General features: G+C 41.1%; 1 protein-coding gene and 2 non-coding genes across 9 annotated transcripts; 2 read left to right on the top strand and 1 right to left on the bottom strand.

Annotated features, from left to right (window-relative positions):
* The first annotated feature begins 24,099 nt into the window (after nt 1–24,099).
* TRNAY-GUA (transfer RNA tyrosine (anticodon GUA)) lies at nt 24,100–24,171 on the top strand. The gene has a single exon. It is a non-coding gene; the product is annotated as a tRNA-Tyr (tRNA).
* A 99,887-nt stretch (nt 24,172–124,058) lies between these two features.
* LOC138446509 (uncharacterized) lies at nt 124,059–536,889 on the bottom strand. 7 transcript variants are annotated; one of them, XM_069601427.1, is made up of 11 exons: nt 529,230–529,386; nt 513,553–513,673; nt 478,640–478,695; nt 459,126–459,265; nt 347,436–347,553; nt 303,155–303,259; nt 288,072–288,231; nt 281,440–281,503; nt 281,111–281,146; nt 242,017–242,072; nt 240,328–241,445 (listed from the first exon to the last, which is right to left on the bottom strand). In XM_069601427.1, exons 2-6 carry the CDS (start codon nt 513,636–513,638, stop codon nt 303,234–303,236), a joined length of 426 nt encoding a protein of 141 aa, XP_069457528.1. In that variant the 5' UTR covers nt 513,639–513,673; nt 529,230–529,386; the 3' UTR covers nt 240,328–241,445; nt 242,017–242,072; nt 281,111–281,146; nt 281,440–281,503; nt 288,072–288,231; nt 303,155–303,233. The 7 variants fall into 7 exon arrangements, with proteins under 7 accessions (XP_069457526.1, XP_069457528.1, XP_069457525.1 ...); XM_069601424.1 differs by lacking the exons at nt 240,328–241,445; nt 242,017–242,072; nt 529,230–529,386 and adding exons at nt 252,837–253,333; nt 536,703–536,773 and having other exon boundaries at nt 288,072–288,236; nt 347,425–347,553; XM_069601425.1 differs by lacking the exons at nt 240,328–241,445; nt 242,017–242,072; nt 513,553–513,673; nt 529,230–529,386 and adding exons at nt 124,059–125,973; nt 536,703–536,889 and having other exon boundaries at nt 347,425–347,553.
* A 24,833-nt stretch (nt 536,890–561,722) lies between these two features.
* Nucleotides 561,723–561,795, top strand: TRNAR-UCU (transfer RNA arginine (anticodon UCU)). The gene has a single exon. It is a non-coding gene; the product is annotated as a tRNA-Arg (tRNA).
* Nucleotides 561,796–576,716: the final 14,921 nt, after the last annotated feature.

Here is a 576,716-nt window from a genome sequence, read left to right as displayed (position 1 = left end):
TGGCACTATTAGCCAGCAGAACTTGGTATATTCTAAGCGCACAGGTGAGGTGGGTGTTTTAAGGGATGGGGCAAAAGAAGGACGGAGCAGAGAAAACTCTGTGCAACCAGGGGTTCATATGCAGCGGAACTTGTGAAGCTCTTCAGAACGCGGAAGAGTACACCGAGTGCCTCCCAACTTCCTAGGTAGGGAGATGAGAACATTTCCTTTATCGAGGTAGAAATACGAGGGCATTTGGTTTATGTCTAATAAGCTGAAACTTTGGTTCACAATCTGGCTATAGATTAGAATCAGCTGTGGTACTTTAAAGACTTTTGATGCTCTGACTCCATCCAGGAGATTCTGCTTTATTCGTCCTAGGGCGAGGCCTGGGCATCATCAGCGTCTTTTAAAAGCTTCTCAGATGATGCAAATGTGCAGACGTGGTTGAACCACTAATCTAAAACAAGGCATGCTGTTAAGATCTTGCCTTTGTATTTCCCCATGAGGAAAGGAAAGGATGGCCATTTTCTGTGTGTGTGTGTGTGTGTGTGTGTGTGTGTGTGTGTGTGTGATGGGTAACCAGGTGATTAAACAGCAGTGATGCACACACAAGTGGAAACCATTCTACATGATTTGTGGGTGACGCTTTCCACACTCAAGCGAGTGACACTTTCATCTGCTCCACAGCTGTATCTGCACTGGAAGTCTCATCTGCCATCCTCCGAGGCCTTTACATAAGTTACTGTGCATAGCTTGGTTAAACAATGTCTGGCAGGTGCTAAGAGCGCAGGAAGTGTTAGCTATGGCTGTCACTGAAACTATTTTGTTAGGTCAACTAATCAAATTAAGTTGAAATTAATGAAAAGGAGTCAGAGACATTTAACAGAGTGTAATCATCTTTACTTTAGGTGGTTCAACCTCAGTTTTCAAGTTGTGTATGTCATTGTAAACACCTTTTTGTGTTGGTTTTTTTTTAAGGCAGTACAGTAAGGGGGTCACATCATAGAGATCACTAAACCCATGAAAGATGAATTACAAAAAGGAAAGTCCATCCTCCTGTTGTGGAAATGGGTACCTGAGGTATGGAATACCATTTCCGGTGATGGTATCACATCTGGGTTTAAAAATGACTGTGCTGTCAAACTTGGGGGGGGGTGGGCAGAGAGACAGTATGTTTGGGAAAATTGCTGAAAACCCAAGAGATTTCTAGTGACGGCACACTCACTAGTGACGGCACACTCACTGACAGCCGAGATACACGTGACGCATTTGAATCAAACTGCCTCATGAAGTGTCAGCTGCTGCTGCTAAGTTGCTTTAGTCGAGTCCAGCTCTTTGCGATTCCATGGATTGTAGCCCACCAGGCTCCTCTGTCCATGGGATTCTCTTGGCAAGAATACTGGAGTGGGTTGCCATTTACTCCTCCAGGGGACCTTCCTGACCCAGGTGTTAGGGGAAGCACACTGATTGAAACCTTCCACCCTGGCCAGGCACCATAGTAACTATTTGCATAAGTTGTTCTACGACAGGAGGTCCTGGTAAGGAACACGGAACTAATAAGCCTCCACCAACCAGACGAGCTCGGGAAAGGTCAAAAGGAGACACCACCTGTCTGACCACCTCCCAGAATCCTCTCTGGCATCCATCTTGGCTGAACAAGTCGTGCACCACCAGGAAGGACTCTGAGTCAGGATGATTGGCTAAAGACAACCCGGAAACTAATCCCATCACCATTAAACCAGAGACTGCAAGCCATGTGACAGAGCAGTTCTCCTGGGTTCCTTTACCCTACTGCTCTCCACCGGGGCGCCCTTTCCCAATAAAATCTCTCGCTTTGTCAGCACATGTGTCTCCTCAGACAATCCATTTCCGAGTGTTAGACAAGAGCCCAGTTTCGGGCCCTGGAAGGGGTCCCCCTTCCGGCAACACAGGGATTGAACTCAAGTCTCCTCTGGCTCCTGCATCAAAGGCAAATTCTTTACCACTGAGCCGCCAGGGAAGCCATGAAATGCCAGAGTAGAGCAGTATTTCCAGATTAGAGTGAATGTTATTTTCTCTTTCAGTTCAGTTCAGTCGCTCAGTTGTGTCCGGCTCTTCGTGACCCCACGAATCACAGCACGCCAGGCCTCCCTGTCCATCACCAACTCCCGGAGTACACTCAGACTCACGTCCATCAAGTCCATGATGCCGTCCAGCCATCTCATCCTCTGTCGTCCCCTTCTCCTCCTGCCCCCAATCCCTCCCAGCATCAGGGTCTTTTCCAATGAGTCAAGTCTTCGCATGAGGTGGCCAAAGTACTGGAGTTTCAGCTTTAGCATCATTCCTTCCAAAGAAATCCCAGGGCTGAGCTCCTTCAGAATGGACTGGTTGGATCTCCTTGCAGTCCAAGGGACTCTCAAGAGTCTTCTCCAACACCACAGTTCAAAAGATCAATTCTTCGGTGCTCAGCCTTCTTCACAGTCCAACTCTCACATCCATACAGGACCACAGGAAAAACCATAGCCTTGACTAGACAGACCTTAGTCGGCAAAGTAATGTCTCTGCTTTTGAATATGCTCTCTAGGTTGGTCATAACTTTTCTTCCAAGGAGTAAGCGTCTTTTAATTTCATGGCTGCAGTCTTTAGTTTTATGCAATTCATATACATATATGGAAATTAATAAATTAAATATTGTAAGTAGATTTTTAAGTATTTCACTTAGATGCCTAAAAGTTTACATGTTCAAGTTGGCAGACATTTTTCCCCTTAATTTGGGAAAATGGCCATTGGCTTTGTAATTGGAAGTAAGTTGTGTTTAGATATGCAGACAATTAGGGAAAGGGCAGCCTGCAATGCCGGAGCCCCAGCTTCGATCCCTGGGTCAGGAAGATCTGAGAAGGAAATGGCAACCTGCTGTAGTGTTCTTGCCTGGGAAATCCCATGGACAGAGGAGCCTGGTGGGCTACAGTCCACAGGCTCGCAAAGAGTCGGACATGACTTAGTGACTGAACCAGAAACATGTGAGGAAAGCCCAAGTAGGTAGATGAGGCAAGCACAAATAACCTCCCCTTCTTCTATTTATGATTCTCAGCAATTATCACTGCACTATTTTAGGATAAGAAAGTGCTCAGAAGCTGCTGAATTGTGAACTTGCCCAGGCTTGTTCTTGGGCTAGTGAGGTTTTTAGAGGAAAGTGGAGGTATTGCAGTTGCCATAGCGACCCAAACAATACAGGCTCTGATGTGTCCAACACCTCCCCGGGGGCCGGGGAGGAAAATGCTATCATGGTAGAGGGAGATTTTCCACTTTTACTGTTTTTAAGTACAATATTATTGTTTTATTTAATTCGTAAATTGACCCATCTCCAATTCCAGCTACCTACTGCCTCAGACACACACACCCCTCTTCATTGCTCCATCCCATCAATCTAATTTTCCTCAAAGATGATTAAAAGAATATTTGGTTGAGGATGCAGCTATTACATGAACCGGATGCCCTGTCTGCATCCTGGTTTGTGGCCATAAGCGTGTAAAATGCTTCTCCAGCCTGCTTGCAACAGAAACACAGAACTTCCAGATGCCTCCTTCACTTTCAGAGAGTATCTTAAGTGCAACTAAATACGTTCCAGGATGCAGACCCCTCAGCCAGATCTGGAGGAGGCATGGTCCTCCAGTCTGCTTATCCTATATTTTCCTGTTACCCGTTCAGACAAACTCCTAAAGCTCAAGGAGAAATTCTGAAGCGCATTCAAACATGTTTAACCAAATCAAGCCCTCTCAGCTTTCCAAATTATAGATGAAAGGCCTGTCCTCCTCTTCTCATTTTAAATACTCTTCCTCCTACAGCTCCTCCCCCAGTTCTTCTGTTAGGGGAAGCACGCTGACTGAGACCCCCCGCCCTGGCCAGGCACCATAATAACCATTTGCATGAGTTGTTTTAGGACGGGGTGTCCTAGTGAGGAACGTGGAACTAATCAGCCACCACCAACCAGAAGTGTTTGAGAAAGGTCAAAAGGAGACACGTGTCTGACCACCTCCCAGAATCCTTCTCTCTGGCATCCATCTTGGCTGAACAAGGCGTGTACCACCAAGGACTCTTGCATCAGAATGATTGGCTAAGGACAACCTGAAAACTAATCCCATCACCATAAAACCCAAGACTGCAAGCTATGTGGCAGAGCAGTTCTCCTGGGTTCCCTTACCCTACTGCTCTCCACCCAGGAACTCCTTTCCCAATAAAATCTCCTGTTTTGTTAGCACACGTGTCTCCTCGGACAATTCATTTCTGAGTGTTGGGCAAAAGCCCACTGTCAGGCCCTAGAAGGGGTCCCCCTTCCTGCAACACTTCTATTAGTAGTAAGGAGAGGAAAGAGTGCAGAAGGAGTCCCTTTCAGTCTTGATAGAACGTGGAGATGAACAGATGTCATGATTTTTACATTTTAGTCATAGCACTTATAAGAAATACATGACATTTGTGAAAAAAATTAAGTAACAGATGTTTATGCATTCGTGAATGTACTAAACAGTGACAAAGTTATTAGCAAATGAATCTGAGAAAACAAACATTTTTCCATTTTGTAATCTCTGGGGCAGGCAAAGGAAGAAGTGGAAGGTTGATGCAATTGATTCTGAGTATGCGCTTATGTTATCCTTTCCCAAAGAGCATTCCATGGAGATTTAGTCCTGTTTAGCCTCCTTAAAACACACACACACACACACACACACACACACACACACACACACACACACAACCTAGGGATTTTCTTAGAAAATACTTTTGGAGAATGTTGCAGGCTTTACGTCCTTCTTGGAGATCTACCACGCACATCAACTTATAAAAACCTCTGAAAAGTTCTGTGGTAAGAAAACCTATTAAACTTTGTTTAACCCCGTGTTTACATTCTAGATTCTAGAACTCATTTGAGCATAGAAACCTCTTTTGCACACAACTCCTGTTAACATCCCACAGGACCAATATTTCCTAGAATATACCTAGGGAACTGCAATTTTAGTCTATTACATTTCTCATTTCTCTTTAAAATAACTAGTTTCTTATCTGTAATTGGAAAAAGATGCATTTTCCTGCTTTTTTTTTCTCCCAAAGCCCAGGCTAATGTGATTCCTTTCCAATCCAAGGACTGGCTTCCGCCCGTCTCCTGAGAAGGGTGCCTTTTTGTGGCCAGATCTACTTAAAGGTTGCTGATATGGCCCTGCCATGGGCTTTCCAGATGGCGCTAGTGGTAAAGAACCCTCCTGCCAATGCAGGAGATGTAAAAGACACATTGGGAAGATCCCCTGAAGGAGGGCCTGGCAACCCACTCCTGGGTTCTTGCCTGGAGAATCCCATGGACAGAGGAGCCTGGTGGGCTACAGTCCACGGGGTCACAAAGAGCTGGACATGACTGAGAGTTAGCATGATGCATGGCCCTGCCAGGTACCAACAGGTGCAGCCTCAGGTACACTTTGAAGGCCCACTTTTAAAGCGGGTCCCAGGCCATATATGCGTGCCTCTCACATGGGAGCTTGTTAGAAATGCAGAATTTCAGGCTCCACAACAGACCTACAGAAAGAGAAGCTTCATTTTAACAAGATTCCCAAGTGATTTACTAGCACCTTAAAGTTTAAAGAGCTTGGTGCAAAGCACACTGCAGTGAGCAAAGCTCAGAGGGCTTGAAGCTGGGAGAAGAGCCCTGGTTCTGGAAGAAAGTGGACCAGAGCCAGCTTTGACACTAAGTTCATTAACTGGACCCCAAAGTAGAGGATCACTCTACACATTTTCAGGGTGGGGTTGCTGTAGGGGTGAAACTGGAGAAAAGTCAAGGGAATCACTTCAAATGTTTTCAGATAAGTGAAAGGAGAATTGGCTGAGGAAATTGAGGCCAGCAGACACAGGAGTCCTGGGGGTGCTGGTAGCCCAAGCCTCACAAGCGAGTCTGGCAAGAACATCTCAACAGCTCTTCATGGTGTGGAACCCAAGAACAGTCAGGCATTAGTGTCCCACTTCTTCCAGGTGAACAACTCAGTGGAAAAGAAAATACTGACTCATGCAGATATGAATTCAGTCCTCATCCCAGATTGCCTCCAAACTGACTCAGTATCTAGGCGAAGCTTTTGTTGGGGCTTTCCAGGTGGTGCTAGCGGTAAAGAATCTGCCTGAAATGCAGGCAGACGTAAGAGATGTGGACCCCTGGGTCAGGAAGATCCCCTGGAGGAGGGCTCAGTGACCCACTCCAATATTCTTGTCTGGAGAACCCCATGGACAGAGGAGCCTGGCGGCCTGCCATCCATGGGGTTGCAAAGGGTCCAACACAACGGAAATAGCTGAGCACAACAGAGAGAGTTAGGAAACAAGTTCAAGGTCACAGCCTTCTCTAGGAACTGCTGCCTAGACTCACAGGTACTCAGCCCACCCCCATGGCACACCACCCCTGCCTGGAGAAATAAAAGGCCCAGTCAGAAGACTCTTGGAACGATGACATCCACACATGAAAGGGCCTCACATGTGATCCATGAAGCTAACCACAGATGGGAAAACCTGAAGCTTTAAGAAAGCCTCTTGACCTATTTTTTCACACATTTTGGATTTGGGCAAAAACTTTTGTGATTCAAAAATGCAATTTTTACCCTTAATTTAAACCCTTGTGTATTTTCAAGGGAAATTTAAGTAAAAAAACATGTCTTTCTAACGCAAGCCTTTGCTGTATACAAAGAGGGAGGAGGAGGCTGGCTGATTCCCAGATAGATTCGGGAAAAGCTGTTGGAGAGGTGATTGTCTTTGGATGAGAAGGTGGTGGGGGTGTGAGGAGAGTAGGACAGGGGATGGGAACCTTGCCCAGGGGAATGGTAAAAGGAGGCAAATAAAAAGAGGGCTGAGCTGGGGAAGGTGAGCTGGGCTGGGACCTCACAAGTTTAAAATACCTATAGCTGATTCATGTTGATGTATGGCAGAAGCCAACACAATATTGTAAAGCAATTATCTTTCAGCTTTTTAGAAAAGCACCTCAGAAGCCAGCGTGGCCATGTCACCTAAGCGCAGGTCAGAGGACAGGGGTGAGGAGCGTGCCGGCCATCAGGCTGCTTGCTGACTGAGGTTTTTGGTTCCCTCTCCTGTAAGACCATGGGATCACACAGTGTTGATCTTTCTGTCTTCCATGTGATGTCTTTACTTGCTGTTTCTTCTTCTTCCCTTCATATTTGTCTTAAACCCACTGTGATGAGGCTTCTTTCCCCACCAGTGCACTAAACCTGCTCCTTCCTAGTGTTGCTTTGCATGGATTGGCTCACGTCTCATTTCCTTTGCAGATACTTGGTGCTCAAATCAGCCCTGCTGATTTGTCCATCAGCTCTCCATCTTTCAAAAATTTGCTGCAATTCCTTGTCTGCTCTTGTCTCTTCTTTCATCCTCTTTGTGATTTTATATTGCTTTTATTCCTTTCATTTCATTTTAGTGACATCTTGGCAATAACATAAATAACATGTATACAGTAAATAAATAACATAATTTTGTCTGTCCATATGAGTTACAAATATTAGTATTTTCCCAGTTTATAACTTGCATTTTGCTTTCTCCTGTGGTGGTCTTTAACGGTCTGTATAGTCAAAGCTATGTTTTTTTTCCAGTAGTCATGTATGGATGTAACAGTTGGACCATGAAGAAGGCTGAATGCTGAAGAATTGATGCTTTCAAATTGTGGTGCTGGAGAAGATTCTTGAGAGTCCTTTGGACAGCAATGAGATCAAACCCATCAATCCTAAAGGAAATCAACCCTGAATATTCATTGGAAGGACTGATACTGAAGCTGAAGAGTCAATACTTTGGCCACATGATGTGAAGAACTGACTCATTGAAAAAGCCCCTGATGCTGGGAAAGATAGAAGGCCAGAGGAGAAGGGGACGACAGAGGATGAGATGGTTGGATGGCATCACTGACACAATGGACATGAGTTTGAGCAAGCTCCAGGAGATAGTGAATGACAGGGAAGGCTGGCATGCAGCGGTTCATGACATTGCAAAGAGTTGAACATGATTTAGTGACTGAACAACATGGTGATCTTTAATACACAAAAGTGCAAATTTTATATACAGCCAATCTATGAAGTTTTGCTTTCAAAGTTCCTGCCTTTGGTATTATGTTACTTAGAAAAGGCCTCCCTATTCTGGTTCATACACTTGTTTGCTCTTCCCCTCGCCCCAGCTTCCCCCGACCTTTTTAGGGAGTTACTTTCCATAATTTTAAAAAACTCCTCCTGTCAAATCAAGGTGTCACTAGATAGGACTGCGACCAGCTCGTCTCCTTCTTTGTCAACAAATGAGTGTGGGAATGGTCCTATATGACTAAAGGTGAATACGTCTAGGGCAGATATGGAAATAAAATTTATTTTAAACAACAAAACTTTCTAACAATCCAGGATGATCTGGTGCCATACCCGCGAGAATGACGGCGTGTACCTCCACACAGCTGGCCCGCGGCCCTGCAGAGGCGCTGTCACACTCATCATCACAGTCGGTTCCCACAGTCCTGAGACGTCAGTGCCTGGAGACAGAGCGCGGGACCTGACTCACTCCAAGGATCTTTCCAGGCTAATTTTTTCCTGATTTCATCAAGTTTGCCAAAGTCCCATTTTTAATGACCTTACCAAGTCTGGCTGACTTACAAAGAAGGAAAGGAAGAAAGTAGAACAGAAAACACACAAAAAGATGTTTGAGGCTAATGCTTCGAATCGTGTCTACTGCACAAAGTGAGAATGAGAATTTAATTTTCTGGTCTGCTTGTTCTAGCATGCTTCTCTAGGTTTGTCATCAACTCTGAGGGGACACAGAGAATATAAAAGATACTCTAATTCAAGTGACTGTGTTCAATTCATTCCATTCTCCTTATAAAACTGTCTGCTGTAAAATCCTGTCTAATGTGGAAGAGTTTTAACTTGCTAAATAAACCACATATTAATTCCCATTAATACTGAACCATGGTAGCATGTTTGCCTGATCCCTGATTCAAAGCTGAGAGGACTTTACCTAGATTTGCACACTTAACAGAGATCTTAAAAGTTGTTCTCTGTTCAAGCTAGGACCCAAATAATCACCCACACATATCAGCTGCTATGTTATTCTCTAAACTTGTCCACACAGAAATCTCTTTTATCTAGTAATGTACCTTTAAAGTTACCCCATTAAGAAAGAGTATCTGAATTTTTGTTGATTGAAACCTTACTGAAAATCCCTATAGTTCAAAGCTGGAGAAGACTTTCCACTTCTGCCAACTGCAAATTTACTCAAGAGGTCAAGACTTTGGCTATATGCAGGTAAATTTCCACTATCGGAAATGTCATCTGTTGTAATAAATCCCTTAAATCACCAAAAATAAAACATAAAGCTGGCTAGTGTCCGGACAGTCTGGTTTATCACATAGGGACTTTCCAAGAGAAATGATTCATTCTAATAGATAACATTATAACTTGGTCCCCTACAGTAAGAAAGATGAGGGTCTTCCACACTGGAAGTGATATTTCAGAAGCTTTTCCATTAATTCATTATTATAAGAGTCAAAGTAAAAGTCACCAGCTGGTTGCTGATGTCTATTATTTCTGCAGTTTGTTGACAAGGGGGATGGGTCTGAGCATTCCCAAGTATATATGCTCATTCCTAGTTCCTTTCACTAAATTCTTTAATGGGAAGAGCTTACAGTGAGGCAGTAAAAAGTTCTCTTAATTTTGCCCACATTTTTGCCCCTCATTCTTCTCCTTCCTATCCAGCCAGGGAAGCTTCACTCAGGTGTGCAGGGATTCTTACTCCCGGTCACACTCACGGTAAGTTCTTGAGTTATTTTCCAATCAAAATCATAAACGGGAAAAATTTAAAATAACTTTTTAATTTTCTAATTGAAGGAGAATTGCTTTACAGAATTTTGTGGTTTTCTGTCATACATCAACAAGAATCAACCATAGGTATACCCATGTCCCCTCCCTCCAGGACCTCCCTCCCATTTCCTTCCCCATCCTGCCTTTCAGGCCGTCACAGAGCCCCTGTTTGAGTCATATATGGGAAATTTTATACACCAATTAAGTTATTAAGTTTCTTTGCTGAAATTATAGCAACCCTAGTGGGAACATGCATTATCTCATACTGGTCAGTAGCACTTTTATGAATAAAACAGAGGAAAATATTCTTACATAGTGAATGGAGGGTGAAAGATGAAGCCTTTCAAATAAAGCATCATAGAGAACAAATGTATGGACACCAAGGGGGGAATGTGGGGGTTTAAACTGGGAGATTGGGACTTGACATATAGACACTGCTATGTATAAGACAGAGAACTCATGAGGACCTACTGTGTAGCACAGGGGACTCTACTCAATGTTCTGTGGTGACCTAAACGAGAAGGAAATCCAAAAAGAGGGGCTATATGTATACACACAGCTGATTCACCTTGCTGCACAGGGGAAACTAACGCAACATTGTAAAGCAACTATGCAAAGTGAAAGTGCTGGTTGCTGAGTGGTGTCCAACTCTTTGCGACCCCATGGACTGTAGCCCTCCAGGCTCCCCTGTCCATGGAAATCTCCAGGCAAGAATACTGGAGTGGGTTGCCATTCCCTTCTCCAGGGGGCCTTCCTGGAGGAAGGCCAGAAATTAAACCCAGAAATTAATCTTCTGCACTGTAGGTGGATTCTTTACCGTCTGAGCTATATAAATTAAATATAAATTTTAAAAAAAATCAAGTATCCATTTGGGAATAGAGAAAGCAGCAGAAGCAATGCTTGGTGTCAAACAGAATCACTGATTCAAAGAACAATCTTGTAAAAAATATGTCCCAGATCCTAAATGTCCTTGGTTGTAAATGCAGGCTTTGTTTCATTGGCATCTCACTAGTTAGTAGATTATCTTCTTCAGTGAAAAGCCTCCTCATTCTCTTCTCCACCAGTCTGGAGAGACTGGACTATACATTCAATCCTTTGCCAGACTTAGAGCCTTCATCTTTGAGCTTGTTGTTTTGTCTCTATTTTCTTCTTTCAGTTCGCATGGCCCTCAGATGATTCCACTGTCCCAAAGCCTTTCCTTGGAAAGTGCCTCTGTATTAAATTTTTGACTGAATTTATTTACTAATTATTTATTCTCATGGGACAGTTCAAGTTGACCATTTTTCCTCACTGAGATAAAATGAATGTTGTCTTTCAATTAGGACTTTTTTTTTTTAGGCTAAAATATACGCTACACTTAAATTGGGCTTCACCGGTGGTACAGGGGTAAAGAATCTGCCTGCGAATGCAGGAGATGCAAGAGCTGCAGGTTGGATCCCTGGGTTGGGAGGATCCCCTGGAGAAGGGAATGGCAACTCACTCCAGTATTCTTGCCTGGGAAACCCCGTGGGCAGAGGCGCCTGGTGGGCCAGAGTCCCTGGGGTCACAAAGAGTCAGACACTACTGAAAGACTGCAAGAATGCTTGCGCACTTAAACTGGTGCTTCTCAAACTTTCATGTTCCAGACTTGTGGACATGGCATGGGGGCAAGGGTGGGATGAACTGAGAGAGGGGCACTGACATATACAGCCAGCCAGCGGGAGGCTGCTGGAGAGCACAGGGAGCTCAGCTCGGGGCTCCGTGACCACCAAGAAGGGAGGATGGGAGGCGTAGGGGGAGGGAGGTTCAAGGGGAAGGGCACACACGTACACATATAGTTGATCACGTTGCAGTACAGCAGAAACTAACAGAGCATTGTAAAGCAATTAACTCTAATTAAAAAAATAAAGAAATAAAAATAAAGAATTGTTCATGTTTATAGAAATCACCTGGGGATCTTGTGAAACTAGAGTGTTTGATTTGGAAGGTCCTGGGAGAGGGTCTGGGAGTCTGCATTGAGAATGAGCTCCCTAATTTTGCTGTCTGGGGACCACACTCTGAGCATCTAGATTCTAAATGGTCCCATAGTCCCCACAACAGCATCAATAACTCCTTAACATCACTGGCAATTTCTCTATGGGATAATTTTTCTAAGTTTTGTTTTCATTTTGCCTGCTTCCTAAGCGTCATTCTGGGTGCTTAATTTATAACAGAATAGTGGAATTGACGCAGCTACATTAAAACAAAAAGGGAGACATAGTGTCTGCCTGCTTTGGGCATTCCTGTTAGCAGGAGTCTTCATGTTTAACAGCTACACTATCAGATTCTCGGTTTTGGCATTAGGGCTAGGTGTTACAGCTTCCCATAAAGCATTCTGCTTTATGGACTCACTGCTCCTCATCATAAAATGAGGAGTATTAATAAATTAAAAAAGAAAGGTCCATAGTCTAATGAGATTTCAAGCTATTTGTTATTCAATGAGCTTAATACCATGAAGATTAGAATAACTCCAATTTGCAAAATGCACTTAATAGTCTGGGAACATCAGCAACTGCAAAGCAGGTTACATGATATAATGAGTGCAGTTGCCTTTTTCCAGATCTATTTGTTTCCTTGCCCTCTCTGGTCTATTTCTGGCTCCACTCACCTTTTCCACTGGTTTACCAGATGATTCATCAGCTTTCTGGCATTCCTACTTAGCATCTGTGTCCAACATCCTAGCAAAATCCAATAAAGTTTCTAATATCCAGTATCCCGTTAGCTATGTCCTTGTGTATAGCTAATTTACCAGAGGTTACTGGTCATAAGGATGACCTCAAGAGAAAGGGCATTACCACTTTCTGAACATCTACTATGTGCCAAGTTCTGTGCTGATTGTATTTAGTCCTGAAGCATCACAGAGCCAAAAAAGTCCTTTACAGAAAGATTAGATTATACCCCATTTGTTATCAAGAATAAACATATCTCCTTTCTTAAGTTTCTCAAATTATTGTTAAATTTTATTTGTTTCAATGCATGATGTATACATATGGTATTGATTCAAAAGATATAAAGAAGGAATAGAGTGAAAAATAAGTCTCTCTCTTCCCCACCACTGAAGTCTCTACCTGAAGGCAACTACTGTTACCAGTTTCTTATGTGTCCTTCCAGAAACAGTCCATTAAGCATAGACTGTTATACAATGGATTATTAATAGTCCATTTAGTAATCTTAGATTTCCTTAAAAAGGTATTACCTATTATGGCATATAAAGTTGCTTGGTCAGTCGTGTCCGACTCTTTGCGACCCCATGGACTATAGCCCACCAGGCTCCTCCATCCATGGGATTCTCCAGGCAAGAATACTGGAGTGGGTTGCCATTTCCTTCTCCAGCTTCAATTACTAATAACACCTTAATATATAGAGAGATTAAAATTTAGAAATGTGTTTTCATGGTATTATGACATTTGATTCTGCTTGAAATACCATGAGATGGGCAGTCAAACATTCCTGTTAACCAGTTCACACACAAAGAAACTGAAGCTCACAGAGGTGAAATGATCTGCCCATGTGTATATAGTTTGTTATTCAATGAGCTTAATACCTAATAGCCTAATGCTTGTTCCATTACACCACAGAAAAAGTAGCCAAAGGGTCACAGATCAAAAAATAGCCTTCTTGACTAATTAAAATACTCTGTCAGTTCTCAGAGACTTTATTGTGTTTAGTATAGTAACAACAAGGTATTATTTCACATAAATAATATATCACATAAAAACTCAGTATTTTGGCTTTGCAATTGAAATCAATTAAGTATAACCAAAGATTTTAATTCAACAAGGGTCTGAGTTCCTATTAATGGAGATATGTGGTTCTTCCCTTGAGACGGCTTTTGGTAATCAGACCTTAAAGGTTGCTAGAGAAGGGCTGGGTAATTTATGTAACTGTTTGTTAAACAAGAGCAAGCAGAAGGCAATGTTATTCTTTGCTGCAACTGACTGATGAAATTGTTTTCCCTTTTGGGGATCCTAAGGCAGATCCATAACTTTTATGTGACTATCAGGTATTAACAAATACTTTTGTGTTTTTAGATGCTGAAATTTAAGTCCAGTCTGAATAAGCTTTAATTGCTTATTCAGTTCGAAGTGTCCTCCCTCCTCCAGCTCAGCCCTGCCTTAGGAGACCACTGTGGATGAAGGGGGCATGGGCAGGCACACCTCTCCCCCGTCCTTGCTTTCCCACTCCTCTTGATTCTTTTGCTGCTTTTGGATCCTCCAGTATTGTAACCAAGAACTTCCAGATGTACAAGCTGGGTTTAGAAAAGGCACAGGAACCAGAGATCAAATTGCCAACATCCACTGGATCATAGAAAAAGCAAGAGAATTCCAGGAAAACATCTACTTCTGCTTCATTGACTATACTAAAGCCTTTGACTATGTGGATCACAACAAACTGTGGGAAATTCTTAAAGAGATGGGAATCCCAGACCACCTTACCTGTCTCCTGAGAAATCTGTATGCAGGTCAAGATGCAACAGTTAGAACTGGAAATGGAAAAATAGACTGGTTCCAAACTGGAAAAGGAGTAAGTTAAGGCTGTATATTGTCACCCTGCTTATTTAACTTATATGCAGAGTACATCATGAGAAACGCTGGGCTAGAAGAAGCACAAGCTGGAATCAAGATTGCCGGGAGAAATATCAATAGCCTCAGATATGCAGATGACACCACCCTTATGGCAGAAAGTGAAAAGAACCTCTTGATGAAGGTGAAAGAGGAGAGTGAAAAAGCTGGCTTAAACCTCAACATTCAGAAAACGAAGATCATGGCATCTGGTCCCATCACTTCATGGCAAATAGATGGGAAACAATGGAAACAGTAACGGACTTTATTTTCTTGGGCTCCAAAATCACTGCAGATGGTGACTGCAGCCATGAAATTAAAAGACGCTTGCTCCTTGGACAAAAAGTTATGACAAACCTAAGGAAATGGCAACCCACTCCAGTGTTCTTGCCTGAAGAATCCTGGGGACGGGGGAGCCTGGTGGGCTGCCCGTCTATGGGGTCGCACAGAGTCGGACATGACTGAAGTGACTTAGCAGTAGCAGTAGCAGATAGCATATTAAAAAGCAGAGACATTACTTTGCTGACAAAGGTCACCTTATCAAAGCTATGGTTTTTCCAGCAGTCATGTATGGATGTGAGAGTTCAACCATAAAGAAGGCTGAATGCTTTAGAACTGAGGTTTTCAAACCGTGGTGTTAGAGAAGACTCTTCAGAGTCCCTTGAACTGCAAGAAGATCAAACCAGTCAATCCTAAAGGAAATCAATCCTGAATATTCATTGGCAGGACTGATGCTAAAATGGAAGCTCCAATACTTTGGCCACTTGATGAGAAGAGCTGACTCATTAAAAAAAGACTCTGATGCTTAGAAAGATTGAGGGCAGGAGGAGAAGGGGACAACAGAAGATAAGATGGTTGGATGGCATCACTGACATGAATTTAAACAAGCTCCAGGAGATGGTAAAGGACAGGGAAGCCTGGCATGCTGCAGTCCATTGGGGTTGCAAAGAGTTAGACACGACTGAGTGACTGAACAACGAGCATTGGAATAACAGTGGGAAGGAAAGGCAAGGTTTTCATTTGAGGGAGTTTTCTGGATGTGGCTTTATCTGAAGGCTGACGCTTTCTCTAATAAGGCACCTTTAGCATTCCTCAGAAACACCTCCACTGGGCACTGGGGAACTCTCAGCATGGTTTCCTAGTACACGTGTCTTCTCTGGGTTTCCCAGGTGGCTCTAGTTAGTAAAGAACCTGCCTGCCAGTGCAAGAGACAAAAGAGACACTGTTTTGATCCCTGGGTTGGGAAGATTCCCTGAAGGAGGGCATGGCAACCCGCTCTAGTATTCTTTTCTAGAGAATCCCATGGACAGAGGAGCCAGATGTGTTACAGTACATGGGGTCACAAAGAGTTGGACACGACTGAGTGACTTAGCAGGCACACACATGTGTCCTCTCCAACTGGCTACTGTTACTTCTTAGCCCCTGGCTTCCTGTAATTCACCTCTAACTTCATTCTGCTTGGTACCTGTGGCTCCTGATGGTTCTCTTGGGGAATGCTCCAATTTAAGGTTACCAAGTCCAGATCTCTTCCCTGGAGGCTTCACAGGGAACAAGCCATATCATCAGCAGAAATGCAACAGCGGAAGTACAATTGATCCCATCAATTGGTCCCTTTCTCACTCAGCTGCCACAAGCTGCTCTGTTTAGCTTCTGAGCCTCTGATTTTTTCAGGTTCCACTCTCTGTGTCATAGGCGGAATAATATCCTCCCGAAAGATGTCCAAACCCTAATCCCCAAAACCTGTGAATAGTTTACACTATGTGGCAATGGGGATTCTGCAGATGTGATTAAGGTTATGAATTTTAAGATGAGATTATCCTGGATTATCAGAGGGGCTCAGTATTATTACATGAGCTCTTAAAAGCAGAGAACATTTCCTGGCCGAAGTCAGAGAGATACAGCACCATGAGGAGGATTCCATGTGTTCTGGCTGGCTCTGTGATATAGGGGCCCTTGTGCAAGAACCAGAAAGCGGCCCTGGGAGCCAAGGGCAGTCCCCAGCTGACAACCAGCAAGGAAACAGCGACCTAAGTCCAGCAGCCGAATGGAACTAAATTTGGCCAACAATCTGAATGAGCCTGGACACAGATTCTCCCCTAGAGCCTCCTGAAGAGAAGACAGTGCAGCAAACACCTTGATTTCAGCCTGTGCATGCTTGCGTGCATGTTAAGTTGCTTCAGTTGTGTCTGACTCTATGAGACCCCATGGACTGCAGCCCACCAGGCTCCTCTGTCCATGGGGATTCTCTAGGCAAGAATACTGGTATAGGTTGCTATGCCCTCCTCCAGGGGACTTTACTGACCCCAGGGATTGAATCCACATCTCTTATGTCTCCTGAATTGGCAGGGTTCTTTACCCCAGCACCACCTGGGAAGCCCTGATTTTAGCCTAGTAAGGCACAGAGCAGACAATTCAGCCGAGTCCCTACAGAACTGTGAGACAATAAATGTGTATGTGTGTTAGTCACTCAGCAGTGTCTGACTCTTTGTGACCCCATGAACTGTAGCCCGCCAGGCCCCTCTGTCCATGAGATTCTCCAGGCAAGAATACTAGAGTGGGTTGCCATTTCCTCTTCCAGGGGATTTTTCTGACCCAGGGATTGAACCCAGGTCTCCTGTATTGCAGGCAGATTCTTTACCATCTGAGCCACTAGGGATTCTATTGTGTTGTGTTTAGCTGTTAAATTTGTAATAATTTGTTATAGCAGCCATGGGAAATAAATGCACCCTATGTAGATCCATTCTTCAAGTTTCTGAAGTCCCCTCTCACTTGCTTAAGAGGAAAACACCAGGAAAATAGAGGAAACATTTCAGCAACCTAAAATTTGTCTCTGATGAAATCCATGCTTTCCACATTAATTCATAGGCCTCTCCTTAAATATACATACTTGAGGTTACGGGAAAGGCTAAGTGTTCCTGGACCCATTTTCAGTCACCCCTGGACAAGTTAAGTCTCTTCAGAACAGATGGGTATTTAACAATATTCATTCTTAGCTCTAGGGGCTCAGCTAACACTGAGGCAACAGGAAAGTTTTGTTTTAACATCCTGTTACATGGACATATCAGGTGAGTTGCCTTCCTCCTCAGGACATCCTGTTACATGGACATATCAGGAGAGTTGCCTTCCTCCTCAGGTTCAGTGGTCTTGAAACATGTTGGATAGACTGGGGTTGCTCTGATAAAGAAGAATAACAGGAGAGGGAGATGAAATCCCAGAGAGGTCACTGTCAAGATGGGATGAGTGACAAGAAAAAAAGAACCAGTGTTGCCCAACATGTGAGTTAGTGTGGAGGAAACAGGGCTTCTGGCCCTAGGCTTGGGGATTGGTGAAACCCTAAGCAGATGCAGCGGTCAGAGGAGACAGGGGAGGGCTTGGTGATTCTGGATGAGGGGCGGCTCCCAGGTAAGCATCATTTCTATGTCTTCCTACAGGAGTCTCTGCCAGAATGGAATGAACTGGGGCTATGTAACTGAGTGCTGTAGTGCTAAGTCACCTCAGGCCCGTCCAACTCTTTGTGACCCCACGGACTGTAGCCCACCAGGCTCCTCTGTCTGTGAGATTCTCCAGGCAAGAATACTGAAGTGGGTTGCCATTCTCTTCTCCAGAGGATCGTCCCAAACCAGGGACTGGACCTGAATCCGTTACTTGTCCTGCACTGGCAGGCAGGTTCTTCACCACTAGTACTGCCTGTAGCTTGAGTTAGTGCAACAGTTGACCCTCTCTTTCCTCCCTGACTTTTGTGACTGCACAGCTGGAATGTCCAGCAGAACATGGGGAGAAGGGAAGCGGGGGACAGAGTGGCAGTTCTCTGGCAGAACCCATGGTCTGCTTGGGTAGGACCCTGCTGTCCAGAACTAAAGGCCGTGTGCTGAGAACAAGCTGAGTTGTTTCACATCTGCCGATTGATGCGTATCTGAGGAGGAGGAAAACAATCTCATAGTTTCTGTCCCACTCTACTGCCCTTAAAAATCATTTTGGAGCCCTGATTTCGCAGACTCTAACAATCTAGTCAAGCGTCCTCTGTTTGGCCAACTGATACCTGTTCATTGAATGTGCTAGGCTCTGGCCTCAGCTCTGGAAGTTGACTATGTTTGCAATGCCGCTGCTGTTTAGGAACTGGGAGATCATGGATAGACTCCTCTTCCTGCCAAGAACTCGCTTATTCTACATAGAGTGAAGGTCAACTGTAGGGTAGAATCCTATTTCCTTTCCATACTCATTTCAGGAAGAAAAAGATGAATATAAAGTATAAGAAAAAAGGTTAATATGTAGAAAAGTGGTCCCTGTGGATTGTTTCAGCTCAAACACCTCAAAGTAAGGCCATGCTGGGCATATTTTATGTTTCTCATTTAATTATCTATAACGGACAGCCAAGAGATGCTTATGATCCATAACCTCAGCACCTAATGCCATTCTTGACATATAGTGTACTGCCTAGTAAATATTTGTTGAATCAATGAATATGGAAAAATGCAAACCAAGCATATGAAATATTACACTACATTTCCTTCGGCTTCACCTCCACACCAATGAGTGAGGGAGGTCACTGGAAGAGTGTTAGGGGCCATCATGAGTTTCGTGTTTCAACAGCCAGGGCCAAATTCTTAAGGCCAGATGGGACGAGATGAGATGGGAAAACCGCTTCTTATTACCGCTTTGTTGGCCTTGATTGCCTCAGTATTGTTCTCCAACTGCTTTGTCTCTGTGGATCTGACTCCTTATTACCTCCAATTGGAACACCCCACAAATCACTCTGCCTTCCTTATCCTCTCTCACCTCCAAGTAATCTTGTCATCTTGCTCCAGTTAGAGCTGCTTCCATTAAGAAGATCATGGCAAATTCTCTCCCTACCCCTGTTTGTCCTTCAGGAAAATTATCCCGTGGATAAGTGGATGTTACAGACACTTTTCAGAACATATTTCATCTGAATTTTTTCTGTCTTCCCACATTCTTCTAAGCCAGTTACCTTTGCATTGGAGTGGAATTAAATTCAAGGAGATAGAGGTTCTGAGTTTCCTCCTTTGACCAGATGGAAATCGTTACATTAGAATGCTGATGACTGCAAAACCTTGGACATATTGTTTTCACAATTAGGAAATGGCAAACACAAAGCGCTCCAGCCCAGAGCCAGCATGCAAGTTCAGCTTCCATTTGCTGCTATAAATTTTGTTCTCGTTGCTGCCAGTGAACACCAACTGTTCAAGAGAAATAGTAAATCCAAATGTGCCTTTGGATGAGAGTAAAAAAAAAAAATAGATGCTGCATAAATGCTGATGCAAAAGGATTTTTTTTTTTAACACACTAAACCAGGGAAGGGAAAGAAATGGGGAGAGAAAGTTGAAATGAAAGTGCTAAAAAAGCTCTTGAGGAAATGTTGATTCCACACATGGTTTTAACTTCAAGGAGAAAATAAATGCGGAATGAGCATATTAACCTTTGGGTGGGCATATCAACCTTTGAGCACTATAGGTATACCACGGACGGCATACACAAGTTGTGTAAATCAAGGGAAAGAAAAATCCCACAGTTTACTCAAGGCTGAACCGGCACACGTCCCCTTTGTCACTTGCTAATTATCAATCTAAAAGCCAAAGCCAGAAGCAAGTGCAGTCTGTTATGCAAGAACTTCAGTGAGTTCCTAGTGCACAGATTTACTTTAAGGCTAATTGACAGATGTCTGTACTCAGGCCTCCCTCCAGTTTAACTTAATGTGCAACTGAATTATGACTCAAAGAGATAGTTTCAGAAATTTGATTTTCTGAATTTTAACTTTGGATTACCTAAATTTATGACGAGTTTCTCTTCTCCTTTGCCCCATCATTTTTCTGTGATGCTGAAGGAAATATATGAACTTTGGAGTTAGCTGACTTTAGACCCTGATACTAGGTCTGATCCTTACATACCCTGACCCTGCTTTCTCAGGTGCAAAACAGTGCTCACACCCACTGGGTCGCTGTGAAGATTAAATGAGATACTACATGTTAAATGCCTGGCACAAGCCTTGACCATAAAAGATCCTTAAAAATGACACCAGTTCCATACCCCAGATTAGACTTTGCAAACAAACAATTTGAAAAACAGAGCATTAAAACAAATTCCGTAGCATAATGAGGCTCCAGGCCAAGAACCAAGCAGTAAAGATGTTCCAAACCAGAACATTTCAGCATCAGAGAATGGCTAGAAGGGCTTATCTTCATGGCTAAAACAAGCAGTTTAATGTAAAACAGTCTTTCTTTTTTTTTAATTCTTCATTTTCTTATGGAAGGAAAAGCATTTCCAAATAATGGTTAAAATCCGTCCTTTGTAGATCTGAAAATGTGGACAAGTTTCATACTGAGGTCAAGATCTACTGAAAGTGTTAGATGGCTATATGAGGACCAGACACAGCTGTCAAAAATAAAGTGGACGATTGTATCTTGAATGCCTTCATGTGAGGCCAAAGCTAAGTGAGCATTTGATTTATTTTTGTCATTGAATTAATTTATGCATCTTGTTTAACTGGCCAAACTATTTTTGCTTAAATGTTCACATATTTCAGTGTTGTATTGATATAGTTACTGCTTTCAAGAGTGAAGAAAATACCAATAGCGGCAAATACATGTGTTCAGAGGAAGAGAAACTGTTCATTTCCAAACCTCAGATTTATAGCAATTTTTATATACATAGGAAAGTGTTGGTTTCTCCTTATGGCTACTTCTGAACATGTGTAAATTATCAGAGTCTGTGTGCATTTATTTCCATTAAAAAAAATAATACCATCAGAGACACAGCTAAGCCAAGTTGAGTCTTGCTGGTTAGGTTTGAGGAAACATAGGCCAACTCAGGGCAAGGCAAGCTCATGAGATAGGAAGTATAAAATAGTAATAAATAGCTTTGGAAACATTTTCCTTTGGAAGAGACATCCCAATAACATCCTGCATTAATAGATGAGAAGAGACACACATGTGTGCTATGAACGACACAGTAAGTAAAACCAAAAGGCTCACTCTGAGGGTCAAATTCAACTTTGGTTGCAACTTTAATGAAGGAAACAGTGGTTTTGATTCAGAAAAGCCCAGGGTTGGAAGGGAGATATTAAGCCTAACATCTCATCCATCTGATGCCTGGATCTCCTTTACTCTGTTCTGGCAGAAAGATTATCCAACTGATACTGGAAATGAGCAGCTTGCTCCGTTAGAGTTGGCTCTTCTATCGTTGAATTAAAGTCCCTTTTCTATCTTTGAATAAGAAAATGTTTTCTTCTTTTGGATCAAGGCCTGTTTCTATGAAATTTCCACTCATTCTTCCTATTTCTGTCACTCAGGGTCACACCCAAGCAGAATCCCACTTGCAGGGGCAAATATTACAAACATTCCATTATAAACATTAAGGCAAGGGTCACAGATTAGCCCACAGAGTAATTTTAAATAATTAGAAATCAGCTTTTGATATTTAAAACTTGGAAAATTACCTATAAAAATCCATGTTCTTCACTCCTTTGAAACTTTGGGAGCTCCGGAGGCAGTGAGCACACATTCCCAATTGGTAATAATGGACTGAATTGAGTGGCTTGTGCAGTGCTGCTTTTAGACAGGGGATGTGCTGGCCTGTTCCCTACAGGCTTCCTCACTCCCTACTGTCTTGCACTGAGCCTGCTTTCCTCATTTTATGATGCTTGCCTGGCCCCTGAGACCAGTCAAGTTTGTAGTTCCTACTCTGAACTCTATAACCAGGGTCCCTCACCTCCCAGATACAATGCCTGATGATCTGAGGTGAAGCTGATGAAATAACAGAAATAAAGTGCAAATTTAATGTAATGCACTTGAATCTTCCCATAGTCATCCCCCCCAAAGCCCGACATATGGAAATATTGTCTTCCATGAAACTGGTCCATGGTGACTATTAGGTTGGGGACCACTGCCTTATAAACCTTCTTGGCTTCAAAAGATTTATCCTCAGTTCTCTCTTTTGTCCCTTTGCAGGAAGAACTTTAAGCATGCTTGAAACATAAGCCTGCTGAGTGTTGCCACATGGAAAGTTGACATTTGATTTGTCCAGCCTCACAATCAGCCCTCAGTAATGAGCCGGTAACGTAGCTAGAAACCTTCAAACCATGTAGGTAAGGTAAGAATGGGAGGTGGAGGGAAGAGATTCTTAAAAAGGCTGAGAGAGTGTGGAGTATAGCCTGTCATGCCGGCTGGAGCCCTAACTCTAGGCAGTTGTTCTTTTCCGCTGTGATTCCTCGTGAGAACTCAGGCACTTTGGACACCAGCACATACAATCAAGAGCACGCTGCCTGGTTTTCTGTTTTGTTCAACTGCCTCTATGCTGTTCTGTCAACAGCATCACAATCCTCCGTGTTCTGGAAAGGGGAATAGTGCTTCGTTTTGAATCCCAGCGCCTCCAAGGGAAAGTGACTTAACATGTCTGAGTTTCGGTTTCTCCATCTGGAAAATAAGGCTAGTAATAGGCTGATGCTACTTATAGAAGTATTGTGAGAAATGCTGGAGACAAAGTGCATACCGCGCATATACGGAAGTCCCGGGGTCACAGTAATCAGTCAGTAAATGTTGGCTATTAATTGCTCTTCAGATATTCCTCCAGGTTGTGGCAGACTGCTCCCATAGCTCCACAACCTCTCCCAGGTGTGTGCATGCTGTATCAGCTTCGAGTAATTGCTAGCATTTGTGATTCTTGCCTGAAGGTTTTCTCTGACACTCATTTTTTTCTGTCCCTATGCACCCATGGCAAGCTGGCAGTGCTAGGGAGTTAACAGCCCTTCTCTCTCCCAATAATAGATGGGAGTTGGTGGACCAACACCCCAGCTTCCTCATCCTTCAGAAGGAATAAACCTCAGCAGTGGGTCCTGTGTGGTCTATCAGAGTTCCTTCAGTGGATTTAGCTCCAGTTGCTCTAGTTATTATAACTTGTTTGACGATGTTGGCAGCCTTGCTGTGCCTATCTCATCTCTCTACTTCCTTACCAATACTTCCTGGCATCAACTCCATACTAAACTACTTGTGTTCAGAAACTTATTTCAGCATCTGCTTCTGGGGGAACACGAGCTTAGGTCATTGGTATGAGCAGGGGTCCCAAGGAACAGGTCATGAGGCTGGATTCTGGAACCACCTCACTTAAATGGATCCCAGCACTGGTGGAAAATGGTGTGCTGATAAGCCTCAGTATACAGTAGCATTAAGGATACATTTGGATGGGCTACAGATGGAAGGAGGGTTCCCTGGTGGCTCAGGTGGTAAAGAATCCGCCTACCCATGCAGGGGACGTGAGTTGGTTCCCTGGGTGAGGAAGATCCCCTGGAGAAGGAAATGGCAACCCAGTCCAGTACTCTTGCCTGGAGAATCCCATGGACAGAGGAGCCTGGCGGGCTGTAGTCCATGGGATCGCAAAGAGTCAGACACGACTTAGCAACTGAACAACAACAGATGGACAGTGATGACCCTCATGTACAGTAGCAGTCGTGATGGATCTGAATGGGTTAGAGATGGACTGGCTTGTGTAACATCACAGGCATTTGAAAGATATTCAAGCACTTACCGAGTGTCCGATTTACATAGTACTCCTATGATGAGTCCAATGGACTCATTTCCCAGGGAAAGAAGTATAACATCTGGGACATGTCATGGTATCAGCTGGTTCTGTATCACAATATCACTTCAATACAGCCAGTCTGATAGGAATTGGAATGCCTTTTTTAAAGGGCTTCCCTGGTGGCTTAGACGGTAAAGCGTCTGCCTGTAATGCGGGAGGCCCAGGTTCGATCCCTGGGTTGGAAAGATCCCCTGGAGAAGGAAATAACAATCCACTCCAGTATTCTTGCCTGGGAAATCCCATGGATGGAGAAGCCTGGTAGGCTACAGTCCATGTAATTGCAAAGAGTTGGACACGATTGAGCAACTTCACTTTCACTTTCTTTACACTTTTTAAGGGTGCAACTCAGGTAACAGCCTGAGGATGGTGCCTGTAGGATGTGAGTACGCTGTTTGAAATGTAGTATGTAGTGTGAGTCAACAGGAAGAGTCTGTGGGGCTGGGAACCAAGAGGTAGAAGTAGGGCATGGCTCCTGATACTACCCTTCTTTGATCCACTTGGGGAATTTTGCTTTATGACCCACAATGTTAGGGTCCATTGGGTGACAGCTTCTGGTTTCCAGTGGGACTTGGCAAGTTTTCTGCCAGGATGCAGTATTTTGGGGGGCATTATGTTAACCCTGGGTTTCCCTGATGGCTCAAGTGGTAAAGAATCCGCCTGCAGTGCAGGAGACACAGAAGACACGGTTTCAATCCCTGGGTCGGGAGGATTCCCTGGAGGGGCCCTAAAATGATGGCTGTCATTTGTATTCTGAGTTCCTCATGCCAGTAGAGAGTAGCAGGCAAAGAAAGAAGCTACCTTGTTATCATAATGAGATAGGCCTCTTACTATTCCATGAAGGCACAAGGGAGGCATGCTTGGATCTTAGCGGGATTTACTGGTGAATGGGCAAACGCAGAAAGCTTGTGCTGGTTGTTTTGGAATAAGATTCGGATTGTCTCTTTGCGTCCTTGAGGTGAGGTAATTCAAGGGTCTCAGGCTCTACAGACGTGAACGTCTTGGATCATGACTATCAATTATGATCTAAGGACCAGCTGTTGCATAGGGGCTACAGCTTAGCTCACTAACCCCTCTGTTGTAATTATCTTCCCTTTTGCTTTTATCTTTTTGATGCTCTGCACAGCTTGTGGGGTCTTAGTTTCCCAACCAGAGATTGAATCCGGGCTTTATTCCAAGTGTTTTATGTGTAGTACCTGATTGAGTACTTACAACTGCCTCACAATATAGTATTACTGCTGTCCCTCCTGTGCAAAGGAGGGAAGTGAGGCACAGAGAGCCTTAGATTACTTGGCATCCCAGTGATCTCACTCCAGGTCCTGTGACTCTCTTCTTCTCTATTATTTACTTCTTTTTTTTTAATATTGTATTTTTAATGTTTATTATTATTTTAATGATCATATATGAGCATTTTTTTACTTTTGCCATTTTATAAGTAATTCATGCTGTTTTAAATCAAAATGTATGAATGTTCTTCTGATTTTCTTTTCTTTTTTTTTTTTAGTTTTTTATTGTTTTGATTTTAAAATCTTTAATTCTTACATGTGTTCCCAAACATGAACCCCCCTCCCACCTCCCTCCCCATAACATCTCTGTGGGTCATCCCCATGCACCAGCCCCAAGCATGCTGTATCCTGCGTCAGACATAGCCTGGCTAACAACAACCTTAATTGGAGAAGGATTGATTTTAATTGCTTAATATTGCAATGTATTATATTCTTCTCTGTGTGTCATGTGTGTGTGTGGTCTGTGTATTTCTTAGGGAAATTCTTATAAGCAAAAGACTTCAGTTTGGTCTGGAGCTGGCTTGCTCTAGTAGGGCACACAACCAGATATCAGGAGGCTGAATGAATGGCACCACTTGCTACTTCCTGGCTTTATCACTTCGAGAAAAGCCAGCTTTGAGGGTTTATTTACTCATTTGTGAAAGGAGTCAGTTGGCCAGTCACCTTTGGCTTTCTTTCTCCTTTTCTTTCTTCCCTGGACAGTATATGGTTCTGTGATTTCCAAACCTTTCAAAAGGTCCTCAGAAAACAACCATTATAAATCTTGACCTTCCTTTACAGTGAAATAAACCTTGACCTTCCTTTACAGTAAGGAGGCATTCAGGATTGATAGAAACAGTGGTTTTACCTTCCAAAGGGACTGAAGTTTTAGAAGGAAAGGCCCTCCACCAACCCACAAACACAGACACCTAGTACTATTGCCAGTATCTGCCATAAAGCCAGGTCTCAACTGAGGGTAAATTCTTGGTCGTTAAGCGGGGCCTGAGTGTCTAGACTAGACCCCTGATCTCTCTCCATGGATGTCTGGGAGGGATCATGGTTTCCTCCGGGCTGCTCTTGTGTGGTGAGTTGGCAATCACGTGTGCGTGCATGCTCAGTCACTTCAGTCGTGTCTGACTCTTTGAAACCCTATGGACTGTAGGCCTTCAGGCTCCTCTGGCCATGGGGATTCTCCAGGCAAGAATGCTGGAGTGGGTTGCCATGCCCTCCTCCAGGAGATCTTCCCAACCCAGGGATCAAACCCACATCTCTTACGTCTCCTGCATTGGAAGGTGGGTTCTTTACCACCAGTGCCACCTGGGAAGCCCGATAATCATACTGAGTGGCTTTTAAGCAATGAGAAAAATTTGTTTTGATAATTTCTGAAAGTTAACCACTCCTTTCTTTAGTATTTGACTTGTTTTGACCAAAAGTTCCCCAAAGGCAGCCTTCTAAGCTGCCATTGACCTCTGAGGGGACAACCAGAGAGACAGCCTGTGTGTGCAGACGCAGGCAGTCTATTCATTCTGATGTCGATCATATAATCATCCCCCTGATAATCAATTCTCCTATCAATTCAGAGATTCTGACTCCAGGTGGGGGGGCTTGGCACACTCAGCCTGAGGCCAATCAACTCAGAGAAACTGCTTCCTGAAAATATCCTTTTTCATAGGAAACAGGAGAAGGTTAGACCTGGTCACTCAAAGAATAAGTCATTGCTACCCTTACTGATGTATAGAGTGGCAGTGGAGGCATCCTCAGCACTTAACATCTACAAATTAAAAAAAAAATCATCAAAAAATCAATTGCTGTTTCTAGAAGTCTTCAAACAGTGCCTTATATGTTCTCACAAGCCTGAAGACGACACTAACTGTATACCTTCTGCTATTTCCTTCCAGCAGTCCTTGCTCATAACCATAACCTGTATAGCTTCAGATGCGGTGAAACTGTTGGCTGTGTTGATGGGACCATCTAGAATATACTAACGTTCATTCTGGGCTACTCTCTCCGAGAGCCCAAATCCACTGGTCCTCAGGGAGCCAGAGGAATGCTGGTTCCCTGGAGGGTGGGAGAAGTACCTCTCTGCCCAGCACTGCCCTTGATCACAAGGACCCCACAGTAAGACCAGGGAGCCCGAGGATCTCCAAGCCGCTCATGAGGAAACCTCAGCCACTTTTCAGCCTCAACTGTCCTCTCAGCAATCATCAACTGAATATAAGGGATCCGGGGGAAATAGGTAACTTGCTCTTTCCATTCACTCAGTTTCTCCTTCCCATCGTAGAAAATAAAAAACAAGAATAATCTCCTTCTTCCTGCAGTCAAAACAGGCCTCAATGCCGTGAACTTACGCAAATAGATACGGAATGGTGAAATCCATCCTGGTCTTGGTTCAGCCACCCCACCCCCAAATCCCAGAAAATTGGAAGAGAGTGGATTTTCAGAGACTTCCTAGTTCAGGTAAAACCCAGAGAGGAAAGACACTTCTGTCTACCATCACACAGGTCTTACTCCCAAACATAATATTGTCATAACAACTCAGTGCTGGATTTTAAAAAGCTAGTTTATCAGCCCGCTATCCCAACTGAAATCTTTTTGGTTCATGAACACATCTCTTTGCACCTGGTTCTGTCTCATTAGGACTTCACATTTTTTTTAGACAGCAGAAGACATAAGGGCTCCAAGATTCTTAAAGGGTCAAATGCTTCCTTCCTCTCAGGAGGTCAGCTAACATGTAGGGTTCAGTTGTTTGACTGGACTCAATGAAAACTAAACAAATGTTTAGCACATCCATGAGGACGTATATTGTCACCTTGCTTATTTAACTTATATGCAGAGTACATCATGAGAAACGCTGGGCTGGAGGAAGCACAAGCTGGAATCAAGATTGCCGGGAGAAATATCAATCACCTCAGATATGCAGATGGCACCACCCTTATGGCAGAAAGTGAAGAGGAACTAAAAAGCCTCTTGATGAAAGTGAAAGAGAGTGAAAAAGTTGGCTTAAAGCTCAACATTCAGAAAACGAAGATCATGGCATCTGGTCCCATCACATCATGGGAAATAGATGGGGAAACAGTGGAAACAGTGTCAGACTTTATTTTTCTGGGCTCCAAAATCACTGCAGATGGTGACTGCAGCCATGAAATTAAAAGACGCTTACTCCTTGGAAGAAAAGTTATGACCAACCTTGATAGCATGTTGACAGAGATATTACTTTGCCGACTAAGGTCCGTCTAGTCAAGGCTATGGTTTTTCCAGTGGTCATGTATGGATGTGAGAGTTGGACTGTGAAGAAAGCTGAGTGCCGAAGAATTGATGCTTTTGAACTGTGGTGTTGGAGAAGACTCTTGAGAGTCCCTTGGACTGCAAGGAGATCCAACCAGTCCATTCTGAAGGAGATCAGCCCTGGGATTTCTTTGGAAGGAATGATGCTAAAGCTGAAACTCCAGTACTTTGGCCACCTCATGCGAAGAGTTGACTCATTGGAAAAGACTCTGATGCTGGGAGGGATTGGGGGCAGGAGGAGAAGGGGACGACAGAGGATGAGATGGCTGGATGACATCACTGACTGGATGGACGTGAGTCTGAGTGAACTCCGGGAGATGGTGATGGACAGGGAGGCCTGGTGTGCTGTGATTCATGGGGTCGCAAAGAGTCGGACATGACCAAGCGACTGAACTGAACTGAACTAAATGGATGAGGACCAAGTAAATGTATTGAAATTCACTCAGCTTAATCTACAAATGCCTTTTAAAAAATAACATGAGGTTATTTTGTTTCTTAGTATGAAAGAAATGTATATTCATCAGAAGAGACTTAGAAAATGTAGAAAAAAAAAATTCACAAATCCATTACCAAGAGGAAATAATCGTTAGCATTTGGGCATATTGACCCTTCCAGTTTCTCTCTCCATACATTTCAAAAGAGGGATCTAAGTTCAATGCTTGAAACAGGGCACTCAAAGCTGGTGTACTGGGACAACCCTGAGGGATGGGATGGGGAGGGAGGTGGCAGGGGGATTCAGGATGGGTGACACATGTACACCCATGGCTGATTCGTGTCAATGTGTGGCAAAAACCACCACAACATTGTAAAGTAATTAGCCTCCAATTAAAATAAATAAATAGATTAAAAAAAATAATATGGGGATTTAAAAAAAGAGGGATCATGCCATATTCTTTTGTTATCTGACTTAAAAAAAAAAACCTTACTACATGGATATATTTCCAGAACATTAAATATTCTTTCATAGATGGATAATATTCCATTGCATGGATGTAGCAAGGCTTATTTAATATTTCCATGCTCAGTCCTTCCACTGCCAGAAGTCTTGGTGGGCATTAGGTTATTTCCAACTTCTTTGAATTTTGTGGTTGATAATTCTCTTTGAGGAAAATCATTTATGATTTTTTCCTTAGGATAAAATCTTAGAAATGATGGTGGGTCAAGCAGTACTAAAATGTATAAAGCTTTTGGCCCCAAATGTCTCTTCTGACAATAGTCTTAACTGAAAAGACTAATAAGAGATGAGCCATTTGGCCTGGCCTCTCTTGGTGGTCAGATCCAAGGCTTTAACCACACACCTATTGATTTATGATGTAAAACATTCTGTATTTTGCTTTCCTAGCTCCCTCTTTTTTTTTTTTTTATTGGAGAATAGTTGCTTTACAATGTTGTGCTAGTTTCTGCTGTACAGCAAAGTGAATCTTATATATCTATATCCATATATATCTATATATATCTAATCTATCTATCTATCTATCTATCTATCTATCTATCTATCTATCTATCTCCTTTTTGGATTTCCTTCCCATTTAGGTCATCGTGGAGCACTGAGTTCCTTGTGCTACACAGTAGGTTCTCATCAGCTAACTCATACATAGTAAAGAGTATATGTCAATCCCAGTCTCCCAATTCATCCCCCCTTTCCTTCTGCATTTGGTGTCCACGTTTGCTCTCTCTGTCTGTGTCTCTACTTCTGCTTTGCAAATAGGTTCCTCTGTACTATTCTTCTAGATTCCACATATATGCATTGGTATACAATATCTGTTTTTCTCTTTCTGACTTAATTCACTGCATATGAGTCTCCAGATCCATCCATGTCGTTGCAAATGAAACAATTTTGTTCCTTTTTATGGCTGAGTAATATTCCATTGTATATATGTGCCATACCTTTTTTATCCCTCCCTGTTGATGGGCATTTAGGTTGCTTCCATGTCCTGGCTACTGTCAATAGTGCTGCAGTGAACACTGGGGTGCATGTGTCTTTTGGAATTATGGTATATGATCCAGGAGTGGGATTGATGAGTCATATGGTAGTTTTGGGCTTCCCAGGTGGCACTAGTGGTAAAGAACCTGCCTGCCAATTCAAACCATAGAGTCACAAAAATTCAGACATGACTGAGTGACCGAACTGAACTGAAGAGACACAGGGTTGATCCCTGAGTCGGGAAGATCCCCTGGAGGAGGGTATGGCAATCCACTCCAGCATTCTTGCCTGGAGAATCCCATGGACAGAGGAGCTTGGCAGCCCGTGGGATTACACAAAGTCAGACACGACTGAAGCAGCTGAGCGCACACTCACACATGGTAGTTTTATTTCCAGTTTTTTAGGGAGCCTCCATGCCGTTCTCCCAGTGGCTGCGTCAATCTACATTCCCACCAGAGTGTTAAGACAGCTCCCTCTCTTCAAGCCCTCTCCAGCATTTATTGTTTGTAGATTTTTTGATTATGGCCATTCTGAGCTTGGTGAGGTGATACCTCATTGTAGTTTTGATTTTGCATTTCTCTCCCTCGTCTTTTAAGTCAGATTTCATGTGTGTGTGGTGTAATTTACATACAGCAAAACTCACTCTGTTTTTGATGTAGTTTTATGAATTCTGAAAAATACATACAGTTATACAAGCACCACCACAATCAAGACACAGAACATTTCATCGCCCAAAAAGTTCTCTCTTGGACCTTTGTGTTCACTCCTTTCACCTTACCCCTAGCTCCTGGCAACCACGCCTCTGTCCCCATAGTTTTTCTTTTTCCAGCATGTTAAGTGGAATTACAGAGAAGGTAGCTTTGCAATTCTAACCTTTTTTCACTTGGCATAATGCACTCGAATATCCATGTTCTCTATCACTAGTTCTTTTCTTTCTATTCCATTGTACCTAAGTTTCAGAGTTTGTTTATATATTCACCAGGTGGTGGTTATTTGGATTGTTTCTAGTTTGGGGAGATCATGAAAAAAAGTTGATATAAACATTCACATACAGCTTTTGGTGTGGGCATGTATTTTTATTTCTCTTGGGTTGAACACCCAAATGCTCCGGCCCATAAGTGACATTTAACCGTACAAGGCACTATTAAGCAGTTTTTCAAAGAGGCTGCACCATTTCGTATGAGTGTTCCAGTTGCTCCATATTCTCATCAGTTCTCAGTCTTGGCTTTTAAGTCTTCGTGGTCAAACAGAAGTGTGTTAGAACCTTATTGCAGTTTTAACATTTCATTTCCCTACTGAATAATAATGTTGAGTATCTTTTCATTCATTCCTTTGCCATCTTTTTTAACGTCTTTGGAGAAATGCCCAAATCTTTTCTCATTTTTCGCTGGGTTGTTTCTTATTATTGTTTGTCAGAATTTTCAATATATTCTGGATACAAGTCTTTTATAATAAATTGACTTTGCAAATATTTCCCCCCAGTCTTTGTCTTGCTTATTCATTTTCTTTTCTTAACAGTGTCTTTCAAGGGGCAGGAGTTTTTAATTTTGACAAAGTGCTGCTTACTTTGTTTCTTTCATAATTCATCATTCTATGTCATAACTGAGAAATCTTTCCCTTATCTTTGGTTACAAAGACATTGTTCCTCTAGAACTTTCATATTGTCAGGTTTTATATGTGGGTATATGTTTCATTTTGAATTGACTTTTGCATTTATAATTTTTGAAAGGTATGGGTCATGGAACATAACTTTACACATGGATGTCCAAATTGCAGCACAATCTGTTGAAAAGCTATCTGTACTGAATTCCTTGGTTCTTTTGTTTTTGAAGATTATGAACAGAGTTGCATGTATTTGTATATCTGCTAAGGATTTTATTTTATCCCATTGGTTTACATATTATCCTTTCATTGATACACACACTTGATTATGTAGGTTTATGTAAGTCTTGAATTCAATTTTGTTGTTTTTTTTTTTCAAAATTGTTTTCATGGAAGTGTTCTTTGCTTTCCTTTATAAAATCTTAGCATTATCTTGGGGATTTCTATAAAAACACCTTGCTGGGTTTTTAATGAGATTACACTGAATCTACAGATCAGTTTGAAAAGTGCTGACATTTTAAGAATGTTGAATCTTTCTGGCCATCTTTGATGCCAAATCATTTCTTCTACCTTGAACTATGAGACCAGCCTCCCAAATTATACTTTTCTTGTAAAATTTGGCCTCATGATTGGATCTCCACTGGATATTAGCTATTGGACGACTGTTCACAGTGACTCTAACTCTACAGGGCATAGAACTACCTGCTATAGTATATTGAAATTGTGGATCCAAGTTTTTACCCCTTTGATCAAGTTGTCCCAGTCATTCTAGTAAAGAGCAGCCTAGATTATCTGAGAGCAAACTGACCCCTAGATAAGTGAACATGCACACCTGAGATCAGAATAACCAACTGTCTAGTCAACCACTCCAAATGTAGGAGCTATAAATTCTTATTTTTTGTCATTGAAATTTTGTTTTTGTTTATTACACAGCATCATTGTGGCAGCAGACAGTTGACACATCTGAATAATGTACAGACTCATTAAACTCTTTACAAACAGCATCACACAATAACTTACCAGGGTTGGGACATTAATCAAATGTAGCTAGTTTCATGGGTTAATCATGAAACTTGCCTTTTCACCTTCATTCACATTACCAAGTATTAAACAACCAAAAAAAATTATCACAAGAGAAACCCTGATAAGTCCTGATCACCACTTCCAATCCCCGAGTCAGGTAAAACTATGAGACTATGGAGAATTCACTTTGTCTTTATTTTTAATTATAAGGAGTTTATTATTGTTTTAACCTTTTTAGTAAATGAGCAACCTGACTATGATGTGGAGGTGAATCTAGAGGAACCAGTCAGAAGAAAGATAAGCATCCAAAAATGATTAATCAACTCTTTTTTTTTTTAATCAAAGTTTGCTGAACTGTGTGTTTTACTTTTAATAGTTATTCTTTGAGGTAGGAATGCCATGGCATAGAGATAAGAGCCGTAACATTTAAGACATGTTTATGAAGTTAAAACCACTAACTTGGCTGCAGTTGAAATGCATTCAGCTTCTTCCCACTGTGCTCGGAGTCTTCCCAAAGGTTGGGCTGGCAGGGTTTCCTGCTACTGCTGCCTCTTCCCCAGCTGGCACTGTGGGCTGTGAGACAAATGTAGGCATTTAACCTACATTAAAGTGCATTCAGAAGTACTAGAATTTGTGTTTATCAGGGCTTTGACATCAAACACATTTCTAATCAGTGGGGTGTGTTTAGATCAGAGGCACTTGACAACAGAATGACCTTGTGCAGCTTAAATTCCAGGGTCTTTTGGTAGTGCCAAAGAGAAGACAGACACCCCACGGTCGTGCTGCTGTCAACGGCAATATCCTTGTAAGGGGGGGCCACCAGGGCTCTAGGAAAGAACCTTGCCTCAACCTATCCACTCTTGGGAAAGCTCAAGGTGGGCTAGGATACTTGAGACTTGGGCCCCTAGAAGCTGTCTCCTTTGATTTATTTTTTGTTCATTTACCCCTACTTGGTATCCTTGATGGCTTTGTTATTCACCTAAAAATTGTGTCGCCACTTTATAAATGAAATAGACTTTGAGAAAGTCAAATTTGTTTTAAATTAAGTTCTTTGGGGAAAAATAGGAAGCACTAGTTTCTGAAGCCAGTCTGGGCTATGCTTGTAATTCAAAGGAGGTAGGCAAAATGTCAGAGCTTGGGAAGTATTCTTAAAAGTAGGACATGTCTAGGTTGATAATATCTACTAGTGTGTTTACATGGAATGGATAAATCAAAGCACATTCAGTAAAAATGATAGGAAACAGATGGTGCAATGGAGTCATATACACTTGGGTTCAAATCTCTTCTTTACCCTCAATCAGCTGAGGAATGGAGTCTCAGTTTCCTCAAGTCCAAAATGGAGATAGAAAAATGGTACTAATAACCTTATTTGCAGGGCAGGAATAGAGATGCAGACATAGACAGCAGACTTGTGGAGGTGGTGAGTGGGGAAGAAAGGGGGGGACAAACCGAGAGCGCGGCATTGACACACATACACTATCGTGTGTAAGAGATGACACAGCGGCAAAGAATCCGCCTGCCAATGCAAGGAGACGCAAGAATCACGGGTTTGATTTCTGGGTGGGGAGGATCCCCTGGAGAAGGAAATGGCAACCCACTCCAGCATTCTTGCTTGGAAATTCCATGGACAGAGGAGCCCAGTGGGCTACAGTCCACAGGGTCACAAAGCGTCAGACATGACTGAGTGGCTGAGCACATACACAGTGAAAACTGGAATAGCTAACAGGATCCTACTGTGCAGCTTGGTGCTCTGTGATGACCCAAAGGACTGGGGCCCGCAGCTGGGTGGGAGGGAGGCTCAAGAGCAGAGGATATCTGTATGCATATAGCTGATTCACGTTGTTGTACAGCAGAAACTAACACAACATTATAAAGCAGTTATCCTCCAATTAAAACATAAAAAATAAACTAATTAATTAAAAAAGGAAATGGGGAATAAAAGAACTTGTTTCAAAGGGTTGTAATAAATTTTAAAAGTAATAGAATAAAGAGAGTGGTTGCTGCTAGCTGCAATTGGGTAAGTGCTCAAAAAACTCAGTAAATGGTATTAACAGTTAGTACTGTTAGTATTTTGCCATTATTTCTAGTGAAAATGATTATCGTGTAATATTATATCAAAAATAACCAGACAACAAATTTAGATCTGCTGTCTAATTGATACTATGCTAAAAATAATAGGAGAAATGTTGGAAATACACCAAAATGTTATTGTATAAATTAGGATAGTGGGATGATCGGTGTTTTCTTTTCCTATTTTGTAATTTTTCTGCTATATCTTTATATTACATATGATTAAAAATACTTAAAAATAAAAAGGATTATTTCACTGATGTACAATATTACTTACATATTATTCTTATAAGTATGAGCTTCCCTGGTGGCTCAGATAATAAACAACCTGCCTGCAATGCTGGATACCTGGGTTCAATCCCTGGATTGGGAAGATCCCCTGGAGAAGGGAATGGCAACCCACTCCAGTATTCTTGCTTGGAGGATCCCATGAACCGAGGAGCCTGCTGGGCTACAGTCCATGGGGTCACAGAGTTGGACACAACTGAGTGACTAACACACACACACATGAAACAGTTTAACCTGACTTCAATCATGAAGAAACAAGTAGACAAAATAGGACAGTGGGATATTCTGGAAGACAAACTCCTTGAACTCTTCAGAAAAATATATGTCATTAAAAAAAAAAAAAAGGCAGGACAAATGAGAAACAAAATGTGTGAATCTTGACTGGATCCTGGATCCAATATGAAAATCAATTTGGGAAAAAATGGGAAGTTTAAATAAGGCTTGCATCAATTCAGTTCAGTTCAGTTCAGTCACTCAGTCATGTCCAACTCTTTGCAACCCCATGATTCACAGCACGCCAGTCCTCCCTGTCCATCACCAACTCCCGGAGTTTACCCAAACTCATGCCCATCAAGTCGGTGATGCCATCCAGCCATCTCATCCTCTGTCATTCTCTTCTCCTCCTGCCCCCAATCCCTCCCAGCATCAGAGTCTTTTCCAATGAGTCAACTCTTCGCATGAGGTGGCCAAAGTATTGGAGTTTCAGCTTTAGCATCATTCCTTCCAAAGAAATCCCAGGGCTGATCTCCTTCAGAATGGACTGGTTGGATCTCCTTGCAGTCCAAGGGACTCTCAAGAGTCTTCTCCAATACCACAGTTCAAAAGCATCAACTCTTCGGCGCTCAGCCTTCTTCACAGTCCAACTCTCACATCCATACATGACCACTGGAAAAACCATAGCCTTGACTAGACGGACCTTTGTTGGCAAAGTAATGTCTTTGCTTTTCAATATGCTATCTAGGTTGGTCATAACTTTTCTTCCAAGGAGTAAGCGTCTTTTAATTTCATGGCTGCAGTCACCATCTGCAGTGATTTCGGAGCCCCCCAAAATAAAGTCTGACACTGTTTCCACTGTTTCCCCATCTATTTCCCATGAAGTGATGGGACCAGATGCCATGATCTTTGTTTTTCTGAATGTTGAGCTTTAAGCCAACTTTTTCACTCCCCTCTTTCAGTTTCATCAAAGAATAGCAAGAAGAGATAAGAAAGCCTTCCTCAGCGATCAATGCAAAGAAATAGAGGTGGTCTGGTATTCCCATCTCTTTCAGAATTTTCCACAGTTTATTGTGATCCACACAGTCAAAGGCTTTGGCATAGTCAGTAAAGAAGAAATAGATGTTTTTCTGAAACTCTCTTGCTTTTTCCATGTTCCAGCAGATGTTGGCAATTTGATCTCTGGTTCCTCTGCCTTTTCTAAAACCAGCTTGAACATCTGGAAGCTCACGGTTCACATATTGCTGAAGCCTGGCTTGGAGAATTCTGAGCATTACTTTACTAGTGTGTGAGAGGAGTGCAATTGTGCGATAGTTTGCGCATTCTTTGGCATTGCCTTTCTTTGGGATTGGAATGAAAACTGACCTTTTCCATAGTAAATTATATATGCTAATGTTTCTTGACTGTAATAAAGAAACTGTCTTTATGTTGTAGAATACAATTATTCCTAGGAAAGCCATGCAGAAGTGTTTATGAGTGATGTTATAATATTGTATTTGCATATCTATGAATCTTTCTATGACAGAAATAAAGCAAATACAGAATAAGTAAATTATAATACTAGTATTTCAAAGCTGCAAGAAAACATGGGGTCTAATCTCAATTATATATAAAGAAATCAATAAGTTAAAGGTTGGGATGAACAAGATGCAACCCACAGACAGAACAAAATAGCCTAAATATCATTAACCAAGTTATATATTTTTCCAAATATTAGCTTTAGAAAGTTCTACTGCCTGAAGTCTCCTGTCATTGACAGAAATAGGATGAGGTTTCTAGACATTATATTATTATTGTATTAATAATATTAACTATGGCCTAAAACTTTGTAAGTGATTTTATATCTGTTAAGTGCTTTGGGTCTCATAAGAAGTCAATTGGAAATGACCGTGTAGTCTTATGACATACTTTCACTGATTTATTTTACAGAGATTTATTTCCTACTTCTACAAGTAATTCCCAGAGCACCAAAACAATGTCATTCAAATATATATGTATCTAGACTTATATATTTTATTCCCTGGTTGCCTGAAATGCTTAGCACTGAGTTCTAATTTTGGACACTTCTCTCTGTTGCTTATTTGTTCTTTCTTTTAAAAGAAATTTTATTGACATAAAATTAATTTATATCCTGTTAATTTCTGCCATGAAGCAAAATGATTCAGCTATACATATGTATTCTTTTTCATATTCTTCTCTATTATGGTTTATCTCAGGGTATTGAATATAGTTCCCTGTGCTGTACAGTAGAACCTCGTTTTCACTATGGCTTCTTTGACTGAGCAGGTAACACAAAAGATGCTAAGATGAGGTCCAGCTCTAAGAAATGTGCAGTCTCTTGGGAGACCAACCTGTAGCTGAGCAATTAGGATGACTTGTTATGATGGAGATTAGCATAGAGTGCAAGAGAGGAATCGAGGAGTGGTGTCTAATCCCAGGGTAGGGACTGGAAAGGGACAGAGGGCTTCCCTGGTGGCTCAGATAGTAAAGAATCTACCTGCAATGCACCCGGGTTCAATCCCTGAACTGGAAAGATTCCCTGGAGAAGGAAATGGCAACCCATTCCAGTATTCTCTCCTGGGAAATCCCATAGATAGAGGAGACTGGCGGGCTATAGTCCATGGGGTCGCAAAGAGTTGGACACAACTGAGCGACTAACACTTCCACTTCCAAGGGGACAAAGAACTGCAGTCTGAGGGCATGACCTCTTCCCTCGAGCTGAATGGACTCCTGAAAAAAATGGTTGCCATTCCTGACTCAGGAAACACGGGTGGAGAAGCGCCCTTCCCTGATTACCTTGGTGTCCCAGTGAGGTGACCGTGTGTACAGGCAGCCACCAGACTTGGAGTCCCCTAGATTTTCCTGTCAGCTCCCAAGGTCATTTGTGCAGACAGGATGGGAGTGCCAATATACGTATTCCTAAGTAGTAATTAATGTCTTAGAACGACCAACAAGGACAGGAAATTTCTTGAGCTACAAGAATGAGAAGAGAAGGATTGGAAAGACTTCCTCCCCACCCCTCACTCCCAACAGCTGATATAGGGTGAAAAATTAGAATGAAACCGCTGAAATATCCTTCCAGTTATCCCCCACCTCATAGCATTCCACAGGAGGAATGGCTAAAGAATTTCAAAGGATCAATGTGGGCATTCCAAACAATTCAATGATTTTATCATTTCAGAGCAAAGTGCCCGTTTTGAATATGCTTATTATGAATTGTTTATAGAGCATTTCCAGCAATTATCCTTCAGTGGGCTTTCAGCTCTATGGCCTGAGTACATTGTAAACACTCCAGCATGTTTCTAACGTTGGTATCTGTATACTCCAGACTTCAAAGAACTGAACATTGCTGACCCGGGGCTGCTCTGTTCAGTTTCTTTATAAGATGCAAAATCATTCTAAGCCCACCCAGACTGAAAGAGCCATTTGGCAGAATTCTGATGTTTGAACCTTGTGAACAAAAATAGTGATATATAGGGACAAGTATCCATTTACCATAGGAATTCATAATAAGAATGAAAGTCACAATGATTGCTTACAACCTACATTTGTTTACAAATTTTACAATTCTCCAAAACCAACTGGTATCACCTACAGATGCTGACATATACTGTTTCCAGTGGATGACAAGAGCAGACACCAAAAAGCCTGTCCTGTACATGTGTCTAGGAAATGAAAACACACCATCGGATTTGCCAGGCAACCCAAAAGACGGTTTTGCAACCCAAAAGAGGGCTTACCCTTCCCACTCTGGCCTGCACGCCAATGGTGTCTCCCATCCGAGGAAGGACCTGGTGCAGAATGGACTTAGGGAGGATTTGGAGTAAAGCAAAATTCATTAAACATGTGCCCTTGCCAGTGGAACTGCAAAATGCAGACAGGAAGAGTCTGTGACAAATCTCTGGAATAGATGACAAAACCTTGAGTCGCTCTTTGTAAAATCATTTTGGTAAATAACAAAATCTGGGAGGGAAGTGGGTCAGTTAGGCAAACGATTTAAAATCATTTTGAAGATAGGGCTGGTGAGTAAGATGAACATAAACATGGCAGAGGGCATATTCTAGGCCAGAAATGGAATGTACTGGGAGGTATGTGTGTGTATGCATGAGAGAAAGAGAATGGAACTGTGAAAGCATGCCAAAATGGAAAGTGAGCCCCCTACACAACCCTATAATCCTATCTTGACTCTAAATTCAATGCTGAAAAAAGGAGTGCTAAAGATACTTGGAGTAATAGTGGTATCAGAAAAAAGATCTTAAATCTTCAAAGAGATAACTCAGAAGAATTACAGGCAGTGCTAGTTAGATGTGCAGGTTCTGGGCTATTTGTTTAAATAATGAATCTTCATGTGTCTATTATAGATCTGTGGGAATAAACAAAGACTACCCAAAGGGGAACACACTGGCTATTTATTCAGCTTTTTACAGAGGGAGCCAGCCCTCATCACTAGCCTTTGGCGGAGATTCATAGGCAGGCAGAGGAGTTGGAAAGCTTTAGTGAAAAAAAGAGAAGGTTTCAGGTATGCTGATTGGAGGTTGCTGGGGAACCTGGAGGTGGGCTTACTAGAAGCAGAGCATATTACTGGATGCGTTTGGGGAGCATGTTAGATTTTCTCTGAGTGGTTGTTATTTGTAAATGGATGACAAAAAATAGGGAAGCTGACGGTCATTGGTCAGGTTCTTCATTTTGAGCCAACTGTTGCAGAGCTGGTGGGTCAGAGTTCTTCTGGGCATGTATGGGTTGCACGGTCCATGTGCATGTTCCCTTGGGCTGAGGCAGATCTCCAAAATCGGTTTGGGGGGCCTGGAGATGTCTGTTTTCCTTAAATTCTTCCATTATTCACCCATTTATGCTTGAAGCAGTGGGTATCACCTTAAAAGCCTTTGGAAGATACACCATAGTCTAGGGAATTTCAACAGCTAGTCCTTCCACTCTGTTCACCTTATGCTTGACCTCATAGCTGCCTGTTCTGGGCTAATCCTCTTGATTGCCCTGTCAAAGTCTCCTGACTCGGAGCCTTGATTCTGACAGTGGAAGGTCAGAGGAAACATGGGGTAGATTCTTTCACCCCCATCTCCCATCTCTAACCAGGCTCAGACTAGCCCTCCAGAGCCTCACCCACTGGATTTCCCAACCCATCCGTCCAGGAGGAACATCAGATAGGGATGTTTCATAAAGCGAAATGAAACCCCTAAGGCTATCCAGACTGTTACTAAGATACAGTACATGAGTGAAAAATCAACTTTTAAAATATGAAGTCCATGGAGATAAAAACTGGGAGCCCACTTGCAAAAAGCAAGAGGAGGAAATGAACTGGAGTCTGGGGGACCCTTCAGGACTACCACAGAACTGCCTTTTGGCTGTGACCATCAGAAACAGCGATTCCACCCTTGGTCTGTTTTCTCTAATGCCAGCAAACTCAAATCATAGAGCAATTGTAACTGTTTTTAAGTCACATGTAAACTTCCTAATCAAAAGCCAGTCTGCCAAACCCAGGAGGGGGGATTCCCAAGGCTGGGATGAGAAAAAGGAATGTGGTTCTTGAGGCTTCTCTGTCTGGGGCCCCAGTGGTCCTTCTCTCCACTCAGCTCTCGGATGTTACACTGCTTCCCTGTCATACTGGTTTTTTAAAATGGTTATCACTTACAAGCAAGTCCCCATGCTGTCTAGGGCCCAGCTACTCTCAAGACTTGTTGACATCCCATTCCCCATGATAAACTCTCCCACGGAGGATGGAAAGGTAATTTTGCTTTTCCTTTCAAAAGGAATAAACAGAACAAAGGAGAAGAGGAAAAAGAAGACAGGACTGAGAGAGCCCCCTTTGCAGAGTGCTTAGTCATCAGAATGCCTCCGGCCAGATGACTCCATTAAAGGCCCCAAATTTCTAGTATTCTTGGGAGTCATTTTACAACTGAATTCTGTCTTCTCCTTCTTTGCAGAAAACTAGTCCCTGGATGGTTTTATAACTGATGGCAATGTTAATCCATGCTCTAGTTTCTCCCAGTGACAGTTTACAGAGAAAATGGATCTACACGGGGCTTGTGAAGGTCTCTCCTCACCAGAGGCTTCTGCGGAGCCCAGCCTGTGGATCTGCCATCTGAGCAAAGTGACAAGGAACAAAGGCGACTAGGAGAGACCACTGACATTAACTGCTTCTTTAAAAAAAAAAAAAAAAAGTAGAATCTGAATCAAATTGTCTAGGAGTGAAAGGAGAAGTAGAAGTGAAAGCAGGACAAGCTGGGGAAATGAAGTTCTGTATAAAGCTGTTTTCACTGGGGCTTCCTAGGTAGCGCTAATGGTAAAGAATCTGCACGCCAATGCAGGAGACATAAGAGATTCGGGTTTGAGCCCTGTGTCGGGAAGATCCCCCGGAGTGGGCATGGCAACCCACTCGGGTATTCTTGCCCAGAGAATCCCATAGATAGAGGAGCCTGGCGGGCTACAGTCCATGGGGGTTGCAAAGAGCTGGACATGACTGAAGTGACTTAGCCCGCATGCATAACGTCGTTTTCATTAGTGAATATAACTCACGGGTAAGCTCCACTTGAAGGTCCAGGATTGCAGGCTGCTGCACACAGCAGCATAGAGCTCTCTGGACAGTGATGCTGTGTGTTGCAGGCCTGGTCCTGAATGAGCGCTGAGGCCCTGGGTTTGGGGTCTGCGGGTGCAGTGGGGTGGGGTAGGGTGGGGTGGGGAGGCTCATGCAGGAGCACACGCCTCCTTCTGGCACTGCTCTTGTCCCCTGAGGCTCCTGACTCAGCAAAGGAACGGGATAAAATAATTGCGTTTTAAAAATTTATCGATCTATATCACTAGTAAAAACTCTGTGGGTTAATAGATTTCTTTAGCTCTGCTCAGCTATCCACTTCCCAGGCATTTCTCACCTCCTAGTTTTACCATCCACTGATGAGTCATACTGGAATCAGTTGTTTCAATGGGGGCTGTAAAATGGTGATTCTTTAAAAAGGGTGATTCTATCATTCCTCCATCTAAATGGTAATCTATAAAAAATGTCTTGTCCTTTCTAAAAAATTATTTTTAACATGTGTTTCCTTTGTGACTCTCAGGTCATCTTGGGCTATTTATTTTTTTTTTACCATTTGCTATGAGATAGTAAAATAAAATTTTGAATGTTCTACACATTCAAGTCAATGTTTCTACCTACCCCTATCTCTTCACATCTTTTTTTTTTTTAATCTAAGGCACAGTGCTTTCATGGTGTTATAATTTAATACTCATTCATCAAATGCATATTTATTTAGTATTTACTATGTGTGTTGAAATGCAGCAGTGAGCAGATAAAAAGCCTGACCTCATAAGCTATATTCAGGAGGAGAAAAGCAGGTAACAAAAAATGAGTAAAATATATGTATGTTGAGCTGTGATAAGGGCTATGGAGAAAAATAAAGTAGGGAAGGAGAAAAGAAGCCAGGGAAGGAGGAGAGTTTGAAATTGTGAATAGAATCGATAGGATCTCTGAGAAGAAGATATTTGAGTAAGACCCTAAGGGTTAAGGACCCAACCCATGCCAGCATTTGAGGATGAGCACTCCAGGCAGGAGAAGCAGCATATACAAAGGCCCTGCGGCCAGCACGGGCCTAGCCTGTGTAAGCAATATTGAGAAGGCCAGGATGGCTAGGCGGGAGCTTGATAGGGAAGGAGATCAGAGAGGACGAAGGAGCAGAAGACACTGCGGGATCTTTCTTGTGGGACACCGTCAGGGGTCTAGGTTTCACTTGGAGTGATATGGGCAGCCTTTGGAGGATTCTGAGTAGATGAGTGACATCATGTGACTTAGCTGTCGAATATCCCAAGACTCAAAGAGAAGCCTGTTTCTACCCTCTTCTTAAGCAAGAAAGAATCAAGACTCATGGAGGTTGATGAGTGATGTGCTCCTGGTCACCTAATAAGGAGTAAAACCATGATTCAATCTGGACTTTCACGATCAGTTTATAAAATAAAGCAGAGCAACAGACTTCATTATTAAAGAGCAAACTGGGATTGGGGAGGGTGTTATCTGTGCTGAGGGGATGGCACAGCTTCCCAGCCTGCGGGCCTCTGAAGACTTATTCTGCATTCTCCTCTGTTTGGCAACAAACGCTAAGATGCTTAGCATCAAGGCAAAGCTCTGCTATTAATCTCACCTTTTCTCACTGAGGCTTCTCATGTTTCCAAAACATGACATTTCTAAAATCGTGAGGGCAATAAACCTAAGGCCATAGAACATGTCTCTTAAGAAGACAGTTTCATGAGCTGTAAAAAGTAATCATGGTTTGTCAAGTCAGCAAATCTCTCCCCTTAGACCTTCCAACCGCCACTAATGCCTTTTTTGGAGAGAGCATGCTTTTGTTCTTTTCCTTCTCAAAGCCGTTGATGGCAGAGAACTATTTCTTTACCAGAGGATCCTGCATGTCAGCCCTGATCACTTGGGGTGAAAGGAGAATTTTTCTCAACAATTTCTTCTTGGCCTCTCATTTGAGAAATGGGAAGCTATTGACCAAAGAATTGTTACAGCAGTTGGAAGATGGTAAATTCCATAGAATAATCCAAGGATAGTCCAGTTTTTCCAATAATCAAATGACAATCTTGGTTAAAGAAATTTTTTTTTTTTTGCAATTTTTTTTTTTTTGCATTGCACTATTTGAGAAGAATCAGCTTGCCGGCATAATTAATACAAAGACAATCATGTTCCTTTGCTCTCTTTTTAAAAGAATAATTACATAATGACATATGTGTGTGTCAGTTGCTTCAGTTTTAACCAACTCTTTGCCACCACATGGACTGTAGCCTATCAAGGTTGTCCATCCTTGGAATTCTCCAGGCGAGAATACTGGAGTGGGCTGCCATTCCCTTCTCCAGGGGATATATAAGCAATGCCATATTTAACAGTGTACTGAAAACTTAAGCATACTTTTTGTACTCAAATTATATAAATCTGAATGTAATTTGTATCCATTATTGAATCTTCAGTGCTGAGTGTTTTGGCTGGAGCAAGAATCCTTTATAAGCAGGGGAAGGGTCATGTTGTGTCATTTATGTATATAATAAGAGAATGTGGATCCCAGCTGCCTGGTTTGCCAAAATACCCATTTGGATGAGGGGCATGACCACATGGCTCATGCCAGCATAGCCTGTTCCATACTCAGAGCCAAGATTATGAATTGTGCTCACACAAGATCTTGTTGGAGGCTCATAATGAGCTCAGGGAGTGGCCATGATACTTTCTTTCTTACAAGTAGGGAAACAGGCTCAGAGAAGTAACTGCCTTCTCTGAGGATGCTTAGCAGATACGAGGTAGACTTGGGATTCCAGCCCAGGGCTTCCAAGTCTAAAGCCCAAGGACTTTGGATATCATGCAGTGTCGGTGTGGCATTGCTACAGCTCTGATCTAAAAAGCAAACTCCCACCATCCCCTATGATCCTTTTCATGATCTTATGGTTGTTGATGATGACCAAGCACCAGCTGTGGATTCAGTAGCCTGCCCAAATACTTCACATGCCTGGAATGGTGTCCAGGGCTAACCCCCTGAAGAGACTAGTGAATTGAAAGTATCGGTTGGAGTCTGTTTCAGGGACTGTAAGAGGTTTCAGTCTTAATGACTTAACCGTTCATTCAGTGATAAAGGTTTTCTATCAAGCTGCTTCTGTGCAGCAGAGCTTTAACCATTTTCTTGAAGTATTCGAGGAGGTAAAAAGGGTTCAGTGATCAAAAGAGTTTGTTTTACATTCCCTATTATATTCTAATCTTGAAAATTCACAATGTACCTGGCAATACTCTGGAAATTCCACAGTAATAAACAAAATTTTCATTTTGTTTAGCACACAATTTCCTCACCATCTTTGAGCATAGTTTTGTTTGACTATAATCTCTGTTAATATTTCAGAAAAATCTAGTTTCATGGAATATGTTTTAGATATTCTTCCAGAGTTCCCCCACTAAAATACAGCAACTTTAGAGAAGAGGTTTTTTTTCTTATTTACTGCTGAGTGCTAAACTTCTAGAATAGTACCTGCCATATAGAAAATGATCATTAAATATCATTTGAGTAAATTTATAGATCCTTTTTCTTAATTTTAGCTTTAGTCTCCTAATGTTCTAAATAAACTCACTATATGAAAATATTTCATAATTAATCATGTAATGTCAACTGAACAAAGACCACACTGATGAAAACATTTGTGCCAAATGAAATCTCTAAAAATGTCTATATGAAATGAAATAAAATGTCTAATTTTTTTTCTATATTGCTTATAATATTAAAATCATTAGTAGCTCAGTCGTGTCTGACTCTTTTGCAACCCCATGGACTGTAGCCTGCCAGGCTCCTCTGTCCATGGAATTCTCCAGGCAACAATACTGGCGTTGGTTGCCATTTCCTTCTCCAGGGGATCTTCCTGACCTGGGGATCAAACCAGGGCTTCCCACGTTGCAGGCAGATTTACTGTCTGAGCCACCAAAACGTAATGGCCATAGTATACTAGCTATAGATCAAGTTAAAATACTAAGCTAAGTATTTTTCACATGGTAAGTTGACAAGACACCAATATTTTTGGAAGAAAAGTAAAAACTTTTATCATTCTGATACCCAGAACACAGACGCCAAGTATCTTTATATTGAAAACAGCTGTTTGACTGGATATTTTTCACACATCTTCCAAATACTGGGTGCAGGGAGGACTCTGTCACTGCAGACCTTTCAGGGAAAGGAAAACGGTAATAAGTTTCCCCTTCCTTGGATGCGTGTTGTGAGAATTCAAACTGTTTTCAGAGAAAATAGCTTAGACTACACAGTACCAAAATCTGGTTGATTCAACCTCATAAGCAAGGGGTATTTTTAAAAGTCAGTGATATTTTAGAATTTTAGAGTAAACGCAGACCTCAGACATTATTCAGCTCAATGCTTTCATTTGATGAATGAATAAAGAGACTCGACGTAATTGAGTGACTTTTCCCGACTTATGTAGCTTGAATGAATGGTGCTGGGAGTTACTACCTTCTGTAGTAGGTTCTAAGACGTTTTTCTCCACAATACTGCAGTCTTTCTTACTGAGGCCTTTCTGAAAACTGTCATGCAGATTAGCCCCCAGGTATTAAGAAGGTGCTTGAGATGAGAAATTAAAAAATGAGAGAATCCTAAAGACTATGTAATGTCACTCTCTTATTTCCCAGATGAAAAACTGCAGAGATCAAGTATGGACAGCTGGAATAATTACCCAGTGAATTTAGGATTCTTTAGAGCAGCACTTTCTAAAAGAACTTTTTTGCAGTGACGGAAATGTCTAAAATGGTAGCTTGAAATATGGCTTGTGCAACTCAAAACTGAGTTTTCAATTTTAATTTTAATATAAGTACAGATGGCTAGTGGGTGCCATGTTGGACAGCACAGCTTTAGAAGGCTAGTCTAGATAAACTAAGTTCATGGGGCTTGTTGAATCATCCTCTGCTAGGATTTGGTCACACTTGAACTACCAAAATATACCACTTGCTACACATTGTGTTGTATACATTCTATAAATACCAGGAGTTCAACATGAGAAATTGAAAAGAAAAAGCACCTCCATTTTTGATTACACAAGTAACACTAGATCCAACAGAAAAGTTATCACAAACAGCCCTGTTGCTTTGTATAAACCTATCTTTCCTGTAATCCTGGTAAGGAAGTTAAAACGTGAGACTGTATACTTGCTATCTATAACACTCCTGTGTCTTTTTATTTTTGAACTGTTCAGATAATTTCTAAAATGAATACACATTATTTACTACTAAGGATAACCTCTAAATAATTTGTGAAGGCCAATCTCTTAACTGCTTTCTTGTGAAGACATGCACTAATTACATCATTAAGAAAATAGGCCAGGGAGTTTTGCTTTCTTCTGCCATGTATTGTCTCAGAAGCTAACTGAAACACATCTCAGCTTGCCCACCAGCTAGCTGTGTCTTGCATCCGATTAGTTTCAGTCAGTTATCAGAAAAAGAGGAGCATTGTTGAACAAAGAGCTGTGTACAATATTTAGATTTACAAATTAATACAGTATAAAGGTCTCCTCAGAAGCATTCATGCTTCTGTCTGAAAGACTGGCTCCTTCAAATGATACCATTGATTACCAACATCAGACAGAGGGCCACAAAGAAGTCAGGCAGCGGACACTCAGAAAACCAATTCAAAGAGGGGGTGGTGCTAACTCCATGGCCTGTTACTGCGTAATGGGCTCAAAAGGCTAACGCTCTGTCTCCTCATACGCTTTACCAGACAATTAGGCTTTCTTGTCCTGTTGAAGTCTGGCCTCGAAGACTTGTTTTTCGACATCTGTCTTCCAAGAGAAAACAAAAAAGTTTTAACCAGATGAAATTGGCCTACGTGAGTATTTCCCCAGTTTTGGAGTAGCTGAATCCTCTCTTTGAAAAATAGCCTTTGTGCCTGCAGAAGCCAAGTCCTTCACTTGCCGCATTGATAGCAAGAGAAAGTCAGTACAGATGGAACCTGGCATTTCAAGATTTGTCCTGTTGTCCAATGTTGTCTAAGACTCTCTGCTTCGAGAAGGCCACAAGCTTAGAATCAGAAGGGAAGCTGCAGACTTTATCTCTAGAGAATTTGCAGTGAAAACTGTCTGGGTAGAACTCTGACCACAAAGAAGATGAGGAGACCAGATGAGTCCCCTGGGCCCCGTGAGCACAGAAAAATGTTTATGGACATTTTTTCTTTTTTTTTTTTGGATATACATGAAAGACGCCAAAGCAAATTGTAACAAAGCTTTTAAAAGTTGAGACACTGTTTGATGTGACTCATTCATTCAAGGAAAAGGGAAAATCTTACCATAAGGAATTATAAAAAAAAAAATCTTTGTCACATTAATTTTGATTCAAATCAGAAACCTAATGTTAAGATAAATATTTTGTGTTTGTGTGTGTCAGCTATATTTTAAATCAGTAGATGAATATGAATATCCGAAAACTGACATGTTAAATCTTTCAGTTCAAATCTCCAGGTATTCCAACAGAGTATTATTTTCCCTAATGAAGCAAAGGAGAAGATACATACTGACTTGTGAATACAGATAATTACTTCTAAGGATCAGGCAGAAAATAGCATCTTGGTTCAATGTAATGCCACATGGTATACAACAACAAGCTGCTTTGAAATGTAATTACTTTTATAGAAATATAATCCTTTCACATTTTGTTTTGTTGACAAATATACAAGGCAGCTGCCAGAGGCGTGTCGATGGAACACTTCTCTCAGAAGCATATGCTTCACTTCAGCCAAAAAAAAAGAAAAAAATTTGATCAATGTGTATGTGTGTATCATGAAACACTTAATCAGAAAGATGTACAGATCTTTCTTTTCCATAATCATGAGACCTGAGATTTTCTCGAGGGAAATGTTCCAACATGAGAAAGAAAATACATAGTTCAAAAAGCCCATGTTTTCAATTTGCTGCCACATGGTTTAAATTATCTATGTATTTATTAAGGGCGCTAAATAGGCAGCTTAATTTAGGGAGAAGGGTCATTCAAGTTGAGAAAAATCATGTTTAATCCCTTAGCTCACTACAGGTTGATTATGTTTTTTAATGCATACAGTCTCAGCTAACAAAATTCCCCATGATAAGAAGGTCCCCTGTCTGCTTCTAAATTTGTCGGCTGCCAATAACAATGGAAACTCGTTAAGCTCCTGGCTCAAGGCCCAGCCTCTCTGGGTATCTTTCAGAATTAGGGATTTGTCAGTTACTTTCTCTTTATGTTGCCAATGTGCTTGCCTTCAATTTTGGGGTTGCCCTCTCTGCTCCTAGCATACCATGTGTTTGTTACATTACTATAGAGTGGAAACAAAAGGACCAGGGCATCACAGTTCCTTTCCTTGTGGGATAAGTCTGCTTTGCAGGAGGAAAGATGTGGTTAGATGTCAGGGGCTGAAAAGGTGAACACTACTGGATATTTGATGACCTTACAGAGTCCTAATATTTTTAGGCACCACAATGGAATAATTATGGTTTTCAGAAAGCATCCTTATGTTTTAGAAATACGACATGAAACATTTTAGATGAAATTACATAATGTCTGTAATTTGTTTCCAAATTACGTGCCAATGTGGGATGAGAAAGGAGATGGGGATACAGATGAAATAAGACTGGCCATGAGTTGATAATTGTTGAAAGTGGTTGATGGGTACATAGAAGTTCATTAGATTATTATGTTATTTTGTATGCATAGTTGATACTCTCCATAGTACAAACTAAAACAAAACAGCAGAAAAGAAAAAAGTGAAGGAAAAAAAAAAAAAGATCCTCAAATAAGCCCCTTTCTGGACTCTCAACACATCTTAAAAAAACAAGGTGAGAATCAAAGAAGGCTTGAAAACCTGACTTTCCACCTTTGTTTAGCATTCATGAAATGGTATTTTGCTGCTCTGTGCTTTGCCCTAAGTGTTCCATGATTCAGTGTTTTGCACTGTATGATTCTCTCTCTTCTATCAGATATTGCTGGGGAGGATCTAAAGGCTGAGAAAGTCTTCTCTAAAAGGCTTGGAGCATGGCTGGGGTTTATCAGTCTCACTCCTTGGATCTCTGACCTCCACATCCTATATTCACAGTGCTGAAACGCCCTGGGTCTTTTCACCTTGGCCCTCAAACACAGCACAGACTCTCTGTGTGGATCTGGCTCCCGATGCACACGGCCAGCCTTCAAGCTCCACCTATTTTTATTTTCAAGCCGTGAGGCCAGACAATGGCAGGAAACGTTTCTCCCACTGACCCCACAGCTGCCTTCCTTCCTCCCCAGCTTGTTTGCTGTAGCTTTGGTTGTTGTATTCCTCCCCATGTGCTAAAAGCAGCCCCTTTCTCACTTCCTGAGACTCTGGGCTACGTCCTTCTCTGCCTTGAGTGGTTATTTTGACCACCAAGGCATGGTCCCCATTTAGCTTAAGCAGTGTCAGACCTGGGTGACAGCCCCAGGCAGGGGTCTTGGAACCCATTCCAAAGGCAAGAGGCACTCTACCTTCCTTAGGGCAGCTCCTGCAAGCCTCATCTTGGGGAATTATCCCTCCTCTTAGGGGATATTGTGGACTTCAGAGTCTGACATCAAAAGTTCCTACAAAGTGTTCTGCACCCCGGTGCAACACCCTCCTCCTTGGTTTTGCCTGTGGCACCTCTTCCCAGGTGGTGCTAGTGATAAAGAACCTGCTTGCCAATACAGGAGACATAAGGGATGTGGGTTCAGTCCTGTGGTCGGGAAGATCCCCTGGAGGAGGGTATGGCAAACTACTCCAGTATGCTTGCCTGGGAAATCCCATGGACACAGGAGCCAGGTGGGCTACAGTCCATAGGGTCCCACAGAGTCAGACACAACTGAAGTGACTTAGCAAGCATGCACCTCTACCCAACCATCTCCAACAGAGGTTCCTGAGGAAAAATGAAGAGAAATATAAGAACAAATCATTACGAAGGATCAACAGATGAAACAGTAGATCAAGCCTGAGCAGAGGAAATCACTCATGTCCTGTACCAGAATCTCCTGTGCTCAAGCACTTCTTACATTTGACATCACATTTCACTTTGTTGTACTAAGAGGTTGAATATGAAAAAACTGGTCTGGGAATAATGAGTCTTGACTTAGCCCTAAACAGCCACTAGCCAGCACCCTGCCAGCTACCTGACTTTGGATGTGCTTTATTTCATTCATTTATCCAACAACAAGCACCTACTATGAGCCAACCAGAGCTTCCCTGGTGGCTCAGTTAGTAAAGAATCTGCCTACAATGCAGGAGACCTGGGTATGATTCCTGGGTTGGGGAGATCCGTGGAGGAGGGCATGGCCATCCACTTTTCATGGAGAGAGGAGCCTGGTGGGTCGCAGAGAGTCGGACACCACTGAGCGACTAAGCACAGTACATGAGCCAGCTAAGGACTAGGCACTACAGAACAACACAGACAGGTAAGAAATGAGCTCTGTTTTTAAGAAGTCCATGGGAAATCAGACCCATAAATAAAATATTATAAGACACACAGGAGTAGATGTACAGAGTGCAAGGGTGGAAGGCTTCCCTGGTGGCTCAGACAGTAAAGAATCTGCTTCCAATGGAGGAGACCCAGGTTTGATCCCTGAGTCAGGAAGATCCCCTGGAAAAGGGAATGGCTACCCACTCCAGTATTCTTGCCTGGAGAAGTCCATAGACAGAGGAGCCTGGTGCGGGCTACAGTCCATGGGGTCACAAAGAGTCGACATGACTGAGCGAACAAGGGTGTAGGGTCCAGGGGTCTCCAAGAAGGGAATGGTCTCCTTTACCTGGATCGTAGAGGGGAGGATGATCAGCAAGGACTTCCTGCACTTCAGTCTTCCTGTTATCATAAGAAAGCGAGACTAGAGTATCTTTAATCATTCTAAAACTGCAAGTATCTCTGAATTTATGTAACTGGGGGAACGAGGTGCAGAAGCATTGGTGACTTGCCCACAGTCCTACAAAGCGTTTGTGGCAAGGCCAAGGATAGGACAGGAGTTTTAAGACTGCTGGCTCGGTGCTCCTTCTCCTAGGCACTAAGTCTCAGTGCTAAGAGTTGCCTTGCAACGTTAATTAATTCAAATACGTCTGCTTATTTCATCCAAAACAAGACTTGAAAAATTACCAGTGGTTCTCAGCTTGAACCTAATTTTGAATGAAGGGAAAGAACTGTTCTGCAAACTCTCCATTTTCCTTGTAACACATGACAAGCACTGGGGCTCTTTGCAGAGGTCCCTTATGGTAAAAACAAAACAAAACGTAGTGCTCATTCCAATAAACTTGCAGTCAACCCTAACCCAGAAGCAAAATCCCATGCAGAGAATATAACCCCTTGTTCCTCACAAATCTAAAAGAGAGAGAGATTTGTGAGTAGAGCTTTCAGCTGTGCGAATAGACCATTGTTCATGGGGCTTCCCGTTGAAAATTTTGCTTTAGAACTTGTTTTTTTTTTTTTCCACTGACACCCTAAATTTTTTCCTTGTGTACCTATCAATAGCAGAAAGGAGGTTCAAACGCAGAAAGGAAATGCAGAGAATGAGAGGGAGAGAGTGGCAAAGTCAGGGAGAGGGGAAGAGAGAGAGACAGGAAAAATGCACTGTGGAGTTCAAATGAACCTGGAGCTAATGACGTCTGCACTTTGCCAACTCCAGTATGTTCATACTCTATAAAAATGCCACATTTAGGAGCGTAATGAACCTTGATTCCTTGTCAGATTAGCAAAGCTTTCGCTATCTGACTCTCACGTTTCCAATGCTTACATCTTGAAGGCTCAAAGTTGAGCAAGACCGGGGTCATAGACGAAAGGACCTAGTACACAAACCCTTCTGGATTGCTCACCTTCTGGGTTCCCAGACCCCAGGTGAAAGTGCGGCTGACTGCTAACTGTGTTTCCAAATCTCTTCTCCCACTTTTAGCTGAGCACTTGGCTATCCAGGCAACGACTTCATTTTCTATCCTTTCTTGCAGCTACATGAAACCAGTGACTGGGTCTGTACGAATAGGATCCGATCTGAAACAGTGTACGCCATGTTTGGATCTTGCCTTTAAGATAATTAGGTGGGCACTCCCCCAGATTACTTCCTCCTACTCATTGTCTGCAAAACAATGAGAATGGAGTAGTCCCTTTGAATCCAGAAATGGAAGCCATGGGCTAAGAATGTCAGTCTCCTCACTGGTCCTGAATCATTCTTGTCTGAGCAATAGAGTGAGAGAGAAATAAATTTCCATCTTATTTACACCACAGTACGGTGGGGTCTCTTTTGTTATAGCACCTTACCTCTTCCCTAAGGAGCCCACTGTTTGAGATCAGGGACCAGCCTATAGATCTATCTGTGCTTTCTCAGGGACATAGTTCCACTTAGGCATTGAGAGTGGGCAAAGCAGAACTGAGCCAGTTTCAGAGAAGTTACCACATGAAGTATTCATTTTTAGATATCTGCCTAAGGAAATTCCGAAATCAGAAAAAAACCAACATGGTGTGTATTCTTTATGAAACTAAGAACTGAACTTGATCAACCTGAACAACAATAGGGCGGAAATGAATTAAGATATAGGCCATCTACCTAATATTTTATCTTATTCTAGAAAGGACATAAAGTATAACCAGTGAGAAGGGACATGTTTCTGTAGAATGTGCTTGTGTATGTATATGTGTGTGTGTGGTGGTGGGGGGCTGCAGTTCTGTGTGTTGGGGTGTGTGTGTGTGTATAGGGTCAGACTCTGCATTTTTGTCAAGCTCTCCATTATGTTGATATACAAGCAGGTTTGAGAACCACTATTTTAGAGCCACACTTCTATTCTAAAGGCAAGGGAAATGAGGCTTCTATAGAACCCACATTCATCTTCTTAGTCCAAGACTGAATATCAGATGTACGCAAGGAAGGCTCACTGAATGAAAAAAAAAGATGCATGCCAGTTCTCAGGACTTCTGAACCTTCCCTAACCACTAATGTTGATCTTGCAAAATTCCAAAAATGTTGCTCAAAATTACCTGAGGTCTAAACCAGTGGTTTTCAATATATCCCAGAATCGTGTATAGGACTTATTTTTTAAATGCATGCACCTCCAGAGGGTCCTTTTGGGTAGGTTTAGAGTGGGAAGCAGGAATCTGCATTTTTATCAGCACTCTGGGCAATTCTCTTCCAGGAACATCTTTCGAGAAACACTGCATCCAATCATGGGCACAAGATAATTCGGCATCATTAGTTTGAAAGGAGTTCTGCTGCTGCTGCTGCTGCTAAGTCGCTTCAGTCATGTCCAACTCTGTGCGACCCCATAGACGGCAGCCCACCAGGCTCCCCCATCCCTGGGATTCTCCAGGCAAGAACACTGGAGTGGGTTGCCATTTCCTTCTCCAATGCATGAAAGTGAGAAGTGAAAGTGAAGTCGCTCAGTCATGTCCGACTCTTAGCGATCCCACGGACTGCAGCCTACCAGGCTCCTCCATCCATGGGATTTTCCAGGCAAGAGTACTGGAGTGGGGTGCCATTGCCTTCTCTGTGAAAGGAGTTCTACTATCAATCAAAATGGATCACTGACATGGATAGATGTGATCATGTTATTCATTAAAATTTTGTCCAAAACTGAACCAAGAGTAAAGAGTCTTCGAAACCTCCTCAACTGATATTATGGCTGGTTTCCAATGGATGTTTGTGCTTCTATTACTTACCATATAGACTCTGTCATTATGGCTGTCAAGGCAGAAGACATCAATAGAAAATATAAGTCAAATCAGGTAGCTCTAGCCAGACATTCTAGTGAAAGGGGAAAATTAAAAAATAATTGGTTTTTCAAGGTAAATTTATTCCTGTACCTATCCCCCAAACAGGATGAAGATAGGAAAACATTGATGCAATGGTGGTATAAGATTATGCTGCATCAAACATGACTCATGCTGGATCAAAAGTGAAAACAGGAAGGACACAGGAATAAAAATAAACCTTTGAAATAAAGTAAATTCATAATAAGAGTCAGTGTTCTTAGTAATAAGGAAATCAAATGTTTAGCTGTAACACTGTCACTCCGTTCTGGTTTTCTTATATGTGTCTGCTTGAAAATCTTTATAAACTAAGAAAAAGAGGCTTTTTCTTTCTTGCTGTCTGCTGGCATGGAAAATATAGGTGTTTTTTCCCCATATAACAGGAAAATTAGCTACTGACTCTGACTCCAGGTCTTATCTGACATTAGTTTCACAAACCACAGGTGAAGTCAGCAAGGACTGGGGGTGTCAGCACTCCACAGACAGTGCCATCCCTGGCCCCGAGGGGCCTTCACTGTGATTAGTCTGCAGGGGTAACGAGAAGGTGTACCACCACCCAAATCCTGTGGCAGGGCCAAAGGCCCACAAGGAGCACAGCCCCGTCCAGACATGTATGTCGTGTCATTGTATTTCTCAAGATTGCTGGAGATCCCTTTCAGAGTATTAGGAAACTTCTCCCCAGGGGTCAGAGCTACCACGAGTGATATTTCCAAGAGACACTCATAGTTTTCAATTTCTGCTGAATCTATCTTGCATTTTATGTAGTAGGCGGTCCTGCCTCACAGCTGGACTGAACCCTTCCAGGATTCTTGGAAAAGAATACTCCTCAACCAACATTGCTGGGATTGGTGCCATGATCTATAATACAGAAGGAGAAAGCGGTTTCTTTTCACTGTCTCCTCTGGTGGGTACCCGGCTTGCCTATCACCTCGCCTCCCAGCTCCACCATCCCCATAGGACACCCATGGGCCTGTCCATCAAACCATACAGTGGGCAGTCTGGAGGGGGCTGGGCCCTGCCACTTCCCCTTCTTCCCTCTCACAACGCTGAGCCCCATCCTCCTTCCCTGCTGCTGCTGCTAAGTCGCTTCAGTTGTGTCCGACTCTGGCTCCCCCGTCCCTGGGATTCTCCAGGCAAGAACACTGGAGTGGGTTGCCATTTCCTTCTCCAATGCATGAAAGTGAAAAGTGAAAGGGAAGTCGCTCAGCTGTGTCCGACTCTTCGCGACCCCATGGACTGCAGCCTACCAGGCTCCTCTGTCCATGGGATTTTCCAGGCAAGAGTACTGGAGTGGGATGCCACTGCCTTCTCCATCCTCCTTCCCTACACAACACAAAAATCAAAGGAAGGGAACGAAAGCAGGTGACGCACCCAAGGCGGATGTGATGAGCTCGCGTTCTGGAGTCACAGGGCCCTGGATTCCAGCCCCAGGGATTGGAACTGCCAGTCCCTTGATTGCCACTCCCTGAGCAGCTTATATTAACTCCCTGAGCATCAGTTTCCTCACCAACACTGAGATTAAAGCAAGGCAATGCCCTCAAGGCATTCAGTAAGGTTCTAGCAAGCTCTCAACTGCTGAACTCTCAGGAAAAGGGAGGTAACAGTAACAGTCGCGGGACTAGCTGTCAAGATGGATGTGGATAAACTGTGTTATTGTGTCATCTCTCAGGCTTTCTGCAAAGGCAAGAGCATGGAAAATTCTTATTCCCTGGGGCTGTATATCAAACCAGTGCTTGGTAAGCAGAATTCTAGATACTTATAGACCCGATAGGCCTACAGAATAGATCCCTGGCTTTGTTGTAGCACCTCATTCTCTTTCAGACTCTTCCACTGCAATGACGGTTCTCTGCAGAATGATGGATTATTTGTGTTTTTGTTTGTTTTTAAATTTATTTATTTTTAATTGAAGGATAATCGCTTTACAATATTGCTTTGGTTTCTTCCATACATCAACACCATTATTCGGTTTTTAACATTGTCTATGTAGTCACTCGTTAAAGGGGGCAAAGACCAGCCGGCAGTCCTGGACTTTCCTGCAAGGCCCCACGAGGCTCTCTGTCCCCTGGCCATCTAAGGAGTCACCAGTGACGTCAGCCGGAGAGCTGCCACCGCTCACAACCCCAGGCTGCTGAAATGAAAAGTGTCTCCACTTTCTTCTCCTTGGCTGCAGCTGGAAAATTTGGAGTCTCTGGGGGTGGGGAGTGTAGGGGAAGGACACAGTGGAGAATGGGAGTCAGTGGAAGGTGGGGGCCGTGGCACCAGCAACTCATGTCTCTTTGACTTGCCACAGACACTGCGGGCATTGTTTGAAATCACATAGCAATTGTCCTACGCGGCCCTCCTTCTTACTAGCTGCTCAGCCACTTTGCCACATTAATCATTCAAACTGACCTGAGTAAATAATACCACATGTGGTCGTGATGACAGTCGTCTTCATAATGTATTCGTCTCAAGGTGCTCATGGGTTTTGCCAAAACAGTGTCAGTGAATGTCTTTAGAAAGCTGCCAGCAGAATAGCCAGCTGTCTTTATGAGGAGCCGTGTGACATCTTGGAGACTTATTTTGGGAGAGGCTGAGAGCTGGTGAGATGGGTGAGCTGTACTCTCAGCCTCGTAATGACATCGGGCTCTGATAAGGCACAGATAACATTTGTAACACCTGGAGTCCCCAAACTGTATGCATTTCACACACATACACACATGCTGCCCCGATCCCAACTGTTTCTTGTCACTAGGATTTTTGTATAATTTATCAAGAAATCTTTGCTGACACTAGACGTGATCTTTGGAACAAGCATATCCTGCTTTCTCATCTTCCTTCCCTCTTCAGATATTGAGCACACGGTTTGTGTCTAGCTTTGTGCTAGATGCGAGAGATTCCACAAAGGAAGGCACAGTCCTGGCCCTTAGGAAGTAGAGGTCAGTAGGGTCTGCAGGAATGATACACAGGGAAAGCAGAGCCACCCAGTGAAGCAAGCACATTAGGTTCAAATCCCAGACAAACATTATGTACAAATAGTTGAAAACATTTAGCTGTCTTTATGGCACAGGGTCATAGTGGCCACTGAAATAAGGAGTCTCAAAAGGCGTAGGTTGTAGCAAGCAGGGGGAAGTGTGGCTGGGATCAAAAAGTGCTGGCTATCAGACACAACGAAGGCACAGTGCCAGTGGCCAGTGGGTCTGGGACCCTACGCAGAAGACAAAGGCAGCTCAGGGTTGGGCAAACACATGGATCAAAATAAGAACATCCCACAGAAATCAACAGGTTTGATACATTTAAGGTCAAAATAATCCTACCCAGCTGAATCCTCGGGAATTTGGTCAGGGCAAAGTTCAGGAAAGAAAGAAAGTGAAAGTGAAGTCACTCAGTCGTGTCCGACTCTTTGCGACCCCATGGACTGTAGCCTACCAGGCTCCCCTGTCCCTGGGATTTTCCAAGCAAGAATACTGGAGTGGGTTGCCATTTCCTTCTCCAGAGTTTAGGAAAGTGTTCCTAAATCTTGACTAACAGAATCACCTGGAAAGATTTTCCATTTTTTAACATTTTATAACATTTTCATACCTCAGATCTGCTGAATCAGTATCACATCAGAGGCCTTGGGAATCTATTTTTTAAAAGCCATAAATTTACCTTGAGGCCACATTGCAGTGTGACCACGCTGACTCTCCTGAGACATCAAGCTAACCTGTGAGGTGACTGGGGGAGGAGTGAGCTGCAGCCCAGCCAAGCTTCAGCCCAGGCATGCCTACTGTCAGAAGAGAAAAGCTTCTGAGGCATTAACACTCTGGTGAGAATCCTGTCTGCTCCCGCAAGAGTAATATGAGAAAGAGAGAGACCTGCCCTCTGCAGTGGTGGACATTCAGGCACTGAGTCATATAGGCAAAGGGGATAGTGTAGGTTTCAAAGCACAGGTGTTAGTCGCCTAGTCGTGGCTGACTCTTTGCGACCCCATGTAGCCCGTCAGGCTCCTCTGTCCATGGAATTCTCCAGGCAAAAATACTGGAGTAGGTAGCCATTCTCTTCTCCAGAGGATCTTCCTGATCCAGGAATCGAACCCAGATCTCCTGCATTGCAGGAGGATTCTTTTCCATCTGAACCATCAGGGAAGCCCACCATAGGTTTAAGGACACTCCAAGTTGGAAGAGGCCATCTAGGTTATGCCCCCCAGTGGAAAGTCCACTCAACAACAAACCTGCCCCATAACCACTCAGTCTTTGCTTGAACACTTCCAGAGACAGGAGGCTCACTACCTACAGAGGAAGCTTGTTCCATTGTGTTACAGTTCTTGCTGATTCAGAGGAAAACAGGAAGAACTCATCAAACATTTTGCAATTTCTCCTGGCTCTTCCTGCTGGTAGTTTGAAGAACATACCTAATTTCTCTTCAAGTATTTGAAACCTCCTATTGCTGCTGCTGCTGCTGCTGCTGCTGCTAAGTCGCTTTTGTCGTGTCCGACTCTGTGTGACCCCATAGACGGCAGCCCACCAGGCTCCCCCGTCCCTGGGATTCTCCAGGCAAGAACACTGAAGTGGGTTGCCATTTCCTTCTCCAATGCATGAAAGTGAAAAGTGAAAACGAAGTGGCTGAGTCATGTCCAACTCTCAGCGACCCCAGGGACTGCAGCCCACCAGGCTCCTCCATCCATGGGATTTTCCAGGCAAGAGTACTGGAGTGGGGTGCCATTGCCTTCTCCAAATCTCCTATTGGATGCCCCAAACCTTTTTTCTCAAGCCAAACTCCCAGACTTTCCACCACTCCTTTTATAACAGGTTTTGAGATCTTTCTGGAGCTTTCTAGATGCCATGACGTTCTAAAACCAGCTCATTCTCTCCATAGGCCCTCACTTTCTCCAGCTCCTACCAAACCAACACATGCACAGGGCCTCTCTTGCCCATACCCAGCCCTTGATGGCAAAGACCAGGACGTCTCCCAGGGTAACCTGGGCAACGCCTCTCAGGTGGTGGGGAAACTGCGGTCCCATCCCCCCTCCTCAGCCTTGCCCAGATCCTTTGGGGGAGGGGCCCGAGTTCTTGGTGCCTCCTGCCGTCAGTCATGATTACAGCACATGCGTGGCACAAACCTCTCTTTCTCCCCAGAAGGGCTGTGAGCCTTTTCTTACCAGAGTGCTGAAGGGATCAGACTCTGTCTCTCAGTCCAGGATTGTGGTCGTTCAGAAAAGAAAAAGGAGCCTAATAAATATATCTAACGACTGCTTTCCCACCCTGGCTCTGCAGTGAGCATTAGGGCTGGGAATCCTCCACCAGCAGCACTCTGAGTCTGTATGCCGCCCACTCCCCGGTGCCCCTCAGTCGTGCACGCAAGGCAGAGCTGCAGGACAGGGCTTGGCTTCAGAGCTGGAACAGGGCGGTGACTGGCAGTGACATGAGAATGAGCAAAGGCATTGTCATGAGCCACAGCCCAGGTTCCTGACACTGGCTTTCTGAAAACAAGCAGCTGGACCCATCTCTCTCTTGTCACTTTCCTCACTCCCTGACCCCCAAGCAGCATGAGACCTATTTGAACACAGAATCTGAGGGGGCTCAGACTTAACAGCATGCCTTTTGCACATTGCATAAGGAATCTGTATCACCCCAGGGGCAGGGACACCGATCGGCTATTCACACAGATCACCACTTCGAGGGGAAGAGCATTCCAAGAAAGAGAACAAGCAAGTGCAAAGGCTGCAGAGCAGGAGAATTAATCGTTTGTTTAAGGAACGATGCCGAGGCCAGGAGAGAGTGAACGAAGAGTACTGTGATGAAGCAGAGAGAAAACAAAGAGCTGCGATATGAGGATCTCCTGCACCATCACGAGGACTTTGGCTGCCGTCTGGGTAAAGCGGGAGCCACTGGAGAGTTTAAGCAAGGGGTGACACCCTCTGACTTATATTTAATGAGCTTCCTCTGGCTGCCACCTTGAGATGGGGGCAGAAGCAAGAAGGCTTCTGAAATGATCCATGGAGAAACAATGGCAGCCTGGACTGGAGTGGCAGTGGGAAGTGGTGGAGAGCACTGGGGTCCTGGGAGAGCAGATGGCAAAGCCCTCTGAATGTGGAATGATGGCTTTGCTGACAGAGTGAATGTGGAGGGTGTCAGAGGAGGGAAGGGGGACTCAGAGGTTTGGCCCTGAGCAAATGGGAGGGAGAGTTGCCGTGGACCAAGTGTGAGAGGGCTGAGGGCAAGAGGAGCAGGCCTGCAGGGTGGGAAGTCAGGCACTTGGCACAGTCCAGCTGGTTCTGGCTCCGTCACGGACGGACCCCAAGTGGAGGACACACTCTGCCCTCCCTGAGCCTGAGTCTCTTCTCTGCCTCCTTCCCGGCTAAATCTCCTCCACGTTCATATCCCTCGGGCCAGCTGGTGATGCTGGGGATTCTAAAAGCGCTGAAATCAAGACCCTGCTCTATCCTTGATGTGCTACTTCACAAGGCAAGAAATTGGGCCAAGCGAACATTTTAGCAATGTTTTCAATTAAAAGAATGGAAAAGCTTCTGTTTGTTTAAGATTTCACAATGAGGCCCTGTTTCATAAGTCTAAAAACTCAATACAAGGACTCTGTTTTTTCCTGTCAGCCACCAGCTGGGCATGGATGACCGCGCCTCTCACTTGGATTGCCTTTATAGTTACTGAGCATCTTCACACTGCTTTCATCTAACATTATTTGAGTTTCAACCAAATATCTAATTTATGGTTGAGGAAACTGAGGCTTGCAGAATTCAGGCCACTCAAAGAAAGTCACCCAGTCAGAATTTTAATTCAAATATTCAGACTCCAAATGTAATTTCTCATATTCTATTGTACATACTATCCTTTTATTCCATATGTCCTGAGTTCGGTTAGATTTGTGAAGTAGCAGTAAGACTTTTAAGATGGAACTTTATACAATTCCTCGTGTGGAGGGGCACCTTTGCTTATATCAGCTGTACCCTCAAAGCCTCAGGTTTTCTGTGACTCCAGCCAGAAACTGTGATTCACCTGTTTCAAAGGAACGTGGATTGATTCCCATGAATAAAAGAGAGATTAAAAATGTAACCTAAATAATCTCCTTCGTAAGGAGCCTCTGTGCTATATCTTAAAAAGACTCACCAACATTGTGATGAAGAATCATGCCTGGTCATTACAAGTATTGAGTAGAGTTCCTTGTGCTATTCAATAGGTTCTTATTAGTTGTCTATTTTATGCATAGCAGTTTGTATGTGTCAATCCCAGTCTCCCAATTAATCCCTCCTCCCTTTCAGCTATATGGGGAAATAATCTTTAAAAGGGTGGATATACGTATACATATGACATATGTATGACATTACTTTGCTGACAAAGGTCTGTCTATGGATTTTCAAAGCTATGAAAAGCTTTCCAGTAGTCATGTATAGATGTGAGAGTTGGACTATAAAGAAAGCTGAGTGCCAAAGAATTGATGCTTTTGAACTGTGGTATTGGAGAAGACTCTTGAGAGTCCCTTGGACTGCAAGGAGATCCAACCAGACTATCCTAAAGGAAATAAGTCCTGAATATTCATTGGAAGGACTGATGCTAAAGCTGAAAGTCCAATACTTTGGCCACTTCATGCAAAGACCTGACTCACTGGAAAAGACCCTGACGCTGGGAAAGATTGAAGGTGGGAGGAGAAGGGGACGACAGAGGATGAGATGGTTGGGTGGCAACACTGACTCAATGGACATGAGTTTGGGTAAACTCGGCACTGGTGATGGTCAGGGAGGCCTGGCATGCTGCAGTTCATGGGGTCGCAAAGAGTCGGACATGACTGAGCGACTGAACTGATACGTATATGTATAACAAATTCACATTGCTGTACAGCAGAAGCTAACCAACATTGTAGATCAACTATACTCCAATCAAAATTAGTCCAATTATACTCCAATAAAAAAAGAGAATCATGGCTGGGAGCCCTTCTCCCCAAAACCCTCCTGCCCTCTCCTAGACCTCTCTTCCATTTCCATGCGACCAAAGCGGAACAAATCCCCCCTTCTCTTCTTCTTTTCCGGATTCTCTTCTGTTCTCCACATAGTGGTGGGATGGGGGAATAATGTCCTCTTATGAAAAATGGGTGTTCAGTGGAGAATAACAAAGTTGGCCAAGTCCAACAAGGAAAGGAGGCTCCCACTTTTGTCCCCTCCTGATTGGGTAAGATGCCCTCACCACAAATTGCCTGGTTCACTTTCTTTGTCTTTTCCAGAGATCTTGAACTCACATCTTTTGGGCAAACCCTAGATAGCCTTGGGATGCATCCTGAGTGTTGGTGACATGGGAGAGGCAGGCTGTGAGCCCTCTGCCCGTGGTGTGATTGTGCCCAGGCCCCACCAGGCAGTTTTTGTAAAGGCACTTTTACTCAAAACGTACTACGAATGTTTAAAAAACAATGAGGGTTAGAAATAACAAAAGGCAGATGTTGGCTTGTTTTGTGTGAAACAGAATTAGAAAAATAAGATGCTCATGGGCCCTGCAAGTGTAATTTAAGACAGAAATACCAAAGGTTGGCTTCCAGCCCTGTTGGTACCTGAGATACCCCCTGGACTTGGATCAGAAGCCATGCGATGCAAAACACTGCACCAGTCAACCCATTTGGGGGCACGGGAGGGAGCAAACTAATACTTCTCCAGATTTATTCCATGGTAGTCACATCTGCAGGAATGGTGGGACACAGGGCTCATTTTGAAGATGAAATCAACTTAACAACTGTTTTTTTTCTGTTGTCTTATGGACAAATTATACCTGTGGGGAAAGTTCCAGGCTTCCCCTTTCCCCTTAGCAGTCTCCTCCTGGGCAGGGTAATATAGCAGAAAACACTGGACATGGGGTCAGAACCTGGCCCTGCTCCCTCCTTGCTAGCTGTTGATACTGGAGAAGCATCTTGGCAACATCTGTGGGGAATGGGGAGATTGGGAAACTGATCACTAAAAACTCATTTCATTTCCACCAACTCCATACTTCTCACTTCTTCCCAGGTCACTTCATCTGCTTTTATTTATTTTGCTAAGGTTTTCTTTCTTCTCCATGAGAAGGATAGACAAAAGAAAATGGGAGAAAACCTTGTAACTGTTCAGTTTTGAATTGTCGCACGTCAAGCACTCAGATTTCTCAGGACACTTTTGTAAAAAGCAATTTAGCAAACTTCCTTGGGATTCAACATGGTGTTTTCTACTCATTGAGATAAAGAAAAAATCTTTCTTGACCTGACCTCTTGCACATTGATAGATACATATAATTTAGTAGGACTGCATTGGAAAATTGTATGAATCGGTATCAAATTACATCTTCTCTTGGTTACCTAGGATGTGGAGCTAATCTCAATATTAATTTCCCTCAATATTCTGGAATCTGTAGCATTATATTCAGTCCCTCTAAGCAACTGACACTTTCAGGCTCTGCCTCCCTTCGTCAATGATGGTTAGTCCTAGGAAAGAGCTACTTTTCGCCTTTAAAATTGGAAACAAACTGCAGTTGGCAAGAGCACCGGGGCAGGTGGGCATAGTTCCCTTTACTTCATCTTCACCCCAAGGGAAAATGGGAAAATTCATGAGACAAGTTATGTTATTTATTTGCTTAAGAACTTCCCTTCTGCCATTCCCTCCATATGGTTTACGTTTTCCCTCTGAATTGGTGCTTTCACAGTACAAAACGGCCTTTGTTGAGAGGCAGTAACAGGTGTGTTGTGAGAGAGGGAGCGAGTGGGAGAATGGGAGAAAATGTGCATCTGCGTGTGAGAACACGGAGGGCTGAGTGTGAGTTTTGTGCGCGCAGGTGTCCACGCAGTCTAAGGCTTGGAGACCCAGTGTGCTCAGGGAATTCCTTCGGAGAACAGAGTCACGTAATATTTAAGAGCTCTTGGCTGAGATATCCATGCACCATCTGTGAACACATCCCGTCCAGAGAGATGCTGCAAAACCACCTTGGATTCTTAAGACAGACGAAGCAAATGCATTTCAGCAAAAGTTCTGATCAAACTAGCTCAGCGATACTCACCCTGTCTCGCTCTCCTCCCTAAACAGCATCTTAGACAACACGTGGGCTTCAGGCCAGACAGACTGGATTAGCGTTTCAGCCAGGTATTCCTCGCTGTGGGGATGTTGGGGGATTTACTAAACTTTGCCAAGTTCCTTTTTCTTTTTTTAAACCCATAAATATTGGATCACAATGCCCAAAGTCCTGGTGTGGCTGAGGGAAGTCAGTGCCCGGGCATGGCGGTCACTCAGTAAATGTCGGTTCTTTTCCCATAAACGCAATTCTCAACTCAGATTGAGCAGAGATGGGAAAAATGCTTCCCATATGTTCAGGTAGGTCACTGCCAAGGTCCAACTGCCTTCTAATTTGCCAACCAAGTTTTGACCTCTTGTCCTTTGGCATGATAAAGATGCTTGAGATGTTGCAGCTGCACGTTTCTGCTTTAAGCTCGTCTTCTCCACAGAACACTGAAATGACTGTGCACTGCCTTTAAGACACAAAAGCTCACTCCTGCTCTGCTTTCAGCAGACCCTGACCTCCAAGCTGTTTTCCTGGGGATGGTGTTGGAGCTGTGGCCAGCCTCTCAGGTCTATCCGGACTGACTCCCATCATGTCCAGTGGCACATGGATGGACTGCTGCCCAGGGGATGCTCCATGGCAGCGGGACCTCACATGACAGACACAGCTTTGGGGGAAAGACAAAACCATGACCCTTTGTTTCATCAGCCTGATAGAGCAAGCAGCTCAGTTAGACCGGTTGAGAAGGAAGACCTGCTCCCTGCTTTTCACTAGACACCACAGTGTTGCGGAAAGAGAATGGACTTAGGAGCCAGAGGAAACTTCAAATCCCACAACTGCCACTATGACGCAAAACCAAAACAAAACAACACAAAACACCGATTAACTCCCCAGTTTCTGTTTCCAGTTTTCTACATGGTGATCTCCAGCACATCAAGTCGTTTTTCCCGAATCCATCCGGAAGTCACCTTAGGCCATGACTGGCACAAAGTAAATCATCAATGAATATCAAATGTCCTTTACAAAGCTTTCAAGCCCACATGACAGAGACCTGTTCTACACACATATTTGAACAGTTTGTTACTTGGACTTTCGGCAGTGATTAGCCAGCTCCAAAGGAGTAACCAGTCTGTGCTGACAATTAGGGGAGCGAAGATGTTGAGGTAGAAGCAAGTTTTCTCTCTGCTCCAAGAAATAATTATCAGCCATCATTTCCTACTTTTGAAGGCAGACCAGCATGCTGGACAGGCTTCTAAGATGTGTCCATGTTGGATATCGCAAATCAATTCCCTCTGCACAGTTTACCCACATCTGGGCACGACTTCCAGCAGTTTAGTGCTTGCAAGGCTAGCTACTCGTTTCCCCAGGTCCCTTACAGTTAGCACTTCACATGTGATGTAGCTTGCAGGACGAGGTGTACCACATCTTAGATTTTATGTCACGCTATATGGTATCTTAGTCTTGACTTCCTGAAAACTGACTCCTGTGCAAAGAACGGGCTTCCCTGGTGGCCCAGGTGGTAAAGAATCTGCCTGAAATGTGGGAGACCTGGGTTCAACCCCTGGGTTTGGGAAGATGCCCTGGAAGAGGGCATGGCAACCCGTTCCAGTATTCTTGCCTGGAGAATCCCCACGGACAGAGGAGCCTGGCAGGCTACAGTCCATGAGGTTGCAAAGAGTCAGACATGACTGAGTGACTAAGCACACAGGCAAAGATCTGTATACAGAGATTTATTAGGGACTGTCTTTGGGAACAACACCTAGAAGGAGAAGAGGGAAGCAGGAATGGACTGAGCTTAGAGAAACTGAACTGTTATGTAGTTGCAAAGGAGACTTCAATCAACCCCACGAGTGCGCCACACTGGGAAGGCCATTCAGAGATGTCCTTTGAGGTGGAAGAGACTAGTATGCTGTATCCTGCATCTATCTTAAAACATGTTCATTTATTTGGTTGCATCTGGTCTCAGCTGTGGCACTCGGAATCTTCATTGCAATATGCGGGATCTTTTGTTGTGGCACATACGACTCTCCTGTTGTGGTGTAGGGGCCCAGTTGCTCCACGGCATGTGGGATCTTAGTTCCCCGACCAGGGATCAAACCCAAGTATCCTGCATTGCAAGGCAGAGTCTTAACTGCTGGCACACCAGGGAAGTCTATATCCTGCATCTATTAGTCAATGGACACAGGCTGCCCTTTCCCCCTCCCCCCAGCCCAGGGACCAGGCATACCTGGGGCAAGGCGGCTCCTAATGGTCAGGAGTGATTCTCAAAGATGGGCAGAGTCATCAGCAGGCAACTGTCTGGGCTGCTGGGAGAAGGAGCGCCCAGGTCCTGAAGGGGAAATGCGTTCAGCCCAGCGCAGACCCCTAGTGTTCACTGCTGAGTGCCCACTGCGCTGCTCAGACCGACTTGCTCATCCCACATCTGCCTCATCCGCAAACAGCTCCTCTGGGATTTTGGCTGGCGTCAGTTTCAGGGAAAACTTAAGAAACAGCTCGATCTAATGAACTACAGTTTTCATGGCTGCAGCTGGTTTTAAGGTCACAACAGATGCTCACGGTCCTCTTCTCTACTGCTCCTTCTAAATTCCCTTTTCTCCTAGCGATCACGTCTGCTGCTCTAGAAGCTTCACTGGTATGGTGACCTAATCCCACCCCCGTGAAGGTCTGAGTCCCTGGTCAGCATATTCTTTTCAGCCTGTGACTACTGCACTCGTCATCAAAATTGCACAGGGTCAAACAAAACCATGCCAACTCCAGTCAATCATCAGGATGCCAGAGCTGCAGTGTGTTGCATTTCTGTGTGTGTAACAGCTGCCTATCTTCTCCTGGTGATCAAGGCCAATTGTTCCTACCTGCATGATGACGCCTCTCCTTGAAATGCTGGTCTTTGGGCACAATGAGCCATAGCGCCTAAAGGTGAAGGGATAGAAAGCACAGATTCCCCCAAGTGGGTCACTGGGAGTGTGAAAATTTGGGCTACTTGTATTTCTACCACTTAGTTCCTAGGCACATGCATTCTGCCTATCGGGGGCACAGCCCTGTATAATGTTAGTTGGTTCTGAGTATATTCTGTCCTCATCTGAGACAGCATCTCACCCGTGGATGAAGTTTGGCCTTTTCCCTTTTCTGTCAGCTGGCAGTAGGGGACTTACCATGTGGCCCTGTGTGTGCTCCAAGAGACACCACAGCAAGAGGGGTGGATGGCACACGGACCGGGTCACTCACTTGTGCAACTAACCTGTGCCAGCCCCAGGTACCCCACTTCTATCTCACGATAGATTACTGTTGGGCCACCAACCATATAACTTGGTGGATCTGATAGATGGACAGGTCTGCTCGGATGGCCACTTCACTCCCATGGTGAGGGCTGAGTCATTTTTCAAATGGAATATAATTTTATGCTGCAGATATCAAGTGTCTTGCTAGGTGTCTGTGTTGTGATTCCCCGTAAGGATGAATTTGCCATCAACTCCACAGGGCATCTGTTTCTCCACCACAGATGTCTCTGTTGGGGTGCCCTGGTATCGCCAAGGGGGGTGGGCTGCTTGTCCAGAAGCCTGGGCCTGCTGCACATCCCTCTACTGTTCTGCCCTTCCTGCTCCTTCTCTACCTGTCCCAGCAAGAAGGGGATACTTATCACCTGATGCACAGACTGGAAAAATATTCCCAAATGCGGAATTTGCTGCACTCAGAACCCAAAGAGGTCTATCACACTTGGGTATCCTTCTTAGTGAGGGGAAGTACAAGATATAATTGGAATCGATGCCCTGGCATGCCCAGACCCTAAAAACTGTGCTGATATGGGGCCTCTGAACTTCAAAAGGTTACCTCCTATCCCCTGAAGCTCACAGACGAACCAAAACTCCCAAGGCATTTCTGTTGGCATTTATCTCTGTCACTGGCCCCAAGATGTGATGTTATTTTTTAATTTACACACTTGGCGGGAAGAGGGAGACAGTTTCAAAGGCTTCCATTTGTCATTCCCCACGGGTAGCTCTAAACTCCAGGCCAAGAAACCAGTGTGGAAGATTTGCCACTGCTATGTATGTCCATGCCCACTAGTTCTCAAAATATTTGAGTAATTTCCTTTCCCTAGTGGATAGTCACCCAAACATGTGGCTATAGATCTCTTTGGGGAGGCGCTGGGAGAATCACTACCGTATACAAGTACCATGGTGCTCTGGGATCCTTTGTACTGATGACCCAGCTTCTCCCAGTCAGTGGATTCCAGATACGAGAATCAGCTCAGTCTAGGAACTACTTATTGGGGGTTGCTGCTCTTTGTCTCCTAACCATCCCTTTTTTTAAAAAAATTTCTTTTGATCGATAAGATTGAGAAATACCCTCTTGGGCTGCATAACTCTCTTGTCCCAGGAGTGCCATATTCTATTCATCATCCCCATGGCTCTCTAGGAGTCAGGCTCTCTGGCTGCCTCTCAGACCTTGTTTTTCATTGTGCAATAATTGTACAATAATTGTACCCAGTTATTGTAATGAACAATATTTTAATACGTTTGATGGGAAGAAGAAGCTATATTGAGATACAAAAGCAACAGAGACCTCTGCTGATTCTATAAGATGCTCTGTATGGCTCTTCAGAGTTGTCCCTAATTGAAGTGAGGAAGCTGGGTCTTTGCAGCCCTGCAGCAACCATTCAATGGCGTGGAAAGCATTCCTCCAGCTAGGCATGGTTTTTGTGGCCAAGGGAAATTCTTCGTGGTGAGTTGCAGCCAACACTCCTGGCGTCTCCAGGACTATGCTTCAGGACCGCACCTTAGAGCTTAAAGGTGTTTGAGTGGTACTGTAGTATTCTCTACCCTAGGGAGAGAGGTAGATGACAAAGCATCCATTTTGCTTGTGTGGACCATGGTGACAGCTGTTTGATTCTGGAGCCAGGAGTTATAGTAGCAGTTTGCTGACTCTTTAGCTTTTGATCATGTCAGAGGTGGCAGCTCCCTTGACTTTCTAGTTCTGCAACGTTGTTTTGAGACATATCCTGGAAATTGGGACCAAAGTCTATTTCTTTAGCCCTCACACTGAGTATGTGAACTTTCAGCACCTCTAAATAAATTTCTTCCTGCTTAAACTAGTTCGAGTAGACTGTATGTTCTAAACTAAGAACCCTGAACAAAGTTGGTATTTGATAGCCAGCATCCGTTCTGGTTAGATGGTGCCATGATGTATTGGTCATTGTATAAACTGAAAATTACATAAAACTTCACCAGTAGAGTCAGGTTTCTAGATTAAAGGCAAAGTAGCTAACATATGCTGTATGCTGAACTTCCCAAGACCTACAGCTCTCTGTGGCTGTTGACTGACATAAGGTCAGTGCTCAGTTGCAGACAGTGTGCGCTTATATTACTTCGCTAGCTTGGCTTGCAAGAAAGGGACATGAAGAGACGACTTGGGGGAAAAGCCTCTATGTTGAGGTTTTACGGAATTGTGGTATAATAAGTGATGACTCGCAGTAGCTACAGGTGCTCAGGGTCTGGGTGCTTTAGGGAACAAGGACAGTTGGCTAGCATCACTCAGTATGCAGTCTGAACTTGAAAGTCTTGGCTATCTCATACCTTGGCATTTACTCTTTTCCAAAAGGGGTTTTTGTTGGATTGGTATACCTCCATCCCAACAGCAACTGGTATTATTGGAGAAAATTTCTCACCAAGCCTTTGTAAAGGCAGCTGGCTTCTCACATGCCTAGTACACATAGGTTTGCTCCTGGTTTCTCTATTGATTTCTGATTCAGCCCGCTAGAGACAGGGTAGCGAGTTATTTATAGAAAAAACGGAATGCTACTTCACTTTAAAATGTAGCAACTCTTTGAGGGGCTGGTAAGTGGGGTTTTGTTCAGCTGGATTGCAGCCATTCCAGTGCTGAATCCTCCCAGAATAGAACGTATGAGAGTCTGAGCCCCGTGTCACATCAAGGGGAGCTGCTGCTTTCCTTTCCTTCTCTAGAGCCCTTTGTATAAATCCGTCTCTTTTCTGATAGCCTTAGATAAACTTAGTGTAAAGTGCTTTGTGCTTCCACGATTGCTCAGCAGTAAAGAATCTGCCTGCAATGCAGGAGACTTGCAGGAGACATGGGTTTGATCCCTGGGTTGGGAAGATCCCCTGTAGTAGGAAATAGCAACCCACTCCAGTATTCTTGCCTAGAACATCCCATAGATAAGAGGAACCTGGTGGGCTACAGTCCATTGGGTGGCAAAGAGCTGGACATGACCGAGAGACTAAAAACAACAAAAATGTGTTTATAGAGAGGCAGATTTATAAACATGCACACACTTGAAGGTATAGCCTGCAGAGTTCTGTATACATACCTACTGAAGCACAAGAGGATAAAACGCATCCATTTTCTCAAATAATAAAAGCTCATATAACATTTGTAACAGTGTTTTCCAAATGTACCCAAGGGTGAGTTTGAAAAGTTACCTTGGTTTTTTGTTAGACTTTCAAGTGCTCAGATCCATTGAATCAGAGTTGCTAGGAGCAAGTCCTGAAAAGCTGTGCATTCAATAAGTGCCCAAGGTGATTCTTATCCAAAAAGACTTAGGAAACCAATACCTTCACTATAGCCACTTCTCTCGCCAGTCCTATAAATGGCCTGAAGTTGTCATCACCCACAGGGGTCACAGATGGACCCCTTGCATGGGTGAACCAACTGGATATGCAGAAAGCAATTGTCAAACAGATCTTGATATTCAAAACAACCAAGGGAACTAATATCAATGTGGTCTTTCTTTTAAAAAAAAAAAAAAGTGATGAGATAACCCTAGGCAAAAAGACCAAAGGCAAGTGTGCTGAAATCTGACCACTTTATGAAATAATATACCGAACAGAATTAATCTATTATGTTGTCCTTTCATCCAGGATTCTTAGAAATCTGTTTTTTTTCCCCCCCAATAAGAAATAATCCTATAGAACATGCACTAAATTCTGGGCTGTGTTCATTGTTGTAAACTCAGACAGAAGTGTAGCTGGGCAGCAATGAGGACTATATTACACAATTACTTAAATATGAGTCTTCAGCAAAAACGAAATGACTTGAGGCTTTTCAATGAACACAGCTTTAAGCTCAGTAAATAATGGCTTGCATCAAATTTGTTTATTACCATGGGTAATTTGTTCTTAACTTAGACATATTTTATACTTGAAGTAACGTTTCACTAGAACTCCATAAAGCAACTGTGTAATTGACAATAAATATGTCACTACTGGTAAGTAATTAATTCATATGAAGTTAGTTAAAACCATGCGAGCACCTCCTAGAGTATAGAAAAAGAATGCATAACTAACTAAAGTAGTTATAGTCGAATAACAGACGGTATAAAGAAGTCAACAGTGAAACAAATGAACAGGAGGACACAGTGTGTGCTTGTGTGCATGCGTGTGTGTGTGTGCAATCATGCTTATCAAGCACTTGTAACACACCTGATATTATGCCTGACCTTTCTCTCAGAACTTTTCAGGGAACTATTGAATTCAGTTATTGTAGATGAGGAAACTGAAGATCTGAAATTTTAAGTCGTTTGTCGTATGATATACTGCTAACTAGCAATGGAAACGAGGTACTGTTAATTAGCGATGAAAATGAGTGCAGAAAGCAATTGTAGGTGTACAGCCGTGCTTTTCCTACCTCTGTTTAGTGTAGCGTTACTCAAGCATGAGTTTCGGGATTAGATATACCTTGTCTGGGGCTGCCCCAGTGGCTCAGCAGTGAAGAATCTGCCTGCAGTGCAGGAGACGCAGGAGATGCGGGTTCAATCCCTGGGTCAGGAAGATCCCAGGGAGGAAGGCACGGCAACCCACTCCTTGGGTTGCTTGGAGAATCCCATGGACAGAGGAGCCTGGCAGGTTATAGTCCACAGGGTCACAAAGAGTTGGACGACCGACCACACACATACATTCTTCGTGTCCTGGATGAGCGACTCTCTAGGTATATGATCTTGATAAGATGACCTGGTATCTCTTAGCCTTACAAACAATAGCATCTACTACATAGAACTATTGTGAGGATTAAATGGGAAAACACGTGGGTAAAGATAGTATCATGCCTGGCACATATCAAGCTCTAAGCAAAATTAGTTAATTATATGATATCTCCAGGAAAATCAGCACAGAGTAAATAATTACTCAACAGAGTAAGAACTGAACACTATTTTCATTTACAGTGAGAAAGATATTTTCTATATACTATTCAGCTATTTATGGACTGAATTTAATCAAAACTGATTGAACACAGAATTCAGGTTTCTGAGGCAGTCTTATTTTCATGAAATTTGCCTTTTGAAAAGTATGTTTCATTTAATTCAACTCAATAACCATTATTTAAGCACCTGTGTCAGTTCCTTTCTTCAGTGACCTCACAGTCACTGTGACTGGCTATAAGATGGTACTAGGACAGACGAGCAAGAAATGGGAGGTTTATTGAAGGAGAAAAAGTGGAACTTCAGACTGACAGAATATCTCAGAAGACCTAGTCCTACCTTTAAAACAGCAAACAGCTCCTCGTGAGCCTTACAAACTGATGGAAGAGACAGATAAAAGGGGGGTTGTTATATGAACCTGCCTGCCAATGCAGGAGACACAAGAGACACAAGTTGAATCCTGGGGTCGGGAAGAGCCCCTGGGGGAGGAAATGGCAGCCCACTCCAGTATTCTTGCCTGGAAAACCTCACGGACAGAGGAGTCTAGTGGGCTACAGTCCATGGGGTCCCAAAGAGTCAGATATTACTGAGCGCACGCACAGCAGCACTCTCTCAGGTCGGGGATGTAATCTGTTTAACTCGCTGTATGATGAACACCTTACGTGTGCTATTTGATTATGACAGCATGTCTGCATAACAAGTATATGAAGAGGTTAACACTTAAGATACAAAGGGTAAATAAAGGCATGGTGATAAATGCAAGAGGCTGAATGTAAGAGAGAATGCTGTGGCCTGGCACATCAGAAATGGCTCCATCAGGCTGGTTGGTATATGGGCTTGGGGCCAGTAGGTAGGCCACACAGCTTTGAAGGAATCAATTCGCAAAGAATGTTGCATGCACTTAATGCTCCGTGTCTGCGGTTTCTTACTGCAGCTGCCCATCAGAATCATCTGGGAAGTTTTTCAAAATGACTGATGGAGTACTGCATCCCCAAACAACTATCTAGCCTGTTTAGGTCCCACCCTTTTATTGAGAAAACACAAAACTGAACAAAATGTATTTTAAAAATGTGTGTGAACATCTGAAACTACCACGAGGGTAAGAATTTGGAAGGCCAAGATCCAGATGAGAAGGAAATCCAGGAGTCATGATCAGACATTTGGGGCAATTTTTTTCCCTCAAGAGGACTGACTGCCAGTTTTAAAATCAGTGCCTGAGAGATTGAAAAGTTAGGGGGTTTCCAGTAGTTTCACAGGGATGGGGATTGGGGGTGGTGAAAATTGGAGTTTGAAGCCCACCAAGATGGAGTATACCGGGTATATACCCTTGGATTTCATTTGGGACCCTCAAAATTGACACACTAAGAATAAGGATGGCCTAGAAATAAATCAGACCTCATAAGAACTGGAGCTTCAATTTGATCATCTCATTCCTTAATTGGATAATGGTGAGCTTATCCTAGCCTGCTGCTGCTAAGTCGCTTCGGTCATGTCCGACTCTGTGTGGCCCCAGAGACCGCAGCCCACCAGGCTCCCCCGTCCCTGCAGTTCTCCAGGCAAGAACACTGGGGTGGGTTGCCATATCCTTCTCCAATGCATGAAAGTGAAAAGTGAAAGTGAAGTCACTCAGTCGTGTCCGACTCTTAGCAACCCCATGGACTGCAGCCTACCAGGCTCCTCCATCCACGGGATTTTTCAGGCAAGAGTATTGGAGTGGGGTGCCATTGCCTTCTCCGTATCCTAGCCTAGTTGTCTCTTAAAAACAAAAGGAAACTCTCTCGGGTCAAAATAACATTAGAATATAATCCAGGAACTTATGCCTACAGTGCCCCACACAAAATGTCCAACATGCGATCAAAAGTAACAAGACTTCCAAAAAATGAAAATCTGGACTGCACACGATGAAAAAAACCAGCCACTATAAACAGATTCACAAAAAAAATAGCTATTATAAAGTCCATGTTTGGAATAGAGATAGACTTTTAATAACCATAGTTAACATTTTTGAGGAATTAAATAAGAGGGAGAATTTCAGCCAGAATGGAAATTGTTACAACTATGAAAATGAAATAAATAAAAAACAACAACTGCAATTAAGATATCAATTAATAGACTTAACAGAAGAGTCAAAACACAAATAATGAAAAATAGGAGAAAATATCTATCTGGGCATGTAGAGAAACAGAAGTAGACAGAATAGATAAAAGAACCTAATACAAGGTTCAGTTCAGTTCAGTTCAGTCGCTCAGTCGTGTCCGACTCTTTGTGACCCCATGAATCGCAGCACGCCAGGCCTCCCTGTCCATCACCAACTATCGGAGTTCACTCAGATTCATGTCCATCGAGTCAGTGATGCCATCCAGCCATCTCATCCTCTGTCGTCGCCTTCTCCTCCTGCCCCCAATCCCTCCCAGCATCAAAGTCTTTTCCAATACAAGGTTAACAAGTCTAAAGTTCAAGTAACTTGAACCCCAGAAGTAGAAAAGAAAAAGTCTTGGAAGAAGTGATATTTGAGGAGATAATGGTTATGAATTTTTTTCTTAAATGATCAAAGACACCAAGCCATTAATACATGAAGTTCAGCTAACCCCAGAAAGGATAAACACACAAACAAATCATACAGAAGCACATAATAATAAAACTTCTGAAAATCGAAGACAAAAGAAACAAACTCTTAAAGAGGTATGGAAAAAAATGAGCTATTACCTTCAAAGGCTCAATAATAAGACTGCTGACTTTTCACAATGTAAAGATTATAAGCCAAAACCCAGCAGAACATCTTCAAAGTTCTTAAAAGAGCAGTTTATAAATTATATATTTTGTGAAAATATTCTTCAAAAATTAAAGGATTATATTGAGTTGGCCAAAAAGTTAGTTCAGATATCTCCATGACATCACATGGAAAAACTCAAGCAAACTCTTTTGGTTAACCCAATACTTGTAAGAACCTTGTAATACATTATGTCAGATCAATGCTCCAGTGACAATGAGATGCCACTATGAACGTACTGCTGCTGCTGCTGCTAAGTCGCTTCAGTCGTGTTGGACTCTGCGACCCCATAGATGGCAGCCCACCAGGCTTCCCCGTCCCTGGGATTCTCCAGGCAAGAACACTGGAGTGGGTTGCCATTTCCTTCTCCAATGCATGAAAATGAAAAGTAAAAGCGAAGCCGCTTAGTCGTGTCCGACTCTTAGCGACCCCATGGACTGCAGCCTATCAGGCTTCTCCATCCATGGGATTTTTCCAGGCAAGAGTACTGGAGTGGGTTGTCATTGCCTTTTCCAATGAACATACTAGAACATCTAAAATTTAAAAGCTGACCAAAATGAATGTTAGCAAGGATGAAGAGTAACTAGAACTTTTATATATTTCTTGTCAGGATGCAAAAAAATTGCTACTTTAAAACAATTTGACAATTTCTTATTAAGTATAACATACTTCTTATGTGAACCAACAATCTCACTCCTAGGTTTGTACCCAAGACAAACAAAAACTAATATTCACATAAAAATCTGTATGTTATTATTCATAATGGCTTTATTCATAATCACCTCAAACTGAAAAAAGCTCAAATGTCAATCAACAGGTGAATGGATAAACAAAGGGTGGTGTATCCATTCATACAGGCGAATATTACTTAGTAATGAAAAGGAACTACTGATACAACACAGACTGATCTCAGATGCATTATGTTCAGTGAAAGAGACTAAACTCAAAGACTACAATCTACATTAAGAAACAGACAATACTATAGGAGCAGAAATCTTATCAGTCACTGCCAGGGTCTTGCAGTGGCATAAAGGGCTACGAACATAGTAGGCAGGTAATGGTCAAGCTGTCCAAATAAAAACTCTGATTTGTAGCATTTGCCAGTTACTCTAGTGGAAATATTCCCACTATTGCCAACTTTAACCTCCCAAAGTGATGACAAAGTGATGAACGTGGAGTTAGGAAGAGATGCAAAAGAACACAGTATTATATGGTATTTCCACCACACAGATAAAGCAGATATAAACAACTTCACAGTCACAGATAATAGTACAATGTAAAATAACTAGGAATCAACAAGTTTTTAGGCTTCCCTGGTAGCTCAGACAATAAAGAATCTACCTGCAATGCAGGAGACCAGGGTTTGATCTCTGGGTCGGGAAGATCCCCTGGAGAAGGGAATGGCAAGCCACTCTGGTATTCTTGCCTGGAGAATTCCATGGACAGAGTGGCCTGGCCGGCTACAGTCTATGGGGTCACAAAGAGTCGGACACGACTGAGCGACTACACACACACGAGCTTTTAGTACTTACTACCTTTTAAAAGGTATAATTGTATCAATTATAAGTATACGTAATTTTAAATAATAGCTGTTTTTAACTACTGGCTTCAAAAATTCCTTAAAGTTTAACAGTCTTCTGGCTTTAACACATCACTAGGCACAAGGGAAATGTCTGAGGTGACAGAAGTATTCTGTACCTTGATTTTGGTGGTGATGTACAACTGTAGGCATCTGTCAAAACCTACAGACCTATATACTTAAACACTTTCATTTTATTGTGTATAAATTATAGCTCAAAAAACCTAGTCACAAAATCTGCATATCTCCTTTGACTCATCAGTATCAGTTCTGGATATCTATCCCTAGTTATATTCCAACATGTCCACCACTGATTTTAATAACAAAAATTGGAATTAGCCTGAAATTTACAGTTGGATAATGAATAACAGTGTCATATATCCAACAAGATATTTCATATTTCAAGAGATATTGCATGAGAATTTCCTTAGTGGCTAGAAAATGTGAGGCGTAAAAAAGTAGTTGCTTCTGGAAAGTGGCTGAGGGATAGGAGTTAGCCGAAACTTACCTATGTGCACACCTTGTTGTAAAATTTTCTGTGTGCATATACTCCTTTTTCAAAAGATAAAGGGACCCTGAGTTGGTTTAATCAAAATGAAATTCAGATATTTTCAAACAAACAAACAACAGACTAGATAATTTACAACCAACACACCTTTGCTAATACTTAAATGCCTTCAAATACAGTCTCAAGCTTTTCTCCCCACTGTGTGGATGGAGAAGTGGAGGCCCAGAGACTGAAAAACTTTCTCAAAGGCACACAACAATAGAAAATGCACACTTTCGCTTTGCTACACTTTTTTTTGGCAAGTTCAGGGAGGGCCTGGGATTCCTCTGCAGAGCAGGGGGTATACCTGAAGTCGAGGTAAGCTAGCACTTCCCTGAGAGGGAGCATGTAAACAAGAAAGGCAAAGAATCAAGGATAGAACCCTGGAGATGTTGATACTTAGGAGGAGAAAGAGGAGGCTGACAACACAGAGGAGAAATGATCAGAAAGAGACCATATAACTTAATGTGATCTATAGCAAAAAATTGGGCTTTTGCTTAAAAATGTGGGCTATTGCTTAAAATTATTTCAAAGAAGGCAGCAGAGGATGAGATGGTTAGATGGCATCACCAACTCAATGGACATGAACTTGAGCAAACTCTGGGAGGTAATGGAGGACAGGAGAGCCTGGAGTGCTGCAGTCCGTGGGGTCACAAAGAGTCAGATGCAACTTAGCAATTGAACAACAGTTGCTTAAAATGTTGGAAGGAAACACATTTGTGAGAGAAAAGTCACTTCATTCTCTGTTTCTTGAACTATATTCTTCAGACCTTGCCTTGATTTTTAAAGACTAAACATGTTTACCATGCCAGTGGGCACATGCCTGTTGGAGTGTGTTGACCAAATACCATGCCTAGGATTCTGGCTTCTCTGTGCCCTTCTATTCAACAGTTAGACTGTCCTGTCCTCTTCTTGTCTTTCAGCCAGCAGAACAATTCCCCGTTGTGTGGGGTCTTAATTTCCTCGGACACTTTAGACTAGAGTTGTGAAGAAATGGGTTTAAACCATTGCTGCTTCTTTTCTCTGTTCAGTGGTGGGAAAGAAATAAAAGTGATAGGACCTCCTTGACCCCCAAATAAAATGAGACCAGTAATATGGTGTGCGGAAGGAAGCTGGAGCACGGAAATCAGGAACAGGTGGGCCTAACGCGGTACAGTTACACGTGTTCTTTCAGAAGAACAAATCAGAACCGTTCAAGAGAAGGCCGCAGCTACACACAAACTCCTAAACCTCTGGACTTGCCAGCTGGAGAAACAGATTGCGCTGGGAGAACTTAGGAGTCACTGGAGAGTGTTTAGTTCTCCAAGTGAGTAGCAGAACTGTGCTAATGAGGTCTTTAACACCTGTGCTCCAACCAGCCGCTGAGTCTAAGCAGAACCAGGTGGGACAGCCAACAGCTTAGCGGTGGCCAAGGGGAGCTCAGAAGCCGAAAAAACCCACTCTTCTTGGCTGGTAGGGTGCACATTCCTGGCTGGTAGGATGCCCAGGACATGTATTGTCCTTTTTTATGCTTTGTTTTTTTCTCTTTTCCACATATACGTCAAATGAGGAAAAGAATGTTACTTTGTAAAACAAAAGATGGCTTTCAATTTATCTTTCCCAGTTAACGCATTCCCTGGTCGCTTGATTTTGTTTTGAGCATGTAGCAGTTCAGGCACTATGGATGCAGCTCTGATTCCGTCACTTGCCACCTCCAGGACGTCTTCATACAGACAGCGGCAGGTGGCTAGCGCAGAGGAGATGGGATGGGGAAGGAGAAAATGTCCTTCCGGGATGTCCCTCTTTGGCAGGCTTTGTTGTTTTCTGTGTGTTTTCTGGGCTCTGTGAGCTTGAAGAAGGCTCCTTCTAAGCACCCTACACCCTTCCCTCTCCTCCCCGGCAAACACTCCCTGTCTGTTCTTGCCTCTCTTCCCCACTCAGGTTTTGACAGAACAAATAGTGATGAATGGGAAAGTGAGACACAAAACATAACCATGAATCTGGGTAAGCAGCTGAAAACTAGAAAAGGCAAGACCTCAGATTAACTGGTTAGGAAAATCGAACTTAGAACCAAAGCAAGTGTGAGGCTGACGGCCTTGGATCTAAACCTCACATTCTGCACGGTGTGGTGTCCTACAGAGAGGGGGGCAGGAGCCGTGCCAGTCCCTATGCCGCAGACCTGGGGGCTAATGAGCCACCTGGGCACAGGTGGAACGGCAGGAGGGTGGACATTTGCGGGCCATGCCCTCTGCAAATGTGGTCTGATCAGTTTCACACTCTGACCAATCAGATCAGTGACTCTGTAACGGCCAGTGTCAAGAGGTCACCAAGTGGGTATAGCCTGAGTGCCTTTTCATGGGCTTTGGCTGGTGGGCAGGGGGTGAAGAATGAGGAAAGCGATTTTCTTGCCTTCTTTTCTCCTTTCCCAATAAAGACTGGAATCCATTTAGAGTCCCCTATCACTGGATTGACTCATTGGAAAAGACTCTGATGCTGGGAGGGATTGGGGGCAGGAGGAGAAGGGACGACCGAGGATGAGATGGCTGGATGGCATCACTGACTCCATGGACACGAGTTTGAGTGAACTCCAGGAGTTGGTGATGGACAGGGAGGCCCGGCGTGCTGCAATTCATGGGGTCGCAAAGAGACGGACACGACTGAGCGAATGAACTGAACTGAACTGAACTGATCACTGGATTCTTTAGCCCAGTTGGTTAAATTTTTTCTCAAGTCAAATCCTCATTTTAATTAAAAACTATAAATGATGCAGATCTTTATGAAACTTCTGCACTCCTTTCAGCTCCAAATCTACTGAAACCTGCTGTACACTGTGTTCTATCTGCGACTTCTCAACAAAATAGGAAAGGTATCTCACGGTATGATTACATTTGGTAAGAGCTGTGCATGGTGAGGAAGACAAATGCTTATGGTTAAAATTATTTGCTTTTTTTTTTTTTTTTTGCTTTTTCTAACGAGTATAACAGGTTACAATTCTTTGGGTTATTAGAAGTTTAATCAAGATTCCCAGATGTTATGGTAAATTAATAACTTATGATTAAGTTTCTCTTGGCAATTAATGTCAGCTTTTAAATCAGTGTTTGTTACGTTTCATGTCACATTTACATTAAGTAATGAAATATTTGTTTATTGCACAATGTTCTTATGAATGCTCACAAGCACCCTCATTGACTATAAATCATTGCTCTGGAAAATATTTCTTCTCGTGAGAATACTGAGATATACGTGTTCACGGTGTAAGTCTGCAATGCCTGTCTGGCCCAATGTTCATACATTGTGTACACTAGAAAAGCAGGTGGTGCGGCGGGCACAGCATTGCACGCACTCTGAGCAGAGGTGGTTTTCACCCTCAAACGAATTGGACTGATGAACTCACAGGAAACACTGATTAGTTGGAACTGGGGGAATTTTTTTTCTAGTTATTCCTGGGATTTGTTCCATGAAAGTATTTTTTGGAATTGGCAGAAAAACCAATTCGTACAAAAATAAATGTCCTTTCTTTAACTGAAAGAACTAGGAAACGTCTTAATGTCTAATGTTTAAAAAGCATAAGAAAGCAAGAAGGTGTTCTGTTTCTTCCACACTGAACTAAGTAATTTCAGCTGTGGTTTGAGATGGGCCACCAAGGCGATTATGATATTGAGATAATTTAAATAACAGCAAACCTTCTGCTGAGGACAAAGTGAACCTGCGGTGTTTAGATGATCTTTGTGATGGATATACTGCTTGAGACTTTAAAAATCTACCATCTTGCCCCCAATACACGATCTTTTCCCTAACCTTGAAGAAAGTAACACATCAAAGTAGAGGGTCCCTCAGTGAATGAGTGACAGAACTCAGTCTGGTGCGGGGCTCTTCACTCTTGGGCAAAGGCTCTGCTGCACTAAGCCAGTGGTTTACAAAATCTTTGGGGCCACAGAAATCTGTCTTCAATGCTATCTCATCAGGAAGCCTAATATTTAAAACAGAGTGGAGCTGGTGGATAATTCCAAGCCAGTTTCAGTGCCTCCATCAATTTTCAAAGTTCTTGCCAGGTTGCAAGAATTTCTAAGACAACTGATATTTCCCTACTTCATCTCCAAGAAATGGAATTCAAAGGACTTCTGAAAGCATCCTCATTTAAAGGTTTCATCACTACTGATGGACAGAACCATCGCCAGGCAGGTAAATACCACATACACTTCAGCAGACCCTGAACATGGGAAGCTCACATTGATGCTAGTAAATGGTAACAACTTCCATGCAGCTTGTATTACCTTCTACCTGGACATGTCCATCCATTTCTCTAAGTACTGGCCTTGCATTCTGGACCACGCAGAAAAATATCAAAAGGGAAGCCTAGCTGAATCCCTCAAGATTCCCATCTCCTGATAAGTTAACACACCCTTTCTCAGACTCAAGAAAGGAAGAAATCCAGTATATATGAGCAGCTACTGAGGGCAAGGCATTTTTACCCAGATGACTTTCGTATCTCACTTGACCTTGTGAGACATGTAGTTTTGTTCTCACTTTACAAAGGAGGAAATCAAGACTCAGAGCAGCTTCACAAACTGCTCAGACAACTCTGCTGATAGTTGGGATTTAGATCTGGGTGAATCAAATTCCAAAGCCCATGTTCCTCCCACCATCCCATCTCTGAGTCTCTCATTGCTGATACCTCTGATAAAATCCAGAAACAATACGCTGCTGGGCACAGGTTTTGTATTACTAGGTACCCTTTTTATTATAAAAGCCAGATCTCCTCAGTGAGCAGACCACATGCATTTTGAAAGAGAAGAGATTCCTCGGTCTAATTCCCTCCTTCCAAAATGAAAACACTGCAAACCATTGCAATCTATATTTATGATACATGTTATAATATTTATCAACTTGAGGAACACTGAAGGGCATCACTAACAATCAAAGCTTTCTAAAACATCTCTTTCTATTCTATTACAGGATGGTCTGTATTCATAAGATCTATGGGTTTTTAGCTCAAATTTTGTTTGCTTAGAAGAAACAGTTACTCAGGTTGATAACACAACTGCCATTCATGTACAGAGTGATTCTTTGACAGAAAAGGAATACACATTTTTAAATACACTCATTGACTTTGCTATTCTTGAGTTTTCATGGCTATGGATGATTCTTTGCAAACATACTAGAGCTGTAATTTCTGAATGCACCAATGATGAATATCCCCTTACTGAATAACTCTTCCTGGAAGAGTTCCTAGAATTATATATCATTCAGTATTACAATATCAAGTACAGTTGCCCATACAAAAAGAGATACAATCATCTTTTTTCATTACCTGTAATTCTTTTGATCCACTTTTTTCTCTGCTCCCTCCTCTGTAAGTAATCTTAAGAGACAGGAAATCTGGGCTATTTTTTAGAGAATAATCACTTTTCCCCTCCAAGTTTTAATTTGCACTTGGCATTAAGTGACAATAGAGGATTGGTATCAAATAATAAGCCTGGAGAATGACTATACATGCACACACACAGAAGTTTGAATTTTAAAACAGATAATTTCCTCTTTTTCTGAAAGCAGAGTTTCTTTAGTTGGAAGAAAAAAATCTGAATTTGCTCCACTCAAAATTTTCTCCTCCTGTCTTAGCTCCAGCTACTGTAACAAATTACCCCATGCTTTAAACAATAAATATTTATTTCTTACTGTTCTGGAGGCTGGGAAGTCTGAAAACAAGGTGCTAGCAGATTCCATGTCTGGTGAGAGTGCTCTTCTTGGTTTGTGCATATCTTTCTCCTTGCTGTATCTGCTAGAGAGAAGGGGAGGACTCTGGTCTCTTCTTCATAGGACATTAATCCCATCATGGGGGCTTGACCCTTATGACCTCATCTTACCCGAATTACTCCCAAAGGCCCTACCTCCAAGGCTCATCATACTGTAGGGGGAGTGTGTGTGTGTGTTAAAGCTTCAACATATGAACTGGGGAGAGCAAACATTCCATCCATAGCATTTCCCTCTCCCTTTCCATGTTTCACCTCATGTCCACACTGGACTCTGCAAAGCCAAATACAGAAGCCCCCATCTGCCCCACTGACGCATCTTTCTTGAGGACACCCCCTGTATAACAAGGTAATTTCCCCTTTTCTGTTTGTTCTAAGCACATAGCTTTGATGAACCAAACCAGCTACCCTCACACCGCACACACAGGCTCCAGAATAGTTCTCCTTCAAGACAATTGAATTCTGTATGTCCTCCAGTGGCCAGGGGAGGGGAGAGAAGAAAACTTGTAATAACAACAGATTTTTCATTTTTGAAAGGCCCCTTTTTGTTGCTAAAATATTTTATTTTCCCTGTAAAGAAAAAAATAGTCCAGTGAACATTTTCACTAAATTGGAAAATAATTTTCAACATTACAAATGAATTTGTGTTCATTTAACTTAGGACCAATAAATTAAGGATTATGTTTCTGAAGCAAACTTTGGGTTTTTTTTTTTAACTTTGGGTTTTAAAAGCTTGTAAAAGCCTAATTATTTGGGGATGCCAATGCAGAGACGTGGGTTTGATCCCTGGGTCAGGAAGATCCCCTGGAGGAGGAAATGGCAATCTGCTCCACTATTTTTGCCTGGAAAATTCCATGGACAGAGGAGCCTGGAGGGCTACAGTCCATGGGGTCACCAAGAATTGGACACAACTGAGCGCAGCACAACACACACAAGACAAGTTGCAACTCTACAGCCAGAGACTGCTAATTCGAATGTCCTGTGATGTTTCAGAAAAGGGCTGTGCTTTGCAGACCATCAGCAACAGAAAAAGTAAAAAACAAAACAAAAACAACCGGCTAGATCAGAATGACAAGCATCCAGCTGCATGAGGGTCGCTTAAAGCAACAGGGTCTGACTCAAAGTATAGGAGGGTGTTTCCAGGTCCTACCTGAATCTTCCCCTCTTTGTAGCTCCAGCCCTTAAGCAAGTCTGCCAGGCCTGGAGCTATCCAGAGGGAAGGCTGTCCCTGCCTGCTTGGACCCTGGACACTCAGAGGACAGACAACCCCTTCGAGGCCTCCAATCTGTATAGTGGCAGATTACACAGCAGATCTCAGCAGATCTCAAGCAAACTGTTACTAACAATAGTTAGAAGATACCAAATTTTGAGATGATAAACATAAAAACAGTAAGCCTTCATCCCAAGTTACCCCTCCCAAAACACTTTGGTCCACTTGCACTCTAAGACACTCCTGAGCAGAGGAGAAAGTGGTGGGGCTTCAGCAGAGCTTCAGCAGACCTGCAGAGCTGCGCTTCACTTCTGGTCTGTTTTATCGATGCAGCAGCCTGCAGTCTGCACCCATGGGAGTAAGTCATTCCCCATCACAGGTGGTAGCAGAAGAAAAGATGCAACAGGTGATAAGACGCCCAGATGTCTGCCCTCTCTCCACACAGTGACTTTGCAATGCTGAGGTTTCTGCTATGAGGCCACAAATACTTGTGTGGTAAGAAGCAGCTAAAACCCAAGGAAAGTTTACCCCCTAACTCCTACCACTTAATTACCCTAGAGAATTTTAGTGGAAATGTAATCAGATTAAGCTGAGGTTCTAAAGGAAATTATAGGTGGCCATGTTGCCAACTGGGAATTTACACACCAGTTTGGAGTGGCCTTTTGGATCTGTCCCTGAGCTATTTTTCTACTGAATACTCTCGTTATAGGAACAGCTCACCTTATCTGAAGAAGAAATGATAGTATATTATTGTCCTGACAGAGAATAGCTACTTAGAGTTTCTTATAGCCACTCTTCTTATAAAGCAAGTACTGCCTTAACTTTTCTATTTGTTTATTGATTTGGAATTTCATGCATTTCATTGGCTTAAAGCAGAGCATCTCCATATTGTAAACCAACCCATGAAATCTACAGTTTATTGCACATTTTGTAAGAAGTGAAAATTTTCATGCCCTTTACTCAATGAGATGAACATGTCTTCATTTGAGATAAACACTGAATCTAAGGCAAAAATGAGACTGAAGACGATGGACCTGGACATTTAGCCTGATCTTTGTTTTGTTGTAGAGGAGTGGCTGGGGGCGGGGGGAAGGTCTCACTGGTGCTGACTCAGAGAGCTTTGACACTTTCAGTGGTATAACTGCAGTTCATGTGGAAATCCATTTGCAGGTAGAATCCTGCTTCACTCCACAAAGACGGCATTCTCTGCCCCCAAAAGCAGCTTCCCCTCTGGTGGTCATGGAAGCCTCTACAAACACACGTTGCTGACCAGAGTTTCATCCTGCAGGGTGAAGCTAGCCCCACTTACAGCTGCTGAGCCCTGGGACCTGCTCCACGGGCAGGAAGATTGATCACGAGGTAAGATCACGGGTGAGTCAGGAGACAAGGAAATTCAGAAACCAAAGTCAGGAGTGATTGTGCACAGAAGAGGAAGCCAGCTGCACCTGGCAGTCTGCTACCAAATCAGAAAGGGCTGTAATGGAAAACGGATGCGTTTACAGAAAATCCGTCTCCCGTCCTCCCCTGGCCAGAGCCGCTGCCCTCTTCACAGGGAGTCAGCGTATTAAGTTTGGCAGCTCTCGTAGAGCTTGCCATGCCAGGGAGGTTATTAAAACTGAACTGAAATGGTTTCATAACTCGGACTGGAAACAAGAGTGAGGAAACTGCTAACACCAAAGTGACAGACCAGAACGAAATGGAGCTAGATTCGTAGGCTCTCTGGCTCATGTTTCAGGAGGTTCCACGTGTTAAAATAGGCTGAGAAGTTAGCTAAATAAAACAAAGTGCCAAGCGAGACATTTAACACCCTTGAGAGGGGGCTTACCAATGAGAGAATTCCGTGATTCGCCATGTTGACCAAACTGTACTGATGGGAGTCTGAAGACAAGAATAATTATAACCACATCCCCTAAAATATCTGTCACATGTGAGGGACTTCTCCCTTGCCCAGTGCTCCTCACTGATTCGAAGGATCTCAAAGATATTTTCTGGTTCTCAAGGATAGAGAGTACCAGAGATTGAAAGAGCAGATGACTGATGTGTTTTACCGCCACATATTATAGTCATTAAGAGTGTAGGCCAACAACTTCTTGGAAGGACATACTAATTTCAGAATTTTACAATTTAAAACACTTGCTAAAATTGTGGAGGGTCTGATGTTAGCAGAGTAGTAGTTCAGGAGAGCCATCAGTGGGCTATACTTATTTTTCCAGGTGGTCTTATGTGTGTCCAAATAAAAGTTATTTCTGCAAAAATATCAGCTATCATCTCTGGGAGGACCTAAGTTGAGGAGCAGCAAACAGCTTTCATGTTTGAAGCCAAAAAATGTTTTCAGGCCCATTGAAAAGGGTAGTCACAGGCTTTATCCATGAGAATATATGGAAAGGTCAACTCATGCCAGCGCAATTCAGAGGAGTGAAAAGCCTGGGTCTATAATATCAGTGCCCGTGACCAAAAATGGTGGAAAGAGTTTTAATGAAGAAGATAGGGAATGTCAGAACAAATGGTTAAAATCTAATTTTCCTTGTGGCTTTTAGGACATTTCCATGACTATTTTTGTTCATTTCAAAAATAGGCATTTCTTATATTGACATCCTTTTCCACGAGCTTTTATTTGCCTCTCATTCAATAGCAAATCTTGGTGGATTTGCAAACCTTCAAAATATATCCAGATTAAAATATTTATCAGCACAACAACCCTATGGTGGTCAAGTACGATCATATCTCACCTGGAATATTGGGGAAGTCCCTTATCAGGTCTCGCCTTACCCACCCTGTCCTCCCTGTGGTCATTTCTTAATGCAGCATCCAGAGTGATTCACAGACATAGAGGAGCTCTGTTCAAAAACTCACCAGTGGGAGAGGATTTGGGGAAGATGGTAGAGTAGGGATCACCAAAACTCTGTTTCCCCGTCTAGACAACAATTGCACTGGAAGAACTTGTCTGATGTAACTACTTTGTAACCCTGGAGTCTATTTAAGTCTTTCAACTTCCATGGGAAGGCTTGAACAGTAAATTGTGGTTAATTCTGATCAGCTTCAGTTCATGCTACAGTACCATCCTCCCTCGCCCCCAACTGTATGGCAGACAGCTGTGCATGGGTTTCTGGAGCAGCTTGCACACAGCTTGTAGGAGCCAGGGTGGGCAAAATGCATCCTGTCTGCCAAATATCAAGCATCTGTTCTCTAACTGCTGCTTCTGATCACAGAGATGCAAAGAGGAGAGATCCGTTGTTGCTATATCTCCACCCCATGGTTGCAAGCCCTCTTCCCCTTTGGCTAAAGTAACTTGTAGAGGATTTAAAGGACTGGAACACATCCCCCCTCATTATTCTCCTTTGTTAACTTTTGGAAATCAAACATTAAGGCTAGGATATTCAAAAACAATATCATATATGGGGAAAATTAGAAAGTAACTATATATAATGAGGGAACAGCATAGGCTCAGAAAAGACCTGAGATGATCTTAAGTTTATACCAGGATGATTCTTGGCATAAAGCCAGACTACAACAGTTGAAAAAAACAAACAAACAAAAAAAACCCAGAAACCATAGCAAACCCCAGTAAACCCAGGAGAAAGGAGACAATATAGTTTCCAGAGTTCCAACATTATTTTATTCAAATGTCTATTTTTCAACAAAAACTCAAAAAGCAAACAAAAACAAGAAAGTATGACCCATTCAAGAGAAAGAAATAAGTCAAGACAAACTGTCCTTGAAACCGACAGCAGTTGTGCTAGACAAAGCCTTTGAATCACTCATCTTAAAGATGTTCAAAGGTTGAAAGGGAGATGTAGAGAAAGTCAAGAAAAGGATATGTGAAAAATGAAATATTGGTAATGAGGCAGAAAACCTAAAAATAAACCAAAAAGAAAATTGGGACTGTAAGGTATAATTCCTGAAACAAAACCTTCATTAGAGGGATTCAAAGGCAGATTTAATCAGTCAGAAGAAAGAAAAGGGTGAAGTTGAAGACAGGACAAGCAAGGACAAGAAAACTGTTGAGTCTGAAGAGTAGAAAGAAAAGGGAGTGAAAAAACAGTGAACAGAGCCCAGAGGATCTGTGGAATGCTATCATGTGGACCTAAATATGCACTATGGGAGTCCCAGAAGGAGAAGAGAGAGGGTAAAGTGCAGAGAGAATATCTGAAAAAAGAATAGCTTAAAAACTTCCCAAATTTAATTAAAGACATGAATTTAAACACTAAAGGAATTTAATGAACTTCAGGTAAGATGAACTCAAAGAAACCCACAGAGATATATTATAATCAAATAAAGAGAATTTTGAAGGCAGCAAGAGAGAAGCAACTCATCACATGAAGTGATTATCTCAGTAAGACAATCAGTAGGTTTCTCATCAGAAACTTTGGAAGAAGGCAGTAGGCTGATACATTAAAAATATCAAAGCAAAAAAGCTCTCAACCAAGAATCCTATATCCAGCAAAACTGCCCTTCAAGAGCAGAGGAACTGACATATTCCCAGATAAATAAAAGCTGAGAAAGTTCATTATCAGTAGACCTGCCCTGAAGGAAATGCTCAAGGGAGTCCTGCAGGGTTAAACAAAAGGACATTAGAAAGACTAGAAACTGTATGAAGAAATAAATGTCTCAATAATGCAAATAACTGTAAACACATGAGTAATTATAAAAGCTGATATTACTGTAACCACTGTAACAATGGTGTCTGCATGTGTGTGCTAAGTCCATTTGGCGCTTTCTACATGATTCAAGAGACTTGGATTTTTTAAAAAAATTATTAGTCTAAAACTAGACTATCGAACATTGATTTGTAACCTTACATTTTGTTCTCTACATAATTTTAGACATTCATTCATTTAAAAGATTTATTAAATTATGTTTTGTGCACACACATATAAAGATGTAATCTTGTGACACCAACAACTGAAAGGAGTGGGGACACAGTTGTAAAGGAGTAGGGGTTTTGCATGTTAAAAATTATTAAACTATTAAACTATTACTGTGTTAAAAAACTATTGTTGAAGTTAAGCTGGTATACATTCAAATTGGAGTGTTATAACTTTAGGATGTTAAATGTATTTCCCAAACTGAACAGAAAATAGCTGTGTATATACAGAAAAGGAAGAAAGGAATTATTTCACTATAAAAAAAATCAAGTAAACACAAAAGAAGACAGTAATGCAGAAAATGAGGGGGAAAAGCTAGAAGGCAAGTAGCAAATGACAGAAGTGAGGCTTTCCTTATCAGTAATTAATTTACATGGAAATAGATTAAACACTTCAGTTAGAAAATAGAGATTGGCAGAATGGATAAAAACATATGATCCAACTATGTTCTGTCTGCAGGAGACTCAGCTTAAATACAAAGATGCAAATTACACTGAAAGTGAGAGGACAGAAAAATACATTCCATGCAAATAGTAACCAAAAGAGAGCAGGGGTGGCTATACTAATGTCAGAAAAAATAGACCTTAACTGAAAAAGTTTTCAAGAAACAAAAAAATGACATTTTTATATTAATAAAAGTTTCAATACAACAAGAAGTGACAATTACGAACGCTTCTGCATCTAATACCACTCCAGTCCTCTTGCCTGGAAAATCCCACGGATGGAGGAGCCTGGTGGGCTGCAGTCCATGGGGTCACGAAGAGTCGGACACAACTGAGCGACTTCACTTTCACTTTTCACTTTCATGCATTGGAGAAGGAAATGGCAACCCACTGCAGTGTTCTTGCCTGGAGAATCCCAGGGACGGGGGAGCCTGGTGGGCTGCTGTCTATAGGGTCACACAGAGTCAGACACGACTGAAGCGACTTAGCAGCAGCAGCAGCATGCATCTAATAACAGATTAGCAAAATATATGAAGTGAAAACTGAAAGAATGAAAGGAGAAATATCACTACAATAATAGTTGAAGACTTACATACCCTACTTTCAACACTGGATAGAAAAACTAGACAGACAATAGTTATCTTAACACAATAAACCAACTAGATCTAACAAGCATACACAGAATACTCTATCCAATAACAACAGCATACCCTTTCTTCTCGACACGGGACATTTTCCAGGACAGACCATAGGTTAGGCCACACATTAAGTCTCAATAGGTTTAAAAAGACAAATATGTGAACTTTCCAGGTGTACTTCTTCTGTTGTTCATTTCAAACTTCATCCCATTGCGGTCAAAGAAGATACTTTATATATCTGTCTTAGGGTTAAGGTAGAACCTTTGGCCAACCCAATACTTAGGAATTGACTTAACCAAGGACGTGAAAGACTCACATAACAAACTACAAAACATTTCTGAAAAAAATTAAAGACATAAATAATTGGAGACATATTCTATGTTTATGGATTGAAAGACAGTATTATTAAGATGTCAATACTACCTAAAATCTGTTTCTGAAGGAGATCAACCCTGGGATTTCTTTGGAAGGAATGATGCTAAAGCTGAAGCTCCAGTACTTTGGACACCTCACAAGAAGAGTTGAGTCATTGGAAAAGACTCTGATGCTGGGAGAGATTGGGGGCAGGAGGAGAAGGGGACGACCGAGGATGAGATGGCTGGATGGCATCATGGACTCGATGGACGTGAGTCTGAGTGAACTCCGGGAGATGGTGATGGACAGGGAGGCCTGGCGTGCTGCAATTCATGGGGTCACAAAGAGTCGGACACGACTGAGAGACTGAACTGAACTGAACTGAACTGACTACCCAAAGTCAGCTACAGATTCAGTGAAATCCCTATCAAAATCCCAATGACATTTTTGCAGAAATTGAAAAACCCATCCTAACATACATATGGAATCTCAATAGCCAAAATAAACTTGAGAAAGAAGAACAAAGCTGGAGAACTCACACTTCCTCTTTCCAAAACTTACTGCAAAGCTCAAGTAATCAAAACAATGTGGTATTGGCATAAAGACAGATGCAAACACCAATTAAACAGAATAGAGAGCTCTCACATGTATCATCAAATGATTTCTGATAAGGCTGCCAAGACTATTCAATGAGGAAAGGACAGTCTTTTCAACAAAAGGCACTGGGAAAACTGGATATCCACATACCAGAAAATGAAGCTGGATCCTTATCCAACACCAATATACAAAAAATTACTCAAAGTTGATCAAAGACTTAAGTGGAAATACTAAACTATAAAACTCTTAGAAGAAAACATATAGCAAAACTTAAAGACATTGAGCTTGGAAATGATGTCTTAGACATGACACCAAAAGCAAGATGACAAAAGAAAAAGCGGACTTCATGAATATTAAAAAATATTGTGCATCAAAAGACACTATTAGAAACTTTCCTGGTGGTCCAGTGGTTAAGAATCTGTCTTGCAATGCAAGAGACATGGATTCGATCCCTGGTTGGTGAACTAAGACGCCACACGCTTTCAGAGAGCACATGCCACTAGAGACCCAGTGCAGCCCAATGAAGAGCCTGCGTGCCACAACTAAGATCCGATGCAGCCAAGCATATATTTTAGAAAGACACTATTAACAGAGTAAAAAGGCAACCCACAGAATGAGAGAAAACACTTGCAAATCATATATCTGATAAGGGACTAATATCCAGAATATAGAGAAAACCGTAAAACTGAACAATAACAAAAATTTCAAGAATAGGAAAAGATAAAGACTTGAATAGATAGAGACTCTTTGAAGAAAAAAGATATACAAATGACCAATAAGAGTATGACTAGATTCTCAGCATCAGCAATGCTTAGGGAAATGCAAACCTAAAGTACAGTGAGATACCACCTCACATTCATTATGGCGGTGTCTATCAAAAACAGAAGAGGACAAATGCTGGTGAGAATATGGAGAGTTTGCAGCCCTTTGCACTGTCGGTGGTACAGGCACTATGGAAAACAATATGGCTATTCCTCAAAAATTAAAAATAGAATTACCATATGTTGCAGCAATTCTTCTTCTGGGTATATGCCCAAAATAATCAAGAGTAGAGTCTGTACCCCCATGTACACCCATATTCATAGCAGCATTAGTCACAATAGTGGAAGCAACTCTAGAGTCCATAGACAGATGAATAGATATCTGATATATGCATACAATGGAATATTGCTTAAAGAGGTAGGAAGTTCTGACACATGCTACCATATGAATGAACCTTAAGGATATTGTGCTACATGAAATAAGCCAGTCACAGAAAGACAAATACTGTATGTTTCCACTTATAGGAGATATTTAGACTGCTGCTGCTGCTGCTGCTGCTGCTGCTGCTAAGTCGCTTCAGTCATGTCCGACTCTGTGCGACCCCATAGGCGGCAGCCCACCAGGCTCCCCCGTCTCTGGGATTCTCCAAGCAAGAACACTGGAGTGGGTTGCCATTTCCTTCTCCAATGCATGAAAGTGAAAAGCGAAAGTGAAGTTGCTCAGTCGTGCCCGACTCTTAGCGACCCCATGGACTGCAGCCTACCAGGCTCCCCCGTCCATGGGATTTTCCAGGCAAGAGTACTGGAGTGGGGTGCCATTGCCTTCTTCGATACTTAGACTAGTCAAAGTCATAGAAACAGAAAGTACAGTGGTGGTGTCAGGGGTCCGAGGGGGGAGGAGAATGAGGAGTCAGTGTTTAGTGGGTACAGAGTTTCAGTTTTACAATATGAAAAGAGTTACAGAGATGGATTGTGGTTATAGTTGCACAATATGATGAATGTATTTAATACCGCTGAACCGTACGTTTAAAATTTGTTAAGATGGTAGATGTTAAATGACATGTATTTTACCACAATAAAAATTACTTTTAGAAGCATCTCTGTTGACTAACACTTCACTCAGGGTAGAAGTCATCAAGACCCCACATCAGTGAGTCTCATCTCACATGGGTATCTAAGTCATCTGCTGCTGCTGCTGCTGCTGCTGCTACTGCTGCTGCTGCTGCTGCTGCTGCTAAGTCACTTCAATTGTGCCCAACTCTGTGCAACCCCATAGACGGCAGCCCACCAGGCTCCCCCATCCCTGGGATTCTCCAGGCAAGAGTACTGGAGTGGGGTGCCATTGCCTTCTCCATCTAAGTCATCTAAGGAACTTTAAATTCTACGCATGCCTGTGCTACGTCTAGCAGTTACGTTTGAATTGGTCCAGGGTAGGATCCAGGCAGAACCTGGTTCCTGTCCAATCTCATTTCCAACTACTTTTCCTCTCACTGCAGGTGCGCTAGCCTCTAAACACTTCCTCCTCCAGCCTCACATGTCTCTCACATGCCTTTCCTCCTGTGTCACTCCTCCTTGAGCTGACACTAAGTGAGTATCTGTTAAATGAGTAAATTATTCTAATTCATGCAACATAGTAAGTAAGGCGTGACTGATTTTGGATGTCTGTCCCACTGATATATATATACTCTCCCTTGGGCATTTAAAAATTTTCAGGCTTTTTTAGAAACGGATCCACTGCCTAAATTCAGAGAATTGGAATGAATACTGCCCTGTCCTCACCATTTTTAGAGTTGAAGAGGCCCTGCTAGGCTATTTCTACTCAGTGCATTGTTTTAGAAACAGTGATGAGAGGAAAGAGCAACCTCATGACAGCTGACCACAGCGAGGGATTTTCTTTAGGGTCTCATTCATACCGATTTTCCACTGTATCCCATAAGATGTCCGTGAATGATAAATATAGAAAAGTTTTCATTAAAATGTTTATTGGAGTATAATTGATTTAACACATTGTGTTAGAAAAGTTTTAAATCACAGACCTTAGGAACACGCATCCTGATTCCCATAGCCTGGAGAACCCTCAGCAGCTACATTCTCCAATGGCAAGGGCTCCCTGGACTGAGAAGCATTGTATTACCTACCTCCCTAATTGAACCTGAAAGTACGGAAGACCCAAAGGGCCAGTTACTTAATTAAGATCACACAGTTAAATCCTGGAATTAAAACTGGAATTTGGCCCCCAGCCTTTGGGTGCAAGGCTTTCCCTGTGAGCCTATTCTCTGTCCACAAGCACACGCAAAGTCCTTATCCCATTAAACACTCCACACCACCTCACAATTTCTGATTTCACATTACTGCATGAAATCAACAGCAAGGAGGGTGACACTAAGGAAATTACCTATAAGCTTTTCAAGCAAATATCCATTTTCTGATGATGTGTTGGAATCTCTGTAGAAACATTCATCGAGAAATCAAGTTATCTATTAATAAAATACTCAGTAGGGTGATAGTCATGAAGTAGGGCTTGTCAACAAACAGCGGACACACTGAAGGCACAGTTCTGACCTTCAATGGGAGAATGAGTGAATAAATTGTGGCACTATTTGAATCAAGGACTCTTTTGCTGAGTTTAAATCAGTGAAGAAGTACTTGATTGATTTCAGAAGACAGCTGTCCATAGCTCATGTTAAGGGAGAAAAGCAACTGGAGTCATGTCCATAGTATACCACCTTTAATCAAATAACAAATCTTTTAATCAAATCCTCTGTGTATACTTACATGAGTGTGGAAAAAGTTGTGGGGATATACACGGCAACTGTTAACACTGGTTTTCAAAGGCATATGGAAATGAAGGAAACCCAGGGAAGGTTATTCACTTTCTCTTAAGGCAAGGTCTAGGCCCCTTTCTCCTCAAGCAAGTTATTCTATTTTGAGTTCCAAAAAGTTGGGTGAAAATCATCCATCGGTGAAAAACCAAAGCATTTTAGCTGCTTCTTTTGAAGAAGGATAGTAATTTCATTAGGTGGACAGAGATGCAAAGAAAAAGTCAAGAAGGTATTAATCGTCATGAATGAACAGATCTAAATCCCCACCTGCTGATGGAGTCAGCTCCCACTGAGAGAAATTGGTGGGGGGGAGGGGGACAGAAAAACACATAGCCAATGGGGAGTTAACAAGACTCTATCCAGAAAGAAAAGTAATTCAGGTAAGATCACATGAGAACCCTAACTACAATTTAGAGATGGCAGTGCAATAGTGCATCCAAATTTAAGGACTGGATGAGATGATTTTGAGTGGAAGCTTTCTGGCAAGGCCCACAAACATCCACAGATAACAGTGACTTGAAAAAATCTCAAAGAAACAGGTCTGACAATTACTACGAATAAACAGTGGAGGAGAAACACTGTCTTATCTTCTGAAGGGATGTGTCAAAGCTGCCTTCAGGTTTTCTCAGAAAGAAAATGTATAAAAATTATAATACTGACGTTAAGATTCTTTCATTCTTTCACAAAAATTATTAAACACTGACTAATGGCCAGCCAGTATTCCATGTGCAGTGATACAGTCGTGACTTAGACAAAACTCCTGGCTTCAAAGAGTGACCATTCTAGTTCATGATACTGATAATAAGCAAACAAATAACATGACAGGTTAACAAAAAAAGAGATGCTATGGAGCACAAAGGCAGGCTAAAGGAATAGTAGTGGATAGGTCCCACTTTAAACAAAATGGCCAGGAAGGATCCTCTGACGAACTTAGAGCAGAGGCATGAATAAACTGAGAAAATAAGTCATGTGGAGTTTTAGGGAATAGTGTTGAGGGCAAAGGAAACAGGAAGCACAAAGGCCTGGAGAGGACCAGATTGGTGTGTGAGGAGTAGCAAGCAGGCTCCTGTGGCTGCAGAAGACTAAGCAAGGTGCAGCGTCATAGGAGATTAGGAGTGGCCTCTAGGCCAGGGGAAGGAATTTAGACCTATTTTGAATGTGGTGGGAAGCCACAGGGCGGCTTCGACGAAACAGTAACGAATGTGAGTTACAGTTTTAAAAGATCGTTCTGGTTGTAATATGAAGGACAAATTGTAGAGGAATATAAAGGAGCTGGCAGATTGGTGGGAAAGCTTTTGCTTTGGTTCATAGTGGCTTTAATTAAAGTGGTGAGAGACTGCTCTACTTCTTCCCAGAGCTTTGCATGCTAACAGGTGATAGAAAAGGTTTTGCTACTTTTTTTCTGGAACAGGCAGTGTCTGCTCATTTTATACTTGCTTAACTAAGAGGGCTTCACCCAGAGACTCCATGAAGAACAAAGCAGATTGAACTCAAAGTGATTTTTTCTTACTTTTTCTAGATTGGAAAGCAGCTGGCAACTTCACTGTTGAAGCATTTTCTTTACTTGGTTTTCAAAATCACTGCAAACGGTGACTGCAACCATGAAATTAAAAGACATTGGCTCCTTGGAAGAAAAGCTATGACAAACCTAGACAGCATATTAAAAAGAAGAGACATCACTTTGCCGATAAAGGTCCAGACTGCCAAAGCTATAGTTTTTCTGATAGTCATGTATGGATGTGAGAGTTGGACCATAAGGAAGGTTGAACGATGAAGAACTGATGCTTTCAGACTGTGGTGCTGGAGAAGATTCTTCAGAGTCCCTTGGATAAATTTTCTGAGCACGAGTCAAGATGGAAACTCCTAGATGAGGGAGAGAAAGGAAAGTGCTAAAGGGGAATTTTCTGCAACTCTAGAAAGTAAGCGAGGCTAAGTGCGTAAAAAGTTGAATGGAAGTGATGAAGATACAGCAAGGAGATCAAGTCAGTCAATCCTAAAGGAAATCGATTCTGGATATTCACTGGAAGGACTGATGCTAAAGCTGAAGCTCCAATACTTTGGCCACCTGATGCAAAGAACTGACTCATTGGAAAGACCCCGATCCTCAGAAAGATTGAGAGCAGGAGGAAAAAGGGGTGACAGAGGATAAGATGGTTAGATAGCATCACCAACTCAATGCGCATGAGTTCGAGCAAGCTCCAGGAGATAGTGTGAAGGACAGGGAAGCCTGACATGCTGCAGTCGCAGAGTCAGACCTGACTTGGTGACTGAACAACAAAAACACAGACTCACGCAGTGCCCCATCACACTCACACAGTGCTCCGTCACACTCACACAGTGCCCCATCACACTCACGCAGTGCCCCATCACACTCACGCAGTGCTCCATCACACTCACGCAGTGCCCCATCACACTCACGCAGTGCCCCATCACACTCACGCAGTGCTCTGTCACACACCCTAGAGCCAGACCAGTGCACAGTTGGCAAAGGAAACCCAGGAAGAGGACAGCAGGAGGCAGAGAGAGGGGCTGGGTCCCCCTCAGCCCCAGGCTGTAAAACTGCAAGACTTCTGTGCAGTCTTAATTCTTAGAGAATTGACATTTCATTTTATTAAGAGGTTATGGTACAGCTTACATATCTTTTTTCAGAAATGAGAGAAGAGCATTAATTTTACTCCTTATTCTTGCCTTGTTTTCTCCAAATACACCTGTATAGTTAGTGAACTGCAAAATAATCACATAGACCCAAGGGAATTGAAGTCCTAAAGGAATAATTCAGAAAATAATTATATTTGCACTGTAATTTTTCCAAATTCTTCTTAGTTCCAATTTTGCCAATATATCTAAAGTCGGACTGTTTTAATTAGGCAATATGATCCATTGTAGGTGATTGATCTAGGAAGTGGATTGTGAATCTGTCTTTTTTTAAGTAGCACATTTATTGTATTACACCTGCCAGGTTAAAAGTTCAGAGGGGTAACCTTACAACAGAGGGACCTCTGAGCTGGGAGTGTGGGTCATAAACCCAGTCTTACAACTGGGAAAAGTACTTTAAACTCTTTTCCACTTGCTCATCTATAAATTAGAATAACAACCTGTCCTACCTACTCCACAGAGTTGGATAAATTTTCTGAGCACGAGTCAAGATGGAAACTCCTAGATGAGGGAGAGAAAGAAAAGTGCTACAGGGGAATTTTCTGCAACTCCAGAAAATGAGCGAGGCTAAGTGCGTAAAAAGTTGAATGGAAGTGATGAAGATACTGGAACTACTGCTGGAGAAGCAGGAGGCCCAATGGGCAGGACAACAAGACACTTGCTTTTTAAGACAGAATATGCTTCTTTTTGGTCCTAACTGGCTGTTCAACTTCATCAGAATAAAAAACAAGAAGTCTCAAACCCTTAGAAACTCCAAATGTTCATAAACTCTCTCCCATGTGGTCCTACATCCCTTCCAGAGGTTGTCACGGGTATCTGTTTGGGACGATCTTTTTAGAATATCCCTAGGCAGTTACAACAGTATGTGTATGTATAACTAAATTAAGCATCTTAAACTTTACTGCAGGAATATAGATGTTGTAAGTAAATTGTTTTAATAATCTAAAACCACACTAAGATTTCTGGGATATCTTAGATCTTTTGAAACAATTTTAACTCTGAATTTTGGTTATTTCCATGGCAACTGACTCCTGTATGCTTGCCCGGAGAATTCTATGGACAGAGGAGCTTGGCAGGCTATAGTCCATGGGGTTGTAAACAGTCAGACACAACTGAGCGACTAACACTTTCACCTTCCATCATTTTAATTATAAGAACATATTGAGTGCATATTCATGACCATCAACATTTTAATTATAATTTTCCTCAAGTTGATTATTTTCTCTAAATTGAATTCTATTACCTATTTTTAATATATGATAAATTGTCTATACAATGCAGTTTCATTTTCATATTTTGCATTTATGTTAGAAAGTTATTGGGATGAGAGTTAATTACTTTCCTTTTGCCTTTTCACCTTTTCAAGGTTTTGTTCATTGATTACTTTTTGATCTATTGTATTTTGTATTTTGTGAATTTTGTTCTGTATCTTTTTTGTGTGTGTGTGTGACTTTTTTTTTTTAATTTGACAGGCTACTTGGGTGATAATGAATTAGTAATGCAAAATGGAATGATTATAACAACATGGTTTCTAGATATCACTACAATACCAATGCCAACTTGCCACATATATACTTGCCCATAGTCAAACTTTTTCTTTTTTTTTTTTTCAGGGGGAAAACAGAATTTATTTTATTTTATTTTTTTTTAGCTTTTATTTTATTTTATTTATTTATTTATTTATTTTTTAAATTTTAAAATCTTTAATTCTTACATGCGTTCCCAAATATGAACGCCCCTCCCACCTACCTCCCCATAACATCTCTCTGGGTCATCCCCATGCACCAGCCCCAAGCATGCTGCATCCTGCATCAGACATAGACTGGCGATTCAATTCTTACATGATAGTATACGTTAGAATGTCATTCTCCCAAATCATCCCACCCTCTCCCTCTCCCTCTGAGTCCAAAAGTCCGTTATACACATCTGTGTCTCTTTCCCTGTCTTACATACAGGGTCGTCATTGCCATCTTCCTAAATTCCATATATATGTGTTAGTATACTGTATTGGTGTTTTTCTTTCTGGCTTACTTCACTCTGTATAATCGGCTCCAGTTTCATCCATCTCATCAGAACTGATTCAAATGAATTCTTTTGAACGGCTGAGTAATACTCCATTGTGTATATGTACCACAGCTTTCTTATCCATTCATCTGCTGATGGACATCTAGGTTGTTTCCATGTCCTGGCTATTATAAACAGTGCTGCGATGAACATTGGGGTACATGTGTCTCTTTCAATTCTGGTTTCCTCGGTGTGTATGCCCAGAAGTGGGATTGCTGGGTCATAAGGTAGTTCTATTTGCAATTTTTTAAGGAATCTCCACACTGTTCTCCATAGTGGCTGGACTAGTTTGCATTCCCACCAACAGTGTAGGAGGGTTCCCTTTTTATAAAATCCAACTTTCCTGTGTCAAGCTTTGCATACCCAAAATTTACCAAGATTTTACTTTTCCTATCCATATTTGGCAACAAAAAATTTCATGTCATGCAATTTTGGCCTTTGTCAATGCTGTTCTCTATTGATTCTTTTCATCAGCAATGTTTGTTATGAATGGAATGATTACTGTTTCCATTTCATTTTCAGATCATCCATAAGATAAGTGTGAGCAATTCCCTCTCCCTCGAGTTTCAGAATGGCTCAGTTGCTTAAATTATTCTGTTGTATAGCTCATCCTATCTTTCTTATTTTTCCTCTCCTTGCATACCACTGTGGGCCACAGAGCAAGCAATGAAGTTAAAAAGACATCTGAAATGCCCTGAGCTCCAAGCCAGGCTTTAGCAATACGTGAACCGTGAACTTCCTGATGTTCAAGCTGGTTTTAGAAAAGGCAGAGGAACCAGAGATCAAATTGCCAACATCCTCTGGATCATCGGGAAAAAAAAGAGTTCCAGAAAAACATCTATTTCTGCTCTATTGACTATGCCAAAGCCTTTGACTGTGTGGATCACAAGAAACTGTGGAAAATTCTGAAAGAGATGGGAATACCAGACCACCTGATCTGCCTCTTGAGAAACCTCTATGCAGGTCAGGAAGCAACAGTTAGAACTGGACATGGAACAACAGACTGGTTCCAAATAGGAAAAGGAGTACGTCAAGGCTGTATATTGTCATCCTGCTTATTTAACTTCTATGCAGAGTACATCATGAGAAACACTGGACTGGAAGAAGCACAAGCTGGAATCAAGACTGCCGGGAGAAATACCAATAACCTCAGATATGCAGATGACACCACCCTTATGGCAGAAAGTGAAGAGGAACTAAAAAGCCTCTGATGAAAGTGAAAGAGGAGAGTGAAAAAGTTGGCTTAAACCTCAGCATTCAGGAGATGAAGATCATGGCATCTGGTCCCATCACTTCATGGGAAATAGATGGGGAAACAGTGGAAACAGTGTCAGACTTTATTTTGGGGGGCTCCAAAATCACTGCAGATGGTGATTGCAGCCATGAAATTAAAAGACGCTTACTCCTTGGAAGAAAAGTTATGACCAACCTGGATAGCATATTCAAAAGCAGAGATATTACTTTGTCAACAAAGATCCATCTAGTCAAGGCTATGGTTTTTCCAGTGGTCATGTATGGATGTGAGAGTTGGACTGTGAAGAAAGCTGAGTGCTGAAGAATTGATGCTTTTGAACTGTGGTGTTGGAGAAGACTGTTGAGAGTCCCTTGGACTGCAAGGAGATCCAACCAGTCCATTCTAAAGGAGATCATCCCTGGGATTTCTTTGGAAGGAATAATGCTCAAGCTGAAACTCCAGTACTTTGGCACCTCATGTGAAGCGTTGACTCATTGGAAAAGACCCTGATGCTGGGAAAGATTGGGGGCCGGAGGAGAAGGGGATGACAGAGGATGAGATGGCTGGATGGCATCACTGACTCGATGGACATGAGTTTGGGTGGACTCTGGGAGTTGGTGATGGAGAGGGAGGCCTGGTGTGCTGTGATTCATGGGGTCGCAAAGAGTTGGACATGACTGAGTGATGTGACTGAACTGAACTGAACTGAACTGAGCTGCTACAAGAAGAAGCAACAATGACCTGAATGCATGCATAGAAGGAAATAACTGGGCATCTCTACATGCTAGCTGGTTGGTATATGAGGCTACAGTGAATCCAGAACCGTCCTATCTACGGCCATCTCCCCTGGCAGCACTAACGTGACAATGAAGTTTAGGCTGAAGTCTGGGACCAACTTATCCATCAGACACAGCAGTCTCTGTGCTAAGGCCGCAATACTTTAAGGACCTAGTAGAATGCTTTAAATTCTTTTACAATCCGATGGGAAAAATAAACTTTTAGGTTGAAGAAAAGGTTGATATATAGTACTGATATATTCTTCTTTATACCAATGCAGTGATAAAATATAACTTTTTTTCACTTTATTTATTATTTTTTTTAACTTTATTTTACTTTACAATACTGTATTGGTTTTGCCATACATCAACATGAATCCACCACGGGTGTACATGTGTTCCCAATCCTGAATCCCCCTCCTACCTCCCTCCCCATACCATCTCTCTGGGTCATCCCAGTGCATCAGCCCCAAGCATCCTGTATCCTGCATCGAACCTAGACTGGCGATTAGTTTCTTATATGATATTATACATGTTTCAATGCCATAAAATATAACTCTTCAAAATAAATTTAAAACATACTTTAAAAATATAATTTAAATTTAGTGGAGGGGAGAAAGAAATCTGCAAAAGTGAAAGTTCCTAGAGCCCATGAAGTCAAAATGTTGGCCTCTTGGCCTGTGTGCAGGCATGCTAAGTCGCTTCAGTTGTGTCTGACTCTTTGTGACCCTATGGACTGTAACCCTCCAGGCTCCTCTGTCCATGGGATTCTCCAGGCAAGAATGCTGGAGTGGGTTGCCATGCCCTCCTCCAGGGGATCTTCCAGAGATTGAACCTTAGTCTCTGATGTCTCCTGAATTGGGAGGGAGGTTCTTTACCACTAGGGCCAACTGGGAAGCCTGGCCTCTTGGCATAAGGGCATCAAATTGATACAGCAGCACACACCACCCACCTAAAGAGTATAAGAGGACTCGGGAACAAACATTTCATAACATGATAAAAACAAAGCTTGCCACTACTGCTGCTGTTGCTAAGTCGCTTCAGTCGTGTCCAACTCTGCACGACCCCAGAGATGGCAGCCCACCAGGCTCCTCCGTCCCTCGGATTCTCCAGGCAAGAACACTGGAGTGGGTTGTCATTTCCTTCTCCAAAGCATGAGAGCGAAAAGTGAAAGTGAAGTCGCTCAGTCCTGTCCGACTCTTCACGATCCCATGGACTGCAGCCCACCAGGCTTCTCCATCCATGGGATTCTCCAGGCAAGAGTACTGGAGTGGGGTGCCATTGCCTTCCAGTATTTTCTCATTTTCAAGGGAAGAAAGCTCAAGTACCAGACTGGTTTAAGGTCAGATCCCTGGTTCTCCTGGCTCTGGTTGTCCCTACCACAGCTGGTCACTATATCCCATGTGTCTGGATCTAGCTTTGAACAGAGAAGCCCTAGAAGACCCATGTCTGACCAGCTGGGTCATGCTCAGAGACACCATGGTTTACAGGGATCTATCACTAGGTAGATCCTCTGGGTTCCCTGACTTCACCTTTGTATCTCAGCACCTGACACACGGACTCAGTCAATACTGAGAGACTCGCCTTCACTGCTCTAGCAGGAGGGGAAGCTGTACACACAGTTAACAGTTGTACCTGGGGCTTCTTTGGAGGTCCAGTGGTTAGGACTTCACACTGCCAATGCAGAGGCAATCCCTGGTCAGGAAAGGAGATCCCACATGCTGTGCTGTGTGGTCAAGATAAAAAAATTATTATAAAAATAAAAATGATTGTATCTATTGTTTCAGAAGAAGAATTTTCTCTGATCAAATTCTGGTAAGAATAAAAATGTGAGAGAACAAGATGGCGGAGGAGTAGGTGGACATGGAGTCTCTCTCTCTCCACGGATATATCAGGAACACACCTTCAGACACAGAAGTGCATGCAGAACACCAGCTGAGAGCGGACAGGAGTCCCTGACCAGTGTAAAGAATATACAGACACACGCAAAACTCGGTAGGATGAAGGAACTAGAGGGAGAAACAGGAGTGTTAGTAGGACTGGGCCTGCCCTCAGCAGGTGGGGGAACTGAAGCAGGGGTCTGATCCCCACATCAGGGCAACTGTCTGAGTCAGAGGAGAAACAATTAAGGCTGAGAGTGAAACCACTGATCTGTGGCAGCCTAAATGGAATGAGACTCAGACAGTCCTTGCTGCAGCCATACCTACCCCAGACAGGGCCGTAGATCCCCTGGAAGGCGCAGCGGCTGGGAGCTGGAGTTTAGGGATTGTGGAGCAATCCCAGGGCAAGGGCTGATGCTGACTGCAGAGAGACGGATTGAGGGGATGTGAGGGAAGAGAGTGTGGTGGGAAATGCCTGTGGAGGAAAGCCAGGCAGCCATGGAAGCAGGGCGATACTGCTGAGTCCCGTGAAGGAGGTGCAGCCATCACCATAGCCTCTCTCCTGTCACAGGCCAGATTCCGCAGCTAAAGAACAGAAAGGCTGGCCCATCAAACACCGGACTCACTGAACTAGAGTAGGACCCCACCCAGGGTGCCCCTTTCAGTGCCTGTCGCTCAGATCTGTAGAGTAGGCCTTCATCCAGGGTGCCCCTTTAAGTGAGTGATGTGCCAAAGTACAGAGTAGGACCCCACCCAGGGTGCCTCTTTAAGTGCCTGACGTGCCAAACAACAGAGAAGGACCCCAGGCAAGGGAGCCCTCTAAGTGCCTGAATGGGTGGAGCTATGGAGAAAGACTGGCCAAAGAGGCCTTCTGATTGCCAGCTACAAGAGGCTTGAAAAAAGACTCCGATAGGGCCATAACTCCTGCGACAGAGGCAGTCCGTGTCCCTGCACACTTGGCGCCGCCAGGGTCCCCCAAAGTAAAGCAGCTGCGCTACCTTCACGCTCAGCTCTTATGGAGGCAGAGCTGCCACAGGCAAAAAAATTCTTGTGACTTTGCTCACAGGGTCGCTTCAGTAGTGTCTGACTCTGCGACCCTGTGGACTGTGACCTGCCAGACTTCTCTGTCAGGGAGGGGTTTCTCCAGGCAAGAATACTGAAGTGCGTCGGCCAATACTGGTTGCCATACCCTTCTAGAGCACAATATTTCCTGCTGCCCTGGCTGCCAACGCCCCTGAGTACCTGGTGCTGCCAGAACCCCTGTGACCCATGCACCACCTCCACACGTGGCCCTCACAGGGGCAAACCCAAGTCCTCCAGGGCAGCCTCAGGAGCAAACCCCAGTGGACGACCCATATGCAGAGGTGGAAATAAAACCACAATTAAAACCCAGGGGGCAGTGTGGCTAAGGAAGAAGGCCCAAAACCTTCCCACCAGCTGTACAAGCTGCAGATTAAATCCACACGATCAACTAGGCAGAATCTGTGTCTATGGAATATATAAAAAGTCACTGAGAGCTCCCACAAAAGAAAACACACTAGTTCTAATAGCTGTGGGCATTGGAGGCAAGAACACAAAGGAGTAGGACCTGGGTAGGAAGAATCCATATTGTGAAAATGACTATCCTACCAAATGCAATCTACAGATTCAATGTGATCCTTATCAAATTACCAAAGGCATTTTTCACAGAACTAGAGCAAAAAATTTCACAACTCATATAGAAACACAAAAGATCCAGAATAGCCAAAGCAGTCCTGAGAAAGAAGAACGAAGCTGGAGGAGTCAACCTTCCTGACTTCAGATTATACTACAAAATTACAGTCATCAAGACAGTATGGTGCTGGCACAAAAACAGAAATATAGACCAATGGAACAAGATAGAAAGCCCAGAAATAAACCCATGCACCTATAGATACCTTATTTTTTACAAAAGAGGCAAGAATATACAGCGGGGGCAAAGAGAGCCCCTTCAATAAAAGGTGCTGGGAAAACTGGACAGCTAGGTGTAAAAGAATGAAATTAGAACACTTCCTAATACCACACACAAAGATAACTCAAAATGGATTAAAGACCTAAATGTAAGACCAGAAACTATAAAACTCTTAGAGGAAAACATAGGAAGAACACTTGATGACATAAATCAAAGCAAGATCTTCTAAGATCCAGCTCCTAGAGTAATGGAAATAAAAACAAACAAAGTAAACCAGTGGGACCTGATTAAACTTAAAAGTTTTTGCACAGCAAAGGAAACTATAAGCAAGGTGAAAAGACAGCCCTCAGAATGGGAGAAAATAATAGCAAATGAAACAACTGACAAAGGATTAATTTCCAAAATATACAAGTAGCTCATACAACTAAATGCCAGAAAAACAAACAACCCAAACAAAAAGGGGAAAAAGACCTAAACAGACATTTCTCCAAAGAAGACATACAGATGGCTAACAAACACATGAAAAGATGGTCAACATTGCTCATTATTAGAGAAATGCAAATGAAAACACAATGAAATATCACCTCACACCAGTCAGAATGGCCATCATTAAAAGTCTACAAACAATAGATGCTGAAAAGGGTGTGGAGAAAAGGGAATGCTCTTGCCCTGTTTATGGGAATGTAAACTGATACTGCCACTATGGAAGACAGTATGGAGATTCCTTAGAAAACTAGGAATAAAACCACCATATGACCCAGCAATCCCACTCCTGGCATACACCCTGAGGCAACCAAAATTGAAAAAGACACATGTATCCCATTGTTCATTGCAGCACTATTTACAACAGCTAGAACATGAAAGCAACCTAGATGTCCATCGACAGATGACTGGATAAAGAAGTTGTGGTACATATACACAATGGAATATTACTCAGCCATAAAAAAGAACTCATTTGAGTCAGTTCTAATGAGGTGGATGAACCTAGAACCTATTATACAGAGTGAAGTGAGTCAGAAAGAGAAATATAAATATCATATTCCAATGCACATGTATGGAATTTAGAAAAATGGTACTGAAGAATTTATTTACAGGACAGCAGTGGAGAAACAGACATAGAGAACAGACTTATGGACATGGGGAGAGGGGAGGAGAGGGTGAGATGCATGGAAAGAGGAACATGGAAACTTACATTACCATATGTAAATTAGACAGCCAACAGGAATTTGCTGTATGGCTCGGAAAACTCAAACAGGGGCTCTGTATCAGCCTTGAGGGGTGGGATGGGGAGGGAGGTTCAAAAGGGAGGGGGTATATGTGTACCTATGGCTGATTCATGTTGAGGTTTGACAGAAAACAAATTCTGTAAAGCAATTATCCTTCAGTAAAAAAAGAAAAAGAAAAAAATATGATTTCTTCAAAGGAAATATAAGGTACTTTCCTCTCATTATTTTTCTGTTGTTGGTTCATACCTTCCCTTCCCATCCCCTTTCCTCTCTGGCACTTCTTCTTCTCCCCTTCCATGAAGTCAGGCATCTGGAAACAATTTTTAGGGGCATCAGAGCCCAGTGGGAATATGCTCTTTGCCTTCTGGGGTAGGTTATTCCCATTTCTTATAATTTCTCTCCTAAACCAAAGGATCCGAGTTTGACAATTTCTGCCCATATCTTGCAGCAACAACAGTTCCATTATTCTGCCTCCCTCTCTTTGTTCTTTTCTTTTAAAGGGCACAAGCTCTGAGTTCCCACCAATTGCAGCCCTGCTGGGACCCTCTGAAGCAATGGCCAAAAGCAGTCCCTATACAGTTAACTTTGCCAGCATACTCTCATTCTTTCCATGACAATGTCATTAAAGACATTCCAACTGCTTAAGACTCCCCTGATCTTCTAAATAATTTTATAACATAGATGTCACCTCAAAGTTATTCACCACTAGTCTTTGACTACATCATGACATGGCAATTTGACCTTTTCTTCCCCTAGTTGGAACCAGGAGCTTTGTTTTGTTCAATAAATAAATATATAGCTTCCCTTATAGGCAAGCAATAGGGAGACAGGGTGAGAGGGGGTTATACTGTCATTATGGAAATGTTTGCTTTTGAATCAAGATCAAATGGCTAATTTGGATGTACTATGGATTTGCAACCTGATACTGAGCTACCTACAGAAGTGCTTTGGAGTTTATATATCTGCACTTCTCAACAGAGGATGTGGTTAAACAACACTTCCAAAATAAGACAAAGGGTGCTTTACAGTAAGAACGCGGAGGAATTGAAACCCTTGCCTGCAGTCAGTCATAATGAAAAATGGGGCAGCAGGTTTAGAAAATAATATGGAAGGTCCTCAAAAAAAAATTTTTTAAACCCTAAAACTACTAGGTGATCTAGCAATCCCACTTATGGATATTTATCAAAAAGAACTGAAATCAGGACACAGGAGTATTAGGACTCCTGTGTTCACTACAGCACTGTTCACAATAACCAGGATGTGGAAACATCCTAATTGCCAGCCAACAGATGAATTTGGTATTTATATACAATGGTATATTACTCAGCCTTAAAAAAAAAAGAAGGAAATCCTGCCAGATATGACAACATGGATGAACCTTCAAGACATAAAATACATGAAATAAACCAGTCACAGAAGGATAAATATGGCGTGATTCTACTTATATAAGGTATCTGAAACAGACAAACTCAGGGAGTCAAAGAATGGAATGGTGGTTGCCAGGGGCTGAGGAGAGGAGGAAATGAGGAGCTACCATGAGGCTCACAAGCGAGAAGCATTCAGTTAAGCAAGATAAACAGGTTCCAGAGACCTACTCTAAAACATCATATCCTGATCAACATGCTGGAGAGAGTTTGGAGAAAAGGGAACCCTCTTGCCCTGTTGATGGGAATGTAAATTGATACAGCCACTACGGAGAACAATATGGAAGCTCCTTAAAAAACTAAAAATAGAACTACCATGTGACCCCAGCAATCCCACTAGTGGGCGTGTACCCTGATAAAACCATAATTCAAAAAGACATATGTACCTCAATGTTCATTGCAGCACTATTTACAGTAGCCAGGACATGGAAATAACCTAAGTGTCCATTGACAGATGAATGGATAAAGATGTGATACATATATAAATGGAATATTGGCTTGGGACTTCCTGGCATTCCAGCGGTTGAGACTCTGAGCTTCCACTGCAGATGAAGTGAAAGTTGTTCAGTCATGTCTAACTCTTTGCGACCCCACAGATTATATGGTCCATGGAATTCTCCAGGCCAGAATACTGGACTGGTTATCTCCAGGAGATCTTCCCAACCCAGGGATCGAACCCAGGTCTCCTGCATTTCAGGAAGATTCTTTACTAACTAAGCCACAAGGGAAGCCCAAGAATACTGGAGAGGGTAGCCTATCCCTTCTCCAGCGGATCTTCCTGCCCCAGGAATCAAACCAGGGTCTCCTGCCTTGCAGGCGGATTCTTTACCAACTGAGCTATGAGGGAAGCCCATAGCTTCAGTGAAATCACTGAATTAACTCTCAACTCTTCAAATCAAAACATTAAAATCAAAGTGTGTTTAACCACGTGACATTTCAGCAATATGGTTACTCATGCTGACTCAGCCACAAAAAGGAACAAAATTGGGTCATTTGTAGAGATGTGGATGGATCTAGAATCTGTCGTACAGAGTGAAGTAAGTCAGAAAGAGAAAAACAAATACCCTATATTAATGCACGTATGTGGAACCTAGAAAAATAGTACAGATGAACCTAGTCCCAGAGCAGGAATAGAGCACAGACGTGTGGACGCAAGGTGGGAAGGCGAGAGCAGGCTGAGTTGGGAGATTGGGTTTGACATATACAAACTCGCACGTATAAAGATAGGTCGTGGGAACCTGCAGTGTAGTACAGGAGCACAGCTTGGTGCTCTCTGATGACCTAGATGGTGGCATGGTGGGGTGGGATGGGAGGGAGGTCCAAGAGGGAGGAGATATATGTATACATAGAGCTGATTCACTTTGTTGTACAGTAGAAACTAACACAACTTCATAAAGCAATTATACTCCAAAATTTTTAAAAAATGGCGTAGTCATAGCAGCTTATAATGGAAAGAACAAACTGAAACCACTTTCCCTCAGAAGTAGCTGTGTAAGAGAAGGCACTCCAGATTTTATGGACTTCTGCTGCAGCCCATTCGGTACAATTACTATCCCCTTGTGACAAGACAGTGTTTTAATGTGTCAACAGCTATGGTCTATTTCGAGTATTCCCTGTTAACCCATGGCCCTGCCCCATTTAGCCAGATAGATATGGATAATCTATTGCCCACAAAGGTCACAGCTGATTGTAGAGAACAGAAATTAAATGTTAATTCTTAGCTTTTAGCCTCAAAATCTGAGGTCCAGATGTGAGACAAGAGTTGAAAGATTACATGAGCAGAAAGAGCCAGTTTTCTGCCCACTGGATACTAGATACAGTTTCCTTGGGTGTGGGGGAGAACAGAGAATAAAGGGAAAGCAATACTAAGGGAGTTTAATAAGGGATATTTCATGCAGTTCATCTTCTCCTGAGGTCGAAATCTACGAGCAGAACATTGGAACTGCTGGCCAATTGGAGGACAGGAGAGTGGAGGACATCTTGCCTTGTTTCTGGAGTGAATCCCAGAAGAGCAGTAGGAGTGCAGAGCTCCTCCTCCCCTAGAAGAGGAGTAGGGGGACAGAGCAGCGCTAGATTAGGCTGGGCAGTTCAGTGGGCCTGGGCAGTGGGTGCTCAGACAGCTTCAGTGGTGAAGAAGAGCATCCAAGGGTGCTGGGCTCGGTGAGAGGCAGGGGACCTGAAGGAGCAAGTGAGATGCAGAATGATCTGATTGGACTTTGGCCAGAGACCAGATGAGGGAATAGAGCTCTTACGTATGCATATCTGCCAATGTCTGGACACCAATATGGCTAAGCATACAGTAGGAGATTTCCCATGGATAGAAGGCAAACAAGACTAGACACTTCACCTGTCCTCTCCCAATGCCCCGATGTGTTAAGGCACCCAGACTTGGAATACAATTCCACTAAGAAGGAGGAAAAGAAGTCAACAAGTCTACCATGAATTGACTTGGAAAATCCTTAAGTGAAACACAGAAGCATAAAATGACTGAGATTAAACTTCATCTTTCAGGCAAAGTAAAAGCTTGGGGCTAAATTTCCTTTGAAAATAATTATTGTCTTGTGAGACATTCTTTACCAGGAATGTATGCATCCTCTAGGAAAATGGGATGTTCTTCCTTGGAGAAAGAGAGATTGCAGAAAAAATAGATATAGAAGCATTACTGTAGCTCAAACAAAAGATGCAGAAAAACATTCAGTTCTCAAAATTCAGTTCATGGACTGAAATGACTATCAATAGAGAGGTAAGAAGTAATAAACTGTTTTCGTGCAGCTCTGAAATTGTTTAATTAATATTCACCCTTAAAAATATTTTTTGAGGTAGTAGAGAATTAAAGAAATTCAATTCTAGACTAAAATTTTCCTTGTTCAAATCCTGGCTCATCTCCTTTAACTTTATGACATTAAAAACTTAATCTCATCAATAATCTCTCTCTTTTTTATTCTGAAAAAATTTTTAAATCTGCAAGAATAGATGCAATAGTAGAGGATCCCCATGTACCTCATTTAACTTCAACAATTATTAACTTAGCCAATCTTATTTCATTTATGTTGTAATCCATCCCTCTACCCCATAGCATATTATTTTGAAGCATAGCCTGGAAAACATATCATTTTATTTGAAAATTTCAGTATATATCTTTAAAACATAAAGATATCTTTTAAAACAAATAAAACCAGGCTACTATTATCACATTTAAAATTTTTAAATAATTCTTCAACATCATGAACTACATAATCACTTTTTAAATTTATAATTACCTCAAAATTTAAATTTTTTGTAGTTTATTGTTTGGAATCATTTTCCAGATAATGTCCTTACACTGCAATTGATTATATATCTCTTAAGTCTCTTTTCATTTTCACATTCTGCTTTCATCTTTTTTTTCCCATGCAATTTCTGACTGAAGAAAACTGGACACTTGTCCTGTAGAATTTCCCACAGCTTGCATTGTGTTGACTGAATTCTTGGATGTTGTTTAACGTGGCCCTGTGTCCTCTGGGTTTCCTGTAATTAGATCTAGAAGGATTCTTCATGGGTGGTGTTAGTGCTTCCAACAGGTTACATATAATATTTGTTTGTCTCTCTTTTGGTGAAATTAGAAGCTGTTTATGCACAAAGCCTAAGTTCATTAGGGGTTGCAAATTAGTAATATTCTAATTTTTATCTTCTTCATGTATTAGCAAAGAGTCTGGGACAAAGAAGCTGCTTGTTAAAAGCTACCTGCTTTTATAGGCAATTCAACATCAACTCAGAGAAATATCCATATACTAGGGGTAAGCCATGTTAAATAAACAAAATGGGAGCAGAAATATATTACTTAGGATTCATTATACAATGGCTATACACTTCACTGTGTTTGTGCAATTTATTTTTTTCAAATTCAAACCATCAGAACTGTCCAACCTTTCAACAAAAGAAAGCTATGCAGTTGGATGTGAGAACTGTTTCTCAAAACGTCTTGAAATGTTTGGGTTTGGCTCTTGAGAAGCCTTTGTTTACTCTGAGCTTCCTGCCCTGTTGCATATTTGTGTTGTGGCAAGAGGAAGAAATTTCATACAAAAATTGAAAATGAGTGGGATCTTTGGGATCCCATTGAATGGGATCTCCAAGATTCCTTAGAAAATGATGTGCTCTCTTCTAGAATTCACTAAAGAGTGGGTTACGGAAGAGAGCTACATTAGTCCTCTCAAAGTAGGTATTCATCTGAGTCATCTCGTGTTGACGCCTCGAGTGAGCCTCCATGTTTGTGATGTACATAAAGGAGAAACAGATCAAAGAAATTTTGTTCTGTGAACCATTGCAAACAACTACAAAGGAACTGATGAGTTCAGTCTTGTCAGTGCCTGCCTTTTGAACGCACAAGTTAATGCTTGGCATATGTGAATCTATTTGTACTCATGGTATCCCTGATACCTGAACAAAAATATCAAGAGCTGCTGCCTTTGTAAAGAAAGTAGACCTCCGCCATTATCACACATAATACTGCCTGAGGGTGATTTCACTACAAAGAATGTCCCCCCAAATATTGAAGGCTGGTTTGAACATTGCGGTGAACAAATTTTATCGGAGACTATGCTCCAATCTTCTCCCTGACTCCAGGTTTTGACAAAGGAATTGGGACCAAGAACAGTGTACAGAAATGTGGTGACTTTTCAAGGACCATGTGCTTACTTGATTTTTTCCCGTCAATCAGATATTATTTTCTTACCATTTATTTACATATAAACACAGATGAAAGGAAATCAATATAAAAACTGAATAGTATGTGCACTGATGCTGGGAAAGATTGAGGGCAGGAGGAGAAAGGGACGACAGAGGATGAGATGGGTGGAGGCATCACCAATTCAAGGGACATGACCTTGGGCAAACTCCAGGAGATGGTGAGGGGTAGAAAAGCCCAGAGAGCTACAGACCACGGGGTTGCAGTCGGACACAACTTGGCAAGTGAACAACAACAAAAGTGTGTGCATATGCCGAGATATAAGAAGAGGGTAATTATTCAATACTAGGTGAAGGTCCCTGGAAGAGATAATCTGGACAATGTCTCCAAGTCACAGTTGGCTTTAGCTCTGCCAGCAAGGCACCCAGTCCCTTCCAGAGAAGTGAGGAGGCAAAGTGTTGAGTGAGTCAGGAAAGCACAGACTCATGACAGTTTATTCATCCAACAGGCTGTCGTGTGGGTCAAGTGCTAGATATCCAGCAAGAAAATGGGAGGGGGCTATCTGTAGTTTCCAAGCTCCTGAGGTTTCCAAGAGCAGAAACACAGCCTAGAGGTGAAAAGGACAAACAGATACAGGAAAGAAGAGGAGGACAGACATTTTATCAGTGCACAGCCAAGGCAGGCCAAGTACAGAAAAGAACCCAGGAGTTCTGACCCCCAGTTCCAAAGTTAGTACAATGGCAGGGCCACCTTGCTGATGACAGCCTCACCTTGCCTGCTTCCTAAGTCAGGCTGCTCCAATTGGCTATTGGCAGGGTTTTAATACCTAAGGAAATAAGCCTGCTTGTTTGAAACTGAGGCAATAATTCAAGTAAAGAATTTTAAAATAGTTTATTCTCTTATAATACATGGTAAGTGCAATTAAATTCTAAATAAATTTAACACACCTAAATAAGAATTGTGGCTTCCCTGGTGCCTCAGATGGTAAAGAATCTGCTTGCAATGTGGGAGATCCAGGTTCAATCCCTGGGTCAGGAAGATCCCCTGGAGAAGGGCATGGCTACCCACTCCAGTATTCTGGCCTGGAGAATTCCAAGGATAGAGGAGCCTGGTGGGCTACAGTCCATGGGGTTCCAAAGAGTCGGACACAACTGGGTGACTAACACAAATAAGAAATTAGGATGAACACAGTAGAGCAATTGTTCATGCATATTAGGAAATTTCTAGTTTAGAAAAAGGACATTGATGAGATTAATTTTATTCTTGCCTTTTTTTTTTTTTTTTGGGGCAGGAAGGAAGAGAAGCTTAGTAAATGAAATAGTAAGCCCAGCAAGCGACATACAACTCACTGACATGAGATGAGTGATGCCTTTTCCATGGGAGAGTCTGCTCTTTCTGTTTGGCTTTTAAATTTCTGGATAGGAAAGTTTATTGGCGGAAGGGAAAGATATACCCAAATGAATGCAGAGTTATAGAGAATAGCAAGGAGAGATAAGAAGGCCTTCTTAAATGAATGATGCAAAGAAATAGATGAAAATAATATAATGGGAAAGACTAGAGATCTCTTCAAGGGAACATTTCATGCAAGGATGTGCATGATAAAGGACAGAAACAGGACCTAAGAGAGGCAGAAGAGATTAAGAAGAAGTGGCAAGAATACAAAAAAAAAAAAAAAACCTATACAAGAAACGTGTTAATGCCATGGATAATCACAACAGTGTGGTCACTCACCTAAAACATCCAGACATCCTGGAGTGTGAAGTCAAGTCGGCCTTAGGAAGCATCACTACAAACAAAGCTAGTGGAGGTGATGGAATTCCAGCTGAGCTCTTTAAAATCCTAAAAGATGATGCTGTCAAAGTGCTGCACTCACTGTGTCAGCAAACTTGGAAAACTCAGCAGTGGCCACAGAACTGGAAAAGGTCAGTGTTCATTCGAATCCCAAAGAAGGGCAATGCCAAAGAATGTAAAACCTACCATACAGTTGTGCTCATTTCACATGCTTGCAAGTTTATCCTTCAGGCTTCAACAGTTCATGAATTGAGAACTTCCAGATATACAAGCTGGATTTAGAAAAGGCAGAGGAACCAGAGATAAAATTGCCAACATTCGTTGCATCATGGAAAAAGCAAGGGAATTAAAAAAAAAAAATCTGCTTCACTGACTATGCTAATACATTTGACTGTGTGGATCACAACAAACTGTGGAAAATTCTTACAGAGATGGGAATACATCCCATTTCACTTGTGTCCTGAGAAACTTGTGGATCAAGAAGCAATAGTTAGAACTGGACATGGAACAATGGACTGGTTCAAAATTAGTAAAGGAGTACAGCAAGGCTGTATAATGTCACTCTGCTTATTTAATTTCTATGTAGAGTATTTCATGCAAAATGCTGGGCTGGATGAATCATAATCTGGAATCAAGACTGCTGGGAGATATATCAACAACCTCAGATGTGCAGATAATACCACTCAAATGGTGAAAGTGAAGAGGACCTAAAGTGTCTTTTGATGAGGGTAAAAGAAGAGAGTGAAAACAGCTGGCTTGAAATTAAACATTAAAAAAACTAAGACCACGGCATCTGGTCCCATCACTTCATGGCAAATAGAAGGGGGAAAAGTGGAAGTAGTGACAGATTTTACTTTATTGGCGTCCAAAATCACTGTAGACAGTTACTGCAGCCATGAAATTAAAAGACACTTGGAAGGAAAGCTATGACAAACCTAGACAGCATATTAAAAAGCAAAGACATCACTTTGGCAACAAAGGTCCATATAGTCAACTATATGACTATATGTTTTTTTTCCAGTAGTCATGTACAGATGTGAGTGTTGGACCACAAAGAAGGCTAATCACTGAAGAATTGATGCTTTTGAATTGTGGTACCAGAGAAGACTCTTGGGAGCCCCTTGGACATCAAGGAGATCAAACCAGTCAATCCTAAAGGAAATCAACCCTGAATATTCATTGGGAGGACTGATGCTGAAGCTCCAGCTCCAGCTCCAATACTCTGGCCACTTGATGCAAAGAGACAACTTACTGGAAAAGACCCAATGCTGGGAAACATTAAAGGCAATAGGAGAAGGCGGTGACAGAGGATGAGATGGTCAGATAGTATCACCAACTCAACGGACATGAGTTTGAGCAAATTCCTGGGAGATAGTGGAGGACAGAGGAGTCTAGCATGCTGCATCCATGGGGTTGCAAAGAGTTGGACACAACTTAGTGACTGAACAACAACAGAGTTATTGTCTATTTTTGTCATTAATTTATATTTTTTTCATTAAACTAGGAGAATATATTCCATTCAACACATTTGCAACTTGTGGGATTTATTGAGGATTCCTTTATCATAGTTTTTTTTAATGTTGTAGAGTTAAAAAGAAAATGCATTTTTCATTTTGGTGACACAATTAGAAAAACAGATTGTGTCTACTGTTTACATCTATCTTATTAATTATGCTGTTCAAGCCCAGTTTATTCTCACTTTTTTCCCCTTCTCTCATGGGATGAGAAAATAAATGCTCCTCTATCAGCAAGTTCTTCTTTAGTTTTCTTTATATTTCCAGTATCATTTGTTTTATGAATTTTGCAGCTTTGATATTTGATACCTAAAGATTCAGGAAAATTAGAGCTTCCTCATATATCATATCCTTTTTCATTGTAAGATGTCCTTCTTTATCTTTAATAATTTTGCATAATTCACCCTGAACTAACACAGTATTAGGAACTCTGCTTCTTCTGCCGCATTTCCCTGGCATGATTTTAGCAGCTTCTATCTGAGAATAGCATATATTTGGACTGTGCTTTGTAATCTGATTTTAGAATTTTTTCTTTCAATAGGTTTATACTTGATGTGAGAGGAATGTTAGGTTCCATCATCCTTCACTGCATTTTTCCTTTGCAATGTTGCACACACACAAATTAAAGACATGAACATATATATTTTTTCCTACATGGTCCTTGGTTTCTTTATTGTGTGTGCATTTTCATTCTGATCATTCTAAAGGTTTATAGTCTGTTCTAAGATCTTTTAGTTGCTACTTTTATAAGTTTACATATTATTATCATATTTTAAAATTCTTAAATAGAACCTGATGAATCACTGCTACAAAAGATGACACATGGCACTTTCCTGGTGGACCAGTGGCTAAGATTCTGGGCTTACACACAGGACCTAGGTTCAATCCCTAGTCAGGGAACTATATGTCACAATTAAGAATTTCACATGCTGCAATTAAGACCTGCTGCAGCCAAATAAATAATTTTTTTTAAAAGATGATGAGACAATTACTACACTTATATCGATTCCATCTTGCCTATCCTACATTGCCCAATTTTGGTTTATTATAATATTTTCATCATTAACATTGCTGGCTGTTACCTTTGTACTTTTATATAATACACTGACACCTCTGTCACTTGGTTTATCATTTTACATGGTAAGTTTTGAGACTGCTATAAAAGATGCGGAAATGATGCTTACACTGCTTTTCCCTCTCTCATTCTTGGTTTCACAATTACTAGTGCTTTACTGCTATTATTATTCTTTCTACATTATACTATATTCTGTAATCATAATTCCTACAGTTGCTTAAACTTATGCCTTTTTCCCCCTAATCTTTTATTTTATTGAGGTATGGCTGACTTACAATGTCATGTTAGTTTCAGGTATATAGCACAGTCATTCAGTTTTACATATATATATATATTCTTTTTTAGATTATCTTCCTTAATAAATCATTATAAAACATTGAGAATAGTTCCCTGCGCTACACAGTAGGCCCTTGTTGGTTATCTATTTTATATATAATAGTGTATGTGTTCATCTCAGCCTCCTAATTTATCCAATCTGCCACTTTCCTGTTTGGTAACCATAAGTTTGTTTTTATGTCTGTGAGTCTATTTCTATTTTGTAAATAAGTTCACTTGTACCTCTTTTTTTTAGATTCCACATATGAATGATATCGTACGGTATTTGGTATTTGTTTTTGTCTGATTTACTTCACTTAGTGTGATAATATCTAGGTCTGTCCACGTTGCTGCAACTGGCATTATCTCATTCTTTTCATGGCTGACTAATATTCCATTGCATCTATACTACATCTTCTTTACCCATTCATCTGTCAGTGAACATTAGGGTTGCTTATGTCTTAGATTTAGCGTTTTCTCTCCTTACCACCATAGCTATTCCTTTCATCTCTTGATTGACATCTTCAAGTAATTTTTTTTTAAATAAAGGATACAAAAGTTCTTTTTTCCTGGCCCTTTCGCATGCTTGGAAATATGAAACAATTTGACTAGGTAAAAAATGTCTTGGGTCACACATTTTCTGAGAACTTGGCAACATTTTTTCATCACCTTCTAGCAGTTAATATTGCTAAGAAAAATTCTATAACCAAAGTTATATTTTCCCTCTTATTTCTGTTTGATGTTTTTTTAAGGCCTAGATTCTTTCCTTTATCTTTGAAGTCCAGGAGCCTTGCTAAGCCATGTTTCAGTGTTGATTTTGCTGATCCTTCTTTTTTCTTATTTCCTGGAACAGCTGAGCCTATTTCAAACTATGGATTTAGGCCTTACTTATTTAAGGAAATATTTACTCTGTTATATCTGAATATTTTTTCTGTTTCCTTTATTAGAGACAAGATTTGTAGGAAAGTTGAAATTCTTTTTCCTGCTTCCCATATCCATAATTTTCTCAATAATCATTTCAAATATTTAAATATTCTTTCTCATTTATTTTCTTTTATTATTTTTTCCAAATCTACTCTTTATTTCTTTCTAAGGCCTTACAGTTTCTCTTTTTAAAAATCACTTCTGTAATTTAACTATTTCTTAACTTGAGCCAGTATAGCTCTTCTTTGAATTATTATTCAGAAAAGCCATATTTAAACATTTTTAATGGAAAAATGTTCCTCTACAATTTGTATCTACAATTGGTCTAAGTTTCTGGAATGTTAACCTGCCTTTTGCCAAATCCCTCTCATCTATTTATTGATTTTTCTCAGTGTATTCGTATCATGGACCATACAAACTTCTTTGCATTAATACTCATATTTCTATGAGATTTCACATTAATTTATATGGACTATTCTTATAGAGGTGAACTATATTCTAAAATATGATAAGGCAGAGAGTACAGAGAAGTGAGCTAGGTCAGTCATCCACTTGGATTTCTCTCTGCCTTGTAGCTTTGCCTCCCACCCAACAGGAAGAAGTAGGCTTGGCTAGCTTGATGGTCAACAGGGAGGCACTCAGCACTCATCTCCCGTCAGCTGCAATACCATCGCCCACTCTCCAATGCTGCCTTTTAGCAAAGATAGCATGTTTCTTCACTTCCTCTTTAAGCCCTGACGAGTCCTCTCATGTGACTTGGGGACACCTCCAAATTCACCTTCGTAGACACAGATCTCACCCTTCATGGAAACCAATGGTTTCTCTTCTTAGAATTCTTGGCCCACTTCAGGCAGGCTCTGTGTTACCTGAACTCTGAGAGTCCTGTCTTTCCTTTCAGCCTCTGCTCTAAACCAAACCCAAACCGACTGCGTTAATCAGGAGTTGGGCCGTTTTCAAGTTTCATGTATATTTTCCTTTCTAACTTTCAAGAACTATTTTAGTTGTGCTCAGTGGATTTCAAAAAGAAAAGTGGGACCAGACGCCTTGACTCTGCCATCCCACTGAACACCTTGATGTGGCCAGAGAATGGCTTTGGATCTGTTTCTTTGAAAATTAGATTTCACAAATAATATGATCTGATGAAAGATGATCTCATGGAAACATGGGTCATGGCTGAATGCAAATAGAGTTACAGACAATAAAGTTTGAAAATCTCCAATATGTTCAAACCAGTGCCATTTCCACATCTTACAACAGTATCAGAGGGCCCATCTGGTGGTATGACCTGGGGTTTTTATTATACTTCTTTATAGACCTCAAAACAAGGCATGTGACAAGAAAGAGCTCCTTATTGCTGAATATCACTGACCAAATAAATCACTTCTTGGAGAGTCAGTGAGTCACTAAGCTTTTTAAAGTTTACAATTGAATAACTGCTTATGCATCCTCAAGCATTTTCTACTGAGTTAGTTAAATTGTATTCTTTCTTTTCCTATATTATCTATGGTATTTTTATTGTGATAAAATACACATAGCCTTCACCAGTCTCACTCGTTTTGAATGTATAATCCAGTGGTATGAAGTACGTTCACATTATTGTGTAGTCACTGCCACTATTCATCTCCAGAACTTTCCATCATCCAGAAACGCAACTGAACCCATTAAACACCAACCTCCCCATTCTCCTCCCCTCAAACCCTGGTAACTATTTAATATAGTTTTTAATTGAAAGAACTAACCTTAACAATTGTTCCTCTTGCTATATTCTTGAAAATATAAGGGATGCACACTGTAATAAACATTAAGACTTGCTGTGTTAGGTAGAGGCAAGGCACTCAGCCTGGGGGCATGGTATCTACCGCTTCCTCTGTGTGGCTCACGCAGTCTCTCTGTAAGTATGCTCTAGAGAGGTTCTACTCTTTCTTTGAGTTTGCAAATTCTCTCTTTTTTTTTTTCAAATTGCAGCATAATTGCTTTGCAATGTTGTATTAGTTTCTGCTGTACTACAAAATGAATCAACTGTAAGTATACACATATCTCCTCCCTCTTGAGCCTTCCTCTGACTCCCCCATCCCACCTCTCTAGGTCATCACAGAGCACAGAGTTGAGCTCCCTGGGCTACACCGCAGCTTCCCACTAGCTAGCTATTTTACATGTGGTGGCGTATGTATGTCCCACCTTCTCCTTCCCTCCCTGCGTCCACACACCTATCCTCTACATCTGCATCTCTATTCCTACAAATAGGTTCATCAGTACCATTTTTTAGATTCCATATATATGCATTAATAGATGCTTTTCTCTTTCTGACTTACTTCACTCTGTGTGACAGACTCTACGTTCACCCATATCACTACAAATGACCCACGTTTGTTCCTTTTTATGGCTGAGTAGTATTCCATTGCATACATGTACCACGTCTTCTTTATCCATTCCTCTGTTGATGGACATTGCATTATGCTCAGTTCACAGATGAGAAAACAGAGGTAGCGCCAGATTAGGTCACTTGTCCAAAGCAACGACGTGTCTGGGACTGGAATCCAGCCACTAGGCTCACAAAGGCAGAGCCTACACAAAACAAGCCAAGAGGGTTTAACTGCTAAACACTGTGGTCCTGAATTTAGGTATTGTCTTGCCTTGGCCATTTTTCAGAAAATGTTCTCTTCAAGCTCACTCCCTCAACAACCAGTGACCAAATCCATGGGCCTCTCTAGGCTCTCTTCCTCTGTCTCTCTGACGCTTTTGAAACTCTTAAGCAAACCTTCTTTCTTCAGATTCTCTCCTCACTCAGCACCAGCAGAGTAAGTTGAGAAGCATCACTGCAGTAGAGAAACTTGAAACATGCAGGGGGCAATAGGGGAAAACTGCAGAGCCCTGAGCAAGGGAGCAAAAGGCTGAAAGTGGTCCCTTAGGAAGGCCAGCCTGTAGGGCCTTCACACCAGTGAGGCGGCTGGGTGAGATGAGGAGCTGCTCTAGGAAAGATCAGCGAGGCAGCTGTTACAGGGATCTGGACACGGTCATGACTGAACTCCAAGAAATGTTTATGCTCTAAAGGAGCTGATTCTCGAATGTACCATTAGAATACCCAGGATGTGATTTTAAAAAATCCTCATGAAACTCATTGCTCTTGTATTTCAGGGGAACGTGGAGGTCTATGGAGAACATGCTTTTTCTGATTACTCAATGTTCCTTTGTCTGGTTCCACAGAAAGATGCCTCTCAACTCTTGCTTGTCCTAAGCAATTTTATTGTGAGCTATCAACTCTGAGTCCCACAAATGTGCATGTGTCTTCTTTATAATGTCTGCTAGAAAACGCAAAAGGAAATGGGAGGCTCATGCAGCTTCACAGCAAGTGTTCTACATCCTCACCCAGTCTTGGCGCCATCTGTCTTTTCTACTTGTATTCACCCTTTTGCCATATTTTCTCACTTATTGTGGAATTAATTTGTTTCACTGTCCCATATGTATTTTTGAAAGATCTTCTCTCTAAGTGGTTTCTAGAATAGGGAAGGAGAGAAAGAACACGAGAAATGAAATTTAAAAGGAAAGAATGTAATCCAAGCAAGTCAACGCTAAGAAGACAAAGGAAATTTAAAAGGAACGAATGTAACCCGAGCAAGTCAACTCTAAGAAGACATTTCTGAGACAAGTGAGAAAACTGGAAAATAGATGGGTATTAGATTATTACAGTTGCTTCAGTTGTGTCTGACTCCTTGTGACCCTGTGGACTTTAGCCTGCAAGGCTCCTCCGTTCATGGGATTCTCCAGGCAGGAATACTGGAGTGGGTTGCCATGCCCTCCTCTAGGGGATCTTCCCAACCCAGGACTGGAACTTGTGTCTCCTTCACAGCAGGCAGGTTCTTTACCCACTGAACCACCTAGGAAGCCCTAGTAAGGGATTATTATTAATTTTCTTGGTGAGATATGGTATTGTGCTGCTGCTGCTGCTGCTAAGTCACTTCATTCATGTCCAACTCTGTGTGACCCCATAGATGGCAGCCCACCAGGCTCCCCCGTCCCTGGGACTCCCCAGGCAAGAACACTGGAGTGGGTTGCCATTTCCTTCTCCAGTGCATGAAAGTGAAAAGTGAAAGGGAAGTCGCTCAGTCGTATCCGACTCTTAGCAACCCCATGGACTGCAGCCTACCAGGCTCCTCCATCCTTGGGATTTTCCAGGCAAGAGTACTGGAGTGGGATGCCATTGCCTTCTCTGATGGTATTGTAGTTATCTTTTTAAAGTCCTTATCTGTAAGTAATTCATTATGAACTATTTATAAGTGGAATATATAAGCATCTAGGATTTGCTTTAAATTAATCCAGGAGGAAAAAAAAGAGTGGATGGGACTCAGGGCAGAAAAATATATAAACTTTTTTTTTTTTTTTAATGTGGGGGACTGTAATACAATGGCACTTCTTACAGCAATGTTTTTGAGAAAAGGCTGGGATATTCTTAGAGAGTCATGGTACACAGCTCGTTACCTGATTTGTGGGGAGGATTTTGCTAAACCTTTCACAGATGCATGAATGGTCTGTTCACATTGAAAGCAAATGTGTTTGATTCACGTGATGCTTACTGAAGTCAACAGAGGGCCCTAGATTTTAGATTTTAGTGAGAAAAACAGAAAGGAAAGGAATAGATATTCATTAAGCACTTGATTTATTCTAGGTCCCATGCTCAGGGTCTTCACGTGTCTTATCTTAGTTTTTTCCATCAGCCTGGTTGGAGAAGTATTCCCTCCCTCCTCTCCAGGTTTTCTCCTCTCCTCTCTCCTGAATGGATGTGTGGTAACTGGGTGGATCACTGAACTGGGAAATTTGTCATCCTGTCTGCAAGGGACAGGTGAGGAAATGATTACTGACTCCTGATTCTAACCTGTTGGAAGCCATCGCGGTTGGAAGTTAGGGAGCTCATTTTCCCTCAAACCCGAGAGAAAGGCAACACCGCACCTTGGGGCACAGAGAACACCACCTGAAACTGGGGCTGGCGCCTGAAGCTCATTCTCTCTGCCCCTCACCATAGCCTTAGAGGGAGACACGAACACTCCTCTGTACCTGCGAAAAAAGGCCCAAGACTTTCCTGAGGCACCGCAGCCAGTTAACAGTGCAGCCAGCACCTAAATAAAGCTCTGACGACACCAAACCTCCTTTCTTTTCAAGATGCAAAGGCTTCTGGAATGTTCATTCTCATCATCTGTAAACTGCGTTGAATAATAACTTCTTTGCCTACCTAATAGGAATGCAAAGAGTGTCAAGATAAAGCAGCATTTATTATCACTAAAATGACAAGCATAGGGATAAGTACAGTAATAGCTGTCTAATGCTTCATCTTTTCTCACAGCACTTCTACGTGTATCCTCTGTAAGGCAAGACAATGTTCTGGGGCCCACAAAAGGTATCCTACTGGTCACAGTCATTGGAATTCTTATACACCTTTATGTGGGGAGAGAAAATTCTCTCCTGGGCCTTTTAGGGAAGCAATATAATGTGAAGGTCAAGGGCACCAGCAGTGGAGTCAGATTCTGCCCTGACTGACTGGGTGAATTTGAATACCAGCTACTTAACCTCTCTCTGACAGACAAATATAGAGCCTCCCTAATGGGCTGGTTTGAGATTAAATGAGACACTGCATGTGGAGCCCATAGGAAGAACTCAGTAGGTGTTAGCAATAATTACGGGGACGCTCAATAGCACTGCTGGGTTTTCCGAGAGGTGAGACATTCATCTCCAGCCATTTCAGTTTACTCCTCCTTTCTGCTCTTCCCCAACTCCAGCTATAGCTCACAAGTCTTGTCTTCGTTCCTTTTCAATTTGGTGGCAATCACAAGCCAACAGATCATTTTTGAAAGCAATAACTTAGTGATTACCAAGTAAGAGTTTGCCACTTTCATATGTTAAGCAGATAGAATTGTTCACCTCCCCTATGTCCATTAAAAAGTGATGTATTTTTATATATTATTTTGCTGGACAGCAAAAATGCACATTTTCCTGTCTGACTCCATCAATCATTTTGTCGCTGAACTGATGAGATCCCCACTGGGAACTGAGTGGTGATTTACTCTGCACCAGTGTATCCAGCTCGGTCTCCAATATGTCTACTGAGGATACTCGTGTCTACTAATCTGGAAAGGGATTTTGGCTCAATTTTGAGAAATTATTATCTATGAGGGATTGAACTAATAGAAGAACAAACTGTGGGGGACTGAGACAAAAATTCCAGAAAGTAAAGCAAGATTCATGGATTAAATACGTAATAGGTCTTCAGTGCTGACTCTCATGAAGTGTGTCTCTTGATTGAGAATAGAGCACTGTTCCCTGCTTTTCTCTAGCGAGTGCATGGGAACAAGGTTGAATATTATCTAGAAATAGTTGTTTAAACATGTCAAAGCTTCAGTGAAATCTTAGAATGGGTCAAGTGATACAGCTGGCCCAGTGTCCTTTGTGGAAGAACTGAAGGGAGGCCAGTGACCTTAAGTAAGAAGATGGGAGATGTTGGTGGGCAGCAGTCATTCTCAGCAAATGAGCAAAGAGAAAAATTAAAAGGAGAGGTAAAGGAGCCAAGGGATTTTTATCATCAGGAATGCCAGTCATTGTTGCAATATAAATCCCCTCCAGTTCCCCAAACATTCAGGAAAGTCTTACATAATGTTCCTAAGTGGGTTTTTGTGTTTGGAGGAAATCATGGGAAAGGATGCTTTTTATACTGGAGCCAATGGCAAAGGCAGAGACTAAGCAACAACTATGGGACAGAACAGAAAACAAGATACAGTGAAGACTGGACGTAGGAGTTAAGTGTGATCATGCAGTGTACACCCTTTGGACACTTATGTAAACTTTGGTGTGGATGTTGGCGTCTTCACAAGGTTTGAAACAGGGATAATTTACCCTTCAGGAACACACATCTCCAGAAAACGTCAATGTTGTTTTTCAGTCGCTCAGTTGTGTGCAGCTCTTTGTGACCCCATGGACTGCAGCACACCAGGCTTCTCTGTCTTTCACTATCTCCCAGAGTTTACTCAGACTCATGTCCACTGGGTCGGTGATGCCATCCAACCATCTCATCTTCTGTTGCTCCCTTCTCCTCCTGCCTTCAGTTTTTCCCAGCATCAGGGTCTTTTCCAGTGAGTCAGCTCTTCGCATCAGGTGCAACGTCTATGTCGTAATACCTGAAATGGAAAAACACCTGCTCATTGAAAATTTCACTGAAGCTTTGACATTCCTTGTACAACAATTTCCAGATGATGTTCACCCTTTTCCTCCTCACTAGTGGCCACCTAAACCAGCTTGTGCTTTCCCACAATGGGGAAGAAAGTACCCATCCAATAGTAGTGGGAGTGCTGATAACGACTGGAGAGTGTTTTCGTAAATCATCAAATGACTTTAGCACTGTTGGTTTTTCCATAAGCCTTCTTAATCATAAATAAGAAAGCTGAGAGGCAAAGAAGAAAAAAAAATGTCAAATTTACTCTGAAAAGAAACAAAGACACTTCAATAAAAGGAAACAATGGGATTTCTAAAGTAACCTTAGAAACACACAGAGCTGCCATCAAAAGTCCTTGAAGAATTGTTCCAGTTGGATGTGAGTTCTGTGTGGGGAAAGGTCAAAAGGATAGTTTGTGTTAAAGCCTGCCCTAGACTGATTTTGACAGCTGCTGGCAATGCTCTACGGTCGGCTGGGAGTTAACTCAGTGGATCCCACCTGCTGCTGGGGTCCAGTTAGCAATGGAGGAGAAGGCAGGCAGGGATGCACCTCAAACACTGAAAGTGCAAAAAGACTCGGTCTCTAACCTGGACCCTCTTGGGCTGAGCACGAGATGTGGAGAGAACAAATGACTTTGTGCTGCCACAGGTAATGAATACGAAATTTCAGCCCTTGAAAATGGAAAAGTCTATACAATTTCCAAGCATTTTTAAAATTAGATTATTATAACTGGTTAAAGTTATTTTCCATATGGTAATCTTATTAGTTAAAAAAAATCTGGGAAGGTTGTCTTGGGTTTCCTTACACATTACATGGCTTATGTTTTATAGCTGTGAGGTCATAGCTGTGAAATATCCCCCTTTGACAACTTGACTATGATGTATGCTGTTATATTTCAGTAGCTCAGGGTGATTTTTCAGCTGGATGAAAAGTTCATTCCATTCCATCACTGCTGATATCATCTTCATTTCCATTTCACCCATGCAACGCAAAATGCCAGAGGTTTGGAGACACCATTTGGGACCAGTTGCAAAAGTAGAGATTGATAAGATGGTAAGAGAAATAAAGAACACAAGCACTCCATATAACCCAATGCTAATAATTAAAATGTCTTGCATTAGTTATGGTTGGCTCAACTCTTTGATAGGGTAAGATAAGAATCTCAGTTACAGGCAGAACTTGAAGGAGCTGCTGCTGCTATTTGAAATACAAAGGTTGGCTCATATCCTCCCTTCCTCATGCTTTTGCTGCAGCGTCTACGGTACCAGCACAGTTGGCCTCCAATCTTAATTTGCCAAGATATCCAGAGAGAATCACGGTGGAGCTTCCTGGCAAGCAGTGAACATTTTAGGAAATATATAAGAGAAGATGGCAGTTGGCAAATACCACTGGAAAATCTGTTCATATCTACGTGTCTAGTAAAATCTATGGTTTGAGGTAACCTCAAATTACTCTTTTGAACCAGAGAAAAAGAAATACATGCAGAGATAGTTATTGCGGCTTCATTTATAATAGTGAAAAAATGAAGACAGTCCCATGGGGGTTAGATTAAATAAATGGTTAAATACATTATGCTATAGTTATATAATAAAAGATTGCACAGCTATAAAATCCCTTAGAAGAATATCTATTGAAAAAAAGCAATGCTTGTCATATACTATATTTTGTAAGAAAGTTATTGTATTTCATGAAAGTCACTCAATCATGCCCAAATCTTTGTGATTCCATGGACTGTAGCCCTCCACGTTCCTCTGTCCATGGGATTCTCCAGGAAAGAATACTGGAATGGGTTGCCATGCTCTCCTCCAGGAGATCTTCCTGACCTAGGGATCAAACCTGGGTCTCTTGCATTGCAGGCAGATTCGTTACAGTCTGAGCCACTAAAAGTTGTTTACAAAACTACATACAATTAAAATCCAAATGTGAGATATACATATATCGATGAAGCTATACTAAAGACAATTTTTTTGTAATCATCCAAAAGCTTTACAACAAACACTTAAGAAAATGTAAAATGCTAAATGCATAATCTTTCCTTGTGATTTGATGAATTTTAAAATGTATATCAAGTCTGAACTTTCAAGTTTTAGAAAGCTGATCACAAAAGGTGGAAGTTTCCTTTAATAAAGATTAACAGAAAATCACCAGGAGAAGAGAAATATTAATCAACAGCCCTATTGGCCACACTATAACCAAAGAAGCACTCACTGTTAGTGTCATCGCCTGTCACATCAAACAGCATCTGGGTCTCTCTTTTAAATGGCAGGGGCTTTTGTTTGTTTCTCCCCTTCTTAGGACTCAGGGAATTAAACTGTTTAAGAAAGGCACACATTCTAGAGTACTTTCTATAAATATAAAACTCTAGCTCTAGCAGGAAGGAAATAGGCCTCCCTTGGCTTAAACCTCTTGAGAAACCTCTATGCAGGTCAGGAAGCAACAGTTAGAACTGGACATGGAACAACAGACTGGTTCCAACTAGGAAAAGGAGTACATCAAGGCTGTATATTGTCACCCTGCTTATTTAACGTCTATGCAGAGTACATCATGAGAAACACTGGGCTGAAGAAGCACAAGCTGGAATCAAGATTGCTGGGAGAAATATCAATAACCTCAGATGTGCATATGACACCATCCTTATGGCAGAAAGTGAAGAGGAACTAAAAAGCCTCTTGATGAAAGTGAAAGAGGAGAGTGAAAAAGTTGGCTTAAAGCTCAACATTCAGAAAACGAAGATCATGGCATCTGGTCCCATCACTTCATGGGAAATAGATGGGGAAACAGTGGAAACAGTGTCAGACTTTATTTTTCTGGGCTCCTAAATCACTGCACATGGTGACTGCAGCCATGAAATTAAAAGACGCTTACTCCTTGGAAGAAAAGCGATGACCAACCTAGACAGCATGTTCAAAAGCAGAGACATTACTATGCCAACAAAGGTCCATCTAGTCAAGGCTATGGTTTTTCCTGTGGTCATGTATGGATGTGAGAAGTTGAACTGTGAAGAAAGCTGAGTGCCGAAGAATTGATGCTTTTGAACTGTGGTGTTGGAGAAGACTGTTGAGAGTCCCTTGGACTGCAAGGAGATCCATCCAGTCCATTCTAAAGGAGATCAGCCCTGGGTGTTCTTTAGAAGAACTGATGCTAAGGCTGAAACTCCAGGACTTTGGCCACCTCATGCAAAGAGTTGACTCACTGGAAAAGACTCTGATGCTGGGAGGGATTGGGGGCAGGAGGAAGAGGGGACAACAGAGGATGAGATGGCTGGATGGCATCACTGACTGGATGGACGTGAGTCTGAGTGAACTCCGGGAGTTGGTGATGGACAGGGAGGCCTGGCATGCTGCGATTCATGGGGTCGCAAAGAGTCAGACACGACTGAGTGACTGAACTGAACTGGCTTAAACCTCTAATTGATTATCATGTGTTTCTTGGGAGGTTCTGATGTTCTGGGTGAAAACTTTCACAATGACGGCATACAACATTCCAGTTAAGTCAGGCAGCTCATTGACTTGAAGGGTAATTATCCAGCTTCTCCATCATCTCAGGTCTGGCTGCTGTTCATTCTGCCCCTTCAAGCTACTGGCAAATTTATTCCCATCCCACCACAGGATGGGAACCCAGTGAAAGAAACCCAGTGACTGTGATGCACCGCAGGCACTAAGGGTATGAATCAGTCTGTAGCAGTGAGCATAGACGCTCCCTATGGATTAGGTTAGAAAGTAGTCATGTCTGGATGTGAGAGCTGGACTCTAAAGAAAGCTGAGCACTGAAGAATTGATGCTTTTGAACTGTGGTGTTGGAGAAGACTCTTGAGAGTCCCTTGGACTACAAGATCAAACCAGTCCATCCTAAAGGAAATCAGTCCTGAATATTCATTGGAAGGACTGATGCTGAAGCTGAAATTCCAGTACTTTGGCTACCTGATGCAAAGAACTGACTCCTTAGAAAAAACCCTGATGCTGGGAAAGATTGAAGGCGGGAGGAGAAGGGGATAACAGAGGATGAGACAGTTGGATGGCATCACCGACTTGATGGACATGAGTTTGAGCAAGCTCCAGGAGTTGGTGATGGACAAGGAAGCCCAGCGTGCTGCAGTCCATGGGGTTGCAAAAAGTCAGACATGACTGAGCAACTGAACTGAGTGACTGAAGAAAGGGCTGGACTAAAGAACAACAGGTCCTTTCAAGAAGTCAATCAGGGGTGTTCTCAGACAGAGGAGAAGAATCCCAACAACACTGCCTTCACTTCTGGGGCTTATGCAGGTCCACATGTTCCTCTAATCCTGGAGTCAGGCCCTAGGTATAATTGATGTGAGACGCCCTAATAGATTTAACATTCTCTAACGGAGAGAACTGCTCCAGGCAAAAGGAATAGTTTGCTGACTAAGCACTGTGTGCTATGGTAAGGGGAGGACCAGAAAGAGTTTTGTTGTCCTCATGAGAAGGGCAACACAAATATAGTCTGATCTGCATTTCCATGGGGGCCCTTCCGGCTCTTCTGGATCCCCAGCTCCCAGGGCTGCCCTCTCCATCCCCCCGAGTCTGAACACCATGAAGTGTGGCCCATGCACCCGAGCTCTCTTCTTTATCTTCCTTCTTTAAAAGCTCCAAAGCAGCTTCCTCTGTAGTAGTCATGCTGGACGACAAATCTGGGGAACAGTCTGATGACTAAGAGGTATTTAAGAGCTTTTATTGGTGACAAAACAGAAACCCAAAGAGTTTGAACTACTAGCTGGATAGCTCATAATGGCCCAGATGAGACCCCGTGACTCTTATTACTTGTGTGGTACCTCTGTGGGTTCCCAGGTGGCTCAGCAGTAAAGAATCCGCCTGCCACGCAGGAAACACGGCAGATGCCAGTTCAGTTCCTGGGTCGGGAAGATCCTCTGGAGAAGGGCATGGCAACCCACTCCAGTATTCTTGCCTGGGAAATCCCATGGACAGAGGAGTCTGGTGAGCTACAGTCCCTGGGGTTGCAAAGAGTCGGACACAACTGAAGCGACTAAACCACCACCTCCACCTCTTCTGCCATATGGCCTTAACACAAAGAACTCAATGAAACCCAGAATTTTAGCCCGAAGGAATGAGTTATTTCCTAAGATAAATTCTCAGGCATTTAGGTTCCCACATGAAAAAGAGATTTTTGGATTAATGGACTTTCTGGGCTTTTATTACACCACCTAATCCTACCCTACCTATACTTAAGACTAAACTTGGCAAATAAGAATTTAGAATTTGCTTTTAGGCACAAAACCTGTGCAGAGTAAATTGAATGACTTATTAATAAAAGAGAGGGAGCATGCAGTGATGAAAGGGAGTGGAGCTAACAGTTCGGAGTCTTCTACTTTCTCCCAACTGTGTGCCTTTGGGCATGAAACCAAGGCAGACTGGCTTTGCTATGAAAGAAGGAGAGCTAATACCAATTTCCAGCACAGAATGTGAATTTTATCCAGTAACACCTTATTGTTCACACTCAATCAGATGTGAGCACCCAAGGGTGCAGGATTGGGGCCAGCTCTGCACCTGCACAGGCAGAAGTCTTGCAGCTCTTAGCACCCTTATTTTCACAGGGAGGCATCTTACGGTACCATCCTCATCCTCTGGGGTCTCCCCTCCCTGGCCTTTCATTCTTTGGATCTAGAAATTTCTGTCTTTGCCATATATGCAAGTAGCTCAGACTCCTGGTTGAAACCCTCTTCTATTAGACCTGAACATCTACAGATGGATACTGTAAACAGTCTGTGTCTGTTCTCCTGGGAGATGTTGGCTTTTACTGATTTTCCACAGACTCCTTTGGGGGCTTCCCTGGTAGCTCAGATGGTAAAAGAATTCACCTGCAATGCAGGAGACCGGGGTTCGATCCCTGAGTCAGAAAGATCCCCTGGAGAAGGGAATAGCAACTCACTCCAGTACCCTTGCCTGGAAAATTCCATGAATAGAGGAACCTGGCGGGCTACAGTCCATGGGGTTGCAAAGAGTTGGACACAACTGAGTGACTAAGCATGTATGCACACAGCCTCCCTTGGTTGGCTTCTGCCATTTTGGGTGGATACTATTTATGTACAATTTTATTCCTTCATAAAATACATTGCAGTAAGTTGCTAGTGCTTATTTTCTGATTTTAAAAGTAATACACAATAACTATAGGAAAGTTGGAAAACAGAGAAGAGAATGAAGAAAAATAATAATTTCCTATAATTGCATCTTCCAGAGAGTCTTTCCTTTCAGTCTATTTTTCTCTGGGTATAGCATACAATTAATTTTAGTTGGAATACACTTTTATACCCATGTTACCACACATGGATTCAGGGACATTCATTCACACAATGTTTTTGGTTACTTTAGACCAACATTTAAAGCTGCTGCCGTAATTTCCTGAATATATACAGAGAGGTGTAAAATCAAACCTTGGAAAACAGCATAGCCTCCCTGAATCTCAGGTTCTTCATCAAAAAAACAGAAGGTAAACAATGCTGATCTGTAAGATCCCAACATGATTCTTTTAAAAATAAAATATGAACTTGGAGGACTATCTTCCCTCCCTTGATTCTGCCACAAGAACCACAACCTCAAACACCAAGTTTCTACCAAATGCTTCCAAGAACAACAATTTGGGGCCTATTGTAAATATGGACCCATGTGACCTAAGAAACCAAAACTGGCATAATTTTGCTCTCAGCAAGTAAAGAATGAGTAGATCCAGACAAGCGAACCATGGTACTAAAGAAAGTAATTCATGTTAGATGTCATATATTGCATCTTTCTGGGGCACCAATTTCACTTTTTCATTTAAGGAAAATTGTTAGAGGGTAGCAGAGCTTAGGTTTCCTTTGAAGAAGGAATTTTCCTCTAGAAGGATGCACTTCCATATTGTCAGTGGTTTTTTGGTTTTTCTGTTTTCCTTACTTCAGTAATCCTTTTTCTGATGGTGTTGACTACCCTTGTTTCAGGTGGATTCCTGACTTTCTGCTCTCCTTATTTAGTATTTTATTATTTTTATTTAAACTATCTCCCACCCCAACCTTGCTTTATCTTTTTGTCTTATTTTAAAAGGGCTTCCCTGGTGGTTTAGATGGTAAAGAATCCGCCTGCAATGGGGGAGACCCAGGTTCAATCCCTGGGTTGGGAAGATCCCCCAGAGAAGGGAATGGCAACTCACTCCAGTATTCTTGCCTGGAGAATCCCATGGACAGAGGAGCCTGGCGGGCTACAGTCCATAGGGTCACAAAGAGTTGAACATGACTGAAGCGACTTAGCATACATGCACGCAGGGGAAGATTACTTGAAAGAAAATGATGGATAGATTCATCTCTGGGTCCCAAGACTGACACTGAATGAAGGAAGATCAGACGGGACCCAAATCTTTTCACCACGAGGAGCACTCTTTGATAAAAAACCATTTGCAAAAACCAACCAAACAAAAAATAAATAAAACAAGACACAGGCCTCATACTCTACACAAGACAGAACTTAAAATTGATCAAGTACCTAAATGTAAAATAAAAACCTTTTGTTTTTTAAATGAGAAGATATGCTCATAATACAAAACTTTTACATTTCTAAAATAAAACCGGAGCAAATCTGCATGGCCTTGGATTTGGTGTTGAGTTTTTGCATATAACACCAAAAACATGAATCATGAAATGAAACATGGATATGTTAGACTTATTGAATTTAAAATCTTTTGCTCTGTAAAAGACACTGTTAGGAAAATCAAAAGTTAAGCCATAGACTGATAAAGGACTTATATCCAAAATACCCAAAGAACTCTTAAAACTCAACAATAAGAAGACAAAATGCCCAATTTTAAAATGAGCCAAAGATCTGAAACAGATGCTTCACGAAAGCAGACAACAGAGAGTAAACAATGATATGAAAAGACCTAACATCATTTGTCTTTAGGTAACTGCAATTTAAAACAAGCTACCACTCACATCAGAATGACTAAAATCCAAACAACTGACCATACCAATTGTTGGTGAGAATACTGAGCCACAGAAACTTTCATTCATTACTGGGGGTAATGCAAAATGTTGTTAACTACTTCAGCAAACAGTTTGGCAGCTTCTCACAAAGGCGAACACAGTCTTACCATGTAACCTACCAATGTGCTCCTAAGTATTTACCCAATGAATTTGAAAGCTTACTTCACACAGAAAGCCTGCATACACACACAAAAATTAAAAGAAATCATGTATATTTCATGAGACAGGTAACAGATGAGCACTTTGGGAGCAAAAGAGGGTGAAAGTAAGATAGAGAAGTAGGAGGAGTCAGACTACAGGATCCAGCCCCAGGGAAAGAGCTCAGGGCCTCACCCAGGGCATGCGTGGCCAAGAGGAGAAAACAGGAAAAGCTCCCAGGGTGGCACCAGAAGGGCATGAAGGTGCCTGCTAAGGGGAGGAGGTGAGGAGAAAAAGAGTAGAGAATTAAAAAAAAAAAAAAGTCCCTCGCTTAGTCTTGTCAGACTCTTTGTGACCCCACAGACTGTAGCCCACTGGACTCCTCTGTCCATGGAAGTCTCCAGTCAAGGATACTGGAGTGGGTAGCCATTCCTTCTCCAGGGGATCTTCCTGACCGAGGGATCAAGCCCAGGTCTCCTGCACTGGCAGGCAGATTCTTTATCATCTGAGCAACGTCTCTCAAAATTCTTCCAGACTGACCTTGTTCTGTGAAATGACCTCTCTCCTTTAGAGCCAGTCTCTGTTATCAAAGGACCAGAAACACTGAGCTCTTTTAAGAAAAATGACCACAGTCACATTTTCTTGGAAACATAGTTTAGATTTGTTCCTTTCTGAGCCAGAATATTGTTTAAACGACAGGATGGGATGTACTTTCACCCCTTTCCTTATTCTATACATTTCTACCTCTTGGGAGCCAGATGCTAAATTGTTTCCAGCCAGTTAATAATGGTTGTGGTAGTGAAATTCCCAGGGGACCCAAAGAAGGAAAACTGCCTGCATTTCCAGGGCTCTGTTCCATGTGTTGGCTGCTGGGTGGATGTGGATTAGTCAAATAAAGGGAGGAAATAAGGCATGGAAGTCAATTAGTTCACTGTATAACCCAAGTGGGCAATCCCCCAGGTTACAACCTGTTCATCAGCATGCTTTGCGCTTTCCGCCATCATGCCTGTAAATGCTTGCAATTTGCAGTCACTTTTAGTTTAACTGCAAAGGTCAGACTGAGTCAAATGACAAGATGATTGCCTCAAGAGAGCATTCTGTGTAGTACCATTGATTATATTTCTGTTTATTCGGTCATTGAGGCTATCATCAAGCACCCTTCGAGGACCTGGTTGATGGGAAGTGACTGTGCTAGGTACTGCAGAAGGTACAAAGATGAGTTAGTCAAGAGTTTGGCCTCAAGGAAGCTCTCAGAATAAGGCTTAAGACAAAGAGAAATATTACATGATGTCCTTTATACGTGGAATCTAAAAAGAAATGATATAAATGAACTTACAAAACAGAAACAGACTCACAGACTTAGAGAATGAATGTATGGTTATCAAGGGTGAGGGATGGGGGAAAGGGATAGGGAGTTCGGGATGGACATGTACACACTGCTACATTTAAAACAGACAACAAGGACCTACTGTATAGCATGTGGAACTCCTGCTCAATGCTGCATGGCTGCTTGGATGGCAGGGGAGTTTGGAGGAGAATGGATTCTCTGAGCCCCTTTGCTTCCCCTGAAACCATCACAACAATGTTAACTGGCTGTGCATGCCTGTGTGCTAAGTCGCTTCAGTCGTGTCCGACTGTTTGCGACCCTATGGACTGTAGTCCCCACCAGGCTCCTCTATCCATGGGATTCTCTAGGCAAGAATACTTGAATGGGTTGCCATGCCCTCCTCCAGAGGATCCTCCCAAGCCAGGGTTCGAACCCACGTTTCTTACGTCTCCGGCATTGAGAGGCGGGCTCCTTACTACCTCTCCACCTGGGAAGCCCCATTAACCAGCTGTACACCATACAAAAGAAAAAGTTTCCAAAAAAAAAAAAAAAACAACAGATGAAACATGAATATGTATAAATGCAATAACCTAACATATTTCACTTTTAGGTTAGCTGAAAGTGAAAGTCGCTCAGTAGTGTCCAACTCTTTGCGACCCCATACTCTATCCAGTCCATGAAATTCTCCAGGCCACAATACCGGAGTGGGTAGCCTTTCCCTTCTCCAGGCGATCTTCCCAATCCAGGGATTGAACCCAGGTCTCCTGCATTGCAGGCGGATTCTTTATCAGCTGAACCAGAAGGGGGAGGAGGAGTATGTAGTAACAATACCTGTCATTTATTGATCCCTCCACCTTATGCCGTGCATTCTTGCTGATCATCCCAACCACCTTGCCAAGCATGTCACACACATTTCATAGAGAGGAAAGCTCAAACTCAGAGAAGTTACCTGGTTAGTAAGAGACAGAGCCAGGTTTTGAACTCTAAAGCATGTCTTAACACAGCAACACAGTGACTCTGAGCCATCTAGCTCCCATGAGAGGATCAGGTAAAGTTCAAGTGTCATGGGGGCCCAAAAGAGGGAGAGAGACTCCAGCTGGAGGAAGTAGGGAGACTTGTGTGTCTAGACTGCGCCTTGAAGGAATGAGGTCAAACCAGTCAATCCTAAAGGAAATCAACCCAGAATATTCACTGGAAGGAGTGAAGCTGAAGCTGAAGCTCCAATACTTCGGCCACCTGATGTGAAGAACGTACTCGTTGGAAAATACACTGATGCTAGGAAAGACTGAAGGCAGGAGAAGAAGGGGTCTACAGAGGATGAGATGGTTGGATGGCATCACTGACTCAGTGGACATGAGTTTGAGCACACTTCACGAGATGGTGAAGGACAGGAAAGCCTGACGTGCTGCAGTCCATGGGTTTAAAAAGAGGCAGACACGACTTAATGACTAAACAGTTCAGTTCAGTCATTAAGTCGTGTCTGCCTCTTTTCGACTAAACTGAACTGAACCGCAAGCGCGGTGGCGGTGGCGGCTGCGATGACGCAAAACCACGGCCGAGAGGAGCTACACCATGTCCAAGGTAAGGAGCAGCGGCTGTGCTTTGCTGGAGCAGCCGTGAAGAGATACCCCACATTCAAGGTAAGAGAAACCCAAGTAAGACAGGAGGTGTTGCGAGAGGGTATCAGAGGGCAGACAGACTGAAACGACAATCACAGACAACTAGCCAATCAGATCACACGGCCCACAGCCTTGTCTAACTCAATGAAACTAAGCCATGCCATGTGCGGCCACCCAAGACAGGAGGGTCATGGTGGAGAGGTCTGACAGAATGTGGTCCACTGGAGAAGGGAATGGCAAACCACTTCAGTATTCTTGCCTTTAGAACCCCATGAACAGTATGAAAAGGCAAAAAAGATAGGACACTGAAAGATGAACTCCCCAGGTCGGTAGGTGCCCAGTAAGCTACTGGAGATCAGTGGAGAAATAACTCCAGAAAGAATGAAGGGATGGAGCCAAAGCTAAAGCAACACCCAGTTGTGGATGGGACTGGTGATAGAGGCAAGGTTCGATGCTGTAAAGAGCAATACTGCATAGGAACCTGGAATGTTAGGTCCATGAATCAAGGCAAACTGGAAGTGGTCAAACAGGAGATGGCAAGAGTGAACATTGACATTCTAGGAATCAGCGAACTAAAATGGACTGGAATGGGTGAATTTAACTCAGATGACCATTATATCTACTACGGCAGACAGGTATCCCTTAGAAGAAATGGAGTAGCCATCATGGTCAACAAAAGAGTCTGAAATGCAGTACTTGGATGCAGTCTCAAAAACGACAGAATGATCTCTGTTCGTTTCCAAGGTAAACCATTCAATATCACGGTAATCCAAGTCTATGCCCCCAACCAATAACACTGAAGAAGCTGAAGTTGAACAGTTCTGTGAAGACCTACAAGACCTTCTAGAACTAACACCCCCAAAAGATGTCCTTTTCATTATAGGGGACTGGAATGCAAAAGTAGGAAGTCAAAAAACACCTGGAGTAACAGGCAAATTTGGCCTTGGAGTACAGAATGAAGCAGGGCAAAGGCTAATAGAGTTCTGCCAAGAGAACGCACTGGTCATAGCAAACACCCTCTTCCAACAACACAAGAGAAGACTCTACACATCGACATCACCAGATGGTTGACACCAAAATCAGATTGATTATATTCTTTGCAGCCAAAGATGGAGAAGCTCTATACAGTCAGCAAAAATAAGACCAGGAGTGGACTGTGGCTCAGATCATGAACTCCTTATTGCCAAAGTCAGACTGAAATTGAAGAAAGTGGGGAAAACCACTAGACCATTCAGGTATGACCTAAATCAAATCACTTATGACTATACAGTAGAAGTGAAAAATAGATTTAAGGGATTAGATCTGATAGAGTGCCTGGTGAACTATGGACGGAGGTTCATGACATTGTACAAGAGACAGGAATCAAGACCATCCCCAAGAAAAAGAAATGCAAAAAAGCAAAATGGCTGTCTGAGGAGGCCTTACAAATAGCTGTGAAAAGAAGGGAAGTGAAAAGCAAAGGAGAAAAGGAAAGATATACCCATTAGAATGCAGAATTCCAAAGAACAGCAAGGAGAGATAACAAAGCCTTCCTCAGCAATCAATGCAAAAAAATAGAGGAAAACAATAGAATGGGAAAGACTAGAGATCTCTTCAAGAAAATTAGAGATATCAAGGGAACATTTCATGGAAAGATTGGCTCAATAAAGGACAGAAATGGTAGGGACCTAACAGAAGCAGAAGATATTAAGAAGAGGAGGCAAGAATACACAGAACTGTACAAAAAAGATCTTCATGACCCAGATAATGACGATGGTGTGATCACGCACCTAGAGCCAGATATCCTAGAATGTGAAGTCAAGTGGGCCTTAGGAAGCATCACTACAAACAAAGCTAGTGGAGGTGATGGAATTTTAGTGGAGCTATCTCAAATCCTGGAAGATGATGCTGTGAAAGTGCTGCACTCAATATGCCAGCATATTTGGAAAACTCAGCAGTGGCCACAGGACTGGAAAAAGGTCATTTTTCATTCCAGTCTCTAAGAAAGGCAATGCCAAAGAATGCTCAAACTACCACACAATTGCACTCATCTCACACACTAGTAAAGTAATGCTCAAAATTCTCCAAGCCAGGCTTCAGCAATACTTGAACTGTGAACTTCCAGATGTTCAAGCTGGATTTAGAAAAGGCAGAGGAACCAGAAATCAAATTGCCAACATCTGCTGGATCATCAAAAAAGCAAGAGAGTTCCAGAAAGATATCTACTTCTGCTTTATTGACTATGCCAAAGCCTTTGACTGTTTGGATCACAATAAACTGTGGAAAATTCTGAAAGAGATGGGAATACCAGACCACCTGACCTGCCTCTTGAGAAACCTCTATGCAGGGCCAGAAGCAACAGTTAGAGCTGGACATGGAACAACAGACTGGTTCCAAATAGGAAAAGGAGTACATCAAGGCTGTATATTGTCACACTGCTTATTTAACTTCTATGCAGAGCACATCATGAGAAACGCTGGACTGGAAGAAACACAAGCTGGAATCAAGATTGCTGGGAGAAATATCAATAACCTCAGATATGCATATGACACCATCCTTATGGCAGAAAGTGAAGAGGAACTAAAAAGCCTCTTGATGAAAGTGAAAGAGGAGAGTGAAAAAGTTGGCTTAAAGCTCAACATTCAGAAAACGAAGATCATGGCATCTGGTCCCATCACTTCATGGGAAATAGATGGGGAAACAGTGGAAACAGTGTCAGACTTTATTTTGGGGGGCTCCGAAATCACTGCAGATGGTGACTGCAGCCATGAAATTAAAAGATGCTTACTCCTTGGATGGAAAGTTATGACCAACCTAGACAGCCTATTAAAAAGCAGAGACATTACTTTGCCAACAAAGGTCCATCTAGTCAAGGTTATGGTTTTTCCAGTGGTCATGTATGGATGTGAGAGTTGGACTATAAAGAAAGCGGAACGCAGAAGAATTGATGCTTTTGAACTGTGGTGTTGGAGAAGACTCTTGAGAGTTCTTTGGACTGCAAGGAGATCCAACCAGTCCATCCTAAAGGAGATCAGTCCTGGATGCTCATTGGAAGAGCTGATTTTGAAGCTGAAACTCCAATGGCCACCTGATGCAAAGAGCTGACTCATTTGAAAAGACCCTAATGCTGGGAAAGATTGGGGGCAGGAGGAGAAGGGGACGACAGAGGATGAAATGGTTGGATTGCATCACCGACTCAATGGACATGGGTTTGGGTGGACTCTGGGAGTTGGTGATGGACAGGGAGGCCTGGTGTGCTGCGGTTCATGGGGTCGCAAAGAGTCGGACACGACTGAGCGACTGAACTGAACTGAGGATAAGGGAGAGGGAAGGAGCAGGTGGGGCAGGAAGATCTGCTGGAGAGAAGGAAGCCTGGAGAAAAGAAATCCTTGGGAAAAGCCTAGGATCTGCCTGGGGAAGGAGGGGTTATCTTGGGTACCGGAGGTAGATTGATGAGGAAGCTACAGAGGCTAGAGGGGCAAGTGAGGTGAGCCTGGAATAGCAGACCAGGATTTGAGAATACTGAGGAATAAAAGCAATGAGAAGTCATTGATGATTTTTGAGAAGGGGAGTGACCCAGTTGAAGCCCAGTTTTAGGGGGTGGGGGCCATGCAAGAGGAGATGGGGAGAGCAGGACGAAGTCCCAGCCCCTTTGCAGGGCATGTAGGTCAGTGCTGTAGAGGGCAGGAAGGGGCCAGCTGCAAAGGCATTTACGGAACTAGAATCCACTGAAGTCAATCACCAAAGTGAGTGGCAACAGGAGGGGATACAAATCCAACGGTCCTCTGTGTCTGCATAACTGGGAAGATAACAGATACTAAATCGCCTCTACACTGCATCACTGACACTTTGCTGAAGTGTTGGTTCTCAGATCGTTTTGACATGTAGGCAATTTAAACGGGCCCAAATATGCTATTTAATCTCCATACTCTTGCTTCCTACAAAAAGAAAAAAAAATTTTTAATGTGGCTACTTTTATGAGACTTAATGAAAAGACACACAACTCTAAAAAGTTAATTCATGCCCAAAGCCAAAGTCTTGGACACTGACACTCCTTAAATAAAGTAGGCAGTGTGCCAGCTAGGGACCACCTGAGAATTCCAGGATGACTAGTGAGCCTACACCCCGCTGAAGAGCCCCCGTATTATTTACCCCAGGGAGTGGGGGTTAGTTACTCTTAACTCGAATCCATTTAATAACTGTGACTGGGCACCACCATGCACTTCATTCTGTGCTCAATGCTGAGGCGAGCCTTTCCTGACCAATTTTCTTTTCACCTTTTTCAGTTCCCAGCCTTCTCTCTGAAGCCTCCTCCTGCCCCACCTCCTTCCAACACATCTTTCAAATAGGACAGGGACTTCCCTGGTGGTCCAGTGCTTAAGAATCCGCCTTCCAATGTAGGAGGAGATGCAGGTTCGATCCCTGGCTGGGGAACTAACATTCCCACATGGTGCAGAGCAACTATGCCCGTGTGCCACAGCTACTGAAACTGAGAGCTCAACCACCGAGCCCTTGAGCCTCAATGAATGATCCTGTATGGTGCAACTGAAACCCACTGCAGCCAAATGAGCAAATAAATATTAAAACAAACAAAAAGAGGACAAGGTGCCGTCCCCCACTTTATTCCAGCCAAACGCATAATCTGGCGAACTCAGGCCTTCACCAGCCAATGGCTTCCAGATACTATTATCTCTCATCCACTTTCTTATGTGTATTTATGACACTGATCTTGGGAGCCCTGTGTTCCTATTTTATGTTTTCCTGGGCTTTCTATTGCCCGCACGAGCCACAGTGTCCACAGTAGAGCCAGGCAGGGCTACAAGTCTGGCAGAACCCCTCACTGGAGTTCAGTTTGTGCAGCCCTGTCCTTATTTAATCTGCAATCCAATTGGCTACTTAGCCTCCCCAAGCCCTTATCAACGTTTTAGATTTCAATGTGCCTTTTCTAGGCTGAATATCTGTGTTTTCAATTATGTCACCCTAGGTGAATTACCCTTCCATTGTTCAAGGTCAAACGTCCAGTTGTTATTTCCTGCCCACGCAGCTAGTCCCTTTCCCCTCCATCCCTTTGGGGCAGTTTCTCAATTGTCACTGGTGTTCCCAGATCCTATCTCTATCAGGTTTCATCTGTAAATTTAATTATGAAGCTATGCCCCGTTTGGCTTCTTTCATTCCATGGTACAAACGTTTATTATGCATCCATGCTCCACAAGGCACCCTGGGCTCCAAAGATATACTAGACATGCAGTTTTGCAGCTGTATGAAAATGAAATCCCTCAAAGGAACTAGGTGGGCCTGTGTTCATTCACACTGCTGAGTATCCTCATCTGATCAGTATACCCTCTGAAGATGTATTCAGATTTCTACCCACAGAAGACTATTCCTGTGAGCACAAGCATGTAAGAAATGGTTGTTCAAGTAGAAAGGGGAAACAGAAGCAGAAAGGCTAAGTCAGAACAGTTCTAGGAAACAGTCACTAACTCAACTCTTTCGAAAGAGTCCTGCCCTGCCTTCCTACCCCGGGTTCAATCAGGGTCCGAATGCACTTTCACCTTTTTAGGGGCAGATTCTGAGCTAGGCTCTGCCAAAGGCATAGCTTTGGCTCCCCTGCTCACACCTGGGGTCCCACTGCCTGAGTTCAGCTTTTCCCCTCTTTTCCCCACACATTGCCTGCCTTACCCCTTCTACAGAGGGGAGCATCCCCAAGTGTATCTTGGAGGGGACAAGGCACCTCTCTCTCTTGAAACATTCAGAGGCAGCATGCATGTCCAGCCACAGAGCTCACCTGTCACTTCCCCCAAACTACTAAAATGAAGCCTTTCCAGACCCTTCCAATTTGACCTTTCCATCAAATTCCAGACAAATTTGAAGGCCCTGGTAACCCTTTGCTTACAGTTTGTGTGTTAGTCGCTCAGTCGTGTCTGACTCTTTGCGACCCCATGGACTGTAGCCTGCTAGACTCCTCTGTCCGTGGGATTTTCCAGGCGAGAATACTGGAATGGGTTACCATTTCCTTCTCCAGGAGACCTTCCTGACCCAGGAATTAAACCCAGGTCTCCTGCATTATAGGCAAATTTTTTACCATCTGAGCCACCAGGGAAGCCCCTTGCTTATCACTTAATTCATGCAGGCTCTCTGCCTGTCCAGCTCTGTCTGCCTCGTGGGCAGAAAGTGGGAGCAGGACCTACTTGTATATTAGTTATCTTTGTGTCTTCTCCTTACCCAGCACATTCAAGTGTTTACTAAATGACTCCTCAAACAAACAAATATGAAAGAATATAAACGATCTTTTCAGACAAAGTTTTTGTCTCATTAACCAACAGCCTTTCACCGAGTCATTGGCTTTCAATTTGTTTTTAATGAGCAGATTTCAAATGAAGTCTTGTTTGGAAGACCCAGCTCCCCCGTATATGAAGTGGTAACGGTGGAGCTCTTCTTGTTCACATAAAATGGAGAACCCCACCCCCACGCCTGGGTGCCCTCACACCACCTATTTCCCCACCAAGCTAAAATTTTCTTTCCTCTTACCTCCACGTATATACGTTTATCACTTCTTTCAAGGCCAGGCCAAGTCTTTCTTCCCTCATGAGGACTTCTTTCTGATCATCATATCTGTGGTGGGTGTTGCTTGTTTCTGAACTCCTGGGAGCTCTATTGTCTGTCCCACTCTTTTGGCATGTATTTAGTTTGTACCAATGAACATTCACTGGGGCTTGCTCAAGGTCAAGGGAGGTGCTTTAAATACATTATCCCATTTGATCCTCAGGGCAATCCTGTGAGGGAGATGCTAAGATTATCCCCAGTTTACTGATGATCTAACATTCATTGGATCATAGCAAAAGCAAGAGAGTTCCAGAAAAATATCTACTTCTGCTTTATTGACTGTGCCAAGACCTTGGACTGTGTGGATCACAATAAACTGTGGAAAATTCCCAAAGACATGGGAATACTAGACCACCTGACCTGCCTACTGAGAAATCTGTATACAGGTCAAGAAGCAACAGTTAGAACCGGACATGGAACAACAGACTGGTTCCAAATCTGGAAAGGAGTATGTCAAGGCTGTTTATTGTAACCTTATTTATTTAACTTGTATGCAGAGTACATCATGAGAAATGCTGGACTGGATGAAGCACAAGCTGGAATCAAGACTGCCGGGAGAAATATCAATAACCTCAGATATGCAGATGACACCACCCTTATGGCAGAAAGTGAAGAACTAAAGAGCCTCTTGATGAAAGTGAAAGAGGAGAGTGAAAAAGTTGGCTTAAAACTCAACATTCAGAAAACGAAGATCATGGCATCTGGTCCCATCACTTCATGGAAAATAGATGGGGAAACAGTGTCAGACTTTATTTTGGGGGGCTTCAAAATCACTGCAGATGGTGATTGCAGCCATGAAATTAAAAGACGCTTGCTCCTTGAAAGAAAAGCTATGACCAACCTAGATAGCATATTAAAAAACAGAGACATTACTTTGCCAACAAAGGTCCATTTAGTCAAAGCTGTGATTTTTCCTGTAGTCATGTATGAATGTGAGAGTTGGACTATAAAGAAAGCTGAGTGCCAAGGAATTGATGCTTTTGAAGTGTGGTGTTGGAGAAGACTCTTGAGAGTTCCTTGGACTGCAAGGAGATCCAACCAGTCAATCCTAAAGGAAATCAGTACTGAATATTCATTGGAAGGAATGATGCTGAAGGTGAAACTCCAATACTTTGGCCACCTGATGCGAAGATCTGACTCACTTGAAAAGAGTTCCCTGGTGGCTCAGATGGTAAAGCATTTGCCTACAATGTGGGAGACCTGGGTTTGACCCCTAGGTCAGGAAGATCCCCTGGAGAAGGAAATGGCAACTCACACCAGTACTCTTGCCTGGAAAGTCCCACGGACAGAGGAGTGTGGTAGGCTACAGTCTATGTGGTTGCAAAGAGTCAGACACGACTGAGCAACTTCACTTTCTTTTTTTTTCTTTGATGCTGGGAAAGACTGAAGGCAGGAGGAGAAGGGGATGACAGGGGATGAGACGGTTGGATGGCACCACCGACTTACTGGACTTGAGTTTGAGCAAGCTCCGGGAGTTGGTGTTGGACAGGGAAGCCTGGTGTACTGCAGTACATGGGGTCACAAAGAGTTGGACACAACTGAGCTACTGAACTGAACTACTGATGAGGAAATAGGAGCTCAGAGAAGTTTAACAGTCTGCCAAGGTCACACAGCTATTCACTAGCAGAGCTAGGATTTAAACCATGAGCTACTTGATTCGCTGTTTACCGTTTTTATGTGCCATTACTTTCTCTCTCCAGCTAGATTGTAAGCTGAAGTCTATCTCTACTTCTTTCTCTCCCTGCCCCATCCTTAACATACTGTTTCGCCTGGAGGAAGAGTGTAATTAATAAATGTCCAGGGCTCCTTTGTTCCCCGCCGTACACTGCAGCGTTCTTTACCTCTTCCTCCTCTAACATCCGTCTGGGTAGAGGCCAGCTTCAGAACAGGCTATGGTCTTCATTCCTAAAGGGACCTTCTATTTCTGAAGACAGGTTTTCACTGCTGAAAATATTAGGCATGTCTTCCAAAGGCTGGAAGCTAAGCGAGAGTTTCACAGGAGGAGAAAAACAACAGTGATCTCCTCAAATGGAGTGGGGAGGCTCAAGGAAGGAAGTCAAAGGAACCCTTGAACAGCTCCAGGGAGAGGGGAAGGCGGAGAGGAAAGAGAGACTATTTAGATTTTTACCACTTGGGATGATATCCCCAATTTAACTTTTGGACTAAATCTTAAAAACAGCCACGTAGTAAATGCCCTGCTCTCCATGAACTCTAACCTCTCTGCCTGTTTGGATGTCACTGAGAAAGGCTACATTTTGTGCACGGCAGCCCCGAGGGGACGCCCAGTGGCCCAGGTGGGGTGATTGATTGGGGGAAGCCCCAGGGGCACTGCCTGCCCGCCCCCTCCCTGCACCTGCACCGTGAATAAACAGAGGCTTGCCTTCTGCAGGGGCCCCTTCCTGACCGCCCCCAGCCCTTCTCGGGCCTCACCCCTCGGGCCCTCTTACTTGAAAATTAACCACAGGCTTAAAGTGAAAGAGAAAATGATGACTACATGAGCCCAAAGCATACGCAAGTTGAACTACATGATGAGCAGAAAACAAAAGAGCCCTAATGAAATAGGCACCTCTGTAGACTAATATTAGGATCTATTCCCTTTTAATTTCAGTTTTATGTGCTTAAAACAGCATGTGTAACCATATCGGTGAAATGTCAAGTGGTTAACCACATTTTGATTTTAATGCTTTGATTTGAAGAGTTGAGAGTTAAATTCAATGATTTCACTGAAGCTACGGGCTTCCCTCATAGCTCAGCTGGTAAAGAATCTGCCTGCAATGCAGGAGACCCTAGTTCGATTCCTGGGTTGGGAAGATCTGCTGGAGAAGGGATAGGCTACCCACTCCAGTATTCTTGGGCTTCCCTTGTTGCTCAGCTGGTAAAGAATCCACCTGCTATGTGGGAGACCTGGGTTTGATCCCTGGGTTGGGAAGATACCCTGGAGAAGGGAAAGGCTACCCACTCCAGTATTCTGGCCAGGAGAATCCCATGGACCGTATAGTAAATGGGGTCACAAAGAATTGGACACAACTGAGTGACTTTCATTTTCATTTTCAGTGATTTCAATACATGTCTCAATTGTTTTGAAGTATTTGCTTCAAATAACCGTCTTTCCTTTGGAAGTGTGATTATAAACAGTCTTCAAAGCCTGATATATTTATTTAAAAAATGGATGACCAATCAAGTTTGCTTTCTAGTGATTTTGCAAAAAGCAAATGAGGACAAGAGCGACATTTTTGAAAACAAAACACACGCATACATGCACACGCACAAGCAGAATGTGCTTTGAGAAAGAGAGGCTAGGTGACAGATGACAGACATGGTTCGGGGACGTTCAGATAGCTGTGTTTTCTGACTGAGACAAGTAAATATTTGTTCTCAAAGATAAAAAGTATCTTATTAAGCACTGATGACAATTGCTATTGTTATAATTGACTCAAAAATTTTTAAAAGCAATTTGAGTGCTGAATTGAAAATGTTTAGTATTTTCTATCAGTTTCCTGATTCTCCTAAGATCTGAATCATTTGGTTAGCTGTTCACCCTATGTACTTTTCTCTTTTCCCTTCTCATAAAAAGATTATGCAAAATACAGAATAAAAGCACATAACTTGAAGGAAAGTTGTTTGTGGAGAGAAAGAATCGATAAATAAAGTAATATACAAATAAATAAACCCAATAGCAAAAGCCACCAGGAGGAAAGTCAAGAGACAAAACAATCCCGAAAAATACTGTGAATTGGCTTCCCTTGTGGCTCAGCTGGTAAAGAATCTGCCCACAATGCAGGAGACCTGGGTTTGATCCTTGGGTTGGGAAGATCCACTGGAGAAGAGAAAGGCTACCCACTCCAGTATTCTGGCCTGGAGAATTCCACGGACAGTATAGTCCATGGGGCCACAAACACAAACACACCACATGCATGTATCTATGTATGTATGTGTGTGTGTGTGTGTGTATGTGTGTGTGTATATATATATATATGTGTATATATATATATACAGTGTGTAAATGTGTGTGTGTATATATATACGTAATGGAATATTACTCAGCCAAAGAAAGGAATGAAATAATGCCATTTCCAGCAACATGGATGAACCTAGACATTATCATTCTAACTGAAGTAAGTCAGACAGAGAGAGACAAATATCATGATATTGCTCAAATGTGGAATCTAAAAAAATGATGCAAATGAACTTATTTACAAAACAGAAATAGACTCAGACATAGGAAACAAATTTATGGTTACCAAAGGGAAAGTGAGGGAGAGATAAATTAGGAGTTTGGGATTAAAATATATATTATACTATATGTAAAATAGATAGTCAACAAGGAGCTACTGTATAGGACAGAGAACTATACTCAATACCTTGTAATAACCTATAATGGAAGAGACTGTAAAAAATGGAATATATAAATATTTGTATTTGTGTATAACAATCACTTTGCTGTATACCTGAAGGCAACACAACATTGTAAATCAACTATATCCCAAAATTATTAAAATTTTTTAATTTGTGAAATTGTGAATTATATCAGAAAGGATTCATTTTCTTATATATAAAAAGCACCAACAACTCAATAAGAAAAATTCCAATAATCCAATGTAAAAAATTGAGCATAACAGATGGACAATTCATAGGAAAGGAACTAAATAGGGCTCTATGCATTTAGTATGAGATATTTACTGTTATTCAAATGAGAAAAAATGAAAAAGAATAATTCTATGTTGGGGAAGATGGGAAACTAGGCTAATGGGGGTAAAAGGTACACGACCTCTATGGAGGACAATTTAACCAAATCTGTCAAAACTGCACATGCATTTATTCTCTGACCCAGCAATCACGATTCTAAGAATTTCTCCTACATATATTATTTTACACATGTGAAATGACATACGAACAAAGTTATTTACTGTAACACTATAATAGCAAAAAGTATTTTAAAAATCTGAGTGGTGGGCAACAGGGGACTAGTTAAACGAATTATGGTACAGCTCCACAATTCTTTATCTGAAACCCTAGGGTTTGATGTGGTTTGCATGTCTGAATGTTTTGAAATTCAGAAAGTTAATACAGTGTGGGTACAGTGTGGGTATATATTATGTAACACTCTAGAGAGTTCTAAGGCAACACTCAGTAATCAAATCCATTAATATTTCTGTGGAGAAACTATGAATATTCATACAAAGTGGGAGAAATACAACTCATGTCAACTCAAGTTATGTTTCTCCACCAAATGAGTTTGCCACAATCTTAGGAAAACTTTTGGCTTCAGGCATTTTTTTTTTTAAGTTAGAAATTACAGATAGGAGATTGTAAGCATGCTAGCCATACAATGGAATACCATAACGTTGAAGATAAATGAAAACACAGTTTCTGCCTTCAATAATCTCTAAGATACACTAGGTCAAAAAAAAAATAACCCATGGTGTACAAAACGGAGGGACAGTGTAAAAAAATATACAGTAGTTCCCCCTTAGCTGTAGGGGATACCTTCCAAGACCCCCCAGCAGATGCTTGAAACTGCAGAATGCCAAATCCTATATATACTGTTTTTCTCTATGCATGCACACCTATGAAAACGTTTAATTTATAAATTGGGTACAGTAAGAGATTAACAATAACTAATAATAAAAATAGAACAATTATAACAATACAATGTAATAAAAGTTATATGAATGAGGTCACTATCTGTCTCAAAACATCTTATTGCACAAATTTAATGCCTTTTCCATCTAACTAAGCACTTGTCACACAGTGTGGCAACAGTTTTTGCAGTCTGAGGTGTGGCAGTTAAACTAGCATAAATTTCTTTTCCCTTCTTCACTGTTTCAGAAATAGATTTGATCTTAATATAGATCTAAGCAATCTCAGCATAAGAATTTTTTTTTTCTTAATCAGTCAAGAACTTTCACCTCTGCATTTAAAGGAAGCACTTTACAGTTTCTCTTTGGCATTTCCAAATTTCCAGCATCACTACTCCTGTGCTTTGGGGCTATTATTAAGTGAAATGATGGTTACTTGAACACAAGCATTGTAATACCACGACAGTTGATTTAATAACCTAGACAGTTACTAAGTGACTAATAGTCAGGATATGCTGGACAAAAGGATGATTCACATCCCAGGTGGGCCAGAGGGTAGGAGCAAGATTTCATCACACCACTCAGAACCGCATGCAATTTAGAACTTAAGAATTGTTCATTTCTGGAATTTTCCATTTAATATTTTCGGACCTCTGTTGACCCTGAGTAATTGAAACCACAGAAAGTGAAACCGCGGATAAGGGGGTCTATTGTATGCACTTGCTTATGTAAGCCAAAGATGGCTTTGAAAAGACTACATTCATTTCTGGAGAGAGAAACCAAGGGGAGTTAGAAACTATGAGTAGGAGACAGACTTCATCGAGTTTGTTTTGCATATCTTTCCTATGTAAATTATTACCAAATCAGAGCAATTAAAAAAGTTACATTTTAATTGCTAAATGTAATGTACACATAACATGGATTACCAATGCACATTATTACCAAAAGATAAAGACTTTATCCTTGTATGGAAATCCCTCAAGGTATACCAAGTACTAAGTACCAGGTACAGGTCAGGCACTAAGCTCAAATGGTAAAGAATCCACCTGCAATGCAGGACACCTGGGTTTGATCCCTGGGTTGGGGAAATCCCCTGGAGGAGGGCATGGCAACCCACTCCAGTATTCTTGCTTGGAGAATCCCCATGGACAGAGGAGCCTGGCAGGCTGCAGTCCATGGGGTTACAAAGAGTTGTACACGACTAGCGACTAAGCACAGCACAGCACACAGGGGCCAGGCACTAAGCTAGGTGCATTGCCCAGATTATAGCTGGTCCCGTGAGGTAGGCCTGAATATCCTCATTTTAGAGAGAAGGAAACTAAGTTTCAATTAGCACCATACAGCAGTAAGTGGAGAACTGGGACTCATAGCCAAAGTGGCCTAAGCCCGAGTCCTATGGCATAAAAGAACACTGGGAAATGAGAAAGAGGGCCATCTATTGAGAACACATGTGGAATTTATGACTAGACAATGATTCTTTTCTTCAGCACAATATTTGGGACGTTTGAAATCCTGCTCTGCTCTGACTCCTCTGGGCATTGTTAATGATAAGGCACCAATGAAGCCGCAGAGCGAGGGGTCTGTGCCCTGGGTATGGCTGGGGGAGGGCGACTTCTCCATCATAAAGAGCTAAAGCTCTGTGGGGTCCAGTGTGGACAAGTCTGACCACATGGACAAGTTGTCTGGTCAGAGAATGCACTGTTCTTTCTCCAGATTTTTCCTTAGCACTAGCTGGGGATGAAGGGGGCAGGAAGGTGCTATGTACTGAATGTTCTTGTCCCCTCAAATTCGGATATTGAAATACCAATGCCCAGCGTGATAGTATATGGAGATGGGGTCTTTGAGAGATGATTAGGTTTAGATGAGGTTATGAGAATGAACCACTCACAATGCGATTCATGCTGTTATGAGATGAGACATGAGCTTGTTTCCTCTCCTTGCTCTTCACCATGTGAGGTGAAACAAGAAGATGCCATCTATAAACCAGGTAGTGGGTCCTCATCCGGGTCTCCTGCATTGCAGGCAGACACTTTATCCTCTGAGCCACCAGGGAAGTAGGCTCATAATAAATACTATGTGAATGCACTCAGACAGACCTATCCAGGGTCACTGGAAGGAGTTTATATTTTCACTTTCTCTTATTTATTTACAGAGGAGTTTAGTTAATGCTAAGGTTCCCAGCATACTGCTTACCTATGATATTTCCTGACACTATAAAATGAATCAATTATTTCAAAGAGAGAAGGGTCTTCTTTGGCAGTGATTTATGGTCCTGAATCTGTGGGTAGCCTGAACACAAAAATATATGCATAAAAGAGTTAGCGCTCTGGACACTTGAAGACTTGAGAGTCTGTAGCATGGCTTGGAAGGCTGCTTCTGCAGAGAAGTTTCCGCAGGTATGCACACGTATGCTCAGTAACTTCCTTGCATGCCTGTGCAAACCTGCCTGCCTTCTGGGGACCTACCAGGACACGTGGGTTCCACTCCAGCTGAGTCTCGAGTCAACAGCACAGCCCGTGGCCGAACCACAGACCTCAAGACGCACAAACTCTGTGAAAGTCTCCACTCCTGCACTTGCTTAACCAGCAGCATATGTTTTTTTGGCTAAAAGGTGTTTAAATGAAATCATTTTTTCCATATTACTTTGAAAAGTTTATTTCATCAGCATGAAAATGTTTAATAATACTATTTGGGGGTTTTACAAAAAAAAGAAATCACCATTTTGAAAATGTGGCTTTTTGATTCACTTTTCGAGAAAAGAGGATAGTGATATTTAACCCTTTCTTTGAACGGTGGAAGTGACTTGGACTTTAGGTGAAAAATGCTTTGGGGATCAAACAGCCCCAATGTCTGTGCCAAACAGAGAAAGGAACTCTGGTTCCATACAGACTTGTACTGGTGTAAAGTGACATGTTTGGTTCCGTTTGAGTGATGACTGTAATAAAATAGAGCAGCCCAGCACTTCACCACCCCATCATCCCGTCAGCTTTGCAAGGGGACTCATGTGCCTGCCACCAGGAGAGTATGTGCCCATGATATCTCCCCACGGCTGGCAGATTCTGGAACTATCACAGCTCTTTCCCCAAAAAGCTACATTCCCTTCAGGTGGCAAATACTTGGATGGAAATGTTCTAGGAAGCCCTGGAAGGCTGGGCTGGGGAATTCAGCCCCTAACCTCGCCTTTTATTCAACAGAAAGCAACTCTCTCTGACAGTTTCCAGCCCGAGCAACAAAATCAGACCACTCCGAGCTGCTGTCCTGAACAGGCCTGCTCTTGACACATGTTGCAGCAGGCACAGGACAGGGAATATTAAAGGAGGCTTGCTCCTTATAGGTCTAGATATTTATACATGCCCTTCTTTATGGGATCTTCCCAACCCAGGGTTCAAACCCAGGTCTCCCACGTTGCAGGCAGATTCTTTACCATCTGAGCCACCAGGGGAGCCCACAGCAAGCACACAAACTGTTAATATGTGTCTACTCCTCCATCTTAATAAATATACCTAGAAGATCTAGTACACATTTGAATTCAGAGTCCCCAGGACACGGGTGCTTAGGGAAAGCTGGACCCTGTTAACCAGCTCCCAGCCTGTGACCCAGCCTACTGCCCTTTCCTGTCCTGGTTCTGCTCAACATCACAGAGAGCTGACAGCCCAGCCCTTGCCTCCAAGCTCTGCCCTCAGTGCCCACACAGCCCCCCACCACTGGCTCATCCTCAAGGCCAGGTAACAGATTGCGCACCGGCCCTGGAAGGATGCTTGGGCGGTTGTGCAGCCATCAGGGGTCCCGGATCCCAGTTCTCTAGGGGCTGCCTAGAAGATGGGGTGCAGGCTCTGAATAGACTTATGGGCCCCATGTCTGGAGTGCAGTTGTGGGCAGAGGAGAGCCCAGAGGAGCCCTCTCAAGAGCAGGGCCCAGGCCTCATCATCCCTGAAGAGCAGATAGATGGCAGATCAGGGTAACAGGCAGGAAAAATAAAGTACCAGGCCAGGACAGCTCAGTGCCTTGATGCAGGAACAACTTCTGATTCCATGAACTGGGGGGAGGTGGGGAGGCAGGGGGAAGGGGGCACCGAAGGGTCTGAGTGATGCTCCACTCCAGGGGTGTGGGTGAAAGAAGGGGAACACTTCACTCTCACAAGATAAATCAGGGTCAACGATTTGGGACTTGGCATGGGCTGAATGTTTTTTAATCTCTGGAGATATCCCCCGTCTTTCACAAGCATGATGTCAAAGCAAGGTCAGACATTAAAGTAACCACAAGGATCCTAAAAATATGTTCTTCATAGCTGCAGGACTTTGAAGAGCTTTTCTTTTTAAACGAAGGGGTAGGGGTGGGGGGTGGCATCTTAATCAAGCGATCTCTACAAGTCTTAATGGTTTTCAGATTTTCTCAAGATCTTTCTATAAAACCAAAGGGCAAAGATGAATTTTTAAAAATTTAAGCACATGTGGGAGAAAAACAGTGCAAGAATCCTGAGGTTTGGTTACAGAAAAAGAAAAAAAAATCAAGAACAGAGACGCAGAAAATCGAGCTGATGAGAGCAAATGAAGCACTGACTGAACCCGAGGCAGAAAAGGTGAGCTTGTGTGCGGCCTCTTGAGATTGTGCACTGCGAGGCAACCACTGTCTTTAGTCAACACTTTTGTTCCAAGAAATTCAAATTCTACCTCTAACAGCATCAAATTCTGCCTATTTCCCAACATCAAACTCTATCTGTGTTCTACACAGCAACTTGTGTTTCTTCACAACTCCTTCCCTTTGTGGAAGAATCACAAAAGACCTGTCCTTTTTCTTTTCTCTGTGCTCTTCATCTTCATATATTCAAAAGGGTCATAAGACTGTGGGGGACAGGTTACTCTGAAAATAAGCAACCTCCAGACTTGGATGTAGAGGTTAACACAGTATGAAAAGGAACTCAGTGGTCAAGAATTGAGGGAAGAAGGAAAAATTGCTTTTGTCACCAATAAGAAATTTTAGACTTCTGGAGGTTTAATAATACGTCATAAAGCAAGAGTGGAAGCCAGAAAGAGCTGCAGACCCCCAAGTACCCAATACTGCTCCGGGCACCAGGGTTCAAGCGCAACTCCATTACCATTATCCCTGCACAGAGCAGAACCCCGAAGCACAAGAAGACAACAATACACAGAGGAACTCTGAAGAGAGGCATGAAAATAATTATGGGTTGGAAGGCTTTACTCCAAAGGCTTAACTCTATATAACCTGGCCAAGAGATCACACTGCTAAAAGGAAATATGATAGTGGTGGATATGAAACAAGCATTCAAAGGGCATAAACAAAGGCTTAGGCTACTCCAAGGAAAATATAAATTCAGTGATGTGATGGAAAATAGAGGCTCACTTTGAGGGCAATTACTATATTGGGAAGATCTATTAATCTGCTGACAGTTTCTCAAAGAAAGTGATGGCAGTCTGCTAATTTGCCTCATTTGAAACCAGTCTATGAGGAGCTGGAAAATATATCTCAAGGAGCAGCACTATGTAGCAGGGAAGGGGTGGGTTGCCTTCATAAATCTTGTTCATTTTTCATCTTGATTATTTTTCTCTCCAGTTCATTCCCTTTCTCTTCTCCATTCTTTTGCCAAGCCCCCCTCAGATCCCACAAAATCCTCTTCTATGGAAAACTCTTTCTAGGATAAGGGAGGAAGGTGCCGACTGATGGCTTAGGTGTATGAGTGGGGACAACTGTTTTGCATCTCCCAGGGACTTATTAAGCCAATCAGAGGGGTTTTCATCCCAGGTTGCCCTTTACAGACCTGGCTTCCCTGCATCTTCACTGCCTGGTTCGTGTGTGCACGCTATGTCGCTTCAGTCATGCCTGACTCTTTGTGACCTCATGGACTGTAGCCCACCAGGTTCCCCTGTCCATGGGATTCTCCAGGCAAGAAAACTGGAGTGGGTTGCCATGCCCTCCTCCGGGGAATCTTCCTGACCCAAGGATAGAACCTGAGTCTTGTCTTTTAAGTTTCCTGCATTGCAAGGTGGGTTCTTTACCACTAGTGCTACCTGACTAAGCCCTAAAGATGCCAACTCTTAAAACCAGGAGTTCAGACCCCAGTTCAAAGGGTGGCGATGACCCAGGTGAGCTGAGAGACTTTTCCAGCTCCAGTAAGGAAACTAAGCAAGTCTCTTACCCCTTTCCAGCAGGAGGATGGCAATTTCCTTAATGCTTTTTCAAGGGCTTTCATTTCTATCCAAATAGCTTCTAGTGCTGCCAAGTGAAAGGAGAGGTGTCACTATGGTCCAAACTATAACTGAGCAGTATAGTCTTATGTGAATCCAACTGAAGGAGAATTTTGCTGGAAAGTCCCACTAGCAAGCCACTTTTTCCAGATGTTAGAAAACCTGAGGTCTATGTGAAGAAAAATTCTGCATTCTGGATCTTTTCTCTGCTATATCTGTGGAAGGAGGCAGATGAAATTCCCATAAGAAAATGTTTGCTCCAGCTCATCAACTCGTGCTGCTCTGGGCTCTAAGGATGTCCCCAACAGCCCTTGATTTAGTATTTTAGAAACACACTATTGTGTGAGAGGTGAAATTGTCCTGGGAAAAACAAGACTTGGACCCTGAGTTTTATTTACTGAAATAAAGATTGCAGAAATAGATAGGGATGGAGAAAAATGGTTTTGAAATATGTTACTCATTATAACCCTGTTCAGTTCAGTTCAGTTCAGTCACTCAGTCGTGTCCGACTCTTTGCGACCCCATGAATCGCAGCACGCCAGGCCTCCCTGTCCATCACCAACTCTCGAAGTTCACCCAAACTCATGTCCATCGAGTCGGTGATGCCATCCAGCCATCTCACCCTCTGTCGTCCCCTTCTCCTCTTGCCCCTAATCCCTCCCAGCATCAGAGTCTTTTCCAATGAGTCAACTCTTCGCATGAGGTGGCCAAAGTATTGGAGTTTCAGCTTTAGTATCAGTCCTTCCAAAGAACACCCAGGCCTGATCTCCTTTAGAATAGACTGGTTGGATCTCCTTGGAGTCCAAGGGAGTCTCAAGAGTCTTCTGCAACACCACAGTTCAAAAGCATCAATTCTTTGGTGCTCAGCTTTCTTCACAGTTCAACTCTCACATCCATACATGACCACTGGAAAAACCATAGCCTTGACTAGACAGACCTTTGTTGGCAAAGTAATGTCTCTGCTTTTTAATATGCTATCTAGGTTGGTCATCACTTTCCTTCCAAGGAGTAAGCGTCTTTTAATTTCATGGCTGCAATCACCATCTGCAGTGATTTTGGAGCCCCAAAAAATAAAGTCTGACACTGTTTCCACTCTTTCCCCATCTATTTGCCAGGAAGTGATGGGACCGGATGCCATGATCTTAGTTTTCTAAATGTTGAGCTTTAAGCCAACTTCTTCACTCTCCTCTTTCACTTTCATCAAGAGACTTTTTAGTTCCTCTTCACTTTCTGCCATAGGGGTGGTGTCATCTGCATATCTTAGGTTATTGATATTTCTCCCAGCAATCTTGATTCCAACTTGTGCTTCATCCAGCCCAGCGTTTCTCATGATGTACTCTGCATAGAAGTTAAATAAGCAGGGTGACAATATACAGCCTTGACGTACTCCTTTTCCTATTTGGAACCAGTCTGTTGTTCCATGTCCAGTTCTAACTGTTGCTTCCGGCCCTGCATAGAGGTTTCTCAAGAGGCAGGTCAGGTGGTCTAGTATTCCCATCTCTTTCAGAATTTTCCACAGTTTATTGTGATCCACACAGTCAAAGGCTTAGCCATAGTCAATAAAGCAGAAATAGATGTTTTTCTGGAACTCTCTTGCTTTTTCCATGATCCAGCGGATGTTGGCAATTTGATCTCTGGTTCCTTTGCCTTTTCTAAAACCAGCTTGAACATCAGGAAGTTCACGGTTCACGTATTACTGAAGTCTGGCTTGGAGAATTTTGAGCATTACTTTACTAGCGTGTGAGATGAGTGCAATAACCCTGTTGCCAGCACTTAAATAAAGTAAAGTGAAGTGAAGTCACACAGTTGTGTCCAACTCTTTGCGACCCCATGGACTGTAGCCTACCAGGCCCCTCCATCCATGGGATTTTCCAGGCAAGAATACTGGAATGCATTACCATTTCCATCTCCAGGAGATCTTCCTGACCCAGGGATTGAACATGGGTCTCCCGCACTGTAGACAGATATTTTATTGTCTGAGCCACCAGGGAAGTCACTTAAATAAAAGGGGGAGTTTAAAGAAGAAAATCCCTGCTCCGAGTCCCAGGGGAGCAATACTGTCTTCAGGATATCTGCTGATGCACCTAATGTAGACTCAAGTCAAAGCGAGTGTTCTGTGGCTTCACAGAAGTAGAAGCAATCCTTCAACTAAGGAACAGTCACACTATGTGCAAATAAAACCACATAGGCTGTGCTGACGTTTACTTATGAAGAATCTAGCTTAGTTTTTCCCACACTGAGAAAGCTCCTAATATAAATGAAGAAAACCCAAGGAATGAATTATGTGCTTGCCATCCCTCTGGAGTTCTGAAGTCTTCCAACAGATTGTGTGTGTGCATGCGTATGTCCAGCTCTTTGTGGTCCCATGGACTGTAGCCCGCCAGGCTCCTCTGTCCATGGGATTTCCCAGGCAAGAATACTGAAGTAGGTTGCCATTTCCCTCCCCAGGGGATCTTCTTGACCCAGGGATCAAACTCACATCTCTTGTGTCTCCTGCGTTGGCAGGCAGGTTCTTTACCAGCTGAGCCACAAGGGAAGCCCTCAGATAGATTAAGGGCACCCGGTTCTTTAGAAATAAACTAGCTTATGGATAATCTAGCTTCCTCTGTGGTATCTCTGAAGATTCAGGGGTAGGGAGCTTGGGTCTTGGTGCAACTTCCAGCTCTGATTTTCTGCTCCTGAATTCCCTCTCTCTTGTCTGTTTCTTACCCCTGAGGTGGGCTGGCCCTTTTCTGTACTACATACCCCTATACTGGACATCCTCCCCTTTCATCTCTTCCCAGAGGAACAGACTGTTACTGAAGGTTTGGGTTTATGAGGTCAGATGATGAGCAACTGCAACAAAAAATACTGTATAGAAAACAATTTAAAATTAGACATCCTGAAATCAAGATGTCAGCAACTGCAAGGCTGGAAGGGGTCTTAAAGACTATTTAGTCCAGTGGTCCTCAACTCTTAATAGAAGAGTTGAGTTGCCTTATTTTTAAACAAATGTTTTCTAACCTCTCATTTAATACTCTAAAATTAACTCCATAGATAACATAATTTACCTGCACATAATTTTAAAATAATTAATATCTTTCTATAATTATAAAGTAAAATTAAAAGAAAATAATTTATAGTTTTAGAAGACACACATTTTACTACATAAATGTTCAAGCATGACTACCTAGAAGACAAAATCAGATGACTACATGAGGAAAAAATGAGGTTTTGAAATTGGCAAAAACAGTGTGTAGATTACTGAGTGCCTTAGCACACTTCCTGGGATACGTCTATCTTTCAGCCATTGCCTTTGAGCTAACAACTCTGTTCACTAATAAATAAATGGGAACACTGCAAATGATTATTGTCCCTAGAAAGGTAAAATGTGTCTAGTAGGGTGCAACTGATTATTTCCCTTGGATACTGATCAGGTTTTACCTGTTTGTCTTTTTATAAATTTATCTCAGCATTCTATTATGGCTCAGACAGTAAAGAATCTGCCTGCAATGCAGAGGACCCAGGTTTGATCCCGGGGTCAGGAAGATTCCCTGGAGAAGGGGATGGCAACCCACTCCAGATTCTTGCCTGGAGAATTCCAAGGACAGAGGAGCTTGGCAGGCTACAGTCCATGGGGACTCAAAGAGTCAGACACGACTGAATGACTTTATTTTCAGCATTCTATTAATTGATATGTTAAATAAGAATCTTTGACACAGGCTGGGTTAATCAGGGTTCTCCAGAGAACAGAACTAATAGGATATATATATAAATATATATGAGAGATTTATTATAGGAATTGGCTCACGTGATCATGGAAACCAACAGTCCCTGGGTCTGAAGCTGGAGAAGTAAGAAGGCTGATGAACAGTTAAAGTTGGTAGTATAGTTCAGTCCAAGTCCAAAGATCTGAGAATGGAGGGGGTGTAGGGGGGTGAGGTGGGATGAGCAAAGTCCTAGTCTATGTCCATGTCCAAATGCCTGAGACTCAGAAGTCGTAATGTTCCAGAGTTCCCAGGGCAGGAGAAGTTGGGTGTCTCGATTCAAGCAGAGGAAGCATATTTGCCATTCCTCATATTCTATTTAGACTCGCAGTCATTGAACTGAATGATACCCTCCTGCACTGTGAGAGTGATCTTTTTCACTCAGTTCACGAGTTCAAATCTTGTGCTAATCTCCTCCCCAGACATCCTCAACAGACACATCCAGAAATAATGTTTTACCAATTATCTGGACATCCCTTACCCTAGCCAAGGTTAAATTAACCATCATCACACAGGCTCATTTTACAGCTGAATGAAAGTCACAGTTATGAGCACTTTCAAAAATTATTCTTCAATGACTACAAATATGGCAGTTGGAAAATCAGACTGGTTGATGAAGACTGAAATACAAGGTTAAATATTACCATTGGTGATGCCATTTTCCAAAATAGTGAACCTTACAAGTGCTGAATGAAACAGAGCACTCTCTTCCCTCAATAAGGACCACTCCTGAAAAAGTCTTATTTTCATTGAAACTATGAAGAAATATTTGTGTGTGTGTGTGTACAAATATTTTAGTTTAGGTTCTAAGTTTAGATAATTATATATATTTGAGTTAGATTTTGGTTGGGTAATTATTAACAGGGTTACCACCTACTTGACTATCTGAGCTATTAGGAAGCTGTGTGACCATGAGATCACTTTTCTGTGTGCAGGACTGTTCTGGGAATAACCAGGCCACCTAACCTCCCAGACCTCCACCATGAGCCACTAGTTCACCCCAATTACTGCAACAACCAAAAACACATCCAAAGTTCCAAAATTCATCATAGAGGGTACTGCTCCTGTTAAGAACTACTAATCTCGTCCAAATACACCTCTCTGGTTTTTAAATCTCTGCAGGATTCTAAGCACATGTTCAGTAAATATTTGCTGAATAAATAAAATCTGAATGAAGGAAAGTATGGAATTGTTGAATATTAAAGACTCTGGAGAGAAGTTAATTATGAATAAACAGATACCTTTTATAGAGATAGTTTCTTAAGGCATTCATGCACTTAAAATATTTTTTATGGATTCTTAGAATATTCACTTCTTTCTTGAATTAGCAGAAACTTTTCAAGTGAAACAGGGAATTGTTAATACTAAAGAGTTATAACTACATACTCAAACCTTGAGGGAACATTATTTATCCCTGATTTCTGCCTCTTTTTTTTTAATTTTAATTTTTACTTTATTTTACTTTACAATACTGTATTGGTTTTGCCATACATTGACAGGAATCCACCACGGGTGTACATGCGATCCCAAACATGAATCCCCTCCCACCTCCCTCCCCACAACATCCCTCTGGGTCATCCCCGTGCACAAGCCCCAAGCATGCTGTATTCTGCATCGGACATAGACTGGTGATTCGATTCTTACATGACAGTATGCATGTTTCAATGCCATTCTCCCAAATCATCCCACCCTCTCCCTCTCCCTCTGAGTCCAAAAGTCCGCTCTACACATCTGTGTCTTTTTTGCTGTCTTGCATACAGGGTCATCATTGCCATCTTTCTAAATTCCATATATATGTGTTAGTATACTGTACTGGTGTTTTTCTTTCTGGCTTACTTCACTCTGTATAATCGGCTCCAGTTTCATCCATCTCAACAGAACTGATTCAAATGTATTCTTTTTAACGGCTGAGTAATATTGGCATAGCCCTCCGTCATAACCTATATTGCAAACTTCCCTGACTTCAGCATTCACTCCTGCAAACAGCACTGAAAATCACCTGTCCCTCTTCTAATGATCCCACAAGAATTCCAGCTGCCTTCTGCACAATATTAAAACTCTTCTTACAGCCATCAGGACCTTCCATGAGTGAACTCTTCCCATACAAGCCCTGGCTTCTACTCTCTGCCCTATTCTGGCAACGCTGGCCACTCTTCTGCCTCTCTGCCTTCGTAACGTCTTGCTCCTTCCCACATTCAAATTACTGCTTTGAGAAACTCATCTCTATGAATTCTTCCTACATGAGACACAAAAGGTAACATATCTTATGATTTCATTTATATGAAACATAAAGAATAGGGAACTCCATGGAGGTAGAAAGCAGATTAACAATTGCTGGAGGCTGGCGAGAGGAAAAAAGAGTGACTGCTTAGCAGTTACAAGGTTTCTTTTGGGTGTCATAGAAATAATTTGGACCACCAGGGGCTAAAATACTGCACTGTCAATGCAGGGGGCCTGAGTTCGATCCCTGGTCAGGGAACTAGATCTCACATGTCTCAGCTAAAAATCCTGTGTTAATACCTGGCACAGCCAAATAAATAAATATCGAAAAAATAATAATTTGGAATTAGATATAGGTGATGGTCACACAACACGTGAAGGTACTAAATGCCACTGAATTGTACACCTTAATTATCAATTTTATGTTTATGTGAATTTAACGAAAATTTACAAAATCATAGATCCATATGAGATGCAATGATTTATCAATACAGATTTGGAATAATGGCTGGAGAAGAGTTATTTATGTACTTGTTTGTTGAATCAGCTTACACGGTATCCAAGTGCCGCCTCTTCCTGTTCAAAGCTCAGAAACTATCTTTTTAGGTTTTTTATTACCAATTATGCCTATGCTGCTAACTGCATGTATTCCAACATGAGATTAAAAAAAAATAGCTGTATTGCTGTTACTTACAAGACCATGGATCTTCAGAGCCTGTATGTACTGAAACATTACAGCTCTTGACCTTGCATTTATTTGATGCTGATTACATCATAGCCATGTGAATCCTGGTTTCTGATGACTTTTTTCCAAGGTTGTTCTTGGCTCATGAATGATGACCACAAATACAAGTCTTACCCAGAATAGGTAGGCTAATGTGGACAATACTTTGCTTTCTGGTTGTATTAAACTTACTGTTCAGAATTTTGTAGAATAAGCATAAAACCACCCATTTTTTAAACCATGTCTTCTGTATTTTTAAACTTGGAATCTCTGCATTCCTGCAATGTGACCTTTTTCAATGTTGGCTACATCCTGGTTTTCACACACTATCAATAGTGAGGATAAAAAGAGCCTGTGGGCAGTGTTAATCTCATTCACACAAGACATGTTTGCCTTCTCCCTGGGCACCTAAAGGCTAACCTGGGAGAGGATGCCGTCACTACATCAAGTGGACACTGGAAGAGAGGACCTTTATTGGTAGGGCCCCTTGTCACTGAGGAATGATAGTCTTGGAAGCCTTAAAAGAGAAAGGTTGCTTAGGTCTAAGAAGGGGCAGCTATGGGGCAAGTATGGCCCTCTCTGCTCTCTGTGAAGCAGTCTTCTCTGCTTTCCTTATGAAAGGAAGTATCTGCACACATCCACTTCTGTAGCTTAACAGTTTTCTTCCAGAGGAAGAAATGGCAACCCACTCCAGTATTCTTGCTGGGAAAATGCCATGGACAGAGGAGCCTGGTGGGCTACAGTTCATAGGGTTGCAAGCAACTGAGCAACTAAACACACACACCTGTCTCTTTAAATTGTAAATCCAAGCAAGTTCAAATTCTGAGTTTTTAGAAACACTATCTTGGGGTTCAACCAAATTTGAGTTTTGGTTTTCAAATGAATGCAAGTTTTTGCAAAAAAACAAAGTGGATATTTCCAAAGTGAGAGATGCTGGTGACTAAAGACCTGCTCCCTCCTCATCAAGACAACATTCACACTTGCCTACTGTCTTCCAAACTTAGAAAGAAACAGTAATTTTTTTTTTTTGAACACCTCTAGTGGGATGTGCTCTAAGGAGAACATGAAATGCAAAATATTCTATAACTATTTGTCATTATTTTTGATAGGAGTAGAGTCGATATTATAATTTAGAAACTCGTGTGCAAATCGGTAGCTTTTTAAATGTCTAACAGCAGAGTCCAGCTAAGGAAAAACGTTTTGGTTGAATACTGGAAAATGTGCTTAAAAGGTGACGTCTAGAATTATCACAATTGCTGTAAAACATTTAAATTGCCTAAGTAGGCACTGCTATTTGAGACATACTAGTGCAGACTGTAAAAGGCAAAGGTAAACAGAGTGTATGCATTCTTGTGCCCCCAGTATTTCCTTCTTTGTATTTCTTAATGGTATAGAGTAAGACTGAGCACAGACTGAGAGACACAGCCCCGATGACACAGCTAACACTGCCAAGCCTTGGTATAGGTAATCTAGTATTTCTAGCCATGGTCAGTAAGGACCTGATCAGCCACTTGCCTGACCATAGCTGGCTCACCTGACGCCGGCCTCCTAGAGCTCAACTTAGATGATCTATTCAGTTTACCCATTTTCCTAGATAAGTAAACTAAGGCTTAACAAGATATCTCTCCCAAACTCAGAGAACAGGAATCCTTAGATGAAACGGTGTCAAAACCGGAGCCAGGACCCGGGACTGGTCGCAGTGCCAGGCTCCTGCTTCCTTCCTCACTCCATAGCATCTGCCGTGGAGCACTTCACCGCCGTGCGGCGTGCACGCAGCCATAGCTGCGGAGCGCACAGCTTTCTGACTGGAAAACTGATGTTTCCAGTCAACCGCATTGAAACAGAAGTGAAAAACATCTTTCACGGCAACATTCTGCTGTCATCTCGGGTGTGGAAAAATGCTTCATCAGAGGCCATGCTGCTGCTGCTAAGTCGCTTCAGTCATGTCCAACTCTGTGCGACCCCATCGACGGCAGCCCACCAGGCTCCTCCGTCCCTGAGATTCTCCAGGCAAGAACACTGGAGTGGGTTGCCATTTCCTTCTCCAATGCATGAAAGTGAAAAGTGAAAGTGAAGTCGCTCAGTCGTGACCGACTCGTAGCGACTTCATGGACTGCAGCCCACCAGGCTCCTCTGTCCACGGGATTTTCCAGGCTAGAGGCCATAGGGGCTGACTAGTTCCCGCCCCACCCCCCGAACGCATAGCATCTCAGCACGAGGCTACACCATGAATATGCTTCCCGGAGGCTCTTCCTGCAGCCCTAAGCATCTTCCTCTCCCCGACATTGGCTGGGAGGAGTTAGAAACACTTTTCTAGAAAATACAGGGCTAGACTCAGAGGAGACGCGGAAGGCCACCCTCAACTGATATAACTAGGAGCAGTCCGTCAGTCTTCTGCCTTTCTTCTTATTGACTTACGGCTCTTTGAAATTTATTCTGGAAATTTCCTCTTAAATCAGGGGGCGGGGAAGCAGTTTGAGAGATTCCAAGAAAAATGTTCACTTATAGGTTTCACCCACATTCAGAACCAAGATGCTTGCTGACTGGAAATCAAGGCCATGGGAATGGCCTACACCTTGAACAGCAGGGAAGACTCCGTGTGCATGCGCGCTAAGTCGCTTCAGTCGTGTCCGACTCTTTTCGATACTATAGACTGTAGCCCACAGTCTGTCCATGGGATTCTCCAGGCAAGAATATTGGAGTGGGTTGCCAGGCCCTCCTCCAGGGGATCTTCCCAACCCAGGGATCGGACTTGCATCTCCTGTGGCTCCTGCATTAAGGCACATTCTTTACTGCTGATCCACCAGGGAAGCCCCAAAGACTCCATAGTCATGGCATTTAAGATATACCCAGTGACCATCATTCTTTGGTTTCTGTGACTCTGACAATCCTCCCCAATAGTGTTTTCATAAATCCTAATCATGAGGAAATATGAAGACTTGTTGACAAGTGAGAGAAGAGGAATCTCATTTTGACATGGGAATTCCCTTCCAAAAATATGAACCCAAGGCAGCTGAGTTGCTCTATGTTATAAAACAACTGCAAATAGATGCTATCAGCTGGAAATCCAGAATTTATTTTGGAAAAAATGTATCTTTAGCTTCAGCAGCTCATCTAGAGAATGTCTAGCCTTTGCAAGCTTCTGACCAATAAATCTGTGATAAATCAAACAATCTTAGCGTGTAAACAATAAGATTATAATTACAAAATGTAGTAGTCATTGTGAAGGAGCTATTCATTCACTCATTTATTCTATCAATACAGTTATTATTAAATTTCTACCATGTGCCAGATACAGGGATAGGAGCTGGAAATATGGTGGTGAAGACAATGGACACAGTCCTTTGTCTTGAGAGAGATTTTAAACAAATAATGACACAAGTAACTATAGAATTACAATTGTGCAAAGTCCAAGGAGCTATTTAAAAACTAAAAATAGAGTTACCATATGATTCAGCAATCCCACTCCTGGGCATATATCTGATGGAGATACACTCAGCCACTAAAAAGAATGGAATAATCCCATTTGTAGTAACATGGATGGACCTGGGGATTATCATACTAAGTGAAGTAAGTCAGACAGAGAGAGAAAAATATTATACGATATTGCTTATATGGGGAATCTAAAAAAATGATACAAATGAACTTATTTATGAAACAGACCTATAAGATTTAGAGAACAAATTTATGGTCATTGGGGGTAAAGGTGGTAGGGGAGGGATAGATGGATAGTTTCAGACTGACAGTTTGAGATTGACATTTACACACTGCTATATTTAAAATAAAATGCCTTTACATGAAAAAATAAGATAAAATAAAGTAAAAATAAGATCAGGGACTAACACTTTAGACAAGTTTAGGGAGGCCTTCTGGCAGGGGGAATAGATATTTATAGTTATTTAAGCTGAACCCTTGAAAGATAAGAAAGAGGTAGCTAGCTTCCCCTTAAATATCTGTTTATTTTTTAATTTTCTGAAAAGTCTTTGGCATTTATTTTAATGCTATTGTTCCTTTATCTCCACCAAAATAGTCACTCAATTAAAAAGGTCCAAGCTGGCAATTGGTTGAAGGTGGCAAAACTCTTTTTTTCAAGCTATACTATCATGACTCTAAATTATCTAGACTCTAATTCAATTTCCTAAATCTAAGCTAGTCCCCATTCCATGCTTATTATCATTAAGGAAACGAAATTGACCTCAGAACTCCAGCCACTACTGTTGACTCAAACAGGCTCATTAATCACACTAAGTCACTCAACTGTTTAGACACCTTTCCAGGCTACTTAGAGTAACATGTCCCCTATGTCTGTCAGTAATTTTTCAGCTTCACAGTGATTTCAGTGTTCTCCATGAGACACAGTGTGAGAAATAATTTACTCAAGTATGATTATTTTCTTTGGGTAGAGATCAACAAGAGCTAATAAAAGGCTATTTTAAAGTCAATGATGCAGGTCCCAAGGTCCAGAGATGGCTCCCTTTTGGGATATTTTTGCAGAAATTTCCATAATGCTCATCATAGATGGTTTCTCCTCCTTGCCTCTTGTTTATTACTTCTTTGAAGAGATAATGGCACTTTATTATTTCACCAACCATCTCAAATCTCCAAGTGCCTTGTTTCAATCAGTCAAGAAAAAACCAATTTTGCATACTCAAGTGACACTGACTATATCGAAGACATTTTTCTAGGCTAGTTTTGGGATCTCCTGTGAGTTTTCACATGTGTGTAGATTAGATCTTTATGTGGACTATCGGAGAAAGACTGAATTCATCACCAATGTTCACACGTTAGCTTCAAGTCTGAGAAATTCACAGCAAGCTTGCCCACTTCCTCCATGTAATGGGACTGCTTTGGTCCACTGAGAACACTTTCCCCATGCATGCGTCCCCAGCATTAATGCAGCAAAATTCACAGTCACACACAAACTCCCATTCTTCTGCACTTTTCTCAGGCTCATGGTCATGGCAATCCACCCTTCTGAGATTCAAGTCAGAGCCAGGGCAGGGACCAACAGTATAAGGCTCCCCAAATCCTCTAACCCAGTCCCTGAGGTAATAAAAGGAAACACGTCTTCTAACGGGCCAGCTCCAAGGGTCTCTAAGAATATAAAAAGCAAAGAGATCTCTCCATCCTTGCCCCAGGTTGTGAGTCTTTATCACCCTCCCAGTTGTGAAGTTCTAAAGCAGCCTCTTCCATTTTGGTGGTATTTAGTTTACTTTGTCCAGAATTTCAGAGGCGTCTCCTGCCTCTGTCCTCAGTCTGAAGAAGAGAAACTCGGCAGAAATAACAGGATTTATTTGTCCTCGGTTGACCTCCAAGGAAACTGGGACAGTGAGAGGCTAAGAAGGCAAGGTCTCTCAATAGAACACCAGTGGTCAAAGCTGGCTTTTGGTGGCATCTCTCCAAGCAGCTCAAATCAGTGTCAAACCACCAGCACATGCAGCCTTTCCAAGATGCTCTGAGTGTTTATTCAGCCACTAAGTGTTCTGCCCAAAGTGGACTCCACCCAATGGTGAGCTAAGGCAAATCAAACACTCATTCACACAGTGCGGAGTGACATGCCCACCCAGCACAGGCTCTGATGCCTGCAAAGCCTAGCTGCAGCTGGCTCCAAGCTCACAGGTGCCAGGCATCTGGCCAAGCAAGGCAGTAATCTCTGGGGCTAGGCAGGAGGAGATGTTTGCATAAGGCACCTCCTCACCCACCACCCCCTCCCGCCCCCGCCATCCTCAGAGCAACAGTGAAGGACACTGTGTGTTGTGGAAAGAGGATAGTGTTCAAGTCCCATTGAAAAAATTTTGGACCCCAATTCAGTCTCCTTCTATCTGTGCAACCTTGAGCACGTTCTTTAACAGAACTGGGACTCAGTTTACCCATCTGTAAAATGAACATAATGATAATATTATCTCAGAGGGTTATTGTGAGGATCACAGAAAAACCTGGTAGAGTCTGGCCATATAATAGGCATGTATGCTAAGTCGTGTCCAACTCTTTTGCGACTCCATGGGCTGTAGCCTGCTAGGCTCCTCTGTCCATGGAATTTTCCAGGCAAGAACATTGGATTGAGTTGCCATTTTCTCCTCCAGGGTATCTTCCCAACCCAGGGATCAAACCTGCGTCTCTTGCATCTCCCACATTGGCAGGAGGATTCTTTACCCCTGGTGCCACCTGGCAAGCCTATGTAGTAGGAGGTCAAATAATATGATAGTGAGAAGCAAAAAGCTTCCCCCAAACAGTGACAAGGTTTTGTTTGTACTGGAGCTGGTGTGGTAGGGATTCCTTGGTCTCAAATTTGATCTTGAGACCCTGGTGGGCTATACACACAGCCAGATGTATAGTGTTGTAGGAAGGCCAGCCTGGTGGACAGAAGCCCATCGGTCCCATCTCTCTTTGTAATCTGTTCTGTGGCCTTGAACTTCTCTGGGTCTCACTTAGTTATTTATAAAATGGGATTGTGTTGTTAATCTTTAAAGTTTGGGTTTTGGATTATTCCCTTGTCACTTACTAGTTTTGTAACTTTTATTTAGTTATTTTTTTCTTTAGTTATTTGGCTGTGCTGGGTCTTAGTTGTGGCACTCAGGATCTTTTAAGTTGCCGCGTGCAAACCCTTCATTGTGGCATGTGGGACCTAGTTCCCAGACCAGGGATTGAACACGGGACCCCTGCATTGGGAGTGTGGAGTCTTAGCCACTGGACCACCAAGGAAGTTCCAGTTATGTAACTTTTAGAAATAACTTCCCAAGAGCTTGTTTCTTCTCAAAGTGCCTGTGGCTGAGGGGCTCAGCACAGCCACATACAGCTACCTAGAATCTTAATTATTACCTCACGTAAAGGCAACACACAAGTCCTCACGAGAGATTTAGTCCAAAATCCACCATCTACAGGATATCCTCTCCTCTACATTTAAACTACAGTTATGATCACCACTATAGGCACCCAAGGGTGCGAGATCCTTAACCTTGAGCAAAGACTCCATTACAGTTGTAAATAGCACTTACTATGAAGTAAGCAGACTTCTTAGAAATATTTTCAATCCCAAGCACAAAAACAATTAAGAGTTTTCATAGTGACAGAGTTAATCAGAAAATCAAATGTTGGAACTTCGCCTTCTCTAGCCTTCCCAGTTGTCCAGAGCTTCAGCTGAGAAAACAGAAAGGGCTACCTTACCCTGTGCTCCTAGGAACTTTTCTATGCTCCCCCAAATGAGGAGTACAGCCTAGTAGTCTATTTTATAACTTCCACATTCACAATTCTCATGAAAAACCCCAAAAGGGCCCACGTATGGAGCCAATGGAAGAGCAAAGAAAACTCTTCCAAAAGCCAAGCATTTCTGCTACTGAAACTGCTGCTCCAATCTTGGTTTATACTTAAAAGTATATGGGAAATATTGAATAACATTATCTTTCCTACAGGACTGTGGTGTCTTCCTACACACTTTTCTGCCACAGAATTCAGCTAAAAACAATACATGATGTCATCTCAATAACTTGCTGATTAAAATCTCCCTTAAAAAAAATGACACCCATCACACCCAGGAGGCCACCTACTCAGTCAGTCTCCAAATTAATATTTATATTTCTATCTTTAGGCATCAGAGAGGCTGAGAAGTTTTTCTGCAGTGCTGGCATACTCACCTATATGAGTAGGCATCTCAGCCCGAAGAAAAAAGGCTAATCAAATGCATAAGCATGTTCATATGTGCTGTTTATGCATACATCTAGAAACATCTGGTCCTGCTTTTTCTGAGACATTCTTCTCGGGTGTTAGAATTTGTAGTTATTTTGATAGAGAATCATTGACATACAAACCTCCCTACACATCTTACACTAAAGGTTTCCATAGAACACCAGGATTAAGTATCTGTCTTTTGCAGGAAAAGAACATCATGTGTTTACTTTTCTCAATATCCTTTGATGGATGTTTCAACCAGCATCTGTAAAAATTCTCCCTGGTACTTCCTTATATCATAGAAAGTGTTATTAAAGCTACAAATGTTATTCCACTATGTATCTCTAATGCCTAGAACTAGTGGGCATTCAATAAACATTTTTTTGGATAAATAAGAATGCATGTCGATTATATTATAAAACAGAGAGAAAAGCACAGATGGGGAGCCATTAAGTCATAGATGGGGAAGAGATCGTGAACAGGGAGTGTATAATTTTTCTTTGAGTCATAAGAAAAGAATAAAGACAAGAAGGTAGTCATACATGGGAGTGAAGCAGATCTGCCAAGGAACAAAATGAAATGCTTCTTAATTGTTTGGGGAATACACACATACCACACAGTTGGCTGGTGAAAAGCCAAGTTCACAGTCAGGGTTTCCCTCATTCCAATATTTCTTCCTAACAGTGTGAGACTCACTGACTTACACAAATCTTCCCATGTTTGTGTCATTGCTGAGGACACAATGAGGACAGGAGGATTATGGGAGCTTATTTTCACATTGTGGTAAAACTTATCTGGACTCAAATGTTCTCTCCCCCATTTCCTTCTCATCTATCCTATCCAATGTCTATTCAATTCTTTCTCGATAGTCCTGACCATTTTTTTTTCCCTTCTGGTGCAGAGCTCTACAAGAAGTATGGAACACATGTACACCCATGGCGGATTCATGTCAATATAAGGCAAAACCAATACAATATTGTAAAGTAATTAGCCTCCAATTAAAATAGATAAATTTATATTAAAAAAAGAAGTATGAGCACTCAGAAACAAAAAGCTTTTAAGATGTGTTATTCTCTACCACCTTTTCCCACCTCCACACCTCCATAAGTTTGTGGTTTTTACAGGACCTGAAATAAAACTGTACGGTACACTGGAAGGAGAGCTGTATGTCTGGTGTTAGGGAGAAACCACAAAATGCTCAGAATTTCAGCATGATCCAAATTGAATCATATGTCCCAAATCATGTGCATTCCGCAGACTCTTGAATTGTAGCAGCCATGATCAAACAAGGTTCTTTGTTTACCATTCAGGTAACCAGAGCCTGAGAACAGCTTCTCAGATCATTAAAATATATACTGCAGATTTAACACTTTGTATATATTATATGTAATGTACATTATACACGTGTATACATTCAATACGCTCATTCAACAGCATTCGCCCAACACGTATTTATTGGCTGTTCTGTGCCATGTAGTGTGATAAGTGGCAGGAAAACCATGGTAAATAAAACAAAGGCCCAGCTCTCACAAAGCATATGTTCTATCAGTGGGGCATATTTAATAAATAAGTAAACACATAAAAAATACATCATATGCCATTTGGCAGTAAGTGTCAAGGCTTCCTAGGTGGCACTAGTGGTAAAGAATCTGCCTGCAGTGCAGGAGACCCAGGTTTGATTCCCGAGTCGGGAAGATCCCCTGGAGGAGGGCACGGCAACCCACTCCAATATTCTTGCCTGGGGAATCCCATGGATGAGGAGCCTGGGGGCTACAGTCCATAGGGTCACACAGAGTCAAACATGACTGAAGCAAGTTAGCATGCACACACATGCATGCCTCAGAGAACAGTTAAGAGGGATAAAGAGATAGTGATAACTGTTCTTTTAGGGAAGGAGGTCAGGGAAAGCCTCTATAATGAGGTAACCTTGAACTAGAGGCCTGAATGAATGAGGAATTGAGCTAACAGGTACATAGGGTGGGGGCAGAGGTGGGGGGCAGGGGAGAAAGTTCCAGACAAGAGATCAAGAAATGCACAGGCCATGAAATACCCACACTGCGAGCCAATGTGGGTATTTCAGAAATGACAGGCATGGAGAGTGTGAAGTGGCAGCTAGCAGCGAACTTGTGAGCACGTGGCCAATTTAGGGTAGGCATGCTTAGTCCATCTTTGGGTGGCTTTCATCACATACAAAAGCAAAGCTAATGTTTTGGACATTAATTAAGGACTACCAGCAAATGTTTAACAACTTTAAGAGAAACTCAGAAATTTAGACTTTTGCATGAGATCTAATGCTTTCATGATGGTTCAAATTTTTGAAATATTCTGTGAGCCAATATCAATTCATTCAGTTCAGTCACTCAGTCATGTCCAACTCTTTGAGACGCCATAGACTGCAGTACACCAGGCTTCCCTGCCTGTCACCAACACCCAGAGCTTACTCAAACTCACGTCCATTGAGTTGGTGATGCCATCCAACCATCTCATCCTCTGTCGTCCCCATCTCCTCCTGGCTTCAGTCATTCCCAGAATCAGGGTCTTTTCAAATGAGTTGGTTCTTCACATCAGGGGCCCAAAGTATTGGAGTTTCGGCTTAAGCATCAGTCCTTCCAATAAATATTCAGGACTGATCTCTTTTAGGACGGACTGGTTGGATCTCTTTGCAGTCCAAGGGACTCTCAAGAGCCTTCTCCAACATCACAGTTCAAAAGCATCAATTCTTTGGCACTCAGCTTTCTTTATAGTCCAACTCTCACACCCATACATGACCACTGGAAAAACCAAAGCTTTGACCAGATGGGCCTTTGTTGGCAAAGTAATGTCTCTGCTTTTTAATATGATGAGCCTATATATGTGTGCATGTACATGTATATATGCAAGACAAATCTAGTCTACAGACAATTTGTGAACTTTGCTTTAGATAAACAGAATTACTTGATGTGTTTAAATGTCAGGTCTTTGTACCCTACTTTTGGCCACCAAATTAAAAAAAAAAAAATAGTGGCGTCAAGTCCAAGCTAGAGCTCTATTTATCATTCTGTTTCTATCACCACATTTCACTCTTGTCACATTCTATTAGAGTTGTGTGGATCTCCATTTTCCTAACTTAAATTTAAAATTTCCTGAAGATGCTATCTTATTTGACTTACAGTTCTTAGTACCCAGAAGTTACATATTTTTCAAGTGCTACATAAATGTTTCTACAATGAAGTTACTAAGATAACAAATCTAAATGAATCTTCTGAATGAAGACAATTTGACTGAGATAACTGATAATGCTTATAGTTACAAATATAATAGTCACAAATAGAAAAATAAAGTCAGAAGAGGAAAAATATTTTAAACGCTTCAAAAATCAGTGTAGGAATATAAGAATTACATTGTAACAATCACAATTGAAATATCAAGAAGATGCACTACCGCTTGATAGAGTGTTAGAGTCATGAGCAAGCACTAGAGAATCCCTGAATTATCACTCAGTCGTAGCAAGAGGGACAATACCACAAGTGATCATGATATATTTATGATGCTTCCTCCACAGAATAGAACAGGGCATGTGTTGACCAATCCAAATTAAGAATGTTTTAAAATAAAGGGGCCTCCGTGGTGGTCCAATGGCTAAGACTTCACACTCTCAATGCAGGAGGTATGGCTCGATCCCTGGTCAGGAAATTAGCTCACATTCTGCAACTAAGAGTTTGCACGCTGCAACTAAAGATCCCACGTGTCACAACTAAGCTCCAGCACAGACAAATAAATAAACAACTTTAAAAAATAAATAACATAAAATAAAAGGTCTGTTCCTCTTAGATGTTCTCTCTTCCTATACGGGCTGGTGGAGCATTGTTTCCATTCAAGACTGAAGCACAGATGCGTATGGAAAGCTAATGCAGCCACCACAGTGCATTGCATTTGGCAGCTTCCTTTCATATATGTGATCTCATCGGAGTCTCTCAGTTACCCTTTAAGACCAGACAGATATTATTATTCCCATAAATACAGGAGAAAACAAGCTCAGAGAAACTATCTAGCTCATTGTTTCATTACTACCTCATGCCAGAGCCCATACTAGATACAGCTTGTTGTTCAGTTGCTCAGTCGTGTTTGACTCTTTGAGACACCATGGATTGTAGCCCACCAGGTTCCTCTGTCCGTGGGATTTTTCAGGCAAGAATACTGAAGTGAATTGCCATTTCCTCCCCCAGGGGATCTTCCTGACCCTGGGATCGAACCTGGGTCTCCAGCATTGCAGGCAAATTCTTTACCACGTAGCCATCAGAGAAGCACCAGATAGAGTTAGAACTTTCCAAATCCAGGGCCAGTGGTCTTTCTACTATATCATGTTTCTCTTTTTACATAAAGGTTAAGAAATAGACATCTCTTCTAATAAAAACTTTAAATTGAGCATGAGTCATTTTCCACCATTAAAACTCAGCCTCATATTCCCAAAATTTTCCATATTATTAGGGATTTTATAAGTTTGTGACACTCCTGACATCAATATTCTGAGTCAGATAAAATGAAATGCATTCTGATATTTCTCAGAGGAAGGAGAGTGTCTCACATGATTAGGAATTATATGATAAATTAGGAACTATATCCAAGGCATTGATTTAGTCTTTGCTATTTTAGATTTGGCTGGAAATAGAAGTAGAAAACTAAATGATTCTGGTCATCGTGTTAAACAAAAACATAAGCATCAAATCATGACTCTTTGTAATGAATGATGTGTACTTTTATGCCAAATGCAAAGCACAGTTTATCAAACTATTATAAATTCTAGCTACTATGTATGATAATGCATATAAGTGCAGGAAATAAAATTAAGGGCTAAAGAATAGAGTTAAAGCATCTGTTTTTTAATGAAAATTGCCCTATCACTGTAACATCTAAAAACCAACCATGTACCTAGCTTAAAAGTTTCAACTGAAAATATTCTTGACCCTACTAAACTGTAGAAAATTAGGGAGTCATAATGTAAAAGACTGAATATTGTTACCAAATTGTGAGATTATATATAGCACTATTTTAGTAAATATAAATGCAACCTCTATACATTGGTTTAAGAAAAATAAGACTTTAAACCATTAAATCTAGAAAATGGAGAATAACACAGAAGAAAAGCTATAAACAATGTGATGGCATTTTCAAAAATGCTATTGGAAAGAACATCATATTATTTACCCACATCAGCTTAACCAGAATTATGAGGTTAAGGCTATATATAATTTACCCCTAAGAAAAAGTAATCATATAGTGAAAATGATAGGTTTTTTGGTAGCAATTCAAAATAGGGTAATTGGTACCAAAAATTATATGGTAATTTTAAAATAAGAAAAACTTGTTGGAGTATAGGTAAAGAAGACAAAGGGTGTTTACTTGAATTTGCAGCCAGAAAATATGCTGTCTTGGCTAGCCTTAGAAATAGTTCCCTCCAAAATAACTAGAACATTGGAGAAGCTCTTTCATTCCTATAAGCCTCAGTTTCCATATTTGCAGCCTAAGAACAATAATATAAATCCTAATTATTTCATATGGATTATATGAGGAGAAAATGAGTTTAAAACTGAATTAATAGGCAAACATGATTGTTATTTTTGTTACTAACTTATGTATCATTAGCAGCATTTGCTAAGATAATGTGGCAGCCATTATGACATTCTTAATAAAATAAAAAAGAAAAATCAGTGTCTACTCCACTGAATATTTTTGGTTGCCATCCAGAATCCACTCGTCTCTTTCCCCATTCATGTAAATAGTCTGATTATTTCTCATCACTCTGACCACAATAATTAGCACAAAGATGACTTCATAACTTGAAATATAGATGAGCACAAACAATCAGAATTAATGATATATGATGAGATATTTACTGAGACTTCAGCATGGGGTCGCAAAGAGTTGGACACGACAGGGCAACTGAACTGAACTAAACTGAACAAAAAGAGAAGCAAAAACTGTTTTGAAACCTTAGTAATTAGAAATCACAAAACCCTTCCATTTCATCTTTGACTTAGCAGTCAAGTTATCAAACAAATGATTTAGAAAATAATTTAAGAAGTAATCTTAGAAATAAAAATAGATATAGCTAGAACTGAAAATAACAAGGAAATCAGTACAACTGGAAGATAAAAAAATCAATAAATTAATAACCATGGAAATTTGTTATTTGAAATCAATATAGAACATAAAATTCTGGCAAATTTTCTAAGAAAACAGAAGTAAACAAATAAATCTGAAGAAGAGATTATAAAAATACAGAAGAAATTCAACTATGGATTATCTTAATAAACACTTCAGAAAACAAGAAAATTTTATCAGTAGGACAAATGTGTTCAGAAGCCCTTTAAATATAGAATGCACAAAGGAATGAATTAATGGAAGCAAACCACTCTGTCACTATACATAAGATTTTATGTAAGTTGGAAGCGGGTCTAGAAGACTTCAAATGCAGAGCAATGCATGTAAGGAACGGTGTCTAGAAGATGAATTTGCTAAGAGAAGGAAATGGCAACCCACTCCAGTGCTCTTGCCTGGAGAATCCCAGGGAGAACCCCTGGTGGGCTGCTGTCGATGGGGTTGCACAGAGTCGGACATGACTGAAGTGACTTAGCAGCAGCAGCAGGGGCAGCATACTGAGAGAAAATAAAAATCAGAGCACACTCATGACAGTAGTTTTTTTCAATCCATCCATTCATCCCCAATTTGGGACAAGATATAAGCAGTAGACTTTTGCTTCTAAGGGTTCGGAAGAAATACAAGTGTTTAGGTCCAAAAAACAGGGAAGTCCCATGAGAGTCTGGTTTTATCTTGGAAGAAGAAGTACTTCACTTACCCAGAAGACATGCCACTGGCACAAGCTGCCCAATGGCTGAATAATTTACCTTTCCCTTATAGTAACTGAAAGTAGCTTCAATACACAATAGAATCCATATAAATATAAGAGGGAATCCGAAAGAAGTATAAACACAGACTCAACAAACACCGGGATAAAATATCTTAACAAAGAGAAGGGTTAACACTTGAGGGTACAGTTAACAGAAAAAGCAAATAAGAAACCTTTACAAAAAGCAATTAATATTCTCAAAGGAACAAGAGAAGATATCATATCTATGAAATAAGAAAAGGCCCTTATGTAAAAGAACAGAGGTCTTAAAGATGAAAAACATAATATTTGGAGCAAACTCAAGAGATTGGCTGAATAGCAGAAAAAATATTGATAAAGAACAAATTAGTAATCTTATAGGTTAAGCTAAGGAATTCTCCCAGAAACAAAAGTGTGATGGAAGTTACAAAATAAAATTTAGAGCATGGAGGGAAGATTCAAAGTTTCAACATTTGTCTAGTAAGAACTGATGAAATAGAATGGAGAAAAGGGGAAGGGGTAAAAAATCAAAATTAACTTAATAACAGAAGACAATTCACAGAGGAAAAGTAAAGTACATCTCTATTGTTATAGGCCCCATGGTACAATAAGTAACCATATTTTGATATAAGCCAAGTATAAGGGCATTTAAAAGAGGTACCAGAGAGACTATGCATTAGTGATAAAAATAAACTCTTTCAAGAGCAAAGTCTACTCAACACAAGCTTAAATTTAAAATTTAAAAACAGGTTTCAGTAGGAATGGACTGATATGCAAGGACCTTAACTGCTTACAAAAAAAAAAAAAAAGCCATCACTCTTTAGAGGAAGACAACAAAATTCAGAACAATCAATAAAATAGCATCACAATGAATATCCTTTAGTAAAAAGTGACTAGATACGCTAAGGGCAGGAAATGTAACAGGTATTTGAGGGGAAATCTGTCAACTGACACCAATCCTGAAATAACAAATGGTGGTGCTAAGGATGCTAAAGCAACTATTAAGACTATGAACAGATATTTAAAGGAAAACATGAACATAATGAGGAGAGACATGGAAGCTATTTAAATTAACTTAATGTAATGTCTTAGAGGTTAAAAAAATACAGTATTTGAAGTGAGAATTTTACTGAATGAGATAAACACCAGATGAGACATTACAAAAGAAAAAGTCAATCGACTTAAAAGCATTACAACAGAATTTATCCAAAATAAAACACTAAGAGATATGAGGTTGAAAATAAAATTACTGGAGCTTTAGTGGCCTCTGAAGTAATATCAAGTAGTCTGATATCTTGTAATTGTAGTCTCAGAAGAAATGAAAATAATAAAAGCTGAAATTTTTCCAAATTTCTCTAAAACTTTAAGCCCCTTGACTCAAAGAAACACAATAAATCCCAAGTAGAATACGTACACAGACACATACATAAGACACTCAAGGCATATAATGGTCAAATTGCTAAAAATCAGTGATAAAGAGAAGGGAGGGGGATATATATATATACCTATGGCTGATTCATGTTGAGGTTTGACAAAAAAGAGCAAAATTCTGTAAAGCAATTATCCTTCAATAAAAAAATAAATTAATTTTAAAAAAGAGAGAGAAAACATCTTAAATGCAAACAAAAAATAAAGATCTTATGCAGAGAAACAAAAATAACACACAAATTCTCATGAGAAACTATGCAAGTCAGAAGACAATGGAATTATGTTTTTAAAGAGATGGGGGAAAGATCTACAATTCCAATAATGCTACAAACAGTAAAAACTAGTCTTCAAAATGAAGGTGAAATAAAAACTTTTTGAAACAAAGTTGAGAATGGAAAATTATTAAGCCACAAAAAAGAAGAAAAACTTGCCATTTGTGACAGTATGGATAGGCCTTGAAGGCATTATGCTAAGTGAAATAAGTCAGAGGAAAATACTATATGATCTCACTTATGTGGAATCTGAAAAAAAAAACAAAACAGTAACAACAACAACAAAAAACACCAAAATCAAATTCACTGATACAGAAAACAGATTGGTAGTGCCATAGGCAAGGGATGGGAGGCGGGCGTAATGGGTGAAGGTAGCCACTCCAGTGTTCTTGGCTGGAGAATCCCAGGGACGGGGGAGCCTGGTGGGCTGCTGTCTATGGGGTCGCACAGAGTTAGACACGACTGAAGCGACGCAGCAGCAGCAGCAGCCAAAATATACAGACTTTCAATTATAAAATAAATTATGGAAGTGTAATATATAGCATGGTAACTATATTTAATTATATTCTATTGTACATTTGAAAATTGCAAAGAGTAAATCTTAGCATTTCTTATCACAAGAAAAATAATTTGTTATTATATGTAGTGATAGATGTTAACTAGATTTATTATGGTGATCATTATCCACCATATACAAATAGTGACTAATATTGCATACCTGAAACTAATATAATATTTTATATCAATTATATTTTAATTTTATAAAGTTAGTTCCTTGAAAGTATGAATTCGATGAGACCCTAGCTAATCATTATTGACCACAACAAAATGATTGAAGTCACAAAATGACCATATCAAGAATGAAAGCAAATGCATTACTACAGACCATACAGGCACTAAAAAACAAGGTAAGTGCACATTATGAATTACATCAGAACAATAAATTGGACAACTTTAATGAACTAAAGAAATTCCTTGCAAATTACAAATTGCCAAAACTGCCAGAATAAATAGAAAACCACAGTGAGATACCCACTACATACCCATGGGACTAACCAAAAAAAAAAAAAAAAAAGAAACCTGACAATACCAAATGTTAGAATATTTTGGAGGAACTGGAACTCTTGTATACCTCTGGTATGAAAATCATACAGTTGTTTAGAAAAAATCTTGGCAATTTCTTATAAATTATATAGACACTTATCACTTATCCAGTAACTCCGTTTCTATAGTATTTATACAATAGAAATGAAAACACAGGTGCACACAAATAATCATGCAACCTAAATTAATAATTATCCAAAACTGGAAAGAATACAAACATCCACCAGGTGAATAAATAAACAAACTATAATTTATACAGATAAAAGAATACTACCCATAAATAAAAGGAATAATCTATGATCCCATTAACAACATGGAAAAATCTTTTTAGAAAAATTTATCATTGGGTGAAAAAAAATCTGGACACAAAAGAGTACATACAGTATGAATGCATTTAAATGAAATTCTATAAAAGGCAAATATAATCTATAGTGACAGAAAGCAGATTAGTGGTTGCCTGGGTCAGGAGTGGAGGGACTGACTGGGAAGTGGCACTGGGGAACTTTGGGGCATGTCATGAATGTTCTCTACTTCAGTTATGGTGTGGTTTCACAGACATATAAGTTTGTCAAAACTCATCAAAATGAACGTTCAAAATGGGTACATTTTATGGTATATAAATTATGCCTCAATAAAGTTGATTTTGTAAAAGATTTTAAGATACCCTATTTCCCCTTTCAGAAACAGAATTAGAGCTAAACTGTTTGAGAGAATTGTTCATATCAGTTTTCTCTTATTTCCCTCCTTCTATTCCCTTCTATGTCTGCTCCAGTCGGGCTTTTACTTACACCACTCTAATTATATTGGCTTCCCTAGTAGCTCAGATGGTAACACGTCTGCCTGCAATGCAGGAGACCCGGTTCAGTCCCTGGGTTGGGAAGAGCCCCTGGAGAAGGAAATGGCAACCCACTGCAGTATTCTTGTCTGGAGAATTTCATGGACAGAGGCCTAACAGGTTACAGTTCATGGGGTTGCAAAGATTACTCTGGTCAGAATCATTAGTAACTTTCCCTTTGTTAAGCCCTTTTGAAAAACCAGTTCTTTCTTATATGACCCATCATTCCACATGACTGATCATTCCATCTTCTTGAGACATTTTATCTTCCAGAATATCACATTTCAAACTTCCCTGGTGACTCAGCGGTAAAGAATCCACCTGCCAATGCAGGAGAATGGGTACAGTCTATAGGGTTGTGAAGAGTCAGACACTACTGAAGCAAGTTAGCACACACACACAACATACTTGAAGAGAAAACCAAAATCTTCTAGCTTTAAGTCCATTCGATTGCAATCACATTGTCAGTTCACAGCAAGTTTCAATCAATGGGTTCTTATCCATCAGTGCATGTCTCTCAATGGACATCTGTTTTTCTTTTTTACCTAAACTTTACCACTGGTGAGTTAAAAAACTCAACTCTGGTAACTGGATTTATAACTATCAACCAGAAAATATCTCTACTGGTTAAATAAAATCTAAGAAAATGCAAGAGCAACATAAATTGATTAATAAGCATAATTAACCCAAGCTGGTATGAACCTTCCATGAACATAAATCTAAGTTCTGCAAACTATCTCGATGACTAATTTTACAGGAAAATGTGTTGTAGTCTCAGAACCTAAATACTCGTAGACTTTTCCTGAAATAATTTCCCTTTTGTACAAGACAGGCTCAGTTAAAAATAGCTACAAAAATGTTATTAAATGGCTTGACCAAATATTCTACTTAGATACCGTGAAAAGCCTAGTTCTTAAGATGTTTTCATTATTGAATAATTTTTTTAAAGAGTGTTAATGGTTTTGAAAATGTACCATGTAAAAAATAAGGACAGGCCCTTTCAACTCTTGATTACTAAATTTGAGACCCTGTGAAAATGGAACTCAATATGAGCCCTATTTAAAATGTCCATATTTATTGTGTATTTTATCCTGGGAACAAGGCCTAAGCCAGAGACATTTTGAACTCATCAAATATGTAAATTGTTTTTCAAACACTTTGGGGTTACCACAAAACCTAAATTGTTTTTAGCCAACCAAGCACTTTCTCCCTTCAGTTTCAAAAGCCAATTGTATTTTTTTTTATTCAAGAAAATCTAATTCAGATGTTACTGATTCACTTGCACTTAAATAATTAAAATGCTATTTTGCAAGAACTGATTGGTGTGCAAGAAAGCTCTTGAGTCTCTTGTCTAAACCTTTTTGAGTCTGTTTGCTGAAAAACAGGAAATCTTGCTTTGCCAAGAGTAAACCAACGGCAGTGGCACACTTGGGTTGAAAGTCTGATTGCAGCGCAAATCCAAAGCCATCGTTTGGAAATGGATGAATCATGCTGAAGCATCTCCTTCTGTCCTTTCCATCTCCCAAAGGCTTTGCTGAAAACCAGCTTCTGAGCCCAGGTAAATTTCTACCTCTAGATGCTGAGAACAGAGAAGCAAGACCCAGAGGCCTTTATCAGGAACACAGCTAGGAGTTCTGAGGCTTGTAATACTTCTTTTTAAAGCTTATCTTGCTCTAGTTGATTTCCAAATATCATCAGTAAAATAGTTTTTCAAGCTTGGATCTATTGAGCGATGAAAGTAAATGTGCATTTTCTCCAGGAAGCTATAGTTCTCCACCAAGATTTACTTTTTTTAATTTTTGTGTGTGTGTGTCGGGGGGTGGGGGGCGGGGTGGAAGTAGTGAGTTACTCCTATCAAAATCTTGATCAATGTAAGGATGCTGTAGATTATCTGGATGGAGTAAATAACTATTATACATATACAGTTTTGTTTGAGATCACTGTCTGATTGTATGAATTAGTTCTATTACTGTTTCAACCACTCCCTATTCATGAGTAAGGCACTGTTTACCTCCTGCTCTGTGTACCTTCTTTCAATCTGACACTTTCATTGTGAGGATTCACTGAAGTAGAACCCATGATGAGAACCTGGTACACTGGAAGCATTCCATAAATAGTAGGTAATATTACTTTGGAGACTTTCATACAACACATGAACACGCAACAGAATATAGCTGCCGCCACTTCTTAAAGTGGACCCATTAAAAATAGTCTGTATCGAGTTATTGCACCTAAGTGCAACATAATATAACCAGATCCTATCTGTTTCCTGAGCTGCATTAGCAGGTAATAAGAATGTCTCCCCTTGCCATTTTGGCTACGGAATTCAGAAGGTATCCTGTGGCCCTTAGCAAATTCTCACCTCCATCCAGACTCACAGCTGGTTTAAGGGAAATCCAAACCTACAGCTGCTGGCAATGAATATTCCTGGTGTTGATGTGAAAGGGGTGTCACAACACCTGTGCCATAATCCAGAATAATGTTGAGTATTCTGTTTTCAAGGAAAAAACAATCCTCCACTCCTGAAGGTCTCTTTCTGGCTCCTAGGTAATCTTGCCAGCCTCAAAGGAGTCTGAGGTTTCATCATTAGGATACTAAGAGAACACCATTGACCAAGGGCAACTGGACACAGACAAGAAGAAGCCATTTATTAGGATTCCATCAGTTGATGCAATTGAACAGACATGTGTTGAGTGCCTACTTTGTGCTCACTGGGCTCAGTGCCATTGCAGACAGAAAACAATGTAACCCAACTCAGTACCTGTCTTCAAGTTTAATGGACTTCAGGAAAGAGCAGATTAGAAAGAAATACAAACAACTAAGAATGTAGGAAATATATGTAAAAGATGACAAGACACATAAAACGGTCCAAGGTAGCATAAAAGAAAATGGAAGTATAGAGGAGATGACATTTTAAATGCATATAGAAATGATAAGATTTAAAGATAACTGTGAAGGATAATGGGGCTTCCCTGGTGGCTCAGCAACAAAGAATCACCTGCAGTGCAGTAGCTGCAGGAGAGTCAGGTTCGATCCCGAGGTCAGGAAGATCCCCTGGAGGGGGGCATGGCAACCCACTCCAGTGTTCTTGCCTGGAGAATCCCATGGACAGCGGAGCCTGGCGGGCTACAGTCCATAGGGTTGTAAACAGTTGGAACAACTGAAGCGACTTAGCGCACACACATGCACATGAAGGATAATACAATTAGTGACAAATTTGTCTGTTTCTTACATCAGTTTCTTTGTTAAGGGTTCAAGCAGTATTTTTGTCTTCTCATCTCTCAGATCCCAGAGCATAATAACACTGATTAATGTTGAAATAAGTGATGGAGTAATTAATAGAGTGCTTAAACTTAATTTATACTTGGAAGATGACAATAAAGGTTGAATCACTGAATGAGTCAGTAAGTACAACTTTCCAAATTAATTTTGGGGAGAAGATGACACCACCTACCTTCCTCATTTACTTGGTAGGAAAACTGAAGTCCAGAGAGCTGCCTGATGGGCCTGGCCCAGCTCACAGGGTTGGACAGCAAAGAGCTAAGTCTGGAACCCAAGTCTTCTGACTCAGGGATCTTTCCACTCATTCCAGGAGTTATCACTTTGTATTAATTGAATTCAAATGCATTTCTGCTAAGTAAAGGCTAATTCAAATTTTAATCGTTCTGTCTGGCAAAATAGAGCTTAACTGTATCAATCCCTTTATGCCCATGGTTGAAGGCAGGTTGGTTTCTCCACAACACCACGGCAAGAGCAATTACTCCTTATAGAAACCATATCTAGACAAAAGTCCTCCACAACCCACTGCGCATCCTGCTGGATCAGGCTTGACCTGAAGAGGCTGGCATTCAGCTTCAGGGCATTGAGGGCACCCCGTCCCTGCTCCACAGAGTCACAGCACAAGAGTGCAGGTTGGAGAGGTGGGGGAGCAGGGGCGAAGCTCAGGGTCACTGAAAGGTTGTTTCGCATTATTGCCTTTTGTTTCTTTCTTTCTTTCTTTCTTTTTTTTACAAGGGATATCCACATTTCAAAACAAAAGAATAAGACTTCTGGTAGATTTCCTCAAAGGCAACCACTGAGAGATTTGCCAAAGCCATTGCCCCAGGGGTTAGTTTAGATAAACAAGGGCACTGGGAAGCTGTGTAATCTAAACTTTTCCCTCTGGCCCATGCCAGCACTTTAGCTGCCAAGGAGTAGATGTGCTTTCTGCTTCCAAAAATAAAAAGTGATTATACTCTTGCTACCCAAGCCCACCCTTGGCCACTCCACGGACCATCACAAAGAGATGATGAGGGATGCACTTTGTGGTATTGTTTTTGGAAAGCTCTTGTTCAAAAAACTCTTGAGGATGTGCTGTCATGGGGGTTGCTGGCACCTCTGGGCAGGCAGTGGGCACCTACTGGAGCCCCTGGGAGTGACTCTTCTGCCAGGGACACATGGCTTCCATTAGCCAAGAGCTCACTGGTTTTCTGACCTGGAATTCTCTCTCATTGTTGTTTATATCTGATGCTTCTCTAGGCTGGACATGAAGGTAAGAAAGGAAAACTGGGTAACTTTTTTTTTTTAATTTACCATGTGTATTTTTCTTTTGTAAATTTGTCAGTTCAAGGCTTCATTTTTCTACCATTCTATACATTTTTTTTTTCACAGAAGTTCTTTACATCTTAAGGATACTGTTGTTATTCTGTAGTCACTAAGTCATGCTCAGCTCTTTTGTGACCCCATGGACTATAGCCTGCAGGCTCCTCTGTCCATGAGATTTCTCAGGCAAGAATACTGGAGTAGGTTGCCATTTCCTTCTGCAGGGGATCTTCCTGACCCAGGAATTGAATCCGAGTCTCCTGCATTGGCAGATGGATCCTTTATTGCTGAGCCATCAAGGAAGTCCCTTAAGGATATTACGTCTTCATCTTACATATATGTTGTAAATATTTTTCCCAGCTTGTAACTTGAAACCTTTGAGTTATATTTTACACAAAATGCATAGATCGTAAGTATATAAAAACCAGGTAAATATTAAATAGAAAGTATATCCTAGGTTACTATCATAGAGGACTTAGAAATTTCATCTTTCTTCTGAAATTATAGTATATATGACCAGATCTGAACCTCATTTCAGGCCATTCTTCACTCCTCACAGAAGTCTACAACCTCCTTCCCACTCAGAGTGACAAGATTGTCCCACTTTGCCTGGAACTTTACTGGTTTTAGAACTGGAAATCCTTCAAAGGCCCACATGTTAGTAATGTCCTCATACTAGTAATGAACATAGAATTGAATGGGAGAAACAGGAATATCAGGACACCTCTACTCCTGCAGACATCATTTAGAATTCACCAAGGAGGTAAGAATACCTTCTTCAAGACTGGAAGTTAAAGAATAAGTATAATATCGGGGGGGGGGGGGTCTTAATTAATAGTCTATTGTGAAAAAGTTTAAGAATCTTGCACTTGGTGTGACTCGAGCAATAAATACTTAAATACTTGATTCTTTCTGATCTCTCTTCATCATGACTTTAATGTTTCCAAAGTTAGTTGTGTTCCAGTGTAAGGATATCAGTGAAGTGCTACCTAGTCCAGCATCCATTATCCTGTGAAAAAATCAATTTCACTTGAAATCAATGCATTATGTTTTATGTAGGACCTTGCCTGAGGATTTACAACCATATTCCCTGTGAGGGCCAGTGCAAGAAACAAAACATTTAATAAATGTCTGTTGAATCAGTGAATGAATGAGTGAATAAATTAATGCACCAGCAAAATAATTTTTATGTGCTTAAGGAACATATATTTATGAGCTGCAGCTGCTGCTAAGTTGCTTCAGTCATGTCCAACTCTCTATGACCCCATAGACGGCAGCTCAACAGGTTTCCCCATCCCTGGGATTCTCCAGGCAAGAACACTGGAGTGGGTTGCCATTTCCTTCTTCAATGCATGAAAATGAAAAGTGAAAGTGAAATCGCTCAGTTGTGCCCAACTCTTAGCGACCCCATGGACTGCAGCCTACTAGGCTCCTCTGTCCATGGGGTTTTCCAGGCAAGAGTACTGGAGTGGGGTGCCATTGCCTTCTCTGATATTTATGAGAAGACATGAGGAAAAATATGGCATCATATGCAATATAGAGTTTACATATTTAATCAAAACACCCTTTTAAAAGGATATATTATAAATGCTGACAGCATATATTATAGTCCCCCAAATCATAAAAACTGAATTCAGCATATAAATTAATCTATCATTATAAGTAATTATACATACTGCCTTTAAAAATACTATTTGTCTTTCTAAAACATCAGGACTACCTTTATTGTTTTGACTCCTATAAAACTCCCGCTTATTGTGGAAAATTCAAGTAATACTTTAAAAAAAAGTAGAAAATAAAGTTACTTCCCACCCCTTGGTGGTAGCAATTATTAACAACTCTCACGTGCTCATTGATTTTTCTGTGCCTTTATGAACATATGTATATAAAAATATATATTTAATATGAATGTAATATACCATTATGTATATCTTTCCATGTCAAAACATAGATCTAACATGTCTTTATGGATGACTGCATGATGTTCCATTGTTAAAAAAGTGATTTTGACATATAGATTTCAGTAAGAATAAAAATTCTCAAAATTTGAAGCTCTAGGGAAAAATAATTAATAATAACTTTAGAAGATCATTTCTCAGCAAATGAGTTAAAAGTCCCATGACTTGATGATCAATAATATCATTCATTTCCAAAAGAAACAAAGCCCTAGTAAGGGTTGGGGGCAGTATCTGAAGAGCTAAGCTTGGCAATGCTCCAAAAATGTCTGTTGCTTCTAGAATACCAGGAAGGCCTATTGGTCACAATTCATTCCCCACAAGATACAAATGAGAGTGAGACCAGATGAGCCTCCATGCCATTCACCGGCCAGATGATACCAGGTACTCTGATGATTTCTACTTGCTAAGTTGCTGGCAAGAATCTACCTGGAAAGGAAGCAATTGCTTCAGATTCTATTCATCCTTCTCAATAGGTATTTATTTAGCTATACCCCAATGTATTTCTGGGCACTGGCACAGTAAATTGAATGAATCAGGTCTTTCTGTTTGAAATTCAATACAACCTGCTTTTTAGGGATCCAAAATGTTGCCATCAAGATTGACTCTATTAACTAGTGGTTATTAACTAGAGGGGAGGTAGGGAGGGGCAAAATAAAGGTGAGGGAGTAAGGGTCAAACTATAGATGTAAAAGGATGCATTGTACAACACGGTGAATACAGCCAGCATTTTGCAATAATTGTAAATGGAAAGTAACCTTTAAATTGCATAAAAGTAAAACAACTTTTAAAAATGATTAATTCTATTAATCATGAGTCAAAAACAGGAGTCTCCATGACGTTCATTGTAACATGTTCAACAACAATCAGAAACAAAAATGGAAAAAACTTATAAACTTTCAACAGTATGAAACTGATTAAGTAGCCATCATGTTCAGTTCAGTCGCTCAGTCGTGTCCGACTCTTTGCGACCCCATGAATTGCAGCACGCCAGGCCTCCCTGTCCATCATTAACTCCCGGAGTTCACTCAGACTCACATCCATCAAGTCAGTGATGCCATCCAGCCATCTCATCCTCTGTCGTCCCTGTCTCCTCCTGCCCCCAATCCCTCCCAGCATCAGAGTCTTTTCCAATAAGTCAGCTCTTCGCATGAGGTGGCCAAAGTACTGAAGTTTCAGCTTTAGCATCATTCCTTCCAAAGAAATCCCAGGGCTGATCTCCTTCAGAATGGGCTGGTTGGATCTCCTTGCAGTCCAAGGGACTCTCAAGAGTCTTCTCCAACACTGCAGTTCAAAAGCATCAATTCTTCGGCACTCAGCTTTCTTCACAGTCCAACTCTCACATCCATACATGACCACTGGAAAAACCATAGCCTTGACTAGATGGACCTTAGTCGGCAAAGTAATGTCTCTGCTTTTGAATATACTATCTAGGTTGGTCATAACTTTTCTTCCAAGGAGTAAGCATCTTTTAATTTCATGGCTGCAGTCACCATCTGCAGTGATTTTGGAGCCCTCAAAAATAAAGTCTGACACTGTTTCCACTGTTTCCCCATCTATTTCCCATGAAGTGATGGGACCAGATGCCATGATCTTCGTTTTCTGAATGTTGAGCTTTAAGCCAACTTTTTCACTCTCCTCTTTCACTTTCATCAAGAGGCTTTTTAGTTCCTCTTCACTTTCTGCCATAAGGGTGGTATCATCTGCATATCTGAGGTTATTGTTATTTCTAGTCAATTTAAAAAATTGTTATAGCCTAGTGCACGAGAATAGTTCAAGATATACCAATGAAAAGAAGCAATTTTTACAAAACTTCATTTTAGAAAAATATCATTTGAAAAAGGAGATATAGAGTAAAAAGCATACAGTATGAATACATTATTTAGAGAATATAGAGTAAAAATCATTAAAAATAATATTAAGATCCAAAGGTTAACAGATATTAACTTCTAGAATTATTTTTTATTCAAAATTTCACTTACTTTTCCTTAGCTTTCCTTTCTGAAATAAATACATATTATTTTTATAATAAGAAAAAACTTTTGAGGAAGAAAGTATTTCAAGAAAAAGCAATAATTAAACTCAGTATAGTTTCTCAAGTGTCAGAATGTAACCTCTTTCTTTAAAGGGATCAGACACTTATTGACAGTCATGATTCTCCCAAAACAGATTGGCGAGAGGCTCTGTTAGTTAAGAGAGGTATGTTAACAGACTGGCAAGTATATGATATGATTCTGACACCAGGTTTTCATATCATGATTTTCCAAAGAGGAAACAGAAGTTGAGAGAGAGTAAGAGACCTGCCCAAGATCATAGCACGAAGTCTGGGTTCAGACCCAGTTCTACTGGATTCCAGGCTCACCCTCCTTTCACTTGCATGTAATACAGGGGTTTCAGTACCGGGACTCTGGGACCAGACTGCCTGGGTTCAAAGCTCAGTGATGCCACTTACAAGACAAGTAACCTCAGGTGGGTTATTTTTAACCTCCACATGCTCCAGAATTTTGCATAAAGTGGTGACATATCTTGGGCTTCCCTAATAGCTCAGTTGGTAAAGAATCCGCCTGCAATGCAGGAAACTCCAGTTTGACTCCTGGGTTGGGAAGATCTGCTGGAAAAGGGATAGGTTACCCACTGCAGTATTCTTGGGCTTTTCTTGCGGCTCAGCTGATAAAGAATCCACCTGTGATGCAAGAGACCTGGGTTCAGTCCCTGGGTTGGGAAGATTCCCTGGAGAAGGGAAAGGCTACCCACTCCAGTATTCTGGCCTGGAGAAATTCATGGGGTCGCAAAGAGTTGGACACAACTGAGCAACTTTCACTTCGCTTGCAAGATATCTGAAGTGCTTAGAGCAATTCTTAACACAGAGCAAGTACTGCATAAATGTTAGCTAATACTGCATACACTACTATATACCTGATCTGTGCCTTAGGCAGTGTTCACTGGTGTAGAGGGTGGTCACCTGACCCTAGTGAGGTCAATAAGTACTCTACCTGGATTTGAGACAAAGAAGGTTGTGCCATTTGGGATTTTCTCATGGATTCTCATCTTCTTCAGATCTTAAGCACACATCTTAAAAGAGTTTGCATTGTCTGTGAACAGGCCATTGCTTGGCAAATCCATTGGGATCTATATACTAAAGGCCTCCCTACCACTGCAGATCTATGAAACTTGAGTCAGCTCTCTCCAAGGGTTTCAAACACATTTCCCAAGAAGACAAGTAGGAAACTGCCATAGATGCAGAAAGCCTATTCCATCAATTTATTTTCTTACATCCCTCATCTAATTCAGGGGAAGTCCCCAAAGCCCAGCCCCTGGATGATGGAAGCTGGCTCTCCTTTCAATCCAGAGACAAAATGGACATGAGCTTCAGGCCACTCAAGAAGGATATGAGCATCCCCAAGCCCCAGGTGTATCCCAGTGAAGCTTTTTCCCATGCCAGCTCCTCAGAACTCCATTTCCAGAACATGTTTATATTTGTTGTATGAAGAAAAAAATGCTCTGTAGCCAAATATATTGGGAAAATTCTGCATTAAACAAAATTGTAGACTTTCTCACGCTAATATGAAGTATGAGTATGAGTCTCTAAGAGGTGGATGTGATAAACAACATTTCCTTTCTATATACTCTGTATTCACATACTCAAAGACCAATATGTCATGGGACACATTTCAGGAAATGTCACTCTGGCTCTGTAACCACAGGTCCTTATTGAAGGGTAAAACTGACAAGTTCCTTGGCTGTGCAAGAGTCTAGGCATGGAGGATGGTCAATAAAAGAGAGAACAGGCAAATCCATAGTCAATAGGCCTGGAACAGAGATGAAAAACTGGACCAAAGGCAAAAATGAAGATGGTATCAAAGTCAGGGATTCTGTGTAGAAGTTGAGGAGACTATGGGAAGGTATTTTAATTTTATGTAGATGCTAAAACAAATGATCACAAACCTAGTGGTCATAAAATTTGAAAACATTTGCTTCTTGGAAGAAAAGCTATGACACATCTAGACAGCATATTTAAAAGCAGAGACATTACTTTGCCAACAAATGTCCGTCTAGTCAAAGCTATGGTTTTTCCAGTAGTTGTGTACAGATGTGAGAGTTGGACCAAAAAGAAGGCTGAGTGCAGCAGAATTGATGCTTTCTAAGTGTGGTGCTGGAGAAGACTATTGAGAGTCCCTTAGACAGCAAAGAGAACAAACCAGTCCATCCTAAAGGAAGTCAACCATGAATATTCACTGGAAGGACTCATGCTGAAGCTGAAGCTCCCATACTTTGGCCAACTGATGAGAAGAGTCAACTCATTGGAAAAGACTCTAATGAAGAGAAAGACTGAAGGCAGGAGGAGAAGGGGATGACAGAGGATGGGATGGTTGGATGGCATCACCAATTCAATGGACATGAGTTTGAGCAAGCTCCAGCAGTTGGTGATGGACAGGGAAGCTTGGTATGCTGCAGTCCACGGGGTCACAAAGAGTCAGACACGACTTAGCGACTGAACAACAAATGGCTTAAAGCAGCACAAAACATTTTCTCTGACAATCCTGGAGGTCAGAAGTCTAAAGGGAGTGTTAAGGGGCTAAAATCCAAGGGTGAGCAGCGCTGGTTCTTTCTGGAGGCTCTCTCCCTCCAGAGGCTGCTCCTTACCTGTCTACCTTCTAGGAACTGTCTTGGCTTCCAGCCCCATCACTCCAATTTTTGCTTCTCTTATCACACTGCCTTCTCCCTGCATTCCTCTTACACAAGACCCTTGGGATTATGCTTCACCACTTGAAATATCTAGAGTAATATTCCCATGTCAGTATTCTCAATCATATATGCAAAGTTCTTTTTGCCATGTAAGGTAATGGAGGGTAGAGGCCAGAGGTGGGAAGGCAGGTAGGGAATGAATTGGAAATCATGGTGAATCAAGATGGCTTGACCCCTTCACTTGTTGTTCAGTCTCTGAGTCGTGTCCAACTCTGTGAACCCATGGACTGCAGCACGTCAGACTCCTTTGTCCCTCACTATCTCTCAGAGTTTGCTCAAATTCATGTCCATTGAGTCGGTGATGCTATCTCACCATCTCATCCTCTGCTGCCCTCTTCTCCGCCTGGCCTCCATCCTTCCCGGCATCAGCGTCTTTTCCAATGAGTCAGCTCTTCACATCAGGTTGCCAAAGTATTGGAGCTTCAGTTTCAGCATCAGTCCTTCCAATGAATATTCAGGGTTGATTTCCTTTTGGACTCACTGGTTTGATCTCCATGCAATCCAAGGTACTCTCAAGAGTCTTCTCCAGCACCACAATTTAAAGCATCAATTCTTCAGTGTTCAGCCGTCTTTATGGTCCAACTCTCACATCTGTACCTGACAACTGGAAAGACCATAGCTTTGACTATACAGACCTTCATGAGCAACAGCCAGGATTTCTCTGTGCCGGTTCCACCAGCTAGCCATTCCCCTTCATAGCAGGATGGTTAACGCTACCCATAGGCACAATTCAGTGCAAAATGCAAGACAATCGCTCCCTGCCTTACTGGCGGGACCTAAAGCTTCACTGAAACTGCAGCAGACAGCGATATATCCCTTATAATTCGGAAATTAGAAACAAAATTACAAAATAGATGTGTGCAGAAAAGAGGAGAGTTAAATTTGGGGGTTTAAAAATCTGAGCAGGTTGCTGTTTGTCTTTGCACCAGTTGTTATACCTATGTTTATGCATAGGATTTTAGAGCAACCATTTCTTTCTGTTAAGGATCAACACTGAAGAAGAAAATACACATACAAGTACACACAAATTATAGAGTAGAACTTGAACCACTAGTGTATTATTTGAATGATACAAATAAGATTATCCAGAGTTATTTCATGTCACAGACAAATACTTGAAGGCACAGTGTACCCAAAGTCTGCTGATGCAAGAACTTTGTTGATGTCTTGCCAGAAAATCAAACACGCATGTAAAGTGTTAGTCATTCAGTTGTGTCCAGCTCCCTGTGACCCCATGGACTGTGTCCTACCAGGCTCCGCTGTCCATGGAATCTTCCAGACAAAAATACTGGAGTGGGTAGCCATTCCCTTCTCCAGGGCATCTTCCTAACCCAGGGATCAAACTCAAGTCTCCTGCATTGCAGGCAGATTCTTTACTATCTGAGCCACCAGGGAGGTCCAGGCACTTAACCCAGAGGTCATCTGACAGTCTGAGGCTGCCTTACCCTCTGCTATCCCGAATAATCTAGGCAGGACTAGTCAGTGTCTTGATTTGAGGAGTAATGATGAAAAGGCCTCCATTCTTACAAAGCTACATCTTTGCCCAGGAAGAAAAGGATGCTTCAAGTCTGGTTACAAAGATCTTCATATAAGACACATGGTGTGAAGATAAACATAAGCCACACTTACATGTAAGTAGCATTTTTTTCCCTTGAAATTATATTTAAAATCATTTAAAAATCCAATTCCTACAGTTAATATAAGTGCCAATGTGAGAAAAGCTAAGCTGTCAATTTTCACTTTGCCAATTTCCCAAGGAGAAACAAAGATTTTTCTCATGTGTGTGAGAATTCCCAAATTTAGTCAAGACTGGAATTTCACTGTTTTTATTTTTATAGCAGCAGTGTTTTGCCCATAGGGGGAAAAATAAAGAAACTGGGAAAACAGACAACTTGCCATTGACTGAGAGACAGCATTGGGAGTGAGGGGTGGAAATCATAACAAATTTTCAATATTCATCCTGAGGGATTTGGTCGGTTATTTGGTCAAAATCAGATGAAGATGTCAAATAATGCTGATACAGGGACCTTGAAAAATCACCTTTTGTTTTTGTGGAAAGAAGGAGAGAGGAAATTGAGGTGAAACTGCAAAATGTTCCTTTTTTCTTTCTTTCTTTTTTTTTTTTCACAAAACCAGCAAAAGAGAAGGTCCTCTTTAGCCGCCAGTGCAAATGTTTTTGCAAAGTTCAACTGCCAAGTGTCCTTTGATGCCTGCCAGGTTTTATAATTGAAAGATACCTTTTTAAATGAACTTGCTGGCTTTTTATTGGACAAGAGAAGCCTTCCCACAACTGGATGGTTCTCTTCCTTCCAGCGAGACCCAGCTTCTTCAAGGACTTCATTGAAGATCTGTGATGTTGGAAGGCTCATCACCATGGGAACAAAATACTCAGTGGCCCTATTCTAGGCCATGTAGATTGTTTAAGACTTCTCATCCTACAAAATCATATGATGCAATGCAAATCATAATCTCTGAGCAGTGTTGGACAATTGGTTCATACGTGAGAATCTTATTGGTCTGCTACTAAAACTAAATCTCATCTTCTTTTGAAAAACTTTGCAAAAAACCTAAACTGGGAGAATAACCAAATAGGTAGAGTGAAAGCAAACACTAACATCTGTGAGAAAACTATTATTTTTGTAGAGGGAAAGACCGCATAAAGACGCTGAAAGTGTGTTTTCATTGCACTCCATCAAGACATTTAATAAAACTGCCATTCCCAACACACTACTGGCTACTTTAGAATTGTTTTCCCAGTTACTCAGCAGGAAACTAACATCTGAACCCACCAATCTTTTGAGTTGCAAATTCAATTTTAAACTTTTTATTTAAAAGGCTTCAAGAATATCTATCTCTCCAGGCAGAGGGATGATAATAACATTAAGCTTTATGAATTATTACTTTCCAATCAAGGGTGACAGACTTGCTTATATGAACAGGGTGAGACTTTTCATAAGCAGTAGAGTTCCATCCAAGTTCTCCTGATACTATTTTGCCAAAGAAAGGAAAAGGATATTACATTTTAAAATAAAATTCCTCCAAATAAAATCCTACCAAAGCTTAATGTCTGAGAGTTCTTGTGGTGCCTTTATGTTGTAAATGCTGAGGTTTTATATTACTTATATAAGCTTTAGTCTCCAATAGAGCTGGCAAACAAAACCCAAGAATGCTGAAACAGCTGTAGTACTGTATCTGAGTCATTTGGACCAAAACAGCATGGGGACATGAAACAGAAGTGTTCTCTCAGTCCACGGCAACTCTTCATTTCAACTTCCAGACAAAGAAATAGCAATGGCTGCTAATCTCATGAAAACTCGGTGAGGCATACAAGTTGGATATTAAGGCTGATACTCGCTAATATTTTTAAAGGGTCACTTCAAAGGAAGACTCCAGGTTCTTAGGACTAAATCCAATTCCTTAGAGGCTTTGATTGTAGTATCATTACAAAGAGTGAATCTCGTAGATATCCAAACAGCCAATCCTAGTCAACAAGACATGTATTTTAAATAAGAGCGCCTAACAAGGATGACCACCAGGCTCTACATTAAACTATATTACTTCACACTCCCATCAATTCAGAGTCTTCAGGACTGGCTTGAAGCTCCCTCAGCAAATCCTAAGCAAATCAAGGATGTAAAGAACTATAATTTAAATAGCCTGAGATAAACTGTTTCTTAAAACCTTTTAAAAAATAATCTAGAAGTATTTCTTCCACTATAAATAACCGACACATTAATTATAAATAATGCTTTAAGAGTGACATGCTAATTATAAATAATGCTTGTCTGTAGGTCTTCCAAGACCCCCCTGGAGGCAATTGCTCTCTTTTCATACACGGTTTAAGTTACTCAGTGTCTGAGAAGGCAATAAACTCTTTAGCTTTAAATATAGTTTATTAAAAGCGTGTGCCTCACAAATTCAGGTTGCCTTGCCTCCATTAGTCTGAAATAATAAATTTTTATTGCAGTCCTTCAGTGTACATTGTTCCCGACCATTAACTCACTATGGAACCTTAGGCAAGTTACTTAACCTCTCTGAGCCTCAGTTTATTCCTCCGAGAAATAACAGCACCTATTTTAACAATGGTTAATGTATGTGAAGTACTTAGCAGACTGCATGAAACAAAGTAGGCACTCAGTACAGAACAGTTATTGTTTATACTAGCTGTAGTCTTGAAGAGACAGTGCAGGGGTTTGGTTGCCATTTTAAGGTATTAATTTATAACTTATCAGATTTGATCACCTTAAATCTATAATGATTAAGGTGAGCTTAACAAGAGCCCAAGAGGGAGTGTCAGCACCAGTTCAAGGGAGGAAGAAAAGCTAAGGATTCGATCCACAGGCGTGTGCGTGTGCTCAGTCCCTTCAGTCGTGTCCAACTCTTTGCAACCCTGTGGACTGTAGCCCTCCAGGCGCCTCTGTCCATGGGATTCTCCAGGCAAGAATTCTGGAGTGTGTTGCCATGCTCTTCTCCGGGGAATCTTCCCAACCCGGGATCAAACCCAAGTCTCCTACATTGTAGGCAGATTCTTTACAATCCTGAGTTTCCACAGGGAAACTACCCATTCAACGGGCATCATATCCCAATAATCCATCACATAGCTAGTAAGGCACCTTCCTTAAGGCCAAAGACTCTTGGCAAACAAGGACTGAGTATCAATGAGAAAAGTCACCTGAATGAGGAAATCCACACACAGACTCAGACTAATCACTCATATTAAATCACATTCCACTGTGCCCAGTCCGCCTCCTCCTTCTCTGTAGGCTAAGACTTCTGAAAGGGGTTAGAGTTTCTCCAAATATCCATATCCAGAGAATTTTAATTATTTGACACATCTAGAGGTACCCCGGGAAACCCCACTTGCAAGAAGACTCTCTTCATTGGACCTGATTCACAGATCACCTAGTGCAGCCTTTTCTTAAGGGATATTTGTCAAACACCTTCAGAGGCAAGTGAGGAACACTAGCTGCATCAATTTATATTCCCACCAGCAGTGTAGGAGGGCTCTAAAGGAACTATTTTTTATAACTGTATGAGAAAAGTTATATAACCTAGCTGAACAGACAAACTTCTAGGAAGACACAAATTATACAAGTTGACTCAGAAAGAAATAGAAAACATAAATAAACCTTTATAAGAAAAGAGACTGAACTAGTAATCAAAAACTCTCCACAAAAGAAAAGCTCAGGACCAGATGGCTTTAGTGATAAATGCTACCAAGTGTTTAAAGAACACTTAATGCCAATCCTTCATAAACTCTTCCCCAAAACAGAATGGAAGCATATATTTCCCAACTCATTCTACAAGATCTTGATACCTTGATACCAAAACCAAAGGCATCATAAGAAAACTACAGATCTATATGCCTTATGACTGGAATTTATCCCTGAAAATCAAGGTTGATTTAACACTCCAAAAGTAATTAATATCATGCACCATATTAGTAGAATAAAAGAACAAATACCCCAGAATCATCTCAATAGACACAGAAAAAGTATTTTACTAAAGCTAAATGACAAATGATAAAAATGTTGTCATGTGAGACACAACACACAAATAAAAAGGAGCTTCCTCAACTTAATAAATAGCGTCTAAGGAAAACCCACAGTTAAAACCATACTTAATGCTGAAAACCAGAAAGCTTTCCCACTAATATCAGGAATGCTGATAAGAAAATGCTAGAAAAGAATGCTATTTCTAGCCACTCCTACTCAACATTATATTAAATGTTCCAATCAGGACAATTACTGAAGAAAAAGAAATAAAAGATACCCAGATTAGAAAGGAAGAAGTAAGTCTATTTATATTTGCTGATGACATGATCTTGTAAACAGAAAATTCTAAGGAATCCAGAAATATCTATGAGTGCTAATAAACCAACTCATCAAACTTACAGGAAATAAGCTCAATTTAGAAAATTCAGTTGTGTTTCTATGCACTGGCAATGAACAATCAGAAAATGAGCTTAAGAAAATTTCCTTTACAAGAGTGTTAAAAAGAATAAAATACTTGGGAATAAATTTAACAAAAACATGTCAGACTTGTACAGTGAAAAATACAAAACATCACTGAAAGAAACTTTAAAAGATCTTAATAACTAGAAATAAGTGCTCATGGACTAGAAAACTTAAAACTATTTGGATAGAAATATTCACTCACTGGATTAATTTATAGATTTCACACCATCTCTACCAAAATTACAAATGTCTTTTCATAGAAAAATTGACAAGCTAATCCTAAAGTTCATATGGAAATTCAAGGGACTGAGAATAACTGAAACAACCTGAAAAGGAAGAACAAACGTGGAAGATAACACTTCCCAATTTTGAAAGCTACAGCACCATAGCATTAGGATTCATACAGATTAATGGAATAGGCTTGAGAGTATAAAAGTAAACCAATAAATGTACGATCAATGGACTTGTGACAAGAGTATCAAGACAATTCAATGGGGGAAACAATGGTCTTTTAAACAAATGATGCAAAACAACTGGCTATCCACATGCAAAATAATAAAATTAGACACTGCCTCGCTCTATATGCCAAAAAGAAATGTCAAAATTCTAAATGTAAAATCCTGAGCTACAAAGATCTTAGAATAATCAATAGCTAATATTATGCACAACACCAGAAACACAAGCAACCAAAGGAAAAAGTAGACAAATCGGACTTCACCGAAGCAAAAAATTTTTTTCATTTCAAAGAGCACATCAAGAAAGTAAAAAGTCAACCCATAATGTGAGAGAAAATATTTGCAAACCATGTATCTGATAAGGGTCTAATATCCAAAATATATAAAAACTATTATAACCCAACAGTAAAAAGACAAATTACTCAGTTAAAAACAGGAAGACAATTTTAAACACGTATCCAAAGAAGCTATACAAATAGACAGCAAGCACATGAAACAATGTTCAGCATCATTAGTTGTTAAGAGAAATACAAATCAAAACCACAATGAGATAATATTTCACATCCACTAGGATAGCTTTATGGAGAAGGCAATGGCACCCCACTCCAGTACTCTTGCCTGGAAAATCGCATGGACGGAGGAGCCTGGAAGGCTGCAGTCTATGGGATTGCTGAAGGTCAGACACGACTGAGCGGCTTCACTTTCACTTTTCCCTTTCACGCATTGGAGAAGGAAATGGCAACCCACTCCAGTGTTCTTGCCTGGAGAATCCCAGGGACGAGGGAGCCTGGTGGGCTACCGTCTATGGGGTCGCACAGAGTCAGACACGACTGAAGCGATATAGCAGCAGCAGCAGCAGCAGCAGGACAGCTTTAACTAGAAAGGCAGTATATACTCATTGGTGAAAATAAGGCGAGACTGGAACTGTCATTCAATGTTTGTAGGAATATCAAATGATATAGTCACCTTTAAAATGAGCTGGGCATTTCCTCAAAAAGTTAAATAAAGAGTTATATCTCATCAGCTCCACTTCTAACTATATACCCAAGAGAATCAAAAACATATCTCCACAAAAACCTTATATGTCATAGAAGCATTAATTATGATAGCTAAAAAGTGGAAATAATACAAATATCTATTAACTGATGGATAGATAAAATGTGGAGTATTCAAAGAATAGAATATTATTCAGTCATAAAAGGGATGAAGTTTTGATATATGCTGCAACATAGATGAACTTTGTAACCATTATGCTAAGTGAAAGATGCCAGACTCAAGATCACATATGGAATGATTCAATTTATATGACAAATCCAAAATAGGCAAATTCATGGACACTGAAAGTAGCATAGTAGTTACTAGGGACCGGGAAAGGGGAGTGACTGCTAATGAGTATGAGGTTTCTTTTAAAGGGATGAAAATGCTCTGGAGTTAGATATCTAAAAAAACACTGAACTGTACACTTTAAATGAATGATTTGTGTATGTGAATTATGTCCCAGATTTTTTTTTAAAGTCTAGACCTTGACAAATCATTCCAAATATTTAAATTAGTGGAGTTTGCTCCTGAGACTTGTAATAAGAAATAGAGGTGGCCATCAAGATCAAGAATAGAGCCTTTTAGAAGACGAGGAAAATGAGAAATAAGCAGGCCAAGCCTCCATGATTTTTAAGGTGAGCAGCAGGGGGAGCCCTTGATAACAAAGAAAATTACAAAAATAATATTTATGCTTCTGATCATAAAGTTAATACATTCTTTTTGAAGAAAATCTGAAGAAATACCAAATAAACTTAATTTCAAAACCAGTGATAATTCCACTATCTTGAAAACCACTATTAATATTTCATTTGTGTAAACCCTTCCAGTCTTTTTTCAGCATACCTATGCATGTACATGCATATAACCAAATTCACATTTTTTACAAAAGTAGAAGCATTTTGTACATGCAATTTTGCATTCTATTTTTCCACTTCATAATATCTTTTTACATTTTTTCCTAAGTCTTCAGTATTTTCGAGAACATGATTTTCAGTGCTTACAGATGTACTATAATTAATTGAACCTATTTTTTAGAATGTTTCCCTGATATAAATAACATTGTGATAATCACCCTTGAACCTAAATCTTTATATTTCTCAAAAAATATTTTCTAAGGACAGATTCCTAGAAGAGGAATTATTAGGTCAAATACTATTCACAGTTTTAAGTCTTTGAATGCATATTGCCACATTTACAATAAGAAAACTTGAAAATCTTTATACTTCCCCAGCACTATATATAATCCTTTTTCCTGAACTTTTCTCCAAATATGTAATTACCTGATTTGTTTGTTTAAAACAGTTGCCAACTTGAGAAACAACAACTAATCTTCCTTTAATTATTTTTAAATGAATAGTAAGCTTGAAATTTTTTCTGAGTTATTACCTAATTGTTTTCTGCTTGTCAGTTCAGTTAAGTCGCATCCAACTCTTTGCAATCCCATGGACAGCAGCACACCAGGCTTCCCTGTCGTTGACCAACTCTCGGAGCTTGCTCAAACTCATGTCCATTGAGTCAGTGATGTCATCCAACCATCTCATCCTCTGTCATCCCCTTCTCCTGCCTTCAACCTTTCCCAGAATCAGGATCTTTTCCAATGAGTCAGTTCTTCACATCAGGTGGCCAAAGTACTGGAGTTTCAGCTTCAGTATCAGTCCTTCCAATGAATATTCAGGACTGATTTCCTTTAGGATGGACTGGTTTGATCTTGTAGTCCAAGGGACTCTCAAGAGTCTTCTCCAACACCACAGTTCAAAAGCATCAATTCTTCAGCGCTCAACTTTCTTTGTAGTCCAACTCTCACATCCATACATGACTACTGTACACATATGTACAATTTTGCTTATACGAATTGCCTTTTTGTGAACATTGACATTTTTTTTGGTTTAGATTATTTATCTTCTAATTATTGATTTCTAGAGGCTTTTCATGTATTAATTATGTTTATACCTTTGTCTTATATTTTGCCATTTTTCAGGTTTTTCTTTGCTTTATGCTTTTTTTGTCATGAGTTTTGATGTATACAAGCTTTTAGTTTTATACCAAAAAAATTTGATCTTTTCATAAATTCTTCCTCTACCTTTTTGCTTAAAAAGTGCTTCTGTGAAGCAGGAATTGATGAATATTTACCATAATTTCCTTTATTCTTTTGTGTTTTTAAAAATTTATTTAATGTTTATGTATTTAATTCCTCCAGAACTTATTTAGGGATATGGTATGTGTCCCCCTGGCTAGGGCAGGGCATCATCTGATGGCAGCAACCCGTCTGGGGTTGGCAACAGCCAAGGGTGGGATGGGTCAGGAGAATATGGGTCAGCCCTTCCAGAGCAAAAAGGAAGGGAAGGTTGATTTTTAGCAGGATCGATGAGGAAAGTGGTTCTGAAATGTTTTTCACAGAAATAGAAACCAATGAAACAGATGCCGGCACTCTACTGCTTTAGAAAAAGAAAGCTGGACAACAGACAGGCAAGCAATTGGCAGCTACTGCCAACCTCGGAAACTTGTCATATTTAGTTTGTTCCCCTAAAGAGGTATATACCCACACCACCCAAGGATGCTTAAGCGGTAACACACAGATCTGCCAGTTGGGGCTCCAGTCATAGCAGCAAACACCGCCGCATCTCACAACAGCCACACAACTTGCAAAGCACAATCACACCACTCTCCCCAGGTCCCTGGCCAGCAAGCCATCCCAGCTGCTGGCAAGGATCAGACAAGCAGCTTCTAACCTAGCCTCCAGAACCCAGGAGAGATACAGCTTGATTTTACCATAAAGCCTTCCTAATGCTCCAAGGATTTGTCCCAGTGAGAGGAGAATGCTTTAGGAGAAGTAGAGCCAGTTTCTCCAGCCCAGGGTGTGTGCCCAGACCTGGGGAGCCAGCCCTACATCTAGGGTAATTGCTGCGGGTAATGGTGTGGTGCTGCACAGACTTCCTAACCAGCTGGAACTTTCTATTTGCCTGACCATGTTATTACTGGCTCCTGCTAGATTTCAGGGACATTAACCTGCCCGTACGTGTCTGCTGGACGGCTCCAGCTTACAGACTTCTTAGGAAAGGGGCTTTGTGAATTTTCCTTCTACAAGTCTTTTCTCTTTTGTTTTTTTTTCTCCGCAAATTCTTCTCTTTTTCTGCTAGTTGGAGCTGAGGAGTTCGGCTTTCTTACGAACGGTGCATGAACCAGCCAGTCATACCATCCGAGAATGTTGTAAGAGCCTGCTTCCAGGTTCCAGATTTGGATATGTGAAAACAGCCCAGACTCTTCTGAAATTCTGAGCTGACGTTCCAGGACCCAGCCTCCAATTAAGCTCTGCAAGTTGCCACAAATAAGTAGGCCAGCCACCTCATCTTCTCTGTGTTAGCCCAAAGGAGTGGAGGCAAAAGGAGGGGCACAGGGGACTTGCCCTCAATCAATGACATTGGGTCTTATTCTTTTTATTTTTTACAGTAAGGCAACACTTCTCTACAATCATGAGGGTAGACCTCAAAGCCTAGAATGTTTTCAGCACACTTCCCACCTCTGCATTGGTGGGTGCATGGTTGATGAGCTTGTTGCCCTGTCTGTGGACCCAGCCTGTAGATAAACATAACTAGTTCTAAATGTCCCCATTGACCACCATAAGATGTCTACCACGGCAAGTGGATTCAAGCACAAAATAGAACGTGAGCAGCATGTGGATGGTCTTCAGCTAGTTTGGGAAGCTGGTTGGCCTACTTCACAGAGCCTTGATATAGGAACTAGGAGAAGGTTTCATGAGATCTCGCGATGAAATTGCCACGCGACAGGAAGCTTGCTCTAAGAGGTTATTTCTACCACAGAAAGAACTGGGGATATGGTTGAAATACATTTTGGCTTAGACTCAGAAAGCCAGGTTTTATGCCTAGTCCTTCTTGATAAGTTTTGTGGCCATGGGTATCTGTGAGCAATAGCTTTCTGAAGGTCCTAACTGAATAATTACACCTTAAAGAACCATGAAATGTGTGAGAAATCGTTCTGTAAACTGGAAAAGTGCACCAATAAAAGAGGCTACTGTTTGTTGTTAGACCTATATTCGAGGTAGGAGAACCAAGGTTCAGAGAGTAAGAGTTGGAAATGGCCCAGACTGAGGTGCTGAGAGAATTACCCAGGACGCTATAGATCCTCCAAGGGTCTTCCTTCTGAATTGTGTGACTGCATCAGGCAGTCTATCAGCTCCCAGTAGTGATGAAATGGCCAATTCTACAATTTGTTGCTGTTTTTTATTGTTTAGTCACTCAGTTGTGTCTGATTCTTTGGCGACCCCATGGACTGTAGCCTGTCAGGCTCCTCTGTCCATGGAATTCTCCAGGCAAGAATCCTGGAGTGGGTTGCCATTTCCTCCTCCAGGGGATCTTCCTGACCCAGGGATTGAACCCACGTCTCCTGCACTGGCAGGTGGATTCTTTACTACTGAGCCACCAGGGAAGTACGTAATTCCACAATTAGCTGTGATAAAACCCAACCTACATTATTTGACAGAAGTCATTTCATTGCTTGCCCTTCAAACTGCCTGAGAGTGAAAGTATTAGTCTCTCAGTCATGTACAACTCTTTGCCACCCCATGGACTATAGCCCGTCAGGCTCCTCTGTCCATGGAATACTCCAGGCAAGAATACTAGAGTGAGTAGCCCTTCCCTTCTCCATGGAATCTTCCCCACCCGGGGACTGAACCTGGGTCCCTTGCATCGCAGGCAGATTCTTTACCATCTGGGCCACCAAAGAAGCCCCCATCAGTTGCCTGGCTAGTCCTCAGTTCACTGGAGAGAGAGTGTTAAGACCATGAACCATCCGACCAAGCTGCTGGGTGTGAGTTCATCTCTGCATCCCCCTAACTAGGTGGCTTTAAGCAAGTGACATGACCTGTCTTCAGTTTACTCATCTGTTGAATGGCAATAAACATACTACCTTCCTCAAACTGTCGTGAGAATAAAATAAATAAGAAATGTAACTTGAATAATATCTGGTACACAGAATGCTATTATTCTTTTCCAATAGGCCACTCTTTAAAAAAAAAAGTATGTTCTAAATTATGGGAAAAGATGGATTTTTTAGGCATAATGGAGAATGGAGTTTAAGAAATACACTCCCTCTTCCCCTACTCCAGCGTGAAGGGTCTGCCATGACAAGATAGGTTAGATGACATGGTTCAGTGGAACCACAATGGTGAGCACATGTATGTGGGTTCCTGGGAATGCAGAGTGATGATATCCTCTCTCTGGTGGAGCCCAAGATGGATGGAAACAAGTGTGGCTGAACCCAGGCTCCTCCATGGACTGCTCTGTGACCTTGCAGCAGGATCTCTTTGTAGCTTTACTTCCAAAACTTTGCAGCAGCAGAACAACAGTTCCTGCCCCACATGGTTATTGCTTAGAGCAGAGCAGACACACAATGAATTTCAGCTATCATTGCCAATATGATACCATTTGCCATTCCCCAACTTTGTGATTTGAAATTTTGAGAAACTGCATACATTTCATTTTTCAGGTTACAGTAGAAAAGAAAAAGTGTCAGATAAATGCAACCTAATGTCATATTTTCTTTTAAAGACAAGAAAAGGAAATGCCACATCATCACTATCTGTTTGTTCATACAGTGTGACAGTAGAATTGTCCATTCGTGTCATATTCTTTTGAAAATATATTTTTATAAATTAAAAAAATATTTATTTCACTGTGTCGTGTCTTAATTGTGTGTGGGCTCTCTAGTCGTGGCTCTCGGACTCCAGACTGAACGGACTCAGTAGTTGCTCTCCGGCATGTGGGATCTTAGTTCACTGACCAGGGATCCAACTGGAGTCCCCTGCATCGGAAGGTAGATTCTTAACCACTGGACTGCCGGGGAAGTCCTCATGTCCAACTTTCCATGAATTACAGCAAGTTGCTTGAGTTTCAAAATATTTCCATACATGAAAGCCCAATCCCCTTTGGACTTCACTCAATTTTCTTTAATAAACTGACCCAGTCGACGTGGGTGATGCCAGTCTTTGTTTTTAACATCACATATGAAAGACAAGGGGTTCCAAACCAATGTCTACTAATTCCAGTCACTCTGAAGTGTCACTTTCAGTTTTGCTATGGTTTGGCACACATATCTTCATGTTTGAAACTGCTCACCAGAATGTTTGAGCAAACTCATAAATAGTAAGAACTGAACACACCAAGTGATTTTCAATTTTTTTAAATATCTTCATGGGGCTGGTGACCTGAGTCAGGTCGGCTGTCAAGTCTGGGGTTTGGTAATAAAAGCCTTAAAGGGACTCAGTCAACTGACAGTGGTCACGGCATAAGACAGCAGGATTTTTCTCTTGCAGCCTCTTGTAGAGCACAAGCTCCATCCCCACCCCTGCAGACAGGGTGTTGGGTTTCTGACCTGTTGGGAGGGTCCCTGGAGGGTGCTAGAAAGCAGACGAGGCTGCCGGTCCTGCTGGGACCGGTAAAGTTAGCACAAGATTTAATAGCACTGGAACATACCCACCCATTTTATTTCTCCAGTCTGATAATCTAGGGTAATTAAGGGAAAGAGCAGAGATTTTGGTGGCTTTTAGCATTTTTTAAAGTTTCATCTGGGCAAACACACAAATGTGGATCAATGTTATCCAGACCTTACCACTGTTTGTTTTTCAGACTCCAAGATTAAACTAAAGACTGGCCGAGCTGAGCAGATATGTTTGCCTTTGTCTGAGAGAAGACAGAACTTGGAAAAAGAAGGGTGTTCAGAGAGACTGGGTTTCCTGGAGTATCCTCTAAGGGTAGCCAAACAACAGCAGACAGGATTCAACCCTGACGTGCTGAACAGTGCTATCTCCTTCATAATGAACGGCATGCTCATTTAAATGGGGCAAATTTGTAAATATTTTATATCTTATTAAGGAAACTATTCAAGCGTAGGAAATATGAGGGTTAAATGCCTTGCTTTCATAAACATACTACGATGAAGGAGATGATTTTAGATATTCTGTGGAAAAATGTAGGGGGAAAAAAGTGCTGAATTAGCCCATTCCGTTCCATTGAATTGTTCAGCAATTATGGTCATCCCCCGTGCCCTAGAAAATTAAAGTACAAGATGAAACCCCAATCTAAGCCTGTCGGCTGCTATGTGACTGCAATGTTACTAAATAAACGACACATCCCATTATCAGTTCAGCTCAGTTCAGTCTCTCAGTCGTGTCCAACTCTTTGCGACCCCATGAATCACAGCACACCAGCATCCCATTATAAAAGCATTTAAAACTTATCAAAAGAGGTTTGCTGAATGGGGACTATAATTTTAAAATCATTTGTTGCTAGACTGTACACTTAAATTTTAACCTGAAGCTAAATGTTGCAAAGTTAAATCAATTTTATTTGATCACACAGGGGAATTTACACTCTTTCATTTGGGGTGGATGGAACCCTTGACACAGTCTAGAATTTATTAAGACTCCTGTCCCATAGGAACAGTTAACTCTTTGATCCTAGCATTCTCTCTCCTCCTAGAAGAATTATCTAAATGTTACACATCCCTTTTTTTTTATTACCCCAAGCCCAGCAGTCACAGAGACAATTCCCCTTTCTATCCCCCACACCCCTTTTCTTTTCTCTCTTTCTCTGTCTTTCTCTCCTTCCCTGAAGTTTATAAAGCATTCCTTCAGCCTTGGTTTTCCTTTTCAACATTTAAAACTGTGGCTTCTACCTATAAAACTTCTCCTCTACCCTGAGCAGCCCCATTCCCCAGGGCTGTTATTGGCATGATCTATAAATTAACTGGAGTCACTTCGAGCCCTCAGTTAGCTTTTAATCAAACATCAGCAGCAGTGTTTACTCTTCTGTAATCTTTGGTTGTTACTTAATTTAATGCCCGTCAGCATTAAACAAAAAAAAAAAAAAAAAAAAACCATGTTCAGCAAATCCTCGGCGCACACTGTTTAGTTTCTTTCCTCTTCCCTTCCCCCACCTTGACCCAAATCAAGCTTCATTTAATCTGGTAAAGGCTTTCTAATAATTTTAATGCGCTAGTGCAGCGTGCTCTCTTAAGGAAATAAGAGTTTGCTCTCTATGGCAATCAACCCAGAGGCCTTTGCTTTCAGATCCCCATCCCACATCACATCAAAGAGGCTAAACTGTAAATTGTATAGTTTTTGTTTCTTGTTGCTTTGGCAGTTATTTGTGAGTGATGTAAGATGGGAAGCATCTTCAGACTCACATTTGGAAGATGCTGGTGTGGGCCCTTGAGAAAAACCCACTGGAAACTGACTTTGAAGGTCTGCCCGGTGGTGAGCTAAAAGCGAATATATCACATCATAATTCATACACAACTTTGTGTCTTTTGAACCTTCCTCCCCAGCTGCCACCACCTCTAAAATAAATAAATAGTGCCCTGGCCATTCTACGGTGTGCTGAAGTGGCTTTCCTCTCTCCTTTCATAATGTGAAATCCATCTATAGTCTTGCAGGAGAACTTCCCTAAGGCTGTCTAAAGACCGGAGGAAATACTGACTTCAGATGGAATAGGAAGGCTCAGCTTCAGCACACAAAGCACTTTATTAAGGGAAAAAGAATGTAGGGGGAAATTATGAGTGTACTCTTAAAAGATGCAAAAAGCAGCTCTCCTACCTTGCGCCTCCCGTTTCTGTGCACTCTGTCTAAGAGAATGTCCTCCTTAGTCTGGGGCTTTGATTAATAGCATCGCACTCAGAATGCCAGGTTTCAGTGCCAAGGAGACAAATGTCACCCTGAAAGTCTCAGGAGATGTTTCAGGAGATGTGACCGAAACAATGTGGACACCCAAGAAGGAGAAGGAACCCTGCGTCAGCGAGGTCTCATCTGTTCCATCCTTTCCCCCCAAAACTTGACCTCTTCAAATTTCACTGTCTCAGCTGTGCTTCTGCTCCCCATCGATTAGAAATCAGGATTCTCTTGTCTACACCACAAGGGAAAACCTACTGCTAAGAATCCCGACTATGGCAGGGTGTCCCTGCTATGTCTCACAGAAGAGCACTCCTTCAGAAGAGCAGTAAGGACGCAAAGGGCTAGAAGAAGAAGAAAAGGAGAGACACTGGTGACTGAGGTTTCATCCAACTGCTGCAAATAAATAAATGCCGAAAAACACATTTCTGCTCTCTCAGATAGGAAAGGAGTTTCCTGGACTGAATCCATGCAGAGTTCATGGTTGGATTTCTAGGAAAGCCTCAATAAGGGGCTGAATTATGTGCTATTAACTCAAACTGCAGCTGTCCTGAGGGTCAACAGCTCTGTCTGAGCTCAGGTTACAAGTGCACACTGGTAGCCTGTGCTTGGGGGCTGGTGTCACTGGGAGTCACCCTTGAGATGTGCAAAGCAGCCCAGGAGACACACGCATCCCTGTCACGAACCATCGGGTCCCTGGGCCTGCCCACCTATGGGGTGTCACCACCCAGGCTCCAAAGTGCAGCTGTTCCACTATGCAACTTTCCTGAATCATCTGGTGGAACGTGCTCAAAGCACAGGACTGCACTGACAAGGACTTTAAGGTTTAGGAACTCACTCCCAGATAACAGCTCTTCTCAGCAAGACGATGTGCCCAGGCCCCTCAGGTGCCCAGGCTGCCCCGGTGATAAACGGAGCTCTGCTGTAGACTCATTGCTCTCCTCATATTCTTATTCCTGATGCTGAGTGACCACCATCGGCACTTGAGGTTTGTGCTTCCCTTTTCAACTCCCTCTTCAATGTCCCTTACCTGCCCATCCTCACCCAGCTTGCTCACTTAACAGTGCCGAGTGGTCGGCTCATAAGAAGCCGCACATGCATTTCAAGCTCCTTAGAGGAGAGCACGTGACAAATAGAAAATGGAAAATGTTTTAGACATATATGACATTTCATTTGAGGTATCAGCCATAATGATCTATAATCAATAAATTCATTTGTTTTCCAATTTGTTATTGTGTGTGTGTGTGTGTGTGCGCGTGCGCAGGCACTGTGCTGTGTCCCACTCTTTCCCCAGCACATCCCTGCATGTTTTGTTCACCGTGTGATGTCCAGTTCTCTGGTCTTTTCCACTGGCAGCCTCCATCCACTAGGGCCTGCCTAGGACCCTGCACTGGTCAATGGGAAACCAAACAAATCAGAGGCACTTAAGTCGTTTCCACCAGTGCACAAAGGGAAAGCTTCAGCGTGTTCCCTGAAGGCCAGACATGTGAGTTAAAGCTGCAGAAGGAAGCTGACTTGTAAACCTTCCTTGACAATCAGGATTTACTGTTTATTCTGTCAACCCTGTTTATTCTTTCAACTCTGGTTTCGCAGCAGAACAGCTCATCACACTACACCCAGATTGTGGGGACACACAGAAAACATCCAAGAAGAACCAGAGAGAGCTCAATCCTGCTGATTCATTCACTAAGTCATTTGTTAGCAAGCTGGTTTGGGGTTTCTCTTTTCCACAATATTTCAACACTTAGGGAATTAAAATAGCCAGCTGTTCTCATCTTCAAACAACATATCCTGGATAATTGGGAATTTAAAGTAAGTTTCACTTTTAAAGCCTTCTTCCAAAATACATCTGACCAAAATAGTCAGTTAATGAAATAACTTGGAAACCTAGAGCGTGCAAGAGAGTCGTGAATGATGTTAAGTACAGAGTCACTCGGCACTTGGTAAACATGCACTGATGCAGACCTGGTTTCCTAAGATTTAAAATGTAGAACCAAACCACTCATACTTTCTCAAATATTATGGCGCTAGTGTGAATTTACAAGAGGCTGCTGCTGCTGCTAAGTCACTTCAGTTGTGTCTGACTCTGTGCGACCCCATAGACAGCAGCCCACCAGGCTCCCCCGTCCCTGGGATTCTCCAGGCAGGAACACTGGAGTGGGTTGTCATTTCCTTCTCCCATGCATGAAAGTGAAAAGTGAAAGTGAAGTTGCTCAGTCGTGTCTGACTCTTAGCGACCCAATGGACGGCAGCCTACCAGGCTCCTCCGCCCACGGGATCTTCCAGGCAAGAGTACTGGAGTGGGTTGCCATTGCCTTCTCCGTTACAAGAGGCTACAAACATCAAACCGGATATGGTGTAGCAGAGAGGCTGTGGAATCAGACAGACCTGAACTTAAATTGAATGCCACGCTTGCTGTGCAACCCAGAACAAATGACACATCCTCACTAGACCTCAGTGTTCTCACTTCTAAAATGGGAATAGTAAGAACCATCCTTCAACTCAGGGAATTTGGGGAGGATTAAGATTAGGAGATACACTGTAAAACTGTTTTTGGCTCAGAGCAAGCATTTCATAAATGAAAACTGCTGGACACTCTTGTCTTACAGAGAATGTTTTTGAAAATTGGAAATAATTTTAAAGCTTGGAAAACAATGAAGACCCTTCTGGGGAAATATATAACTCCTTTTTTTTTAATTTTAATATCTTTAATTCTTACATGCGTTCCCAAACATGAACCCCCCTCCCACCTCCCTCCCCATAACATCTCTTTGGGTCATCCCCATGCACCAGCCCCAAGCATGCTGTATCCTGCGTCAGACATAGACTGGCGATTCAATTCTTACATGATAGTATACATGTTAGAATGTCATTCTCCCAAATCATCCCACCCTCTCCCTCTCCCTCTGAGTCCAAAAGTCCGTTATACACATCTGTGTCTCTTTCCCTGTCTTGCATACAGGGTCGTCACTGCCATCTTCCTAAATTCCATATATATGTGTTAGTATACTGTATTGGTGTTTTTCTTTCTGGCTTACTTCACTCTGTATAATCGGCTCCAGTTTCATCCATCTCATCAGAACTGATTCAAATGAATTCTTTTTTACGGCTGAGTAATACTCCATTGTGTATATGTACCACAGCTTTCTTATCCATTCATCTGCTGATGGACATCTAGGTTGTTTCCATGTCCTGGCTAGTATAAACAGTGCTGCGATGAACATTGGGGTACATGTGTCTCTTTCAATTCTGGTTTCCTCGGTGTGTATGCCCAGCAGAGGGATTGCAAAGGAGGCAAGAATATACAATGGAGTAAAGACAATCACTTTAACAAGTGGTGCTGGGAAAACTGGTCAACCACTTGTAAAAGAATGAAACTAGATCACTTTCTAACACCGCACACAAAAATTAACTCAAAATGGATTAAAGATCTAAATGTAAGATCAGAAACTATAAAACTCCTAGAGGAGAACATAGGCAAAACACTCTCAGACATAAATCACAGCAGGATCCTCTATGATCCACCTCCCAGAATTCTGGAAATAAAAGCAAAAATAAACAAATGGGATCTAATTAAAATTAAAAGCTTCTGCACAACAAAGGAAAATATAAGCAAGGTGAAAAGACAGCCTTCTGAATGGGAGAAAATAATAGCAAATGAAGCAACTGACAAACAACTAATCTCAAAAATATACAAGCAACTTCTGCAGCTCAATTCCAGAAAAATAAACGACCCAATCAAAAAATGGGCCAAAGAACTAAATAGACATTTCTCCAAAGAAGACATACGGATGGCTAACAAACACATGAAAAGATGCTCAACATCACTCATTATTAGAGAAATGCAAATCAAAACCACAATGAGGTACCACTTCACACCAGTCAGAATGGCTGCGATCCAAAAATCTGCAAGCAATAAATGCTGCAGAGGGTGTGGAGAAAAGGGAACCCTCCTACACTGTTGGTGGGAATGCAAACTAGTACAGCCACTATGGAGAACAGTGTGGAGATTCCTTAAAAAATTGCAAATAGAAATATATAACTCCTAAATCAGATAATGGAACATCTTGGAAACCCAGACTACTCAGAGCATACTTAAGTGCCACGGACAGGGCTCATACCTAGCTGACACTCAATAAACATTTATTGACATCGATCACGGTTTCTTCAGGTTAAAAATAAAATGTCTGGAAGAATTACAGAATCGCTTGTGGTAATTTCTGAAATATTACGACATCAAAGTAAGAATTTAAAACACCACCACACACACAAAAAAGCTGGGTACCAGATTTGCTGAAAAGATTAGAAGAACCCAAAACTCAAGTATTGCTTGTAAAGCAGAGGTTCATAAAATTATAAAACCAGAATTAAGAAAGATTTCCTAGAAATGGACAGAGCCTCATCAACTTCAGTGGAGAAATTTCTCCATCTGTCATCTGTTGACTCCACAGGGTAAAGTCACTGTGCTGGGGAGGTGTCTGTGTATTCCCAGGGTGAGACCACCAGCTCTTCCATTTAAGTCAAGGGGCTACCAAACTAGAATGGAACACTGGTAGATTTTAAAATTGACAGTCAAATTCAAACAGATAATTTCACAGAGGAGAGCTCCCACACACCGACAGAGAAAACTGAGGAAGGCTAGATTTAAAGTTTTTCTTTTTATCAAGGTAGAGTTTGCACTGTGACAATGATTAAGCTGTAGGGGAGGCTTTTAAAAGACTTTACTCTGCACTTGTACTAACTAACTGAAATATATCATTTGCTTTTCTAATCTTTTAATTTTAGTCTAGAAAATACCATTTATCTTTAGTATTCTTTCTCCCATGGGGCAAAAGAAGAAACAAGATTTCAGAATTCAATAAGGCATTGATTAATTCATGCTGGCTTCTCTTCTAGGTACCGGATATTAAAAAGGAAGGCAACCAATATATTACCTCCATCCTTAAGAATAAGGATGATCTTTAGGGATACATATTTAAAATGGGCCAATTGCTCTTCAGTAAATGTCAAATAAACGGACCTCTGGAACACTTACAATTTCATGCTATGTGACTGTATGCTTCAATAACACACACACACACACAGGCATGCGTGCATGCACACCTACGTCGAAAGGAACAGGAATTGGCACAGGCTAACTGTGTCTCTGACCTACTTTCCACAGTTATCTGCTCTTTGTTTATGCAGAACAGAAACATAATGGCAAACCCTCTGCAAAAAGATTGTGGGGGGGGGGGGGGTTCATCTCCAAATTAAAGAGGTTTGGCTGCAGGTGGGTATGAAAATGCAGCATTTATAGAAACTTTCAGTTGGTAAAGAATCCGCCTGCAATGTGGGAGACCTGGGTTCAATCCCTGGGTTGGGGAGATCACCTGCAGAAGGGAAGAGCTACCCATTCCAGTATTCTGGCCTGGTATTCATCTACAAATTAGGGAGGTTTAGCTGCAGGTGGGTATGAGAATGCAGAGTTTATGGAAATTTCACCTTGTATTTATTATTAATATCTTTTTTGAAACCTATGAGCTTAGCCAGCCCAGCTACTCTGACTTGGGAAGCAATTTTTTTTTTTTGATTGGAGGCTAATTACTTTACAATATTGTAGTGGTTTTTGCCATACATTGACATGAATCAGCCATGGGTGTACATGTGTCCCCCACCCTGAAGCCCCCTCCCACCTCCCTCCCCATCCCATCCCTCAGGGTCATCCCAGTGCACCGGCCCTAAGCACCCTGCCTCACGCATCGAACCTGGACTGGCGATCTATTTCACATATGGTAAAATACACGTTTCAATGCTATTCTCTCAAATCATCCCACCCTAGCCTTCTACCACAAGAGTCCAAAAGTCTGTTCTTTACATCTGTGTCTCTTTTGCTGTCTTGCATATAGGGTCATCGTTTTTGGGAAACATATCTTGAGGCCTCTTTAGCTTTCTGACTCATGTTGCGTAATTGAGTTGGATGGACAAAAGCCTAGTAGTTATTTGCACAAGAGCAACATGTAGGTTTACTTTGTCCTTACATTAGATTAAAACACTTGAGCACTCAAAATGGGGCTCTGTAACAACCTAGAGGGGTAGGATGGGGTGGGAAGAGGGAGGGAAGTTCAAGAGGGAGGGGACATATGTATGCCTATGACTGATTCATGTCGACGTATGGCAGAAACCAACACAATATTGTAAAGCAATTATCTTTTAACTAAAAATAAAGAAATTTAAGAAACCACTTGGACAAATAGGCTAAATTTGTTGTTGCAATGCTGGTCAGTATTCTTTAAAAAGAAAAAAAAAGTCACTCTCTAATTATATTCAGGAGAAAGCCATTAGGGCTCCTCTATAACTTGGCAACAAAAACTTCACTAAAATGAAGAAATGTGGTCATTTACTCTGGCTTCTCTGGCAGGAAAAAAATTCAGTTTGTAAAAATTTTAAGTTACAAATAGTGCTCACATATAAATATAACATGAGCATGTTGTGAAGATTCATTTAATATCACTGATATTAAATCTGACATCACTGAGTTCAGCTGGGAATGAATGTTTGAATAAGACAGCTAGATCAGACAGAACACTGGTTAATGCCACACACAGCAATAATAGGGATCATCTTTTACGATCCTTTTATTTAAAATCAACCTGTAGAATCATCATTTCTACTGGATATAAGTCACTTGCATTAGTGCTGGACAAAATCTATGAATTAATATTTAATAGAATCTGAGCATTAATCAACAGCAAATAGTATTATCAAATAAGGTGCATCTCCTTAAAGAATCATATAGTCCTTAGATGGACCTATTAGAAAATGGTCCAGTATGATAGTGAAAGGACATGCAGCCATTCTTTTGCCTGATTTCAAGTTGAAACTTGGTCTTAATATTAGTAAGTGCTTTTTGGGGAAAGATGTTTCATACAGAAAGAAAATTGAGGCTCTGGGGCAGATTATTGCATAAATATTAACAGAACAGCATTGCCATTCAAACTATGTTGAATCCTAAGAAATACAGAATTGGAGGTAGAAGCAATCCAAGTGTTCACTGAGGTTTGAATGGATAAACAAAATTTGGTATATACACACAATGGAATACTGCTGCTTCTGCTGCTAAGTCGCTTCAGTCGTGTTCAACTCTGTGCAACCCCAGAGACGGCAGCCCACCAGGCTTCACCATCTCTGGGATTCTCCAGGCAAGAACAATGGAGTGGGTTGCCTTAAAAAGAAAGGAAATCCTGACACAAGCTATAACATGGATGAACCTGGAGAACATTATGCTTTGTAACATAAGCCAGTCACAAAAAGATAAATACTGTATGAGTCTACCTATATAAGCTGTCTAGAATAGTCAAATTCATAGAAACAGAAAATAGAATGGTTTCCAGGGACTGCAATAAGGGAGAATGGGGAGTTGCTATTTATTAGGTATAAAGGTTCAGTTTTGCAAGATGGAAAAGACCTTGAAATTGGTTACACAAACAATGGGAATAACGCTATTACACTGTACACTTAGAAACAGTTAAGATGGTAAATTCCATGTTATATATATATTTTTTTACCATAATGAAAAATAATAAAAATTCCAGAGTTGGTATCACCAATGCAGATTTATGTTATAAAGCAAAGGAATGACTTCCACCAGAGTGAGACCAAGATGCTGAGTGTAAAGCACCATCTGAAGGGCTAGGTCATGGCCATCTACAAGAGACACACACACAAAGGAACTGCAAAGATGCCAACCTAGCTATTGCGGATTTCAGCCCACATCATGGAAACAATCAGGCAATGTAGCAGAGCTGGCTGCCCAAACAGCCCAGCAACCCGTCACATGGTAATGCCAGCAGGAGCTCTGAATGCAGTACAAAGGTTATGTGTGTGTGTGTCCTCTGGCACTCGGTCCTGTTTGACTCTTTGCAACTCCATGGACTGTAGCCCACCAGGCTCCTCTGCCCATGGGATTTCCCAGGCAGCAGTACTGGAGTGGGTTGCCATTTCCTTCTCCAGGGGATCTTCCTGACCCAGGGATCAAACTCACATCTCCTCCACTGGCAGGTGCATTCTTTATCACCGAGCCATCTGGGAATCCCACACAATGGCCATAGGCCAGCGTAAAGTCCAACAGCTGCAATGGATTGTCTGTTCTTTTTTAAAAGAAAGATTTGTTCTTTATTTAAAATTTTACCTCTTTTTTTACATCATTCATAAAAATGTATTCAAAATGGGTCACAAACCTTAATTTATTCATAAAAATGTGTTCAAAAGGGGTCACAGACCTTAAATTAAGATGCAAAACTATGAAACTTCTGCAAGATAACATAAGAGAAAACCTAGGTGATCTTGGGTTTGGCAATAAGGTTTTTTGTTAGCATTTTCTTTTGTATTTTTAAATTTTCATATCTATTTTCAGGTTTATTGAAACATAATAGACATAAAATTGTTTATATTTAAGGTGCATAACTTGATATATTGATATGTATACATTGTGAAATGATCACCACAGCCTAGCTAATTAACATATCCATCACTTTACGTCACTAACATTTTGCTCTCTCTTTCTTTCTTTTGTGGTCAGAACACTTAAGTTCACCCATCACAGCAAATTTCAAGTAACAATATAGTATTTTTAAGCATTTTCATCATTCTGTACATTAGATTTCTGGAATTTACTCATCTTACATAACTGAAATTTTAACTGACTACTCAAAGAACTCTCCTTAGTCACCATCACTGTTAATTTTCCTTACCCCTATGTAACAGTTGAATGAGAAAACATTAACCTAATATTCATTAAACCTTGGGAACGTGTTTTCTGATTATCTCATTTGCATCTTTTCTTAATTGCCCTCAGACTTTCGTGTCAGGCTCTAGAAAAATTAAGCCTCTTGCAAAAAGTGCAAAGAAAACTCTTTGTGCTATCCAAGGGCAAAGCTCTCACTCTTGCCTGAAGTGACTTCATCATAACTGGTCTACACCCTCCGGCAGAATGTGAGAGCCCTTGCGTAAGAAGCTTTGCCACATATGTACAAGATATTTTTATTCCCTCATAAATTTGATTAATCTTCTCAACAGAGCAATCACATCTCTACTTTCTTTCTTTCTTTTTCCTAACCAATAGAAACTTTCTTTAATTTTTATGGTGACTTGACATGATGCCATGGAATGCTGATTAAGATGAAATATTAAACCCAATTGCATTTTAAAATCCACATCCTTTATGGAGTCAGAGGAAAACTACGTCTGTCTCCACTAGGCAGTGTCCTTCAAGGCCTTACATAATGCCCACAGTCAGAGTATTTTACCATCTGGTCACTAATTTTTCAGCATTATAAAAATGGAGAAACTTCATTCATTTGCAAAAACATTTAACTGAGCCTAACACTGAACTCTACACTAAAAACAAAAACTAGCAATGTCTAGAAACTCGTTCTGTCTCATTATACCTTCCATTGTTGAAATAAGCATTTCCTTGGAACAAACTGCTGTTGAAATTCAAATGCTCCTTAGAGCAAAAGAAATCATTCTCCGACACAGGAGCCCTCTCTTGGTATGATTTATTTCACAGCAAATTAATTCAGTGACGATTTTGGAGGTTGTAAACTGGGGTGTCCCTTTCAAAACCCAAACAAATCTCAGATACAAAAACATTGACAACAGGTAGAGAAAAGAGGCATGTAGCTCACTAAGGTTGGCTGTTTGCAGCCTTTTGTTTTGTTTTCCATGCTTTCCGTTTTCTTTTTCTTTTCATAAAGATTGGACTTTGTAGCAGCAGGTATAACCAAACTCAACCCACTCTAAAGTTCAAGTCTTTCCAGTTCATACCGTCTCCTTTCATAGAATGACTTCAGATGGTCAGCCAAGAAAACAAGTAAAGCAAGCTCAGAGAAATGTATAAAATGTTTAAATAGCTAACTAACAAGTTAACTATCAGAGGAATCATGTAGAATTAAACAGAAAAACTCATTTGAAGAGAGAAAAAAAACATTAACAGACTGACAGAAAGAAAGCAAGAGAAAAGAAAGGGAAGGCAGACGAGATGAGAGCCACGAGAGAGAAAGGAGGAGTCCTTCCAGGCAGACGCAGTCTGAAAATGTAGGTGCTATAAAATATTTATTCTTCCTAAGTGCTTTCTCCTCTTTCTCCTCTTCTGCTGGACTGTGCCAACTCACAGTGGCTTGTAAACTCTTCCATTTTTTAATGGTCTTTTAGGTGCAGATGCTCATCAACTCAAAGGTGAACTACAACTACTTCACAGAAAATAAACTGAGTATTTTTATGTAATCCTTGCTCCAAGGCAGCAAGGGAAGACAAAAGAATTCAGCGCACTACCACTTTTAAGGTTTCGATCCCAGCCAGACCTAAACCACATCTGAGTGTTCAGCTGCCTCAGCACCAGCCCCCTTTTCTCTTTTCTCCCCATCAGAGCATAGTCACTGACACCTCGAAGAGTCTCAAGTTGTTGGCACAGCTTGGCTGGCTCTCCAGCAGTCTCAACACTCACCAGCATTGCATCCAGTTTTACTTAACCCTTATTTTTGATCTTTGGGCACTGCAACTATGAAAAAAGGGGTTCAAAACCATGCAGTGTACTGGGGCATAAAACTGGCCTATATTCCTACAGAATACCTGGGGTGGCCGGGTGGGGGACCCTTTCAGGAATAAATGTTTATAGTAGCCCAAAGTGAAATTTAAATGTTTAAGCAGCCCAGCTGCCTGTGAAGCTGGTACTGGGGCCGGGGGAGGAAGTGGTGGTTTTTGTTTGAAGCCCGGCTACTACAAGCCCAGGAGTGGCCAAGTTCAAGGCGCAGAAGCTGCCTCTCAACCCATGCAGCCTCCTCCAGAGCGGCTGAGACAGATGGGGCTGTTCTCTTGCTTGTTTAGTGAATGCAAAAAAGAAGTAGAAGAAACAAGAAACAAAATGATGAATTGGAAATTTTAAGGCTCTGGATTCAAACATTTTTATGGCAACTAAATTGTAAAAAAGTAAAATAAAAATTTGCCCACAGGAACATAGGAGGAATCATGTTGAATACTGAGCAAGCCAAGGGGGTTGAAGGTGGATTTTTTAATTTTCTGATGTGATGAAAAGAAATTGAGTCCAAGAACTAAAAGAGAATAGATGACCAAGAGTGACAAGCTCTCCAACGGGTTTTTTCATTTTTCGTCTTCAGCAATGGACTACCTGTGGACTGAGAAAACACCTAGTAATGTACCTCCCCACTCTGCTAAGCAGCCTCTAGTCAAGTAGGTTTTGCCAAGCACTGTGGTCTATCCTACATATCAAAATAGACCTCCTCCTCCATCCTCTTTTTCAGCTGAAGACTGGCTTCCTATGTCACTAAGAAAACAAAAAAGGAACTTCCATAAATACCCACCTCTCTGCTTCCAGGTCATTACTTCCCTCCTGTTATTCTGTATGAATAATCCACACCCCCACGAAGCGGATTCCTCTCAACCCCACCCCACCCTCATCTACTACTCTGTTTATCTGTATCCTGTTACAATAAGACTATTTGAAAGAATTGCTTATATCAGTGCTGTTTAGTAGAAATGTAACAAGGCATATTTGTAATTTTGGCTTTTCCTGTAGCCACATGAAAAAAGTGAAGAAAAACAAATAACATTAATTTTAATAATGTATTTTATTTAATCCAACATGTCCAAAATAGTATCATCCCAACATGTAATTGTTTTCGAATGTTATTAAGATACTAGACTTTCTTTCACGGATTCTAATCTGATGTGCATATTACGCTTAGAGCACATTTCAATCCAGAGTAACCACATCACAGGTACGCCTATGCCTAGTGTCTTTAGTGAACAGTGCAGTTCTGCGCTGTTCTGGTTTCTCCTCCCACACTCTCTTGAACCCACTCCTTTCAGGCTTTTGCCTTCACCAGTCCACTGAACCTGCTCTTGTCAAAGTCTCCAGTAATCTCAATTCTGCCCTATTTAGAGGTCAATGCTCAGCCTGTATCCTGCCTGACCTGCCAGCAACCTCTAACCCAGTTGATCACTCTTTCCTGCTTGATAAACTTTCTTCGCTTAGCTTCCAGAATACCACCTAGACTTTCTCCTACCTCACTGGTTGCTGCCTTCAGCCTCTGTTTGTTTATTCCTATCTCTCTGCCCTCTAAATGGTGTCCCAGTGACAGGACTTAGTCTTTCATCCTCTTCACTGCTCTAAGTATCCTGATTCCTTGGTGACCTCATACATCTATTGGTTGACAAATTCCAGCCTGAATCTCTCTCCTGAGTCCTAGCACCTGAATCTCCACTTAGATCCACACATTTACACTTGGATGTCTCACAGACAAGCTTAACACGTTCAAAAACTGATCTCTTGATCTCTATCTCCCAAACATTCAATCTCCTGCTGTCTACCCCATTTTCAGTATACGAAAACTCCTTGTTCTGGTGATTCATGGCAAAAATCTTGGGTTCATCTTTGCTCATTTTTGTTAATACCCTATACCCAGTCCTTCAACAAATCCTCCTAAGTATACCATTAAAATATACCCTACCAGAAAAGACAAAAACACTAATTCTAAACAATACACACACCATAATGTTCATACTTACAGTAGCCAAGGCAAAAAAGCAGTCTCAATGTCCATCAGCAGACGAATGCCTAAAGAATATGTGGTGTGTGTGTATATATATATATATATACAATGTATATTGCTCAGCCATAAAAAAAGGATGAAATATTGCCATTTGCAGCAACATGGATGGACCTAGAGAATATCATACTAGGTGAAATAAGTCAGACAGAGAAGACAAATACGATATGATATCACTTATATGTGAAATCTTAAAAATAATACAAATGAACTTATTTACAAAACAGAAACGGACTCACAGACATAGAAAATAAATTTATGGTTACCAAAGGGGAAAAGAGGGGTGGGGGGATAAATTAGGATTATGGAATTAACAGATACAAAGCACTATATATAAAATAAACAAGAATCTACTGTATAGCCCAGGAAACTATATTTAATATTTTGTAATAACTTATAATGGAAAAGGGTCCCCAGGACCTCTGTGCATGCTGCTACAGTTGCCGGCTATACATGTCTCTCTATATGCCTCTCCCCAATCTTCGCCAACTCACCTAGTTCAGAAATTTTTGCACTTGGGGAAGACTTTTCAGAACCCCCAAATCATATAACTCTCTTTCATAGTAATTATCTCTGAAATATGCTTATTTTTGCAACAATTTTATGAATAGCTATGTCCTTCCACAAGACAATAAATTCTACTCGAAAAGAAAACAAAGATCCAGTATTATTCCCTGAAGCTCAGCCAGTTGTAGGCAAAGCACTGCATATCTTACTAATGAATAAATACACGGAGGAATTTACACTAGCATAGAAGCGCCCCTCATCCACCCAACTTCCTTAATCTTAGAGTCTCTATTTGTAAAGAAGACAAATCTTGGTTTTCCATGGAAGAAATGGTCATAGCTACATCACTGGTGTTCAGTTTCTAAAATAAACTAGATTATATGCTAAAGGAAGAAGCAAGGCTCGAGATGAAGTGCTGCCTTCTGCTCATCCTCTGACCATCTTGCTAATCTCCCAAAGCAGGGAACTCACCACAAGGCAAGGTAGTCATCTCCATCTCTATTATTTTTGGCATATTCGTTGAGTGACATTTCAATTACAGCCCTCTTGCCCCTGATTGCAGGGGTCATTTGAGCCTAAGAGAACTCACTCTTAATTCTGTCCAAAAAACAGAGTATCATATTCCAGTTCGGTGGTTGAGTGTACCAGATGAGTACACTTGGTCAAGACATTGCAGGGTTATGAACTCTATGGGGCCTATAAGCTTCCTGAAGAAAACTCTGACTTAAACTTTTGTGTAAGACGCCCATAGGAGTCTAGTATTTAGATCTGCTTTTGTGGGATGTTATTTGCAAGCTGCTTCTTCACCACCAGCAGAGAATTGACCATTCTGGGAAGAACTTTGATAGGAAAGACAGCTGCTTCTCACTTCCAAGTAGACTCCTTAGAACACCTTGGGTTGAGTTTGGGAATGCATGTAAGAATTAAAGATTTTAAAATTTAAAAAATAAAAAACTAAAAATTAAAAAAAAAAAGAATTTTAAAACATTAAATTTAATTGCCACAAACACGAACAATAACAGCCATAGTAAAAATAGCCACTCATTATGAGCCTTCTTCTAGATGTCTGGTACATCACATGATGTTCAAAGTAATACTATGAGAAAGGAAATACCTTTACCATTTTATGTATGAGAAGAATGAACCTTGAAAAGGTAATTTGCCCAAGGTTCCTCAGCTTATAGGTGAGAACGCAAGATTTCAAAAGCAAGATTTCAAACCAAGATTTGTCTGAATCAAAAACTCAATTTTTCTAGAGATGACTCTGTGAAGCTACCTGAAGTAATGCAGTGACTATAACTTCCAGAAGGTGCTGTATTTCTCCATAGTTGCCTCATCTACCTCCTGCATCCTTACTTTAGACCCTCAGGCCTTTCCCTCTTTAATCCCAAATCCATTGTCACTTGACTGCAGAAGGACAAAGGAAGCTCTCCTAGACAGATGATGATTTCCTGGGTTTCCTCCAGGACGAATTCCCTGAACTCCACCCTCATCCACACTGAGCTAAAAGGCCTTCTGTTGGGTTTCAAAGCACTTAGCATCTACTCCTATCATGATACAAACTAGGCTGTAATGTTTACTACCAGCTCATGGTTCTCTGCCACAGAGTTTCGGAATGGGATGAGCCAAGTTGTAATCATAATTGCAGTCACAATTGTAGTCATAATCGCAGTCACAATTGTAGTCATAATCTCAAGCTTTCAGGACTGTGTTTGGCATAAAGATGGTGCTCAAATATGTTTTTTTATTTAAATTGCATGAGAACACCTCCTTACTTCTCCCCAGATCTTTATGAATAACACCATACTTTTTAAAGTAAGAAATCACAAATTAAAGAATATGTAGAAAAAGGTCTGCAGGGATGCAGTTTCCTGCCTAAGACACGCTTAATGAGAACAGAGAATGTACACCTGATTCCACTCACCAGGCTAACAAGCATCAAGTAGCAAGCCACAGTGCAGGAGTGCTAGAAGAATGACATGAGTGTGGAAAGAGACTGAAGCATAGCGCAGAGGGAAAGACCGAAAGCTGAGCATGGACTCTGATAAAAAGCCTTCTGACAAACCATTCTCCACACCAAACACAAAGTATTGCTAGAGGAACTGTAAGTCTACAGTTCATTATGGGTAACCATAGCAACAGTAAAATCCCCTCAGCTCAATTCCTAACTAGATTGACTCAGTAATCCACATTAAACTCCAGCAGAAAAAAGTGTTATTTTTGTGCATAAAACACATACTTTAGTGTCCACTGTCTTATAGAAGGTGTCCAGCTTTCAACAAAGTATTACAAAGCATACAAAAATAAGAAAAAAGCAACTCATGGTTAAGAGTAAATCAGTAAAACCAGAATCAGATATGACTCACTTTGAATATAAAGACAAAGATAAGTTTAGAGTAACAAGATAGAAAAATATATGCTATACAACCAATAAAAAGAGAAGCTGGCATACCCATATTAATATAAAATGAAGTATACTTCGAAAGGAATATTACCAAGAAAAAAGAGGAAAATAATCAATCCCTTGATAAAAAGACAAATTTTCCAAGAAGGCATCATAATCCTAAATGTATGTTCACTTAACAACAGAGCTTCAAAATTCTTGAAGCAAAAATCAGTGGAACATACATGAAAAATAGAAAAATACACAATTTTAGGGATTTCAACATTTCTCTTTCTATAATTAATAGAACAAGTAGACTGAATTCACGATCATTGTTGTTGTTGTTTAGTTGCTATGTCATGTCCAACTTTTCTGTGACCCCATGGACTGTAGCCCACTAGGCTCCTCTGTCCATAGGAATTCCCAGGCAAGAATACTGGAGTGGGTTGCCATACCTGCTCCAGGTGATCTCCCAGTCCAGGGATCGAACCTCTGTCTCGTGCATTGGCAGCCGCATTCTTCGCCACTGAGCCACCAGGGAAGCCCTCATGATCATTACCGTCAACCAACTTGACCTAAGTGATATTTGTATAATATTGACCCACAACAAATGGCATATTTTTTGTAAGTGCACTTGAGATATTCACCGAGATAGATCATATTCTATACCATAAAATAAACTTTACCAATTAAAAAAAAATTCATACTAAGAATGGTCCCTGGTCATCCATACTGAACTAAATTAGAAATGAATAACACAAAGATATCTGAAAATCTCCAGTATTAGGAAATTAAGTCACTTATAAATAATGCACAAGTCAAAGAGGAAGTATCAAGATCAATTTTTAAATAATTTTGAACTGAATGAAAATTAAAAATCAGAGTATAAAAATTTGTGCTTAACAAAGCAGTGCTTAACCTTATATAAACATAGTCACAAAAATCCTGAACAAATACTAGCAAATTTAAGGTAGGATATATAAAGATGCATTTTAAAATACAGTACATCATGTCCAAGTAGGATTTATTCCAGAAATGCAAGGCTGGTTCAGTACTCAAATATCAATCAATACAATCCATCACATTATAAACTAGAGAAGAAAATAATATGATCATCTTAATGGTGAAACAAAGTGCGTTTTATACATTTCAACAGCCGTTTACCATAGAATCTCAGCACACTGGGAATGGAAGAGAACTTCCTTAGCCTGACAGAGGGAATCTACAAAAATACTACACATAACATACTTAACATTAAAAACTGAATATTTTTCTCATCATCAGGAACAAGGCAGGGATGTCCTCTCTCACTACTCATATTCAACATTACACTGTAAATCCTGGCTGATGCAATTACTTAACATTAAAAACTGAATATTTTTCTCAAATCATCAGGAACAAGGCAGGGATATCCTCTCTCAACTACTCATATTCAGCGTTGCACTGTAAATCCTGGCTGATGCAATAAGGAAAGAAAAAGAAAGGCATATGGTTTGGAAAGGAAGACGTGAAACTGTCTTTATTCACAGATCAAATTTCTAAGGAGATAGAATCTATACACACACACACAAACACACACACACACACACACAGAAAATGCTCCTAGAACTAATAAGTGAGTTTAGCAAGGTTGCAGGATAAAAAGTCACAATAAATATTAATTATATTTCTATAATCAAGCAAAATAGAAATATAATTGCTAGTGGAACCCTAAATATGTAAACAGTGTCATTTACAGCATCCTCAAAATGCTTAGTTATAAACTTAACAAAACACGTATGGAATATATATGCTATAAACTATAAAACACTGATAGGAAAAAAGCAAATTCTTAGATAAGTAGAGATATACCATGTTATAATTTGAAGACTCAATAGTGTTAAGATGTCAATTCTCCCAAAGTGATCTATAGATCCCATGTAAACTTGATCAGTGTTTCAATAGAAATTTTTTAATAAATATCAACTGAATAGCCAAAACAATTTTGGGATTAATAAAAGAACAAAGTTGGAGGAATCACACTGTCTATTCTCAAGATTTATTATAAAGCTTCTGTAAAAAGATCACATTCTATGTGTGGATAGGCATATAGATCAATGAAACAGAATAGAGTCCAGAAAAAATATATGCAAATATAGCCAACTGATATTTGACAAATGTATGGCAAAATGAACACAATATTGTAAAGTAATAAATAAATAAATAAATAAATTTTTAAAAAGATGATTCCAAGGATAAACAACAGCCTTTTTAACAAACTGCATTAGAATGTGTATATACAAAACAACCCTCAACTCATACGCAATATTTTTTGCCCTCTACGCAAAAAAATAACTCAAAATTTATCATAGACCTAATGTAAAACAAAAAACTAGGAAATTCCTAGAAGAAAACAGAATAAATCTACGTGGCCTTGGGCTAACCAATGAATTCTTCTATATAACATCAAAGGACAATCTATAAAAGAACATATTTATTGTATTGTGCTTTATCAAAATTAAAATTTTTTATTTTGCAAGAGATATCATAAGGAAATCAAAGGACAAGTCAAATATTGAGGGAAAATATTTACAATTAACATATCTGACAAATGACTGTATTTATAATACATAAATAACCTTCAATGCTTAACAACTAAAAAAAAATAACAACTCAGTTTAAAAGTCCCTTGGACTGCAAGGAGATCCAACCAGTCCATTCTGAAGGAGATCAGCCCTGGGATTTCTTTGGAAAGAATGATGCTAAAGCTGAAACTCCAGTACTTTGGACACCTCATGGGAAGACTTGACTCATTGGAAAAGACTCCGATGCTGGGAAGGATTGGGGGCAGGAGGAGAAGGGGATGACCGAGGACGAGATGGCTGGATAGCATCACTGACTCAATGGACATGAGTCTGAGTGAACTCCAGGAGTTGGTGATGGACAGGGAGGCCTGGAGTGCTGCGATTCATGGGGTTTGCAAAGAGTCGGACACGACTGAGTGACTGAACTGAACTGAAAAGATTTGAACAGATATTTCACCAAAATATAGATATTTCACCAAACAAATCTGTTTATATTTCACATGAACAGATGGCAAATAAGCACATAAAAATATTCTCAAGTTCATTAAACGTTAGAAAAATGCAAATTAGACCCCGCTGTGAGTTACCACTACTTAGTAACTACTTACTACAATGATTTAAATTAAAGAAACAAACTGGCAATGCCAAGAGTTGGTGAGGATGTAGAAAATAGGAACCCTCATACTTTGCTGGTGAGAACAAACTGTTACATCCTCTTTAGAAAACCATTTAGCCATTTATTGTCAAGTTAAGCCTATATTTATCGTATATGACCAAGCAATCTCACTCCCAGGATTCTACTTAACAGAAGTAAAAACCTATGTCTACACAGAAAGCATATATGCAAAATTTTATAGCTGCTTAATTCTTAATTACCAAAAACTGGAAACAGTACAAATGTCCCACAGGTGAATAAGCTATGGTACATCCATAAAAATGGGCTTCTCAGGTGGTTCGGTGGTAAAGAATCCATCTGCCTATGCAGGAGATGCAGAAGACGTGGGTTCGATTCCTGGGTTGGGAAGATCTCCTGCAGAAGGAAATGGCAACCCACTCCAATATTCTTGCCTGAAAAAATCCCATGGACAGAGGAGCCTGGTGGGCTACAGTCCATGGGGTCACAAAGAGTCAGACATGACTTACAGTCTCAGCACACACACACACACCCATACAATGGGATACTACTCAGAAACAAAAATGAATAATCCAGCGACACTTGAACAACACGGATGGATGTCAAATGAATTTTGCTAAGTGACAGAAGTCAGATCCAAAAGATCAGATACTGATGTTCAGGAAAATCACAACTTTAAGATGGAGAAATGTCAGTGGTTGCCAGGGATTGGAAGTATGTAGGTAAACTGACTACAGAAGACATTTCTTGACACAATGGAATACTCCATTGATTATGGTGATAGATACACAACTCAATGCTTTTGTCAAAACTGTTCACTACCAAGAGTGAATTTTATAGTATGAAAATTTTAAACTAAAACAAAAATAAGTGTTTCATTCCAAGAAGAAGACAGAATTAAAGAAAAACTGTCCATTCTCTGTAAACCTGGTCATCCTACAGAAGGAATCCTACCTTTTAGAAAAACCATTGTCCTACCAAGTCATCCTAGGCAACCAGGGCCTCAGGTAAAGTGCATTTGGCTCTGCACTTCACAAAGCATTTGGCGGGGGTGTGGGAGGGAAGTATATTCTAAAATAGAATTATCAAATCAGATATTTCCTAGTACCTCCCTTCATCATGTGCCACGGCCCCGATAACAGACCAGCACTGTAGAATGTTTCAGCAAATGTAACTCTTTTCCTCTTCAACAAACCGAGGGCTGGAAAGCCCATAAATGTGCTATTTCAGCTGTTTTAAGCAGCTTATCATGATTTTCTGAGAGCCTGGCCTCAAGACTCTGGATCCCTTCTTAATAACATTTAATGCTACCATTATGTAATTGAATCCATTTTGTCAGTGTAGTGGGAATATCATTAAACTGTAATTCATTTCACTGTCTTCTAGCTTTCAGACCCTCAAGTCCCAGAGTCCAAAACACCAGGAACTTGAAGCAAGGAGTGATCCTAATCCTTTCCCCTCCCACCCCCTCCTGGGGCAGGCTAAGTTTTTCCACACTGCACTGTTATCCATTCCATTATCACCAAGGCTATAAGATGCTTCAGGGTTGCAGAGAGATCTGCAGGCCTTGTGCTCGTCTGACAGTGCCTTCAGCTCCCTGACACTGAGTGACACCCCTTGATTTGCTGAGTCTCAATCTGGGCCCAGAGCACTTTTGGAAATACAATCATATCAGGAGATGGTACTTTTCACGTCAGTTGCCTCCTCGACATTAAGTACCTGGCACCTTGCCACCTAACGTGCAAGTAGCCACATTATTATTGAAACCACATGTTCATTAGCAAGGTTGGCACCAACTCAACCCCCACTGTCCGAAGTTAATGTTATATTCCATTATAGTCCAGACAAGGGGACAGTGTAGGATACAGTTTGGGCATGAGAACAAACAGTCTTGTTTGATGAAATCTGAGTCTTCAACTGTTAGAAATACGATCTGGTTTCTATCTCGACATATGTCTGCACTGATGTTTCAGAGAGGGACATGTTTTGAAAGAAAATATCATTCTTTCAGTGTTATCTTTGCAAAATTGTATTTAATTCTTTCCACCACTTGCAGGGACAACCAGAGTCCACTGGCTTCTTGCTGTGCTAATCAGTTCATCCCTGGAGATTCATGCAAAAGTGTTTCACTTAATATAAAGGAGTGACTCAGAACCATTGCTTTCAATTAAAAAAGCCTGAGAGAGTTCTGGGAACAGTGCTCCCTTCTTTTAGAAGTAGAGAGGAGGAGGGGTGCTGGGACAGGGCGGGAGGGAAGGAAAGAAAAGAGGAGAAAAAAACATATGCAGAAAAATGACTTGGGCACTCAGAATGAAATCATCATCAGTTCAATGCAGTATTTTCATAAAATTTAATTCAGATCCTACAAGTTCTTGGCCTTTTAGAATTTATTGATGTGCAAAATGTATTTACTCTTTTGCTCCATCTTGATAGAAAGACATGCTGGATTTTAGAGAACTTTTTATTACTATTGTTTATTCTCATGCGTGCATCTCACACATGATTTTCCTATATCTCTTATTAGAGAAGCAAACCCTTTTTTTTTGCACGTGTGCTCAATATTGCCACCAAAAGCATTTGCCCAAACCTATTAGTCACATCGCTTTACAAGAGAGTTTCTTTCAGTATTGCATGTATTCAAGTCCCTTCTTTACATATGGCAATCACAAAGCAGATTTTACAAATTTAGAAACCTATATTGTGAGATGTGGATTAAAATATTTTTATGTTTGCTGCTAAAATAATGGCATTGAAGTCCAGGGTTTTTCCCACAAGATGATCCATGAGGTCTCAAAATACTTTTTGGTATGACTAGGTCTATTATAATAAAATATTTTCCAGAAATCTGAGGATGATCTAACCTCATCAGTTTCCCCCCTAAGGAGCCATATTCCAACCAAGAGTAAACAGTACTCTTAGATCAGTGCAAAAGTATCAGTCAATAAACTATGCTGGTGAGCAGACCATCCTACCAGGTTTCATGATAAGTAATTATCTGGGCTTCCTGAAAAGATGGATGTGAGCCAGTGCTATATTGCCCCAAAGCAATGCAAGTATGGAGGCCCCAAGAAGCAAGAATACTACATCATGAGACAAAAAAAGACTTTGAAAGAACATGATTTTTTAAAATTATTAATCACATGGAAAAAATCATAATAAAAGTCAGAATATTTTATTCATATCTTCGACTATCTTCTACTTAATTACAGTGCATTGCTTCTTCTCTTTTGCATGTGTTGGATGGGCATAATCTTTATAGTGCTGCTGCTGCTGCTGCTGCTAAGTTGCTTCAGTCGTGTCTGACTCTGTGCAACCCCATAGGCGGCAGCCCACTAGTCTCCTCTGTCCCTGGGATTCTCCAGGCAAGAGTACTGGAGTGGGTTACCATTGCCTTCTCTGCTCTATAGTGCTAGAGTCCTTTAATAGTTTTCCTGAAGCTCTGGTCTACTTACTGTCCTAATTTAGACCAGACAGGAAAGATCCTGAATGTCCCCCCCAGTGTCCAGGACACAGGCACCACCTCCACACTGGGTCTTCCCAGGGTTCTAGCATTAAAAACCATCAGTACCAGTTTCAGGGATTCACTTCTGTTTTCAACTTCACATAAATTAAGCTTAAAACCAACTGAAGACAGGCAAACAGTCCCCTTTTTTTCTGTGTAAGCAAAGGGTTAACACTGACAAACAATGTTCTTAATGTGTTCATTTATGCCTGTGCTTACGTGTCTAGCTGGAACCACTCTGCCCAAGCTCATTTTCCATATGACCTTTTACAAGTAGCTAAGAAAGACATCCATTGTTTCCTTGCATTTAGTGGATTTAAAAATGTAGTCGTCACAACTGAAAAGGCAAATCAGAAAAGGAATGCCTAAAGCAAAGATACCACATTTCCCCCCAAGAAAAGCCATGTATCACATTGGACACAAGATACGGCACCCATATCTGCAAGATGTGTAGTAGACTGAATAGCTCTAAAATATAATTGTGTGCTTTCTTAAACTCCCAGTCAGGTCCTTACACTCTCTTCCTATACCGAGAAATGTTTCCTTTCAAGCAAAAATAGAGCTATGTGTATTTCACGTGGGCCTACCTGGCTGAGCTGGTATCAAAGAACATTTTTTTTTATTTATACGTATACAATATATACTATATTTTATGGATTTTTTTTTACATTGTGTTACATATGTAGAGAGAGAGGAGATATACATATCATCCCAGCTGATGGGCAGTAGGCTGTGATAAACAGGCAGGCTCTAACTTTGCACATAAATTTTATAGCTAGTCTCCAAAGACGACCTCAAACAGTCCCACTCACCCTGCTATGTACACGCTGCTCCTTCCATCGAGAGATGGAATATATTTCCTCCTCGCCTTGAATCTTGGCTGGTCCATGACTGCTTTGACCAATAGAATGTAGAAGAATGTTCTGAGACTTCTGAGCCCAGACATTAAAAAGGTCTGGCAGATTCTGCTTTTGTTGTTGTTGGTGGTGGTGGTCTCTTTGCTCTATTTTTATGGTCTATTCACAACTTAAAAGATAAGCATTTGCTGTTTGTTTTTTGGTTTGGGGTTTTGTTATTGTTTTTGTTTTTTCTGGATGAGTGGAAATTGAACATCAAATAGTTCTTATGCAATAATATTTGAATGAGCTAAGTAGAAACATCTAAATTAAATTAATGTAAAAATACAAATGATTTGTCAAATAAGAGGGAAAGAATTTGGCATAGTGTTTAGGACTCCAGCTATTTCATAAGTGTTTTAAAGAAGTTCTTCTATGCTTGGTTAACACTTTCTATACCTAAACTCTAACTTGTATTTTTTTAAAAAGGGACATTCCCTAATTTTTATACAACTACTTATCACACAAAATTTCAAACATAGAATAGTATTTTTAAATATCTCCAAGTATCTAATACTTAGTTTCTACAACTATTGATTCATCAACAATTTTGTTTAACCTGTACCCCCAAGCCACTTCCCTCTCCCCTGATTATTTAAGCACATTCAAGAAAACATCATTTCACCCATAAACATTTCTAAGGACTTTTATATAAAAGATAAAGATTATTTTTTAAAACAAAACTGCAGTACAATTATGATACCTTAAAAATGTTTAACAGCGACTTCTCTGTAGTTTCAAATATCTTAATGTTTAGAGGAGTTCTGTTTCGTTGTTTTTTTTTTTTAATTGAGATTCAAATAAATACCATATATTGTTATTGGTTGACATCTGTCTTCAATGTAGGCTTCTTCTCTCCTTTTTCCCCTTGACTTTTTTTTAGGAAATGGCAACCCAATCCAGTATTCTTGCCTGGAGAATCCCATGGATGGAAGAGCCTGGTGGGCTACAGTCTACGGGGTCTCAAAGAGTCGGACACGACTGAGCGACTTCACTCACTTTATTTTTTTTTTGGCGGGGGGTGGTGGGGGGAGGAGGGAGGTTGTTGTTGAGACTATCAGATTGCTTATCATACAGAGTTTTCCTTGATTCAGGTTTTGCTGACTACATCCCCATAGCCTCACTGAATACGTCCTGCTGTTCCTTCTGATCCTATAACTGTAATTAGATTTTAGATTTAAAGACAATTGGATTCAGGTTCAATTTTTTTTTAATTTTAATTTTTACTTTATTTGGCCAGAATATTGCACAGTGGTAAAGTAAAATTTCATCAGAAAGGACATATAATGTTTAATTGTCTCTCTTTTAATGAGATGAACCACTATCAACAATTATTGCCTAGGTTCATTTATTCATATGGATAGAATTTTTCCTGTAAGTCAGTAAATGATCCTGTTTTACTTACATTAATAATTTCCTAATTATTTTCCAAATTCTTTCTCTTCTAACAAAATTTTATTGCACATTGGAGTGTAATTGAGCAGAAACATCATGTTCTTTCTGAGTACAGAAGAGTGATGAATATTCATGTATATTTTGTTTTTCAAATTATTTTCCAGTTTAGGTTATTAAGAGTGTTGAGCAGAGTTCCCTGTGCTATACAGTAGGTCCTTGTTGGTTATCTAACTTAAATATAGCAGTGTGTACATGTCAGTCCCAAACTCCCAATCTATCCATCTCCTCCATCAAATTCTTTTTAATCCTGCTTATTTACATCATCAGAGCATTTAGCCATTATACATTATAATGTCTTCCTTATGATTATTCAGTTCAGTTCTGTTCAGTCGCTCAGTCATGTCCGACTCTTTGCGACCCCATGAATCGCAGCACGCCAGGCCTCCCTGTCCATCACCAACACCCGAAGTCCACTCAGACTCACGTCCATCGAGTCCGTGATGCCATCCAGCCATCTCATCATCTGTCATCCCCTTCTCCTCCTGCTCTCAATCCCTCCCAGCATCAGAGTCTTTTCCATTGAGCCAACTCTCCGAATGAGGTGGCCAAAGTATTGGAGTTTCAGCCTCAGCATCATTCCTTCCAAAGAACACCCAGGGCTGATCTCTTTTAGAATGGACTGGTTGGATCTCCTTGCAGTCCAAAGGACTCTCAACAGTCTTCTCCAACACCACAGTTCAAAAGCATCAATTCTTCAGCACTCAGCTTTCTTTATAGCCCAACTCTCACATCCATACATGACCACTGGAAAAGCCATAGCCTTGACTAGACGGAACTTTGTCAGCAAAGTAATGTCTCTGCTTTTGAATATGCTATCTAGGTTGGTCATAACTTTTCTTCCAAGGAGTAAGCATCTTTTAATTTCATGGCTGCAGTCACCATCCGCAATGATTTTGGAGCCCCAAAAAATAAAGTCTGACACTGTTTCCACTGTTTCCCCATCTATTTCCCATGAAGTGATGGGACCAGATGCCATGATCTTCGTTTTCTGAATGTTGAGCTTTAAGCCAAATTTTTTGCCTTCCTCTTTCACTTTCATCAAGAGGCTTTTTAGTTCCTCTTCACTTTCTGCCATAAGGGTGGTGTCATCTGCATATCTGAGGTTATTGATCTTTCTCCTGGCAATCTTGATTCCAGCTTGTGCTTCTTCCAGTCCAGCATTTCTCATGATGTACTCTGCGTATAAGTTAAATAAGCAGGGTGACAATATACAGCCTTGACATACTCCTTTTCCTATTTGGAACCAGTCTGTTGTTCCATGTCCAGTTCTAACTGTTGCTTCCTGACCTGCATAGAGGTTTCTCAAGAGGCAGGTCAGGTGGTCTGGTATTCCCATCTCTTTCAGAATTTTCCACAGTTTATTGTGATCCACACAGTCGAAGGTTTTGGCATAGTCAATAAAGCAGAAATAGATGTGTTTCTGAAACTCTCCTGCTTTTTCCATGATCCAACAGGTGTTGGCAATTTGATCTCTGGTTCCTCTGCCTTTTCTAAAACCAACTTGAACTTCTGGAAGTTCACGATTCACATATTGCTGAAGCCTGGCTTGGAGAATTTTGAGCATTACTTTACTAGCAGGTGAGATGAGTGCAATTGTGCGGTAGTTTGAGCATTCCTTGGCATTGCCTTTCTTTGGGATTGGAATGAAAACTGACCTTTTCCAGTCCTGTGGCCACTGCTGTTTTCCAAATTTGCTGGCATATTGAGGGCAGCACTTTCACAGCATCATCTTTCAGGATTTCAAATAGCTCAACTGGAATTCCATCACCTCCACTAGCTTTGTTCGTAGTGATGCTTTCTAAGGCCCACTTGACTTCACATTCCAGGATATCTGGCTCTAGGTGAGTGATCACACCATTGTCATTATCTGGGTCATGAAGCTCTTTTTTGTACAGTTCTTCTGTGTATTCTTGCCACCTCTTCTTAATATCTTCTGCTTCTGTTAGGTCCATACCATTTCTGTCCTTTATTGAGCCCACCTTTGCATGAAATGTTCCCTTGGTATCTCTAATTTTCTTGAAGAGATCTCTCGTCTTTCCCATTCTGTTGTTTTCCTCTATTTCTTTGCATTGATCGCTGAGGAAGGCTTTGTTATCTCTCCTTGCTATTCTTTGGAACTCTGATTATTATGTAATCTTAATTCTTCAGATAAATATATTTAATGCTCTCAATCAGTCTTTCAAATTATTCTAGTTACTTGAAGTTTATTTTTTGGGAAAGTCTTCATGAAGTCTCAATGAAACAATATTCTAAGAGCTTTTGCATAGTAATAAGTTCATCTATTATCTTTATAGTTAAATGTCAGTTTGGCAAACTATAGTATCTTTGGCTCATATTTCCATGTTTTTAATGATTTGATTTATTTATGGCTGTGCAAGTTCTTCGTGCTGTGTAGGCTCTTCTCTAGTTGCGCAAGCAGGGGCTGCTCTCCAGGGGCAGGGGAGAGGGGAGACTAGGCTTCTCGCCACAGCGGCTCCTCCTGTTGCAGAGCACGGGCTCTGGTGCCCATAGACCTCCGTAGCTGTGGCTCCTGGGCTCCAGGGCCCCGGCCCAGTGGCTGTGACGCACAGGCTTAGCTGCTCGGCCACGTGGGTCTTCCCAGACCAGGGGTGGAACTTGCGACCCCTGCTTTGGCAGCGGGGTGATTCTTTACCACTGAGCCGGCAGGAAAGCCCTCAGGCGTATTTTGGATTCTAGTTTTCCACGCTCCGGTCCGGTGAGAGAGGCCTGGGAGCTGGGAGGCCTCAGCCACAGTGCTGGCTCTGCCAGCAAAACCTCTAGCGAGCGCTTGCCCCTCCCTCAGTCGTGTCTGACTCTTTGTGATCAGGCGCACTATAGCCCGCGAGGCTCCTCTGTCCATGGGATCTCCCAGGCAAGACTATTGGAGTGGGTTGCCATTTCCTTCTCCATTCAATTGATTTTCTTAAATGTCTTGCAACAGAGTTTTGCTATTGGAAAGTCTTATACAATCTGATTTCCTTCCTCTTATCAGTGACTTCATCATTTTACCTGGATGACCTAAGAATTGTTTCATTTTCTTTAAAAGTCATAGTTTTAGTAGAATATAGTCAGTTTTCCCAGGTTTGTAGTAACACCTTTCGATGAGTGTTTTCAGGTCAGGAAGTTTTTCTTGAGTCATAATTTTGAGAACTTGTTCTTTTCCATTGCTCTGATTCTTTCTTTGGGGACTCATAAATATTTTGGATTTCCTTTGGCTATCATTACAGCTGCTATCTTCTTTTCAATCCTTTAATCTCTTCATTCATTTTTATATTTTTAAGTTTTTCATCTTTCCTTTATCTAGTTTTCTTAAGGCATTTATTTGTTCCTGAGTTTCTTCTATTGAACTTGATTTTTTAAATTTTGTTTTCAATTCTTTCCTAAGTTCTGTCATCCCTTCCTTCCAAATCTTATTTTTCTCCAATCACCTCATCTCTTGAGTTTTTTTAATTTAGATTTGTGTTTTTCTTTCCTATCTGTTAGTGTTTTCTCAACTTCTCTTGCCTATCTTGAGATATTAGGTTACAGTGTTTACCTGCTTTGGGGGCTTATTTTTCTGAAATGCCTGTAGAGACATTATTCTATCTTTTTTCTTATAATAACTGCATATAGGATTTTTCTATAATCCTTCTCTGTTCTTCATGTTTCAATGAAATGAGTGTTTTTTTTAAATACCTTTAGAGCAGAAATTAGGGCTTTAATTTACATTCTAGAGCAACCTCTTCTATTTTTTGTTCATGAAGGATTCCAAAATATAGCCCCATCCTCTCTGAGATCTTCTTCCACTGCTCCTCTCCCTCATTCTTACTGGAACCTTCTCTTTCCTTGCTCCTGTTGTCCCCATCCTGATCAATCTTTCCTTGCTCCTATTGTCCCCATCCTGATCAATTTAAGTTCTACTCCCAACAGTCTCTACTCAACGCAGGGCTTTATTCTGAAAGTGAGCTTACTTGGTTAGTTTCAACAGTTCACAGAGTCAGAGAGCCACAGCATCATCAGATCTTACCATGGCCTCCTTGTACTCACCCGTGAATCGGATCCTGTGATGCCCACTCCCAGAATCAGTTGTTCTTCTTCAAGCAGACCACTGAGCCTCCAGTGAGTATCACTGGGGATGTGGATCTCCCACTCTCAAGTCCATTATAAGTCTCAATCCTTCTCTCGGCTTCTTGCACAGTTTTGGTGATACCACACAAGTCTTTTTGCCATCAGGGTTTTGTCCCCAAATGCACATTTATTAGGGTTTGTGCTTTGTTCTTTTATTGTAGACTTCATCTTTGCCATTTGGGTTTTGCTACTCCACCCATGTTGATTAGAAGATTTAGGAAGAGTCTAAACTTACTGCCTCTCTTGCCATCCTCCCAGAATTTTTGTTTCTCTAATTTCTTATAGAACAGAGCTTGAAAATAGATCATTTTTCTTTCTTCTACACAGATCATATCTCATTGCTGTATCTATGGGGCATCTAAGGGATAATAAAAGCTTAGAAGATAGTAAAAATTTAAATAAAATATGCTTTGCACCAGTACCTATCAGGGCTGTCAGTTAATTTTCTGGGCATTTTTTAGTATTCTAACTACAGAGACATGCAATCTTGGGGGTTGGGGGGTGGCGGGGAGTTGTCAATGAATGCTAATGTAATTAAATTCTTTGTTTTCTATATGACCATTCTTTTTAATTGCTCTAGATTTTCTCTGACTCTGCCATCTTGCCATTTGTCAGAGAACTGTAACTTTTTCTAGTATACAATGTGATCTAGTCTATCCGATTATTGATAATAGTTTTCCATAAATAGATTTCCTAGACTTGTAGGATTAAATGAGTTAATACATGTAATGTACTTAGAACCCTTAATAGAAGTTATACCTGCACCTGGGAAAGTGAAAGTGAAAAGACGCTCAGTCATGTCTGACTCTGCAACCCCATGGACTTCTCCATGGAATTCTCCAAGCCAGAATACTGGAGTAGGTAGCCTTTCCCTTCTCCAGGGGATCTTCCCAACCCAGGAATCAAACCCAGGTCTCCTGCATTGTAGGTGGATTCTTTACCAGCTAAGCCACAAGGGAAGCCCAAGAATACTGGAGTGGGTAGCCTATCCCTTCTCCAGTGGATCTTCTCGACCCAGAAATCAAACCGGGGTCTCCTGCATTGCAGGTGAATTCTTTGCCAACTGAGCTATGAGGGAAGCCCAGTAAATGTTAGGTACAATTTAATAATGTTCATGTTCGTGATCATGTTTCTTGTTTCTATTGTTTTTATCAAGGGGACACATATTCCAGGCTTCCCCACTTGACCTTCTGCTATAGTGTTGGATAAGGGACAGAATGATGTATTAACATAGAATATTATTTCTGTGAAATATTGAGAAACATTGTGTTCAAAACTAGTTCTAGTATCAAGAAATAGAACATTCTAGATTAAGGGAAAATATGCTTGCCCTACCCACTGTGGTTTTCTGATAGTGAATTCAAAGCCCTTCTCTGTCACTGCATTCACCCCACTCTCTTCTGTTCACCTCCCCCCCGCACCATGATGTCCCAAGAAGTATTAACATTTGGAGTTCACTCTTAGGAATACCATACCCAACCATTACATTCACCTCGGATGAAAACTTAAGCATACTCCTCTGCCTCAAATGAAAGAATGAACAGAAGGAATAGAAGCAGATTTCTGTGTTGAGTTGGTTAAAAAAAAAAAAGGAATATACTTGTACCAATGTCTATAATTTACTTCAAAACATTCCATGTAATCAATGTAATAGGATGTTTGACCAGCTAAAGCTTTAATTCTAAAGATGGTTAGCTACTGTGATACACAGAATGCATAGTTTATGGGTAGTCACCTTCATTACATCAGAGAAGGCCATGCTCCAGTGTATGCATGACAAGTCCATTAGCTCCCAGCATCTCAATGAACAAAATTACTGTACTAATTAGCATCCTAATTTTGCTAATTTTACCTGTTAAACTAGTGACTAGCTTTTGAGCATGAAGAATATTAGAAAAGAGCTCTCCTTGATGAAATAAATTACAAGATATGTGAACCAGTCAAAAGTTTAAAAATACTCTCACATGCACAGAGTTTGAAAATCCAATGACTCCTACAACCTGAATGATTCTAGTCATTGGTTTAAGACGATTTCTGATTTCAGGGTATCTGTTGGAGGGAGGACACAAAATCCTGACTCTGGAATATCCTGCCTGCTTGGAGTGAATCTTTGAAACAAGATGTGGTGCCCAAAACAAAAGCGAGCTTAGACTTCATCAAGCTGACATAACAGACCCTTTGGAGTGCTCTGTGCTTGCTCGCTAATGAACGGCAATGCGATAAATGTCCAGGGGAAGAATCGCTCTTGTGACATTTTGATTACAGCCACGGAGCAAGTTTGTGGGGTCTGAACGACTTCACTTTCACTTTTTACTTTCATGCATTGGAGAAGGAAATGGCAACCCACTCCAGTGTTCTCGCCTGGAGAATCCCAGGGACGGGGGAGCCTGGTGGGCTGCCGTCTATGGGGTCGCACAGAGTCGGACACGAGTGAAGCGACTCAGCAGCAGCAGCAGCAGCCAACCTTAAACACTTCCAATCTCTTTGGTAGCTACTGCTACCTACCAAAACTAAATAAGACAAAATACTAAGAGCTGTGCATTAATCAAAGTACCACTTTTGAAACAGTGAGTTGCCTATTATTCAAAGAACTCAAGAAAACATTAAGTGTTGGCATAATTTTGATCACTAGAAGGTATCAGCTGAACAGATAACAAAGCACCTTTTAAAAACAGACTTCATATTTTAGAGTAGTTTCAGATTTACAGTATAACTATGAGTACTATAGGAAGTTACCACATACCTCACATCTGGTTCCCCCATTATCAACATCTTAAGCAATGAACCAATACTGGTACTTTATTAATAATTAAATTTCATAGTCTACTGAGATTTCCTTAGTTTTAACCTAGCACGCTTTTTCTATCCCAGGATCCCATTCAGAATACAACGGTCCATTTAGTTGTCTTGTCTCTTTAGGCTCCTCTTTGCTGTGATAGTTTCTCAGAATTCTTTGCTTTTGATGACCTTGACAGTTTTGAGGAGTACTGGTCAGATATGTTGTAGGATGCCCCACTGGAATTCGTGTGTTGTTCTTCTCAAGATAAGACTGGGGTTATGGGTTCTAAGGAAGAAGAGGCCATCTTCATCGTATACCAAAGGCACATATTATCAGTATCATCTGTGACTCTCAGTGTTGGCCTTGATCATACAGCTGAAAGTAGTATATAGCAAGCTTCTCTGCAGTAAAGTTTCTCTTCCTCTCCTTCCAGTCCCTCTCCAGGGCTCTCTCCATATTATACACTTTGGAATGGAGTCACTATGTGCGGGTCATACATTAGGAATGGGAGTTATGCTCCCCACCCTTAAGGCAGCGGAAATATCTACATAAGTTGTTTGGGATAAAAGTGCCTTTTACCTTGATGGGTTTAAACAAAAAATATTTATTTTTAATTGAAGGATAATTGCTTTACAATATTGCTCTGGTTTCTGCCATACATCAACATGAATTAGCCATAGGTAATACATATGTCCCCTCCCTACTGAACCTCCCTCCCACCTCCTATCCTCTCCCACCCCTCCAGGTTGTTAACAGAGCCCCAGCAAATTTCCACTGTACTTTGTACAGTTTTTATGATGCTGTAAATTAGCTTTAGAAATCCCACTCCCTCCACAGATTTCGTCCCTAGTTTTAAATGATTTAAATGTTTTCTAAGTCTTCTAGGCACTTGTCAGTATACACAGATTTCACACTTCACCAATTACCTCTACTGTCAAACAAAATATTAGAAAGTCAAGGAAATAATAATTTAACATAATATAGACACTATTCTCTCTATGAGTAATTTCCTGGGTCTGAGGACATCATTCATAAAAATACATATATATGAAATACCCTCCCCCCCCAAAAAAAAACCAACTTGGTTCTGAGGAAAACAACTCTATAACACTCTTGATTGCTGCTGCAGGCGGTATAAGCCATCCAAAGACATAAAAATAGAAAGAAATCAGCAAGTGGTATTTTCTTTTGTTTTTGTTTTCGAAACAAGAATTCAACGATGATAACTCCATAAATTTCCAGCACTTAAGAAAATATAGTAAACTACTAATTTGGAGGCAGAAACCCAGTATTTAACTATAGAGACACAAGCCTGTACAATATCTTGATGTTCTATAATTATCTCTGCCTTCATGCAGCAGGACTGTCAGATGAGGGCTCTCTAGGAGAGCAAGATGGAGAAGGTCAAAGGTCCAATCATGAATTTTCAAGGAAGAAGACAAAGTCCCGGAAGGTCTGGAGTTTCCAGCTGTCTGTTTCATGCCAAAACAACATCACAAGCAAGAGGATGAAGTTTGAGTAATCAAAAGGATGTTATTCTCAGAGAAATAATTGTTTTAGACCTCAATATTAAATATTCCCATCCCCTGAGTTCAGTTCAGTCAGTTCAGGTGCTCAGTCGTGTCCAACTCTTTGAGACCCCATGAATCGCAGCACACCAGGCCTCCCTGTCCATCACCAACTCCCAGAGTTCACTCAGATTCACGTCCATCAAGTCGGTGATGCCATCCAGCCACCTCATCCTCTGTCATCCCCTTCTCCTCCTGCCCCCAATCCCTCTCAGCATCAGAGTCTTTTCCAGTGAGCCAACTCTTCGCATGAGATGGCCAAAGTACTGGAGTTTCAGCTTTAGCATTACTCCTTCCAAAGAAATCCCAGGGCTGATCTCCTTTAGAATGGACTGGTTGGATCTCCTTGCAGTCCAAGGGACTCTCAAGAGTCTTCTCCAACACCACAGATCAAAAGCATCAATTCTTCGGCTCTCAGCCTTCTTCACAGTCCAACTGTCACATCCATACATGACTACTGGAAAAACCATAGCCTTGACTAGACGGACCTTAGTCGGCAAAGTAATGTCTCTGCTTTTGAATATGCTATCTAGGTTGGTCATAACTTTTCTTCCAAGGACTAAGCATCTTTGAGGAGAGGTTAAAGTTAAAATAATCCTGAATGGTCTCAAAAGTATTTTCTTATACAGATCATGCACTATCAAGCATGGGTGGCTGGATAAACTTAGGCTAAAGAGATGGTAATTGTGCTTTTCTTCATCTATTTTTAAAGTACGTCTTGTCCTCCTAAACTGAGAGTAGAAAGTTTTATGTATTGTAAAAAAGAAATTGAGTACTATAACCAGAAATGGAAAAAATGATGACACATTTAACAATACGTGTGTGTGTGCATGTATTGACAATAAGTGGGCCTTTGTTGTCTAAGTTAACTTTAGGTATAAGAGCAACGGTATCACAGTAGCAACAGGATCTTCATTTGTTAGCACTTCACAATTAAAAAAGCATTTTGACATTCATTATGCAGCTATTTTAACTCTACAGATCATAAAAGAATGTTTTTATTACTCCCATTTTACAGAAGAGGAGAGAGCCTTGATGAGATTGGGTGACTTGCTCCAGGTTTCAGAACTGGAATGGCAGCTCAACAGGAACCCAGCTCTTGAACTTCTGACCCGGAACTTTTCTGCTGCACTGCCTTGCTTTTCCTAGTATGTGTGTAAACTGAGATGGTCCCAGTCAGAATGCTTGGTCTTCCTTCTGCTGAGGTGCTGAACCTGGTTCATTAAAAACTAAATGTGTGTGTGTGTGTGTGTGTGTGTGTGTACACAAAGGTCTCCCTTTACTGAATTATGATATCCTTACCTGAAAACCGCTAAGAATCATTGCGTCCTCTCTGTATCCAGCAACATTTTTATCATCTTAAGAAAATGAAAGTTTGGGGTTATTTTCAAATGTAAATAATATAATTTTGAAACTCTTTGATAGTATTTAATTATTATAAAAAAGGCTTTCTCAAATACACACTCTGCCCCCTGCTGCTGCTGCTGCTAAGTCGCTTCAGTCGTGTCCAACTCTGTGCGACCCCACAGATGGCAGCCCACCAGGCTCCCCCATCCCTGGGATTCTCCCGGGAAGAACACTGGAGTGGGTTGCCATTTCCTTCTCCAATGCATGAAAGCGAAAAGTGAAAGTGAAGTCGCTCAGTCATGTCCGACTCTTCGCAACCCCACGGACTACAGCACACCAGGCTCCTCCGCCCATGGGATTTTCCAAGCAAGAGTACTGGAGTGGGGTGCCAGTGCCTTCTTTGACTCTGCCCCCAACCCCCTATTATTACTTTGTAGGGAATGCTAAACTTCCTCTCCATTACTTCTGCTAATGAACCTAAGTGTCCTCCTCCTGACTAAGAAAAAACAAAATTGCAAGTAGAGACTACTTACCTGAAGATGTACACGGCATCTGTGTTTAGTCTGACACATTAAAAGTGATGCCAAGAAATATCAAAATACATCAAACATTCTTTATGAAGGCACATCAAAAACCTCTCAATCCACAAACCTGTTTTACAAAATACCGAGAAGTCAGGAATGTTTATAACATGCAAAATGGTGGTGGGAATTAAAGTAATTTTCCAGATAATTTAAATTCAAAAGCTTCCTTCCTCTCATTTTGCTGTGGCATTTTGGCCCAAATTAGCCAGGTGGGTGACTCCATCCTGCACTGGACTTTGAAACCTGACAAGTCTTTACCTTTTAATGTGATGATGCATGTCAATACCAAGCTCAGAAATCGGCATTTCTGACTAAATCAGCACAGACTTACTTAGCACAAACAGTTAAAGTGGTTCCCTCTCAGGAAAGAATAGTCAGTCTCTCCAGCTTTCTAATCAAGTTAGCAGAAAAATTCAAGGTGAAAGTACTCTATTAGGTCATATTATCCACAACAATGCAAACATAAGAGCACTTGCCCTGGCATACTTCCCTCACATTTTGCCTGAACTTACATGACTTAAATTACAGAAATTCCTCCTCACTCTTGGGGACTCTGTTCCACAACTTCATATACTTCAATGTCAGTATTTGCTGAGTGTGGTTGACACTTTCCTCCATTTTTCATCATGACTTTTAGTTCTAAGTCTCCTGAGCATCTCTACTACAATTTGAATTTTATTACTGTCCTCAGGTAACAACAGCCATTTACTACTGAGCTATTTTTTTCAAAGTACTTTAAATACACTAATATCTTGATTGGGTGCCTGGGTGTGGTTACTAACCTATCTTACAGACAGTAAAGTTAAGGCACAGGAGGATTAACGTGGCACAGTTAGTAAGAGGTAGATTCAGGGCTTGGAGCCCTACTGGAGGAGATGGCAGCCCACTCCAGTGTTCTTGCCTGGAGAATCCTAGGGACGGGGGAGCCTGGTGGGCTGCCATCTGTGGGGTTGCACAGAGTTGGACACAACTGAAATGACTTAGCAACAGCAGCAGCAGCCCAGCTCCAGGGAGCACATTGTAACCATCCATGCCCCTGAACTGCATCAACAGGCTCATCTAGAAACCATACGTTTATTTTTTCCTTATAAATGAATGCCTTTACTATTTTCTGTTGCTGAGACCATCCTTGAGGACATACCCGTGACTAAGTTGGATTCATCAGAGTCACAACGATGGTTTGACATATGCAAATCAACCAATGTAATATACCACATCAATAAGAGAAAGGACAAAAACCACATGATAATCTCAAAATCCATTCATGATAAAAGTCCTTACAAAGATGGGTGCAGAGGAAACACATCTAAATATAATAAAAGGCATTTATGACAAACCCAGAGCCAATGTAATACTTGATAGTGAAAAGCTGAAAACCTTCCCAGTAAAATCTGCAACAAGACACGGATGCCCACTCTCACAACTTCTCTTCAGCACAGTATTGGAAGTCCTAACCACAACAATTAGACAAGGAAAAGAAATAAAATGTATTCAAATGGATAGGGGAGAGATAAAATTTTCATTATATGCATATGATGTGACACCTTGTATAGAAAACCGTGAAGACTCCACACAAAGGGCTTCCTTGGTTTCTCAGTGGTAAAGAATCTGCCTGCTGATAGAGGAGACATGGGTTCAATCCCTGATCTGGGAAGATCCCACATGCTGCAGAGCAACTAAACCCGTGTGTGTGTGTGTGTGTGTGTGTGTGTGTGTGTGCATATCAGTCACTTCAACTCTTTGCAACCCCATGAATTATAGCCTGCCAGGCTCCTCTGTCCATGGGATTCTCCAGTCAAGAATACTGGAGTGGATCGCCATTTCCTCCTCCAGGGGATCTTCCTGACCCAGGGATCGAAGCTGTGCTCTTATGTCTCCTGCATTGGCAGACAGGTTCTATCACTGCTAGCTCCACCTAGCAACGAGCGCACCACAACTCCTGAGCCTGTGCTCTAGAGCCCAGGACCACAACCACTGAGCCCACATGTTGCCACTAGACCCCGTGCACCCTAGAGCTCATGCTGCACAACAGACAAGCGACCACAATGAGAAGCCACTGCATTGCACCTAGAGAGTAGCCCCTGTCCCCACAACTAGAGAAAAATCCAGGCAGCAACAAAATAAATAAGACTCCACACAGAAACTGCTAGAACCGATAAATTCAGCAAGGTAGCAGAATACAAGATTAACACAGAGGAATTGGTTTCACTTCTTTACACTAACAATGAAATATCAGAAAAGGAGTGTAAACAAAAAATCCCTTTTAAAATTGCATCCTAAAAAGCAAAATATTTAGGAATAAACCTCGCCAAGGAGGTGAAAGACATATGCTGAGAACCACAAAACAATAATAAAGGAAATTAAATATGATGCAAAGAAATGGAAAACTATCCTATGCTCTTGAATTGGAAGAATTAATATTGTTAAGTGGCAAAACTACCCAAAGCAATCTATAGATTTAATGTGATACTGGTCAAATTAGCTATGACATTTTTCACAGAACTAGAACAAACAATCCTAAGATTTATATGGAACCATAAAATATGCAAAATTGCCAAAGCAATCCTGAGGAAAAAGAACAAAGAAGGAGGCATCACCCACCAATACTTAAAAGCTACAGTAATCAAAACAGTGTGGTATTACTGAGTCAAGTAAGTTAGACAGAGAAGGAAAAATATGGCATCCCTTACATGTGGAATATAAAAAGAAGTGATACAAATTAACATATTTACAAAGCAGAAACAGACAAACTTAGAGAATGAACTTACCATTCCCAAGGTGAAGGATAGGAAGAAGGGATAGCTAGGAAGTTTGGGATCAACATGTATACACTGCTGTATTTAAAATGGAGTACCAACAAGAACCTGGGCTTCACAGGAGACTTAGTGAGTAAAGAATCCACCTACAATGCATGAGTTCAGTTCAGTCGCTCAGTCGTGTCTGACTCTTTGCGACCCCATGAACCGCAGCACGCCAGGCCTCCCTGTCCATTACCAACTCCCGGAGTCCACCCAAACCCATGTCCATTGAGTCAGTGATGCCATCCAGCCATCTCATCTTCTGTCATCCCCTTCTCCTCCTGCCCTCAATCTTTCCCAGCATCAGTGTCTTTTCAAATGAGTCAGCTCTTCGCATCAGGTGGCCAAAGAATTGGAGTTTCAGCTTCAACATCAGTCCTTCCAATGAACATTCAGGACTGATCTCCTTTAGGGTGGACTGGTTGGATCTCCTTGCAGTCCAAGTGACTCTCAAGAGTCTTCCCCAACACCACAGTTCAAAAGCATCAATTCTTCAGTGCTCAGCTTTCTTATCGGGTTCAATTTCTAGGTCAGGAAGATCCCCTGGAGGAGGGTATGGCAAGCCACTTCACTATTCTGGCCTGGAGACAGAGGAGCCTAGGAGGCTAACAGTCCATAGGGTCACAAATAATCAGAAACAACTGAAGCAACTGAGCACAGCACAGCAGCAAGGACCTACCGTAGAGCACAGAGAACTCTACTCAATATTTTGTGGCAGCCTGGATGGAGGCGGAGTTTGGGCGAGAATGGATACGTGTATATGCATGACTGAGTCCCTTTGCTGTCCCCCTGAAACTATCACAACATCGTTTATCAGCTAAACTCAAATACAAAATAAAAAGTTAAAAAAACAGTGTGGTATCAGCACAAAAACAGATATATGGATCAATGGAATAGAACCAAGAGCCCAGAAAAAAACTCACACAACTATGGTTAACTAATCTCCAACGAAGGAGACAAGAATGAATAATAGGAAAAAGACAGTCTCTTCAGCAAGTGGTGCTGGAAAAGTCAACAGCTATGTGTAAATCAATGAAGTTAGAACACACCCTCACACCATGCACAAAAATAAACTCAAAATGGCTTAAAAACATAAGCATAAATATGACACCATAAAACCAGAAAAGATCATAGGCAAAACATTCTCTGACATAAATATCACTGCTTTTTTTCTAAGATCAGTCCCCCAAGGCAATAAAAATATAAACAGAAACAAACAAATGGGACCTAATCAAACTTTAAAACTTTTGCATAGCAAACGAAACCATAAAACAACAAAAAGACAACCTACAAAATGGGAGAAAATTTTTATAAACAATGCAACCAACAAAGGCTTAATTTCTAAAATATACAAACAGTTCATACAATTCAACAACAACAACAACAACAAAAACAATCCAGTTGAAAAATGGGCAGAACACCTAAATAGACATTTTTCCAAAGAAGACATACAAATGGCCAATAGTCACATGAAAAGATATTGCTGAACAATATCTCTAATTATCCAACAGATGCAAATCAAAACTACAATGAGGTACCACCTCACCACCAGTCAGAATGGCCATCATTTAAAAAAAAATCTATAAATAACAAATGCTGGAGAGGGTATGGAAAAAAGGGAAATCTCCTACACTGTTGATGGGAATGTAAACTGGTACATACACTATGGAAAACAGTGAGGAGATCCCTCAAAAAACTAGAACTAGGTGTTCTACATGATGTAGCAATCTCACGCCCAGGCTTTCACCCAGCCAAAACTATACTTCGAAAAGACACATGCACCCCTATGTTTATAGCAGCACTGTTTAAAATAAGCAACACATGGAAACAAGCTAAATGTCTATCAACAGATGAAAGGACAAAGAAGATGTAGCATACAGACACAGTGGAATACTATTCAGCCATCAAAAAGAAGGAAATGATGCCAAATGCAGCAACCAGGTTGGATCTAGAGATTATCATCCTAAGTGAAGAAAGTCAGAAAGAGAAAAGACAAACACCATATGATGTCACTTATATATGGAATCTAAAATATGATACAAATCAAGACATCTACCAATTAAAAATAGACTCACAGATACTGAGAATAGACTTGTGGTTGCCAATGAGGAGGAATGCAAATTTGGAATTAACAGAGGCAAACTGTTATACATAGGATGGGTAAACAGTGAGGTCCTACTAAGCACAGGGAATTATATTCAATATCCTATGACAAACCATAATGGAAAAGAATGTGAAAAAGAATATATATGTATATTCTTCTGTTCACTTTGCTGAACAGATGAAATTAACACAACATTGTAAATCAACTATACATCAACAAAACTTAACCGAAAAAAGAAAAATCATCCTCTAGTATATCTGTCTGATGATTAAAAGGCTGGTCTTGTCAACTGAAGTCTCTTTATCTCTGTCATAAGCTTAAAATCTGGTCTTCTGAGCATAATTTTCAAAAAGATTCCTTTAAAAATAATAGCAAAAGAACCATATTTCTCCTCTATCCCTAATCCTCAAGAAAATTACCTGATAGACAACTTGACAACTGTATAATTATTTCCCCAAAGCTTGTCAAGGCTCAAAGATGCCTTTATTTTTCCCATTAAGCTTATTTTTAAGAACTTTATTCCAAGTCATGGTTCTTTTTATCTCCTATCCCACGTTTTTCATATTAATAATAATAGCTAACATCAACTAAAACTTAAAATGTTCCAGGCACTCTTCCAACTGCTTTATAGGAGTTATAAACTCTACATGATATTATTATTATTAATATTATTATCATAAACATATTTTACATATATGTATGAAAACAGAGGCACAGAAGGCTCAACAAATTGCCAAAAGTCACACAGCTAGCAACAGGCAAATGACTATCTTCTGTATTAATACTTAGGGCTCTACCAGCATCCTTCTCAGTAACTCTTTCTTTTCTGTGTCAGAGATGGTAGCACTCACCAAGTTTGTTTGTTTTTTTTTTACTCCTCTCTACTTCCTAGGTGCCTTGCACTTAGGCAGGGCCTTTTGACTAGTTATAATTGATAGAATATGAGAGAAAACACTGTGTGAATATAAACACCATTGTGCTTATGCATCCATGTGTTGAGATGGAGGGAGCCTGGACCCCAGAGCCTCTGCCTGGAGGAGATATGCTTTCTAGGGCTGCCCGAACTGCACAGGACTTTATGCGGTGAGAAATGAGCCTTTATTCTATTAAATCATGGGAATGTAGGATTTATCTAATCAGTGCAATTTAACATAATGCCAGAACATTACTCTAGTATATTCATCCTCTTCTATTTCTCTGCTAGCTCTAATCTTATATCTGAACTTTTGGTTACCATATTTTATTGAGAGGGGAGAGATTCAAAGAATTTCTAATTCTACCAGTAACCAATAGGACCACTGAATAAATGTAAATGGAAGAAAACTTTTAAAATGTTAGTCTTATATATGAATAGAAATACTTCTATAAATATTTAATCCTTATTAATGTTATTTCATTTACCCAATTCTTAAAAGCCTCCAATATATTAACTTTTAATGTTCAAAAGTCCAATATTCTTCTTCAACCAAACATGTTTTAAGTACTGACCAGAGGCATTGAGTTCAAAGTACAAAGAAAAATTTAAAAAGTAGAAAAGCATGGTGTAGCATTTCATTAATTGCATTATAGAGGATAAAAAGTTCTATAAAGCCAGAGTGGAGCAATTCTTGCATGTAGTAAAGGAAATCTGGAAATTTTTCTATAAGCAGTGAGCACTGTTGGAAGTTTTTGAGCCAGAGAGTATAAGACTGTGCTTCCAAAAAACCTAACCCAACAGCTAAAGCATAATAAATTAGGCAGGGAGACAGGAGGCTAAGAGCTCAATGGGGAAGTTATTGCTAGTCTGAGATCAGGGATAAGGGAGCAGTGAGGGTTTGCAGAGATACTACAATCAACAGGATTTCGCTGCACGTTGAGATGTAAGCAAAGTGAAAGAGAAGGAGCAAAGATCCTATTGAGATTTAGAACCTGGAAATCAGATGGGATGTTGGGTCCATGAATACACAAAGGAACACTAGAAAAGAAGCAAGTTTGGAATGAAAAGCCTATATATTAACTTTTATCATCCTATCAAGTCATTAAAAATATATTTTAACGTGCTACGTCTCACCACAAAGTTAGAAAACTTTCTTTCAAGGTGTCTCTGTTGCATCCTCAGAAGTTATTGTATGTTGTTTTTCTCTTTTCCTGGAGTTCACTCTCTCTTGTGCTCTGATAAATCCTCTTAAGAGTCAGGGTCTAACTCCAGCGACAACTCCTCCCTGGAACCTAAACTAATCACCCCACATCCTTCCCTCCACAGCCTCTATATTTGCCATCAGGATCCCTGCTGCTGGCACTTCACCATACACAAAAAAGCACACACCTGGATTCCAACTCTCTAGAAGACAGAAAAAAGTATGATTCTTTTTATGTCTTAACTTCATTATAACTGTGTTATGATTATCTGCCGAGAGAGAGAGAGAGAGAGATGAAACTCTTGCTATTATGGACAGAAGAGTTGCTAAGAAGCAACTCAACTTTATATGAATGCTCATATAAAGCATTCATATGTTTTATACTATGGCATTCTTATGCCCCATATTTGACAACTATTAAAATTTAAGGACTGTTAATATAGCTCTACCACATGTAATTTGCTCCAACTTTTGAAAAATGCCATGTGAATTAATACAAAAGATTGATGCAAAACAGGTGGTCTCTCCATTGTTAACTAAGATGTCACCACTGACCCCACTCAAGTATTCCACTTCAACAGATGAAGACAAGAAACGGTCATCAAAGAACAGGTTTAAGAAATGGCAATATGGACACACAGAGAGAACTTTCCTTGAAGCCTCAGCAGTACCAGAAACAAACTTTCTGCTTCCCATACTCAGGTCTGTGGGCCTTCATTCTAAACTCTCTAAAATGCTTGTCTTAGCCAAGAGATCATGTGAAACATACATCAAGCAATCTAAAATTCTAGGTAGATAAATTTATCTTCTCTCTCCTAAGCTATAAAAATGAAATGCAAAAGTTAAGCAACCAAGTTGCTTTGGAATTCAGTGCCAATTTTCCCCTGAGACAAGACTCAGATTCATCCCTTCTCCCCTAAACCACCTAAAATTGGGCTGAGAGCCCACTTCTAAATTCACTCCAAAAAGCCAAAGGGTTAAGAGATGATCTAGGAAGTATAATATAGCTTTACAAATTACTCTATTTCCAACTGAACTGCAGTGTTTATTATTTAGAATTCATTTTCCCCCATCCTGTCCTCCTTCTCCCAATTCAAAAGGCATTCTTTTTTTTAATAAAGAGAAGTAAATTTTATCTTAATTTAATCATGCAACTAGCCTGAAAATTAACTCAATGAATAAAGTTGTCAAAAGGAGTAAACGATAGGATTCCTTCTTAGCCAAGCTGTCTGTCTAAAATTAGACTGCCTTTCAGGATTTACTGCTGTTATTAAGTGAAAGTCCTTTTGACGATAAAGCAGCGCTTCTTGGATGTAGCGTGCTATAGAAAGTGCTTGGTGATGTACGACTCTGATGGACTCCAGGGATCCTGTTAGATCCAGGGATCTAACTGTTTCAGTGTTGTAGCCTGTTCTTGGTTCGTCAGACGAAGACGCTGCAGGGGGATGCACAGTTCAAGACCAGCACTTGGAGAAAGAGGAGTTCAAGGACGTAGAGTACCTTGTTCCTGCCATGCTAACATGATGAATTACAGTGTATTAAGAAAGTGTTGACACATGTGGGAATAAGCTCTTGACAGGCTTGCCAGTAATTAAGGCACATTGTATGTAAAGTCACTACAAAACATTGCAGTCTGGTTCTTTGTTCACGGTCTTCTGCCAAGTGGTGTTATTCATAAGCTTGATGGAAAATACTTGCATCTACAAAATCTTTGTGATTCACTGCATGACGAGGGCAAGAAGGAAGAGAGATCTGGCTTTATGAAAGCTTAACTGTTCCTGCAGCTAGATGGGTACAGTAATGATTTTCCTACTGCTCCAGAGGGCTGTACATTTTAAAGATAAATCACCTAAAATGGACAGGGACGTAACAGGACTTAAGAGAATGTTTGGGAAAGACAGAAAAATTTGTGCTCTCCATTTTTTCCCTCATCATTTAACCTAACTGCCCCTCCTTTAAAGTTCAATGGAAAAACCAGGAACTGCCTAATAGAGCCCTGTTTCATGTCACACTCCTTAAGGACCCACCTGGCTCCTCATCCTTGGCTTCCGCCAAGAAACTGGGCTTCCTATTTGTGATAATAACCAAGTATACCTAGAGCAGACAAGACCAAAGCCCATAGCCAGACTTCAGACTGGAGCCAACAGGCTTTGTCCAGGCCCTTCTCACTTGGCCTCCAACCATCTGCACAGTCTCATTCCCCAGCCTAGCACAGACAGACCTCAGGACCCAGCTCCCAGCCAGGAGCTGTAAGAAAAGACATATCCTAAGTTGCCTCTCCTGATGTCCAACAAGATTTAGGACATTTATGATTTCCAAGGGCTGAACTGTATGTAGTCTGGCACTTTTAAACCTTATTTTCCCAATAAATTGTTTTATTGAGTGATAAGAAATAGAATTGACATCCCTGCCAGGTGTAATGGAAATTCTTGGAACTATACATCACTAGGAACTAAACTAAACCTCTTGTTCCCTAAGAAGGGTTGAACTGAAGAGTTCATATAAACAATAGCCTCATAATGAGTAATTTTCACTAGAGAGCTATTATCCCAAGTTGTATCTCAGTGAAGGACAGATATTCAGACTGAATACCTGGCAAACACAGTGGTGAAGAGCAAGCTCTGCCCCTACACTCAAAGGGCCAAAAAACAGACTGGGAGTGGGATGGGCTTTCACTTGCCTCAGCTTATTCTGCCAGAAGGACCCCTGGCTTCCACTTCCTTGGCTGCTAAAATGAAGCAAAATGTCAGAATATATGCAGTGAGCCTCTGACAATGGTCTAAGCCTGGCTGCCTGTTAGAATCAACTGGGGAGTATTAAAAATATATATACCAGTGCCTGGGAGATAATTTTCAAAGCTTCCCTCTAACATTCAGCCAGGACAAAGAGCCACCAGGTTAGGGGAATCTGAAGACCTGTTAACACTGAGACCCAAGCTGCTCCATGGAGATCTCCTCGATCCAAGGTGGGTATTTGTCACAGGCTTTGCACACCCTGTCCAGGGTGCCTGTCACTCACCATAGTCATATCTACTTTTTTTCTTCAAGAAAGGTTAATGCACAGATTAATTATAAAATTGTAACGACAAAATAATAAAAATATCCCATGTTCAATGTAGAGAATTTGGAAAATAAAATGTGAATTAAAATATAAAACCCCAAATTCCACCAAATAGATATAAATGCCTTTAATGTTTAGAAATCTTTGTTTTTTTCCTACAAATAATAGCATACATATTCATTTTGTTTAAAACACATTGGACAAACATATGGTTATATGTGTTTAGTTGCTTCAGTCGTGTCTGACCTTTTGTGACCCCATGGACTGTAGCCCTTCAGGCTCCTCTGTCCATGGGATACTGCCAGCAAGAATACTGGAATGGGATGCCATTTCCTTCAGAGCCTCTTCCCAACCCAGGGATCAAACCTGAGTCTCTTGTGTCTCCTGCATTGCAGACGGATTCTTTACTGCTGAGCCTCCGGGAAAGTCCACACGGTTACATTTTGTTGTTGTTGTTCAGTTGCCCAGTCGTGTCCGACTCTTTGCAACCCCATGACTGCAGCACACCTGGCTTCCCTGTCCCTCATCATCTCCTGGAGTTTGCCCATGTTCATGCTCATTGAGTTCGTGATGCCGTCCAGCCATCTCATCCTCCAACGCCCTCTTCTCCTATATGGTTATATCAGAACAGCTTATAAATATCATTAGAATTATCCCTTTCTTGAATGTTTGAAAGAAGTTAACTGTAGAACCCTATGGTTCTAAAACATTTTGGATATAAATCTTTGACATTAAATTTTTTTCATATTTGTCTATATAATATTTTTTGTCTTTTAGAGTCAATCTTGATAATTCATAACTTTCTAAGAAAACAATATATTGGAAATTTCCATTTCTTGGCACAGAGTTTAATGTTGTTGTTGTTTAGTCACTAAGTCGTGTCCAACTCTTTGTGACCCCATGAACTGTAGCCCACCAGGCTCTTCTGCCCATGGGATTTTCCAGGCAAGAATACTGGAGTGGGTTGCCATTTCCTTTTCCAGGGGATCTTCTTGACCCAGGGATCAAACCCACATCTCCTCCATTGGCAGGTGAATTCTTTACCACTGAGCCACCAGGGAAGCCCAGAGTAAAATGGGAGTATTTCCTGATATCTCTTGCTATGTTATTCTCAAACAGGAGTAGGGCAGGTAGCAATTGGGGAATAGTGGATCATAATCTCCTAGGGGCATCTTTAGAGCACGTGCCCCAACATTCTGCCAAACGTGCCCAGTGAACCCTACTGCCACCACTCTTTGCCCTTGCCATTGTTGAGAACCAATGAGGTGAATAACTAGCGAGAATAACTAGTGAGAGGTACAGATTACACGCACGAATGGCATGAAGTCATAAAAAAAAAAAAAAAAACAGTGCTGAGAACCACCATGGGGCACTCTTGCTCCAGACCTCCTTTTTTAGTGGAAGAGCCTGAAACACCGTTGGAACAGCAACACTGTCATCTGGTTTGCCCAATAAGAAGCATGACGTGAAGTAACACACTTTATTTATGTAGTTACTTGGGGCTAACACTACCTACATTCAGTGTGGAGTACACCATCCAAACTCATAAATTCTACACATGTTCCTGCTATAAACAATTGGGCTTCACAATTAGATCCAATTACTTTTCACTTCCAAGAACTCAATCACTTCTGTCATAAGATGTTCATTACATCTGAATTTTTATTTTTGCTTTTTGGCAATTTACAATCCTTCTTAACATTGGCCCTGAGGAAGACATGGAGAGCTTCCAGACCTGTAAAAAGACTTAGTCGTCTTTCTGGACAACTTGATGAAGATGTATGCTCAATACACAGTGGTAATCCAAAATAAAAAAAGGCAGTAGAAGCAAAAGGATTTGGAAAAAATATAGGATGTATTATTATTCTATTTCATAAGTCATCCATAACTTATTTTTATCATTTAGGGCCATCTTCTCCCAAAAGGGACAAAAAATCCACAGAAGAGCAATAAAAAAAAAAAGCAAGGCAGGGTGAGGATTTTCTCATACAGAGGAATAGAAAAGCCTGGAACTTTGTTTTTGGAAAAGGAAGAGTAATTAGAGAAATGTGAAATAATGTGTAAGGGGGAAGAAAGTAAGTAAAACATGAATGAATAAACAAATGAATGACTGGCTTGCTATGTAAATTAACCAATTCTCTTTCATCAAAACCTACATAGCCACAATTGTAACAATAATTCAAAAGTGTTAACCCAATTTTTACTGACTGATTAAGAGCACTTATTTAAATTGAATTAAAGGCAATGATTTTTTTATATAAAATCACATAAACTCCAGGTCTTAAAAGACTAGCAAAACAGATTGATTTCTGATTTTTTCCTAAACTAGCTAATTTAAATGTTATCAGCTATACTTTAATAAATTATGCAAATAGATCAAATTGTTCAAGTAAAATATAGCCCTATATGAACAAAGGACTGGAATGAAAATGTCATTTTCTTTGAAGACTCAACCAAGCACATAAAGTGAAACTTGAAAATCATACAATGAAAAAAGAACCTTAACACTTCCTAGGAAACACTAAGGATGATTAACTCTCTACTTAGAACAACTGAAGGATGAAAGCTTTGGCACATTTATGAGAGCTAGGAAGAGCAGAATCACATAGACGGAGTACACACAGCACTGTGCATAACGCACCTTTCCTTATTTTAACACTCCGCATGCCCTATAAACAAGCTGAAAACAAACTACACGTGTTACAGACACAATGATTTGCAAAATTAGGACAGCTTTAATAGAAATGCACCAACAGGCAACCATCCTCACCTTTTTTCTTTAAAAGCAAGCAGAACACTTCTTGGGGAAAAACAAAACAAAACATTATGAGGCCTTAGGTTCACCACCTAGTTCTGCAGAACTACAAAAAGCCAGAGGCCATGGAAAAGCCTGACTTCACTGAATACTGATTCTGGAAATGTCATCTATGTCCCACAATGCTAGGCCCTTTTTATAGAAAAGCTGTAGTCACAACCTCCCTTACCTGAATATACAGATTCAACTGTACAAAGCTTCCAGAAAAGCAGTTTGACAATGTGTTTCAAAAGCCTTAAAAGCATTAATACAATTGCAGGAGAAATTTCACCTCCAGGAATACAGTCTAGAGAAGCAAACCAGAGACTCCACATGCACAGGAATGCTCACTGCATGGAATGTTTTCAAACTTGAACTTGCAGTTTTCAGAGAATTGTAGATTCACATGCAGCTAACTGTATGAAGAAATACAGAGAGATCCTTTGTCCCCTTTCCCCAGTTTTCCCTAATGATAACATCTTACGAAACAATGATACAAAATCAAAATTAGGATAATGACATTGATAAAGTCGAGATACTGAACATTTCCATCCCAAGGATCTCCCACGTTGCCCTTTTATACTCACATCCACTTCCTTCCTATTCTCTCCCATCTCCTCTTTAACCTCCGGTAATCAGTTATATGTTTTCTATTTCTATAATGTTGTCATTTCAAGACTGTTGGGTCAGTGGACCCTTACAGTATGAAATCTGGGAGACTGGCTTTTTACATTCAGCATAATTTCCTGAAGATTCATCCAAGTTGCATGCCTCAAACATTCATTCTTTTTTTATTGCTGAGGAGTAGTCCCTGATGTAGATGTGCACCCACTGAAACATACACGGGTTTTTTTCCCAGCTTGAGATTGTTATAAATAAAGCTGCTATGAGCATTTGTATACAGGCTTTTTGTGAAATAAGTTTTTATTTCTCTGGGAGGAATACCCAAGCATTTAACTGCTGGGTCACATGGTATTTGCATGTTTATTTTTTTAAGAAGCTGCCAAAATGTTTTCAGTGTGCTTGTACTATTATACATTCCCACCAGCAATGTATGAGTAAACCACTGTATTATTTTAAACACTGAAAACAGTAAACCACTTCAATTTCTAGTGGCAAAAACAAGTAATCCTATAGCCTCAGGATGGACTAATATTAGGGCATTTAAAATAGTATTTAATACATCTTTATGGGAAGAAAATACCATTTAATGCTAAGCTTAAAAATTCAAATATAAGTAGGAATAAATATAACTATATAAATGTATGTTGTATTTATATGTGTACGTACACACCGACACAAATACACACACATACATACACATGCAGAACTGGAAAACTAGCCAAAACATAACTCTCAGAAACATAAAAGTTTATATTCTTGACACTTATGTTTTGAATTTTCTAGACTTACTATGTACACTTTTATAATTTAAAAATGTTTATTAATCAATTAAATTATGATTTTCCCACCAAGTCAGTATCTCTTCCTTAAAATGATCTGTATGAATGTACCATTACTTATCCATTCAATGCCTTCATTATACACATTGATGATTTTTCCAGCTTTTTGCCACTTCAAACAATTCTATAATAAGAATCCTTGAAGAATATGTCGTCTTATATTCTAATGACTTCATTTCTGTAGGAGAGAGTCATAAAGGCAGGACCAATAGTTTTGACTTTAATCTGCCAGATCACTTTCCAAGAAGACATTTCACATTTCCAAGAGCAATTTATGAGGGCTACTTCCCCACATTCTTTTTGCTTCTAGATGTTATGAGTGCTTTACACTATTGCCAGTATAGTACAAAATGACAGCTTGTTGCTACTTTGACTTGTGTTTCCCTGATGACAGGTGGTGTGTGCATCTTTCCATTTGAGTAATTATTCATCTGCTTGCCTCTCCCATCTAGCACACCTGTTCATATTCTTTGTCCAGTTTAAAACTGGGTTACTTAGTTTTTCCTTATCAATTTGTAGGATTTTAAAAAATATAATAAGTGCATGAGAACATTAACTCCTTGACTGTTACATGAATTATAAATATTTTCTCCTTACGTGATTTGTTTTCAACTTTGCCTGTTTTCTTTTCCCAAGAAAATGTTTATTTATTATATGGTTAAATTTGTCAATCTTCTTGGCTTCTAGATTTCTCAAGTTGTTTAGAAGTCTACCTCAATACACACACGCACACACCCAAAGTTATACACAGGATGTCCTAAGCGTTCTTCTAATATTTTTAATGTTATACTTTTAATTCCTTAAATTCACTTTTATTTCTATATTATCATCTTTATATATGAGACACAGTAAGCGCCTACATAAATGGGAGGATTGGGAATCATTTTGTTACGAATTTAAAAGGCTAAATTCCCATTTGAATTTAGAATTATTCCTGGACTCCCTATTATGATTTATCTATCTATTCTTGTTTTAATGTCACACAATTTTGATTAAGTAGCTTTATCATAAATTTTAATGTCTGATAAGGCAATTTTCAAAATTGGCTTACTGTTTCAAGTACACATTCTTCTACATGAACTTTAAAATCAGTTATATCCATGATACATTAAATAAAAAAAGGTCAAGCTGCTAAACAGCCTAAACAGTATAATCTTATGTCCTAAAAAAGAATAGAAAATGCTGGGGGTGGAGGAATGGAGTTCAGTGTGTGTTTTCTTAACTTCGTGTGAGTATAAAGAAAAATCTAGAAATGGAGCACAAACCAAGCTGTCAATATCAGTTCCTCTAGAAGGACGGAATTAGGAGTAGATACGGATTTTGCAACTCCATTGTTCTGTTACTTTGTGGTTTGGCTTATTATAGGAATGCTAGTTTCAAATAAAAACCCAATTAAATATTTTAAATAAATAAATGTAATTAAATTATTAGACCTGGAAGAGACCTGAGAATCTATCTCTGCCAGCTCCTACCGAAACAGGAATCTCTTTGGCAACATGTCTGCCAGATAGTCTTGTATACTGTTTGAAAACATCCAGAGACAGAATTCTCTTAATTTTGCTCCACTGCCCACTTTATCACTGGAGAGCCGTAACTGTTGGAAGGTTCTTTCTTACATTTATTTAAAATATGTCAGAGGAGAACATAGGCAAAACATTCTCTGACATAAATCACAGCAGGATCCTCTACGATCCACCTCCCAGAATACTGGAAATAAAAGCAAAAATACACAAACGGGATCTAATTAAAGTTAAAAGCTTCTTCACAACAAAGGAAACTATAAGCAAGGTGAAAAGACAGCCTTTGGAATGGGAGAAAATAATAGCAAATGAAGCAACTGACAAACAACTAATCTCAAAAATATACAAGCAACTTATGCAGCTCAATTCCAGAAAAATAAATGACCCAATCAAAAAATGGGCCAAAGAACTAAATAGACATTTCTCCAAAGAAGACATACGGATGGCTAACAAACACATGAAAAGATGCTCAACATCACTCATTATCAGAGAAATGCAAATCAAGACCACAATGAGGTACCATTTCACACCAGTCAGAAAGGCTGCGATCCAAAAGTCTACAAGCAATAAACGCTGGAGAGGGTGTGGAGAAAAGGGAACCCTTACACTGTTGGTGGGATTGCAAACTAGTACAGCCACTATGGAGAACAGTGCAGAGTTTCCTTTAAAAACTGCAAATAGAACTGCCTTATGACCCAGCAATCCCACTACTGGGCATACACACTGAGGAAACCAGAATAGAAAGAGACACGTGTACCCCAATGTTCATCGCAGCACTGTTTATAATAGCCAGGACATGGAAGCAACCTAGATGCCCATCAGGTTGTCCAGACGAATGGAAAAGAAAGCTGTGGTACATATACACAATGGAGTATTACTCAGCCATGAAAAAGAATACATTTGAATCAGTTCTAATGAGTTGGATGAAACTGGAGCCTATTATACAGAGTGAAGTAAGCCAGAAAGAAAAACACTGATACAGTATACTAACACATATATATGGAATTTAGAAAGATGGTAATGATAACCCTATATGCGAGACAGCAAAAGAGACACAGATGTAAAGAACAGACTTTTGGACTCTGTGGGAGAGGGCGAGGGTGGGATGATTTGGGAGAATGGCATTGAAACATGTATACCATCATGTAAGAAACAAATTGCTAGTCTAGGTTCGATACAGGATACAGGATGCTTGGGGCTGGTGCACTGGGATGACCCAGAGAGATGATATGGGGAGGGTGGTGGGAGGGGGGTTCAGGGTTGTGAACTCATGTACACCTGTGGTGGATTCATGTCAATGTACGGCAAAACCAATACAGTATTGTAAAGCAAAAAAATAAAATTAAAAATAAGTAAATAAATAAATAATAAAATAAAATATGTCAGCCTCTAATATCCACTCAGATCCTGGGATCTGTTTTCTGGAGCAATACAGTATGAAGAGAATTTTTTCTTTGGTCCCCTTAAGCATTTAATTGCTTCACAACCAGCTATGTTAATCCTTCACCTATACTATTATCCTTGTTAGTGGTGGTGTTAAACACATTTTAAAAGTGTATCATGTATTAAGCACTGTGTAATTAAGCATTTTACATGGATTTACTTATTTAATTCTCACAATAACCTAATGATGTGGTTAGTGTTACTATCCTCATTTTATAGAAGAAGAAGGTATACCACAGAGGTTAACTTACTGTCTTACTTTATTTAGTTAGGAAATGATAGCACCAGGACTCAAAGCTATGTTTGGCTAGCTCCAAAAACTATATTCTAACCACAACACCGTGCTTAACCGTCCCCATAATAATATCATGGGGTTTTTATTTCAATGTAGACAATGCTGCAATGAACATCTTTCACTGTGTCTCCTTTGCACACGTGTCAGGAGCAAAAACCTACCTCACAGATGTATACTTTCAGTGCTATAAGATCTTCCAAACTTGGCCTCTACAAAGTAACTGACCAATTTATACTCTTGATCTTAACTTTCTACAGCTGAATGCATGTGTTCATGCTCAGTCACTTCAGTTGTGTCCTACTGTTTGTGACCCCATGGACTGTAGCCCACCAGGCTCCTCTGTCCATGGGATTCTCCAGGTAAGAATAATGGAGTGGCTTGCCATTTCCTTCTCCACTGTAGCTGAATAAAGGCCCCAAACGCATCCTGATCCTCATCCCAAGAACCCATGAATGTTACCTTTATGGCAAAAGGGACCTTACAAAAGTATTTAACATACAAGGAGGTAGAGGAAGATTTGACTACAGAAATTAAAGGAAAAAAAAAAAACAGCAATGTAATGACAGAAGCAGAGAGAGAAAGATGATGTGATAGGAGGAAGAGATCACAGCCAGGGAAGGCAGGCAACTTTTAAAAACTAGAAAAGATAGGGAAATAGTTCCCCTAAATTGTCCAGAAAGAACTGGATCTGACAACACCTTGGTTTTAGTCCCTTAGCGTTTCTGGCCCTTGGAAATACAAGAAAATAAATTTGTGTTGATTTAGCCTACCAAGTTTGCAGCAATTTGTCATAGCAGCCACAGGAAACTGATATCGTTTTTAAGACCATTTTTTAAAAATTCTGAATGTACTGAATTTTATTTATTCCTTTTTTTGTACATCCAATGAGATAGATTTTTATCTTTTTCACTTTCTTAAGAGTTTGAATTACATTGATGGGCTTTTTAATATCAAATAATTGTTATATTTTGAGGAAAAATTATACCTAGTCGTGATGTATTTTTTTATTTTTTAACCATTTATCATTTATTTATTATTATTTTTTTTTACTTTACAATATTGCATTGAAAATATGGGCTCCCTCGGTGGCTCAGTGGTACAGAATCCACCTGACAATGCAGGAAACATGGATTCGAACCCTGATCTGGAATGATCCCTTGGAGAAGGAAATGGCAACCCACTCTTGTATTCTTGCCTGGAAATCCCCATGGACAGAGGAGCCTGCCATGCTGTAATCCATGGGGTTGCAAAAGAGTCAGACACAAGTTAGCAATTGGATAACAGCAATTTTTAAAATATACTGTGGAGTTCACTTTGGTGTTCTTGCTTTATTTTTTTGTCTATATAAAAGTATCTTCTCATTTTCTCCTTTTTACTTTTCAGTCTGATGGGGAGAAAGATACATAATGATAGAATAATGGAATAAAACTATTTCTTTAGCAGACTATAGAAGGAACATCAAGAGTGGAGAGACAAATAACCATGCAAGGCACATACTTCCTGTTTGGCCAAAATTTCTGATCCTTCTATGTCCTTGGTCCTTTACAAAATTGACTCCATCAGTCACATTCCATCCAGGCAATCTCCTCATTTCAGGCTGCCTTATCTGTCTTCCTTCAGGGACCTGGAGCACATGGTTAATTGATCAAAAGGGTCTTCTCCTCCATCTAAGAGCCTTCATCTTCAGCTTGCTTTTTTTCCCCCCAGTTCCTAGAACTGAGCACCTTCCCTCATCAATCTTCTTAAATAAAGGTGGCTTTTACTTATCTAATCCCAAATAAACATATTCTCAACTCATCCTTCCAAATAAAGCAGCCCTCTCTGTTCACTGCCCACACACACACACAGACTTCAAAACTGTAAAAATCCAAGCTATGCCATTAGTTTACAGGACTGTACATTTATATAGATAGCAGTCTTGAAACTGAAGTGAAGTCACTCTGTCGTGTCCGACTCTTTGCGACCCCATGGACTGTGGCCGACCAGGCTCCTCTGTCCATGGGATTCTGAGTAGTTGTTAATTGTTTTAAGTTGGGCTTTTTGTTGCTATTCTTGTTACCATTGTTACCACATTTTCCTGACTCGCATTTCATCCTCCACAAAAATGACTCCAAGCCTCAATTCTCCCCAGTCCTACCCTTACTCAGGCTACTATCAGAAAATCAACATGCATGGTAGCTGAACTCATAATACCGCCACTATTTTTCTCTTCCCCAAGACCAGAGCTTTTTCTTTCTTTAGCTTATTATCTACAACAAAAATCCTGTGTCCTCCAGGACTAGTGTTTTCAAAGTTATACTATAACTTATACAAGAAACAAAACCCCTCTGGAGACAATTTGGCATCATGTGTAAAATTATCCATTTGAACTATTTATAAGAATTTATCCTAAGGAAATAGTTGGAAAGAGCTAAACACAAAAGATGTCCATGCCAGTATTGTTTGTAAATTGAAAAGACTAAAAACAGCTTACATCAATAAAGGAATGACTAAATAAATTTCAACATGCATGTGTAATGGAATACTATACAGTCATTAAAATTGATGAAACAGACAAGTATTGAATATCAGTGTCCACAACATGAATAAATGTCCAGGACATATTATTGATTAAAAAGGAAAGCTGCAGAGAGCCATGTATATTATGATTCAATTTATGTAGAAATTTTGCATATGTGGTTATCTATATACTTACATGAAGAGAAATTAAACACATTCAGCAGAATCTTAACTTAGATGGTTATCTCTGAGTGGTGAGATGTGGAGTGGTTTTTGCTTTCTATCTCTTTCATGTATTTGTTTATGTATTTGTATATGTGTATACATAAGGTCTCAGTTGATAATGGGCAGCATTTAGTGAAAATATTTTGACAACCAAAACCTTTATCAAATGCCACTGTCTCTAAAGCATCGGACTGGCCATAAGAGGTGAAATTTGTCTAACTGGACATGGATAAAGCCCCTAAGACTTACAGACAGATATACTGTTGGAAAACCTCTATTTTTTTATGCAAAATTTTTGTGTTTTTCCAAGGTCCAGCTGGATGTGGTTTTCATATGATCCCTCCAGAAGTAAACAGACAAGGTTTAGTAATTGTGTCAAAGCATGTCATCTGTTAACTCACAAATGTTGACATTGACAACTGACAGGTAGGAACGTTTATAAGAATTATAGGCATCTCTGAGTGTATATTTACTGAACCTTTAAGAAATTAAACTTAGAATTTGTACCATGTGCAATGTTAAATAAGCTGTTTCAAACTTAATATGGTAGATAAACATGTTTATAAGAATTGTATTCATTTCTGAGACATTTCTTTTTAACCCAGTCAAAGAAATTTTGTGGGTTTTGGTGTATGTATTTGTTTAATCAAAGATTTAAAAGTTTTAAGTATAAAAATGGCTGAACTATGTGAAGGAATCCATGGATGAAATGCTAGTGAAACATTGGAGAAGAGATTCAATAAATACCAGGACTAAAGCAAAATTCTAGGATGATAAAGACAGAGAAAGGACATTTAAGAAAGAGAAAAACTTGGAAAGGAGTAGAGGGAAAAAAACATAAAAATAATCTAAGAAGAGTACCACATGCAAATCATTAAGTTGGAGCCATACTTCAAAGAAAATATATAGGTTAAAATAGCACAAGGCAATGCAGACATTGTCAAGTAAAGTTAAACACAGGATAAATACTATCATATTTTGTTAAATCATATTTTGCTAATAGCTATTAGCCGATAGACTAGGGTACATTATGTCAGGCATGGCTAGTGTACAACAATGTGAGGTGATCACATGCTACTACTTATCAATTTGAGGCTATAAATCACTTCCCCTCTGTTAGTAAATTTTTACACCAATTCAGCGGACATGGCAGTGTCTTCCAGAGTACTAAGAGAGTGGGACGGAGGCACAGACCCAGTTACATAGCATGCTAATAGCAAGCCTGGAAGAAGACCAAAATCATAGCCCATGAACTTCATTCCTACTTTTGGATTCACTTCACCAAACCATACCCTTGAGATGTTAGATTGATTGTCCCTGCGTGGAGTTGCCAACTTTTAACTGTTACTTTTATTCATGCAATCCTGCTGTGCTGCAGAAACTCGAGTTAGAAATGGTCCCTGGCTTTGCCTATTAGCCCACAGAAGAAATTGAGTGCTGTAAACTACTCCCCTAAAGTCCCTTGGACTGCAAGGAGATCCAACAAGTCCATCCTAAAGGAAATCAGACCTGAATATTCATTGGAAGGACTGATGCTGAAGCTGCAACTCTAATACTTTGGCCACCTGATGCGAAGAACTGACTCATTGGAAAAGACCCTGATGCTGAGAAAGACTGAAGGCAGGAGGAGAAGGGGATGACAGAAGATGAGATGGTTGGATGGCATCACTGACATGATGGACATGAGTTTGAGTAGGCTCCGGGAGTTCATGATCGACAGGGAAGCCTGGCATGCTGCAGTCCATGGGGTCACAAAGAGTCGGACACGACTGATGACTGAACTGAACTGAACTGAACTACTACCTTCATCCATTTCTTGATTTGATTTATTCAGGCTCTTTGAGAGACTCACACACCTGTCTCTATGCCTAGAAAGTCAGTCTGATGACCCGAGTCGTGGGAGGGAGGAACCTTGACACTCACAGCCATTCCGTCCTCTTGTGCCAGTCCACCTTATCATCTCCCAAGGAGACTTTTGAGTTGACTCTGTCAAAAGGAAATGCTCCAATAGGAAATGAATGCATGGAAATATCCCTTACAAGACTTTGACTTTTTAAATAAATTTTGCATGTCATTCAAGAGCTAGCGGAATAACAACAAAGTATACCAATCAGCTAAGTCTAAACTTCAGACTAAATGTACTATCTTAACTGCTGTTTGCATGGAACTGAGGAACATCACTCTATAACTGGAGAGCTGAGAAAGGTAACAATTCCCACAGACATCTGATTCAGAAGAGAAGGTGCTCTCCCTTTTAACTTCATTACATATATAATATATATATGTATATATTAATAACTTCATACACATACATATGGGCTTCCCAGGTGGCGCTAGTGGTAAAGAATCTGTCTGCCAAAGAAGGAAATACAAGAGATGCAGGTTCAATCCCTGGGTCAGGAAGACTGAGTGACTGAACACACACACCCAAGTATAGTTTCAGCAAGATTGAAAATGGATTGAGGCAATGAAGAAGACAATCATGAGCATAGGACCCATAATGAAAGTTAATATTAATACAAGGGAAATAAGGACAGCAGGAAACTTGTGTGTGAAAGATAGGAGGAAACACCTATAAAAATAAGGAGAAAGCAAAGACATAGAAAACATGGAACATGGAAACATCATAAATGTGTATGTGAGAGAGAGATTTGGAGACACAGACCCAGTGAATGAGATGCATAAGAGAGTGAGCTTGATCTGCAAAGGCAACTTTTTCCTAGAGGTTTATCTGAGTGAAGCAATGAAGCAATTTTCCAGCCCTACTCCTGGAGATCAGGAGCTGGACTTGAGAACAGGTCTGGAAACTGAGAGGACAGATTATACCAGTGTAAATACACCAGCTAAACTAACAAACTAGAGACTGGGGGGTGGGAGGAAAGTCTCAGAGGGATCAGGGCACACATGGAGCAGAGGAAATTCCCTCAGGTCACGGCACAGTGGACTTCATGGTGACTGACCTTAGATCTGAAGAAGACAGATGACCTGAGCTTCCAATTAGGCCATTTTCTTCTCAACTGACTGTGGACACACTTGGCTTGAATGCATGCTTAGCCCAGATATTTCCCTGTTGCTGGTAGTTTTAAGTTTTGGCTCTACATAAGGAAATGATTGGGAGACACAGTGGTTCTATCAATTTGGGCAGCTAGACCATATTGACCTGGTAATCTTAAGGGCCCAAACCACATAAACTGCTCCCTGACACCCTCCGGGTATTTGCTCCACACTCAATCACATTTCTGAATTGTTCTGACAATGAATGGGGCCATGACAGTGTCTGGTGATGACACACAACCTCACAGTGCCAGAGGATGGTTTGAAGAACAAATTCAAGCTGTAGCCATATCCAGCCAAGCGCATAAAGCAAAGAGCAGTACTTGATAAGAAGCTCAAGAGCAGCCTGAGACAATTCATTATCCAAGAGGATATGAAAGAGGGAAAAGAAACAGAGAACTTTTCTCAGCAGATTCTTCTGTTACCCACTTCACTATCTTCTCAACAGTTACCACAAATTTTTAATTCATAGCTGTGTTTCCTTAAAATATTCCTTATGAGACTTGTGAATTTGCTTTGAATTTAAATTGCTTGCTGTTCCTCCTCATTGGCTTATGTACCTGGGTTTTGCTGTCCTTTGTTGCATGTCTTTCTTACCTGAGTAGTTCACTGCCTCCAGAGGACTTTGCCATTTGCTCCTCTCATGGGCAACTTGTTTAAAAAAATATATAGCAACCAATACTAAGCCCCAAGTTCAATGTGAGATAGTAGCATTATTAATACTTTGTATTTCTTCATTTGATTTGGCTTCTGGTCTTCATTTCAACTGTGTGATTTTCCATTTATAATCCAAATATTTGTACATATTTTATATATAAGAGAGTTCCAGAAAAACATCTACTTCTGCTTTATTGACTATGGCTAAGCCTTTGACTGTGTGGATCACAACAAACTGTGGGAAATTCTGAAAGAGATGGGAATACCAGACCACCTGACCTGCCTCTTGAGAAACCTATATGCAGGTCAGGAAGCAACAGTTAGAACTGGACATGGAACAACAGATTGGTTCCAAATAGGAAAAGGAGTACATCAAGGCTGTATATTGTCACCCTACTTATTTAACTTCTATGCAGAGTACATCATGAGAAACACTGGGCTGGAAGAAGCACAAGCTGGAATCAAGATTGCCAGGAGAAATATCAATAACCTCAGATATGCAGATGACACCACCCTTACGGCATAAAGTGAAGACGAACTAAGGAGCCTCTTGAGCAAAGTGAAAGAGAAAAGTGAAAAAGTTGGCTTAAAACTCAACATTCAGAAAATTAAGATCATGGCATCTGGTCCCATCACTTCATGGCAAATAGATGGGGAAACAGTGGAAACAGTGTCAGACTTAATTTTGGGGGGCTCCATAATCACTGCAGATGGTGATTGCAGCCATGAAATTAGAAGACACTTACTTCTTGGAAGAAAAGTTATGACCAACCTAGACAGCATATTAAAGAGCAGAGACATTACTTTGTCAACAAAGGTCCATCTAGTCAAAGCCATGGTTTTTCCAGTAGTCATATATGGATGTGAGAGTCTGACCATACAGAAAGCTGAGTGCTGAGGGACTGATGTTTTTGAACTGTGGTGCTGGAGAAGACTCTTGGGAGTCCCTTAGATTGCAAGAGATCCAACCAGTCCATTCTAAAGAAAATCAGTCCCAAATATTCATTGGAAGGGCCACCTGATGCGAAGAACTGACTCATTTGAAAAGACCCTGATGCTGGGAAAGATTGAAGGCAGGAGGAGAAGGGGACAGAAGATGAGATGGTTGGATGGCATCACTGACTCAATGGACATGAGTTTGAGTAAACTCTGGGAGTTGGTGATGGACAGGGAGGCCTGGCATGCTGTGGTTCATGGAGTCACAGAGAGTCAGACATGACTGAGCAACTAAACTGAAACATATATATATATATATATATATATATATATATATATATATACTCACACACACACATATATATGTGTAGACAGTAATGTATGTCCTTATGAAGATGAGAGTTATTTATAAGACTTTCTCAGTCGTTTTGTAAGTTCTTTCAGAAGGAAACTCTTAAATGAATTTTCCAGTCTTTTGTGAAGTCAGGCAACAATTCCAACATTAGGCAATCCTCTAGAATTCTAGCACCTGCAATAAGAGTGCCATGTCTCCCCAGTTGGGCCTTCAACTGTTTTGATTCCTAAAAATTGTCATTTCAGCCAAAGAAATTTAAGTACAATTTAAATTTTTCAAGCAACATAATTTGTTGTTCAGTTGCTAACTCACATCTGACTCTTTTTGTCCCCATGGACCGCAGCACACCAGGATTCCCTGCCCTTCACTATCTCCTGGGGTTTGGTCAAAGTCATGTGCATCGAGTCAGTGATGCCATCCAGCCATCTCATCCTCTGTCATTCCCTTCTCCTCCTGCCTTCAATCTTTCCCAGCATCAGGGTCTTTTCCAACGAGTCGGCTCTTCAAATCAGGTGGCCAAAGTTTTAGAGCTTCAGCATCAGTCTTTCCAATGAATATTCAGGACTGATTTCCTTTAGGACAGACTGGTTGGATCTCCTTGCAGTCCAAGGGACTCTCAAGAGTCTTCAACACCACAGTTCAAAAGCATCAGTTCTCCAGCACTCAGCCTTCTTTATGGTCCAACTCTCACATCAACACATAACTACTGGAAAAAGCACAGCTTTGACTATACGGATCTTTGTCAGCAACGTGATGTCTCTGCTTTTTAATACGCTGTTTAAGGTCAAAGCTTTTCTTCCAAGGAGCAAGCACCTTTTAGTTTTGTGGTTGCAGTCACTGTCTGCAGTGATTTTGGAGCCCAAGAAAACTGTTTCCACTTTTTCCCCATGTATTTACCATGAAGTGATCATACCAGATGCTATGATCTTAGTTTTTTGAATGTTGAGTTTTAAGTCAACTTTTTCACTTTTCTCTTTCACCCTCATCAAGAGGCTCTTTAGTTCCTCTTCACTTTCTGCCATTAGAGTGGTATCATCTGCATACCTGAGGTTGTTGATATTTCTCCCAGTAATCTTGATTCCAGCTTGTGACTCATCCAGCCTGGCATTTCACATGATGTACTCTGCATATAAGTTAAATAAGCAGGGTGACAGGAGTTAAGGAGTACTTTTACCAATTTTGAACCAGTCAGTTGTTCAATGAAAGGTTCTAACTGTTACTTCTTGACCTGGATACAGGTTTCTCGGGAGACAGGTAAGGTGGTCTGGTATTCCCATCTCTTTAAGAGTTTTCCACAATTTGTTGTGATCCACACAGTCAAAGGCTTTAGCATAGTCAATGAATCAGAAGTAGGTATTTTTCTGGAATTCCCTTGCTTTCTCTATGATCAAACAGATGTTGGCAATTTGATCTCTGGTTCCTCTGCCTTTTCTAAATCCAGCTTATACATCTGAAAGAGCTTGGTTCACATACTGCTATAGCATAGCTTGAAGAATTTTGAGCATTACCTTGCTAGCATGTGAGATGAGTGCAATAGTGCAGAAGTTTGAACATTCTTTGGCATTGCCCTTCTTTGGGATCTGAATGAAAACTGACCTTTTCCAGTCCTGTGGCCATTGCTGAGTTTTCCAAATTTGCTGACATATTGAGTGTAGCACTTCAACAGCATCATATTTAGGATTTGAAATAGCTCAGCTGGAATTCAATCACCTCCACTAGTTTTGTTCACAGTAATGCTTCCTAAGGCCCACTTGACTTCACACTCTAGCATGTCTGGCTCAAGGAGTGAAATTCCTGACCAATTAACTAAAGAATTTACCACAGATAATAAACAGTAAATTATTTTTCAGTAAACTGTATATAAAAAGCTCTCTTTGAAACAAACATTTTTATTAAATTAGAAGCTGCTAAAGTGAAAGAAGGAAAGGAAATTTCCCATTAACTATAATCTAACTGATTTACTCATTTCAGTAGTCTTCATAATACAGAATTGATCACTGACAAACATTATGTGGTTGAAGCAGATGACTCACAAAAGCAACCGAAGTAAACAGTCAGCTCCACCCATTAACTTCCCACAGAGTCGGGGCCTTCAATTTTCTCCTACTTTCATAATAAAGGCACTGATAATAAAAACACCAGTAATAATCAATATTATCAGTTCAGCTAACATTTATTGAGTAATTATCATATTAAGCCCTTAATTTGTACAGACATTATCTGTTTCAATGTTCACACATGTTTTATGAGAGAAATATGATTATTCTTCCCATTTTTCAGATGAGAACACTGAAGTAACAGCCCCAGGGTCCCACAGCTGTATGTGGCGGGTCCATGAATGGGAGCCTGACTTCAAAGGCAGGTTTTATCACCACATCAGTGGATTTCCAGCCTTAGAAGCCATAAAAATCACCTGGAGAACTTGTTCAAATGCCACATTCTCCAGCTCTGGATTCTGCCAGTCTGAGATAGGGCGAGGAATCCGCATCTTAAAAAGCAACCCAGGGGACTCTAATGGAAGTGGTACCCCAACCACACGTTGCTATTCTGCCTGCCTGAATGCAGAAACCAGGGACCACCTTCAAGTCATTCTCTTGACTCCTATGTCTTTAACCACAGTGGTTCATAAGCTTTGGGGGAGAGGAGGCAGATCCCAGACCATCTGAGAATCCAATGAAAACCATAGGCCTTCTCTTGATCAAAACGTACCACAAATTTTTTGCATTTATGTCTTAGGAAATTGAAGCCCATAAATCCCAGAATAAGTGCTCCTGGTGTATGCTCTCTTTCCTTTTTTTTCCCTTAGTGTCTCAACTCATTCCCATCTCTGAAATAAGGACATGCACCCTCCTGGATGCCTACTTTGCAGGCTATTATGAGAATCTCTTTTTAAAATAAATAAATAAATGTGTGTGTGTGTGTGTGTGTGTGTGTGTGTGTGTGTGTATATATAAGGATTCTGAGATTTAGAAATAGAAGCACTATATGTAAACCTCATGCTAATAACACACAGAGAAATAGGGAAAGACAGATTTGAGGAGGAAACTTAGAAACTTGAATGGAAAAGAGAAACTCAGCACAGAGGTAAGGAAACAACTAGCAAATGACCTGAGCATAATCAAACCTTGATTATTTCTATTTCAGGTCATTTCTATGCTCAGGCATAGAAAGGTCATTTGCCATCTATTGAGTACCTACTATGTGCCAGGAGGCAGTGTGGCTTGCCTTTAAAGCCTTTTCAAGCGCTCTCAACAGCTTTTTAACCATCAGATCATCTTTATTTTACAAATGAGGAAACCCAGACTCTGAGTTTACATAACTTTCCCAATACCAAATATCTAGTCAAGTTACTCAAATTCAGGTCTGTGTATGCACAAAACCCATCCAATTTCCATGATATAAAGATATGGCCAAAACCTCTTTCCAGTCAGGATACCATACACAGACCAGGCAGAGTTTCTGAGGCAAGTCCTGGAACTAGGGAGCTGATCTTCCACTTCACCTTCCTCCCAACCATCAATTTACCTTCTAGGATGATAGTCCCAACAGACTTAGTTACTATTATCAACCAGCTAGCTAGTCCTCCCAATGGAAGCAAAACAAAAGAAGGCTCTTGGTGGCAGGGCTGCCGAAGTCAGATCTGCAGCATTATAAAGGTTAACGTCTTTCTGCTTGTTCTGTGGCAAGTTTCTACTATCAAAACCCTTGGGACCAGCTGCATGAGTCATCTAGATGCTGTTCCAACTGGTAGGAAACAGCCTTTCCTTTAAATAAATTTCACTTTCAGAAAAAGCTTTAAAGCACATTACAGATAGGACCATGAAACATTTGGCTACATGTAAATCCTTCCACAGCAAAAAAAAAAAAAAAAACAACCTCCTCATGTACCAGTAATACTGAAACTAAGTCCAGGAAAGTCTTAGCTGGAAGGGACGAAGAGATATCTGGTGGAAAAGAATGTTTTACTCTCATTCTGTTTCAAACCCACAGGGTCCTTTTGAAGGATTCTCTAATAATAGGAATTAATAGCAAGAACAAAACAAAACAAGAAAGTGTTAACTGAGGTACTAAGCCCAGCAGGTAGTCTGTTCTCCTTCTCCACAAGTCGCCCTATGCTCTTCCTCTCCTACCTCAGCCCAGCCTAATGACTTTTCCTTCAGGTCGCTTTTCACGTCCTTGTTTGATGGACTAAAGCTATAACCTAAGTTTGCCTCAGCACTCACAGATATTGCAAGGAGACATTTCAGCTTGACTCCTGTCTCTTGCCCTTCACCCCCTAACTCCTGTCAATAACTCAGTCTTTTGCATCCAAAGTGACAGTTTTAAGGGCACCAGCAATGTTATATACCATCCAATGAATCTTTTTTAGTTCATTTTTTTAAAAGAGGAACTAGCTCCTTTAGCTATCCCAGGCTATTCTTGGCTGGTTATTGGAGAAAAAAAGGCAGTTGCTTTTCTTGTCAAAAATAAGCTTTTCTGATCTGGTATAGGCCTGATTCCACTATTTATTAACTAACCTCGTGACTTTCCACAAATTATCATACACCTCAGGATCTTACTTTTCTTTTTTTGCAATACTTTCCCTTAACCCTGACATAAGGGAAGGATCATTATGTCATTTTCAAAAAATCATAATAAAGGCCACAAACATAATGCTTTATTATAAGTCATTGGTATTATTTTTATATTATATGTCATGCAGAGGTTTCTGAGATACCAAGGAGCAACACCAATAACAACAGACAAGGTAATTCTAAGCTCAGGCCCTGGATAGATAAATTAGCAGCTCAACATTTTTCTGAACAAATCAGAATCTAATATGTAACAGATTCAATATTTCAATAAACTCCATAACCTTGGATTTTTAATTGCCTACCAGTTACTAGAACACAGTGGACAAACGCACAATAGCTTAGAATTCAGGAATCAAAAGTTACACAGCAATGGTTTTGCACATAATTGTCTAAAACCAAGGCAACAGGAACAGGGGAGGGCAACCCTCAACAATACTTAACGTAGAAAGCTTGATTCAGCCTTTCAGTGGTCAGGGTTCCACTGCAGAGAAAAGAACTTCATCTGGCTAGTAGAAGCAGAACTATGTTTATTTCAGTGTGCTAAATGGTTACAGGGCATCGGGAGGGCTAACGAAACAAACTCTAGGTTCTTCTAGAAACACATCCCAAGCCACATAGCGGACCCAGGCCACCCAGCTTGCTGCCTGCTGGTTGGGAAGCTGGTGTACAAACACATCCCACTGCCATGAAGAAGAGACCTCCACAAGCCCCATCATTGCTGCAGGTTCCAGGACTCCACCAGAAGACCAGGTGCACTGGCAATATGGCTGCTTCGTGACCTGCCTCTTAACATCGACTACCCTAGGGGCCAGGCCCTGGAGCCTTTACTAACAGGGCTACAGAGAAACCACAAGGTCCTCAATCATCCCAGTCAGCAGGAGAAATAACTTTGCCTTTCAAATAAGAGCATATGGCTGATTCATGTTGATGTTTGACCAAAAAAAAAAAAAATCTGTAAAGCAATTATCCTTCAATTTAAAAAATTCATTAATTAAAAAAAAAGAGAGAGAGAGCAGCTAAACTCCACCCACCACTCAGGCCAAAAGGGTTTCTGGGAAATGTAGTTGTTAGATTTTCAGCCCTTGCCCCATAGGAGGCACAGTGAAAGGAGCTTGAAACATGCTGAGTGACAACCTCTCCTGCTCCACCACATAAGTCGATGTTAAGAGACTCGTCTTCTTTGCGACCTCTTCTCTTCCCCACCCACCCACCAAGACTGCTGAGACAGATGTGGAAAAACTAGGTGATAAATGTAGTGAGGATTTGGTTGTACAAATACATGGCTCAGTGTTGGCACAGCTGTTTCCACTAGGCTGCTTAGGAGGAGAGGTTACAACTAAGTTGAGGAAGTTTTCTCTCTGTTAGCCAGCAACTGAAGAAAAGGTTTGTCCTCCTTAGCACCCTCAGGGGACACAGAATTGCTTTCCTCCCGCTGGTGGTCTGAGCTCATTATGCCACTCTATTATGTGCCCTGCCCACAAGCCAATATAGTGTAACCCGGCATTATTTTAAACCTTCTCTTCTGAATGAGGCAATCAGATTACTCATCTTAGATTCACTTAATTCTATTGGGCAGAACTTCTGGACTCACCAAAGACTCTAACAGAAAGCTGTCTATTTGTTAATAAATATCCAGCCAAACTAGCCTCTTCCTGCAGTTAGAATTGCTATAGTGTTGTTGTTTGCATATATTTTACAAGATCTTTGCTCTCTGTCTTTGCTATCTGCTGTGATTCAGCACCTTCTGTCAGGGACTCTGAATTCCAAGATCCCAACACACATTGAACAAACTCCTATTAGTTGCTATTATATGTCAAGTACAAGAGACACAGAAATAAATAAGACAGACAAGGTCCCTGACGTTGTAGAGCTTATAGTCCAGTGTGTTAGTCACTCATTTGGGTCCGACTCTATGACCCCATGGACTGCAGCCCGTCAGGCTCCTTTGTCTATGTGATTTCCCAGTCAAGAACACTGGAGTGGGTTACCATTTCTACCTCAGAGGATACTCCCAAGTCAGGGATGGGACCCAGGTCTCCTGCATTGTGTGTAGATGTTTTACCATCTGAGCCATCAGATGGGATGTTTAGCACAAAAACAATATCATTAATAGCCCTGAAATCTGAGAATTAATTGAATTCTCAAATTTTAGAATTCTCTAAAATATTCTAAATTTAGAATATTCTAAATATAACTTCTGAGAATTTATTGCTCCAAAGTTAGTCACCTTTGGACTTCTTCCCCACATGTTTGAAGAAGTTTTAGCTAAGCAATAAAATTGTTTCAGTGTTGAAATCTAAAGTGCCTTATGGAAGAACACACCAGGCAAGGTCAATATAGAAGCCAAGTGTAGTATTCCAGGTCCCAATGCTAATGCCGGAATGGTATTTCCATCCTGAGGAAGGGAGTCTGGAGCTGATACAGGTCATAACGGAAATGTGGGGCTTCTGGTCAAGGTTCTGGTGTAGATATATTGACACAATGGTGGAGAAGCTTCACGAAATTTGATCTCAATGACAATTAAATGGCCACAGGTCACATTTCAGTTATTTGCCTGGGAAATAGGGATAACGAGCAAACCAAATTAGCTTAGCCATGGTTTCCTTTACTGTCTGAATAGCACCTGCTTCCATTTAGCTAAGGGAAAAAAAAATCTTTTAAATTAAATTTCCCTTAAAATTTACATGGGTTTAGAAGGTGTTAAACAAAATAGGGGAAAGCTGTGCCAAAAAGATTTTAAAATAGTTCTCTAGAGATTTTACAAAATCCCTCAGGCCGTGAAATTCCCCTCACTCCCAGGTCAATTCCAGTTTGGTTTACATTTAAGCTGGAATTTGGGATGACATTTCATTCTAACAAAACAAGACAGACTAGACATGTTGGGCTTTCCAGGTTCCATATTGGAAAAGAAACAGCCTAATCCTTGTGAGTGGGACCTCATCCCCACCCCTTTCTACAGTCTGTATTATGAACCAGGCAGTGTTTGGTATTAGGAGTTCTGAGATGAGTAAGTTATGATCTCTGCCTTCCAGAAAAATATCCTGTACCTCACAAAAAGAGATAAAATTCTATCAAAGACACAGGATCTTATCTGAAGTGGTCATACACGAGCAGCCTATCTTGGGCATCAAGCAAGTATGGAAATATATGCCTGCATGCATACTAAGTCGCTTCAATAGTGTCTGACTCTTTGCAACCCTATGGACTGTACCCTGCCAGGCTCCTCGGTCTATGGAATTCTCCAGGCAAGAATAATGGAGTGGGTTGCCATGCCCTCCTCCAGGGGATCTTCCCAATCCAGGGATCAAACCCGCGTCTCTTGCATTTCCTGCATTGGCAGTGGGTTCTTTGCCAGTAGCACCACCTGGGAAGCCCACAGAAATAAATGAAGACCAAGCAAATGTGAAAAGCAAAGGCTATGTATTCAGAGCTTGCTATAGCAAGGCTGTCAGCACTCATTCACTGGTGTTTCAGCAGAGACTCAATGGCAGGCATAGGAGTGGGAAAGCTTGACTGTGGATTAAACGTAAGCCTCCAGTAAGCACTGGTTGGGGGCTGTTGGCCTGGGGAAGCTGGAGGTGGTTTGACTACATGTGGGGCATCCAGTATGACTGGTCAGGATGCATGCTTATCTTTCTTTAGTTGGTCCTAAGTTGGAAGTGGGGACAAAATGTAGGAAGCTGTCAGTTATTAATCAAGTCCTTGGTGCTACTGCTTAGCTTTCTGGACTGTTCACTAGAGATGGCAGTCTGGCTTCCTGCAAGCCTGACGTCTAGCAGGCTGGCTTTCTGGGTTATCTACTTAGACAAAGCACTGCTATCCTGGACTGGTCACTGCAGGTTGTGGGTCAGAGTCCTGTTCTTATATACAGTCTAGCAATTGTCCATTTCTATATTTCATCTTTCACAAGCCTGAGATTCGACTGTGTCCTGGCCCTAGGGCTCCGTTTGACATTAGCTTCCCCTTACAGTGGGAGCACCTCTGGAATCTCCCACCTAGACCTCCTTAGTGTCTGCCAACATGCTCAACTTCCGGCCCTCATGACCATACAAGGAGAATGCCTGACAGACTTCCCCCTGGGCAAGACTCTACCTGCCTCTTTGCACTGACTCCACTCTGTATAAGGAGAGCCAGCCTTGCCCACAGCAAATTATATAATATAGCAAGTCCTTGCATCATGCACAATCCTGTAGTAAAGGCCTGGTTAAACATCTATGGGCATAAACACCCATCTGCAAACATAATATTAATAGCAAACTGCTGCTGCTGCACTAAGTCGTGTCTGATTCTTTTGTGGCCTCATAGACCATGGCTTGCCAGGCTCCTCTGTTCATAGAATTTCCCAAGCAAGAATTCTCTAGTGGGTTTCCATTTCCTTCTCCAGGGGATCTTCCCGAGAGAGGGGTCGAACCCGCATCTCCTGCATTGGCCAGCAAATTCTTTACCACTGAGTCACCAGGGAAGCCCAAAAAGAAAGACTGTACAGCAAAATAGAAAATATAAACATTACTGAATGAAAAGGCATTCAGTTCAGTTCAGTTCAGTTCAGTTCAGTCGCTCAGTCATGTCCAACTCTTTGCAACCCCATGAATCGCAGCATGCCAGGCCTCCTGTCCATCACCAACTCCTGGAGTTCACTCAGATTCACGTCCATCGAGTCCGTGATGCCATCCAGCCATCTCATCCTCTTTTGTCCCCTTCTCCTCCTGCCCCCAATCCCTCCCAGCATCATTGGTCTTTTCCAATGAGTCAACTCTTCTCATGAGGTAGCCAAAGTACTGGAGTTTCAGCTTTAGCATCATTCCTTCCAAAGAAATCCCAGGGTTAAACTCCTTCAGAATGGACTAGTTGGATCTCCTTGCAGTCCAAGGGACTCTCAAGAGCTTTCTCCAACACCACAGTTCAAAAGCATCAATTCTTCAGCGCTCAGCCTTCTTCACAGTCCAACTCTCACATCCATACATGACTACTGGAAAAACCATAGCCTTGACTAGATGGACCTTAGTTGGCAAACTAAAAGAACAATAATGTACACCATCTCATTCTAAATCATGTGTACGTAAATGTAGAGAAAACAATAAAAGGGATAGAAAAAAATTAAATAAGGTCTCTCTCACTTGTAGAATTAAATGGTTTTTCTGAAATTTTTGTTTGCTTGAAATCCTTTTTTTTACAATTACATGCATTTCTTTGTAAAATCATAAATAACAGTAAAAATTTTAACATTAAAAACCTAGGATGTGTTTGAAAAATAAGACAGCAGCACATCTGATTAATTCAATCATTAACAGTCATCATCTCTGAGCACATCTATAGTTATCACCTCCTAATAACTATGATTAATCTACAAGGTGAGTATTTCTATAGTTTTACAGATGAGGAAACCAAAGTGCAGAGAGGAGAGGCTGAAAACCTGCTGGGTCTGTCAGAGCCCTACCTGGAGCTCTCAGTCACTCTTCTGTTCTTCCTCCCTTTCAGTACACATGCCCTGAAACTCTTCTCAGACCAGGCGCATGATCAAGGATATTCACTTTCCCTCTTTAAAGTGGGGATGATAATCATGCCTGCCTCAAATGGAGGGTTATAAGGACAAAGAGACACGGCCCATACAGAGCTAACACAGGGCCCAACCCTTAGGAAGTGTTCACTGTGTGATTACTGATGTAAGGACCACTGTTTATAGGGTTTTATGAATGCTCCAGGAAGAGCTTTTATATTTAAGTGAAAAGAAACGGCAAGGGGTAACAAGAACCATTGTAACAGAGTGTAAGAGAGATTTGTAAGGAGACTGGGCTTTGGAATAAATTAATAGAGTTAAGAAGAGTGTGAAGGATTTTTTAAAATTTACTCTCGGGATCACCGTCTTCATAGTTCAACAAGTATCTATCTTAGAAATTAGTTGTGGTTTATTTTGATAAAATAGTAACATAGAACAAAGAAAATTTGAACCTTCCTCAGGTAATCTCAACTGTGGCTAAAGTCAGGTTGCTCTGGGCCTAACATTGACAGGCTGCACACCTTGGCTTCCAGCTTTGACTCTGATGTTTAATAAGGTCATCAGGGAGCCTGTAATCCACCCTGATGTCCAAGCTAACCACAGAGGTTTTAATCAAATTGGCCAGGTGGGGCCCTGGCAAAGGTTAGACTTAAAAGTGTCCCAAGTAATGCAATGTATAGTCAGCTAAGAACCACCTGAAACTAAAGCCACAAGAAAATAGACAATTTCTTTGGGACTCAAATAGTAACAATCGCATAGGCAAGTGATCTGTCTAAAAGCAAGTTAACATGCATCTTGTTTTGAACACATTTTCATTAATTTTATCTTTAAAGTCCCCATTGATGAAAAATACTATCTAATATTTTATTGAGCACTTATTTTGTGCCAGGCACAATTCCAAGCAATTTTCAAAATGAAACAGATGATATAGGATTTGAACCAAGGGGCCTGCACAGCCAATCCTTATTTTAGAAGTGTTTTGGATGTTGAAAATAACTAACTTAAAATCTGTAAAGCTGAAATAAGTTTTTCCCATTTGACCCTGGTTTTGCACAACTAGACAGTTTATGTTTATGGGCTAACCTGTTTTATTTATCTGTTTGAGCCAATTATCATAAAACCTCCCTCTCTGGAACAAGCAGATGCATTTAACAATAATGACTGGGGCAAATCATCCTACCTCAAAAATTCTCACAGTGTTTCACCCAGATTGTTGAGGGCTCAGGGCCCCTCATTTACATGTCCCTGTCAAAGCAATTTTTACTTGCAAACTTGCTTTATTTTTTTCTAAAAAGGACACCCTAAAATCATACAAGATTTACTCTCCACCAAGCCTGAATCGGTCCCTGATGAGGTAGGTAGAGATGTGATTTGGTTCTCAGTTTAAGACTAACTCTCAGAGTAACGCAAGAGCTTTCTAGCTGATCTCCTCCCCCGCAGGCTGGTGGTTCTAATCCTCACCAGAGCCATCACGGAAGAGTCCTGTGAATGCTACTGTTTCCATATCACTGCCCTACCCAAATTCAGTGATTCTCATTGCCGACAAAGCCCCGTCCGTCATCAGTGACTCTTCATAACCTGACTCCCACTTATACCTTGGGTCTTCTATCATTCTTCCATCTTTTACAGTCTGATATCCCCTTTAAAGTTTCAGTGCCATTTTATACCCCTTTCTACCCAATGTAATTGAGTTTGGCTGCTTTTGAGGGTGACTTGTTCTTTCCCATTCCTTGGTCTTGTTCGCTCATGTGCATTTAAAGCAGTCCTCATACCACGGAAACATGTCTGCCCACTGATAATTCCTATCCATCTCTAAGGCCCAATACAAATGCAACTTTCTCCAGAAGACTCCACTGGCCAGAAAAGATCACCAATTTTGATTTTTGCATTTGTGATCTTTGCAATTGTCTGCATTTTCTATAGGAGCCTCATTCTATAACTGCTTGAAATTACAGTTGCTAGCATATGTGTTCATCTCTCCTCCTAATTTGTAAAATGTGGAATCACACATATTGTTGAGCAAAGTGCCATGCAAACAATAGGTTTTCAATAAATTTTGAAATATTTATGGCATCTTTCTATCAAAAAAATTTAACCTCTGTTTTTATATAAATTTATTGCTCTCAACTTCATAGATTGTTGGGAAAAGAAGTGTAGCACAAATAATTTTTCTTTGAGATGATACTGGACAAGGACTTCCTTTTACCTGGTCACCCTCTAGCCACAGAATGATATCCACTGTCAAGGTATGGCAGTCTATAGACTCCTTTACCTTCTGTTCAATAGAAAGGGCATAGTGAAGTAGCATGGACAAGTTAAGAATCTAAGTAGGTCCACACTCTATCAACATAAGCAAGGTAAATATACCACCTTTAGCTAAGAAGGAGAAAAACTGATAGTAACCATTTTTTTAAAAAAAGTCAAGTAAAGGGAATTTTAACAGAAAGTTGGCCTGAAGACCCAGCCTTTAGGACCTACCCAGGAAAGGATCTAAGTTCAAAATTAATTCTGATTTGTTTAGCAAAGAGAAATAATTAAAGTCTGGAGGCTACAGTGAGGTTAGATTCTTCTGGAACTGCTATAATTAAACATTATCCTAAAGCGAATGCCGTCTAATTGGACTCTTGTCCTTTTCCCTCCTGAAAAATTAACTCTCAGATCATCCATGGTTTAATGTAGCTATTTTTTTTTATATTTTTGAATCTGGCAAAGCAATAGTTATTCATGGAAGGGATCTTGTGCCAGACCTACCATGTAGAATTTGTAGCAGTATAATCAAATGGCATGAAAATGGCCAACGAAGAAAATACAGACTCAAATACAGAATATGCAGAGCTTGTTATAAGGTTTCTGGAGACTGAAAATGTCACACCATCTTAGATTCCAGTCTGTACTAGCAAACTTAAATTTAAAACTGTGCAATTATAGGGTATTTGGTATGCCCTCCCCACCACCTACAAGGCCCTTTCATTTGCATAAACTAAACATAGGAGATAAATGTTTGTATGGAGCTGGAGAAGGGCAGAACCTTAAATCCTCTGGATAGTCATCTGTTTTACTAAAATAAGTCTTACCATGAACTTTGCTTGGTTTCTTCACCCCAAAGAGACCTGAAAGTAATAAAGGAATGAGAAGAGAGGGATTACATCTTCATGTTGTTTTCGAGAGAGATGCATCTTTTACCATAGAAAATTCCCCGTTGGGGCTGAAGAATAATTTTCATCATAAACTCCCCTTTGTTGATTGCTTATAACTCTATGCACTTTTAAAAAAATTAGTTTCCTTTTAGCTTGAATGTCTCAGTCTTGGTCTGTACTCCCCAAGGTAAATTACTTTGGAGCAATTGAGCAAAATAGTCTAAAGCAAAATGCTATTTTTCACATTAAATGGAAAGCACCTTTACCTCTAGTGTTCCTCCAAGATGTCTGTGTCCAGGATCTCAGACTTGGCAAACAGACTTAGAAGCACTGATGAAGAGAAACAGACCCAAGCATGACCCTGTTAGCTGAGCATTTTATTTAAGATGCAAAGGTTTTCATCTAAAGATAAACTGAGCACTGTAATAGGAGTATTTCTGCTGAGCAATGGAGTCTACCAGAAACAAAACCTCAGAGGGAAAGGCTACCAGGTAAACTGAACTCTCTTAAGTTTCCTCCAGACAATAACAGCCAGTGAAGTAAGATAATTGGAATAATTCATCCTCCTGGAGTTCAAAATGCAAGGAGGAATATGAAATGTGATATTAAGATTTTAAAATGAAGAATACAAAAGTCAGGAATATCCTTCCAAAATAAAAGTGTGGGTGGGAATTGATTAAATGTTAGAAGTTGCTCTGATATGTTTTAATCAACCAAAAGAACTTCATCTTGCCAAGATTCAGTGACAAGTAACAACCTTCAGTGCTAGTCTCCTTCAAACATACACACAGGTATGGCAGCAGTTAAAAACCGTTGGCTATGAGTTACATCCAACTGACTTCATCCTGGACCCCCCTTCTTATGCTTTCACTCCTCATCTAGCACATGGTCCCCGATATGAGTCTTTTTCCCATGAACTTGGCAGACATAACCTGGCACTTTTATGTCAACCCTCGGCTTAGAGTTTGAGAAAAAGCTTTTCTTCTCCAGCTCCTCTGGTTTTTATCTCTGGTATTTTACATCTGCCAAGTCCTTATGCTCTAATTCTATAGACCCATCCTAATATACGCTTGGCTATATTCACTTACCAAGATAATTTCAAAATATATAAACCATAAACTGATGAAATGCAAAGAGAATCTGACAAATCACATCTATATGAAAGATTTTAACATTCCTAAAATAGATTGGAAAAAAATAAAATTACAAAAGATTCGAACACCAGAACAAACAAGCTTGATCTAAGGTGCATGAGATACCAAAGCTACTATAAACATATAATAATTAAAGCAATATGCAAAAAGACTGACATACCAATGGAAAAGAATGGAGAGCTCAGAAATTAAAACTTGTCAAAAACAATACTTTTATGGACTTAGGTAGGAAATAGTTTCTTAAATAAGACATAATTAGCCCAAATCATAAAAAAAAACTGATACATTTAATTATGTTAAAATATAAACTTTCTATTTAATTAGAATATTACTTTTTAGAAGTAAAAAAATCAAGCTACAGACAAGGAGAAGATAATTATAATCACTACAAATAAATAAAAATTGTATTTTAATAATAAAATTATATAAAGAACTTACAGTAAGACAACCAACCCAATAGAGAGTAGACAAAGATGCAGACAGTCAGTTCCCAAGGAACCATCTGCCTGACCAATACACATATGAAAGATAATTAACCTCATGAATTATCAGTGTGTGCATGCTAAGTCACTTCAGTCATGTCTGACTCTTTGGGACCCCATGGACTGTACCCCACCAGGTTCTTCTGTCCATGGGATTCTTCCGGCAAGAATACTGGAGTGGGTTGCCATTTCCTCCTCTAAGGGATCTTCCCGACCCAAGGATCGAACCTGCAGCTCTTGTGTTGCAGGCAGATTCCTTACCACTTGAGCCACCAGGGAAGCCCCTGAATTATCAGGGACACATACATTTAAAAATAGCAATAAAATAGTGTTTTATACTCATGAGGTAAACAAAAATTAAGAAGCCTGACAAGAGTTATGAAGGATGTGTAAAATTAAAACTCTACTGGCGGAAATTAAAATTTGCATCAACTTTCACTAAGAGCATAAATTGGCATTATCTCATAAAATTGATGGTGTATATACCCTACCACCCAGGAGTTACAAACCTCTGTATATCCCCTAAAGAGACTCCAGCACACATGCACTTGGAACCACGCAGAAGGATACTCAGTGCAGCATCACTTATGACAGTGAAAAAAACGGAAACTACTGTTTAATGTCTATTGCTTCTGGACAGATAAATCATGATAGATTCATTCTATAGTGCATGAATTAGCAGCTAAAATAAATCAACTAAATCCACAAGCATCAACATGGATAAATATCAGAAACAGAATGGTGAGAGAATAAAAGCAAATAGCATTCAGATATGAAGCAAATTAGGCTTCCCAAGTGGTGCTAATAGTAAAGAGCCCACCTGCCAATGCCAGAGACACAGGTTCAATCCCTGGGTCAGGAAGATCCCCTGGAGGAGGGCATGGCAACCCACTCCAGTATTCTTTCCTGAAGAATCCCATGGACAGAGAAGGCTGGTGGGCTACGGCCCACAGGGTCACAATGAGGTGAACACGACTGAAACGACTTAGCACACGCATGTGCGTGAAGCAAATTATATGAAGTTATATAATGTTTATAGATACAAGCCATGCACATGCGTTATAAAGCCTCTCTAATCAAAACAGTGTAGTTTGGGCTCTAAAAGACGGATCAGTGGAATAGTCAGAGATAACCCAGAAAGAACACAAGTACATATGGCAGTGTAGTCTATGATAAGGCATGGCATGATTTGTTGGCATGGCAAATCTGTAGGTATAAAATGGGCTTCCAAGTAAATCTTGAAGAAACAGATAGCCATTTGGATAAATTATATGGAGAGAAACAACATGTTATTGGATTGAAAGATGCAATAACAGTATTTCTAAGATGTCAGTTGCCCCTAAAATCAATGTAGTTTCAATACATTCAAATAAAAGTCCTCACGGAGGGAAAAAATATGTGCGTGTATGTATATAGTAAATGTATAATGTAAGGAGAGGAACAACACAAGCTGACTTCCAAAAAGTCTACCTGTGAGGAGGAAGAAGGAAGAATGGGGTCAAGGAGGGTAAAATGAGAATTTCAAGCAAGTTCCCAGGCAAGGTTGATGCCACTGGCTGTTATAGGTAGAATTGTGTCTCCCCAAAACTCAAAACATTGAAGGTCTAATCACCAGTGTGGCTGTTTTGGGACAGAGGGCCTCTAAGGAAACAATGAAGGTTAAATGAGCCATAAGGTCATGGCCCTATCCAGTAGAAGTAGTGTCTTTATAAGAAGAGACGCCAGAGACCTCACTCTCTCTTCATGCACACAAGTTGAGGAAAGGCCAGGTGAGGCACAGGAAGAAGTCTGCAGGCCAGGAAGAGAGCTCTCACCAGAAGCAAATCAACTAGCCTGTTGGTCTGGGACTTGCAGCCCTCAGAACTATGAAAAATTTCTGTTCTTAAGTCATATGGTCCCCAACCTTTCTAGCACCAGGGATTAGTTTCGTGAAAGACAATTTTTCCACAGACTGGGGGTGGAGGGTGTTTCGGGATGACTCAAGCACATTACATTCATTGTGCACTTTTTTCTACTATTATTAGATCATCTCCACCTCAGATCATTAGGCATTAGATCCCGGAGGTGGGGGACCCCTGGTATGGTATTCTATTACAGCAACCTCAGCTGGCTAACACAATGTCAAAACATTAGCATTTGTTAAATCTAAATGGTGACTGTATAGGAGTGTGTTATACTAGGCCCTGAGCTTTTCACTTTATTCTAATATTTCTGTCACATGTGTAGTCATTGTTAATCTGACAGATGATACAAGGGAACATTAGCCATTTTAGTCATACTAAAAATAATGATGCAGAACCAACTCTTCCCAGGAAGTTATAAAATTTTACATGTTGCTGAATTAAGGTTTTGGTGGGGGAAGAGGGACCTTCTGCAGCCTGATGAGGTCACAGAGGATGCCGCTAGGAAGCCAGGGGAACTGACAGACACTCATGTGCCGCCTCCTACAGTATCTTCCTTTGCTGCTCAACCAGTAAAGGCCCAACAGGATTGACACCATCATCAGTTTTCTGTCTCACGCCTTGAGTTTTGGGGAACCTGACAGCGCTGGTCCCAAACACTTTCAATTACAACTTCTTGACAGGGGAGGGAGAAAGTCTTGCCCACACTACCCTTCAAGCAACAAAGAAAGAAATGGTACTTCTGGATCCTACACTTGCTTGCTATGTCAAACACTCTGATACTAAATGTGCATGAAAGCACGTGAGTACAAGGCCGGGCATCGAGTAAGCACTCAACAAGTCTTTGTTGAACAAAGCATTTGTGTTTGTAATATTACCATCTGATTTCAGTTCAGTATTTACAGGTTGCTTAAAACTTACTACATGAAAAAAAGATACCAGCTAAACCAAGTATGTTTCAGACTGAAAATCATTAACTTAGAGTGGTGACACTTCTATTCCAGGTGTTCAAACTTTACAAGGCATCGAGATTACTGGGAAGACTCACTGAAACACTGATTGCTGAGCCCCACTTCCTGAGTTTCTAGAGTGGAACTCAAAAACTGATTTTCAAGGAAGTTCCCAGTTGAAGGTGATGCCATGGTCTGGAGCCTACATTTTAATAACTATTGGCCTATACCTATAGGGGTACCTACCTAGAGAAAGTCAAGTACTATTCTCTCTAATCTAAAGCTTTTCTTATTCATATATAGACAATATATATACACACACATGCATACATTCATATGTTCGATCCCTGTGTCAGGAAGTTTCCCCGGAGAAGAGAATGGCAACCCACTCCAGCATTCTTGCCTGGAGAATTCCATGGACAGAGGAGTCTGGCAGGCTATAGCCCATGGGGCTGCAAAGAATCAGACACAACTGAGGGACTAACACACACACACACACATGTAATAGTATACATACATATAATAAATTAATTTATGATACTATAAGGTATGATTATCTTAAGATATAAATAAAATACAATAATAGGTCTATAACAATCTTATCTTAGTATTCTCCTTAAATTACAAGTTAATAAAACTAAAAAGTAATAATAGCTGCCAACTACTGAATATTTATTATATGCAGGGCACTATAGTATAACTGCATAAGACACATTATTTATTTTACTCTTCCCAACTACTCTGTAAGGTAACCACTATTACTCCTATTTGACATAGATTAAGTTGAGCCTCAGAGAAGTTAAATGACCCAGCCATTTAGAAAGTGATGAGACTAGAATTTGTACCCAAGTTGAATTCCAGAGTCCAGACTCTCAACATTGCTTTTATTGATACTTTTATTGCTTTTATTGATACTGAAACAACAGTGGGCTTCCCACCACGGCATCAATCCACAAACCTGACAACTGTTTACACTGTAAAGCACTGACAATCGTAGCCATCAAGTCCTCTAATTCAGGGGAAAGGCTCTAAAGGACTTGCTTCCTTTCACCTGAAATTAACCATTCACCCAGTAAGAAGACCAGAAGGAAGAAATTGAAGACATAACTGAAAGATTCAGGTACTGTTTTTCTTCTTGATCTCCCCAAATCACAAAACAAAGATTCCTATGCAATACATTCATTTCCTCCCTCAGTCCCAGTGGCATCATTTGCAAACACAATAAAGAAAATGACTAAACTGCACTTTGTGGGGAAATAGCATCCTTTAGTTTGGTTTTCCCTGGAGAGTGGGCAGTTATGGAAACTTTTGAAGTCTTCACATTTAAGGGATGGAAATGAAAACAGTTGGTTTTCAGTTGTCCAGAAAAAAGTGTGCTGATGAGCTGATAAAAAAGAAATGAAGTAGCTCCAGTAGCAAGGTTATGAAATGACATTGGCCCAGTCAAAAAGCCAATAAAATTTTAAAACAAAAAAACCAAAGACTGGAAAAATTGGGACAAGCTACTCTTTAAAAGGGAAAAGCAAAGTGTCATCTCTCTCTTTAAAGCTAATGGCACACTCATCTTTCATACTTGTATAGTTTTATTTCAGTCTTAAAGAAGGAAAAAGTAAAAACATTAAAATACTAAATGGAGAGCAGAGCTTCTCATTTAAATAAATACATTTTGTTTTATTGTTTGGAAAAGTCTAACAAGCTGCAGAATACTAACTGAATTCTGTCATATTTTGAAAAAAGGAAATTCCAGCATATTTCCAGAAGTTAGCTTATATTAGTCTACTTAATTAATCTTGCATTATAAATTAAAAGAAAATATGCCAACACACTTAAAAAACTACACATCAAAGACTGCCTGTCTGGTGTGTTCATGCAGAAATTTTCCTCCTTTTTGTCTGAAATGTGAGGCTATTAGCCACATTAACCTAAATGGCACTGTTGCCTCAGTCTACATGGAGATTATTCTGCTGCTTGGCTGAGGATATCAACACAGGTGGCATTGATCTTATATGTTTATTTGGAGCTGAGAAACCCAATATCTATTTGGCACCAGCATCCACGCATTGCTTAGGATTAAACCTTAAATTCTTCCTTGATGCCTTTTTCTCATACTCTACTTTTAATGGGCAAATCCCATCAGATCTAGCTTTAAAATATAACTCAAATTCAACCCCTTTTCTTCACCTCTACCACTTCCACCACAGTTCAAAGCTACTAGCATCTTTCATTTAGACTGTTGAATAAATCTCTTCCTGCCTCTGAATATTCTGCAGGGTGATCAAAGTGATTCTTTTAAACTCTAAGTCTGATAGTGTCATGACACTGTGCAAACCCTCCAATGGTGACGCACTTCACTTTGAACAAAATCCAAATTCATTCTGACCCCAGCTCATCTCACAGACCACAATTCTTACCTCTCAAGTCCTCTGTATCTATGGCAGCAAAATGCTACCCAGCAATCACTGGACTCTTGCTCCATTCCATCTTCTTCTCTCCTAGACAATCACATCACACCTTCTTTCCTCAAAGCTCCAAAAGTCCATTCCCACTCCCAGATGACAGCTTCGCTCCATACTGTACTGAGAAAACAGTAGCAATTAAAAGTCTTAACTCCTAGAATATAAATTAAGATAGCTATCTTATCACAACTGAAGACTACATATTAAAAACCTGAGACACATTTAAGATCCCAAATTCATAAACAACATATTCAATAATAAAATAAGCATGCTAAGTTCCCAACAGATTTCCAGAGTTAGATTGGAAAACATGCAGAACCATATCCAGGGCCATGCTAAGAAACACTTAGCGTTCTTAGAAAGAGATGCCATTCAAATTAAGTGATTAGCACCTAGGTAACTAAATGGTAAGAAAGAGTTACTCCTACATGGAGGATCAGATAGTCACTGGCCCTCAAGCACTGTCATCCCCACAAGCAGTTTGCTCTTAAATAATTTAGATCTTCAAACAGACATGGTCATTTTACAGAAACCCAAGTCAGAAATAATTGTTTACTATTATGACAACACAAGCAGCAGGACCATTTCATGCCAAACTAATGACTTCAGGACATGCAAAGCACGACTCCTCTGTATAAATCCACTTCAGAGCAGGGGTCAAAACCATTAAATGAATGTTAAACTGAAGTCCCTGGGCCCAGAGTACCCCATGGCTCCAGAGGACTAAGATTTGCAAGAAAAATACTAAACACAGAGATAAGTGTAAACAGTCTACAAGATTCTTTATACAAATGACTTTTTGTCTGAAATCAAAACACCCAAAATCAGAACTTTGTTACTTTTAAATGAAAAGTATCTTTAGAAAGACATTCAAGAATTACTTTTTAAAAAGAAAATCCTCTGAAGATGAAGTATGAAGGTATCACAGTTGATTGTAATAAGTTTTCTATTTTAAATGATCATTATAAAGACCTGGTCCCTCTAAAACATTTTCTTAAAAATTCAAGTTTAGAGATTTCTAGGAGCTTTAGTGTTAGTGTGATGGGTGATCATTTTTTTAAGATGTGTCCATTTGAAGGCTACGTTAGAGGTGAGTGACCTAGATGCATGATGTCAACACACTACCACAGAAGAAAGGAAAGAGAGCAAGGTTCATTGAGCTTTAATTTTAAATTTAAATACATGGGACATTTTGTAATAAGCAAAGTTACCCTACACAGAAACTAGCTACCAAATCTTTTACCAAATCTTTTCTGTTCTCATTTGGCACACACTATATTTCCAGCCACCTTTCAGGTAAGTGTAACTAAGCCCTAGCCTCTGCAATGTGAGTGGAAGTACTGTATGCCACCCTTGCTGCTGCTGCTGCTAAGCCACTTCAGTCGTGTCCGACTCTATGCAACCCCACAGATGGCAGCCCACCAGGCTCCCCCGTTCCTGGGATTCTCCAGGCAAGAACCCACCGGAGTGGGTTGCCATTTCCTTCTCCAATGCATGAAAGTGAAAAGTGAAAGTGAAGTTGCTCAGTTGTGTCCGACTCTTTGCAACCCCATGGACTGCAGCCTACCAGGCTCCTCCATCCATGGGATTTTCCAGGCAATTAGGCTTTAGTATATAAAGACATCTCCCCAGGCAATGCCAGCTTGACGTGGATGGGTATGAAGCCTTAGAGGAAAGATGAAGGTGGCAGAGCTGCAGATGGAAGGAGCCCTGGATTGTTATTTTAAAGACAGACGTCTTTTAAAAGGGAACCAACTTTAGACGATAAAATAAACCATTTTTAAGGCTTTTTGTTATGGTAGCTCCTATTGTCTTAATAAACATCCTATCTTAGTTCTTAATGATAAGACTCAATGAATAATTAAGTTACTAATAACTGTTTAAGGTAAGTAACTGTACACCAATCTCCAACATCCATTATCTTCTGTGTTTAAATCCAACAGGCTGGCAAAAGTTGTAAGTGGATTAATACCAGAGTCTACTTTTCAATATCTAAAGCTTTCTATGGACGAAACACCAAAGACGTCCATAAATAAGATAAAACAAAGATTTTGGTGGCTATTGCTACCACTGAATAAAAGACTTATGGTCTTTTCTACTCTAATCTAGCTTCACCCTACATCAACCATGGAGAAGAGCAAAAGGATCAGAAAGAGCAGGGGAAGAAAAGTAAAACAAAACAAAAAAGAAGTAAAAGAGCTACAAAGAACAGAAAAGAGCCCTTGAAACATGGGTCAGATCTGGGCAGGGAGAGGGGAGAAGCTTCAGATTCAACATAAAATTGAAATTCTCATGTTGCCTAGATAAGACTTTTAAAGCTTGGAAGTATCTTAATGATCAAAATGAGGAAAAGGGGAACAAAAAAGATGGGACAAACAGAAAACAAACAGCAATAAAACAGATATACCTCTAACCACAATAATCATATTAAAAGTAAAGGAGCTAAACACCCTTATTAAAAAGCAAAGACTGTCATATTGGACAAAAGAACTCAACTACATACCACTTGCAAGAAATATACTTTAGCAAATTAACAACATCAGGAATGAGAAAAGTGACATCATTAGAAATTTAACAGCAATTAAAATAATAATAAGGAAATGTTACAAGCAATTTTATGCCATCAAATTAAAAAACATAGGTAGAAAGGGTAAATTCCATGAAACATACAAATTAGTAAAGTTCACTCAAGGAAAAAAAAAGATAACCTGAATAATCCTATATCTATATCAAAAGTTGAATTTTGTAGTTTAAAAACTACAAAGTAAACTACTGGCCCAGATGCTTTCACTGGTAAATTCTACAAACATTAAGAGGAGTGATATAAATTCAACAGAAATTCTTTCAGAAAAGGTATTCAGATTGAAAACAGAGTAAACTGCTGTTATTTGATTTGTAAATAACAAGACCATATATATAGAAAATCCAATTGAACCTATAAAAAATCCACTAGAACTAATAAGTAAATTTTATAAGTCTGTAAGAAACAAAATCAGTATACCCCCCCAAAATTATATTTCTATGTAGCAACAAAAACAAATTTTAATATAATTCATAATGGCATCAAAATATATAAAGTACTTGGGGATAATCTAACAAAGAATATACAAGATTTATACATAGAAAACTATAGAACATTGCTGAGGAAAATTGAAGGTAAAAATTATCTACATAATTGGAGAAATATACTATGCCCATTGTTGGAAGACTCAATATTATGAAGATGTCAATTCTCCCCAAATTGATCTGTATGATCAATGTAATCCCAAACAATTTCCCAATAGACTTTTTTGTTAGAAATTGACAAGTTTTATTCTGAAAGTCATATCAAAATGCAACTTTTTTAAAGAACAAAATTAGAGGACTAATCTCAAGTTTCATGACTTAATATAATAAGTTCCAGTGATCAAAACAGGGTGCTTTGGGCACAAAAATAGATCAATGGAATGCAATACAGAATCAAGAAACAGATCCACACATATATGGATGGTTAATTTTTTACAAAAGTACAAAGACAATTCAATGAAGAAAGAATAGTCTTTCAATAAATGGTGCTTGTAAGAATTGGATATCCATACACAACAATAAAATTTAAAAGCTTTCATTTACACCTCAAACCACAAACAAAAAGTAACTCAACTGAATCATGTCCTAAATGTAAAACCTAAAATGAAAACATCAAGATGAAAATAGGAGAAAATAGACGATCTTAGATTGGTATACATTTCTCAGATAAAACACAAAAAGAATGTTTCATGAAACAAAACTCATAAAATGGACTTCATCAAAAATTAAAAACTTCTTTCTTTTGAAAGACACCATTAAGAAAACATTAAGAAGACATCATTAAGAAATGAGCAAAAGGAAGCTTCACAAAATTGTATATAAACAAAGTACTTAATATTAAAGAGGTACAAGATTATAGACTAACTTCTCAATAGCTTAAAACTAAGATCCAATAAGAAAGTAAGACCAAATAGGAAAAGGAGTATGTCAAGGTTGTATATTGTCATTCTGCTTATTTAACTTATATGCAGAGTACATCATGAGAAATGCTGGGCTGGATGAAGCACAAGCTGGAATCAAGATTGCTGGGAGAAATACCAATAACCTCAGATATGCAGATGACACCACACTTCTGGTAGAAAATGAAGAGGAACTAAAAAGCCTCTTGATGAAAGTGAAAGAGTAGAGTGAAAAAGTTGGCTTAAAACTCAACATTCAGAAAATGAAGATCATGGCATCTGGTCCCATCACTTCATGGAAAATAGATGGGGAAACAGTGGAAACAGTGTCAGACTTTATTTTGGGGGGCTCCAAAATCACTGCAGATGGTGACTGCAGCCATGAAATTAAAAGACACTTACTCCTTGGAAGGAAAGTTATGACCAACCCAGATAGCATATTCAAAAGCAGAGACATTACTTTGCCAACAAAGGTCCATCTAGTCAAGGCTATGGTTTTTCCAGTAGTCATGTATGGATGTGAGAGTTGGACTGTGAAGAAAGCTAAGCACCGAAGAATTGATGCTTTTGAACTGTGGTGTTGGAGAAGACTCTTGAGAGTCCCTTGGACTGTAAGGAGATCCAACCAGTCCATTCTAAAGGAGATCGGTCTTGGGTGTTCTTTGAAAGGAATGATGCTAAAGCTGAAACTCCAGTACTTTGGCCACCTCATGCAAAGAGTTGACTCATTGGAAAAGATTCTGATGCTGGGAGGGATTGGGGGCAGGAGGAGAAGGCGACGACCGAGGATAAGATGGCTGGATGGCATCACTGACTCGATGGACATGACTTTGAGTGAACTCCGGGAGTTGGTGATGGACAGGGAGGCCTGGAGTGCTGCAATTCATGGGGTCACAAAGAGTCGGACACGACTGAGTCACTGAACTGAACTGAACTGAAGACCCAATAGAAGCCACAGACCAGTGAAAGGACATCTTCGATAAGGTAAAGCAAATTAGCTTACCCAAATCATTACTTAGTAAAAAAATATCTTTCAAAAATAATACTGAAATAGATATTATCGGGGTGGGGGGGGAAGCTAAGAAAGTTTGGTATTATCTAATCTTTACTTATGAAAATTCTAAGAGATGTATTCTGAGCAACAGGAAAGCAATCCTGAGATGCAAGAAAAACTGAAGAGCAGAGAAATCAATATGTGGGTAATTCTAAACAACCATAGAGTATAATACAATTAGTGGCAGCAGTAGTAGCAATAAAAACTCAATAATAATAATATCTTGTGAGGTTTTTCTAATGCAAGATATAATAGAACATAAAACCATAACATATATGTTGATAGAGGGTGTATGGAGTTAACATATTCTAAGGTTTTTGTGTTTCTTGGCAGGAGGGTAAAGGTGTTGATTAATTTTAAACCTTGACAAGTATGCATGTGGTATTTCTAGATAATCACTAAAATAACACAAAGAGAGTAGTTAACTTGCAAACAAATAGAATAAAAACAGAATTAGAAAAAACAATTTACCTAAAAGCAGGGATGTGGTGAAATGGGAGCAAACAGCAAAGGATATGATGGTAAGATGTAAATCCAACTGTAGAAATGATCACCTAAAATTTAAATTGACTAAATACTCTATTTTAGAGAACAATATTATCAAACTGGATGATAAAAATTAATCTGTAAGACATTTTCAAGAAACACCTAAAATATAAAAAGAGAAAGACAGAAAGTAAAAGAATGAAAAACTGAACACCCTGCAAAACAAAAGGAAAGTGAAAGTCACTCAGTCGTGTCTGACTCTTTGCAGTGCAAAGGACTGTATAGTCCATGGAATTCTCCAGGCCAGAATACTGGAGTGGATAGCGTTTCCCTTCTCTAGGGGATCTTCCCAACCCAGGGATCGAACCCACTGCAGGCGGATTCTTTACCAGCTGAGCTACAAGGGAAGCCCAACAAAAGGAAAGCTGGAGTTTTATATTCATGTTTGGGAATGCATGTAAGAATTAAAGATTTTAAAATTTAAAAAATAAAAAACTAAAATTAAAGAGAAAATAAATAAATAAATAAAAACCTTACTATTTTTAGTTTTTTGAGAAAAGTATATGCTGTCCTCTATAGTGACTATATCAATTTACATTCCCGCCAACAGTGTACTAGTGTTCCCTTTTCTCCACATCCTTGCCAACAAATTCTATTTGTATTCTTTTTTTTTAATAATGTTGAGCTGTAAGCATTGCTTATATATATTAATCTCATATCAGTCATGTCATTTGCTAATACTTTCCTCCATCTAGTAGGCTGTCATTTCATTTTGTTGTCATTTGCAGCATTATTTACAATAATCAGGATATGGGAACAATCTAAATGTTCATCAATTGATGAATGGATAAAGAAATTGTTGTTTATATATACTCTGAACTACTATTCTGCTGTAAAAAAGAGTGCTACTTTGCTATTTGTGACAACATGGATGGACCCTGACGGTATTGTGCTAAGTGAAACAAGTAGACAAAGAAAGATAATACATACAATCTCAATTATATGTGGAATCTAAAACCTCAATTTAAAATAAAAGCAAAAAATTAAGAATAAATAAAAAGGTGATAAAAAAATGTGTACTAAAAGAAAAGAAATATAAACTGCTAGAAAATCATTGGAGGCAATAAAAAGGAAAACACTTTATAGTAAAACCACCTATAGGACACAAATAAAAGCTATACTCAAGGCAGAATATATAGCTTTGAATGTCTTGAGTTGTTTTAAAAAGCCGAAAATATAAAGGAACTTTGTATTAGTACATAAGAAAATAAAATTAACAAAAATAAGCTGGGAAGATAGCATTTATAAAGATAAAAGGTAAAATTCATAAAATGATAAACAACAACAAAAATAAAAGAAAGGAGAATTAAACGCAAAAGTGGATTCATTGAAAAGACCAGTAAAATAAAGAAAATGTTTTCTAAGCCTGATAAAGTAAAAAACAAAAAGTACAAAGTAAATACAATTTTAAAATGAGAAAAGAAAAATGACCATTGAGTCAGGAAAGATTGAAGAATGACATAAGAACAATAAATGTAACCCTGTGACAAAAGATTTGAAAACTCATAACACAACACTGTAAATCAACAATACTCCAATAAAAAAATTTTGTTAAATATTTGAAAGCCCAAAAGAATGAATTATTTCCTAGCAGATTATCAATCACAAAACCAACTCAATAAGAAGTAGACAATTTTAATCAATTACCAAATAATCCATAAGATAGTTAAGAATGTATCATTTAAAAAGACACCAGGACCATATGCTTCACAACTGACCTTAATTTGGCTTTTAAATAACAGAAAATTCCTATATTGTTTAAAATAAGCCATTGAAATATATATAAAGCTCCCTAATGATGTTAACTTTTCATGCCCAAATTTAATAAAAATAGAATATACAACTGCAAGCCAGTTTGGCTTATTTCTGTAAAAACAGTAACTGTAAATAAAATATTGACAAAGAGAATCTGTCAATATATCAAAGGATGTGTATATCTCAAGAATAATACAGTGCTTAATATCAGGAAATGTATCCATTGAAACCAGTACAGCAAAAACGTGAAAGATGTCTTACAACAGATACTTTAAAAGGCATTTGACAAAATTCAACAGTCAGTTCTAATTAAAAATAGCACTACAAAAAAACTTATGAAACCAATAACAAAATTTTCCAAAAACTAGCAGTAAATTCTAAAATCAAAATCAAAGATGACCCATTTCACATAAATGATAACACTTGTATAGTATTATAGTAGATACTGAAGCAAATGAAATAGCAGGCAAAAAACATTGGAAAAAGCAAAAACTCTCTTTCACTGATTACATAATTGTACAGTTTTATACACAGAAAACAAAAAATTCTAATACAAAACATTCTAAGGATAATAAAACAATTTGTTCTAGTTTTGGATTAAAAACAAATATTTTTAATTAAAAGCTTTTTTTAAAAAATATGAATTTATTTATTTTATTGGAGGCTAATTACTTTACAATATTGTATTGGTTTTGCCATACATCAACATGAATCCGCCATGGGTATACACGTGTTTCCCATCCTGAACCCTCTCCCACCTCCCTCCCCATACCATCCCTCTGGGTCATCCCAGTGCACCAGCCCCAAGCATCCTGTATCATGCATCGAGCCTGGTCTGGCGATTCGTTTCACATATGATATCATACATGTTTCAACGCCATTCTCCCAAATCATCCCACACTTGCCCTCTCCCACAGAGTCCAAAAGACTGTTCTATACATCTGTGTCTCTTTTGCTGTCTCGCATACAGGGTTATCATTCAGTTCAGTACAGTCACTCAGTTGTGTCCGACTCTTTGCAACCCCATGAATCACAGCACACCAGGCCTCCCTGTCCATCATCAACTCCCAGAGTTCACTCAGACTCACGTCCATCCAGTCAGTGATGCCATCCAGCCATCTCAACCTCTGTTGTCCCGTTTTCCTCCTGCCCCCAATCCCTCCCAGCATCATGTCTTTTCCCATGAGTCAACTCTTTGCAGGAGGTGTCCAAAGTACTGGAGTTTCAGCTTCAGCATCATTCCCTCCAAAGAATCCCTTCCTAAATTCCATATATATGCATTAGTATACTGCATTGGTGTTTTTCTTTCTCGCTTACTTCACTCTGTATAATAGGCTCCAGTTTCATCCACCTCATTAGAACTGAGTCAAATGTATTCTTTTTAATGGCTGAGTAATATTCCATTGTGTATATGTACCACAGCTTTCTTATCCATTCGTCTGCTGATGGACATCTAGGTTGCTTCCATGTCCTCACTATTATAAACACTGCTGCAATGAAAATTGGAGTATACGTGTCTCTCTCAATTCTGGTTTCCTCAGTGTGTATGCCCAGTAGTGGGATTGCTGGGTCATATGGCAGTTCTATTTGCAGTTTTTAAAGGAATCTCCACACTGTTCTCCATAGTGGCTGAACTAGTTTGCATTCTCACCAACAGTGTAAGAGGGTTCCCTTTTCTCCACATCCTCTCCAGCATTTATTGCTTGTAGACTTTTGGATAGCAGCCATTCTGACTGGCGTGAAATGGTACCTCATTGTGGTCTTGATTTGCATTTCTCTGATAATGAGTGATGTTGAGCATCTTTTCATGTGTTTGTTAGCCATCTGTATGTCTTCTTTGGAGAAATGTCTGTTTAGTTCTTTGGCCCATTTTTTGATTGGGTCATTTATTTTTCTGGAATTGAGCTGCAGGAGTTGCTTGTATATTTTTGAGATTAATTCTTTGTCAGTTGCTTCATTTGCTATTATTTTCTCCCATTCTGAAGGCTGTCTTTTCACTTTGCTTATAGTTTCCTTTGTTGTGCAGAAGCTTTTAATTTTAATTAGGTCCCCATTTGTTTATTTTTGCTTTTATTTCCAGTATTCTGGGAGGTGGATCATAGAAGATCCTGCTGTGATTTATGTCAGAGAGTGTTTTGCCTATATTTTCCTCTAGGAGTTTTATAGTTTCTGGTCTTACATTTAGATCTTTAATCCATTTTGAGTTTATTTTTGTGAATGGTGTTAGAAAGTGATCTAGTTTCATTCTTTTACAAGTGGTTGACCAGTTTTCCCAGCACCACTTGTTAAAGAGATTGTCTTTACTCCATTGTATATTCTTGCCTCCTTTGTCAAAGATAAGGTGTCCATAGGTGTGTGGATTTATCTCTGGGTTTTCTATTTTGTTCCATTGATCTATATTTCTGTCTTTGTGCCAGTACCATACTGTCTTAATGACTGTGGCTTTGTAGTAGAGCCTGAAGTCAGGCAGGTTGATTCCTCCAGTTCCATTCTTCTTTCTCAAGATTGCTTTGGCTAGTCGAGGTTTTTTGTATTTGCAGACAAATTGTGAAATTACTTGTTCTAGCTCGGTGAAAAATACCGTTGGTAGCTTGATAGGGATTGCATAGAATCTATAGATTGCTTTGGGTATTATACTCATTTTCACTATATTGATTCTTCCAATCCATGAGCACGGTATATTTCTCCATCTATTAGTGTCCTCTTTGATTTCTTTCACCAGTGTTTTATAGTTTTCTATATATAGGTCTTTAGTTTCTTTAGGTAGATATATTCCTAAGTATTTTATTCTTTTCATTGCAATGCTAAATGGAATTGTTTCTTTAATTTCTTTCTATTTTTTTATTATTAGTGTATAGGAATGCAAGGGATTTCTGTGTGTGGATTTTATATCCTGCAACTTTACTATATTCATTGATTAGCTCTAATAATTTTCTGGTGGAGTATTTATGGTTTTCTATGTAGAGGATCATGTCATCTGAAAACAGTGAGAGTTTTACTTCTTCTTTTCCAATTTGGATTCCTTTTATTTCTTTTTCTGCTCTGATTGCTGTGGTCAAAACTTCCAAAACTATGTTGAACAGTAGTGGTGAAAGTGGGCACCATTGTCTTGTTCCTGACTTTAGGGGAAATGCTTTCCATTTTTCACCATTGAAGATAATGTTTGCTGTGGGTTTGTCATATATAGCTTTTATTATGTTGAGGTTATGTTCCTTCTAATCCTGATATCTGGAGAGTTTTTATCATAAATGGATGTTGAAATTTGTCAAAGGTTTTCTCTGCGTCTATTGAGATAATCATATGGCTTTTATTTTTCAATTTGTTAATGTGGTGTGTTACACTGATTGATTTGCAGATATTGAAGAATCCTTGCATCCGTGGGATAAACCCCACTTGGTCATGATGTATCATCTTTTTTAATGTGTTGTTGGATTCTGATTGCTAGAATTTCGTTAAGGATTTTTGCATCTATGTTCATCAGTGATATTGGCCTGTAGTTTTCTTTTTTTGTGGCATCTTTGTCAGGTTTTGGTATTAGGGTGATGGTGGCCTCATAGAATGAGTTTGGAAGTTTACCTTCCTCTGCAATCTTCTGGAAGAGTTTGAGTAGGATAGGTGTTAGCTCTTCTCTAAATTTTTGGTAGAATTCTAACAGCTTTTTACTAACAATTAACATCAAGAAATGAAAAGTCCAATCTTTTCACAACAGTGACAAAAACCATAAAATACTTTTAAGTAACTTAATTAAAAAGTCACAGGATAATAGAATCTTATTAAAATATGTAATTGTGAAAATATGAAGATGCATTCCATCTCTTATAAGGGAATAACAGAAAAATGTGTTATCCAAAAATTAATCTATAAATTAAATGCAATTTCAATGAGTATCCCAATAAATTTTTAATTAGATACATGATTTTAAAGTTGTATGTGAAAAAATATATACTTAAGAAAAATATGAAAAAATGATATGAGAAGATTTGCCTTAACAATTATCAGAATATATTATAAAGTCATTATAATCCAATAGGAAGAAGTAAATGGAGCAGTAAAATATAGCAGATACTTCAGAAATAAATCCCAGTGTAGATGAGTTAATATATTATAAACGTGGTACATTTTTAATAGAAAAATTTTAGATTGTTTAATGACTGGTATTAATATCCTAATATTAGCATATGAGATACTAATATATCATACAAAAATAGATCAGATTTTTAGTTAGTAGAGGCAAGAAGTGGGAAGAGGGCGGAATTGGATGAAGGTGGTCAAAAGGTACAAACTTCCATATATAAAATAAATAATTACTAGCTATGTAATGTACAATACAATTAATATAATTAACACTGATGTATGTTACACATGAAAATTTTTATGAGAGTCAATCCTAAGGGCTCTCATCACAAGGGCAAAAAGATTATTTTTTAATTTTATATCTGTATGAGATGATGGATGCTCACTAACTTATTGTGACGGATGTTCACTAACTTATTTCATGGGGTATATAAGTCACATCATCATTCTATACCCTTAAACTTACACAGTGCTGTATGTCTATTATACCTCAATAAAACTGGAAGAAAAATGATTGGTACTAATATCCTAAATACATACCTGGAAGGAGACAAACATGAAAATCTGAGACTTCACAATTCAGTATTATCTAGAATTAATGACTTCTTAACTCTGACTAGAAATTCAGAAGCTAAAGTGTGATACATTTGACTAAATAAAAAAGAAAAACTTTTGTGTAACAATGAATCTCATATAGAAATACAATGGACTAAGAACAGATGTGGAAAAAATATTTATAATACAGATGATAAAATTTTAAGTTAATAATATGCAAAAATATTTTACGAATAGAAAAGAAAGAAAGAGGTAACCAAATAAAATAGTAGGCAAAGATAACTCAGATAAATAAATCCTGTGGTAAGGTACAAATGAAAAGATATACAAATTCACAAGGAGAAACCATGAATATGCAAATTACAGTAAGTACATAATTATCACTTTATACCCATCAGAGTAACAAAAATTACAAAGAGCCACAATATCTATTGCTGGCTGGGATATAATGAAAAGGATTCTCTCACATATATTGCTGGTAGAAATATGAAGTGTTACATCCTTTGGCAAAAGCAATCTGGCATCATGTGTTATAATCAAAACACATACTCACAGACCCATCCAGCAATAATATTCATGGATATTCCAATAAAATAAAAGTATTTGTTTAAAAAGATGTATGTAAAAAGATATTGATTGCAGCATGGTTAGTCATGGTAGGGAAAAAGAAGAACTAGAAAAAAAAGCAATGTTGACCAATAGGAGAATGACTTTTAAAAAATTCCTGTCGTTAAAAATAATGAGTTGGAGCTCTACCAGATGACTTGGAGGATTTTCAAATGTGATATTGTTGAGTGAGAAAAGCAAGATGTAGAAAAGCATATAATATATGATCCTACATCCATAAAAAAACACATAACAATATGATATTGTGCCTATGCATGTATATTATATATTGTAGAAGATTATATGAAGGATAGATAAAATGTGCAGAAAAGATCCATGTGATGCTGTTTTAGAGGCTACTTGGGAGGTAGAGAGGCTGTGGTGAAAGGAAGCAAGAGGATGAAGCAAAGAAAAAAGAAAAACTTACAGAGAGCACCTCATAATTTTAAAGGTTTGCACTTGACCAAATTATTTACATGTGGATACATATAGTTAAAATACATATTATTTAAAATACGTTAGATTTAAAATATTTTAAGGAAAAAGATAAACATACCAATAAAAAATATTTTCCTTCTTCAGTGATCAAAGAAATCAAAGCTAAAATAATGATAATCATTTTTCCCTGTAAGTCTAGAAAAGATTGATAAAGTTGGTAACTTCTACTGATTACGTACAGGTGAAGAAATACACACTTGCAATGCTCTCTGAAAATGATTTGTTAGAACATTTCTGAATGATCCTTTGGCAATATTTAAGAAAAACTTTTAAATAACCACTGTATAATCATACATTCCAGTTGAGCTACTTCAAATCCTAAAAGATGATGCTATTAAAGTGCTACAGTCAATATGTCAGCAAATTTGGAAAACTCAGCAGTGGTCATGGGACTGGAAAAGGTGTTTTCATTCCAATCCCAAAGAAAGGCAATGGCAAAGAATGCTCGAACTACTGCACAATTGCATTCATCTCATACACTAGTAAAGTAATGCTCAAAGTTCTCCAAACCAGGCTTCAACAGTACATGAACCATAAACTTCCTGATGTTGAAGCTGAATTCAGAAAAAGCAAAGGAATCAGAGATCAAATTGCCAACATCCATTGGATCATCAAAAAAGCAGGAGAATTCCAGAAAAACTTCTGCTTTATTGACTATGCCAAAGCTTTTGACTGTGTGGATCACAATAAACTGTGGAAAATTTTGAAAGAGATGGGAATACCAGACCACCTGACCTGCCTCCTGAGAAACCTGTATGCAGGTCAGTAAGCAACAGTTAGAACTGGACGTGGAACAACAGATCGGTTTCAATTTGGGAAAGGAGTACATCAAGGCTGTATATTGTCACTGTGCTTATTTAACTTATATGCAGAGGACATCATTCGAAATGCCGGGCTGGATGGAACACAAGCTGGAATCAAGACTGCCGGGAGAAATATCAATAACCTCAGATATGCAGATGACACCATGCTTACAGCAAAAAGTGAAGAAGAACTAAAGAGCCACTTGTTGAAAGTGAAAGAAGAGAGTGAAAAAGTTGGCTTAAAACTCAACATTCCAAAAACTAAGATCATGGCATCTGGCCTCAGCACTTCATGGCAAATAGATGGGGAAAAATGGAAACAGTGAGAGACTTTATTTTTAGGGGCTCCAAAATCACTGCAGATGTTGACTACAGCCGTGAAATTAAGAGACACTTGCTTCTTGGAAGAAAAGCTATGACCAACTAGACAGATACTAAAAAGCAGAGACATTACTTTGCCAACAAAGGTTCATCTAGTCAAGGCTTTGGTTTTTCCAGCAGTCATGTATGTATGGGAGAGTTGGACTATAGAGAAAGCTGAGTGCCAAGGGATTGATGGTTTTGAACTGTGATGTTGGAGAAAACTCTTGAGAGTCCCCTGGACTGCAAGGAGATCCAACCAGTCAATCCTAAAGGAAATCAGTCTTGAATATTCATTGGAAGGATTGATGCTGAAGCTGAAGCTCCAATACTTTGGCCACCTGATGCAAAGAATTGACTCATCGGGAAAGACCCTGATGCTGGGAAGGATTGAAGGCAGGAAGAGAAGGGGACAACAGAGGACAAGATGGTTGGATGGCATCACTGACTTGATGGACATGAGTTTGAGTAAGCTCCAGGAGTTGGTAATGGATAGGGAGGCCTGGTGTGCTGCAATCCATAGGGTCACAAAGAACTGGACACACCTGAGTGGCTGAACTGAACTGAATCATACAGAAATGTATGTAAAAAGTAATCACTGTCAGTAATGTTAAAAAATTGGAAGCAAGTTAAATAAATGAAATAAATACATATCTAAAGTACACTTCAAATATCATTAGCACTCAATAAATGTCCTAAGTAAGGAAGATTGGTTAATCAAGTTGTAGTCCAATTCAGAAGAGGAAAGAGATAATGAAATATTTAATAAACACTAGTAGCATCCTTGGAGAAGGAAATGGCAACCCACTCCAGTGTTCTTGCCTGGAGAATCCCAGGGGCGGGGGAGCCAGGTGGGCTGTCGTCTCTGGGGTCACACAGAGTCGGACACGACTGAAGCGACTTAGCAGCAGCAGCAGCAGTAGCATCCTGGCATGGAAAACAATGTGAGTTAAAAAAATTACAGTGCAGACCCATATTCATGACATAGAAAGACATTAACACAGCACAAGGTATTATTCAATATTAAAGGTTAAATGAATTTGTAAAGCAGTATCCATCTTTGAAAAGATATTTGTAATTATATTTGTGTAGAAAAACGTCTGGAAATAAGTGAAACAAAAGGATAACACTGGTTATCTCTGAATTGTGGAAATATTTTTTGAGGTTCGTTTTTAATCCATCTGTGTTTCCTAATTTTTCCACAATTAGAAAGTATTTCTGTATAATTTTTAAACTTTTCAAAAGCATGTAGGGTGGATAAGTATCTGGAATATGGATCCAGCTCCTTATTTTAATAACAACGTGACATTAGGTACTTAACTTTTTAAAAACATGTTTTTTCATCTGCTGATTAATTACATGGAAACAAAATAACCCACCCACTGGTGATTCCAAATCAATAGGTATTTACTCTCCTTAAATCCATGGGCAGAGGTGCAAGAGATGGCTGACATTTGCTCACACTAGCAAAATTTTTATGTTGCCCTAGTACATATTCGAAAGACTGGATCAGATACTGAAACTTGTGTGGTTATTTTCAAACATCTCATGACTTAAGAGAACAGGTGTTGGAGGAAACTGCTTCTACATATTCGCTAGGAAAGCATTCTCAGGTTTCTTTCCTAATCATGGAAAAGATGATACATTAATGTGACTATTACCTCTATTTTCTGAAAACAGCCAAGCAACCAGATGCATGAAACCCACATTCAGGAGAAATGAAGTCATTGGTAAGAGTCCCAAGAATTCTAGCAATTAAGCTATTAGAGTTACATAACATACAAGTTCCAACACGTTTTCCCAGGTCCACCATGTACCTAATAAAACTTCCTAGTTTTATTGACAATTCCAAATCCATATATCATAACCTTTGGACCAACTTCAACGAAACACAAAATGTCCCTCATGGGACTGTTTATGGATGCAATTGGTGCATGCTCAAAATTACTTCAGAAGACTAATGGAAATTTTTGACTCAAAGATGAAAAGTGAAAAGGAGGAGAGGACATTCAGTTCTGGAACCAAAAACCATGAAAAAACCGAAGAGCAAGAAGAGAGATTGATATCTCCTTTCTCTTCTGGAACAGCAAAGTGGGGAGGACAGTGAAATGTTGGAGGGAGCATATGTGTACATCCACCAGCCCAGCACCATTCTTGGAAGGGAGATGATGAGGATCACTGATCCCTCAGAGTTTCTTTAATATTGAGAATAAGTGAACTGTTTCATGAATAATAAGAGGGCTGAATGCTCAGGATGAGTTCAGGGTGAAGTCAAATAAAACTGCTGTGAGCCATCTAAAACTGAACTATCATCTCCCATTTGGGTTTTTCCAGTTCAGTTCAGTTGCTCAGTCATGTCCAGCTCCTGGCAACCCCATGGACCACAGCACGCCAGGCTTCTCTGTCCATCACCAACTCCTGAACCTTACTCAAACTCATGTCCATCAAGTCGGTGATGCCATCCAACCATCTCATCCTCTGTCATCCCCTTTTCCTTCCATCTTCAATCTTTCCCAGCATCCGGGTCTTTTCAGATGAGTCAATTCTTTGCATCAGGTGGCCAGAGTATTGGAGTTTCAGCTTCAGCATCAGTCCTTCCAATGAATATTCAGGACTGATTTCCTTTAGAATGGACTGGTTGGATCTCCTTGCAGTCCAAGGGACTCTCAAGTGAAGCATCAATCCCTCGGCATTCAGCTTTCTCTATAGTCCAACTCTCCCATACATACATGACTACTGGAAAAACCATATGGACCTTTGTTGGTAAAGTAATGTCTCTGCTCTTTAATATGCTGTCTAATTTGGTCATAGCTTTTCTTCCAAGAAGCAAGCGTCTCAATTTCATGGCTGCAGTCACCATCTTCAGTGATTTTGGAGCCCCTAAAAATAAAGTCTCTCACTGTTTCCATTGTCTCCCCATCTATTTGCCATGAAGTGATGGGACTGGATGCCATGATCTTAGTTTTCTGAATGTTGAGTTTTAAGCCAGCTTTTTCACTCTCTTCTTTCACTTTCACCAAGTGGCTCTTTAGTTCTTCTTCGCTTTCTGCCATAAGGGTGGTGTCATCTGCATATCTGACGTTATTGATATTTCTCCTGGCAATCTTGATTCCAGCTTGTGCTTCATCCAGCCCAGTGTGTCTTGTGATGTCCTCTGCATATAAGTTAAATAAGCATGGTGACAATATACAACCTGGACATACTCCTTTCTGGATTTGGGACCAGTCTGTTGTTCCATGTCCAGTTTTAACTGTTGCTTCTTGACCTGCATACAGGTTTCTCAGAAGGCAGATAAGGTGGTCTGGTATTCCCATCTCTTTCAGAATTTTCCACAGTTTGTTGTGATCCACACAGTCAAAGGCTTTGGCATAATCAATAAAGCAGAAGTAGATGTTTTTCTCGAAATCTATTGCTTTTTTGATGATCCAATGGATGTTGGCAATTTGATCTCTGGTTCCTCTGCCTTTTCTAAATACAGCTTCAACATCTGGACTTTTCCAATGGCCTCCAAATGGGTCTCACTGTTTCCACTCCAGCCTTCCGAAGGTCTATGTTCATATGGCAAGTAAGGGTGTTCTTTTAAAAACAAAAAATATCAGATCATGTCTCTCCTTAATAGCTTCTCTTTGCACTTGGACTAAAATCCAAAGTCCTCACTGGGACCAAGAGAGTAATTAAAAGTTTTAGTTTTTTGGTGACAATCCTAGTTTATGGCTAATAAAGTGGTCCCCCATATTCCTAGGGTTCATGCCCTCGCTTGATCCAGGTCTCTTATCAAACATCATTTTCTCACAGAGATCTTCCTTGATATTGGTATTAAAAAATGACACTGTCTCCTCTCCCTGCCTTACTTTTCTCTTTCCAAATGCCTTGTCACTACTTAACGTTATGTCACATTTCAATTCCTCACATGTACTGTCAGACTGGAATTGTGCTCTGAAAGGGCAGCACTTTGTTGTCTTCACTGAACCCTGCCACCTCTGATGGTCTTGCCTGGCAGTGGCTTAGGAAAATCCCGATGAATGAGTGAATGAGTGTTAGCCTCTGGCTCACTAATATTTATTCACTCCAAGTTTGACCATCACTTGAACTAGTGATTTGTAGATGATAACAAGCCTGATGGTGATGAGTACTACTTTTAACCCTGCCAAACCATATTTCCATTTTCTTCTGATTGCTGTCCTACCTGCTAGGTGTATTGAACATTATCAGTGGGCAATGTCTTGAAGATAAACTCCAAGTATGGATTCTCAACAGTCAAGATTCTCTAAGAAGAACTTCCTCCAGCCTCATGGCACAGACCCGAGGGTCCTTGTCTGCCTTTGAACTTTATCTCTGTGTATGTGTAATCAGAGATGACAAAGAGACTAAGAGTAAACGTGATTTTGCACTTTCTACGAAAATGTCCTGAAAAACACACAAACACACAAAGAGAAGTCACAAAAATCCCAGCATATCTGACTTCTACTGGAGCAAGCCAAGCATTCTCATCTTTAGAGTGAGGTAATTCCAGTACCTTGAGTTTAAGGAACAGGTCTATGTTCATACAACTAAGAAGTGGTAGTACCCAGACTTAGAGATACCATCTCTCTAACACCAAAATCTATGCTACCTTCTTTAAAAACAACAACAAAAAAAGAGGATGCCAGTCTTTAAAGGAAAATGGACTTTCCTATCAACTTTTTAAAAAACTTTTATTGAAGTATAATTATTTTATAATGTTGTGTCAGTTTCTGTTGTACAGCAAAGTGAATCAGCTACATGTATGTATATGTATCTCCTCTTTTTTGGATTTCCCATTTAAATCACCACAGAGCACTGAGTAGAGTTCCCTGTGCTATGCAGTTAGGTCCTCATTTCTTTCTTTTTTTTTTTCTCTCTTTTTTTTCGGCTTTTTAGTTCCTCTTCACTTTCTGCCATAAGGGTGGTGTCATCTGCATATCTGAGGTTATTGATATTTCTCCCAGCAATCTTTATTTTTTTTTACCAGTTCTTTCTTTGTTTTTTTTTTTAATTTTAAAATCTTTAATTCTTACATGCGTTCCCAAACATGAACCCCCCTCCCACCTCCCTCCCCATAACATCTCTGTGGGTCATCCCCATGCACCAGCCCCGAGCATGCTGTATCCTGCGTCAGACATAGACTGGCGATTCAATTCTTACATGATAGTATACATGTTAGAATGCCATTCTCCCAAATCATCCCACCCTCTCCCTCTCCCTCTGAGTCCAAAAGTCCGTTATACACATCTGTGTCTTTTTTCCTGTCTTGCATACAGGGTCGTCATTGCCATCTTTCTAAATTCCATATATATGTGTTAGTATACTGTATTGGTGTTTTTCTTTCTGGCTCACTTCACTCTGTATAATCGGCTCCAGTTTCATCCATCTCATCAGAACTGATTCAAATGAATTCTTTTTAACGGCTGAGTAATACTCCATTGTGTATATGTACCACAGCTTTCTTATCCATTCATCTGCTGATGGACATCTAGGTTGTTTCCATGTCCTGGCTAGTATAAACAGTGCTGCGATGAACATTGGGGTACATGTGTCTCTGTCAATTCTGGTTTCCTCAGTGTGTATGCCCAGCAGTGGGATTGCTGGGTCATAAGGTAGTTCTGTTTGCAATTTCTTAAGGAATCTCCACACTGTTCTCCATAGTGGCTGTACTAGTTTGCATTCCCACCAACAGTGTAGGAGGGTTCCCTTTTCTCCACACCCTCTCCAGCATTTATTGCTTGCAGATTTCTGTTTTATACACAGTAGTGTGTATATATATCAGTCCCAATCTCCCAGTTCATCCCAACTCTCTCCTCCCCTCTTGGAATCCATGTTTATTCTCTACATCTGTGTCTCTGTTTCTACTTTGCAAGTAGGTTCATCTGTACCTTTTTTCTAGATTCCACATATATGCATTAATATACAATATACTTTTCATGTATGAGCCCATATCTCAAAGGGGATCCACTTTGCTGAACAAATGATCTGAAAACATATTCTTGACTGGACAGTAAATAGTTGTCAACAAAGGCTCAATGACCCAAACTCCAACAAAACCCATCAACCAGCTCAATTTCCTAAGCTTTGAAAACAGGCTATAAATGGAGATGCTCCAAACACCCAGCAGCCCCAGAAATGAGAGGCAAGCTCTGCCCTTTACATTTTTACCAACAAACGGTGGCTCATGAATAATTACACCAGAGGCAAAATTTGGCCTTGGGTTCAACTCTCAGGGATCCAACAGCAAGGCACCTGTGGGGAGAAACTCCATTCCTGGACCTGAGGGGGTGGAGTTAGTGAACTGCTCCCCAAAGTTCCTGGTTCTTCACTCTGTCTCAAAGCAAAGCAGGCATGCAGAATCTGGGATCACGGGATCAGGGCCAGCAGGCCCCTGCACCCAGAATGGTAAGCCCTGGACTATATTCAGCTTTATGAGACTTCCCGCAGCGGGAGGGAACGTGTTCCACTCTTCTGTGTCTTTCTCTTGAAAAGCATCAATCTGGGGACTGTACTAACCCTTGCCTGGGGGGGTGGCTGTGCAAACACTCTGGCTCATGGAGTTCTTCCTGCTCCCACTCCTTTCCTTTATCTCAGGGCTTCATTCTACCTCCAGTTTTAGGTCTGGTACTGTTCACGGGTCTGAAAAACTACCTCAGGGGGTGGTTCTCTGGAGGGTCTCCATGATACCCTGCAGACCCCTGAGTGGATGGAGGGGGGCCGCTCCTGAGAGGATGAACCAGGACATCTGGGACCAGCCCACCCCAGGGCCAACCTGTGTGGAAAGCCCATCCTCTCTGCTGGGGTCTCCAAGGCTTTTCATGCTGCTCTTGGGGATGGGAGGGTGGGTGTTGAGACAGGAAGCGGGTGTTAAAAGAGCTGTTTCCTAGCGCTGAGGTGCATGTGCCTAATATCAGGAACTGAACAGCTCTCGCTGGTGTGTTTCCAGGAGAGGGAACAACAGAGGCTAAGGAAGTGCCCCCAGGCCTGACCAGGGGTGGCAGGGCTGAGACCAGCACTTCCTCCAGGTGACTCTCACAGGACCGAAATGACACACTGGGATGAAAATCAGTCTACAGAACATTGTGCCATGCGTTAATACAGTGAACTGGTTGACCTGAGTCTTTTCTTTGCCATACCCAACACTGTGTTCTGACACAGAGGAGACATTGAAAAAATATTTACTGAATAAACACAGAATAGGTGAAAGAAGGGTGAGGGTCAGAGTTGGGAACAAGACTTTGAGGATCTCAGATTTAGGCCTGTGTGGTTCAGATGGTAAAGAGTCTGCCTGCAGTGCAGGAGACCTGGGTTCAGTCTCTGGGTTGGGAAGATTCTCCTGGAGGAGGGCATGGCCACTCTTTCCCATATTCTTGCCTGGAGAATCCATGGACAAAGGAGCCTGGCAGGCTACAGTCCATGGGGTAGCCAAGGGTCAGACACAACTGAGCAACTAACACTTCCACTTCACTTTCAGCTTCAGGCTTGTGTAGGGTGGGGCCTCAGTTCCAACAACCCATCTCTGGACAACTTCAAGCCTTCTCTCAGACCCTGAAAGGGTATTTATTATCAAACCCAAACTCCCCAGTTGCTACAGTAAGTTTACAAAATAAAAGGTAACTGAAACAATAGCTACCTGTCAGATTCCCCTGTTTAATAGCCCGAGGTATTTCCCCTATTTTCGTGGGAGACAAGACAGCGACTGAACCTACGTTCCACTACTGCTCAAGCCCGCACACCCTAGAGCCTCTGCTCCATAACAAGAGGAGCCACTGCAACGAGAAACCTGCCCACTGAAACTAGACAGGAGCCCCCGTTCTCCACAACTGCAGAAGGCCCAAGCAGCACCGAAAACCCAGCACAGCCACAAAATAAATAAACAAATCTTTTTTAAAAGAACAATACAATATTATTAACTATAGTCACCATTAGACCCCCAGAGCTTATTCAACTCATAGCTGAAAGTTTAAACCCTTATGCCAACATCTTCCCATTTGACACCCCCAGCCCCTGGCAACAACTCTTCTACTCCCTGGTTCTACTTTTGGTACTGGACTTTTCTAGTTCCTCATATTTTTATATTGTATGTACTGATCAAGATTCAACCACTGGGGGCACAAAGGCCGTTCTCCCCCTGAGCCTTGTCCATCGGCCTAGCAGCCAGTCCACAAGAGCCTGGGTTCAAGAGGACAAAATACCACATTCTTCTTAACTAGGAGAGAGTTAAAGCAGCTTCATGGAAACTTAGAGGAGTAAAATTCCTCACAGACAAACATATCCTCACTGTTCAGAATGATTTCTTGCCTCTTAAAATGAACATTTCATTTGCCTTAAATTAATTTTGAACAAAGGAGCTCGATCCAAAGGCCAGAGAGCTAATCTAATAATGAAAGTAAAGAGTAATTTAACAGCCAGCATTAACTTGGTGTTTACTAAGAGCCTGCCCTTTGCTAAACATCAGGCATTCGTCATTATTCTTATTATTAATCCCCTCAAACACCATACGATACAGATTCTCTGTTGCTCCCATTTTAGAGGTGAGGAAAGAGAGGCATGCTAAATCAAACAGTGGCAACCCAAGGCAACAATCAGAAAGCAATGGCAGGCCCCTTCTCGCGGATTCAAAACCCAACTTGAAGAGACAGAGGAAATGCAAGGACTAAAACTCCTGTCTGCCGGCAGGAATAGAGACGCAGACGTAGAAAACGGACACGTGGACACAGAGAGGGGAAGCAAAGGGTGAGACAAGTTCAGAGAGCAGCACTGACAGATAAACGCGACCGTGTGCAAAACAGATAGCTAGTGCGAAGCTGCTGCACAGCACAGAAGCTCAGCTGGCTGCTCTGGGCTGACCTGACCCAGAGGGGGGGGATGGTGGGGGGAGGGGAGATTCAAGAGGGAACGGATATCTGTTTACATATGGCTGGTTCACTTCTTTGTATAGCAGAAACTAACACAACATTATAAAGCAATTATACTCCAACCAAAATTAAAAAGGCTGGGACTCCAGCAATGCAGCCACCTCAGAAAGACTTTAACTGTATTGATTTAGTTCATCTCAGATGTATAGACCATAGGTCCAAATAGACTCCTATAACTGCATTAGTCACTCTAGACACTTTAATCCATTACTTAATGCATTACTCAGCTCCTGGTACCAGGAGGGAATGGCAGGAAGTCAAAGTTAGTTATACATGGGTGAAACAATAATAATCTTAAAAACACCTGCACCTGTGAATAAACAGGCAGAGTTTGGAAACAACTGTCTAAAAGTTTTACAATTTGTCATTTAAAATACTTGCTGTGGATCTTATTTCTACACACATAGTAACTTTGTGTTAGTGATCAGCTTTTAAATAATCATCCTCTAATTAGAGCAACCCCCAATCAAAAATGAGTCACTGACCTTTTCCTCAGTGTTTTATTTCAGTAAGTCAAAATAAACACATAGAATTGTTACCATGGAGACCAAAGGTACTGGAGGGACCCAGACTCTCATTAAAAAATTGACACACCAGCAGGGAAAAACAAATGATGGATGTTGTGGTTATTTTAGGGAAAATCATGTCCCAAATGTTGAGGTTAAGTCAGTCACCCTTTTTCCTCCAGAAAAAAAAAAAAAAAGTTTCCGATGCAAATGGTTTGAATTAATGCCATGGATATTTATAACAACAGTCTGGTTAGGAAACTTATTTGCTATTCATCAAGCAAATGTCCCCTAGGATTAAAGAAGCCCAAAGAAAATATTTTTAAAATAATAAATAAAATGTCTTTTGGGGTGGGAAGCAGTCATATTCGTATTCAAAAGCATGAATGCTGGGTTGAGTCCTCAAAGCCCAAGGCCTCTGGGACCGGACAATCCCTCAGTGCTTCTAGAAGAGGTCAGCAGAACACATGTGTCCCAGCTGACATGCCGGCAGGGGAGCCAGTGTTTTCTTAAGCTGACACCCCAAGTAGCACATAAGAAAAGAGAAACCAAGACTGGCCAAATACATAAATCTAAAATTGGAAAGGCACTGACTACCTCTTTTTAAAACAGCTCTATCAGTTGAGTTTTGGAGAGAAAAGGTAGAAGTGAAGTGAAGGTCGCTCAGTAGTGTCTGACTCTTTGCGACCCCAGGGACCATACAGTCCACGGGATTCTCCAGGCCAGAACACTGGAGTGGGTAGCCTTTCCCTTCTCCAGGGGATCTTCCCAACCCAGGGATCGAACCCAGGTCTCCGGCACTGCGGGCAGATTCTTTACCAGCAGAGCTACAATGAAGAGGCTAAATTTTTTTAGCATATCACTGGAAATGCCATCCTCATTTTTTTAAACAGCACTGAGTGAAGATGTACTGTTTTGGTGATGCCTACAGAAGTACCACCATACAGGCTCTACTCCTTCACGGTAACTCCGTATGGGGAGGCTTGTGTGTGTACTCATGTAGAGGGGTGGACTGAGAGGCCAAAATGTTATGAAGGGCCCAAGAAGACCTTGGGAGTGAGGACCGCAGGCGCAGTCATGAGTAGACAGCCAGCATGGGGCTCACCATCCTGTCTCCATCCGGATGACCCAGGACCACAGTGATCGTGTCTTTATCTTAAACATTGATACTATGTTCAGATGTAGATTTTTCAAAGCTATTTATCTTAATATTTAATATTTTAAAATACATAAAAGTATTATTTTCTTGATGATTAAATTCTTTGGTGGGCCCTGAAATTTTGTGCCCCAAGCAAGTGCCTCACTTGCCTTACCCTACTGCCTCACCTCTTACAGTGGAGGGTAAGGGGGGTTCCATCAGGGTCCCTCAGCAGAAGGGCACCTGCTTTCCAAGCCAGGCGGTAAGAAGAGAGCAGCTCAAGGAAAACCCGTTATCAGGGAAAGTGGCATCCTGGGAGAATCTCTAAGTAGAGGACTGTTCCTCACTCTCAACATATCAGTCCAAGCAGAACCAACAAGACATCACTTCTAAACCCCAAGATAAATGGCAAGGCTGCAGTGTGGCTTTGGATCCCTGGTCTTAGTCCCTTGTCTGCCATTCGATTAGTCAAGGCTCCCAGATTCCCTTTCTTCCTATGTTCACTGGGCATAATAGAGAAGGCTGCTTCCTAGGACTGCTGTGAGAATTCGGTGGAGGCCATGCACAGGAAGAACTAAGAAACTCAAAACATGCCATCAGTGTCGGCCATTGCTCTTGTTCTTCCCCTCTGGGTTCCTCCACGAGGTACTTCACTCCTTGAAGTCTGTTTTCTGTTACCTGAGAAATTAACAGTGCTCTCTCTCAAGGCTGCTGTAAAGAGTAAACGTTACCAAGTGCCTAGATCACTGTCTGCCTGAAGTGTTAACTACTATTACAACTACTACTGTGACCACTATTTCTGCTGTTGTTATCAGACTAGCTTTCTCCTCCTTTTCCTATTCTTCCTATTACTGCTGCTGCTGGCTTTGGCTAGTTAACACAGCTGCAAGAAAACCTAGAAACAATTTCTTCCACTGAGCAAGGAATCCTTAGGCTGTGTTTAACATTCAAATCAGTTTACTATATGCTGTGCTTTTTAAAATGTTTTAAGCTATTCAAACATTTTTATTTTCTGCATGCAATGCCAAATAACCTGTTGAACTGATTTTTTCATTTTTTTGAGCTTGGTTGTTTGGGTACGCTGTAGACAGAACCCGAGGCAACAGAAGAGTTAGTGTACTTTGATTGTTTATAAAGGAGCGGCATAAAAATAATCTTTAAAGCTAAGGGAATGTTAATATTTAGATCCATCTAAGGGAAAATAATAACAGTTTGTGATTTCCTCCCTCCTCACTCACAGGGCAAACATTTTTGAGGGAGGATTTTATTTTGTAACATAAATTGTTTTCTATATAACCCCAAAGACATGAGTGTTTAATAGTGAGCTATAGAAAGAGATACCCATAATTAGCAGCTTGGGTACAGTCAGATATAAACATATATTTTGTTTATGAAACATGTATCTTGAAAAAAATCACATATTGCTAGATGTCAAAATAGGGTCAAGATGAAAAGAAAAAAGCCATTAGAACAAAAATTTTTAAATAAAATTCAAATCAGATATCATATATATGTACATATCTACACCACACAATCCTGAAACAAAATTTTATCCAGCTTTATTCCTTCATCATCATCAATATCATTGTAACTGTCATTGTTAGATTATCAATTTTTGTATAAAACTATGATTCTGATTTTAACTCCATAGACCTTAACCAAACACATACTAATTACCTTGAATGCAGATAAACGTTTATCATATAATGTGTCAGCATTTCATGACTGTATAATTTATATGGTTTATAATCACTAATAATAGAATTGATGATATCTGGAACTCCTAGGGTATTTTTGAAGCACCAGATACCAGCCTGAATTCCTTAAATGCACTGGATCTTGTAGTCCTTATAAGAACCCCTGTAGGATAAAAATTATCATTCCCATTTTATTAATGAAGACACCAAGACTTGGAGAAATCAAGTAATTTTACCAGTACTGCATTTTATAAGCAGAGTTGAGATTTGAATGCAGTCTGTTGGACATCAAAGCACATCCTCTAAACCACTGTACTAACCAGGAACAACCCAAGTTGTCAAGATAACCTCCTTCTGATCACCATGAACATCCAGTATGGCATCCCTGCCCTTGATGCTCTGAATGCGGCTTGTGATTCTTCACTAATAGACAGCCAATGATTGGACCAACAGTAGACACCTGATCAAGGAGAGTCAATCAGATTCTTGCTGTGTAGACACTGAACTGTGAACTCCTTAGTAGGTAACTTAGTAAGAGATCTGGGATGGGGCCAACACAGATTGTCCAGGTTGGGGGGTGGGTGGTATGGCATGCAAAGCAAGAAATTAAAAGAGAGGGGAAAGGCACTCAGGGAGACATGAAAGCCCTCATGTAGCCACTTACAGACAGTTTAAAAAAAAAAAACAACACTTCATTTTCCACTTTCCAAGGACCCAGCTATACTTCTCTGGCCTTGGTTTCTAAGAGATTTTTGTATATCCTTTCAACAAACCCTTCTTTGTATTGGCCTGAGTTTAAGGCCATTCTGATCTTTGCAGGACAGAGAAGTGCCCATTCTTGACTAGACATTATCAAATGGAATTTTGCCTTATTATACAAAAAGTAGGGTTTAATTATGCTCCCCAGATTCATGTGTGTAAGAAATGTGACTTTATTTTTCTACACACAACTGAATTTCTGTTTTGAGAGCCCCTGCTGAAGGGGTGGCAGAAGCTCAGTCCACACATTTCGGAATTCTAGGGGGTGCTGAGTAGTAATGAGGAGACAGGGAAGCAGGTGGCGGTCATTATCATTAGCTATCCACAGTGGCATCTCTGAGATGCCTGGCCCTGGGTATCATTCAACAAGCTCACTGCTTCCCAGCCCACATTCCCATCTGTGCTTCTCCTTTTGCTTCTCCTGTGCTCCTCTCTTGTGCCCAGGAATTCACTTACCACTCCACGCCATGCCGGGCAGAGGAACACTGTGAGGTCATCCAAGAACCCATCCACTTGGCTCAGAGAATCATTCTTCTCATCACCCTGGGCCATAGGAAGCTAATGCTCAGGTGTTTCCTCCCACACATTCAATTCTCCTCTGAGCACCACAAGCAAAGTGCACATCCTGTGTGCATCTAGTTCCCACAGATCTATCTTGAGGCTCTGTAGACACACCTTCCCAGGGCTTGACCTGAGTAAGGGCTGGATACCGGTCTTCTTCCTCAGGAGTTTTCCACACCAACGATTACAAATGCCACCCCACCCCCGCAACTCCCTAATGCTTCCTGATCCATGGACTCCTGTCCCCCTCCAGGTGCACAGCTGACCTTCAACCCGTGATATTCTAGCTCATCAATTGCTCATGCCCTGAGGTTCTTCTCTCTTCTGAGAGAGCTAGGATTTTAGAACCCCAAAACTGAGATTGACTTCATATCTTGTACTTGCCCTATGACCTGTCTTCCCTAAAGCAATAAAACTAGACCAGCTTAGTTACTAAATGGAAGCCAAAGCCAAGCTATCTCAGGAAAAACTAGAAAAATCCTCAGTTGATATTTCAAAATATTGCCCTGCCACAATGCATGAGGACCCTACAGCCACAGAAAGCCTTCTTCTGGCCACAGGCCTTGATTTCACTACCCATTTCCTCTAGATGATGTTGGCCAAGCTGCAGTGGTATACCTCATCTTCAGCTAAACTGACAGCTCTGTGATTCTGCCATTTCACAGGTGAAAACAGTGATGCCATGTGATGAACCACTTATCTAGCTTTGTTTAAGATTTGTCTTTAGGGGCTTCTTTGGTGGTACAGTGGTAAAGAATCTGCCTGCCAAGCAGGAGACATAGGCATGCCAAAGAACAACTGAGTCCGTGTGCCACAACTATTTAGTGTGTGTTCTAGAACCCAGAAGCCACAAATACTGAGCCACATGCCCCAACTACTGAAGCCTGCACACCCTAGAACCCATGCTCCACAGCAAGAGAAGCTGCCACAGTGAGAAACCCACGCACCACAAATAGAGGAAAGCCCATGCAGTAATGAAGACCCAGTACAGTCAAAAGTACATAATAAATAATTAAATAAGTTAATACATTTTAAAAAGACATTTGCCTTTAGAGTAAGTCTCACATCATGAAATCTGGGAGAAAGTAAATTGTAAATGAAGATGTGCCCTCTTTCCTTGTTTCACCTTTTCTGTAAAAGTTGTGATAAACATTAAGAAAACTTGTCTTTTTATCTGCTTAAATAACTGTCAGTCCACACCAAAAGTCTCATAACTTATTCTCCTTAAAATACTTCTCCATCTCTGGAGAAGTAAAATATTAAATAACACTTCCCCTTTTATATTTTATTGTCTCATAATAATAGGAAAAACATTTTAATGTAGACAAAAGAACTAATTGGTGGTTTATAGAAAATACATCCGCATGAAATAGCACATTTAATAAAAATTAAGAAAACAAATAGTCATACTGCTTTATCAGAGTCAATATCAGAAGTTAAGAGTTATGTCTAAACCTGACTTAGGCATTTTCTTTTTCTTATTTTCTAGTCTCAAAGAATAGCACCTTTTCTAAGCTTCCCTAAGAGGCTCGTACCTTAACTAAACAATTTCTTAACAAACAAGTACTGTAGCTCACTCTTCTCTTGACTCCTCTAACACAGATTTATTTTAATTCTACTGTGTATTGGGCATGGGATGCTGCAAAACAACTGATACAAGGAGGTCACAGGTCAGTGGAGGAGGTGGAAATTACAGTGCAAAGTAAGTTCTTATGACACAGAACTTACTAGGACTAGGTTCCATTTTCTGCATTGTGTCCCAGTGTGGGGTCTACCACCGTTCCAGCCTACACACTAGCACCAGTTCCCTTCTTCCAGTGTATTCCAGATTAAATCCCCCTCCTGCTAAAAAACAGTCTCAGTGGTTCCCTAGTGTAATTTCCCAGTCTAAGATGGGGGATATTCGTTTCAGGTATACCAATCTGAGAAGGTATTACACAAAAAGGGAACCTTGTGGTAACATAAAAGGGAAACAATGGTTAAAACAGAGTTAGACCATTTGGTTGTGTTGCTTTCTCAGGAATTCTCAGAGCTTGTTATTCAAGCATATCTAGCTTTCAGCAATGCTAAAATGCATTAGTGTAATGAAAATATTGTGTATATCCAAGAGGTAAGATACTTGAGGTTACTGATATTTTATCAATATCAATAACTTCAGATATGCAGATGACACCACCCTTATGGCAGAAAGCAAAGAAGAACTAAAGAGGCTCTTGAGCAAAGTGAAAGAGGAGAGTGAAAAAGTTGGCTTAAAACTCAACATTCAAAAAACTAAGATCATGGCATCTGGCCCCATCACTTCATGGGAAATAGATAGGGAAACAATGGAAACAGTGAGAGACTTTATTTTCTTGGGCTCCAAAATCACTGCAGATGGTGACTGCAACCACGAAATTAAAAGACGCTTGCTCCTTGGAAGGAAAGCTATGACCAACCTAGACAGTATATTAAAAACAGAGACATCACTTTGATGACAAAAGTCCGTCTAGTCAAAGCTATGTTTTTCCAGTAGTCATTGCGTTCTCCGATACGGATGTGAGAGACCATAAAGAAAGCTGAGTGCTGAGGAACTGATGTTTTTGAACGGTGGTGTTGGAGAAGACTCTTGAGAGTCCCTTGGACTGTAAGGAGATCAAACCAGTCAATCTTCAAGGAAATCAGTCCTGAATATTCATTGGAAGGACTGATCCTGAAGTTGAAACTCCAATACTTGGGCCCACCTGATGCGAAGAACTGACTCATTGGAAAAGACCCTGATGCTGGGAAAGACTGAAGGCAAGAGGAGAAGGGGACAACAGATGGTTGGATGGCATTACCGACTTGATGGACATGAGTCTGAGCAAGCTCCAGGACTTGGTGATGGATAGGTAGGTCTGGCGTGCTGCAGTTCATGGGGTCGCAAAGAGTCAAACAGGACTGAGCAACTGAACTGACTGAAGAGAAAGGATGCATATTTATAGCATCTCTTCCAAAGTTAAGACCATAGAACCCTTTTCTTCCAAGGCATCTTGCACAATTAGCATTGAGAAAAAGAGAGAGAGAGAGAACCCCACCCAATAAACAAAACTAAACAAACAAAAAACCTGAAAAACCACTAGTCTACGGAACAAAGTTCAAACTTATCAGCAATGTACTTACAGTTGTTGCCATCTGTCTCTAATCTATTCCTACAGCCCATTTCCTATCATTCCTTCCTTCCTGTACATCATATACAACCCTTGTTGACTTGATGTTAGTTCTCTAAATAGATGGTACACTTAACATGCTTGAGTTTTAATTTGTGTATTTCTCTGGTTATGTTGCTCCCCACCATTCTCCTTTACTTCACCTCTCTTCACCTGGACTCCTATCAATACTGCAAAACCCACTCAACTGTCATCTTATCAATAGTGCCTTCCCTGAGCTACCCAGACTGTGTGACTCACTCTTCTTCTATTAATATATTTCCACCACTCTGTACTATAGCACCAATCACTTTGTATATATATTTCTCTGCCTCTCTCAATAGAAAACAAGCTTTCTGGACTTCCTCTTTTTACCCCCAACATTTAGCCAATCTTCCATCACATAAATGATTGCATAACATGGCAAATTTCATATCATCTTCAAACACTTGATGAAATTCCTTCATTTTCTTTCAAACCACCAGAAAAATGCAGGTGTGAATTCAGTGTGACCCTTTCTCTTAAATTTAGATTCCCCATTTGAAACAGGGTTCTTACCAATAGATAGGCATCCATGACTACTACAAAGGGACCCTTGCTGCTGCTACTGCTAAGTCGCTTCAGTTGTGTCCGACTCTGTATGACCCTACAGATGGCAGCCCACCAGGCTCCCCGGTCCCTGGGATTCTCCAGGCAAGAACACTAGAGTGGGTTGCCATTTCCTTCTCCAATGCATGAAAGTGAAAAGTCAAAGTGAAGTTGCTCAGTTGTGTCTGACTCTAGCGACCCCATGGACTGCAGCCTACCAGGCTCCTCCATCCATGGAATTTTCCAGGCAAGAGTACTGGAGTGGGGTGCCATTGCCTTCTCTGAAGGGACTCTTAGGTCACCCATTATGTCTTAGATTCTTTTTCTTCTGCCCAATTACAAAATCATATGTCATAATCATTTTTAAATTTGTACAAAATATTGCCCTGTATCTTTCTATAAACAGAAAACAGGGGCTTTGTGCTACAGTGCCTGGCCACAAGGACACAAAAAAATATTTGTTGGAAACATGTAGGAAGTTATATTATCTCAGAGAGAAAATAAGTTCCTCCCAAATGCCAGTTGTCCCCCAGGTCTACAGAGCAGACCCACGTGCTCCCTGCTGTTCCCTGGGCTCATCAGCCTTTCCCCCTGGATTTTCTTTCATATTAATACTTTTGTCTGCATCCTAGTGTTTAGGCATCCCCAGGACATCAGAAGAACTGCCAGACTAGGGTGGTCTGCACTCCTGTCCTCCTTCTTGAGCCCCCTTGCCCCCTCTCCAGTTTCCTCCTTCTCCCACTGAGACTTGAAGAAAATTTGTTCACTTTGCCAACAATTCTCAGACACTTTCAGTTCAGCAAAGAGGTTGACTTATTTTATTCCCTGGTGGGGGGAAAAATGTGACATTCTCTTCTTTGTTAAACACTACTTTTTTTCTTGATGCAAAGGGAAAATTTAACATTGTACAGTCCCCAAATGCTGAAGTTTTTTAGTTAAATGGTATTTTCCTTCACATTTTAAAACCTTCTCTAGCATGAAAATGTGCACACACACACACAGTTTCTTAGAAGGCTCTAAACACCTCCAATTTGTATCCAGGGTCTTTTTCATCTGCCCTCATCCTACGCCTTTCCTGTATGCCCACTGCACCCTAGCTCTACAGCGATCTGATAAGGCTTGTCAACACCATGACAAGCTCATCCCCTAAATACTTTTGTATCCATGATTTCCACCCTCATCTCTCCAGGCTTCCAATCACAACTCAGATGATCCTCCAGGAAGCTTTCACTGACTATGGGGTTCACAGTGATCCTTCTCTAATTCACATGATATTTTATTTCTATAGCATCTTTATTAGCCTTATTCAAAATTTTTCTAGCCTGGTATTCACTGTTATGTCTTGACTCTTTAACCAGCTAGCCAGTGAGTTAGAAGGAAGGTGTGGGCTCTGAAGTCCAGCATCTTCTGGCTCAGGAGCTTAATTTTTGAGCTCAGAGAGGTCTATATTTTTGTTTTTGTTTTTGTTTTTTTAAATCTGGTGTGGGATCTTCTGGATCAGGGATTGAGCCCATGTCTCCTGCATTGGCAGGTGGATACTTTTCCACTGAGCCACCAGGGAAGCCCAAGGCCTAGTTATATTATTTGTAAAATGAAGAAATAAATAGCCCCCGGCAACACTGAAGGTTGGTGGCAGTTTAGTCGCGAAGTCGTGTCATACTCTTCCAACCCCATGGACTTCAGCCTGCCAGGCTCCTCTGTCCATGGGATTTCCCACAAAAATACTGGAGTGGGTTGCCATTTCCTTCTCCAGGGGATCTTCCTCACCTGGGGATCAAATCTGGGTCTCCTGCATAGCAGGTGAATTCTTTACTGACTGAGCCACCAGGGGAACCCAAAGTTGAGGGTTGCCATGCATTAAATGAGGTCTCAAATATGAAGCTCTCTGCCTTCCTGATCTTCATGAACCCTCCTAGGGCTTTCCTGAGGGCAGAACCAGGTCCTACACCAGTTCCCAGATCTACTGGTTGCCTAGCACAGTGACTAGGGGTGTGTGTGTGTGTGTGTGCATTCAGCTGTGTCTGACTCTCTGTGACTCCTCAGACTGTAACCCGCCAGGCTCCTCTGTCCATGAGATTTTCCAAGCAAGAATACTGTAGTGGGTTGCCAATTCCTCCTCCAGGGCATCTTCCCAACCCAGGGATCAAAGTTGCATCCTATGTCCCCTACATTGGCAGGCAAATTCTTTACCACCTGTGCCAGGCACTAGGGGTCTGATCAGTAGCAATTGTTGAAATGCCTAGAATTAAGAAAAAGCTGGAAACATAATCTCAGTTGGTGAGGAAATAAGACATATCTCTAGATTTAACCGGAAAATGAGAAAGCATAAAATAGCAGACCAGTCACAATGCACAGACCATTTCCATATGAGAAAGATAATTTATAGGACACAGATGGAAAATTAAATGTCCTGTCTCTAACACCTTGAACAAGGGCTGCCTTGAGTCTTGCAGAGATATGCAACAAACAGATGTTCCCTTCAGCCTTTCTAACTAACCAAGTCCTGATTAGGTCCTATCACACATTCAATCACAAGACAGGATCTAAAATACTATCATAAGATAGGAAGAACATTTCTTTAGTCTGTTTGTGAGCTCAAAAGTGCTACATAGTTAGGGCTTCCCCAGTTGCTCAGTAATAAAGAATCCACCTGCACTGTAGGAGACGCAGGTTCAGTCCCTGGGTCAGGAAGATCCCCTGGAGTAGGAAATGGCACCCCACTCAGTACTCTTGCCTGGAAAATCCCATGGACAAGGGTCACAAAAGAGCAGAACACGACTTAGCAACTAACCAACAACAGCCACATTGCTGGTAAAGTCTCACTGTTGACCACAGGAGTCAGAACAAAACAATTTGAGTCTTACCAATTATACAGTGGGTGTAAGGAGAGTGAGTGTTTCCATTTTACATGATTTCTCTCATTTCCCATCACTAATGCCGTCCATTCACACAAGGAGTTCCACTGAAAAGCCAAGTACTTCTTTCTGTTTACTTAAGCACAGAGCTAGAATATGGAGACGCACAATAAATTCTAAACATGGTGCACATCTGGTCCCCAAAACCACAATCAATTTATTGCTGCATCTGAAACATTTTCAGCGACTGTCATATAATATATTTTCACACATTTCTAACAAGAAATTTTCTTGGAACCAAAAGAGACAGGTATATCTGTCAGTTCAATTCTTGCAAATGAAAGAGAAAAATGTTTGGCTCAGATGTCTGTACTGTCTTTGGAGCTGTGTAACTATTACATGAGAAGGGCATTAGTCAAAGATGCCAGAAGCTCTGAAATTACTTCCAAAGAGTGAAATTACTGGCTGCACAGAAAAATAAAAAGATATATGGATGTATGTAGCACCCTCCCTTTCTTCCCATTCCAACAGAACCATTTATTGCACTTATTTGAAGAGATGTACCACAGGCTTGTTAAACCCATCTATCTCCCAGTACTATAATGTCGGACTCCCTATTAAATGGAATCTTTTGATCCCTGTGGCTCTGAAAGCAGAACTTTATTAAAAGTTTTATTAAAAATTAAAAAGCAATTGAAATCACATTCAAATGCTCAAAGGCTCTATATTTTCACCCTAACCCCCTCACAGGCATTTGAAAGGAGAGTCACAAAGGTATTGGACAGCCAAAGAGCCCCAAGCCTAATAAAGAGGGCTGCCAAAATGTCCCAGTATTGGCCCCAGTGAAACCTTTTACTGGCTGACTCTTGGCTGCAAAATCTGCCTTTAAGCACTTTCTCCTCTGCAAAAAACCCAGGGCTCCTCTAAGAGCTTTGTCTTAGCACACAAAACTTTCAAGTGATTCACCCGGCTCCACCCCAGCCCCTCACATCAGCTACACAGGCTTTGACCTCTCCTGATAACCCACTAAAAGCACATTCTGCTCTCAGGGCTGGCAAGAAATGCAGAAAGGCAAGACTATTCTGATGTTGGACAAGGTTCATAAACAGCTGGGACATCATCAATTCTCTTTCACACTTCTTTCTGAGCCTTTGCCTGTGCTGCTCCTTCCACCATGAAGGCCCTGGCTGACTGCCTGGGGAACACCTCATCATGCTGCAGAACTCAGTTCAACGAAGACTTTTGGGTAACACTTTCCCTGACATCCCAACCCTTGCTGAATTAGACTGTCTCGTCTCTATGTGGAACGGAACATCCCATGCAACCCTCCTCCAACTCTACCCTAGCATAAAGGTATTCAACAGAGGGTAGCTTGTGTCATCTATCCTCCACCCCAGCAGACAAGCCCTTTCTGGACAGGGCCTCTGTATCCCCAGCACCAAGGACACTCTTGCACAAAGAAGTGACTCTAGGGACATCCCTAGTGGTGGTGGTCCAGTGGTTAAGAATCTCTCTTCCAATGCAGGGGACGAGAGTTCAATTCCCAGCAGGGGAATTAAGATCCCACGTGCTGCAAGGCAACTAAGCCGGCAGGCTGCAACAAAGACCAAGCACACCCAAAATTTTTTTTTAATTTATAAATAAAAAAAGAAGAGACTCTGTAAATATTTCCTGCATGAAAGAACAATAGCAGAAGACCAGAAAATTCAGCTTCTATTGTTTTTTCATAAGCAAGAAAGGGAATCTCAGGAAAGGGCAAACTCAGGGTTTTCAGGTCTTCAATCAAAGAGCTAACTGTAAGGCAAATCCAAGGGATCGCATGGAAATGAAGGAGGGAAACATATGCCTTTACAACCTGCACCTGCAAGCTTGCTGTTAAATTAGGGAAATACAAAGAGATATGGAAGAGCAGTCAAGAAAAGGGAATTTAAGGGGTTATAGTAGACCAGTGAGTGCTCTTCACTCTGAGAAAAACAAAAGCTGAAAAGATAGGAGCAAGGTGAGGAACCCAGGAAGAGGGTAAGTAGAATGAGCAAAGGTGGGGAGGGATATAAGACTTAGCCAAATTCCAGCAACCTAGAACAGCAAAGAGTTTCTTGGATGTGAGAAGGGTCTATTGGTCCAGGAAAAGCTTAGAAAGACTGTCCCTATGTTAGTAGATAAGAAAAGGGGATAGGAGGGTAGATTGCTTGAGGCTGGCAAAACAAAGTGACCCCAACTTGTGCTGAGTCGAGTTGAACAAAGAAAACTGCACTGATGAATTAATAGGAGGCTGATCCTGTATTTAAGTTGACAATGTAGAAGAGATTCACACAAAACACAGAAAACTTCAGGAGAGCCAGGCAAGGTCAGACAGAGGTGCAACACGGGGCTGGGGGCCCACATCCACAGTTCACAGGAACACACAGAGCTCTGCTTGTTCTGATGCAGGTGCGTGTAGAGGAGAATGCCTAACAGCAGCCGAAATACCCCAAAACAAGGTGGTAAATGGCTGCCCTGGGCCAGTATGGAGACAAATTGGCTGAATGGAGAGTCCCTCTGCAGAGCTCTCCAACTGTTTGAGAATTCTGCCTTCTCTCCTGAGATGCCCTTGAAAAGCCTTTTAAATTTTTATATGGTTTCTAAGGCATCTTAATTTTTAATAAAAAGTTCTTAATAATATTCTGGATAAAAGACTATGGTACTTACAAGATCCATTTTATAATGCCAAACCCTTTGTGCAATATATGTATATATTTTTAAAAGACCACAGTTTGGCAAATGTGGACAGCCTTTAACACGTACGATTATTCTCCTTCCATTTACTTGACTGCTTGATACTGCAGCCAAGGGCAAATCCATCCAGTTCTCTGCTCTGACTTTACTATAAGGGGAGGAGTTTAAAGGGACATGTAACATAGTATTAATTTCCAGCTGCCTTAGCCACTTAACCATGTTCATCCAGCTGACACTGTTGACACTGGCTTCAGACTCATGTTCCTGAAGGCCCAAGCATGGCCAGGGGCGTGTATCTCAGGCACGTTTCTAGGACTGATGGCTGTGTGCTCAGAAGTGCTGCTGCTGCTGCTGCCGCTAAGCCGCTTCAGTCGTGTCCGACTCTGTGAGACCCCATAGATGGCAGCCCACCAGGCTCCTCTATCCCTAGGATTATCCAGGCAAGAACACTGGAGTGGGCTGCCATTTCCTTTTCCAATGCATGAAAGTAAAAAGTGAAAGTGAAGTTGCTCAGTCATGTCCAACTCTTCGCGACCCCATGGACTGCAGCCTACCAGGCTCCTCCGTCCATGGATTTTCCAGGCAAGAGTACTGGAGTGGGGTGCCATTGCCTTCTCCAGCTCAATAGTGCAGTCATGTTCAATTCTTTGTGACTTCATGGACTGTAGCCCACCAGGCTCCTCTGTCCATGGGATTCTCCAGGCAAGAACACTGGAGTGGGTTGCCATGCCCTCCTCCAGGGGATCTTCCTGACCCAGGAATTGAACCCATGTGTCTTACGTCTCCTGCACTGGCAGGCAGATTCTTTACCGCTGAGCTACCAGTTAAGTCAAGGATGATGGCTATCACAAAGAAATAAGACACCTACCCACACGTGTAAAGCAGAACCCCTCAAACTCTCCTGTCAATTGGTTAATGCCTCAAAATTTACAAAGTGCCTTCTCTGAGTCTCAGAGAAATGGTACCATTCACCAAGGTTCCATGGCTTAGAGCCAGAGCCAGAAGCTTCACAGATATTTTTCCTGCAGGTCCAGGCTCTGGGGGCGTTCTGACTGGAACACCTGTGGCCAGAACTGATTTAGTAATGAAGTGCAGTGATTATCAGCCCAGTACTGGAGTCATTCAGAAAAGTGTAGGTGAAGACAACATGAGGGGGAAAGGCTGGAGCTGAGATATCAGTCGAGGATGGATTAAACACCATTTCCAAAGAACTTCCCAGAAAACTTCCTCAGGAAATCAGGAGTCAGGTGACGCCTGAGCATTGTCAAGAATGAGTTGTGGGAAACCATGATGGAGAAGGCTAGACATTGTAGAAAGAGAAAATTCTGTATCATGTGTCCTAAACTTTAGGAAATTGCCTAGACTTATAAGAGTAGGTGGACTTCAGTCAGTAAAGCCCCGATGACTCAGTCAGTAAAGAATCTGCCTGCAATGCGGGAGACCTGGGTTCTATCCCTGGATTCAGAAGATCCCCTAGAGAAGGGCATGGCAACCCACTCCAGTATTCTTGCCTGGATAATCCCCAAGCACAGAGGAGCCTGGTGGGCTGCAGTCCATGGAGTCACAAAGAGTTGGACATGACTGAGCGACTAAACACGTAAGAGTAGATAAATGTGTCATTTGCTTAGGAAATGAGTTAGATGGTTGAATCTCATTATCTCTTATCTGAGAAGGAAATGTAAGGGGTGTTCAGAAAGATAAAGGTCCACAAACACAATGAATTTTTCCAATTTGCTAGTATCCTATTTGTGAAGCTAAATTTTCTTTTAGCTTCATGAGTTCATGCCACAGGTTTCAAAACTGTCTTCTGCATTCAAATTTTGACTTTTCTTCAAAGGACTAAGAAGTCTCTAATGTCCTTTAAAGACAGAGAAAACACACCAAACTTGAGAAGACAAGGAAATAGGAATTTTCACACTTATTCACACATGTATTTGACTCATTTTCTAAGTGAACAACACATTGATCCTACTCTATAATTTAATAGGCTTTTTGTGCCTCTTCTCATTTGTAAAGTAGGAAAAACAATAGTACCTGCTCATGGGTTGTCATTAGGATTAAATGAGTCGATGTATATAAAGTACTTGGCATAGTGGCCAGCATAATAAATGACAAATAAACGGTAGCTATTATTCATATTCCAATGAGTTCTTTCGTTTCTATAAATCATAAAAGGTGATCCTTGAACACACACGTGCAAGAAGTTTCCAGTGGTTTGCTAGGTCTATGAAATTTGATCTTCCTTGCCTTTCCTTGGCAAGAATCTTAACTAGCTAAAGTTATTGATCCAGGTAGCAAGATCCACACCTCTACATAACTGTTTCCACTCACTGCAAATTTCCAGAAAGTAATCGTTTCAGGCTGTAAGTGTCCATGTTCGGTCTCAACCCAGGAGAAACTCACTTGCATTGGAAGATGGGAGCAGAATCCATACCCTGCTTTTGAGCAACTGGGTTGAGGAACAAATAGACCTTTTTTTCCCTATCCCAAATACTGAGCATTTAAAACTTACCAAACATTATAAGTTTGATATAAGCATAAAGTAAGCCCTAGTAAGTGACCACCTACTCTGAAGTTCCTATTATTTTTAAGATTTTTAAACCTCCTTTGAGACAAAGTAGACCCAAGTTAAAATTTTGGGTATCTTTTTTTTTTTTTAATGTCCAAGTTTTTCAGTTAAAATACTCTACATTTTAATAGTTTCTTCTCTGATTTTTCTCTTTTAAATTTCATAACATATTTCACAGTTCTAAGGTGCTGGTAAAATGGTATTGGAAAATGATTTTAGTGTAGATTAAATGCCAAGAGCCATCTACTCTACCCACCAGACATCTGCAGCCACAAGTCCTTTCTTTATGATGCCAAGACACTCAGATCGAGTGTTTGGAAACATCAGTTTCCCAGTCACCAGACTGAACACGCCCTGCAGTTCATGCCCACCCAGCTCCAAACTCAGTGCCCACAATGGCAGATGGCTGATGAGTGAATGAACCAACGGGCATCATGTGGACCAAACTAGCACACGGTTAACTGAACATCTCACTCACCTGGAGATTTCTTAGAAATATTAAAAGGTCTTTTTTTTATTACAAATATTGCATTTTCCAACATGAAGGCGGCTTCTCTCTTCGTCCCTATCCACACTAGCCACCAGTGGCCACGTTACAGAATCAGTGGCTACACATCCTCACACCCATGGCCACTCAAAGCTGCAGTTGTTTTGCTTGCAAAGCAACCGAGGTCCAACTGTCCCCAAGGAAAATGACTCTGAAGTGAGACCTTTCTGAACCCCCTTCCCTCTGCTATGCTCCCATAAACTGAGAATTAGTTCAGATCTAAATGAGGAAATATTTGGATAGAAAGGACTGGAGGGAGGGGGACATGTGATACAGGAGAGCGGCACTCAAACACTAGCTTCAGACTCTGCATCAGAGCAGCCTCCAGGCTTTGCAGACTCTCAGAGTCAATGAGAAATGATGGCTCAGAAAACACGCACTCCACTCCATTCACAGCTCTGCTTAAACTCTCGAAATGTGAAAACCATGTCATTTGCCTCTTTGTATTCTCAGGGGCCAGGGACAGTGGCTGGAATATGGAGAGGGGGCAGTTTAAGAATTTTTTGTGAGAGAAAGGAAGGAAGAAAGAAGGAAGAAAGGGAAGGAGGAAGACAGCCAGTTTCTTTGGAGCCCCTATTTTGCTAAAATATTACTACAGCCTCCTCTGGGGTCCCTGCCAGGCCACTGTAGCTACTACAACTTCCTGTTGCCTTTCATCCAACTCCTTCAGTAATTTGTGCCTGGACTGTTTTCAGTTTTCTGGACAACATGGGCTAGGAGGCAAGTCTGGAGTCTGTACAAATGATAAAGTTTTGAATATCAAGTTGGTGAGTTATCTCACGTCAGCTCTGCATGAGTGGCTTGCTTTAAATTTAGTGTACAGCTGGAGCCAGGAGGCAGGCATGGGATCCTATAAAACATGGAATTGCATTATTGAAAATCATCAAAGGCTTTCACTTGAGTTCTTGAGGTTGGCAGGCATGGGAAATTAGAGCCATGGAGGACGCTATCTTGGAACCAGAAGACATGACTCTTTGATTAAGCTTCAGGCTCTTGGAATCTCGTGATTATTCATCTCATACTAATGATCTGGTAGAAATGCTAGAAGGCAAGTTAATGGTACTCACTGCTGACTCTGAATTGGGAGAGAACCACCTGAAATATCAGTAATTGTCCAAAGGAAAGAAATAATTACAGGCTGACTAGATTAGAAATCTAATCTCCACAGGACTTTCCCACAGGTAAATGAGATCCAGCTTATAAAACATCAAGAAGCAAAACAAGCTATCACACACTCATCACTGCATATCTTAGAAATCTGGCTACATCTGGACTCTCACTATGCCCTCCTCAGTTACATGCCAGAGGGCTGGCCCCTCAGACAGAGTGTAGCTTCCAAACAGGCCATACTGAAAAATGTAACCCCTTAGCCCTATTCACGAGGACTGGACACTTAGCATGCCTGCCACCCTGCTTGACCCAGGATACACTGAGCACCCACTATGCACCATACACACTTGTGCCAGACCCTAAGAACCCAGAGATGAAGAAGATCCCATCTCTGGGCTTAGAGTACGGTTATGAGTGGTCCTTCCTCTGGAAGAAGACAACAGGAACTACATTTCTAACTTGAAACTTCTGCGCCAGCTTTGAACTCCATGCTTAAAAGCCTTGCCTTGGTGCAAGTTCGTCTAGCAGAGAAGAAACCACTCTCCTTGGAGTCGGAGACCACCGGTCAGATCTAGAGAGGCTGTGAGCCTCAGAGGGTGAGTGGGCCTGCCCCAGACTATCAAAGTGGGGAACCCACCATCTATTCTTATTGCACCCCATTTTCTTTCTTATTTTTCCCTCCAGTATTTCCGAACAAGCTGCACACCAGAATCAGTGAAGGCACATTTTAGAAACACAGATTCCTGACCCTACTCCACTCTTGCTGAATTAAATCCTTGGATTTAATTAATTGCTGAACCCAATCCTTGGATTGGGTAGAACTTGTTTTTTAAACAAATCTCTCTCAAAAAAAAATTTATGTCAAGTTAGAGAACTATTGGGTAGTAGAAAGAGCACAGGCAGATAAACCAAGATCTGAAATTCAGTACTGCCACTTAATTAACATAATGAACCCTGAGGGACCTGGGTTAATTTCTTCTTTATGACCCAGTTTCCTGAGCAGTAAAATGGAACAATTCCCAGTGTTGTTATAGACTTGGAATAGAGTATGCAAAATACCCAGCACTAAGCCACTACCATCAGAAAAGACAATGGCACCCCACTCCAGTACTCTTGCTTAGAAAATCCCATGGACGGAGGAGCCTGGTGGGCTGCAGTCCATGGGGTCAATAAGAGTTGGACATGACTGAGCGACTTCACTTTCACTTTTCACTTTCATGCATTGGAGCAGGAAATGGCAACCCACTCCAGTGTTCTTGCCTGGAGAATCCCAGGGATGGAGGCTCTGATGGGCTGCCGTCTATGGGTTCGCACAGAGTTGGACACAACTGAAGCGACTTAGCAGCAGCAGCAGCAAGCCACTACCATAATCTTTTTCCACTTCCATTAAAAGATGGCTTCCAAGAAAGTGAAGTCGCTCAGTCGTGTCCGACTCTTTGTGACCCCATGGACAGTAGCCTACCAGACTGTCCATGGGATTTTCCAAGCAAGAATACTGGAGTGGGCTGCCATTTCCTTCTCCAAGGGATCTTCCCAACCCAGGGATCCAACCCGGGTCTCCTGCATTGCAAACAGATGCTTTACCATCTGAGCCACCAGGGAAGCCAGGAAAACATCTTATATTTTATAATTTGCTTCAAATTTAAATTGAATTTATCCAGGACAGTTGTTTTACGGGTATCTCTCTAGCTGCAGAAAGACGAGCTTTGTTCACTAATTTTACTTCAAGAATCATGTTGTAATTATGAAAGACACATTTTAGCCAAGGGGATGAACCTATGAGACCCCTTCCCTGGAGAGACAAAGTCAATAATAACCTAAATTACTGGAGGCAAGAGAGATAAATCTGGTTAAAGAAAAAAAATGAGAAAGATCCCACTATACTGACTTGTGTGTTCCACATCTTTACAAAGTACAAAATATTCAATTAACAGTCAAACAACTGAAGCAAGAGGGTTCTGTTAGGCATCAGAGCACTGAAGAGCAAGGAAGACCTTCCTGGGAGGGGAGCGCTCATGAAGCACAGGTCTCAAATACCTCACAGGAGTCTGATCTTAGACAGTGTTTACCATGAGTTTGCCAACCCTCGACTACCTTAGCATTCAGAGTTGCCTTCAGCCCAGGTTCTCAGGGAAAAGAGAGGTCGGCTGAATATCCACATGCCACCTGTCCCTGGATGTTCCACTGGCAGGATGCAACCAGAAAACACTTGAACCCAAACTTGGATAGAAAGGAGTTCTATCCAAGACAAAAGGTGACATCAACCCCTTTTAGTTTCCAAGAAAGTTTGAAGAACATCCTCAGGGAATGAGAAACCACCCAACAGGGCCAAGTGAGTACTAGCGGCGGTGCAACCACAGTCACCAGTGGCCTGGCAGAGGCTCAGATACACCTCTCCCTGACAAGGCACCATGATTTTGGCAGCAGGTTAGCCTGTGGTTGAGGTGACCCTGCTCATGCACAACATGACAGGAACTAGTAACAGGATGCTTTGGGAAGGAAGGCAGGAGTCAAGCCAGAAAAACCAAAAGAACATTCTACTTCTGTAATAATGTATCGAAGTGTGACTCAATCGTGTTCAACTCTTTGCAACCCCATGGACAGCAGCCCACCAGGCTCCTCTGTCCATGGGATTCTCCAGCAAGAATACTGGAGTGGGTAGCCACTCCCTTCTCCAGGGGATCTTCCCAACCCAGATGAACCCACGTTTCCCACATTGTGGGCAGATTCTCTACTGTGCCACCAGAAAAGCCCTATAAGAATATACAGGCCCTGGCATAACCTTCCTTAACATTACCTTATCTACACTTTCTAATGTCTCTGCCTTTCCTCCTATCTTCCCTTCTTCCTCTCCTCTCTTAGAGGATGAGAGGTCACCTAACCTGAGAGTTCTTCATCATTCCACTCTGATGCCTCCTCTCTCCTGGATGACCACATAGCACTCTGTTCCAGATGGCCACATGCCATCCTCTTCTGGATGACATTAGCTCATCCTCTGCTGGGCGACCACACACCACACTCTCCTGAATGACCATACCACCCTGTCCTAAATGACGGCAGAAAAACTGACTGTTCTTTTTGCATCTTCCTTATTGGCTTGTCTTCCTCTATATTCCCCTTAAATGTTGGTTTTTTGGAATCCAGCAGGTGCCCTTTAACCTCTTTGTTGCTACAAGCAGCTTACAGTAGGATGTTCCTCAGAAGAAGTTTTACCTAGAAGTCATTCTGAGCATACTTCCTGTTTTCCTATTCAAACCACTCCCCCTTCCCAATTTCACAGCTGCTGAAGCAATACAGGATGTGGTACAAAGGAATCTGGCACCTAGATTTGAACCCCATCTCCACACTTAAGCGACGTATCTAATCTCTCCAACTCTTAGTTTCATATCTGTGTTGAGGGGTTCATAATAATAGTCACATCATTAGGAACATAAATGCTGCTGCTAAGTCACTTTAGTCGTGTCCAACTCTGTGCGACCCCATAGACGGCAGCCCACCAGGCTCTCCCGTCCCTGGGATCCTCCAGGCAAGAACTCTGGAGTGGGTTGACATTTCATTCTCCAATGCATGAAAGTGAAAAGTGAAAGTGAAGTCGCTCAGTTGTGTCCAACTCTTAGCGACCCCATAGACTATAGACCACCAGGGTTCCTCTGTCCATGGGATTCTCCAGGCAAGAGTACAGGAGTGAGGTGCCATTGCCTTCTCCGAGGAACATAAATAAGATGATGCCTATAAAGTGCTTAGCACAGTGCCCAGCATTTAGAAAGAGCTCAGTTAGCTATTAGTATATGTCTGTGGTTATTATGCAAAAGTGGTCGTTCCCATTCTTCTATCTCAAGACTGGGGGGAGAAAAATTAATGCTTTCTAAGTCCTTTAACCCTTTCCTGCCCCATAGCTACAGATAATCCAAATGGTAGATGTCATGTCATAAGGCTGCTGGTGGAAAAGCCTCTACACAGAAAATGGGCTTTTTTTTCCTCTTTCTTTTGAGTCCCCTGGTCTTTCCTGGTGGCTCAGACAGTAAAGAATCTGCCTGCAATGCAGGAGACCTGGGTTCGATCCCTGGGTCAGGAAGATCCCCTGGAGAAGGAAATGGCAACCCACTCCAGTATTCTTGCCTGGAAAATCCCATGGGCAGAGGAGCCTGGCAGGCTACAGTCCATGGGACTGCAAAGAGTCAGAAACGACTGAGCGACTAACACCTTCATCTAAGTGTAAGATCATCCTATCGACCAGGTTGAGTTCATTTATGCTGAGCACTCTCCAATCCAGGGAAATGCTGAAAGGGAAGATGCATGTCTGATTTCAAACCACAAAGAATAAAAGAGATGAACATCAAGCAGTCAGGAAAACAGGATGCCAACTACAGGAAGCATTTTTTTAATATAAGAATTAATTTTGTCAAATTTGCTCTGCTTTCAAATTCCATCTTTTGCCCTGTAATTAAAATTCTTTTGGTCTCACTCCTGTTCAAAATGGTGAGAAAGAGCACTCTTGAGATCCTAAGAGAGACAAGAGACTGAAGAGACAAATTCTTGACCAATTAAAACAATTCTGTTGCTTATATCCTTTTCCCTTGAAAAAAATTATAAAAATCTTCCTGCAGCTTTATTCTGCGTGGTTTCCTTGGTGTTGTGTGTTTGTTCTCATTACCATTGGGCATATACTTTCCTCCCTGCTGAAATCCCAGCTCTAATTTTTCTTTAGAAAGCAACATTTAGTTCACTGGAGCCCACTGTTAATGAGGGTGCACAGACCCAGATGAATCACAGGAGCAGGCAGACTCAGTTCAGTTCAGTTCAGTCGCTCAGTTGTGTCCGACTCTTTGCGACCCCATGAACTGCAGCACACCAGGCCTCCCTGTCCATCACCAACTCCCGGAGTTCACTCAGACTCACGTCCATGGAGTCAGTGATGCCATCCAGCCATCTCATCCTCTGTCGTCCCCTTCTCCTTCTGCCCCCAATCCCTCCCAGCATCAGAGTCAGATTGCACAAATACAAATCCTCTGCACTGTGTCCACACCCATACCAACCTTCTCACACGGCCTCTCTTCCCAGAATCCCTTCCTGGATTACCTCATTCATACCCAAAATACTGCATTCAGGCACTAGAGACAGTGAACAATGCAAGGAGGAGTGTGGCAAACAACCTTCTGATTCCTGGTATCTAGATCCAACACAAAGGCAAAATAAATTTTTTTTAATGTAATGGTATCTATGGGCTTCCCAGGTGGCAGAGTGGTAAAGAATCCACTAGTCAATGCAGAAGACACAGGAGATGCAAGTTCGATCTCTGGGTCAGGAAGATCCCCTGTAGTAGGAAATGGCAACCCACTCCAGTATTCGTTCCTGGAAAATTCCATGGACAGAGGAGCCTGGTGGGCTCTTTCATGGAGTCACAGAGAGTTGGGCACAATTGAGTGACTGAGTACACACACACAATGGTACCTATAACAAGTGCTGCAGGGGGGAGGTCATCAAGATCTCTCCATTATCTCATTTCCCCACCACCAGAAGTATGGGCTACTGATGGCACAGCTAAGTCCCTTTCTAGGTTGAGCCCTTGGGCTAAGGGAGCTACCTCTCCCAAGGTTATACCTCCTTCCCAGAGACAGAGTTCAATACCTGGTCAATGTGGGAGTGTTCAAGGCCTGATCTCTCTGCCTAAATCCAGAGCAAGGAAGATCCCCTGGAGAAAGGAATGGCAACCCACTCTGATATTACTGCCTGGAAAATCCCATGGACAGAGGAGCCTGGCAGGCTACAATCCACGGGGTTGCAAAGGGTTGGACATGACTGAGCAACTAACACACACTGCATGGCCTCCCCAGGTCCAGCTGTACCATTGATAAGAGCCTTTGTTTGGACTGCACTGCCCTTCAACATCTTCTGCCCAACACCATTCTCATCACTGCTAATAATAAACAGCCTGAGTGCAAAGCTCCATCTCAGCATCTGTTTGCCATGGAGCATGATTTAAACTGATAGTTCAGACAGGCCAACATTTTAAAGCGCAGTGAGTCCAGTATTCCAGAAACTTCACCAAGACTTGAAGCCTTTCTTAAGAGCCGTGGAAATATCATGGAGCGGTCTATGGTATTCCACAGCCAGCTTGTCTCTTGGCTCCACAATAAGATGGATATGCAAGGAGGGCTCTGGGGAATGAAAAGAGCTGGGATTGGAGCCAACACATCTTGGGCTCAGTTCCAGTTCTTCTTCTGTGTACCCTTAAGCAGGTTTTTAGAGCAGGGCTTCTCAAATGAGCAGTGGTGAAAGACCTTTTTCATTTTCAATCTATCACAAACCAACTATATTTTTTATATCACACTCTATATATTTCATATATATCACAAACTATATTTTATAAAGCACAATAAAATAAATTACAACTCTCCACTCCTTAAGTGTCAGCTGCACATAGTGACTTCCTTCAAAAGAGTACATGGAAGGGAGATGTGGGAAGACACTTTACAGTAGAGAAAACTGACGGTCACCACCTCAGCCATACGACCAAGATCAACATAAACAGTAATAAGTCATGTTGATCATATGTAGGCTTGATATGATGTGATGAAAATGCCCTTCTCCTCTCTGGTCTCCCTCCCCAAAACCCACATGTTCAGTTGAATCATGAGAACGTATCAGACAAATCCCCACTGAAGGACACTCCACGAAATTCCTGACCACTACTCCTCAAAGCTGGCAAAGTTGTCAAAACCAACAAATGTTTGAGAAATTGTCACAACCAAGAGGAGCTTAAGGAGACATGACAACAAAAGGTAATGTGGGATCTTAGGTGGGATCCTGGGATAGAAAAGGGATATTAGGTTAAAAACTGAGGAAATATAAATAAAATATGAACTTTAGTTAATTATGTGTCAATATGAGTGTGTTAACTGTAATGAATGTGCCATACTAATGTAATATATTAAACATAGGGGAAATTTGGACAGAGGATATGAAAACCCTCTGTACTATCTTTTCAATATTTTTGTAAGTTTAAAATTGTTATAAAAATAACCTTATCATAAAAAATAAAATGAATTAAATATACATGAAATTTTAAAGAGATATACATAAGCCTAGCTTTTTAAACTATCAGTGTCAATTGACTTAAAATTCTTCTGTAAAATTATTATAAAAGTTTCTAAATGCTGCTTTTTTCCATTTTTCTTTATTTTTGAGGTATGGTCAACTTATAATTTACATTAATATCAGCTGTACAACATAATTCGAAATTCTTATAGATTATACTCCATTTTAAGTTACTATAAAATATCGGCTATACTGCTGTACAATATATCCTTTTAGCTTATGTATTTTAACAAAATGTTTCTTACTTTTGCTTCTGTACCCATAGTGCCACCAACCAGTAGTAAGTGGTTCTCAGATGGGCACCAGTATGCCCATTTTTTCTTATCAGAAAAATGAGGGTGTGAGATCAGAAGATCTGATCTCCCACCCATGGTCCTTCTGTAGATAGCCCCTGGAATGCTATGATACGTCATCACCTTCTGCCAAAAACAACAGATTTACAGAACCAGATCCCCAGAACCAAGCCCTTTCTCCATGACAGTGGCACGAGGTACTCATTGTCCAGTTTTGCAAACAGCTGTTCTATCCCAGATTCCTCACGGCTCAGACAATAACGCATCTGCCTACAATGTGGGAGACCCGGGTTCAATCCCTGGGTCAGGAAGATCCCCTGGAGAAGGAAATGGCAACCCACTTCAGTACTCTTGCCTGGAAAATCCCATGGACAGAGTAGCCTGGTAGGCTACAGTCTATAGAGTCACAAAGAGTCGGACACGACTGAGCGACTTGTCAATGTCAATGTTCTCTCCCAAAGCCTCCCAAATGTAAGTAGAGCAAAGGGTACTGTCTCCAGGCTTCTATTTTTTCTTAATCCAGAACTAGAAAAGGAAGAAATGAAACATATTATGTAATATTAAATTAAATAATAATAACATATTAAATAATAAAAGTAATGCCACATGTTCAGGCTGCCACAGATGGTCCTCAAGCTGGGGTAAGTAGGTGTTCCTTTTCTTTCCTCTCATTCAGAAGCCCTAAGAAATGGAGAGAAGCCTCTTGTGTCAGGGGATTAATGGAGTCATGAACCAGCTGTAATTGGCCAGGAACCAGAAGACTGTCAGCAGACCATGAATTGTCATAGTTCAGACAAGACACAGTATGAAAGAAGACACATCACTGATGTGGAAGTTGGTAAAATGAGTGGAAGTCAGACCTTCCAATGAGCAAGAAGGAGGGGGTAAAAATGGCAGTGGAGAAACAGATGGTAGCAACCTGTCCCTTTAAATAGGTTTTTGAGATGTGAATGGAAGCTTTTAAAACAACCGAGGAAGATAATTAATGCATCTTACAGGGCCATAAACAACTCAGTTTCTAGTGAATCTTAGAATACCTAGAGCTGATGCCCATGAGGGAAGCCCCAAGAAACAGGGAGCATCCACAGCAAAAGCCAATAGGGTTTTGTGTCCATGGCTTAACACAGCAAAAGTGGTTCACTGCATCTCAGCAGTGAGAGCACGGCTTCGGGTGTTTTTCAGAAATCAGGCTCCTCCCAATGTTGTGGCTCTAGCACCTTAAACACATACTAGTTGATGGAAATAGGGAGACTGGAGATAGAAAAAGCCACGCATTCCTGCTTGCCTCAGCCTAGAAGTGACAACACCAGTGTTGCTCAAATCTCATGGGCAAGAACTAGTCACATGACCTCAATAGACACATGAGGACCAGGAAACACAGTTAGACCATGTGCCCAGGACAAAGAAACAGGTTTGGCGAGCATGGAGCCAGTTGCCAAGAGTAATCACATGAAGAACTCACAGAAAGCTGCCCAAACATGTTGGTCTTCAATAGTTTTACATGTCTCAGATAATAACATCCTAGAAAACGGGCAGTGTCTGGACAACCTTATTAGCACTTGAGTCAGTGCCTCATCTGTTAGAACTTATTCATAGGATTAAAAATGTGCAGAATTTGATTGCCTTTATTCAAAGCCAGATTCTGTTACTTGCCCCCTGTGCAAGGTTATACATCCTCTTGGTACCTCAGTTTCCTCACTTGTAAAATAAGAATATTGGTACTCGTCTCACAGGACTATGAAGTTTAGATGAGATAATTCTTATAAAGCATCCAGCATAGCGCCCAGCACAAGATTTCTTGACCTTTGTTAAATAATTTCTATATTCCAGGGAATACAGGGGCTTTCCATTAATAAACTAACAATGCTCACAGCAACAGCAGGCAGGAACTTTCTCCATTGTATAAACTGATAAACAAGCCCAGAGTTGACCCATCCAAAGTCATACAACTAATAAGTGGAAAAGCTAGAAGTGGTACTGTAGGCATTCTGGCTCCAGAACTCAATCTCTCCACTATCATCTCCCGCCTCTCAATAAATATTCCCTATTGTTACTGTTATCTTAACATGTTTGTGGGTGTATAATTGAGCTACTGCACATATTTAAAATGTACAATATGATAGGTTTTGACATATTATACACCTGTGAAACTGTCCCCACAACCAAAGTAATGGACATATCCATCACCCTCAAGAGATTCCTGAAACCCCTTGGTAATCCTTTCCTCCCATCACTGCCTACTTTCCATCTTTCCAGGTAACTACCTATCTGTTTTCTGTGACTATGGACCAGTCTGAGTTTTCCAGATTTTTATACAAATAGAATTATACAGTATGGACTCATTTTTATCTGTTACTTCAAATTTCATTCATGATGTTGCATGTATCAATAGTTCATTCCTTTTTATTGCTAAGCATTCCACTGTATAGACAGATACACCATAAGATGTCCATTCATCTACTGATGGACATTTCAGTTGACTTTTGTGATTTACTCTTATAATAAAGCTGCTATGATTAATCATGTGCAAGTGTTTGTATAGACAAATACTTTCATTTCTCTTCAGTAAATATCCAGGAGTAAAATGGCTGGTCATATGGTAGGTATATCTTAGCTTTTAAAGAAACTGCCAAACTATTTTTCAAAATGGTTGCACAATTTACATATTCACTATCAGTGTAAGAAAGTTCCCAGTTGCTCCACATCCTCAACTTGCCATGGTCAGTCTTTATTCTATTAATAATTGGTGTGTAACAGTTATTAACACAGACGGTTTTAATTTGCTCATAACAAATCTTGGTACTGAGCGTTTTTAGTATATGTATTTGCCATCTGTATGTTTTCTCTGGTAAAGTGTCCATTCAAATCTTTTGCTTATTTTTAATTGGACTGCTTTTTCTCTTACCACTTTATGTATTCTGTTTGTAAATCTTTTATTAGATATGTGATTTGTAAATATTTTCTTCCAATAGCTAGACTTTTTATTCTCCTAATAGTCTTCTTAATTTTGGTGAAGTCCAATTTTTATGTTTTTATTTTATGGATCATGCTTTTGATATGAAATTTAAGAAGTTTTTGCCTAATATCAGATCACTATGATTTTCTTTTATGTTTCCTTCCAGAAATTCTATTCTTTAAGATTTTACATTTAAGTCTATGATCCTTTTTTGGTCTGTGTATGTTGCAAGATTCAGATCAAAGATTTTTTTTTCTTTTTTTGCACATGGATATACAATTGTTCCAGCAGCAATTGTTGAAAAGGTTACCCATTCTCTACTGAATCCTTTGCATCTTTATCAAAAATCAATGGACCATATACACATGGATTTGTTTTTCCACTATATCCTTTAACACATTTGTCCATCTTGACACCATTACCACTCTATCCAGATCACAGTAGCTTTATAGTAAGTCTTGGAATTAATTGTTTGACTATTCTGAGTCTCTTGCATTTCTATATGAATTTAGAATCAGTTTCTTTAATTTATGCTTAAAACAAGTCTGCTTTGAATATATAGATAAATTTCGGGAAAATTAACAACTTAAAAATACTGAGTCTCCCATTCCAGGAATTCAATATATATCCACATTTTCTTAGGTCCTCTCTAATTTCTTTTAGCAAGATTTAGTTGTTTATAGTATATAAATATTGCTATTAGTAAAAACTTCTCTTATCCCCATATTATTTATCTACCTAGACTGTATCTAAGAGAATCACATTTCTCCTGAGTCTTCACTGAACTTCCATTTCCTCATCTGCAAAGAGGGAATTTTTAAAAGTCTACTTCACAGTTGAACACAAAATCACACCTGTAAATCACCCAGGTTCTGTGCCTGCTGCTGGATCCTACTGGTCTGATTATAGAGTTGTTAACTTTTATTTAAGAACAGGATAAAGAGGAAATTAGAAGAGTTGTCAGAATGAGGCCACAAAGTGTGGATGCAAAGCAAAAGACATCTAAACTGATAAGATAGAGACTAAACAAAGAACCAAAGACCACAGCAGGTACTGCACATGAATTAACCCCAGACTCAGTAACTAAATAAGGTGCTGTTATGACAGCATTAACACTCATGGCTACATAGAAAATACATAGTAAGAAATCTGCTGTGTGCACATGCATTAAGAGATTAACTGGTGATGTTCCAGTTAAGGAATGGAATTTAGAAGGGATTAGACAGTCGGCCAGAGAAGAACCCTGAATGTGTAGCACTGTACATTCTCTGCATATCTGGGCAGGTTATAACCTTCACCAAGCCCTGGTAAGAACTGAATAAAGCTGGACCTGGCATGCTTTTAAAATATCTGAACCTCTCTCTGGGCAAGAAAGGCCATACCTCAACCACAGGAAAGAGGGTTCCACCTACCCAGAGTAGGCACTCAATAGTGGAACACCTGCCATAATGCTAAGTGCATGTAACTGCAAATAAAGTTTTGACTGACCAATCTTTTTCTGAGAATAAACACATTTACAAGTAGGGTCCTAAAATGTTGACTGATTGGTGGGTGTGGAGAGAATATATTTCTTAATCAAGGTAATTAGCACTTGCACTCACAACAAATAAACCAGAATCTTAGAAGCTTAGCACAATAAAGGTTGAGTTGATATGTATTGGTAGGCCTCTTTCAATTAATTGCTGCACAGTCTCTAGTATGTGGCCTCCAAAGTTGCCACACCAAGGCAAGAGCACCATGGAGGACATACACTGGCTCTTAACCGCTTCACCTCAGAAGATCCACCCACAGTCCACGGAGCAGAACTAACCACACAGCCCAGTCACATGGCCCATGACTAACTGCAACGATGACTGGGCAATACAGGGGAGCAAACAATGTAGTGAGCATTAACTATATTCGTGCACATAAAGCCAGTTTTTTCTCCCACTCTACTCCCTTTCTCCCCTGTGGTAGGGAAGTAAGTAGATAAACTATTTAAGCAAGGGGTCTGTTTTGAGGTGTATTAAATGGCGGCATGAAAAAAGAGATGGAAATCAGGTCATAGTGATGAGGAAGATGGATCAGTATCTATGGAAGGGATTGCAAGGTAGAATTCTCAATGACAATATTTTTAGCTCAGTCGCTCAGTCGTGTCCGACTCAAGCAACCCCATGAATCGCAGCACGCCAGGCCTCCCTGTCCATCACCAACTCCCGGAGTTCACTCAGACTCACATCCATCGAGTCAGTGATGCCATCCTGCCATCTCATCCTTGGTCGTCCTCTTCTCCTCCTGCCCCCAATCCCTCCCAGCATCAGAGTCTTTTCCAATGAGTCAAGTCTTCCCATGAGGTGGCCAAGTTTCAGCTTTAGCATCATTCCCTCCAAAGAAATCCCAGGGCTGATCTCCTTCAGAATGGACTGGCTGGATCTCCTTGCAGTCCAAGGGACTCTCAAGAGTCTTCTCCAACACCACAGTTCAAAAACATCAATTCTTCGGCGCTCAGCCTTCTTCACAGTCCAACTCTCACATCCATACATGACTGCAGGAAAAACCATAGCCTTTGTCAGCAAAGTAATGTCTCTGCTTTTGAATATGCTATCTAGGTTGGTCATATCTTTTCTTCCAAGGAGTAAGCGTCTTTTAATTTCATGGCTGCAATCACCATCCGCAGTGATTTTGGAGCCCCCCAAAATAAAGTCTGACACTGTTTCCACTGTTTCTCCATCTGTTTGCCATGAAGTGATGGGACCGGATGCCATGATCTTCGTCTTCTGAATGTTGAGCTTTAAGCCAACTTTTTTACTCTCCACTTTCACTTTCATCAAGAGGCTTTTTAGTTCCTCTTCACTTTCTGCCATAAGGGTGGTGTCATCTGAGGTTATTGATATTTCTCCCAACAATCTTGATTCCAGCCTGTGCTTCCTCCAGCCCAGCATTTCTCATGATGTACTCTGCACAGAAGTTAAACAAGCAGGGTAACAATATACAGCCTTGACGTACTCCTTTTCCTATTTGGAACCAGTCTGTTGATCCATGTCCAGTTCTAACTGTTGCTTCCTGACCTGCATACAGATTTCTCAAGAGGCAGGTTAGGTGGTCTGGTATTCCCATCTCTTTCAGAATTTTCCACAGTTTATTGTGATCCACACAGTCAAAGGCTTTGGCATAGTCAATAAAGCAGAAATAGATGTTTTTCTGGAACTCTCTCGCTTTTTCCATGATCCAGTGGATGTTGGCAATTTGATCTCTGGCTCCTCTGCCTTTTCTAAAACCAGCTTGAACATCAGGAAATTCATGGTTCACGTATTGCTGAAGCCTGGCTTGGAGAATTTTGAGCATTACTTTACTAGCATGTGAGATGAGTACAATTGTGCAGTAGTTTGAGCATTCTTTGGCATTGCCTTTCTTTGGGATTGGAATGAAAACTGACCTTTTCCAGTCCTGTGGCTACTGCTGAGTTTTCCCAATTTGCTGGCATATTGAGTGTAGCACTTTCACAGCATCATCTTTTAGGATTTGAAACAGCTCAACTGGGATTCCATCACCTCCACTAGCTTTGTTCATAGTGATGCTTTCTAAGGCCCACTTGACTTCACATTCCAAGATGTCTGGCTCTAGATGAGTGAGCACACCATCATGATTATATGGGTCGTGAAGATCTTTTTTGTACAGTTCTTCTGTGTATTCTTGCCACCTCTTCTTAATAGCTTCTGCTTCTGTTAGGTCCATACCATTTCTGTCCTTTATTGTGCCCATCTTTGCCTGAAATGTTCCCTTGGTATCTCTAATTTTCTTGAAGAGCTCTCTAGTCTTTCCCATTCTGTTGTTTTCCTCTATTTCTTTGCACTGATTGCTGAAGAAGGCTTTCTTATCTCTTCTTGCTATTCTTTGGAACTCTTCATTCAGATGCTTATATCTTTCCTTTTCTCCTTTGCTTTTCGCTTCTCTTCTTTTCACACCTATTTGTAAGGCCTCTCCAGACAGCCGTTTTGCTTTTTTGCATTTCTTTTCCATGAGGATGGTCTTGATCCCTGTCTCCTGTACAATGTCACAAACCTCATTCCATAGTTCATCAGGCACTCTATCTATCAGATCTAGGCCCTTAAATCTATTTCTCACTTCCAGTGTATAATCATAAGGGATTTGATTTAGGTCATACCTGAATGGTCTAAGCATGGGCAGCTGCGACTGGGGCACTAAACGCAGCCGAGAGGAGCTACCCCACGTCCAAGGCCAGGGGCAGAAGCCAGGAGGACCCCATGCCCGAAGGGCAGTGACCAAGAGGAGTTACCCCACGTCTGAAGTCAGGGGTGGCGGCCGGGACGAGCCACCCCATGCCAGAGGCCAGGGGCAGCGGCTGGGAGGATCAACCCCACATCCAGGGAGTGGTGGCTGTGTGGGCCCAGGAGGGCCAAGAGGTGCTATCCCACGTTGAAGGTCAGGAAGGGCGGCAGTGAGGAGATACCCTTCGTCCAAGGTAAGGAGCAGCAGCTGCACTTTGCTGGAGCAGCTATGAAGAGATACCCCACGCCCAAGGTAAGAGAAACCCAAGTAAGATGGTAGATTTGCAAGAGGGCATCAGAGGGCAGACACACTGAAACCATACTCACAGAAAACTAGTCAATCTAATCACACTAGGACCACAGCCTTGTCTAACTCAATGAAACTAAGCCATGCCCACGGGGCAACCCAAGACGGGTGGGTCATGGTGGAGAGGTCTGACAGAATGTGGTCCACTGGAGAAGGGAATGGCAAACCACTTCAGTATTCTTGCCTTGAGAACTCCATGAACAGCATGAAAAGGCAAAATGATAGGATACTGAAAGAGGAACTCCCCAGGTCAGTAGGTGCCCAACACTCTACTGGAAATCAGTGGAGAAATACCTCCAGAAAGAATGAAGGGATGGAGCCAAAGCAAAAGCAATACCCAGCTGTGGATGTGACTGGTGATAGAAGCAAGGTCCGATGCTGTAAAGAGCAATATTGCATAGGAACCTGGAATGTCAGGTCCATGAATCAAGGCAAATTGGAAGTGGTCAAACAAGAGATGGCTAGAGCGAATGTCAACATACTAAGAATCAGTGAACTAAAATGGACTGGAATGGGTGAATTTAACTCAGATGACCATTATATCTACTACTGCGGGCAGGAATCCCTCAGAAGAAATGGAGTAGTCATCATGGTCAACAAAAGAGTCTGAAATGCAATACTTGGATGCAATCTCAAAAATGACAGAATGATCTCTGTTCGTTTCCAAGGCAAACCATTCAATATCACAGTAATCCACAACCACTAATGCTGAAGAAGCTGAAGTTGAACAGTTCTATGAAGACCTATAAGACCTTTTAGAACTAACACCCAAAGTTCATTATAGGGAACTGGAACGCAAAAGTAGGAAGTCAAGAAACACCTGGAGTAACAGGCAAATTTGGCCTTGGAATGTGGAATGAAGCAGGGCAAAGATTAATAGAGTTTTGCCAAGAAAATGCACTGGTCATAGCAAACACCCTCTTCCAACAACACAAGAGAAGACTCTACACATGGACATCACCAGATGGTCAACACCGAAATCAGATTGATTATATTCTTTGCAGCCAAAGATGGAGAAGCTCTATACAGTCAACAAAAACAAGACCAGGAGCTGACTGTGGCTCAGATCATGAACTCCTTATTACCAATGACAATATTCCTGTACCCAAATATCTACAACCAAAATGCTCTTAAATGTTTCTGTGTTCCAAATGTGTAACAAAGGGGTGAAATCAGAGAGACCCCATTTGATATCACTTCAAATGTCCTTCCCTTCCCCAAAATTCTGGGCTCTGAGAGTTGAAGGTTTTGGCCCTTGAAGAGTACATTCTTGCCAGGAGACAAACAGCAGGAGTCCCACTGAACTAACAGTTCTGACTATTGAAAGGCACTTTGGCCTCCGAGAGCCCAGCAGCACAGAGGAAGAGAGCAGTCAGCATATTGTCTTATTATATCTCCACGGGATCTGCCGTTACATCCTGTTTTTCATTCCTGATATTGGTAATTTGTGTTCTTTTTTTCTTAATCAGTCTAGCTATGGGCCTATCAATTTTCTTTATCTTTTCAAAAGTCAACTTTAATCTGTCTTTAAAGTGCATCTCTTGTAACCAACATAGCTTCATTGATTGCTGTTACCTTAATCAGTTCCATCTTTTTACTGAGTGGGGATTTAATTTGCTCTTTCTAAATTTCTAAGGTACCTTGTACTAAGTCATTTCAATCATGTCTGACTCTTTGCAACCCCATGGACTGTAGCCCACTAGACTTCTCTGTCCAGGGGGATTCTCCAGACAAGAATACTGAAGTGGGTTGCCATTTCCTCCTCCAGGGGATTTTCCCAACCCAGGGATCGAACCAGAGTCTCTTAATCTCCTGCATTGACAGGCAGGTTCTTTATAACTAGTGCCACCTAGGAAGTCCATATCCTAGGTCATTAATTTATAAGTTTCTTCTTTTCTAATACAAGCCCTTATAGATATAAAATTTCCCCGAGTTACTGTTAGAACAGCTGCTTTAAAATCTATGTCTGATAATTCTAATATCTGAGTCACGTCAGGATTGATCTATATTGATTATATTTTCTCAGTATAATAGAGAATAGGTCAAGAACTTCGTTTTTGTTCTTTGTGTGTCAAGTAACTTTGAATGGCTAGAGAAGGAAGTGGCAACCCACTCTAGTATTCTTGCCTGGAAAATCCCATGGACAGAGGAGACTGGTGGGCTATAGTCCAAGGGGTCACAAAGAGTTGGACATGACTGAGCGACTAAGCATAGCACGACTTTGGATGGGATCCTGGGCACTGTGGATGATTGCTCATGAGAACTCTGAATTCTATTATACATCTCCCAAAGAGTGTGATATTTTTGTTTTGGCAGTACTGCAAAAAAGTATTCTGTTTCTCGGGCAATATCTCGTATCTTGAGTTTAGTTCATTGACCCTTTGCTGAGCCACTTGTAGTCTGACATATACATTCATGGTTCAAGGATCAGCCAGGAATTGGGGAAGTTTTTACACAAAATTTGGGGCTCTCCTCTCTGACTCTCTCCTTTTGGAGATTGCCCCCTCACTTTTCAATGTCTGTAGCTGCTCTCAACACTTTCTCCTAGTTCTTTAGGTCAGAAAACCTATGGACATTGTCCACAGCCAATTCTTAAGCTAAAAAAAATGATAAGGGAAGGAATTCCTTGTTTTGTCCTTTCATCAAATGCCAACCACCCTTCATAATCTCCTTGCATTAGTTCACGTTCCAGGGCCTTCAGGTAGTTCTTTGCATTTTTCATCTGCGGTCAGTCTGGTAGCAACTTAGCTATCCCAGGAGTCAAAATCAGCATGTATTTTAACAAACAACTATTAGGCATAAGACATCTAAGTGTGGGAATTAACTTCTTGTGTTAATTATTTCACAAGAAGATTTAGAGGAATGAAAGAACACAAGACAGCTTGGAAGTGAAGAGTAAACATTTCTAAATGTGGAGAAAATACAGAAGGGGAGGCAGACAACATAATTTTTGCATCACCATTGATTCAACCAAACCTGACCAAAGGGATAGAGGTTATTGGTTAACATGTTTGGAAAACCATGAGGCCATGCTCCATACCTTCTGCTTACCCAGATCCACTTTCCACTCTTCTCCACCTGCTCTCTGCCCTGGGGGCCGACCTCTTTGGACCACATCAAGAGCTCCCTTCCCTTCCGGCTTCCATTTGGACTCTGCCAGTGTGAGTACCTGCCAGTGTGAGATCAAAGCAAGGGAAAAATGTGAGGTCAGGAAATTTTTTTCACAAGATCTCTCCTTGGTAGGTTTCTGTGGCTTGACTGCATCCCTCCACCAAAGGCTGCAGTTCTTGCCAGGTGGCTTTCTCCAAAATCTCCAGGCTCTGATAAACACTCCCTCTGCTTGCCTCTTCAAACCTAGCATAAGTAATGGCACCCCACTGGGGTACCGAGAGGTCCCTTGTCCCTTGGTACTTTTTCTAAATCCAGCACACACCTTTGTAAACAGTCCTTTTATTAAACTCTTCCCAGCATGAATGCACCATCTGTTTCCTGCCAAGCTCCTGACGAATAGAGCACTCCCAGAAAAAAATGACTTTAACAGGTCTTAGAAACAGATGATGGTAAAGTACCAGCCTACACGTTGTCAAACAGGGAAGGAGACCTTCACTACATCTAAAATAAGTAACCCATAAATTTCACTCACATGCATTGTCTAATTTAATGCTAACAACACTCTGATTTCATAGGTATTGGTATCATTTCCATTAAAAGTGAGAATACTAAGACTCTAAGGAAATGGTGTCCCTGGATTCCCTGATTTTCTTTAGACTGCAATTCCTATCATCTTCCCCCTACACCCTGACCCTTACCATTCAGATAACACACACACACCAGCAATGCTGAAATTCAAATTTCTCTAATTTTGAGGGCAGGCAGGACATTTTTAAAGTCCCTGAAGTCCAGGGAAAGGAGGTGGAGAAATAGCACATGACAATTTCAGATAGTTAGGAGTTTATCAGTTTGTTAGTTTATTAGTCAGAGACTCCTCTTTCATTTATTTTAAAGAAATTTTATTTAAGAGAAATTATGATTTAATATTGGAGTTGCAATGTATACAGCACCCTTAAATATTTCTTAAACATTGTCCCATGACTCCCCAAGAGTTCCCAAATTTCAGCTGTGACAGTCTTCATATAGACTAAGAGAAGAATCGATTGAGATCTCGGGCTCTGGGGACAGCCAGATCCGAGTTTCCAGTACAATTCTTGCTAGTACTTGTGTCCTAGGCAAGTTGCTTAACTTTTCTGATCCTCAGTTTTCTCATCTGTAAAATGCAAGTAATAACTGTACCCACATCATAATGTTAAACTACTTAAATAAGCTAAAGCACTGTAATATTTAATACAGGGCCTGGCTCACTTTAATCATTTAATAAAACATGGCTAATAACACACCCAGATTCAAATTCACAATAAAGATTTATTTTGCCATAACATGGCATGTAAATATAAAAGGGAAAAACAAACTTAGACACATACTAACACTCCCTAATTAGAAACTCAAAAAGAAATTTAAAAAATAAGCCTTAAGTGTATCTAACATTGCTCCCACTTACATTTCAATAAAAAGAGAGAGAGAGAGAGAGACTCTAGAAGTTGCTGGACTTCTAAATAAGCCTGTCATTTCCTAAAGTAAATGCTATGTACCACTGGGTATAAAATGTAACAGAAAGCTGTGTGTTCAATTTATTTTATAGTTTCTTACTTATTGTTTTCCATTTCCTGTTTTAAAGCTATAAACTTCCCTTAAGCTTCAGCTATTAATAAAATTATTATTGTCATTGAATCACCTGACTTCATACTATAGAGTCTGGACTGGAGGCTACTCCTTCCCACAGCAAACTGCAAACTGGGGCTGTGCAGTTTACTCCATTTTTTTTTTCTTCTTCTATTATCCAATTGTACTTTTTTCTCTTTTATTATCTAATTGTCATGTGCATTTTATTTTTTAATTAATTTGTATTGGAATATAGTTGCTTTACAATGTTGTGTTAGTTTCTGCTATACAGCGAAGTTAATGCATTATATATATACATGCATGCACAGTCACTCAGTTGGATCACTGTTAGTGATCCCATGGACAGCAGCCTGCCAAACTCCTTTGTCCATGGGATTTTTCAGGCAAGAATACTGGAGTGGGTTGCCATTTCCTCCTCTAGGGGATCTTCTTGACCCAGGGATTGAACCTGAGTCTCTTGCATCTCCCGCCATTGGCAGGCGAATTCTTTACTACTGCGTCACTTGGGTAGGTATCCAGTCTTTTTTATATTTCTTCCCCATTTAGGTCACCACGGAGCACTGTGTTCCCTGTGCTATGTATATATGTCAGTCCCAACCTCCTAACTCATCCCAGCCTTCCTCCCTGTTGGTAATCACAAGCTTGTTTCCTACATCTGTGGCAGCCTGCTCGTATACATGGTTACCACCTTGCCATTTGACATAGGTGAGTTCTTTCTGTAGATAAAATTGTTCTAATGAGCAATTTTGGATCCAGATTTTGATCATGGAAGGCCTGTTATATATTTGGAGAGATTGATTAACTTACCAGAAATGGGAATATTTTAATACGGATTTGGTCATCTTCCACAGGAACACCAGAAATTCCTCCCTTATAAAGGCTTTTTAACCTTTTAAATATTTTATCCCAAAATTCCATTAAGTTTTTAGGAGAGCCTCCAACCTGTCTTCTCCTTTTTGGTAAGGGCATGAGCAAGGCCAGGATCACTGAGCCTGATCTCCAAGCTCTGTCCATGGAGAGTTTTAGAAAAACCTACCCTGAGTTGTTGGCTGTCAAGAGTCAAGGCACAAGCTAACCTTCCAGGGGGACATCATCTTGCAGAGTTGAGTTCAAAGCCAAAGACTTGTCTGTTCCACAGTCAGGACCCAGTTAATGTGTGAAAGAATCGGACACAACTGAGTGACTTTCACGCATCACTTACAATGTCTCACACACTTTCATTGACATGATCACAAAATTGATATTTTAATCAAATATCTGGTTGGACCAACTGGACCGTTTGGTGCACTCTCTTGGGATGGCCTCCTGGGTCCATGAAATGAGTGGGTGTGGGGGGCTGCAGTGATGCAGAGATGAGTTGAATCTAGACATCTTCCTCTTGCACCCTGCTGCTGCTGCTGCTAAGTCGCTTCAGTCGTGTCTGACTCTGTGCGACCCCATAGACAGTAGCCCACCAGGCTCCTCCGTCCCTGGGATTCTCCAGGCAAGAACACTGGAGTGGGTTGCCATTTCCTTCTCTAATGCATCAAAGGGAAAAGTGAAAGTGAAGTCGCTCAGTCGTGTCCGACTCTTAGCGACCTCATGGACTACAGCCTACCAGGCTCCTCTGTCCATGGGATTTTCCAGGCAAGAGTACTGGAGTGGGGTGCCATTGCCTTCTCCTCTTGCACCCTGAGAGGCACAAAATGCCAGGCACAAGAACCATTCTGTCAACAAGAAAAACAGGGACTGCAGGGCTATAGGGAAAATGCCCCACACAGAGCTGGCAAGGGGATTACACTGGAACAATGCCAGTAGCCTTGGGAGCTATAAATGGGTCCTACCAGGAAGAGACCCTTTACTCTGGACTGAGCTCTGCCTCAGGTAGTAGAGGCAAATGCTCAAAATACTATTAAAGTACTGAAATGGAAAACATATACATATATATCTGGTTGGGTTTTTTGTTTGGTTGGTTTTCTGAGTTGATTTTTTTTCTTTCTTTCCTCCTTTTTTCCCCCTCACCTTATTCATAATCAATTTCTGTTCTGAAAAATCAAAAAGTAAGTACTTTTGTGTATTGAGGTATAGTGTGCAATGTGGCTTAAACCCTTCAATTCATCCATCCTAATCCAAACCCCCCACTTCCCTCCCCTTGGGTACCCCAGACAAGCACAAATTTCTGATTTATGCAATGGCCTTTCAGACAGACAGACAGCAAGATCCCACAACTCATGATTCTGTACACTTGTGACTGCTTATTTGTGTCAATCATAAACAGGTATCATCTAAACCGCAATGACTTCTGGCATCCCCAAACTGGAACCAAATAAGTTTATACATCTCTGGGGAAGAAAGTATTGGATTTCTAACTTAAAATGTTATAAGAACTCAGTGACTCTGAAGACAGATATTTAATCTTTCCTTGTAGTACAACTAACTGGCTGATTAGATAGACAAGACTCCTCACATTACTGATATAAAAGTTACTAAATTGTCTGTCTTCAGCTAAAATGGAAAAAAAAATGAATTTCAGTTTTCAGTAACCCAAAATAGCACATCACTGTGGCTACTATTATCTTAGGTATTTCAACCGCTGGTTAGGGTATCATTAAAAACTGGAAGCTACTAAACTCAGAGGTGCTGCCTCAGGCTCTGTGAACCATCAACCTTTCTGCCAGGAAGTCTGGACATCATGCAAAGTAGCTGGAAAGCAGGCTACCTGTTGCAAGGTGGTGAGTCAATGGCGTCACTCGCCTTCGCCCCACCCACCACAATCTGCATATCAGCAGATGGAATGAACACAGTGCCAGCTGCCACTGCTGAAATGGCTACAAATGTCTCCATCATCAGACACGTCCCTGGCCCTGGCTGCCAGAAGGTGGTCAGGAAAGGCCAGGTGGGACTGCTTCCATCCTGAGGCAGTCTCCTTCAGTTCTCCAAACACAGGAGGCTCTTTCAGCTTCAGCTCTCATTTGCCTGGAAAACCACCACTGGAGACTGGAAAAATCAAAACTTTGCAGCAATGATAAGAGCACTGAGAAGCAGCCGACTTCCTGAGCCTTGAAAGGAAAGGTCACTGGAAGATATTTTTTCTCACCACTGTCTGTGTTTTCTTAGGCCCAGCTGTATTCAAAGCTAGTCTCTCCCCATCTTAGGTACTCAGGCCTTTTGGTGATGGAGGGCAGGCAGCTGCAGAAAATGTGCGGCTGTGGGAAAAGGATACGAAACCCTCAGGAAGGTGTGTAATATTTTTGTTGAATCAAATCATGATTTTGCAAAGGGAAAAAAGGACACACATAAAAGTCTGTTTAATGTTCAGCAAAAAAGGGAGGGAAAAAAAAAGAGCTTTCTGTGTTTAATGCAAACTCACTTCAAGGGAGCTGTAGATCAAATTACCAGCCTGTGACATGTGGAGATGGGCTGGGCAGACTAACGGTAACTCAAATACCAGCGCTTCTGGACCATTCCTGAGCCCATAAACTACATAGAAAATGATGCTAGTTGCTGAATTATTTTCAGTTGCAACAGCTGCTATAACAGCTCAGAGAATTTTAATATGCATATACAGGCCTAGTGAGTAACCACTTCAAATATTTTGTGATGGGGAGTCTATATTTCCTTTCAATCCTTTTAGCTACGGGTAGTAGTAGAGTTGATTTGAGGGATCCAGAAGAACAAGGGAGCATGTTCAAAGGGATGACACAAAGAGTAGAATTAGAACCAGAATTGTAAGTGGAGGATTCGCAGGAGGGAAAAATGTATTTTTTAACAATAAACATATACTCTTGCATTACTTTTATAATTTAAAAATATACAAACAGTTCATGAAGCTCAGTATCAAAAAACAATCCAATCAAAAAATGGGAAGAATATCTAGATAGACATTTCCCCAAAGAAGACATACAGATGGCCAGAAAGCACATGAAAAGATGCTCAACATCATTCACTACTAGAGAACTGCAAATCAAAATCACAGTGAGGTATAACCTGATACCAATCAGCATGGTCATCATCAAAAAGTCTACAAACAATAAATGCTGGAATGAGTATGGAGAAAAGGAAATCCTCCTTCATTGCTGGTGGGAATGTAAGTTGGTACAGCTACTATGGAAAACAGTATGGAGATTCCTCATCAAACTAAAAATAGAATTAACATATGATCCAGCAATCCCACTCCTGAGAATGTACAGGCAAAACTATAATTCAAAAAGATACATGTACTCCTATGTTCACAGCAGCACTGTTCACAATAACCAAGACATGGAAACAACCTACATGTCCATCGACAGATGAATGGACAAGAAGATACAGCATTTATATACAATGGAATATTACTCAGTCATCAGTCGGTTCAGTTCAGTCACTCAGTCATGTCCAACTCTTTGCCACCCCATGGACTGCAGCATGCCAGGCTTCCCTGTCCATCACCAACTCCCAGAGTTTACTCAAATTCATGTCCATTGAGTCCATGATGCCATTCAACCATCTCATCCTCTGGTGACCCCTTCTCTTCCCGCCTTCAATCTTTCCCAGCATCAGGGTCTTTTCCAATGAATCAGTTCTTCGCATGAGGTGGCCAAAGTATTAGAGTTTCAGCTCCAGCATCAGTCCATCCAATGAATATTCAGGACTGATCTCCTTTAGGTTGGACTGGTTGGATCTCCTTGCAGGCCAAGGGACTCTCAAGAGTCTTCTTTAAAACCACAGTTCAAAAGCATCAATTCTTCTGTGCTCAGCTTTCTTTATAGTCCAACTCTCATATCCATACATGACTACCAGAAAACCCGTAGCTTTGACTAGACATAACTTTGTTGGCAGAGAAATGTCTCTACCTTTTATATGCTGTTTGGTTGATCATAGCTTTTCTTCCAAAGAACAAGCATCTTTTAATTTCATGGCTGCCATCATCATCTGCAGTGATTGTGGAGCCCAAAAAGACAAAGTCCATCACTGTTTCCCCATTTATTTGTCATGAAGTGATGGGACCAGATGCCATAATCCTAGCTTTCTTAATGTTTGAGTTTTAAGCCAACTTTTTCACTCTCCTCTTTCACTTTCATCAAGAGGCTCTTTAGTTCCTCTTCACTTTCTGCCATAAGGGTGGTGTCATCTGCATATCTGAGGTTATTGATATTTCTCCTGGCAATCTTGATTCCAGCTTGTGCTTCATCCAGCCCAGCATTTCTCATGATGTACTCTGCATATAAGTTAAATAAGCAGGGTGACAATATACAGCCTTGACGTACTCCTTTCCCCGATTTGGAACCAGTCTGTTGTTTCATGTCCAGTTCTAACTGTTGCTTCCTGACCTGCATACAAATTTCTCAGGAGGCAGGTCAGGTGGTCTGGTATTCTCATTTCTTTCAGAATTTTCCACATTTTGTTGTGATCCACAGAGTCAAAGGCTTTGGTGTAGTCAATAAAGCAGAAGTAGATGTTTTTCTCAAATTCTCTTGCTTTTTCAATGATCCAGCAGATGTTGGCAATTTGATCTCTGGTTCCTCTGCCTTTTCTAAATCCAGCTTGAACATCTGAAATTTCATGGTTCATGTACTGTTGAACCCTGGCTTGGAGAATTTTGAACATTACTTTGCTAGCATGTGAGATGAGTGCAATTGTGCGGTAGTTTGAACATTCTTTGGCATGGCCTTTCTTTGGGATTGGAATGAAAACTGACCTTTTCCAGCCCTATGGATACTGCTGAGTTTTCCAAATTTGCTGGCATATTAAGTGCAGCACTTTCATAGAATCATCTTTTAGGATTTGAAAAAGCTCAACTGGAATTCCATCACTTCCACTGGCGTTGTTTATAGTGATGCTTCCTAAGGCCCACTTGACTTCGCATTCCAGGATGTCTGGCTCTAGGTGAGTGATCACACCATCATGATTATCTTGGTTGTGAAGATCTTTTTTGTACATTGCTTCTGTGTATTCTTGCCACCTCTTCTTAATATCTTCTGCTTCTATTAGGTCCATACCATTTCTGTCCTTTATTGTGCCCATCTTTGCCTGAAATGTTCCCTTGGTATCTCTAATTTTCTTGAGAAAGAATAAAATAATGCCATTTGCAGTACCACGGATGCAACTAGAAATTACCATACTGAGTGAAGTCAGTCAGAGAAAAACAAATATGCTATCACTTATATGTGGAATCTAAACTATCACACCAATGAACCTATCTACAAAACAGAAACAGACTCATAGAGGTAGAGAACAGACTTGCGGCTGTGTGAGGCGTCCGAAGGAGGGAGAGCGATGGACTTGGAGTTTAGAGTTGGCAGACACAAGCCATTGCATTTACAATGGATAAACAACAAGGTATAGCAAGGGCCGACCCCTGGGTCAGCAAGGTCGCCTGGAGAAGGAAATGGCAATTCACTCCAGTATTCTTGCCTGGGAAATCCCATGGAAAGAGGAGCCTGGTGGGCTACAGTCCATGGGGTCACAAAGAGTTGGACATGACTTAGTGACTAAACAATAACAACAATGTAGAGCACAGGAAACTATACATAACACCCTGTGACAAATCATAATGGGAAATAATTTAAAGAATGTCTGTAGGTGTATAACTGAGTCACTCTGTTGTACATTAGAGATTGGCACAACATTGTAAATCAACCATAATTTTTTAAAAAAAAGCAATAAAAGAGAAAAAAAATAAGGGAGTGTGGCCCCAGTTAATGAGATTTAAGATTAACCAATAAGTTTCCAGAAATGTCTAATTAATATAATTGTGTAGTAACAAATTATCCTAACTCAAGGAGAGATCTTGCTCTTGTCCCTTGGCTATTAGGAGGTAGGTCTGTAGATCCTACCTACTCTCTGTAGGTCCCACCTACTCTGTAGATTCCTGGAATGTTTTACCTGATAGGAAGACCTTTGTGGGGTATTTTCCCATTCAGGGGACTTTGGTCACTGAATGGTTTAACAATGGGATTTATAATGGAAGCTTCAGGAAATGTATAAATTCCTAGGTCCGAAGAAACTGGAGACTATAGTTATTAGCCTGAAACTCTAAGAGCCTGAAAGTCTGGAGACTAAATGTATGTCAGTCACACAAGCAGTGTGTGCATAGTGCCTATAAAAAGTCTGGACACCAAAGGCTTCCACAGACTTCCTCAGTGGGCAATATTCTGCATATGCCACACACTGTGTCAAGAGCAGGTAACAGCTTTATGAAATCAACAGAGAAAAGGCAATTGGAAACATGATTTTGGGGCCCCTCCTGGACTCTTCCCTATATGTCTCTTCCCTTTGATGATATTAACATGTATCTCTCTCTTTTCAATAAGTTCTATTGTAACCAAGCAGGACCCTATGGGGTTTTCCTAGAACAGACCTCTGCCCTATATCCTCTGCCATAGCTCCTCTCTAAAGTACCTAGATAATAGTATCCAATACACATTTCCTGAGTTGTCTTATAGATGTGAAAACCCCCTACCAAATGGACTGTGCTAACTGCTTAATGACAATCAATAAGCACACAGTCCCCAGACCTCCTGAGCCTAAGGATTGATGTTAACTGCTGGACATAGCCCTGTTACCTCACCATCAACTAACTAGAGAATTGTACACAATCTGATTACATACCTGTAACCTCCCCTCCCTTACCTGGCCTTTACAAATGGTTTGCTAAAACCCTTCGAGGAGTTCAGGGGTTTTGAGCGTGAGGCACCTGTTCTCCTTGTATGGTGCCTTACAATAAAGCTGCATTTTCCTTTATCCCCAATGTCAGTGTCAACAGACTGACACTGAAAGTCAATAGGCTTTCTGTACATGGGTGAGTGGACTCGTGTTTGGTTCAGTAACACTGTGATTTCTTCTAGAAAATTATCCAAATTGAGGGTGTCTTGGGGAATCCTCTGAACTTGTAGTTGGTGTCAGAAGTGAGGACAGTCTTATGGGGAGTCTTCCCCCAGACCATGCAGTTCAGCAAAGTCCACTGCATTACCCACAGTCTTATATTAGCTGTGTTTGGGGCAAATAAAGGAAAAGAGTGATATGCAGTATGGAGGAAGGCCATGCAAACATAAGCATGCTCCTCATGAAGCAGGAGAGACCACGGAGCTAAGTGACAGAAAAGACATGGTTGCAGTATGAGTCCCCATGCTTCCATCCTCACAAAAAAACCCTCTTGGGAATACTGGGTGAGGTTCTGATCTTTCTATCACATGTAAGAGTAGGACTCATGTCTTTTTACTTAATCAAAGAGCACTCTCTCCAACCCTTTTTTTCCTCAAGTCTTTTGCCCAAGGAAAGAGTGAGTGAATACATAAATGTATGAAAAATGCAGTTTATTCTCAATGGCATGGACCGGGTTAGTCAGGGAGAACATACATAGCTAAAAAAGGTAATCCACAAAAGCCAATATACACATTTTAATAGGTAGCCTCAAACTTCTCAAAGTTTTAAGTTCCTGCAATAGAGACAAACAGGCAGGAAAAATAACTATCCCTTCAGCCTGCCTTTGCCTTTGCCTGTAAGAATTGCCAACAAACAGCAAAATTCCCCAAATGCCCTTTTGATCACCAAGAGGACAGAAATAGTCTCACAGCCCATAAACAGGAGTCTCAGTCCCTGTTCCCCCAAAACACTTACGATGAGAAGTTACAGAATAAAAAGCAGTACTGATGTTTCTATTCCCCTCTGTTACTGTCTCACAGAGTATTTGTCACAACCATCTTTGATTGTTGACTAGGGCCACAGGTGGTTGACCCTAGCTAGTATATCCCAGGGCTTCCCTGGTGACTATATTAGGAATATAATCAGAGTTGTTATTGTCTTTAAACACACTTGAGCAATGAGAGATTATATGAACCATAAGCATCCGTGTAATACCAAGCAGCAAGTTGTGGGCATTCTTTGGGTTTATTGTTCTTAATTTTCTTGCCGCTAATGGGCTCCTTGAACTTCGTGGGTCTTTCATTTTCCAGTGGAAAGCACATCTTGCAAGGCTTGAGTTTAATTTGCTGCTACTGCTGCCTCCCATAGGCTGGATAGGATGCAAACAAATAAACAAAAAACACATCGGGTTCACTTTTCTTCCCCTCTACTGCTCAATAGACAATTCAATCGAAGGAGATCCAATGGCAGAAAAAGAAAGGGGAGATTGAGGCAGTATTCTGAGACAATATGGCCAGAGCCAGCCCTGACAAACTTAGGACAAGCAATTTTGAGGCAGAAGCAGTGAAAAACTCCCAGAGAGAAGCCACAGAAAAGAGAGACTGACTGTTAGAGACTGTTGGATTGATGTGTAAATTTGCACAAATTTTCTGGAAGGTAATTTGTCCCTAAGAATCAAACTCCTCAAAACGGTGCTTACACTTTGATCCAATAACTCCAGTTCTAAAACTTTACCTGAGAGATAATCACACATGTGTGCAAAAATTTAGCTACAAAGTTATTTATCACAGAAGTACTTATAGTGGTGAAAAATGTAAGCAATCAAAATGTCCAACCCTGGTGATTAATTATACACACAATAGAAATATAGTTTAATCATTAAATTTGTTGAGATGAAACGGGAAAGGTATTTACAACAATCAAGCAAAAATAACTCAAAAAATTGCATAACACGGTACTCCCACTTTTGTAAAAAGAGACAGTGCTACATAGATACACATCAAAATTTAATAGTGATTATCCAAGTGGGGGGATTACCAGTAATTTTTATTTTCTGCTTTGTGCTTAATTGAGTTTTTAATTTTTCTATGCATCAATTTTGCTGGGAGAAATAAAATTATTTTTTATAGGAAAAAAGTAGCCTTTGGAATAAACCAGAAGAGCACATTGGACTTTTTTAAGATGGAAGGTGCAAAGTGGTCAGTTTAGTTCAAATTAGGATGGAATTTCTTATGAGAATGCACTGGATAATGAGGAGGCTTACAACCAGTGGAAGTCACAGGAAACAGGTCCAGGACTATCTTGAGGAGCCCAGGGAGGGGCACATCCCAGTCTAGCCAAAGCAATTGGAATGTCCCACATTGCTGTAGGGGTGAGGTTACTCACCAAAAATAATTCAGTTAATTAAGATGCCTTTATATTCATCATAAATTACTTGGTTAATTAAGATCTTCATTAGAGGAATTACCATGAAAATATTTGACAAGCCTAGATTCATTCCTACCATAAAAATCAGGAGTATTTACAAATTAGTAAAATGAAGCTTTCAATTACTAAGGTTCTCTTTCTGTGGGTGGCCAGTTGCTCAGTCATGTCTGACTCTTTGGGATCCCATGGACTGTAGCCTGCCAGGCTCCTCTGTCCATGGAATTTTCCAGGCAAGAATACTGCAGTGGATTGCCATTTCTTCCTCCAGGAGATCTTCCCAACTCAGGGATTGAACCCACATCTCTGGAATTGTAGGCGGATGTTTTTAACCATGAGCCACCAGAAGAAATTCTTAATCAAACAAATAAACAATCAGCCTTGGAAATAAACTTGTAAACATAATGTAATGCAATGCAGGAGTTTGCTGACTCTTCTGCCCCCATGGATGGTCCATAATGTTATTTAAGACTGAGAGTGATTTGAGTGGCCGAGGTCTACAGTTAGAAAGGAATGCAGAGAAACAGACTTATGAACAGCAGGTCACTTTGGTACAATTCTGAAGTGGTTGGCAGCTGGCTGCTTTGTGCTTTAGGTTGGTTTTGTCTGTTTGTTTGTTTGTTTTTTCACACCAGCTCACCATGACTTTGGCCTGGACTCTGTGCTGACCCAATTCAAATCCTTCTGACTCAGCTCAGTCCCAGGTTTCTCTGGAAACTCTGGTCATCAGAATCACTGTGGTTAGAACACTTAGGGTGTGCTGAGAAAGAAGGGCATGGAAATCTACGACAAGTAAAATGCCTGCTGCTTGCTTTACTATTTTTGTTTTGGTTTTTATCTTCTTTAAGCAAAGGCCCTCTACCCCTATATAAGTAGATGAAGCTTAAAGAGGCTGTTTAGTAACTCAACCAAAGGTGACCACTCACATTACTTCTTATGTGCAAGGATTTTAAGGTGGAAGTGAGGAGTTGTGGGGAGGGAAAGATACAGAAAGGAAGGAAAAAAAAGAAATGGAATAGTAATAGAGCCAAATCAATATCAACTCAAAGACTCCAATGGTGACATAATATTATAATTAAAGTATCTGATTGTCTTTTACCTATAAAAACAAAAATTTCACACAACTCAATCTAAGAATATAAATAGCCACTGTTACTGCAACCTTACTGTACCCTAGCACTATACACAATTTATACACAGTCTGCCCATTACAGTCTTTTATATTTATTATACTTCATTTGTAGTTCATAAATTAAAAAGTTCTGAACACTCAAAGTGTTTTCTAAGTCTAGAGCAAACTGACTCAGCAGCAAAAACTGACATAACCTAATGTGAGGCAGCTTATAGTCTTCAACCCATTTGGTACACATTTCATTATAGAAATATTAATGCATTTCATTAAGGAATAGTTCCCCAGACCCTCTCAGGGTTCCATATAGCAAACAGTATGTTTACTTTGGGCTTCCGAGGTAGTGCAGTGGTAAAGAATCCACCTGCCAATGCAGGAGACACAGGAGACGCGAGTTGGATCCTAGGTAGAAAAGATCCCCTGGAGGAAGAAATGGCAACCCATTCCAATATTCTTGTCTGGAAAATCCCATGAACAGAGCAGCCTGGTGAACCACAGTCCATAGCATCACAGAGTCAGACACAACTGAGTGACTGAGCACACAGTCACGTTTATCTTGTTACTTTTGTAGAATATTAAATATACTGAACTCTGAAACTCATCTGGTTCCAAGAATATTATATTTTTTCTCCCTGTTTTATGGATAAGGAAACTGAGATCTATTTGTCTTCGTGCAGTTATCCTGGTATTTCATTTGTGGTCTTTGAGACTTTGCTTTTTTGTTTACTTTTTTCTCTACCCTATTTCAGTTCATATCAATATATGCACTAATCAGAGTTTAGCAAGTTCTCCTACAGAAAAGTTTTTAAAGGCATCTTTTATCCCCCAAATGGAAAATGCTGATATTCTCAGAAATTTTTTTGAACCCAGCTGAACTTGTTTTTAATTCCCCCACCCTTCATTTTCAGATTACTCAGTGTATTTAATGCTACCCTTCCTCAATTCCACCCAAAGCTCACGTGGCGATGTTAAGGGCATTGGTTAAGGACCCGTCGAAGAGTCTGAGTGGGCCAGAGACGCTGCTGAGCACTCTGACATGTGTGGTTAGAGTGTCTACGTGAAGATTACCCACGCTGGGCTCCAGTGCTTCAATCACAACCCCAGAATGAGTTCTTGGTCACTCTGTGGTCTAAACTCTGAGAAAGGCGAGTATTTTATCCTACATTTCATAAACAATGATTTGATACATTGAAGAAACCATAAATATTATTTATCTTACCATAGGCCTCAGAATGTCCAAATACCACAGCTAATTAGGGCTCAATAATAGAGTCAATAAGCCAAAGCCTGTTTTTCTGGTTGATCATAACAAGCAGAGCAATGGCCATTACTTTCTAATTTGTAACTCCTGTGTTTGATGGTTCTGAGTGGGAAGGACGCAGCATCACTTGTCCTATACGAGGCCTTGCCACCATCTAAAGTCAGCACTAAGCTACATCTGTTGCCATTTACGACACTTTTTCCATTTGTTGAAGCACATTATTTGTTATAACCATAAGAGTATACTCAAATACAGATGGAGCTTTTGGTAGAAAATAGAAGCGCACATTTTTCCCTTCCAACCAGCAAAAAGAAAAAACAAATGATTTGGTTAAAAGAAACAAATGAGAATTTCTTGTTGAATTGTTCTTTGCCCAGCAGCTGGGCCTGTGAAGAACTTAGCTAATATGCTGCATATAAAAACAGACACTTTAAAATACTGGTAATACACACTAGACAGGGATCAAGACCATCCCCATGGAAAAGAAATGCAAAAAAGCAAAATGGCTGTCTGGGGAGGCTTTACAAATAGCTGTGAAAAGAAGAGAGGTGAAAAGCAAAGGAGAAAAGGAAAGATATAAGCATCTGAATGCAGAGTTCCAAAGAATAGAAAGGAGAGATAAGAAAGCCTTCCTCAGCAATCAATGCAAAGAAATAGAGGAAAACAACATAATGGGAAAGACTAGAGATCTCTTCAGGAAAAGTAGAGATACCAAGGGAACATTTCATGCAAAGATGGGCTCAATAAAGGACAGAAATCATAGGGACCTAACAGAAACAGAAGATATTAAGAAGAGGTGGCAAGAATACACAGAAGAACTGTACAAAAAAGAACTTCACGACCCAGATAGTCATAATGGTGTGATCACTCACCTAGAGCCAGACATCCTGGAATGTGAAGTCAAGTGGGCCTTAGAAAGCATCACTATGAACAAAGCTAGTGGAGGTAATGGATTTCCAGTTGAGCTATTTGAAATCCTGAAAGATGATGCTGTGAAAGTGCTGCCCTCAATATGCCAGCAAATTGGGAAAACTCAGCAGTAGCCACAGGACTGGAAAAGGTCAGTTTTCATTCCAATCCCAAAGAAAGGCCATGTCAAAGAATGTTCAAACTACTGCACAATTGCACTCATCTCATACACTAGTAAAGTAATGCTCAAAATTCTCCAAGCCAGGCTTCAGCAATACATGAACCGTGAACTCCCTGATGTTCAAGTTGGTTTTAGAAAAGGCAGAGGAACCAGAGATCAAATTGCCAACATCTGCTGGATCATCAAAAAAGCAAGAGAGTTCCAGAAAAACATTTATTTCTGCTTTATTGACTATGCCAAAGCCTTTGACTGTGTGGATCACAATAAACTGTGGAAAATTCTGAAAGAGATGGGAATACCAGACCACCTGACCTGCCTCTTGAGAAACCTCTATGCAGGTCAGGAAGCAACAGTTAGAATTGGACATGGAAGAACAGACTGGTCCCAAATAGAAAAAGGAGTACGTCAAAGCTGTATATTGTCACCCTGCTTATTTAACTTATATGCAGAGTACATCATGAGAAATGCTGGGCTGGATGAAGCACAAGCTGGAATCAAGATTGCCAGGAGAAATATCAATAACCTCAGATATGCAGATGACACCACCCTTATGGCAGAAACTGAAGAGGAACTAAAGAACCTCTTGATGAAAGCCAAAGAGGAGGGTGAAAAAGTTGGCTTAAAGCTCAACATTCAGAAAACGAAGATCATGGCATCCGGTCCCATCACTTCATGGCAAATAGATGGGGAAACAGTGGGAACAGTGTCAGACTTTATTTTTGAGGGCTCCAAAATCACTGCAGATGGTGACTGCAGCCATGAAATTAAAAGACACTTACTCCTTGGAAGGAAAGTTATGACCAACCTAGACAGCATATTCAAAAGCAGAGACATTACTTTACCAACAAAGGTCCGTCTAGTTAAGGCTATGGTTTTTCCAGTAGTCATGTATAGATGTGAAAGTTGGACTGTGAAGAAAGCTGAGCACCGAAGAATTGCTGTTGTTGAATTGAGGTGCTGGAGAAGACTCTTAAGAGTCCCTTGGACTGCAAGGAGTTCCAACCAGTCCATTCTAAAGGAGATCAGTCCTGGGTGTTCTTTGGAAGGAATGATGCTAAAGCTGAAACTCTGGTATTTTGGCCACCTCATGTGAAGAGTTGGCTCATTGGAAAAGACTCTGATGCTGGGAGGGACTGGGGGCAGGAGGAGAAGGGGGTGACAGAGGCAAGATGGCTGGATGGCATCACTGCCTCGATGGACGTGAGTCTGAGTGAACTCCGGGAGTTGGTGATGGACAGGGAGGCCTGGTGTGTTGCAATTCATGGGGTCGCAAAGAGTCGGACACGACTAGTGACTGAACTGAACTGAATACACACTAGTATATTTCACCATTTCAGAGTAGCCCACTTGAAATCTTTTACTCAAAGCTCACTAAACCAAGGTTTCACAACCTCAGCACCATAGATTTTAGGGGATAGATAATTCTTTGTTATGGGGGATGTCCTTGTGCATTGTAAGGCGTTAGCAACATTCCTAGCTCATACCCATTAAATGCAGTAGCATCTCCTTTCCAGTCACAATAACCAAAAATGTCTCCAGATCCTGGGGAGGCAAAGTCGTCCCCAGCTGAGAACCTTGACACTCTTCCACTCCTTGTTATGACACATCTTATTATTTCCAAGGAGGTGAGTTTCTAACATTCAAAACCTTGCTATAAAACAATTACATACAGATGTGTACACCCATATTTTTTAATAAATAGGTCATTTGTTTTAAACTATAATATGTTATTTACATCATTCTAGTCTTACATTTTTTACTTAATTACATAGCTTGGAGATCATTGCATAAAGGGCCACCTAGTTATTTTTAATATTAGTTACAAATTATGATGTTATATTGTTAATTAATTACAAAGCTACATTATAATATTAGCTGTCTAGTATTTCCTTGAATGGATGTGCCATAATTTCTTCAAAATCCCCTAGCAAACAACATTTAGTTTCTTTCCAATCTTCTGCTATTGAAACAATGCTTCATAAACTTGTGTGTAAATCACTAGACCATCCAGGCATTCTCCTGCCTTGAGGCCTTGACTCTGGCTGTTCCCATCTTCCTAAAATGCCCTTCCCTGAGATATACACATGGCTAACTCCCTCACCTCCTGAATTCGTGAGGGTTGGCTAGACTGCAATTACAAACAAACCTCAAAATCTCAGTGGTTTAAACACATAAAATTCCTATGTAGACTGTTCATAAAGATGGCATTCTTTCAAGTGGCAGCCAAAGAATTAGGGCTGCTTCCACCTTAGGGCTCTGCTATCGTCATTTGAGGCTTCTGCAGTTGCCACAGCAGGGAAGAAAACAGGGCGTCATATACCAACTCTCAAGTATTTCTGCCCAAATCATTCCCAAATACAGTCCATTGATCAAAATTAGTCCAAGGGCACTGCCTAACTGCAGGGGGCTGGGAAACATAGGGAAGCACAATATTCTGTAATCACTAAATATCTCTGCTGGATCTTCTTCAAGTTATTGCTCACAAGTCACCTCAATGAAGCCAACCCAAAGCATGCATTTGAAACTGCAACCCAAGTGTGACCAATAATGCAGAATAGGAAGACCCAGAGGTTACCTCCTCCCATGGGCACACCAAAATTACAGCCATTTACAGAGAAACTATTGATGGAAAAAAAAACCACAAGACTAGCAGCAAAGATCTTCAGCCTCCCCAGGACCCAACCCCATCAACCAGCAGCAGACAGCCTCCATACAAGGCAGGGCCTGGCAACCAACCAAGTGGAGTGTCATCCACACCTGCCAGCCTGCCCACAATAGGCAGCCTGCTACAACAGAAGGACCCATGCAGCCCACATGGAGTGCACCCTATAATATATAGCTCTGGTGATGAGAGAGCGGTCCACCACTGGGACACAGAAGACATCTACAAAAGGCCACTTCTCCAAGGTCAGGAAACATAACTAACTTCCCAAATACACAGAAATAGAAACAGCAAATTAGGCCAAATGAGAGGACAAATGAACATGTTCCAAACAGAAGAACTAACAGAAGTGGAGATAGATAGGCAATCTATCTGAGTTCTAGTTAATGAATATAAATATGTTTAAAGAACCGAGGAGAGGAATGAACCAACAGAGTAGGAAGTCAGAATTAAACAAGCAAAAAATATAAAGAACAAAACAGAGGTGAAGAATACAATAACTGAAATAAAAAATAAACTAGAAGGGATCAACAGTAGATTAGGAGACAAAGAGAAACAAATCAGCAAGCTGGAAGACTGAGTAGTGGAAATCACTGAAGCTGAACATAAAAAAGAAAAAAAAGAAATGAGAACCATTTAAGAACCTCTGAGACAACATAAAGCATAATAACATTCTCATTTTAGGGGGTCCCAGAAGGAGAAGAGAGAGAAAGAAAGAGGGAGAGAACATATTGGAGAACCTAATAGCTGAAAACTTCTTGAACCTTGAAAAGGAAACAGATATCAACAAGTTACATACAAGGGAACTCCTATAAGGCTATCAGCTGATTTTTCAGCAGACACTCGGAAGGCCAGAAGGAATAGCACAATACATTTAAAGTGATGAAAGGGAAGAGTGGGATTGACATATACACACTACTATAGTAAAATGGATAAGTAATAAAAACCTACTGTATAGCACAGGGAACTCAATACTCTGTAACAACCTATACGGGAATAGAATCTAAAAAAGAACGGATATATGTGTATGTATAACTGATTCACTGGGCTGTACAGCAGAAATTAACACAACACTGTAAGTCAACTATACTCCAAAAAAACTTAATTTAAAATAAGTAAATAAAGTAACGAGAAAGAAAAACCTACAACCAAGAATACTCTTGCCAGCAAGGCTTTCACTCAGATTTAATGGAGAGAACAAAAGTTTTACAGACAAGTAAAAGCTGAAAGAGTTCAGCACCACCGAACCAGTTTTACAAGAAATGTTAAAGGGACTTGTCTAAGTGAAAAAGAAAAGGACACAACTGGAAACATGAATATTATAAAGGGAAGAATTTCACTGGTAAAGACAAACACACAGTAAAGGTAGTGAAACAACCGCATATAAAGCTAGTAGGACGGTTGAAAGGCAAAAGGAATAAAATCATCTATATCCACAGTAGGTAAAGAGAGACACAAAACAAAAAGATGTAAAATATGATGTCAAGAACAGTAAAAATGTGAGGAGGGGAGTAAAAAATCAGAGTTGTTAAAATGCATTTGAACTTAAGAGATCAGCAACTTAAACTAATCACAGATATATAGATTGCTATATATAAACCCCATGGTAACCACAGACCAAAAACCTATAATAAATACACACACAAAAAAAAGAGAAATGAATCCAAACATAGCACTAAAGATAGTCATCAAATCACAAGGGAAGACACTGAAAGAAGAAGAAACAAAAAAGAACTACACAAAAGAACCCCAAAACAACTTAAAAATTGATAATAGTACACATCTATCAAGAATCACTTTAAATGCAAATGAACTAAATGCTCCAGTCAAAAGACACAGAGCAGCTGAATGGATACAAATATGCTGCCTATATATATAAATATGCTTACACATATGCTGCCTATATATATATATATATATATATATATATATATATATATATATATATATACACACACAGAATGAAATATATATAAAGAATGAAATTTTTACCCAGCAGTAGGAAAAAATAAAATCTTGCCATTTGTTGGACTAGAGGATATTATGGACTAGAGGGTATTATGTTAAGTGAAATAAGTCAGACAGAGAAAGACAAATATTGTATGATTTTACTTATATGTGGAACCTAAGAATATAAAACAAATGAACAAACTTAAGAACAGAAACAGACTCAAGAGGAAAAAAAACAGGTGGCTGTCAGAGAGGAGGAGGTCAGGAGAAGGAAAGGAATAGGTGAAAGAGACGACGAGGCACAAACATCCCGTTGCAAAATAAATGAGTCATGGGTATGAAATGTACAGTGTGAGGAAAAAGTCAATAACTATATAATAACCATATAATAGCTTTTATATAGCTTTGTGTGGAACACTGCAATTAGACTTGCAGTGAGCAATTTGAAATATATAGAAATACCAAATTATGTTGCATAACAGGAACTAACACAATGTCATAGGACAATTATACTTCAAAAATAAACAAACTCGTATAAAAAGACACTAGATATGTGGTTATCAGTTTGCTATGATCCACAGAGTCAAAGGCTTTAGGGTTGTCACTGAAGCTAAGGTAGGTGTTTGGAGGTGTTGGTGGGAGGGCAACTGGATGAAGGCAATCAAAAGGCACAAACTTCCAGTTATAAGATAAATAAGTGCTAGGGATGCAATGTACAACATGACAAATAAAATTAACACACTATTTGATATATATATGGATATATATACATGCTCGATGGTATATGGCTAATATATCAGTTCAGTTCAGTCACTCAGTCATGTCCGACTCCTTGTGACCCCATGCACTGCAGCACGCCAGGCCTGCCTGTCCATCACCAACTCCCGAAGTTTACTCAAACTCATGTCCATCGAGTCAGTGATGCCATCCAGCCATCTCATCCTCTGTTGGCCCCTTTTCCTCCTGCCCTCAGTCTTTCCAAGCATCAGGCTCTCTTTCAGTGAGTCAGTTCTTCGCATCAGGTGGCCCAAGTATTAAGAGCTTCAGCTCCAGCATCAGTCTGTCCAATGAATATTCAGGACTGATATCCTCTAGGATAGACTGGTTGGATCTCCTTGAGGTCCAAGGGACTCTGAAGAGTCTTCTCCAACACCACAGTTCAAAAGCATCAATTCTTCAGTGCTCAGCTTTCTTTATAGTCCAACTCTCACATCCATACATGACTACTGGAAAAAACCATAGCTTTGACTAGACAGACCTTTGTTGGCAAAGTAATGTCTCTGCTTTTGAATATGTTGTCTAGGTTGGTCATAACTTTCCTTCAAAGAAACAAGCATCTTTTAATTTCATGGCTGCAGTCACCATCTGCAGTGATTCTGGAACCCAAAAAGATAGTCTGTCACTGTTTCCCCATCTATTTGCCAAGAAGTGATAGGACCAGATGCCATGATCTTAGTTTTCTGAATGTTGAATTTTAAGCCAATTTTTTCACTCTCCTCTTTCACTTTCATCAAAAGGCTCTTTAGTTCTTCTTCACTTTCTGCCATAAGAATGGTGTCATATGCATATCTGAGGTTATTGATATTTCTCCCGGCAATCTTGATTCCAGCTTGTGCTTCATCCAACCCAGCATTTCTCATGATGTACTCTGCATAGAAGTTAAATAAGCAGGATGACAATATACAGCCTTGACATACCCTTTTCCCGATTTGGGACCAGTCTGTTGTTCCATGTCCTGTTCTAGCTATTGCTTCCTGACCTGCATACAAATTTCTCAAGAGGAAGGTCAGGTGATCCAGTATTCCCATCTCTTTCAGAATTTTCCACAGTTTGTTGTGGTCCACACAGTCAAAGGCTTTGGCATAGTCAATAAAGCAGTAGGTGTTTTTCTGGAACTCTCTTGCTTTTTCGATGATCCAGCGGATGTTGGCAATTTGATCTCTGGTTCCTCCGCCTTTTCTAAATCCAGTTTGAACATCTGGAAGTTCACAGTTCACATACTGTTGAAGCCTGGCTTGGATAATTTTGAGCATTACTTTGCTAGTGTGTGACATGAGTGCAATTGTGTGGTAGTTTGAACATTCTTTGGCATGGCCTTTCTTTGGGATTGGAATGAAGACTGACCTTTTCCAGTCTGTGCCCACTGCTAAGTTTTCCATATTTGCTGGCATATTAAGTGCACCACTTTCACAGAATCATCTTTTAGGATCTGAAAAAGCTCAACTGGAATTCCATCACCTCCACTAGCTTTGTTTGTAGTGATGTTTCCCAAGGCCCACTTGACTTCACATTCCAGGATGTCTGGCTCTAGGTGAGTGATCATACCATCATGATTATCTGGGTCATGAAGATCTTTTTTGTACAGTCCTTCTGTGTATTCTTGCCACCTCTTCTTAATATCTTCTGCTTCTGTTAGGTCCATACCATTTCTGTCCTTTATTGTGCCTATCTTTGCCTGAAATGTTCCCTTGGTATCTATAATTTTCTTGAAGAGATCTCTAGTCTTTCCCATTCTGTTGTTTTCCTCTATTTCTTTGCATTAATCACTGAGGAAGGCTTTCTTATCTCTCCTTGCTATTCTTATATGCTGATATATATATATATATATATATATATATATATATTCTCTATGATATACACAATGGAAACAGTTACAGACTATTTTCTTGGGCTCCAAAATCACTGCAGATAGTAACTGCAGCCATGAAATTAAAAGCTTGTTCCTTGGAAGAAAAGCTATGACAAACCTAGACAGCATATTAAGAAGCAGAGACATTACTTTGCCAACAAACATCCATCTAGTCAAAGCTATGGTTTTCCAGTAGTCATGTACAGATGTGAGAGTTGGACCATAAAGAGGGCTGAGCACCGAAGAATTGATGCTTTTGAACTATGGTGTTGGAGAAGACTCTTGAGAGTCCTTTGGACCTCAAGGAGATCAAACCAGTCAATCCTACAGGAAATCAATCCTTAATATTCATTGGAAGGACTGATGCTAAAGCTGAAGCTCCAATAGTTTGGCCACCTGATGTGAAGAGCTGACTCATTAGAAAAGACCCTGATGCTGGGAAAGTTTGAAGGCAGGAGGAGAAGGGGACTACAGAGGATGAGATGGTTAGATGGTATCACTGACTCAATGGTTCTGAGTTTGAGCAAGCTCTGGGAGATGGTGAAGGACAAGAAAGCCTTGTGTCCGGCAGTCCATGGGTTCACAGAGAATCAGACACAACTGAGTGACTAAACAACAATGATATATATGAAAGCTGTTAAGGGAGTAAATCCTAAGAGTTTTCATCACAAAGAAAAAAAAAGTTTCTTGCTAATTCTTTTGTATCTATATGAGATGATGTGTGTTCCCTAAACTTACTGTGATAATCACTTCATGATGCATGTAGATTAAATCAGGTACACCTAAAACTTACACAGCGCTAAATGTCAGTTACACCTCAACACAACTGGAAGAAAAAAAATAAATTGCAACCCATACCCACCTCCAGCACACCAAATCTCCTTTATCTTGCTCTTTTTCCAAAACACCTATCATTTTCTATATATTTTATCATGTATTTATTTTGTCTATTATAGATTGTCTTTCTCCCCTTCAGTTCAGTTCAGTTCAGTCACTTAGTCGTGTCCGACTTTTTGCGACACCATGAATTGCAGCACGCCAGGCCTCCCTGCTAATTTCCAATAAGGCAGAGATCTTTGTTTTATGCATAGTGTATCCCAAGCAGCCAGAAAAAACACTAGCACATAAATTACTTATTAAGTGAATTAACAAATGTCACATATATATATATCTGTTGAAAAGTTTCCTAAAGTTAGAATTGCTGAGTCAAAGAGCATTGGCATTAAAATTTCCCACAGATATTGTTAAGTTGTTCTTCAGGTGGCTTTATTAACTTATATCCCCATCAACAATGTATGAAGCTATCTGTTTCCTCAAACACCAAATATGTTGTCAAACTCTTTGTTCTTGGCAAATTGGGTACATGAAAAAATGATACTATCATAATTTTATTTTTTATATTTCATAGTATCAGTAAAGTTAAGTGTATCTTCATGTTATAAAGCCATTTGTTCTTATTTTTCTGTGAACTATCTGTTCTTGTTCTTTGCTAATTCCTTGGGGCTGCTAACCCTTTAATTATTGATATATGCATTATATATTTACATATATTATATGTTCATATAAAATAATACAGGCACCTAGGAAACATTTGTCAGTTTCTTATAAAAATAAACATGCTTTGCCATATAATCCAGCAATTGCGCTCCTGGACAGACAGGCTTATGTTCGCACAAAATCTGCACATGAATTGTTTGTAACGGCTTTATTTGTAATCGCCCAAAATGAAAACAACCTAGATGTCTTTCAATGGGTGAATGATTTTCACCCTAAAAACCATGGCACATCTATACCATGGACCACTACTCAGGAATGAAAAGGAACAAACTATTGCTACATGCAACAACCTGAATGAACAAATCTCGGGAGAACCGAGTGAGTGAAAGAAGCCAAACCCAAAAGGTGACAGTATGATTCTGTGTAAGGGACATTCACTAAATGATAACGTGATAGAAATGAAGAACAGATTAGTGATTACCTGGGGTCTGAGTTGGGGAAAGTGGGGCAAGAGGGAGCTAGATATGAGTATGAAACAGTAACATGAAAGTCCCTGTGATGCTGAAACTGCTCTATGTCTTGATCCTGGTCATATATACACAAAACACAAAATGCGCAGTAATACTCTGTGTTAGTAAACACACACACACAATACAAACGCATAAGATATTTAAAAATAAGACAGAACAAAATTAAAACCCTGGCGATTTTAGACACAGATATCTTGTGCTACCATGCAAGAACAAAGTAGTAATGCTTCATCTATATCTTACATTGCAAATACATTTGCTAGCTTGCTGTTTGTCTTATAACTTTGTTTATAGTGTTTTCATGACAAAAAAGTTATTTTTGTGTGCTTATTTTATTAATCTTTCCTTGAGAAGCTTTAGACATTTCTGCCAGGCTTAGAAAAGCCTTTCTGCGGTAAATTGTTTTAAAATATTACCATGTTTTCCTGTAGCAGTTTTATGACATCAGTTGTCATATATTTAAATCTTGAATGCATTTGATACACAAAATGAAGCAGGGTTGTGATTATATGCAGTGTGTGTATATGTGTGTGTGTGTGTGTATGTGTTAACAAATGGCTACCCAATTATCTTATTGTTATTTATAGAATAAACAACCATTGTCCATCAGATATAATGTACATCTTTATAATATACTACATTCTTACCACATAAGTATCAGACATTTCCAGACTTACTCTCTGTTCTGTATCACTAATTTATTTATTCATAGAACCAACATCCTAATATCTAAATTATTATAATTTTATGTAATGCTTTAATGTTTAACAGTTCTCTTCCCTTCTCTTTCTACTTCTTTTTCAGAATTTTCAGAACATTTTAATATGAACTTTAAAATCTAGTCCTTGCCACTAAAAAAAAAATTTTTCAAGAAAGGGAGAGCAGCAGCAGCAGCAGCATCAATTTATACTATTTTCATAATTAACAATCCCAGGATTTATTGAGATCATGTTAAATTCAGAGAATACCTGCTCTACTACCTACTAGCTTAGGCAAATTACTTCCTCTGCTGGGTAGTCTCAGTCTCTTTATCAGTAAAAATGAAGACAAAGACAGAGACCATCATAGGGCTTTGGATGCACAGAGCACTGAGCACTGTGTCTGGCATAAAAGTGTTCAGTGGATGTTTGTGGTTATTATTCCTCCTTGTTCCCAGGGGCTTTTGTGAATCTCTTCACCGAAAAACCTTCCCACACAAATTGTTTGCTGCTTGCCTACTTGGCTGTGAACACACAAGGACAGGAACCATGTTTGAGAAGGCAATGGCACTCCACTCCAGTACTCTTGCCTGGAAAATCCCATGGACAGAGGAGCCTGGTAGGCTGCAGTCCATGGGGTCACTAAGTCGGACATGACTGAGTGACTTCACTCTCACCTTTCGCTTTCATGCACTGGAGAAGGAAATGGCAACCCACTCCAGTGTTCTTGCCTGGAGAATCCCAGGGACAGGGGAGCCTGGTGGGCTGCCGTCTCTGGGGTCGCACAGAGTCGGACACGACTGAAGTGACTTAGCAATGGCACACTGTTTAGAATGTGGTCCCTGCTGTCTTTCCTCATGGCCTCTCACCTCTCCATCACAGCTCTTTTCAATCTCTGCTCCTTCCCAGTTGCTTCATATCCATCCTAATGTTCCATGTTGCCCTCTCACTGTTCAGATCCCCTCTCTTACCTGCATCTGACCTGCTTAAATTGGTCTTTGAAGCTCACAGCTTCAAAAACCCTCCCACCCCCTCATCCTACTCCCTCCTTCTCTGCCCAATTAAGTCTGTTCCCCGAGTTGAGGATCCCAGTTGACTTTCCTGGCTACATAGTAAGTCATAAACGATATGACGGTGCTTAGGTCCAACACTGTAATCCACAAGCAGCTTAAGTCAAATGTATTTCTGATTGATAAAATGTACCTAGCAGTTTTCTGAAGTCATCTTACTTTTTCTATTAGAATATAATTGCTTCACAATGTTGTATTAGTTTCTGCTACACAATGAAATGAATCAGTGATATGTATACATTTAGCTAAAATTCTTGTAGCTAAAATTCTTGAGCTCCAACTGACCTGCCACCCAACCCACCTACTACTTCCTTTTTACTCCTCATCCTCTTTAAGTAGTTTTTCTGGAAGTTGAAATGCATTTTGTCATATATCTTTCTCTTCCTCTTTTCAAAGAGATCGTTACCACTTGCCTGAGGGTTTTTGATGAGCACTCAAACTAAAACTATGGAAGGGAAACTCTACAACTCTTAGGGAGCTATATGCTCAAAGTCTAGTTTTAACAAAAAGATAAGCTTGGGTTTTGCAGGTCAAGACACTTCCCTGGGTTCCTGATATCCAGATATAGCTTCTAAAGTGGGACTTCCCAGGACAGAGTTTGCAGCGTTCAGAGGCTTCCGGAATTGTTAATATTTTTTCAGATCCAAGCCAGAGTCCAAAGTTGAGATGCCCACCTCTGTCCTCAAATACTGCAGACCCCACAGTAATTCCTGCTGACAGAGCTACTCCTGTGGGGGACCCAGCTCTATTCTACAAGCCATCTTCACAAATTTTATTTTCCAACTCCCTTGTTGTATCATAAGAGAGGAATTTCAGGGAGGGGAGTGACAGCAGTGTCAGTGTCTTAAGCTCACACCTTACTGTGCTTTTATTACACTTCCTGGTCACATCTGAATAACTCACTGCAGGAAAGAAATGCCCTGGCTCTCAGGAGTACAACATGGAGTTGCTTTACTCTCCACCCCCCAGTTCTCCTTCTCATGGGTGAGCCTCTCTCCAGCATCATGTCCTCCAAGCTCCTCACCTCACACCTCAGTAACCATAACAGCCTCCTCACCGCCTTTCCACCGTCCTTCTTCCCACGTGACTCCATCCCACACACAGCTGTCAGAATCATCTTCCAAGAAACCCACTTATATCATAAAACGAACTGAATTACTCCTGCTCCTCTCTCCCTCCCAACACTCCAGGCTCAGTCAGTCTGAGCTCCATCTCCTCCCTGAGATGGTGGCCTCATCCCTTGCTCTTCAAAGCTCCCATAACCAGGACTGATATTCCTGGTCATGGGTTGTTCACTCCTAGAATGTACTGGGTCCCATCCCTTCTAAGACCTTCTGATACCTGTGCAGTAGCATTCGTGTCTATAGCATTTATTGCTTCTATCATTCAGCTGGGTACTTCATCATAAACTGTATACTGTTCTTATTTAACTATTCACAATGGGCATACATTTTGACTGTTTTACTAGATCATGTACTCCCCGAGGGGAATCACTCTTTCTAGCTCAGTCACCATGAACTAGCCCAGAGGCACATGCAGAAGTGGCCCTTAGAGAACACTTGCTGAAGGAGTCAGTAGATGAGGTAAATAATTAACAGTAAAAATGCAGCCCCTACCCATCATCATGTCGCCTTCCAGTTTTAGATCCCCTTGCCCTGCCTAAGGGGCTTCCTAGGTGGCTCAGATGGTAAAGTATCTGCCTGCAATGCGGGAGACTTGGGTTTAATCCGTGGGTCAGTAAGATCCCCTGGAGAAGGAAATGGCTACCCACTCCAGTATTCTTGCCTGGAGAATCCCATGGACAGAGGAGCCTGGCAGGCTACAGTCCATGGGGTCGCAAAGAGTCAGACACGAATGAGCTGCCTAGGGCTACCCACCCTGCCAAGTTGCTTCACCTCTGTTCCTGCCTCTCCCTCTTCCTAATCATTATTCCCTAATATGCACACCCCTCCTGGCTGTCTTCATCACAAATTTGAAAAGAAGCCCCTCTGGGTGTACCCATGTGAGACTCCACCAGCTTTAGTGTGCAAGACTCCTCCCAGTGGTGCATGCCTGCTCAGTCACTCAGTTATGTCCTGCTCTGTGACCCCATGGACAGTAGCCCATCAGGCTCCTCTGTCCATGGGATTTCCTACTTCAGGGGATCTTCCCAACCCAGGGATTGAACCCATGTCTCCTGCATCTCCTGCACTGGCAAGCAGATTCTCTACCACTGCACCACCTGGGAGTCCCTCTTCCAGGTGATATTTGAAAGTTATTTCTGGGAGACTTTAAATGGACAGTCAAGACTCTAACAAGTCAGAGATTCCTGGGCAAAAATTAGATGCCAAGGAAAAAAATCACAACTCCACAGTTGACACGCTTATCAACAACATATTAATTTTAGCTAAAAAAAAAGACCATGGAGTCAGCCACCTTTTAAAAAAACTGAAAATAGTCTCTCCCTGTCCCCAACCTTCCAATCCTCTTTCTAACCTTCTCTGCTTTGGTCTATATCATTCATCTCTTCCCAACAAACGTTTGTAACATATGTGTTTAATCTTTACAATTCATTATCTGTCTCCCCCAAATAGATTATGAGCCTCACAAAGACAGGGAATTTGTGTAATTCAAGATATACAAAATATAAAGTTTATAATCTTAACTATTCTTTTTTTTTTCTTGTTCTGCATTTTTTTGCCTTTCTTTTTTTTTTAGTTTTTTATTTTTTTAATTTTAACATCTTTAATTCTTACATGTGTTCCCAAACATGAACCCCCCTCCCACCTTCCTGCCCATAACATCTCTGTGGGTCATCTCCATGCACCAGCCCCAAGCATGCTGTATCCTGCATCAGACATAGACTGGCGATTCAATTCTTACATGAACTATTCTTAAGTGTACAGTGCAGTAGTATTAAGAGCATTTACGTCCAACCAAGATGGCAGAGGAATAGGATGGGGAGACCACTTTCTCCCTCACAAATTCATCAAAAGAACATTTCAACGCTGAGTAAACTTCACAAAAAAACTTCTGAATGCTGGCAGAGGACATCAGGCACCCAGAAAAGCAGATCATTGTCTCCAAAAACAGATAGGAAAAAATATAAAAGACAGAAAAAAGAGACAAAAGAGGTAGGGAGGGAACTCTGTCCCGGGAAGGAAGTCTTAAAAAGAGAAGTTTCCAAACACCAGGAAACACTCTCACTGCAGAGTCTGTGGCGAGCCTTGTAAGCACAGAGGGCAACATAACAGGGAGGAAAAATAAATAAATAAATAAAAGCAACAGATTACGAGCCCAACGGTAACGCCCCCAGCAGAGAAGCAGCGCAGATGCTTGCATCTGCCACTAGCAAGCGGGGGCTGGGCAGGGAGGCACGGGCTGCACTGCTCAGCCAGAATGCCCCGAGCGTAACCAGAGCAAACTAACTTGGGCTAGCAAACCAGACTGTGGGATAGCTACCATGCGAAAAGCTCTAACATAAGACACTACCAGGACCGTGCACAGAACAAAGGACAGAACAGAATTAGCCAGCTGCAGACCATCCCCCTCCGGTGACAGGCAGCCAGAGCCGGAAGGGCCACAAGGGGGCAATCGCAGCCCCAAAGAAACATTAACTTCCAAACTGCAAGAAAGCTTCTTTGCTAACTAAGACTTCTCGGGGTTCTGGACAGTAACCCTCTGCCTAAGAAGGGGCGCCAGTTGTACACCCAGAAAACTGAGCAGCAAGGACGGGAAAGGTGATAAGTCGCAGCGACCGCGCCTGCCAAACACCAGAGCTGCTCGGACCTGGGAAGGGCACAAAACACAGGCCCAACCGAGTCTGCGCCTCTGAGGGCTACCTGAGTGCCTGAGCCTGAGCGGCTTAGACGGGGGAGGTGCAGGCAGCCCAGGGTCGGCCTCAGACGGGTCCCGGCGGAGCAGCCTAGAGCCTGAGCGGTGTGCACTGTGAGCGGGGGCAGGCCCAGCATGGCTGAGACACTGCAAGCACACGCCAGTGTTATTTGTTTGCAGCATCCCTCCCTCCCCACAGTGCAACTGAACAAGTGAGCCTAAAAAAAAAAAAAAACAAAACTGTCCACCACCGTCCCCCTTGTGTCAGGGCGGAAAACAGACACTGAAGAGACCAGCAAACAGAAGAAGCTAAAACAGAGGGAACTGCCTTGGAAGTACAGATATTAAGAAATATAAGCCAGACCGAGGAACTATCTGAAAATGAACTGACCCCACACTGCCCACAACAATACCAGAGAAAGTCCCAGATATACCTTTACTATTTTTACAATCATTCTTTTTTTTTGTTTTGGTTTTTTCTTCTTTTCCTTTTCTTTTTCCTTTATTTTTAACACTTTTTAATTTTTAAGTTCTTAAAGCAAACACCATATATATATTTTTTGTTGTTGTTGTTGTTGTTTTTAATAATTCTTGGGACTTTTTTTTCTTTCTTCTTCTTCTTTTCTTTAATATTGCATTTTTGAAAATCCAACCTCTACTCTAGATTTTTAATCTTTGCTTTTTGGTATTTGTTATCAATTTTGTACCTTTAAAAACCCAATCTTCAGTACCCATTTTAACTTGAGAGCGAGATTACTGGCTTGACCACTCTCTCCTCCTTTGGACTCTCCTTTTTCTCCGCCAGGTTGCCTCTGTCTCCTCCCTCCCCTTTCTCTCCTCTACCCAACTCTGTGAATCTCTGTGAGTTCCAGACGGTGGAGAACACTTAGGGAACTGGTTACTGGCTGGATCTGTCTCTCTCCTTTTCATTTCCCTCTTTTACTCTCCTGGCCACCTCTGTCTCCTTCCTCCCTCTCCTCTTCTCTGTATAACTCCGTGAACATCTCTGAGTGGTCCAGACAGTGGAGCGCACATAAGGAAGTGATTACTGGCTAGCTTGCTCTCTCCTCTTCTGATCTCACCTAATCTTATTCCAGTCACCTATAACTCCCCCTTCCCTCTTCTCTTCTCCATGTAACTCAGTGAACCTCTCTGAATGTCCCTCAATGTGGAGAAACTTTTCATCTCTAACCTAGATGTTTTATCATCAGTGCTGTATAGATGGAGAAGTCTTGAGACTAATGTAAAAATAAAACTGAAAACCAGAAGCAGGAGGCTTAAGTCCAAATCCTGAGAACATCAGCGAACTTCTGAATTCAGGGAACATTAATCAATAGGAGCTCATCAAATGCCTCCATACCGACACTGAAACCAAGCACCACCCAAGGGCCAACAAGTTCCAGAGCAAGACATACCACGCAACCTCTCCAGCAACACAGGAACACACCCCTGAGCTTCAATATACAGGCAGCTCAAGTTACTCCAAAACCACTGACATCTCATAACTCATTACTGGACACTTCATTGCACTCCAAAGAGAAGAAATCCAGCTCCAGCCACCAGAACTCTGACACAAGCTTCCCTATCCAAGAAACCTTGACAAGCCACTGATACAACCCCATCCACAGCGAGGAAACTCCATAATAAAGAGAACTCCACAAACTGCCAGAATACAGAAAGGCCTCCCCAAACGCAGCAATATAACCAAGATGAAGAGACAGAGGAATACCCAGCAGGTAAAGGAACAGGATAAATGCCCACCAAACCAAACAAAAGAGGAAGAGATAGGGAATCTACCTGATAAAGAATTCTGAATAATGATAGTGAAAATGATCCAAAATCTTGAAATCAAAATGAAATCACAGATAAATAGTCTGGAGACAAGGACTGAGAAGATGCAAAAAAAGGTTTAACAAGGACCTAGAAGAAATAAAAAAGAGTCAATAATGCAATAAATGAGATCAGAAACACTCTGGAGGCAACAAATAGTAGAATAACAGAGGCAGAAGATAGGATTAGTGAAATAGAAGATAGAATGGTAGAAATAAATGAATCAGAGAGGAAAAATGAATTAAAAGAAATGAGGACAATCTCAGAGACCTCCACGACAATACGAAATGCTCCAACATTCGAATTATAGGAGTCGCAGAAGAAGAAGACAAAAAGAAAGACCATGAGAAAATACTGGAGGAGATAATAGTTGAAAACTTCCCTAAAATGGGAAAGGAAATAATCACCCAAGTCCAAGAAACCCAGAGGGTCCCAAACAGGATAAACCCAAGGCAAAACACCCCAAGACACATATTAATCAAATTAACAAAGATCAAACACAAAGAACAAATATTAAAAGCAGTAAGGGAAAAACAACAAATAACACACAAGGGGATTCCCATAAGGATAACAGCTGATCTTTCAATAGAAACTCTTCAGGCCAGGAGGGAATGGCAAGACATACTTAAAGTGATGAAAGAAAATAACCTGCAGCCCAGATTACTGTACCCAGCAAGGATCTCATTCAAATATGAAGGAGAAATCAAAAGCTTTACAGACAAGCAAAAGCTGAGAGAATTCAGCACCACCAAACCAGCTCTCCAACAATTGCTGAAGGATCTTCTCTAGACAGGAAACACAGAAAGGGTATATAAAGTTGAACCCAAAACAATAAAGTAAAGGGCAACGGGATCATACTTATCAATAATTACCTTAAACGTAAATGGGTTGAATGCCCCAACCAAAAGACAAAGACTGGCTGAATGGATACAAAAACAAGACCCCTATATATGTTGTCTACAAGAGACCCACCTCAAAACAAGGGACACATACAGACTGAAAGTGAAGGGCTGGAAAAAGATATTCCATGCAAATAGAGACCAAGAGAAAGCAGGAGTAGCTATACTCATATCAGATAAAATAGACTTTAAAACAAAGGCTGTGAAAAGAGACAAAGAAGGCCACTACATAATGATCAAAGGATCAATCCAAGAAGAAGATATAACAATTATAAATATATATGCACCCAACATAGGAGCACCGCAATATGTAAGACAAATGCTAACAAGTGTGAAAGGGGAAATTAACAATAACACAATAATAGTGGGAGACTTAACACCCCACTCACACCTATGGACAGATCAACTAAACAGAAAATTAACAAAGGAACGCAAACTCTAAATGATACAATAGACCAGTTGGACCTAATTGATATCTATTGGACATTTCACCCTAAAACAATGAATTTCACCTTTTTCTCAAGTGCTCACGGAAGCTTCTCCAGGAGAGATCACATCCTGGGCCACAAATCTAGCCTTGATAAATTCAAAAAAATTGAAATCATTCCAAGCATCTTTTCTGACCATAATGCATTAAGATTAGATCTCAATTTCAGGAGAAAAACTATTAAAAATTCCAACATATGGAGGCTGAACAACACGCTTCTGAATAACCAACAAATCACAGAAGAAATCAAAAAAAGAAATCAAAATATGCATAGAAACTAATGAAAATGAAAACACAACAACCCAAAACCTGTGGGACACTATAAAAGCAGTGCTAAGGGGAAAGTTCATAGCAATACAGGCATACCTCAAGAAACAAGAAAAAAGTCAAATAAATAACCTAACTCTACACCTAAAGCAACTAGAAAAGGAAGAAATGGAGAACCCCAGGATTAGTAGAAGGAAAAAAATCTTAAAAATTAGGGCAGAAATAAATGCAAAAGAAACAAAAGAGACCATAGCAAAAATCAACAAAGCCAAAAGCTGGTTCTTTGAAAGGATAAATAAAATTGACAAACCATTAGCCAGACTCATCAAGAAACAAAGGGAGAAAAATCAAATCAATAAAATTAGAAATGAAAATGGAGAGATCACAACAGACAACACAGAAATACAAAGGATCATAAGAGACTACTATCAACAATTATATGCCAATAAAATGGACAACGTGGAAGAAATGGACAAATTCTTAGCAAAGTACAACTTTCCAAAACTGAACCAGGAAGAAATAGAAAATCTTAACAGATCCATCACAAGCACGGAAATTGAAACTGTAATCAGAAATCTTCCAGCAAACAAAAGCCCAGGTCCAGACAGCTTCACAGCTGAATTCTACCAAAAATTTAGAGAAGAGCTAACACCTATCCTACTGAAACTCTTCCAGAAAACTGCAGAGGAAGGTAAACTTCCAAACTCATTCTATAAAGCCACTACCACCCTAACACCAAAACCTGACAAAGATGCCACAAGAAAAGAAAACTACAGGCTGATATCACTGATGAACATAGATGTGAAAATCCTTAACAAAATTCTAGCAATCAGAATCCAGCAACACATTAAAAAGATCATACACCATGACCAAGTGGGCTTTATCCCAGGGATGCAAGGATTCTTCAATATCTGCAAATCAATCAATGTAATTCACCACATTAACAAATTGAAAAATAAAAGCCAGATGATTATCTCAATAGATGCAGAGAAAGCCTTTGACAAAACTCAACATCCATTTATGATTAAAAAAAACTCTCCAGAAAGCAGGAATAGAAGGAACATACCTCAACATAATAAAAGCTATATGACAAACCCACAGCAAACATTATCCTCAATGGTGAAAAATGGAAAGCATTTCCCCTAAAGTCAGGAACAAGACAAGGGTGCCCACTTTCACTGCTACTATTCAACATAGTTTTGGAAGTTTTGGCCACAGCAATCAGAGCAGAAAAAGAAATAAAAGGAATCCAAATTGGAAAAGAAGAAGTAAAACTCTCACTGTTTGCAGATGACATGATCCTCTACATAGAAAACCCTAAAGACTCCACCAGAAAAATATTAGAGCTAATCAATGAATGTAGTAAAGTTGTGGGATATAAAATCAACACACAGAAATCCCTTGCATTCCTATACACTAATAATGAGAAAGTAGAAAAAGAAATCAAGGAAAAAATTCCATTCACCATTGCAACAAAAAGAATAAAATACTTGGGAATATATCTACCTAAAGAAACTAAAAACCTATATATAGAAAACTATAAAACACTGATGAAAGAAATCAAAGAGCACACTAATAGATGGAGAAATATACCATGTTCATGGATCAGAAGAATCAATATAGTGAGATGAGGATACTACCCAAAGCAATCTACAGATTCAATGCAATCCCTATCAAGCTACCAGTGGTATTTTTCACAGAGCTAGAACAAATAATTTCACAATTTGTATGGAAATACAAAAAAACTCAAATAGCCAAAGCAATCTTGAGAAAGAATAGAACTGGAGGAATCAGCCTGCCTGACTTCAGGCTCTACTACAAAGCCACAGTCATCAAGACAGTATGGTACTGGCACAAAGACAGAAATATAGATTAATGGAACAAAATAGAAAGCCCAGAGATAAATCCACATACCTATGGACACCTTATCTTCGACAAAGGAGGCAAGAACATACAATGGATTAAAGACAATCTCTTTAACAAGTGGTGCTGGGAAAACTGGTCTACCACTTGTAAAAGAGTGAAACTAGAACACTTTCTAACACCATTCACAAAAATAAACTCAAAATGGATTAAAGATCTAAACGTAAGACCAGAAACTATAAAACTCCTAAGAGGAGAACATAGGCAAAACACTCTCCAACATAAATCACAGCAGGATCCTCTATGATCCACCTCCCAGAATACTGGAAATAAAAGCAAAAATACACAAATGGGATCTAATTAAAATTAAAAGCTTCTGCACAACAAAGGAAACTATAAGCAAGGTGAAAAGACAACCTTCGGAATGGGAGAAAATAATAGTAAATGAAGCAACTGACAAACAACTAATCTCAAAAATATACAAGCAACTTCTGCAGCTCAATTCCAGAAAAATAAATGACCCAATCAAAAAATGGGCCAAAGAACTAAACAGACATTTCTCCAAAGAAGACATACGGATGGCTAACAAACACATGAAAAGATGCTCAACATCACTCATTATCAGAGAAATGCAAATCAAGACCACAATGAGGTACCATTTCACACCAGTCAGAATGGCTGTGATCCAAAAGTCTACAAGCAATAAATGCTGGAGAGGGTGTGGAGAAAAGGGAACCCTCTTTCACTGTTGGTGGGAATGCAAACTAGTACAACCACTATGGAGAACAGCGTGGAGATTCCTTTTAAAACTGCAAATAGAACTGCCTTATGACCCAGCAATCCCATTGCTGGGCATACACACCAAGGAAACCAGAATTGAAAGAGACACATGTACCCCAATGTTCATCGCAGCACTGTTTATAATAGCCAGGACATGGAAGCAACCTAGATGTCCATCAGCAGATGAATGGATAAGAAAGCTGTGGTACATATACACAATGGAATATTACTCAGGCGTTAAAAAGAATACATTTGAATCAGTTCTAATGAGGTGGATGAAACTGGAGCCGATTATACAGAGTGAAGTAAGCCAGAAAGAAAAACACCAATACAGTATACTAACACATATACATGGAATTTAGAAAGATGGTAACGATAACCCTGTATGTGAGACAGCAAAAGAGACACGGATGTAAAGAACAGACTTTTGGACTCTGTGGGAGAGGGAGAGGGTGGGATGATTTGGGAGAATGGCATTGAAACATGTATACTATCATGTAAGAAATGAATCGCTAGTCTAGGTTCGATACAGGATACAGGATGCTTGGGGCTGGTGCACTGGGATGACCCAGAGAGATGATATGGGGAGGGAGGTGGGAGGGGGGTTCATGTTTGTGAACTCATGTACACCTGTGGTGGATTCATGTCAATGTATGGCAAAACCAATACAGTATTGTAAAGTGAAAAAATAAAAATAAAAAAAAGTTTAAAAAAAAAAAAGTTTTTACATTGTGGTGCAACCAGCCATGCACAGAACTTATTTCATCTTTACCACCTGAAACTCTGTACCCACAACAACTCCCCTTTCTCTCTTCCCTCCATCCCTTGGCAACCACCATTCAACCTTCAGTCCCTGTGGATTTGACCACTTTAGACACCTCACTCTTGTACTCTTGCCTGGGAAATCCCATGGACGGAGGAGCCTGGTGGGCTACAGTCCATGGGGTTGCTAAGAGTCGGACACGGCTGAGCGACTTCACTTTCTCTTTTCACTTTCATGCATTGGAGAAGGAAATGGCAACCCACTCCAGTGTTCTTGCCTGGAGAATCCCAGGGACGGAGGAGCCTGGCGGGCTGCCATCTATGGGGTCGCACAGAGTCGGACTCGACTGATGCTTCTTAGCAGCAGCAGCAGCAGACACCTCATATAAGGGGAATGATACAGTGTATGTCTTTCTGTGTCTGGTCTATTTCACTTAGCATAATATCTTCAAGGTACATCCATGTTGTAGCTTGTGTCAGAATTTCCTTCCTTTTTTAAAGATGAATAGTATTCCATTGTATGCATAGACTATGTTTTGTTTATCCATTCGTCCATTGATGGACAACACATGAGGTGCTTCTACCTTTGGGCTATTGTGACTAATGCTGCTATGAACATGGCTGCACAAATATCATTTTGAGATCCTTCTTTCAATTCTTTTGGGTACATACCCAGAAGCAGAATTGCTGAATCATATGCTAATTGAAAAGATATATATTTCCAGGTAATATAATATACAAAAGGAAATCTCCTACATGGGGAGTTTTTGGGGTGGTTAACACCAATGCTATGGTTATATGGTTATGGTTATATATGGTTAACACCAGGCTATGGTCATATAGGGCTGCCCTTGTGGCTCAGCTGGTAAAGAATCTGCCTGCCATGAGGGAGACCTAGGTTCGATTCCTGGGTTCAATCCCTGGGTTGGGACGATCCCCTGGAGAAAGGAAAGGCTACCCACTCCAGTATTCTGGCCTAGAGAATTCCATGGACGGTATAGTCCATGGGTCACAAAGAGTCAGACACGACTGAGCAACTTTCACAATTCAATATATACATTTTCTGTTTGTTTGCTTGTTTATCCCTCTTCTCTACCAGAAATGTGAGTTCCAAGTGAGCAAGATCCTTATCTGTCTTGTTTACTGCAGGCCCAGAACAATGACTAACACAATAAAGGCTTCAATAAATATTTTTGAGTGAACAAATTCTTAAAATAGTTACTAATCACCTTCTGCGGAGAAGGCAATGGCACCCCACTCCAGTCCTCTTGCCTGGAAAATCCCACGGACAGAGGAGCCTGGTGGGCTACAGTCCAAGGGGTCGCTAAGAGTCGGACACGACTGAGCGACTTCACTTTCACGCATTGGAGAAGGAAATGGCAACCCACTCCAGTATTCTTGCCTGGAGAATCCCAGGGGCAGGGGAGCCTGGTGGGCTGCAGTCTATGGGGTCGCACAGAGTCAGACACGACTGAAGCGACTTAGTAGTAGTAGCAGTAATCACCTTCTGTAGGCACTGCACTCACTGCTGCACATCCTGATGTAAATATGACACACTTTCTTCTCTCACAGTTTAATTGGGAGATGGTTTATAAGCAAATCATTAAATACAGTGTGAGCTGCAGAATAAATAAGTATGTAAAAATAATACAAAGAAATAAGTTATTCTAAGTCTATTTGGAGGCAGAGATCAAGGAAGGCTTTCATAGATAAGTGCTCCTTACAAGGTTTTGAAGGTTAACTGGAGTTTCCCTAGAAGAAAAAGAAAGAAATGACATTGTATGTTTAGAGGATAGCAGGTTAATGCCACCAGGGCAGGACACACAAGGATGTACTATGGACACGACAATTAATTTTGTGAAGCTAGATGTAAAATTAAAGGGAGAGGATGGTGGGAGAGGAGTCTAGTGCAGGGACAGATTATAGAGGCTTATTAAAACATCCTGCTTCTATTTGATCCATAGGCAGTCAGAGCTACCAAAGGCTGTACACAGAAAGGGACATGGGGAGATCATCAGTTTAGAGAGTGGACATGGCTCTGGTGTAGTAGGAAGCCGGCTAGGAGAATCAGAGCTTCCTGGAGCCCCCAGCATGGGCATGGAGCCAAGCAAGCTGCATTCACATTTACAAAGGCTGGAATGGGCTGCTAGACTGGCGCTGGATCCAAGTTTGCACTAATTCATCAAATTCAGTGTCTGAATCTCTGTTCTAGCACTTTAAAAGGAATTTTGTCAGGGTTCTACTGATTTGGGTTTTAGAACAGCTACTTAGGTTAGGGTAGTTATATTTGATGTTGGATAATTAGCCATTGGACCCTTGGTTTTCACATTCTACATCCCAAATTCCTTTTTATCTACGTCATTAGACTACCCTATACTTTTGTTGGCCGACTAGGAATAAAGAGGGTGTCTATTAAGCTGGGGCTAGTTCATGTGATTCTAATGAGTATATTCTGTGTGGTAGGAAGAGAATTGGCCACTTGAGCCCAGATCGCAGACTGCCTTCTCTTGGGTCCAGACTGCATGTGTGTGTCTGTGTGTTCTCTCACTCAGGCATGTCCAAATCTGTGCAACCCCATGGACTGCAGCACGCCAGACTCCCCTGTCCTTCACTGTCGCTCAGGTGTCCAGACTGCACAGGGGGCAAACAAAGTCACTTCAGATAGTTTGAGGATTCACATGATGACACCCGGAAATCAGCTTAAAATTTGCCTCCTCTAGTAACTCGGTCTCCACGGCGCCTCTGTCCATCCGACATGTCATCCTTACTCTATAGAGATCCATCATCAGGTCCCATGTTGCCTAAGAACACAGTGTATCCCACACTGTAGTAGTTTCTTAGGGCAGCTGGAACAAAGTGCCACAAACCAAGTGACTTAAAACAACAGAAATGTACTGTCTACAGTTCTGGAGGCTGATACCAAAGTGTCAACAGGGCCACATTACTAAAAAATGTGGTTTTTCACATTACTGCTGAAACCTGCAGGTAAGAAATTTTGTTTGTCTCTCTCCTGGCTCCTGGTGGTTTTCCGGCAATCACTGGCAGTTTGGCTTGTTGTTGCTGTTGTTGTTTAGTCGCTCAATTGTGTTACCCTCTTTGCGACCCCATGGACTGCAGCCCACGAGGCTCCTCTGTCCATGGAATCTCCCAGGCAAGAATTCTGGAGCAGGTTGCCATTTCCTCCTCTGGCTGGGGGGGAGGAGGGGGGATCTTCCCAACCCAGGGATCAAAACCACATCTCCACGTCTCCACATCTCCAAAACTGAAAGCAGCTTCTTTACCTCTGAGCCACAGGCAACCGTGTAACTCCAACCTCTGCCTCCACTGTTACGTGGCATCCTCCACGTGTATCTCTGTTTTCATGCAGCCAGAAAGACACAGTCATATTGGATTTAGAGGCTACTCTACAGTGTTGGAGAAGGCAATGGCACCCCACTCCAGTACTCTTGCCTGGAAAATCCCATGGATGGAGGAGCCTGGTAGTCTGCAGTCCATGGGGTCACTAAGAGTCAGACACAACTGAGCGACTTCACTTTCACTTTTCACTTTCATGCATTGGAGAAGGAAATGGCAACCCACTCCAGTGTTCTTGCCTGGAGAATCCCAGGGACGGGGGAGCCTGGTGGGCTGCCGTCTATGGAGTCACACAGAGTCGGACATGACTGAGCGGCTGAGCAGCAGCAGCAGCAGCTATTCCAGTGTCACTCCACCTTAACTGATTAATCTGCAGTGACCTTATTTCCAAATAAGAACACATTCTGAGGTACTGGGGGTTAGAATTCCAAAATATCTTTGCGGGGAGAGGAGGGGACACAATTCACTTCTAACACTGCCTCTTCCCTTGGCTGCTTACCTGCAGTGTTTAGTCCAGAGCTGAGAATGTGACAGTGAATGCTATTTACCAATGTGAATTAAGTCACCAGGCCATCTATCTGTCTGCAAAAGAGCACGGTAGCACTGTGACTACTTTGTGCCAATACACCAAACAGCTTATCTTTCAAGAAGACTAAGGAAAATGCTGAGTGGGATTTGATCAAAGTTGTGGTCATCCTGCCTGTTTACAAAAATTGGAGTGAGACTGTTTCAGGGTCACTTCTGACATGAATGCAACATTGAACCTTAACAAAATATAGATTTGTGGGGATGTCCTTACGTGTGTCCGTGCTGCCATGTCATTTTAGGCCATTCAGAAGCAGAGTATGACTTTCAATCAAGGCATCACCATAATTAGCCATAGCAACATTTCCTTCAAGTTGCCCTTGAGGGCTGTAGAATCTCAGGCTGCCACCGCTGCAATTAGACTAACAGCTGGCAAAGAGCCAAATGAGGGAGGTGGGGGAGAATTATACTACCAAATCAAATATGGGTTTGTTTTGAATTAAGCATTCAAACTTCTGGTAGAGAAATCTGCTCTGATTACACCCTGCCATTTTTATAAGTAAAATATGTTAAAATATATATATATATTGAAGACCCTTTTAGCCTTTAACAGATGTCAGAGTTCTTTCTCAATAGGGTCTTTCCAGTGGGATCCATTGGACTCAAATTAATGATTGAGGGTGCTGACCCTGTGCCAGAGAAGGGTCCCTGAGAACAACCAGGCAGACAAGGTTTGTGTGCCCCTCATTTCATTCCGTCCAAGCAAACAGTTGGCAAGAGGAGCCATTTCCTATTGCCTGGGCAACGTTTTAATCACTGTTTAAATATTTGCCATCCTGTCTTTGTTTTGGTTAGAATTGCAAAGTTAATGCAATACAGATTTGTACCTTCTGCTGAGTGAAATATAGATTTCGTCTTATGAACTAGAGCTATGTTCATTGGAAATCGCTTCCCCCACCCTACCTCCGCTACCTGTCTTTCATTTTATGCATCAGATTAATCGTTTCATATCTGCACAACGTCTTCAGGTTAGCAACAAATTGCCACATTAAGTCTCAGCAAACCTGGCCCTATGTGTGACTTGTTGCAAAACGTTAAGGACCTCAAGTCAATCTCTCTGAGTACCAGCCCAGAAAAATATGAGTTCCAGGCAAGAGCCACACCATCTGATGGACATTCTAGAATCAAGGTAAAATGAGTTTCTGGCCTCAGGATAGTTTCTGATGGACAATTGGTTTGTGCCAAGGACTCTTTCTACTAACGAAGCACCATAAAGTTTCAGCTGGCTCCAGGCTAACCTGGCCCCTGTGTAACTTGATTTCTTCAAACCTCACTAGCCAAGGTGTTCCTAAAGGGTCATATTAACAGTAATAACTCAAATTTCACTGGTTCTTGCTCCCAGCTGCTGATGGAGGGCCTCTGGCTCCTTTTTTATTTTTGGCAGAATATCGAGTAAAAGTACCCTTTCTGTTTTAACATACAGTCAGCTCTCTCTAGGCAGCTCTTTATAAATCCAGTGGGAGCTGGACTAAAAGGGGTATGAATGACTGACATCACACTCACCGCTCCTCTTCTTTGATAACCTAGATTCAGTTCTTGGGTGAAACTCATTTGTCTGGCTCCTTCTCCCTTCAGGATCAGCACCCTCTCAAATGTCTCCTCAATCCTAACCAGAGAAGAGGCTCTTCCACAAGAACTGTCAGACATGCTGGATTCCCAGCTTTGAATCTCACTCAGACTCTACCTGGGACCCCACCAGACGAGAATAACCACTTACTCCTCTGGCAAAAACCTGATGGAAATTGAAAGGTTTGGGGTTTCTTATTCCAACAGTTGCAGACAGTAATTACTACCAAATCTTTTGCAAAAGAATACTAGAAAAATTAAATAAAGCATAAAAAAACATATGTTTGATGGCATTAGGAAGTTAAAATGATGGTAGTTAATTACAAGGACAGAACCCGGGAGAAAGCGCAAGATAAAAGATGAAAGAGGAGGGCCCTACAACAGCGCCAGTTTACTGCCATGCAGGCTTCCAGGCCCTGACAGAGGAAGTGGGATGTAGTCTAACAGACTCCCTATGGTGAAGAGATGCCGCTAAGAGTTTCCAAAGACCAACATGGCTAAAGCTGGCTGGCTAGTAGGAGAAGAAAGAGCTGCAGGGCAAGTAAACTGGACATCCATAGCGAGTCCCCCTTGAGGATTCAGCACAATACTAATCAGTGCATACGTGGGAAGAAACTAGCAGAAGTCAGAGAATTACAAAGAACAGTTCCTGGAGCTCATGAAAGGACAGGAAAAGTAATCCCCCCACCAGACTGAAAAACCTCATAATTTACAGAGAACTGAATAATCAGAAAGTTCTTGCTTCAGTGTGTGTTAGTTGCTCAGTTCTGTCCAACTCTTTGTGACCCTAAGGACTGTAGCCCCCCAGACTCCTCCGTCCATGAAATTCTCCAGGCAAGAATACTGGAGTGGGCAGCCATTCCCTCCTCCAGGGGATCTTCCCGATCCAGGGATTGAGCCCAGGTCTCCTGCATTGCAGGCAGATTCTTTACCATCTGAGTCTTCAGGGAAGCCCTTCTTGCCTCAGTAGTGGTAAACAATAGCCCCCAGACTAAGCAGTGTTTCACTCCCACCTCACAAATATTAAAGGTAAGATCTCAAAGGATCAAACAATTCTTAAGTAACTTAACTACATCTAAGCCCAGAACAGAGTTCAAGATATTTATAAGAATAAAAATAACCAGAACTCAACAGATGAGTTCTACATGAATATGGAGAATTTATAAAGCTCCACTCTATCAAAAAATATTGGACATGCAAATAAACAGGAAAATATTGAGGAGAAAAAAATCAACCAATCAAAACCAACCCAAAATACACAGATGTTAAAATTAACAGACAAGAGCATTTTAAAAGAGATTTTAATCATATTCCACATATTCAGAAAGTTGGGGGGGGAATATATTACCAAAAAAAAAAGACTCAAATCAAACTTCTAGAGATGAAAACACCACTGTAAGGAAGTAACAGCAGAAAAGACATTGCAGAAAAAAAAATCACTAAAATAAGTAAAACACAAAGAGGAAAAAGACTAAAATACAACTAACAGAGTGTTAGCTATAGTACAACTTCAGTCTAATATACCTGTACAATATATAATTGGAGTCCCTACTACATTCAGAGATTTCAAACCCTCTCTTAATAATTGATTGAATAATTACAGAGAAAATCAGTAAGGATATAGAAATTTGAAAAATACTATCAACCATCTTGATCTAATTGATATTTATGGAACACTCCATTCAACAACAGAAAATACACTTTTTCTTCAACCTCACACTGACCATTACCAAGATAAACCATATTCCTGGCTATAAAAGAAGTCTCAATAAATTTAAAAAGATCCAGGTCATACAAAAGACGTTCTTTGACCACCATGGAATTAAATTAGAAATCAACAGAAGAATTATCTCTGGAAAAATCTCCCAAATATTTAGAAACTAAATAAAGTGCTTTTAAATAACCCATAAATCAAAACATAATCAAAAGGGAAATTAGAAAGTACACTAAATGAATGAAAATGAATATGAATATGCAATATATAAAAATCTATGAGATGCTCCTAAAGCAACAATTTAAAGGAAAATATATAGTTCTAATGCCTACATTAAAAAGGGAACCAAATCAATAGCATAAAGCTTCCAATTAAAGAAACTAGCAAAGTAAACAAGTAAAAAAAACCAGAGGAGAAATCAATGAAATAGTAAAAAGAAAAATATAGAGAAAATTAATGAAACCAAAAGAAGGCAAAAAATTGTCAAAAAATTGACAAACCTCTACCAAGATTAGTAAGAAAAAAAGAGAGAAGACTTTTTTTATGATTATCATCAAGGAGAGAAGCAACATCATTACAGATTCTACAGATAATAAAAGGAAAAGAACAAAATATTGTTAAGACCTTATGACAATAAATCTGATAACTTAAGTGAAATGGAAAAATCCCTTGAAAGACACAAATTACCACAACTCACACAAAATAAACAGGTTATTTAAATAGTCCTTTATTTCTAAAAATGTTAAATTCATAGTTAAAACTCTTCCTACAAAGACAATTCCAGACCCAAAGACTTCAGCAGTGAAAGTGAAAGTCATCCAGTAATGTCCAACTCTGTGACCCCATGGACTATACAGTTCATGGAATTCTCCAGGCCAAAATACTGGAGTGAGTAGCCTTTCCTTTCTCCAGGGGATCTTCCCAATCCAGGGATCAAAGCCAGGTCTCCTGCACTGCAGGCAGATTCTTTACCAACTGAGCCACAAGGGAAGCCCAAGAATACTGACAGGATAGCCTATGCCTTCTCCAGAGGATCTTCCCGACCCAGGAATCCAATCAGGGTCTCCTGCGTTGCTGGTGAATTCTTTACCAACTGAGCTATGAGGGAACTAAACATATAAGGGAGAAAAAATACAATTTTTACACAAACTCTTCCAGAAGATTAAAGAGGATGAACTATTTTCCAATTCATTCTGCAAGGCTATCATTACACTAGTAACAAAAAAACTAAACACATTACAAGAAAAGAAAACTACAGTCCAATATTTCTCATAAATATAGATGCAGAAATTCAAAACACAATTTTAGCAAATCAGATTCAACAATATATAAAAAGGATAAGACATCATACTGCTACTGCTGCTACTGCTAAGTCACTTCAGTTGTGTCCAACTCTGTGCAACCCCACAGACGGCAGCCCACCAGGTTCCCACATCCTTGGGATTCTCCAAGCAAGAACACTGGAGTGGGTTGCCATTTCCTTCTCCAATGTATGAAAGTGAAAAGTGAAAGTGAAGTCGCTCAGTTGTGTCTGACTCTTAGCAACCCCATGGACTGCAGCCTACCAGGCTCCTCCATCCATGGGATTTTCCAGGCAAGAGTACTGGAGTGGGGTGGCATTGCCTTCTCCTAAGACATCATAACCAAGTGCAATTTGTCCCAGGGATGCAAGGCTGATTTAACCTTCAAAAATCAATCAACTTAATTCACAATATTAACAAACAAAAAGAAAAGCCATTTATCATTTCAATATACGTATAAAAAGGATATGCCAAAATCCAACCTACATTCTGATTTTAAAAAAAAAACAACAACAACTTAGCAAGCTAGGAATAGAAGGGAACGTCTTCAAATGGACAAAAGATATCTAAAAAAAAAAAAAACAACCTAGAATCAACATCACACTTCCTCTAAGATCAAGAACAAGACAAAAATGTCTATTTTTACTGCTTTTATTCAACACTATAATGAAGGATATAACCAGTACGATAAGGTAAGAAATAAAATTTAGAGACATAAATATTAGAAAGCAAGAAGTAAAAGGAAGAAGATGACATGATTATCTGTGTAGAAAATCTGATGGAATATACAAAGAAGCTACTAGAACTAAAAAGTGAGCCAACACAGCAAGGTTGTGGCATTATAATACAATGTACAAAAAAATAATTGTATTTCTACATACAAGCAATAAACAATCAATATAAATTTTTTTTAAAAACACCATGCATAATAACATCAAAAAATACAGAAAACTTAGGAAAATAAGAAAATATTACTGAAAGAATTTAAGATCAAAATAAATGAAGAGCTGTATCTTGTTCATGGATTGGATGAGAATATTAAAGGGGAAAAAAATATCATCTGAGAAGCCAGCTTTATGGAATACACCTCCTGAATTCTTTAACAGAGAAGTTAAACAGCAGACCAACAAACTGCTAGATTACGATCCCCCATTTTGGAGAAAACCGCAAATCCCCATCCTTAGATTTAACCCTTTTTGGAAGCCCACTCCATGACCACACTATTAAAATATGTCAAATGGAAGAAAAGTAGGTGGATTTGTAAACGTACATCAAGATAGGTCCTTTCAAAGAACTACATGTTTTGTACACTTTGGATCACTGAAACTTGATGTTTTATCTAAAACTGCTTTTGTGCTCAGGGTTTATTTTAGTCAGCAAATTTTTTATTGATTTCAACAGATCAACTCATCAAGCAGTTCCCCAGTGCCTGTGTATGCCAGACTCTGCTCTAGACACAAGAAAGATGAAGGTGTCATATTGAGACATGAGAGCCCCACCATTCAAGGAGCCAAACCCTTTGGTGACAACTGGGGCCAAATGAGGACCCCCTGAGGTGGTCCTGGTGGGAACTTCTCATCAGATCACAAACTCAAAGGAACTTGGCAGGGTAGGGCAGGTCAGGAAATACATGTGCACATGTTATCAGAAGCCGCTCAGCTGGCTTCTAGACAGGGTGCGTATGCTGGGTGTGCTCAGTTGCTCAGTCATGTCCGACTCCTTGCAACCTCATGGCCCGCCAGGCTCCTCTGTCTATGGGATTTCCCAGGCAAGAATACTGGAGTGGGTTGCCATTTCCTTCTCCAGGGGATCTTCCCAACCTAGGGATCGAACCCACGTATCTTGCATTGCAGGGGGACTCTTAACCCTGAGCCTCTGGAGAAGCCCCAAGTAAACCAATATCTATCATCAGCTACATATGTGTTTATCATCCCGCGGGCTGCAGGCACTGATAGCTCCAGCAGGAACTTTTTCCCTTCTGAACCAGAGTCCCAGGACTAACGATAAATATGGGGCTACAGTTCTCTCTGCCGGTCAGACCGGCAGTAGATGGCAGAGTTTTAGTGAAAGACCTGCTGATGTGAGTGTGCCCAGCACACACTTTGATGCATGTGCATGTGCACATCAGCCTTTTAGGGACAGGTTCCCTCTCTTCTCTACCTCCAGCTACCAGCATCACCCTAAGCCTGCATCAAACTGATGGTGGTGCTGCTGCAGAGCATGGCATGAACCTAATCCACGCAAAATACTCCAAGAGGGAGGTAGGGGGTGGAAGGCTCTCCCCCGGGGGTGCAGGAGTTAATGAAACAGTGGACACTATGCAGTCAACCTCTGATCCCAGACTTGGGGGAAGTACGCCCCTGTAGTGACTCAGCAATCCCACCCTGAGGACAAGTACTCAGCACAGGACGGCAGGGCGTGCTCATCAACGAGCCTACTAGTTTGCAGGATTGGTGGTTTATGCCATCACCAGAGTAATGACACTATGAGAAAACTACCTAGGTTGATACTGTCAGCCTTTCCTCTCCAACTGCAAAAGCAGACCTCTCTCAATCTCCTCAGAAACAGAAAGAAAGCATCCCCGCCCCAAGAACACCCAATAGTGCATATGGGAATGATACAAGGCTCAGCTTATCCAGGGCTCTTCATTACACCCCACCCACTCCCACCCATCTGAATCGGCAAACACCTACCTCTACTTTCATCCCCAAATTAGACTATAGCCCAATCGCCCATGTGAAGCATCTCACTGCTAGGAAAGTAGAGTTCCTGCAGTTCTCTCAGGCTTTACCTTCTTATTCTCCAGAAGCTTGCAGGGAGCAGGAAACTGGGAGATCTCAATACCAGGAAACTGGGAGATCTCAATACTTATTTGCAGGAAAGGGAGCAAACATGGGCACGTATAAAGCATATGTACGTATAAACTGTGTGCAAGTGAAACTGTCATGCTGTTAGAAGAGAACAAGTAAGAATTTGGGCACAAAACACGAATTTTTAAACTTCAATTATTTTCATTAGGTTTCTGGGCCTTTCTTTATTCCTTTTTTTTCTATTTTCTTCTCTACATGAACCAAGAAAGAGAATGGCATTGAAAATGTGTTTGTAAAGAGGCTTCTCTAATATTTGCACCTCCTTGGAGATGCAGCAGGAGGAGGAAGGAAGTTGGCTTACTTCATACCAGACCTTTAAAAAGTCCAATATCTTCGTACGTCATGAGCAGATGTGAACAGTAATGGTGCCAGCATTCTGGACTAAGATACCACAAGTTTCCTCTGATGCAGTCAATCTCCCACCCCACCCCCACCCTCAACTAAAACAGACCTGAAACTCAGAAAGCCTAATTATCCCTGCGTTTAAAATTTTATTGGCAAGTCATCCAGGGATTTTATTTCCTTCCTCTTGTGAAAACATATAGTATCTTTTCAGTACCCCTGTAGTCTGTCGATGACTCCCAAACCGAATCGAAGCAGTCATTACTATTGGAAAACTGCACTGTGACGCCTGTAAGGATAAATTGCTCTATTCATGTCTTTCTTTCCCTTCAATATGAAATGAAGATAAACAGTGACAGTGGCATTGTATTGGCTTGTTTAAACACTAGGCTCTCCTCTTAAAAACACTATGTTACTATGAAATATTTCTGATGTGATTTTAAACCCCAGTGCATACCCTGCTAGCTCTGAATACCAGAAGGTACTGTTGACTGCCAAGAGCCATGAATCAGAAGAAAAATGGATGCACAGGGCTGAAAATGGTGTGGGGATTCTGCAGACAGGATCCTCTCCTCTGCCTCACTTCAGCCCAGGTCCCATCTGAGGACACAGAACCCCAAACAGAACACATTAACTTCCCTGTGATGGTGGGAGCCATGGGGTAATAGTGGGGCTCAGGGAGACCCTGTAGCATTCTGAATCCATACTGACATAACTGGGTGTCACCACAGCCTGCGGCTAACAGCAGAGGGCAGAAAGGGGCATAACCTGTGCTTACACTGGTCTAAGACTGGGCAAGCTCCGGGGACCGTCCCAGGCTGTGTGCCGCAGCCCCAGAGGCATCGTGTCCCTCTCAGCACTTGGGGCACATGCACAGCTACACCACTGTGGTTGAAGTGGACACCCACCCAACAAGCCCAGGCTGCTTTCCTGACAACTCTTTATTCTTTCATGACATCTGAAAGGCAGAGCAAAGGAAATGGTCTTAGAAGGTAAACAAGCTACTTTCATTTACAGGCTTGATACTTTAGAACAAGTCTAAACTAAATTATTTCAAGGTCTTAGATTTAATTTGTGCCATCAGTAACCAAACATATTCAAGAGTTAGTGGGTATAATGAACTGAAAACTAAGACAAAGATGCTATCAGCATTCAGACTACTTAGAGGGTGCAGAAGAGAGAGCAGTTAGAAAAATAACTAACCGGAATACAGTCAAACCATCCTTCTAACCTTTTTATTTTATACCTGGGGTAGGGCACGGAGAGAGGTGCTGTTAGCTTTTGGTTTTTTGCTTGCAGAAGCACATTTCAGTTTTTGAGCTGGGCTGTGCCAGTGAGTGACATAATGTCCACACGGTAATATGATATGGTAAGCACAAATGCGGCGCACAGACCAGACTGCGGCCTGGGAAAGACAGGCTCTGTCCATATATCAACGGGAATGGCCTGGAACTCAGGGAGTGAGCATTTTGAAGCAATCGCACATGAATTCACCTTCAGGAGATTAGAGGCTGATGTCACCAGGAGAGTGAAGTCATCAGAAATGACCTAAACTAATGGGACGTTGCCAGAACAAAGCCGCACTGTGCAGACACACAGCTTAACTCCTTCTAGGCTTAAGAGTTCTCCTCCAAAGAGGTGGGTTTTTTTGTTTTTGTTTCTGTTTTTGGTGAATGCGAGGAGCTTTCAACAGAGACACAAAGCCAGTATGACTTTCACTCTCTTTAGCATTAGCTGGTGTTACTTGATGAAAGAGGTTTGAAAATAAATAGGTCCCACTAACCAAATGTCCTGGAGGTAAGCCTCCATCTTTTCATGCCAGAGTTCTACCGTTTCTGTATAGATCCCCAGGGGAAGAGGACTAGCAGGCTTTCAATAAATAGCAACTGAATTGAAGGGTAGATTGCTAGCAATAGCAGGATCCCAGAGTGGAACAGTTGGGCCCCGAGAATGGTAGTTTGACAACATTACAACAAAACCATCCCTCTAAAAAACAGCTGGCTGCTTGAGTTTGTAATTCTCAGTGGAGTCCTCCATTAACCAGTAAATAATGAGATGTTGGGCCATCCCTGCCTCCCTGGAGTTGCCTAGCATCCAGAAGTCATCCTCTTCCACTTGTGACATTCATTCTTGAAACTCAGTGCCACATTCTTATTTCACTCCCTTCTGATATCATCTCTTGGTTACTAGAGATATCATAAGCCCAACTTTACCTTAACTTAAGTAACAGCAACATAACTTCAAAAGTTAAAAGTTAATCAGACACAGGAAATAAGGTCAGATAAATGAATCACCTCCTAGGCAGTGGTCATATTAACAATGAATCATCAAAACAGGCTGGAGAATATCCTGCTGGAGGACTCAGAGGCAGGAAGTTAAACCTGGCCTTCCCTTGGGGATGAACCTGGCTTTTAGAATCTAGAATCCATAATAAAATGGGATGGAGTGGACAAAAGCACCTTACAAGCAGAAAAGTACTCACTAAAGGATATTTTGATTTCATGATGGTTCTCTACAAAGCAAGGATAAAGAAGCAAAATCAAAAGGTATGACCTGAATGAGTAGGCAAACTGGGAGGCTGGCTACCTACATGGAGTGGTGAAAGTTACGTACAGAAAGCCTCCTGTCCCTAACCTTCCCTGTCCTTCCTAATGCCTGCCATATGCCTAAAAACCAAACAGCCTGCTGTAAGTCTGTGCGTTTCACATTTTTCTCATTACTACCCATGTAAAGAATACAAATTTTATAGCACTCTTCAGTACTGTCTGGGGCTTCCCTGGTGGCTCAGACGGTAAAGCGTCTGCCTGCAGTGCGGGAGACTCGGGTCCGATCCCTGGGTTGGGAAGATCCCCTGGAGAAGGAAATGGCAACCCAGTCTAGTACTCTTGCCTGGAAAATTCCATGGACTGAGGAGCCTGGTGGGCTACAGTCCATGGGGTCACAAAGAGTCGGACACGACTGAGCAACTTCACTCACTCACTCACTCAGTACTGTCTCCTACACGAACAATTGAAACAAAAAGTTTGCTAAACTAATACTTTCCCTATTGCCTAAGAAGTGCTCTGATATCTTCTACTGTTTAATTCTACTTCTTTTTTCAGTTCTGGTTTGATCCATGAATTTAACTTTAACAACCACTAATGGGTCAAAGTTCACAATTTGAATAATACTGAAATTTAAAGCCATTTGGGGACATAACAGATAAAATATGAATTAAGGTGTTCAAGGTGAAAAATAGGATCCTTAGGAGGGAAACCCCACAATGTTTTAAGGCAAAGCAGAAGGCTGGGATCACTTCATGAATTACCTTGGGCTCCCAGTGGATACCCTCATCAGAGCCTGTCAATCTTCTGATTACATAACTCCTCTATCAGTCAGTCAGTTCAGTTGCTCAGTTGTGTCTAACTCTTTGAGACCCCATGGACTGCAGCATGCCAGGCCTCCCTGTCCATCACCAACTCCCGGAGTCCACCCAAACCCATGTCCACTGAGTCAGGGATGCCATCCAACCATCTCATCCTCTGTCGTCCCCTTCTTCTCCTGCCCTCAATCTTTCCCAGCATCGGGGTCTTTTCAAATGAGTCAGCTCTTCACATCAGGTGGCCAAGGTATTGGAGTTCCAGCTTCAACATCAGTCCTTCCAATGAACACCCAGGACTGATCTCCTTTAGGATGGACTGGTTGGATCTCCTTGTAGTCCAAGGGACTCTCAAGAGTCTTCTGCAACACCACAGTTCAAAAGCATCAATTCTCTGGCACTCAGGTTTCTCTATAATCCAACTCTAACATACATACATGACCACTGGAAAAACCATAGCCTTGACTAGACCGACCTTTGTTGGTAAAGTAATCTCTGCTTTTTAATATCCTGTCTAGGTTGGTCATAACCTTTCTTCCAAAGTACAAGCGTCTTTTAATTTCATGACTGCAGTCACCCTCTGCAGTGATTTTGGAGCCCCCCAGAATAAAGTCTCTCACTGTTTCCCCATCTATTTGCCATGAAGTGATGGGACCAGATGCCATGATCCTCATTTCTGAATGCTGAGCTTTAAGCCAACTTCTTTACTCTCCTCTTTCACTTTCATCAACAGGCTCTTTAGTTCTTCGCTTTCTGCCATAAGGGTGGTGTCATCTGCACATCTGAGGTTATTGATATCTCTCCCAGCAATCTTGATTCCAGCTTGTGCTTCATCCAGCCCAGCATTTCGCATGAAGTATTCTGCATATAAGTTAAATAAGCAGGGTTAGAATATACAGCCTTGACATATTCCTTTCCCAATTTGGAACCAGTCTGTTGTTCCATGTCCAGTTTTAACTATTGCTTCTTGAACTGCAGCTTTCTCAGGAGGCAGGTCAGATGGTCTGGTATTCCCATCTTCCATCTCTTGAAGAATTTTCCACAGTTTGTTGTGATCCACACAGCCAAAGGCTTTGGCATAGTCAATAAAGCAAAAGTAGATGTTTTTCTGGAATTCTCTTGCTTTTTTCATTGATCCAACTCCTCTATCACCCATTCCCAAACTTATCCACAATCACAGAAAGATAATACACCCTCCTGGATAGAACCTATCGGAAATCATTGGGCATTATTTATCTTAAACCACTTCAAACCAGTGAACTAAAGATCAAAGAGATAATGGCCAATGAATGGACTGAAACCATTATGAAGCTGAGACTGAAGTGGGCCCCAGTCTTCTGGATATGAGTCAAATAACACTGAGGTGAGGACATTCTTGCATGTACTTGACAGTAAATGGAATAATTATCTCCACCTTCTCACTTTAAAGTATCTTTGACCAGTCATCAGCACAGTTGGCTTTGGAAGCTGGAGTTGGTTTTCAAGGCCATTGAAACAACTGGAAGCACCATGAAATTTATGCTGACTCAGTTTTGGACTATTGCAAACACTAATGCAACCAAACATTTTCAGACACTGGGTCAATTTTTAAAATACAATAAATATTTACTGACCTCTTACTAAGCTGGATACTATAATAAATCTGGGAAGTCTTTAACCTGGTTGAATAATCTAGGTGTTTAACTAACAGAACTGAGTGCTGTGATCATGCTTATTGTCATAGCTCTGGACCTGAACAATGGTCAAGACAGCACCATTTGTGGGTTTCTTAAATACTGTTCAACATTCACTGCACTGCAACAAAATGTTACCATACATCCTTTGGATGTACTTTATTAAAATATCAATAACTTTCAAACATTCCAATCAACATCAGAATAACGCATTGTCTGCCAAAGGAAGCAATTCATGTATTTTTAAAAGGGGACCCAAATTGGTCAGTTTCACTTTCTGCTTCCATTGAGACTACTTTCCTATGTAATTGCCTTGAAACCTAGAATGAGTGATAAATTTAACCTAGTCTTAAAATTAAAACCCATGTTTGTTTGCCTTTTTTTTTTTTAAGTATTGCACCAGCCAGTAGGAGAGGTAGTATGCAGGCCCATCCCCAACAGTGTTAGATCCCAGCAAGAACACACATGGAGACCAGGTCCAGGGCACCCTTTTCTTTGCTCTCAGCTGCACCTGAGGAACTCTGATCACATGAATGTGCAGGCTCTGACTCCTCTCATTCCACCTTCAAATGTAGCCGTTCTTCAGAACGAAGTATGTGCACACCAGGCTAGACAGAGAAGTCTAGGTGCTGGTCTAGAAGTGGGTTATCAGGGTAAGAGTGAGGGGTCGGTCAGAGGTGGATAGAACAGGCCTAGAGTCCAGGAAGGAGCCCTGGGTATTCAACACCTAAGGGAGGAAGGAGGAGCAATTCCGTTCCGTTCTGTTCAGTTGCTCAGTCGTGTCTGACTCTTTGCAACCCCATGAATCGCAGCACGCCAGGCCTCCCTGTCCATCACCAACTCCCGGAGTTCACTCAGACTCACGTCCTTCGAGTCAGTGATGCCATCCAGCCATCTTATCCTCGGTCGTCCCCTTCTCCTCCTGCCCCCAACCCCTCCCAGCATCAGAGTCTTTTCCAATGAGTCAACTCTTCGCATGAGGTGGCCAAAGTACTGGAGTTTCAGCTTTACCATCATTCCTTCCAAAGAAATCCCAGGGTTGATCTCCTTCAGAATGGACTGGTTGGATCTCCTTGCAGTCCAGGGGACTCTCAGTCTTCTCCAATACCACAGTTCAAAAGCATCAATTCTTCGGCGCTCAGCCTTCTTCACAGTCCAACTCTCACATCCATACATGACTACTGGAAAAACCATAGCCTTGACTAGTTGGACTTTAGTCGGCAAAGTAATGTCTCTGCTTTTGAATATACTATCTAGGTTGGTCATACCTTTTCTTCCAAGGAGTAAGCGTCTTTTAATTTCATGGCTACAATCACCATCCGCAGTGTTTTTGGAGCCCAAAGAAATAAAGTCTGACACTGTTTCCACTGTTTCTCCATCTGTTTCCCATGGAGTGATGGGACGGATGCCATGATCTCGTTTACTGAATGTTAAGTTTTAAGCCAACTTTTTCACTCTCCTTTTTTACTTTCATCAAGAGGCTTTTTAGTTCCTCTTCACTTTCTGCCATAAGGGTGGTGTCATCTGCATATCTGAGGTTGATATTTCTCCTGGCAATCTTGATTCCAGCTTGTGTTTCTTCCAGTCCAGTGTTTCTCATGATTTACTCTGCATAGAAGTTAAATAAGCAGGGTGACAATATACAGCCTTGACGTACTCCTTTTCCTATTTAGAACCAGTCTATTGTTCCATGTCCAGTTCTAACTGTTGCTTCCTGACCTGCATACAGATTTCTCAAGAGGCAGGTCAGGTGGTCTGGTATTCCCATCTCTTTCAGAATTTTCCACAGTTTGTGGTGATCCACACAGTCAAAGGCTTTGGCATAGTCAATAAAGCAGAAATAGATGTTTTTCTGGAACTCTCTTGCTTTTTCCATGATCCAGCGGATGTTGGCAATTTGATCTCTGGTTCCTCTGCCTTTTCTAAAACCAGCTTGAACATCTGGAAGTTCACGGTTCACATATTGCTGAAGCCTGGCTTGGAGAATTTTGAGCATTACTTTACTAGCGTGTGAGATGAGTGCAATTGTGCAGTAGTTTGAGCATTCTTTGGCATTGCCTTTCTTTGGGATTGAAATGAAAACTGACCTTTTCCAGGCCTGTGGCCACTGCTGAGTTTTCCAAATTTGCTGGCATATTGAGGGCAGCACTTTCACAGCATCATCTTCTAGGATTTGAAATAGCTCAACTGGAATTCCATCACCTCCACTAGCTTTGTTCGTAGTGACGCTTTCTAAGGCCCACTTGACTTCACATTCCAGGATTTCTGGCTCTAGATGAGTGATCACACCATAGTGATTATCCGAGTCGTGAAGATCCTTTTTGTACAGTTCTTCTGTGTATTCTTGCCACCTCTTCTTAATAGCTTCTGCTTCTGTTAGGTCCATACCATTTCTGTCCTTTATTGAGCCCATCTTTGCATGAAATGTTCCCTTGATATCTCTAATTTTCTTGAAGAGATCTCTAGTTTTTCCCATTCTGTTGTTTTCTTCTATTTCTTTGCATTGATCGCTGAAGAAGGCTTTCTTATCTCTTCTTGCTATTCTTTGGAACTCTGCATTCAGATGCTTATATCTTTCCTTTTCTCCTTGGCTTTTCACTTCTCTTCTTTTCGCAGCTATTTGTAAGGCGTCCCCAGACAGCCATTTTGCTTTTTTGCATTTCTTTTCCATGGGGATGGTCTTGATCCCTGTCTCCTGTACAATGTCACAAACCTCATTCCATAGTTCATCAGGCACTCTATCTATCAGATCTAGGCCCTTAAATCTATTTCTCATTTCCACTGTATAATCATAAGGGATTTGATTTAGGTCATACCTGAATGGTCTAGCGGTTTTCCCTCCTTTCTTCAATTTAAGTCTGAATTTGGTAATAAGGAGTTCACGATCTGAGCAATTACTGTGCTAATATTAATACATTCAAATGAATACATTCACTGTGCTACTAACTGCACATGCGACATCCACAGCCAGTAAGTGAAACTCCATCATGACATCAACAGAGCAAGCATGAAGGTATATCCAGCCCTAACTCAGAAACCAAATTCCAGTGTATTCACTCTTAGAAAACAAATAAAAGTAAAACCAGATTTTTTTTCCCAAGTAGCATTTTAACTTTTTGCTTAAAAAAAGCTAATATTTCTCATATACTCATTTTTTTAAAACAAGACACTTCAGTTTGGAACCCATTTTAATCCGAGCCTGCTTTGAGCAAGTTCGTAACGATCTTCCACCTGACATTCTCTTTTGCTGCCGAGGTATCCTGCCTGTCTGCAGGGGGCAGGGTACAGGGAAATGCAGAGAAAGCATATATTTTTCAGCAGGTCCATATGTGAAAGGAGCGGGGGAAGTCAGGCACTATTTAAGCTCATGTCTCCCAACGTCAGCTGGTATATCATAATAACTTGTCTGTTAAGAGTGTCAAGTAACCCGTAGGAAAGAAAACATTTCTCCAACACCTGTAAGTCCACTCCAGGGGGCAGATATGGCATCCTCTCCCACCAGGGACCACTGCAAAGTTAAAGTCAACAATTAAGAACAGCTGCAGCCTTGCAACCGGCTGCCCTTGCTAACCCCCTTGGAGGGAGGAGAGGGAGAGTTCTAAGAGTGGTAATCAGCAGAGGAGACTGAAATTACTCTTTCTTTGCACTAATTTCTCTTGTAAAATGTGTTGAAACTGCCCCTGTATACTGAAGAGAGTTGCAAGGCTGCTTTTCAATTTACCAAATGTCCTGCAATATTTCCAAGCCTTATAGACTCTGGTGATATCTAATAATCCATTTCACAGAGCTGGGGCTCACAGCTTCAAATTGCTGCAGGAGAAGATTCAAATATGCAAGGAAATTCTTTTACATTTGAATAAGTTCCTTTGGGAAGAAATCACTAAAATGTGCCATTCGGTCACAAGCTGTGGGACCTCTCAAGAGCTAAGAAGGGTCCAACAGCCACTGATAAAATTATATGTTTGGTAAATTCTCTTAAAGGATTTGACTTGCCCACAAGTCAGAAAAGAAGAGCCATAACCAGGTGATGGGAAGGTTAAAAGGACAAATAGTGGTTCATAGGTATCTTGGGAGAATGAATGAAAGGACAAAAAGAACTTCAGGATTATTCTAGATTAATGCAACTAAAAAAAATCATCAGAGAAAATGAAAATCATCTGAGAAAACTGTTTGATACTGATGGCTTTTTCTTGAGGACTAGCTCCCTGAAGAAACGGCAAGAAAACTATCAGCTAGACCATTTATAGTAAAGAGGGAGAAAATAATCAGAAAAATAGGTTATTTAGAACATTCTCCTCCTCTTCTTCTAGGTCTTCCAGGCTGCAAAATGGTGAATTGAGATTATTTCATGTGCTTTCTCATCTCTTAATCTTGACCAGAGTGAAAACCTGTTACAGGCTGCATCCTCTGCCTGTAGTCTTTCTGCTAATGGGGGCGTTCAACACATAAACTCGGGATTTGCTCAATTTTTATTGAGCTTCTCCATTTCACTTTTAAGTAAATTAGGTCATCTTATCAGCACAAATTGTGACTTAGAGAGAAGACAGAAGAATAAATCAGGTTTGAAAGTCCTTTTGCTGTGGATATGACATGCCTGTCTGGGCAATGTTTTGGTGAGCTTAGTGTTTGGTGCTTTCTTATGCTTGCCCATGCTAGGACTTGACAGTGTAAAAAAATCGAAATAAAACTACTAGCAAAAAGTTGATTCTCCAATGTCTGATATCTGGCTTGTCTGATGCCCAGATTGTCTGTTTTTCAAATAAACGCATTCTCATCTGTAAATCTATCAACAAGTCATAGGAAACCCTGTCCTCTTTGTTTTGCTCTGTTGCTACACTCCAAATGTCTGGTACAGATGATTTTGCACCTGATAAGTCAACCTATTCAAAAAGTTTTTGTTCAAATTTTTAAGAAAGTTAATGGCACCTAATCAAGAAGACTTAGTTGAACTTAAGAAAATAATTCAAGAATCACTCAGTTCTAATATTATAGACTTCTGAGGACTTCCAATATACTTTATCCCTTCTCTTTTGATTCACCACTACTTCACTTTTTTCCTAAAGTAATTCATGGCAACAGATGTCAACCAGTTTACAAAAGTAAGTGGCATCCAGCACTCTCTTTAATTTCCAGCAAAAGCTTATTAAGGTTTTGAGAGTGCCAGGAGACTGTGCCTTGCAGATCTCCAACTATAGGAATATCATAACCAAGGTCTCTACCTGCTGCACCCTGATATAGACTGTTACCTCTGTACCAAGGCCACAACTGCCACAGGCTGCTCCCAGCCAGTGACAGAGTATGGCAGGCAGTCCTGTTCTGGGGAAACAGGCTCCTCTGGTAGCCAATGCTGGCTCAAGGATTCCACAGTGGCTCTGTTGAACCTTTTTTAGGCTGCACAATGGTCAAGGTCACTTCTACCCAACCTTCCTTCTCTCTTTCACTTGCGGTTAGACTTGCATCATAGTCTGATGGCTCTGCCAGCTCCTTCTCCATTTTCTCTCATACAGGCATTCCCCCCAATAAAAGCCTTGCACAAATTCCCCTAATAAAATCCTTGCACCATCCTGGTATCTGCTTCTCAGAGAAACCAGACTAATGCAGCTTGATTTTTCATTCTCAGTCCCTTTCAACAAATACAAGAAAGCTAGGGTCTTAGTATACAAATAGAGGCTCCTTAGTTTCTGTACAGTCTCTGTACAGTCTAGAAGAAATAGATGAAACTACTATAGTCAGGAGCAGAAGATCTCACTAGAAGAGTTGCTAGGCTCTTCACTCCTGTTCAGTCTAGTTCAATCTAACAGACAAGGAAATAATAGGAACCAGCAATTCCCTGAGTTGTGGCAATGTGATTCCAGCTGAGACAGCAAAAGTCTGGAACTCTGCTCATTTGATAACTGGAGAAAGTATCACTTCCTCTCTTCTTCCTTCATCTCCAATAATTTTGGAAGAATTACCAACTAAGTCAGAATTTGCTAGTTGCCTATACAATGTCCATTCTCTCCTTTCTTCTTATGAGGAAAATCTCAGTTTTATTCAGAGTACAGTATGTCCATATAGATTTTCCAGTCATTCTCGCTGCTAGAGATGGTTATAGGATGTAGTTCTAGCTAATGAGATGTAAAGAGAAGTCACTAGTTGGCTCTTACAGGAAAATTCTTTAAAAGAAAGTCAATTGGGACTTGCCTGGTAGCACAATGGATAAGAATCTGCCCGCCAATGCAGGAGACATGGGTTCGATCCCTGGTCCAGGAAGATTCCACATGCTTCGGACAGCTAGGCCCTTGCACCACAACTACTAAGACCACACTCTAGAGCACGCGAGCCACAACTACTGAGCCTGCGTGCTTCAACTAGTGAAGCCCACGGGCCTAGGGCCTGTGCTATGCGACAAGAGAAGTCACTGCAAAGAGAAGAGCCAGCACAGCCAAAAATAAAAATAAACAAATAAAAAGTCAACTGAAGGGCTTTGCATATGGAAGATGATAAATTGATTCTAAAATGTAGATAGCTTCTCCAACAAACCCACAGCTAACATCACACTCAATGGTGAAAGATTTGAAAGCTTTTCCTCTAAAATCAGGAACAAGGCAAGGGTGCCCACTCTCACTATTCTTATTCAACATATTAATATGACTGGAAATGCTAGCTATAATAATTAGGCAAGACAAAGAAATAAAAGGCATCTAAATCAGAAAGGAAGAAATAAAATTGTCATTATTTGCAGATGATACAATCTTATATATAAAAATCCTAAGACTCAACCAAAAAAACTGTTAGAACTAATGAATAAATTCAATAAACTTATAGTATATAAAATCAACATACAGAAATAAGCCAGTGCATTTTCTATGCACTAACAACAAAACATCTTAAAAAATACAGAAAACTATCCCATTCACAATAGCACCAAAAACAATAAAATATTTAGGAATAAATTTAATCAAGAAAGTGAAAGATCATACAAAGAAAACTAATGAAAGAAATTAAAGCAGACACAAACACAAATGAAAGATATTCTATGTTCATGGATTTGAAGAATTAATTGTTAAAATGTCCATACTTACCCAAAGGAGGAGACTTCCCAGCTGGAGCTACTGGCGAAGAACCCACCTGACAATGCAGGAGACATAAGAGACAAGGGTTCAATCCCTGGCTTGGTAAGATTCCCCTGGAGGAAGAAATGGCAACCCACTCTAGTATTCTTGCATGGAGAATCCCCAGACAGAGGAGCCTGGAAGGCTACAGTCCATGGGGTCATAAAGAGTCAGACATGACTGAAGCAACTTAGCACGCATACCCAAAGCAACCTATACATTCTATGTAAGCTCTATCAAAATCCCAATGGCAATTTTCACAGAAGTGGAAAAAACAATCCTAAAACATGTACAGAAACACAAAAGATCCTGAAGAGCCAAAGCAGCTCTGAGAAAGAAGAACTAAGCTGGAAGCTGAAACAGGCAAAGAGCTCAGACATCAGTATAATACTATAAATGTATATGAATCATGCAAAGAAAATAAGTAACTTAGGGCTTCCCAAGTGGCGCTAGTGGTAAAGAACCTACCTGCCAATGCAGGAGACATAAGAGATGTGGGTTCGATACCTGGGTCGGGAAGATTCCCTGGAGGAGGGCACAGCAACCCACTCCAGTATTCTTGCCTGGAGACTCCCATAGACAGAGGAGCCTGACCCAGTCCATAGGGTCACGCAGAGGTGGACACAACTGAAGTGACTTAGCACACACATGCATGCGCATGGGAGTCTTACTACTAGCAATGGGGTATACAGCCGAAATGCTGTTAATACAAGTCCAAATTACCAATGGCTTATATATGGTAAGGACCCAACCCCACTTACGTTGCTGCTCCACCATCCCCAGGATGTTGCCTTCATCTGCATGGTCCAGGATGGCTCACCATTAGTACTCTGTATTCAAGCAGCAGGGTGGAGGAATGATGGCAAAAGGACACATCTCTATCTTTAAAAGCACAACCAGGAGTTGTACATGTCACTTCTGATCACATCCAACTCGCCAGAACTTGGTCAAGAACACTAGCAAGAAATGTTAGTAGTGGTTAGCTGAGTAGCCATGATCTCACTTAAAAATTCAATTGCTATAAACGAGGAAAAGTGGAAACGGGAAAGATGGTGACTAGCAGTCCTGCTGCTACATGGAATAAATACCTTTCTACATCAATTTCATCTACCAAGAATCTACATACTACAAGAACAATAAGCAAATTTCTTATTTTGTCAAAACAAATTTCTCATAAGTAAGTATAATTTGAAAAACTTAATTTTTTAAATGTTAAACTAATTCTGGCCTCACCGTATTTTCCATTTCTTGAAGAATTCTGTTCAAAGTTCACCTTTCCTGTTAAGCTCCCCAGATGAAATACACCTGGTTCCAATTGCTCTAATTACTTCCCCAATTTCACCAACAGCACATATCTGTCTGTGTGTAGCACTAAGTGACTATGCATATGTGTAGACATTTTTTATTGAGTTTGAATGTATTTTTCTGTGATGAGGTAGAAATAATATGGCTTTTGAAGTCTGGCACTCATTGACTCAAATCCCAACTCTGTGGCTAAGTGGCTACATGACCTTGCTACAAACTCCCCACACACACACTGATACCTTTGGTCTCAAAAGAGGAGTCTGCTCTGGTTCAACCTGTTTCTTGACCCCATCCCTCCCACTTACTCTAACAATTATCCTCCCTGTGCCTTCAGTCTCTCTTTCCCCACTAACTTCTTCCTTTCATCATATATACAAGCTCCTCTCCCGCTAATTTTTTTCAGAACTCTCTCTCATCACTGTATCCTCTTCTAGATAACCCTTCTCTGTCACTTCACCACATGGTTTCTTAAAAGTCTATGTCCCATTCCTTGCCTGCTGGCCGGCCCTATGCTGATTTCATTCCTAAGAACAAAACGACTCTGTCCTTACAAACAGCCCTGCTGCTGCTGCTGCTGCTGCTGCTGCTGCTGCTGCTGCTGCTGCTGCTGCTGCTGCTGCTGCTGCTAAATCGCTGCAGTCGTGTGCAACTCTTCACGACCCTACCAGGCTCCTCCATCCCTGGGATTCTCCAGGCAAGAACACTGGAGTGGGTTGCCATTTCCTTCTCCAATGCATGAAAGTGAAAAGTGAAAGTGAAGTCGCTCAGTCATGTCTGACTCCTAGCGACCCCATGGACTGCAGCCCACCAGGCTCCTCCGTCCATGGGATTTCCCAGGCAAGAGTACTGGAGTGGGTTGCCATTGCCTTCTCCAACAAACATCCCTGACTACTTCCAAAAGCCAGTCTAATCATCCGTTTTCTGCAGTCTTCAACACAATTGACCATTTCTTCATTTACAAAACTTTTTCCCCCTTGGTTTTCACAACCTCATCCCCTCAGATCTCTGCCTCTCGAGGCTTTCCTTCTGAGCTCCTTCATGAATTCCTCTTCCTCTATTATTTGTCAAAGGTTGGTTTCCTCAGGAGCCATCTTTGGTCACCTTTTCTTCTCACTCTCCACTTTCCCTATGGATGCTCATTCATGCATTTGGCTTTTGTAAATTCCAAACCATTTTCTCTAGCCCAGACTCTACTGATCCAGTTTCAGTTGTCCATTCCAGTTTCCTTGGGTCTGAAGGATTTCTCCAGACTTGGGACTTTAAAACTGAGAAATTCTCAGGCAAACCACAATGAGTCAGTTGGCCTAGAAACTCAAAGTACCTACCAGACATTTCTACTTCAATGTTCTACAGGCACCACAAATTGAATATGTTCATTCCTGATAGCATTGTCACACCCCACCCCAAACCCACTCACCTTTCTGTTTTAACCTTTTGAAATCAGACTTTTTAATGGATTATTTTTCTGAATTAAAGATTTCTTAAATTCTATAGTGCTTTGCAACCTTCAAAAGTTTCACACACATGAGTTCATATAATCCCCAAATAACTCTTTTTTACCCTCCCCTACTATTGCCCCTCCTCCCTCCCCTCTGGTAACCGCTATTTTGTTCTCTATATCTCTAAGTCTGCTTCTTTTATGTTTTATTCATTACTTTGTTGTATTTATTTTAGCTTCTACATATAAGTAATATTATATAGTACTTGTCTTTCTCTGTCTGACTTAATTTTACTGAGCATAATGCCCTCCAGATCCATCCATGTTGCTGCAAATGGAAAAATGTCATTCTTTTGTATGGCTGAATAGCACTCCATTGTATGTATCTACCATATCTTCCTTATTCATTCATCTCAAACCTGCTCACCTTATATTCACTTCCTTGGTGAATGATGCCTAAATACAAACAGCTCCCTCAGCCACTGTGTCCACTAGTCACTAAAATCTGAACATAACTGCAATGTACCTTTGTTGCCTCTGCTTTTCTCATCTCTTACTTGAACTATCATTACTACATCCTAACCTCCCTACTCCCAGCCTTGTACACCAATCTATGTAGGCATCAAGTGATTTTTCTAGAGCCAAAATTCAGCCAAGTTACTCCCCTGCTTTGCTGAAGGCTCCCATAAGTTCAAACTCCTTTCAGAGGACTCCTACTAGCTCCACAAGATCTAACCCGCACCTGGGTCTCCAAAAATCCTTCTTCTGATCCCTGCTCCCAGATACTGTAATATCCCTACATCAGATACTGCCTCTTTGCACTTTCCTGAGAAAAGGAGTGCTGTTTCTCATACCCATGACTTTGCTCATGCTGTCCTCTCCACTTGGAATGTCCCTTTCTACTACCCAACCAGCTCTTACTGATCCTTCCAAGCTTGTCTCGTGTGTCTTCCTCCATGAGAAGCCATCCCTGTATCTAGAATTTACCTCTATCATACCTCTTAACACATGAAAATGCAATTACAGTTGTATTCACATCTGTTTTCCTTGCCAGGCTGAGTATAAAATTCTTGAGAGCAGGAACCATGTATATTCATTTTGAATTCACTGTTTGGAACACACTCAGAACTGAAATATATTTTTAGTTGACTGACAACTCTCTGGGTCTAGATCCCCATTTCTAAGAGCTCAGATGTTATACCTCTTTTGAAGAGTATATTGTGGGGATTAACACACAGGAAAGTACCTATCACTCTTCCCTCATGTTTCTCTTCCCCTTTTCTGTTAAATTGAGACCTGTATTTTCTATATGCTTTATGTCCATGGGTAAAACCTAGACAGCATATTAAAAAGCAGAGACATTACTTTGCCAACAAAGGTCCGTCTAGTCAAAGCTATAGTTTTTCCAGTGGTCATGTATGGATGTGACAGTTGGACCATATAGAAAGCTGAACGCTGAAGAATTGATGCTTTTGAACTGTGGTGTTGGAGAAGACTCTTGAGAGTCCCTTGGAATGCAAGGAGATCCAACTAGTCAATCCTAAAGGAAATCAGTCCTGAATATTCATTGGAAGGACTGATACCAAAGCTGAAGCTCCAATACTTTGACACCTGATGCGAAGAACTGACTCATTGGAAAAGACCCTGATGCTGCGAAAGACTGAAGACAGGAGGAAAAGGGGACAACAAAGGATGAGATGGTTGGATGGCATCACCAACTCAATGGACATGAGCTTGAGTAAGGTCTGGGAGTTGGTAATGGACAGGGAATCCTGGTGCGCTGCAGTCCATGGGGTCGCAAAGAGTTAGACAGGAATGAGCAACTGAACTGAACTGAAAGCCTGGCAGATATTTCTAGATGACTGACACACCGGTTTGCATCTGGGAGTGAGGTAAAGGCTTTATTCCTCCTTGGATTATTGCAAGAAGTCAATTTAGGGTTAATCAATATTTATATCAGTATTGATTCCCAGCAACAATAGGCCATCTCTGCATAAAGTTAGCAAGTATCTATGCTGTCATGCTGTTCAACCAGGTTCACATTCGTGGAAGAACAATCTTGTTTTAAAATAATTCTCATTGGTGCACCATATACATTGCAATTATTACCATCGAATGTTCGATGAAGATAACTGAGATTAAGTATTTGAAAAGAGAGTGTAAGACCATTTCACACCCACCAGATGTCCCCATCAGGGGGCAAAATTTTTCAATGGGATTGCCAGATGTCGGCAAAGAGGTGACCTGATGGAGACGTTCATGCCCTGCCAGTGGAAGCACAACTTGGGAGAGCACAATTTTATAAAATAATTGAACATTACCTAGAAACCTGCAAACACCCTGTAATCAAGTAATTCCACTGTATGTAGATACTGTGTACAAACTCCTGCGTGCATGCAGGAAACGTGCACAAAAGTTCAGAACAGCACAGTGTGTAGAGGAAAGGAAAAGAGAGGGAGAAAGGTAGGGGAGGGAGGGAGAGGAAAGGAAGGAAGGAGGGAGGAAGGGATAAAGGAAGGAAGGGAACAAAGGAGGAAACCCAAGGCCCATAAATGGGAGTGAAATACTTTTACGATGATGGAAATGGATTAACTATAGTGATGTGCTTAACACAAATTAATCCCCAAACTTAAAAGTCTGGAGGAAAAAATAAATCAGTGAAATTTCACTTACATAAAGTTTAAAAAGCACACCAAAACTAAATAATACCTTGTTTAGAGATCTACACAAATGATAAAGAAAAGCAAAGGAATAATGTAAATAAATTTTCAGTTCAAGATGGAGCAAAGGAGCACCCAAGAGGGGCACTGAAGGCTTTCAAGTGTTGTGGTAATGTTGAGTCTCTTAGATTGTATGGCTAGAATGTGGCTTCTTATTCTGTTTTTATGTTACTATTATATATTATTGTTCTTCAAACAGGACATGTAAGCCATACTCCTTTCTGTATATAAGATTTACTTGGAATTTTTTAAGTACTTTTTTAAGGAGAGGCTAAGAAACTTTTTCATGATCATGCTAAGAACAAATGGAACCACAACTGGAACCCAAGTCTGTCTGACCATAAATTTTGTGGTATTTCTACCACCTCACATACATACTGGCTCCCAAAATGGGGCACTCATATACAAGTTGCACATCCTTAGCTCGAATGTCCATGGAAGGATAATTGGATAAACAAAGTGTAATCTATTTAGCCTTAAGAGGGAAGAAAATTCTATCACATTCTGCAACCTTGAGGACACTATGCCACGTAAAATAAGCCAGTTACAAAAAGACAAACAGTGCATGACTCCACTTACACGAGGTACCTAGAGTAGTCAAGTCTACACAGACAGAAAGTAGAATGGTGGTTGCCAGGGACTAGGAGAAGGCGGAATGGGGTTTTTTTTTTAATCATTATTGTTTAATGGTATAGTTTCCGTTTTACAAGGATGAAAAGAGTTCTCAGGATGAATGATGATAATGATGACATAAGTGCACGTGTACTTAATGCCACAAAACTGTACAATTAAAAATTATTAAAATGGTAAATTTTGTGTTATGTGTATTTTAACCACATTTGAAAAAAAAAAAGTTGTCTGTTCTTCTGTGAATATTAATCAAGGCGAGTAGAATTTAGTGGCAGGGCACAGAGAAAAGTAATTTTCTAAATCTCTAGACGTGGCCTAGTCATGCGCTGTTGACCTGTTCTCCTGGCTGCACCATCGGCTGAGTTTCTGGGAGGTGGGCTCCTAGAAAGTTGGTCTATCCACCAAGGCAACTGCCATGTCAGGTTTGCCCCTGGCCTCATCCCCGAGGTGATGGAATGGAAGGTAGGGTGGCTGCCAAATGGCAGAGGAATGAAAGAGCAAGATCTGAGGTCGAGAGAAACAAGAAATAAAGGAGGAGTGGGTGCTGCTGAAGCAAGCCTGGTGCTCAGGGATCTGTGGCCTTCATCACTCCAGCCCATCAGCCTCCAGCCACAGGGTGAGAGACATAAGAACAGAAAGAGATGAGGCATCAGAGGAGGAAATGAGAAACAGAAATCAGCACCTGCAACACTCAAGCAAGGGAACCAGCATTTGCCACAAAGCTAAGCTGTGAGCCTGAACGCATCTCTAGAAAGAATGATTCGGCTCACTTATGATTGGTAACTCACACTGGACAGAAGCACAACGCAATGCACAAGCAGACATACACAAACATATTCCGAAACGGGGTGTTGAGAGAGACGGTTTCACCATCTGGATAATCTGTCTACACAATATCAAGAAGCCAGAATCTAGAAGACTGACTCAGTGCTTTGTGTCTGACTTTTTGCATCTGCTGGCCCAGCCTCGGAAGTCCAAGTACAGGCTGAAACTCTTCTTCCATGGCATGAAATCTACCACATATTTATCTTAAGAATTATCAGAGCCAGTAGACAGCATATATATTAAACTAAAATATAGAGATGAAATGCCACTGGGATAACAGTGCTCTTGAGCACTCATGAAGCATCTGATGAGTGAGGATGCTTAGGATCCCATCTTCAGTTAATCCTCTAGGAGAAAGGGAACTAGTAAACGATCTCTTGTCCATGAGGAGAAACTGAGGCACAAAGAGGTGCAGGGACTGGTCAGGACACCATGCAAAAGTCTCATTGCAGAGCTGTGATGAAGTCTCCTGCTGCCCCAAGCTCGGGGAGGGGCTTGGTTGGTTAGGTCGAGGTACCTCTCTGAGCCGGTCACAGGAGACCCACCGAACTCGGGCTCCTGACCTTCCCCACTCAGGTGTAATCTGAAACACCCAGTACATGTTTCACAGGCGTCTTCAAAGGTCCTTCGCACACCAGCTCCCCCTCAGTCTAAAGGTCCCCCAAATGACCAGATCCTCTAAGCCTCATTCAAAGAGGTATATTAATCTACTTCCATGTGGTCTGGACTATGCCGACTCCTATTTCCACTCCAGCACAGACCAAAGCACCAGATTCAGCTTCAGAAAAAAAAAAAAAATCAGCCTTACCAGAATCCCAGGATGCAATTTCATGTCTTCTACTAACTCCAAATTCACCTTCTCATTCCCATCTCTCAACTCACGGACCTTCAGACTCCAGAGTTAGTGCAGGAGAGTACACACCTAGACAGCCTGTATTTTCAAGTGACACACTCAGGGCTGTGTCGAAAGGGAACTGGTCCATGTGAGTGTGTGTAAATGGGGAAAATAAGAGTTAGTAATAGTCATTAGTCCTGCTATTTTTTCTGTTTACCACGTTAGCTACTCTTGGGTAGTTCTCAGTTGTGAGTGTTTGGCAAAGGCCCAACACCGAATCTTTACCGTCAGTCATATCAGGATGAAACTTCCTACATAGGCAGTCTCCTCACTGAATATCTATGCTTTGGAGAAAACCTCAAAGAACAATAGAAGGTGACAGAAAACTTCAGGTGACGCTAAACAGCTCTAAAACATATTAGTTTGCCAAATCCATACAGATCATTAGTTAACCAGTCCTTCAAATCCACAACAAGCAGTCATAGATGTTCTCAATATCCAGCTTGCAATTGCTATCCTGGAAAGGTCTCTAAAATTAAAGAAAACAATTTTAAACATAAAATGTCAAGAAAAACAGGAATGGGATGCCACATGGTCGTCCAGGTGCCAGCAGCTCCACTGTGTATTGGGGATACTGGTATTCTGACTATGGTTTTCATCACGCTTCTCAGACAGTCCTGTGCATCCCCTTAATTGTTTACCAACGTGGCTGCATCCCAGCGGTATAAGGCTGCATGCACCAGAACTGTATTTCCAGAAAGCTGAGGACTGCCTCGTTTCCATCACCACACAGAAGTGACTCAAAGAGGAAGCTATTTAGCTGTGTGGTCCTCCTATCCAGGATAGCACTGGACACCTTCTTAATAATAGCTCAAAGCATGAATCACTAAAAGCAAATTCTCTTGATCAAAGGCCACAAGTCTCAGGTTTGCAAGAATGCTACTCTGCTTTTCCATCTCAAACTCCAGTTCACAAATGGCAGAACACATAATCTAGTTGATTCCAGATAAATAAAACCTTCAGGGTTTTCTCAATCATTGCAAGTTTTGTTAAGTCAGCTCCGATTTTCTCCTCTACTCTTCTTCTTCTTCTCCCTTGGACTGACCTCAGTTCTAGGGTGTTTATAGAATGTCTTGGTGTCAGTGTTGGGGACAGAGGTGTTTTGGGTGTGGGATTCTCCTCTCTCCTCCCCGGGATACCTGAGTTGGTTAGTCCCATCTGGTTTCCATGTGTGAACATCTTTCTAGGCTGGGACTACGAACTGTCTGTATACCCACCTTGTCCTTGACTTCAGCTGCAAAGACCCCTAGGCAGAATCCTAAGACCCATTCAGTTCCACTGGCCCTCCTGCTTTCTGGTTCTATTTAGTTTCTTCCTTCCTCTTTCCCTCAGCCAACTTCCACACCTTCCATGGAACATGGGAAAACTCAGCTCTTCCGAGAGTAATAGGAAACCATATGGGCAGCTGTGGCCTCCTCTCTGCCTGGTTCCCAGTGAAGCCATCTTAACTCTCACTTCCACTCCCGGCAGCACGGGGAACCTGTAGGAGGAAGCCTCCTCCCAGGTTTCAAGGAGAATGAGTCACATGCTCTCCTCTTGCACACAAACTTCGCCATGTGTTGCATTCTACAGAAAGAGAGGGCGGGGCGAGACACACAGTCCATTCTCGGGAACCCCACCCCATATCTCTCTAATTCTCTATCACCAAGGGCTCTGTCACTTCTTTGTTGGAGAAAATTTGTTCTGTAGGTTCAGTTTCAAATATTTCTGTCTTAGACTTGGATCACAGCAGTCTAGGTTCTTGCTGTGAACAGATTCAGCTAACTTAAGCAGAAAAAGGGAGTTTATTAAACTAATACTGGGTAGGTCACAGAATCACTGGAAGCCTGAAGAATCAGCTAAGAGTTCAAAGAAGCTGAACGGCAGAAACCAAACACTGAAATTGTGAGGACCTTGCCACAACTGAGCATGTCCTTGTTACCACAGTAACTAACCACTGGGTATCCCTGGATCACCATCTTCACACACAGTCTTTGGTGGGAGCCAACCATCATGATTATCTTGGTCATAAAGATCTTTTTTGTATAGGTCTTCTGTGTATTCTTGCCACCTCTTCTTAATATCTTCTGCTTCTGTTAGGTCCATACCATTTCTGTCCTTTATTGAGCCCATCTTTGCATGAAATGTTCCCTTGGTATCTCTAACTTTCTTGAAGAGATCTCTAGTCTTTCCCATTCTGTTGTTTTCTTCTATTTCTTTGCATTGATCACTGAGGAAGGCTTTCTTATCTCTCCTTGCTATTCTTTGGAACTCTGCATTCAGATGCTTATATCTTTCCTTTTCTCCTTTGCTTTTCCCCTCTTCTTTTCAAAGCTATTTGTAAGGCCTCCCCAGACAGCCATTTTGCTTTTTGCATTTCTTTTCCATGGGGATGGTCTTGATCCCTGTCTCCTGAACAATGTCATGAACCTCCATCCATAATTCATCAGGCACTCTGTCTATCATATCTAGCCCCTTAAATCTATTTCTCACTTCCACTGTATAATGATAAGGGATTTGATTTAGGTCATACCTGAATGGTCTAGTGGTTTTCCCTACTTTCTTCAATTTAAGTCTGAATTTGACAATAAGGAGTACAAAAAAGATCTTCATGACCAAGATAATCATGATTGTGTGATCACTCACCTAGAGCCGGACATCCTGGAATGTGAAGTCAAGTGGGCCTTAGGAAGCATCACTATGAACAAAGCTAGTGGAGGTGATGGAATTTCAGTTGAGCTATTTCAAATTTTGAAAGATGATGCTGTGAAAGTGGTGCACTCAATACACCAGCAAATTTGGAAAACTCAGCAGTGGCCACAGGACTGGAAAAGATCAGTCTTCGTTCCAATCCCAAAGAAAAGCAATGCCACAGAATGCTCAAACTACCACACAATTGCACTCATCTCACCTGCTAGTAAAGTAATGCTCAAAATTCTCCAAGCCAGGCTTCAGCAGTACTTGAACTGTGAACTCCCTGATGTTCGAGCTGGTTTTAGAAAAGGCAGAGGAACCAGAGATCAAATTGCCAACATCCGCTGGATCATGGAAAAGGCAAGAGAGTTCCAGAAAAACATCAATTCTGCTTTATTGACTATGCCAAAGCCTTTGACTGTGTGGACCACAATAAACTGTGGAAAATTCTGAAAGAGATGGGAATGCAGACCACCTGACCTGCCTCTTGAGAAATGTGTATGCAGGTCAGGAAGCAACAGTTAGAACTGGACATGGAACAACAGACTGGTTCCAAATAGGAAAAGGAGGACGTCAAGGCTGTATATTGTCACCCTGCTTATTTAACTTCTATGCAGAGTACATCATGAGAAACGCTGGGCTGGAAGAAGCACAAGCTGGAATCAAGATTGCTGGGAGAAATATCAATAACCTCAGATATGCAGATGACACCACCCTTATGGCAGAAAGTGAAGAGGAACTAAAAAGCCTCTTGATGAAAGTAAAAGAGGAGAGTGAAAAAGTTGGCTCAAAGCTCAACGTTCAGTAAACTAAGATCATGGCATCTGGTCCCATCACTTCAGGGGAAATAGAAGGGAAACAGTGGAAACAGTGGCTGACTTTATTTTTCTGGGCTCCAAAATCACTGCAGATGGTGACTGCAGCCATGAAGTTAAGAGACACTTACTCTTTGGAAGGAAAGTTATGACCAACCTAGATAGCATATTGAAAAGCAGAGACATTACTTTGCCGACAAAGGTCTGTCTAGTCAAGGCTATGGTTTTTCCAGTGGTCATGTATGGATGTGAGAGTTGGACTGTGAAGAAAGCCTAGTGCCGAAGAGTTGATGCTTTTGAACTGTGGTGTTGCAGAAGACTCTTGGAGTCCCTTGGAGTCCCTTGGACTACAAGGAGATCCAACCGGTCCATCCTAAAGGAGATCAGTCCTGGGTGTTCATTGGAAGGAATGATGCGAAAGCTGAAATTCCAATATTTTGGCCACCTCATGCAAAGAGCTGACTCACTGGAAAAGACTCTGATGCTGGGAGGGATTGGGGGCAGGAGGAGAAGAGGACAACAGAGGATGAGATGGCTGGATGGCATCACTGACTCGATGGACATGAGTTTGAGTGAAATCCGGGAGTTGGTGATGGACAGGGAGGCCTGGCATGCTGCGATTCATGGGGTCGCAAAGAGTCAGACACAACTGAGCGACTGAGCTGAACTGAAGAGTAGTTCACATGTTCACAAGCTAGCTGCCAGGTAGGAGGAAAATGGAATACCCAGCCCCCACGTATTTCCACAGTGAGGGGCAGGAGACTGCCTTCAATCAAGAATTGTGTGATTGAGGAATCCCTAAAATAAGAGGGGCCTCAAAGTAAATAACCACTGCAAGGACAAGACTCTTTGAAACTAAGAGTTAAGAATTTCATTCTTTGATATCTGGCTCAATTCGCCGATTCCCTCTTATTTAGCTGCCTAAATAAAAGAGGACCACAAAGTAAAAGGAAGTGTGAAAGAAAAAAGCACATAAATTAATATTGCATTAATAAATTAATGTTGTTGTCATTTAGTCTCTCAGTTGTGTCCACCTCTTTCGCAACCCCATGGAGGGCAGTGCTCCAGGCTCCTCTGTGCATGGGATTTCCCAGGCAAGAATGCTGGAGTGGGCTGTCATTTCCTTCTCCTCCTCGTGTCTCCTGCATTGGCAGGTGGATTCTTTACCTCTGAGCCACCAGGGAAGCCCATTTCACAATATACTATCTCACAAATTTTACCTCCCTAATTTATTATAATTCCATAGATTGATACTTTAATTCCCATTTTGTATGTGAGGATGTCTAGATTATTAAAAAGGGCCCCATGTGATACTGGGTAATCTATTTACTTTCTATATGCCCCAGCTACCTCATCTGTAAATTAGGATAAACCTAGGACTATAATAATTAGATTACTACTTATAAGCAACTACAGAGTTCCAGGGACAACAGTGAAGTAGAAAGAACACCACTGAACAGGACATTAAGCAAACTGGCCACTAACTCTCTGTAAACCATGAACACTTCACTTTAGCTCTCTTTAGCAGAACGGGTTCCATTCTGCCATCTGTAAAACAAGCATGTTGAACTTGTCATTGTTTTTGTCTAGTCGCTAAGTTGTGTCCAATTCTTCTGTAATGCCATGGACTGTAGCCCACCAGGTTGCTTCTGTTCACGGGATTTCCCAGATGAGACTACTGGAGTGGGTTGCCATTTCCTTCTCCATGGGATCTTCCTGACCCAGAGATCAAACCCACATCTCCCGCATTGGCAGGCAGGTTCTTTACTACTGAGCAACCAGGGAAGTCTATCTCATAATACACTCTCTCACAGATTTCACCCCCCTAATTTCTTATCATTCCATAGACTGACATTTTAATTCCCATTTTGAACCAGATGATTGCTGAACTATCTTCTATCTCACAAATTCATCATTCCTGAGTTCATCCTATATACCAACTCCATGCCAGATTCCATGCGATGGGACAGTTACCAAGATGCCTAATTTCCCTTGCTGTCTCAGCTCCCAAATGGGGCCTAGTCTCTCTACTCATCTAGAATAAAAACTTGATAGGATACGTTAAACAGTGAAGCATGAAGTAGTGATGCTACCTAGACAGTACCCCCATGATCATTTTCACCAGAAAAAGCAGGACAGCATGATCAGAACAGCTTTACCAAACAATAAAGCCCACAGGAAAGAGACGGACAGGCAACGGGGCAGGGGATGATCCCCAATGAGAAGCTTTTAAAGGGCGCAGACCCTGGAGGTTCACCATGAGTTTGCACCATTTAAGATTTGCTTTAGTTTTCAGGTTATATTTTTCCCAACATCACCATGTCATACTGAAGGAGTTAAAACTATTAAAGTCACAAGTTGACTCTGAGATCTGGAAAGAGAAAAAGAGAGAGATGAAACTGTCTTCACTCTGCAGAGCTTCCCAGTGGCAGTAATAGACAACAGATGGATGAGTTTGGAGGGAGAGACAGGTCAGAGCCTAGGAGAGACAGTCAAGAAGGATGTGTCCAGCGAGCCGAGTTGTTCACTTGGGAACGCTCTATACTCCCTGCACTCTGCTCCCAGCTCCCAACCGTGGGCAGTTCCGAACATGGAGCGTGAGTGACGCCCTCCCTTGTGCTCCCACAGCACTTAGCACATACCTTTATTGCACCACTTCAAATGCTAGCTGACCACAGTCTGCCTCCTGCACCAGACTCCTGAGGGTCCCCAGTGCCTGCCCTGTGCCTCAAGCCCAGCAGGTCCTCAGTAATGTTTATTTTACCAATGAAGGTAGCAATTAATTCCAGCAGAGAGGGAGGAGGACTGGGTAAAGTTCCACGGAGGTTTTAGTCTATGAACAGGATTTTTTTTTTTTCAATAAAGATTTTTCCAAATGAGAAAGCAGGAGCACTGGTGCTGAAAACAGAGAAAAATTAAAAGAGAGAGAGGATAAGGCTGGTGTGAAAAAAGATAGGTCTTCTCAGGAGGGTCAGGGGCAATTCGTAACCAAGACAGAGAACACAGTTAGGACAAGGGAAGTTGAGGAGCTCCTGGAGACCCAGGAGAAGATGTCCCAAAGGGAGCTGGCTGTGTGGGTGTGGGGCTGAAGACAGGAATGTAGATGACCTACAGACAACATGAGGAGGAAGAAAGGATAAGAGCCAAGGAGATGGCTCTGAAGACTGTTACATTTTAGGAACTGGGGAAAGTCAGCATTAAGGGGATAAGAAAGCACATACAGAGAGAGAAGGTAAAATAGATGGGTTTACTGGCAAAGCCATGAGGGAAGAGAGTTTCCAGAAGTCAAAGAACATGGGCAGCTGAACTGTCGTTTCAGATTTAGCCCAAGCAACTCAGCAAGTGGCTCTTACTTCACATCCCAGAAGTAGCTCCACGCCAGTGGTTCCAGGCCATCAGGGTCCCACCTTGCCCCTGAAAGTTTTCATGGAGACTGAGCAAATCCACTTTAACACCAATGAATGGCCTTGTGTTCCAGACTTATCGCGAAAGACTTGAAGTTCTCAGAACTGGTGTCTTTGGGGAGAGAGGGGCAGGGAAATGAGGCCTTTTCTAAAGTATGATAAAGGAAATGCAGAATGTTCCCAGTGTTGGCCTGAGGTGAGGGGTAGTTATTTTTCCATCTGTAAACCTCTGTGAAACAATCCGGGACTGTCCTTCCTTAAAGAGCCAAGGCTGCTGGTGGCAGTTGTCGCCACCTGGGAGTGCAGGTGTGGTTGAAAAGTGATACTGACAGGCCTTGCCATGTATGCACGTGCAGAGGCTGGGTGTTTATTTAAACACCGCAGCTGCTGCTTGCTGATCCTGAAGCTGCTTGTGCCTAGCTATTAGAATCCTGGAATTTTTTTTTTTTTTTTTTTTTGGTAATGCCTTTAGCTCCACAAGACCCATCCCAATCCTGTTTGCTACATAATGCGTATTTGTGTTTCACAAAAGTGCTTGAATGTTGCAAGTGTTTTGCATGGCTGAAAGGATTGAGTTGGTCTGCCCCAATACTTTCTCAGAAACTCACCCAGAGGTGTCACCTAAGTTTGTACCTTAAATGATTCCTTAGATCCATCCAGAATTCAGATTGGAGAGATGACACAAGGCCTTGTCTGCCAACTAGTGCCTGAAAATCGTAAGTACAAATTCTTTGAGTTGGAGCTCTGTTCTCTGGGGGAAAGAAATGCCCTTGGGCTTCTGGCTTAGAAATGAGAGAACACTCAAAAACCCTTCCACCAAAACCATTTACATGAACAAAGAAAATATGAAATAAGAAAAACTGCCCATGCAGTAATGTGGAAGCTTAGAAATTACAGCACTCTGGATTCCGATGCAAAATTAAACAATCCTTAATACACGGCAAGTGACCAGTGTCTGTGCTTATTCCACTTCAGTGCTTCAGGCTCTGGTGCGGGTCTTAGGTCCTGCGTTACCCTGAGACCACTTTGCTTCCACACTGCCACAGAAAACATTTGTATTAACTTCCTTCTACCTCTGTGTTTGCCTCTGCCTGCTCCCGGCTGATCCAGTTTGCTTGTGGGGCCAGGAAGCGGTCATTTGTTGACTAGGGGCAAACCAGTGAGTCTTTTCTTCCAGGAGCCACCGCGCTTTGTGCCAGGGAGACTCGGTTTACATGAAATGAAATCTCAGAGTGGGAGCCACTTTTTCCAGCAACACCAACACTTGGTTGTCAATTCAGTACCTTTAGTCTTTTTATCTAATCCCAAAGAGGATCTTTGTATCTTACTTAAGTGAGACTATGCACCGCTGGGTAGCTTCCATGTCTTGTCTATTCTTGAACATTGGTCCTTCATAGGATAAGTAAAGAGAAATAAACCTGGGCATATGAAAATATTTTAAAGCACACAGATGAGAAGAAAGACCAGTGTTCAAAGTTTGGGGTTATAAATAATTATTTCATTCTTGACTGTGATATTTCAAAAAAAAGACAGCTTTTATGGGGTTAGGTTTTGTTTCTTTAAGGTACATTTCAGTAGAATGAAAAAACAGAATGTTTACATTTGGAGTAAAATGCAAAGCAAATGGTATATATAGCATAAGTCAGAATAAAAGGGAAATATAGAAACAAAAAGTATAAATAAAACCACCCCAAAGAAAATTTAGTTTAAAAGATATGGGAACAAATGTAAATGGATCAAATGGCCGTACCAAAAAAAAAAATGGTTTCAGACTAGATAAATAACAACAAGCTATCTATAAGAGAGTTCACAAATTATTTTTTAAGATTCACAAGGTAAGCAAATGCAAGATGGAATTCAAAACAAATTACATTAAATTTTAAAGGAAGCAAAAATTATAAAGGGATAATAATAATATTATGGATAATATCTTGCAGTAGAAATCTTTTCTATATCAAAGAATAAAACACTAACATATACAGCTAATTCTAAATTCAGAGATACCAGTACCAGCCAGTACCAGACACCAGTACACCACAGAATAACCCTGGGATATTGACATCATTGATGGCCTCATTTTATAGGTAAGCAAATAGACTTAGGAAAGTTAAATGATTTTCTCAAGGACATACAAAAAAATAAGTGGAAGAGTTCAGAACCCATTATCAGGTCTTCTGACCAGAAATCCCATTTACTATACCACCAGTTTCACGTCATCCACTAACACTTTGTGCTTTTGTGTTTTCGCTTGTCCAATCAGTGTGTCGGGCATTAGCGGAGTTCAAAACATGGCTGCTCTCTCCTTTCAGGCACAGTTAGCAGGCCTGTGCACGTGAGATTGACTGTGGCTGTGTGAAGCCAGCAACGTTCTGGAGAATGACTGCAACAAAGGCACAGAGCAAGATCCCCATCCCACCAGGATGGACTGGCAGTTTGAGAGAAAAGCCAACCTTTATTACTTTTGGCCACTAAGTTTGGAGGGTTGTTTGTTATTTCAGCATGGATTAAAGCCCATCCCAACTAATTCATCATTAATATAACTTTTCTCTACAATGCTGTCAAGGACAAAGACTGGCAGCATTCCACAGTGAAGCACTTCAGAGGCCAAAAGCCATTGATCAGTAATTTCTGGCTTCAGCCATTTAACCAATTACTAATCCACCTAAATGCATAATACAATCATGTGGACCACAAGGCTCTCAAAAGAAACCTTATCAAAGATTTACTGAAATCCAAAGACATCACATCTGCTGCATCGCTATTATTTGTCAGAGGAACAATAATGCAAAAATAAAAAAGGATGATGGGACTTCCCTGGTGGTCCAGGAGTTAAGAATCCACCTGCCAATGCAGGGGACATGGATTTGATCCCTGATCCGGGAAGATCCCAGATCTTTAGTTGCTGCAGAGCAACTAAACCCATGAGCCACAACCACTGAGCCCAAAGTGCTGCAGTTACTGAAGTTCACGTGCCTAGAGCCCATGCACCACAGGAGAAGCCACCACAAGAGAAGCCCCCTGCACCGCGACTGGAGAGTAGCCCCCACTAGCCACAGCTGGAAAAGCCTGCTCGCAGCAATGAAGACCCAGCACAGCCAAAAAGGAAAAAAAAAAAAATGTTTAAGGAAAAATGTTTTTAAAAAGAAAATATGTTTTTTTAAAGAAGATGATATTAGTGTGGAATGACTTCTTTATCAAAATCCACACAGGTTACCAGTGACCCCTGCTTCCTTTCCTAAATGTTCACAATCTCTTCTTTTTTTTTTTTTTCCCTCTCAAAAAACCTGTCCTATGAGCTAGAGAAAGGTAACATTTGATCTGAATGTTAAAAATACAATTTTTACAGTCAGAAATTGAGAGGAAAGGACATTTCAGGTTGGACAACAGAAAGAACAAAACTGAGGGCTAACCAAAGTGCACACTGAGAGTTAACCATCCCTTTGCTTCTATTTTTGACTTCCCTGGTGGCTCAGACGGTAACGCGTCTGTCTACAATGTGATAGACCTGGATTCGATCCCTGGGTTGGGAAGATTCCCTGGAGAAGGAAATGGCAACCCACTCCAGTACTCTTGCCTTGAAAATCCCATGGACGGAGGAGCTTGGTGCAGGCTACTATCCATGGGGTCGCAAAGAGTTGGGCACAACTGAGCGACTTCACTTTCACTTTCACTTTCACTTTGCATCTATTTTAGACCAGGAAGTAAAGGTAGAAAAAGTGACTTCACAATAAATAAAGATTTTCATTGTGTGCAAAGAGTTTCAGAAACAAAAAGTGACAGGACTGAGAAAATTTCATATTTAAGCCTTTGGCAACCTGTAACAACTAATGTAAATTTTGTCATTTTAAATTTACCTAGAAGAATTTTAAATTCATTAAGAATTAGATATTAACCTACATCTTAAGACTGCTTCTTAAAAATAACTTAATTTTCAGTAACAACAGCTAAAACTCCTTCTTAAGATTTCTTGCATGCTAAGTCGCTTTAGTCATGTCTGACTCTTTGCAACACTATGGACTGTAGCCCACCAGGCTCCTCTGTCCATGGGATTCTCCAGGCAAGAATACTGGAGTGGGTTGCCATGCCCTCCTCCAGGGGATCCTCCCAACCCAGGGATCAAACCTGTGTCTCTTACGTCTCCTGAATTAGCAGGCGGGTTCTTTACCACTAGCATACCTGGGAAGCACAGGGAGATAAATAACAGGCTTTTAAAAGTTTTCCGTTTGAGGAATGAATTCTCTCTGCTCAACATTTTTCCTTAAAGTAAATTCATTTCCCATGCACTCGGTGACTCCACTCAGAAACTTCATGACAAAAAATAATAGAAAGCATCTGCAGAGCAATTACAGGCTCTCATTGACTCACAAGGAGCCACCATACCTCCCCTTCATGCTGTTATCCCTGAGGTCAGAGGTCTCCTGTCTAGTACATAGAGCTGGAAATTTCCAAATAACCTAAGAAAACACTAAAACTGCTTCAGACAGTTTTTTTCATTATTTATGATGTAATCCATGATAAGATGGGAATTCTCTTAGGGTCACAGGATAAGCTTCATGTAAGCAAGACGCAGCTAATGGCTTGAGGAGTGGAATTCTGGTGCTTCCTGAAGAGGAATCTTAAGTACAATCTCCCCTTGACAGGATTAAGCTGCTTATACACTCCTTTGATAAGACCCTAAAGCAGAAAGTAGAATGTAGATCCAATTCTTCAGCTATGGTTTTTTCCAGTCGTTATGAACGGATGTGAGAGTGGACCATAAAGAAGGCTGAGTGCCAAAGAACTGATGCTTTTGAACTGTGGTGTTAGAGAAGACTCTTCAGAGTCCCTTAGACTGCAAGGAGATCCAATCAGTCAATCCTAAAGAAAATCAACTCAGAATATTCACTGGAAGGACTGATGCTGAAGCTGAAGCTCCAATACCTTGGCCACAGGATGCAAAGAGCAGACTCATTAGAAAAGACCCTGATGCTGGGAGAGAGTGAAGGCAGGAGAAGAAGGGGACGACAGAGGATGAGATGGTTGGATGGCATTACTGACTCAACGGACATGAGTTTGAGCAAGCTCCGGGAGATGATGAAGGACAGGGAAGTCTGGTTTGCTGCAGCCCCTGGGGTCACAAAGAGTCAGACACAACTGAGCTACTGAACAACAACTGACCCAATTCTAATGCTTCAAGACAAAAATGACAGAAAATAGCAAATTAAACAACAAAGAGCAAGGCTCTCCCAAAACACAAGGCATCCTTCAGTTTGTCTGACCCACTGAAGACTAAAATGACAGAAAGCTAAAGTGTTTCAGTATGTAATTAGCCACAGAGTTAGGCAAGCATTTTCAAACTGAATGAATCAAACCCCAAATTTTACCAAAATTGCCAACGAATTTGAACCACAGTTTGTTTGTTTGTTTTAATTTCTGATAGTTGTATTTAGTTTACTACACAGCCATCATTTCTGAGCATGTCTTCATTTTGGTTTTTGGTCACAAGACAGCAGGATATAATAATGATGCCAACGATAAGACACGCTGAAGAGGTAAGAGGGCTTGCTTCTGCTGTCAGTTAAACAAGCCTCACCTTTTGCATCAGAAACCTATTCTGTTCTACTGACCAAGCAGCAGGCAGGGGCTCAATTCTGACATTTCTTAAGTCCTCTCTAGCTGGAATTTCATAATAACAGGAAGTAAAAATCTTAGAAAAGTACAGGTTCCTATTTTCACACTTCTCAGGCTACTTTGGAGTTTTGAAACACTAAGCAGATGTTCAAGCTGGTTTTAGAAAAGGCAGAGGAACCAGAGATCAAATTGCCAACATCAGCTGGATCATCAAAAAAGCAAGAGAGTTCCAGAAAAACATCTATTTCTGCTTTATTGACTATGCCAAAGCCTTTGACTGTGTGGATCACAACAAACTGGAAAATTCTTAAAGAGATGGGAATACCAGACCACCTGACCTGCCTCCTGAGAAATCTGTATGCAGGTCAGGAAGCAATAGTTAGAACTGGACATGGAACAACAGACAAGAAGTACATCAAGGCTGTATATTGTCACCCTGCTTATTTAACTTATATGCAGAGTACATCATGAGAAATGCTGGGATGGATGAAGCACAAGCTGGAATCAAGATTGCCGGGAGAAATACCAATAACCTCAGATATGCAGATGACACCACCCTTATGGCCAAGAGTGAAGAGGAACTGAAGAGCCTCTTGATGAAAGTGAAAGAGGAGAGTGAAAAAGTTGGCTTAAAATTCAACATTCAGAAAACTAAGATTATGGCATCTGGTCCCATCGCTTCATGGGAAATAGATGAGGAAACAGTGGAAACAGTGGCTGACTTTATTTTGAGGGGCTCTAAAATCACTGCAGATGGTGACTGCAGCCATGAAATTAAGAGACTCCTACTCCGTGGAAGGAAAGTTATGACCAATCTAAAAAACATATTGAAAAGCAGAGACATTACTTTGCCAACAAAAGTCCGTCTAGTCAAGGCTATGGTTTTTCCAAACTCATGTCCATTGAGTTGGTGATGCCATCCAACCATCTCATCCTCTGTCGTCCCCTTCTTCTCCTGGCTTCAATCTTTCCCAGCATCAGGGTCTTTTCAAATGAGTCAGCTCTTTGCATCAGATGGCCAAAGTACTGGAGTTTCAGCTTCAACTCAGTCCTTCCAATGAACTCCCAGGACTGATCTCCTTTAGGATGGACTGGTTGGATCTCCTTGCAGTCCATGGGACTCCCAAGTGTCTTCTCCAACATCACAGTTCAAAAGCATCAAATCTTCGGTGCTCAGCTTTCTTCACAGTCCAACTCTCACATCTATACATGACTACTGGAAAAACCATAGCCTTGACTAGATGGACCTTTGTTGGCAAAGTAATGTCTCTGCTTTTGAATATGCTATCTAGGTTGCTCATAACTTTTCTTCCAAGGAGTAAGCGTCTTTTAATTTCATGGCTGCAGTCACCATCTGCAGTGATTTTGGAGCCCAGAACAGTATACTACTGGCATAAAAACAGAAATATAGATCAATGGAACAAAATAGAAAGTCCAGAAATAAGTCCAGAAAGCACTTATAATGATAAAGAAGTAGAAACTCTCAGAGGAAAACTATTAAAGATGGCAATGCTGGTGTCAGAGCCAAGGTCCTTATTCCCAACTGGAAAGTATTTCCTCTATGCTGTACTGCCATTTTTGTCCACAATTAAAACCCATAAAAGCCCAGAGGTAGAGTAGACAAATCCTACCATCTAAATATTTCTTGATTCTCTCTAGCCCAAACAACACTACCTTCCCCATTTCTTAAATATCACTGATAAAGGTAACATTTTCTTTCCTAAGGTTGTCCAGATTCAAACCTTATCCTCCCAATCCTCTTCTCTGTTGTTTAGAGTAAATAGAATAATTTACTTGAATTTCTCATTGTCAGTTTATTCAGTGTTCCTCTCATGCTTAAAACCTGGTGATTATTTTCCATCTTTTATCATCCTTCTCTCTTTTGTTTGACTGGGTAATACTTCCTCCTCTTTTAAGAGGTGGCTTGAAGAATTGTGCTAATGACCAATGTCTACTGAGATCAAACTATTAGCCAAACATGAAGTAAATATACCTTATATTCAGAAGTGCCATGTTGGGCACCGCATGAGTTTGTTGAAATATCTTATGAGCCCCACAGTGAAAATTCACCAAGATCAAAAACACATAGACAAAATGGGATCTGATTAATAAGATAAGACTTTCCAAGCATAAAAGCAATAGAAACCATGAAGAAAAAGTAAGTAAATCTAACTACCTGAAAATTAGAAACTTCTGTAAGCAAAAAAACTTGAAAATTTTTGCATAGGACAAAAGATTGGTATCCTTAATAAATAAAAAGCTCTTACCAAGCAATAAGAAAAACACTAAAAACCACAATAAAGGAATGAGTAAAGAACATGAACCAAGAAAAGATGTATAGATGGCTAACAAACAGTTCTAAAAATTAATCCCACTAGTAGACTAAAATAGCAAATTAAAAGAAAATATTTTCAACTATTTATAACAAAGATCATACTCAGTGATGATAGGTGTAATTAGTAAAAATAATCACTCTGATATTTTGCTAATGGAACTAGATTTATATTATCTATCTGTAAAGCATCACAGACCTTATAATTTCATTCTTTTGACCGTGGTTTGTTTTCTTTCTGTCTCAAAATCTAGCCTGAGAAAACCATCATAAATTACAGAGAACTGTACTTCATAGTATTATTTATGGTAGCAAAATGTGTACAGTAAAGAAATTTAAAAAATAAATTGTTATATAAACATAGGATACAACGCAGTAAATAAAGCTTACAATTCAATGAAAAATCTCTTTTAAATGGAATTGAAAAAAATTTTTTGCAATATGATCCAAATTATATTTTAAACATATGCATGTCTAGAAAAAGGACTAGAAAGATATATATCAAAATGTTGGACCTCCCTGATGGTACAGTGGATAAGAATCTGCCTGCCAATGCACAGGACATAGGTTCAATCCCTGGTTCAGGAAGATTCCACCTGCTGCAGAGCAATTAAGCAACTACTGAAAACTGCACTGTCGCGGGCCCATGAGCCACAGCTCCTAAGCCCGCGTGCTGCAGCCACTGAAGCCCGTGCACCTAGAGCCTGTGCTCCACAACAAGAGAAGCCTCTGCAATAAGAAGCCCACGCACCACAACCTGAGGGTAGCCTCTGCTCTCCACAACTAGCAAAAGCCCACGCACCCAAATGAAGAATCAGTGCAACCAAAAATAAAATAAATAGATAAATTATTTTTTTCAAGTGTTAACATTGATTATTTCTGGGGAATTTTTATTTTTCTCTTTGTACTTTTTATGATTTTCCAAAGACTCTTTGACAATTTTACACTGCTTTTATAATCAAGGAAAAGAAAGTGAAAGTGACTCAGTCGTGTCTGACTCTTTGCCACCCCATGGACTATACAGTGCATGGAATTCTCCAGGCCAGAATACTGGAGTGGGTAGCCTTTCACTTCTCCAGAGGATCTTCTCAAACCAGGGTTTGAACCCAGGTCTCCTGCACTGCAAGGAGATTCTTTACCAGCTGAACCACAGGGAAGCCTATGCATATTAGAGTGGGTAGTCTATGCCTTCTCCAGCGGATCTTCCCGACCCAGGAATCGAACCAGGGTCTCCTGCATTGCAGGTGGATTCTTTACCAACTGAGCTATGAGGGAAGCCCCAAATCAGGGAAAGATACTAGTTTAAAAAAAAATTAAATGTATATAAAATTTACATGTATATATATTCACACAGAGATATATTTTTTCTGTGTGTGTGTGTTTAAAACTAGTTCAATGCAGTAGTCCATTTACAAACTACATAATTAATCATTTTTTAGCCAGGATATTCCTTTTAATACCTAATAAAATTATCTAGGCTTCCTGACATTTATAAGAAAATAGGGTACAGCAATCCCACCACTGGTTAATCCTTCAAACAAAAAATTATGTCGTCTCTAACAGCACCATAAACATCTTCAGTCACTCAGTTCAGTCACTCAGTTGTGTCCGACTCTTCGTGACCCCATGGACTGCAGCACGCCAGGCTTCCCTGTCCTTCAGTCACAGTTTCACAATATTCTGTGTAGTTATTTGATTAAAATCCATCTTCCCTACTAGACTAGAGAATTCCAAGAGAGCAAGGGCTACCTACATCCTTAATCACTAGCATGTGATCTGAGGTAGTACTACATGCCTGGCTACATATGAGGTACTCAATCACTGATTTTTAATTGATTATGAAAGACACAGGGGGAACAAAATCAAGGCTATCAAAGGCCATGGAGTCTCTAAAAGACTGTGACACTTGCCAGGAAAGCTCTTGGTTCTCTCACATCCTATTTCCATGTGGTCACAGTCACCACCCAGAAGGAAATCCTGGGAAATATGGAAATCCAACTTGTCTTCTCTTTTTCTCAAATTCATTCTCACTTAAAGTCCTTTTCACAAAGACAAATTCCTTCTAGGTATTCTACCTAATTAGAGCCATGGACAGATAACGATCCTTGACACTTGGCAAGATGCCTCCAGGAGGCTTCTGAACCCATAAATAGGCTCTTACTCTAGAATGAAATCCTAGTTGACAAAATGATGAGTTAGGGAAGGTCTTTGTGGGCCATGTGCATGCCAAGTAGCTTCAGTCATGTCCAACTCTTTGCAACTCTGTGGACTGTATAGCCTGCTAGGCTCCTCTGTCCATGAGATTCTCCAAGCAAGAATACCAGAGCGGTTGCCATGTCCTCCTCCAGGGGATCTTCCCAATCCAGGGATCAAACCTGCATCGCTTATATCTCTCTGCCACAGGCCTTCTAACAACCCCTGGGCTATATTTCTCACAGCCAGCAAGACCTGCTCCAATCATCTTAAATGAGAAAAAGAGAGAGACTAGAATAAAGAGACATGCCAATGCTTATTAGTCAGTCTCCCATCCCAACCCATCCTCTCCCGGAGGTCCTCATCTCTGAAATTTCACTCTATTTCTGCTTCTATTTAGCCATGGTGATGATGGCACTCAATTCATTTAATTTGTCCAAGTCTTAATTTCTCAGCTTCAAAATATGGGTCTCAGTAAATGCAGCCACTGATAGCTAAAAGAGTATCGCAAACTGGGCCACTTACTGGAAATGAGGAAAGAGTATGCATTGGGAGGTTCATCTCAAAAATTCCCTCAGGGCAAGTGAACAATTAGACCAAGAAAATAGTAAAGAAAAATGATTTTGTTTTACTGTTTCTGAGACTTACAAGCAAAGACTGGACTGATAAATGCTTTTTAAGCCAGTGAAACATTTCTGCTTGTTTATAAGGATTGTATGATGAGAATAAATTCTATACAAAGAATGAGTGAATGAAGGGAAAAAATGAAGATTTTCCAATGCACCAAATGATGGCTAATTTCCCCTGAGCCTCAAAAGTATGAGACTTATTGATACTATCTGAAGTTTATATTCAAGAGAAAAAAAGATGATCTAAACTTTTATGAATCCTCTCTTGCTCTCAATTTGCAAAACACAAAACAACAACCACAAAACATTCACTGTTGCATAATAGTCTCTGCAAGTAGAAGGGGTGCTGACTCAACCTTCAAAGAAACCTGGTTTTCAATCTGGCTCAGGCACTAGACAGTGATGTGACGCTGGCCAAGTCTCTGTCATCTCTCGAAAAGAGAATGATAGCAGCCACCTCAAAAGAGACACACAGTAAATTATCCTGATACACCAGACACACAATAAATGGTCACTATGCAGATCCAAGCAAGAATAAAGCCACATAACACAACATTTATTAATAGATAGTGACTGAATTATACATAGGGCTTCCCTGATGGCTCAGATGGTAAAGAATCTGCCTGCAATGTGGGAGACCCGGGTTCAACCTGGGTCAAGAAGATCCCCTGGAGAAGGCCATGGCAACCCACTCCAGTGTTCCTGCCTGGAGAATCCCATGGACAGAGAAGCCTAGTGGGCTACAGGCCATGGGGTCCCAAAGAGTGGGACACGACTAAGGGACTAACACTTTCTTTTCACGAAGTATGTATGGACCTTAATTTAGATCATTTCCTTTTCTTGAATCTGAATTTTAGTGAACCTCCTTGCTTGCAGCAACATCTTCTCATTTCACTTCACATCATGACTGAGAAGTAGCAAAGGAACACATTCTGAAGTTGAGAAATTAAGATTTAGACAAATCAAACGAATTGTCTGTCATCATCACCGTAGCTAGAAAGAACCAGAAATAAAGTGAAATTCCAGGAGTTCAGAGTATTTTAAGTACTTTACTCTTTCCCCCAAGTAGCATGGTTTCTAGATAAATAAATCTGAGCTACCCACTGGACCAACACAGTCCACTAAACATTTAACTTTAGGAAAGGTTCTCAAAACAGACGATAGAGACATAAAGGCCATGTGCAACAGGATGTCTAGCAAGAGCAACCCTGCTCTTTGTAGTAAAGGAAATATGTATTGGAAAGCCAGCCAGCTCAGCAAAGAGCAACAGATAGTAAGATCATAAGTGAGGTGGGAGAGCAGTACATGGAACTTCCATACAGAGGAATTACTTCATTTATAACCAAAAAGGAGGTTGTAAGAATATATGTGTCAAAAAGGACAAAGATGTTCCAGTGGCTCTAAAATAATATTTTAAGTTGAAATAACATTTTTAGATTAACACCACATCTGATACAACTCAGTGAAGCAAGATGAGGAATCGCTCATCAGTAATTTCTAAATGCTTTGAAAACCAAAAGTTTATTTCCTAAGTTTGGCACGAAAACCTCATATGGTGAGCTAACATGAGGTTATCTGATGTATTGTGAGTATTCAGAGGTTCCACATCAGATTAGCAGTATTACCCTAGACCCTGACTGGGGAACTATGTAATATAGCCAGCATATTATCTCTCTAATATCTACAAAAGTTTTAATTCTTTTTAAAAAAATTTTATTGGGGTAACTGATTTATAACATGTAAGATTCATGTGTACAACATTATATTTCTACTTCTGTATACCCTACAACATGCTCACCACCAAAAATTTATTTTCCATGCACCATCATGTTGAATTCTTAAATATATGTGGCTCCAAAAGTTTCAGACAAGAACTTAAAGACCTGTCTTATTATCTTCATTTTAACACTGGAAGTGGTTCAATCTCAAATTAACTTTTATGCTGCTTTGTGCATAATAATATTCTCTGAGTAAGAACACTCAAAATTATTTAGTAGAGAATCCTGCTAAGTAGAGAATCCATATGACTGTCATTTTAAAAAATCCTCATGTACCTGGAAAGAAACCCAGGATACATCTATAAAACAAGAGCAATTAGCTCAAAAAGGAACTAAATCATGCGTAGAGTTCCCAAGGTTACATCTTAATGACTGTAACATGACTGCTAAAGAAAATGTTTTTATCAAACTGTGTTGTTAAAACCATTGAGTTCTGATGTAAGAGGAAGATTTCAGCCAAGTCATCTGAGTGGTGTTCATAAAGACATCCCAGACCATTTGCCTATATTTTCATCTCTGTCGTGATGGGTGTCCTGGGACGGGCCAAGGACTTCAGACCTCTCCTCTCTTGGATAACTGCCTGGAGACCAGGCTTGAGAAGAAAACAGAAGAGTTACATCCCGAAAACAGCAACATAAAAAGATCAAACAAAGCCACAAAATTCCTCTGTTTGAGGAAGATTTTTTAAAAGAGTTATGAGGCTTCTGGGTGGGGCTTGGGTGAGTTCAGAGTTTGTGTGTCTGAATGGTTTGGGGTTGTCACAGAGAGGTGGAGAAGGGGCAGGCTCCTGGGGGTTTGCTGAAAGTCATCTGCTTCAGATCAAATGATTGGCTCAGAATTAATCCCTAAGAGGACCAAACCTGAAAGCAGGAGGTATGTGCGCATTTAGGGGGCAGGGAGGCGAGAGGAGACAAGGAAGGGATGGAGAAAGCATTACACCCTGAGCCTCTCCAGAGTTTCCCTGCTTCTTTATAAGCTAAAGATGAGCCCTGCCAGGAATCCTTCCTGCTTTCTCCCTCCCAGTAATGAACCCTCCCTAAGACACCAACAACGATATTTCCTCTGCCTGGAGCATCTTCCCTCCTCTTCATCACTCAGCTCCACTGATCCTCCTGGCCTCAGTCTAACAGTCTCTCTCTGTAGGAAGCCGTCCTTAACATACCCTCCGACATGCTCTTGCACTATACTAGATCTTCTCCTCTATAATTCACAGCTCCTTATATTCTCCATCAGAGTACTTTGCTTTGTTATAATTGCTTTTTCTCCTCTAGTTGCTCACTGCAACTAGAAAAAGCCTACACATAACAACCAAGACCCAGGGCAGACGTAAATAAGTGCCATTAAAGAAGTATCCAGACTGAGTGATTACCTGAGTATGCCTAAGAAAAACAGCACAGTCTAATTAGGAAGTTAGTCTGAAAAAAGATTACAAGAAATAATAATGATTTCAGCTCTCACTTGCTGAGTGTGTACCACATGCCAAGGGCCTTATATTTAACTTTCACAATAACTCTCTTGGGTATTATTCTATGTTGTACCCATGAAAAATTTTTAAGTATTTTTTAAAGGCTGTTGCAATCACATAGGCTAGTAGTTTTCAAACCATAACATCTTCTAGTACTGCCTCATTGGGCTAAGGGGGGTTGCTCCAAGATCCCTTCCCTCACCTTCAATCAAAGAAGCTCCTGTTCACCTGCCTTATCTAACAATTCTCTATGTAGGAGTTCATCTCTATAAACTTTTTCTTTAAAAATAAAAAAAAGTTTGATAACTACAAAGCTAGGCAATAGCAGTCGTGCATGCTAAGTCACTTCAGGCGTGTCTGACTCTTTGCAACCCCATGGACTGTAGCCCACCAGGCTCCTCTGTCCATGGGATTCTCCAGGCAAGAATACTGGAGTGGGTTACCATGCCCTTCTCCAGGGGATCTTCTCGACCCAGGGATTGAACCCATGTCTCTTACATTTCCTGCAATGGCAGGTGGGTTCTTTACCACTAGTGCCACCTGGGAAGCCCACAACAGCAGTTAGGAACATGTAAATCAGAGAGTAGGGAGAGACATTTCACTGGCATCAATCGAATTTAGTATTACTAAAAGAGGAAGAAAAGGGTGGAGGATGAGCTTATGTCTTGTGCTTAGAACCTCCCAACTGGGTAGTAGGGAACTTTACTGAGAGCAGGTTACAGGAGAAAAACATTCAGGAAAGAGAATCCCTTTGGTTTGAATTGGGCTGATTTTAAGAGTCCTCTTGGAAAACTCCTGGAGTAGGAAAAGGCAACCCACTTCAGTATTTTTGCCTGGAAAATTCCATGAACAGAGAAGCCTGGCAGGCTACAGTCCACGGGGTTGCAAAAGAGTCAGACGTGACTGAGCAACTGAGCACGCAGAGGATAATTCCATGAAGATAATCAATTGGAAACACAGGTCTGGACCAGCCTATTGATGATAGTGAAGCCATGGAGTTAGATAAGATCACCAAGGAAAAGAGGGAAGGAGAAAAAGAGGAAAAGACCAATAATAGAACCCTAAGGAAAACTAACATTTCATTCATTCCTCCAACAAGTATTTATTATCTACAATGAATTTGTAAATAGAAAGAGAGAAAAGACAGTAAAAGAGACAAAAAAGAGAGAAGAGTAATAAGAAAAACAGTGAGCAAGTCACAAAGAAATGAAATAATTTCAATGATAGTGTGATAAGCAGAGCCAAATATGGCAGAGTTCAAATAGGATAAGATTAGAAAAAGAGGAGGTGACAATTTGAAAGTCACAAGTGACCCCTGAGACAAGAAATGCCACTTCTCTTTACCTAACAAGTATTTTCTGAACATCTCTGAAGTGCCAGACACTGGGTCACCCTCTGGAATTTAATGATGAACACAATCATACAGGTTCCTGCTTTCATGGAGTTCATACATTAGTGAGGGAGAAAAGACATCAATCAAACAATGACACCAACTAAACGTAAAATGGAAATTATAATAAGAGCCAAGGAAAAGACACATGGCAGGCCTTAGAAGTCTACAGCAAAAGAATTGGGTCTTGCCTGGGAAGGTTTCCCTACTGAAATGATGCTTGTCAGGGAAGGTTTCCGTATAGAAATAAACTAAGATGGCAGAGAAGAGGAAAGAGGAAAGAGCTCATGTAAGGCCATTTACTAGGAGGAAGCTCAAGATGTGTTTGAGGGGTTGAAACTCCAGAGTGTGTACAGGATAGAGAGGAAGAGCAAGCAAGAGGCAAGAATGTAGAGGCATGCAGAAGCCAGGCTGTGCAGGGCTTGGAGGCCACACTGAACAGCGTTTTCCTTATGATATCCTAAGAGTAGTAGTAAAAGCCAACTCATTGGAAAGGACCCTGATGCTGGGAAAGATTAAAGGCAAAAGGAGAAGGGGATGGCAGAGAAGGAGATGGTTAGATAGCACCACCAATTCTACGGACATGTATTTGAGCAAACTCTGGGAGATACTGAAGGGCAAGGAAGCCTGGTGTGCTGCAGTCCATGGGGTCGCAAACAGTCGGACATGACTTAGCAACTGAACACCAACAACAAAGAGTAAGAGTGGCCCCTGAAGTGTTTAAGCACTGGGGGACAGGGAGGAAGGCATGGCAGGATAGATCCAGGTGGAGTGACTGCAGATGTAACAGAAGCAGGATAGCCAAACAAATTTCGGAGTGATGCAAGAGGATCAGCCAGAATAAGAGTAAGGGGCAAGGATAATTTTGGAAAGGATGCCTCGTCCTGAGAGATAGGAAGGCAGAGGTTAAGATGTGAGGGAATGACGTTACTTTGAAGTAAAGAGGACATTTTGTTGAAAAGCTGAAATTTTTATTTATCTGCTAAGAATGAAGAAAACATGAAAAGAAGGTGGGGGTACAGTGCCTGCTACAGAGAAGACTGCAGTCAAATTTTACTGGATGTTAATGAACGTAAAGGTTTGGAACAGCTGCTGTGGCAAACCCAAAAGGGATCCAGCCAGAATGACTCTAAGGATTGCCTAGCAACCCACGGCCCCACTTTGCTAGTTCTGCTTAGTGTGCACCATCTATGCCTAGAGGGTAAAATGTGCAGGCTCCAAAATATCATAAACTTGGAAGCACTGTGGACACCTGCACTAAGAAAGTCTGAATCATGGCATCATATTGCTTTAAAAATGCTCAAAATTAGGGGGAAGGTCTTTAACGTGCTTGATGACCGCCTCATAAGGGAAACGCAGGTCATCCTGAGATTAGTGTGATTAATCATAGGTGGTCTGAATATTTTGGAAGTAATTTTTGCCGCTGGCATTTTCTAAAGAAGCATAAATTATGACTAAATCTCTCCTGTTTATATGCAATGCTGTTTCTTCCCACAGCTTTCATCAACAAATAGCAATCAGAGCAATATGGCTAAGAAGTAGTAGCTGAGCCTTGTTTCCAACATTAGCCAAGCCAGGCTTCCAACTGCTGTCTTATCTCATCTCTCCCTCAAGTAACAGAGGTTAAGAGGTAAGTGGCTGCTCCCCTGGAGACCAAATTCGGAAATAACAGTACACGATACAGTTTTGATCACTGAGAGGAACAGGTGCGATGTTTTAATCTTTTGTAGTACCGTAGAGATCAGCAGTCCTGAATATTCATTGGAAGGACTGATGTTGAAGCTGAAGCTCCAATACTTCGGCCACCTAATGCAAAGAACTGACTCCTTGGAAAAGACCCTGATGCTGGGAAAGATTGAAGGTGGGAGGAGAACGGGACAACAGAGGATGAAATGGTTGGATGGCACCACTCGATGGACATGAGTTTGAGCAAGCTCCGGGAGTTGGTAATGGACAGGGAAGCCTGGCGTGCTGCCGTCCATGGGGTCACAGAGTCAGACACGACTAAGTAACTGACTGAACTGAACTGAGAGGTAGGGATTTTGCCAGTGTTTTAAACAAGGAGCATCATTCCCAATACTGATGCACTGAGGCACAGGAAGAAAATATTATAACTTGATTTTTATTTTTCAACACAAAGAATTAAGCTTTACTGGTGTTAAATTTACTACACATATCAACACTAGCATTTTACTTAGTCTGAGCTATCAGAGACCGCATGTTGCCCCAGGGAAGGGGAGGAGTTTGGAGGATTTGGCTGTGGTGGTGTCTTTCATTGTGTCTAATTAAGTAGATCTGTGAGCAACCTCAGAAGATACGATTTTGTTAGCCTGTGTTCTCTCCTAATTGACTTACTAATTCAGTGCAATTTAAATCAAAATTTAATTTTTTTAATAGCTGACAGCCAACTTTTCTGTAGAATCTAATTCTTAAATTCATATGAAGAATGCAAAGTATTTCAAACAGCTAAAGCAACTTTGAAAAAGAAGAAGTGTTGGAGGACTTCCATTCTTTGGTTTCAAGACTTATTATAAAGTCACAGTTATCAACACAGTGTGGTATCAACATAAAGACATGCAGATAAATCAATGGAACAGATAAATCACTGGAGAGTCTAGAAATAGATCCACACATACATAAACAATTGATTATAAACAAAAACTATAAAAGTAAATTAGTGGAGTAATAATGATAGTCTGTTCCCGCAAATGGTCCTATACAATTTGATATCCAAATACAAAAACATAAATTTTACCTATACCTTGCATCATATACAAAAATTAACTCAAAATGAAACACAAACCTAAAATAAAAATGTAAAACCTAAAACACTTCTACTAGAAATCAGTGGAAAAAACCTTTGTGACACTAGGTTAGGCAAAGATTTTTTAAATATAACAAAAAATGCACAATCCATAAAGAAAAAAAATTATAAAACATTAAAGTTTTAAAACTTCTGCTCTTGAAAGACTCTGAAAAGAATGAAAAGATAAACTACAAACTGAAAGAGAATATTTGTAAATCACATCTGATAAAGAATATATAAAAAACTCAATAATAAACAAAAATCCCAATTTAAAAATGGGCAGGGACTTCCCTAGTGGTCCAGTGGTTAAGACTTAGGCCTCCACTGTAGGGGCACAGGTTCGATCCCTGGTCAGGGAACTAAGATTCCACATGCCATATGGTGCATCACAGCATGGCCACAAAAATAATGGGCAAAAGATTTGAACAAACACTTCACAAAATAAGATACACAATTAGCAAATAAGCATATGTAAAGATGCTCAGCAACTTCAGTCTTTGACAAAATGCAAATTAAAACTGCACTCTGTCACACTTACTAGAATGGCTAAAATTTTAAAAAGTGACCATACGCAGGGTTGGCAAGGAAATGAAGCTACCGGAACTCTCATAAACTGTTGGTGTGAATGTAAAATAGTGCAATCACTCTATAAATCAGTTTGGCAATTTCTTAAAAGTTAAGCATACCCTTACATAAACATATCCAACAGTTCTACTCATAGGCATTTGCTCAGAGTGGGAAAAAAGTATATGTCCACACAGTGTTGCTGTTGTTGTTCAGCTGGTAAGTCCTGTCCGACCCTGTGGACGGTAGCATGCCAGGCTTCCCTGTCCTTCACTATCTCCCAGAGTTTGCTCAGATTCATGTCCATTGAGTCAGTGATGCTCTCTAACTATCTTATCCTCTGTCGCCCCCTTCTCCTTTTGCCTTCAATCTTTCCCAGCGTCAGGTCTTTTCTTAGCATCAAGTGACCAAAGTATTGGAGCTTTAGCTTCAGCATCAGTCCTTCCGATGCGTATTCAGAGTTGATTTCCTTTAGAATTTGCTGATTTGATCTCTTTGCAGTCCAAGGGACTCTCAAGAGTCTTCTCCAACACCACAATTCAAAAGCATTAATTGTTCAGCACTCAGCCTTCTTTATGGTCCAATTCTCATATCCATACATGACTAATAGAAAAACCACAGCTTTGACTCTATGGACCTTCATCAGCAAAGTGATATCTCTGCTTTTTAATAAGCTGTCTAGGTTTGTCATGACTTTCTTTCCAAGGAGCAAGTGCTTTTTAATTTCATGGCTGCAGTCACCAACCACAGTGATTTTGCAGCTTAACAAAATAAAATCTGTCACTGTTTACACTTTTTCCTCTTCTATTTGCCAGGAAGTGATGGGACTAGATGGCATGATCTTAGTTTCTTTAATGTTGAGTTTCAAGCCAGCTTTTCACTCTCCTTTTTCACCCTCAACAAGAGTCTCTTCAACAAGTGAAGAGTTCATCTTCACATTCTTCCATTAGAGTGGTACTGCCTGCATATCTGAGGTTGTTGATATTTCTCCTGGCCATCCTGATTCCAGATTGTGATTCATCCAGCCCAGCATTTCACATGATGCATATTCGTTAAATAAACAGGATGACAATATACAGCCTTGTCATTCTCCTTTTCAAATTTTGAACCAGTCAGTTATTCCATGTTTGGTTTTTTTTTTTTTTACTTTATTTTACTTTACAATACTGTATTGGTTTTGCCATACATTGACATGAATCCACCACGGGTGTACATGAGTTCCCAAACATGAACCCCCTCCCACCTCCCACCCCATATCATCTCTCTGGATCATCCCTGTGCACCAGCTCCAAGCATCCTGTATCCTGCATCAAACATAGACTGGCGATTCGTTTCTTACATAATAGTATACATGTTTCAATGCCATTCTCCCAAATCATCCCACCCTCTCCCTCTCCCTCTCCCTCAGAGCCCAAAAGTCTGCTCTACACATCTGTGTCTCTTTTGCTGTCTCACATACAGGGTCATCATTACCATCTTTCTAAATTCCATATATATGTGTTAATATACTGTATTGGTGTTTTCGGTTCTAACTGATGCTTCTTGACCCACGTACAGGCTTCTCAGTAGACCGGTAAGGTGGTCTGACATTCTCATCTCTTGAAGAGTTTTCCATGGTTTGTTGTGATCCACACAGTCAAAGGCTTTAGCATAGTCAGTGAAACAGAAATCGACATCTTTCTGGAAATTCCCTGTTTTCACCTTGATCCAATGAATGTTAACAATTTTTTAACAATTTGGTCTCTGACTTATACACAAATGTTTATAGGTATGTTTTTTATAATAGCCCCAAACTGGAAACAACCCAAATGTCCATCAACAAGTGAAAGGATTTAAAAAAAAAAAACAGGTGAAAGAATAAACAAATTATAATATAGCCATAAAATGAAATACTACTTACCAACAAAAAGGAATGGACTATTTATACATAAAGAGTGTCAATAAATCTCAAAACCACTATTCTGAGTGAAAGAAAGAAGACTTTAAAAATATCCAATACTGTGCATTCAATTTATATAAAATTCTAGAAAGTACAAACTAATATATAATAACATAAAGATCACTGGTTAGCTGAGAAATATATATGTGTGACTGTGTATATGTTTGCATGTATATATATGTTCAAATTTATCAAAGTACACGACCGGTTGAATCGCTCAGTCATGTCCAACTCTTTGTGACCCCACGGACTGCAACACACCAGGCTTCCCTGTCCATCACCAAATCCCAGAGCTTACTCAAACTCATGTCCATCAAGTCAGTAATGACATCCAACCATCTCATCCTCTGTAGTCCCCTTCTCTTCATGCCTTCAATCTTCCCCAGCATCAGGGTCTTTTCCAATGAGTCAGTTCTTCACATCAGGTGGCCAAAGTATTGGCGTTTCAGCTTCAACATCAGTCCTTCCAATGAATATTAAGGATTGATTTCCTTTAGGATGGACTGGTTGGATCTCCTTGCAGTCTAAGGGACTCTCAAGCGTCTTCTCCAACACCACAGTTCAAAAGCATCAATTCTTTGGTGCTCAGCTTTTTTTATAGTCCAACTCTCACACCCATATATGACTACTAGAAAAACTATACCTTTGACTAGATGGACCTTTGTCAGCAAAGTAATGTCTCTGCTTTTTAATACACTGTCTAGGTTGGTCATAACTTTTCTTCCAAGGAGCAAGCGTCTTTTAATTTCATGACTGCAGTCACCATCTGCAGAAAATGAAGTCTCTCACTGTTTCCACTGTTTCCCCTGTTTCCCCATCTATTTGCTATGAAGTGATGGGACCAGATGCCATGATCGTAGTTTTCTGAATGCCAACTTTTGCATGCTCCTCTTTCATTTTCATCAAGAGGCTCTTTAGTTCTTTACTTTCTATCATAATGGTGGTGTCATCTGCATGTCTGAGGTTATTGATATTTCTCCCAGCAATCTTGATTCCAGCTTGTGCTTCATCCAGTCTGGCATTTCACATGATGTATTCTGTATATAAGTTAAATAAGCAGGGTGACAATATACAGCCTTTTCCTATTTGGAACCAGTCTGTTGTTCCATGTCCAGTTCTAACTGTTGCTTCCTTACCTGCATACAGATTTCTCAGGAGGCACGTCAGGTGGTCTGGTATTCCTATCTCTTGAAGAATTCTCTACAGTTTGTGGTGATCCACACAGTCAAAGGCTTTGGCGTAGTCAATAAAGCAGAAGTAGATGTTTTTCTGGAACTCTCTTGCTTTTTCGATGACCCAATGGATGTTGGCAATTTGATCTCTGGTTTCTCTGTCTTTTCTAAATCCAGCTTGAATGTCTGGAAATTCACGGTTCACATACTGTTAAATCCCTGAACAACCATCAACAGGAGAATGTTGGATCCCACCAAGGGCCAAGGAGAAGTCCCAGCAAGATGGTAGGAGGGGTGAAACTGCGTTTAGAATCAAACCCCATACCCAGCCAGAGTCACTCAGAAGGCTTAAATAAACCATTATGAGTACCAGGAGATGCCACAGAGACTGAACCAGACCTGCCTTTGAGTGTTTGAGTGTCTCCTGTGGAGGTACGGGTCAGCAGTGGCCTGCCGCAGGGGCAGGGGCTCTGGGTACAGCAGACCTAGGAATGGCATAAGCCCTCTTGGAGGAGGTCACCATTAACCCCACCATAGAGCCACCAGAACTTACACTGGACTGGGGAAACAGACTCCTGGAGGGCACAAACAAAACCTTGTGCACACCAGGACCCAGGAGAAAGGAGCAGTGATCCCACAAGAGACCCACCCAGACTTGCCCATGAGCGTCCAGGAGTCTCCGGCAGAGGTGTGGGTCAGCGGTGGCCTGCTGCAGGGTAGGGGCCACTGAGTGCAACAGTGGGTGCACTGAACCTTTTGAAGGGGGTCGCCATTATCTTCACTACCTCCACCATAGTTTGGCCTCAGGTCAAACAACAGGGAGGGAACACAGCCCCACCAATCAACAGAAAATTGGATTAAAGATTTATGGAGCATGGCCTCACCCATCAGAACAAGACCCAGTTTCCCCTGGGTCAATCTCTGCAATCAGGAAGCCCCCATAAACCTCTTATCATTATCCATCAGAGGGTAGATAGAATGAAAACCACAATCAAAGAAAATGAATCAAACTGATCACATGGACCACAGCCTTGTCTAACTCAATGAAACTATGAGCCATGCCATGTAGCGCCACCCAAGGCAGATGGGTCATGATGGAGAGTTCTGACAAAACATGGTCCACTGGAGAAGGGAATGGCAAACCACTTCAGTATTCTTGCCTAGAGAATCCCATAAACAGTATGAAAAATGTACACTATAGCTATGTGCAATTTTTTGTATGTTATTTATATTTCAAAAAAGATGTTAAAAGAAATTATATCCTGTCCAACAAAAAACTATCTATAGATTCAATAAAATGTCATGAATACTACCTCACCCACTACAGTACTTAGACAGGTATGAGGGGTCATCTAGTAACCTTGCAAAGATTCCAGTTATATATGTAAAATGAAAATAACACCTCACTGAAGAATGATGAAAATTATTAACTAGTATTTTACTGGGATCACTGGAAGTGCTAACTGTCCTGCAAACTGCTTTATTTTTAGTTATAAAATATGGCAGTTACTTTAGGTAATTAGATCTAACTAAGCATTAATTATCCATTTAATTCCAGGTATAGAATTGTTTATTCATAGTTTAAATTTCTTATCCTTTCACAATAAAGGCCTCATCTGCAGAATGTTTTTCCCATTTTATCTATTTTTTTATTGCTCAAATACCCTGCCCTTAATAAACAAGTTAAATGCTACTATTTCTGAACAGTCATTTTTATACATAAAAACATGTCTTAGACACTTTACACATCCCACCCTTATCCTATGAATGTGTACTCACAGAAAGTTTTGGAATAAAGACGAGACTATTCAGAGGTTTGCTTTGGTTTTAAAAACTAACATTAAATGTGTTAAATTTATTAACATTACCAACCAAATAAACACCAGGCATGGACCAATGATGAGGATGTGTCATGAGCCAGGGATTCCAGTTGACCCAATTCTGAGTACCTGATATTCATTTGATTAAAAAAAAAAATACATAAACCTCATTGTTCCCTAAACTTTTAAGTCTGGTTTATTTTATATTTGGAACTCTTAACAAATTCTAGCAGTTACTTTTAAGAACTTTTAGGTGATACTGACTCTAATGTTCAAATGTTTTAATATACCCAATTTACTTTTTAAAGTACTTCAATTATATTTAGCCAACAAATTATCCCATTAACTTTAAATAATTCTTATATCTTGATAAATTAAATTTATGAATATAGTGAATCTTCAGTTCAGTTCAGTTGCTCAGTTATGTCCAACTCTGCGACACCATGGACTGCAGCAGGCCAGGCTTCCCTGTCCATCACCAACTCCCCAAGCTTACTCAAACTCGTGTCCATCGCATCGGTGATGCCATCCAACCATCTCATTCTCTGTCGTCCCCTTCTCCTCCCGCCTTCAATCTTTCCCAGCGTCAGGGTCTTTTCCAGGGAGTCAGTTCTTCATATCAGGTGGCCAAAGAATTCCAGTTTCAGCTTCAGCATCAGTCCTTCCACTGAATATTCAGGACTGATTTCCTTTAGGATAGACTGGTATGATCTCCTTGCTGTCCAAGGGATTCTCAAGAGTCTTCTCTAACACCATAGTTCAAGAGCATCAATTCTTAGGCACTCAGATTAGTGAACTTTATCACTTAGAAATAATGAACCTTAATTTCTCTTAAATATTCTAATACTATAAAGTAAAAATTTCATATTAAAAATCACAGCTCAAAAAAAAAACCACAGCTCAAAATCAGCTATTCAAAGATGTAAGATCTGTATCTTGGGTCACTTTTTTTAACATATGAACTTGTGATTGTTCAGCACCATTTGTTGAAAAGGTAATAGCTTTTATCCTCTGAACTGCCTTAACTCCTTTGTCAGAGAGCAGTTGACTATATTTGTGAGGGCCTGTTCTGAGTTCCCTACTTTGTTCTGTATCTATCCTTTTGCCAGTATCTTGATGTCTTGTCTTGACTACTGTAACAGTACAATAAACCTTGAAATCAGATAGTGTAAGTCATCCAATTTTGTTCTTCTTCAGTAGTATGCTTCCTATGCTTAGTTTTTTGCCTTTCCAAATAAATTTTAGCATCAATTTGTTGATGCCCACAAAACAGCTTGCTGAGAATTTTTTCCTTACATTTTGTTGAGGACTTTTATATCTAGGTTCATCAGAAATATTGGTATGTAGTTTTCTTTTCTTGTAATGTCATCACCTGGATTTAGTATCAGGGTAATGCTGCTTTCATAAAATGAATTAGGAAGTGTTTCCTATGTTTCTATCTTTCTAGAAAAGATTATGGAGAATTGGTATCATTTCTTCCCTAAATATTTGGTAGAATTCACTAGGTCTGGTTGCTTTCTTTTTTGGAAGGTTATTAATTACTAATTGAATTTCTTTAGTAAATATAGGGCTATTTAGGTTATCTGTCTCTCCTTTTGTAAGTCTGGATAGTGTCTTTCAAATAACTGGTTTTCATTTCTTCTGAGGTATCAAATTTGTAGGTATACTGTTGTTCATAGTATTCCTTTATTATCCTTTTAATGTCCAAGAGATGGCCATGTATGATATATAAACATATTTTTCATTTAAAGAACCTTGAAGCACTCCTATATACTTTTCATATGTTTCCTATATCTTAGGACCATACAACTTGAACAAATGTTAAAATGATACCCCTTTGAAGTCTAGATATATCTCATTGATCTGTCCACCTTGTTCACTTCCCAAGGTCATTTCCCCAAAGAGTTGGGAGGTGTCTGAGCAATATTGTAGTTTGTTTAAGCAATTTTGGCCTAAACGAGCAATAGGTCAGCCTTGTTATACCAACTAAAAATTGTTAATTTAGTAACTGAGATAGACTTGTGATTTGTAAAGATAAATCTTACTATAATTATGTGTACTATAGAATATTTAAGAGTACTTAGGAATCAGCATATTTAGAAGTTTCTTTTACAGATTTATAAACATTACTTGAATCTTCAGAAAAGTTTTGTTGTCAGATAACTAATGTACTTATAAAAATCAAAATATTTAATTTCAAAAATAAGTAAATAAAGTGAATTTAAGTTTGCAAATTAAAACTTTATTCAAAGGTATTTTATGAGTAATTGTTAAAATTTATTTAAAAAGAGTGATAAGATCTGTAAGCTAAAAAAGGGAGCCCTCTCACACTGTTGGTGGGAATGCAAACTAGTACAGCCACTATGGAGAACAGTATGGAGATTCCTTAAAAAACTGGAAATAGAATTGCCATATGACCCAGCAGTGCCACTGCTGGGCATACACACCAAGGAAACCAGAATTGAAAGGGACACATGTACCCCAATGTTCATCACAGCCCTGTTTACAATAGCCAGGAAGCAACCTAGATGTCCATTGGTAGACAAATGGATAAGAAAGCTGTGGTACATATACACAATGGAATATTATTCAGCTATTAAAAAGAAAGCATTTGAATCAGTTCTAATGAGGTGGATAAAACTGGAGCCTATTAAACAGAGTGAAGTCAGAAAGAAAAACACCAATACAGTATATCAATGCATATATATGGAATTTATAAAGATGGTAACGATGACCCTATATGTGAGACAGCAAAAGAGACACAGAAGTAAAGAACAGACTTTTGGACTCTGTGGGAGAAGGCAAGGGTGGGAAGATTTGAAAGAACAGCATTTAAACATGTATATTACCATATGTGAAATAGATCACCAGTCCAAGTTCAATGCATGAAACAGGGCACTCAAAGCTGGTGTACTGGGACACCCTGAGGGACGGGATGGGGAGGAAGGTGGGAGGAGGGTTCAGGATGAGGGACACATGTACACTCATGGCTGATTCATGTTAATGTAAGGCAAAAACCACTACAATATTGTAAAGTAATTAGCCTCCAAATAAAATAAATAATTTTGTAAAAATGCTAAATTTTCAAAGTAAACCAAGAACTAGGTTTTCAAATGAAACTTTAAAAATTAAATATTCATTTTAAAACCAAAGTCAGTCCCTTGAACTGCCTTTTATGGGAAACAACCAGCTTGGAGGTGACCAAAACCCACATCTCGTGGATCTAGCATTTTTAGGTCAGAGAGTTTGCAAGTAGAAAAAGTCAAGGCAGTACAGAAGAGTATGTTGTCACAAGTGCTTGATGGGGGTTGATTCTTGTCAAAGCGCCATCCCTAAAGATAACCTATAACCAAGAGTTAAAGTAGCTTAGTGCTCAAAAAGACAAGCCAATTCTATACTCCATGCTTTTACTCTTCAAAGGCTGAAAATGAATGAGGAGGAGGAAATGAAATATGGGTTCAGAAGAGAGTGGCCCTGTTTCTTAATTGTGTGCTTTAAAATGCCTGAAGGAATACTGTACTTGTTAGCACAGGAAGCTGAAGGTGTGCACTTTCAGCAAGATCAGAAACATATTTGGGGGCTTTAAAATAGAACCTAAGACATTTCAGCAGCTTAACAGACCATTAACCAGTGCCTCCAAGTGTGTCTAACAATCACAGTGGCAGCCAGAGATGCCAGCAGGCACAAAGCTCAACCACAGACTCTCCAGAGAGCCAAAAATGGGCTCTTCCCTTTCAGACCTCATATGACTGATATTTGTCAAGCTCTTTAACCTTTTGGATGAAAAGTACCACATAGGGACAGACTACTTTCTCATGATCCCAGACGGTTCTTTATAAATAACATAGTTACATTTACTAGCAGTAAATAAAATGCACAAGGAAGAGAACTAACATTTGTCAAGCACATGTTATGTGCCAGGTATTATTTCAGCCGATCCCTATGAAGTAAATAGTATTAGCCCCATTTAACTGGATATCGGAAATTGAAGCTTAGAAATTTTTAATAATTTATCCAAGGTCATGAGGCAGAAAGTTTAAGTGTCAAGACTTGAATTTCCTATGTGCCTGTTCTAATTGATACTTCAACAGCATCCAACAGAAATACAGTGCAAGCCACAAATGCAAGCCACACATACACTTTTAAATTTCCTTGTAGCCACATTTAAAAAGAAAGAGGTAAGATGAAACAGATGAAATTAATTATAACCACATATTTTAGTTATCCCAGTAGACCTAAAATACAATTTGAGATATAAGTCAATGTAAAAACTACTAATGAGATAGTTCACATTCCTTTTTTCATACTAAGTCTCCAAAACCCAATCGGCTCTTCTAGCTCATCTCAATTTGGACTAGCTGCATGTCAAGGGCTAACAGCCCATGTGGCTAGTGGCTACCATATTGCACAACACAGATCTATAACCTCTAGGTCACCCTACCATAGTGTTGTACATCGCTGGATTAGAACCAGCTGTCCTACACCTGCAATGAAACTGGAAAGAAAAATGCTACAGATTAACAGTCAAATTACTAGAAAACTACACATCTTTCTGGTCAAAGGACAAATAAAAAAGGAAGTCATTTATCAGCTGCAATCCTCTGTACAACAATCATAAATGCACCAACTGCGCTGAGCTATTTACTTCAGTGGGACTGGAAACAAATGATCTAAGACTCATAAATCCACACATTCAGAAAGTGTAGACTGCCAGAGAGGGTAGTAAACCCAAATGAGTCCTATATGAATTCTAGGCTGTTCTTTTTTAATCGGTTTTAGAGGAATCCCCCACAAATTATACAGTCCTACATGAATTTCATGCGTCCTCCCACCATCCACTCTAAAGAAACTCCCTCCAGGGGCTTAGTCTGGGTTAAGGAATTTCCTTTATTTATTTTCCATTTCCTTCTTGTTGTAACTGTAGTTTTATCCATCCTGCTTCCACCACCCCACCCCACCCCACCCCCACTTCCTTTCCTCTCTTTTCTAGTTGGTCTCCCAGATTCTTAAACCTGCACTAGGTTTTTCGTTTTATTTTGCTTTGTGTTTTAACATGAATCATATCATTTCGCTGCTGCTTTTTACTGACTGTCTGTCATGGGTATCATGTTCCCCCCAGCCTGGAGGGAAAAGAGAAAACCTTTCCAGCAACCATCACCAGGGCTGCTCCAGCCGCCACCTGAAAGGAGCAAGGGATGGAGGGATGGTGGAGACTTCCGCAGCGCACAGTCCCTGGTGGGGGACAGGAGTGGGGTGGGATGTGTCCAGCTGCCAGTGCAAGCCTTCAATGAAATAAAAGAAATCTTAACATTGTAAAACTCATTTACTTTGGTTGTTCTGGATTGTGTTTATAAAACAAAACCAGCTTAATTTTTTCAGAAATATTACAAAAAAGTAAAAAGAAAAAAGAAAAAAAGGCACTTGAGATTCCACCAGCAGAAAGAACCACTATTGGCATTTTCTTTTTTAAAAATCTCCACTTCATCTTTAACCCACAGAAAGTCAGCTGCCTCCTACCCCTACCCTAGGGTGAGAGGGGGAAGAAAGTAGTTCTGACTTAGGTGTGAAATGATATAACTAATGTTTGTCTGAAATGAGCACAAAACTTGAATGAGCTGTATCTCACTCAAGCTGCTAGCAATCTTTGTCTGAATATTTGTCCTTCTGAACCTACTTATGGGATAACAATAACACCCATCATTTACCGAAAACTAACCATGTGACAGGTATTATACTGCATGCTGGCCGTACGTTTTCCCATTTTAGTTTGTGCCACAGCTCCATGAGTTATGAAGTACTTTTCTCCACTACACAGGTGGGGAAACTGAGACTCAGAAAGGTTAGGCAAGCTACTAAGTGACAAGAATTAGGGTTTGAACTTAATCCTGCCTGGTTCTAAACGCTGTTCTTTTTGCTATAGCCAAGTGCCAGAGTTAAGGTCATCATAAACCATGCAATCCCAAGTTGAGGGTTTATTGTTTGTAAAGAAAAAGTAATTTATTAAATTTTCCTTTACCAATTTTTGAAACTCAAATTTGGGCCTAAGAACTTGAAGTCCAGTATGAAGTAATTTACTTCAGGCAGAAAGATTCCTAAAATTTCCACTATACAGTTCTCCAGCAGAAGGGTTTCCTCACTGTAGGAACTCCACAGTCTAGTAACTCTGAAATGGAAGTACATACCCACCAGCCAATTGCCATCCCTTTCAGGGCCAGAAGAACTCTGAATTCCAGTTGCAAGGCATTTTCTACAAAAATTAAGAGAAGCCTCAAAAAAAAAAAAAAAAAACCAGCTAGTGGGAGAAACATTTTGTTTTTGATCAACAATGATCTTTCACTGTAATGGCCATGTGGCTTAAGCTGTTTTTCGAAGGGTAGAATTGAGGATGGAGTGAATTGAGAAATTCACATTTGCTATCCACAATCTCTGTCTCCATACACCCTAACAACTACTTTGACCTACAAGAACTTTAGAGCAAAATCTGTTCATAACATAAAGAAAAGACATAAAGAATTCTTGGCAAGGAGTTAAGCTGATGGGTTAAGACACTAGCCAACTCCCTGAAAACTTGATGACAAGACAGGTAAAATCACTGTTTCCCAATACTGTCATGTTATAGCACTCAGAGAAAATGGCACAATGGTGAAACTGCAGGCAACCTGAAGGGAAATCCTTTCAGTTTCCTTATATTATGTATTCATGACTTCAAAACAAAGTAAAAGTATTCAGGAAGATAGTAAGTATTGAAATACTTAAAATTTCCAAATAAGATCTTTTCAGATTTTTAATACAAAATCTAAGTATGCTCCTTTGAACATAACTTTTTCATGTAAGATTTTATGAATAAGTTAACTATGTGCTTTCTGACACAGACTTTTTAAACCATGATCTCTTCAGAATTCTTGGTCACCATCAAAGAGAAACTTTGCACCAACAGGTGATTAAATTTTTTAACATTTTATAATCATTCAAAAATGTATAAGCACTAAAGCTATTTTAGTGAATCTAAGCTCTTCCTCTTACTTTAAATTAAAAGGTCTGCTGGTAGTATGTGTTTCAAAACCAACCAAACTGGTTCATATCAAGAATTTCAAAATGATGATGAAATTTTAATTTTCAGAAAGTACCTAACCTCAGTTCTTCTGAGGATAGTATGAATGCCACCGAAAGCATGTAAACAGGTCTACTGACAGGTCTAGGCAGATTTATGGTGGCCATCCAGAGCTATACCTTCTACCAAGGGGACTAAACCAGACCAACATTACTTTAATCCATTCACACCACAACCATTGGTAACTTCTATCCTAGGAAGATTACACACCCACACAGACCTATTTTCCAAAGTCTGTTTTTCCTCACTATACATGTTATATTGGCCTGACCAGAAAGTTAGTTTGGGTTTCCATAAGCTGTTATGGAAAACTTGAATGAACTCTTTGGCCAACCCAATAGTTCCTGTAGTCAAAACAGCCTTTCTCTCTTTGCTTACCTGGTACTGTCCCTTAACTCTCACTGCCTGGATGTTCCATTTCACTGAGCTCTGTTTACAGAGGGCACACTTAGATTTGCCTTCATACCACACGAGAATCACAAAGAGATTTCAAAATGAAACTTCCCTAAAGGATTTCAAACACCAATTTAAAATAGTCTCAATTAAATGTAACTTTTTTAAAGCTTTTATACTTTATTTTTTAAGAGATTTTAATAGTCCTATGGGGACTTTCACTTACATCATCTTCACATCCATAGGATGATGCTTTAAAGAGACAGTATATTACTTTTCCCATTTTACACGAGAAACTGATACGGAGAGACTTAAGAAACCGGCCCACAATCATTGTACTTGTAAACAGTGAACTAGGAACTCCTGACTCATAAGCCATTGCTCTTCTTTGTCACATAACTTATCTACTTGAAGTTAACTACTCACGCCCTGTAGGCTCCCAAGAAGCAGAAGGTCATAGTATAAACCAGCAGTCCCCAACCTTTCTGGCACCAGAGACCAACTAGGCAGAAGACGATTTTTCTATGGAGAGTTGGGAGAGGATGGTTTGGGGATAATTCAAGAACATTTCATTTATTGTGCACTTTATTTCTACTATTACTACATGAGGTCTACCTCAGATCAACAGGCATTAGATCCCAGAGGCTGGCAACCTCTGGTATAAAAAGCAGCTGTTAGCTTTGTGTCTGCAGGGTCAGGGTCTGAAGTCACTGGCCCGAACCAGTCAGACTTCAAGGGTGCTCAGGACTGTCTAGGAGGGATCCTGCTAAAAAAGGTCTGGATCCAGGGCAGGGTGAAAAAAATCACCCCCTTCCATTTCCTCAGCTCTTTTCCAGCTCCTGCTTCTCCACTCCTCGGCCTTATCACAATCCTGCATTCTCCTTTGTCCAATGAGTATGAAATTAAAATAAACTTGATAGAAAGCAATTGCATAGACAAAAGGAAACCACAAAGGACAAGAGTCTACATGTGAGGGAAGCCAGGACAATCCATCTATGCCTCCAGAAGGTTAAAAAAGAGAGAGAGAGAGTGGTTTCCATGCAGCTGAGCCAGAGCCTTTAAGGACTTGCTGGCAGGGCTACCTCCTTTACCCTAACTTCCTCCAGCATCTGTTACTTGATGGACCTCCATCATGGACAGTGCTGTACCCCAGGGATGACTATGCTGCCAGTTTTCTCTGTATGGCCAAGATGGCTCTGCATGCTCAGGAGGTGTTAAACTCTTAGTATGGAGAGCCAAGCACTCCCATAATTTGGATGGATACAACAGCTATGCGACCATATGATTCTAGTATAGCATTTCCTATGCATCACTGAAAATATGGCAAAATGTCAGCATAAAGACTACAGGCTGAAGCTTAGTTCACTCCCAGCTTTCTCTTAGCAGATATAACTTGCTTCTCAGAAAGGACAGCATTGTATATTCATCCAGTCAGAATCTGTCTCTCTAAATGGTTCATTGTCATTGCCTCACATTCCTCTATAACTTTTGCTTTAGTAAATTTCTTTGGCAATTTTTGCTGCCATGAATTTTTTCCCTCACATGGATATCCTCCTTCTGTGAGGTAAGAAAGGAAAGAAACACCCTATGGAGGAGTCTCTTGCCTTCAGCTGCCTCCTCAGCTCTAGCTCTTGCCAATCTCTCTTTATGCCCTTTGTACCCTGAACTTCTAGCTGAACCCCTCAAGAACGTATAAATCAAGATTGCTGTCAAAGTTGTTTATACTGCATTACTATTTAAATCCTTCTATATACAAATCAAAATGGAATTACACTACTATTTCAATTTAACATTTCCTAATGAAGGGTTGATGGTTGTTCAGTTCAGTTCAGTCGCTCAGTCATGTCCAACTCTTTGCGGCCCCATGAATCGCAGCACGCCAGGCCTCCCTGTCCATCACCATCACCGGAGTTCACTCAGAGTCGTGTCCATCGAGTCAGTGATGCCATCCAGCCATCTCATCCTCGGTCGTCCCCTTGTTACTTCACATGAAAACCCAACTCTGTAAGCCATTTATAAGTAATTCAAGTAACTCAACTGTTGCAAGAGTTTGCCTTGGTTTTTCCATTTTGGCAATATAAGAATGCTTCACAACTTCATCATATGTTCAGTTCAGTTCAGTCGCTCAGTCGTGTCCGACTCTTTGCGACCCCATGAATCGCAGCACGCCAGGCCTCCCTGTCCATCACCAATTCCCGGAGTATATGGGTCAGCTGCAAATCTCAGAGATCCTTTAGCCATGAACATTAAAGATAGTAGTAAAAATATGTAATGTTTTACAACAAAAATTTCTGGAGCAGTAAAGATGGTGACTATCAAAGAGGTAAAACGTAATGATGTGGTTTGATACCTCTGACCCAGTGATATGTCAAATAGTCTAAACGAGTCTTTTCATTTTTTTAGTCCTTTAAATTTTTTTAATGAGTTGTTTTCAATTTTGTACTTCTTGAACTAAGAAACCTATTAACTCAGGAATAAGTCAGGCAAAATGTGTTAAATGTTAGCAAGTTTTTGCATGGCTCTGCTTGCATTATTTTTTCTGATTCCAAAGTCCAATTCCCATAGTCCTTGAACAGTACTTTATACTCAACTCAGCTTTCAGTAGGATTAGGCGTAGGTGACCTTTCCTTCCTCTCTGAAGCACTTTTCTCTCTCGACTTCCCTGACCATACATTCTCCTGGATTTCTTTCAACCCCATTAGATGTTTCTTCTCAGCTTCCTTTGCTGGCTCCACCTCATTTTTTCCCACCTTGAAATTACTGGTGTTACTCACTCAGAGCTCAATCCTACACTTTCTTTATCTCATGCATTCCTAAGGTAAACATATGCACTCCTGAGACCTTTAGGCTATTTTCTACTTGAAATCCAATACTGTATCTCTGGCTTAGACATCTTCTCTAACTCATTGTCTGCACTTGGATGTGTTACAGAAAGCTTAATGTAACATGAGAGATATAAAAAAACTAAAACTCAAGTGTTAAGTTTAGACTCAAGAACTGTCTAGAAGAGCAACATATTTCTATTTATCCTTTGCTGTAATATCTCTCCAATAGCTTTTTTTTAATCTACTGAAGTCTATTGAAATACAATAAACTGCACATAGTTACACTGTATAAACTGATGAGTGTTGACAAATACACCATAAAGCAATCACTGCAAAGATAATATTTTATCACCCTAAAAGTTTTACCCTGTCCTTTTGTAATCCCTCCCTCTCTCCACTCTTTTTCCAGGCAACCATTGATTTACATTCTGTCACTATAAATTAGTTTACATTTCCCAGAATTCTGTATAAATGAACTAATACAGAGTATACTCTTCTGTGCTTAGATTCTTTCACTCACCATAATGATTTTTTATTGAAGCACAGTTTATTTACAATATTATATCAGTTTCAGGTGTACAACATAGTGATTCAGTATTTTTATAGACTCTACTCCAGTTAAAGTTGTTATAAAAATGGCTATATTTCCCTGTGCTATTCAACATAACCTTTTGCTTATTTTATACACAGTAGTTTCTATTTCCTAATGCCCTACCCCAACCTCACCTCTCTCTCTTTCCTTCTCCCCACTGATAACCACAATTTTGTTTTTTATGTGCCAGGCTGTGCTGAGTCACTTCAGTCATGTTTGACTCCTTGTGACCCTATGGACTGTAGCTTGCCAGACTCCTCTGTCCATGGGATTCTCTAAGCAAGAACACTGGAGTGGGTTGTCATGCCCTCCTCCAGGAGATCTTCCTGGCGCAGGGATCAAACCCACATCTTCTGCAATGGCAGGCAGATTCCGTACCACTAGCGCCACCTGAGAAGCTCTTGTTCCCTGTATTTTCATCATCATGATTTTGAGATTCACCCGTGTTGCTGCGTGTATCACAGTTCATTCCTTTTTCTTGCCGAGTAGTCTTCCCTGGTAGCTCAGCTGGTAAAGAATCCACCTGCAATGCAGGGGACCCTGGTTTGATTCCTGGGTGAGGAAGATGCCCTGGAGAAGGGATAGGTTACCCACTCCAGTATTCTTGGGCTTCCCTGGTGACTCAGATGGTAAAGAATCCACCTGCAATGCAGGAGACTGGGTTCAATTCCTGGGTTGGGAAGATCCCTGGAAGAGGGCATGGCAACCTACTCCAGCATTCCTGGAGAATCCCCATGGACAGAGGAGTCTGGTGGGTTACAGTCCATGGGATCGCAAAGAATGGGACACAGCTGAGCAACCAAGCACATCATACGGTATTCCCCTGTACTATATATACCACAGTTTATTTTTCCATTCTCCTGTTGTGTTCTTTTGGGTTGTTTTTATTTTTGTTTGTTATGTATAAAGCTGCTGTGATCATTTACATATAAATCTTTGTACAAACTTAAGCTGCTACTTTTTTTTCTCTTGGGTAAACACCAAGATTGGAATGACCAGATCATATAGTAGACATATACCTACAATCTTTAAGAAACTGCTGGTTCCGATTCCAGATGGCAACATAAGAGGTTCCTGAACTCACCTCCTCCCATGGACACAATGAATCTATAGTCAAATATGGAAGAATAAGCTCTGAAAGAAATTCAGAAACCAGCTGAGGAACTCCTAAACACTGGGTAGGCAAGAAAAACCACACAGTGAAACGAGTAGGTGACGCTGATACACAATCTTGCCGTAAACCCCAATCCTGCAGGGCATCACACAACTGAGAAGGAACTCACAACTCCCACCTTCTTCCTGAGGCGTGAAGAGCTTCGACTCCTGTATCTGGAGCCCCAACTTTTAAGACTTCCTGAGAGAAGGACATTCAAAACACTTCACTTTGAAAGTCAACAACTTGCATCCATTAGACACAGAAGACTATTAGCAAATTCAGTGACTGTTCTTAAAGGGCTCACACAGACTCACCATGGCTATCCCCACAGGACCCAACACAGAGGCAGCACACAAAGCCTCACACAGTCTTTTTGTAAAAGAGGTCTATTTGCTTATCTTAAAAGCTGTAACCTTGGACTGACCTGATGGTCCAGTAGTTGAAGATCTGCCTGCCAATGCCAGGGACACAAGTTCGATCCCTGGTCTGGGACGATTCCACATGCCACAAGGCAACGAAGCCTGTGTGCCACAGCTATTAAATCTGCTCTCTGGAGCCTCTGCTCTGCAACAAAAGAAGTCATGACAGTGAGAGGCCTGCGTAACACAACTAGAGAAAGCCCACGCAGCAATACAGACCCAGTACAGCCAAAAAATTTTTTCTAATTTTTAAGAAAGCTGTAGCCTTTGTGATTTAAATTATGTCTAAGGACCCTGACTGCAATAATCTCCAAAGACCACAGAGGATGGCAGGCATTATCTTCCCCTTCTCACTCTGCCTCATTCCAGGTCACTGATATCTCCTGGAAAAGAGCTGGTGTGCAGGACTTGGAGTTCTTCTAGGAGTTTTATGGTTTCAGGTCTTACATTTAAGCCTCCACGCTTGAGTTTTCCCTCAGTCTCCAGCCCCCAAGGGATCCTTTTCCTGATTTCTCTAGCCAGAAGGACTGGTTTTTCATTAAGATTTTATCTGCCCATAGTGCCATAACAGTACCCACCATTGGTATAAAGCTGTAAGAAAGAAGCGGGGAGGGGACTCTCACCACCACACAGTGACTAATCCAAGTGTCCCCCTCCCCCAACAATCTGTCTGCTGAGATTTAGTTTTCAGAGTCCTCAAATAGAGTGGGGTTTTTTGCCTTTTTTTTTTTTTTTTTTTTGGTTCATTTGTTTGTATTTTGTTCAGTGTTTACAGTTGTATGTTATGAGTCAGGAAGATGGCTGTATTGAGAGATGATTTACTACAGGCTGGAACCAAATTCCTTGGTTTAACTTAATAGGCTGAAAACTGGGGCCATTTCTCTGCCATCCCAGTTTTTTTAATTGAAAATTCCAACAGAGACTTAGGCACATACATGTGCTTGCATGTATGGGTGTGTGTGCATGTGTGATAAGCACTTGATCTACATATGTACTAGTATAAATTTTTATCTCATAGTATAAATTCTTATCTCTAATTTCAAGGCTTAAATAGGATAATGGAAATAGAGTGCCCAGTACAGTGTCTAGTAAATTGCAAACACAGGTAAATATTAGGTCCTTTTACTGCTACTGAGTACAAAGTACACTGATCTGCAATGACCAGTGTTTTCAAACAAAAATAACTATGATGGAAAGTTAGGTTACTTAGACATGTAATTGGCATCTAATGATCACAGACACTGTTTCTCTTTCTGTTCTTTATCATATGCTACCTTGTCATTCTCTTTTGTTTATTCTTTCTTTGTTGACAATAATCAGTTATGTCATTGGGCTGACAATGAAGTCATGCACGCCTATAGTATAACTGAAAAAGAGCCGTTTCCATAGCTCTGGCCCATCCTAAAGACTCAAGCCAATCCTCTGCCTGCTTTGCATCATTATCACATACAGTGGAACTGCCTGAAAGGAAACCACAAAGAAAACAACAAACTTCTAGATCCAAACTCACTTCAAAGTGAAGAAGTTCTCCACATGTAGCTGAGAATACCAAGGTGCAGCCCCTGAGTGGCACACAATATTCCATGACAATTAAGATGACTGCAACACAGTCTCCAAAACAGGGATCTGAAGGAAATGGAAGAGAGACGGAATAGGGGAAAAGTAAAGAAAGACTGAGTGAGAGAAAGAGAAACTAAAGCTTCCCTGTTTCCTAAAAGTGTAGGAAGAGTACTAGTCAAAATATAATCATTCAAATCCTTTTTAGTCTTGCAGCTGTAACAATATGACCCAGTCCCACAGAAGTCAAAGCCATTTGCCATAAATAGAGGTGTCCCATCACCCCCAGGTCATGCACAGAACAGCTTTCCTGAGGGCCCTATTTCTGATACTCTGCAAGCAAAAAAATAAAGAGTGTTTTTAAATGGAGAGTTGAAATGTAGTCTGCACAGAATTTAAACCCCTCTGATTACCCTCTAAATATAACCATATCCAGCAGCTTTTCTAGTGGCCTTGGTTAGACAAGTATGGACCCCATAACCTACCCTCCTCAGCCTATTTCATCCATTTTTTCAATAAAAGCAATTCTAAAACATCGACCAGGGGACGATCCTGTTTCCATAGATAGCTGTGCTCCATTCTAAAGCTCTAAGCCGGCTCACTGCCTGCTTTGCATCATGGTCAGACATAAGGAAACAGCCTGAATGGAAACCATGAGAAAAACAATAACCTTCTAAATCCAATCTCACTTCAAAATGAAGAAGTTCCCCATATGCAACCAACTACAGAGCTGACATCTTTTCATGCAGCTCAGTTTTCCAGTCGGGCCAAATGTTTGGAGCTTCCAGACTATGGGCCCATAAGAGCAGACCTCTAAAAGAATCATTTTGGGGATAACAAGGTCTATTTTGGTCTGTAATCAATCAGAAACTGGAGGAAAGCAGGCCTATGTGATGACTGATTGCCAAGTGTCATAGAGCAGGCCCACAGCAACTATAAGCTCATATAAATGTGATCCTCACTCTGATGTCATAAAGGTGAAATGTAACTAAAGACAGAATAGAGAAGGATGTTCACAGCATATATGCAAGTATTTTTTAAAGGAAGTAAATTACACTACTGAAGCATTTTGGTGGCTTTTACTTCATTTTGTTGCAAGTTAGTCAAAGAAAAAGAAAATTTAAGAAAGTTTAAAAAAACACCTTCTTGGAAATTTTTATTATTCCTGGATAGCATTGTAGAAAAATCATGCTTGGAATATCACATTTAGTCACTGCTCTGCTCAAGCACTCTGCCAAGTATGTTTACAGTAACTTCTTTCAGTTTCACAAACACTGTGAAGTTAATCTCCATTTTAGAGATGAGAAAACTGAGAATAGAGATAGTAAGTGACTTGATCAAAGTCACAAAGCAAATGAGCAGTAGAACCAGGATTCTAACTGGATCTCTCTGACTGCAAACATCCTTACATTTCTACTGTGGCTAATGTAGAAACAGCTGAATGAATGCTGGCCCTGGTTATTCATTCACTAACTCACTGACTGACCATGGACAAGTTCCCCTATTTCTCTGGGACTTGTTTTCCTCATATGAAAATGGTGGCTCCCAAGGCTCCCTTCTGTACTACCTCATATGCCCCCACTGCACGGGACTTCCCAACCCTTCCACTACCAAGGGCCTTCTCATCTTTCTTATATTTTTCCTCTTGGAAGACATCTTTAGAATGATGAATCTACCCAAATTTATATCTCTCAAGGAATAACGGATTTATTTTTCCCATTGTAATTAATAATTTTTTTTTAAATGCTGTGTATCGGTTGGGGTCCAGTGAGGAAAATAGAAACCAGGAGGTATTCTAAAACAGAGAAGATCCAACAGGAGGCATTTATTGCACAGATGATAGGAGAGCTAAAGGAGAACCCAGGAAATGGTGAGATGACGCAGAACACAGAAAGAGCAGGAAGCCACTGCCATTCTACAGTTGACGAAACAATGAGAGGGGATGTTGTTGTTAAAAGAGTCCAAAGCTGTGACCATTTGGCAGCAACCAGAACCACCCGGTGAGATGGAACTATAGACAGAGGGACTGTCCAGTGGAAGCTAGAGCCACTAAGAAAACACAACCCATGAAGGAGGCAGAGCCCAAGGCAGAACAGAAAGGAAAGATCCCTGGTTTCACCCCCTCTTCCACCCTCCAGACTTTCTCTGATGTCTCCCATTAGCTGAACCTAGGGGATTCCCTGGTAGCTCAGTTGGTAAAGAATCTGCCTGCAATGCAGGAGATCCTGGTTCAATCCCTGGGTTGAAGATCCCCTGGAGAAGGGAAAGGCTACCCACTCCAGTGTTCTGGCCTGGAGATTTCCGACTATACAGTCAATGGGGTTGCAAAGAGTTGGATACCACTGAGTGACTTTCACTTTCGCTTCACTCATAAAGTAAGTTTGCAAGTAAACCTGGGAACTACAATTCCCTTGGATAGAGCAGAGCAAGCAAAGGTGGACAATGAATTTGAATGAAAGCAGGTAAACAGTCCACATCACCCCCCATTTAACTGGTAATCAGAGCTTCTGATCAGTATTTAACAACAAAGTAACCCAAGGGACTAGATAGAACTCTGGCCAAAAGCAAAGCAACTTAACATCTTATTTAGCCCACGGCGCATTGCCTCAGATTAAATGTACTCTCTCCGTTTGGCTCCCTAAAATAGTTTTGATATCTTTTGGAAACCTCACATGACCAGGGACAGCAGTTTGGGAATCATAATTTGCATTTCACCAGAACGTGATTCTTATAAAATGGTGAGATCTAGACTCAAAAAACAGTGAGAGCGGAAACTGCCTCCTATATCTAACTCTGCCTGAAGTGACCCTCAGGAAATGACTTCCTTTTCTTTGCATCTCAAATTTCCAGTTTACAAATGAGTAGTCAAAAATTACTACTAATCTCTAGAATTACAAATCATTATGAAATCATTAATTAATCTCCAGAGTTACTAAATGAAATTATGTAGCAGAGCTCTAAATTTACTCACACCACACCCAGAAAACGTACCATACTTCTGTGTCTAAAATGTACTTTTTATGCATTTTAACATCCTAAAATTGAGATGCCATTCCATAACCTGCCATGGCTTTCCTGGTGGCTCAGACACTAAAGAATCAGCCTGTAATGAAGGAGACCCAGGTTTGAACCCTGGGTCGGGAAGATCCACTGGAAAAGGGAATCAGTTCAGTTCAGTCGCTCGTGTCCGACTCTTTGCGACCCCATGGACTGCAACAAGCCATGGACTGCAGCGTGGAAAAGGGAATGGCTACCCACTATTCTTGCCTGGAGAATTCCATGGACAGAGAAGACTGGCGGGCTACAGTCTGTGGGGTCACAAAGAGTCAGACATGACTGAGAAACCAACATTTTCACTTTCTCATAGTGAAAAAGTGACTGCCACAGTAGCTGTTGATGGTCAGTTTTATGTATCAACTTGGCTAGGCTACAACCATCAGGTATTCATTCAAACACTAATCTAGGTGTTACTATAAGGTGTTTTATAGATGTGATTAAATAATCAGTTGACTTTTTTGTCAACTTTTTAAAAAATAAATTCATTTATATCTTTTAAACTTTTTATTTTATATTGGGATATAGTTGATTAACAATGCTGTGTTAGTTTCAGGTGCATAATAAAGTGACTCAGTTATATATATATATAACACATATATATATATGTATATATCTATATATGTATATAGATATACACACATGTATCTATTCTTTTTCAAATTCCTTGCTGAAACTCCAATACTTTGGCCACCTGATGCGAAGAGCTGACTCATTTGAAAAGACTCTGATGCTGGGAGGGATTGGGGGCAGGAGGAGAAGGGGACGACAGAGGATGAGATGGCTGGATGGCATCACCGACTCGATGGATGTGAGTCTGAGTGAACCCTGGGGGTTGGTGATGGACAGGGAGGCCTGGCGTGCTGCGATTCATGGGGTTGCAAAGAGACTGAGCGACTGAACTGAACTGAACTGAACTGAACCTGTGCTCTACAGCAGGTCCTTGTTGGCTATCCAGTTTTAATATAGCAGTGTGTACGTATCAATTCCAAACTCTCTATCTTTTCCCCCAGCCCTTCTCCCTGATAACCATAAGTTCGTTCTCTAAGACTGTGAACCAGTTTCTGTTTTGTAAAAATAAAATTAGAATATTCTTTAACACCATAAACAAAAAATAAGCTCAAAATGAATTAAAGACCTAAATGTGAGGCTACATATCATAAAACTCTTAGAGGAAAACATAGGGAGAACACTCTTTGACATAAATCATAGCAGTATCTTTTTTGATCTGTCTCCCAGAGTAATGGAAATAAAAATAAACAAATGGGGCTCAATTAAACTCAAAAGCTTTTACACAGCAAAGGAAACCATAATCAAAATGAAAAGACAACCCACAGCATTGGAGAAAATATTTGCAAATGATGTGACTGAAAAGGGATTAGTCTCCAAAATTTACAAACAGCTCATGTGGCTCAATATTATCAAAACAAACAACCCAATCAAAAAATGGGCAGAAGGTCTAAATAGACACTTCTCCAAAGAAGACATACAGATGGCCAAGAGGCACATGAAAAGATGTTCAACATCGCTAATTATCAAAGAAATGCAAATCAAAACTACATTGAGATATCATCCACACCAGTCAGAATAGCTGTCATCAAAAAAATCCATAAACCATAAATGCAGGAGAGTGTGTGGAGAGAAGGGAACCCTCCTATACTGTTGGTGGGACTATAAATTGGTTCAGCCACTATGGAAAACATCATGGAGATTTCTTAGAAAACTAAAAATAGAGCTGCCATATGACCCTGCAATTTCACACTGTTTACAATACCCAAGACATGGAGGCAACCTGAATGTCCAACAACAGAGGAATGGATAAAAAAGATGAGATAAATAAATAAATATATATATATATAATGGAATATTATTTGGGCATTAAAAAAGAATGAAATAATGCCATTTGCAGCAACATGGATGGATGTAGAGACTGTCATATGAGTAAAGTAAGACAAAGAAAGTGAAATATTGTATGATATCACTTATTTGTGGAATCTAAAGAAATGATACAAATGAACTTATTTATAAAATCAGTTGACTTTAAGTAAAGATTATCCTAGATAATCTGGGTGGGACTGATTCACTCTCTTAACAATATCTCCTTCTAGTTCTGTTTCTCCAGTTGAATGCTTACTGATAAAATAGCTTTATTTCTTTTTTATAATTCATAAAATAATGGTTCTTCTATTAATCAATAGCTTTGATAAAATATAGGAATTCCTACTTTCTTTCCATAACCCATATGATCATCCTCATAAGCCCCTAACCTCTAAGTCTGGGAAAAAAATTAAAGGACTTCCCAACTGGCAAACTTGACCTGATGCAACAATTACTGCAGTTCCTTTAATAACTGCTTAATCTATTTGGGTGGAATCTCCTCTCCTTCCTCATTCTCCAACCCAAGATGATGGCTGGTTTATATATGATGATGTGATAGAGAAGGAGAGGGGATCCTCAGTGCCATATGAGGTCATCTGGATTCTAAAGAGTGGCTGGACTAAGCTTCTCCATGAACTAGTGATCACAGAAGTACAAACGATTCTGCCTGGTCATGTGAGGTCACATGCTGGCACTCACTGCTAGAGCCCATGACTTAAGGGATTTATCCTCTTCTTTAAGTTCCCACCAAATATGAACCCCTGTCCCCTATTAGGGCCTCTGTTAGTTCACCAGGACCCTCAGCATCTCTACCTCCTCTCCCTGGGCAAAAAGTAACTCAAAAGGCCCAGGGGATCCAGAATAAAGGCTTAGTTCTCAACACCACTTGCATTTATTCATATGACACACTGGCCACTGTACCAGCCCCACACCTGCAACCTTCCTGCAGGGCTCAGCCTTCAGTAGACTAGTCCAAAGGAGCAAAGGTTTCTTTGGATCCCTATTCCAATACGAATGACACTTTCTAAAGCCCCTCCCCTTTCCTATCCTGTATTAGACCCTTAAAGAAAAGAAACAAAGATCTTGACAACTGACTTCTTATTCCCACAATCCTCCCAGTCTTGAAGAGCAAACTTGTGTGTTGCTCTCTACTTCATATCTTCCTTCTACTCAAGGACAGCAAGGTCCCAGGATCAACCTACAGAGGCAGCACAGGAATCTTCTAAACACTTCGGGAAGAAACAAAATGATCTGAGTCCTCCAAATCATATTCTCGATAAGCTCCAGATATTTAGAAAAGCTTCTTTCACTGGTCGACTGAGTTTATCTCAATAAGTAGTGCATGTGCGTATGTTAGGTCACTGCAGAAAGTGAAAGTCACTCAGTCATGTTCGACTCTTTGCAACCCCATGGACTGTACAGTCCATGGAATTCTCCAGGCCAGAAGACTGGAGTACTGGGCAGCCATTCCCTTCTCCAGGGGATCTTCCCAACCCAGGTCTCCTGCACTGCAGGCGGATTCTTTACCAGCTGAGCCACAAGGGAAGCCCAGGTCACTGCAGGAAACCCCCCAAATATCATGATTTGTAAAAGATGGAAATACACCTGGAAAAAATTTTCATATATCATCTACATTACAAATGCTTTTGTCACCATTAGGATCAAGAGTCTACATGCCACAAATGAACACAATACCCATAAATCCATTAAGCAAATCCATTAAATCCAAAAGACTTGGATTGGCTGAGTGAGTTTTACTGAGTCAATAATGGGTAACACACAGAGCAGCAAATCCAGGTCTTGCCACTTAAACATCCGAGCTCTGCCACCTCCTCTGCAAAACCCTTTACTGCAAAGTGAAAATGCTTTATAAATTTCACAGTGCTATGTGCATACAAGGTATTAGTATTACTCTTTTTGAAAGCACTAAAATTCTTGTTTCACTAGTTTTTAAAATTATATTACTCAGACTAAGTTCTTAAGTACTACTGGTCTATAGCCAATTTTCCCAGCTAAAGAGATCCATGGTCTCATTATGCTGTAACATAAGGTATTAGAGCAGCACTATTGTTATTGTTCATAGAGTCCAAGCAATGGTTTTTCCAGTAGTCATGTACGGATGTGAGAGTTAGACCGTAAAGAAGGCTGCGCGCTGAAGAATTGATGCTTTCAAACTGTAGTGTTGGAGAAAATTCTTGAGAGTCCCTTGGACAGCAAGGAGATCAAACCAGTCAATCCTAAAAGAAATCAACCCTGAATATTCATGGGAAGGGCTGGTGCTAAAGCTGAAATTCCAATACTCTGGCCACCTGATGCAAACAGTCAACTCATTGGAAAAGACCCTGATGCTGGGAAAGATTGAGGGCAGGAAGAGAATGGGGGCAACAGAGGACTAGATGGTTGGATAGCAACATTGACTCAATGAACATGAGTTTGAGCAAACTCTGGGAGACAGTGAAGGACACGGAAGCCTGGTGTGCTGTAGTGCATGGGGTCGCAGAGTCAGACACAACAGAGCAACTGAACAACAATATTGTTATTGTTACTATTAGTACTAGTATCTAAATGAAATATGTTTCTTGTTTCAGCTAGGCATCTTGATATTTCTTCTTCCTTTTTCTGTTTATTTCCTAATAATATGAGAAGGATTGAACATATTTTTTTAACCAAATTTTATGCAGTGTAATAGGACAATAATTATATCTAATTTCTTCAGTTTGCCATTTGAATCAAAATGTGTATTGCCTCATTTTTCAAACACTGCCGATATTCTACGGTTTTCAAGAATTTCAGCAAAATCTGGCACATACAAAGAAATTACAGAAATTCAGATTGTCCTCAATGTTGACTGTAGGTTACAGGACACCTAGTGGCTTGTAGTATTAGGAGAAGTCATATACTTCCTGAACTTGATGATGCTGACAAAGCCCAGAAGAGTTGGCTGATAAGAGCAAAAGCTGCCTCCAGTCAAACAAAAGTGGCGCCTGTGTCACTGCAACTCTTAAGAGCAAACAAATCCTAGACTCAAAATTAAATTCGTCTGCATTCTCTGAACAACCATCATCAGCTATACTTCACGTGTGCTTTTAAAAAAATTTTGCTTTGTAATGTTAGCTCACACCACACCCACAAGGGCTGGGAGCTGCCTTTCTGAATCTAAGATAGAGCCCTTTGCTACGACTGCTAAGGACTGTGGTTGTGAAATGCTCAGGCCTGTCTAACACCACCTTTTATCTTATTTTGCATCCAGGGTGGTTACTGTAACTAACTGTGGCTTGGAGCACCCCACCACCACCCGCTCATCACAGCAGGTGGGTTTAATTACTTTTCTGACCAACTAGGTAGAGAAATACTTCATTTGGGTTCTCTGTAGAGTGCTTTATTTGGTAATTGGTCCTAGAATAGAGGAGGAAAAAAATATTTTTTGGCAGGAGCCAGGACCTCCAGACAGAATTTCTAGGAGTCCTATGTTTAAATAAAGAGGGTGCCAGCATGGCCTTGATGAAGCTTATTTTGACCATGCCAGCAGTCAGTGGCTCCAGGGGCCTGCATGGGGATGTTTGTTAGTCTGTTAAATTGTCATCTTCAAGGACAGTTGATTTTGGGAGATGACAAAAGGTCATACGGAGCCAAGTCCACGAAAGTAGAATTTTGGGGTTAAAAAATAAAAGCTTCACTGAAAATAGAACATTCTCCTGTGTGGTTCACTCACTGGATTTAAAAACCATTCAAAGGCAGAAGTTTAAAAAATGTATCCGAGCACTAAACTCAGAGTAGGCAATCGAAAAATATTTTATTGCCCTAGTAACTCAAAAAATGAGACCTCATCAGACTAAGTACATAATCTTGCAAGGTTATTGATTTAAAGGGCAATACTGATTTGAACAGATAAATTCTGGAAATTTTAGTTTTTAAAAAAGTTTGATGATTTTACAATTTCATTGTCTCCATGCCCAAAGGAAAATAAAAACTCTTAGAAAGTACTTTCTAGACCTTCAGACATGGGCACTGTCTCATCCCGCTTTTGGTCTACACATATTATCAATAGTTGGTCACCTGGGGAGCATCATTCAGAAGACCAGATCATAAAAAGACTTAGCAACCATATGAGAAGGACAACCCTAAAGGATTTCATTACCAACTTTGGATTACCATTATCAACTTTGATTAAAAGTTCCATAGGTGTTGGCAAAGTGTCATGGTTACCAAAAAAGTCAATGCAATCTCAGGCTTCAGGAATCAAAATACAGTGTTTAGCTTAATGTTTTCCAGGGGCCTGCTCAAATTTGTACTGATAAGGGAGCCTGGAGTGACCTGATCACTTCCAGAAAAACTGAAGAACAACAGAATAAAGCGACAGGCATGATGAGGGGCCATAGAATCCTAAAAAAATTGAACAATTGCCAGGTTTAAGGAAACTTCACCTGGAGAGGAGAAGTGCTGTGGGACACTCGATGATCCACCTCTATCTACAAAGACTTATTGCATCTTCCTCTTCATCAAGAGGAGGAATTAGGACTGTAGACAGGAGTTCTAGGAAAGTAGACGTGGATTAGTATAGAACTTTATGAAAATTAAAATGGTCCCAAAATAATGAGCTGCTGCCTAATGAGATAAAAAGGGGCCATTATCAAGAGGTGTTTAGGTAGAAAAGACATGACTATTTGTCAAAAATATTATAAAAGGATTTTTGCACCACAAATGAACAGATGACTGACCGGGAAGACATCTGAAGAACTTTCCCAATTCTCATAGCTCTTAATTCTAAGTATTATCTGTGATCCCTACTGCATATGCTATATGTATGTATATACTTTACATGGGCAGTGGATTTCTCTAAACTCATTAAAAATACTGTGACCTTACCACTGAGAGGAAAAAATAATCTGTTACTCATTTCCTGACATAACTGCTATTAACCACTTATCATTATGAAACTTTCTTGCATTTTTTCAGTTCAATCTTACTACTAGCTAGGAAGTCTAACTGAAATACTTGCTAACTTGAGTGCTTAATAGTCAGAAGTGGCTGGCAAACACTTACTAAGCACATTTACATGTATCCATTGCATTCAACACCTGCAAGAATGATAAGGCACAGTCTCTTCCCATAAGGTTTCTACAGTAGAAAAGATCAAATTACATCTGAACAAAAAATTTAATATATTCAGTAGCGACCAAGAAGCCACAGAACCTATAGAAGGAGCCCATGGTTTAAGGGAAGACTTTCTGGAGAGAATGATGGCTTGTCCAGTAAAAGTGAGCCACGCAGATGAAAATGGGAAGGGTACGCCAGAGACGGATTGCCGTGAAATGCAGAGCAGCACAACGTGAGAGGATCACTGGTGTGTGAAAGGTCAAATGTAAAGCAGAGTGGGGCAGGAAATCAGGCTGCGGAGACAACGAGAAGGAATGCACAAAGCGTTCATATCCTATTACTTAGGAGCTTGGAGACCAGCCACAGCAGGACCATAACCATGGCGGCAACATGGTGAGATCTGCATGTGAGGTACAACAGCCGTGGGGTCGCTGAGAGTCGGACACAACTGAGCGACTTCACTTTCACTTTTCACTTTCATGCATTAAAGGAGGAAATGGCAACCCACTCCAGGGTTCTCGCCTGGAGAATCCCAGGGACGGGGAGCCTGGTGGGCTGTCGTCTCTGGGGTCACACAGAGTCGGACACGACTGAAGCGACTTAGCAGCAGCAGCAGCAGTCCAGCTATAATGACAAAGAAAGCAAACTTAAAATGTGTAAATAAGAAAACTCATTTGAAAGATGATTTATTCACACATAGTGTTGAAGGTTTAATTTTGAAATCCCACTGGATTAAATCCTAGGTTAAATATAGTTAACACCCTAGGTTAAACCCACACAAAAGCAGAGATACAATACAACACAGCGGTGGTAAAAGCAACTGCTCACATCGCTCTTTCTATGATCCACCTCTCCTTCTACTTCCCACTCCCAGGAACAAGAGAGTCAACCAAGCATAGCTCTTTCTTATTCAGCTTTTTCAGAAATACATCTGAATACACCATTCATCATCATCTTTGTCCTAATAAGCTGAAAAGCAGAAATATAAACCTGCCCTTAAAGAAATAAATGTGGGAGATCTTTCTTTTTTTATTACTGATGAAAAGTCACCTATAGCTTTTTTTCATATCACCCTGGACTGGTGTAAAGGAGAAACCTGAAATCCAAGTTACATTCAGAGATGACTGTTCTCACCACTGATCATTCTTTTGAGAACAGAACAAGAAAATGATGATCTTTACAAACCTTAAAGTTCATCTCTGGGAGTCTCTGAGAGCAACCTAGCTTTACCTGGTGAGATGCCCCAGCTGAGATGGGACAAATAACATTCCTGATCTGCTCTTATTTCTTCAAAATGAATACCTCCTGTTCAGTGTACACACCACAACTCTTTTATCCTCCTGTCTCCATACTTGAATATCCAGTATTGGTGGCAGAGAGTCCCTTTTCCAGCACCTCTTATAATACAGGTGCAAGATATGCAGATGACACCACCCTTATGGCAGAAAGTGAAGAGGAGCTAAAAAGCCTCTTGAGGAAAGTGAAAGAGGAGAGTGAAAAAGTTGGCTTAAAGCTCAACATTCAGAAAACGATCATGGCATCTGGTCCCATCACTTCATGGGAAATAGATGGGGAAACAGTGGAAACAGTGTCAGACTTTATTTTTTGGTGCTCCAAAATCACTGCAGATGGTGATTGCAGCCATGAAATTAAAAGATGCTTACTCCTTGGAAGGAAAGTTATGACCAACCTAGACAGCATATTCAAAAGCAGAGACATTACTTTGCCGACTAAGGTCTGTCTAGTCAAGGCTATGGTTTTTCCAGTGGTCATCTATGGATGTGAGAGTTGGACTGTGAAGAAAGCTGAGCACCAAAGAATTGATGCTTTTGAACTGTGGTGTTGGAAAAGACTCTTGGAGTCCCTTGGACTGCAAGGAGATCCAACCAGTCCATTCTGAAGGAGATCAGCCCTGGGATTTTTTTGGAGGGAATGATGCTGAAGCTAAAACTCCAGTACTTTGGCCACCTCGTGCGAAGAGTTGACTCATTGGAAAAGACTCTGATGCTGGGAGGGATTGGGGGCAGGAGGAGAAGGAGACGACAGAGGATGAGATGGCTGGATGGCATCACGGACTCGATGGACGCGAGTCTGAGTGTACTCCGGGAGTTGGTGATGGACAGGGAGGCCTGGTGTGCTGCGATTCATGGGGTCGCAAAGAGTCGGACACGACTGAGCAACTGAACTGAACTGAACTGAATCTCCCATTTAAGTAAAGGAATGTTAACAGTAACATTCTAACAGTTTGGTTTAGCGTAGCTCAGTCTCACCATCCACACTGCATTTTTCAAATGTGTGAATAAAACTATTTCTTTTTTCAAAAACAAAAACTAACTTCTACTTCCTTATAACTCTAAAACAAAGCCACAAAAAAAAACTAAACAGGAAAAAAATTCAGCAGCTTGGAGGGCTGGAGTTTTGCAACAATCTGCAAACGCTTCATGCATCTCACCAAGATGTCTCACGGTCAAAAGTGGTCAAGAAGAAAACCATTATATGGCCATCAGGTAAAGAAAGATGCTTCTTCCTTTTTTTAATCTCTAATCCCCAAATTCTGTTATTTTCCACAGAAAAGTTTAATAACATGGAGCTATGGGAAGTCCTAGAATTTTGCTACTCTATTTATCCAACCTAAAGAAGGGAAGGAACAGGGGTCCTGAAATGGAGAAGCTGGGGAAAAGGTTAGCTCGAAACAGTGTAGGAAAAACCAGTGGACACGCTGAGTGATCCTTTCTGGGTGAATGACCCCAGTGAATCTAGGATCCCTCATGGCCCCTGATTGTGTACAGCTGTTGTTGGCAATGCCTGGGTTTCTATGATTTGTGCTTTTACTTACCTTTCCTTGGTTCTGCCCTGCCTTCTCCAGAAAATTGGAAGGGTGGGTTTTGTAACTTCAACTTCCTCTGAAACTACAAACAACTAATAAAGTGCTCGCCACATATGGGGCACATGAACAAGGCCAACTGTCTTGACGACAAAGTGACCTAAAGCGGAACTTGCCACTAAACGTGGAAATTCCCTGGAGGAGGACCAATCTGAGGCTCCATCCACGGAGTTCAAGTCTGATGCCTTCTGAAGACATGTATACTTTCACTGAGAATGAATACCATCCCCCTGTGAACAACGGATTTCACAGTTCACTGAAACAGTGAATAATGAATTATAGCTAACGTTTTAAAACTTTACCAAAACTTGAAACTTACATGGTAAGTCATTTAGGTCTCAATACAAAAGTCACTTCCTCAGAGAGGCCTGTTCAAACTACCAACCTAAAGCCAAGTTTAATGGCTCTACCTTATAATCCAATTTTTAACCTTCTGCTTAGTACTTATCTGTACCTGAAATTATCACACTTACTTATGGTTTACTAGCTTAACACATATTCATTTACCAGCTTACTGTCTATCTCCACTCACTAGAATGTACAAGATCAGGAATGCTATCCTTCTCTGCTTTATCCCCAGCCTCTAGAACAGGGTCCCGCATATAGTATGTACTGATTAATCTTTGTTAAATCTCAAATATCAGTTATACCTCTTCCTGTCTGGTGTATAAGCTTGCTCTGGATGAGGTTTTTAAAATTTAGAGAACACATAGACATTAAAATTAAATAGAGATTGGAGAGCACTTGGGACATGAGCACAGTAAAACAAATAGTTCCATTAGATGAGTGCTTGAGTGAAATCGTTTTCTTAGAAAATACCCATTAATCATTTTAAAAGATAGTTTATGGTAAAATATGCAGCTAAAAAATAAATGCGAAGTAGTTTTTCGAGAGCTGCTGGCATGGAGAACAGATTCCTAGGCTATCGGAAACAGGTACATCATGCAGCAGGACACTTAACCCTTGACTAGGACTAGACATGATCTGTGGTGCCCAGTGCAGAATAAAAATCCAGAGTGACATGTTCAGAAAGAATTAAGAACTTAAACATGGCAACAGCAGAGCCGTAAAACGAATTCAGGGCCCTTCCGAATGTGGGGCCCCGTGTCCCCTGCCCATGACCTGCTCCTTCTTTATCCACAGTAATAAAATGGGCCAAGCAAGGTAGTAGAGACACTACTCAGAATGGTAGCTTTTTGAAGTTGTGTGTAACTGGAGACCGGAGACTTCTTGGCTCATCACTGACATATGTGTGGATGTGTGGAGTGTGTGTGTGTGTGTGAGAGAGAGAGAGTTGCACTCATGCAAGCACATACTGCCATTCCATTACCTAGTAGTAAGCAACTGTCACCAGAGAGTGAGAATCTGGTCAGGAAGAAGGACTCGCAGAGAACACGATGTGTCTATGCACAGAGGAGGGGAGACTGGGAGAAACCAGGGAAACCAACCAACCTCCAGCAGCAAAAAGATGTGTCATGGAAAAAGGGGAAGTTGCCCCAAACTGGAATAAAGTAATCATGGTCTACTCTCTAATTTTCCCCAAAGCCACTTTTGCTCACTTCTAACGTCATAGGAGCCAATATATTTATTTCCCTTGAGATTTTTTTAATTGGAGGATAACTGCTTTACAACGTTGTGTTGGTATGAATCAGCATAAGTGTACATACATACCTCCCTCTTGGGCCTCCCTCCCACCCCTCAGCCCACTCTGCTAGTTCATCACAGAGCACCGAGCTGAGATCCCTGTGATATACAGCAGCTTCCCACGAGCGATCTGTTTTACACATGGTAGTGGATATATCCCAACATTACTCTCTCAGTTCGCCCCACCCTCTCCTTCCCCTGCTTTGTCCACAAGTTCATTCTCTATGTCTGTGTCTCTATTTCTGCTCTGAAAATAGGTTCATAAGTACCATTTTTCTAGATCTGAGTCTTATTTATGCTATAAAACGTACCAAGTGATGGTTAAAGGGGACATCAGGCCCAGCAGTGTGATGCTGGTAGATGCTTTTTAAGAAAACAACATTGTCCTTCACCTCCCCCACTCCAGCTCCCCCTGCTCATGCCCCACAGATCTCGTCTGGAAAACTGGAGTGAGTCTGTGAAGGTCTCCAGCTAGGGCCCTGCTGCAGCTGGTTGGCAGGGGTTGGGGATACTTCTCCTGGCTCCCACCTGCTGGTCAGGGCCTTGAAGAATTTGCCTTGCCTTGAGTTCCACCAAGACCTATTCAGTGCTCAGACTCTGCTCTGAGCATGTGTAAAGGGGAGAAGTCAGCCCTTCCAGATCTTTCTCTTAAGTTATTTTATCATGGACTAGTGTGTGCTCTTTATAAAAAAAAGGAAGAAAGAAAGAAAAGGATCTTTCCTACCAGGAAAAATAATTATAGTTCAGAACAAGATAGCTGAGCTTTTCAAGGGCCTCCATATACCAATTTTAAGATCCATCTCTGACCAAGCAGCTTCAACCTTGTAGAACCTCTACCAGGGCAAGGAGGGGCTCCAGGGCCCCCTTGGGAGTTTTGGTTGATCCTATGCTGGGGGATCAAAGAATGTTCAAACTGCACTCATCTCACATGCTGCTGCTGCTGCTGCTGCTGCTGCTGCTGCTGCTGCTGCTGCTGCTGCTAAGTCGCTTCAGTCGTGTCCGACTCTGTGCGACCCCAGAGATGGCAGCCCACCAGGCTCCCCCGTCCCTGGGATTCTCCAGGCAAGAACACTGGAATGAGTTGCCATTTCCTTCTCCAATGAATGAAAGTGAAAAGTGAAAGTGAAGTTGCTCAGTCGTGTCCAACTCTTAGCAACCCCATGGACTGCGGCCCACCAGGCTCCTCCGTCCCTGGGATTTTCCAGGCAAGAGTGCTAGAGTGGGGTGCCATTGCCTTCTCCCATCTCACATGCTAGTAATGCTCAAAATTCTCCAAGCCAGGCTTCAACAGTACATGAACCTTGAACTTCCAGATGTTCAAGCTGGTTTTAAAAAAGGAAGAGGAACCAGAGATCAAATTGCCAACATCCATTGGATCACCAAAAAAGCAAGAGAGTTCCAGAAAAACATCTACTTCTGCTTTATTGACTATGCCAAAGCCTTTGACTGTGTGGATCACAACAAACTGTGGAAAATTCTTCAAGAGATGGGAATATCAGACCACCTCACCTGCCTCCTGAGAAATCTGTATACAGGTCAAGAAGCAACAGTTAGAACAGGACATGGAACAACAGACTTGTTCCAAATCCAGAAAGGAGTATGTCAAGGCTGTATATTGTAACCCTGCTTATTTAACTTATATGCAGAGAACATCATGAGAAATGCCAGACTGGATGAAGCACAAGCTGGAATCAAGATTGCCAGGAGAAATGTTAATAACTTCAGCTATGCAGATACCACCACCCTTACGGCAGAAAGCAAAGAAGAACTAAAGAGCTTCTTGATGAAAGTGAAAGAGGAGAGTGAAAAAGTTGGCTTAAAACTCAACATTCAGAAAACTGAATCATGGCATCTGGTCCCATCACTTCTTGGCAAATAGATGGGGAAACAGTGGAAACAGTGAGAGACTTTATTTTGGGGGGCTCCAAAATCACTGTAGATGGTAATGGCAGCCATGAAACTAAAAGATGCTTACTCCTTGGAAAAAAAGTTATGACCAACCTAAACAGCATATTAAAAAGCAGAGAAAATACTTTGCCAACAAAGGTCGGTCTAGTCAAAGCTATGATTTTTCCAGTAGTCATGTATGGATGTGAGAGTTGGACTATAAAGAAAGCTGAGTGCCGAAGAATTGATGCTTTTGAACTGTGGTGTTGGAGGAGACTCGTGAGAGTCCCCTGGACTGCAAGGCGATCCAACCAGTCCATCCTAAAGGAAATTAGTCCTGAATGTTCATTCATTGGAAGGACTGATGCTGAAGCTGAAACTCCAGTACTTTGGCCATCTGATGTGAAGAACTGACTCATCTGAAAAGACCCTGATGCTGGAAAGATTGTGGGTGGGAGGAGAAGGGGACAACAGAGGATGAGATGGTTGGATGGCATCACCGACTCAATGTACAGGAGTTTGAGCAAGCTCTAGGAGTTGGTGATAGACAAGGAAGCCTGGCGTGCTTCAGTCCATAGGGTTGTAAAGAGTCGGACACAACTGACCAACTGAACTGAGCTAAACTGAACTGATGCTGAGGGGTTTGGGGGAAGAAGCACAGTTTTGGACTTTCAGGTCACAGAAATCAAAATCACCCCAACCCAATGAGTACACAGAAATTTTAGGGCCAGAGAGGAAGTCGACTCTCTATAAGCATATAATTGAATGATACAGTTCAGTAGAATAGATTCACAGCTAGCTATAAACAAGCATAATCCAAGTGTTAATTAATCACTTGTTATCAACCTGGAAGAATGTCTCTAACAGAGTACTACAGGCCTCTGTCCTTAAATCTGTTCTTTGATTTACAGGAAAAGTTAGCAAGCCATTTATCAGATCTACAGATGACCCAGAAATGAGCAGAATAACTAATATGTTAAAATACAGAATCAATATTCAATTGTATCACAACTAGTGAAATGTCAAGCTAAAACAAACTTAAGACTTACTGTAAAGACCCTTTCAGTTCCTAAAAAGTAAATTTCAAAATTGAAGAATATTACCAGAAGTTCAGTTTGAATAATCTAAAAATTCTAACTAACCAGAAGGTTTTTTTTAATGCAGTTAATATGACATGCCTACTCGAAAAAAGTAGGGGTGGGAGATTCTGAGACTGCATTAATAAATAAATTCACAAAAGCCCAGATCACAAGATAAAATAATCCCACTCTGTCTTCATTGAGCATATCCTCAAGCAGGTTGCAATACTCATTTTGTGCAATGGTATGATTTTAAAGAACGTAACAACACTTACATATGGCCCACCACTACAAGGCTTATAGTGCAAAGCCAGAACTAAGACCCAGTTATACCTAGACCACCAATTTTCCCCACTATATTATAGCTCTTGCAAGCCACATTTGGTATTATTCTATCTAGGATTGGGCTAACCTGGTGACTCAGTGGTAAAGAACTTACCTGCCAATGCAGAAGTGCCAGAGACACAGGTTCGATTCCTGGGTTGGGAAGATCCCCTGGAAAAGGAAATGGCAACTTATCCCATATTCTTGCCTGGGAAATTTCATGGACAGAGAAGCCTGGTGGGCTACAGTCCATGGCGTCACAAAAGAGTCAGGCATGACTGAAGCAACTGAGTTGTTGTATCTAGGATTAGAATGTGTTCAAGAACATAATTTGTATTCACAAATTTTCTCCAGCAATTTGACCCATATAGAAAAGAATGGCTTTGGAGAATCCAAATAGGATTTAAGAATGCAGTAAATGGCAACCCACTCCAGTATTCTTGCCTGGAAAATCCCATGGACGGCGGAATGTGATAGGCTACAGTCCGTGGGGTCACAAAGAGTCGGACCCGACTGAGCGACCTCACTTTCATTTTCAACTTATGTAATACTCATATAATCAGTTTGCAAGGCATTTATAGAATTCAACCATGTGCTTGGCATCATGGGGTGGGGCCTGGGGGTGCTGACACTACTTAATAAGACCACTCTTCCCGCTCTTGTCATTCACAGTTCGATGAGGAGACAACAGTGTTGATCATTGAATTCTTATTATCTGTCATAACATATCAGTAGTTGTAACCAGAAGGTACCTACTATGGTCTGAATGTCTGTGTTCCCACCCCAAAAATTCTTATGTTGACAACCTAATACCCATGGTGACAGTATTAGGAGGTGAGACCTTGGGGAGGTGATTGCATTGGGCATAGGGGTTGGGGGGAGACCTCACAACTGGGATTAGCACCCTTTAAAAGAGGCCCCAGAGACCTAGCTCACCCCCTCCCCTATGTGAAGACACAAAATTTCTGTGACCTGGGCCCTCCTCAGCCATGTTACCATCATGATCTCAGACTTTCAGCTTCCAGAACCATGAGAAAATTTCGTTGTTTGTAAGCCACACAGTTTGTGACATTTTGTTATAGCAGCCTAAACAGACTAAGCAGCAGTAAAATGACAGCAGGTATTGAGTCTAAGAGAGCCAAAGAGGCTTCAGAGAGGAAGGGATATCCTACTTATCTTTATATCAGACCCCAGAGGGGTTCCTGTGTTATGTCAGCAAACTAGCTCCGCACTGTTGTGGAAAGAACGTGAAAAGGAGGCAAGCCTTGCTGAGGTGAACTTACAACATGACCCAAGCAGTTACCAAACAGGATACAAAGAGGGTAGAACCATATGTAAGAATGACAGAATCATTTAAAATAAATCTCACATGACAAAAGGATAAAGTCAAGGCTCGACTTCAGCATCCACCCTACAAAGTTCTTCAGACATGAAGACCCCAGAAATGCACTGACAACACCTCATACTGGGGAAAGAAATGTGAGGAAAAGCGTACCTTTCACTTCCATTTTCGTTTTCTCTCAAAAACCGTCTAGTTATGCCTCCAAGCACTGTCTCCACCAGAATAAACTCCCCTCAAACTGGCTGGCTTTGGTCCATTGTTGTCTTATTCTTTTTCAGATACAAATGTCACCGGGGTACTTTACCCACTGAGGTTCCCAGGAAAAGATAAGATAGAATTAACTTCCACTTGCCTATAGGGTACTGAGTGTAGAGGTCTTGTACCCAGCACTTCAGACCAGAGTTGCTAGTGCAAGAAGGCTGTGCCCACACCTCAGCTGGGCCGTTGCAAGCTGCACAGGACCCCACGATTCAAGATGGCGGCAGCGGCCGTGTACAGAGATGGTGACCGCGCGACGCAAAGGGCGGCGGCAGCCGCGTACAGACGCGTCGACTGGACCTGGAGCGGCAGCGGCACAGCTGCCCTGCTGCACGCAGTCCCACAGAAAGTTCGCTTCCTCCGCCTGCTGACGGGACCCTATAAGGCAGCCCTGTCCATGGGAAGGGCGTGTGCTCTTGAGTGCAAGGTTGCACCTCTCCATTCTTTGACCAAATAAGCTTTTCTCGCTTCTAAGCAGAATACTGTCTCATTCAATTGCCTCGAGTCACACCGAGTAGAAGGACTCTTGTTGGGGCCAAACTCGGGAGGGTAGGTAACACTGAAGCAGTACTTTTTATCTTTTAAACAGACTACGTGCTGCGTGCTTGCGAAGTCTTTTCAGTCACGTCCGACTCTTCAGTCGTGTCCGACTCTTTGCGCCGCTATGGACTGTAGCCCGCCGGGCTTCTCTGTCCATGGGATTCTCCAGGCAAGAATACTGGAGTGGGTTGCCGTGCCCTCCTCCAGAGAATCTTCCTGACACAGGAATCGAACCCACATCTGTGATGCCTCCTGCCGTGGTGGCATGTTCCTTACCACTGAGCTATCTGGGAAGACCAAACAGACTACATCTTGCTGAAATTTTCCCTGTGCTGTCAAAATGACTCCCACTATATTTCAAAAGGAATATTACGTGAAGTGCACTGTTTGTTCTAGGGTATTTTCTCTTACCGGGCTTCCCAGGTGGCACTAGTGGTCAAGAATCCGTCTGCCAATGCAGGGGACACAAGAGGTAGGGGTTCCATTCTGGGTCGGGAAGACCCCTGGAGAAGGTAATGGCAACCTACTCCAGTATTCTTGCCTCGGTAAATTCCATGGACAGAGGAGCCTGGTGGCTACAGTCCATGGGGTCACAAAGAGTCAGACATGAGTGACTGAGCACATTCCTTCTCTCTTATGTGTGCGGAACTGTGAAGTACCCATGTTTAACTGCTTGAGAGCATCATCAGGAGGTTCTTGCTTGGAAGGTACTGCTTACTGCTGGTTAGGAAGAGGGTTTTTTATTTTGGAGGCTCTTGTTTTCTTGTGTAGGGTCTGACATGTGGCGGTTAGAGAGGGCTACACATTGACATTAACCAGATAACTTCAGAATACTCAGTGTTTGACCTGCAAGTTCAGCCTAGTTCAGCCCTCTGGTGCCTCCTGCCTGGGCATGAGAGGGGCAATCACATTGAGAGTCTCTCCCCTCACTTCCCTTGTGGCTGGGCTTCCTTTGTGGCTCAGCTGGTAAAGAATCCATCTGCAATGCAAGAGACCTGGATTCGATCCCTGGGTTGGGAAAATTCCCTGGAGAAGGGAAAGGCTACCCACTCCAGTATTCTGACCTGGAGAATTCCATGGACTGTATAGTCCATGGGGTCACAAAGAGTTGGACACAACTGAGCAACTTTCACTTCACTTTCACCCCTCACTTCTTTTCCTATTATAGTATTAGTATCCTTCCTCTTCTTCTGTGAAATGTTCCTCAAACCCTGCTCTGAAACTAGTTTTTCTTTCTGTCAAGTTCCCATTTCACTCAGCTATTACAGCCCTTATCTCATTCATTTGTCTATTACAGTTAGATGTTTCTACATCTGTCTCCATCACTTCTTAGGAGTAAGAACTGTTATAATTCATCTCTGATTTTTTTCTCTGTTGGCATGGAACACTATGCTTTACAGTTAGTAACTCTTTGGTAGGTTGAATTCTATTAACTTCCATCTTTGCATGAAACAGACAATCTGATCAGTTTATTTTCAGCAACATGTAAACAGACTGCTTTAACTTTCCACTAAACTTCGTCCTTAAATTTTCAGTGTCATGCATTAAGTTCTTGTATATGTGCTATCAGTCTAAGATTACAGGGTGACTAAAAGTGTAGCCCACACATTAGTGCAGCTCACGCTTCTGTCCTAGGTCATCCCAGACAGCTTCTTTTCTCATTTTTCACTCAGTGATCTTACATATGTCCACAACATCAGCTACCGCTCAGAGACCAGTGACTCCCAAATCTCACACCTCTGGCCCTCAATCTTCAAAACTATACCTCTAATTATCCATCCACATAGTCATCTGAATGTCTCATAGATAACTCAAATTCAGTGTGACAATCATTCCATTAAAAAATCACACCAGTTTCTTGGGGCCAGCAGATGATAACTACCATGTGTGGTCTGAAGGATGCTAAAAGCCTCTACACTTCGCCTAACATTTCTACTATAAGAGCTATTCCTTTGGATCAAGGTATGAGATTCTCATGGATCTCCACTGAAAGCAATATAGTATATAAATTAATGCAATCATTTTGCCATGACTCCCCTTATTTGTGACGCAAGGAAAGAACAAATTCTCATGACCTTATTCTACCTTCTAATGAGATAAGACTGATGGCAAGCTATAAAAGAGAAAACAACATGTGTTTGGTCCCATATTTTGTTTAAACCTAGAGAGGGCCCATTTTATTTCCTTGGTAAATTTATAATTGATGAGTTTGAACTGTGATGTTGGAGAAGACTCTTGAGAGTCCCTTGGACTTCAAGGAGATCAAACCAGTCCATCCTAAAGGAAATCAGTCCTGAATATTCATTGGAAGGACTGATGCTGAAGCTGAAACTCCAATACTTTGGCCATCTGATGTGAAGAACTGACTCATCTGAAAAGACCGTGATGCTGGAAAGATTGGGGGTGGGAGGAGAAGGGGACAACAGAGGATGAGATGGTTGGATGGCATCACCAACACGATGAACATGAGTTTGAGCAAGCTTTGGGAGTTGGTGATGGACAGGGAAGCCTGGTGTGCTGCAGTCCATGGGGTCGCAAAGAGTCGGACACAACGGAGAAACTGAGCTGAACTGAAATTTATAAGATGACTTTACCAATGGCACAAACAATAAAGAATCCACCTGCAATGCAGGAGATGCAGGTTCTGTCCCTGGGTGGGGAAGATCCCCTGAAAGAGGAAATGGCAACCCACTCTAGTATTCTTGCCTGGAAAATCCCATGGACAGAGAAACCTGGGGGAATACAGTTCATTGGGTCACCAAGAGTCAGACACAACTGAAGTGACTTAGCACACACACGTGATCTAAGACCTTTGTACATGTGGGGTGTGGTCTTACCTCCCAGCCTGTGATTTCACCATGGATCCCCAGGAGTTTGCCCTGGAGGCTTGAGGTAGGCAGGTATCTGACCAGGCCACACTGAGTGCTCAGGGTTAATGTGTCCTCAGGCCAGCTTCCAGCTATAGCCTCATGAAAGAACTATAGAAGGGTATTCCAGGCTGACAGTGGTGTCCAAGCCTTTGCTGGTCAAGTTCCCTCCTATTTTGAGTGGAGAGAAAACCCTCACACAAGTGGCAGCTTTGATCTTCCAGATCCCCGAAGGTCATTTCTTCTCTCCACTTTCCCCTACCCTGGTTGGGACTGAATAATATATGCAGATGTGTAACTCAAAGCTATTGGGGAAAAAGTCAATGTCTATAAATAAAACCATATTTATCCTTGATTGTCATGAAGTTATACTCTCATAAAATAAACATTTTGTACCTAAAGACATATAGTTAAATAATATGACAAACCATTTGAAACTGTATACTTAAACAAAACATCTTGACAAAACATGAATAATGATCAAAAAAAAAAAAAAAACGCTGGCACCATTCAAGTATATCAAACCATTCTTAGATAAAGTCCACAGAACAGACAGTGAATATTGGTTAATAAACTTTTAATGTCAGTCTTCATCTCATCCTAACAAAAACAGGCTCATTTCAAGCTCTAAACATAGCTGTCAGTGTTCCTTCTGGGGAATGTTTGATTTATACAATAGGTAGATCTAAATTGTGTGTTTCATAGCTCACATTAGGGCTCTTACAGTTCTGCATGTGTTTATTTAGCAACTTTTGTCCATTTTTCATGGAGAAATTTGTACCATTGTGCACACAGCTTAAATAGTTATTGCCTTAATTATGGCTAAGAATGAGGAGGGCAAAACTTTTCCCAGAACGAGATTTTTTTTTTTTTAATGCAAGATCATTCAGGCTGTCCTAATTTTGTAATATCTTTCAGCAGCTGTAGGTTTTTGTTTTTTTTTTTTTTCAGTTTTAAACCATTCGGTGGAAAACACTAATTGCTAACGTATTTTCAATCCACAACTGCCTGTGCTTACAGTCCTCTTTTGCAACTGTTGTTCATGACCAAGCCTCACACCTCAGTATCCTCTACCCACCCCTGCTAATAAATAAAGCAAATTTTTTAAAATTTAATAAGAAACAAATTGAAAAAAGAACTATTAGGAAGCTTTCATTGTTTGTTTCAAACCCTGGTTATAATCGAAAGGTTAACCTAAATTCTCAGGCCACAAGCTGATGGGAAAAGAAAGGTGATGAAAGGCATGTGTTTTATGTACTGTTATTTGGAATGTTTAAAGCCTGAGAGCACTAAATGGGGAATTCGGTACTCATCTGCCCATCAGGACTGAGGATCCAGTCTTGAGGCATTAATCAGGGAGGGCTGTGGAAGTGAACCTTATTACCTTACTCAAATAGAAATCCCTTTGAAGGCAATAAAGACATGCCAGGCACAGAATCTTTACAGAAGTGTGGGCTACAGAAGCATCTGGGAACCAAACAATTGCACCTCTCTCCAGATGTGCCAAATAACCATTTTCTTTAGAAAAAGAAATTTCTAATCTCGTTGCTTTTCTTCCACCACTCTGCCCCCTTCCAAGACAAAACGCCTACCAAGCTTCCTCTGTTAAAACTTGAGGACAAAAGTGGGAGTCATCTGGACTGATAAACTATCAGGCTTAAATCGCTTTCAGAGAAAATCTTCTTACTCCTTTGCTCTAGGGGGACTCTTATCTAGACTTTTCAGGAATTCATTCTGATTAAAGGGTGATTGAAGCAAGATAAATCTATGGAAGGCTGCATAGTTTTCTATCACCACAAAGATAATGGTGAAAAAATATCTGAGCATGTTATAAATCAACTAGAATAAATTAATGGTTCCTCTGACATGCTCAAAATAAACGTGTCCTTGTCATAAATGTAATTAAATAATTCAATGGAAAAGTTAAATGCTGAAACAATTACCCACATGGTTTAAAGCATTATGAAAATATTATGGAAAAGAGAAATGGGAACTGTTATTAATAGAACATGGGGATTTTCATGTCTTTAGCCTTTTTTCCCGCTCCTTCTCTCTTAATGAAAGGAAAGACCCAATAATATTTATGCAGTACTTTATATGTGCCACTAAGTATATTCATGTTCATCATCTCTGTTGATTATCATAACAGCCTTGCAAGTTCATCTGACAGATAAGGTAAAGTAACTGAAGCTTGAAGATTACAGGTAACTTGCCCCAAACCACATAGCCAACCAGTAGATGAGTTAGCAATCCAGCTAAAGTTCGTGCAACCACAAAATACCAAACTCTTTCACTTCTATCACTCAGCGTCTCACCCCAGCCCTCCATTCCACACTGTCTCTTTGCAGAAGCCAAAGACTTCAGCTCTCACCACTTCCATGCTGCTCTGTCCACTGCTCAGCCTACAGCAGTCAGGACACGTAGATTCCTCTTCCTGGCCCAGTGACTATACCCTTGACTTTTATTAAATGTGTCATCTGTAGGCAGAAAATATGAAAACTAATAGTTAAAAGAAAACAAGGGCAACTAATGCATTTGTGGTTCTCTCTCAGAGCCTACAGAAATCTGCCTATTAATATAAGTCCCTAGTGGTGAGAAGGTACTGGGAGGGCAGCCAACAGTAAGTGGGAGTGGGTGTGGGAAAACTGCAAAAGAAAGAAGGAAAGTTGCTAAAAATGACTGGCCATATGTAGCGAATTATAAATTCTCTGGCTGCAAAAATAATTTCTGCAAGTCCAGGGCCTCTTAAGGGAGCACACCTCGGACACACGGCAAGAGCTAGTGAGTAGAACTAGTGGATGTCCAGAAAGAGCCACCCAACTATACTAAGATAGGCACCTTTTCAATGACCCATGTGGCTGAGAACAGCGGAGGATCTGGAGACTGAGAGCCTGGTGTTAACAGATAATAAAGACACTGTCTCAGGGCCATTGCCCAATCCCAGCTCAGCTTCAGCCTATGAAAAAAGCCGACACCCTAACATAATTCAAATTTTGGAGGTTTCTGGAAATGCACAAAAATATTTCATTAACCTTTCACTTAGCCTCACGGTCATCAAGGAGCACAGACCTAGTGAAGGGAATATCTGCATTCTGAGTAATAAGGAGCAACTTATGCAAGAACATGCAGTTGGTACCTCTCCCCTAAGAACGCTTTCTGCAAAGTAAAAGCCAAGGATGATTTGGGTGGCTCGAAAATCTCTTATCCACAAACTACTTCCTCCATTCTCCTAAACAGCCTGAAATTCCCATATCACATTCTCCTTTGGAATAAAACTCTCAAAAGATCCCTTTGAAGATATAAATGTTATCTTGGAAAAGTAAACCAAAGTACTAATGCCATCTATAAACACCACAAGTCAAAAAGTTTTATTAGAATGGCTCACATACTAAGCAGGGGAGAGACACAGGAATGAGAGTAAACGACACCACCGCTGCCCCAAGAGGAAATCAAGTTGGGTTGGTTTAGTGGCTAAGTCATGTCCGACTCTGCGACCCTGTGGACTGTAGCCTGCGAGACTCCTCTGTCCGTGGAATTCTCTTGGTAAGACTACTGGTGTGGGTTGCCATTTCCTTCTCCAGGGGATCATCCTGATCCAGGGATCGAACCCAGGTCTCCTACATTGCAGGCAGATTCTGTACTGACTGAGCTCCAGGGGACCATGTTGTCTTGGTACCAGTTTTATTGAGATATAATTCACATACCATATAATTCAGTCATCTAAATTGTACAATTCAATGATTTTTAACATATTCACAAAGTTGTGCAACCATCACCACAACCAACTTTAGAATATTTTTATCACCCCCCCCCAAAAAAAAACCATGTACCTTTCAACTATCACCGTCTTATTCTCCCATTCCCTCCCCAGCCATAAGCAACCAGTAATCTACTTTCTGTCTTCATAGATTAGAAAATTCTGGATATTTCATACAAATGAAACCATAAAATATGTGGTCTTTTGTGTCTGGCTTCTTTCACTTCACACAATGTTTTCAGGATTCATCCATGTTGTAGCATGTGTCAGTACTTCATTTTTTTTTCTTTTTTATTGAAGTATAGTTGACATATTTTAGCCCTTGGCTTTTTTCTGTATTTATCTATTTTAGATTTTTTGTGTGTGGTTTGAAGTTCATGTACAACATATCAGTTCAGTTCAGTTCGTTTCAGTCGGTCAGTCGTGTCTGACTCTTTGGACCCCATGAATCGCAGCACACCAGGCCTCTCTGTCCATCACCAACTCCCGGAGTTCACTCAAACTCATGTCCATCGAGTCAGCGATGCCATCAAGCCATCTCATCCTCTGTCGTCCCCTTTCTCCTCCTGCCCGCAATCCCTCCCAGCATCAGAGTCTTTTCCAATGAGTCAACTCTTCTGATAAAGTGGCCAAAGTAATGGAGTTTCAGCTTTAGCATCATTCCTTCCAAAGAACACCCAGGACTGATCTCCTTCAGAATGGACTGGTTGGATATCCTTGCAGTCCAAGGGACTCTCAAGGGTCTTCTCCAACACCACAGTTCAAAAGCATCAATTGGAGAAGGAAACAGCAACCCACTCCAGTACTCTTGCCTGGAGATTCCCACGGATGGAGAAGGATCCTGGTAGGCTGCATCCATGGGGTCGCAAAGAGTTGGACACGACTGAGCGGCTTCACTTTCACTTTCACAGCCTTCTTCAGTCCAACTTTCACATCCATACATGACCACTGGAAAAACCATAGCCTTGACTAGATGAACCTTTGTTGGCAAAGTAATGTCTCTGCTTTTGAATATCCTATCTAGGTTGGTCATAACTTTCCTTCCAAGGAGTAAGCGGCTTTTAATTTCATGGCTGCAGTCACCATCTGCAGTGATTTTGGAGCCCAAAAAAATAAAGTTTGACACTGTTTCCACTGTTTCCCTATCTATTTCCCATGAAGTGATGGGACCAGATGCCATGATCTTAGTTTTCTGAATGTTGAGCTTTAAGCCAACTTTTTCATCCTCCTCTTTCACTTTCATCAAGAGGCTTTTTAGTTCCTCTTCACTTTCTGCCATAAGGGTGGTGTCATCTGCATAGCTGAGGTTATTGATATTTCTCACAGAAATCTTGATTCCAGCCTGTGCTTCATCCAGCCCAGTGTTTCTCATGAGGTTCTCTGCATAGAAATTAAATAAGCAGGGTGACAATATACAGCTTTGACATACTCCTTTTCCTATTTGGAGCCAGTCTGTTGTTCCATGACCAGTTCTAACTGTTGCTTCCTGACCTGCATACAGGTTTCTCAAGAGGCAGGTCAGGTGGTCTGGCATTCCCATCTCTTTCAGAATTTTCCACAGTTTATTGTGATCCACACAGTCAAAGGCTTTGGCATAGTCAATAAAGCCGAAATAGATGGTTTTCTGGAACTCTCTTGCTTTTTCCATGATCCAGCGGATGTTAGCAATTTGATCTCTGGTTCCTCTGCCTTTTCTAAAACCAGCTCGAACATCAGGGAGTTCACGGTTCACATATTGCTGAAGCCTGGCTTGGAGAATTTTGAGCATTACTTTACTGGTGTGTGAGATGAGTGCAATTGTGTGGTAGTTTGAGCATTCTTTGTCATTGCCTTTCTTTGGGATTGGAATGAAAACTGACCTTTTCCAGTCCTGTGGCCACTGCTGAGTTTTCCAAATTTGCTGGTGTATTGAGTGCACCACTTTCACAGCATCATCTTTCAGGATTTGAAATAGCTCAATGGAATTCTATCACCTCCACTAGCTTTGTTCATAGTAATGCTTTCTAAGTCCCACTTGACTTCACATTCCAGGATGTCTGGCTCTAGGTGAGTGATCACACCATCATGAATTTCTTGGTCGTGAAGCTCTTTTTTGTACAGTTCTTCTGTGCATTCTTGCCATCTCTTCTTAATATCTTCTGCTTCTGTTAGGTCCATACCATTTCTGTCCTTTATCTAGCCCATCTTTGCATGAAATGTTCCCTTGGTATCTCTAATTTTCTTGAAGAATTCTCTAGTCTTTCCCATTCTGTTGTTTTCCTCTATTTCTTTGCATTGGTCGCTGAGGAAGGCTTTCTTATCTCTTCTTGCTGTTCTTTGGAACTCTGCATTCAGCTGCTTATATCTTTCCTTTTCTCCTTTGCTTTTCGCTTCTCTTCTTTTCACAGCTATTTGTAAGGCCATGTTTACATATTATATATATAATTATAAAATTATTTTAAATTGATAATCTCTTAAATCTGAATGATTTAAATAATCCTGCATTTTTATGCACTCCCTCCATGTTTACTATGTTTAACATCATAATTTACATATTTTTGCTTTATGTATCTCTTAATCATTTACTATAGATAAAGATGATTTTACTACTTCTGGCTTTTAATCCTTCTATTAGCTTTATAAATGGGTGCTCTACTACCTTTATTGTATGTTTCCTTTACCAATGAGATTTTTTCTTTTGTACTTTTCATATTTCTAGTTATGGTCTTTTTTGCTTAGAGAAGTCCCTTTAACATTTGTTGTAAAGCAGTACCCCTAAAGGGTACTGAACTCTTTTAGCTTTTGCTTGTCTGTAAAACTCTTTATATCTCCTTCAAATATGAACAACAGCCTTGACTGGTAGAATATTCTTGGTTGTAGGGTTTTGGTTTTGTTTTTGTTTTATCACTTTAAACCTTCTGGCCCATAAGCTATCTGCTGAAAAGTCACCTGATAGTCTTCTGGGAGTTCCTTGTATGTAATTAGTTGCTTTTCTCTTCCTGCTTTTAAGACTCTTTGTCTTTAATTTTTGCCATTTTAATTATAATGTGTCTTGGTGTGATCCTTCTCAGGTTCTTCTTGTTTGGAACTGTCTCTGCTTCCTGGACCTGGATGTCTGTTTTCTTTCCCAGTTAGGGAAGTTTTCAGTTACTTTTTCTTCAAATAAGTTCTCTGCCCCTCTCTCTTTCTCTTCTCCTTCTGGGACTCCTATAATGCAAGTGTTAGTATACCTGATGTTGATGAGGTCTCTTAAACTATCTTCATTTTTAAAAATTCTTTGTCTTTTTTTCTGCTCAGCTTCAGTGATTTCCCCGACCCTGTCTTCCAGTTTGCAGATCAGTTCCTCTACATCATCTACTCTACTGCTGATTCCCTCCAGTATATTGAGTTATTGTATTTTTTAGCTTTATTTGGTCCTTCCCTATATTTTCTAACTCTTTGTTAAACTTCTTACTGTATTCATTCATTCTTTTCCCAAGTACATTGAACATCTTTACAAACACATCGAATTCTTTATCAGAGAGATCGCTTATCTCCACTTCACTTAGTTCTTCTTCTTAGTTCTTCTTTTGTCTCTTTATTTGAAACATTATCTTTGCTCCTCATTTTGTTCAGTTCCCTGTTTATTTCTGTGTATCAGAAATATGTGTTAGGTAGGTTGGTTACATTTCTCATCTGGAGAAGTAGCCTTATGTAGAAGATGTCCTCTGGGACCCAGTAGCATACTCTCTCTTGGTCAACAGAGCCATATTCTCTACGAGTGAGCTATATAGGACCCTCTGTTGTGGTGCAGCTGATGACTATGAGCGTGCTGGTAGGCAGGACTGACCCTCAGACAATTAGCTGCCCAGCCCTGCTACCCCTGGTGTCTGCCAGCCTCTTGGTAGGTGAGACTGTGTCCTGGGGTGGCTGACTGCATGGCCTGAGGGGTCCCAGGCTGGTGCTGCCCCACTCGTGGGCAGAACTAGGTCCTGAAGTGGCTGCCAACCATATTTCTCTACATGCAAACATGCTACCTACTATGTAGCATAGTGGAAAGCACACTGGGATGGGAAGTGGGGGCTCTGGGTCCTGGTGGTGACCTGTCCCTACTGGCAGAGCTCTGAGGCCCTCAGGGCCTGTGCAGTGAGGGATGCTGAGTGGGGAGCTCTCTGAGGACCACTCCAGATAACTGGTTCTACATCTGGAAGGATTTACTAAAGGGCATTTTGTCATCTTTCTCCTTCCTCTCCAGAAATCTTTTTCATCTAAAGTGCATGTCTACTGACATATGTAAAATAGATAGCCAATGGGAATTTGCTGTATGACTCAGGGAACTCAAACCAGGGCTCTGTGACAACCTAGAGGGGTGGGATGGGGTGGGAGGGAGGTTCATGAGGGAGGGGACATATGTATACCTATGGCTGATCATGTTGATGTACGGCAGAGACCAACACAATATTGTGATTATCCTTCAATTAAAATTTTTTAAGATTTTAAATCAATAAAAAATGAAGCATGTGTCTAAAATGCAAAGCAGAGACAAGAGGTGATGACACATTTTGCATCAGAAAATACTGTGAAAAGAGAGCTGAACAGACGTTGGGGGCATCATGAAATGTGGAGCCACTTTCTGACTTGAAATCATTCACAAACAGATCTGACTGACCACAACAAAAGGTCTCATCTCTTTGAACCTACAACTATCTCCTTTCCTCCCCCTCTTTGTAATTATCAGCCCAAGTATAAGTTGATTGCGGTTGTACTGCTGCATGGGAATGTGGTTGATCAGCCTGTCAATGAATGAGCTTGGGTAGCTTTTCCCACACCAGACAAGATGCTGAAAATGCTGAACAGCCAGAACAGGCTCACAGTTAACATCACAGACACAGGCTGGCCTGCCTTACAGGTGTGTCCCAGCTGGGCGTCAGCTATGCCTTGCTTCCACTCACTCCTGTTCAGAAGGAAGGAGACACAGTGATGCAATCGGGTGATACTGGGTCTGTGATTCTTGGCCCTGATGAGCCCAGCACTTCCTAGTGACAGGATCCACTTGTAAAGTGCTGTAATCAGCAAGTGGGCAGCTTAAATAGGAGACCAAAGACTTTTTAAATAGATGGCCTGCGGGGACTTCCCTGGTGGTCCAGTGCCTGAGACTCTACACTCCAATGCAGGTGGCTCAGATCTTGGTCAGAGAACTAGATCCTTCATGCCGCAACCAACAGTTTGCATGTAATAACTAAGACCTGGTACAGCCAAATAAGTAATTTTTTTAAAAAAGATCCTTTAAAATAAATAAATACGGCCTGTACCTAGCTATCTATTTACCTATCCATTCATCCATCCTCTCTCTAGTACTAAAATATTATTATTTCAAATTATTAAAATAATAATAAGTGCCCACAAAACAAACAAAAGCTAGATTCATTAACAATATTCTCTCTGTAACTACACAGCTTCCCCATTCATCCCACTGTCTTCACCCACCTGAAATAACTGTCATTCTAAGTTCCATATTCAATACTCCCTTGTTTTCCTTTCATGTAGTTGCATTGCTTTATACTCTTCACAAAAATCATATTTCCATTTGGTTACTTTGGATACTATTATAAACACATCATGCTATTTGTTCTCTTTTGAGACTTTTCTAGCTAAACATTACAGTGCTAAGCTTCACCATATTGTTGCACTGAAGGCTATTTTTAAAGTGACCTCCATCTTATAATAAAAATTAACTCATTTGGGGAAAAAAAAATTTCAAGAAAGAAAATAAAACATATCATAACCCTGTATTTCTTTTGGTTTTTGCCTTTCCTACGTACATATATTTTTCCTCACAAAATAGGGATTGTGTTGCATAAACAGTAGACAATCAAGTAAATAGGTAAGTACAAATTTTGGTAAGTGCTGCTGCTGCTGCTGCTGCTGCTGCTGCTGCTAAGTCGCTTCAGTCGTGTCCGACTCTGTGCAACCCCATAGATGGCAGCCCACCAGGCTCTCCCGTCCCTGGGATTCTCCAGGCAAGAACACTGGAGCGGGTTGCCATTTCCTTCTCCAATGCATGAAAGTGAAATGTGAAAGTAAAGTCGCTCAGTCGTGTCCAACTTTTTGTGACCCCCACGGACTGTAGCCCACCAGGCTCCTCTGTCCATGGAATTCTCCAGGCAAGAATACTGGAGTGGGTTGCCATTTCCTTCTCCATTTCATTTCAAAGCAGTATTTTATTAAGACGTGTATGAAAGCTCTAAGCCCACTGGGAATGCGACTACACCGAGGTCGGTGCCAACCTAAAAAAGAAGGAGAAGAGAGGCTCCCATCGCCAAACCAACTGTGGCGGCAGGAACCAGGTAAGTGGCAACTTCCTGCAGGCTTGCCCTCTCACCCTTGTCATATTTTGTTGGAGGACTTTAAGCTGCCAGCCGGACACCCAGAGAATACTTTCTTCTGTGTAATAATAAGGGGATAGAAACCACTGAATTGTATACTTCTACAGGTGAATTTTATAACATGTATTATATCTCAACAAAGTTATCTTTCTATAATAGAGTCAAAGGACAGATGAGCAAACTAAGGTAGATAAGGAAACGTTCTAGTATACACTGTGCAGAAAGAGAGGTTGGAAAAGAATTTGGCAAGTCAATTTAATACTTGAAATATATGTGATTTGTTGGTATACACACTCTTCAGAGACCTTAACAACTTGCTTTAACAATGTGTTATGTTATACCATTTGTTGTTGGCATTATTTTAAAAACTGTCTTTTTTAAATATTTTAAGAATTCCCACACCAGAAGCCTAGAATACCATCTAGCAACATTTCATAAATAAATCATATTTGTAACCCGAGCAAACGGAAGAATAAACTATGTGAATTTTTCTCAGATTTTATCCTGATTTATTTCGATAAATCATTTCAGAATCAGATAAAGTTTGAGAAACTTATATTTTGATCAACTAAGAAATTAACAGGCATCTTATAATGTCAGTAAAATCACTTTTGCTACTATGTGGTGGTGGTTTAGTTGCTAAATCATGTCCAGCTCTTGAGACCCCATGGACTGTAGCCTGCCAAGCTCCTCTGCCCATATTTCCCAGGCAAGAATATTGGAGTGAGTGGCTACTTTCTTCTCCAGGTGATTTTCCCAACCCAGGGATCGAATCCATGTCTCCAGCACTGCAGGCAAATTCTTTACCGATTGAGCCACCAGGGTAGCCCCTTTGTACTATACATAAATATAACCAGGAGCCCTGTAGGGTTTATGTGAAGTACTCACCCCAGGATCTCTATGAAGTGAGTAATTTCATCATCATTTTACAGGTAAGGGCCCTAAGCCCTAGGAGGCAGACAGTTTGCCACAGTAAATCATTTGCAGCTAGAATGTCAGTACATTACTGCTGGTTTATAGGTGTCCACACAGTACAAGCTAGAGATTTAGTAAGTATCAAGTTCAATGAATCAATACACACAGCCCAGTTGGATAATTCAAGTTTATCGCCATCTGTAACCTGACCAAATGTATGCAGTTTGGCAGAAAAAGTACAGTTGGTGGAGGTCAGTACAGTCATGTTAGTCAAGGCTCTTTCCACTACAGGTATAAAAATCCCATTAATCCAGCACTTTTAAAAGGAAACTGTATTGGGATCCCATAATTAGAAAGTCCAGGGGCAATACTGAGATACAAATAATATCACTGGGAATCTGCCTCTATTCCTCCATCCCTCAGCCCTGCTTCTTTTGTGTGGACTCCTTTCTCAATCTGTCTCTTCCCAGGAGTAGCAAAGAGGACCATTTGGCAGCCCCCCAAAAAGACTGTACCTCTTCCTAGACAGCTCTAGCGAGAGCTCCAGAACAAGCTCAGACAGGGGGACTGACTCAGTCCCTCTGGGCCATTACTACAGCCAGGTGAATGGAGTTCTCTGATGGCCCAGGCCTGGGTCATGGGCCCACTTCTGGGTCCAGAGGTTGGAGTCAGCCGCATCAGAACCTCAGAGCCCGTGAATCATGAAGGAATGGTGACCACAGAGGTACTAGGCAGACAAACATGCTTCTACAATACGGACAGTGCTATTCATCTGAGATTGTAAGATGGTTAGTTTCAAGTCATAGCCAGAGGGCAAGTTTAGGGAAAGCCTGCAGGGGCCACCTTGGCTTTAAATTTAGATGAGCAAAGTCTGGGGTGGGATACATCTTGACTCCTCGTTTAGCATCTGTGTCAGCATATGTATGTGCTGGCACTCTGCGCCGGGTATCAGCACAACTCTGCTACAGCTTCCTGACATGGGATGCAAAGCTGTGAAATTCAGTGAAACAGACTAACATCTTGGAAGCATTCATATTCTTTTGATGTACATGTGAAAACACTAAGATGAAACATCTCTGGATATCTTTTTGGTAACGATGTCATATGAAGGACCAAGATTTATGCAGGCTTAAGAACTAGTTGATTGTCTTAACATTTTATATAGATTTCTCTGGGTTTTATATTATTTGTTTTCTTATTATATCACCAGCAATCTAAAGCCAAGAAAAATAAAATTCATGTCAACAATTATGTTTCTTTGAAAATACAGTTCAGAAAATAACTGTATTTAGAGTTGTAGCATATAATCCAGTATTTTGTGTAATACCCCTGTTATAAACAAGGTACCTTTGGAAATAAATATACTAGAAAATCAGAATATCTCCAGCTAGCACATGCAGTACCCATGCAGTGCCTCCACAGCTAGAATTTTCATGCTCACACAAGGAAAAATGTACTGCTATTCATCAGTGAACAGTGTAATACCATGACCGATTTGAATACCTAACCCCTCTAGTGAGAGAGAAGTCTGTGATGAGGGAGAAGGGTTCCACTTTGAGCCTAAGCTGTTTCTATGGCTAGAATTCAGAATGTGGGGGTCTTGTCTGAAGAGTAAGTGGAACAACTCAGCTAGAAGGCATCGATTTAGGGAACTGATATGAGAAATCAGTAGAAAATAACTCACTCTGAAGTGGAAACATTTGCATGAGCTTGGCCTTACATCAGTGCTCCTTCTTAGGCCCCAGCCCACATCCCCACCCCAACTCTGGTCTTAGCAGGCACAGCATGGTGTCAGCCTAGCAATAGAAAGCTGGGAGGGAGAAACACAAATAAAATCTCTGTGAAAGGGTTTCTGTTAAAAATGATAGACTGGTTCAAGAGGGAGGGGACATATTTATTCCTATGCCTGATTCATGTTGATGTATAGCAGAAACCATCACAATATTGTAAAGCAATTATCCCCCAATTAAAAATTAATTAATTAATTTAAAAATAATGATGGGCTGGACTCCCACTGTTCCATCCCCAAACTTTACCAAAATATCCATAAAAAGGCATAAGCCCTTAAAGATAGGTGTGAAGATGGGAGAGGTGATAACAGCAGCAAAATCTGGAAGCTATAAAGCTAATGAAAAAAATGTTAATGACATCACAGAACAAAGACAGCTGAATTCTAAACTGGCAATCTGGGGAAAGCCAGAAGCAACACAATTTATACCTCCAAATCCCTGAAAGGCTTGGGCATCTCTGGAAACAGGGACAAAGGACAAGCTAAAAGTAGGTTTCTTTAAAAGTCTTCAGATCCCCCAGGCTTCCTCAAGAGGACAAAGGTTTATTCTCTAGAAAGAGTCAAACACGTCTCTGGATGTCGAGGCAACAGGCACCAGTGAGGGTGGGTGTGCCGTACTGACAGAGGAAGACAAAGTAAGAGCAGGAAGATGCTGAGATTCCCAGGCTCTTCTCTCATTCAACTCCCTTAACTCTAGCAGTGAGGTTTATACCCTCTGGCAGGAGCTTGGAGCTGGAGGGCATAAGCCGGCCCAAGAGAGAAATACCTAAAGTTATTCACACCAGAAATTCACCCTATAAACAGCCCAGCCAGATCACCTTCAAGTGAGGCTCGCGCATGCACGCGTGCATACACACACACACACACACACACACACACACACACACAGGTTTCCAATCTGTTGCTGGTGCCCCACTTTTGCATACAAGTAGGCAATTAAAGAGATGAAATATTAGAGGAGAACTTCCATTATGAAAGACAAATGCAAAACAAACAGAAAGAAAAGCATACTCTGGGGGAAACAGAATATGGAGGGAAAAGAAAGCTTAAAAAATAATCTACCAGTAATAGGAGAGATACAAGAGACAATTGCACTTATTTTAAAAACTTGAATTTTTAATGTAGTCAAAGAACAAAATAAAGCCTTAGAAATTTTAAAAAATGTGGTAGCAGACATGAAAAACTCACTAAAAGGGCTAGAAGTTAAAATTCAAGAAATCTCCTGGAAAGTACAACTGAAAAACAAAGATGAAAAATAGGAAAGGGAACATAAGAAAAGGTATTTATCAATATAGCAATACATATAAATATTTAAATACTTCAGTATATAAAATACCAAATATATCACTGAACACATATGTAAATATACATATGAAAAATCTCTTCTGACTCCACACACCAAGAAATATGTGGGATGTGTATGCATGCATATATATATACACACACAGATATATAAATATGTATGCAAATATATATGCATATATATATAGATATGTATACAGATCTCCCTCAAATTATGATGGGGTTGTTCAGTCACTAAATTGTGTCCAACTCTTTGCAATCCCATGAACTGCATGATGGGGCTACATCCTAATAAACCTACCATAAGGTGAAAATATCATAAGTCAAATGGATTTAATATACCTAACCCACCAAACATCCAAGCTTAGCTGTGCTGTGCTTAGTCGGTCAGTCGTGTCCGACTCTTTGCAACCTCGTGGACTGTAGCCCTCCAGGCTTCTCTGTTCATGGGGATTCTCCAGGCAAGAATACTGGAGTGGGTTGCCATTTCCAGGGGCTTCCCTGGTGGCTCAGATGGTAAAGCGTCTGCCTGCAACGCGGAAGACAAGGGTTCAATCCCAATGCGGAAGACAAGGGTTCAATCCCTGGGTCAGGAAGATCCCCCGGAAAAGGAAATGGCAACCCACTCCAGTACTCTTGCCTGGGAAATTCCATGGACAGAGGAGACTGGTAGGCCACAGTCCATGAGGTCACAAAGAGTCAGACACGACTGAGCAACTTCACTTTCTTTCTTTCTTTGCCATTTCCTTCTCCAGGGGATCTTCCCAACCCAGGGATCAAACCCAGGTCTCCCACACTGCAGGCAGATTCTTCACCAGCTGAGCCACCAGGGAAGCCCCCAAGCTTAGCTAGCCTACGTTAGATGTGCTCAGAGCACTTATGTTAGCGAAGAGCTGGGCCAAATCATCTTACACAAAGCCTATATTATAATAAAGTGTTGAATATTTCATATAATTTATTGGATACTGTACTGAAAGTAAAAAACAGGATGATTGTACGGTTACAGGATGGCTGTATGTGTATCGGTTGTTTACACTCATGATCACGTGAGGACTGGGGGCTGTGGCTCACTGCCCCTGCCCAGCATCATGAGAGGATAGCAGACCACATATCAATAGCCAGGGAAAAGACCAAAATTCAAAAATTTCTACTGAATGCATATCAATTTCACACCCTAATAACATCAAAAAAGCATACGTTGACCCATTTCAAGTCAGGTATCATAGATCAAATCATTTACATATTGCTCTGTCCATGGGGATTCTCCAGGTAAGAATACTGAAGTGGGTTGCCATGCCCTCTTCCAGGGGATCTTCCCAACCCAGGGATCAAACCCAGGTCTCCTGCATTGCAGGCAGATTCTTTACCAGCTGAGCTACCAGGGGGCCCCTAGATACTGCAAGCACCACAGAAAATCATACAGTTTCTTCCTCTAAACAGCTAACCAAATATGCCTCACCAAATGGACATGACAGAGAGGGAAGAGAGAGGTACTACAAAGGATGTGATGATGAAAGCAACTGCTACCTAAGGACTGTCTTTGAATCCTCTGGAAATCTTGATGATGATGGCAGAGAAACTGAATAAGCAACAGAAATGGCTGGAGTAACCCTCTATTTGGTGACCACCCAGGGTCACAGTTTAGGGGTTGAATATGAACTTCAGGAGGGCAAGAATGCTGCCTACTTGGGAGTCTATACTGAGAGCATTTCCAGCCCCTGTGTCAAGGAAGCTGAAACTGCACCAGGCCACTCAGAAGATGAAAACATATAGTGAGGAGGTGGTTCCCCTCCACTCACACAGGGGTCAGGTGTTAATCACGGCACATAGCTTGAAAGGTTGAGAAATGTGTGTCAGTCTTATTCTCATGTCACTAGCGCAATTCCATGGAATTCTGCAGGAAGCACAGACCAGAATATGAGAGCAATCAAGGAAGGATAGCTCCTGGGTCTGCAGTGGTGAACCCCAACCTGAAGGATCAAAGTTCAAGGCACAGGCCATGTGAGCCTTCCACCCACTCATTCCTACCAGCACCATAGCAGGCATTTACACCCTGCAACTGTGGTTTAAATGAACATCAAGGGCAGACACTGCCGGGGGCCAGCGTGAGGAATTCCGCCCATGGCAAAGGTCATGAGGAAGGAGGCTTGGCATACGCAAAGGCGTGATCAAGCCTCAGGAAACCCCCTGTTCCCGAGCATCTAACCCCAAAACCAGAGTCTGTTTTATGCTCTCACCTACACCTCTGACTTTACGGGGGGCTCTCCCCCATAACCGTTTCTCTCGGAGAAGGAGTAAACGTGCAGCTCCAAGGCAATAAAAATTCTTGGGCGTGACAAGAGTGTTTCAGCTTACGGACTCCTCTGAAGGTTATCTAGCCCACCTGTATAGGTTTGTCCAGCCACATGTGATTGCTTGCAGCCTCCCAACCTGAGAGGCACAAGATGTTTTAGACTTACTAAAGGCAAATTATTTTGGGGAGTTAAAATTATTAGTATAGTTGGTTAGGAATTATATTGGTGAAGGGTCTCTTCATTTGTTGTGTCAATAATTGCTGCTAATTCCCTGCTCTGGGTGGGACAAGGATGTCTCAGGTCAAACCTCTCTGCTGACAGACTAGCTTGTGTGACAGGATTATCCTTACTGCCGCCACTAGGCACATGACTGTTTACTACCTCTCAACCATAAACAGCACAGAGAGTTTTGGAGTATTTTGAGAGTCTTAATTAGCGTAGGACTTTCTCTTCTTGTTGAGTCAATGATTGCCGCCAGGCCTCCATATCCTTAGGCACCTGGGAATATATTAATCAATGTATTTGGAATATAGCAAAGGAAATATGGTAGTTTTTGATGTTAGCAATACTAGACTTTTTGAGTTAATGGATTTTCTCTTTTGTAATAGATCACTGTACTTTGTTATATATCACTGTGTCCTTGCTGTGTAAGAATGTAACTTTATCATATCTTAAGACTAAATAGATCTTAAGGGGAGCATTGGTGAAAGGATTTTCATTTGTTGGGTTGATGTTTGCTGCTAAATCTCCATGTTCCCTACCCTTATAATGAATATAACTAGCATATAGGAAGAAATAAGTATTAACCTTTAAGCATATAGGAGAAATAAGTATTAACCTTTAAGACTAATCATGTTAACCTTGGGTTGAATAAATTCCTTTCTTGATTGTAACTCACTACACCCTCACCCTATAGGAATGTAACTTTATTTGGAGGGTGGTGCCTGGTTTAAGAAAAAACACCCTTGGAAGAAATAAGTTTTTTTTGGTTATCAGAAAGAAAGGATCATAAAATGTAAGCAGGTCTCACTCATGGCCAGAAGATGATGTAATATTCCTAAGACCTTTTTTTTTATACATTTATGTGAAGCACCTGATTTTGATAAAGGTCAGGACTGCTGACCCCCACGTGACTCTGTATTCATCCCTATGTGTAACAAAAGGTATATAAGCAAACCCAAAAATAAAGAAATCGGATCAGTTTCCGGAAAGACTGATTCCCCCATGTCGCTTCTTTCTTGCTCCCGTTTTTCTGGCTGAATTCCCATCTGGAGCATGGATGTTATTCCACGTAATCCAAGTTATTCAGCCTCTTTTTCTCCACTGATCTTCCTACTACACTATCCATTTCTAATCTCTCTATATCTGTGATTAAATATGTATTTTTCCAAAGACGCCGACTCCGTCCCCCCACCTTCGAATCACCCTGGATCCACCGGGGCTGGACCCCGGCAAGACACAACATATATGTCTATACAGTTTATAAGACTATCCATCCTCGTATCTGAATCCCAGTTCATGTAACCAAAAATAATTTCAAGATAATGCATCATGAGTGACATCCATAGAACCCATTTATACTTCACCTTCTTCCTTCTCCATTTTCTTCACATATTAAACTGCTTCCAAACTTCTCTCCCCAGTACATAACCCCGAATGCTCTTTTACCATATTGTCTCCAGGTGCCCCTTGGACAGTTCACCTTCCTTCCCCCAGGCCTACTCAGGAAGGAAGACAAGGTTAAAAACTACAAGTGTTCTTCAGAGGGGGGAAGGAGAGGGTGGGACAATCGGAGAGAGATGCATGGAAACACGTACGCTACCATATGTGAAATAGATAGCCAGTGGGAATATGCTGTCTACTTCTGGGATCTCAAACGGTTACTCTGTGACAGCCTAGAAGAGTGAGATGGGTGGGAGATAGGAGAGAGGTTCAAGAGGGAGGGGACATACGAGTTCTTACCATTGATTCATGCTGATGTATGGCAAAAACCAACACTATATTGTAAAGCCATTATCCTTCAATTAAAAAAATAATTTTTAAAAAGACTACAAGGGTTCTTATATTAATAATCTTTATTCTATCATGTCCTAAGAAGGAAACATGAAAGACATTAGCTAAAGTGTTCTTCTAAATGTGTATATATGTGTGTGTGTAACACAAGAGAGATTCAAATGAACCTGAAGATAGGTGATGTTGTTGGGTATACCTGTCCTCTATAAACTGGATTGAGGAAGAGAAATTGTGAAGCATGAATAATGTGTAATTCATAACCTGGTCAAGTCTATTCACACAGACAGCTAGAATACTGGTGTCAGCACAAAGAAAAAATATATTCAACATCAATAAATTCAAGCTGAAGTTGAAAGGGAACTTGCAAAATCAAAAATCCTGTCATTTGGGATACATTTCCTCCTGGAATTGAAAGCCAACCTTGGGGACAGCCCACAGAGGGAACAGATGGCTAGAGATATGACCACAGGCTCATACTGGCTGCTTCAAGCTTGCCATGAAAAACTTAGAGACGAAAAACCATAATAAAAAAGGACCGGGTTTCTTACATTACACTTGTAGTTCTTTTATTTTGGTGAAGTTTTCCTTCCTTTAACTTGACCACATAAATAACATGTGGTTTTGTTTATCATGTTGTGAAAGGCAAGAAAACTGGAGCAGAGGTGCAAAGCAGAGAGGGCCGTGGTGTGAGATACTGCTGCCCTATATCATGAAGTCAGGCCCCCAAGAATACACGCACACCATAAAAGACACAGCCTCCGTGAAAGGGACATTCTCCGCCCGTCATTAAATGGTCTTTTCCAAGTTGTCTGCAATACGCAAGTGTCACTTTTTAAATCACTTTTTTCCTTCTTTCTTTTTTATATTTTAAATTATGAAAGCATGATAACACATTGACAAGAGGCTTGGAAAATACAGAACAAAGTTACATATAGTTCCACTATATATTACAATTTTTTAAGTAGAAAAATTAAGATATTTAGTTGGAGTTTAAATATCATCACTTTCAATTTTAAAAAATATTGAATGGGCCCTCCTTCCTTGCTTCTTGAACTTCTCAACATTGTATATATGCAACATTGGTTAAAAATCCCTTGATTGTTTCAAACGTGCAGGTCAGTGAAATTCTTGATGACAAAATCAGCATTTGAAAGACTTCAAATGGTTTTGACACTCTTTAGAGGTATCATCAGGTACCTGGGTTCAGCTGACTGACAGCACACCTGTCACTGACTTAGCAGACTAAGGCTTCTTGCCCAGAAACTCTTGCAATACTTGACATCTGACCATTCAAAGAGAGAATACAAGAGTAGCAAGTGGTAAAAGTGATAGCGAGAAGAAGAAGAGTCCATCATGCTGGTGGTTGTGATATTTTCTTTGAAAGGATACCACTTCGCTCTTGAGAGATTTTCATTCCAAAAATAAAGAATGCAAATAGGAACATATAGTTCTGAGCACTGACATGGAAATGTTCAGGGACTGAAAAATAAATACAGGTTGACTTTTATTCTATTGGGCCTATTGTCAAAGCACTCCTCAAGATAAGACTGATCTCTCTCTCATTAGCTTCCCAGTTGCTCTCAAAGAGTCAGAAAGGGGCCGGACCCCAAGGCTTTTCTAAACACTAATTTGTTGCAAACTGAAGGTGAGCTAACTGGCAGGACTGCCTCCAGTGAGCCTATAGGTGAAACAAGAGATTCTGTTGGGTCTTCCCTGGTCATCCAATGGCTAAGACTCCACAGTCCCAATGCAGGAGGCCCAGGTTCGATCCCTGGTCAGGGAACTAAACTCCACATGCTGCAACTGAAAGATCGCCATGCTACAACAAAGATCAAAGATCCTGTGTGCCACAACTAAGACCCAGCACAAATAAATAAATACTAAAAAATATAAGTAAGTAAGATTCTGTTGACTCTTACTCTCCTTTTGAGCAACAAAACAATACCCTCCTTAGCTTGAACTTTTTATGTCACATTACCATGTTTATATATTCTTTACTTTTCCAGGTCATCAGTTCTTCGTGTGTGCAGAGTTATATTAGAAGAGGGAATATATGTTCACTCTTTTGATATGGTTTGGCTGTGCTTAGTGGTGAATATACTGAGTTCACAAGTTTTGTGTGAATGAGAGTAACATTCAGGGTCACAGCTATGCTAGTCCAGTCCAGTGTGGGCTCAGTCACGTCCAACTCTTTGAGACCCCACGACTGTAGCCCGCTGGGCTCCTCTGTCCATGGGATTCTCCAGGCAAGAATACTGTAGCCCGCCGGGCTCCTAGAGCCCTCCATGGGACTCTCCAGGCAAGAATACTGTAGCCCGCCGGGCTCCTCTGTCCATGGGACTCTCCAGGCAAGAATACTGGAGCAGGTTGTCATTTCCTCCTCCAGGGGATCCTCCCGACCCAGGGATTGAGCCCTTGTCTCCTGTGTCTCCTGCATTGCAGGCATGTTTTTTACCCACTGAGTCATCAGGGAAGTCGATACTATAGCAATGCTGTATAAGATTAACACATGTTAGATCTGGCAGATATATGCATTATGAAGAAGCCAGTGATTAGCGCCAGGCTGCCTGCTTGAAAAAGCTGTGGCTAGCATATTTTCCTCCAGTGAATTACACCACAACATGCACTGAATTTTGACAACTGGCTATCTCAAGACTACTCAAGATATCTCAAGACTATCTCAATAGTTTGAACAGCAAAATCATTTTTTTTCTATAATAGGTTCTTTCATTACTTGGGAAATGTCTCTGAAAATGGACTTGAAAGGCCCTTTACTGAATCTGCATAAATCTCAATTCTTGGGGCTCTGTCTAAAGAGCGTTCTGGAGGGCAGCTCCACACTGTACTTCAGAGAACAGATCTTTGGTCAGAGGCCATACATACAAACCCAGAGAACAAGAGAAAGAGGGGGCCTGCCAGTCCCAATAACTGTGTCCTAAAGCCCCTGAGGGTTTCCCAGGTGGCTCAGTGGTAAGGAATTCACCTGACAATGTGGGAGATGAGGATTTGACCCCCGGGTCAGGAAGATCCCCTGAAGAAGGAAATGGCTGCCCGATTCAGTATTCTTGCTTGGGAAATGGACAGAGGAGCCTGGTGGGCTTACAGTCCATGGGACTGCAAAGAGTTGGACATGACTGAACAACTGAGCACACACACACAAAGCCACTGAGCTCTCTAGACTCTTCCATCTAACTAATTTCCACATAGAGAACAACAGTTCTACATGTGTTTCTTTTGAAGAGGCTGAGAAACATCATAAGCTGCGAGTGATCAGAAGATAGATACCCCTTAAAAGGGCAATGGATAGACTGGGCAAGAGTGGTAGGATATATTTAAACAAAAGAATGCAAGGAATATGCTCCTTATATCAGGGAGGACCTTTCAAAAGTCGTGTGTGGTCTGCACCATGTTTTCCCAATTTATTAGTAACATTCACATATAACAGTAGAATCAACTCAGTGTGTGTGCTGGAAATTCCAGCCCCTTTTCCAAAAACACTCTCTTGTCGTCACCTCAGACACTGCCATTGCAATCAGTGTCATGCTCCAGACAATAAGACGGCAGAGGAAGAGGAAGAAAAACTACTGCTCAGAAACCTAACCACTACCAACCCCAACACCTCCGAATTAGGGTTCTTGCAAAACTACCCAGCTCCCTCTGGGGTGAATCACTCCAATTTGGGGCTCATCTGCATGCCTGGGTGAGGACATTTGTCAAATGTCACGTCATAGGACATATCAGCTGTCTACATTTTGTCACCTCCCACTCACTCCGCCAATTCATTCCAATCTGGCCTTATTACCCCACCAAAACAGCTTTCACAAAGGCCACAGAGACTTGAGATGACCGTGTGTCCACTCATTAGATTTCCCAGCAGCATCTGACCTTAATGACCACTCCTCCTTTGGTTTCACTGACATCACTCTCCGGATTTTCGTCTCAGTTCTTTGCTGCTCCTCTCTCTCTCTCTCTCTCTCAATAGCTCCTTCCTCTCTGCCTGGCCTTTAAATGTTGAAGTAATTCAATATTTGATCCTCAAAGCTCACCTTCCTTCTCGCTCCATATTCCCTCCATAGGTCATCCCTGGCCATCATGGTACACAACTCCAGGAGACGCTAGGCACACCGCTGTCTGTGGAACTGGCTCACCCTCAGGCTGTACAGTGCATGGCTTGTGTGGCCATAAGGGCAGTTTCTATCCATTCCTGCGGCTTTAATTACTATATACATTAGGCCTTTACCTGGGGCTTCCCTGGTGGCTCAGATGATGAAAAATCTGCCTGCAATGCAGGAGACCTGGGTTCAATCCCTGAATTGGGGAGATGTCCTAGAGAAGGAAATGGCTCCATTCCAGTATTCTTGCCTGGAAAATTCCATGGACAGAGGAGCCTGGTGGGTTACAGTCGAGGGGGTTGCAAAGAGTCAAACTGACTGGTTCCCATCAAGTTGTACAGTACATGGCTTGTGTGGACATAAGAGCAGTTCTATCCCCTTCTGTGACTTTAGTTACCATATGTACATTAGAGACTGCAAAATGTTTATCTCAGACCTGGCAACACTGAAACTTAAACCCACATATACAACTGATTACTTGAGACCCACTTGTTCATCTCACAAGCACTCCACATAGCATATCAGAAACGAACCCATGCTCTTCCTGGACAAGTCTGGTCCTCCCTCAGTGTTCCTTGTCTTGGTGAATGGACCCAGCATCCATCCAGTTGCCCATCCTAGAGCCCAGAAGGCATCTTGTCTCTTCCCTTTCTGGCACCATAAACAAATGATCAATTTGCATGTGTGTTTGTGATCTGTCTCCCTCCACTACAACGTAAGTCCTGTGAAAGTTGAGATTTCTCTCATTCACCATTATGCCTCCAGAGCTAGAGGTATGTCTGGAATAAATGTTTGTCTCAGTTCAATAGGCAATGGCACCCCACTCCAGTACTCTTGCCTGGAAAATCACATGGACGGAGGAGCCTGGTAGGCTGCAGTCCACGGGGTCTCTAGGAGTTGGACATGACTGAGCAACTTCACTTTCACTTTTCATTTTCATGCATTGGAGAAGGAAATGGCAACCCACTCCAGTGTTCTTGCCTGGAAAATCCCAGGGACGGGGGAGCATGGTGGGCTGCCATCTATGGGGTCGCACAGAGTCGGACATGACTGAAGCAACTTAGCAGCAGCAGCAGCTCAGTTCAGTCACTCAGTCGTGTCCGACTCTTTGCAACCCCATGAATCGCAGCACGCCAGGCCTCCCTGTCTATCACCAACTTCCAGAGTTCACTCAAACTCATGTCCATAGAGGCGGTGATGCCATGCAGCCATCTCATCCTCTGTCATCCCTTTCTCCTCCTGCTCTCAATCCCTCCCAGCATCAGAGTCTTTTCCAATGAGTCAACTCTTTGCATGAGGTGGTCAAAGTACTGGAGTTTCAGCTTTACCATCATTCCTTCCAAAGAACACCCAGGGCTGATCTCCTTTAGAATGGACTGGTTGGATATCCTTGCAGTCCAAGGGACTCTCAAGAGTCTTCTCCAACACCACAGTTCAAAAACAGCAATTCTTCAGTTCTCAGTTTCTTCACAGTCCAACTCTCACACCTCTCACATCCATACATGACCACTGGAAAAACCATAGCCTTGACTAGACGGACCTTAGTCAGCAAAGTAATGTCTCTGCTTTTGAATATGCTATCTAGGTTGGTCATAACATTTCTTCCAAGGAGTAAGCATCTTTTAATTTCATGGCTGCAGTCACCATCTGCAGTGATTTTGGAGCCCCCCAAAATAAAGTCAGCCACTGTTTCCACTGTTTCCCCTCTATTTCCCATAAAGTGATGGAACCAGATGCCATGATCTTAGTTTTCTGAATGTTGAGCTTTAAGCCAACTTTTTCATCCTCCTCTTTCACTTTCATCAAGAGGCTTTTTAGTTCCTCTTCACTTTCTGCCATAAGGGTGGTGTCATCTGCATAGCTGAGGTTATTGATATTTCTTCTGGCAATTTTGATTCCAGCTTGTGCTTCTTCCAGCCCAGTGTTTCTCATGATGTACTCTGCACAGAAGTTAAATAAGCAGGGTGACAATATACAGCTTTGACATACTCCTTTTCCTATTTGGAGCCAGTCTGTTGTTCCATGTCCAGTTCTAACTGTTGCTTCCTGACCTGCATAGAGGTTTCTCAAGAGGCAGGTCAGGTGGTCTGGCATTCCCATATCTTTCAGAATTTTCCACACTTTATTGTGATCCACATAGTCAAAGGCTTTGGCATAGTCAATAAAGCAGAAATAGATGTTTTTCTGGAACTCTCTTGCTTTTTCAATGATCCAGTGGATGTTGGCAATTTGATCTCTGGTTCCTCTGCCTTTTCTAAAACCAGCTTGAACATCTGGAAGTTCACAGTTCACATATTGCTGAAGCCTGGCTTGGAGAATTTTGAGCAGTACTTTACTGGTGTGTGAGATGAATGCAATTGTGTGGTAGTTTGAGCATTCTTTGGCATTGTCTTTCTTTGGGATTGAAATGAAAACTGACCTTTTCCAGTCCTGTGGCCACTGCCGAGTTTTCCAAATTTACTGGCATACTGAATGCAGCACTTTCACAGCATCCTCTTTCAGGATTTGAAATAGCTCAACTGGAATTCCATTACCTCCACTAGCTTTGTTCGTAGTGATGCTTTCTAAGGCCCACTTGACTTCACATTCCAGGATATCTGACTCTAGGTGAGTGATCATACCATCGTGATTATCTTGGTCGTGAAGATCTTTTTTGTACAGTTCTTCTGTGTATTCTTGCCACCTTTTCTTGTGAAATAATAAAGTCCTATTGACTTTACCTGCTGTCTGTTTAAAGTCATCTCCATAACTACCCAGTAGTCTTGCCCAGGTTGCTCCCTCAAGCACCCCTTCTTTTATTTTAGTTAATGCCTGTTTATCTTTCAGACCTCAACTCAGTATCACTTCCTCAGGAACTTCCTCTGATGCACCAGCCTGGGCCAGACCCCCTTTAGATTCTATCATAGCTCTTCTTACTTAACACTTCTTTCCCTCTCTTTTCTCCATGACATTTTTATCTTTTGTAAAATCTCTATTAAAGGCATTCTTCACTTTTCCATTCCCTAAAAATTGTTCCTTAATTCACCACCCTGCAAAATAGTGCCAAATCCCAGGTTTTAAGTTTGGTGTTGAAAATACTAACACAGTAAGTCTGAATAAGTAGTTCAGAAAAGGATAAGAGATAAAGACATTATAAATATATGTATATATAATGTCTTTACATATATATTTATATATATATTTATATATATGTGTGTATATATATATAATACATTATGTGGGGCTTCCCAGGAGGCATAGTGGTAAAGAATCCACTGCCAGTGCAGGAGACATTGGAGATGTGTGTTCAATCCCTGAGTCAGGAAGATACCCTGGAGGAGGAAATGGCAACTCACTCCAGTATTCTTGCCAGGAAAATCCCATGGACCAAGGAGCCTGGCAGGCTACAGTCTCTAGGGTTGCAAAGAGTTGGACACAACTGAGTGGCTTAGCACACAGTACATTATGTAATATCTGCAAATACAGAGATATATACAGAGAAAAAATGGTGATTAATCCCATACAGGTGAGGGTGGCCAGAGACGTCTCACTGAGAAGATTCCACAAAGATCTTTCACCCTACTTCCTCAAAGACTATTCCTATATTTACAGGTTTCATGCACACTGCTTCAGTTTTCAATATGTTCTCTTAACCCAGCTCTCGGGGTCAGCTCCAGGCATTTCCCTGGACTGTGTTTCCCCTCTCTTCATGCTTGGTGAACTCATCTCCTTCATTCAGCCTCAGATCAAACCCTTCTTCACCTGACTCTCACTGTGGCCTGTGCCTCCCCTTTCAGAATACTTAGACACATGTAGCTATTTAATCTTCACAACTAATGGTGTGCCTTGTTTTATCTGGATCCCCCAGGGCTTCACATCGTACCTAATACATAGAAGGTCCTTGAAGACAGTATTTATTGAATCGAATTGCTATTAATATATCTGTGCCCTCCACATACTTCTGTTGCTACAACCATCACATATATTGCAAGTAATTTGTTTTCATGTCTATCTGCTTCCTCTAAGTCTAAGTCTCTTCCAGGAAATCATGAAGTATTAAGTTTTTAATTCCTGGAGACTAGCACATTTCCATGGTCCTCAATAAATGTGGAAAGAAGTGAGGGAGGGAGGGAAACCAAACTGGTTGTCATTTATACAATTCCAATGAAGTCTTAATAATAGCAAACCTTTATGTCTGTAGGGAATCACAACAAACACTGTAAAAGCGAGGGGTCAAGCTCTCAGTGTTTGAAGACTCACAGACTTCAGAAATAACTCCCAATTTTTTGAAAGGGTCTTGAGTCAGCACGTTTGGCAGCACCAATAGCATTCAGATTGCCCTCCTTGCAAAGAAGAAAAGCGAGACCTAACATGACTGAGCACCTACTATGTGCCAGAGCTTTGCATACAACATAGGTGATTCAGCAACAGCCTAGCTGAATGTTAAGTTGCTATTAGGTACCATGCATGTGACCTAGCAATCAGAGATTTATTATCCACTTAAGAAATATGACTCCTATATACTCAGTATATTGTGGTAACCTATAATGGAAAAGAACCTTAAAAAGAAATATATATAGTTGATTAACAATGCTGTTATATACATATATAGATAGATATGATACAATCATTTTGCTGTACACCTAAAAGTAACACAACACTGTGAATCAACTGCATTTCAATTTTAAAAATTTAAAAATGTGACTTCTAGAACTGAGCACAATATTTCTGTTGTGTTCTGACCAATTCAGCTTAGGATACTCTATCTCTATTACTTCAGCCCAGGGTTCCACTAGAGCATTTCACAGCTACAGCCTTTGGGTTACCTATAACAGTGCTTGTGGTTACTTAACTCATCTCTAAGGTCTTTCCAACTGAAATAACCTCAAGTCAGGTTTTCCACAGCTTGGATTGAGTCAATTGATTTCAAAATCTAAATTTGATACTTTACACTTTTTGCTTTACATTAATTTCACCATCTCTTGAGTCTACCAAAAATGTTTACTTCTTGGGGAGGATGGAATGAATTGAGAGAGTAGCATGGAAACATATACATCACCACGTATGAAATAGATAGCCAGTGGAAATTTGCCGTATGACTCAGGGAGCTCAAACTGGTACTCTGTGACAATCTAGAGGGGTGAGTTGGGGTGGGAGGTGGAAGGAAGGTTCAAGAGGGAGGGGCCATATGTATACCTATGGCTGATTCATGTTGATGTATGGCAGAAACCAGCACAATATTGTAAAGCAATTATCCTCCAATTTAATATAAATAATTTTTTTAATGCTTAATTCTTGATTCTGTTATGAGTGGCAGCCTGATATCACCACTACTGTTCAACATAGTTTTGGAAGTTTTGGCCACAGCAATCAGAGCAGAAAAAGAAATAAAAGGAATCCAAATTGGAAAAGAAGAAGTAAAACTCTCACTGTTTGCAGATGACATGATCCTCTACATAGAAAACCCTAAAGACTCCACCAGAAAATTACTAGAGCTAATCAATGAATATAGTAAAGTTGCAGGATATAAAATCAACACACAGAAATCTCTTGCATTCCTATACACTAATAATGAGAAAGTAGAAAAAGAAATTAAGGAAACAATTCCATTCACCATTGCAACAAAAAGAATAAAATACTTAGGAATATATCTACCTAAAGAAACTAAAGACCTATATATAGAAAACTATAAAACACTGATGAAAGAAACCAAAGAAGACACTAATAGATGGAGAAATATATCATGTTCATGGATTAGAAGAATCAATATTGTGAAAATGAGTATACTACCCAAAGCAATCTACAGATTCAATGCAATCCCTATCAAGCTACCAGAGATATTATTCACAGAACTAGAACAAATAATTTCAAGATTTGTATGGAAATACAAAAAAAACTCGAATAACCAAAGCAGTCTTGAGAAAGAAGAATGGAACTGGAGGAATCAACTTGCCTGACTTCAGGCTCTACTACAAAGCCACAGTCATCAAGACAGTATGGTATTGGCACAAAGACAGAAATATAGATCAATGGAACAAAATAGAAAGCCCAGAGATAAATCCACACACATATGGACACCTTATCTTTGACAAAGGAGTCAAGAATATACAATGGAGTAAAGACAATCTCTTTAACAAGTGGTGCTGGGAAAACTGGTCTACCACTTGTAAAAGAGTGAAACTAGATCACTTTCTAACACCGCACATGAAAATAAACTCAAAATGGATTAAAGATCTAAATGTAAGACCAGAAACTATAAAACTCCTAGAGAAGAACATAGGCAAAACACTCTCAGACATAAATCACAACAGGATCCTCTATGATCCACCTCCCAGAATTCTGGAAATAAAAGCAGAAATAAACAAATGGGATCTAATTAAAATTAAAAGCTTCTTCACAACAAAGGAAAATATAAGCAAGGTGAAAAGACAACCTTCTGAATGGGAGAAAATAATAGCAAATGAAACAACTGACAAACAACTAATCTCAAAAATATACAAGCAACTTATGCAGCTCAATTCCAGAAAAATAAATGACCAAATCAAAAAATGGGCCAAAGAACTAAATAGACATTTCTCCAAAGAAGACATACGGATGGCTAACAAACACATGAAAAGATGCTCAACATCACTCATTATTAGAGAAATGCAAATCAAAACCACAATGAGATACCACTTCACACTAGTCAGAATGTCTGCAATCCAAAAATCTGCAAGCAAGAAATGCTGGAGAGGGTATAGAGAAAAGGGAACCCTCCTACACTGTTGGTGGGAATGCAAACTAGTACAACCACTATGGAGAACAGTGTAGAGAGTCCTTAAAAAATTGCAAATAGAACTGCCATATGACCCAGCAATCCCACTGCTGGGCATACACACTGAGGAAACCAGAATTGACAGAGACACATGTACCCCAATGTTCATCACAGCACTGTTTATAATAGCCAGGACATGGAAACAACCTAGATGTCCATCAGCAGATGAATGGATAAGAAAGCTGTGGTACATATACACAATGGAGTATTACTCAGCCATTATAAAGAATACATTTGAATCAGTTCTGATGAGATGGATGAAACTGGAGCCGATTATACAGAGTGAAGTAAGCCAGAAAGAAAAACACCAATACAGTATACTAACACATATATATGGAATTTAGAAAGATGGCAATGATGACCCTTTATGCAAGACAGCAAAAAAGACACAGATGTGTATAGCGGACTTTTGGACTCAGAGGGAGAGGGAGAGGGTGGGATGATTTGGGAGAATGGCATTGAAACATGTATACTATCATGTAAGAATCGAATCACCAGTCTATGTCTGATGCAGGATACAGCATGCTTGGGGCTGGTGCACGGGGATGACCTGGAGGGATGTTGTGGGGAGGGAGGTGGGAGGGGGGTTCGTGTTTGGGATCACATGTACACCCGTGGTGGATTCATGTCAATGTATGGCAAAACCAATAGAGTATTATAAAGTAAAAAAAAAAAAAAAGCAAACTCCAACAGATCTCTTACCTTCTCTGAATGGGGCCTCCAAGTGGAACAATTCCAGAAACCTCATTCACATCACAGTCTACATGAGTGGTATCTTCTGAAGTCATTCAGTGACCCAAGCTCAGGATCTGCCTTTGTGCCTCTGTAAAATCAATGGGTTGGACCAAAACTTCCTTCTATGCTTTGGGCTTACTTACATTTTTGATAAACATTTCTTCTATGTTTTCATCCTATTTAATGATAAAATGACCGCCTAGAAGCAAAGTGCTGAGGAACACGTATGTACCCAGGTCTCATTTTGCATTCTTGGGAGGTTAAGCTAAGTAGGTCAACAGTCATCCCTCACTTCCTTTAGAGCACCATAGGCCTTCAAGAGTGTGGAAGAGAGCAAATTGCCACTTCCTTGTCACACTGAGCAAAGTCCTCATGAGCTATAACGTGAAACATATATTCTGAAAATCCCTTAAAGAAAAACACTGACAATCTTATTAACCAAGAGAATAAAATAATCCATCTGAAAGTTACTGATATTTGGGATTGTGATCTATTATGGGCCTTTCTCTTTTGGTTCTGCTAGGCAAACACCCATAATCATGAAACATGATTGGATGTTCCTGGAAATATAGGAAATTGCCATGCAACAGAGTGCTGGTAGAAGATGAAACCAATAGTGCTCTATTTCTCTAGGTTACTAATTATGTTTCCTGAAAATATTGCTGGTAAATTACTAAATGGCTCAATAAAAGGAAATAAGATAAATGGGCTGTTATATATTAAAGTCAAAAAGCAGCATGTAAAAAAGCCCTACCTGCATGGGAAAAGGCTTAGTGAGTTCAAGGACTAAAGAAAACCAAAGTGGGAGGAGCACAGAAGTCAAGCAGAAGACGGACGGGAGTTAAACCAAGACAGACCAGATCTCACGTGTTTATAGCCCATGTTAAGGATCTTGGGCTTTATCACAAGTGTGACTGAATACCTTTGTCCAACAGTAGAAGATTGGGCTAGTAAATTATGTTATAGCAACACCACAAAATTGGACTTCCCTGATGGCTCAGCAGTAAAGAATCTGCCTGCCAATCCAGGAAGATCCCCTGGAAAAGGAAATAGCAACCCACTCCAGTACTCTTGCCTGTCGAATCCCATGGCTAGAGGAGCCTGGAGGGCTACAGTCCATGGACACGACTGCACACTAAACAACAACAGCACAGAATACTACCCACCGCTGATTTCCAAAGTGTGTTCCAAGCACCTATCTGTAGAACAGACATTTTATTGTGTATTTTTTTAAGTTTTCATGTTAAAATTAATATGAAGAAAATGTGCCATATTATCCTTTTTTTTTTATTAAAGCCTCTGACAATATTATAGCCTTTGGGAAATCCTACAGTAAAAGAATGTGTTTACTTTTACAACTTACCGAACTTATTGGCTCTCAGAGATATTTTCTTTTCCCCAAGTTACATCACTGAGAATCTAGAGATTTTAGCTAGCTAAATTTTTCTAGCTAAAAGAAACTAGCATTGTAAAAATATCTCTTGGTAAATATTGCTATATATCTATTTGAAATGTCCACATATAGAGAGTCTTCAGACAAACAAAAAACATCCCACAATTGCAACTGCCCGAAAATAAGAATGTATGTGAAGGTAACATGAAACAATTAAAATATCTGTTGCTTACAATGACAGATATTACAGTGATTTTATTTCTCTACTATGTTTTTCTTTAATTTGGATACTAAATCATTTTTTCAATTAAAAATTAAAAAGTAGTAAAAAATTAATGACAGCCATATTTTTTAATGTATTTGAAGCTTTGCCAACTCAATCAATTCACAGACTGCTGCACAAATTTCACTTCATTAGTGTGTCTAGAGACCACGCAAGCTGCATTTTATGATGGAGAAAAATCAATCATCATAATAACAGTTCTACTCCCCTTGCTAGTAGGTTAATATAATTAACATCTCTTAATTGGATGCATTAATTTAAATAAAAGCAAAACTTGATTCATGCCAAGTTTAACTACAGACATCCTTCATGGGATTCATAAAATCCTCTGAACTTACCTTTCAATCCTATGACTACCCAGAAAGCCATTTGAAAAAGTACTTCATATACACAAATCAAGATCATTTTATAACTTTGGTTTTGGGGCCAGAAATTAAGTCCTATATATTCATTCCTTCCTTCATTCATTTAACAAACATTTATGGAAAGCATCAGGCTATGCCTAAGAATATAAAACTTGAAAAGACAAATCCTTATCTACAATGAATTCTCAGTACGTGATACAGACATGCAAAAAACTGTCAGTTCAGTTCAGTTCAGTCACTCAGCCATGTCCAACTCTTTGATATCCCATGGACTAAAGCACACCAGGCTTCCCTGTCCATCATCAACTCCCAGAGCCTACTCAAACTCATGTCCATTGAGTCGGTGATGCCATCCAGCCATCTCATCCTCTGTTGTCCCCTTCTCCTCCCGCCCTCAATCATTCCCAACATCAGGGTCTTTTCAAATGAGTCAGTTCTTCACATCAGGTGGACAAAGTATTGGATTTTTGGCTTTAGTATCTCAGTCCTTCCAATGAATATTCAGGACTGATCTCCTTTAGGATGGACTGGTTGGATCTCCGTGTAGTCCAAGGGACTCTTAAGAGTCTTCCCCAACACCGCAGTTCAAAAACATCAATTCTTTGGTGCTCAGCTTTCTTCACAGTCCAACTCTCACATCTATACATGACCACTGGATAAACCATAGCTTTGACTAGATGGATCTTTGCTGGCAAAGTAATGTCTCTGCTTTTTAATATGCTGTCTAGGTTGGTCATAACTTTCTTCCAAGGAGCAAGCATTTTTTAATTTCATGGCTGCAATCACCATTTGCGGTGATTTTGGAGCCCAAAAAAATAAAATATCTCACTGTTTCCTCATCTATTTGCCAAGAAGTGATGGGACCAGATGCCATGATCTTAGTTTTCTGAATGCTGAGTTTTAAGCCAACTCTTTCACTCTCCTCTTCCACTTTCATCAAGAGGCTCTTTAGTTATTCTTCACTTTCTACCATAAGGGTGGTGTCATCTGCAAATCTGAGGTTATCGATATTTCTCCTGGCAATTTGGATTCCAGTGTGTGCTTCATCCAGTCCAGCATTTCTCATGATGTACTCTGCATATAAGTTAAATAAGCAGGGTGAAAATATACAGCCTTAACATACTCCTTTCCCAATTTGGAACCAGTCTGTTGTTCCATAGAGAATAAATACTGTAATTTTGGTATGTATTAGCATAATGCTAATATAAAGGAGAGAAAACTAGTTTTTCCCAGAATAGGGAGAGAAGGTCAGAATGGCTTCAAAGAGGATGAGATGTTTAAGCCACATCTTCAAAGGTATGAGCAGGTGTTTGCCAGGCAGGTTGGGCTGGGAACATTCTAGGCATAAAAGTGACTATACAAAGCATGGTTGTGGGATTCAGTGCAAGAACGAAGTAGGATATAGTAAGAGGGCAAGGGAATCCTGTCCTGGATCCATCAAATAAGACACAGACTAACAAATGACTGCAGGTTTGGTGTTTAGATGGCAGCACCTATTTCAAAGCAAGAGAGGGAGCCTCAGTTCAGTTCAGTTGCTCAGTCGTGTCCGACTCTTTGCGACCCCATGAATCGCAGCACACCAGGCCTCCCTGTCCATCACCAACTCCCGGAGTTCACTCAGACTCACGTCCATCGAGTCCGTGTTGCCATCCAGCCATCTCATCCTCTGTCATCCCTTTCTCCTTCTGCCCCCAATCCCTCCCAGCATCAGAGTCTTTTCCAGTGAGTCAACTCTTCGCATGAGGTGGCCAAAGTACTGGAGTTTCAGCTTTACCATCATTCCTTCCAAAGAAATCCCAAGGCTGATCTCCTTTAGAATGGACTGGTTGGATATCCTTGCAGTCCAAGGGACTCTCAAGAGTCTTCTCCAACACCACAGTTCAAAAGCATCAATTCTTCAGCTCTCAGCCTTCTTCACAGTCCAACTCTCACATCCATACATGACCACAGGAAAAACCATAGCCTTGACTAGACGGACTTTTTGAATATGCTATCTAGGTTGGTCATAACTTTTCTTCCAAGGAGTAAGTGTCTTTTAATTTCATGGCTACAGTCACCATCTGCAGTGATGGAGCCTAGGGGTATGGAATTAAGAAGCACAGACTGTTATGTATCAAATAAGCTACAAGGATATATTGTACAACACAGGGAATATTGTCAATATTTTATGATAATTATAAATGGAATATAACCTTTAAAATTTGTGAATCACTATATTCTACACCTATAACTTATATAGTACTGAATTAACTATACTTCAATAAAAACTAAAATTTAAACATTGAAAAAAAAAGCATGAGCAGGTTCAGAGAACCAAGGAGAAGGGTTCAAACTGCAATCGATTGAAGAGTGAATAAAGGTGTCAAGAAGCACACTCAGCAGATCCACTTAAATGTGGGGTAACATTTTGGCAAGTGATATGTTTAACTCATGTAGAAACCAGGTGCTTCTGGTGAGATTATGTAGTGCATTAAAAATGTTAAGATGTATTCGTAACTCCGGGCTTCTAACATGTGGCAGTGACAGAATCTAATGTATTGATGACCCTTAAGAATTCAAGCAGCTCATCCTTTTACTTCTTTATAAACAATAGCACTTCATGACAGGTTGTAGAGAAACACTGATACCCTGCAATGAAAATGCTATGTACATATAAAGGGTGATTTGTTAAATCCACTTCAAGTACAGAGACTCCTAAAGCACATGGCAGAGAAATGCGTGATTGGAGGATCTTTGATGAAACAAAGAGATGAGTGGTGCATATTCATAGCGATCCTATACTTCGAGTGTTTTCAGCACTTCGTTAAGGGTTGCAGAACGCCTTGCAAGTATGTTTACTCTCGTATGAAGAGACTAGTCTGTGCTCACTTTCAAAAAAAGATAAATAGGTGACCCGATAAAATGCAAGAACTGCAAGGGACCTTAAGCATCATCTAGCCAACCTCTTCATTCTATGGATGAAAAACAGAAGCAGAGAGGTTAAGTAGGTTGCCCACAGTTCACATAGTGAGTCAGAGTTGAAACCAAGACTGCAACCCAAGATCCCCACGCTAGCAGTCAGGTGCATTTGTTTTTACTGCACCTTCCTGGCCTGTGCCAAAGGCCAAAACTAACTCAGAAACGGAACTGAGATAAAAGTTAAGAGTCAACAATATAGTGATCCTACTACCCCTGGGCCTATAACTGAGCCTGCATTTTAGAGTGAACAGGGAAAGGGAGAGTCTATGTGAACTCCTGCTACAGGCCAGTCACTTTGCTGACCACTTGCATACACACAAAACACAAGATGCAAAAGTATTCTCTCATCGTTCCATAGTCAGTGAGTCAAGAAATATTTCCTGCAGGCTCTTTGTGCCAAGGACAGTTCCAGGCCCTAGAGATCACATCACTGAACACGACAGTGTCCCTTCCTTCATAGAATTACATTCTAGTTGGAGGAGACAGAAAATAAACCGGTCAACTAATGACTACACTAGAAAGTATTAAGTGCTAGACAGAGAAATGAAAATGAAATGATGCAAAAAAGGAGGGAAGTGGAAGAGTGGGTACTGCCTTACCTGATCAGGTCTTTTCCTTCCTGGATGAAAAGGACTTGAAACCAGCAGTCAGGCATGAACCTTCACACAAGAAGATGTAAAGATGGCCTAGAACCTAATATCTAGGGATAAAACCAAGTCAGAAGTCAGAGCAGGGCAGGTGGATGTAGAGATTATCAACTTGAGTGAAGTAAGACAGACAGAGGAGAAATATCAAATGACATTCCTTCTATGTGGAATCTAAGAAGAAATGATACAAAATGAACTTACTTACAAAACAGACTCACAGACTTAGAGAAGGAACTTCAGTTTGCCAGGTAGAAGGATGCAGGGAAGGGAGAGTTAGGGAGTTTGGAATGGACATGTGCACACTGCTATATTTAGAATGGATAACCAACAAGGACCTACTGTGTAGCACAGGGGAATCTGCTCAATGTTATGTGGCAATCAGGATGGGAGGGGAGTTTGGGGGAGAATGCATACATATATATATATATGGCTAAGTCCCTTCCCTGTTCACCTGAAACTATCACAACATTGTTAGTGGGGTATACCCCAATACACAATAAAAAGTTTATTAAAAAATCACATCAGGGAGGGACATATGTGTGGAGGCACATGTCTGTCCAAATACAGCAACAGAAGCAGAAGAGAATGGGCTGAGGACAGCTCAAAAGAATTTTCTGTAACAGTTCATTGCTGTTTCCTGTGACTTTTACTGGGCTGAGCAACTTAATATGCAATGGTATTCATCCTGTGGCCTCCCTTCCTCAAGACTTTTAATATCTAATGCCCCCCTTTCTCTCCATGATATCCCTTTCCTCTTTTAGCTGGATATAACTGTTTCATAACTGATGGGTTGAAGGTGACAAAGAATGACTATCAAGACCCTCATGTTAATCACAAGCATTTCCCAGACCAAGACCAGAGAGACAGAGTGGTGGAAATGCCGGTCTAATGAGCACTGCAAAAAGCATAAGCAGATTGAACCCTAAGTCAGTGCAATACCATCAGGACTTCTTAAGAGAAAACAGCAATGAGATGTTGGGACTAATTGGAAGCCGACATTGACAGAGCTGGAAGCAACACGAAGCTCAAAAAGTCAATCTGCTTGGGGAATGTTAAAAGGAAACACTTGCTTGGAAAGAATTTTTAAGTGTGAAAAAGAAAGACTATTTTCGGTGGAATTTGTGAGCAGTGAGCCTGACCACACACTGAGGGCTGAGAGAAGACGTATCACTGAGGGAACCGTGGTCCAGCTCCCAGCAGATGTTGTGCCCAGCACCCAACTGAGAAATCATGTGCTGTGATTAACGTGTGCAGCGTGCCAAGTGACTCCACTGGGAGTGAACTGGACTCTCGAATCCAACCTCTGTCTTATTTCCATGCTTCCTTCTCCTCACCCCAACATCCTCTGTGTTTCTTCATTCTGCGCTGTGTACCCTGAAAGAACCACACACCTAAGGTTTAACTGTTTCATATATCACTTCCTCATTCTCCACTGTGTAAAAACAAGTTCACACAGAACATTCCACTCCAGTGAGAGGGTTCCAATTGAGTCCACTAGAGCATACTTCCTGTAACACATCCCTAAGACCAAATTAAAGTCCACAAGGCTAAAGGATTTCACACCTGGAGTGAGCCTACCTCCTCATGTCTGGGCCAAGTGGGGTGTGTTTTATGACATCTATCCCTACTCTTAGTGTCTGGATGGACACTCAATCTTTTATTTGCCTTGCTGGTGTGATATTCAGGAACAGTTTGGATCCCAGGAGTAAAAGAGTATGCACTGTTCTGATTTATCTTCCTGGATAGCTTTTTTTTTTTTTCTACCACTGCCTCAAGCACCAGTGGATCCTGAAAAGTACCTTCCTCGCAATCAACATGCATTAAAAAATGTCCAGTCATCCCCAAAATTCCATCACGCTACATCCGTGAAGATGAGGTAACAGGGGTATAAGCACTCCACAACTGAGTTACAAGAGGCTGACTCCCAAGACTGGGGAAGCAAAAACACACCCACTAGCTGCTTAGAGTTAGAAAGCCTTCCTAGTCTGAAACTTCCATTTTTCTATCTCCTGATTTGCTAATCCAGAAAGCCAAAACTCTCCTCTGCTTCTCAGTGAAAGGTCCTAATATATTCCATATGACGACTTAAAGCTTCAGCAGCTTTCCCGTCATAATATCTTAAATGTGAAGCTTCTCTGTCCTTCAAAGATGCTAAAGATGTAAATTTAGAAATGATTTTTACAGAGTGATAATAACACTAGATACCTCCTACTGATAATTCCTCACGAGGGTGCAGGAGAAAAACTTTCAGGTTAGACTTACAGTGTTTAATACAAACTACTATGTATAAAATAAGCAAGCTACAAGGATATATTGTAAAATGCAGGAAATATAGCCAATATTTTATAATAACTCTAAATGAAGTATAATTTATGAAAATACTGAATCACTATGTTGCACCTGGAATTAATATAATATTATAAACCAACTATAATTTAAAATAGATGTTAATATATTCTTTAGGTATAAATACAGTATTTCAGATAATCACTGAAAATTGTCTCAGTTCAACCTTTTCCACTGCAATAAAGGAAATTTTAAGCTAGTGAGCTATACAGAAGACAAAATATGACATGATATAATAAATACATAAAATGTATATAAATATATAAATAATATCTATAGCCTAAAAGTTTAAAGCTTAAGAGATCATATAAATCTTTAAATTTTTTTAGCTCACCTTATAATCTAATTTTCTCATTCCAGATCTCCTGGATCAAAGATATGGAATGAAGAAACATGATTTTACATGACTACATATAATATTTTGTAACACACATGTAGTAAATTGCATCTTTTGTTTTATTAAATATAATGACCTACTGCACAAACTTCATGGATATACAGTCAATCCTCATTTCTCACGGATTCCATATTTGCAAATTCTTCTACTTGCTAAACTTTCTTTGTAAGCCCCAAAGCAATGCAGCACTTTCATAGTTGTCTGAAGACACGAGAAGCAGTGAAAATTTTGTATTGCCTGATGCACACATTCTCAGCTGGGGTCAAACATAAGTCACACTCTGCCTTCTTGTTTCAATTCTTATGATATAAACGAGTGTCCTTTTCAAGGTCCGCTACCTGCCAGGTTTTCACATCATTGTGCTTTTTGTTGGTAATTTTGCTGTGCAACATGGCCCCAAACATAGAGCTGAAGTCCCATCTAGTGTTTCTAAGTGCAAGAAGGCTGAGATGCAGCTCCCAGGGGACAGATCTGTTAGATAAGTTGTTCACACCTCAGTTACAGCACTGATGGCTGTGAATTCAATGCTAATGAATATAGTAAATAAGGTATCTAAACACAAACACACCTAAAACAAGGTTTTGTATTGATTGATGACAAAAATGTTATGATCACAGACTGGTAGGAACCAAACCCCATGTTTCCCCTAAAAGCAATGGTTCAGTATTCACTACTTCAGCATTCAAAGTGACTTTACAGAACAGAACTCCCATGAATAACAAGAATCCACTGCATCGTATTTAAAATAAGTTCTTGTGTTACCAAAAATGCTCTCCAAAGTTTCCATGCTTCCCACCTTGAAAACTCAAGGATGGTGACTATGGAGCTCTCTTTCCAGAGACCCATCTAAGAACTATTAAAATGGGTCTCTTTACACCGCTATGATAATGCTTCCCAAGGGGCAAGAGGCTAGGAGGAAAATCCTGACCAGTAACCCTGGGGGCCTGAACAAAGTTTCCTACAAGCAAAGTCCTCTCACCAGAGCTATCACAAGGAACCATGGGCAGCTCCCAGAGGCCATATCCCACACAAAGTCACAGGAGCACTCAGGTGTATGTTCCATGGCCAGGTTATTACGCCTGAATGGGGCAAAACGAGAAGGGACACTCAAGAGAACTGACAGGGCTGGAGCATGATCTGGGCAGAGGTCCAAAGGGAAGGCTGTGTCAGGGCCAGGAGTCTCCTGAGACTTTGGAGGAGGGGATGGTGACCTCTGGCCTGAAGCTAAGGGAGCTGCTAAAGCGCTGAAACAGGGAGGGGACCATGCAGACAGACACCTGAGCAACCTCCAAGGGAGGCAGACGGACCACCCCCAAGGCCCCTTTCAGCCCTTTGGTGTATGATGACAGGGTAATGATAAGACAGATCAGCTCTGTCCATTTTTATCTAAATTCTTGCTTGCCATCAGAATCCTTAAAAGAGAAACAAATGTCCTTTGGGGAGCACAGTTTCCCCAGTCTCTAGTAGTACTGTAGTGTATATTCAAAACGTTGCATATGTTTTATAGTATAAAATGTCTTTTTACTTTCTTAAGCTGTAACAAAAAATAAAAAAGTTTTTTTAATGCCTGGTTCTGTCCGATTATTACATCAGTCTAGTCTCTCTTTTTTTACTTCCCTCGTGGCTCAGACAGTAAAGAATTTGCCTTCAATGTGGGAGATCCAGGTTCGATCTCTGGGTCAGGAAGATCTCCTGGAAAAGGAAATGGGAATCCACTCCAATATTCTTGCCTCGAGAATTCCATAGACAGAGGAGCCTGGTGGGGTCACAGAGAGTCAACCAGCACTTTCACTTTCAGTCTCTTTTTTTACATTTTATTATAAACTCAATCAAACAAAAAGTAGAGAGGATCATCTAATAGATCCTTATGTACCCATCACCTAGCTGCAATTATTTTCAACATTTTAGCCCAGCTTTTTAATCTTGACTAACAGAGCTTTCATATATTTTCTCACTCAGCAGGTATTTACTGAGCAGCTGCCATGTCAGGCACTTTTCAAGTCCTGGAGCTACATGAGTGAAAAGAAGAAAACAGGCAAAAAGTACCTGCTGTGTCAAGAGCTTACATCCTAGTCAAACGAATAGTAGTAGCTAATTTTACTAAGAGTGACAGGCCATCACTGTTTGGGGCATTTTTCAAGTATTTCATTTAATCCTCACAAGAATCCTGTGACATAGGTGCTTTTATTATCCTCTTTTGCTCAGGAGGAAATAGTAGCACAGAAAGGTTAGGTAATTTGCCCAAGGTCACCCAGGCACCAAATGTAGCTGGGGTTGAGATTGGCTCTAGAGTCTGTGCTCTTAACCACCATGCCTACAGCTTCTCCAGGCCTCAGCAGGCCCTGCCTCTTTCAAAGGTCACTTCTCTGTAGAATCCCGGGCTTCTCTGACTTCTTCAGTGTAACGAAAACTACAAGAACAAGGTAGATGTTTGCTTCACAACCCTTTTTCCTCATTCATGTTGACTTGGTGGAATCTTTGGATGAACAAAACTGTGGCCATTTGTCCTTTGTTCATTCTGCTTCCTCTTAAAAGAGATGTCTTTTGTAGATTCCAATTCAAATATTACAGCAAGCTAAAATACTGTCAAAACCCTATATTTTCTATCCTAATATTAAGAATAACTAACATTTATTGAGCTTTTGTGAGAGCCAGGCACTGGGCTGAGTTCCTTAGGTCTCTTCATATAGCCCTCATAACAGCTCTACAAGATAAATACCATTATCCTTATGCTGCAGATGAAGAAATGGAGGCGCCAACAGATTGTATAACCTACCCGAGTTCTCATGACTAGAAAGAGGCAGAACCAGAACGGGACTTTATCCCACATTCTTAAATACACTACTCTGCCTCTACCTTAGAGGAATTCTCTATACTGTAAAATCTGAACTCTTCTGATGGTCCAGCAAAATATTTTACATGTATCTTATAATACTATTCTTCAAACAAAGATTTTCAGCTTTTTATTGTACCGCCCTACCTTTCAAATTGCATTTAAAACTCTAATTAGTTCTCCAAAGGGTCCTGGGAGTATTAATATTCTGATTAATTAACTCATCCTATTTTATCATTCAAGACTGGGGTAAACCAACAGACCAGGGTTTTATGACTAAGCCAAGCTCTCATATTAAAGTTATCTGTAGAGATAGCAAAGGGACCCAGAAACAGGATAGAAATCACATATGAAGGAAAACATTCAATAAGGCAGGCCCTATTTCAAGCCATAAATCACCAAATAAAAAACAGTAGATATTTGCTGTGCTCAGTTGTGTCCACTCTTTATGACCCCATGGACCATAGCCCACCAGGCTCCTCTATCCATAGGATTTTCCTGTGAAGAATACTGGAGTGGGTTGTCATTTCCTTCTCCAGGGGATCTTCCCAACCCAGGGTTCGAACCCAAGTCTCTTGTGTCCCCTGCATTGCAGATGGATTCTTTACCACTGAGCCACCAGGGAAGCCCAGAGTGCTTGTTGACATTGGTTCAATTCATTAGTTTTTAAGTCCTGTGCAAATAAATCAGACTCTGCTTTTGAAAAGTAGTCCTGAAATCCAACAGCAAGTTATTTGTTACTAGCAAGGTGGAGTTGCCTAAAATGTTTCATTGAGTAACAGAAACCTCCCTAACCTCCACTCAAGATTAAATGCATCTATTGGATGCTCTTATACTTCTCTGCATGTCTAGCCAATCTGTACACATCTTATCATATAGTAATAATTTATCTACATGCCTTCCCAAGAAAACTATAAGCTCCATGAAGATAACTATTTCTGGACCATGTTCACTGCCATATTTCTAGTGCGTAGCATGGAGCCACAGTAATGAAAGACAGATAAATAAGTTTCACTGAAAAGAGTGAATGAGGGAGTGAGTGAGTGAGTGAATGAAAGAATGAAACAGGCACTCTAGTACCAGAAAGGAAATGAGGGCTATCCAATTCATTCTGGCACCAGCTTTTCTCAGGCCACAAGGAAATTCAAGTACACACTTGTTGTACACACTCAATCAAAATTTCCCACACCCAGGAGTTCTCACTAATGTTCTATGACCCTCTCCTTTTTCCTTTCTTCTTTCTAGTTTTTGCCTTGCGTTCATCTGCTTTAGTTTTAAAATATCTGTTTTATCTATACCACCTTAACTCTTCTCTATAAGTTAGTCGCTCAGTCAGGCCTGACTCTTTGCAACCCTATGGACTATAGCCTGCCAGGCTCCTCTGTCCATGGGATTCTCCAGGCAAGACTACTGGAGTAGGTTGCCATTCCCTTCTCCAGGGGATCTTCCCAACCCCGGGGATTGAACTTGGGTCTCCCGCACTGCAGGCAGATTCTTTACTGTTTGAGCCAACAGGGAAGCCCTAAGTTAATAAATAGACTATAAGTACTCCACATTAACTTATGATTTTCCTACTAGAGAATTCCTATGCATAAAGAAATGTTCCAAATTCTTATTTCTGGCTAAATACCAGTGTATTATTTTTACTTTCCCAGAAAATTACCTTTAAGCTGTTGAATTTTTCACATATGCTTAGATGATTTGCACACTGATGATTTGGGAATTACATTGACCCTCAGTTAACTCTTTTCTACCTAAAATTAAATTTTGCAGCTACCCGAAAATGTTTGGAAATTCAATGCCCCCAAGGATTTTGCAATTCAAGTCATAACACAAAGGCTTAACATTTATAGAGTCTCTCTCTAATTTTCCAGACCCATTTTTTATAAATGGAGTGAAAAAAAGAGGAAAGGAAGAGAAAAGCTGATGGAATGCTGTCAGAATCACACTTTTCCTGACATTTCTCAATGTCACCGGCAACTCCTTTTCATTCCTTTCAGCGTAGTCACGGGACTCTGAAGCTCAGTTGCAGCAAAGCTGTAGAGAGGGCTCTGGGCTGGAGTCAGATCTCCCCCGTCAGTGACTCTGCCTGGCCCAGGTTCAGGTAGAAACCTCCCTCACAGCCAGGAAATGAAAACTCACCTGGCTCAGATGCTGTTCCTCCAGCCATCTCTCGCTGACACTGGTCCTTTGGACCATGAATCTACCATGTCTGTCATTCCTGCTGTTTTGCAGGTTGCCAACAATAGGCTCATCAGTTGGGACCCAGGTCTGAACACAAGCCTGTGAACAAGGTCATTTGACTCTGAGGATGTCACATAGTGAATGGGTGATGTGCTCAGAATCTGAGACTGGGGTCCCAATCCCAGTTTTACCACTAACTTGTTGTATGACAAAAGGTGAGTTCCTTTACCCCTCAGGGCTCTGCTTTCCTCCCTTGTAGGGAAAGAATACCTACTCTGCCAGCTTTACCCATACATTGTGAAAACATGTCAGCAGATGACTTGGTGCTTTGAAAAGTTAAAGAACCTTAAAAATGAACACATTAGAATGTGGTACCCTCCAACATCCTCTCTCTTCACCTCATTTGGGGTTTCTCTTGCTGATCCCCCCAAACCAACCCCAAAGAAGCCCTCTTTGACCATGAAGGACAAAGCCTTTCTTCAGCACCAATTCTGCGACCTCCCAGGGTATAACTGGGAAGGAGAAAAATCCCCTACTATGTCAGTGGCCTATCCCTCCTCCTTCTCCTCCCTTCCAACAAAAAGAAAAATAGTAATAACTGCAACTATTACTATTTAGCCTTACATCAAGCATTTGGCTCACATTGTTTCATTTGATAGTCACAAAACCCACTTTAATAAGAGTCAGTAGCCACATTTTAAATACTAGTATCATTTCACCAATTACTGACCATTTATCACTAACTCTCAGTGGCCCCGGTTTTAGTGATGAGACAGAAAATGAGCTTAACTAACTAGCCCCACTGAAATATCTTCAGGACTTCCCAATCCCAGTGTTGGGGAGGAAGAAATTCCTTCAGGTGGCACACGATCAGAAAGATCATTTTTGTTTGAGGACTGGAAGATTTGTGTTTCTGAATCATACTTTCAGCCTCCCTTCAGGAAACATCTATGGAAACAAGGTAGCTCCAGAGTTCTCCCAAGTCACTCTCAGAGTAGAGAGCCCTGGATTCCCCTGGATTCCAAAACAAAAGGACCCAGTGGGATTGAAAACGAGGAGGGGCACAGGAGAAACACGTTTGTCCCAGGGAGCACAAACAAGCTTTCCCTCCGCCACCAGGCACATTTACAAGTGACCACGAAAATTGTGATTCAACGGTCCAGCATGCGGTATAAAATGTCAGCAACTTTCACAGTTTTGAAAACTGGTGCAAATAGAGAAGCAGAGAAAGAAGTCTGCTCTTTACACCCACACAGTACTGTACAATTGATTTGAGCGCCCCGAAAATTCCCCTAAGCATTTTTATCGTTACGTATCATTTGTATCACTCCACAGTTTAGTCAGCCAAACCATATCCTTTTCCAGCTTTAGATAAATTGCCTTTTGACAAACTGCACACAGACAAAATATCACGAAGTCCCCAAGTTGTAATCTTTACCCTGTTTTTCTACCGAGATGAGTAAGATTTTCCTATTTAGTTTAAGTGCATAACACCAGATGCATACAACAGGCGAGCCTCATCCTTAGCGTGTTTACTCAAGCTTCCTTGCCGTGTATCTGAGTTTTGTCACTACTCTTCCCAGATTATGGTACCTGCGAAATGTAATATAGAAAATTACTGTATATTGGTTTGAAAAAAGAAGCGGTCACTCGACTTTTCTAACTCTCCAAGATGATAGATAAAGCTTTAGCTATATTTGGGGGGAAAAAAATAGAGATCATCAAAAAGTGCAAGATGTTTTGTCAGTTTGACCAAATTTATCATCAATATCCAAATAAATCTCTTAATATACTATAGAGAAGCCAAACTTTATAAGCCACTACAAAATGTTTAAGCAAAATTCATCTTTGCCAGAGTCAAATAAAAGCTCACCTTGCTGTTGCTGTAACAAGGCTATGTTTATTCTGAAGAGAATACAGTAACTAACACTTTATTCATCCAGCTAACATTAAACTTATGTTCAATGGCCATCCAGGAAAATACTTAAGATTCAGATGAGATAAAGAAAAAAATGCACACAGTTCCCAGTGGCACTAAGCCTTTTAAGATCATTAACACATCAAAAGGACCTTTTTCTATAAATACGTGGACGCAGCACTTTGCCAGGCTAATGAAACTGTTGAGCTACTCAACACGCACACCACACACAAATATATATACTTGGAAAGACTAGCAACCATTAGTCAAATTAACCAGTGATTACTCCAAGAAGAGCAGTAGAAACATAACTCTGATACCTGGTGTACATGGCAAGATCTCAGGATCTGGTCACAGATACTGATGGGTAGGAGAAGGCAATGGCACCCCACTCCAGTACTCTTGCTTGGAAAATCCTATGGACGAAGGAGCCTGGTAGGCTGCAGTCCACGGGGTCGCTAAGACTCAGGCACGACTGGGCGACTTTACTTTCACTTTTCACTTTCATGCGTTGGAGAAGGAAATGGCAACCCAATCCAGTGTTCTTGCCTGGAGAATCCCAGGGACGGGGGAGCCTGATGGGCTGCCGTCTATGGGGTCTCACAGAGTCGGACACGACTGAAGCGACTTAGCAGCAGCAGTGGCTCAGATGGAAAAGAATCCACCTGGAATGCTGGAGACCTGGGTTTGATTTCTAGGTTGGGAAGATCCCCTGGAGAAGGGAATGGCTACCCACTCCAGTATTCTTGCCTGGAAAATCACATGGACAGAGGAGCTGGGCAGGCTACAGTCCATGGGGTGGCCACGAGTCAGACACGACTGAGTGACTAACACAACAACTGACCGGTGTTTAACCCTCATGTAAATTTCTTACATGAGAACTGTAAAACTCTTGGGCTCTGAGAATAAGTTAGAGGCAACAGTGTTGAACATTTTTAACATCTCAGTTTTGTTTTTATGTTTTTTTTCCATAAATGTCCTACTTGAAATTAATATACTACACCTTGAAATTAGTGTTACAAAAGTTGGCGTGTTTATATTCACATTCTAAAGTATGCAAGTTTTACTTTCAGTTTTTACCTAATGAAATGTGTTTCTTCATCAATACACATTAATTCACACAATCCTCTACAAAGCTAAGTGCTTTCAAAATGATTGTATTCTATATTTGTAGAGCACCTCGGAGTTTTCAATCACTTTCATGCACTTTATCTCATTTAACAGCGAATAACTACCATAGGGGTGAGATACATAGCTTCACTGACCCGTCTTTACCAAGGAAACAAGCTCAGAGAAGTCGGTGTCTGAGCCGATATCACAGAACTAGTTAGTGACACAACCAGAACTGGAATCCAGGCCTCCTGGGCTTCCTTCTACATGCCACCCACACATGGCACAACAGAATTACAACCGTGAAATTAATCATGCAGAAACTATTTCTACTATGCCTTCGTTCGTTCAACAGAGTCTATTTACTACCTACATGTGCCAGACCCTGAACTAGAAAGACAGATAAAAGCTCAACACCACTGCAAGCTTTTCCAGAAGTTTTGTCTGACTATTTTCCTTCTTCTTCTTGCCAGGGTAGCCTGGGTTTTCCCCCCTTAAACTGTCCAAAATAAACATGGCAATGGCTACAAGTCACAGCATGCAATTGTGGGCACTGTGATACAGGCAAGTCCAAGTCTGTGTGAGGGAAAGTTTCTGAGACCTTCCTCGAATTTTCAGTCTCCTGAACACTTTGGGGTAAAGCAGGGAGGCATGACTCTGTGCTGCTTGAAAAATATGATTCTGTGCCAGAGGAACATGCTATGTTTAATGTCCCACTGATTTTTGCCCCCATCATATCTGTGGCGAGATCCCCCAGGTGAGCTGGTAACCTCCTGCCAGCGACTATCTACCACTCTGGCTGCATGGGATTCACTGAATCCCCCACCCACTCACCCCGGTCTGCACATGTAACCAGGATTCTTTAGGGAGGTGCTTTCTGGAGACCTGAGAGAACCATAATTTCTTCTATAAAATTTCTCCTTCTTGCAATGCCATCATTCAAGTTTCATTCCTTTTCATTAAAAGTGCTTCTCACCATTCAGTTTGTTTTTCAAATGTGAGTGCTGCCAGAAAAATGACTGTGGGGAGTTTCTATCGCCTTAATGTGAATTTGATGACTATGAGCTTTCTAGAAAGGTGGGAGGAACTGGCAATCACACGTACCTGGGGTCCTGCATAGAACATGCAGAGGCAGGGAGGAGAAAAACAAGGGAAGGACACAGCTCCCCACCAGTTGTGCCAAAAGGAGCTCTGAAATAAGCGGTGTATCACTGGCTCCTGAAGACATTATAGCCATAGGGCAGTTTTTCTGCCCTTGGTCCTTTTTTAATAAAAATTAATTTTTAATGTAAAAATAGAACTCTGGTTTCTAAGGAGAAAATGGATAAATTATTTTGAGTATGAAAATTTTCAGCTGCCTCCAAAAATTTCTACTCAAGTACATCACCAAATCATCAAATAAATCATCATCCCCCAAAACCTCCCCAAACACTTCCTGATAAATGGCCAGTTTTTCTACATATCCACCATTTAGTCTAAGATAGTGGGAACCTCTTTGATACACTCTCTGTCTTTTTACCCATATCTAATCTATCACTGAATGGTGACCCATGTCTCTCTCCAAACCAAGCAATTTGTTTTATCCCGTAACTCCATTCCTTCCCATTGCACTCCTGGATTACAGCGGTGACCTGGGGACTGGATTGCCTGCCTGGAGTCCAGTGGTTCTCTACTTTGGTTTAATCCTAGAGAAAGTTTTAAAATACAAAGCCTGAGGTTCACTCACAGAGATTCTGATGTGATTGGTCTGTGGTATAACCTGGGCATTAGAGGGTTTTGTTTGTTTGTTTTTCTTTATTGTGATAAAATAAACAATATAAAATTTACTATTTTAATTACTTATAAGGGTATAGTTCAGTAATGTTAAGTATATTTAGACTGTGCAACCAATCTCAGAATTCTTTTCATCTTACAAAACTAAAATTCACCACCTTATTAAACCATATCTCCCCATTCTCCCCTCTTCTAGCCTGTGGCAATCACCATTCTACTTTCTGTCTATGTACCTCATATAAAAGGAATCACACAGTATTTGTCTTTTTGTGACTGGCTTGTTTCATTCAGCACGATGTCCTTGACGTTCATCAAGCTGTAGGCTGACCAATGTTCTATGATATGCTCCTCTGTCCATGGGATTTCCCAGGCAAAAACACTGCAGTGGGTTGCCATTTCCTCCTCCAGGGGATCCTCCCGACACACATCTCTTACATCTCCTGCATTGGCAGGCAGGTTCTTTACCACGAGCACCACGTGGGAAGCCCGTGTCTATCCTATCTTTTGGTAATCCCCTCACCCATTGATGGACACTTAGTTTTGTCTCCCGCTCTTGGCTCTTACGAATAATGCTGCTAACTGTGCAAATCTGTCACTGGCAAAGCCCATTAACCATTCCCGGAAAATAAAAAGAGAATCTGGGTGACTAATGAAGTCGAACCTTTCTCTCCTTTGTGCTTAGTCTAGTTTCACTTGCTCATAGGCCGCCATGTGCAGAGGACTTGAACTTGGCACTTTGGCTGCACCCACACCTCAGCTGGGCGGGCACGTGCAGAAACCACTCAGGTCAGTGCAATTCAAGATGGCGGGGGTGGGCCGTGTACAGAGATGCTGCCCCGGGCACTGGATCCAGAGCCAAGAGCAGTGCCTGCCTCGCGAGAATTCCCACACTTCCCCACCACAAGACTCGATAAAGCAACCTGGCCCACAGTCTGGCAGGGAAAGCATGTTCTCTAGAGTACGAGCATGTACCCCTCCATTCTTGGCTCAGAGAATCAAGCTTTCCTTTGCTTCTGAATCATATGCAAATACTACACCGTTGTATATGAGGGACTTGAACACCTGAGGATTTAATACCCTCAGGGGTCCTGGACCAATGCACAGTACTGAGACACACATACACAGAGACATGTGTGTGTGTGTGTGTGTGTGTGTGTGTGTATCAACTATTACACATACATCAAATTCTAAAATTTTTCCAAGACATTGTCTTCTTATTTCAGGAGTCTCCTTGCCAGGACCCATAGCCATGTTGACTGTGTCATCTGGGTCACTCAACACTGTCCATCCGTCTGGCAAAGACTAGGATTGGGTCCAGAGCCAACTCAAATAAAAGCCTGTGTCACATTTCCTGCCCTCCCGCCCCCTGCCCGCAACATAGCCAGCAGGGTCTGAGAGCAGGACATTGCAATCCAGTCCGATGCTTTACACCATTTACTGACAGTACATCAGTAGATCCCACGGGGCGGAGACACTGTGCTCATACGTATTTATAGACAAGGGAGCCGAAACCCAGTCTAAAGTCACACGACAAGCCAGTGCCTCAGCCTGCTGTCCTGCCTGAGACAACTGCTCTTGTCCACAGCTCTCCTGGCATGCATCCCCTCAGCTCCTGCTCTCTTGCTAATCTAAGTCCTAAAGGAAATGGGAGCCCCAAACCCTCTTCCCAGGACACTTGTCATCCAGAGAAGAAGAAAGGATGCACATAATGAAAACAGACAGGAACACAAATTGTTTTAAATATGTAACCATATACAAAACCAGCTGCAGCTGGTGCACAAGGGCTGTGGGCGGCTGATGGAGGAAGGGGTGGGGCTGCTCAGGAAGAGGTGGGCTCTGAGCAGAAGAGGGTGAAGGGACAGGGAGAGAGGGCCGGTGCAAGAAAAATGGCTGTCATGTAGGAAAGTTCCAAAGTTTGAGAACATGGAGAAAAGAGGTCTGGGAGCCAGAAGGGGCCATCTTACCAGAAAACATGATAATACAGGAAAATACAGGCAATTGACAAATGTTACAAATCTATGAATGAACTTGTAGGTTTGTTTGTTTGTTTGTTTTTCTAGAGGCAACCAGATGCCAAGGACACAGCAGCTTCCCTCAGGAGTGTTCTGGGCCTCAGTTCCCCTATGAGCTCTGCACACCCACCCCTACTACCTCATTTTCTCCTAGAGTGACCTGTGGTGAGGCCATAATTTGAAGAAATGCTTCAGTGTAGTAAATAATAGGGTAATGATAGGAAGGATCTGAAAAGTGCCAGAACAACCTTACCTGAAAGAGAATTTTGATTGATTCAAATATCTCCATAGGGCAAGAAAGCAGGTCACTTCAAAGGCATCATTCCCTCTCTTTTAACTCTCCACAAACATTCTGAAAGACCAGATGAAGTTCTCAACAGGATCCTGCACCTCCCCTTCCTAAAATTCTTCCCATTTGTGGCTGTTTGTTTTCTGACTATCTTGCTACTAGACAGTAAGTTCTTCCAGGGTAAGAAACACATCTGTCTTCTTCTCATTCAAATCCCCAGCAGGTTCCACAAAACTGGCTTATCATAAGTGCTCCATAAGTATTTGTTCATTGTCTTCCTGGAGAACTGTGGAAATCTGAGTAAGTTACAACCCCTCTTTGAGCCTCAGTTTCCTCATTTATCAACTCACAGGTTTAAATTAGCTCTACAGACAAAGAAAAAAAAAAATCTAACCATGCTTGTGGTTAACATTTCCCAAAAGGAAATGGGCTGCAATGAGGCATACCCAATGCAGGGCAGAACCAGAGGTCCTACTCAGCCTCCGTGCATCCCTGGTCCCCAACACTGATCTCAAGGGGCAACCTGAGGTGGGAGCTGGAGGAAAGGCTGAGGATGTGTAAGGGGGCAAAATTTGATGGGAAATGACTGACCTGGAGTTTAGAAGACCTGGTTCTAGTTCTGGGTCCACTAGTCTCACTTGTGATCCAGAGAAGGTCACTGTGGGTTTCCCATTTGCTAATCCATAAAATAACTGGGTAGGCATCAAGGAAAGTTCCCTTCAGATCAAAGATCTTTTTGTTTTTCTCTTGAAAGCCAAAGGTTCCTCAGCCAGAGCTGGGCTCACCATAAAAGAGACTTGAGCCCAATATTATTGCTAATATTCCCCTGATCTGTGGTCCTTCAGATCTGCACAGTTTCTTAGGTGTATGGATGGGAGACTGAATCAACAAAAAGGAAAGAGATTCAGTTTTCCCTAACCTAAGCTGTATCAGGCTACTGGGGTGGGCAGGGGAAGGGGGGGATGTAAAGGCTATCAGTAGGAAAATTTGGAGCATCAGTGTAATCCCTCCCCAAGTTAGAATAACTGCATTTTTTTTTCAGTTTCTGCATCTGTGCTGTCACTGGGGAGTTAGCTGGCTGTGTCTGTGTTTTAACATCTGTCAGCTAAATCAGAGACTTAACTGCAAAAATCGTGGGGCTCAGAAGCACCATGTGGTTTGACACTCCCTGGATGACACAAGGTCAAGAAAGCAATAAATGAATTGCCATGAGACCCAATATAACATTTTCATCAGTAACACAGCCCTAGTTCCAAAAAGCCTTTGCTCCAAAAAGAAAGAACTTGTACCCATTTTCCCCAGAACCATATTTGGACATTTCAAAGGAGCAAACCATAACAAACTAGAAGCATCTGGGGCAAACAACTGGCTTTCTATTTAAAGAGTGTCGTGTCTTTCAACATAACAGGACTGACATTGCCCATCAGAACCCAGTCCAGGTATGAACAGTATCGCCTTGAAGCAACATAGTGATACATGTGCTTTGCCATCTGCTAAACCAAATCCTAGCCGCGTGGGCGTCTATTCATGTGGAACTCCTTCCTAAGTTCTATCGCTTTAACCAAAGGTTTCTCTTCGAACATACTTTGTTTTGCAGATAAAGAAACTGATCTAGGTGGTAGTGGAGTGATAAGCAAGCTCAAACAACCTAATTTATATTAACACCAGGATCTGAAATTACAGAATTCTCAAGATTTCATAGAAAAATTGAGTTACCAAATCACTCTCCCCTGCACAAAGCACAAGTGTAGTATCAATGTTTCAGAAGACCAGATGGCCCACCAGCAAGTCCACAGAACGTGTCTTTCACTGGGGCTGGGGAGCATCTCCTCCCCTAAAGGGGTCCAAATTTTTATTACCTACTAATTCCAAGCAAGATATCTCAACTTCAGTTGTGATCATTGAAGCCCTGTGGAAAGAACAGTCCATGAATTTCTATACTGCCTTTCCACTTAGGCTTTTTTTTTCAAATTAATGTTTGCTTAAATGAGAGTTTCTGAGCCCCTTTGCTTTTCACAAGTTTTGAACTCCACACCCAATGCAGCGGAAGGCCTCATCTGAACCCTTGTCTGTACTAACCAGATGCATGAACGCTTTCTTGCGCTTCCCTTAGACAGCAGCTGAAGCTCATTTGATATGTAACTGTTAAGATTTAGTGCTTACTATGGTGCATCCATCATTGTAAGCTCTTTACATGAAACACTTCATTTAATCCTCAAAACAACCTTTTGAATTAAGTACCATTTTGTCATCCCATTTTACAAACATGGAAACCAGAGGCACAGAGAACTTAACTCATTATTGACTAGGGGATTTTGGCAGAAACTAATGCCTGTGTCCATGGGGATTCTGCAGCAAGAATACTGGAGTGGGTTGCCATGCCCTCCTCCAGGGGATCTTCCCGAGCCAGGGATCAAACCCGTGTCTCTTATGTCTCCTGCATTGGCGGGTAGGCTCTCTACCACCAGCACCACCTGGGAAACCCACAGCTTAGCACACACATGCAACCCTTGTGGCCAGCGATTTTTATTTTGGCCAGCCAAAAAACAATTCTGTTATTTCACTAACACTTTGCAGATTATTACATTCAATAACTAAACCTGAAATACCTGAAAAATCTTCTGATTTTCATGAAATATTGTCTTCAGTCCACTCTTCCGTAGAAGCAAAGGAGCATTCCTCCGCATCGTGAATTTCATTTTCACTTTCCGTATCAGAATGCATCACTAACGGTTTTTGTCTTTTTCGTGGTCTAATATTCACATTGTCTGAATCAGAACTATATTCTGAAAAACTATCATTTTCTGAGCTACTAGTATATACGTCACTCGAGCAGTCAGAGAAAGTATCTGCTTAAAATTCACCAAAAAATTCTTCTCCACTCAAAATTTCATGATGCATCATTTTTGAAAATTTTGTGTATATAATAGATGCAAGGTTGGAACAAAAACCTAATGGAGCAGACTGTGAATGATAATGACACTCATTAATTGTATACTGAACCTTTGACCAGTTTTAAGCACTGCACAATGATTTTAACTGTATCACTCTCTAGAAACACAGATTCGTCTCCAGTCAAAATTACTAGAAAACAAAAGACACACTAATACATCCCCAGTCAATAATGTGTTAGTCAAAGCTAAGTAACCCAACAAGCTAATAACTGATGGAGTTTGGATTTGAACTCAGGCTTTCCTGCACTAGTAAGCAAGCTTCATGAGAACAGAGACTCTGCTTTATTCACTGCTGTATTCTCAGCCATCTCCATAGTACTTGGGATATAGCATATGCTCAATAAATATTTATTGACTGACTACACCAAACATCCTCCACAAACCAAGGGAATGACCCAGCATCACAAGCACTAGCTTGAACCAAGAGAAAATTGCTTAGAGCAGCATTTTGCACAAAAATTCTTCATGCAACCCCTGGGCTTTGTGTAAAGAATGCAAAGCCCATTGTGAGTGTCTGAGAAAAGCTGGGAGAAACCATCTGACCTATTTTGTTCAAGCTGCTCTCCAAGCCCCCCTTCTCCCCAGCCACCCTGATTTGGTCACTGCTGAAACTGGGTCAGTGTCGAAACACCACAGTCAGCTTACAATGCTTTCACCATTAAAGGTTACTCTATTATCTGCACATTAAAGAAAAAAACTACCGCACCAAATCACTGGCTACAGACTCGTGTGTAAGACACAGACTTAGAGTTTGCCTCTAGTGTATCACAAAATAACCCTTCCAGAAACGGATGGAAGCCTGTGAGGCCTCCAACTCCTCCACTCCCCACCCCTCCTTGGAGGGCCACCTAGCTCCTGTCCTCTGCTATTCTCCCAGGCTCCTTCCTAAATTAAAATTTTGGATTACCCGGACTCTAATGCCTATTTAAAATAAAACCTAAATTACTACCTTATGTTCGGGGCAAGTCAACACTCTGTCTGGCATCTCTCATTTCTGTGTGAGATTCGAACAAACCCACCCGGCACAAGTGGAAAATTGGTCTTGCATCACATACACTGTTGGGATCACCACATTTGGAATTCTAGGTTTATTCTCCCACAGAGTCAAATTTAGCCGAACCCTCGAGAACAGCTCTGTGCACTCTGACATTAAAAGTAATATTTGCTAAAAAGCGTGGGGGGTTTGCAGGCAACTTGAGCTGCAGCAAGAGGCATGTTATTACTGACTTAACTCCTACATGGGTTCCATCTTAGTCATCAGGCACATGGCTGGGTTTCACAACCTCCCCCTTTGTTTCACTCCAACCTCAGAGGACCCAGGTAGGTTTTGCGCAGTTGGTGTTTTGTTTTGTGACAGCCAAAGAGTAAGCCATACCAGTTATAGTATTTTTTAAAGGAAATCTCACCAAAGGTGAGACATAACATACATAGGCAAGTATGCTTTGAATGAATGGAAGTAATGATGGTTGCCCCGGAGTAACCTGGACTGAACAAGGAAGTAGCCATCTTTAAAATATTTTGTGATTTAAAACCAAACTTTAAAGCTAAATTTGGTTCCCAGTGGGATTTATTTATCCCTCATGCTGCCAGTTTTCCCAACCAGACAGGCAGATGTCATTGTGAAAGATAATTTCTCTTCTAAAGACTGAATCACATTCACATGGCCTCAAGGAAAACTTAGACTCATTTTAAAGATAAATGAGCTATGACTTCCCTGGTGGTCCAGTGGCTAAGACTTCACACTCCCAATGCAAGGAACCTGGTTCGATCCCTGGTCAGGGAACTAAATCTCACAGGCCACAACTAAGAGTTCCCATGCTTAAACTAAAGACTGAAGAATCCAAGAGCTGCCACTAAGACCCAGCACATCCAAATAAATACATGTAATAATAACTAAATAAATTATGAAAAATAAAATTGTTTCTAAAAACCCAAGACATTTTTGGAAATTGTACACTCTCTAGCAACTTTGTGGGAATTATCATATAAGCAGTGTCTTATGAGTTATATAAAATGTTATAAAATAGAAAAAATAAAATTGTTTCCTATCTTTGATATTACTCTAATTTTTAACCCTCCCTCATGTTTCTTTCTAATGGGAATATAATTGACACACAATCTATCCTCCCTCGTTTTTAAAAATCAAATTGGACAAACTGGGCAAAAACTTTAAATGGTAAATGTGATCATAATTGGAAAAACTCTGAGAGACTTTGATTCATGTGGAATAATGGATGAACTCTCAGCTCTTTCAGAAAGCTATCTGTCAGGGAACATCATTATTCCCCTTCAAATTATCCCAACCCAAAATATTCGGTTCTTATCAGCAAGAACAAAAACAAAAAAAAATGTAGGATGCGCATAATTTGAAGGAAAATCAATAAACATCGGTTTCTGTCACCATCTCTGCTTTTCACAAGCAGCACTTGCCTCTTGTGGCTCATCGCTCGGAAGAGAGTTAAGATCAACCACTCACTGGCAATTCTATTGTAGTTTTTGCATGCCACTTCTTGACACTCCACCCAGTCTTTCTTTGATATTAAGAACAATGTTTACAGTGTGATAACAACACAGCCCCTGTGCAAACGGAACCAACCATCATAAAGGCCACCACGCAGGACTGTCTCTGTCTAACGTGCTTTACAGTGAGCGTCCCCCTGGGATAAAGGCGCCCGGTGCTTGGGGAGGCAGCTATGGTACAAGCGTCCATTGACCTGCAGCTGAACTTACCACTTGCTGTCTTTCTCTTATAATCTAAATCTGGAAATGCCCTGTCTGGTCAGCAGTGCACTACAAGTCATTCAGCAAAATGCTCCAGCTGCCATAAAAGCGTGCCTGTGTGTTAGAAAACGAACTTGTAAAATATAGTCTAAGGATTGTGTGAAGGCCGTTATTTCAGACAGCCAAAATGCTTCTGCCGAGACACCTTTGTAATGCAGCCCGGCGGCAGCTGTGGGTATTGTAGACGCTGTGGGTGTGAGTCTGTCTGCAGTCACAGCTGACCCTGCCCCGGGGCCTGCCTTGTCACTGAACACCCTCGCTGGGACCAGGTCCCCAAGCTGTCTCACTGGGCACTGACCCCATCGGCTGGGCCAGGCCTGCCTCAGCAAGTTCCTTTCACATCAGCACTCTCTTTAGTCTGACTTCGTAAGACACATCACGACTCTCCAAACCACTGGCAAAGTGGAAAACAGACACAAATCATATGTGACAAATTTCATAATTTGATAAGGAGCAAGCCAACTTTTTGAAAAACACTGTCGTGGCTATTTTGAAAGAATAATTGTGCCTTAAAAAAAAAAACCAAGCATTTCATTATTCTCTCTGGACTGTTGGTTTTTCAGACCAGAACAGTGGTTTTCGTTTTTCCTTGTGTTTGTTAGTCTGTTGCTTTGTCTCTTGCTTTTTAACAAACACATGGTATTGATATCTTTTAATAAAACTGTGTATTTGTGCTTTTTGTACGTATAAATTATGTTCTTTATCACTGCATAACCTTTTCGTTGATTCCACCTCCCAGTTTTTCCTTAGCTTGGTTCACTGCTCCTGACCACAGTCTCCCTCTCTGAGCCCCTGAATTAGCCTCCTACCCAGCCTCCCCACCCCACTGTTGCTCCCCAGTCCGTTCTGTGCACTGCAAAGAGAATTATCTTTTGAATCCACTTCTGATCAAGACACCTCCAGGCTTAAAAACTTTCACTGACTTCCTAACGGCCCCTTCCTACTTCTCCAGCTTAATCGCACATCAATCTTCGCCCTCCACCCGGGCACCTGTGCCCACACCTCAGGACTACAGGGGTCTTCTTTCAGTTCCTCCCAAGTCTTTGTGCCCTTCAGACACCTGCCAATGCCATTCCCTCTGCCAGAAATGCTCCTCCCACCTCTTCACCCCCAAAGACTGCCCCTGATCCCTCCTTGCAGCTAAGATGCATTCCCTCTATACCTGTCAACGGGGTGAGATCCTGCTACCTGCTCTCAAAGCACCCTGTCCATCATGCTTATAATCACAATGTACTTAATTACCATGTGCAACTAGCTTCTAATATGTGGTTTTGTGCCTGTGTTCACTTTGGTCTCCCCCAGATGCCTGAAATAATACCTCAGCAAGTACTTGCCACACGGTCAGTGCATCACCTTTACACGATATGATAACAGCTCAAAGGACAACTAGAGTGACTTCTCAGGGGGCTCAGTGGTAGAGAATTTGCCTGCAATGCAGAAGACGTGGGTCCAATCCCTGGGTTGAGAAGATCCCCTAGAGAAGGGAATGGCAATCCACTCTGGTATTCTTGCCTGGATAATCCCATGGACAGAGCAGCCTGGCGGGCTACAGCCCATGGGGTCCCAAGAGGCGGACACAACTCAGCAAGGAAACCACCACCACCACCAAAGTTGCACAGAAGGCAGGGGAGGGGCGGGGCTGAGAAGGTGGCTTTCCACTGATGGGAACAGTCTTCCCTCGGTGTTTCTTTCTCCCTGGAGTCTGCGAACAGATGATTAATTCAAGTCTGGCTGAGCAGCTGGCTGGTGAAACTTATAGCCCAAAATTCAGTTGGCCAAACTGTACAGGAAATCACATTTCTAAAGTTAGAAGGACCTCCAGATTTTATTCATCTCTAGGAGTTAATGTCTAATAATCCAATAGGCTCTGAATTAAATTTTTCTCCTATTACTTACTTCCTTGACTTTTTATTTTCAAATACTTTAGATTATTGTGACATTAATACAGTGAATTCTCATACACCCCCACATCCAGTTTCTTCTATTACTAGCATCTTCTCTACAATGGGATTTTCTCACAATTAATGAGCCAACATTGATATATTATTATTAACAAAGACCACACTTCACTCAAATTTCCTCAATTTTCCTGTTATGTCCTTTGTCTAACCCTAAACACATTATATTTAGTAGCAGATATCCTTAGACTCTTACTGATATGACAGTTTCTCAGATTTTCCTTGTTTTTGATGACCTTGAAAATTTTGAGGATTACTGAACAGTATTTTGTATTCTGTTCTTCAAATCGCATTTTCTTAAATTGAGATATAATTCACAAACTATAAAATCCATTCTTTCAAAGAGTACAATTCAGTGGTTTTAGTACATTCACAAAGTTGTACAACCATCACCACTACCTAAATCCAAAACATTTTCACCACCCTAAAAAAAAAATCTAGCACTCATTAGACATTATCTCTCATTTTCCCTCCCCCTCCCCACCAGTCACAGCCAACCACTAATCCAGCTTCTGTCCCTATGGACTTGCTGTTCTGGACATTTCTTCATACCGTGTACCATGCTGAAATTTTTCTCTACTTTCTCTGAAAGTCTCTGAACAACACTTTACTGAGGCTGAACCTCATCCTGATTTCCAAAAAAGATTTTCAGAAAAAGAATTTACCTCAATGTATGGCAAAACCAATACAGTATTGTAAAGCAAAATAAAGTAAAAATAAAAATTTAAAAAAAAAGTTCTTATCATAAGGTAGAAAAAAAAAAAAAAAGAATTTACCAGTCTCCCATTGCTCTAAAATAAAGTGGACTCTTTGTAACTGGACTATGTTCCATTTTAGAACAAAAATACCTGGATTCATGGCCTAGGACAAAGTTCATGCCATATTTCTGTTAATAGATATGAACTCCTAGTTACTCAAATAGACTCTCTAATCTCGGAACACTTTCTATGTCTCTTAACATGTTACATTCATGTTAAACTGAAAAAATCCTGACATGGACAAGAGAGGCTGTTCCGACAGACATCTGCTTCATATGGCACCAGTTAATAGTTTGGCTCTATCTAGAGTACATGCAGAGAAGGCTATGGCACCCCACTCCAGTACTCTTGCCTGGAAAATCCCATAGATGGAGGAGCCTGGTAGGCTGCAGTCCATAGGGTCACGACTGAGCAACTACACTTTCACTTTTCACTTTCATGCATTGGAGAAGGAAATGGCAACCCACTCCAGTGTTCTTGCCTGGAGAATCCCAGGGACGGGGGAGCCTGGTGGGCTGCCGTCTATGGGGTCGCACAGAGTCGGACACCACTGAAGTGACTTAGCAGCAGCAGCAGCAGCGGCGCACATGCGGGTCTCCAGGATATTTGAATACTCCATTACCTGCGGTGCTCAGTGACAAAAGAGCAGCCGAAATGTTTGCTCCGCATTCCTGAAAGAAGGCTTCCCTGGTGGCTCAGGTGGCAAAGAATCTGCCTGCAATGCAGGAGGCTTGGGTTCAATCCCTGGGTCAGGAAGATCCCGTGGAGAAGGGAATGTCTACCCACTCCAGTTTTCATGCCTGGAGAATCCCATGGACAGAGGAGCCTGGTGGAATACTGTCCGTGGGGTAGCAAAGAGTCAGACACTGAGTAACTAATACATTCTCAACAGAGGCCTGATGAATCACATACCACACCACTGAGAGATGCAATATGGCTTAACCTATAATCAGCTCCCAGGAAAAGCAATTCCATGTTCCCCATAGAAGAGATAAGGACACAGGAATCGGACCGTTTCTTCCAAGGGGCCTTGAAAGAGCTACTGCTTCGGAGCTCGGGCAGTATTCAGAGGCTGGAGTACAGCTGGCCTTAGTCACCATTCAGAGCCAAACAAGAGGAAATGAGTCTAAACCTCATCAAAAGAAATCTAGGTTAGACAAAAGGAAAAATCTGTGAAGACTGTTAGCAGGATACAATGCCCAAGTGTTTGTCCAACATTTTTTAAATTAGTCAACTGTCCTCACCAGTGGCTGTGACTAATTAAAAATCGTGTCACCACTTTCAGAAACGCAAGCTGGCTGTAGCAACAATCAACTACAAGAATACAACACTATGCCTCATGAACTGATATAAGAATCTTGCTCAACCCAGGAACTGTTCCTGGGATATTTCTATATGACGTGAGAATTCAAGAATTTAGTTTTAAGTGACTACTGAAATAAACTCTGTGACATAAGCTACATGAAGATAAATAAACTGGGGGGTGGAGGGAGGTGGGGAGGGGCTGAGGGGAATAAGTGTGTTTGTTCAAAATTGGAGAAAAGCTACATAATTCACTATATATCAAGCCTGAACTTGGAAAGATCCATCATATACCAATTATGTGGTAACCAGTTTTTGCAAAGCACTGGCTAACTTCCAATCAGTAATAAGGAATCTTTGAATTCAAAAGTGCACATTGTTCTTTGGCTAAAAATAGTAGAAAATCTCAGTCCTTATGATCTCTAATTTAATGCACTTCCTGCCACCAACAAAAACTTACTGAATACCTATTATGTGCCTAGTTTATTAAAAGTTTTTGACAAACATCAAACTGAAAATTTTAATATGAACAAAAAGATGTTTTAAACCGTTTTTTAAAAAAAAAACCGTTTAACATGTTTGGAAAACATTATACTTTTTTGACAAAATGTAATTTAGTCTGTATTTTTTTCCTTCTCACACTTAGTAGCTATATTTCCTCAAATCTCTGAGACCTCCATAGAATTTATTTTCAAGTGCTAAAGATTTTAAGCACAAATTTCAGAACTGCGAGACAAGTTTACAGAAACAAACCCAGTGATGTGTAGGAACACAGGAATACCACAGCAATTGTGCTCCTGGCCCCCGAAGCCCTCTGAGTTCACCGCCGCCCCCCACCCCTCTCCACCCCCGCCCCTAGGGACGTCTGGAGCTCCAGTCTGGGAAAGCAATGCGCCTCCTGCACATCCTCTCCCAGGGTCTCTGCCCAGGCCCGCGTCCACGAGCAGAAATGCTGACTCATAGCCTCGGCGGCGGCGGGGTAGCAGCTCTCACTTCCCCAGCCCTGCTAGGAGGGACCAGGGAGCGCAGCGAGCGAGCGGGTGGGTGTGGAGGGATGGAGGCGTGGAGGGCTGTGGGAAGAGTGTCTGGCGAGCGCTGGGAGCTACAGCCAAGACCTGGAGCCCCAGGATCAGAATGCTGGGCTGATCCAGGGAATCGCAGAAAAGGAAGAGGAAAAAGGGAAAGGAAATTAAAGGTCAAGAGGACAGAGAAGGCCGAGGGAGAAAATGAGGAGAAAAAAAAATAGAAGTGCCTGGGGTCAAGCGGTCAAGAATGGGCTGCCCACCCTTTTCCTGGGTTCGCTCTCCTTCTTCTGGCCCTCCCCTGAGCTGGGGGCCTCCAGGCAGGATGTGTCCTTGTCCCTGGGGGCAGCCAGCCAACAGAATGTCTCCGTGGTTTGAGCTGACTTAACAAATAATCTTTGGCCAGACACCTATTTGGGTGTATTTGATTGCTCACTAGGCTCCCTTCCAAAAGGGCCACAGGAGAAATTTTAATGGAAGCTATTTTCTCCAAAAGGGGATTCCCAGCTGGCTCGGTGGTAAAGAATCTGCCTGTCAATCTAAAAGACACCGGTTGGGTCCCTGGGAGGGAAGATCCCCTGAAGAAGGGAATGGCAATCCACTCCAATTTCTGCTTGCCTGGGAAATCTCAAGGACAGAGGAGCCTGGTCCACTACAGTCCATGGGATTTCAAAGAATTGGACAACTGAGGGACTGAGCGCCCACTCACGCACTTGCCCAAGAAGATAGTCCAAGCTCTCTATTGTCCACTATATTCAGGGGTAAACTACTGCTCTGCACTGGATCATACCTCACTGATAATAATCTATGATTCTGTGTACTTTAGGATGTTGAAGGCCATATGTCATCACCCCAGAAACTTAATTAGGGCTAACAATAAAAGAAACACTTTTTTATTCCCAAAAGCAGTTGTGTAATTCTAATTTTAAGTTCTAGAATAGGCAAAACCAATCTATGATAGGAAAAAATCAGGACCATTGTTGCCTTAGGGATTTGGGCATGGGGATGGACTGGGGAGGAGCATGGAAGGAACTTTCTGGAATGATAATAATGTTCTGTATTTTAGTAGTGATTTGGATTACACAGCTATATGCATTTATCAAAACTTTTCCAGTGGGTATGTACAGTTTATTGCAAAAAGGAAAAAAAAAATCATGGAAAATATTTAACTCTAGTTGAGGACACGTATGCTAAAGTGCATGCATGTCGTCAGCTGGACATGAAGCACAACAAAAGAGAGTGATTAAAAAGTCATCATATGAATTAACAAACAGTAACAAATAGCTTTTATTTTATCACATGCACAAGCTAACTTTTGTTAATGCAAAATAAACTTTATATGCTGATACATGGGAAAAGCACGCACAGAAGTGCGTTGATTTAGGGCATCAACCTATGGGTAAATATTCTCGGGAACTGCTAGGTACTGTTCTTCATAGGGTGATAGAAAAGCTCCCCTACAGTTCTTGCTGTGTATATCTCTGTGCGATATATCCACATTACCAATCTCTTTAGATTATAAGAACCAGCAATTTTAAAACTAACTTGAGGTAGACAGATGGAAAGGCACATGTGGAGTGGTCTGAGAAACTCTTGTTGAACATTGACAATATGGCCTTTATTTATGACTGGCTTCCCTTCTCAAGATTTTGAGGTGTTTCCAATAAAAACACGTGTCGTTATCGATAAAACTAAATAAAAAGAAGAGCATCAGGACTAAACAAAAGTAGTGGTTTTAGACCAACAAAAAGAAAAACACAAATATACAACATAGGAGCCTAGGATAATAGCTACCGCTGAGCTTCATATTTGTCTCTGAGCCACCAAGAAAAGTAAGAATCAGTTATACTTTTATTTTCTAATCTAATATTTAGCACAATGTTCTAAAGCAATTTTATTATCTGAAACTCTTTCAGGTGATGCAGTGATGTCCCTGACAGTCACCTCAACACCACTCCTACCCCCAAAAAATGTACTAAGTGATTTTCTATACCTAGTTATTGTCATATTCTTACATTTTATTATTTTTTATAATAAAAATAGTACTATAAAGTGAAAGTATTATTATACACTGCACGGCTTGCAGGATTTTAGTTTTTCGACCAGGAACTGAACCCCTGACCTTAGCAATGATAGCACTGAGTCCTAACCACTGACCACCAGGAAATTCCCACATTCTTCAGTTGTTAAAATCTGTAACATAAGAAAATAGTTATTCCCAAGGCAAGGACTTCTAGTAAAGGGAATTCCAGGTAATAAAGCATATATCACCTCCAAAGGTGATGGAATAGATAGAAGTAGATAAGATAGAAGTAAATAAAATAAGGTTTTATGTCACAGTCTATGCCCTATATGAGCACCGAAAAATTGATACTTTTGAACTGTGGTGTTGGAAAAGACTCTTGAGAGTCCCTTGGACTGCAAGGAGATCCAACCAGTCCATCCTAAAGGAAATCAGTCCTGAATATTCATTGGAAGGACTAATGCTGAAGCTGAAACTCCAATACTTTGGCTACCTGATGCGAAGAACTGACTCATTTGAAAAGACCCTGATTCTGGGAAAGATTGAAGGCAGGAGGAGATGGGGACAACAGAGGATGAGACGGTTGAATGGCATCACCGACTCAATTCGTCCCACCCTCTCCTTCCCACACTATGTGAACAAGTCTGTTCTCTGTGTCTGTGTCAGCCCTGGAGGAATTCTTTCAGAGAGTTTTGTGAAACAACAGCACTGTATCCTTTTGATAAACTTCCTGTTTTTCTAGGATAATATTTAATGAATATAATTTCATGAGAAGCTTAGAAAATAGATTCCAAGAATGAAAATTTCCGTTGGTTTGGCTTGATTCAAGCACAGAATTTGTAGCATCTAGAGGAAAAGATGAATTCTAAACAGTCTCCCATAAATACCACTTTTCTCAGCCAAGCTTTGATGAAGGTGATGAAGAGCAGACAATTTGAGTTGGCATGCTCTTGCAGGGTCTGGAATGCTCTTCTCTGAGCTGATCCATATGCTTCAGAAACCTCACAAGCAGATGGTGAGGTGTTGATGTTTTTGAAAACAGGGTAGACTTTTCTCTGGGCTCATCCAGATGAGCTCAGACTCATGAGGTTAATCAAGGTCAGCAAACTAGGGAAGATCAGAGCTCACCAGGTAGAATGGGTTTTAAACAGTTTTAGTAGCAATAAGCAGTCATTGAGCTTTGATCAAATATAAGGCTTCTGATCAAAAGTGTGAAGGTTTATAATATCAGAATCTAAAGGAGGCCAGTTGTGCAAGAACTATGGAGTTGGGAAAAGCAAAACTTTCAGATGTTAAGTGGCCATCCAGAGCATCCAAAGGCAGTTTTCATATTAATTCATTGTTATTTTTATTACGAAGCATGTACTGTTGTTGTTGTTATTGTTTAGTCACTAAGTCATGTCCAACCGTTTTGTGACCCCATAGACTGTAGCCTGCCAGGCTCCTCTGTCCATGGAATTTCCCAGGCAAGAATACTGGAGTGGGTGACCATTGCCTTCTCCAGGGGCCCTTCCTGACCCAGGGATTGAACCCACATCTCCTGCACTGCAGGCAGAGTCTTTACCTCTGAGCCACCAGGGAAGCCCAAAGTATCCATACTTATTGCAAAAAATTCAGAAAATATAGAATAGTATTTTAATAGAAGGTAGTTAATAACTTGGGCTTCCCTGGGGCTCAGTGGTTAAGAACCTGCCTGCCAATTCAGGAGACACAGGTTTGATCTCTGGGTCAAGAAGATCCCCTGGAGAAAGAAATGGCAACCCACTCCAATATTCTTGCCTGGGAAGTCCCATGGACAGAGGAGCCTGGCGGGATTCAGTCCATGGGGTTGCAAAAAGTCAGCACAACTTAGTGACTAAACAACAATTAATAACTCAATCTCTCAGGATAATCACTGTTACTATTTTGCTATATATCCTTCTATACTTTTAACTAGGCTTAAGAAAAAAATTTTTGTATATAAATGTTTTATTTATACATACTATTGTGTTCTCTCAACTATATATTATAAATATGTATCAATGCCAATAGATTCTACCTCATGTCTTCAGCTATGTAATATTCCAGGAAATGGACAGACCATCACAATGTATTCAGTTGGTCTCCTACTCATGCATGTATGCATGTGTGCTAAGTCATATCTGACTCTTTTGGGACCCCCACAGACTGTAACCCACCAGACTCCTCTGTCCATGTGATTCTCCAGGCAAGAATACTGGAATGGGTTGCCATTTCCTTCTCCAGGGGATCTTCCTGACACGGGAATCAAACCCACGGTCTCCTTTGTCTCCTGCATTGGCAGGCAGATTTTTTTTACCACTAAGCCAACCTCAGTTCAGTTCAGTTCAGTCGCTGACTCTTTGTGACCCCATGGACTGCAGAATGCCAGGCTTCCCTGTCCATCACCAACTGGGAAGTGACAATAAAATCATGTTGTTCTAAACATCCCAGTTTGTGGTACTTTGTTACAGCAGCTCTAGCAAACTAATAAACCTCTCCACCCACCTTTGAATACAGTGTGAAAACCAAAAAAAAAAAAAAAAGGATTTGATATCTCAAATCCTGCTCCTCTTTGGTGATACAAACTAGTAATAAATCACAAAAATTAAGTTGTAGCATCAGATACTTGATTAGGGTCCCAGAAAGAAATACTGTCCCCTGCCCCCACCCACCAATTAGAGAATTAAATAACTTACTCTCAGAGCTAGTAAGTAAAAGATCTGAGATCTGACCCAGGCCTGTTCTGAAATAGTCATTCCATCCTGTACTGTCCTGGGCAAGCTCTCACCTCTCTTCTGAACCCTAATCCATCTCCTTGTTACCTCTGTTTGGCCCTCAGATACCCAAGGCCCACATGCCACCTCTGGTCCCAGCCCCCACTGCACTCAACCCAAACCACCCCTCCTCTAGGGAACTACATTCCAAAATGCACCTTCTTTGCTTCCCCTTGCTCCCCAAATAAAACTCCTAGGCCTTCAGCATCAGACCTCTGCAAGATTTTCAGAAAAAAAGCCATCTGAATATCTGAAGCAATTTATAAAGCATGTACTTAAAGTCTACACCTGCCTGAGGAGTCTGTAAACCAGAGAATCTCTATTTGGCAGAAAGAGTGGGGCAAATAACTTCTGGAAAGTGCATTTTGGGTTTTACATTATGACTCTGGGCAACTTCTCTTACTCCTCCCAAAACCCCTTCTCAAACTGTCTGAATGCTGGTCAGGGATATAGAAAGTATTAACCAGTCCCCCAGAGTCCTTCCTCAATTCCATTCATCTGTTTATACTTTGTTAAAATGCACAGGTCCCCGGGAAATGTACAGCTCAGGGCAACCGGCCTCTCTTGAGACCTGCTGAGGATTGTGGGGAACAAGAGTAGCAATATCCCAGGTCAGAAACAACAAAATTCTGTAAAGCAATTATCCTTCAATTAAAAAACAAATTAATTTAAAAAAATATTCCAGGTCACAGATGGGGGAGAGATGCCTGCCCCACCATCTTGCCCACACAGAAATAAACACTCTCCTAAGAGCTTTGCCCCTAAAGTGCCTGTAAGATGTCATGGAAACAGCGGCTTTACTGAGCACATTCGCTAGACATTTCACTACCCTCAGCACTTTTTAGGCATTAACTCATTTTGTCTTTACAACAATCCTAAGAAGTGAGTTCCTCTATCCTTCTTTCATAAATAAAAACCAGAGGCACCAAAAGGCAAAAAGAAAGTGAAAGTGATACAACGTAGTCACTAACTTGTGTCCAACTCCTTATTGACCCCATGGACTATAGCCCACCAGGCTCCTCTGTCCATGGGACTCTCCAGGCAAGAATACTGGAGTGGACTGCCATTTCCTTCTCCACCAAAAGGCAAAACTAGTAGCCAAACCGAGGCAGGCTGACTCCACAGGCTCCTGCTCTAACCACTGTTCTATACAGGGAAATCATGTATGTTCTGTGGATTATTATTATTTCAGCAGAAATGAATAGTAGTAAATCTAAAAATCTGCCAGGCCATTTGAGATCCAGCAAATGTTTCCACTTAGATGCTCAAATCGAACATCAGTAGCTCTAATGGGCCAGCCTTCCTAAGGATCCCACAGGTCCTGTTTGAATGATACCTGGGAATGACAACCAAAGGCCTGCCCCGGGAACCAAGTTTAAGTAACCCAGCAAATCTGAAAGCATGTCTTTGGCCTGAGGACTCAGGCTATTTCTTGCGGGTCAGATTCCAGTGGTGCCTTCTGACTGTATTTCGCTGGAGACGGCTGAGTGGAGCCCCCAGAGCAGCCACCCCTTCATCATGGAACTGAGAGGCCTCCCTCCTGCCTGCCCACCTCTGGAGCATTCCACAGTGGCAGTCCAAACAGCTTGTCCAAACTGTCACACTCAGGGAATTTATTTTCAAACAGAACAGAAAAAAGATGAGGAGATCCCAAACGTCTGCTCTCCTTCCAAGATTTAAAAGGCCTGATGCAAGAAAGTAAAGATAACAAATTTCAAAGTGTGGGATTCTAGTGAGCATAATGCCTCTAGTAGTTCATTTTACCATAAATTCTTTTTTTTTTTAAGATGTTTTAATTTATCTCTATTTTTTTTTAATCTTTAATTCTTACATGCGTTCCCAAACATGACCCCCCCTCCCACCTCCCTCCCCTCAACAACTCTCTGGGTCATCCCCATGCACCAGCCCCAAGCATGCTGCACCCTATGTCAGACATGGACTGGCGATTCAATTCTTACATGATAGTTTACATGTTAGAATTCCCATTCTCCCAAATCATCCCACCCTCTCCCTCTCCCTCTGAGTCCAAAATTCCATTATACACATCTGTGTCTTTTTTCCTGTCTTGCATACAGGGTCGTCATTGCCATCTTCCTAAATTCCATATATATGTGTTAGTATACTGTATTGGTGTTTTTCTTTCTGGCTTACTTCACTCTGTATAATTGGCTCCAGTTTCATCCATCTCATCAGAACTGATTCAAATGAATTCTTTTTAACAGCTGAGTAATACTCCATTGTGTATATGTACCACAGCTTTCTTATCCATTCATCTGCTGATGGACATCTAGGTTGTTTCCATGTCCTGGCTATTATAAACAGTGCTGCGATGAACATTGGGGTACATGTGTCTCTTTCAATTCTGGTTTCCTCGGTGTGTATGCCCAGAAGTGGGATTGCTGGGTCATAAGGGAGTTCTATTTGCAATTTTTTAAGGAATCTCCACACTGTTCTCCATAGTGGCTGTACTAGTTTGCATTCCCACCAACAATGTAGGAGGGTTCCCTTTTCTCCACACCCTCTCCAGCATTTATTGCTTGCAGATTTTTGGATCGCAGACATTCTGACTGGTGTGAAGTGGTACCTCATTGTGGTTTTGATTTGCATTTCTCTAATAATGAGTGATGCTGAGCATCTTTTCATGTGTTTGTTAGCCATCCGTATGTCTTCTTTGGAGAAATGTCTATTTAGTTCTTTGGCCCATTTTTTGATTGGGTCGTTTATTTTTCTGGAATTGAGCTGCATAAGTTGCTTGTATATTTTTGAGATTAGTTGTTTTTCAGTTGCTTCATTTGCTATTATTTTCTCCCATTCAGAAGGCTGTCTTTTCACCTTGCTTATATTTTCCTTTGTTGTGCAGAAGCTTTTAATTTTAATTAGATCCCATTTGTTTATTTTTGCTTTTACTTCCAGAATTCTGGGAGGTGGATCATAGAGGATCCTGCTGTGATATATTTCTGAGAGTGTTTTGCCTATATTCTCCTCTAGGAGTTTTATAGTTTCTGATCTTACATTTAGATCTTTAATCCATTTTGAGTTTATTTTTGTGTACGGTGTTAGAAAGTGATCTAGTTTCATTCTTTTACAAGTGGTTGACCAGTTTTCCCAGCACCACTTGTTAAAGAGATTGTCTTTACTCCATTGTATATTCTTGCCTCCTTTGTCAAAGATAAGGTGTCCATATGTGTGTGGATTTATCTCTGGGCTTTCTATTTTGTTCCATTGATCTACGTGTCTGTCTTTGTGCCAGTACCATACTGTCTTGATGACTGTGGCTTTGTAGTAGAGCCTGAAGCCAGGCAAGTTGATTCCTCCAGTTCCATTCTTCTTTCTCAAGATTGCTTTGGCTATTCGAGGTTTTTTGTATTTCCATACAAATCTTGAAATTATTTGTTCTAGTTCTGTGAAAAATGTGGCTGGTAGCTTGACAGGGATTGCATTGAATTTGTAAATTGCTTTGGGTAGTATACTCATTTTCACTATATTGATTCTTCCGATCCATGAACATGGTATATTTCTCCATCTATTAGTGTCCTCTTTGATTTCTTTCATCAGTGTTTTATAGTTTTCTATATATAGGTCTTTAGTTTCTTTAGGTAGATATATTCCTAAGTATTTTATTCTTTTCGTTGCAATGGTGAATGAATTGTTTCCTTAATTTCTTTTTCTACTTTCTCATTATTCGTGTATAGGAATGCAAGGGATTTCTGTGTGTTGATTTTATATCCTGCAACTTTACTATATTCATTGATGAGCTCTAGTAATTTTCTGGTGGAGTCTTTAGGGTTTTCCATGTAGAGAAATCTTCCAGCAAACAAAAGCCCAGGTCCAGACGGCTTCACAGCTGAATTCTACCAAAAATTTCGAGAAGAGCTAACACCTATCCTCCTCAAACTCTTCCAGAAAATTGCAGAGGAAGGTAAACTTCCAAACTCATTCTATGAGGCCACCATCACCCTAATACCAAAACCTGACAAAGATGTCACAAAAAAAGAAAACTACAGGCCAATATCACTGATGAACATAGATGCAAAAATCCTCAACAAAATTCTAGCAATCAGAATCCAACAACACATTAAAAAGATCATACACCATGACCAAGTGGGCTTTATCCCAGGGATGCAAGGATTCTTCAATATCCACAAATCAATCAATGGAATTCACCACATTAACAAATTGAAAAATAAAAACCATATGATTATCTCAATAGATGCAGAGAAGGCCTTTGACAAAATTCAACATCCATATATGATAAAAAACTCTCCAGAAAGCAGGAATAGAAGGAACATACCTCAACATAATAAAAGCTATATATGACAAACCCACAGCAAACATTATCCTCAATGGTGAAAAATTGAAAGCATTTCCCCTAAAGTCAGGAACAAGACAAGGGTGTCCACTTTCACCACTACTATTCAACATAGTTCTGGAAGTTTTGGCCACAGCAATCAGAACAGAAAAAGAAATAAAAGGAATCCAAATTGGAAAAGAAGAAGTAAAACTCTCACTGTTTGCAGATGACATGATCCTCTACATGGAAATTCTTTTTTTTCTAAATTTACTTGTTTTTAATTGAAGGATAATTGCTTTACAGGGCTGTGTTGGTTTCTGCCACACATCAACATGAATCAACCATAGTATGTATACGTCCCCTCCCTCTTGAAGCTCCCTCCCACCCCATCCCACCCTTCTAGGCTTTCACAGAGACTCGGTTTGAATTCCTAGAGTCATACAGCAAGTTCCCACTGGCTATCTATTTTACATATGGCCTGGAAAATCCCATGGACGGAGGAGCCTGGTAGGCTGCAGTCCATGGGGTAGCTAAGAGTCGGACACGACTGAAGCGACTTAGCAGCTTAGCAGTGTGTAATTCTTAATCTGCTTGTATCTTTTCACTGCAATAAGGAAGAAGTACGGGTTTCCCAGCTGGTGCTAGGGGTAAAGAACCCACCTGCCAATGCAGGAGATGTAAGAGATGCAGGTTCAGTCCCTGGATTGGGAAGGTCCCTGGAGGAGGAAATGGCAACTCATTCCAGGATTCTTGCCTGGAGAATCCCATGGACGGAGGAGCCTGGTGGACTAGAGTCACAGGGTGGCACAGGATCAGACACGACTGAAGAGACTTAGCACGTGTGCAAAAAGAGAAGTATAGTGTATCGGTGCCTGACTGTAACAAAACTGTAGCCAAATCAAAGGATGGCTCTATCAAACTGGTTTTGATTTCAGAACATCAATCTGAGCTTGTGATGGCTTTCAATTTCAATTTTATGGGCAGCTCCTAAGAATTTCACACACATGTGCACGTGTACACACCCACCCGTGCACACACATGCTTCTCTTACAGAGTGATCCTAGTGATGAGAAACAAAACATGGCACGCACAGTGAAGTGACTGCCAGGACAGGGTCTGCTCAGCTTTTGAGGGACAGTCTGAGAGCTGCCCTAGTTCTTCTCGAAGTTGTGCTCAGCCAAGCCCACCGAATCCCAAGGGAGAAGGGACTGCTGAGTTGCCCACCACTAGAGCCCACAAGCCTCCTGCAGACAAAAAGACCCAGGTCTACCCCTCCCCCAGGAAGGAAGCATCTGCCAACAAGCTGATGAGCTGAAGTGTGTAACATACAAAAAGGGATGAGGGGGTGGTCCAGTGGTTAAGACTCCGTGCTTCCACTGCATGGGGCATAGGTTCCATCCCTGGGGAGGAAGCTAAAATCCCATATGCTGGTGCAGACCAAAAAAAAGGGGGGGAGAGTGAGGTAGCAGACTCTCCTCCTCCAGAGGATGGGAGGAGGAGGAGGATCCAGTGGGAGCAAGAAAGGGGAGCAGGAAGGAGGGATGCTGCATTCAAGAGGAGTGGTAAATCAACCTATCAAATCCATAATTGCCCTGGGTGGATTCTGCCTGAGAAAGGAAGTCCTAGAGAAAGGGGGTAGTGGTCACCGTGTCATCATTCAGGGTCCTTCATCCATGGCAAAGACTGACCTGACTGCTCCTCTGGAGGAGGGCTGGAGACCTGCCTCCTAGCTGCAGGGGCAGGCGGTGGGGGAACCTTTAGTCCTGCAGGAGCCAAGATGCCCTACACCCAGGAGTAAGAGGCAGCAAGACTGCACTTGTGGATGTTCCCCATCTATAAGAGACTGAAAATGAACAACCCAGAGAGAGAAGAAGGGTGAGGCTCCTGCCACCGGGAGTTACACCTCTAACTCCTATGTTTGTTCTCTTGCCTCTCTGCTCCTCTGCAGCGAAGAGCTTGAAGTCCTTAAAACAAAAATCGTATTGGCCAGTTCACAGAGTTGGAAAGTAGGATGGTGGTGAAGGACTGGGAGAAAGGGGAATGAGAAATTTTTTAATGGGTATAGAGTTTCAGTTTTGCAAGATAAAAAGAGTTCTGGAGATGATGGTAGGTGATGGTAACACAACAGTGTGAATATGCTTCATACCCCGGGACTGGACACATAAACATGGCTAAGATGCTGAATTTTAAAGACATCCCTGATGGTCCAGAGGTTAAGAATCTGCCTTGTAAGGCAGAGGATGAGGTTGGGGAACTAAGACCCCACATTCTGCAGGTCAACTAAGCCCTCTCGCTGCATGAAGCAACTGAGACCTGATGCAACAAAATAAACATATTTTTTTTAAACTGACTTTTTTAAATGGTAAATTTTCTGTTATGTGTGTTTTACCGCAAGTTTTAAAAATTAATATTATTTGCTGAGCCTCAGGGACTTCCCCCGTGGCTCAGTGGTAAAGAAACCGCTTGCAGTGCAGGAGACACAGGAGACGTGGGTTTGATCCGAGTCGGGAAGATTCCCTAGAGAAGGAAATGGCAACCCGCTCCAGTATTCTTGCCTGGGAAATCCCATGGACGGAGGAGACTGGCAGATTCCAGTCCATGGGGCCACAAAGAGTCGGCCACAACTGAAGCGACTGAGCATTTATTGTTTGTAGATTTTCTTCCTGATGGCCATTCTGGCTGGTGTGAGGCGATGCCTCATTGTAGTTTTGATTTGCTTTTCTCTACTAATAAAGGATGTTGAGCATTTTTTCACGTATTTGTTGGCTATCTGTATATCTTCTTCAGAGAACTTTCTATTTAGGTCTTCTGCCCATTTTTTGATTGGGTTGTTTGGTTTTTTGATATTGCACTTCATGAGCTGTTTGTATATTTTAGAGATTAGTCCCATGTCAGTTGCTTCGTTTGCAAATATTTTCCCCCATTCTGAGGGTTGTCTTTTCATATTATTTATAGCTTTCATTGCTGTGCAAAAGCTTTTAAGTTTCATTAGGTCCCATTTGTTTATTTTTGTTTTTATTTTTGTTATTCCAGGAGGTGGGTGAAAAAAGATGTTGCTGTGGTTTATGCCAAAGAGTTTTCTTTCTAGGTTTTCCTCTGGGACTTTTATAGTGTCCAGTCTTACATTTAGGTCTTTCATCTATTTTGAGTTTATTCTTGTGTATGGTTGTTAGGGAGTGCTCTAACTTCATTCTGTTGCATGTAGCTGTCCAGTTTTCCCAGCACCACTTATGGAAGAGCCTTGTCTTTTCCAAACCATTACTGTTCTATCTTTCCTCAAGGCACTCTTCCTTTGAAGCATGCGCTCTCCATCGTGTAATGCCATCCTTTTCCACCCACTCCCCCAGTGGGTCTGAAGGTCTTGGCATCTGGCTCCAAGTCTTTCTCGCCCCTGGACTCCTGCCAGCATCCGAGTAACTTCAGTGTTCTCCTTGATGACGCGGCCAATCCAACTTGCCAGATAGTGCGTGCCAGGCACTCTATCAGTAATTTCACATCTTCATCTATAACTCTCACAGCAAACCAAAAGCTCAGCTATAGCACCCCTATTTGGAGACAGCAGGGGCTGGGATTCTAAACAATGCTGGTCAGACTCCCAAGTTCACGCTCGCCTCTGCGTCAGAGCAAGAGACGTCATACTACCCTGCGTCAGAATGCACCTAAAACATAAGCCTAAAAACGCTGCCTCCTGTCGTACACTCTTCCCTTGCCCCCTCTCCCACTAAACCTCTTTCTCTGCCTCACCAGACACCCAGCCCCTCCACCCTTCCTTGGCTCCCAGTTAATCAGCCCTGCCTGACACCTCTCCCTCCACCCCTGCAGCCAGAGAAAACTCCAGGAAAACCCCTCGTGAGACTGTTTCTTTGGCCCAGTGCCCATGTTATAAGCCCTCTCCCTTTGATCACCAAACTACTGATTAAATTAGCAAAATCTCCTAGGCCTACAATTGTAAGCAGTTATGGTGGTGATATAAGCGCCGGTTTGAACTTTTAAGAAGTGTGCTAGATTGGTTGGGACCGTGCAGAGAGAAAACAGCTGATGGCAGGTGGCAACTGATAAGAACCATGGCTACTCCCAGCTAGCCCCATAAACCAAAGGGCATGTGGTTCTTCCTGGGGCTCTTGGCCTAGCAAGAGCACTGTCACCATGAAGTCACTCCTGGCATCTACTAAAAGACACGGTATCTCTGTCCATCCTAAAGACAGTGACTCAGCACTCTAGGGGTCCCACGGGTGGCTGGAAGAGATTCTCACTTCCCTTACCGCCCATCAACATATACCCACCACTATTGACTCAGATGGCAAAGAACCTGCCTGCAATGCAGGAGACCCAAGTTCAATCCCTGGGTCAGGAAGACCCCCTGGAGAAGGGAACGGCAACCCACTCCAGTATCCTTGCCTGGAGAATTCCATGGACAGAAGAACCTAGAAAGCTACAGTCCATGGTGTCTCGAAGAGCTAGACACAACTTAGCGAGTAACACACACGGAATGATAAAATGTACTCTTGGGTAAACACCTCCCTTCCATCTTCTTGGGACAAAAGTTTGTAGGGAAAGGTGAGAAGTGGATTAAGTTGACTTTGGTTGTTTAATGTGAAAACATATTTATGCCTGTGTATTCTTTGTCTTTAAGCATATCAAAAATGCAAAGTGGGCTTCCCTGGTGGCTCAATGATAAAGAATCCACTTGTCAATGCAGGAGACACAGGTTCGAGCTCTGATCCAGGAGGATCCCACATGCTGAGGAGCAACTGGGCTGGTGTGCCAAAACTATTGAGCATGTGCTTTAGAGTCCATGCTCTGCAACAAGAGAAGACACCGCAATGAGAAACCTGCGCAGATCAACTAGAGAGTTGTCTAGTTGCCGAGTTGTCTAGTTGCCTAGTTGTCCTGTCTTGCTGCAACAGGAGAAAAGCCCGCGCAGCACCAAAGACCCAGCACAGCCAAAAATAAAATTAATTAGTTAATTAATTTTTAAAAAATTTAATGTAAAAGTATATGAGACATATCCATGACAAGTCCTGAACTCTTGGTCATCAATAATACAGACAGTAATTCTTGGCAATCACATCAACAATGTCTTCATCAACATTTCTGTTCTCTTGCCCTGTTATCCTGACCTGTTTCCTCTCGCTCACAGTCCCCTTAGAACTGATTCCTAGTTCTAAGGTTTTTGGTACTACTACAGAGCAGTCCATGGGGTCGCTAAGAGCCGGACACGACTGAGCAACTTCACTTTCACTCTTCACTTTCATGCATTGGAGAAGGAAATGGCAACCCACTCCAGTGTTCTTGCCTGGAGAATCCCAGGGACGGAGGAGCCTGGTGGGCTGCCATCTATGGGGTCGCAGAGAGTCAGACACGACTGAAGCGACTTAGCAGCAGCAGCAGCAGAGAGAATCTCAAAACCCTGTTGATTACCTAAGTTATAAATTTAAGAGCTCAGCTCTGCCCTAAATATGTCCATCTATTGCATTTCCCTATAGCAGTACTTCCAAACTCTTCCAGGTTCTTTGAGTCCGCTATCCTAACCCTAGCCTGTAACTTACAAATGAAAGAGTCATCCACAACGTCTATGCCTTTCACCTTTCCAGTTTTATGTCCACTCAACTTCCCCACTTCTTTCTTGTCCAAAAAGAAAAGTACCCTACTCCTTTCTACACCCCATCACTCCTGCATTTTGATCCCATCCTTGTTTTCCTCTTCTAGGATGTTTCATCAGTTATTGAGTTTTTTCCACCCAACCCATCAGTCAATAACACCAGGCTTCCCTCAATTCCACCTCCTCCTCAAACCACTACCCTGCGTGCCCTTTCATTCACCACCAAGTCTATTTGTGGTCCGAGGGCCCTCAGCTGCCTCAACTCCCATTCATTTCTCACTTCCTGTAATTTAGTTCCCAGTCCTACTCCTCTATTGAAGTTTCCCTAGCAAAAGTAAAAAAATTCTTATTTGTCAAACCCAGTCTTCAGTTCTCATCCAACTCTCCTTTCTGGAGTTACAGCACGGCTGTGAGGCAATACCAAGTGGAATTAATAGCAGGAATCCTGGAGTCAGTGGTCTGGGTGCAGCCAGTTTCCACATGGTTACAAACTGTTTGACCTTGAGTTGAAGTATTCAACTTATCTGCACATCAGTTTCCTCATCCCTAAAATGGAGAATGTGCTGATAGTAGCTCCTAGCATTTAAGGCTTATTAGCTAGCTTAGTCAATGAGGAGGTGCAATCTGAGATAGTGAAAAGCCAGATTGGGAGTCAGGGGAACAGGGATTTAATCCCAACTCTAGAATCTTTGTAATAACAAGCTCTCTGGGTCTCATTTTTTAAATAAACTGGGTGATCGTGAAAGTGCTTTCTGGCCCTAAACACTTCTACGAGACATTAAACAGTTTGGCAATAATTTGAGAAAATGTACAAATGAGTACTAAATGAACAACACATGTAATGAGGGATTCAGGGAAAGGGAAGAATACTGTGAGCAAGATAGTTGAAGGTTAAATGGGCAAAACTTCAGTGGACCCCAAGAGACAGGGAGGATTTTGATTGATGTAAAAGAGGGGGGAAGGGTCTGAGTTTGAGAAGCAAAACAAAGGTATGCAGTGATTTTAGGCACACCAAGAAGACCTCCCTGCCAAAAATCACTTCCCCGTGACTTGTCTACATGTCTGTGTGTGTCTGTGTGTGTGTGCTTGATTGCCCAGTCATATGCGACTCTGCGATAAGTTCTGAATGTTAATGGTTAAGGGTCTGAAGTTATTGTTAAACCACAAATACACTGTTTATAACTGGCAAAAATGGATGTGCCCCATATCCTGCAGCCGCTTAAGGCAACTTGTAGAATAATTAGTAAAGGATGCACACCAAGATAGGCTTCCCCGGTGGCACTAGTGGTAAACCCACCTGCCAGTGCAGGAGACACAGGAGAGCGGGTTCCATCCCCGGGGTGGGAAGATCCCCTGGAGGAGGGCATGGCAGCCCACTCCAGCGTTCTTGCCTATTCTTGTCCATGAGAGAATCCCATAGAAAGTGGAGCCTGACGCGCTACAGTCCACGGGGTTGCACAGAGCCAGACATGACTGAAGCAACTTGGCATGCACGTACACCAAGACTCTGCACCCAATGCAGCTCCCAGTGTTAGATCCCTGGTCAGGGAACTAGATCCCATGTGCCGCAACTAAAGATCCTGCATGTGCTGTGTTGCTCAGTCATGTCTGACTCTTTGGCACCCCATGGACGGTAGCCTGCCAGACTCTTCTGTCCAAGGGGATTCTCCAGGCCAAGAGTTCTGGCATGGGTTGCCATTTCCTTCTCCATAAAGATCCTGCATGCTGCAGCTAAAAGATCCCACATGCTTCAACAAAGATTGAATATTCTGCATGCTGAAACTAAGACCTAATGCAGGCAAATAAATAAATTCCTTAAAAGGAACATGAATTGTCATTTATAACCAATACGAACAAGAGCACATTTAAGTTTTTAAATGAAATGAAGGAGGTTGTGACATCTTAAACCAAATTAGCAAAGGAAGTGACTGCTTGACAGATGACTGGGACTCAGCTGAAGTCACAGAGATGCCGGGGCACTGAAAGAATTGTTGCAAGTGGGGACAGTGAAGCATTGGCAACAGTCATTGCCTAGAGCCTAATTTGCCCCTGCAACAGTATATTGTAACCTCTTAAAGACCATTTTATTTTTTTACACCCACTTTTATTTCTAATACCCAAAAATATTCAACAATTTTATTAATTACAAAAGATCTCTGGGAATTCCCTGGTGGTCCAGTGGTTAGGAGTCTGCACTTCTAGTGCAGGGGCCCAGGGTTCAATTCCTGGTCAGGGAACTAAGATCTCACAGGCTGTGCAACACAGCCAAAAACTCACAGGCTGTGCAACACAGTCAAAAAAAAAAATTTCTTTTTAAGTACTGATACATAAAGGGTAATACAGCTACACGACATTTTTCAGTGCTTTTTCGGTGACAAATGCCTGTCAGTTAGTCCTCACCTCAGTCCTTATTCTTAGATTTGTGATTACCTTGGAGCAGTTAATGAAGTTCTGAAGAGTGAAGTTTTGGGCAAGACAACGCATAAGAATAAGCACGATGAGGATCATTTTTTATATATGTTAAGTTGTATTCTTAGTTCATTCTCTCCTATAAATCAGATTTTCTGCAGCCTTTCCACCATTATGCCCTCAGAAAAGGGGAAAAAGCAACTCCACAGAAAGGAGGGAATGACTTAGAAATATTTCCTCCCGGTCAACAGGGGAAATTAAACTTTCCAGTAAATGCTGACTTCAAAATAAGAGACATAAGCAGAGAGACAAGCATGGCCTGGTTTCTTTGCCTTGGGCCTAAATCTCAAAGTAAGAGGTCGTTAGGTAAAAGCTGAGGGAAAAGTCCAAAGCTGAGGGGTTCCTGCCCCCATTTCCTACTGGGGCTCCAAGAAAAAACCTCATCCAGAATAATTTCCTCATCAGTATAGAGGAGTCTCATGGCGGGAGGGGAAGGGGAAATGCTGATTAGAAAGAGATCTGTGGGGATTCCCTGGCAGTCCAGTGCTTAGGACTCTGCACTTCCCCTGCAGGGGCACAGGTTCGATCCCTGGTTGGGGGGCTAAGATCCCACGTGCCACGTGGCACAGCCAAAAAGTAGAAAGAGAAAAAGAATACAAAGGTCTGAGGTAGCACCCTAAAGTCTTCCTCAGCTCCCGTATGAATAGAAAGGATCCAGAAATTCCGATGTTCCCCATGGAGGGCTTCCTGATGAATTTCCATGGAGGTTGCCAGGGTCGCAGTGGAAAGATCCTGTGACCAAGGACCGCAGAACAAACCACCCAGTCTGGGCATAAACAAGAATCCCAACAGACCTCAGGAGCATGTGTGGTGTCAGCAAGAGATGAGGTGAGTCAGGTCATCTAAAGAACAGCCACGAAGGCCCAATCAGACTGCGGGAGGGCCCGGGCTCATCAGAAGCTGATACCAGCAGCTGGTCAGTGACCTGCAGAGGTGACACTGATGTACAGAAAGGGGGCAACACAAAGGCCTAAGCCTCTGCACAGACCTTGAGGTCACTTAACACCAGTGATGCTCTAATAAGTTAAATATTTAACAACAGACTCTCCAGAGAGGAAAAGCCCTGGTTTGTGGTATTTAGAGATATCCTTGGTGTAAAGACTGCCACCAAGGAAGATTTCACCTTCACACCATCGAACATAGAGTTGGGAAGAGATGAGGTTCATAGAAGCTACAATTTTACAGTATTTCCACTTACAGATACAGTTGATAGAACTTCAATAGCACAGATAACAGTAAAGTATAGTCAAAAATTAGGAAGTGGTGAATTCTGAGTATTAGCTTTCTTGTCAGTATTCTTTCTTTCATTGTAAGTTTGTGCGACTTAGCTGTTATTGAATATTGTATTTAAAAACTGACTTGCAAAATTCCCCAAAATTAAATAATCAGTTCTGGTAAGCTGATGCAAGCCAGCTAGAGCATGCCACTGCTTAAGAAACCCTGCCCATTTTTCCAGATATCATCTTGGAGAGCCATACGGTAGAGGAAGAAAAATCAAACCACTGGGTCATCTACCCCAAATAAATTAAATTATTATTAATTAATAAGTGCCAGTATCTACTGTCACCTCCACCACCATCATTTCCAACCTGAAAGCTGGGGAAGAAGATGAAATCAGTTATAAAAAACTAAATAAACTGTATTTTCTTTTCATATCTCCATTTAAGTGTGTGTCAATTAAAAATTTTGTACCCAATGAAAAGATGCTCAACATCACTCATTATCAGAGAAATGCAAATCAAAACCACAATGAGGTGCCATCTCACACTGGTCAGAATGGCTGCTATCCAAAAGTCTACAAGCAATAAATGCTGGAGAGGGTGTGGAGAAAAGGGAACCCTCTTACACTGTTGGTGGGAATGCAAACTAGTACAGCCACTATGGAGAACAGTGTGGAGATTCCTTAAAAAACTGGAAATAGAACTGCCATATGACCCAGCAATCCCACTGCTGGGCATACACACTGAGGAAACCAGAATTGAAAGAGACATGTGTACCCCAATGTTCATCACAGCACTGTTTACAATAGCCAGGACATGGAAGCAACCTAGATGTCCAACAGCAGATGAATGGATAAGAAAGCTGTGGTACATATACACAATGGAATATTACTCAGCCATTAAAAAGAATACATTTGAATCAGTTCTAATGAGGTGGATGAAACTGGAGCCTATTAGACAGAGTGAAGTAAGTCAGGAAGAAAAACACCAATACAGTATACTAATGCATATATATGGAATTTAGAAAGATGGTGACGATGACCCTGTATGTGAGACAGCAAAAGAGACACAGATGTAAAGAACAGGTTTTTGGACTCTGTGGGAGAAGGCAAGGGTGGGATGATTTGAGAGAATAGCATTGAAACATGTATATCATCATATGTGAAACAGATCGTCAGTCCAGGTTCGATGCATGAGACAGGGTGCTCGGGGCTGGTGCACTGGGATGACCCAGAGGGATGAGATGGGGAGGGAGGTGGGAGGGGGGTTCAGGATGGGGAACACATGTACACCCATGGCTGATTCAAGTCAATGTATGGCAAAAACCATTACAATATTGTAAAGTAATTAGCCTCCAATTCAAATTAATTAATTAATAAAAAAAATTTTTGTACCCAGTAATGGAAGGCAATGACAGTAGCTTATGTGGGTGTGGGTTTATCATTCTCACATAACAGAATCAGGCCTGCTTGTACTCCATGGTCACAGAATAGCTGCACCAGCCCCATGCAATTCACTTCCAGTCATGTCAAGATAAAGGGGCAAAAAAGCCCAGCAATTTCTGTACCCTTTTATCAGGAGCACAAAAATTTTCTGGAATCTGCCTTCTCTTGCCCCTCCCCACTCACTTCCTCTCAGCGGACTTCTGTTACTTAAGTCTTGCTGTTCTGAACTAGATTACTCAGCCACCTCTACCTGCAAAGGAGACTGGGAAAGATATCTTAATTAGCCTAGACCAATCATGATCCACTGCCCAGGGCTGGGCATGCTGCTGTCAATAAGGAAAAAAATCAGGGTTCTGTCAGTAAGGAAAAAGGGGGTAATGGAGAACAGGCAAGCTGAAAGCAAGTGGGGCATAACATTAGTCAGTATTTCTAACCCCAATATACACAGCAAAGTGGAAGAACAATTTTAAAGGGGAAGGAACCAAGATTTGGCTTTTTTTCCCCAGAGTTTAAGATGGAAATGCAGGAAGAGCCTGGCAGTATCTCTCACATCTAATCAGAGACTGTGAAATGTGAAAGTAATAATCACTCAGTTGTGTCCAACTCTTTGTGACCCGTGCTCCTCTGTCCGTGGAATTCTCCAGTCAAGAACACTGGAGTGGGTTGCCATTTCCTTCTCCAGGGGATCTTCACAACCCAAGGATCAAACCTGGGTCTCCTGTGTTGCAGGCAGATTCTTTACTATCTGAACCACCAGGGAATCAGAGGTTATTAGCGGTGCAAACAGAAGGGAGGCTTGGAGGATTTAGCCACCCAAGCACTGGTCCTGCTCAGATTCCTAAAGGAAAACCACTTCCTTTTAGCAGGAAATGGGGTAAAGACAATGAAGTTCAATGTTAAAGAGGCTTCCCCATCAGGGAGAAGTAGGAATAATAGACTCTTGTTGCTTAATAGCTTAGGATGCTCAGAGCTTTTACCAAGCAGTGCCTTCTACCGACCTGAGTCCCACTTGTTCTCTGCTGAGCAGAGACTTCAGATGTCACTCACAAAGCCGGGGAGAGCAGCAGGACTGAGAAGGAAAGTGAAAAGATCCTCTCTGCCCTGCTTCTGATGAACCTCTAGGCTCACAAAGGTTAATTGCTCAAAGGGTTGGGGCTTATTCCTTGGGAAAGGAGCTAAATGACTAAACATCTGTGGGTGCTGAGTCACACAGCCCATCAGCAGATGGAGCCTGCCCTACTGTGACTGGGTGCATGACCATCATTGGCCAGCTGCAGGAATCATACTAGATCCAGGAAAAAAGCAAGTCACAGATGCTCAGGACAGGGTCTAGAGTAGGTGAAAGATTAACTCCTATGTTAAATTAAAAGTTCCACATTTTCTGATACAAAATGTAGGCCCTTTAGTTGAACAAACTGAATAAATGCAACCAATTTCAAGCAAAAAAGATCTGAGACTCATCGGACGACGCTGCAAAAATTACACATGTGCATTAAGTTCCTTCTAGTGTAGCATAGCCAATGCTTTTCCCCTCTCATGTAGTATTAACTTATTTAAAGAACACGTATACAACAGCATTTTTAATTTTCCATGTTTCTTAATCAAAGTTCTCTCCCTGAAATCTTTATTTGTGGGAAGAAAAAAAAAGTTTCTGCCTCTTTAAACAAGTACTCAAACCTGAAAATGTTAACTAATTTCATTTTCTTGATACAGTGTGTCTGTGATCAGAACTGAGTCATACCAAAAATACTTCGACAAGATTTGACCTTTTACTTAAACCCCACATTGAGATAATCTACTTAAAATCGTTATCAATAAGACCTTTGTTTTTAAAAGCACATTTAAAATAAATCACTTTTTTAAAGGAGAAAACTGTTTTCAATTAAGTTCTTTACAGGCAATCAGCTTGAAAGTTATGTTTGCTCTTTTATTTTCTTTATATATAAATTATGCCCAAGAGTGCCATGATAATAGTACTACACAAACTATGCTTTACCTTTGTATTTACTTCTTGTCAAAATAAACTCTACAGATTAATTTGTTTTTAGAGTGCTTTATGACCAGCAAGCCCCAGGGTGAAAACAATGCAAGCCACCACTATTTTTTACTATGAATGAGCAAAACCAAGTCCAATTATATGAGCATAATTAATTCTTAATTCCTTCCGACAAAGAGTTTTCTTGCAGTAGAAAAATTTTATTCAACTAAAACAATGTTTCATTATTTAGAAAACTTTGGAAGACAGACTTTTTTGCTTGAGTCCCTGAGCAAAGTAACATTGTGATACCTAAATAAGGCTAATTACTAGGATTGGGTTCCTGTGTGTTTTAGTCACCTAATTCTTTTGTCATCAAACTCCTGTTGCTCCTCAAAATGCTGGGAACTTACTAGATAGATATATAATCTAAAAATTATCCATTCCAAAATAGATATTTCTCAAATTGCCTTATTTTCTCCCTTTGGCTTCGCCCTCTACCCCATTCATGTTAAAGGCTGCTTATCAGATTTTACATTTCCCTTAGTGATTTACTAGTAACGTTCTACAGGAGTAAAATTATGACCTGAGCAAGCACAAGTCTGGAAAAGAAAATAATGTAGGAATGAAATAATTATATTTACTTATTTTATATATAAATTTAATCCAAATCTGTGTGTGTCTGTGTGTGTGTGTGTGTGTATGCGTGCACACGCGGTCGAGTCCAACTCTTTGCAATCCCAGGTACTGTATTCCACCAGGCTCCTCTGCCCATGGAATTTTCCAGGCAAGCACACTTGAGCGGGTTGCCATTTCCTCCTCCAGGGGATCTTTCTGACCCAGGGATTGAACCTGTGTCTGCTGCAGTGGCAGGCAGATTCTTCCACATGCCACCTGGGAAGCTCCTTAAAAACAAAAAAGCACTCCAAACACAAATAAATTTGTAGAGTTTATTTTGACAAGATGTAAATACAAAGTGAATATAATGCCCCCACTCCAGTATTCTTGCCTGGAGAATTCCAAGGGCAGAGGAGCCTGTGGGATACAGCCCATGCGGTCGCAAAGAGTTGGACACCACTGAGTGACTAACACTGTCGATCCAAATCACTATAAAATGATTCTGCTTCTAAAGTTATTTCTTAAGTTAGTTATGGGGTTAAGCGCAGGATTTTTTGAAAATTGGACATCATCGGATATTTCTTGGATTTCTCTTCCTTTATCCCTCCCACCATGGCCTAGGTAAGGAAGCACAGGGTGAGGCCCCAGAGTTCAGAGTGCAGCTGGAAGAGGTGTTTATTTCAAGGATTTAGAAATGAGGAGAATTCGAGAAGAGTCAAGAAGAGAAAGAAGCTGAAAATCTCATCAACCAAAAGGGGAAAGCACAGAGCTAGAAATGAAAGACAATGGTCAAGTTTGAGACTCTGGATGAGTACAAAGAACAGCCCAGGAGAAGATCTGGAGCAATGAGGTGCACTTGTACCAGCCACAAACCACACCGAGGACGGGACATGGGTGAGAAAGGGATTGGGTGTGACCAAGCAGTCTGGTTGGAAGACACAAAGGGCAGCAATAAGGATGAACCCGGACTTCTGGTGAAGCCAACAGTTCTCGTGAGTCTTTCTTTTGGGCCAGTTGAAAGTGAAAGTTGCTCAGTCAGGTCCAACTCTTTGTGACCCCATAGACTATACAGTCCATGGAATTCTCCAGGCCAGAATACTGGAGCAGGTGGCCATTCCCTTCTCCAGAGGCTCTTCCTAACCCAGGGATCAAACCCAGGTCTCCCACATTGCAGACAGATTCTTTACCAGCTGAGCCACCAGGAAAGCCCACTGGCCAGTTACTGGTCCAAAGATCTCTGAGATTTACCACAAAAATAACAACATTACAGCATATTTTGCCTTCTAGTTAACTGGATTAAGAAAGTTAGGAGCCATATTTCCACCCCTCTTTTGAAGCCACCTCTGAAAGAAAGAGCCCCACACCCAGAAAGCCTGTCCCACCCAAAAGGTATTTCCCTGCACTGTGGCCCAAATAACCACCAGTCTGTTGACAGACTTGTCTCTCAATCAAATTCTCAGATGAAGAAAGCTGACAATACAAAACCCAAAGGCATCATACTGAGGTGAGTCAGCTTAAGCAGGTTTCTCTGAGACAACACAAGTTAGATGAATCAAATGGGGGGAAAAAACCACAGGCTTTCTTTAAGCTATCATTCAGGCAGAAACTCTGGTCTAACTACTCCTTTTGAGGTGGGTAAACCATGTAGAGACTTTATGGAGTGGATATAGCACCTTCTATGGCGAAAAAGAACATCATCTTTTCATAGAACAGAGAAAGAACTATCTTATTTCCTGATGTCAAGGACAGCAGTATAAAATATATACCCTAAATTGTTAAATGGAGTGGAAGAAAAGATATCTCTGGATCAATAGAACCCTTTGAGAAAAACACATGAGATAAATAATTTTATCACAACTTTCCCATGCCTTTCCTTTTACTGAACTCTAAAAACACGATCATATCCATGAAGGGGGGCTTCCCTTGTAGCTCAGTCAGTAAAGAATCTGCCTGCAGTGCAGGAGACCCAGGTTCGATCCCTGGGTTGGGAAGACCCCCTGGAGAAGGAAATGGCAACTCACTCCCGTATCCTTGCCTAGAAAATCTCATGCACAGAGGAGCCTGGTGGGCTGCAGTCCATGGGGTCACAAAGAGTCGGGCACAACTGAGCAACTAACACTTACTTACTTATCCATCAAGGGATACCCATACACGAAAGTGTGAAAGTTGCTCAATTGTGCCCAGCTCTTTGCAACCCCATGGACTGCAGCCTGCCAGGTTCCTCTGTTGCACAGGATTCTCCAGGCAAGAATACTGGATCGCGTTGTCATGCTCTTCTCCAGGAGATCTTCATGACCCAGGGACCAAAACTGGGTCTCCGCATTGTAGCATATTCTTTACCATCTGAGCCCCATCCATGTACATAAATGGAAATTGAATTGTAAATTATATACTCCCACAATCTTGTAAATACTATTATGGATAAATTTATACGTCAACTTGACTCGGCTCCAGAGTACCCAGATACTTGATCAAACATTATTCTGATTGTGTTTGTAAAGGTGTTTGTGGATGAGATTAACCTTTGAACGGATAGCCTGAGTAAAGCAGATTGCACTCACTACTGTGCGTGGGCCCCATCCAATCAGTTGAAGGCCAGAATAGAACAAAAGGGATGAGTAGGAGAGAATTTCCTCTGCCTGACTGCCTACAAGCTGAGATATCAATTTTCTCCTCTCTCCAGACTTGAACTGAAACATCTCAAGCCTGCCAGCCTTCAGACTAAAACTACATTATCAGCTCTCCTGGGTCTTCAGTTTGCACACCCATCCTGAAGATCTTGGAATGTGTAAGCCTCTACAGTCACCTGAGCCAAGTATATATATACACATATATATATTATACACACACACATCCTGTGTCTTTGGAGAACCCTAACACAGATGCTTCTATAAATTTTATAGCAAACTTGTATAAAACATAAAGATATATCAAGTAGCCTTAGCTGTTTTCCTCTCCCCTGGACCCATAGCCATACATTCTGCTCTGGCAGTAACTCAGAGAATGATTGGGAGTAGAAGTCACACCCAGACCTAAAAGGCGCTAGCCACTGCCCCCACCACCACCATCGTATTTAGAGCTGCCACATTCAGTCAGACCCATTTCCATCTAAACCTACCACTTCAGGGGCTTCCCTGGTGGCACAATGGTAAAGAATCCTCCTGCAACGCAGGAGACACAGGAGATGCAGGTTCAGCCCCTGGGTGGGGAAGATCCCCTGGAGGAGGGCATGGCAACCCACTCCAGTATTCTTGCCTGGAGAATCCCATGGACAGAGGAGCCTGGAGGGCTACAGTCCATGGAGTCACGGAGTCAGACATACTAAAGCGACTACGCATGCATGCATGCTACCACTTCGTATGACTTTTGGGAGGCATGCTGTTTTAAACAACATAATTTCTAAAGAGAGAACAAGAGAGGAAGTGAGGAGTGCTGCTTTGGGCCCACTGTCTGGTATATACTGTAACTAGAACTGTACACCTCCCCTTGTAGTGGCCCCACTGATTTAATGAAAGAGTGAAGGCAGGTTGATCTGGTTTGCAGGGTCTTAGAAGACTTGACTGAACACATTATATCAACTTAAGAACAAGCAATGTGTCTCAAGCCAAGATCAAAGAGTAAATAACAGCAAAACATTCAAAATGATATGAAATTTTCATTCACCAGAATTCTGGGGCAAGGGTAGCTTATGTTCACAGGGAAACCCACCAGAGCTAGAGAGTACACATTCTAGAGGAAATGAGTGTGTGGTGTGGGAGAGCACACCCAAAAGTGCTCTCCACATGGAACAAGAGAAAATTTCACCATTGTCCTGAGTGAGAAGCTGGTGGGAAGGAAAAGGGTGCAAAAGGAAATTTCAGGAAGCTTTCTGTATGATGTGAAATTGCTATCAGTTCAGTTCAGTTCAGTCGCTCAGTCGTGTCTGACTCTTTGCAACCCCATGAGTCGCTGAGATATTTTAAAAATAAACCTTTTAAGGTAAATATTTAGATTATTGTTCAAGGTTTCTTGAGTTACCTTTTGTTGAAAGTTGTACTTACAAGAGATTAGAACTATACAAGGAAGCCTGGCTTTATGTGAGTTTCATTTAGACAAAGTCCATCTTCAGATTTCGACATATTTCCCAAGCCCCTGTCAGGGAAGACCTTTCCTTTTATTATAACAACTGATGATCCATGATAAAGAGAACATGGAAAGATGGAACTCTGGTGAAATCTTAGCTTATTTTTATGACTTTTAGTATCTTGTGGCATAAGCATTCATCAATCAGCTCTAAAAGAGCAACGTGGAGCTCGTCCGATATTTTAACTCTGGGCATGGCTCTAAGTTTCCTCCATAATGTCCCAGATCAACAGTAAGGTTCTATAGACTCTATACAGCACATGTAGAGAAAGCAACAAATACCAGCTCCAACTATATTCTCATCACCTAGGAAGACTAGAAAATATTTTACATTAAAAAGGGAACGCGGGGGCTTCCCTGGTAGCTCAGCGGTAAAGAATCCGCCTGCCAATGCAGGAGACACAGGTTTGATCCCTGATTTGGGAAGATCCCATGTGCCATGGAGCAACTAAGACCAAGTGCCACAACTACCAAACCTGCACTCCAGAGCCCAGGAGCCACAGCTAATGAGCCCTTGTGCTGCAACTACTTGGCATGAGGAACCTCCAGGAAGCTTGCAGCCCTAGAGCTTGTGCTCCTCAATGAGAGAAGCCACCGCAATGAGAAGCCCATTCAAAGCAACTAGAGAGTAGCCCTGCTCACCACAACTACAGAAAGGCCTGTGCACAGCCAGAAAATAAATACACAAAAATTTAAAAAAAAAAAAAAAGGGAATACAGCATGTCACCAGTCTGAATTATGTCACAAAAGGCACCAGAAAGAGAAACCAGACATTACCACAGTGTAATATCTTAGGGGAGAGATTCTAAAATCAGCACTTAGGGTTAAAATTACATAGGATCAAAATGACCCTAGAAAATCCCTAAGGAGGGCACCATGTAGGAAACACACAGTCCCTCAGTTCAGGCCAACATGCCCGGATTTTCCTCCAAAGGTAAAACAGATGACCATGGTTTTGGTTAAAATCAGAGACCTGGCTTCTGTTTAGAGACTATATGGTAACAACAATATGTTATATCAATCAATATCAAAACCCCACTCAACAGGAGGAAAAGTTCATAGCACGAGCAGCACATGGGAACTCAGACAACCGAGAGAAGGGCAGGCTGTTTTCAATCATCTCCTGCATGTCCCAAGGGAAGCGCTCACTGTGTGGGGGAGGGAGCAAAATTTTCTAAGTATAATTGCATTTGTTTAAGCTAAACATATAGTTGATATGATTCCAATCTATTCAGAAGAGAAAACATAGTGGGAAAGAAGACACATCAAAGTGGACTTGACCCTAATTAAAGCGTTGAATTTGACCCTACAGCTCAAGACTCAGCCTCACTCATACTAAGCGTGCATGAATGTATAGTCTCACCAGCAGATACACGTTTCTGGAATCCAAAAGATCCCAAAGTTTCTTTGAATTATCCTGAAGGTAGAGAAAAGAGAAACCACCTCCAGAGTAGACACCGGCCCAGAAGAGTTTAAGAGAAGTCACGCTCTGTTTTCCACTAACTTAACCGCGAGTTGTGGCCCCATGAAAACCAGAAGTGACGCAACACACAGACACAAAGCGTGTTCTAAAAAGCTGAGAAGCAAGAGAAGAACACTTCCCAGTCCCAGAATCACCAGCCTACGAGTCATCCAAAGATGGCTGGAATAAGATGTACTGTGAACACAGCCGATTTTAAACCCCGTGGGTTACAAAGCACAAGAAGCCCATCTCGGATATTCTTCTACGAAAGCCCTGTGGCCACCGATGACCATCCCACCTACCCAAGCATCTGGACAGGAAAGGCCAAGCTAGAGCCAGGTGTCTATGTCTGCATTTGAGAGAAGCCGCATAGGGATCTGATTCTTTTTTAAGTTATATTAAGAATTTAATAATCGTCATCATCGTTATTACAATTACCACCAATTATCTCTTTATTCCTAGCGTCCAGCACAAAGCCCAGTATGCAGCAGACTCAGTCAATCAAATAGAACTGTGGTTAACATATTAACTATGATTCGTCCAGAACTCTGCTGTCCAGTACAATAGCCACTGGCTATATGTAACTATTGAGCACTTAAGACTGTGTCTAGTCCAAATTTAAATGTTCTATAAATTTAAAATACACATCTGAGGTTGAAGACTTAGTATAGAAAACAGAAAGCAAAATATCTCATAAATAATATTTTATATTTATTATGTGTTGAAATGATATTATTTTGAATCTTTCAGGTTAAATGTATTCTTAAAAATAATTTTGCCAGTTTATTTTCACTTTTCAAAATGAGATTGCAGTAGAACTACCATATAATCTAGCAATTCCACCTCTGGGTATTTACCCTAAGAAAACAAAAACACTAACTGAGAAAGATATAGGAATTTCCCGGTTGTCCAGTGGTTAGGACTTGCGTTTTCACTGCCAAGGGCCCAGGTTCAATCCTAGCGAACGTGATTCTGAAGTATCCTCATTTTTATGTCCTTTAATTACCATCAGTCAAGTCCAGCCTAAGAATTCAATTCCCAAACCAGTCCTTGTCTTTTCCCCTGGGTTAGAGAAGAAGGTGGAGAAGGCAATGGCCACCCACTCCAGTGTTCTTGCCTGGAGAATCCCAGGGATGGCGGAGCCTGGTGGGCTGCCGTCTATGGGGTCGTACAGAGTCGGACACGAATGAAGTGACTTAGCAGCAGCAGAGAAGAAAATGCAGGGCAACAATGGGCCAGCAGTGATGAGGGTGCAGGGGATGAAGAAAAGGTCTGAGAAGATAAAGAGAAACAGAGGCTGCCGCCAGAGAGGCTGAGCTAGCAGTAGCACGACTGCCGCCCTCGGCTGCTCCAGGCTATCCATTCAACAAACACTGGTTGAGCATCTATTATGCGCGCACTACCCTGCTGTGCGTTTCTCATGTTTGACTGTCTTAAGAGGGTATTGTTTTCAGTGTCTTTTTTATTGATGCCCCCAGTTTACTGGGTAAGTAAGCAATGACTTTCCCTTTCCTTACGGCAGGCCACAGTTCTCACCCCACCTTTATGCAGTCAGGCTCCTGACCCCAGAGGCAATGAAAAGAGGCCAGACACAGCTGTAAGCCAGGGGAATTGCCTCAAATATGGTCGGAGCTTCGAAATCAAAGCAGGGACTGGGTTCACGCAGTGTTCAGTGGTAAAACAACGCTTCATTTTCACTGCAGATCCCTGGAGGAACATATTTAGCACAGAAATTTGAGAACACTTGGATTATTCACTAGAGCTCAAAAAGGGAAGCCAATGAGGGTAATTTACAGTATTACAAGAGATTTTCAAGTTCAGAGATCAAGGACAGAGTCTCTAAGATTGTGACCCAAGTTAACATAAAGCAAGGGTTGTATGTGGTGAGGCTGGCAGAGGGTCCACTTCATCTTCTTAGGGAAGAAAGATGCCTGCAATCCAGTTGCCATTTCTCAGAAAGACCGTTTCCTGCCTGTAGTTCAGGAACTGAAGAAACTGTTGTTCCTAAGCCACAGAATTCATCTTTTCCTTGATCTAGCAAAAATGTGCCCATCTGTGACAATGCACTTTGGGGCAATTAGAAAACAAGATCAAAGACAAGGAAAGCCCAGTCACTGTCTTCTGAAAGCTGTCCTCAAGACTGAGACCATGGTCTTTGCTCTCCTTGACATTGTTTATTGATTTGTCTTTCTTTTCTGTTAAAAACTATAATTTTTAAAAGAACAGTAAGCATTGATAAGCTACTGTCCCGATGTACTTGTACCTGCATGAGACAAAGCTGAAAGTAGATAATTTAAAATACATTATTGACTAGAGATGAATTAATATGTCTTTTGCTACCTGAACATTTTTGACCAGAGATGTATCAATATGTTTTTAGAGAGTGATATAATTAACATCACCATGAGCAGTTGTTAGAGTCTAAAATTGATCAAAGATTCATTATACAATTTATTATTGTCATTATCATTTACATTTCGCTCCATTAGGTTTTTATTCCAATCTTGCATATATTATAAACATAAAATTTTCAAAAATGACACAGCACAAAATTTTGAGTAAAGAAGACTTTTTCAGTGAATTTTATGCAGATACTTTCTCTGCTTGACATATGTACTAGTATCTCAGAAGATGATAGTTCTTCAGAATATAGTTCTGATTCAGACAATACGAATACTAGGCCAACAAAAAGACAAAAAACCTTAGTGACTGATTCTGATACACAAAGTGAAAATGAAACTCACAGTGTTGGAGGATGCTCCATTGCTTCTATAGAAGTGGATTGAAGACAATATTTCACAAAAATTAGAAAACTTTACACGTATGTCAGGTGTAACTATTGTATGTAATAACCCTCAAAGTGTTGGGCTTCCAGGTGGCGCTAGTAGTAAAGAACCCACCTGCTACTGCAGGCGACGTAAGAGACATGGGTTTGATCCCTGGATCAGGAAGATCCCTTGGAGGAGGGCATGAAACCCACTCCAGTATTCTTGCCTGGAGAGGAGGACAGAGGAAACTGCTGGCGGGCGGGAGGGGGGGGCAGCTACAATTCATAGGGTCGCAAAGAGTTGGACACAACTGAAGCAACTTAGCACACATGCACACAACTCATAAAGTGTTAGTGAAAAAATAGAATTAATTTTTAGCCAGCCAACATAAAAATCACTGGCCACAGGCATTAGTGTCTGCAAAAATTAGTGTCCCCAGTCAGTAATGGGTTAAAAGTTCCTAGACAGGGACTGCAAGAAAGGGAGAATAGAAAGAAGAATCCAACTCCTTTCTTACCTCAGTAAATGTTTTATTCCAAAACCATCCCTCTCAATTAGTCTGGTTATTTATCTCATTAAATGAAGCAAAAGCCACAGTGAAACCATCAAGCACAGCATAAAATAACTTATCAGTATTATTATTCCCTGGCCTTGAATCTAAAGAGGAAGAATAACTTAATGGTACTAATACTGAGAAACAAAGAACTGCCAGCTGCCTAACTAGAACCTACAGTTTATTTATCATCCGATTACAGTAGAGGAAAAAGGCATCGTAAGCCCAGTCCAAAAGCCTAAAACAGAGAGTCTGAGGTAAAGAGAAAAGGAGCTTTGGGATAAAACATGAGAGGATTCCAAACCCTTAAATGTGGATTTCCATGGAAAAGACAAAGGGAATATAAAAACAGAGCAGCCAGTATCGGACTGGGAAGGACTGGGAAGTAGGGACGAGGCGTCCTCTGTGCGAACTGCTGAGGAATTTCTGAGGGACACACGCCCAAGGCGCAAGATCTGCACCCTGACTCCCACCCTGGCCCACAACTCCTTCCACACACACATCCAGAAGTAAGCAGAGGAGACCC

Source organism: Ovis canadensis, chromosome 10 (genome assembly GCF_042477335.2).
Source record: "Ovis canadensis isolate MfBH-ARS-UI-01 breed Bighorn chromosome 10, ARS-UI_OviCan_v2, whole genome shotgun sequence".
Taxonomy (NCBI): Eukaryota; Metazoa; Chordata; class Mammalia; order Artiodactyla; family Bovidae; genus Ovis; species Ovis canadensis.
The sequence above is the reverse complement of the archived record's forward strand: the minus strand, read 5'-3'. Positions and strand labels throughout refer to the sequence as shown.

Excerpts from the sequence above, each read along its gene's own strand:
- LOC138446509 (XM_069601424.1), bottom strand. The coding sequence starts at position 513,638 with ATGACTTCAGAAGATACCACTCATGTAGACTGTGATGTGAATGAGGTT. Across the intron at positions 478,696-513,552 it reads GGAGGCCCCATTCAGAGAAG|GGGATCTTCCCAACCCAGGA; the intron begins GTAAGAGATCTG and ends TTCCTTTTCCAG. Across the intron at positions 347,554-459,125 it reads TTCAACTACTGGACCATCAG|GTACTCACACTGGCAGAGTC; the intron begins GTCAGTCCAAGG and ends TCACACTGGCAG.